The 553,447-nt window shown below is 45.7% G+C and overlaps 9 protein-coding genes and 1 long non-coding RNA gene across 18 annotated transcripts; 4 read left to right on the top strand and 6 right to left on the bottom strand.

Annotated features, from left to right (window-relative positions):
• Positions 1-12,924: 12,924 nt before the first annotated feature.
• MAD1L1 (mitotic arrest deficient 1 like 1) lies at positions 12,925-361,575 on the bottom strand. Of its 3 annotated transcripts, none has more exons than XM_038151270.1 (18): positions 361,465-361,575; positions 360,220-360,373; positions 358,848-358,988; positions 356,970-357,149; positions 355,680-355,804; positions 354,911-354,992; positions 353,667-353,797; positions 352,404-352,518; positions 351,798-351,859; positions 325,849-325,935; positions 260,912-261,056; positions 220,230-220,370; positions 194,597-194,653; positions 176,988-177,076; positions 167,920-168,010; positions 136,089-136,296; positions 103,926-104,116; positions 12,925-14,007 (listed from the first exon to the last, which is right to left on the bottom strand). In XM_038151270.1, exons 2-18 carry the CDS (start codon positions 360,367-360,369, stop codon positions 13,849-13,851), a joined length of 2,154 nt encoding a protein of 717 aa, XP_038007198.1. In that variant the 5' UTR covers positions 360,370-360,373; positions 361,465-361,575; the 3' UTR covers positions 12,925-13,848. The 3 variants fall into 3 exon arrangements, with proteins under 3 accessions (XP_038007198.1, XP_038007199.1, XP_038007200.1); XM_038151271.1 differs by lacking the exon at positions 361,465-361,575 and adding an exon at positions 361,217-361,436; XM_038151272.1 differs by lacking the exons at positions 351,798-351,859; positions 352,404-352,518; positions 353,667-353,797; ... (4 more) ...; positions 360,220-360,373; positions 361,465-361,575 and adding an exon at positions 348,688-348,865.
• A 257-nt stretch (positions 361,576-361,832) lies between these two features.
• MRM2 (mitochondrial rRNA methyltransferase 2) lies at positions 361,833-364,619 on the bottom strand. The gene is made up of 3 exons (XM_038151277.1): positions 364,550-364,619; positions 363,612-363,862; positions 361,833-362,910 (listed from the first exon to the last, which is right to left on the bottom strand). The coding sequence occupies exons 1-3, from the start codon at positions 364,585-364,587 to the stop codon at positions 362,486-362,488; spliced, it is 714 nt and encodes a 237-aa protein (XP_038007205.1). The 5' UTR covers positions 364,588-364,619; the 3' UTR covers positions 361,833-362,485.
• On the top strand, positions 364,589-369,100 carry NUDT1 (nudix hydrolase 1). Its single transcript, XM_038151279.1, has 4 exons — positions 364,589-364,725; positions 365,268-365,428; positions 368,259-368,404; positions 368,607-369,100. The coding sequence occupies exons 2-4, from the start codon at positions 365,277-365,279 to the stop codon at positions 368,777-368,779; spliced, it is 471 nt and encodes a 156-aa protein (XP_038007207.1). The 5' UTR covers positions 364,589-364,725; positions 365,268-365,276; the 3' UTR covers positions 368,780-369,100.
• Positions 369,101-369,432: 332 nt separating this feature from the next.
• Positions 369,433-390,511, bottom strand: SNX8 (sorting nexin 8). Of its 4 annotated transcripts, none has more exons than XM_038151274.1 (12): positions 390,234-390,511; positions 389,183-389,257; positions 382,461-382,651; positions 381,910-382,027; positions 379,445-379,566; positions 379,015-379,095; positions 377,914-378,074; positions 377,382-377,514; positions 376,226-376,294; positions 375,320-375,469; positions 374,786-374,935; positions 369,433-374,036 (listed from the first exon to the last, which is right to left on the bottom strand). In XM_038151274.1, exons 2-12 carry the CDS (start codon positions 389,214-389,216, stop codon positions 373,923-373,925), a joined length of 1,323 nt encoding a protein of 440 aa, XP_038007202.1. In that variant the 5' UTR covers positions 389,217-389,257; positions 390,234-390,511; the 3' UTR covers positions 369,433-373,922. The 4 variants fall into 4 exon arrangements, with proteins under 4 accessions (XP_038007202.1, XP_038007203.1, XP_038007201.1 ...); XM_038151275.1 differs by lacking the exon at positions 390,234-390,511 and adding an exon at positions 389,393-390,222; XM_038151273.1 differs by lacking the exon at positions 389,183-389,257 and having other exon boundaries at positions 390,234-390,510.
• Positions 390,512-395,138: 4,627 nt separating this feature from the next.
• EIF3B (eukaryotic translation initiation factor 3 subunit B) lies at positions 395,139-410,972 on the top strand. Its single transcript, XM_038151614.1, has 19 exons — positions 395,139-395,945; positions 399,097-399,289; positions 400,277-400,396; positions 400,488-400,545; positions 401,238-401,366; positions 402,370-402,527; positions 403,133-403,264; positions 403,358-403,424; positions 403,527-403,573; positions 404,308-404,518; positions 405,089-405,161; positions 405,680-405,802; positions 405,978-406,056; positions 406,878-407,016; positions 407,209-407,334; positions 407,808-407,885; positions 408,702-408,810; positions 409,194-409,311; positions 410,402-410,972. The coding sequence occupies exons 1-18, from the start codon at positions 395,480-395,482 to the stop codon at positions 409,295-409,297; spliced, it is 2,412 nt and encodes an 803-aa protein (XP_038007542.1). The 5' UTR covers positions 395,139-395,479; the 3' UTR covers positions 409,298-409,311; positions 410,402-410,972.
• A 16,573-nt stretch (positions 410,973-427,545) lies between these two features.
• Positions 427,546-434,782, top strand: CHST12 (carbohydrate sulfotransferase 12). 3 transcript variants are annotated; one of them, XM_038151753.1, is made up of 2 exons: positions 427,546-427,674; positions 433,021-434,782. In XM_038151753.1, exon 2 carries the CDS (start codon positions 433,115-433,117, stop codon positions 434,363-434,365), a length of 1,251 nt encoding a protein of 416 aa, XP_038007681.1. In that variant the 5' UTR covers positions 427,546-427,674; positions 433,021-433,114; the 3' UTR covers positions 434,366-434,782. The 3 variants fall into 3 exon arrangements, with proteins under 3 accessions (XP_038007681.1, XP_038007682.1, XP_038007684.1); XM_038151754.1 differs by lacking the exon at positions 427,546-427,674 and adding an exon at positions 427,739-427,818; XM_038151756.1 differs by lacking the exon at positions 427,546-427,674 and adding an exon at positions 427,836-428,010.
• A 26,787-nt stretch (positions 434,783-461,569) lies between these two features.
• Positions 461,570-465,947, bottom strand: LOC119706995 (galanin receptor type 1-like). Its single transcript, XM_038151338.1, has 2 exons — positions 465,827-465,947; positions 461,570-465,339 (listed from the first exon to the last, which is right to left on the bottom strand). The coding sequence occupies exon 2, from the start codon at positions 465,241-465,243 to the stop codon at positions 463,915-463,917; it is 1,329 nt and encodes a 442-aa protein (XP_038007266.1). The 5' UTR covers positions 465,244-465,339; positions 465,827-465,947; the 3' UTR covers positions 461,570-463,914.
• Positions 465,948-476,867: 10,920 nt separating this feature from the next.
• GRIFIN (galectin-related inter-fiber protein) lies at positions 476,868-479,729 on the bottom strand. The gene is made up of 4 exons (XM_038151515.1): positions 479,714-479,729; positions 478,229-478,308; positions 477,976-478,138; positions 476,868-477,548 (listed from the first exon to the last, which is right to left on the bottom strand). Exons 1-4 carry the CDS (start codon positions 479,723-479,725, stop codon positions 477,384-477,386), a joined length of 420 nt encoding a protein of 139 aa, XP_038007443.1. The 5' UTR covers positions 479,726-479,729; the 3' UTR covers positions 476,868-477,383.
• Positions 479,730-500,649: 20,920 nt separating this feature from the next.
• Positions 500,650-505,398, bottom strand: LOC119707168. Of its 2 annotated transcripts, none has more exons than XR_005258700.1 (4): positions 505,287-505,398; positions 504,068-504,128; positions 503,116-503,328; positions 500,650-500,727 (listed from the first exon to the last, which is right to left on the bottom strand). It is a non-coding gene; the product is annotated as an uncharacterized LOC119707168 (long non-coding RNA). The 2 variants fall into 2 exon arrangements; XR_005258701.1 differs by lacking the exon at positions 500,650-500,727 and adding an exon at positions 502,670-502,803.
• A 31,198-nt stretch (positions 505,399-536,596) lies between these two features.
• On the top strand, positions 536,597-547,916 carry LFNG (LFNG O-fucosylpeptide 3-beta-N-acetylglucosaminyltransferase). Its single transcript, XM_038151579.1, has 8 exons — positions 536,597-537,053; positions 543,962-544,010; positions 544,840-544,939; positions 545,090-545,243; positions 545,334-545,419; positions 545,703-545,868; positions 546,084-546,169; positions 546,257-547,916. Exons 1-8 carry the CDS (start codon positions 536,658-536,660, stop codon positions 546,321-546,323), a joined length of 1,104 nt encoding a protein of 367 aa, XP_038007507.1. The 5' UTR covers positions 536,597-536,657; the 3' UTR covers positions 546,324-547,916.
• Positions 547,917-553,447: the final 5,531 nt, after the last annotated feature.

The raw sequence follows: 553,447 nt of genomic DNA on the forward strand, positions 1-553,447 counted from the left end.
AGGCATTGATCCTACCTTAAATGCACAGGACATGTGAACAGGTCTTGTAGCACGGCTGCAGCATTGCCATGGCCAGGCAGGTGTGGACTTCAGAGGTGCCCCAGCCTCTCCTCCAGCTCCTCTCTCCCATTTTCCTCACCACAGGCTTTCCACCATGGGCCCTGGGGCAGTTTTTCTCTGAGATTAAATTGTTCTCCAGAGAGAAGAATATAGCACATTTCATTTCCTTCACCTCCAGCCTCTGAGGCCAGCAGTGCCCAAGGCACTGAAGATGGTGAAGGTGCTGGTGGGCTTGGCCAGTGCTGCTGGAGAAACCAGCCCAACTCCTTGCCTTGGAGCAGTGACTTTAGCTTCACCTGAATTTACTTAGGCTCCAATTTTTTCTATCTCCTGTGTGTCACAGCTTCTGTTTTACCCCTCTCAGCCAGCTCACCAGCACCACCAGAAGGGTGGTGGAGAATATGCAAATGCTGCCTTGAGAGTTCTGCTCATTCCCACCTTCCCCTCAACCCTGCCCAGAACTTAATGGAGGGAGACCATTTGATCCAGAGTGAATCCAGTTTTCTGGACTCAGTTTCTTCTGTGCAAGGGATAAGAAGACACAGAAGTACCAAGGATGTGGATTTCATCACGTGGGGAGTAGCCAAGCAGCATATCAGTTTTTACTTTAGTTTTGCTGCCCTTTCTTTTGGTTCAAATTGGACGTGAACATGCCTGTATCCATCCCTCTGCAACCTCCCTGTCCCTGCAGGGTAACCAGAGGAGCCTGCCAAGTCTCCAAGTTTGTGTGTGTGCCTTTTCAATAATTCAGTGGGAATGTTAATCACAGGGTTGTGCTGTTGTTCCTGTACGAGCTTGATCACTTCTCACATCCCACCAACATCTGTTTTTTCACACTCAGCTCAGCTGTCTGGCAATAGCCATTTGCTGCTCACCTTTACTTGCCTTGCCATTAAAGAGCTCATTAATGCACTCCATCCTTGCTTTCTTTGGGACGAAAAGATTTCCATTTCTGTCTTTTATCAGCTTTCACATGGCTTACATCCTGTCCTCCCTTCATCATGCACTGCCCTTTTCTAATGAGCTCTTCTCTCCTGGTCTGTCTCATCCATTAAGATCTGTGAGCGTTGTCCCCTGCATTGTCTTGCTCATCTCCTGGGCTCTGCTCTGGGTCTATCATATTCCTCAGTGTTTTCAGCTGTGAAAGGAAGCAATCAGCCCCACACACAACATCCACATTTCCTCCCACCTCATTTGCTTTCCTAGCAGCCCTCCAGTCTGGCTCATCCCACCACAACATCCAGCCTTGACAGGCTCCTCCATCCTTGCAGAAGCCCCTGGCTGGCTTCACCTGATCAGCAGAAATGTGAGGGAATGCCTCAGTTTGTGTGTGGTGCCTGCAGGATGTCTCTGCTGGGGGCTTCTTGAATCTGCTCCTCTCTCTCAGCATTGCTTTTATGCAGCAGAGCTCTCCTTGGGCATCTCCTGCCTTGCAGTCAAGAGCTCCCAGCCCATCCAGATGCAGGAGGCCTCGCTGGTACTGCAAAAGCTCCTCTGTGGTCTCACAAGTAAACACTGGCACTCTTCATGTGATGCAGCTAAATTAATTAATCTTGTTCCACCACATTTGGAGCCTAGACACAAAGGTTTCCATTCCCTGAAGCTGGAGCTTAAAGTCTGCTTGTCCCAAAAGTGCCCTCCTGTCCACCTGGGATTTGTGTTGCAGTAAGATTGGAAGAGAGGCAGCAGAGCAGCTCTTGGGAGTAGCTCCAAGGGGCTGGCAGAGCCAAGAACCCCCTGGAAAAGTGGCCATGGGCACAAAACATCTGCCACCATCCAGCTGAAACATCCCTCATGTGTCCAGCTCAGCTTAGGCAGACAAAGAGCTTGTTGTGCACAAACCCAGTTGTGCTTTGGGTTTTTTCCCCAGCCATCTCAGGTGCTGCAATTTATTACCTCTCCATACAAACCTTTTCTTGCTCATATCCTCAGATCCCTCTGGCTGTAACAACACTCCCACCCACCACACAGGTTGCACACACACACATCTCTGCCCAGGAAATCCCAGGCAGAAGCACGGCAGTCCCAAGAATGACAAACTCTTCATGAGCTGATAGCTGACAAGCCCTGAGCTGCTCCACAGCTGCCTCCAGCCTTGCAGGGTGCCACAGCTCCTGAAAGAGCAATGCAGACACCAGTGCTGTGGGTATGGTATGGCAGCAGAGGCTGGGGAAGGCAGGTGCCTGGGGTGGCCTCTCCAAACCTATTTCCCTGGCAGAGCTCGCAGCCAGGGAGGACAGTGAGATGAGGGGTGGGCAGGCTTCTGATCTCCCCCCATCTCACACCTGGGTCCTGAAGACCAGACATGTCATGACAAGCACAGCTGTCAGGAGTGGAGAAGCAGAGATAGAGGTGCTGGAGCAGAGCTGGGAGCTCCAGAAACCACCTGAGATGGTGAAACACTTTTGGATACAGTTGTGAGACTCTTCTGGCTGAGGTGACTGAGAAGTCCCTGGCCCAGGGTGGCTTTGGAGAACAGCACACCCAGAAGAGCCCACCTGTGGCTGTGAAGGTCCATCCATCTCTGAAGCTGCCAGGGGGTGGATTCACCCACTGGTGAGAAGGCTGAGCCAGTCCCACTTTTCTGGAAAGCCACAGATGTACACGGGTGGAGATCCTGGTCTGATGGGAGAGATCAGCTGGGAGCACAGCACAAAGCCCTCACAAAGAAGAATAAACTAAAACATCACAAGATGCCAGCAAGTGGGAGGAGACAGCTTATCCAGGGAGCTAATTTAGCTGGAAGGAAATGGGAAGGATGCAAGATGTTCTCTTATTAAGAAAGAAAAACATCATGCAAGAGCAAGGAACCAGAGGCTGCAGTGCCTGACAGAAAGTGATGTGGATACATTCGAGTTTAAGAAGCCAAAGCAGAGCTGGGGCAGATTCTGGACCCAGAACAAAGGCTGTTTCTACCCAAGCTTGAGAGGCAAAGGTTAGGATGAGACTTGCAGAGACCTGGAAGCCACTGAGGTGGGTGAATTGTAAGTGGCACCGTGTTTAATCTGAGCAGAATGCATGAAACCAGATAATGTAATTGAAAGGGTTATTTAAAATGAGTATTCAGAGGGAAAAATAAAGCATTGCAGAAAAAAAAATACTTAGCACTTGTAATGTGCTTGGCATCTTCAAAAACTGGTCAGCCATTAACTCATTGCTCCTCTGCTCAGTCCAAAGGCTAATAAAAAGGGATGGTTCATTTAGTTATTTCACAGCTGAGCTTCTCAATAAGGCATGAGGAAGTGATTGCTACTCTCCAGCATGTTGGTAAATAAACAGTTGGAAGTAGGAAAATAGAAAATCCTCTCAGAGCTCAGTCACAGCTTCATGCTCAGCTCCTTCCTTCCTCACCTTGGGTTTGTCCAGACCAGACCTGTGACAGGGAGTTTGTCTGGAGGGCTGGCTGGGAGCATGCCACGGATGGGGGCCAGGCTTCCAACAGTTCCAGCACTTGGAGTCTGCTGCCCAGGAACTGCCCCTCTGCTCACACCCACATGAGCAGGGACATGGAATCTGCAGGGCACTTATCCATGGGGGGATGGGGAGGGAGACTGGGCTCAGAGAGACCCCACCCCTGGAGCCCAGTGGCCTTGGCAAGCACAGAGACTGAGGGAATCAGGCAGCCTTTTGGGCAGCAATGAAGAGGAAAGTATTTTCTATTTGTTTTAGTAAAGAAGCAAACAGTTCCTTTTGTGTTTGATGAGCAAGTGATTTCATAAACTCGTCAGGGAAAACATGACACACTTGCACCATGGTGATTGCCAGCCTCTTTTCTTGGCAGCACCACTGCAGGAGCAAAGAAGTGCCCAAGCAGCTGCCCCCCACACACTCCCCCAGCTGTCTGGGGGTGGCCAGGGGTCTGGGGGCTGCTCCTGGTCAGGCCTAAAGAGAAGCAGCCAAGAAGAGGAAGTGCTTGTTGGGATGAAGCCATTCAGCCTGACACATGTTCAGTCCCAGAATGGGTGAACAACAAACCCACTGCATGTCAGGCACTGCCAAAGGCTCCACATTGTGCCCCAGCTACAGTTGCTCACTCAAAACCAGCAGCCACTGGTTTTGCCATCCCCTTTGTGATGGTTTCTGGCCGTATCAGCTTAGACACCCACTACGACAGAGGCCTCATCCCTCCAGGGAAACAGAGCTGCTCTCAGCAGCTCAACTGGAGCAGCTCAGCTGGAGCAGCTGGCTCAGCTGCCCCCTGGTTTTTGTGCAGTTGTGCTCCAGACCCTGCTTTGCTGGGACACAGGTCTCTGAGACGCTGCTCCAGGTGTCCCAGACCCATGCCAGAGGGATTTCTCCACAGGGTCCCACCAGACTGTTCAAGGTCTCCAGCTCACTCTGAGCTGCTGGGACAGCAACCAGTAGAAGGCAATGGTTCACCCATGACCTGCCCAATCCCAATCCCAGCTATTTTTCCACCTCACTGTTGGGTGATCCAAGAGGGGTACTGCTTTACAGAAGAGACGCACAAGAATTCATCTCTGAAAGTATTTCTTGGGAAAAAATACATCCCCCCAGGACAGAGGGCTGAACTTGGCTTTTCTGGGACATGGTTAGCAGCAGAAGAGCCATCATCAAAAGCCTTTGGTGGAGACAGGGGGTGAGGGATCTTACATTCCTCTGGCTTTTTGCCCCAGGCACAGCCTCCTGCTCTCTCAGCTGTACTCGTGGGCTTTGTGCTTTCTTTCTCTTTCTTTAGGTTTTCTTCCTCTTAAAAGAAACATCCCCCAACTCTGCTGTGAGCACAGCTCTGTGGACCCTGTGCTGAGAGGATGAGCCAGGTGAGGCAGGAGGAGGTGAGCAGGGACTCCTCACCCCAGTGTTATCCCTAAGTGCCTCTGCCCTGAGGCAGGTTTTGCTTGAGGGAGGTATTTGGGTCAGGACCTCGATGATTTACAGCACAGGACGTGTCCTCCTCCTCATCATCTGGGGGACCCAGGGAAAGCACTGAGACAGCAGCAGCCTTGATGGGTTGCTTAAACACCTTTCTGACAGGAGGAAATTTGGGATGTGGTGCGCTAAAGACGCCTTGTTAACTTCTGTGGAACGCTCAAGAAGAGCCAGGCAGCAGTTACATGCTCTGTGGAGGCTCTGCCAATCCTCTGCCCGCTCCTGGCATAACGAGCCCCAATGGGTGTGCGTAAACAAAGCAAGCATCTCTCTCCCTGGACCTCACGCATCATTTCTAGCCAGCTTTTCCGTGGCACAAAAACATTTACATATGCCAGCATTAATTCCGAACGCCACTTCAAAGCCATCTCTGTCTAATGAAGCCCGCGTGCCGTGCGCAGCAAATTCCACCCCAAAAATAATTAGCAACACACGCCACCAAAGCGTTACGAGGGGAACGCAGCACACCACCTGCTGAAGCAAAATGAATGCCTGATTTATTTATTTTTTGCCACTTTTTAGCAATATTCAGGCACTGACTCAAAGCCGTGCTCTGTTCTTTGTAGGGCCCTGGGAAGCGTAACGTTCCCACTCTGCTTTCCAGTCTGAGAAGAGGTTGATTTGGGAGGGTTATATAGAGCCATAAAAAGGTTTGGGTTGCAAGGAACCTCAAATATAATCTAGTTCCAACCCCCCCACCATGGACATGGGCAGGGCTTATGTTTTTCTTACAGCTGGACAGAGCTGTGCAAGACTCTGCTGATTTCTCCACGCCAGAGGTGCCAGCTGGGAGTTAGGGTGCAGGCAGCTCTATGACCCTTTCTCTGAAGCTGCACAAGTCTCAGACTTTTGGGATGCTGTCACCAGCTGACCAGTCACAGGCTGGTGGTGGCTGGGAGCAGGACAGGACTCACCAAGTCTCACCCTGGTCTGACTTCCCACAGAGCCTTTAACCCCTGTGTGGGATCAGTCTCACTGAGAAAAAAGAAAATTAGAAATGAGATCAGGAGTTGAAGGTTTTGGTGCCCCTACCAGCCATGGTGCTCCCACCCTGTGCTGACTACAGGCAGCAGCCCAGCTCTGAACAGCTCAGGGGACAGAGCTGGCTGCACTGAAATGATTTCTTTAATCTCTGTCAGAGCTGCCCAGCCCAGCTCACAGCAGAAGGAACAGCATGTTTAGCTCAAAGCCTGATGTGGTGGCATTGGTCACAAATCACCATGGTCAAGAGATGGAGACCAAACCTGGACCTGGCTGTGGGCACAGGGGGACCAACTGATGATGATGATGATGCTGATGCTGATGCTGCTGGGATCCTGTATTCTCCTAGTTCTGTCCTTCTGGAGGGGAAAGGAAGGTGCTTTGCAGGGTTCTGCTCTCAGCCTGTGTGTCTCTCCAGCATCACACTGTGGAATTCAATTGTCAGTCTCTGCCTTGTTAGGATGCAAGGGGTTAAACTGTTCTTCCTATGCAAATTAAGCTTAATTAATCCTTTTCATCAGTTGCAAATATACCTTCTGAACCCTATTAAAAACATGAATATGCAAATTCAGACCTTTTTTAATACTCATTTTCAAGGACTTGGAGTCAGGCTTGATTATTCGATTCCCGTTAACAGCCTGTAAAACCTGGTGCAAAATTTAATTTCCATTTTAAGTTACAAAAAAAAAAAAGAATCTGTTGGTAATTAAGCTAATTACAGTGTTACACTAAAGAGGAGAGAAACAAGGAGGACAAGATCATTCATTACATTTAATACTGGTTACAGGACCTGGGGACTGTCCTGAGTTAACTGTGAAGCCAGTAAATGGCAGTGATATAAACAGAGTTTGTGTGAGGAGGCTGTGGCTTTTGGGGGGCCTGGTGCTTTCCTTACCTTGGGAACAAACCTGCTTCAGTCCCATGAGCCATTCTCCTCCTTCTTGTTAAGGACAGAAGCGAGGAAGGAGGTGCAGCCAGGCTGGAGGTGTCCTGTAGTGTCGTGGGCTCTCTGCATGATCAGGAATGTGCCTGAGGTTGGAGTTTCAGAGTAACCTGTAGAACCACCTTATCTGCCAGAGCTGAGCATCCTGTGCAGGTGAGATTTCCATCTTCCCTTCACTTTCTCTGTGTGTGGAGTGCAGAGGTGAGGTTTGCTGCCAGCTCCCTTTGCACTGGCAAAGCCATCAGGGAAGAGACATGACAAGACTCTGCAGAGACATCTACAAACTGCTGTTCCACAGCCATACTGGGGAGCAAATGATGACCAGGGTGTGACCTCCTATTGCTCATGCCCATGGCCTGCACATGTTGGGAGATGCCACCCAAACCAGCTCAGACCACAGCACCCAAACCTCCCTTGTGGTCACCCATCAGAGCTGGGCAGTCAGTGCTGGTGGCTCTCAACTTGCCCATCAACCATCCCGTGCCTCCAGGTTTGCTGCATGTAATTTAAAAAATCCAGAAATCCTATGGACTGTTAATTATGTTTTACCACCACAGTGATCTCTTAAAATCAGTCCTTAGAATACCCAGCATCTATTCTGCACTTGGTGCTTTCTAGTGAGTTTGCAAAGTTAATTTGTGCCTTCCCAGAGCTGTAAGCAGCTGGGGTGGCAGCACAGCCTGGTGGGCTCAGATGAGGACTCCCATGGCTGGGGTGGCACACATCACACAGGGGATGCTCTGCCCACAGGAGGTCAGGGCTCAGTGCCCAGGATACCAGTGCAGGACACTGCAGCACTGAACCAGAATGTTGGCATTACCTCCAGATGTATCCAAACACATCCAACACCGGCAGGACAGACCCACCCAGGGGATTGGTGCTATCTGGGAGCTTTTCTCACTCCTCCTCAGTGCCAGGATGAGCAGCTTGGCTCCCTGTGGATTTGGTTCATTCCTCACCATCACCTCCTCTCCAGGGCTGTTCCTTCCCCTGTCAGGACTCACAGCAAGAGGAGCTGTCACTTCAGAGCATGCCACTCATGGGCGGCTCTGCCTCCCAACAGCGGCATGGGAGCAGGAGCCCATCATGTACACACCCAGGGGCTGCAGTGTGACTCCCAGAAGGAGCTGAGGAAAGGCACAGGCACACAGAGCAGCCAGGAGAGCCCAGAAGGAGCAGAGGAAAGGCACAGGCACATGGAGGAGCCAGGAGAGCCCAAAAGGAGCAGAGGAAAGGCACAGGCACACGGAGCAGCCAGGAGAGCCCAAAAGGAGCTGAGGAAAGGCACAGGCACACAGAGCAGCCAGGAGAACCCAAAAGGAGCTGAGGAAAGGCACAGGCACATGGAGGAGCCAGGAGAGTCCAGAAGGAGCTGAGGAAAGGCACAGGCACATGGAGGAGCCAGGAGAGCCATGCTGCACAGAAAGGTGAAGGAGGGACAGTGTGCCTGGCCATCACCCACCCCACTGAGAACAAGGCTGTGTATGGTCAGTGGGGAGTGGGAGGCACCTCCAAAATGAAGGACGCAAGTGACATCCACAGTCTGTGTTTCTTTTAGGAAGGCCACTCCTGGGCAGTGGTTATGGAGCAGCCTGGCAGATGAAGCAGTCACTACCAGCAAAGTGAAGTATCTGCCATCATACAGCACAAATGCTGCATGCATCAGCAGATGCTCCTTAAGAGGAAAGGTTCGTCTGCCAAACTTCAGAGCCTTTCATCTGCCTGGAGAACATTTCTCACCATGCTGATACCAGAAGTTTCTGATCACATCAATGGAGTGAGACAACAGAGATGATAAGGGAAATACTCTCACCCTCTAGCCAAGCCCTTTGACCTGCCTGGTGCATCTTGTCAGCTTTATCGTATTTTGGAGGGAGTCAGGGATGCAGAATTACCTTCTCAGTCCCTGCAGGCAATCAACTTGCTCCCCCAACCATGAGATATGACTGCCCTTATTACTTTGGTTTGCATAGCAGTGAGCCCTGTTAATGGTCATAAAATTATCCAGTCCTTATTTAAATCCTACAGCCGTCTGTGTTTCAATGACCTCCCGATGGTCTCTGGCTTTGCTCCAGGCTGGAGAAGCATTAGAAGGACCAGGAAGGAAGAAGAGACAGTGGGAGGATAAAAAAAAAAACCAACAAAACAGAACAACAAGCAACAGTCAACAAAGAGAATTCGAAGTGAAACACGGAATATTAAAGAGAGCTCAATCAATCAGCTGGAGAGTTCAAAAAAACATAACCTGTCATGAAGAGAAGGAAGCAGCATCAGGTAAAATTAGCAACCCTAATAAACTCATCAGCACTGGAGCCTGGGCCAGGAAACAGCACAAGGAAGATGAAGGGGTTGGTAGAGGCTTGAGCCCGTGTTGGGGAAGCAGAAGAAAACTGACACAACCCAAGGCAATGTGCTTTGGTGGAGGAATGTGGTTTGGGTGGAGACCAAAGACACAGGCTGCTTCCGACACCTCCAGCAGCAAGAAGCTGCCTTTGTGCTCCTTAAATTACATGGCAGCATTTTCTTTAAAGTGTGTTTTTCTTCTGTTTTGCTCCTTGTACTCGCTTTGAGGGAAAACACGCACAGAAGGAAGGCTGGAGACACAGACACTGTGGGTGGAAAGAACAGGAGGGGCTGCTGGGATGGCCTGTCCAGGTCTGGGCTTTGGCCAGGGATCTTTCTAGAGCAAAAATCTCCTCTTTCTTTTGGATAAAAGACCATTCCCCTGTCCTTTCAAATAACATCTGCAAACCTCCAGAGTAGCAAAAGATTTTACAATAATAATCCCCCAAAAGAGAAATCAGAACTGGAAAACCCCCAAGCAGCCAAGAACTGTTTTAATGTAACCAAGCTCCAACACAGATTTCCATCAATTTTGCAGCAAACCTGAGTCATGAAATTAAAAGTAGCATCAGCATATTTCCTATTAGCTATGGTTCCTTTTTCAGAACAGATCATACATTCCTACCCTATTTTTCTAGACACTTGTGTCAATGCGATATCATCAGATGCCGTTCAGTCTTTCCTCTTAGCTTGAAAAAAAGCTTTCCTGTTGGGAAGGATGGGATTTTAATATTTAAAAAAGTCTTCTTGAAAAAGCTTTGCTGATTTTTTATTTATTTATTTATTTATTTAATATCCCTCCCCTGATCAGAGTGGGTGCATTTTGTAGCTTTTAAACATCATGCAAGTTTTAGCAATGCTGCTATTAAATCTGAATCTGCTGTCACAGCAGGCAGCAGGAATGTGATTCACACCAGCACAGAGAGCCTGTTCCGTCCTCCCCAGCTCCTGTCCTTAGCTACAGACACCTGGCATCAGACACCAGCATTGTTTTCCCAATGTCTCTGAACAGCTAAAAGCTCCAACAGAACCAATCCTGCCCTGGCTGTGCCCTCTCACACCCCGAGCAGCAGGGGTCTGGCATCAGCTCGGAGATGTCTGAGGAAGGCTCTTGCCTGTCACCTCCTGGGGTTTATTTTGACACGTCTGCCCATCAGCCCAGCTCACACCACTCTCAGCTGCCTCTGAGCCCCACTGCTGGGTTGGGAAATGAAAAGGGCAGGTGCTGCTTGGTGTTTGTTTGGAGTGAGCAGAGGGGAGCAATGGAGAACCGACAGCAAGGCTGGCACTGCAGCTGTTCAGAAATGGAGGTGGCTTCTCCTTCCATCCATGCCCTGTTTCTTCCATCCATCCTCTGCTCTGCTCCTGCCCTTCACTCTCTAGGTACCCACCTCCATCATGGCTCCAATGCTCTTCCCCTGTTTCCTTCCCTTCCTCCTACAGTGTTACATGGAGAAGATCCAAAACTAACATCCACAAACTCCAAACTTCTCATGGCTCATCCCGAAAGGATTTCCCTGGTTCCTTCTCAGGCATCGCACACTTCCAGAACAACGCGAACAACACGTGATGACACCAAGAGCCAGGAGACACAAAGCAGGTGCAAAAACCTCCAGATTCAGAGATGTGCCTTTAGGAGAGGCACAAATCTGGTGCAACCTGCCTTAGCCCAGAGCTCTGCCACTTTACCCAACAGCTCTGTGCCCGTTTGGTGTTTGGATATGCACACAGATGCACAGGGCTGATTTGCAGCAGAGCAGGGACTCACGAGCAGTTTGAGTGAAGGGAAGCTTCAGGCAACACTGCAAACAAGATGGTGCTCTGACACACACATACACACACATACAAAAAATCCTGCAGCCATCCACCGATAAATCATATTTCACAGCCTACAGCACATAAACCCAGCTAGTGTGCACAGAAACCCAGCGAGCACACACGTGCTTGTGAGCGCTCCCGCCTCTCCCCTCCAACCGACTGAAAATTTATTATCCAGCTCCCAAGATTTTCTAAAAGGATTTTCCACAAATAGGGCTGGAGCTTTGCAAGTGATGAGCCAAACCCAGATGGGATTTGTGTCCTCACGATCTGGGGTGGTGGCAACTGGGATCTCTTTGCCCTGCCCCAGGGGGCTGCACTCATGGAGAAGGGGTGCAGGGGGTGGTGAACACGGTGGCAGCACCTTTGATGGGCTGCTGAGCCCATGTAGCTCAGAAAGGAAGGAGCAATCACAGCAAAATTCAGTGTCACAGTTGCAGCTCCCTCATGGCTCAGACAAGCAGGATAAAGACAGAGATGGGAGCTGCCGTGGTATCAGGTACAGACATAGGTTTGTGGCTTCATCCTGAATTCAGTGTTGGACCTAGAAACTGGGGACTCTCAGCTCCTCCTCTCCATGGCCCACAGGTGGCCCAAGTGGCTTTGCAATGGTCACACCTCCAGAAGAAAAACTCCCACGCTTCCACGTGTGACCCTTAGAGATGTCAAGCTTCCCAAAAATCCCAGTTTCATGTGAGCCCTGTGAACTCACTGTGGAGCAGCATAATGCCATGAGCAGGGCAGGGATGCTGCTGACCAAAGCAGGACAGTCACACAGCAGCTCCCAAGCCATGGACAGCTGCTGCACCACACCAGCACACCCAGCCAAGCACCCCTCCTCACCACACACCTCTCCCAGCCATGCTGCCATATTAAACTTAGTTGAACAAATCAGTCTTGCTGGGGGAACAGGGAGCAGAGCAGTAATTCATGTCTCCTCCCCACCGCAGGCGTCTCGGAAGCCTACTGTGTGTTCTCTCCCAACTTATTATCCTCTCACTCCTGGGAGGCAACTTTCCAACGGGCAGAACGTGTTTTCCCTTGTCGCTCTCCAGCATCGCTTCTCGCCTCACCTGTGTTTTGCTAAGATAGAGGGTTTATTGGAAACTTATTAATTACTTCATTTCTCCTGCAAGGAGCCAGGAGAAGAATTTTCTGCGGCAGCCAGGATCTGCTATTGTGTTGGCGGCGGAGCTGAATGCGGCTGACGTCATGATTCATTTTCCCCATGACTGGGGAAGGCGACTCTCTGTGCCACGCCGTGCATATGAATCAGGCAGCCTTCCCCTGGCACAGCATGCCCAGCAATTCATCTTCCACCGGGACTTCTTCAAGCAGAAGAGAAAATGACAAACTTTTGCGATTGCGCTTCCCTGCAGAGAGGAGAGTTGGGGAGATGGGGGCTGCAGCCTCCCCAGATCTCATGTTTGTCCCTCCACCTCTGATCAGCAGCAGATGGGGTCAACAGCAGATGTATTCCATGCCTGTAGACACATCAACAGGTCTCCAAGTGACTCCAGCAAGCCTGGCCAACCCTGCAGTCACTGCAAGTATCTCAGCTAACTTGCTAGCCTGCTCACTGCTACCTTTTCTCCAAGCCTAGGGAGTGTGTTCCTGCTGAAATCAGGGGGAAATCAATATACACAGAAGTTTATAGCAAACTGATTTGGTTTAAGACAGCTGGGGTTGGGACTAAATGATCTCTAACATCCCTTCCAACTTAAACCATTGATGATTCTATAAATCTATGAATGAGACTTGCCTGGAAAAACAGAGATAATGATGTCCTCCCTTTGTGAAGCACATCAGACATTGATGTGCTCTTCCTCTACATGTGGGAGAGCAGAGCTAGGCACGGGGCGCATCCCAAATAAGAGTCATACACCCAGTTTGGGCAGTGACAATTTATTGTTATGACAGAAGAGCTACATCCATTATAACACAAAATGTCAGACTTCTGGGGATGCTCCACCCTCCACGGAGGGGAGGAGGAAGGAGACCTCCCAAAACACATAGCCACAGGGTGGTGGCAGGCAGCAGGCTAAAGCCAGCAGCATTGAACACAATGGAGTCCAAACTGCTCCTTTCCACTTTCTACAGTCCTGAGATAACCAAGAGCCCTAAAGTCTCAGTAAGGAACCAAAAGCATGGCAGTGACTGAGCCACAGAGGTGTCAACACAGGTATAGGGGCTTCAAATGGCCATTTATGCTTGTGCTTGTCTGCTGAGTGACGGCAGACTCAGGTCACTGATATCTTAAAAATAATTTCAAACTTGCTGAGTGATGAGATGTTTGCAAGAGCAAGAGACTTACCCTGGGTCTCTGTCCTCAGGGATCAAGCCCTTGGCTGCCATTAGAAGAGGACAACCACACAGCAGTAGGAAGCACCAGCCTGATGCAGGTTTGTCTCTTTGTTAGGGCCCAGATTTAGGGAATCCTTTTGGGAAAAGCTGTGACTGGTGATGCTGGGGCTCCTCAAACCAGCAGTTTCCACCATATTCCCAGACAGATCCTGAGAATCTGGGTAGTGATGAACATGTGGCCCAGTTCAAAAGCAGGGATTGGATCCTAGCACAGGAGAGCCCTGGGATGGAGCTAGACTTGCCCTCCCCCAGGAGGAAAATTATGCTTTTCAGAGGAATTGGTGGGATTTGTGACTCAGCATGAAAGAAGGGGGAAGAAGGAGTTCCTCACAAAACAGAAGCAACCCAATACCACAAATTAAGGGTGGTGACCAGGAGAATTTTTCCCTGCTACCTCAAGTGTCCTGCCCAGGAGGGCCAAACGCTGGCTGGCAGCTGGCAGTGGGACACTAAGCCATGGTCTGGCGGCTGAAGAGGTCGAGGGTGAGGGCGCTGAGGAAGGCTGGGATGCTGTCCTGGCGCAGCAGGTGGAGCTCGATGAGCTCCCGGATGGTTCGTGAGAACTCCGTTTCCAGAAGCTGCATTTTTCCACCCGAGGAGCTGGAGGCCTAAAGGGAAAGAAGAACAAGCCCATTAATACCTGAGGGTTTTAATTCACCTCAGTGCCACCCTGAAGCCTCCTTTGGCATGGATCCGCCTGTCACCAAGGACATGCCATCTGTTTGGCACACGGCATTCCTGAGTCCTGCATCCCAATGTCCCCATGAGCCTTCCCTGGTGACAAATGTGGCACTGGGGAGATGTTTCACCATCCTGGAAAGAGCCAGCACAGAACAGAGGTGGCCACATCAGGGTCACTGTTACCAACACCACCCAGGGTGGCAGGAGCTCTGAATAGGGGTTTTCTCTCCATGAAAACATTTATTCCTGAAGTCATGCCACTTCTGTAGGAGAGAGCAGACCTGTTCCTAATTAGCATAACTCCTTCCCAATGAGTACTGATCCACCCTGCATCCCTAAAGTGTTTAAATCAGCCTGGCAGCACACAGCTGAAACCTCCAGAGGAATTATTCCAGGGATGCTCTCAAGAAAATAAGGAAACTCAACATGTGGGAAGACACTACAAATCTCCTGTAACATATAAAACAAGCAAAAAAAAGCTAAATGCAAGAGAAATAAGGAATGCTTGAAGCCTCTCCTGCCCCCGGAGGCATGAAAGCGGCTTGTTTATTAATAAACAGCAAAAACATCACAGTGCAAATGCTAATTTTTTTTCCCCTGCCATTTTCCTCTTCAAAACACTCCCATTCCTAATTGCTTTGCAGCTCTGCTTCCTGTTGGAGCCGAGGTGGGATAGCATGGGTGGTGCCAGGCATGGGTGGTGCCAGGCATGGCTGGCAGCCCTGTCCTCAATCAAAGGATGCCAAGACCCAAAGTGGAAGATGGCCATGGGAGGGGAAAACATGGCTTTAGCTGCTGAAACCCCAAGGAACCTGCTTCCTTCCAATTTCATGTTCTCAAGAGCCTGGAGACATTTGATTATGAACTCTCCACGTTTGGGTCACTTTGGATTGTGAGGAGTGCAAGGTACAGAGGATGCCCCTGTCGTCCCTGAGGCAGGCAGGGAACCGAAGCAAGGCTTTCACATGGAAAAACAAATGAGTTTTGTTTAAATCTTTGATTTTTTTGGGATGTTTTTCAGCAAATCCCCTGCTTTGATCTGCTGCTTACCAGAGCTACCTGATACCTCCTGTGCATCTGAGGTACTCCTGGACCAGATCAAAGAGGGAAGAGATGGCAGATGAAGGAGCCAGTTGGAGGCATCAGGAAGGATGTAAATTCCCAGCCCACGTAAAGCCAGAGGTGTCACAGCAGAGCAGAAGCACAAGAGCTGGGTGCTGTGGCAGCAGCACAGGTTTTATTTTGCAAATCCCCCCTGAATTCAGCTGATGAGAAGTGCCAGTTTTGGAGGAAGGTCCGAGTATTATGAATGCATCGCTTGTATCTCCAACTCTCTCAGTGCCGAGTTGGATTCATCTGAAATGGGAATTCAAGCTCTGTATGAAGTACACAGCCTCCCTCGCAGATTTAAAACACTCTTTGGGCACAGAATTAATTTTCTAAAAATTTCCAAGCAAATCCATTAATTGGTTTACTAGTTTAATTAATTAAATTCCTTAAGAAATTTAGCATCCAGTGCCAGACCATTTGCTTGTGTTTTATGACCTCAAAAACAGAGCAACATAAATGTTTTAAATTTCCTCTACTTTGAGCTCGCTGGTGTCACAGGTGAAGGCTACATTTGAATATCTTCTCTTTTTTATGAGATTAATGGTAGTTTCTCTCTACTATTCTTCATAAACAAAGTTCTCTCCTGCAGCAGAGGCAGAAGAATAATGTTCAGAGCAAGTTATGTGGATAAATACATGCTTCCAAGAAGATTGCTATTTCCCATTGAGTTTTCTCAGTTGTCAAGGGAGGCACCATCCTCCCCCTCACCCCCATGGCCTCTGTCTCCCCAGGAACTCTACAAAATCAAAGGAAACCCCCAAATGCTTCCAAACCCCAGACATCTCACCCAGGTTTCTTATGATTGCTTCCGTAACAGGCACAAGGCAAGAAGGCAGCCACTTGGAAAAAAAGCAATTCTTCCTCTGCCAGTAGATGTTTACATGTGAACTTAGAGGATGGATGCACTTGCAGTGCAGCTCATTCAATCTCACATTGCCTTAAAAAAAATGGACAAACTTTTTTTTTTCCCCCCAGGAGTGTTTTAAAATTGCTATCATTGTAACTTTTCTTATTATTTGTTTTTATTGCTTTTTTTCTTCACCCATCTGTTCATAATGTAGTGTAGACTGGGATATATAGATAGATTTGCTGCTTTGGGTTCAACAGCGGGAGTACCTCTGCAGCCTGTGCTTTACAAATAAAGTGATTATATGAAATAATAGCAATATGTTCCCATTAATTCACAGGATTTCTTTTCAAAAGCCAGCCTGCACCCTGCCTGGTGCACTTGCTGGCAGAGAGGGAAGTGCCCGAGGCAGGAACAGGAGTGAGCAGGGGATCAGAGCAAGGCAGGGGGATGCACAGGGGTGTGCAGGAACTGAGGGGGAGGACATGGGGGGATGCTCTGCTGAGTGAACGCTGCAGGCTCTGGTGTTCCACACCATTCTGGATCAATGCAGAGCATGCCTGTGGTTCCAGCTCTAAAAACTGTATTTCTGAAAATAAGAAATGTGAAATTTCCAGCAGTTCAAAGCTGCACGGGCACTCAAGTCCTCCACTGCTCATAGCTAGGATTCCCTCCACCCATTTTTAATTTTTTTTTTATATTTATAAAAAGTCTCAACCCTCAAAGGCAAGCTCCTGGACATCCCTGCTGCAGGTGCCAGCACAGATCAGCTATTCACAGCACACTCCATGTATCACAATCACCGTCACTCTGCTGATGCATTCCCTAAAATTCTAAGTTTAGATGAAGCCAAAAGCCACCCCAGCCCATCTAGGAATAAAATGCAAAGCTGAGAGGAGCATAAACAAGTGTCACTGATCCATGGGGACAGTCCATGAGTGGGAATGGGGTGAGAGAGACCAGAGCATGTTCAAACCCAGCCCTGACTGCTCTGTGCTCAACACTACTGACATCACTGCTGTAGTGTGCTCTTGCTCTTAAAGAGAAGGGCAAAAAAGCAAAGAAAAAAGAAAGGAAAAAAAAAAAAAGCACCAACATTTACAGTCAAACTGAATACACGGGATCAAAGGAAAAGCTGGATCTGTGAGTACCCCCATCCACCCCAGAGTCAATGCATTGAGGAGTCAATGCAAGAGGACACTTTGGGGACCACCATTATGCTTCACTCTCCCCTTCCCCTCTGTGCTGGGCCACACAAGTGCAGTGCTTCACTAGGGATGTAAATATTCCCTCCCAAACCTCAGTTTCCCTGAGCACAGAGCAGCAGCTAATCATGATGAGAATACCATCTCTCAGGTACTCTATACATAGCCCTGTTTGGTTTCTTCTAATTCATGGGAAAAGTCTGTCTGGCTCACTAAACTACCAAGATTCAGGTCTCTGTTATGTTTTATTCAGATCTCAAATACTTGCAAAAGGAAAGAGTTCAGCTTTCACTAAGCTCCGTTGCCAGTTTAGTCTGATTTAAGGGCTATGGGGACCTTTTCTAGAAAAGCAAAGGAAATCACTCTTTGCCCAGTGTTACTGCACAGCCAGCTCTGCTGGGCTGGGTGGGATGTGAGTCTGGTTGTAGATTTGAAGGGTGACAAGCCTGTTTGTCTCCTCGCAGGCTGTGCTACCCCACAGCAACCAGATCAGGGGCCAGACCTCTCTATATTGCAAACCACAACAACTCTGGTCTATTTAGCACAGAACAACATGAACTTGGAGTAGCTGCTCCGAGAAGGGAGCTGTTAGCACAACTGTTTCTTCAGGGGAATCAAGATCAGCAGCCACCTGCCAGCAGGAAACATCATAAATCTTCCTCTTAACTCTCGAAACCAGTAAATTATTAAAGGCTTTATAGTTCAGACATACATGTAAAAATGTCTCAAATAACCACCAACGTGGTAGAAAAGTGGGTTCTTCTCATCATCTCAGCAAGGAGCAGACCATGCAGATGATGTGGAGGAGCAATAGCCATTCCCAAATGTCTCCTGTCAGGAAATGGACCTGCAGCTGGATGAACTGGGCTCGTAAAACTGCAACATATGGACTGTAACAGGCTCTCTTAACTACTGCCACTTCAATGTAACATGTACAGGACTCTGTCTGCACTGCTCCTGCCGAGGTGGCTCTTTGCACCCGTGCTGCTGTTGCACACAAGCCTTTCCTGAAAGCCAAGACCCAGCACTTCCTTCTCTGACTCCTCCAGCTGCCAAGGGGGACCTATGAGAAAAGTGTGACAGTGTCTCCTTTAGTCACTCACAAGCTACCACACGGTTCAGAAGTCACTCTCACCTAGATACACTCAGGTTTTATTTTCTTGTACACCCATTTCCCCTTCTCTCTGACATTTTGGTAGCTAAAAACAATGGCTCCAAAAGTGCCATCGGCTATAAACTGGCATGGAGTGTGAGTTCAATCACACAAAGGTTGTTTCTTGAAAAATATGGGTTGAGTGTAAGACCCAAGGTCATGTAGACCTTCAGACACTGGAATACGACTGTAAAGAGGGTGGCTGCACACCCCAAGGAGAGAGCTGGCATGAGGATTGATATCATCAGAAAGTACGGAGCAGAAATGCAGAAACGGGAAAATTCTGCACAACATGAATTCTATACAACAGAATTCTAAACAACTTGAGATTTCAAAATGAAGTGAGGATTTTCTACCTCTGATTCCCACATTGAGAAAGCACAACTGCCTTTGGGGATGCAATCCATGCAGGACACGTGTTCCTGCAACTTCAAACACACACATCCAGCATCGCAGGTGGAGTTCCTGAATGGGTTTTGGCAAGCTGACAACAGGGATGGTGGAGCTTTGTGCCAGGCACAGCAGGCAAGACAGTTGTGTCTCAGCTTGGGAACAAAGGAGGTTCAAACACCTCCACAGCGTGCAGAAGGATGAAGTCCAGGGCTTTGGCAGGGCTGCCAAGCCACCCCTTGGCGTGGTGACAAACCTTTGCTTTGCAGATGCTGCTTGGCCACGCTCTATGGTAGACGGTGCTTTCCAAGGCTAAGATGTATTAGGGGTCAAAAGGGGCAAGTGAATCATTGCCAGTGACATTTACCCAGTGAACGTATCTTGAAGGCCTCATCTCATCTGTTCTGCTCCTTCCATAAATCACTGTCTGTGCTGTGTCCCCACGGATGCCAGCTCTGAGCACACACAGCAACCAGTCCCCCGTGTGCTGAGGGAAGGAGCACCACGGCTTCACACCCAACACTCCCCTGCTTCTCCCTGCTCTGTGCAGGTCCACAGGCTGCTCCAGCACTATGGGCCATGCTGTGGCCTCTGTGCCTGAGTTCTAACTTCCCCTTTCCCTTCTTCTTGTGGTGTTCCCCACCCTACCCTGAAGAGTGCTGTGCTGTCCAAACCTGTGTGGGTGATGCACATCTCCCCAGCAGATTGTCCCCTTTGGCAATTTGCCTTCATCACATGAATCCCTCAGACCTCCTCTACATGTGGGAAAGTCACTCCCTCTTCCCAAAGCCTTCATGTGCCAGCAGAAGCCCTCAGGGCTGGCTGTTCCAAGTGATCACCTCCCAAAAGCTCCACAGCTCTACTGCCATGTGTACCTCAGGGCCTTGGGCACACTGCTGATCCTGAAACCCCCTCAACTCCCCGACACCTTCCCCATGGCACCCACGGCCTCCCTCAGCACCCACTGACACCCACAAACCCTGCCACAGTGCAACAAACCTACTTGAAATTTTCCTTTAAGAAGCTGCTGGCTCTGACCTTTAAATGAGAAAATCCTTTTGTTTCTGCCTCTTGCTTCAGATGCCAAGATTTTTCTAAATGTCAAAGGCCGCCTTGTCCACGTGCAGATGTTGAGGGGGGAAGAAGCAGTGATGCTGAGGGCTGGCACCCTCTCTCTGGGTCTGCACAGCTGATAAATCACCACTTCAGATTACCCCAGACAGACAGACAAACAGACAGATGCAGGGAAGCCAAAAAACTGGAGTGCCCAGAAAAAAACCAAGGAAAAAACCAAGGAAAAAAAGTGTGTGTGTGTGTTTGTGTGCGTGCACATGCAGAAACTGCCTGCTGAAGTTATAACAACCCAAACACGAGGTTTTGAGATTTAATTGCTCAAACTTGGCTCTCTCGGGTGATGATATCATTATCAAAATACCCCAATTGAGTTATGCCTCACCAATCAATCTCTCCTAAGCATCATGCACTGCTCAAATACCAGGTCCCCAGGTAGCCTCTAAATCACTTTAATTACAGGCCGTTCATTTAAAATTAGGGAAATATTAAGGAAAGAAAAAAAACCAAAAACTAACACGAAATTGAACCGCAAGATGTGCTTATGGCTGGAAATATTTATGAGGTTATTTAGCAAACTGTTTACTGGTTTTCTTCTTTTTTTCACGGTAACTGGCAGGTTCCAGCTGGCCTGACAGGATGCCTGCCCATGGTGGCTCCTGCAGGATGTGCAGCACTTAATCAATCAGGTCACCTCCCTTTCACAAATAACCATTCCTTGTCTGCAGCAAAATTCCTCCCCCCCCCTTTAATATCCTCATTGTAACCCAAAGAAGAAGCGCACTTCCTCATCATAATTGTTTCTTGCCAAGACCTCTGACCTCTGTGTCACCAGCTTGGTATATAAAGTGAATTTATGAGGCAGACAGGGATGGATGCCTGTAAAGAGCCTTCCAGGAAATGTAATGAAAAAGCTGCTTTTAGCTGCTGAGCAAAGAAAAGCAAATGCCTGGCAATGCCAAGAAGAAAATTGAATGCTGGGATGGGGTAAGTGAGAAACAGCCCTGCGTGCACTGAGATTTATAGCAAACATTTCCTTTCTCTTTCTTATTATTCAACACTGAGATGAACCACAGCCCCAGAATGTCTTTGGAACAAGAGGTCAGCTCGTATACTTCCATCTTAATCAGAAACATGACCCAGGCACTGTGCACACGAGTGGCAGCAGTGGTGGGTCCTGGATGCTGCACCAGCTCAGCAGCAAAGCAACGCAGAGCAGGGTGTGCTGCACCAGCCTGTCCCCACAGCTCCCTGTTTTGATCTAGGCGAGCTCTCCTGCACCTCATGTCAAAAACGAAACATAAAAATGAGCAGGGACACGTGCTGAAGGGCTGCACCCCTCTCTGTGGGGGAAAGCTGCTGGTAAATCCTGGGGGACAGTGCTCTGTGCAGCAGAGGGCAAGTCAGCACCTTCTTTCAAAAGGTTTCTCCTACAGGTTAATGCCCTTTAGACTGTCAAATGCGATGCCATAAAAATAAGATCAAAGGCTTTAAAATAAGGGAAGCGTATTTTTTGATTCATACTATTACTATTTTATATCTGAATATTCCTATAGAGCTTTTCATCCTGGAAGACAGGTCTTTGAACTGCTGTGATTTCACCTATCACTGAGGAACAACCCCCGGGGTAAAATGTGACAGCTATTATCAGGGTGCATTAATGTTACTGAACAGTTCAGGACAGACAGAGACAAATATATCCAATTTAAATCACAGGATTGAAGAACTGCTGCTCAGTGTGGATTAATACCCATGCATTTTCCAAAAGTGCTTTGAGAGTTTTTAGAGAACAAGTGCAGAAACTAAAATTCCCCGTTTCATCTGTAGGATTCATTCAGGCTCCCATCATTATGCTGCAAATTGAACATTGTCAAAGAGGGAAGATGGCAATGTAAATGATTCACCCGTAGCATCTACTTTTGCATCCACAGATTCTGATGGGATGTCCAAACCGGCCAGAAGGAGACTCACCCTGTGGAGATTTGCTGAGGTGATACCTAAAAATGGTTCCACTGAACACATGGCTGGTGAGAGTAAATCACAGCAGACTATTCACATCACAGAGAATGGAAAATCACATGGGATGTCACTCTAAACTAATACTGGCAGCCAGCTGTAGTCGGAACTTGAGCTCATAAAGTACAAGTTTTTAACAGACTTCAGATCTGCTAAATAGTGTTCACCAGCCAAATATGCTTATAAACATCAAGGATGAAGGAGTAGAGATGGGAACAAGGCACAGGGCTCACAGAATTTTTCCAACCCCATTCCATATAAAAACCCAAACTACAGCATTAATCCTTTAAAGCCAATACCTCCATAAAATCTCAGGATCTTTACAAACCAGAGTCTCTCCTTGATACACCGGGAAGCTGTGCTGATCCCACAGCCATGGCTATCTCTGACCTATGACAAATCCCTTTGGAAAGAGCAGCCAAACGTGTGTTATCCCAACTGCTGTCACACCACACGTGGCAGGGCTGGACCGCTCCAGCACCCTGGCTGCAGCTTTCCAACCATCTGTGAGGTGACTGTGTTGGACTGGTCAAGCTGCAGAGTGAGTAGCTAACAAGCATTAACAACATCTAGCCCATGTGTTCTGTCTAGTAAAATGCCAACCCATCTGTCTGTAACATCAGCGACTCCGTAGAAGCCATATGCAGGAGAGACATAAATTAGGGAGAGAAAAATCTCCCATTACTTTCTCTGCAGTGACTCTGCAGTTGTCACTGCAAATGAGAGGGACTGGGTGTTTTTTAAGCTCTGTTTTCCCAGCCAAATCTCAGACTCATGTAGCTCTCCAGCCCTGCCATCCAGAAGCAGTTTCTGGTCTGCACCTGACCATGGTGAACATGGCTTGGGACAAAGTGAAAAGTAACTGCAACTCAAACCAGGCTCCCAACTGCTCCCCCAGGAGAGCCAGCAGAAGGCAGAGAACTTGAGGGAGATACCAGGCACTGGCAAGTGAACCCAGCATTCAAGAATCCCTCAGTTAGACAGGGAGCTCATTAACCAGCCAAGCTGCTTATCACATTCCTCTGCATCTCCCTTGCTGGAAGCTCTCTGAGCTGGAAGGAACAGAGGAGCAGTAAACCAAGAACATGGAGTTTCTGGAACATGAGAAGGAAGCACCTATGGGAGAAATGCAAAAAAAATTATCTGTGTGGGATGTAATTAAGACTGCCTGTTCCCAAAGCAGGGAGATGCTCCACTTATGAACTGCAGCTGGGGGCATGAGGTCTGAAAGAGAACACAAGCAGCAAAGTTTGCCAAACCCTGCCATCAGTGAGAGATGTCTGGAACCATTGAGAATTTTGACAGCAACTTTTGAGGCTGCAGCGTTGCCTGGGAGATAGGCATCCCTCTCCCAAAGCAAACCACTGCTTCCCAACAGGCAGAGCTTGCTGCTGGAGCCTTCATCCCTCACTGAGTCACACCACACACTGTTCTATTCCTTGGCTGCTCCTGCATCATGGTCCTGCTCAGAAGCCTCTGCCTTCCTGTCTCTGGATTAGAGCAAATCAGCAGGAAAGTGCCTGCACATGACACAGAGTGAAAACAGGTCATACAGACCTCAGGACTCACCAGCTGCCAACTGGAAATGAATCCCTGAGTTTTTGAGCTGGGCATCTCACCTTGCGTGAGATGGAGGGAGAGTGCCTGGGGCTGGGAACGGTTAAATGAGCAGAGGACACACACCTGGGAGGCACATCTGGAGTGCCTCCTACTCTGCCACATTGCAGATGCCATCACATGATTAACACATTTATCCTCATCACCTTTTTGGTATCCTTCTGGAAGTATTGCCACAAGTGGGGTGGACAGAAGGCTAAAGAACTGAACAAGATCCTGTGACCAGTAATGGCTCAAGGGACTGTAAGTGATAAACTTAATGACAAGCAGACAATTAGACCTTGCTCTGTGGCTGAGGGATGGGACAGTATATGGAGCATGCCCGTTCCTGGCTCATTGAGTTTGTAAGGCTTGTGGGGGAAGGAGTAACAGATGGACCTGATGGCAGATTACAGCTGAAATTCTCACCATGTTTATTCGCTACCCTCTTCTAGCTCTTGTTTGTCATAGTCTGGCACCCCGGGCTAAAATACAGGTTCAAGCCTTCCATCAAGGAAATTGGTGACACATATTAGTCACCTCTGCACAGAGCCAGCACTCTGCATCGCAGACCAAAGCCACCACTCGTCTAAGAGCAAGAAGAATTGGTCAATAATTACCCCTTCCCGTGGGAGCGTGTGTCTTGCTTACAGTTATGATCTACCAAAGTGGAATTTAAGTGCTGGCTCTGGGAATAACATTAGTTGCCATTGCAACATCAATAACCAAATGCCACGATGTTAGTGTGAGTTGAGGAAGGTGCTTTTCCAGCTGTTGCTTTTTTGCTGGCTCATGTTTTCCTTCGTTTTTCTTCATTTGAAATCGCTGTCATCAGCATGACTGTCAGCAGGACCAAAGTAAGCCTGAGTTGTCAGTACCCAGCAAGTCAAAGAAGGAAGTTGATTCTGAACATGCAAAATGATTTTCTTGTGTCCTCAAGAATGAGTTTTAACCCTTGACAGCTCACAATCCCACATTTCTCAGACTGCATCTATAGCCACAAGTGGAAGTTTATACTGAGAAGAGGATATTATTTTTATCATGGAGCTGATGATATCAGTAATTCTATTTGTGGAGTTACTCAACCAGACTTGTAGTCCACAGGCAGGAAACCTTGAAGAACCAGATAGTAGGGAAACCAGTCAACTGGCCAACTGGCCTGTGAAGGTTGGGTATATCCAGCTTTCTTGAAATGGGCTTTTTATGGTAAAATCCAATGTGAAACTAAGACACATAGGACCCCTCTCTCCTTGAGCAGGTCTGATTTCACCATAAGAAAGTCCATGGCTCAAGAGACAGAGGCTGCAGCTAAGGACTGAATAAATAGCAAGATTTCAGTATTCACTGAAACAGTAGGAGAAATTCCACTGTATCCCTTGAGGGGACACTCAGCCCTTTGGGCTACGACACGTTTGCTGAAAGCTCCTGCTGCTGCCGCCTGTGCTGTCATTTGGCACTAAGCTCCTGAAGAACATGGCAAGACAGCACTGCTGGTACTCATGTCTGCATGAACATGCTCCTCTCCCTGAAGGGAAAAGGAGAGGTTTTGTGTTTAGCGAGTGCACCATGTTCGAGCAACCTCTGAAGAACCTGCCTGGGGCCCCGGGGCTCCCCATCTGACACACATCTGACTGGTTGTCTCTTCCTGCTGGTGTTCTCCCACTGATGTGCTGCCATCCGCCCGTCAGCTCCTTCTGCTGCAAGTGCAAGGGGGGAAGAGATTTATGCAGACACCATGTATGCAATTATGAAAACAGAAGACAAGACACCCGGATATCACACAAACTGATGCATTTTTGCTGGCAGGCTTTTTGCATGATCCGGTAACAGCTGTCATGCTCCAGCTTCTCTCATCTGAGCTCTGCTACCACTTCAGCATCCTTCCACATCCTTTAAGAGGGCTTCCTTCCCTTCCTGGTGCAGCCTGCTCCAGATGCCACAGCAAAGTGGGCAGTAGTGCGGGATGCAAAGGGGACACAGTATGGCTGCTTTTCATAGCAGCACTAAAATGAAATGTTCACTTCTTCAGGCAAGACACTGCTCATTAGCAATGACCTCGAGGCATGCAAGCTGCTCAACCAGCAATCTCTCCCACTCTGGAGCTCTTTAAAATTTGCCCTTTTCTTGTGCCAAGTCTTTCAGCAAGCTTCCCTAAAGTGCAGTGGTGATCTGCAGAGATACACACATGTTGTCCCGTGCTTTCTGGAGAAAGGTGGTGATGGGGAGCTGGTATGGAGCTTGGGCTTCATACCTTGTCCCCTACTCAGCACAGCATTAAAAGGGAAGGAAAGGACAAGCCTACAAGCTTCCCTGCCAAGTCAGCTCCTGCTGTGAACTCTAAAGCCTGGGAGCCTGTTAGTGCCCACATCCTCCTGGTTTTCAGCACTCCATGCTATGTTTGCTTTTGTAAATAGATTTAACCTTTCTAAAATTAAAAACAGAAGAGAACTTCTCTTGGCAGAACACCAGTTTTAGAAAGATGGAGGAACACAACATTTCCCAAACACTTGAAAACTGCAGACTAAAGCTATGTGTTAGTCTCTGCAGTGCATGCTGGTTTTGCTTGTTATTCTGAATGTTAATACATTAATAGATCCTCTCCTGATTAACGGCTGCACTAGGCTCTCTTTCTAGGAACACATATGGCTCTTTCTTGCCACAATATTGGAATAGAGAGCCAAAATATTTAAACACTGACACTAATAAAAGATTTTATCACCCCCATCCTGATGTAAATAACTAAGGCTGGAGCCAGCTCTTAGCTCTATATGCCTATCTTTCAAAGAGTTCTTAATCAAATATGAATGAACTGGCTGAGGCCCATTTTAAGTAATTGGGCTGTTTGTGGTTACAATGCTGCAGCACAAAAGCCACTGTGACATCCTCTCATCCCACAGGATGCTGTGGGTCTGGCTGAAAGGAGCACATACTAGTTGGGGTTTTAGACCCAGGTGTGTGTGCAGGGGCTGGTTGTGCCTGCAAGAAAAGGAAACTAATTTTTTCCTTCCCCACACCTGCAAGCTTAAAATACTGTCCTGAATTAAGATGATTTTCAGGGACTCCAAATGCTTCTCTCTCAGATATCTCACTCAGCAGCATTTACCCCACCTGCTGAAGGACATGGGAATTACCCAGCACACAGCCCAGAGGGTATGGTAAAAATTCTGGTAGTGTATGTCTGGCTTGTTTGGAGTTGTAGGTCAATTGACAATACAGAATTGCCTAAAAGATCTGTTCCTCCCTCCTTTTTTCCCAAGCTGTGCCATTACCTTTCCTCTCTGCCCTATGTCCTGCTCTAATCCTACCTGTCTAGTGCCATCAGCTGCTAAAATAAACAGCAGTTCCCACATTGTGCTTCTTGCCAAGCTGCTGATCAGACCTGTCACTGGCTAAGTGTGACACAACCTGACTGCTAAGAAAACCTTTAAATTAAAAAAAGCTCTTTCTACATTTCAACGAGTGAGACCTGCAAGGGGAGGGACTTCAGGTTTGTACTCCAGAAAACATTTATCACTACAGAGCAGAAACAGGGTGTGAAAATAAAAGCCCTCCAAACCTGCTTTCACACATTCCCCAGCGAGCCCAGAGGTGTTCCTGCTATGACCCACCTAACAATGCTCTTGAGAATTGTTTTCACAAGCAAAAAATACAAACATAACAGCAAAAGAGTCAAGGAGTATTTCTTCAAATGCCTCATATCTAGGCTGTGCTCTAAATACATTGTAGAAAAGCACTAATATATTTTCAGATGTTATAGAAGGCCACAGGAAAAGACCTCAGCAAATCTGAACTGTAATATGGAGCAGGTCCTGACTAAAGTGTCAGGATTATTTGAGATCACTGACCTCCTCCTGCTCAACCAGACTATTTTACAACTCAATTACATTTATTTCTGTATATACAGATGTACATGAGATACTTAACATTCTTTCTTGTGCAAGAACCAGACAGAAGGCAGAAGATGCAGATGAGAAAACGAGTGGATGAGCTCCCTCGGAGGTTTCACGGACAAAGATGTTTAAACGAAGTAATTTAAAACCAGAAAGAACCTCACAAACACAGTGCTTCTAAGCATCTCATTTCACTTGCTTGTTTTCAACTACATTTGAAAAAAAAATCTCAGAGGGAATCAAACCACTTTAGCTGCTGCTTCCTCATTCCTGATGTCCTCTGGAGAACATCACCAACCCTTTCTTCCTACCAGTTACACACCAGAATTTCTAGAACAAGTAACTCTACAGCAGTGAGGAGAATTGAAATACATTGAAAGTCATTGCTTGTTGCAACTCTGAAGGGCAGGGAAGCACCAGCATGGCCTGAGACTGACAGACAATGTCGCCCTGTTCTTCTGAAGTTCTTCTAAGCCTTCTGATGTTTACATTTTTGTAATGGAGTTTCTCACACACTTTTCATGTAAAAAATGATTGTTTTACATTCCTTTCTGGAGGAGGAGAGAATTAATAGACTGTTGGTTTGACCAGTGTGGCTGAAGAGGTGGCAATTTCATCCTCCAATCCATGGTCACTTTTGGAATTCTATAAATATCGAGGTCGGGAAATAAACGTCCCCTTTTTTCCCCTTGAACATCTCAGCATGTGAGTGTCATTCATTTTGTGTTGTATTGCAACAAGACAAGAAGAAATGGGTTTCCTACACCAGCAGGGCAGCACAGAGCCACACAAGGGACTCGGTGCTTGAGGCCCGTTTGCCTCTTTCGCTGCAGAAACCAGAGCTGTCCCCAAACAGGGGCTGAGGGGACCGTGTGAGATGTGGGATTAATTCTGCAATAACCAGTCCCAAACTCAGTGGCACGGTGCAGGGGGGGAATGCCCACAATAAAGCTGGCAGTGATGCCCAGGCACCTGCAGCATCCCCTGGGCACCATCCCAGCCAGGGCTCAGCCTGCCCGGGGAAGGGCCCTTCAGTGTGCACAGGGCTGTTCCAGCCCAACAACCAACCCATTCATCCCCATGACTGCTCCTTTCAGCGTGAGCTGACACATCCTTCCCACAACAGAACCCTGCAAATGACTTTATTTAACCAGGAAAACAGATTTGTGTTGTTTCTAAAGACAAATGAATCTAGTTTTGGCTGCAGAGGGCCGAGCTGGCCTCCTCTCTGTGCCAGTAAAAGCATCAGGATTGTGGAGGAGACTTAAGAGACTGTGTTTACTTTCAGTCTCCCATGGATCATAACTGAACAGAAAAAAAAGGGCTCACACAGCACAACAGATCAGGCTGTAACTGTAAAGAAGTCCAACACTTTGGAGGCCGTTTCTCTCAAGCTCTCAATGATTTTTTTTTTTTTAAATTTACTAATAGACTTCCCACAGTTTACTAGTCTGCAGTGAGAGTGGGGCATTTTGGGGAGAGGATGGTGAAGCAGAAGATTTCATAGAATCACAGAATAATTTGGGCTGGAAGGGACCTTGAAGATCATCTCGTTCCAACTCAAGTGGGATGCTGCCCACTAGATCAGGCTGGTGAAGGAAGATGCTTTTCCTTATTATTTTGTCACTTTTCAGTACATACACAATCCCAAATGTGGCTGAGCTCTGCCCAAAGATGTAAATATTTCTGTGCTGGAGGTTCCTGACTGTGTGCTCCTGACAAAAGGGGAATGGGGAAAGGAGTCTCCAGAGAAGCAATAAAAAGTGCCCAGGGTCACAAAGCAGGTCAGCAGCAGAGGCAGAGCCATGGACAGACCCTGCAAGTCCCCACAAAACACCCAGGCTGCAGGGAAATCTCTGCTCTCCAGTGCAAAGGCAGAGGCAGATATAATGACATAGATTTATCCTTAAGTTGCTCTGCAGGGAGGCACAATTCTTTACTTAGTGCCCTGTTATTTAACCTTAATGCTCCACTGACATTATTTTTTGTATGGAATGTTATATATGTGTCTGTGCACAAATTTGCAAAGTATAAATAGCATAGATCAGAGGTGACCTTTAAGTTTGTGCATGTGGAGATTCATATAGCATGAGGGCTAGCTGGGAGGATGAAGTCATTAAGATGTGTTCTCATCTAAAGTTACTTATGAATTATTTGTAAGCTATTTTCTCACTTATTTTGTTATAATACCCCCACATACTCACTCACCAACCAGTAAAAATAGCTTACCAGTGAATACGTGTTTCGGAATTCTGTTTGCCTATTTTTCCTTTGTGCTGCAGCTGCTGTTGCCATGCTGTCGTTGCTATGTTTTCCTTTTTCTTTCTTTTTCTTAAGAAGGGAAAAGGCAAAAAAAAAAAATCTATTCCCTAAACATGCTAGATTCATTTCATGGAACAAAATACCTGAGGTAGAGCCTAGAGGAATATAACATAATCTGGCTGAAAGAGGATCATAGTGTAGAAGAAAGCCTTTTTGACACTAATATGCAGATTCTTCTCTGAAAGAGTTAATGAAACTACAAATATCATTTACATCAGGTAAAGATCACTAAAAAAGAGTACTAATATAGCTAGGAAATGGTCAGGGAAAGGTAAAACTCCATGCTGAATAGGCTGATAAGAAGGTAGAGGGAAAAATAGATTGGAAAGAGTAGACGTGGCTAAGTTTCATCTGGAAGACAATGAAGTTGCTCAATAAGCTTGTTAAAACAGTTTTTAAAGCTTGAAAGCTAAAGTTTGTCTCTGTGGGATAGCCCTAAGAAATACAAATGATCCTTCCAAAGGCTGCAAGTCCAGGGTGGAAAATTTGGTTCTGGGTTGTGGGTCCCAAGTTGTTACCTTCTGCCTCTGGTCACTGTATGAAGAGCAGGCAGAGCTTGCCAGGCTGGGGTTGGGGCTCAGCAATTAAGTTCTGAAAAGACAATCTGGGTTGCCCATTCCTTCTTTGTCTCTCAGCTCCAGAGGAACTTGGATTATTCCTCCATCCTCAGTCCCCTGCCAGTCTCCAGGACTGAGTCTCCGTGGAGCAGAGCTGGCAACATGATCACAAGAATCAATAGTTTCAGCCCAATGACTGATGACTTAGAGCAAAAAAAAAAAACCCTGTGAGATGGCAAAATGACTTGGGTGGCTTAGGAGTGTGGAGAACTGTGAGGGACCACGAGAACCTGTGAAATTTGGGTCACTGGGCAATGCTACAGCAGAAGAAATTCGATACAGGCAAGTGCAATGTAGTGCATGTTGTTCTGCCAATTGAAAGGACTCTTACCATGCTGATGTGTTGGGAGTGATGTAACCTCTCAGAAAAATAAAAAGCCAAGTGCCACTGTGGCCAGCTTCTGGACAATTTCTCAGTGTACAGTGTCACTCAAAACATCAAGTAAAATGTTAGAACAAAATGTGTTTGAAAATACAGCTGGGAGTACCATGTCATGGCTTTACACAAGTTGAGAGCATGTCCTCTTCTCCTGAGCAGTGAGTCAGCCTTGGTGAGTTCAGTACAACATGAGGGCGAAAGATAAATTAGGTTTTCCTTCTTTGAGGCATGTGCTGTTTAACCTGCCTTTCTTCTCATCACTGACTGCATCCCGGGGTCAGCGGGAGAAACATTAAGGGCTGCAACAATTTACTGCAGAATTAAGACAGGCAACAGTAAACAGAGGATGGGCAGGGTGGTGAATGCTGGGTCAGATGCTACACTAGAAAAGAGAATTCCAGTATTTCAGGTACTCTTCAGCTACTACCCTCCTTGACTGAGGTGGGTGAGAGTTAGAAAGTGCAGCTGGATTCAAGATGCCCCTTTCTCTTCATGGAGTTTGGCTGCATTAGCTGCCATTTTTCTTCATGGAAAACCACGTTTCCATACATCAAAAAACCTCCAGTCCTGACCAGTGTGGGGCAGGGATGCTAATCCTGACTGCAGGCTTGAAACACAGCTTGACCAAGACCAGTTTTGCCATCCCCTGTGTATTAATTATTCCTGCCTTTACCCACATCCCATCAGCCCCAGATTTTGGGGTCTGATAGAAACCTCTCTCCATGAGGACTGCCACTTCCAGCCAAGCCAAATAAATAACAAAAAGCTATGTAGCCCCATGATTGAGAGCTGTGAGTCAGGAGCTTCCAAGTTTATTCCTCACTTTGGGTCCCAGCATGAACTGCACAAGTAGCATCATTTCTCTGCATCTCAATATCCTCACCCTCCAGTAAAACTAATAACAACTCCTCCACTGAGCAGGCCTGCTGTGAGAATCAATTGGTATTTGTAAAGGCCTTTGAGAAATGTAAGGCACAGTCTGTATGTGAAAATTATTGATATGATTCATTACCAGGCATTCATACTCTATTTATGCAACTCTCAGTCTATTACTAAATATATTGTCCATTTGAATATTGAAATCACTGCTGCTAGTAATTTCTGCTAATGTTACACTGGTCTTTCAGAGGTAGCTTTTTTGACTTGAATGAGAGAATTGTGGAGGCAGTGAATAGGGGAACAAATGCCAGAAGAGGAATTTAAAAGAGGACAACAGCTCTGTGCAGACTTCATGGAAAACAATAAAAAAATCCATTTAACAAATAACTTTGTGCTAACACTTTCCTGACTCCTCTTCCCGTTCTCTTTTTTCCTCAGCTGAATTTGTGTGGAAATCTGATCTCCATTAGCCTTTGTCTGCAAGATGAAAATGAGAAAACCTGAGTGCATTGTGTCTCTCCAGACAGACCACCTGCTCCTCACACACTCTCAGGTGATGCCTGAGACCCTCTTTGTGACCAGTCTCCTTTTCAGAAAGCGAGGATGCTCCATCCAAACCATCATCCTACAACCCTCAATCACCAGCTCCGACTTTCCCCTGCCTTTTCCTTTGCCATGCTACTGAAAGCAGCAAAATCTGGGACTGCTTGGAGAGTTTCTGAGAAGAGAGAGCATATGTCTATACATTATATATTTATTCACACACTGAGACATGTTCTCACTCCAAGACACACACGGTATGTTCCGACTTTCTCACTCCAGCATGTTTTGCAAATTTCTTCTCCACCCCCTCTATTCCCTTGTTTCACTTTATCAGTATCTTGTTTAAGGGAAATGCTGCTTACTGTAAACTGGAAACATTAACATCAGGTCAGCAGACCATTTTTTAAGATGCAGTGGGACAGGGAGTGATGGGGCACAGATATTTTCCTGGCTCAGCTTCTTTCCCTTCCAGTTGGAAAATTTGTTTTCTTGCTGCGATCCTTCTACTCACTCTTGGTGCTGACAAAATGTTGCCAATATCCGTGGTGTGGGAACTCAAGGACAATCGATATTTCGTTTGAATCAAATGCAATGATTTTTTTGTTTGTTTGTTTTGTTTTCAAAGCTCAGTGTTTTGCAATTAAACATGTCAAGACATGGGGAAAGTTGAGGTGGGAGTTCTTTTGTGAAAGGCAGGAGAGAGAAGCACAGAAGGAGAAACCAGAACAAACCAGCAGTGAAACCAATAGAAATCTGCTGCGTTGTTTCTCTGTCTTCTTAATACATTTTTTACAAGAAGTGAGATCTTTGATTACATTTTTGATTGGGAGAGACAGACATTGCCCTGCCCAGTGCACAGTAAGAAAGAAAGGAGCCTTTCATGTTCACAGATATCAGACATCAAAACAGCCATTCCCAACTCTTAAAAGGATCAGATGAAACTGCAGCTCAAACTGTGCCAGGGTACTTTGGTGCAGGCAGGTTCCCAGTGGAAGGCATTCTCAGAGCTGTAAGAAATCCTGTGGATGCTGACACTCCTGTTGAGTGTGGGGAGAAATATAGGAAATTTCTCCCAGAGAAGTCCAGGACCATTGTAAGGGCATTTCAAAATGAGCAGACAGAGAGCCATGACAGCCAGGCTGCAAAGAGAGCTGCCAAAAAGGAGCTCCTGGGTGTAAAGAATGGGTAGGTGCTCCATCAGAGGGTCCAGGCAGGACAGCTCTGGGGGGAAAGCAGCCAGCAGAGCACAGCCAAGAGCAGGATTGTGCAGATGAATTACATCTCTCCTTCCTGAAGACTCATGGGCTCAGTAAAACTCCCAAATATGCTGATGCCCAGTTGCAAAACAAGAGAACTGACAACCAGCTTCATGTGCAACACAACTGGTCTCTGTCTTCAGAGCTGCAGAGCCCCAGTGGCCTCCCTGGTTTAGAGGCCACCTTGACACCCTGACAACCTACAACAGCTGAATTGTGCGAACAAGAGATCAGAGCTCTGATCCTGCATGACTCCAGTTGAATATTAACAAAGACAACGTGGTGTCCTGGCTTACCCCTCACCATCACTGCAAATGGCCCTTCACCTGGCTGTGGGATCTGCAAAAGCACAAAGGCTGAAATGAGACATGATAGCAAATCAACACATGGATTTGTTCAGAGTTCAGTTCAGCTTGGATTCAAGCACCTTCTCCTGTCATAACCAGCATGCATTAGAGAAGAAAAACCCCAAATCCTTGACAATTTTCCAAAGTCCAAAGCAGGGTTTGTCTAGGTTGGTAGCAAACATGATGCCCACCTTCCCAGAATTTGGCTCAGCTGCACAGATGTCCTGAAAGCATTGGCTGCACCTGAAACTAACTTGGGTGCTAATTCAGACACCTGAACCTTCTCCATGTGTCCCCAGTGCTGAATACTGATCCTCAGCCATTAAATGGGCTTGCTGGTGCAGAAGTAGTCCTATCTCCTCAGGACTCCAGCCTGTTTCTAATCCTTCTTTACAGAGAAGTGTCTTCTAAAGCCTTACAGCATCACCTCACCTCCACCATCATCTTCTGTGCTCCCTCTAAGTCAGGATATCATGTAGAGAGAGTGTTGGGACTGCACAGCCACCAACACCAGGACACCATCCAGTCCAGCCAGTTTCTGCACAGCCACCCACACCAGGACACCATCCAGTTTCTGTCTGTGGCCTCCAGCCCTGGCAGCAATGACCCAAATGGCATTAAGCTGACTCCATGCTCAGACTGGTAACAGACACATTGCAACAGACAATTGTTCCTTCTACCAAGGCTGTCACAGATTTTTATCCTGTTTTTCCCTTCTAATACAGCAATAATGTCAGAACAATGGAGTCTGGAGGTTCCCACAACTCACCCTCAATGGGGCACTGACACCCAGCCCTACATCTGCATTAAGGATGAGCAGAGCCATCACTCAGACGCTGAGCACCGGGGTAAGGAAAGCACAAGGATGACAAAGAGCTGCCTCCAGCTCAGGACAGACACTGCAGAGGTGCTGCTGGAAAATTCAATCCCATCTTCCACTAAAGTGCCATATCTATCCAGGAGATAAACTGCCCTTATTTCCTTCTGCACACACGTCTGCTACTGATACACACCAGCACTGGCTTTGAACATCCCTTCTGCTGCTCCGACCAGCAGCTGCTCCCAGGTCACAGCCTTTTCATTCTGATGCAGGCTTAGCTCATGGGATCCCAGCCTCCCTTCCAGAGGGTGTAATTCACAAGCTCACTTCCCAGCTGGATCAGCTCACAGCAGCTTGTCCACTTAGCACAGAGGCAGGTGAGAACACGCTGTACTCCAGTGCCGCCTCGTATCGGCTAGTCATTAAACAGCAGAAACGCTGCCATTGATTTCAGTTAGATTTCTGTTCCCAGCAAACTCTCTAGAAACACTTATCCCAAAGCCTGAAGTGCTCCTGAACACACGCCCTCCTTGTTTTCCACTGTTTATTGATGCACTCGGGATCTCTCCGTGTGGAAGGCAGACAGGAGGAATGCTGCAGTCTGATTTCCTCCCCAACATCACCAATGGGATCAAAGCAGCAGTGGCAGCACAGCCATTCTGTGGCTCTTGTGGCTTTTTGCTCTGTGAGACGTGCAGACCTTTGATGGTGTTTGAGGCTTTGATTTCACTGGCTGCACTGATTTGATGACACCACCAATTGTTATTTTTTAATCTTTACCAAATAACAGCGAGCTGCTGAAGCTCAAGCACAGCCCCATGCAGTGATTAGCTGCATGGTGGAAGAAAAGTAAGATTCCCCCAACACTGAGGCTTGAATAACAATGAGGAAGATTAATTTTTCTAGGAATGCTTTTGTGCAAAGCATCCTTTAGAAAAATCCAAGGGATATTTGGTCCTCTGGATGATGAGAAGAAACCACTACACAGTTCATCCTGCAACCTGAAGAAATGTTCTTGTGTATGATCTCAGAGTTAGAGGATGAACTCAAGGTATGGAAACAAACAACACGTGCCATGGACTTGTGCAGAAGTCTCCTCCCAAGTACAGCTGCCTCCTGTTGATGTCACCCTGGATCCTGCTCACCCACATGCCATCAGAGCACACTAAAGCCAAGACCCCAAGCTCTGTGCATAGCACACCTGCTGAAGCAGGCTGCTCTGTACTCTCATGCTACAAAGAGGGGAGAGTGAGGAAAAAAAGGGAGCAAATGCATGTAACTAGATACCTATGATATCTAAAGGGAACCTGTGTTGGTGAACAAAGGAGAGAGGCAGGAATGGATGCAGAACCAGGGAGTTAACAGGCACTCGCTGGGCATGTTCAGCTCAAGCAAGCATTACCCCAACCAATTTATATGTAACTACCTTAGCTGAAATGCCACTTAATTTAAAACATCCAGGAAACAAAATAATGTCTTCAAGGTCAGGTGAGGCCAGCTTGTTAAGGGGAGGACAATTTTATTTCCTGCTGACTTGCCACCCATACTAATGGTCCCACCACAAGAGCACTGTCAAGGTGAAAGGAGCAGTCCACAATTCCAGACTTGAAATAGCCATCATGTGCAACCAGACCACTGGCAGCTTCCTTCTCATGGCTGGTACGATCAAACTGCCCAGCTCCCAGTCCCAAAAGCCCACCTGCATGCAGGAGCTTCTGTTGAGTTGGAAATGAGAACAGAAACCTTAGAGAAACACTTCAAAAGATGAGCCTGTGGTTCCCCTGCTCTTCAGCCATGTGGTGGGCACCAGAGGAAGGGACATCCCTTGACAGCACAATGACACACTGAATATAGGGATTTACAAACCACACTGGATGCAAATGACTTAGGAGCCCCTCTGCCCCATGTTCCTGTGGTGCTGCTGGCACACACTGAAACACTAAGGAGGCTGGGAGCAACGAAACTCAATCCACTGGTGTCAAGGGACACCTGGGATCTTGGAGCAGCCAAAGCCATGAATGGCTGTGTGGCCACCTTCTAGTGCCCTCCTTCCCTGTTCACAAATGGCCATTTCCATAAAGGCTGAGGGATCTGAGAGGAAGGTGCTGAATAAAAAACTCCACAGCATCATCAGGAGGCAGATTCTGGACAGCCACAGGACTGCACCTGGTGAGCAAACAAAGTCCTGAGGCAATGCCCAACCTGATTAAAATAAAGACATACTCCTCCACATGCTGTGCTGCCTTATACTCATGCTGTTCCTCAGTTTTTCAGTTTGTAAAATAGAAGAATATTTGCTGTACCTCGCAACAGTCCTGGAAGGCTTAATTCATGTTTGTGAAGTGCTTTCAGATCTTGAATTGGAAGGCATGAGAAAGCACAAGTTGTTATTATAATTGCATTATTAAGTGCTGTTAAAAAAAAAAATCAGCTTATGTTTCGTAGAATTCAGGTCCTTCTTCAGACTAGCTTTATGTCCCTTGACACATGTATTTGACAATAACCCAAATAGCCTTGATCTTTTATTCCCAGCAGGGTTTTCTTTATACCTTAATGAGGTCTCTTCTTAATCTTTTTTCCAAAGGATAAACACCTCATCTCAGTATAACCAAACTCCGTGAGCTGCTGCGTGTGAGCCTGGTTTCCCTGTGCCAGGCTGGATCTGTTCTGTAACACCAGTCCAGAGAGGGGTCCAGACTGGTCAGGAGGAATATGCGTGGGATGTCACATACCCCTCACAAGATGCCACGATACACTTGCAGATTTCCATAAGATATCTCTAATTATTCTGCCATGCAGGACATTCCTGCAATACTCAGCTGCTCCTGAGAACCATGCCAGGTTTAGTCCCAAATACAGCAATATTTTTAGCCCTCCTGTGCATAGTGCCTGATATTTAACCTTATTTCTGTGGTTTACCAGAAGAGGCTATATCCAGGATATATTCCTGACTATATTTCTGTCTTGAGACTCCATTTCACTTCCCTTACCCTTACCATTACCAAACCACTCAGAGATGTACAGCCTTGTTGATATTGACTTTCTTCTCTCCTCAATCCTTCTCTCAGGTTCCTTTTTTTCCTCTCCTATCATCTGCAAATTGCATCATTTTTATCTTTCGCTATGCTGGAAATCTTATCATGAAAGAGAGACTTTTCTTTTTTCTTTTTTTAATTAGTACTTGGTAATATTACCAAGCTGTGAGTTTATGGCTTTGTAGATCTTATATTTTTGACACTAATTACTCACAAAGGCTTTTAAAGCAGCATTTCAACATAGCAATTGGCATGACTGTAATTAAGTAAGAAGCAGCAAATTTTTTTTTACATTTCAGAGGAAGTCTCTAGCATTCCTGCCCTGTATCACAGCTTAGCCCCTGGTATTGCTCCAATGAACGAGACCAGATGTTGAAAACATATTACTCCCAGTGCACACAGAGTTCTCCCCACCCTCACCCGAGCCCTTGGCTGATGTATTAATAGTGCTGTCAGCACAGAGCATCCACAGGGATTCACCACTTGCCTATCGCCAATCTGAAGGGCTTGGCTAATTTTATATTTGTGGTTTCTGCTACTTGTGGGAGAGTGTTTTCCCTCTGTTCAAATCTCAAAGACTCATGTTGTACAGACCACATGACTGCGCTTGATTTATTTCCTCCCCATCATACCCTCGCTGGGACCCAGAAGGAACGTGGAGGGGATGTTCTGGTTTCCATACTGATGCTGGATGTGCTGCCTGGAAGGTGCCAGGGCAGCAAGAGCTCTCATGATATGTTTGTAAACTAGCTGTTATGGAGATGATCAATTAAAGGCGTCTCAGTGGGGAGAGTTTCATTCCACTGGCCTAATTCATTTTCAAATTACTCCAGGATGCTGCCTTTTACTATTACATTATTTGTTCTGAAACTCCAAATTAAGATTTTATAGTGCCATTAATTTTTATGCAGAAATTACCATTAAAATCAATGTTTTCTGCTTAGAAGTTGACAGTTGGAGATGAGTGATTGCCCAGCCTGTTTCCTCCTGCTTTACTGCCTTGGAAGTGGATGGGTCCATCTTCGTGTGCTGCTAACTCTGAGCAATATTTTCACTGCCCCCTACTAAGACCTGAGCACATCCATCTGAGGGAGCTGTGACATCCTCATCAACACGTGTGTCTCCAACATCACAAGTTGTTTCCAACACCTCCTGGAGGATGCAGATCCTCCTCCTGCTAACGAGCCAAGGGTAGTGATGGAGCCAGGTCTCCAATGCATGTTGGAGCTCTGCCCTCCCTTCTGCTCTGGCAGGGAGAGCTCAGGGCAAAGGGCACCCCTGGCCATGCCAGCTCCTCTTGCTACACCAGAACAGCCACCCAAGCAAGATCTGCACCTGGGGTACCACTCTGGCCAGGCTGCTGAAGTCACTGTCCCCCTGCTCCATGCAGGCCCTCAGCTGCCTGTCCCCATCTGTGGCCTCTTGTCCTGTGAACAGCCTGAACACTGAATTGTTGGGTGATTTTTACAAGCCACCCAACCTAGGGCAGAGACTCCCATGCCCAGCAGTTACACCAGTCCTGAGTGGTGCTGGCAGTGACAAGGACTATTCAGGTGCAAGTGGTTTTACATTTGACTCTACATCAGGAGAACTTCATACTGATGCTGGCAGGGTCCAGGAATCACTCCCAGGAATTTTTTTTTCCAGTTCTGAGGGAGCCTTCAGGGAGTTGGGCAGAGGAGAACATGTAATGACAAAAACATAGAATGGTGTGTTGGACCTTAAAGATTGTCCAGCTCCAACTCCTGACATGGGCAGGGACACCTTCCACTATCCCAGCCCCATCCAACCTGGCCTTGGATACTTCCAGGGATCCAGGGGCAGCCACAGCTTCCCTGGGCAACCTGTGCCAGGGCCTTATCACCCTCACTGGGAAGAATTTCTTCCTTATATCTAATCCAACCCTGCCCTCTGCCAGTTTGAAGCCATTCCCCCTTGTCCTGTCACCCCATGCCCTTGTAAGTCCCTCTCCTGCTCTCCTGTTAGATACTGAAAGTCTGCTATAAGCTCTCCCTAGAGCCTTCTCTTCTCCAGACATTTTATATCTTTCAACATGTCTTTTGAAACAAACAAAAAATATTTGCCCATCCTGTAGCAGCCAGAGGGAAACAAAAGAATAAAACAGAGAGGGAAAAGTTTGATCCTCTAGATATGAGGCATATTAAGCAAAACTGCATGTGATATGTAGTGAGTATCTGTGACAAGAGCAAACTGATCCTGCTGTTGGAATATTCATGCAAATAGGAGCAATTTCACTATGATTAAAAAGGCAATTAACTGAAAAAAACGCCAGCAATTTCAGAAGCAGCCTGTGTGTCAGTGAGGCCTCCACGCAGTGCTGAACTGACATTTTGCTCACTTTCATATTCCATCAACGTGATACTCACTACTACAGCTTGAGAGTACTAATCACCCCAACTGGAGGCAGATGCTCTTAGAAAGACTCCAACGAAGTCTCCGCGAGGCCCTTCATACACCCTGCACAGAGAGGGGGCTGTGCCAGCATCCTGCCTGTCCCACCCACGCTTGGATGAAAGGCACCGGCACAAAGAGCATCCACTGAAAGAATGGGCCCAACCTGGAAATATTCACCCTGTAACACAAAAGGGTTCAGGGAATGGAGCACAGGCACAATTGGAGCTGCTCCTGCCTTCTCCACTGGCTGCTGGTGGGATTGAAAGCACTTCCACCTGTGTGGTCAGACCCAGAATAGGGAGGTACTGATGAAAAATCTTCAATTACCCATGTGATAATTGATAGGATGCACAGGATGAATGCAGTAGCCAATAATCCCTCACAAAGCAGAGGGATTTAGAAGTAGCATGTGGTGATGACACCTGAATGCCCAAATAACTTGTGTCCCCCTCCAGAAGAAAGCTGAGACCAATGCACTGGGCAAAAGCACAGAGCCACCCATTTTCAGAGCAGTCCAACTCCCAGACCATCAAAGATCTCTGTGTGACGACCACGTACCCCAAGCAGCTGGTGAACTAAGTACACAGTGGGCTGGCTGTCACCTCCCAGAGCCAGGCAATCCATCCCCACCAGCACGGCCTGCACACACCAAGAGGCATCAGCAAATCCTTCCACAGCTGCTCCATCAGCTTCCCAGCACCCGCACAGGCAGAGCCACTGCAATATGCATGAGGTGGCTTCAGACCTGATCCCTGTGCAAGCGGAGTGTCCTCTGCTTGTCTTTGATGATTAACTGAGCACCAGGCTCACCCTCTGCTCAGGACTTTCTGTGGCTGAGGTATTTAGCAGCTAGTCAGAAACTCAAATATATTTCCTGTCCAGCAGATACTGTCTACTCTTTAGAGCAATTTTTATTGGATTTGTAATCCCCTTTTCAGTTTTTTCTCTCCCCTTTTAATATTGTCTTTTAAGCCCTTTAACAGGAGTTCACTTTCTGAAGGCCAGCAAGGAACAGTGGACAGCACCTTAGGGTTTAAAAAGGAATATGCACAGAATGTTAATGCAAGAGAAATATGCAGCACTCTGACCCCTTTCAATTAAGGTGTCATCTCCATCACCTTTAGCTGTCCTCAAAACTTGGATGTGCCCTGAAACAAACAAAGAAAAGACCCAAGAAATCAGTGCTATAAGCTGAACTTGAGACCTTTAACCATTTATCCCCCCAAACGACCTGTGCTGTGACTGCCTTTACTTATACAACCTCTCCAGACCAAAGTCAGTGCCAAGTGCTGATCAAGGGCAAGCAAGAAATGAAACTGGAACTGATAAACAGAAGAAGAAAGGTGCATATGCAGGAGTGGGTGTCACCACAGAAAACTGCAGGCACTGGTACCTGACACAGCTGAAATGTGGCACTGAATGAGGATGGGCTGCACCTGTCTGGATACACATGAAAGCAAATCCCAACCATCCAAGGGAATTTGGTATCTGCCCACATCTCTCCTCCTCAGATCATGAATCCAAGCTGCAGAGAACATGGGTAGGAAATGAAATAGTTCCTTTTAATCCACCAAAGTTTAGGCTGAGAGGTCATATAGACACAGGAGGGTAAGAGCAAACCCCTCACTTTCCTCCAAAGGAGAAGAGGCCCTTGCAGAGAGGAGGACTGCAGATGCCTTTGACAGGTTCTCCAGCCACTCCATGAAAACCAGGAGAGGCAGGAGGGAGAAGCAGCATGTGCCCAAGGCAAAAGAGCAGACCTGGTGTGGAACCCTTGGGAAGCATCCCTGTGGTCCCTACTACACCATGTCCTCTTTGCATTCAGCTGAACAAGACAAGACTTGAGGATCACTAGAAGCAAAAAAAAGTCATTTTTAGATCAATCTAGCAGGCAGAAATACAGGATTACAACTCCTTTGTACCTTCAGAGTTTGGATGAACCAGACTTCCCTCCTGTAATGAAAGGTTTTGTGGACCTCTGGCGCTCCTGGTGAAACATGTCTCCAGGCCTGCAGCTCATTTCAGTGCTGCAAAGCCCTCTGCAAATTGAGAGATACCTGAGGTTCACCAGGGTGCCCCAGCCCTGCCTTAATTAACAGAAACAGCAAAGGGAACAGCATTTCCCTAGCTTGCCAGTCTCTGGAGAAAAGTAACCAAATGAATTAATGTGTGGAAATCAGTTTGTCAAAACGGAAATGGAAGAAACTCTTTTCTCTTAATTAGCACTCCTGGAGATTGGGCTGGTGAGGTCTTTGTGGCTGCCCTGATCGTGGCTCTGTGGCCTGAAGCCTGCCCTGGGTAACAACAAAATAACCCAGCATGGACAACATGAACTCCATTCTGCCACACACACACACACACATTCTCTTTCCACCTCTCCTTTGATGACCATTCCAGGATGATCTCCTTTATAGGTGAACAAAAGCTCCTTATGTTTATTTTTCATGCTGTCCTTCTAATTCCTCATTTTGGCACCGGTCTCCCTGTATGGAACAGCGAGCAGGATGCTATAGCCTCCCTGCATCATTTTGCTTTATGTCTGCAAACATCTGTACATGCAATTAGAGGGCCAACTCCTTTTATGTCCCTAAATGAGTAGTCTTAATCACCGCCATAAGAAATTAAAGCCTGGCTGGGCAGCACAACTCAGCAATGCAAAGCTGATCCAGGCTGGCACTACCTGCCTGCAGGATCAGCCCTCGGGAGAAATCTCCCACCTAGGAGCAAGCTCTTCAGGCTTTTTTTCTCCATGGAGGCATTTTCACAAGTCTAATTACAGGGAAGCAGTGAGATGCTTCCTGCTGTGCTCAATGCTTTTCAGAGGCTTTCCAGGGTGCTGAGAGACTGAGCTCTAGGCGCTGGTGCTGCCTCACAGAGATGTTTTTTGGGAGCAAATGGCTGCAGGCTGGGGTTTGGCTGCCTCACTGCAGCTTCCTCTGGCATGGCTGAGGGAGTTATAAAGGGAATTGTGTGATGATACAATGAAAAATGGTATAAGCAATAGATGCCTGCATTCCTCCAGAAACACATCTCTTTTCTCCCCTCTCTTTACCTTCGGCCTCTCCACCAGCCTTTGATGTGTTGCCCTCTTTTTTCTTCACCTTTCTCTAGGATTTCTCCATCACCACAACCAAAGTGCAGACCCCCACAACAAGCCCACTTCCCCCCAGTGAAACCATCCGTGTTCCACAGCCCCCTACAAAGGAAACAGGCCCCCAGAGGCTTGCTGGCACCTCCCTCGGCTGAGGAATCATAAAATATCCTGAACTGGAATGGACCCACAGGGATGGGATCACTGAGTACAGCTCCTGGCCCTGCACAGCACAACCCCAAGAATTCCACCTGAGAGCAATGTCCAAACTCTTCTTGAACTCTGGCAGCCTTGGGGCAGTGACAACTGCCCTGTGGAGGAGAGCTGGTCCCATGTCCAACCCAGCTCAGGTGCTGTACCTTCACTGGCTTTCCACCACCTCCTCCTCCCACCTGTGCCTCCTTCTGCCTTTCTTCCACCCTTCCTAAAGTGATCTCTTGCTTCCACACCCACTTTCCAAGCAAGATTCCTCCCTGAGCAACCTTCAAAGTTCATAAGGCCAGAAAAATTTATGGCAATGTAGTGCATCTAGACCAAGAGTAGGAAGCATTTTGTCCCCTGGAAAGGAGCACAGTTGGTTTGATTTGTGTATGTGCAAAATATTAACTCCATTTTCCACTTCATCGGGCCCGGTGCCTGCATGAAGCCTCTGCCTGTTCTCAGCACTCAGGTCTCGAGGAGTATTTTGTTCACCTTGCCATTAGATTTTATGGCATGCATTCCAGTGACCATTTTGGATTCCAAAGGAGTGCTCAAAATACACACAGTCCTGATTTTTCTCCTTTAGATTTATGATCTGTTCTTCCGCTATGTAGCTTTAAGTAATTTTATTTCAAGCAGGAATATTTTAAAAGAGTAATCTGTATGTGCATGTCAGGGAAAAGAATTAATTATTGCTCTAATTAAAAGAGAACTGTTGAAAATAATCCCTCTCTTTTCCTGCTGATTTTGCCCTTTTCCTGTAAGCTTTACATTTTTGCATGTATATGTTTCTCAAGTAGTTTAAAATTAACAGGGCTTATTTTATTTATGCAACAGTATCAACCAGGAGTTGTGCATCAGCAAAATGCACATTAAGCTGATGGCAAAGGCAAACATCAATGATTTTGTGTAGGTCCTAGCTAAGTAGTTGTTGTTATTATTACTATTATTGCTGTTGTTGTAGCTGTTATTATTACATAAAATCCTGGATCCTTTAAAGAAGCCTAAAAGGCATTCCCTTTTCCTGAGGCTGCACTTCAGGTTTAAGACTCTGAAATGTGTCAATTAAATTTTGTGACTGCAGTGTGCTTTAAAAGGCACATCCCTGGAGAGCCTCCTCCTCCCTGAGCAGCACAGCCGGCCGTCAGGGCTGGCTGGATGGACCCAACCCTGGCTCAGTTCGCCCACTGGCTCAGGGTACCCCTGCACTGCCTGTTTTCCTCTCTGTGTGGCTGGAAAGGTGGCTCTCATCCTGTTCCCAGCCTGCCCCACGTCACAGGGTCCCCAGGCAGGGCTGCTCAGCCATATGGGAATGTTGGCTCTGTGGAGCATCCCTTCCACTGGGGATGGGGACAGCTGGATGGAGCCACCTGGCCCTGTGAGCTGCTGCCAAGCTTGAGCACAGCTATCAAAGATAATGTCAGCACAGCCTACATGCATCTCCTCCTGTTTTGCCTTAAGGGAGAAAAGATTTCTTTAACCACAGCTTTACAGTAGTGATAGACAGGGAGAGATGGGAACTGCACAAACCAGCACAACACTAGTCCCAGACATAGCCCCAGACATTTCCTCCTTAAATTAAGGAGGAAAAAACCAGATTAATCCCTGGGAAGATGTCATTACACAAAAGTATCTGGCCATCAGAAAGCCAATTAAGCCAGTCATTTGAAACTAAAAAACTTGGTAACACAAAGCAGGGAACAAGCAGGAGCTCATGGTGGGATGTGTAGAGTGATCTACAGAAACCCAGGATTATGTCACAGCAGGGGTGAGGTTGGAAAGGACCACACTGGGTCACCTGGTCCAAGCTCCCCGCTCAATCAGGTGTCCTAGAGCACCATACTCTGGGACTGTGCACCCAGACAGCTTTCAAACGTCTCCAGAGAAGGAGACTCCACAATGCTCCATACCAATACCATGGAAAGCCTCGACACACTGAAAGACTTGCCAAGGTTTACATTTTGAATTATACAAAATCCAAAGTGTTCCACCCAATCTGAAAGGAAATACTGATCTCCCAATCGATCACTGCAACTCTTCTTCCAGCAATACTTAAAGGAGAAAGAGAGAGAATAAAAGGAATACTGGACCACTGCATAATTCAGTGTGTTTTGACAGTCACCTTCAGGGCATGTCACACTTGGCTGCTCATCATTCTCGAAGATGGATATGAAAGGGGCTGGAGAAAGGGATGCTGGATGATATAATGAAGAGGCAATTAAAGAGCACAGAAAATGAAAAGACAAACCAGCTGCATCTTTCTCTAATTTACAGGACACGGAACAGGCAGTATGACTGATTCATACATTTCTCATCCTGCAGGAGGAGCGTATGAACGGGGAAGAAATGATGTGCAGTGTGAGGAGCACAAACTACATGGCCTCTGTTGACATGTCACTTTGTGACACCTCTCCCTCTTCCCCGGCAGATGCTTGTGGAAAACCCATCAGGGTTTTAGCACTTTCTCCAAGCACTGATGGTTTAATGAGACACCATGACACTCGCTGTAAATGCAGACTCAATTTTTGCACAGAGCTCGCAGTACCGGGGGAATGTCTGCATTAAAGGGTGGAGGGAATTCAGCACAGTGACCTCCACATGTAGGTTCAAACTTAAACAAAAGTAATTTATAGTTCAGAACTGGTAAAATACTGTCTGCTGGTAATTTGCAGTAGGTCCACCTGAGATGATGCCTCGGAAGAACAGAGCTTTCTTTCATTTTCCCTTTCTGAACATTCTTCAGGCAACTCTTCCTTACCTTATCCACTATCACCCCCTAGATGCTGACAGTTCACAGTCAAGTATGTCAAATACATCTGTCTTTCCAGGGTATTGTAGCTGTATCCTGACTGGCTTGATCTTTTGTAAAATGTTAAAAATATCATAAACAAACTGTTATACTTAACAAGGAAACAGAAAACATGGGGAAAGCCAAGGATTGGTGTGAAATAGCTGTACTTGAATATCTTTAGAGTGCTGTCTGCAAAAATACAGGCGATGGAGAAAAGAAACCATCCTGGAGAGATCTGGATGGCTGCCCATAAATCCAGAAGAAAATTAAGTCCCCAAAGCTCTGAAAGTTGCCATTGCTATCCCTGAAATGAGCAATTGGGTAATCAGCATTAATATTAAACAGCTTGTTCTGAAAAAAAAATAAAAATAGACAGTTTGAGAGATGCTGCCTTCCAGCACCAAGAGACAGTGAGAAAACCTAAGAAATGGGAAAAAAGGAAAATTTTCCTTGTTCCTGAACTGACATATTAGCTATGGTAACTGTGATAATGAAATACCAAAAAATGGGGGTCATGCCAGCATTGCCTTCTCCCTTGGCTGGCAATGTCTCAGCTCTGTATTGGGAGGATTTACTGGGTGGGGAGGCAAAGGGCTGGGTGACCCATGGCAGCATTGCCCCCTGCCTGATGCAATCTGCTTGCACAGCCAGTCCACCTTGAGTCAGGCTCCCTCCTGTTCTGAGTGTGAGACATCAATAAGACACTGGATATTCCAAAACCTGAGCTTACAAATGCTATTAACATTGGACAATTTTTATTCCACAAGCATATATACATAGAAATATATAAAATACACACACACACACATATATATATATATGCATGTATTTGCTTGCCATGTCAAGTTTCCCATGCTAACTTAAGTCCAGAGCCCTTCAGAGAGCATCAGCAAGTAGTGTTTGTGTAGCTAAACATGTCAATAAATTGTAGTACATTAAGCTGAGGACTTTCTAGGCTAGATGCAAGTTCTGTGGCCTCTGGAAAGCAATGCATTTCCCCCCAACAGGATGAATATTTGTTTCCTGACCACCTGACACTAAAGGGAAGATTTAAAATCAGTCTGAGACAGTAAGATTGTCTATTTTGAGACTTACACAGTCAAAATTATTTGGGAGGGGCAAAGCTAGAGGCACAGATGAAGCAAAATGCATTAAGAAGAGCAATTTTTCTTTTTAAAGTGGCATCTGCATGCCGTGGCTGGAGCAGTCAGAGTATTAGCATGAGGCCCTGGGGACAATCATCAAGTAGAGCCACTGTATCTGTCAACAGACACAACACTCATTCCTACACCCCCAGGGATGCTCAGGCATGCTCCTGGCAAAACCAGGTGCTTCAAAGTATTTACCCTCAGATGGGTGTGACTCTGGCACGTGGGTAAACACGGTCACACACACGGTCCCACTGCACTGTGTGGAGTTCATACAACTGGCAATCATGGAAATGGATTCATTCCCTGCCTTTCCAATGGTTTCCTGCTGGAACCAGTTAAGGGCAGACACACAGCTCCTGGTGAAATAGCATTTTGCGCCATTGGTATTTACAAGAAACCTGGAACTAAACTAGGACTTTATCAGCAGATTACAGCCTTTATCAGCAGATTATGGCTTCAGGGGCTGGGCACTCCTGACCGTGAAATAAAAATATACTGACTTCTCTGTCCCTTCCTTGCTCCAGTGGCCTTACAGTAGGTGCACTTATCCCACTCAGCTTTCTTGGAGGCTATTAATTTTTGGCTGCTTGCACAGGTCTATCACAGGTCCATTCATAACCAGCCTGCAGAGCACTTGTGACACCACCAGCCATCTCCTTGAAAATGAAGGTCAGCTGCATCAGGACCTCTGAGTTTCCTGTGTTCCACCATAATACTGCATAACATAGTGCCAGAAGCCTCTGGTCCACCAGCCTGATAGAACCAAAGGCGCAAATGCTCCCTCCCTCTCTCCCACTTGCTCAGGGTCCTGCATCCTGCTCCTCCCTGCCCCCAGAGCTCAAGCTCATGTGCAGGCTGGTTCCCAGCTCCCCGTTTCACATTCACAGCCGCATGTCTGCCGCTCCTGAGGAACCAGAGCTCCTGCAAACGCAGCAGTACCTGCCTGGAATTGAAAAGCTGGACATTACCACCCTGGCCAGCTCTGCTGACTTATCATTTTGCTATCACCTGTGCCTCATTATCATGCAGTTTCTCACCAGGTCTTGGCTTTCCTAATACATTCCCCGGCTTCCTGGCTTTGCACCTCTCTCTCCCCTTCTTATTAAACATGGGTTAGATGTTATCTCTCAGCCCTGCTTGCTCCACCTTCCCTCTATTGATTATTTCCTGGGAGCTCCCACTGGCTGCTCCCCCAGCACCACGTTTGACCTTCCCCTGGAGGAAACAAAGCCCCAATGTCAGGCAACTCTCAGCGACGCAGCAATATGAAATGGCCACTTCAGCTCACTCCCATTTCACAGACAGAAAGAAAAAAATGGAAAACTTGGTCAGAAAAGCTGCAGAGGAAAGAGATCAAAATACAGCATTCGAACTTTACAGCTCCTCCCTTGCTCAGAGCTGCCTGTGCATCACTGAAGCTGCACTGCAAGTGTTTGCCATGCCCCAACCCACCTCCTTCCCTATTTTATGGAAATGGTGGAGCTTTTTAACTTGCACATCAACTGGCAGAGAGAAATCCTGGCAGCTTAATGGCATCCTGCAAATTCACCATCACTTGAGTTGCCAAGGGCCTTGTAATGACCATCCCACATACTCCTGCAAGGATGAGGTTGGCACTACACACTAGTGGTCTCGGGAATCTTTGGTTTGACTTGCATTTATGTAGCCTTCCCATTTTTAGTGCATTCAGAGCAGAGCATGGGAAGAAAAAGGAAAAAAAAAACAAACCAAATGCAAAAAAGCTCAAGAATCACTTAAGCTTTTAAGCCTTTTTTTAAGATTTCTGCAAATCAGGTGAGCTGGAGGGAAATATATGGGCCGTACCATCAAAGGAGGGGCAGGGGCACAGCGGGAAGGTACAGAGCTGACGGCAGCCCAGCTCACTCACACTGCTGAGGTTGTGCAGAGAGCTCACACACAAAAGGAGGAACTTTAAATAAAGATGAAGCGGATGTAGTGACATTGTTGCACGGCCAATCAATTCCACCTCCACCTCAGGGGTCACCTGAGAGAGAGAGACCTTTCTAGTGGCCTTTTCCAACCCTTCCGTTTCTCACCAGCAGGTCTTTTCATACTTATATCTGGTCTATTAACCCTTAAAGCTTCCCATTGCCCTCCTCCCATTTGTTATGTCCATGTACTCCTTTAACCCAATACTGACCTCTCTGTTTCTTGCTCCACAAAACCTCTTTGTCACATCTATGCTGAGGGCAGTCCTTGGGCTTCTCTTCTTTCAGTGATTTCCCAGTTTCCCACACTCAGCCATCATAATTTCTATGTCAATAATTACCAGGTTTACTTCTCACCTCACCTGTTTTATCTCTTGGCTCTCTTCCTTATACATCTCAAAGGCATCTCTCAACCATTTCCTTAAATGTGAACTCTACTTAGAGCTTTTGGGGTAGTTTGAACTTGGAAGTGCTCAGAAAATCCCAGCACCTTCATCTTTTTGCTTTCTAATAATTCTGTGTTCCTCTTCTCCATCAGTACTAAAAACTTCATTATTTGGTTTGAGTTTTGTCTCCTGGAATAATGAGCATCCTAAAGGATTAGCCCTAACAGTTAATGTATGACTGCTCTGAGATTCAGCTTCCTGTGCACAGGACAGACTAAGCTCAGTGCAAACAGCCTGGCTGTGAGACACATGGACTGCTCCCTCTTTTGGGCTGAGGAAGGGACCAGACAATCCTATGTTTTAGCTCTTTCCCCTGCCATTCTGCTATAAATGCCTACAAAATGATGGATGGATGGATGGATGGATGGATGGATGGAACCATAAGCATTTACTGGATCTGACACTGGGAAAATGCACAGCTGGCACCTTTTTAGGGTAGGAGTATCGCCAGTACAAAGGCAACGTGTATCAGAAAAGAGCAAAAATTACCAGTAAAGACTTCCCTGCCAAGCAGCTTTAAGCACCATGGGACACATTTTGTTTCTTCCTAATGCATTCCTCTGTCTGTCACTTGCTGGGTAAACCATCTCATGAGCATCAGTGTAAAGTTATTCTGGACACCAGAGAGCTGATTCACTGACCCAAACCCACAAAGATACCACTCCACATTAACACAACAGCACATATTTTCAAGTCCTTAAGCTACAAGTCACTTGGCTGCAGCCTATGCTCTTTGAAGGAGAGAACATCTGTAAGAGAGGAAAGGGCAGAGGGGAACCCTGCAGCCTCCAGAAGGTGATTTTATCAAAGGTGGGAATGGAATAGAACTGCAGCTATTGCTGTCTCATGGGCTTGTAGAATTTAGAAAGATAGCCAGGTGACATAATATGATTTAAAAGTTAATTAAACTGAGTGATATAGTATAACAGCCCCAGGTGTTTATTTCAAGCAGCCTGTTTCCACAGCACTTAGAAGGAATGAATGGGGCAGGGGGAAATCTAATAAAAAACCTTCTGCGTGTTGCATTAAGAAGTAATCACACCGTTAAATCATTCTGGTTCTGGAGCACTTCTAATACCTTAAAATCCTGGCAATTCTCTCCAGCTCAGGCTTGTTTCCATCATTGAGCTGTCCTCCTTCCCAGAGCTGGCACGTTTTTCCTTTTAAGAACCCCAGGAGAGAGCTGCACCACGCGGCAGCCGGGGCCTCGTGCTCTGGCTGTGCCGGCGGCTACGCCTTGGCTGGAAGGCACATCAGATCCCTTCTGAGCACTAATGGACTGGCTGGGCTGGCACCATCCCTCTCACACAGCTGCTGCGACGGAGGGGAACAGCCTGGACACAGCACTGGGCACGTGGCAAATGCTGACAGACCTTAGGAAAATCAGCAGAGTGGCTGGAATGTGAGGTGTGAGTAGGAAGGCGCAGAAGGATCTGTAGGAAAAGACCTTTCATCAATGGAATGTTTGGGGGAGACTACTTTTCTCCCTCAAAGATATTTTACATGGAAAATGCAATTATAAGAAATTGCACAGGGAAGACTGAGGGACAACAGCTCCTGTTGCTTCTTGGGAAATCTCCTAGCATGGGCATTTCTACTTCATGGGCAGAGATCTTTCCCCAGGACCATGCTGATGGAGAATCCTGTTTTGTAGGACATTTGTGCCACGTGTCTCTTAATCATCTGACACCAACAGCTGACTCTCTTCAGAGTTCATCACCTTTTCTTCTATGGGTTCAAAAATCTTCTAAAACTTTTGAACTTCAGACCTCAAGATCTGTGAATTCCTAGCCAAGCAGCATCTCTGTGCAGCATAAATTCAAGTGACATAGTATTTGGGCAAGAGCAGGGAGATGGAAGTCTCAAGAGACTGAGGTGAGGTAAAAAGAAAGAAAAGAGGTTTCAGTATCATCAGTGTCACCAAAGGCCCTGAGTTATCTCAAAGGCATCGAGTCTAGGAAAGTTCCTCTGCATTCCGAGGAAAAGTCCACTTTTCTGTAATTCCTCAGGTTAATAAATGGCTCCCTCTTCTCCCTACAGCCTCTCCTGTTACCAATTCTCATGCAGCATTGCCACAGCCTCCTTTCACTATTAATACCACTCACTGTGAAATGTAATTACCAGCTCTATCACAAAGCGTCAGGCACATTTATCCACTGTACACCCTCGTTGACTCCAGATCACATCAGTCACTGGCTGGCTTGTTCTGACAATGCTGTCCAAAGGAAAAAGTGTCTGCACAGGCTCCCAGCTAACTTGGGCTGCTTAAGTGGAGCATGAAACTTGTTCTGGGGGCCCAAAATGGGTTCAATAGGCAAACACAAAACCAAGAAGCAAAAGGAGATACCTAAATTAATACAGACTCATAATTTATATCCAAAAGAATGAACGATGATAGGCAGAGAGAAGTGCTTGGCTGGAGAAGATGGATTAGTGAGCGCTCTAGAATGCAATTCAAAATGATAGAGTGAAATTAACGGCTCCCTCCTCTAGGCTGACACAAGCAAAATCCCTCCTTTGCTTTATGCTTTAGCTCTCCTCATTATGTTTTGATTAAAACTGATACAAAAGAGTTGACTTAGTGTCCCTCGCTCATGGCTTTCTTCTCCTGCCTCCCTCTTTACACCTCCTTGCAGCTGTTTCCACCAAGCACACAGGATACCCAGAATTCACATTGCCCAGCCCTTTGTCATTTGGTGAAGCTGCAACTCTCACAAAGGGCAGGGACTCGGCCAGACGTATCAGCTTTAGGTTTATTTAAAAATCCTATTAGTTAGAAGAGAAAATAACACAAATTCTTACTGATATCCAACTGACTCTTCTATTAAGTGCTTCTAATGCCATGGGGCTAGAGGCAGCTTTTCCTGCCCTGTCTGAATATCAAGTATGTACTTTGAAGGTGGAACCTTCACTGAACTCGGTATTCCTGGAGCTGCTTAAAAGCACACAGCCAATGCCTATAATGGGAAACAGATAAAAGGTGAATTTTGTTTACTGGTTGAGTGTTACCATGGGGCTATGAACACTGAAAGAGAACCCGAGAAAGGCAACTCAAAGCACTGCTGACAAAATAAAATAAGAATTATCAGCATACTTGAAGAGGAAAGAAATGGAACTGAAAGAGGATTAGTTATGTTAAGTGCTTATCTGTCCCTGAGTCTCCAATGTTTAGACTGTGTTGTCCAAAGCCAGCTAATGATCTGTACACCAGCACTTCCCCAGGCAGAGACAGGGAAGAGATGTCTGTGAGAGACCAAAGTATGTTAGAGTTTTCTTTGTGAGAAAAAAAATGAAAACAGGAACAGAGAGATTGCAAAAACTTTCAGGTTCTAAAAAACCTGAGGATTAAACTGCTGCAGATGAGGAAGGAAATGAGGTAGGCGTCTTTCAATTAAAATAAAGCACAGCAGTGTGACCTGCTACGGTGTGTTTGTGCTAGGTACACATCCCAGCAACACCCCCAGCAAATCTCCGTGCTCCCAGGACCATCACAGAGCTCCTGCAGCCTGCCTGAATCCAAGGTGCCTCTTTCCACCTGAATGGGCTCCTCAATTTCAGCCAAATGCAACTGGTGGGGGAGAGGAGAAGGAGAGAGCTGAACTTCAAACCTTTCCCACGCTCTCACCATTCCGGTGTCGCTTTCAATAATGATGAATCTGTGGATCATCTTCTTCTAATCTCACACAATAATGATGCTTCCTGCTTTGATTCAAGCCCTTTTAAGCGTGATGGTGGCAGATGGCAGGCTATTACACAGCATGGCCACGCAGCAATGGGAGCAGGAAGGATTATCCACAGAAATAGTGACTCTTCAAAATCAAAAAGGTGAGGGCCCATGGAAGAGCCGTGGTTTTATTTTTACACCTCAAATCAGTTATTTGAATGCATTATGAATGCTGTAAATACACCCAATGGATATAACGAAAATACATTATTAATAGACACTCATTATTAATGAAGTTATAAATTCACAAGTGATGGAGCCATGACGGTGTGAGGGAGAGGTCATGAATAATAACTGGAGATGAATAATATAGTTAGCTCACAGGATACTATGCTCATATGACTGTAGTACCTCATGTTTATTTAACTCAGCATGGCACTGACTTTTTATTCTCTGCTAGATAATAACAGAAAGAATTACAGGGACTATAATTTCTATTAATTCAACATAAAAGATCACAATGGACAGCTGATACTTGTGCGGGGATGCTCCTGCATCTTAACTAAGACTAAAATGCTGGAATCCTCCTCTCTGCTCCATTGTGCTCTTCCTCTATGACATCATGCTTTGCCTCATTCATCCACTGCTGGCACATGGAGAATGTCACTTCTAGAAAGTCACAGCAGACCCAGAGATCAACTCATGACCAGCCCAAGTGGCACAGGAGGGTGACTATCAGTGGAGAAATGGCAAAATCTCTGGGTCACATCCCAGTGTGACTAACAGTGGAAGGCAAGCCATGTGCTGTGTGCACATACAGACAAATTTGTTTTGGTTCCATCTGTTAGGACTAATTTGTTAATTATTAAACAGATAATTTATCATCTCTGCTTGCTTGATCGGTGTTTATTACCCACGGTCTGAGGCAGAGAGTGCTGCGTGAATAAAGATGGGATTAATTAATTACAAAAAGTTCAGGCGACTGCAAACTTGCAGCGACTGCTTCCAGTCCCTGTCTACTCCAGAACAGAAAGGAGGCTGGGGGATGGAAAAAGCATCAGGAATTCAAGCCTTTGAATGTCAAATTTTCTCCTTTCCCCACAAATTAACCACTGCTGGATGATGAAAAGCAACCTCTATCTCTTAAGACTTCACCTCAGCACTTTCCAACCAAATTTCCTTGAAAATCTCTGGATCCAGCTACCTGTGAATGACGAAGTGTGAACAAGTGGTTCTGCAAGTCAGCACCACTGGGTCATCCCTGCCTCACACAGAATGGTGTCAGTGTCCCCTGGCCACTGCCTCCCAGGAGGTCTATAAACCACAGCCAAAGCCAAGCAGGTCACCCATCTGGGGCTTGGGGACCCTGCCTCTGCCTTTCCCCTCTCAGCTGCTGACCCACTGGTGCCCATCCCTCATCTCCAGGTCCTCCCATACTGTAAAATTCATGGTTTTGTACCTCAGCAGTCACTCCCTCCTCACTGCTTTAGTATTAGAAATCTGCATTTGTCATTCCTTGAACGGAGTCTCAAGACCAGCAGAATAACCAAAGCCATACTAAGAGGTCGAAACAAGGAGGAAGCCAGAAGCTTTCAGGAACCTGATACACTGAACCTTGCAACTCTCAGCTCATGTAGTAGATGTGAAAGGAAAGACACACCTCACATCCACCTACACTCACTACTAAAAGGTGTTCACTAAGGTTCAAACAGCATCTCATGAGGAATATCAAGATTGAAAAAAAATTTCTTCTGAAATATGCCAGCCTATGCAACAGGCTACAGGTGAAATAAACACCAACCTGCTTAAGATAAAGGAAAGATCCGGAAATTCAGGGATGCTGAGCTGCAGGAAACAAGAGAACATAATTCACATGCTATCAACTGATGCTACAAATGCAACAGGTAACGGATAACTTCCAAGGAGCCCAGCACTCAACTCACCAGATACGCAGTCTTCTGAAGGGAGACATCAAGGGAAATCAAAGGCAAGAGACAGTAAGTTATTTGATCAAAGACACTTCTAAGGTTAATGGACAGGCCACAAACAGCAATCATGCCTCCGGTCATGCAGTCAGAAAAATAGATACATCATGTTTGGTTCGTGGTGGGAAAAGATCTCCCCCACAGAACACATTCAAACAGTTCTTCAGGGATTTTGAGGTGAGTTTTTGGGTAACTGTTGCCCTGCTATGCCTCTGTGTCGCTGCATATTCATTCCCTCAGTGCTCATAACCAATTTAACAAGTATTTTGTACCAACTAAAGTTTTCTTGCTAAATAAATTAATTATGACAGAGTAAACAAAAAACTTTTTTAAAATGCATGTTTTGATGTGATTACATCTTTAATTGGCTGGTTTAACATTTGAAATTTGATTTAATTTTAAACTTGATTATCCTCACGGCAGGGTCAAGCTGCCAGAGACACAAACAAGCACTGAAGCCTTTGGCACTCCCCATCCAGCTCCCAATGGAGCCCACTCTGTACTGTAGCATTCCTCCAGCCCCTTCCCTCTTTTATTATTCTTATTTAAGAAAGGAAGATCAAATTCTGGCCAACAGCACACATACGTTTCCTAGCACTCCATTACTAATTTTAAAATGAGATGGTGGCTCGGGAGCCCTGACTATTAATCCCAGCTCTGACAGCTCCTTTCCTTAATTGTCTGAATGAAATCTCCACCCCACCCGACTGTCCTTACCCATAACATGAGCAAGGATAACAAGAAGCCAGAAAGGTATTCCAGGGAGTGGATAAATTATGTTTGGGAATTGCTTGAAAGATGGATGCTATGAGCTGGGACAAAGACAGCCACTGCACTGTCAGTCCTGTGACAGAACCCACATGGCATAATGAGTCTGACGAGGTGACAACATCTCCAGTTGCCTCTGGAAAAACCAGCCTAAGGTGGGTATGCAGCCTGATCCCTGCTGAAACACAGGAAAGCCAGTTTCTTTCCAGCAGAATTACCAAGTTGTTAGTAAATGTTACCACAGATTTCTCTTTCCTGCTTCAAAAGAGCCTTTTGCACTATTTTGCTACTTCCCAGAACCAGTATTTGTACTCTCAGGTGCTCTGCTCATCAGCACTATCCCTGATTTCTCATAGGTTCCTAAATTGTGGAGCTCAAAAGAACCGTAAGAATCAGCCAATCTAAAAACTGATGAAAAGCACAAGCTGGTGAATTAAGCAAAGCAGTTCCTGCATCAGGCTCATAATTACCAGCTGACTTAGAACATTTCTTGTACGAGAATATCCCATCTTCATTTAGACACTTCAAAGTGATGGCAAATCCCCTACGTACTGAGATAAATAGTTCCAATGGCTAATTACCCCTGTTGTAACAAAAGCATTTCCTTATTTCTAATCTTTTCTGGTTTCTACTTCCAGCATTTGATCTTGTTATGTTTTTGTCCAATAGATTAAAGAGCTCTTCACTAGCCACAATCTCCTTCCCATATAGGAACTCAGACTATGATCAAGCTGCTTATTAACCTAGCCTTTGTTAAGTTAATTAGAAGGAAATTCTCCAGCCTCTCACTGGTTTTACTTGAGGTGAGGTAGAAGAAATAGAGACTGCTCAACAAGGATTTCCCCTATTTTTAGAGAAAACAGGTTAAGATAATGTCTTGATAAAATAGAGGCCCATGTAGCACATGCTTTATGCTGTGCATGCCATCTTTATGTCACCTTTCCTGCCTCCTCTTGTCCTGCTATAGGTTGATGCAGGAGGTGATGCTGGAAGCTGATTTCCATCTGAATTTGCACATGTTGAAGATCACTGACCCCACCTCAAAGGAGACAGGAAAAAGGGAAGCAAATACTGAGATACCGGGAGGTTCTGCTGGAAGACCCAAAGGAAGCACTCTGCTTTTCTGGCAAGAGGCTTGCTAAGTCAGCCCCTGTCATCTTTGAAGGCCCTTTACCAGCTTTTCTCTCTTCCCAAGGCTGCTTTGCTCCCTTCTCCCTGCGTGGCAAACGACCTACACAGTCATCTCTTCCCCTAATGCCAATGGGAACTCTTGGACTACTTCTCCCTTCTCCTCCTACTTCTCTCACACACGTTGTCTTCTCTTCACTGTCTTCTTCGCCAAACTGCCTCAAAGAGTGCTTTCACCCTTCTCTTCTTCCTTTTGCTTCACATCTTCTCTGTGGGAGGACTCACAGGGCTGCTGCTCTCCTCTGCATCCATACAATCTCTCTTCTCAAATCCTGCTCTGAACAGGAGCTGGTTTTCTGCTCCCTCAATGAGGCTTTTTTGGTTCCCAGCACTGGGAGCTTACATGAGCACAGCTCCTACGTGAAATACTCCAAACCCAGACACACCACACTCTCTTCTCCTCTCCAGCCCTTTGCAACACTCCTGTCCAACTCTCAGCCCTGCTGTGCTTCTTGCAGCCCTCTGAGCATCACTGTAAGCACCAACACTCCAGGGCAAAACTGCTTTGCTACCAGTAAGATCTCCAAACAACATCATCTTCTGTGACTCACTTGCTGGGAAAGGAAGATGGGAACAGCTGTGCTGTTGCCTCAAGACTGCTTCCTCCATCCCTGCACTGCTTTACAGTCACAGAAATATTCCTCCTCAAGAAGTATCTCATTCTGACTTATGCTAACCACTGCCTGACTTCATTCATCATTGATTGTCTCCTCTCTGAGAACCAGAGTGCTGCTGCAGATGCATTTTGATTTGCTTTAAATTGAGTGGTGATGGGGGATTCATTATGCTCGTGCTAGTGCTAAACAGCAGCGTGCCAGGGGTGAGGGAACACAGTGCCTTGGAGGAGATCTGGTGGGAGAACAGTGAGCACCATGAATGGATATGTGGGGGCAAGCAGGGATAGAAATCCTCTAACAAATCTAAAACTGGAACTACAAAAAGGTGTTGGGTCATTAAACAGCGCTGTGTCCCCATGAATGGGGTCTAAGTAGAGAGAAGGAGGATCCACCTTGCTACACGAAAGGAGGAAACAGGAGGGAGACAGCAATTAAGCTGAGGGAGTTGGAAAGAGTTGACACCATTCCAATCTGATTTGTGGGAACAAGGCAGAGTTGGGAAAAAAAGGTTGGGGCCATCTTGGTGTAAAGAAAAGCAGGGGGAAAACTGAGGAAAAATTGTCAGCAAACAACAGAGAATGAATGCAGAAAACATAATTCCTGCCCTTTATTTTCTCTACTGTCTTTAGCACCTTCTCCTGCACAACAGAACCCCAAGGCATTAGTCAGGAAATGGTGGGATTCAAACACTGTTCAGCTCATCTGTAGGGCAGGATCCAAGGGTGCTCTGCATGGTTTTCTCTCCCTACAAGCAGTACCAACCCCAACACACTGCTTCCTCCTGATCTACTCAAGTAGTTTAATTAGAAGTTAATTTAATGAGGTGGGAAGGGACTAATGGCCAGCAGCAAGAATTAAATGAGCCATCCCAGGAGAAGGGTGGTGAGACAGGAGAGCTGGGCTCAACCATACCATGAGGAGTGACATGCCCCAGTGTCCCCTAGACAGGGAAGACTCAAATCCTCTCTTCCTCAGAACAAAGATTAGCATGGGTGGATCCTGGACACGAAACTGGGATGGTTTCTGTGTCGTTCATGTATCTGCTCTTTAAGAGGAACTACATAAAGAGATAAAACCCTTCCTGTTGAGAAAAACTACTGCTCAGTGTCAATGATTTTCTGTCGCTTCTTGCCAGAACTCTGGGTGTCAAAGTCTGGCCTGGGGACCTCTGGGTGGAAAAGTCAGGTCTCAATTGACTTGTATTTTGGCAGTGAATACTGTCTAGTGGTCTTCTGCCCACTGGCAAAAGACAACTGATCCCACCAGTTGAGGCTATGATTTATTAGTCTAGGGGTTGAAATTCAATAAAATGAGCTCCTCCATCATCACCTCCCAGCAATTGTCTTGCTGCTCTGCTAATTTCACAAAGACAGCCTGAGAAGACACCCAAAGCCCAGCCCCAGTGAGGCAGGAGGCTCTCAAGTACACGTGACCATGTCACCACAGTTTGTAACTGGCTGTTGTGGCACTTGGAAAGGCAGATGAAGAGACAGACACCGTCCCACGTGCAGAGCAAAGTTGAAGTCTGTGCTGGTGGCACAGCCAAGGCTCTGCTGCATCAAAAACTCCTGGATCCAGAGTAAATGCAGGAAGCTGTTAAAAGAGTCGGCACATCTCCCACTGAGGCCTTTAGGCAACAGCAGCACAGGGAGAAGAGAGAAACCAGCTCCTAAGAGTTGGTTTGGACCAGTTGTGAGGGTACTCTGGACATAAATTTTGATCTATTAATGAGTCACAGCGGTCACATAACCGGCCGTTCCATCATTTCTTCCTCTCTAACAGCCCCTTCCGGAGATCTAATCTCACTAAAATGCTGGAGGAGCCTCTCAAATGGCCATGTTTTACTGCTGTCAGTCTATCACTGCTTCCTCACCCAAAGGGCCATGGGGAAATAACCTCTTATCTCAGAGATCAAAGCCCTCTATTAATGACTGGGAGCTGCCACTCATCCTGTGCTCAGGCCACCCGAGGAGCCTGCTGCTCTGCCCAGCTCAAAGCCTGGTTTGTTTATAGCAGCAGCATTAATCTGGAGGATGGCTTTTCAGTACAGGCAGTTTTTATTATTTATTTAGTACCCAATATTTATTATTTATTTAATGCCCAAAACACAACAGGTCTTTGTGGCAACATGACAGAGGCAGAGTCTATTCCTTGAAAAGCCTTCAGGCTGATAAAAAGGCTAAAAGAAGATGAATGGGGTTGAATGGACAAGAATGGGCTTGAAGAGATAAAGTACTCAATTGCTCCTCACTACTCACCTCACAGAGCTATTTTATACAGCTTTCTGTATGCATGGAACACAGGCAATGGAATGGCTCCTTTATCTGGATGCAAAATGGGGAATTGAAGGGAAAAAGGAACAAGTGGCTGTATGGACTCCAAAGACAACAAATAGAGAGAGAGATGGGAAGGATAAGGAGCCTGAAGTCTCCTGCAGGCTCTCCTTGAGGCACTTGTCCACATTAACAATGTCAAATCTTCCTCTGGATCCAAGGCTCCCCATGCAAAGCCCATCCTGCTGTTGCACTTCATGTTGGACTGGTTGATATAAACAATTTGCCAGCTCTTATCCAGCTTCTGTGGAGCCATCTTATCTTTCTCTTTCCCATATCTCAAAGATAAAATATCGGGGAAGACCAGCTAGAAAACTACTGATCTGGCACAGCTTTCTCCAGAGAGCAATCCACACTTTTGGACTCCGTGAAAAGAGGGACTTAGTCTGAAGCTCTCAAGATTTTTACATTTATGTGCTGAAAAGTGCTCCAGAAGAAATTCCTCCGTATCCTTCTCTATTTAACATGGTGTGACTGTCTTCAGTCTGTAAATAAACAGACAGTGTATGACCATTTAAGGTAAGGAGCAAGAGAAAATATCATTAGGATGTGATGTGGCATGTTGGCAAAGGCTGGGAAATAGAGGTAGGTAAAGAGGTAAAGGTTTTTTGACTTGATAATCATCAGAATTGTTATTGCTTTTTTTTTTTTTGCCAAGGAAATCTCCTCTTTGCAATGTCAACTTGGTCCTCCCATACATCACTTCCCAGCAAGATTCCCATCACAGCTGCATCTTCCAGATGAGAAGCTGTGGGGAATGGGATGCTTTTGACACCAGGAGAACCTGCTCAGTGCAGCTGGACCCAGAGGCTGCTCTGCCTCTGCCCTGGCTGTGCCAGTGCACTGACTCTCCACAAAGCACAAATCCAGCACAAAGAGAGGCTGCAGGAGCATGAGCTCATCCAGAGAAGGTGTTCCTTCTGCTGGCATTAGGAATGGTGCATGGAAAGCCATCTGCTGGGAAGGAGTACGTGCCTGGCCTTGTGAGGACGCTCCCTCCTCTTTGCCACTGCTATCATCACTGCTGGGCTGGTTTCAGGCAACTGCCTCGAACTGGCTGCTGCTCTGCAGGGGCATCAACAGCCCATCATTGCCAGCCCCCTGCCCAGTGATGCTCATTCCTTCATTTGTTCAGGTTGCCAAATGTCTGCTGACTGTGCTGTCCTTCACCCTGTGTACAGCTGCCTCCCATCCTGCCCTCTTGAGCCTGTCCTGACTCTGGGGACAAGCCCAAGATCAATGATGTAAAGAGATCTGTGACCATGCTGTCACTGCCATCTCTCTGCCTCTCAGCTTGCAGATGGAAAGAGGAGGAATAATGAAATAGAAAAGAAAGGCATTGCTTGCAGAAATTGTATTGCTTCTGCTTCAAACATTAAATACAACAGCCTACAGCATTCCTCTGGGGACCAACTCCAAATCCATGCACACAGACTTGGACATTTCCTGGATAAAAGCTTCTCTGCCTAGGTTCATTTCAACTCTATCAAGTCCATTTCTTAGGAGAGAGACTGAGCTAACAGAAGGCAAGGTTGGAGGCTGCAGGCCTCATTGGATTTGGGAAGAGCTGGGGGATTGCTAGTCCCCCTGGCCCTCTCTACTAGCACAGCACCCTCTGCTCCCACAAAACAGCCAGTCTCTGCTTTGAAAGGCCTTCTCCAGCATGAGAGAAGGGAAGCTGTGGCTGGGCATACACCTCTGCTCCCTCTTCAACAGAAGAGGGAGCAGAACAGCACCGATGGTAGCACTTAATGGAGGATACCATAATGCCAGGCAAAACTGAGTGTTTAGCTCTCCAAGAGAGCTGCATGACCTTTCCTGTGTGCCTGGAGATATTTAGCACTGCACAGTTTGGGTAAAGAGGGTTTGTAAAAAGAGAAAACAACAGAAATCCCGGTTGTCTACACTGACAAAAACACACACAGAAGGCAGAAGGGCAGCAGAAGATTTTCATGCCTTGATGGAAAGACTGCATTTAAATAACACAGAGCACTACATTTCCCCCTGGTTCCACAACGTTGCTCGTTGAAGGAAATCAGTGTGGTTAACCTGGCAGGGAGAACACATCTCTGTGATGTTCACTGAGCTAATGGGAGCCAACAACCTGTTACCTGTAACTCAGAGGACAGCATTCCCACCCATCCCAATATTTGCCTAATAAAAGGTCACCCCATTATAGGCACCTATTTGCAAAATTAAGAGCCTCTCTCCAGCGGCTAAATGCTTGCTTTAGATTTGGAATTACTGTAATTAAAGTTACATTGTGCTCGGATTGGTGCCAATCAGTGGGGAGCTCCAGGCGTGACCCGCGCTCCTGGCGCCTGGGCTCCCACTCCATTAGCTCCAGGGAATTAGCTGTCATTAACGAAGAGATGCACACTCCTTCGTGTTGTCAAACCGCAATCAAGCGGGTCACAGGTGAAGAATAAATACTTTCAGAACAAGCCCAATTACACCATTTACATTTCATTACAGAACCTGTTTAATCCACTGATGGGCTCCCAAAGTTCTTCTGCCTAATAAACAGCATTTCAGAGGAATTAATAGGCCCTGCAAAACATGCTAATTACACTCTTTTGCATTACATTTGCAATATTGATTTTAAAGTTGCCACTTCCTCCCCCTCCACTTTCCTTTCCAGCCCCAAAGCCTTAACTTTAAGCAAAGTACACTCAAACCAACCTAATTACTTGTGAGTTTGGAAGCTAATGCATCTCTCTTGTCAAAGCTCAGTTCCAGCAAAGGCCAACATACAGGGACGGATTTTAACGTCCATAACTTGTGCAAGTTTCTCCAGACAACCACTGGAAACAGCTGCAGAATAGCAATTACAGGCAGAGAGCAGGCATCAGCAGAGACTTTGCCATGGCAACGAGCCTGGCTGGGCCCGCTCCCCAAAGACGCCTCCTCCTCCCAAAGACCAGAGCAGTGGAACAGGTACAATGACAACACAACCACCACAATCTCATTTTGATTTGAAACCCGAGCTGTTTGATGCTCTCCTAGGCACTGAACTGTTTAAAAAACAAAAGGAAAGTTTATTTTCAAATTGTGGGTCTCAGCTAAACCGTTTTGAAGGGAGGAACAAATCAGCCATGCTGGTGGAACACGCAGGCTGGGTGTTTATTCACCCTGGCTATTCTGCCCAGCTCCTGCCATGGGCTTTCAGTTCTTTTCCTCCTCTTTGTGCTCACTCTGCCTTCCTCTTCACTTCTCTGAAATCCATTTTCTTTAATCAGTGGGTTTACTTCCCCACCTCTGACTTTTTGCCCTGGCTTGGTGGCTGTCACTTACGCTTGGGGTTTTATCCCAAGCTTAGTGACAGCTGAAAGCTTTTGGAGGAGGAGATGGGAGAGGGACAGAGTGCTTTCTCTACAGCACCTGCATGCTGGAGGCAGCAATAAAGGACAGTAGCCTGCTGTGTTTAATTCCTTTGGTGACAATAAAGCAAGAAAGGAAAGCCAAAGGAAGGTCTATCAGAAGACAGAGAGATATAGAGCAGCCATCCACCATAAGGGCTGACACCTACTCCTGCTCCTCAGAAACTCTCACCCACAGCAGCTTTCAAAGGGAAGGGATACAGAAGCAGGTACTGCAGAAATGGACATAAGGAACAGTCAGAGTTTAATGAAGACAACACATGCTCAGCCCTTACTGTGCCTTCACTAGGAGTTGGGGCATGTCCCCAGCTGCACCAAGGAACAACACAAACACAACCCGTGCCCAAGGATTTAATCTCCTGGATATTCAGCCTGTGTGAATGCTCATGCAGGAGCAAGTCACTGCAGGAGTCAGAACCATTTGTCTTTGCCCAGCCATCCATGTAACCCTCACTGTGAAGTCAGGACCAGGTGCTGCTCAGTGCCCCCGGTGATGCAGCGAGCGCCGTGCCTTCCACCGTCTGGCCAAAGAACGGCCCAGGAGCTGCCTCCTGCACAGCAGGAACCTCCACCCCTGCCTGCCCACAGTCCTCTCCTCTCATGAGAACATCTGCCTCACAGGAGGCAACGCATGCAAGAGGCATCCAAGCCATGTGGGAAGGTTGGCCATCATCTTGTACTCTTTTATACCATTTATTTATTACATGTATGGAATTTCTTTTGCCTCTCGGAGATTCTGTAGGGATATACAAACATGAAATGCTACAAATAATACCTTGGGATCTCTTCCCCCTCACAGGCACCAAACTGGATTAGTTAGTTATTGTCTGGAGAACACTTTGAAGTATCACTTAATGCTACTAATCATGCAGCACCTCTTTAACACCATCTACCAATGCTAGCACAGGCTGGAGAGGAGATATAAATACCTACCAAGCTTTGTAATTACACTGCAAATACATCAATATTTGTCAAGAACTACTCTTAATCTCATAAAAGTGCCACAAGAAATCAAGACTTACAAGCAGTTCTGTATGTCTTCCACAGGCCAGACCCTTAGGCAATACAACATCTCTTGACTGCACACTGTGCCCATGGCTGCCTCAGACAAGGGTGTTTTTTACTGCAAAAAAAAATCTGACAAACCTTTACTGCAGGTTTTCCAAAGCAGGGCAAACTCAGAACAGCCCTGCACAGTTTGCAACAGCAGAGAAGATCACAGGATAAGGAGAGTTTGCAACAGAATGGCTAAGACCATCTCTAATTTAAGCTGACAGAAAAGCAAATTGAGAAAAAGATATAGTCAACTATTTGAGGCTTGGCCCTTCTTAATCATCCACAGAAAGTAAGAGCTGAGTATTGCCATCTCATTGCGCAGGTAAGATTAAAGACAGGCAGAAGATTTTTACCCCGTAGTTACAATGATTAATGCTCCTAAACAGACATATAGTTTGAAAGCACTATTACTGGAAAAAGAAAAGTTGTTGCCTCATTCTCAACCCACTATTTTCCCTGGGAAGTGAGCCAGCAGCTGAAGAATAAGGAAATTTGCTATTTTAAGAGTTTTCTTGAATTGCAAGGTGTGGTAATGAACACAACTTGTTACCGTCCCCTTTGCTGAAATCAGGGGCAAATGAAAAAGGTGTGGATGAGTGCTCTGCTGAGCACTCTGTCCTCAGGCAGACCTGGAGGAGGAAGACTGGTGATATGCTCCTGACAGCTGTCCCTCCATCCCAGCCTCTCTCCTGGCATCAGAACAAACTTCACTCCCTCATTGCCCTCAAAGAACCAGGAGCTGCTCTGCGGAACTTTGTCTGCTGCTCTCAAGAAAGATGCAAGAAAATTACTCAGAGTCCCAAAATGGTTTGGGTTGGAAGGAACCTTAAAGATCATCTAGTTCCAACCCCCCTGCTATGGGCCACTGAATTCAAAGAGCAAGACACAGCAGCTTTGACTTTTTATACAAGATAGGACACTATATAAAGCTACTGGTCTCATAATGGTGACATAATACACATTCTACAGGTGATCATGCTGGGAAAAGAAGAGGTGTGAGCTTCCATGAAGCCAATGTTCCTCATTAGTTGCTGCAATACTTCTGAGAACAACTCCTGCCAAAGTTGGGATGCAACATGTGTGCTGGCACCTTGCTAGGAGACACAGGAAATAAGTTGGAATAAGTTCCTGCAAACCCAGCTTGTGGTCTGGCTGGCCATGGTGTGCTGCTCTCAGTTCCTATTGTACCTCATCATGCCCCAATGTAATTTAAATAGTTCACTGTGGGAAGTGAGAGGAGAATATATTCCATAGGTCTTGTTTCCTGCTTAGTCTCAGGAACACTGATGTTGTGAGTTGTTGCTCTAAAACCTCTGTGAAAAAAAAGCCCAACATGACCTTCTGCATCCAGGGCTTCCTGCTATTATAAACTCAGCAAAACAGCATGCTGTGTCCTGCCCATGAGGCAGACAGACAACAGACTGTGGTCTAATTAGAAAAGACATGCTTCCCACATTATCCATAAAGCTGTCTCAGCCTACAACTAAGGACAAATAAATAACTGTCAGGGCTAATAAGCCCAGAATCATAAGAGGAAGGAAAAAACTGAAATTGGATCTACTCAGATCTCAGTTATGTGATCACAGAAAACATGTGGTAACAACTATGAATACAAACAAAACCAGCTATGGTTGAGCCAGCTCCTCTTCAGCTGACTCAGACATGCTCCACCTCAACAGATTGTGCCAACCCCTTGGCATTCCTCTGAATTTCCAAACTAATAAGAGACACAAACTGCCATGGGTAATTAATTGGAGCATTTGAGCATCACAAGATCTTCTCCATTTCAGCATGCCAGAACACAACAGGAGGACACAAGGAGATACCCAATGTGGGGAACTGAAAAGAACAACCCTGAAATGATGAAGGTTGTGAGGTTGGCACAAGCTCTGAGGGCTGGCTATATCAGGAAGTTGTTTAGAGCATTCTTGAGATAAAAGATGCTAAAGGGATGATGTCTAGAAGCTTTGTGTGCATTACCCATTTGGATCACAGCCTGTCATTACACAAGTCCTGACTCTACATCCCTTCAATTTTGCATTCCCTCTCCCCACATCTCCACAGGAAGAGACAGACCAACTCCAGGCACTCCTCTGAACTTCTGTGGGAGCCAGTTGTGTTGTTGGCACCCTACACCTACAATTTTACAAAAGCAAGCTCCTCAGCTCATTGCTGTGGTTGAAATAAATTTAAGAATCCATAGAAAGGATTAACTCCAAGTGACAGTTTCCAACAGAACACACAAAGAATAAGCTGGAGTTACCCAAATTGCCTCAGCTTAGTCTCTCCATTCCTTCCTCAGCCACTGAATGACAGCTCAGGAATCTGTTCAGAATTAATTTTCATCAATCTGTTTCACCTTTATGCTCACAGATCTGAGGCAGGGCATGGGCCCTGGACATCTGCAGGGTGCTGGAGCAGTTCCCACTGGGAGGCTGTCCCTGCCAAGTGACAGGGGAGCATCCACTGGGACGCAGCAGTGCCAGCTCCAAGCTATCAGTAGCACTGTGAGTCAAACATCACCGCTCGGATGCAACCATGCTTGACAGAAACACTGCTGTTTGCAGAGCTCTCTCCTATTTGGTGAGGGGAAAACAGGGGCTGGACTCGAGACCAGGACACTGCTCAGAGCTTTTCCCACAAGAACAGTGACAGCAGGAGCCACCATATGGGATGAGACAGGGAGCAACTTTGCCCTGGCCTTGTTGATTGAACAGGACTAATCAGGCTGAACTTGGGGCCCATCTGCTGACCACTGATCACAGGCTATGGAACCAGGACACTGCCCATGAGCTGGCAGGACTACAGACATGGACAGTGGGGAGGGAGCAGCATCCACACACTCATCTGCTCCTCAGTTCCTCCAGCTCTGCTCTCTAGCTCTATCCTGGAGGGATCTGTCTCTGGAAACAGCAAGGCAGTGCCATGTGCCGCTGCTACCTCAGATCACTGATCAGCCTGGGATATGCATCTTTTGAATCAGAGAGCTATTTCTTCTAAAAGAAACATCTCCATGCTGCAGGGACTCGATCCTCAAAGTAGTTTTCAGCTCTTGGAGGCCACCAGACTTCCCTGCTCTCATGGCTGCAGTTTGACAGGAGCAGTAAGCCCTCCATGAGGGTGTGGAGTCCTGGCTGAGCAGAGGTCAAGGAGAGAGCTCCAGGCCATGGACCTTCTGCCCTGCCCCAGCTTCTTCTGCCCTTGAAAAAGGTCTCAGCTGGATCCAGAGCCATTCTGGTGGGGTACAAGGAGGCAGCTCTGGGGCAGTAAGGGGACATGACCTCAAGAGACACAATCCCTGTTAACATGCACTTCATTTCACCACAAAGGCAATCTCAGCATGACACCAAGGACTCAAAACCCTACAGCTTTTATCCCTTCTAATTTGTGGGTGCATCAAAGCACCAGTCAAAAGTCTGGGAGCTCAGAAGGTGGACATCCATCACGGAGAAGGTGCAAGATGCACCAAGGTAGGAGATTACGGCAAAAGCCCCAAGCCAGACTTTGTGTAACTGCATCTTGGCCTCCAGGACACCTTTGCATCCTTGGCTCATGCTGAGGTGGCTGGTTGGGGTGCCTGTCCACGCCAGATACGTTGATTGCTTTCTGCAAACAGCTTATCTGCAGAGAACTGGACTAAACCCAAACTCATTTCACACAGGTCACTGCTCAAGAGGGCAGCATGGAATGGCTTCTCATCTCCACCTCCACAGGCTGGATCCAAACCATTGAAACTCCCCAGTTTCACCCCATCTCCTCAGTTAAAGGACATCTCTGTCCCACCACCACTCCCCCAGCACCTGTCAGAGCCAGCAGAGCTCTCCCTCCACAATGCCTAAAGGAAAATTCCCCTTTCACAGGCTCAATTACAAAGGAAAATCTCAACATCTGCCCATGTGAGTCAGCTATTTCTCTGAATTCCAGCAACCTGGTCTGTAGGAGATGGCTGGGAAAGGCAAAACCAGAAAGACAAAAAGGGTTGTGTCCTAAATAAAAACAAGTCCAAACACTTGGGGAAAAAAAATGAAAAGAGAAAAAACCCATTTAGTTTTGTAAGGCAATAACAAGCAGAGCAATATGTAGCTTCAAGGCTACATAGCCAGGTCAGAAAACCCTCCAGAGAGAAAGAAGTAGGCCACAAAACTCTGATATTAGCTGCTAAATCTGCTGCATTACCCAAAATTTGTGGGGGAGGCCCCTCTGATGGCTGAGCCAGCTGGCAGCTCTCCTTTGACAGGTATTTATTCACATGCTGATGGGCTGTGGAAGCAGCTCTGAACTCTCCAGCAGAAGATGAGATGTGGCCAGGATGCCAAGAGCTGCAGGTGATGCCTCCACCTTCCCAAAACTCCTAGAGGCACCCACTGCTCCAACAGCCAACATCTGGCTGCCATCCCTGCACTAATGTGTGAAAGATCTGGGAATCTGGGGAACAGCAATTCCTAGTCTGCTCCTCTTGGATCCACTGATGCCCATGGTACAGGATCCTAAAGACCATTTAGTTTCAATCCCCCTGCCATGGGCAGGGACACCTTCCACTATCCCAGGCTGCTCCAAGCCCTGTCCAATCTGGCCTTGGACACTTTCAAGGATGGGGCAGCCACAGCTTCTCTGGGCAACCTGTGCCAGGGCATCACCACCTTTACATTAAAGATAAAAATTTACCTCCAGCTCTAAAACTTGCACTTATAAATCTGGTGTACTGAGAGATGGCTTTTGCAGATGATTTTATGGAGGAAAAGTCTTTGAGGTTATTCATCCCTATCCTGCTCAAGGGAAATCATTTCAATGTTATGAGCAACAGCACTGCTGAAGAGAACATGCAAAAAAACTGGAAAATGCCTCATTTTATCAACAGAAGCAAGGTCATCCAAACCCGGAGATGACGACATTCAATATTAATATCTCCAAGCAGGGTTTGAACCTCTTGGTAACCATCCATTCCCCAGAGAAATGTCTTCCAGTAACTTTGATGTGAATTAATTAGGCTTGCACAGCTGGTAAGTGCCATCTGCCTGCCACGACAGTGCTGCAGAGTCCATGGGATGGCAGAGGATGGGCTGTCTCACCCACAGCACCTGCTGCTCCAGCACCCCTGCCTGCATCCTGCTGTGTTTCACAAGCTCCAGGCTGTCCCAGCATCCAGCAAAGGGAACAACTCAACAGGGCACCATGCAAAAACAAAGCTGCCTCCTCTCTGATACATAGAGCTCTGTAATTCAAGCCCCATTTTTTTCCTCATTTCCAGGAACTCCATGTGTTTCTGCTGCTCCAGCCCTCAGCAGTCGTGTACAATGTTCTAATGAGGTCCATTCCACTGATATAAGGGGCACATCAACCACACTGCTCAATTTATTTCTGCTTGGAACATCCAAGAGTTGCTTCTCAAGGAGTTTGAGAAGATCTATTAAGAGTCCAGCCTCGACTGGTAAACAATGTCCATTTCTGGACTGGCACCATCAATCCAATCAGCAAAGGCATTTAAGGACAGGATGTACAATATAGGAAAATGAAATTACTTTGAAAATATTTCTCCTTGCATATTTGCCAGCTAATGACAGAAGCAATGCCAAGCATAGCCAATCTGTGCTAGGGTGTTCAGAGAGACAGTCTTTATGCCAAGATATATTTTTTTTCCTTCTCATCCACCTAAACACATCCCACACATTGGTCCTCCCCCTCACTTGAGCCTGGGAACACCTCCAGAGGCTTCTCCAGCAGTACAGAGGCAGCAAAATTCCCAATGCTGCATGATCAGGTGCCTTGTTTTGTCCCTTTTAATAAAATGTCCTGAATTTTGCACTTTTGGCAAAGTTGTGTTGTTGTCTTCCCCTTGTAAATATTTGCTGTTGAGAACCATTTGCAATGTAAAACTTCTCTAAGGAAAGGGAGAAAGGCTAATGCCCTGGTGTATTTGACACTATCCCTTATGTCATCCATAGGGTTTCCCTGCTACTTTTACAGGTATTTTCAAGAAAGTCTGGATGATATTCAGCATGCAGAAATACAAAACTGAAAAAGAAGAAAAGCAGGACAACTCAGCAAGCTAAACTCAGAGAGTTAAGCCTAAGTTTGGGAGATCCAGGCTCAGTCTTGCTGTGCCAGACTCCCTACAGGACCCTCCTGCTCATCCCAGAAAGAGATTAACTGTCGTAATACGACACGAAAAGACGACACGGACCCTGCTGCTCTCCAGGTGAACAAAAAAGAGGGATCTTTATTTTCTGACTCCAACATTTATAGTTTTCTAAAAGTGACAGTGGATTGGAGGGTGACAGTGCCACCTCTCCAATGACACTGGACAGACTAAGAGTTCATTAATTCTCTCCTCCTCCATGAAAGAATGCAAAACATAAGTTGTTTACAGAACTGTGTGTGAGAAAGTTCGTTACAAGAATGCAAACATCAGAAGGCTTAGCAAAGTCTTAGAAAATCAGGGTGACAATTAACAACATTTTCTGACAAAGGCACAGCCCCACAGCCCTCCTGACAGACCTGAAAAACGCTTCCAGAGGGTTTGTCCCCAGCAAAGTCCAAAGGAGCACCATTAGCCACAGCCTTTGGCTGCTGCTCCAGCTGTGCTCCACAGCATCATCCAATCACACCTTGCACTCTGCCCCATCCTTTCCTCCTGTGAACTTCCATGTAATAACTGAAAAATGTGACAAGCCTAACTTTAATCATGTTTTAACTCGGGCTGGTATCATTAATCTTGCAGCCACTGATGGGTAATTTAATTAGGGTGCATTTGTAATGAATTACAATCATCATTTAGCGCTATTGTTCCTCACACGAGCAGAGGGGAGTCAGAAAACTGGCACAGTTGATCTTCTTAATTACACTCACACACTATGCAAGGCACCACCAGCCCCAGCCTTTCACTGCTGGCTTTTTAGACAAAGGAACATCAGCACCAGGGACCCTCCACGTCGAGCCTGGCAAACATCTCCAGGTGTGCTCCTCACCGGCAATCAGTGGCTACCAGGCCTGAGAGATGGAACCTTTGATGGGGGAGCTGACAAACCCTGAGCAAAGAGCTCAGGGCTGAATCAGAGAGAAAAGTACACAGAAAAGTACACAGGCAGAACAGAAGGTGGGCTTCGTTCTTTCTCACCACCTGCGAACATGACACACGTTCAGGTATGGCAAGACACAAAATGTGAGTAAATGGATGTATTGTAAGTCCAGAAGGATCCCAACTAAGGGACTGGATTTATTAAAATATGCTCACTTATGGGGTTGTATAGTTACATGAAAGGCTGTAGTCACTAACGATGCTCTAAAGGAAGGAGGATATTTGCCCCAGAGCTTTAAATCCACCTCTACATGACAATATCAGAAATTTCCAGCCAAAACCTCTCATTTCTGCTCAGCTCCTTCACTGCTTCGTGCAGGATGCATGGCAGTGAGTGCCTGTATTTATTTCAGACATGACTTCAGTCTGCAAAAGAGGAGCAATCTGTTGCTGTGGCTGAGAGCCAGCCCACTTCCTCCTCGCCATCTCTGTGCACAACAGACAGACTCCACCACGGACGCCGTGTGGTGCCATCCCCCTCTGGCAGCCAGGCTAACCTGTTTCTCAACTAAACCCTTCTGAAGAGCTGCTCAACTTTTTTTTTGCTCTCAGTGAGGCGTTTCATACAAATTTGTATTTGTTTTTATAGAAAAATGATGTGTTTTACACAACGGTTATTACGCATAGGAGAAAAGGAAAGCAAGCCCTTAGTATCTCCTCCAACAGGGCGGTCAGGACCCCTCTCTTGCTCTCCACTCAGAAGAAATCTGGATTTCCAGATATCAGAGCAAGCAGGAGGAACAGCTGTTCCCAATATTACCAGCTGGGACATCCCAGTTCTGGCACATTCCTATGGGGAAGCAGAAGCTAGGTCAGATTTTTAAGAGAGAAAAGAAACATCAGACTCTGGGTTCCATGGTCTGGGACAGTGTCCTAAGAGCAACATGGCTTTGTCTCTCTCCTCCTCAAACATATTCACTGAGATTCCAACAGAAACTCCATCTGAATTGGCTAAAAGCATCCCAAAGTGCTTTTTTTCCACAATTAATTTTGTCAGGTATCATGAAGGACTCCTTCCTACGTGTGTGGAATTTGCCTGGAAACTAAAAAATTCTCGGGCAAGGCAAAACACTGGGCTCTTGTCAAACCTAGTTTTTCAATAAAGGCCTGGGAAGGAGCTTACCAATTTGGACTGGCAAACCATGATCCCATGCCAGCACAAAGAGCAAGGAAAAATTATTAAAAACATGTGCAAATCCTCTGTGGTAGTATAATAGGGGAAGAGAAATAATTTGATGTGGCTCAGGGCAGAGGACAACCAGGCCTCTGTTTTGGTACTGCTTTTTCCAAGAGTTAGCAAAACTTGGATAAAGTACTGGACAGTAATGAACAGAAAATAGGGAACACTCTGGATTATACAGTAATGCAACTTTTTAATTGGTGGCTTATATTTATCTGAAACATTGTGCACTTTCTTTAAGATAGGCCCAGGAGAGTACTGACAACACTAGAGAAAGCAAAGAGGGTTTTATAAATCTCTCAGAAATTCTAGGAAAACTATATTAAGGGACAAAAAACAAGAGGGTCATAAAAGAGGTCTATAAAATACCAAGATTATAATAAGGGAAGAAAGAGCACTGCTCTTTGTTCAGAAGAGAAAAACAGGAGAGAACTCAGCTGAAAAAAATACAATGTAAGGACTTTAATTTTCATACAGCATGTGTTAATTAACCTGTGCAACCATGGTTGTAGGGGAGCAGAAGCACAGAATTTAATGAAAATTAGAACAGACAACAACATCCCACTTTCTAAATGGTATTTCTGCCATTTCCATTTTGCTTTCAAGAAAGGAACATGGTCAAGAGGAACCTCCTTTTAATCATGTTATTAACAATGCAGTCACTGAGCAGCATTTAATTATATTTTCCTAAGTCACGAGGAGCTTCTGCAGCATGCTCACAGCTGGGAGCTCAGATGGCAAAGCCCTTTTGAGTGACTCTTCCTGGAAAAAGTCCTTCCTGCTGTGCCCCTGCTCTGTTTTAGGGGCAGGTGAGGGGTGTCCTGTCCTCCCTGCCAAGCACGAAGTGCTGCTGCATGTGGGGATGGAGCACAGCTGGAAATGTGTAACTGTGCTCACTGTCCAACCTCAGCACCAAACCCTTCCCATCATGTCCCAGCCTGGGACAGTGCCAAGCCACAGACACACTGCAACTTCACACAAAGTTTTAGGCAGATGCTTTACCTGCTCCTATCCCCTGCCATTATAAAAGCTGAAAAATACAAGGGGAAAAAAATTCTTTTTATCGTTGGGTTGCTCGCCAAATGCAGAGTCGGCATTTTTATACATCACCATCAGCATTTCTTTGTCAGTCGCTTTTCTCCACTTGCTTTCACGTAGTGAGTGAAAAGGATAAAATACCTTTTCTAGCAAAATGATTGTGAAGCCACTTCAAATTAGGGGAGGGATGCAGGCGCAGGTGCAGCTCTCAGCTGCTGCACTTGAAGATGACGGGGCTACAAGCTGGCAGCGTCGCTCTTCGGCTGCAGAACCTCCACTGCAGCACTCTCAGCCCTTCCACTCTCAACTCTCTGAAATCCTGACTTTTCAGAGCTGACATCACTCAATTATTTTTTCTCCTGGAACTGATTTTTTTTTTTTCAAGAGATGCACTGGTAAAAAGCACACAGCGCTCATGAGATGTGCTATCCCAAGTGTAATTTTCCGTTTGTAAATAAATTTTGGCCACCACCCAGTCTGGGTGGGATGACTGGGAAGCAGCTGATATTTGAAATCTCAACCATAGCATGAAAACAGTCTTTAATGAACTGTGCATCTGAGGGAAAAAAAGAACTGGCTGCAAAATAACAAGTGATAACCATTGGAAAAAAAGGCGAAGCATATGCAGGAGGAAACTCCATTAAAGCAGCAACCATGCAATTAAAGATGGATGTGGGAAATGCGTGTGTGAGCAGTTCACTGTGCTGCTGTGACCCACAGGCCCATTAGCTCTGGAGCACTGGTAAGCTGATTAGCTCTGGAGAAGGATGATGGCAGAACTCATCAGCTAAGCTTGTTAGCTGCCACACAAAGTTGGTGTACCTTGGAAGCTTTGCAAAGCGATTAGCTTGGGGTGGGAGGAGGCAGCAGAGCCTGCTACAGGAGATGAATAACCCAAAGCAGACACTGCGTGGGCACCAGCTCCACACACAGATCGGCTGCCTGGGCTCCGGCTGCCTGGCAGAGCTGGGAGTGGGATCTGCCTCTGCTGGGGTGGGGGGAAAAGACACCCATTGCAGGGCACAGCCCTCCTGCAGCCTGCCAAAGCAGTGCCCTGGTCACAGCCAAGCTCTGCAGCCTCCTTGCAAACACAGTTAAGCCCCAATAGCCAGCAAGTCCCTCCAAAATCCCTGCCTGCCATGGCTGAGGTGCTCGGGTCCTCACCATGGAAGGCTGGCAGGTGGACGCTGTCCTTGTGCCAGCCCAGCCCAGCTGAATGTCTTCAACTCGCCCCAAAATACCTCTTGACCAAGTTTACTTTAAATAAAACCAGAGGAGCAGGATAACTCAGCCCAATGAAAAATGACAATTTTCTCCCAGCTGCCTTCAGTCTGCACAGTGATGCTCTGCTGCTATTCAAGAGCAGTAACTCCTGTCTTATTTGGGAAACGATTTCAAAGAGGTTCAGCTCTAAACAACTCTCCTCCTTCTTGGTGGAACCCCACTTCAGCCACAGAATCACAAAATCTTTTCGATTAGAAAAGACCTTCAGGATCATTTGAGCCCAACAATCAAGCCAGCACTGCCAAGCCCACCACTAAACCACGTCCCCAGGTGCCACAACTATCTATGGGGAATGTGACCTGCACTCCAGACATTTTTATACAGCAAGGTAACCATTTTATCCCAACTTAAAATGTTCATACAGCTGCTTCACATCTCCCAAAACTGCACAAACCTACTGCCACTGCATGTCCACAACCTGAAACAAAAAAAAAAAAAAAAAAAAAAAGAAAAAAAAGGAGCTTTGGTCTTTATACCAGTTCACAATGGCAGCAGTCTTGTACATGTCAGCTTCTGTTTGCCTTTTATTTCTTTTTTCCATAAAACCAAGACAGAGAAAAGAACATCAAATATTAAAACCCCAAGGAATATAAATATTAAAAAAGCTTTAATCACAAACACACAGATTATTTAGGCTACATGTGGCTGTAAGAATGTAGCAAATGCCTATAAGGGTGAGGAAAGTTAATTCTTTAGGGTATAAACATGGAGGGAAAATACGTGTTTTAACTTAATGCTTTCTAATTTCCAAATGCCTACCTGCAAACATTCATTGTGAATGCATGGAGATGTCTGATGCATTCATTATGTCTGTTTGGTTAATCTGCTTTTACACAAAACTAAAAGAGATTAATAAACTTCCCTAAATGCCCTACCATTGCCAGCATTCTTCCCTTTCTGAAAAGCTTTGCAAGACTTGTTTGATTAAAACTTTTCTTCAATTTCGATATCCTGAAGTCAAGGTACTAGATGGCAATCTTTGTTTCAAAATAAAGAAACCTCATAGTTGCAGAGAAAACATGATGCAAGTATAACTGACAGCTCAAAACCAGATGGCAAATAAAATTATCTCAAAGCATATTGGTTTGGTTTTTTTTACAATTTTTTTTTTTACATTGCATTTGCAATTTTCGACACTCATATTTGGCAACACTGCTGTCCCTCATTTTATGTAGGTTAAAAGTGAGAAGCAGCCGTCTGCTCACTTCAAAGTCAAGTATTTACCCCCAGGTAGGATCTATTTATGTGCATTTAACCAACTATTTATAGCCATTTGAAAACAGAAGGTTTTCATGAAAAGTGCTGGCACAGCCATCACTGTAACAGCATTGATAACATGTTCTCTCTGTTCCCACTGGACTTTCTAACTTGATAACTCCTTTGGTAAAGATGAACTGGAATGTGGGGACCTGTGATATTAAAATTTCTTTAAGCAACCAACCCCTCTGCTTCCCCAGATGCTTTTTTGCTGCTTGTAGCAATAAATCTTCCAGTCATGCAGCAAGGCACCAAGGCACTCGTGGCTTTTATTAGATAGGCTTCTAGGGCTTTGGGAAGTATTAATAGTCCATCAGAGGAGGCACTGACACTGATCTCCAGGTAGCCAAGGCAGAACATCCCAGTGGGATGGGGCTGGTGATGAGCACAGGACAAAAGCATGACCAGTGTCACCCACAGACATCATCCCCCTTCATGCCACGGATTTATTCTCCCTACTGCCCTTTCTAAGAAACACGACAGTCACACCGTGAGATTTCTAAAATGAGATCTATGCCCCAGTCCCTCAGCAGAGCAGCAGCAGGAGCAAGAAAAACAATTCTTTTCTAGAAGCTGATATTCATCAGCAAACCCCACCTCTCTGCTCTGCTCCACCACAGCAAACAAGGCCTTTCTCATTCCCGACTCAACTGCGCAAAGATCCATTAGATAAAAAAACATATCTAAATGAGAAATGCAGCAAAAAGAAATGAGTTTAGACAGCTCCTCCTCTCTGATTATGCCCACGTCATGTGTATTCATGGCTGAGTATCCTCAGCATAGCTCATTTTACCCAATAACTTCAAGATTCTCTTAAAGAGGCTCCTCTCTCTCCTCACCCGCCTTTCCAAGTGTCCAACTCACTCATTTCTCTTCACCATCCCAGCTTCCCATTGCATGGCCCTTCTCTAACACAGGTGCTCCTCAGCAGCCACGCACGCACCTTGCTCTGCCAAGGAAGGTTTGCAGCTTTGAAGCCCAGAGAGTTTCACCCAGGTGTCCTCCCATGCTTTTCTCCATGCTAAAAAAGAGCCTGGAAGAGAATTCTGGGAGCAATCCATGCAGACATGAACACATTCTTCTTGCAAATTTTTCCAGACGTCCTCCTGCAGAGAGAGCTCCAGAGCCCTGGCAGTGGATCAGGATGGGCAGATGACACTCCAGCTCTGTCACTCTTCTCCTCACTGGCTGCCAGGTTCCTGCTGTGCCCTTTGACCTACCTCTATTCCAATTAACCAACCAAATGAACCAACAGCTCAAGTGTAAACTCATGACATTGTGCCAGCCACCACCAGTTCATTCACTCATGGGCTGCTCCTTCCTTCGACACTCCCTCAGGTTTGGCTTTTAGGCTGTGAGCTTTCTGGAGAAGGCATCTATCTCCACTTATTTTTCCTACAAGAGCCACTACTAATGTGGTTAATAATAGCAGCTAACCTTTGGCTGCTGAAGTATTAGCAATGCCACCCATAAAGCTGTGTCATATTTAGTGAGCTGTCAGAGCAGCAGCATCATTAAAAAGCCCAAGCACATAACTAATGTATGTAAAACACTGCAAGAGATAATCATTTGGTTGGTTGGTGATTTATTCCAAAACTGATGGAAGCAAAGGGCTTGGCAGGGAGAACTGCTGAAGGGAGGGAAGCAGGGCAGGCTAACACTCACACTGGAACAGTCCTACCACCTGGCTTGCAGTAGCAAGATCTGGTGAAAGCAGTACAGGTGTTTTTTGAAACTCAAATGACCCTTCATGGTCTGTGGACTCACTCTGCTAATGATTTCTGCCTGGATTTGCAAGCTTTTTTTTCCTTCTCTTCTCATTTCACATCAGAGGGGTGTCAAGACTTTTGCTGCCTAGTGTTAACTTTGTGTCTGTACATCATGTTCTCACTGTGCTCACTGGGACCTGCAGGCTCCATAATTAGGGCCAGATTCAAGCAGCACCAAGCACACTTGCAAAGATTTCCTTCAAACCCAAACTTCCCTACTCCTTCCCAGTGCTGTCCTTCCCTCCCTCCCTCCCTCCCACCAGAGCTCAGCAGGCTAAAGGAGATTACTGAAGAAAAAAGCAACACCTTCTCCTCCTCAGCACAGTGAACCTGGCTGCCTCTCCATGGGCAGTAGCACCAGGCTGCAGCTCCTGAGCTCTCCTGGTCCTGCATCACCCAACCTCTTTGTAGCCTCTCTCCCCGTGGAGCTGAGACCCACAGTCCTTCCCAGGAACAACAATTCCCTCTTGCACAGCCATGTCAGCCTCTCTGCCCACCCCGCCTGACCCACAGAACCCCAAACCTGAAGCTCACAAGGCCCAGCCCGTTCAGCAGCTCCCATGGTGGAAGCCAAGACCTGTTGATTTCTGTGGTTTCATGTAAGTGTGAATTGATGAGCTACTTCAGGAAGCTAATATTAATTCCTGGAATATCGTGCAAGGGCTGCCTGGCTGATTACCCCTCATTCCTGTCTGCTTACAAACAATGATTACAGTCTAATCTCAGCACTCTTGGAGGAGCTGAGGAGAGTACCCTTCATCTACTGTAATTATGTTCCAGCTCCCTTGGAGCTCCCTTGGAGCCAGAGCTCTTATTCACTCCTAGCATTATCTACAGTCTAATCTAGTTGGCTGGAATGGAGGTGAAAATTACTCCAAAGAGCTGTAGTAAGCTCTTGCTGTAGATCAAAACCAAGCTAAAGAATCCAGATTGTTTTGTGATGGTCAGACAAAGGCACAGGATGAAGGAGAGGTGGATCCAGCACATGGCTAAAGCGAGTGTTGCTGGCACTGCCAACAGCTGACATTAATACCACTCAATCCTGTTTTTTGCAGAGATGTTCACCCTGCTGTATTTCCTTCAGCCTCTCAGCAGGATGGAGACACAGCAGACATCTCTGCAAGCTCTTTGAAAAGAAAGCCTTTTCCCAGTGGACCTGGTCACACAGCCTCCCCAGGCTGCTCCTCCACATTTCAGTGAGGCCTCACAGGGTGCTACAAGGCATTAAGTGTCAAAACATCACCAGCCTTTTGGACGTGATGGGAAGGTTTAGCTGCTTCCAGAAGTTTTGTTCTAAATATCAAAAGTCAAAAACAGTATATGCCTGATTTAATCCTGCAAAGGCTTCCAGGCAACTTCACTCGGCCTACAAACCAATTCTAGGTAACTGTGCAGGTCAGCAACTTCTAAATCCATTTTCTGATCATGTTTTCTCCAGTGTCTATAGATTAGATATAACAATAACATTGTTCCCTGTGAGGGTGGGGAGGCCCTGGCACAGGCTGCCCAGAGAAGCTGTGGCTGCCCCAGCCCTGGAAGTGTCCAAGGCCAGGCTGGATGAGGCTGGGAAGAACCTGGTCGAGTGGAAGGTGTCCCTGCTCATGGCAGGGGTGTGGAACTAGATGGTCTGTAAGGTCCCTTTCAACCCAAATCATTCTGTGACTCTATGAAATGATATTTAACTGTTTCCCTTCAACATAACTACACTCTAGAACACCAACATTGCCTGCTGCTCTTGTTAAAAACACTCAGGGTTTTACACCACCTCCTTGTGCAGACACAACTGAGACCCTCTGCTCAGGCACAGAAAAGACCTCTCCCTCCAAGGCTGTGAACAGGATACTGTGCTGCCCTCCCTTGCTGGTGCGGAGGGTTCAGGATGTTGGTAACTTGTACTGGCAACCACAGCAAGGGCTGTCCAGCGACCACAGCCTGCACTGGGGCTGTCAGAACAGGCTGAAACCCTGACCACTGTCTTACTCACTGATGCTATAGGCACCTGAGAGATTGAACATGAAAGAAACTGCACATGTTGCAGTTATATTTTGCCTTTGTCCACCCCTGTGGACACAGCAAGGGCCTGTGCTCCAGTGATGCCTGAAGCACATGAGGTTCAACTGCAGCAATCTGGGAAGTGAGACATCTCTCCCCCTGATCTCCCAGAAGGCAACCTGATACCTGGGCTGCCAAAGGTCCTGTGTTCTCATGAAATGTTAAACCTAGTCTGGTTTTTTCCTTAAATCTAGTAAAATGTTTTTCTGTCCTACAGTGCCGTCACCCTTTACTGTGCTGTAATACAGTAAGGAGAACAGTCAATTAAGTTTGAACAACAGTGGCTAATGACTTCTATTTAAAGCTGTTAATAAAAAAATAATAGCATTAGAAGCCCTTAGAAATTACCTAACTTTGGAAGCCAACATGGTACCTTAAGAGAAGAAAATATGACAGCCCTGCACACTTGGACTTTGAAGGCATTGTCTTCCACCCCAAGCAGTGCAGTGGAAAAAGGCATCTCCTCCTGCCCTACAACTGCTCATTTTAGATTTAAGTCATGAGAACACCAGGAAAATACCAAAATGTCCCTGGACACAGGGATCAAAATGAGTGCTGGCAGCATCACTGTTAATTGCAGTTCCATTTAAATTACTCTCAGATGCTGGAGTAATGCAGCTGCTTTGTAAAAACCTGTGGTACCTGGTGGGGAAAGAAGATGGAGAAGCAAACAGGTCCTGAAGAGATGGGAAATACTGAAGAGACAGCAAAATGAGACAGCCTAGAAAACCAGCACTCCAAACAAAGCAGCATCATCCAAGATCACAACAGGAGAAGGCAACCTCACCACAAATGGCTTGAGAAAGGATCAGAGAAGGGGGAGCAGAGGATTACCTACTCTGTTTAACCTCCTGAGATCTTAATCCTTATGTTCATCTCTAGAATTCAACAACATGCACAGAGGTTATGCTGAGACACATGATGGCACAGGAATATTGCCAGCCCCTGCACCAGAGAAACTCCAAGAATAAAACACACAGTGATTTAGACATATTGCTGGTAGATGATAAACACTGGAATTATCAGAGAAATTAATAAGAAGATTGTTTAAATATTAGCTTAATTTAGCACAAAAGAGGAGATCTAGTGCAGCATTAACCTCAGACAGACCCTTTGAAAACACATCCTGGGAGTTGTGTGCTCACTACACCCACTCACCAAAGTATCTCTAATGAATTTCCTCCTACCTGGTGTGTCAGATCTGGAGGGAACCCCTCGAGGTAACTTCCTTCCTAGCCTTGCCTTCCACTTAATGCACAGACTGGGAGTTGTTTGGATTGCAAAAGGGAAGCCTTATTTTTCTTATTCTTCTTGGCAAAGAAGAAGTGACAAAGACAACCATCCATCACTGCTCTTCATGAGCATCACAGAGCCACAATGCCAGGATCACACCTGATTTATCTTCTACACAGTCCAAATAAAAACAGACCTCTGGTCTGTCTCTACTCAAACATAATAAATGGAAACATTAAAATGAAGCCTAGTTCCATCCTCCTTTTTGAAGTCAGCAAAGGGACAAGCTGAAGGGAGTTCAGCCTTCCCCTGATGGATTCCACAGGTGCCCCATGATGGGGACACATATTTACCTGCTGGCTGCTAAAGACATCCTGGGTGTCACTCCTGCATTTAGCTCTCCCTGTGACTCCGGAATTTTGCTCAACTCACAAAATCATCTGCAAGCTCCCATACCACATCTCTTATGCTCAGAGGATCATGAATCATCAAGGCAGGATAATATTTGAGGACTTAAAAGTACTGAAATTGTTAAAAAAAAAATTAGCCTTAAAATCGGATGCATGTACCAGCAGGCAAGAAAGTTGCAATATTGTAGCCTGACTCCAGATTTTCAAAAACAATCCAGAGAATATGAGGCCTTAAAACTTACTTATGTATCAAATAAAACTAAACAAGAAATAATAAACCCCCAGGCAAAAATTATGCTAATAAATAAATAAAAACATTCCCTTCCTATCTAGGAGAATTCCCTAAAAGTCTTAAGAAGAAAAAAAAATAAAAAGGAAAGAAACCCTGAGGATTAGATTTAATTATTTGGATTTTCAAAGCCTCTGTGACAAAGTACCACCAAGAAGGCTACAAGAAAACTGTCTGAGCAATGGAGCAAGGGATAAAGTGCTATTACAAATCCAGAAACTAACTGAACTAAATTAAAAAAGGAGGTATAACACACGATCAATATTCAACACAGTGAAAGATTACAGTGGCTGTTCCCCGAGGACCAGTTTTGTCTAACACATTCTTCAGCTATTTGCATAGGAGAGTGAGCTGAGATGTGGTGAGACTGCATATGACACCATTGGTTTGGGGGGCATTGAGCTGACCTTGGCTGCTCTGCCTCTTAGGAGCACTGAAATACTTCATCTTCACTGCAGGTTGTCTTGGGAGAGCTTCACTTGCTTTAGTTACAGAAAATATAAAAACACAGCTGTTTAGCAGTTAAGGAGAAACCTGAGAAAGCACAGAATAATGAAGATATTTACTCTTTTCTTGCAAGATGCTAGGGAAATGATACCCAGAGGAACAGAATGGCAATTTTAAAGAGATATAAAAAACTCTCTTTTCTCAAGTCCTGTATTGACCTCTGGAGCTCACTGTCACAAGCTCTCTCGCAGATCCAGAGTTCAGAAAGGCCAAAACTGAATTAGATACATTCAGAGCAATTGTGGTGAAACACATTTACCAAAACTTATGAAAAACATATTTTATAAAGACACCACAGTAGTTTCTTGGGCAGGTTTGCACCACTGTGTGTTTTGAAATCTGAAAACAAACTATCTCTTTCTGTTTGAATGAGGGAGAAAAACCTCCCTCTCCCTTGCAAGCTATAAAAATGAACACTTCACTAGGAACTTGCACACCAGAACTGGAACACCTGGACAAGCTGGCAGAGCCATTGCTGTTCCCAAGTCACAGATGGGGAATGGGACAGAGTGAGGCACTCAGTGGCAGTGCTGGATTGCAGTCAGGGAATCCCTGGATTTTTTGGCTGTGTGCTCACCAACAAGCTGCTATATCTGCTGACCAAACAAGCACAGAGAACCTCAGTGGGGAAGAAGAGGCTCTTCCTCAGCTGTTCTCAGCCCTTCACCCATCCCATCCCACCTCAGATCCGCACTGCAGAGGAGAGTTCCCCAGGGAGCTGCTGCTTCATCAGCACCAGAGCTGGGTATGGATGGGATAACTACAGACACTGTGTATGGGATAACTTCCCAAACCCCATTTTCTCAGCTCCCTCAGCTCCCTGCAGGGTGATTTCCAGGCAGATCTTTCTGGCAGGCTCTGGAGGAGCAGCAGAGCTCTCATCCAATTTGGCCAGGAGCTCCAGCTATGCCCCCTCTCATTTTCACGGCAGGCTGCACACCTAGGTGCATCACTGAGGCTGAGCCTGGCTGCTGTCACCTGGGAAGCAACTGTGCAGAGCAGGAGGTGAGGAAAGCCTGCCCTTCATGGTTTCCTCTTCGGTGTCAAGCCAAGCCCGTGGCCAGCCACCAGCTCCATCCACAATCCAACACTTTGCTTCCCTCCAGATGACCATATTTGCTCTCCAAATGTTCCTTTGACAGACACATGTCCTCCCCCTGAGCTGCGCATTCCAATGTCTGCACATACTCACTTATGATTAAAAAAAAAGATAAAAGAAATTAGAAATTACTTTAAAACCTGTAACGGCTTGAGGAGTCTCTAGAGTGAAAGGGAGGAGGGAAGGGGGAACCTGGGTTAATAAAAGCTGTTAATTAGAGTCAAATTTGCTGCTTAATGTGTCAAGAACTAGTGAGTTACGAGTTAATCAACTGTCTCCATTCCTTGGGAGAGCAATAAAGCTGAAGCCTGAAAATGGAAGGACAAGGTCAGAGCCTTCAAAGGAGATGTCTTTAAAATCCCTAAATCCTAAGGTCCAAGCTGTGAGACACCAGAACTTGCCCTATCCCGAACATCCTGTTCTATCACTAACCATCAGCATTCCAAGCCTTCCACAGCACAGTCATCCTTGCTTTTTACCTTTTTATCTGCTTTACTTCGGACTTTATCTGGTATCCCTTCAAACCCTGCATTTTTTGTTTCTGTTGTTCCCTTTCAAAGGATATTGCAAAAGCCCAAAGCAAAAGGCAGAAGAAGAAACATGGAGGAGTTGTAGAACATCCATCAAACCCTGAGTTCAGAATCCAGTGCTCCTTGTGCAAGACCTACCAACATCTCCCTACACCAGGCAGTCAAAGGAGTTGGCACAGCAGGAACTGCCTTAGAGAATAAATTAATAAAAACATCAGAGAGGAAGGAGTGAATAAAGCTTGTCAAGAAAGGAAGGGTTTGGAGATGGAGCATTTCCCATATTTTAATGCATCTGGGAGACAGAAGGCAAATGATGGGTGATTTACTTTTGCCATTGAACTATGGAAAGATTTAATCTATTTTTACTCCAATTTACACTTTGCAAGTCTAGCCTAGATGGAGTACATCCTTCTTCCCTGCAACATGCCAGCCATCACTACTGCACCACTGTCATTGCTAAGAGAAGAAAAGCTGCAGTAACTGTGGGACCTCTGCCATCACCCAAGAGCTTTCCCAATGAGGTGGGGGGGCAAAGGGAGCTAGAAGATAAATATTTATAGCAGAGGATTCCACCAGACTTCCAAACTTCTGCTGCAACAGAAGGCATGAAAAACTTCTATTTTTTTTTTTTTGATTGAGACACTCAGTTATGCACCTCCCAGCCAGGCAAACACCCAACTCCAACGAAGCTGTTAATTCATGAATATCATTCATCACTGGGCATTGCTCAGTGTGGGCACCACAGTGGATCTCAATTTCCTGCTCTTGCCACCACATCTCCCTCTCTCTTCTCTTCCCTGCACAGCTGCTGCTGGAAGTTTTCAAAGAAAAATGCTTTTCCTGAGAGGTTTCTTCTCCTGCCTTGCAACCTCTGCTTAGTTTAGGGGGCAAATGTGCTATCTAACTGTTGTGGAGACAACATGATTCCCAAAGGTTGGGACTTGGCACAGAAAGGGAGAAGAACAGATGTTCATAAATTTCATTGCAAAATGTAATTACCCACCATTTTGGGCACTACATACAACATATTCTAGTAAATGTAAAGCAACAGGAAGTGCCCTCTGTGCCCTTGTGGGCATCTTGGGTGCTCCTCCAGATCTCACCTGTATTGTCCATGCTGCAACATTTCATCACAGCAAGCAGCAGCTTTCTGACATGTGGGGAGCACGGAGGATTACTTCACATACAGCCAAATAATCTTTTTAGCAGTAATTTTCTTGTTCTCTACAACATCCAGGTCCTGAGGGAAAGCAGAGCCCAAAGCTAGCACTGGATGAAAAGATTAGTTGCTTCTGCATTAAGATGCTTGTAATGATTCAGCAACTTCAAGCCATCTTTCCACCAACAAGGAGTCTTTGTGCTTCTTCTATAATCTGATAGCTCAAAGTGACAAATAAAAGAATTTGACAGAAGTCATTACCACCTACAAAGCTGTTGTACATTTGTGAGTACAAATGGGTCAATTGTTCCCCAAACTTGCAGCTTTATTCAGCTGGGGGAATAATCCCATCCTCCTTTCCAAAAAGAAATCTATAGTTTTGCCTTCCCTAACAAGCAATTCACCTGAAGCATCAGCAGCAGAGCAAAGGCAGTGTCACACACAGCTCTAGGTGTGGTGGTTGCTTCCCAAAGAGCAGGTGAAGTGCACTGAGGACTCTGCCATCGTGAGAGTGACCAGCTATCTCCCATCTGACACCCCTTTCAGGCTCCTTTAAAAGGAGGCACAATAAACTGCAGGAGCGATCAATCCTCAGCTTTTGTTGAGAACTGTTGCTGCACAGAGCAAAATAAACTACAGAAAAATCTCAGCAAACAATTCAGGCTCTGAAATTCTTCTAACAATTAGTAGAGAGCTTTTGTGTACCTCCTTCCACAGCTGCCTAGTGCAGAGGGAAGTGGAGAGGGTCACAACCTTAATTCTGGACACAAATTGGCTGCTGGTTCTTCACTGCTGAAACGGGGAGAGGAGGTTACAGTCACAGAGTAATGAGCGAGATTACACTGCAATCAGGGAACAGAGATGGGAGCTGGAGAGACCTGCTGAAGGCAGGGAAAACATCCCCTAAATTAAACCCCTATTGTTCACCTCATCTCTGCCTTGGTGGATAACCCACAAAATTCTGAGCTCCTGCCAGGAGCCTGTGTGAATAATTCCAGAGCATTTTCCCTACCTGTTGCTGACATAACTGTCTATGAGCACATGAGCTTTACGCCTCTTTGAGCCATACATATGGGAAGGTAAATTTTCTGTAATCCCTGGGAATATCCCCTTCTTTTCCCTTTTCCCAGTAAAATCTACATTGTTGTTTTTCAGGATGAAGGGGTGCAAGTTGCACAGCAGAAAAATCACGAGTGCAGTACATGACTCCTCAGCACCCTGTTCATCGTTAGGGTGAGGTTGATAACAGGATTATGGGGGGCTGAGGGCAACAAACTCTCATCCCTCTGGAGGATGATGTAGGAAAGCAAGGAAGGCAAATGCAAATTTGCAGAGGCACCGTGCTTCATTCAAGAGGTGAATTAGTGTTTCCTTCCCCTGAGACACTGTGGAGGATCCTCACACTTGAAGATAACCCCACGGTAGCAAAACCCTTTCCTAAAGACAAAGAACAAGAATTCCACAAAGATGGCAAGACTAGAATCATCAGTGGACATCTGACTCAAATTCCATGTTGGCACCTGCTCTACAGAAATATGAGCACAGACACAGCAACAACTGGCAACTGTAGCTCTCAACACTTTGGGAAACAGAATTTGGGAAATACTGCATAGGAACTGATGCAATGTGCTTTGAGATCTTCCTTCAGAAGCCTTGGTGTAAGACAGTGATGGCATCCTATATCCAGTGTGCTGGGAGGCTAAATATAGCCATGCCCACCGAGAACAGCTTCCAGTCCTATCTTTGAAACTGCTATGGATATCAGCTCTTCCTTCATCTCATTAACACTGCTGTAAAGTGCCTGGCACAAATCTACATCAAATGAATATAATTACAGGGGAAAATACATTGCATTAACTTGTATGTCTGGCCTTCCCTTGCTTTTTCTGTCTTAATGCTGTACACAATTTTGTTTCTATTTTTCTTCACAATTCATCTTTGTCCTTCTTTTCTTTCAGTCTTTTACCTACTCCTTATTTCAAGCCCAAAGTTGATTGCTTTCCTTTCTTTTTTTTCAAGTTTGATTGATTTATTCTGCGCTTATGTAAATTATTTTATACAAGGCATATAAACTGTAGAACTCCCTGCAGAACAACACAAGCACTGCTACCCATGTAGGTAAGGAGGAAAAAAAGTAAAGTTAACAAAATGCTAAATTAAGTAAGAATCTCTTACATCACACTTTAAAGCCTGCCAAATCTGACTCTTCAGATGTACTGCAACAGCAATTTTCTAAGACACAGGTCCTTTGCAGGTAACATCTTTAGTGTCAGACAGAAAAAGAAATAGAGGTTCTTCCAGCTGCTCCAGCAGGGACTAGAGAATGATGTAACCTTTCAAACAACCAGCCTGCAAGTTGTCAGGAGGTCACTACTGCACAGCCCCAAAACAATGCCATTCCCCTTGCCTGCTATAAAAAAGAAAGGGAAGGAAGATGAGGGGAGGTATTTACTTTTCATATCTCGTCTGAAACACCTGCAGGACTTCAGGTGAGTGATCTCTGCTGAAATTCATTGTATTGCTCCATCCATCCTCGCTTAATTCATCTCATGAAATTCTTAAATGGTACCCAGGCTACAGGCTGGTTCTCTACAGAGATGGGAATTACATCCCTAATTACAAGATATGGTACTGCCCTAATAATAAGTACTGTGCTCAAGAAGTCCCCACCCAGGGGAATGAGCCTTGACCTCTTTTAACAAAGACTGCAAAACAGTTGATAAGAACATTAAAGCGAGTCCCTGCTCCAGAAACCAGGCGTTTGCTTCCTGCAAGCGCTCCAGGGCTGGCTGCAGAAATAAGCTTGGAGCACTTCTCTCCAGTCTGAGCTGTGATGGTTGTCTGTCCCCCAGCTCAAACACAGCCTTGGTAATAAGCATGCAGAGGTGTAGAAGAGGAGCTAGAAAGGCAGAGTTTTACCTCCACAGTATTCACTTGTTTTGCCCCACAATCCCCAAACAACACCAGGACAAGCTCAGCTCGACAGGTCCACTCCAGGCACTGCTGGAGAAATGAATCTGAATTTTCATGCACTTTCAGGATGAACCTTTACAACCCCTGGAGATGATGGGCTCCTCTACAAAACGCCAAAAAGAACTGGGCCTTGCTAACCTATCATTATTGCTCCCTGCATTTCTTTACAAACATCACCTCTTGCCCTAGGAGCTCTCCCACCTCACACTGCAGCAATCTCAAACTGGGGCCAGGTTTTCCTCTCCAGCATAGATTTCTAGCATTTAACAGCAAACCTTCAATTACCACAGTGCATGACCGTAAAACTTGCTCAACTGGAAATGTTCACTTATTTCTAACCTTGCCTTCAGTTGTCTCCTTTCTTTTGCCCCCAAAGCCATCTCAAACAGTATTCTCCTGGAACCTCTGTGCAGCCTGCCTAGCACAAACCTAAACTATAAGTCAAAATGATTTAAATTATATGGAAATATATATCTCTCCTTCAACACCAAACTGGGAATGTGGCTCCTAATGGGGACATCACTACACATTACTCATAAGGGCCAAGACATGTGGCATTTCCCAAGGAACATGCACATTCTCCTTTTTATGCTGGATGACTTATAAGGAGCCATCAGTCTTTCCCTTTTGGGGCTGTGCCTTCCATATGCACAATTTGAGTCCTTAAAGTGAACCCTTCAATGCAGATTCCACCTGCCTCAGAGAAGAAAAAAAAATACAAAAACAAAATAAAAAAAAAGGTCTTGGAAATATATAGCAACAAGAAACTGGCAGGACAAACTCACACTCCCACTGTGCCAAATTGCAAGTTTAGTAATTCTGTTTTCTTCCTGCTGAGTAGAAGGTGTCATTAGCTGCTGTATTTAGAGCCACAGAAAAGGTTCTTGGAGCAATCCCCAGCCTTGCTCTGAACCAGGTGGCTGCTGACCACAGGAGCTCTGTGCAGCTGGGGACCTTCACCTTCATCTGCCTGCAGTCACCACTCCCATTTGAATGGAAGGGAAATAAACAGGGCAAGTGGCACTGCATGAAGAGAAACCCTCAGGCCACATTGTCCTCCTCGGGGCTGGAATTCATCCCTGCACCACCACGGCCACTTTAAAGCCCCTGCTCTGCATAAAACACTTTGGGGTGCTCAAGAATAGCTGTCCTTCTGGGAGAGGATTTCTCCTCTAGGCTGGTCTCTGTGGAGCACCCATTGAACCAAATCCTCATTTCTAAAGATTACTACAACAATTCAAAGAATCATCCTCTTACTGGGAGAGCCTTGGAAAGGGAGCACAGAGGCTTTGAAAATGCCACTGCAATCATGAAATGTGCACCTGGGCTGGAGTCTTGCTTGCTGGCAACATTCCTACAAGCTTTTGAGAATGTCAGCCCACCAGACCATGAGGAGAAATGTGCCCATCCACTGCTGGAGGTTTTGCTGGCTGCACTGTGTGATGGAGGAGCGATGGCAGAGTGTGGATGTGACGGCTCAATGGGATTTCAGATAAATAAAGACACAAATCCATAACCATAGGGGGGTCTTCATGATGCCTGCAAGGAGGAGGGAAGGGAATTGTAAGGAATTGCCCCTTTGGTGTGGGGACTGGGAGCACTCTGTGGTTTCCAGAACTGTTTGGGATGGTGGAAGTGAAGACCACCTGCACTGACAGAGAATTGGGAGAATCTGTGCAAACATTCATTATTTATAAGATAGCTGTCCAGAGGCAAATTGCCTGGAATCCATTAAAGGGAGAAATCCCAGCTCCCTCTGGCAGTTGCCTGGCACAGGCCTTCTCCACTGGCAGAAAAGGGAGGGGGAAAAAAATCACTTTCATTTCTAATTAATCTTCTGGTATATAATACTTTTAATTAGGAGGGAAAAAGAATCCTGTGTGCTCTTTGAGAGAGGAAGGAAGGAGCCAAAAGCAAAGCAGAAAGCTCTGGCATCTTGGCTGTAGTTAAGACCTTGTCTTCTTTAAACATGAGGAGCAGGTGAGCTCCAGCTCCTTTTCTCCTCATGATGTGACCAGAGCCCTCCAAAGCTTCAGGGGCTGCTCTGGAGATGAGGAGTGGGACCCTGTGTGCACAGAGTTGGCTATCTACCCCAGAAAAGAAAATCCAGGAGAAAAAGAAGCACTGGAAAATGCCTTGGACAGAAATGAAGCAGACTCTGTTGAAGACAGCATGGGCAAGAGAGGAGAAAGGCCCAGGGAGAAAGAAATACAACCCATACATTATCTCCTCAATTTAATAACCCCTAAAAAACACTCCTTCCCCAACCCCAAATTTCCTATCCCTTCTTTTCCTAATGTCTCTCTTCCCTGCATTCATTATTAATGCCACTGGGGGTACAGATTTGCACTTCAGTTTCTGAAAAATTAATTCAATGATTAAAATTTCAGTCTCTGAGTAATGAAAGCAGCTCAGGCAAGCTGGAGATGCCCCTTTGCAGTCTGAAGGCCTTTGGTGTGCTGCCCACTTACCCCCTGCATGAGAAGCCTCCCTGTAGACCTGGCTCAAGGGGGAAAATATGGTAGGAAAACATGGTTTTAAGCCGATTAAGTTCTGGTTTTGTGGAGAAGCCATTTCAGTTTAACACCCTACCAATTCTGTATTCACTGCAGAGAGTGAATCCCGGGTTCTTCTAAAGCTCAAGTCCTCGTGGCTTTCCACCTGACCCCTTGGGTAAGGGAAAATCTCCAAAGAATGTAAATATTAATCAATGCTGTCCATCTATCGCTCACTGACAGGCTGATTGCAGGCTCACAGACTTTTGGTGTGGCTAATGAAATTTTCTGTGACACTGCACTAAAAATGAAAGAATAGCAGAGAAAGTTCTTGGAGAAGACATCATCTCAACTCACAAAAAATATCTATTTTCTCATCTGTTCCCACGCTATCAGCAGGAAGAGCAAGACTCAAGGAACCTGTTAACTGGTGAGGAAAGGGCAGGTGACACAGCACCCGCCCCTGGATGGCAATTTCACCTCATTCCAGAAAAACAGAGACTCCTACAGCAAATTCAGTATCAGCTCAAGGAAGGTCCTTTCCCAGCCTGCAGCAGAGCTACCCTTCCCACCAGCTCCATGTCAAAGCAAAAAGTGGGCAAAAGACCTGCATAATTCTCCACCCTCAACTCCCAGCACTGTTATTTTTATTTATTTTAAAATAAATGTGAGAGGGGTGTCAGAGCTCTGAGCAGCACAGGGAGCCAAGAAGCTCAGAACCTTCTCCAGACTGAGATTAGAGAAGGACAGGGAAGGATTGGATTTAAACTTACACACCCTAATTTCATTCCTAAAGTGCTAAAAAATAGCAAAATACAACAAATATACACAAAACCCCCCCTTGCCTTTTCAATGGCATTTTGCTTCAAGGCTTAGTTGGATTTTTTCTCAGTGGAATAAAGACAGCTAAAGTGAACAGAGTCCTTGGGGAGCAAAATCTTGGGAATATGGTGGAATCCCAGGGCAGCACTGGCAGGACATTCCCCACCAGCCAAAGCAGCACTGCTTGTGCTGACATCATGGGGAAAAGAAATGGACAAAGAGGAACAGGAAGCTCTGCCAAAATCCTCCATGGGCAGGAAAATAGCAAAGCTGTGAAGCTGAGATCTGATTTTCTCTGAAGCAACAGGATTAGTGACAGCCCACATTGCACTTCACTGGGGTCAGGATAGCTGAAGGAACACTGAGCGCTGACTCAAAGCCAGCTCCTGGATTCAGATGCTGTGTGGCTGCTCCTGAAATATGCTCCCAAAACTCTACTGAATTGTGAATTTTGGGGGAAAAACCAAATGTCTTTGGTAGCTCCAGAAGAACACATGCTGTGTATATCACCTGCACAGTGCTACCAGGAACAAAAAGCAAGGCACAGAAACCTATTTTTCACCACATTTGCTGAAACTTTGCTGGGTGAAGAGCATTGGCTGCTTGGAAAACTTGCTGCTTTTCTTCCTCAAGATGCAGCTTTGCAGAGATTTCCAAATACGTGGCCTTTTACGTGCTGGTCAACTCTTGAAGTTATTCAGAGCTGAGCCTTTAGCACTCAGCCCTGCATGTACAAGGCAGACAGAGAGTCAGGACATGCAGGATGAGCTCCCTCACAGGCTTTCATGTGCCAGCCTTCCCACCTCAGGACAGGTTCATTCATCTTGCTCTTAAGAGTCCAGGTGGTTTACAGGACCTGCAGCTATTAAATTTTCCTTTTAGAAGAGGCTCCTGAGCAGCATCCATCCCAACCCGAGCGTTAACGTGTTGGGGGTACAGCCCCAACGCTCTGTGCAGAGCAAAGAGGAAATGGAAATGCTGGAACAAGCACTTTGGCACAGCTTCTTGGCTGGGCTAAAGGTTTATTCCTGGGATGCTGCTTTCCTGCAGACTAAGGAAAATTAAATTTAGCACTTTGCAAATAAATAGGTTAGGGCTGAAAGGACACTATTTAGGAATTTACTGCACACAGCAGCCTCAGAGATTATAGATCCATCACCGTCTATTACCTTGCTAGTTACTGCTTCCACTCTGTCTATCTTCCCTGCTTACAGAGTGGTCCTTTCATCAGGTCTTTTTCTGTTCCAACTTGAGACTGTCATCACTCTAATGGAATTATATGAAGAAAAACAACTTTAGGCTGCAGTGACTGCCAAAAAGCCAAGGACAACTCCTGTGCTTCCCCAGGACAACGCGGTGAGATTCCTGCCTGACAGAGACATGCACAGATGTCTGACACTCTCCTGAGCAGCACAGCAAGAGACAGCTGTTTACACACATGTCCAAAACCTCTGGGCCTCCCTGAAACTGTCAGCTGGGCCTTTTCAACACCCACACACACAGGAGGCTTCACAGGGACCGGCAAACTGACAGCTAAAGGCAACCCTTGCTGCAGACCCATCATTGCTACATGGCACGTGGCAGTCACCAAAGGCACCAACACAATTATAAACCCCACCTTTTGCTGCTCTCCACTCTCTACTTCAGAGAAAAATCATCTGCAGACAGTTCCCTCTCCAGGGTCAGATGCATCCTGGAAATGCAAAGTGACAGCCAGCACGTGGAACACTCCCCAGAGCCTTCCATTAAGGCAGACAAACCCTTTGCTTAAAGGTTCAAATTTATGACAGCTCCCCAGAACATGGCTGAGATAGATCTACTGCTATCAGCTACCTGCTTTAGCTGAAGCAGATTAGGGACAAATTAAAATTTTCAAGCCTGAGTTTGATATATTCCCTCCAAGACACAGGTAGACTGGTTTGTTTTCTTCTGGAAGCAAAAGATGCCATCAGAAGATAATCTTGGGAGTTACTAAAGCTGGAGGTCATCCTTAGCTCTCAAATTCCCTGCTTCCCCCACGATGTGATTTAGCTACAAATCCTTGTAAGACAGATTTGACATAAAATACTGTTCAGAACCTCTTCCTCAAAGGACATTCTCATGCAATTGGCAAAATAGAAAATACATTAGATACAAAGGCCTAAAACAGTACTAAGTTACCTGCTCACAGCACTGACACTCACATGGGGCAGCACAAATGGTTTTTGTGTGGTTACAATGATTCATGGACTTGCCTATTTGAAGCATATGTGAGGAGAGGTTTTTCTACCATTTCTACAAATGTGAATGAAGACAGTTGATACATTATCAAATCCTTAATATTAAATTATTAGTGTAAGATTAAATTATTAGAGCTGCATCCATGTGAAGTATTAATTCTTTAAGTATACAGAACATAAAGAGTTGAGCTGCGAGCACTGTTGCTCCATAGTGTCAGGAAGAAATCCACCAGAATCCCAGCAGTCAGTCCTTGCACAAAGCTCTCCAGGAGGAATTTCAGGGCACTGCTTCATTCTGTCACTGCTCCATGGACACAGCAAGATCAATGGATTGACACTGCACCACTGATGGGACGTGCTAGGATCTGTGCATGGCACACCATGATGAAGACTCCCTGATGCTGTGAAGTGCCACAAACTCTCAGGAAATGCCACAGCTGAAACGCCTGATGTGCTTCCAGCCCTCTCCAGCAGTAACTGCCCCCAAACAGTGGTAGGATGCCTCAGAGCAAAGTAGAAGGTACACTCACAGTAGTTATTACTTTTGCTTTTCTACAAGTGGTTTCATTAAAAAAAAAGACCTCTGTTTAGATGAGGGTCTTGGGAAAACCCAAACACGGTACAGACTGGGATCCCATGAAGGAGAGCTGCCCACAAAGCTCTTATCTTAAGCTGGCAAGCCAGTTTGAGAGAAAGCACATTAACTGGCTTATGCTGTGCCAACTTCATGGTTAAGAACCATGTAAGAATTGAGCTTTTAGGCTGTGAAGTGTGGAAGAAATATAAGGATGATAGAGGAATTGCATGTCTGTGAGATGCTGGCTCCTGTCTCACTCCTGATGGTGGCCTTTTGGCTGCCAAAGGGGACCTGTGACCACAACACCCCATTCTCTGCTTCTCACCAGTCCCTCACTCCGCCCTTCCCCCTCACCTGCCAAATGTGATGAGAAAGAGCCAAGCACCTCCTCACCCACACTGAATTTAGGCTGAAATCTTTCAACTGAAATCCTACATGAAGGCACAACACAAGCATTTATATTCACAACAAATAAAGGAGAAGTCCTTTATACGAGCCCAGACACAGCTTTCAGATGAAGGCAATAGATGTTCCAGGGCCACGCCAGCATGGGAATCTTCTGCAGTGTTTCCATACTTGTGAACAATTTTTATGCACACAAACACACATCCTCTTCCCTCCCTGCAGGTTAGAAAATCTTCTGCCCCAGTCACGCTATTACAACCAAAAGAAGAGATAAGTCCTAATTATATTTGTATTTAAACAACGTGCTGCTTACTTGAGACAGAAGAGAGGCAGTGACTGCCACCCACTCGCACTGGTGCCCTTGTGCAGGCTGAGCTGTGCTGCCATGACCTGGGCACTCACATGCTGGTGGCTGCTTTGCTGGATGTTACCAGCTGCACCTCAGAGCTGCTTCCTGGAACTAACTGCTTTTCCTAGAGGTCTTCTCAGAAACCTGCTCCTGGAACACACAGGGAAAAGGTGAAGGAGTGGTACAAAAGCCATCTTGAAGTCCCTTGGCAATGCTCTCACTGCATGCCCTCTGCAACACCAACCACCCCTCACGGCCAGCTGAAGAGAGGCTTCAGGGTGTTCCTGTGGAATCACAAGTGGAGGAAAGGTCCACAGGGATTGCTGAAGTCCCTGACAGCATTTATCACGCAGGGATAGCACAGAAGATGATGCTGTGACAGTCTTGCTCTGGCTGAACGTGCTGCCTTGGAGCAGATCAACACCTGCACAGAGGCCCAGAAGGTGCCCAAGGCACAAGTGCTGACCTGTCCCCTTCTCATGTCCAAGGACAGCAAACAGAGACTGTGGAGCAGCCAGGGAAGCTAGCTGAGATGCAGGGTACCCAGAAACTCCAGGCTTTTCCCCTCAAGAGGATAAAAACCTCCAGCAATTTCCACTCCTTTTCACGCGCAGCTTTGAACAGAGCCATATGCAAGCGACCAGGGGGTTGTGGCTTGCTGACACGGCTCTGCAAGTTCTGCAAAATCACAGGAGAGCAGCCAGGGACAGACAGTAACAAGCGTGCATCAAAAGCTGCTTTGCAAAACACCCATTTCATGTGTGCTGCAGCGAGGCTTGGTATTCCCCCATCGCCCAGGCTCCAAGGCACTGCCTTTTCCTTAAAGAATGCTGATCACACAACCTCTAAGTAGAACATCTTTTGAAACTACCAGAGCCTCAAATAAATAAATAAATAAATAAAATTGTTTGAAGGCATTTAATGCCAGCTGGAGGTGGTGGGCACGCACAGAAAAGAGCACCAGTGGGGCCCCCAACCCCCAGTCCTCTCAGGATGCACCATGTGCCTGAGGGACAATTTCCTGCATCCATTGCTGTGCAAGAAAAAGCCAACTGCCCTGACTACATCTCCAACCCATCCACATGCAGCTTCCCCACCGCAGAACATTTTGAAAAGCTTCTCACACCCCTGTGAGTCCACAAACTGCAATATCCTGCAACCAGGTGAGAGGGACAGAGAAAAGCAGGAGGTTGACTGACCTAGAGCAGAGCCACGTGGCGATTTAGCGGCAGAGATGGGAACGGGAATCCAGGAGGAGTTTTGCTTATGTCCCCGCTGCTTGATCCCTTTTTTAACACTGTCTTCATCTCACACTGCGTAAACACATCCCTGCCAGCCCACACAGTCCTTTGTAAGCTGTTCAAACACAGCAGCAGGCGGACACAGACATCCTCCTCTCCCCAGACCTCCCACAGGGACATGGGCACAGCCAGCGACGGGAACAGCGACAAGAACGACTCTTCCTCAGCAAACTGCAACCACGGGTGCTGGGGACGTGGTGGGGGGCAGAGAACAGGGAGAGGGTTCATTAGAGCACCTAAGGCTGCCAGGACCTGTTCTGCCTCCTGCTCACTGGCACTGCCACCTCTGTGCTGTGCAGGGCTGCCTGGCTCTGCCCCATGACACAAGGATGGAGTCACAGGCTCTTGTTTGGGGCACAGGCACAACCTGCCCCATGTCCACCCCATGTCCCTCTAGGGCCACACACATTACCACACTAGCCTGGTTGCTCTGGTTTAATTAAATTCTTATCAGTGATTTGTGTTCCTGGATGGTGCACATGACTCACCCCAGAAAGCACAGGCTGTCCCTGTTTCATTAAATAAGAGATATTTCAATGAAGGGGACTTGGATGGAGATAAATTGCAAACTTATTAAAAAATAGGTGTATTCCAGTAATTTTGTTCCTTATTGTTATTGCAGAATCATAGAATTATTTAAGTTGGAAAAGACCTTTATGATAAATGAAGTCCAACTGTAAATCTAACACTGCCAAGGCCACCAGAAGGAAAGGAAAGATCCTTCAGAAGGAAAGGTCCTTCAGCTGGAATGGCTGATGCCTGTCACAGCCTGGATGAGGCCATCAGCAGTTCTGACAGTGACGGGGGCTGAAGTCAGGTGAAGAATTTGTGTGGATAAGTCGAAAGTTGCCTTTTTTCAGTGCCCTCCTCCTTTGCCGAAGGAAGTGCAGACAGAGAGGCAGAGCTCATGCCAGCACAAGGAGGGTGCTGTGGGGAGGGAAACCTGGGAATGCTGCAGTGGCACTGCCGTGTCCTTGGGGAATGAAGGAGCAAAGGGAAGGGAAAGTGCAAAAGCAACTTGGTGGTCAGCAGCTGATGACTGCAAAACAAATGGAATTGCAGAGACAGCCTGAAGCTCAGATGGCATCTGAGAGGCAGCCTCATGTTTCCTGTCCCAAACCAGGCCTGCTTTTGTGACAGGTTTTGTATCTGCCTCACAGGTAACACAGCAGTCACTCCAACACAGAGGATGTACCCACGAGCAAGACAAATCTCTGACCTTTCAGAAAGCCTCACCCATCTCGTGCTCCTGCTAGTCAAGAAAGACTCTGTCACTGGAATAATGCTCCAATATCACCAACATTAATTACCTCCTTGCCTGGGCCTACCTTGGCAGACTTGCAGGCGTGGCAGGAAGGGGAGCAAGTGGTGCCAACACACTGAAATGGGTACTGTGCCAGACTGGCAGGTAACAGGGGAGGGTATTCCCAGCCCAAAGGTACTCTGGGCTCCCCACCAGCACTGTCCATTTATTCCCACAACAGTCCAGTGACATTGGCAGAAGCATCATTCACCTTGTACAGGTGGGGAAGAGAGACAGATAAAGAACATTCCCTCTGTTCAGCTGGAAGAAGGTTCAGCCCAGCCTCTTCAGGCCTTTGCTCAGAAATTTTGCAGTCAAAAGGAAAACCTGTTAGATTTTTCCAGTATATTCAAGATGACTGGCTTCATTAAAAACAAAGAAAGAAAAAGCCCTAATGCGCACTAGGGAATAGGCAGTTGCTCAGAGAAGCATATGCAGTAAGAGAGAAACTGTGTAAGGAAGAAAAAAAAACCACGAAGAAGAGCAATTTGAAGCCAGTAGCAAGAATTAAAGCTGGGTCCTAACACAAAACAAGCTGCTACAATATATGAAAGAAAATTACGTGTGGGAAGGTTAAATACAGGATTTGATGCCGTAACACCACAGACTGCTCAGCAGCTGTTTTTAGAGGCTGCTGATTAGTGCAGCCCAGGATGGGTGCTTGCTGACCCTTCCAGGAATCCCAGCAATCATCCAGCAGGAAGGCACCACGCTCGCACAGCAATGACCGGGGCCCCACGGAGCTGAGCTGAAATCAAGCCTCCAACACCACACCAAACAAAACAGGAAAATGAAATAACTTGCAATTAACAAGAATGAGGAGTTACGAGAGGCCTACAGTCCCTAATCAATCTCTTGCTGCCTGGCCTGCTCCACCGATGAGCCCCATTGTTAGTTTTGATTGTGTGTGCAAGAGTGTGAAGCGCGGCTGGAAGAATAGCTCTCCATCAAAATTGTGATTTCCTTCTCCCCTCGAGACTCATCAAGGGTGAAGAGGAGGAGAGGGGAGAAGATAGAGATACAAAAAGAAACAAACAGCTAGAACAGGCTTCCCCAAGATACTCTGCTAGGTTTGAGGAGGAATAACTGAAACTGCAGGTATGCCAAGAATGTGGACTCAAGAATCACAGCTCCCATCAGTGCTGTCAGCTTCAAGATGAAACAAGAGCACTCAGGAGAATAAAAGTAATCCCTGCATTAACCATCCTGCTTTTTCTGAGCTGTACATCATTCACCAGCACGCCCTGGCCAGACTGGTACTCAGACTGTGCTGGAATCTCAGCAGACCGGACTCTCTCTGCACATTTAATCACATGAGTTTTGCCTCCCCCTCCCAGCCAGCAATTTGTCAGCATCACTTTGTGTTTGAAAAACAGCCTTCAAGTTCTTTCTTGTTCAATCCAGCCTCATTTCCCTCCTGAAGAAAAGAGAATTAAAGTATGGCATCTTGTGCACACTGCTGCCCTGCTGTGTTTTACACACCTGGTCAATACAGAAGCAAGAGGACAGCGAGGCACCCAAGCCATGGGGCAAGCTAAGGAGGACTGGGAAGTTCAAGGCGGTGTCTGTCCTTCCACCTCACCCTTCTTCCATTCAAAGGGAAGAAATATCCCATATCCTTCTTACACCCTCATGCTCAGCCTCTGCACCCACAGTGATCGACATCAGAAGCAAGTGTTCACTTTTCAGGTGGCCCTGAAGTTTGATAGTTACAGTTCCCCTTACAGATTTGCAAACTAATTCTGTATTTAACTCCTTAAAGAAGTGTGCAAAGACAGTGTATGCACTTTGCACAGCTTTGCACAGCTTTTTATTTTATCATGTTGTAGGAAAGCTGCTCATTTTACTGGATTTTATGACTGTATTACCAATCCAACAGGACACCAACAAAGGTTTTGTTTTGCAGCATGAAGTGCCAGCCCTGGAGCAGGCCACATTCTCAAGCCATGTCAAGATGCTTCTGGTTTTGTTTGCTGTCTGGTGTCTTGGGCATTCTCTCTCAAGGAATACAGCCCATCAACCTGGGGATGCTCTTCAATGAACTACTGCTGGTGTTTGGGTTTTCATTTGATAATTTTGACAGAAAATAACAACACGGGTGAGACCTGGAAGCAGAGAGAATTCTGTGCTCTGCAAGACTAAGCAGTGAGGATATAGAAAATATCTGTCTAAAGGCAGCCTTTTGGCCAGGATTATTTATGAGCTCAGACACACAACACCACTGTGACACTGGAAAGAGTTTGTCTGGTTTAACTTCCTTCCCACCCAATTTTTAGACCCAAATAATTTAGGCATGACTTATCAAGAAATCTGAGCACACCTTTTTAAGAAAGTGGAGGAATCTGACCCCAGAAAGATTACAAACATTGACAATTACATAGGATCAGACTGATGACCTGTTCAGCCTAGGATCTTGTTTCCCACTGGAAACAGTTTACCTGAAGCACTGAGAATAATCAAGAACAGATTGCTCCCTCTTCTTCACTCAAGTCTTTAGTCCCATTTCCAGAGGATGGACTTGAATGTTGCCAAGTACAGAAGCAGCAAAATCATTTGTATACCCAAGCCAAAAAATAAACAGCATGAAGGGGAATTCTCTTCCTAATCTCTATAGTAAGGAGTTGCCTTTGCACCTCCAAGCAGAGAGCTCTGAATATCTCTACTTAGGGTAAATGTACATATTTAATGTAAAACTAGATATTATTTGTCCACAAAGTATCTTAACATTTTAGAAAATGCAGTGGCCTCCTGCTCTCAGTAGCTCCTTGAAGCCATAGGGTCTATCAAATAAAAGGATTTCTACTCTTTTTCTTTTAAATTGATTGACTTCAAATGCTTTGGCTGGGACTGTGTCCTTAGGCACACAAAAAGAGAAAAGCCTGCAATTTAATTTCTTTCCACTGTTTGTTCATTTGTACAAGTGTCTCCAAATCATCTCCTCTTCAAATTTGACCAGTCTTTCTGTTTACAGAAGGACTTTCTTTGTCTGAAACAATTGTCATTGCCTTTCTAAAGACCTCATTTCCTTACTCCCATTCAAGACCAAGTCAGAGACAAGAATAAACAGCACAATGTACACCTGTCCAGGCAATGACAGCCTGATTTGCCACCTCCTCATTCCGAGCCAGATAAGCTGATCCAGATGCTCCCCAGCAATGTTTGTTTGTTTTAACAGACATCTTTAATGGCCTGTTACAAAGGGAGTTGAGGCAGTTCCTGGATCTCTGATGGGTGGGCTGGTCTGGACACACCAGTGAAGCGTCACAGGGAACACAAAGTCTGTGCCACGGCTGGACACATCTAATGGAGCAGCAACAGGAATGGAATACAGAACTGTCAAGTGCCCCAGGAGCTACAATGCATTACAGCCCACAAAAAAATCATCAGAATCTAAACTCCTGGTGGGGAATCTGTAACAGCCTTTCCACAGTGTTTAATTGAAACAATAAAAAGGAGCAAACAAACGGGAGCGAGCTGTGAAGCCTGAGATGTGCCTTTGTGCCCACGCACTCACAGAGGGGCTGAAAATCACCGGGACAGCCTTCAGGCTGATGAGCTCATCTGTTGCACTGATAGGGATCACCAATAAATACTGGTATGGTTTCATTGGAATTCAGTGCTCATTTATAGATGCCGTGATTGACATTCCCAGCACAGCACTGTGATTAACCCTTTCACTGGAGCTGTAATCCCAATTAATGCAAACTGGCTGGACACATACAGCAGGTAGATAATAAGCTCCACTATAGGAACAGCACACCTTGGCCAGGAAAACCAACATCTTTCATCTTCATTTAGCTTTGAAGGGGTTACATTACAGGAGCTCTTATTGCATCCCTCACTTAAAATTAAATGCCACCAGCAGTGCTACTGAAATATGCTTTTAAAGTTTACAGCCGAACTACAGAAGCTTGTAAAGTGCCAAGGGACTTCTCTGGTTTAATTATATAGACCCTGTTCCATAAACTGCTTGAATAGAATAAATACAAATAGCTTCCATGCTTTGTGACCTCTCTGGGTTAATGAAATGCACACAAACACCCACAGTCTGCTATGGCTCAGAAATTCCACAGCATAAACACACAACCCTGCTGGAAGCTATAGTCAGGATTCAAGCCTTCATACATACATGAGAACCAGCTGCCTGGACTCAGCAAGGAAATAATTTGTTGTTTATATTCTACTACTATTCAAAGCTGCAGCCAGTGGGAATTGTCTGCAATTTACTTAACAGGGAGAAAGAGTCTGAAGTTTTTAAATTCATGTTGAAGTTAGTAAATTTGCTCCTCTTGTCTGGAGAGGTGGTGAGGTTAAGAGAGGCTGAGGAATTCCAAGAATCAATAAATGACCCACCCTTGGCTCTAAGAAATGTGAGATCATCTTTACCTGGTGACACTCACCTCTATCCTTGGGACATACTTGGGAATAAATACTCAAATGAAGAAGAGAAAGCAAGAAGAATGTGTAGAGAGAGAAATCTGTACTTTAGCATCCCCTGTCCTGCATATAAATTATTTATATTGCCATTTCACCAAGGAGAATTTCCTTCTACCAGTGGCAAGCTCCTGAGCTTCCAGCCAGTTCTTGTTCATGTGGCCAGCATACAATCTTCTCACATTTTCTTCACTTTCTCCAAGCATACCATCTCTCCTGTGGTGCAGAAAAAACTGCAACTTGTACTGTCCAGCCATGGCATCCAACCAACATCTCCAGGAGTCTGCTGAAGTTTCATTCATTGGATATTTAACACTACAGGTGTGAGCACAGGTCTCTGGAGGTGTTAGAGCAGCACTGCACCATCTCAACAGAGAACTATTTTCAGGATTCAATGGCAGCACCTTAAAATCAACAGAATCATTCTCTTCCCAGCACTGAGCTGCTTTTCTTGCAGCATGTGCCTCAGGTAATCCAGAACTCTCCTAAGGCCAAGCAATATGACTGTTTTGGGGATATTTTCCTAGTTTTATTGAAGATTCTAGGTGCTGTCTTATATACATCCTCACTTGCTCTATTTGTTGGGTTTTATTTGTTTTATTTTTTTTTCCTGAGGCACTAAAGTTGCAGAATAGGAAAACATTTCTCCTATTATGTAGAGAAACAATCTGGCAACCATCCACACGAGGCACACAGCTGTAGGTCTGCAGAAACAGAACTTCTCCACTTCCTCCTTGTAGAGTTCCCTCCTGTACTGAATATCTGCAAAACCCTTCTTAAAGGAGATTTGCCCTCAGGAGGATCAGTGGGAGGCAGGTATGATTTTAAGTGCTGTTGTGTTTGCCATGGAGAAGAAGAAAGTTCTGCCACTGACCTGTAAACTTGGGCTGCTGGCACTTGAACCAACCTAAAGACAGGACTTCACATCTTGGTGACTTCTAATGTCACACCTCAGCTCTCCAATGCATCAGCTCAGAAGGTAACACAGGAGAAAATCAGCTCCTCTATCAAGCCACAAGCTCACAGCCCACCCAGCCAGACCAGTAAAGCACCCGACAGACAGAAGAGAGACTGTTATTGCTACTCATCTGTGCCGTTCACATAAATGGCACTTCACACACACCAGGATGAGTTGCTGCTCAAAAGGGATTCCAATTTACATAAAGACAAGATGATGACACGCAGACAAGCTAAAGGATGGTAAAAAAAACATAGGGACATATATCTCATAGTGAAGTAATGATGAGCCTTGATGGTTACATAAGGCTTTATTACTGCGGCATGTAACTGATAATATAAAAAGGTGAAGTGCCAGGCCAGATGCCTGAGGTATTATGCATATAGAGTCTCTTCTCTTTACTCCAGACTTTGATATATAAGTGGGAGACCAGATGTCAAACCTCCTACTTTTTAACAGAAGAAAGGATCTTTACTTCCCTCATGAGCAACACTCTGCCAGGTTACAGGGGGCAGTGATTTTCCAGTCTAATCACTGAGAAAGAGCAAATACACCCTGGCACGTTGAAAACCATGAACCCAAAGAAGCGGGTGCAGCCAGGGGTGCACAGACCTACCTTGAAAAGCAGGCAGTCCCCCTGGTGCTCGGCGTAGATGGAGCTGAGCCTGTACTGGTTCTCCGTGGTGATGTCGATCTGGTAGCCCGTGAGCGTGTAGCACACCTTGCGGAACTCCTGGATCTTGGTCTGGAAGACTTCTTTCAGGCGTTGGTTTTTCAGTTCTGCACTTTCCACTTGCTTCTTCAGCTCTGGGTAAGGGAAGAAAATGGGTTCTTTCTTATATGTCACCAGCACAAGAGCCCTCATGCTGTACTTACACTGCTAGCCAAACGGAGTGAATTGAAAAGGTTAATTAAAAAGTGAATTAAGCAGGCAAGAAACAAACAAGCTGGATGCCTCTCCTCCTGGCCCCAGCAGACTAAAAGATAGCAAACTGGGGAATAAGGAAAACAGACATGTCTTGGTGGGATGGATTTTTCTTTAGCTCAGCCAGTCTTAGAACAACACACTACAAAAATTCAAAGCTATAGCATCCATTTCCCCACATGCACACATCTTGTTTTCTACACAGAACCCAAGAGAAGGGTGCTCCTCTACAGAAAGCAATAAAGTGGAAAAATGGTCCAAAATACGCCTCCATATGGTTGCATCAGGAGGAAGCTGCCTGCAAGGGAAATCTCCAATGGAGGAGATTTGAGGTAAGTGCTTTGATCTCAAATTGACACACTGCTTAGGAATCCCTCAAGGTTTGGGAAGGGGCTTTTATTGTGATAAAAAGCCTGGAGAGCACCTCTGCCTCTTTGCATTTGCTGCCTTAACTGGACTAGTCCCTATCAGAGAGGGCCTGGGAGACTGCCTGCCACTCACCCTGTGTTTTATTGCTACAAAGGGAGCTGCCAGTACTGTGAATCCTTCAAGAGGATACACAACAATTACCATGAATCTTTCACCCAAGGTGCCTTCTGAGTAATTAAACCTCAATTTATCATCCCATTAATTACAGAGCTTGGCTTTACTTTAATATACACTAGAGATGTCTCCCAAGTCAGCCTGTTTTATCAACACTGCAGTCCAGGGTTAGGAAAAATCCTGACTCCTTTCTAACAGCAAACAAATAGACTTCCTCAGTCGAATACCTCTTTGTCATTCTGAAGTCTAAGGCTTTGTGCTGCGATCAGAGACATAATTGCAGCATTTGCAGCCCATATGTCTTTAGTTTAGCTACTTCAGGTCCAGCAGCAGGACAGCAGGAACTTTGGAGCAAGGTGACTGCTGGAATATGAGGAATGTTTTTTGGCTGGGTTTATAGAGCCCATACTAAAACATTATCGCTTCCCAAGTGAGCTGGAAATTTTTTTGCTTGAGTACTTGCTGGGAAGTGCTTCCATTGGCCTCCCAGGCACAGTGCAGGAGGATGTAGGATGGAAACTGCAAGGCCATGGACTTGCCAGTGACATTCACCTCTGAGCAGCTGCAGGCACACCAGGAGAGAGCCAGTCACCTCTCATCTCCTGTACTGCTTTGGTTAGGCACTGTGGGTGGAACAAAAGGATAATTCAATGTGTTAAGTTAAAGTGTCTTAAATGCCACTGAGGATGCCCCTGCTCAGAAGTACTTTGGCCTCAATCCAACTCAGTTTAATCCCCAGGCAAGGACAGGAACTCTTTAATGGTTAAAGAGAACTGCATGTCCCTTTACTTCTGAGTGAAAGCATCCACTCAGGGAGAGTTAACAGTGGCCAGCTCCTTACCTTCAGCTAATCCAGCTCCACCTTCCTGAGCAGCTTCTGGTGGTGATGTACAAGCAATGATTGCCTTTAACCTGGGCATCCCCCAGCTCTATCTTGCTTTATGAAGGGGAGCAAACCAGTTGTGGGGAACATCCCCAGTTGGTTCATTAAAACCCTGCTAATACAGGGAACCTCCCAATTGTAGGGGGATGTAAAGCAAGTAGAAAATACCCAAAGCACCCTTAATGGCCCAAAGGGCTGTGTCTTCCTCACAGTCCCTTCTCATGAGCTCAAAAAGGCTCTTTTCTGACCACCCACCTTCCCACTCACAGCAACCCATCAATGTGTAATTACTTCAACCCTTTCCTGGATTATTACAACCCTTTCCCCATCATCTCAGCTGGGACTGGTCTTTGATTAATCAAGTAATCAGCCTCTGAAATTGGGAGGTTAATGGGTGGCTCTGACCTGGATATTCTCAGTTTTCATTCAGCTATGCAACTGTTAAGGATAAAATCCTATATATGAAAGTAAAAATTCAGTGACCACACTGCAGTGGTAAATAACATTTCGTCACTGTCGAAGACAGCCCTGCCTTTAATATATTGCCCATGTCCAACAGCAATATTTTTTCCCTTAATAAATGCAGCCTAGCCTTGGAAAAGTAAATCTGCCTCTTCCTACTGCATCTGAGAGGTTGCCTTTCCCAACTTTTATAACCTCGGAGGTGGATGGCACCCTAATTCATTAACTCCTTGAACAGCTTTCGTTATTCATGAAGAGTTAGTGCCTTTTCCACTGTTTTGTCTCTCAGATTTGGTCCTGCCAGTGGCCACCACGAGCATCCTCACCCCCACCCAACAGCACTGGCCTAGTTAAACAACCCTCTGACTGTGCAACAGCAACTAAGTGATGGCAACTGCTTCCCTCCACTACCCTCAGGGTGAAAAAGGAAAAACTTTGACTACAATCACTCTTTCATGCAGGAAATCTGGGGCTTTCCAGTGTAACTGAAGTACCAGGGAGCCTTCACCCCGGACTGGACTGCGTGCCCTTGCTGCCTCCCTGCAGCTCCTCCTGGCCCTCTTTGCAGAGCCTGCAGCAGTGTTGGTGTCCTGGCTGGAGGAATTATCTGCATGAAAATCCTATCTGCTCGTTAGAGATGCCTTGTGTCAGCCACTGGCACAGGTGCTGAACTGGGGAGCTGTTAATGTAGATGCAGATAAATGTGCCAGTGCCAGCCAGGGGTGGCATAAAGCCTTGTCATCCCTCCTGTGACTCCATCAGGGCTTCTTTAGCTTAGGGACAGAGCAGGAAAAAACCCAAGCAGGCACAGGGTCACAACAGAAATGCCTGAGTTTGCAGCTGCCCCCGGTGAAAGGTCCTCTGAACCCTGACTGTAAAACAGAGATTGCTCTTCCTTTACGCCCAATTAAGCCGCAGTGCTCGGCAGCTCAGCTCCAGCTGGTGCCTCCCTCCTGCAGTGTTTATCCCCTGGGAACAATTCAACCCCGGACTACTCCTGGTTTAACTCAGGACAGCACTCAGCACTGTGACTGGCCCTGCTTTCCACTGAGGGATCTGCTGACACAACCAAGAAAGCACACCACGAGCAGGATCCATGGAAGAGGAAACTTCAGAGGAAGGTAAACTGAGACTTGAGAGAAGCCAGATGGGATCCCACTGCTGACACAAAGCCATTCGAGGTGTCCTAGGATATCTTTCATACCTTTTTATCATACTTCTGCAGGAAAGAAGCATCCTGCAAGTTCTGTGGGATACCAGCCAGCCCCAGGCCAACATCTCAGACACCTTGGGGTGTCTAAAATGGCAACGAATGATTAATTTTAGGGTACCCCTGGAGCCTCCCTGCACCATGGGTCTGTCCAAGGACAGACCTGGCAGCACAGCTTCCCCGCACCCAGCCAGCAGGACAGCAGCATATGCACAGACTTGGGGACAGTAATTAATCTTTCTAATATGTCCCCCATCAAGTGAAGATGTTAAGCTAAAATGCAGCTCATTGTTTGCTCTGCATCTGAATTCAAAGCTGTGAAAACGCTAATTCCTAAGCCTCACCTAATACCGCTAATTCCCGCCAAATTTCTCGCACAGTCAGGAAAAATTGATTTAAAAGTCATCACTTGCACAGAGTGCAACTCAGCTGTTTCAGAGCAGTGCTTAAGGCACAGCCACAGAGGATCTGGAACAGAGGGAGATCCTTTTGGGATGGGGCAGAGCAGGGCTCCAGTTACAGCACTGCTGTGTCCACCCCTTTCATCTACCACCTACGGAAAACTGAACATCTTGATCCATTCAGATCTTTCCCAATGTTTGGAGAATTAGGTTTAATCACATCTTTAAAAGACAGTATTTGAAAATTTAGAGAACCTGTTTGAGTTCCTGTATTTGACCTTGTTCCACTTGCACAACACAGGTGAGAGAAGTTGCAGAGGCCATGGATGAGGAAAGTCACATCACAAACACCCTTCATCCCAAAGAAGGGATGCCAAAGCATCTCCAAGTTTATGAAACAAATAAGAACTGAGAAAATAAGCAGGAGGTTACACAGGCCATGCCTTCGTTGGGGTAATGACTGGCCTGGGGGGAAAAAAAAAAAAAAAAAGGAGACTAGAGAAAATATTTAGAAATACTGTCCCATCTCCTTTGTATTCAGGCTGAGAGTATGCACAAAAAGTTGCCTGTCCTGAAGAGTTTGATGTGGAAAAAAAATCCTCACTTAAAAAAAAATAATTAATCTGTTAGAAAATTAATATTGCCAAATGATTAATTCCTCCTAATGATACTACTTCTTGAAACACCTTGTATTTTCACACACTTACATTGACTTTAATGAATAATTCAAATTATTTTGGATAAATAAATAAAATATGAGTTGGGCTTTTTTGGTCTCATATTGGAAATGTCAATGCTTTTTATTCCATTGCTTTGACACTCTTTACATCTGAAACTGTTCAGAGCAGCCTGGAAATACCACAGCTTTGGCTCTTGCTCCAAGTTCAGCCAGGTCAATCAATAACAATAGCAATCTCTACACCAAAGAAAACCAAATTCACGCTTAGCCTTTTCCCCAGGGAAAGAGAAGGAAACAATGTGACTCTGAGCATGCCAAAAGTGGCATGAAATTAAACGTATCACTAGTCTTTTCCAGGAAAATACAAATTTGTTCTGCCCATCCTCAAAGATGCCACGAGCCATGTAGCTGCATTAATTCAGCTGCAATCCCAGCTAATATGTATCTCTCTGAGAAAGGCCTGCAGTCCTTTCTAACTCTCCATTAAAGGTTACTTTCCCTCAGTGGCATGTTTGGGGGTCGCTCACTCCAACCCACAGAGGATAAAGTATTTACACATCAATTCCTGTCCCTGCTGACCCTGCCAAGGTGCCTCAAGACAGATGCCACCCAACAGTGCTATGGAGGATGCTGCATTTTCACCAACCCTGCTTCACCTAAACAAGAGATTGCCTAAATTTTGTTTCCAGCTTACAGAAGAGATGCCAGAACCACCTTGTTCACACAAGGTCCAAAATGGGAAGAGGAAACACTTTTTTCTCAGCTCCAAGCAGCAAGGCACAATTACCTTTATTGTCCCCATCCACAGGAGCTGCTGCCATGCAGTGGCACTCCTCAACCACCCCCCTGCACCCCAAACTCATACTGAATTACTCCATCCATTGTAGGTCTGTCCTTCCCATCTGTCTCTCTGCACCTGGGGCCCTTCCAGTCATTCCCCAGCTCAAACCTCAAGCTGAAATTTTCTTTGCCAGCCTCAGTTTATGAGGAGCAATGTCTGAAAAGAGTTCTGTGATATTCTGTGAAGGGCACAACATAAAAATAAATTGTATCGTGTTAAATAAAGGCTAATAGGAGAAGAGCTGAACATTTTCTGATGTAGGCAAGTTTATGACCATTGCTTTTGAGAAATAAAATTCGCTTTGCTAGATTTTATAGGCATGTTTTATGCCCTGGGGGAGTGGGACCACACAGCCCCACACCACCCCTACTCGACCTTACAGTCTGGCAGCCTCACACTGCTCTCTGCAAAACTTGAAATTTGTGACATTACAGCCATGAATTATAACTTTTCTTGAAGGTAAAAACAGTTTTATATTCAACAGACTGCACTGGCTGTTCAATTTGAAACCTAAGTGGTATTTATTTGATCAGTCAACATTGGTTTATTTTTAAACCGTGTATGTACCATATGGTTCAATGCACCTCCCAGCCCCCTCCTCCAGCCACCAGCTTGCCCTTCCAGCAGCTCTGGGGAGAGTTTTCAAAGGCAGCACAGCACAAGTAAAGGTCTCCACCACCATGACCAGCTGCAGCTCTTGCACTGCCCGAGAACTGTCCACCAAAAAAATAATTTCCCAGATGTTTCTCTTCACTGAAGATGGTTGGCTGAAGGCCTCATTTTAGACAACCCAGGTACCTTCACAAAGGACATAATTAATTATGGACTTCTTGGAAATTATCCTCTGATAACCTGACTAAAGTAGCAGAAGACATTGGGAGGGTAAGGCGAGAGCAGCAGGACACCAAGGACCAAAGAGAGGAAGCCATGGAAAAGCATGAATTCTCTCTTGCAGTACCTACACACACATAGAACATGGGTCAGGATCAAATAAAGAGTGATTTTCTTTTCTTTTCTTCCTTTTGCTAAAACTGTGATTACAACACCAAATTGCAAAACTCACAAGCACACCTGAGGCTGGCCAATGAACCACCACTGAGCAAAAGGTTCTCTCAGGGCATCACAGCCTCAGCACTGCTTGGAGCTTTCCCTGTCCTCCTTCTTGTTGGCAGAGCTGTTTTGGAGTGGGGGCAGGAAGAAAACAAGTGGGCTTTTGGAAGCTCAGCTCAGTTCCTCAGCCATCTCTGCAGCTGTTCTCAGTGGAGGCAGCACAGTGCTGTGTGAAGAGACCCTGGGTACCACTAAAATCTGGGGCTGTAATGGTGTGAGCAGCCTGCTTGCAGCAGTACAGAACTCAGTGGGGATGGCAACACTCACCCCAGACACAGGAGAAACTAACCTCAGGAGAGCTATTTATTGCCCAAGATGGACTCCATCAATTAGCATAATATGCCACAAACAGTTTGGAAATTAGAGTGGTCACACTGGCCATAAATTGCGACCCAAGCGGGAAGAGATCTCTCTCCACCTCCCCAGCTATGATTAAAGTCTGCCAGCCACATTTCCCTTCCATATGGCAATTACAGCCCAACAGCACTTCTCAGAACAAAGTGATGTCAGCCAGAGCTGCAGCAAGTCATTAACTCTGGATGCAAAAAATAGCCTCACCTTAACAACACAAATATACTGTGTCACTTCAGTTTACAGGAAAGTACTTAACTTCTGCTGCTAGAACTAGCCAGCAAGTCTGAGGCATAAGTTTTCCAGCCTATATGTTTTTCAGGTAATCTATTTTGGAGTTAAAAAAAAAAAAAAGTCAGTGGGACTTTTCATGGGCTGTAGTTCAGGGAAGTCAGGTAGCAAAAACTGGGGCATAATTTGTATCACTTGTCAGATGAAGGAGAATCACTTCTCCACTAAGTTGCTTCCAAGAAAAAGAGTGCTTTGAAACCACTCAAGTGTCTAATGAAAAGATTAATCCTAAGAACTATATAATTAACATATATAATATGCATTGTTAATTAGACAGGGTGGTCTGCAGAAGCATCTAATAGATTAATTTATCCTCTGCCTATCACCTCCCTTGCACTCTGCCCATTATTTTGTTTCCACTGGCACATCACCACTATCAGTGCTACCCCAAAACACTGGATGCATTTAAACCTCTGCAACAGCTCCCAACATCTGCTATTAAGCCAAATGAGAAAAACAGCTCCAGAAATAGCTATTTGTTCTCTCTCACAGTGAAGACTTTTTGCAGGAGCTTTACTAATTCACAGCACAGGGTGGACAATATTCAATCATGCATTAGAGAGTGCTTCACAGTTTATTAGCTGATGATGCTCACCGAAGCTGTGAACGGGAGATTTCAACCGCTGGCAAGAGATGACTTCAAGCCTTCCCAGGAGCAAAGCCATTCTGCTCTTACTCATGGAACTTTTTATAGTCAAATTCAGATGCTGAGACTCATGGAAATGCTATTTTAACTCAGTGGTAGTGTCCAAGATAATGTTACTTACAGTTTCTCGTCTCCCTCTGTTTTCCACACTGCAAAGTCTGTGTTCACAAAACAAAAAGTTTGTAGCTTTGCAGGCAGGCAGTCAAAATATAGAACTAACAAATGCCTCATGAGGTTCCTCCCATGTCTAAAGTCGCTGTCAAATAATTCTGTGGTGTAAGACAGATGCTGAGATGGGGCAGGGCATCATACAGGTACCCCTTAGTTCTGATTTGGGATGCACAGACCAAACTCCAAACCCTGCAGACTCCCCAACTGTTTGGGAGCGTGGCTGTCTACGAGCCCTTCTGCCCATATAATAACTTCCTCTCAGTCATTATAACCCTGTTGCCATCTCCACAACCCCTTTTTCTGTGACACTGTACCCTGCCCCCAGGTGGGGAGACTCAGAAAGGTCAGCCAAGGGCCCCACGGGCACTGAGCACAGCCTGCAGGGCACAGCCAGGAAAATGCACAGGCTTCAGCCAGCTGGGAGAACACAATGGCACTGCCACAGAGAAAGGCAAGGCTCTGCAGCATGCCACCCTGTGTTTTTAATGGCAGAAGATTGTGGAGTTTGTTTTAGGGCTTTTGTTCCAAAGGAAATTAAGCTCTAAAAAGCCTCCACTTGCTCCTTCTATTCAATGTTTTTTTCCTCTCCTGTTTATCCCCTTAATAGTGTTTTGAAGTGTTGGCTCTGCAAACATATTGCTCTTGGCCTGAAAGCTCTCTGGATGCCAACTAGTCAAACCTTTCCCAAACCCTTCTCCCTGCTCCTTGTGCTCCTGCAGCAGGACCCAAAGGCACTCTGCTCAAGAATCACATCAGATGTTTCCTCTGAGCACTCTTCTGAGTGCCCCAGACCTCCTCTCACAGGATAGCAGGTTCTGCCCTGTTTTTATTGTCATATTTTTCATGTTCTGCTTCATTGTCTGGTGTCCACTTTATGAAAACAATCCTTTAAAGATGTTCATGCTGGAGCAGAACAGTGTGGAGCAGCAGAAGAGCAAGGAGGCAAAAAAGGACTTTCAAACAACAGAACTGCAGGATTGTGACAGACAAGCAAACTTAGTTCCCCAGAGCATGAAAGATGTTTGGAAACAGAGCCATCTCCTGGATAACCAGGCTTTCAATCATGTTATTCCAGCCTCTGGAGCTTTTATTTCCATTGCAGGAGTCTGAAATGTTATTATGGATAAGGGAGGGTTATTTCCCTTAACCTTCTGCTGGTACCCTTGGCCAAGAATAAAGGCTTGATGTCTCCAAGCTCTGTCCACAAACTATGCCAAGGCTGGAGAACACCAAAATCATCTCTGGGCAGGGAGACAGGAAAGGTAACATCTGTCTCAGCCCAAATGCCAAGTCTCCTCTCCTGGTCCTGAATTATTCATCACGTGCTAACTTCCAAGCCAGTTCCGTTTTCAATTTTTAAATATTTAATAATTGGGCATTAAATATTCATGCAATTTTATTAGAAATTGTGGAAGATGGGCACTAAGGCTCTAATTGTAAAGTTCATCATTGGGACCAATTGTCTACTCAGAGAGACCTTCTGGCTACCTAGAAAGAGAGAAGGAAGAACAGAAAAGCTAAAACAAGTATTTATGGACCTCTCTGACTGCAGACCACAGAGACAGAGACACCTATGCCTTTTGTTTTCAAAAATACATCACCTCTTTGTGAAAAAGCTCAGAAACCTACATTGGGAACATGCTAGTCAGCTGCAGTCTAAAGAGTTTTTAAGAGTTTAATTTCAGTGCCACAGAGAAAGACGTACACTTCAGACAGCTGCCGTGGATCTGGTTGGTAAATGGAGCCTCTCATTACAAGAAAAATATGCAGTAAGTCTTGGTTGGGATTTGGGGCAGATGCAGGGGCAGTTCAGCTCAATACACCCCTAGAGGGACACAGATTCCTCCCTTTTTCTGATGCCTACTCAGAGGGGACATCAGGAGGCATGGTCTCCCCTGAGCTGGTCTAATAACTTGGATCCATTAATTTTCCATGGCTGTTTCTCTCAATGTAATTCCTCCACTCTGTTTTCCTCCTTTTTAGTAGATGACATGTCTTTAACCCTGATTCCTGCTGAGAGCAAGCCCATGTTCCTGTCCCTCTGTATTATGAGCACACATTCCCCACCGGGATGGAAATTGTATGGTTTACACAAAAGATGACACAAAAGGGCTGGAATTATATGCAAATGAATGGATCCATTCCTCACTTCTTACCATCAAAAGTCTGACTTTCCAACAACTGCATGGGGTAATTTCTGCACCAGCTTTCAAACAAAGGGCATCTCTGTGTTATTAACTTCTCACTGTGGCAAGCAGTTTGTCACCTTTCACAAGAATTATCTGAAAGGACACCAGCAATTATTCCCAAGGAGATTATTGGGTGGCTATGTCCCAGCAAAGCAGCTGGAAGCTCAAGAGACATCATATTCACCAGGAAAACTACTTTCTCAAGTCAAGAGAGCATGGAAGAGATTAAAAAATTAACTAATTGGAAACAAACACAAAACTAGAGGTAAAGTCATCCTTGTTCCCTTCAGTTTTGTTCACCTCTGTACCAACATTAGGAGCACATCTTCAAAAGAAAACTAAAAGCTCCTGATTATAACATGAGATAAGAGGACATTAACTCTGGAGACTTATCCTGGGAAGAAGCTTGATATTTATACTAAAAGACCCAGAACAAGAATGACTCCAGCACAAATTCCAGCTGCAGAAATCCAGCTGATTTCTAAGTCTTGTATATTTGGGTTTTCCAAGAATTTTAAACACCAAGGACTGGAGAAACACAAGACAGCCAAGTGTTCTCTTCCTGGGATTGTCATATAACTGCTGGTTATATCTTATAATGCCACCCAAGAACCAGCATTTGCTTGGCTAATGTTCATGAATGAAGTGGAGCAGAAGTCCTATGGAATTCCAAGAAAACAATTACTTGTGGCTCTTGACAGAAATGAGCAATTAGGGTCCCTGCCTGTGCAAGAAAGACAAAGAGATTTAGTCACACAAATTTCTTCAGGGAAATCAGTATTGGAGAAGGAGATGTTCTACTGGGTGTCCTCTGAGGACAGCCCATTTCCAGTTAGACAGAATCACAGAGTGGTTGGGACTGTAAGGGACCTTAAAGATCATCTTGTTCCACACAGGGAGGCCACTCACTGGATCAGGCTGCTCAGAGGCCCATCCAACCTGGCCTAGGGGATTTAGGGGGAATTCAATCCCATTAAGTGATGCTCCAGCAGCTGCTAATTCCACATTCTGACCAGAAAACACAAGAAACCAGGGATCTAACCCTGGGAATGTAATCTTGGGATGGCACATTTACATTCAAAAAACCCAAAAAACAAACCACCACCAACAGAAACAGCAAGTCTGACCTCAGAGATAAAAGTGGAAATCTCTTACCCAGTGAAATACTTTTGCTAGTGCTGAACCAGCTCGTTACCTCCAGCTCTGCGAAAAATACCTCTTGCTACTTTGATGGAAATCCTTCTGAACACTGACACCCATGATTAGAGATCTCTTTGGAGCCAGAGAAGCACAAGAAAATCTGAGCAAGTCTCCTGTTTGATGGTGGGAAAGAAGAACACACTATTGCTGCACTTTTGGGTGCATATTGTCAACAACTCTAAGCTCAGAGTTTTCATAGAACCCATAAACATATTAAAAAAATTATGAGCTCTGCTTGTTTCAAGCCCAAGGAACATCCATAGAGCACATAATGGTCCAAAATGGAGCACTTTAGTGTGTTCATTTCATCACTGATGTTTTTAAGAGTTTCTCTGCATCATCTAGGAGATATTGTCCAAGTCAGACTTCACGTTGCTGTAACACATTCACACAGGATATTCCACAAGCCCAGAGGCAATGTGCAGAAAAATACAGATGAGGACAGAGGAGATCCATGAGGAGATAAGGACATGCAGCGACTTTGCAAAGTTAGCTTAAAGGGTAATTAACAATAAGTAATTTTAAGGTGGAGGAAGGATTTTCAGAGGGAAAAAAGGGAAAAGATTTCAAGACAGAGTCAACCACTCTGACAGCTAAAAAAAAAATTATTAAATAGTGGGGTTTGGAAGAATGAGAAAACAGAGATGGACAAATGCAGACAGCCCACAGCCATCCAGAAGGCTGTATGGACCTACCTGCTCAAGACAACACCTTCCGTGGTTTCAACAAGGCCAGGCTGAATAAAGGATCAAGCCAAATCATCCAGGAGGATAAAATTATTACCACTTTTAATCCTTATCAGCTGAGGGAGTGTGATGGAGGAATAAACAGTGGTGGTGAATGATTTCACACCTGCACATTTGAGTCGCCTTAAGCAAGGTGAGCAGGGCCATCTGAGAAGAACTCAAATCACACAAGAATACTTGTGGATAGATCTAATAAGACAGAAGCCCTGTCTTTTTTACTAAGAAAGACATATTTTATTGGCCTATAAGCCTTTTTGTGGCAGCAGAAAAAACCCACACCCAAACCAAAGATTCTGCAGAAGGCTCAGCATCTTTCTTCAGAGGAAGGCTACTGAAAGTGTCAAGCAAAGACACTCGATCACCTGAGAGTTTAAACCACTGCTTTTGGGATAATTTTGACTGCAAATAATAATAAAGCACTCTGACAGGAGGGGTTTGGGTGGAGAAAAAGGGTGAGGGAAGTAGAAACATATTCTTAATTAAAATCTCATTTAGCAATTTTTTTTTAATGTGCTTAAAAATTCCACCGAGGTCACCATTCTGGAGAGATGACAAACTCCTGGGATAAAGGCTGGAAAATCCTGGTAGTCATGTCACATTTAGCAAGTCAAAGATATGTTTGTATAAGGCTGTAGAGGGCTAAATCCATTTTACATGCCGTATGTATTATTAATTTCTGACAGTGGGCTTAGAAAAACCTAATTCTCTGGAATACGAGCTCCCTTTGAGCAGAGGGAAGCCTTTTCAAAACTCATCTTTTATTGACTGAGTCATTTTTGAGTCAATCTGTCTGCTTTCGGCAAGACAAGAGTTTTAAATCTTCTCCCTTTTTTTCCTCCTTTTTGAGTCGTGGCAAGTCTATTAAAACCTGCTAATGTATGCAGCAAGGCCTCTGATTTGAAATGTAATGAATTCTTCAGATAGTGGCAGATTAGGGGGAGAAGATGATAGAAACAGCCAGAGCTGCCAAAAAAAGAACTCTCCAGAAAAAGAGGAGGAGAAGGGTGAGTGGGAACGAGAAAGATTAACCCCTTTTTATCCAGAAGAAGAAAATCTTTCAGCTCCATTAATAGAATCAGTTAAAAAAGCAGAACTGGAAGAGGCAGAGCATCTTCAGGCTTGCCTGGGGCTGAATGAGACAGAGAATAAATGAATCTTTCCTCCTAGAGTCTCTTGTAAGATTAGGTAATTCCCTGAGTGAAAAAGGAATAACTTAGAGAAAATTAGCTCCATCCATATAAATAAGCCTTCATATTCCAAACCCAGAGCTTCCCAGGCGAATGCCCCAAACTGTTTCTGCTGTTGTGTAACAGATGGTTTCCTCCTCCCCCCTTCCCTGGGTTGGTTCCAACTGCAGTATCTTTCAGGTGATCTTGTTTTAGCACAAAAATGAGCATTTTGGGTGTAAATCATCAATCCTGTTAGCGAAAGGAGGCTTGGCAGTTTTATTGTCTTTGGCATCTTTGAAGTGCTGGACGAAGCTTATGGAGTCACACAAATGAGAGATTAGCACTGACTCCATTTTACAGATAGAGCAGCTAAGGGAAGGAAAGTCAAGGATACTACTTAATTCGACAGCACAGATCTGGTGACAGCCCTGAGAGCACAGAATCTGCTGAATCACGGCACAGACCTGGGATATCTTCCTGTTTAACAGGAAAATTCATAGCTCAGCCTTGAATTTGATGGCTTTAAAAAATAAAATTAGCTCCATAATAAAGTTCTAATGAAACAAAACCTCAGAGAGAACAGTCTGATGGAGCACAGGTGACCCAGAGGATTATAATGAAAATTAAGCTCAGCAGAACTGAGGCAGGTGAGTAAATGTGGGAGATTGAGAAATGGGTTCTGTCAGCCCAATGTCCCTTTGCTAATGACAGGCACTGAAATGCTTTAACAACTGAGAAATCCCAAATAACAGAGGCAAAATCCTTCAACTTAACATGCAGCAGAGATATGTAAGTCCATGCATGTCTTGAAGGAGAGACTGTCTTTCCCTACAGATGCAAGGCATTCAATCCTCTATCAACAACTCAAACTACAAAAGGCAAGAAGTTTTAAGTTAGCTCAAAAGCTGCTGGAGGCAGAGACTGTGGAAACTAAGCATGAGCTGGAAAAAAAAAACAGCAGCAGGAAACCTTTGCAGTGGGACACAGGATACAGGTAAAAGGTTTATCTTGGAGGGCAGCAAGCCACAGGAGTTAGCCTGGCTTTTCAAATTGCTTCCAGGTACTGTCTGCATTTGCTGGTAGAAACACATTTTCTTCCACCATGGAGAATAACAATGGCTGTTTGCTTGTGCCCACATCTCCTAAACTCCATCAGTCCCTTGATGTGGTTCTCCCCAGCTGGGAAGCTGCCTTTTCCTACCTGTCTGTTTGCTTCCAAGCCTGACGTGAGTGCTGCAGAATTCATGAGAACTTTTACATTTCCACGTATTAGTGCTTTTGGGAAGAAGAGGTTGTGCTTGCTTTCATCTACGTAGACACAATCCCGACCTTTAGCTGGGTGCCAGCCCTGTGATTCAATAGCTGGCACTCTCTGCCTGAATCAGTAATGAGCTAAAGGTTATGGCAGGGAGCACGCTGAGCTCTGGATATTCCGTTTTTCAGAGGAGATAAGAGACTCAGACCTGAAACATTACAGAAGAGGTAAAACATTTTTCCTGGCAGAGCATTTTTTATTTGGGGCTGAGGGCATGACCCAGGACTGTGGCATCAGTCCTGTACAAATGCCATTTGGTAGCCACATTCTGCCTTCTCCCCTTTCAAGTTAAAAAGACACTTCTCACTTTCTGCCATCTGGATGGCCCCTGTGTGGCACTAAGCAGTTGCTGTACTTCACACTAGTCATGGATGCACATTAGTGGTGGATGAAGCAATCCCCATGCAGATTTCCTTTTGCTGTGAAGTTTTGCAGAGCACTTTGGGAATCCCAAGCGGCCAACACACTCATTGCAGCAAGCTCCACCACACCAACTGTAGTAGCAGGCTCAAAGAACAGCCTACTCCAGAATTTCACTATTTTTCTTTTCCAACTTCATCTTGAATTTCCCCTGTACAGCCTCTACATCCTTTCTTCCTGCCCTACTTGCTGGGAAGATCCTCTTGCTTTCTGACATTGCTTGAACTCTTCCATCTCTCTGTCTCCTGAGAACTCTGCACCAAACACTGGCTTAGTACAGGACTATCCTGTTTGGAATAAGATCAGTCAAAAAACTGAGATCTCTCATTATTAGTCAGCAAAGAGATTATTTTGGTATTGAAAAAAAGCACAGCACTGAGGTAACCTTGACTCTTGGTTTCCAATGATCCGCCCCACACCAGGGAGCCAGTGTACAGAGTCCTGATCTCTTGTACTGCAGCCTCCCACAAGAAGGATTCACTTCAGGTTTAGGTTTAGAGAATATTTTACTCACTGCTGCTGCTGGGGACTCTTCCCACTGAGGTCAATGACACCAAGTGCCATGGAGACCATGCTGCTGGCGTGAGCAGCTCTGCCAAAACAGGTCATAGTCTTAGGAAAAGTGTACATTGAGGAACAAGTGAGGAAAGGAAAAATGGTACACAAAGATCGTGGGCATGGGATGTGCAAGCAAGGAGAAACAGATTTACCCAACTCGGCTAAATCAGTGAATTAGCTCTGTGCTCGAAGAAAAAGTTATCCTTAAAGGCTGTGCTATTCAGTAGCTCACTTTACATCTGAGAAAAGTCTGCAAAAATCCTCCTGCATTATCTCTAGCCTTATAGATTTCTTCTTTTCATCTGAGGCTCAGAGTGGGGATTACCCATTGAGGTGCAGTGGCCAAATCACATTCAATCTATTCTCTGTAAAAAGAAGAAAAAGCTTTGGTCTCTCTTGTCCCCTTCCATCTCATTCACTTCTTGTGTCCACATCCAAAGCATTTACCTCCAACTTTCAATAGGTGAATAGGTTCTGAATACCAAGGGGACACAAAGGATGATACTAAATAACAATTCTCACTTCTCAATCCTACAGGCTGCATCCTACTTCTCCAGCACCACAGAACAAGGGTTCATCTAAAATCTTCATGTATTTCTCAACCCAATCACCAGACAGTTGGCCATTTCCAGCCAGCACTGACCAATTTTGACCAGCACGGTTTCCACAGCATCATCCCCTGTGCTCTGATCAGGGATGTAACAGTGGCAGCATCACTGGCAGGTTGGTATCAGACCATGTGGGCTCAACCACACTAAAACATCTGCAGTGGTTCACATCTGGCCACCCCCACGCTTGACCTGGCAGCACCAGCCCCAGCAGATGTGTTCAGCAAGGAATGATGTGACCAAGAGATCCAGCTCTGCCTGTTCCCCTGCTCCTGCAGCCCCAGTGGGACCATTAGCAAGCAGAGTTAAACAAAGGAGTTAATAAGTACAGCTGGAGAGAGGTAATAGCAGCAAAAGACAACTAGAAAAACACCTTTGCAAGCAGATGAAGCATGTAACTACAGGCAACTAAAATGCTTTTACCACGTTGAGTTTTTATAGAACTGTGTTTGCTTTTCCTCAAACACAGAAGTCACAGACTGTAAACATCTGCTTGTTCAGGCTGCCTCTCTCCCACAATGTTTTGATTTAGGTATTTTCCTGTAATGTCTGCAACTTCAACACATCAGAATTGTGCCAAGGCTTCAGTAACAAACAGTAAAAGGGATTGAAGGTATTAGAAAAGGGAAAAGCTAATAAACCCAAAGCCATTAAAACAAACTGACAAGAACCCTGGCATCACTCTGAAGCATTCCAAAGCAGAATTTCCTGAGCTGAAATTACCTTGAATGCATCTTTCCAGTAAAACTGAAATTACCTCCCTTTCAGCATGAGACCTATTGAAGTACTTGACCCTCTGGACATTATAATCTTCTTGGCAGCATTATCAACAGTTGCTTCAGAAGCTGTGAGCTGGAAGCCCAGCATGACTGTTTGTCATGGTTTAACCCCAGCCAGCAACTAAGTGCCACAAAGCCACTCATTCAGTCCCTCTCACCATCTACAGGACTCTCAGTGAGGTTTATTCTGCTGCTCTCTTAATTTTATTTACTAGTATTTGGATTCCAAAACAAAAAAAAAAAAAGTCAATTTTGGCTTACTAGGAATTATAAAGAACGTGTGTAATTTGGCTTCTGATTTAGTTATCAATCCAAAAAGACATTCTGTACTAAGTAGTAAAAGATAAAACCATAAAGCAAGGGTAGCATTACTTGCAGCTGCTCAGATTTAAAAAAACCCAAAAAACAACAAACAAAAAAAATTAGAGAAAACCTAAAGAGATTTTTATTAATGCTTTAGATGACTTAGAGAAAAAGTCACTTAATCATAACATTGTAAACAAGGAAGTTCTACAGCAGTATTTAAAAATATCCAAAATCGTTTCAGGAGTCCCATTGATTTGAATTAGGCAGCTGCATAATCACAGGGGCTGCAATTTTAATGAACATTTCAACAGGAAATGTAGAGTTGATTATATATATCAAAACAGGAAAGATCTGAATGCTGCAGCAACTCTTTTTTTTTGTTGTTGTTGTGCTGTTTATTACCTCAGTGTGCAGATCCAAACTAAGTGCAGAAGTAATACAGAACTTACCTGACAGCCCCTCTCTCCTTGGCTTCCAATGCTTCTGGCTGCAGCTCTGATCTTACTGTCTTGATACATGTCATTAGGCACAGCATTTTGAAAAATAATTAGTGATTCAATCAGATTTTACACTGGATCAAGTGGCTGGAAACTTCAATGCTGTGCTGCAGTTTTCCCTTAAAATACTTTAGGGCATGTTATATATACTTAATTAGATAATGTTTATACAGTGCTTTGAAGAAATAAGGAACTCTGTAAGGGCTGGGTCGCATTTTCAGAAAGGAAAAGAGCAGTGTTGAGACAGCACAGGCACAGAGGGAGAACAAAGCTCTCAGAAGCTGAACACCACCTTGTTTTCAGAAAGGTTTCAGGACATTTGAGAAAATACATGTCAGCAGCTTCCAACATCCAGGCACTGAGAAAGAAACGAAAGTTGTGAAACAGAGGATGCTGCAGAGGCAGTGCAATGACAGGGCTGCTGATACCAAAGTGAGAACAGTGGCACCAGAGTCACAGGGGCAGCTGCAGCTCTCCAGAAGGAACAGTTTGCTTTGACATACCCAAGCCCAGGCCATTATTATTACCCTCTTACAGCAATTTGCAACATAACGACTCAGACAGAGTTGTAGGCCTTGATAAAACAAAATGCATTCCACTCCTGGGAACACTCTTATTAAGAGTGGGAACTAATGGCATAAAAGTATCTGGCTGCTGATTATTTTGAGGTGAGGGAAGCAGGGTTTTTTTGTTAAAGTTAGGGTGCTCTTGGGTTGCATGCTAAAGTACTAAAATGCACTGCAAAACACAAACCCATGTCTTCCTAGGAGGAACAGGGAGCAGCACATGGTCTTCCCCTGACTGGGCACCCAGAGCAAGCACCAAAGGGGATGCAGAGCACAGAAAGGGTGAGGGCCAGGTTCTGCTCTGGATCAGGATGAGGCCAATAAATCCTTCATCCAAACCCCTATTAAAAGAATTTGGAAAGCAACAAAGCAAGCTGTGGCTAAATCTACCCAGAATGAACAAGAGATGCTGCATCCAGACATTTGGCTCCCTACAGGGCAAGAGGCATAGAGAGTGCTCCAAAGAGTTTCCAGTGAGCAATGAAAGCAAACAATGTATGCAGGGAGCTTTCAAAATGATTGCAGAGAGAGCCCTGAGCTTCTGTTCAGTGTGTTTTTTGGGGTTTTTATTTGCCTATAACTAAATTACATGATTTCTTTGCAAGTCTAATTATGCAGTTAATTGATGCTGGTGCCCTTTAGCATCTGGCATTTAAGATTAAGTAAATAATGGAGAAAAGTGCATGCAGCACCCAGCAATAATTAAACACAGCAAGTGTTTGTTCCCCCACCCTCCCCCGTTCTAACCTGTTACATATAAATCTCTGAGGATAACTGTCTTTAATAGCCTCAAATACACTTACACACCACATAATGGATACTTGACAACAGTAGTTTTCCTCCTAGAGATCGTGGATAGTAGGTGTATCTTTGCTCTTAGTCAGGAGATTTCATTTCATGCCTTGCACTCAAGGGGAAGGAAAAGCTTCATTGTGACAACTCTACCCAACTGAAGAGCATGCTAAATGGATCTTCATGGGAACATACTTTTAAATCCAGGACTGTGACTGTTGGCATCATGCATTAAAGATTTGTGGTCAAATTTTTTCCTTTTTCACATGCATGCTTCCTTCCTGATGGACCATTCAGTGTTATTCATGTATTTCTTGAAGACTGTGGAAATGCAGGTAATGAAAAAGAAAGATTGTGTTACCTAAAATAAAGCTCCAGGGAGACTTTATTGCTGCCTTTTAGTTCTTAAAGGTGGTTTATAAGAAAGACATGGAGAGACCTTTTAGCAGGGCTTCTGCAATTGGTTTTAAACTAAAAGAGGGTCGATTCAGACTAGATATAAGGAAGAAGTTTTTACAATGAGGATGGTGAAACACTGGCACGGGTTGCCCAAAGAGGTGGTGGGTGGAAGCACTTGAGGTCAGGCTGGACAGGGCTCTGAGCAACCTGACCTAGTTGAAGATGCCCCTGCTTATTGCAGAGGGTTGGACAAGATGACTTTTAAAGGTCTCTTCCAACTCAAACTAAAATATGATTCCATGATTTTTCCCATGCAGAGCATGGCACTGGGATTTCCAACTGATCTTAAGAGCACAGTTTCCTCAGAAGGCCATATGTTAAGCACTGGACATAAGTTACAAGACCAAGTCTTATGCTACAAGACACTCTGAACCAGCTACAGCAGACCCAGCTTCTGCTCGTTCTCCAGCAAGACCACTCAGGAGCATAAGCTCAGTCCTGCAGGTCAATGTCAGCCAGACTGCTTTCCTAATACAGCTTTGACTCAAACTAACAACACTATGAAAGGTTTTTAGTTCTTCCAGAGCTGCCTGATGGAAGGAATTGCTGCCCAAAGATTAGTGCCACCATCTTTTTAGACTCTGCAAGCAAAAAAAGAGCTTGTGTGGAGACTCCTGCCCACCTCCCACGGGTGCCTAATTAATATCTCTGGCATACGCAGAGACCTTTGGACAGAGGGTGCTACAGAAGTGGAAAATATTATCATCATTATGCTTGCTCCCACCAGTGCTGGCATCCCAGGGAGAGCTTTCCCAGCAGATGGTGAAGTCGTGAGCAGGGCTGGCTTTGGTTATAATTTCCCTCATCACAGACTCTCCTTGTTGGAGCAGCTTCCCTTCTTGATGCCTGAAAAGCAAACCAGAACCTGCAGAACAGGACTGCATCCTGCTGGTCAGTACCACTGACACATTCAAACCAGCCAGCACTCAAATCACTGCAAACTAAATCATCCAAGGGGCTTTCTAATTAAAAAGAGCTTTACTTGGATGACAGTTCTTTCTCCTGCCTGTCACAGTCAGCCCTCCCCTGAATTCTGATCATTAAAAGGAAAAAAAACCCAAAGCATTAGTCAGCTTTTGTTAAGTGTCAAACATTCCCTCTCTAAACAATGAGCAAAACAAGGAGAGGTGTTTAATAGCTCTCAGAGCAACTTTATACCTTCCTAAACACTATTTCTGTACCTCTTGCTAATTGCTTATTTGCCCTGGTTGTATGGAAGAGCCTGGCTCACTCCAGCTTTGACAGAGGAGAACAGCAGTGCTTAACATGCTGCAGGAGGTGTGATATGCCTGGTTCTAATTTTTATCCTTATTTATTTCTGTCGGGGTTAGCAGCTGAGGACTCTGAGCTACCTGAGGCGTAACTAAGATGCCATTAGCTTTAAATCTGTTCCCAAGTGCTGCAAGCAGCCTCTCCATTTGGCTTAGGACATCACCTTGCAGATGAAGCCTTTGCATATGCAGGAACATTCTGCTCACAATTTCTCTCTTCACCAAAAACTTCCTAGAGACTCTGGAACAAAAGCACAGGATAATGCTCCCCTCCTCTTTCCTGGGACTTTTCATTGTAAAATGTGAAGGATCGTGCAGTAGAAAGAAGTGCTTTGAAACGGGAGTGAAGAGTAATCTCTGCTACTCCTTGTAGCACCATAGGAGTCCAAACACATTCTGCAGGGAGCTTGCAAAGGCATCAGCATCCTGCCCACGTAGCAAGGAAGGGACTCATCGTGGAAACAACCTGACCTGGAGTTCCTGCTCATGGTGGCTGACGATGGAAGCGCCTTTAGCCCACATCTGCGCCGCGGCTCTAACGCGGGATTTATTTTTATCGCTTTGCTAAAACGAGACAGAAACTTCCCCTCGCCCGAATCCTGCCTCATTTCAGGGAAGGCATCGCAGCATGGCAGTCTAAAAGGGGAATCACACGCCGTCGTCATTACCAGCCTATTCAGAAAGCCTTTGCTGAATCCCTCAGATCTGCACGGGCGCTTTGATGCCACCAGCGGAGAGATTTCTGATGACACATCCGCAGTCTCCAGCGAAGGTGGTGCTGCTGCTGCTGCCTCCGGCCCTTCCTTACAGAAGCCTCTGATCTATTTAATTTAGGTACTTTTGCTGCACACCTATGATGGTGTCTGATCATGGCAGAAGGTAACTTTACAACATTGCATACCCGCCCAACAACCCACCATGCCACCGTCCTCCAACAGGACCCATCGAGACTCTGCTATTCAACACAGACAGAAACACACTCAGAGAGCCAGAGAGTGAAAAGGCAATTTGTGAATCTGATCTCATCTCCAGCTTTTCATCTGTTTGATTTTCATCCATTGAACTGGAGCTGGTTGTATGTAAGAACGAATATGCTGTTCCCTAATGGAAGCTGGATTGACTTGCTCCTCTTTAAGTGGAGATGCCAGACAAGCTGGCACTGAAATGGAGAAAACATGGAAACACTGCAACAGTGAGGGAAGATGCATCAGTGCTGTGACACAGCACACCTAGTAGCTTTAGTTTACTGTAAAGAATGGGCTGCTCCCAGATGCTCAGAAATCCCTGATGGGCAGATGAGAGTTTCCTGCATTTTAGGACTTGCTAGGATTTAACAATGCCTTTGCTCCCCTGGCACGAAACAGAACCAGCAGCATGAGGTGCCCAGACCACAGCCAGCAGCACAGAGAGCACTGCATCTGCTTACTGACCTAACACATGGGTGTTAGCAAGCCAGGTCGATAGGGGTGAAAATGCTAAGACAGGCGTTTCTCCCTTCCTGCCGACATCCTTATGTCAGCACCACATTCTAAAGGATATCACAACTCTACCACATCATGGTACTGATGTCAGTGCCATGATTAAGACAGCAAAATAATTACAAGTGTCTGCTTTTGTATGCTGATTGCTTTCCAAATAGATGTTCTCCATTCCAAATAAATCCAGTATGGATTAACATTTCTCCTACTTGTTCACTACCTAGAAAGTATTTGATTAGAAAAGCGTGATCAAAACTCTGCTTGACCATTTTTCAGCACTTCACCATTTTTCTTTTCCTCATCAGGGAGAAAAATGTATCCATTAGTTAACCTTTTCAAACACATTCTTTTTGTAGTCTAATTCAAAGAAGGATTATAAAAAAATCGTCAGACTCGGCATGTGAATAGCTTTTTGTGAGCACAGGGAACAAGCATTCATATATCAGAACATCAGCATGGGGAGATAAGGGAGCTGTATACTGAGAGCTTATCTGAATGCAAGATCAGCCCCGTGAAACCAGCATAAACATCAAGGACAGAATCCATATATTGATGTAATTCTTAGCGCTACTAGTGCATTTGTGTGAATTTGCAATTAAATAAAGCTTATTCCTTACAAAGAAAACAAGAAGTTAAGGATACAATTCAAGGTCTATTGAGATCAATGAGAATTTTTTTCATTGCATTTGAATATAGCTCCCTCTCCCTCCCTCCCAACGTGTCTACCAGAATATTAAGAAAGAAATTACCTGAAATTTGTTTGTACTACTTTTAAACAGATCAAGAGTTGAATCCTCAATTCTCTTAGTCTGCTTTCTAAACCAGCAAATCCAAAGCTCCCCTTTCATCCACAGCTAACATTTAATGTATTTAAATCCACAGTAGTTTTGTACCAAATAAAGTCATTGGAAATACCACAAATAGATGTGGGTGACAAATTAACTGATGCAGGCAACATAACTTTGAATTTCCTGACTTTTAGGCAATTAAAATATCAACTTAATTGTTGGATCTGTGTAGCTTCTCTCATTTTAATATGTAAATCAGTCTCTATTACGCTATAGCTCAAAGAATGTGTGACTCTGCTTACTTGATTAGGCTGGGAATTGCTGGTCCTGCTGTCACTATGTTTATACTCTAGTGACAACTTTGCACATCAAATTCACATAATGCAATGTCATCAACTTACTCATCAAATACAAACTTCTTAAATACAGCCGCCGCTCTAAAATACTGAACCTTATTTTACTTCATTTACAGCTCCTAAATAATCAGCCTAAGTGAAAAGAAAAACTGGAAAGTCAACTGCACAACAGTATTTCTCAGAAAAAAACAGCTTCCCACAGACAGGGAGATGAAGCAGAAAAACAGTCCATGCCAAAAGTTATCCTTTGCCTTACAAATTTTAGTTGCATGTTGTCCCTTTAAAATGTGGTATGAGGAGACAGACTTTATTTCTCAGTCTCCACACATTCACCCCACCTCATTTGGGAGTCAGTGTTAAGGAGCCCTGATTTATCCTGTGAAGACAGTCAGATGTCAGCTCCTGGCCGCCTGTAAATTGATACAAGGACTCCAGAGAAAAGCAGAAAATTCAGTCATTTTTTTCCTATTATGAGCTGATCACAACAGGAAAACCATCTTGGATGGTATGGAGTGGGAAAGTGTAAATAAGTTCAGTATTTTCCCATTCCTTTAACCTTTCCTGAATCCAACAAACAGCCCCAACCAAGGGGACGTTCGCCTTGCCAGCACAAAGCTTTTTAAGACTTCCCAGTGTCCTTGACACTCCTTGCGAAGTTCCTCCACTGGATTTCTACCACTCTACCAGCTCACAGAGGCATCAGGCTTTAATTTCCAGGAGCAGCAATACATTGACAAGATGCAGAGCAGAGATCTGAGGCTCTCTGCTGCCGGAGCGCTCCGCCACGCTGGCAGGCTGGATTTTCTGATGTCAGGGAAATCGTGTCAGCCTGAATTTGAGACATCAGCACAAGCCTTTCTTCTCAATCCTGCTGATGAATGAAAGAGCATTTTCAATTGTGTACATCCAGAGGCCTTGTGGCACTTCAGGCCTAATCAAAAGCTGCTCCATGATGCCAAGTGCTGTCAGAGGCAGCTCACAGCACAGCCCCGCAGGAGCCAAAGGGCAGCTGCAGATAATACTGCATTTCCTCCCCTTCAGGGCTGGAGGGATCTAGCAGGAGCATCCCAGCCACCAAGGAGGCCACAACCAAGCAATGAGAGATCAACTCAAATATCCCAAAACAGAAATTCCAAAGTTTATCATAAACAAAGCTCAACAAGCTGCTGGCCTGTCTCTGGCTGATAAAGAAACCATCAGCACAGAGGGATGTTGAAAAACCTGAGGGATGTAGAAGGACTGTGGCCATGAAGGGTGTTACCTTTCGTGTGGCAGTTTCTGTACAGTACAAATTTGGTGGTGTTTTACAAGGACTGTGTGGGTGGGAAGGATTTAATACACAAAGAGAAAGATCCTACTGCAGATCATTGACTTCTCTCCTTGCAAAGGCTCTGAACGTCCCCTGAGTAGAAATGAAGGAGCACAGCTGCTTCTGGGGGTTTCTTCTGGTAGTGAGAAAAACTCTTCCACATGCTCACTTTGCATTTCACTCAGCTACTGACGGACTGGGAACTGGAATCCCAAGTAATCAGGCTTAAAAATACTGTTTCTATTACCAGTTTTTCCTTCACAGCCACATACAGAAGGAGACAGAGTACTCCTTGTCAGCCCAGGTTTCTCTACACATTTTCTCTTGATTTATCTGCTCCCTGAAGGCACCTCTAACCTTGCTCTCTCCTCATCTGTAATGGTTTCAGCTACCTCTAACCTTCCCACCTACCTCAGCAAAGGCAGCTTCTTCTTCTCCAGATGTAACAGCACGCCTTTACTGTGTCAGGACTGAGTAAGGAAAATGCATTTGCCCAGGAAACCAGCAGCTTTCTCCTCAGCTGTATTTTCTTGCAGTGCTACTCATTTCCATTACACCAAGACTCAAGTCAGGATCAATAAGCCCAGAGATCTTCCCTTGGGAGCCTCCTTCCTCATATTGCTACAGAAACCGTTGCAGATGCTGTCGCAGTTGTGTTTAAATTTGGTGCTCCTCATCACATATACATTTTTATTTTCTTTTCCATTTCCTTCTCTCTCACAACTTATTTTACTATTTTTTCTTTGCAAAAATGGTTTTTTTTATGGAACAAAGCTTCTACTAACTATTTTGTAATCCATTTCTACACAGTGCCTAGGAAGAGGGCAGAAGATGCTTTAACAAAAACCCTTGTAGGTCTTGCTGGAGCTGTATGGAAGTATTATGTAGGTTCACAGGCTGCCTCTTAGAAAACCAGAAATATTGAGTTCTCCAAGAACTTCAGATGTGAAATTGGTAGAAAAGGAGGGCAGGAAGAAATCCTGCAGCTTTTTTTGCTCTTTGTGAAGGCTAAGTATAGTCTGGATAGTAACCTTTGACTGACACCAAGTTTTACACATTCACCAGCTACAACAGAACTACTTTACAGAATTTGTTACAAACCTCTGGCTCCCCGGACAGCAGACAGAGCCTGAAAGTTCTAACAATGTCTCAGTGGCACATCCCATCCCAGTTTCACAAGAAGCTGCAGCTTCAGGCATCCTTGGGGGTTTGTTGGGTCAGCAACCTTTGGCCCTCTCGCAGCACACAGATTACACCGAGCTCAGGGCAAGCTTCTGCTTGTTCAACAGACTCATGGCATCTTGCCACAGGCAGGGCACACTGTTTGCAATATCCTCAGTGCTGCATGACTTCGTATCTGTGTTATCTCCAAAAAAGAAAAAATCTTGGGAATCTTTCTGCATGATGAATACTATGTAAGATTAAAGCAAATTCTCTTTTAAGACCAGAAAACATTTCTTCCAGCCCTTTTGAGATACTGGACTTTCATTCAAGCCAGGACCTTTACAGGTGCCTGCAGTGATTTCAGTAGTGCAGAACATTTACCATCAAAGGCACTGTTGCTGAATCAGAACACACAAAAGCTTCAAGGTATTTTCCCCTTACAGCTGCACTGCCCAAATCCATTGACACCATTTAGGGACTCTCCCCTGACCACTGTAACCCTGTCAATATGAAGTACAGGAGATCACAACTCAGCTAGAGCTATTTATGAAAACAGGTATATTTAGCAGCACCACCTGGCTATCTCTAGTGCTGGGCTGAGACAAAGGGATATGGATAATAATGAAGGGAATCAAAGTAAGCTCTATTTAAACTATCAGCTTATTCCCAGTCTTAATATACAATTCAGGTCCCAGACTGGTCTAAATGTCTTGCAGAAGAGAAAGTAGCACCATAAAAACAATAATAATGAGAATTAGCTGGGAGCTGGAGGGATTGCCCCTTGGAGGCTGTGGAGTCAGCACAGGAGGGCAGGCAGCTCCCAGTGGGTCAGGATAACTCTCATCCCTTGTGCTGCTGATAACTCTCATCCCTTGTGCTGCTTTCCATGTCATTTGTGGTTTGCACACTGATGCTGTGCAGCATCTTGGATGTAGGTAGCAGTAGGGGAGGATTTCTTCCCCCATCAAGGATATGTGGCCATCTCTGGAGTGAAAGAGGACAGACCTTCATCAGTGCACAGCAAAGCACCAGAGGCAAAGTCAAGCTGTTTATTAACTTCAGATGAAATTGGGATATGCAGAAAGCAATTTACTGAGATACAGGCAGGGCACAAAGGCTAACATCCTGCTTTTAACATAAGTCCCTTAACATCTGAAGGCAGCAAATGCCCTGGACCTTTGTGTCTCTTTAGAACAAAGGCGATTCCTTCAGAACGAGCGAAGGGGAACTGGCAGGTTAAACATAAGTGACAGAAGGGCCACCTAATGAATCCTTCCTGTGCTTCAGGATGACACTGAAGGAGAGCTGCCCTCTGTGCACTCACCTGGCCCGAGCCCATTTGAACAGTGGGATGCTGAGAGCACTGGCACAAAGTGAGGAATGGAGGCTGCTCTGCCACATGTGCACCCACCAGCAGCTGAGGTCATGGAAGGATCCTCCATCAGGTGGACTTGGTTCTCTTTCACAGGTGCAGCCCTCATCATGTGTGGATTCCCTACACAGATGGCAGGAAGCACCAAGGCTTCCAAGCACCAACAGCTCAGACAACTGTGGATGGAGAACAGCAACTTCTAAACTCCATCTGCTCCTTTTTTGTCACCTTCTGTACTCAGAAACACATTCATCAGAAGCACAAGCACAGTGGGACAATGACAAATTTTACTGTCCCTGGCTTGTCACTTCAACAAGATTAGATTATTTTAATATTAATTCATTACCCAATTTAAATCCAATTAAATAGATTTTACAAGGCCCTGGCATGGCTGTGATGCTGGGGACAGCCCCTGCTGAATGCCAGGTGTAGCATCTGTGTTAGGGCCAAACACCTGCCTCAGAGTGAGACTCTCCAGTCCTTCATCAAAGATCCCCTTTTCCCACTTTTTTCCTATCAAGGGGAAAAGGACACTGAAACCATTGAGATGGATGAACAGCTTTTCTTTTTGGTGGGATTATGCTCTGGAAAATAGTTCCAAAGTTCTCCACAGATGGTTGAAATCAGAGTTGATTTCCCCGTCTTCCTTCCTGGTAGGGGTGCCAGCCTCTCTCTCACCAGAAAGAATATTAAAAGCACTTTTCCTCTTTCTCACAGGGAGAAGCTGCATGAAGAAAGGAACACTGTGGTGTAGCTATGGGATAGCAATAAATCATCAGAGCTCATGGAAAATTTGCATTACTACATGCCTTTAGTCAGGAACCAGCTTCCATGGATCATCCATTCCTACCTTCAGATGCATTACCTTTAAGATAGGAACACAAATGGAGATAAGGAGCACCTGAACCATTCTCTCATTTCTACCTATGCTTTTAGCTGCCACCTACATACTTGCTTGCAAGCAAGACCCAAATCCATCTCTAGCAGTGCCAGAAATCAAGAGGTCTACCAGGACCCCACAGGGCAAAAGAAGAAAGATCTAAACAGAAATGGCCTGGAGAAAAATGGAAAAAAAATAGGAAAAGCTATGGAGATGGGAGAAAAAAAGTAGAAGATGCAGACTGAAATACAGAAGGGACAGTGGAGGGAAGGTGTGAAGAGCACGGGAAAGGGAAATGCAGAACTGGAACAGATTTCAGATCTGTGCAGCAATGCCCTGTGCCACCTTTCCAAAGCTGTCACAATCTGCATCCCTGTTTTTGAGGCAGGAGGACTCGGAGTCTCTCCCCATATGGCTGTCTGACCTTGGTGCTCCCTGCTCTTACACAACCCAGCAGAGGAGCACAACACTCACAGAGCTCCAGCCCACACCTGAGTGCAGCACCTACAGCCCTGCCCCCCCAGCACCCCAGGAGCCTGCACTGCCAATCTGTATTTTGGAAAAGGACGGGATGTTGTTACAGCTCTCCATAGGTCCTCATCTGAACAGAGACTATTATGGCATAAATGAGAGGAAAGGGCCACTGAACCACGTGGCAGGTTGCCAGGCTGTGCTGCAGCCTCCAGCAGTTATGCTCAAAGAGATTTAAAGTCCAGCATAACCTTGATTTTTAATAGAGTCACATTTAATGAGCTTTAACGTCCACAGTAATAATTTTCTTATTACCTACGCAGGAGTCGGAAATACAATCAGAAGAAATGTGCTGCACTCCAGTCCAATGAAGGGATTTAACAATGGCCAATACATTATTATCAAAACCATCAACATCATTGTCCTTAATGCCTTTTTTTGGTTGGTATAATTATAGTTCTGTGAACCATAAGCATAGCTGTTGCATACCACATAAGCTTGCTGGATGCATCAAACCTGGCTGGTTGGAGGCTACCCAAATCCCTCACCTCGCCAAGCAGCCAGTCAGGTTATATGGCAAAACAGGACAATAAAATCTTACATTTACCTCTATCTGTCTAAAGGCAAAATGCAAACTTACATATGACCTCTGTCGTACTCCCAGCTTTTATCCACACTCTTCCTACTCTGTCCTTGCTCTCTCTTCACCCCATTCTGCTCTGACACCAGGGACCTCCCACCTCAAAAGCTCAGAGAAGTGAATTTGCCTCCTGTGTGTATCACACAAATGAGCAAGATAAACAGATGGGGACTGCAGCTGACAGAGAGGGGTGCAAGAAAAACTCCAATTCTTGTTATTTTTGTACAGAAACAGCTTCACAAAGCTCACAGAAATCCGCTCCCTTATCATGCACAACAAACCTCCCTCCCTGGGGTAGCCAATTGGACAGTGACAAACAAAGCAGAGAGAGTTTCTGCCACACGCTCCCCACTTCACACCTTGAAAATACACTGAAGCAGAAGGCATGTGGCAGCTGTTCCTGTGGGCAGAGGTAAGAAAACAGCAAAAGCTGGATCTTCCATGTCTTATCCAGAAGGAGACAGTGTGAGTTTTCTGGCCGCACGAATCCATGTTGTTGAGCCACTGCTGAACAGCTGCTGCATCCACACTGCAGATGCAGAATGGAGTCAATGCAGAAACGGATGCAGCCTGCACAGCACACTTGATCAGCTGCCCCAAACCCACTGGGAGCTCTCCTTGCCCCAACAAGGAGCCCAAGTCTGGCATTCACCTTGCTAATTTAAAGCCAACTCAGAATAACCCAGAAACCTTGTGGTCAGCACTGTAACACCCCCTCAGCATCTCTTCACATCCCAACATTTGCATCTGACTGTGCTGCTGAATGCTCCCGCAGCAGAAATGAGAGTTTAGGTGCCTTTATGACAATGTACCCTGCGCATGACAGTGATGCACACAAGCACATCAGCTACAAGAATGCCCAAGATCTTTCCACATAACCTGGCTTCCTATACCTTCACCCTGTCCTCAAAGCGAGTCATCCACAGGACTGCTCCAGCCTTCAACAGCTTTTTCCCATTTTGTTTACAAGAATCACTTCCAGATGCACTTATAGGCACTCTGAGAATCCAAAGGGCCCTCCTGTGACTTTGGTAAACGACACTAAGTACTTCCCACCCTCCTAAGTTCTGAATGTGATGCTCTCTTCCATCTGAGCTAGTTACCAGAAGTCAGAATGATGTAGCTTGGGACTGGGGTAAAAGGAAAAAAAAAAAGCATCATATACATGAGGCTGGAAATACCCTGAAACCCAGCGAGCTGTTTGTTTTCCTGTTGGAATCAAAGGCAGAAGAGAAAACAGCTTTAAAAATGCATCCCTTCTGAGCTAACGACAAACCTGGTAACATCCCAGCACAGAGGCACCTCACAAACAGCTAAAAGCAGCTGCACAGAAAGGCAGCAGAATAATAATTCTACCACATGACAGAGGCACACGTGAGGAGCACATTCCCCCAGAAGAGATGGTCTAATTACTGCAGATGATACCCCAGAGGTTCATCCATCAGTGACAGAGACACGGGGCTGACCCCACCTCTGCAGCCTCTGGGCCCTGGACCTGCAGCATCAGATGTGCCTGGTGCTCAGGGCATAAGGACAGACAAGGGCACTGGGCAGCTGCATCTACTGCAATTTAAACACCTACAACACAGTGCATTTCAAATTGCAATTGCACTGCAAGAGCTATCCCCAAGAACTGCCTGCTGGGGGTCTGAGAGTGGAAGATACTAATAATAGTTTTTTTTAAATGTTTGCCAAGTGTTCCATGCTTATGCATCTGTTAGAGCATCACTAACAGGAGTGACAGAACTGTCACTTACTTGCAACGTGCAGTGAGCTCTTCACTTTATAAACCACCCCATCTGCACTTCACACCATCATATTTTTAAGGCTATATAGTACCATAATCCACTATGAGATACTGGAACAAACACATTCTCAGCAGTAATAAAGTGCCATTGTTTGAGTGATGGGAAAACAGACAAGCTACTTTCTGAGAATTTCTGTTTCATAACAGAGAATGATGTTTTCTTCTGTGCATTTTCTTTAAACCAGGGCTCTGCCCTTTGGTGGGTCTGAAGTCTCCAGCACTTGTGACCTTTGGGTAAAGCTCTGCTCTTTCAGTCTCATCTGATGGAGGATCCTGACCCCCAGACGTTGACCAAGTACATGCAGTTGGGACACACCAGCTTTGCTCCACACAGACCTTCAGTTCTCTTTCACTTTTCTCTTCTCTAACAAATTGTTCTGAGGCCATGAGAGAGTTACAGCATTAACTTCTCCAGGGCTTTTCAGCATAACTTGATTCTGCCTGGTCTCTCACAGCGTTACAGATGATGGGTTAGGCTTTATTGATATCCTTACCTTGATTTTGAGAGTCTGAGAGCATGTCTGGAGGTGCTGATTTTTGGGGTTGCTGTCCTAAAAAGTGTCACTCACGTATGTGAAAGGAAGACAGACTGCACTGGAGTGCCACAGATTCTGTGAAACGTATTTAGCTCAGTGAAAGATGTACTCTGCCTTCATGGAGTATTGAATGCAGCTGTGATTAATGGGGCACATATATACTGATAAACAATATTAATTTGTTTTAAGCCAGGTCTGAAAAGATTTCAACCACTTGCTTCCCTGCAGCTATGAAAGTTATTTCCTGCTGTCTGTACTACCTCAAGGGCTAAACCAGCCCTGAAAGGAAGGAAATATTTCCTTTCACTCTGTCAACAGCACCAGCCTATGAAGGCTGTTGGTATTTCATTCATCATGAGCAAATGATATGAATTATTATTATTTAGCCTTACCACCCACCCTCTACCATGCTGCCACAGGATTGCCAACACACATCCACTCTCTCCTGCATCAACCCTGCTTTTTTCGTTTTCCATATAACCACTCCATCAAGCACACTGTCTGCAATGCCTCCATCTGCTTCTGCACTCAGTTCCTCTGGCAACACAGATGAATAAATGCATCCCCAGGACCAGAAGCCAGCAGCCTACCTGCAACTTCTTGTGGGGACTGAAAACCCCCAACTCCTTCCAGATTCCCCGAGATGGAGCCACCTCCTTTGAGCACCCGCACGAGCTCCCGCAGCCTCTCACACTCCTCCTGCAGCTGCTGCTGCTCCTCCTTGCGCTGCTGCTTGGCCAAACTCATTGGGTTCATGCTGAAATGGAGAACTTTGGTTCTGCTGGGGTCGTAGTCACCCTGGGTGGCAGAAAAAAAAAAGCCAAAAGTACACTGAGTAACCAATCCAACCTCCAAGTTCACCCGGCTTGTATCACTCTGCGAAATAAAAAAATGTTACAGCAGAAATAAGGTGACATTTATGCAGTGACAAAGTTTGTGTTGTTTCCCCTTCTCTTGCTATTCCATCTTCAAAAAAACCCTTGAAACAAGGGTTGAAACAAGGCAAAGCAACAGCAAACAAACAAAAAATAACCAAACCAAAAAACCCTACTGAAACACCCCACTTAACAGAACGCATTCCCTGGCTGATACTTCCACAGTCAAATTTAACTCCAGAAATGAAGTTTTATAGCTGTATTTAAAATCTCTTGATGGCAGGAGATTATAATGAACACCCAAACACACCCTTAAACTACAGCAGGACACCCAGTGCCAGCCTGATTTATTGCTCATATGAGCCAGCAACATCTATGGCATCCAAAGGTGGAGTCATCAGCAAGTTGTATCAGCTCATCCCAAGCAAGGGAACAGATATTCCATTCCTTTTTTCTCAGAGGAGAGTTGTATTTACAGCAGCTTCAATAGTCAGTCAAGCCCTAAGATGGCAAATTAATATTCTTTCAAAGCGATAGGAAAACACTGATGTTTCATTTGTGATTTCAGAGAGACAATTTTCATATAAACTACAGGAAGCCTCACAAGCATAAATGTAGTAAAACATGTGCTAACGCTGGCTGCCACGGCACTCTGCCCAGCTGAAACCCTATAGCAGTGCCTGCATAAAAAGCTATTTTATATGGTAATATTTTTCCTTCAATTAAATCTCGGGACCTAAAGTGATTTTGTAAACATTAATTAACCCTCAAGAGCAGCATGAGGTAGGTATTATCCCAATTTTATCATTTCATTTCCATTAAAGACGTGATAGAATTTTATGTGGGGTTTTTTTCCACGCAAACCAGAGCAGAGACTGAGTGACTTCATCCTGCACTGCTGGTCATTGCTGGTAAGAGACCCCAGAAAATCCCACTCCCAAACATCTTTTATTGAAAAGATTCTCTATTCTCATAATGTGAAGCTCTTCATCAGGCAGTGAACTGCTGAAACTCACTGCCCCAGAGCCTGGCAACAGACACACAACAGCATCAAAAATGGGTTTGACAAATTCAAGGACAACAGCTTCATAACTGTGCCATGCCAGGGAGAATCTTCCAGCATCTCTGGTTGTTGGAAGAGGGCTGGGGTGCATGGACAAATCTGTGGGCTTTCACAGAATAACAGCTTCTATCATTGAGGTCAAAGGTGCTCTTCTGGGATTTTCTTCCCAGAGATGAAATAAAAGAGGAGTGTGGTGGTTCCTCATAACTACTGTGACAAACCAGTGTGACCACAGCTGTGCATCTGGCTAGGAGATGTTCCACAGTGTAAGTGCAAGTTACAGAGAAAGGAGGTCACATGTGTATGACCCAGGCCACAAAGGGGTGGGAGGAACTCCCAGAGGTCTGTCCTTGTCCAAGAGCTCACTCCAGGGAGCTGGGAAGACTCAGGCATGGAAACCTCGAGTCCCTTTTCCAGGTGTTTGCAGTCCCCACAGTCAGGAGTACGTGGTCTCCCAACCCTTGGCCACACACTGAGCAGGTGATGCATGTTCTCCTACTGCCCAAGCCTCACTTCAGTGACTTGAGGAACACCTGGGAGGGCAGCAATGCCCTGCAGCCTCACAGCAACACAGCTTTGTGACCCCATTTCCATAGCCAGGCTGAGACAAATCTCCCTTAATTGCCAATCAAGCAGCTCAGGCCAAAAGGAGAAACTATCCCACCATCAGCCTTGATCAAAAGAAATTCAGGTGAGACCTGAAGGACACAAGCAGCATCTTGGAGATATCAAACAGAGGGAGAAGGAAGACAGCTGCAACACCAGCTCATTAGATATATTTTCCCCAGCACACACACTGGCATTTACAAACCTGCTTTTGCACTCAGCTCGTTACCTTCTCCTGCTATTTGCACTCCAGGACTCCTCCAGACAGGTCAGGGCACTCCTCCCTCTCATGTTTGTCTTTCAAGGGAAGAGATTCAACTCCAAAGTTTGCAACAGGGCTTACTCTGGCTTGTAGGAGGATGCTCCAGTGTCAGCTGTGGATCCCAGTCTTCCTTGGGCAGCTGCTGGTGCTTCTGACCAGCTGGGAAGGGCCCTGGCCCTGTCTCCCTTGCCAAGGTCAGGCAGAGCTCACAGCTCCTCATGCTGGCTGCCAGCACCATTCCAGCTCCAGTGCAGGGATCCATTGCTGCAGACACAGCAGCAGGATCCCTGTGTGAGGAAAGCCTTGCACACCTGGAGACTGCTGCTCTCTCCCTCCCAGGGCTGCTGTGACCCACTCTGCACCAATGTTTTTATTCTGCAGGTTATTTACCCTTTTTCATCATCTATATGGCCTTTCTACAAAGCCCAGCCATGAAGCTGCAGTGCTTTGGCTCTTACAGATCTTTCAGACCATTTATCCTCCCCTTTCATAACATGCCCCCCTTGAAAAAGCTTGCTCTAAAACTCATCACCAGGACTCAGCCTTATTTTCAGGATTCACCAGCTCTCCTCAGCCCATCAGTCTGAAGCTTCACTGAGACAAGAGAATCTCTTAAAAGCCCACAGTGCAATGAAGGCAGTGGCAGAATCCAGCTCATTTAACATTTCTGGGAGATCACTAACATATTTGCTATGCTACTCACATTTTTGGGCTAGGGGCAGTAGCTTTCTCTTTCTTCTACACAGCACACATCAAACCAGTACATTTCTCCCTACAGCTAAAATATTAGTGCAGCTGGTTTATATTATAGCAATGCCTAAAAGAAACCAAGTGAGACAGGGATCCCAGCCTGCCAGGTCCTGTACAAACCCCACAGGAAACTTCCAGCTAAAGCCCAAAAAAGCAGACAGCAAAGCCTGAAGGTGCAGTATGTGAGGGGAGTGCAGGTATGGAAAGATGCAGTCTCTGGTTCCAGGTTCCTCAGCAGCATGGCAGAAAAGAAAACACACCTTCAGAGCTGCTCCTCCTCACCACCAGACCATGCTGCCACCTCACAGTCACACCAAGCAGTCTCCAGGAAATTTACTGGCACTCTCTGGAGTTTCACATAAATGCAGGAAGCTTTCCATGGAAACAGTGCAGACCAGAGGCAATGTCTGATGAAAGGGATGGGTCTCATGTGTAGGTAATATAGAAAGTCAAAACAGTATCACAGCTTGGGACATTTGGAACGTTCTCCTAAATTTCTGAAGGTTGAGGGTGGCTTTGAGTCATGAAAATGAGTGGTTTAGAGTTGGGTCTATGAAGACCCATGGCTGGAAACTGCTAAATATAGGAGACAGCAAAGTAGCATTAAAATCTCCCTAGCATTTGATGGACATGAAACCCTAATGCTGGTAGGAAAGCAGGGACGGAAGAAAGCAAACAACATCCTCCTGGAATCCCTTTCATTCTGGAAAATGTAAATTGCTGTTTTTCTCTGTCAACTGCACTTCCACCTACAATAAATTAGTCTTACTGATCATAATTTTATCCTTTCAGTTGTGCAGCAGAAGCCTGGAGAATTGTTTCAGGCACTGGGAGAGAAGACCTAAAACAGATTTTCCCATTTAGAAAATAATTTCTAATCTTGGGTGACAGAAGAGGAAGACCAAACAGTGGCATTTGAAAGGCAGGCACAGAAGAGACAGCCACGTTCCTTGAACAGGAGCTGGGACTCCCCAAACAGCTGCCCAGGCACAGCTCCAGATGCTGCTTCTGTGCTGAACCAACACATGCAAGGAGGTATTGCTTAGCAGAGTTAAAAAGCATCTTGTAACAAATGGTAATGTATCCCTGGTTTCTCCAAGAAGCGTGAAAATCGTGCTGCAGGTTCGGAAACTTGGCCTGAATGGGAGCTTTGACCAAATCCATTTAAGCTCATGGTGCCTTTAGAAGGAAATGTGGGACATTTGGGCAATGCAATTGATGTGTGACCTACAGAGCTCTGTTGGAAAGCCATCCCATCCCTGGCTCATTCAGCAGTAACTTGGTAGCTTGTTTTGCTCATCAGCACATCACAGCCAGTGTCTCAGAAAGCAAAAATAACACATTACTGCCAGTTTCTCAGCAGCATCCTCTCTTTACCCCTGCTTTCCAATACCTTAAAAAACCTTAAAATACCAGAAATTTTACCTTAAAAACCAGAAATTGTAGAGATTCTGAAGAGTAAATTACTTTTTAAATTACTTGGACTAGAGAGAACTGCTGGTGTTCATTGATTCTTCTTTTCAAAAATAACATTGAACAAGTAATTCAGATTTTCAAAAAAATGTACAGAGACCTTCAATTTAGGGGGAAGCAATAAATACCTTGATTGATTGCAACCAAACCTGGTTGGCACTTAAAGTGAATTACTCATTCCTGAAAAGCAAGATGTTAACTAGTTGATTTGGTGTTTAAGGCAGCAAAACCTTGGGTTTTTGGCTCTCAAAAGGGCACTGGACATTTTATAGAGATGATTTGTTGATTTCACGTGTCAATACGCTCCACAATTTGTAAAATAATGTTGTTTTGATGCATTATCCTCAGCATTCCAGACATATGCCCCAGGGTTTCCATAAGGGAAACTCATGAACCACCCCATTGCTGCTGCCCCAGCTGTGGAGTCGCTGTGTGAGACAAACACTGCAGATGCCACACACAAATATTGGCTTAATGCTGTATGTTCCAAGCACACTCTGGCAGAACTATTTAGTGAGACTGCCTATCAATAAACTTTCTGACAAAAGACTATGGAAAAAAGAATTTGCAACAGGGCCAATTTGTTATCTAGAACTGAGGTACAAGCTCAAGTCAGATGCTGCTGCCTCCCCTCTCACTTCCATCTTCCAGCTTGAAAAAAAATCACCCCAGGGAGATAATTGTGCTGATGCTATGTGTCATTTTTTAAAACTATATTATCACCAAACAGTCAGCATGTTGGTCTACGTGTTGAAATTACAGCTCAAAAACTTCTTAAGTAATCTGCCCATTAGGGAAGAATCAGTCAAGTGCCAAAGCAATGAATGAAGACAGGACTGCTTTAATCTCTGAGAAACAGAAACTTTTCCTTTAGAAGAGGAGTTGTTTAGAAGAACAATGAAAGCTGCCAGTGACAGCACCTTGAAAAGGGATGAACTTATTTTGGCATCTCTCCTCCTGGTTGTTTGAAAACTGCACAGTCCCAATTCAGCGATGTCTTTCTCCAGGAGCTATAAAAGCTTTTCTCTCTACTCCACTCACTTTCACAGGCACACAGTAAGAATAAAGTACTTAAAACCATGTGGACCACTTTACATTTGATGAAACATTCAGTGCTTAACAACTCCATTTAAGGTCTCCTCATCTGCTGCAGGTATTTCTGATCAGAAGGTAGAGCTGCTAGCAAAGGGAATAGTCTCCATTGGTGTGAATATGTTTATCTAACATCACTAATGAAATTAAAAAAGTCCATCGATCCCAAAAAGAGGCACTGACTGTCAGGATACAATGTCAGCAGGCACTGTGAAGAACTTTCAGCTGACTTCACATTCTCACAAGCTCCTTCTGTTTAACGCTTTGGCAAGCAAAATCATCAAAACCCATAGATGGGGCTGACACGCACTTAAGTACCTCATTTTTTCAGTCTTGGTATCTATCAGCCTTAAAAGATTGTGATTTCTGAGCAGCACAATAAATTCTGGTGGAGCATATGGACAGCTGAGCTTAATCACTGCTGGCTGGCAATACAACAGCTTGTGCTTGGCCCTGCTGAGAAAAGGCTGGGGATTGGAAGCTCTTCAAGGAAAGGACCATTTCCTCCTCACGCGACTCTCGTGCACAGTGAGAGCCACCCAAACACTGCTGCCTCCTGAGCTAAGGAATTTCTTCCCATGCTGACTTCTTAAGAGAGAAATCTCCAAGGTTTCTGGACTGGGACATGTTATTCAGTACTGGAGAAGTTAAATAGAAATGATTTAAGGAGCTTAGTAGATAATATCAGCTTTAAATGGGTCAGTAGTTACCTTGGAAGAATTGTTGAAATAAAGACTGCATCTAGCTGTAGGAGACAGATGGGAAAGTTTCTTATGTACAGATATAAAACATAAAGCATCAGCTGGGGGGATGGTGGAAGAGACACGTTTGAAAAGCATCCAACTGGCCAGGGAATGCTCTTACTTCCATTTACTACCTCTTGTAGGCACAAGAGTAGCTTAAATTGTAAACACTAACACACAGCAAGTAATTTGGAATATGCAGGTGGTCAGTGTCCAAAACTGAACTTTTGAACTCTTGAGCAGGGGATGGTACTTCACTGCTGGCACAGCCTGGTGGTACACTTTGGTAAATCCTGGTCTAAAACAGAGGTGGCACATCTTGAATCCCCCAAAGATAGGCCAAAATGGGACAAAATCTTTCTCAAGGTTTCTGGCTGGTCTTTTACTGTGGCAAGCTTCAGCTACAGAATTCTTGCAAAATCCATGTTTCTGATGCTAAAAGAGCTGACACTGCTTTTGGGGACCTGCGGGTTTGTTCCTGGGATTCAGCGCCTCCTCCTGACCATGGATCCTTTACACAGCTCAAGCATGCCTTTCCCAAGGCTTGAGGTTTCTGGAATGACTGCCTGGCTTCGCTGCAAACATGTGGTATTTGTGGGTAAACACAGCCACACAGGCTTTGCACACAGCTAATGAACACCCCGTTGCTTCCACTGAATTATGAAAGCAGACAAGTCACATATCATTAGAAGTTGTCTTTGAATGTGTTTATCTTCAGCTTACAGTTAATGGCTCAGCATTTATGTCAAGAATTGTCTGCTGTTAGTCCTGCATCAATACCCATTGGAAATTTCACTCAAAGATGGAGAAGAAAAAAACAGCGGGAAGGCAAAATTGGAATTTATCACCTGAAAGGCACATGCAAGGTCCCCAACAACTACAGCTCTTGTAGTAGTAGCTTATTAACTAGAGTCTGCCTGGTTATTCAGGTGGGCAGCTTCTCCTGATCTTCCTAAATTTTAACTTTAACAGTTAAAAAAAAAAAAATTGGTTACTCAACTCTCTCATGCAGAAGGCTATTGGAGAAATTTCTGTACCCAGTACAAGGCAGCCTCAGAAAGCTTAATCCCACCTCAGGAAATGCCATTTTAATGGAAATTCTGTTTCTTGGTTTTATTCTTTTTGTTTCTTTGCTCAGGCTTGTTAAAGTGATTAGAGTAATACCCAAAGTAAACTGCATCCCAAAGAATTCCCTCTGTACCCAGGGCACAAAGCACAGCACGCTCACCAGCCCCAGCTCCCTCTGTTACACAAGATAACCACACCAAGGGATCTTTAAAGCCTGTGGAACAGGAGCTGTATTAACAAAAATGGATTGCAAAGATGAGACAAAGCTAACTAACAAATAAGCAACAACCACCACCTGCTCCTTGTAGCTTTGCCAGTATGTGCATGCTTGACATCAGAAACAGTTGGGGGGGGAGGTGGGAATGAAAAACAGAAGGTGCTGGATGTTGGGAAAAGGCTCATTTGTTCCCACCAGGTCTCATGGCACTTCCCTACCCTTTTTCTCTCTCCATGTTTTTTTTTTTTGTGTGTGCATCTGCACACACACAGCACTGAAACCTGGCAGCAGAAATTCACTTGGGCAACCTTTCCATCGTTATCTTAGCCAGTTCTTAGCACAACACCTGCTACTTCTGCAAAACAGGAAGATCTTTCTCTTTGCCCAGGTGATGCTACCTCTTATTCATACACCTTGATGCAGGCAACCTTCCACCGCTGGCCTCCTGAACACCCACGTCAGTCACTTCCAGAACAGTGCAGACACTCTGTGTTAGCCTGAGTTATGCCTCTTCACCCCCAGCACAACAGATTCCACACCCTTGCTCTCAGGAGCAATGAGTAATCCCACACCACCTTCCCCACTCCATTAGCAAGGCCACCTGGAACAGCTGCTCCTCCCACAAAGCCTTCTACAGGGGTTTTTCTGTTCCTTCCTGAGCAGATCTTCCACAGTATCCACACTCATTGATATTCCTCCCTATGGCCTCTTTCACCACAGCATCTACAGCAAATTAGCAATGAGACAGGGGAGGTGGCTGGAGTTAGGCTGTATCACAGACAAAAAAAGCTCTAATCACCCTAATCACACTGTTCTAACACCAGACCATATCTCTGGGTACAACATGTAACACATTTTGGACACTGCTACAATGGGAGTAATAAAATAAAATGTCTTAGCAGTGGTGTGGAAGCCCTTCAGGTACAGTTTTAAAAGGAGACCTGTTTTCTGTATCTCTTTCAAACGTGTTCTTCCCTGGAGGATGCAAGGCTGTAATTTGCATTGAGTGAGGCATTCAGATGAGGTCTGGGATGCAAACAAACGTGACAAGAAGGTTAAGAGTCAGGACGGAGAGACATGGAATGGCATGAAGCTGGGATAATCTAAAAGAAAAAATGCATCCAAATGTTCACTGTCCTTTTCAATTGCTGCTCTTCCTTTTATTGAAATGGAAGAAAATCATAGTCTGCTCTAGGATGGTTCGTTACCACCTAGAGACTTGAATTCCAGGGTTTCTACACTAGTTTTTTTCAAGTCAAGGATTCCTGTCTTTCCTGAGAACAAAGTCCATAAAAAGTTGCTATTATTTACAGTCTAGTAGCGTGCAGAGGAGACCTGTGCTGGTTCAAAAACCTCTGATAAAGACACTGAAAATAAAAAGCACATAGGTTCTGAAAACAGCCCCAAAGAGCTTATAGTGTGAGTTATAAAAATTCCTTTTCAGAGATAAGTCTTAACTTTATGTGGTGAGAAATGCTGGCTCTCACAGATCTGAATTTCAAAAAACCATTCTATCAACTTTCCCATACAAAACAAGTAACTTTGGTTGAGAATATTGTTGAGAGGTGTCAGACCAAATCCAGGTTTTCAAGAGAAGTACACAGTTTACCAAAAAGTTTAACTATTTCTTTGCTGCTCTCTTTTTTATTCTGCAACATGCACATACAGTTACTGTTCAGCAGACCAGAAAGACAAGAGACACTTGAAGTGAGGTTTTTTTTGTAGTATTCACTCCAATTCAGATATTCAGCCACTCAAAGCTTTCCTTCCTGACAATGCTCTATAAATCCTGCTTTAATGCCTCCATAATTCTGTGTTTCCTGTTAAAGCTCGACTTTGGAATTAATTTGGATGGTAGTTCAAGGAGAGATCCCAGATGAGAAAAGCAACACAAATTGGCTGTGCTAGACCAGGACCCTCAATATCCAGATAGGAAGGGAAGAGTCAGAATGAAGTATGACAGAGAGGTCCTGCTTTCAAGACTTTATAAAGCAAAGTGAAACTGCAATGTAATAGGATTTTCCAGTTAATGGATCTCATTAGCAAAAAGCAAAACCTCTACGGGTATTTTTTTAGATACTATCTGGTATAAAAAGAAAGATGCATAATTAAAAATTATGTAAAAGCCTTCATGGAAGCATCAAAGTTCATCTGAGCATATAAAAGCCTTAAAAACAAGATACAAGAAGTGCTGTCGATCACATTATGTATTTGTACAGCAAACACAGCGCACAGGCTGGATGCTGAGGTCAACCACAACAGCAATGCTGACTCTCTAAAGGCTTTAAGTGCACCAGGACATTTTGATCCTGTAATTTAATGCATAGAAAAGTACTATTATATGTCCTTGTCTAATTCCAACCTGGCAGGGTACAAAGCAAACCCACTGCATCTGAGTGAATGAATGAGCACCCTCAGCCTTGGCTGCCCCCCTGAGCTAACCCACCACCATGACCAGATTCCTGCCTCAAACTGGAAGCATTTCCACTCAAAGAGCAAGTCAAGTTCCCTTTCCCATCGCACAGAAACCGTGACAGACACAAGTGCTTTGGAGGACTCATTTCTGACAGTCTCCTGGAGCAGCTGGGCAGTATCTGAGTGGGATTTACAGCAAATGTGTTGCAGGTTAAACAAGCTCCAGTGCAGCCTCTCCCTGCGCAGGGTTATCGCCTCCCACACGCCTTCTGCTGTGGCCAAGCAGACGGGAAAAGGAGGAAAACAAAACATGTCCCTGCCACACACTGAGGGGAAGAGCAGCTACAGCACAACTGCCAGGTTTTTTTCATTTTGTTACTGTCACTTCACAGTGATGTAGTGGTTGTCTTGCCCCTGGGGAGAGCTCATCTTCCCCAATATCACCTCAAAGTCCAACCAGGTACAGGTAGAAAATCCTCTAGTGAAGGATAATTGCATAGAGGGAAAAGTGAGAAAGCTTCCAACATCTCAGAAAAAACATGTATCCATGTATATACTATCCTTTTATCCATGCAGTCACCTACATTACTCACCATGAGGAGCCACTGCAGGTTCCCTTAGCTTTGTTGAGCAGCAGAACCCTCTTCTGTTTGTTCTGCTCTTTCTCAAGTAAGAGACCTGAGTGTCTAAAACATCCAAATATCGATTCAGTGGTACATTCTCTTCTATCTCCTCAGGGCAAATAGACAAATGTTTGGTTTTCCCTCCCTTTTCACCATTTTATGAGGTTAATTATTTTTTAAGTTTAAGCAAGTTGTAGGTTCCCTGATGAAAAGAGCCCTTTTCTCCTTTTCTAGGAGCATGAAAAAGGTCTCCTCCATCTCCTTCCTCCTCCCCACCTTGTGATGGTTATCTTTTTGCCCCAGGTTTCCTCATCCAATTCCTTGGAGAGCTGAACTCTGCTCCCTTGGTCCCTATGCAGAAGGGCATCTCTTTGTCTCCTTTCACTCCTTGAATATTAAAAGTTTCTACAGACTTGGGATTAACAAACATTAGAGATGTCCCAGGCAGTGAGAACAGGGCTGTCATGGAAGAGGTTGCTGTGCATACAAAGAAACCCTCAACAAGAAGAGTCAGCAATGCAAGGAGAATTAACAAGCACAGTTAAATAACCCTAAATCCTCATGCATATTTATAAACTACATCACATCAAAACTAAATCAATACCCTCACTAGTTACATATGGCCTGAGAAAGCAAGAGCTGGTAACTTGGTTGTGCTTTGCCCAACCAAGACAAGACCCAGAAAGTCTCCACATAGGAGTAAATTCCTGGGCTGTGAAAGGGGAATTTCAAGCTGTAACATCACAGGGTAAGATGAAGCAGAGGGGAGAGAAAGAGCAGCCATCCACAGATGGCACAAGGAATTCACCTGAGTCTTGGAAATGGAGCAAAATTTCAGTTTAAACCCTTCTATTCCTATGACAGAGAGAAAACCACCTCTGGCAAGAGAACAGTTTTCACAATTTCAGCAGCATCTCTGTAGGTGACATAAACTACACCCCCCAACATTTCATACCCCACGTGCTGGGTGAGACTGTTCACATGGGGACTTCCATCAGCACAACCATCTGCTTAAACTTCCCTTCTTGGCTTTCCCTGGGGGAAAATACTTCTTTGGTTGCCTGCAAAGCTTCAATTACTATTCATGTCTTTTCAAGTAAATGCAGTTTGAACCAAAGACATAGGAAACTGCTTTATAAAGTCACACTGGGATCACCAACCCATTAGCAAAATGTCTCTGTCAAACATGCTAAACCTGACTTACATCACTTCAACCCCAACAACACATTTTCCTTATTCAGGCTTAGACTGCTGTGAAGTTGAGCCAAACCCAATTTGAATCTACCTTGAAATATATTTAGTAGACACAACTGTCCAATCCTCAGCGCATGACTTAATGGTCTGAAATACAACTGTCCTGCCTCCAGTTTGATTTTATTTCACCAGTTTTACGTCACTGTGCTAATGGACTGGAGAGCAACCAGCACATTTTGCACAGAGATGTGAAGGGGCAATGATTTTAAATTTCACTGCCAGGTTTTTCCAGAATTATGACTGCCAGGTCAATCTCTAAACTGTTAAGACCCTACAAAACCTCCTTCAAAACACAATACTTCCCTGCTGCATAAAACTCAGGCTTTGATTTTTATCATCACTTTCCTCATTGCTAACATACATCACAGCATTTTTATGAACGAAAATGGTGGATGAGGGGAAATTCTACTTTTCTGGTGTTTCTCAGTGAGAACCCAATTCTCCAGCCTTCGTGTAACAACCCAGGGAGGAGAGAGCAGCTCAGCCTTACACTACAGCTACCACAACACGCTCCTGCACTGTGGTAGTTACTTCTTTCCCATTAAGTTTTAATTAGACAACACATGCATAACTTGGAAACACAGCCTGGCTGCAGATGAGAAGGAATCTTTTCAAGTTCATTTGAGCAAACCTGAAAGAGAGCCTTCCTGTTCTTCTCTAACCACAGATTTTTAGATGGCATCTTTTAGCACACAGTCACCCTGAATTTCAGGGGTCAGACCACATTTGCTAGGGAGAATGCAATTTTCCTTCCTTGTAGGAACTACCTGGTCCTTTTTCAAATTTCAGTTAACTGTTTTGTTTTTAATGCAGTTTTAACTCATTAAAATTACAGCTACTTCAGCTGCACTCTTTGGTGGTACGGGGTCTCCAAGGGAGTAAAGGTATTTATTGAGTTATTTTCATGAGCCGAACGCCAAAATTGTCTTTGGTGTGGAATATACTGACAGAAAACAGGGATTTTCTGCCTGAAACTGAGAAGTAGACAAGCACCTTGGAATTCATTTGACTGAACCAGCAAAGAGTGGCCTCAAGAACAACGATAAACATCTCAGTTGCATACATTTAGACATTTTTATCCTCCAGCAGGTCAACAGCAGAGGAAAAAAAGATCAAGAGGGGTGATAAAGGAAAAGCACATTTGATGTTAGTGATTTCAGAAAAAAATATTATTTTCTGTAGTCACTGTGAAAGGAGTACAAATCTCTGCCATCGCCTTGCTTAAGAGAGCTCAACAATGCTTACATTTCACTTGAGAGGAAATATCTGTTTTCATTATTTCAGCCCGCTCAATCACTCCTCCTCCACTTTCTTCTCCAACTTCAAACCTTGACTCGGATGTATTCACTTACTGGAGTTTGCAAATTGCTAATCACCCATTGGCAGTATTGATCTGCACGTTTTACTGCAGTCAGAATGAGACAGCACTGCCTGGCGAATAGACTGTGAAGACTGAAAAATGAGATTAACCAGCTCGCCTCATACAGATCGAGTTATCTGCTGCCTTGTTTGCTTTTCATGAAGCTTCCAGAATGCAGCAAACTGAATCTCCTTAACTCACAAGACAGGGTTGATACATAAGTCCATTAGAAGAAAATATCAGAAAAAGCAAGTAACACAATTTCATGGAAAACAGGTCTTGTCAAACAGACTTGAAGAGATTTCAAGTCTAGTTAACTAAGATAACTGTGTTGACACAACAGAATAGGAATTCTGTAATATATTTGCCTCGGTATCAAAATCCCATTTTCTTTTAAAACCAGCATGATGCAAAATCAGACTATGGCAGTTTTTAAATGGCCCAAAAGCTGAGGAACTAATAGTGACATTTCCCTGTTACTTTCCCAACAAGAATTGCTTCTTTGGCCGATCGTATGCAGCACACATTCTCTAAGATACATAAGAAAATAATACAACCTTACTAAAATATGCAGATAACACAAAGGCAGAATTGTAGCAAACAATAAAGCCCACAAAGATAGCTTAGAAATCTGATTGTGCCAGGCACAATCATTCCCTATGAATTCAAATGCACCGTGAGAGATCCCAGAGAGCAGAGCAGTCTCAGGTACAAAACACAGCAGGTACTTTCCGGGAGACAGTGTCTGTGAGGAGGTCACAGCTAATAACTAAGGGTTACCTCTAATTTAATGCTGTGGGGAGAAAAAAAAAACCAAGGAACAGTCAGATTCTTTATGTATCATTGTGTAGGAAGGACTAAAGAAACACTACTGTCCCTGAAGGCAGCGCTGATGAGACCCCTACAGCGATAACACACCCAGGTGAGGTGGGCAGGCATGACAGTGTTGTTGAAAATTAAGGAAAGTGGTGAGAAGATTTCCATGAATGATTCATGGTCTGAAAAAACACATCTTCCTCTGAGAAATTAATGGAAATCAAACTATTTCATTTGCTATGGAAAGGGCAGAAGCAATTTGATCTGGGTTTTTGGTGGAAATCTGACACTAAATGGTTCTTTAATGCAGCAAACAAAAGCGTAGAGAGAACCTGATAGCTTCACTTCATGGTGAATCCAATGAAATGGAAATAATATATATTTTTAATAGGGATGGCTAACCAGGGAAACCAATACATTGTCTGTTACTTAGTGTCTTTAAATCAATATTTGATATCTTATTAAAAAGAGTCTATGGAGTCACTGGGCAGATTTCTCTTAAAACTGTATTTTTGTGTTATATCAGACTAATGGGTATTCTTTTTGGCCATAAACCTCTTAATTCAACTCATTCCACTTCCCCCAATTCAAAAAAAATGTGTTATCCAATACTTTTACCCATTCTCTCTCATATCATTAATTCCCCCTCTTACTTTATAAGCCTCCAGACAATTCTGTAACTTCAGCGTTTATTCCTCTTAGACATAACAAGAACTTAGATGTTATCACTGACAGTTTAATCTTTTTCAAGGAGAGTTTTAATTTGTAGAGAAATTATATTAGAATCAATGCCTCTAAATATAAAAATACTTTCAAATCTATGTTCATTTCAATACTCCAGAGCGGCAGGGCTGCTCAAATCCTCAGGTGATAGAAAATCAGAATGACACTTAAGACCCAGCCACTGAGATTGTGCTTTTTTTCCCTGAAGGAAATGTCTTTCTCACAGCTGTAACGACAACTTGAACACGTGGATGCTGATCCACACAGATGTAATCCAGCTCATTGGAAAATTACAAGGATTATTTGATGTTAAAGAGTGCAAAAAAATCAGAGAATGGAAATAGATCTGTCACCTGCCATCTTTTTTGATCTCTAGGCTTTACATTAGGGAGTGTCCCATCCTGATCTAAAGGGCAGAAAGCCAATTTAAGAACTATTTTTCTGGGAGATGATGAAGGGAGAAACAAAGATGGACTAAGATGTGAAAGCTCTGCAAGTCTCAAAACACAAACACACCTCTATCTACAACACTCCTGCCCACGTGTACACGTTCTTTGTAAAATAACCATTCTGCACACACGTTCACCCCCATTAAAGAAGCTTTAACTAACTATCTCTCCCATTTCCACCCAACATCCCACTGCCAATCTCCCACCCACCTCCCACAGCTGCCCCGTGAAGGCAGCACCTGACATCAAATCTTGAGCACTTTTGGGGGGGGGGCACTTGAAGGATTGCAGAGTAGAAGGGGAGCAAAACAGCAAACACTTTGAAAATGCACAGCTTCCTCCTGTAATCCTGTATTATTTCTGCACCAGCATGCACCAGTCACAGTAACAACAACATGACTGTTCTTCATGTGCCTCAAGCACAGTTTCAGACAGATAAAAATTTATGGTTCTGCCCTGAGGAAAGACCGGGAACATCATGACCATGCCACACTGGGAAAGCCAGCTTCACCAGCCAGCTGCACACTGGTCTTCTGCAACAGATAAAACCCAGCCCACTACTCTCAGGCTTTGTTCCTCCCAAGTACCTCCTTGCCACTGCCAGTAATTCTAACCCACATTACAAATACAGGAGACCATAAAATGGTTGCCTCTCTATACTAATAAGAAAAAAAATCACAAATATCTCTAGTTCCTCAATACATGCCTGGTTTCTCTGCATCCATAATAAGCTTGTCCACATTCAACTTGAAAATACTATTCAATTTTGTGAATTCTGCCTGGATCCGTACCAACCGCAAACTCTAATTTGTTTTCTGAATGTTATCTCAACTGTAAGAACTGATCAGTGCCTTCACTTCAGCTCTGCAGCCTGGATATTAAGTTAAACCACACACAAATGTGTTTGCCTCTCTCAAAAGCTGTTAAATGAGATAGCCTCCTATGGAAAAAAAAAAATGGAATACCACCTGGCAAAGAACAAGGAGTGCTGCTCTGCCAGGTGAGATGGTCAGCAAATTTTGGGTTACCAGGCTGGGCAGACCATGTTACCTCTGTGAAGATCAGCCAGCTGTGCCCAAAGAAGTCCAGAGCTGCTCCAGGCAAACCTAATTGTGCCAGAATCTGACAATGGACTGAACCTGGTAGATTTGGACAGGTGGAATAGATGCTCAAAAGAAATGTGTTACTGCAAAACCTTCTTCTTTCAGAATTGTTTCCCTCCCTCTGTGATCTCCAAACCACACTGTGCCAAGAGGCACTGCTGTGGCCAAGGGCCTGAGCATCTCCTTCACAGCACAAGTGACCACATTTCAGGGGCATTATCTACAGATTCCACAGAAGCCACTTACACTCAGTCACACCCACAACAGAGTTGGAAGTGGCATCACCTCCTGCCTGCCAGACCTGTGCACCACCAACACCCCGGCCACATCCCCAGCTCTGCTTTGGCACCATCTTCTTCTTGCTGCTGCTGAGCTTTCTCTTTCTGCCTCTCCCCCTCATGATCATTTACATGGAGGTTTTATTTTTTCAGAGATAAGCTTAACTGACCAAATATAAATAACTGAAGAAGAGAGCCTGAGTTCTGAGTTTTTTTGCTTGCAACAACCTTATTGCTAATTTGGGCTTCTGTCAGGGATGGGTTTTGTGCTACCACAGAGACCAGACAACCTTTGCATTCAAGAGATTAAAAACTTGTTCCAGTGTTCCTGACACAGGGTTGGGGGTGGAGAACTCCTCTTATTGTGGGTAAGTCACTGTGCTGCACTGCCAGCTCTCATCTGGGCAGCTGCTGCCAGTCCAAAGCATTATCGCCACTGAAACAGTCATGTGCAAATAGAGTGCAACAAGCACCCTCAAAGAACAAAGTACTTGAAGGCAGAAGATGAATTAAAATCCAGTTTTTTGTATATTACTTTCTACAAGTGAACTCTCAAGCACTCAGTCTCTAAGCTCTTGAGAAGGAACAGTAGCTGAAAAATCACAGGGACACAGGGGAGCAACAGGGGAGTGGAGTAATGAGAGATTTGTCTGCTAGTGCCAGCATTTCAAAAGACAAATTTTACTTCTTTTCAAACCAGACAAATATTTTCCAGTTCTCTTTCAGGAAATGGGAACATGCAGATTGACAGCAGACCCAAGGTTGCTTAAACCCTGATCTATAACCTGGCTGCCAGGGGATGCTGCAAGGGATTTGTAACCTTCAGCCTAGGCTGGTGTCTCAGACATGCAGCAGCCTTTGAGCAGCTATGACAGGCATCCCAAACACTGCAGAAAAAAGGGAGTTGGTGTAGGGGAGAGGAACTGGAGGAAGAGGATGCAGGTGGTTCCTGTGCAAAGCACAAGCAATGAGAGCTGAGAAGGCTCCTCCATGGGACCACACTGTTCCTCTTAGCCATAAGCAGATCCCTCCTAAGAAAACCAGCATGAGGTAAGGTAAGATATTCCAGACTCAATTTAAATGGCTCCATCCCTTGCAGTCACATTGACCAGAACCACCTGAAATCTCCATTTATCACCTCCCTATTTTAAAACTAATCGATACCACTGCAGGACAGCAACTTTCTGTATAAGTAGAAAACAAGATGGCCTGGAGCCCTGGGAAATTCTCCCTGCTCCCCACCAGCTCAATACCTGCTCTGATCCTGCATCGTGCACAGCCAGGGCTGTAACGTGGCCTTAAACAATGCAGCAGCAGCAACTACTTTGCTTCCAGCAGCTCAACAAGCCTCGAGCTGTGAGAAGAGAAAGAGCCCCCTCTGCTTGCTTCTCCACAGCAGTGTGTGCACGGGACCAAGGGTTTAATCAAAGGGAAGGGAAGGAGTAGGTGGGATGTAGGAGCTGTAAGTGCTGTTATAAACCCATGTGTGCATTCAGAGAGTTTGGAAGAGGAGAGTGAATACCCGAGAAATGGAAAAAGGTGCAGTCCACAGGCATATGCAGCTCTTCAGCTGTAATTCGTGGCGTCCAGGAGGCTAAAAGCTTGTGAGAATGAGGGACTGAGTTGAGCTGTACTCTGTGGGCACAGGCAGCAAAATGCTATCAACTGTCTCCTGAGAGTTTTTAAAGGTTTGTCAAGAGAAGCTGGGAAGGAAGTTAACCAAGGAAGGTCCCCGAGACAGAGACAGAGGGTGGCAAAAGTGTAAGAGTATAAGGAAAAGATGAGAAAGAATTTGTGTGCCCCCTTGACCCTCCTGGCTTTTTTCAGCTGCATAATTCCTGTGGTTGATGACCTGGTGGTTTGAGTGTCAGAGCCCATCTGAAACTTGTCACCACAACAGCCTATACTGATGGTACTTCCAGAGGAGATACGCCCACTGGGAATTAAATATCCTGGCACAGAAAGGTTTTTAAATAACTCTGCTCTTTCCTTCATCCCGTACTAGTAGCACGCACATTAAAAATAGCTGAGGAGCCACGCACACTAATAACACAAACCACAAGTGTTTGCATTAAGTTTTACCAACCTCATATGTAAATCAGCCCATAAAGGCTGGTAGCCCGTTATATACTATTCAATTACTACAGCAAGCATCCATCCTGTGCCTTTCACAGTGATCTGTAGCCTGGAACAGGTTCATAAACAGCTCAGAAAGGCAGCTGCTGTAGATTTCACTTAACTCCTTATCTATCTGCTTTAAACGGATTAAATGACTATGTCATTAAAATGCTCGAAGTAAGCCTTTGATCATAAACTTCTCATCATTTTACAGTTATTGAATCTGATCCCTAATGAATCTTATTCTGCCATATTTCTGTCTCAGCTCCCGGCCTTGCTCCCCATTAGTCCTGCTTGCTCAGTCCTAATACAACTGCTTTGTATGCCTGACCACTGCCTCCTTACAGCCCTCGATCGTAGCTGCTGATTGCCCAGCCCAGAGGAAGGATGAAGTGCAGGAATTTCATTTGAGGTAGGGTCAGAAGGAGCGAGAAAATAATCCACAAAATACCAACCACACCAAACACCCTCTCCATATTCACTGCACAGCTGCGTGACTGCAATTCCTTTCCGAGGGCCCTGCACTGAGCAGAGAGGGGGGCTTGGGCACTGTGCTCTCCAACATCTTACAGACAAAAAGATGTTTTATTTTCATAGTAAAGGGGTACAAGGAAAAAAAAAAACCACACTACCGAGATCAAGGGATTTTCTGCCACAGCACACCAGCAGATTTTAGCAGCTGCAATGAAGGATGCCCCTGATGTCAGCATGTGCAGAGGAGGGGGAAAGCTTGTGGTGTCCAGAAGTGCCCCAGCAACAACACCAGACACCAGCCCATGTCTAAGCACAGCAAGTGGAAAGCCATGGTAGATCCTGGGAAAATTGGGGGAGACAAAACATCCAGTGCCCTGGTCCATACATGAGCCAGTAGGGTTGGTAGCAATCAAAGGAGAACAAATGTTTACTGGTCAGCAATGATAGCTAGAGATGGGGACCACTGAGGTCATTCTGCATTCCAAGTTTTGCTCCAAACTCAACCAGGCGACAAAACCAGCTATTAAATGTGGTGCTAAATCTCATTTTGTACCAGTTTAGTTTTGGCAAATCCAAGGGCCCACACACAAGGGCTGGCAGGAGGGATCTGCAAATATTAAAGATGATAAACAGAGAGGGTCTTCTGACCCTACTATAAAGTAGACTTTATAAAAGTATTTGTTTTCAATATTGGTATACGACATCCTGAGTCCCTGTATTCTCTCCTTGAAAAGAAGAAAACCATGTTCTGAAATTTCAGAATTTAGTTCTTTCAAGGGAAGTTCATTTCCATCAGGCACAACAGGAAGAAAATGCCCATGAATTCATGTCAAGCTGTCATTCAAAACAATGGAGACAAATTCTATGGTGAGAGTAGCTTTTATCCTTCAGTATCAGTAGGCACAAAAGGGAAAAAAAGAAGGTCCTTCTAGTAGCCACAGGAAAGGAAAGGTACTGTGCAATGTTACATGAGGACCAAATGCTTGTTTCAGCTGTGAACTCTATTAAAGTCACATGAAAGTGTTAAACTGTATGCTGAAAACTGCATGTTTGATATGGAAGAGGCCCATTATGTCAACTTGCAAAGTCCTTGCCAATGCAGCAGACTGACTAATGTTAATCATTCTGTGTTCTAATTATCTTACCATTATAGCAATTTCCCTGATGATCATCCTTCTTTTTTTTTCCCCCCATTTTGCTGTTGTTCAGTGGTTTTCAATGATGCAGGCTGTAAGGCTTGGACCACCTCTTGGCCATTTGAGTGTTTCCAAAGAACACACCAAAGGGTGTGCTATTATCTCTCTCCATCATTCCCTCGGCTTTCCAGGACATACTTCACACTTCTAAACAAAAGGATGGGAAAGAGGCAGATGCTGCTTTGCTTCTGTCCCCTCAGATGCTGTGCACTGAAACAGATTGGCTGTGGAACCCTCCCAGTTGCCCCAGTGCTAACCTCTGCTAGCACTGGTCCTCTGGCAGAGCATCCCAGTGTTGGCTACGATGGGACAGCAGGAACCAGCATCTTTGCTGTCACCCAGCTGGAGTGAGACTGCCTTAGTAATTGCAGCAGAGCAAGAATGGATTTAATTTATTTTCTGCTCTATTCCAGAGAGAGAGAGAGAGGGAGAGAGGCCAGATTTACCCAGTAGCCTCATTCCTACCCCCAGAGCATGAATTACTTGCAGATTTCACAGTGAGTAGATAGAAGCAGGGACACAAATTCCTAGAACCAAGGAAGTGATCGGTCTTTTCTGCCTCATCACCCTCATGTACATATTGTGACATTTTAATTAGCTTCCCCCATGTCTGACAGACATCCTGTGTCATGCAGAGAAACCACAGTTTACTCCCTATCTTCACAAAATTTGGGAGCTTTAAAAAAACCCACCAAACATCAAAAAACCCCAACCCAGTCCCCTCTCCCTTCAAACCCAAGCAATTCAATTACTTGCCAGACAGCACTAAGAACCCATTAGAGAAGAATATATTCTGCATTTGCTGTGGAAATCTCCTGGTGATCTTATCTGTCTCTTAGTTCAAGCTCAAAGCTCAATTGTTTTTTCTGCCAGTGCAAGGAGACTTCAAGCAGCACTGACATCTTTTCAGATGGGGACAGTCGTCTCATCTTCATTTCAATTTTACAAGAGTAAGAGAGATTTGTGGATAAACTGAAACAATAAGAGGAATGGCTATGGGGCAATCTATTGGATTCTGAACAGCTTTGAGTTAACTGCTCCAACCAGAAAATTCAACATTATCCTGAGCTGCCTGCTTGAAGAAGTAAATAGTTCAGAAGCAGCCTTGCCCAGACACAAGTTTTCAAGTTATCATTGAGTAAACTGGTAGAAGGGCATCATCTCTAACTTTCACACATATCTAAAGGACTCAGACTATCTTTTTGATCCCCTGGAAGCAGAAAACATCAGTAAAGAGCATTAAGTTGAACGAAACAGCCAAGGAACTAAAATGGGAAGGATGAGAGGGTAGGCTTAGGAGGAATACACTTGGTAAATTGACCGACAGGTCTATTTGCAGCATGTCCAGTGTCTTTTTTTTCTCTAGGATGCTTGAGAGAATGGACCACACAAAAATCTCCAGATACAGACACAGATCTGTCTTCTAAGCAGCGTCAAACAGAAGCAGAAGATTTCAGAGACCTTGAGAAAGCAAGAAAGTCAAAAGACACTGACATTCAACCCTCAAACTGTTTGGCTGTAGAAGTTACTGTCTATGTGCCACCACGGCACAGCCACTTGGCAGCACTGGGGAAACCATTCCATGTCATACAATCACTATTCCTTCCCCCCATCACCTGAAGAGGACGCTAAGGAATGTCTCCAATACTTCCCCCTTCTTCATTTCAGCTTCTGTGAGCCTGATGGGCACAGTGTGACGTGCTGGTTGCAGCTTATGCAAGAAGAAGCCCCAGCCCACACCCACTGACTGTTTTCCCTCCTGAGCAGGCATTTCCCTCCCTGTTTGGCCACCTTTGCCATCCCTCTGCCCACCCTCCAGCTGGATTCCGTTGAGCCAATGTAGGTGATAGTCCTATTTTACACCCAAGTAATGTCTACATTTAATTACACTGACATGCATTCTAATAATCATCTGCAAACATATATATACATATACAAAAAATTAAATTCCCCAGTGTTGTATTTAAATGTTCAGGCAGCTCCATCATGTTAATATTAATCATAAGAGCTCACACATATCTAATCACACTTTTCCTTGCACACTGAACAGACTGACCTCTGAGCAAGCCCTGACTCCTTGGGAAATCACCTTAAGGTCAGCAGCTCTGGCTGTGATGGATCTAGAGGGAAAGCAGCTCCACAGCTGAGCTCCCTTGCAGACTGCTGTCAACAGCTTTTCACATCCCTCTACTCATAAAAATGAGAAAATTTCTGTAATTACTACTGATTGGAACTGTGGTAGCACTGCACAGAGAGAAAGAATGCATCCACTGGAAGACAACCAAAAATACACAAGAGGACCTCTGGAGAGCTCATCCTTGCTGCACAGCCTTCATGTTACTGGTTTTTCAAGTTTTTCATCTTACTAGAGCCAGAAGCACAATGAACCCCCTTTTCAAAAGCAGAGTCTTTGTTCTGAAAGGTCACAATCTCAACTGAACATCTTCTGTCATGTCCAACATGCACAACAGCTTTCAGGGAATTTTTAATCTGTTTTAAATGTCCTGCTAAAAATGCAAAGAACAGGCACAGAGCTGCTGCATCATTTAGGAAATGTGGGGTTTAAATGTTGACCAGAGCAAGCAGCAGAGTTCCTGATGGAGCTGAGCCCCATGCTCGGGTGAGCACAGCTGTGATGGATCACCTGGGAGCCCCCCCAGCTGCGTGGAACACAGCTGGGCTTTCCAGACACCCTCCTGAACACACAGAACCCCCTCAAGGGACACTGCTCATTTTTTTGAAAAGATACGAAGGGGAAGTTCTTCCCACAGCACTTCACTTACCCTGCCACTCCAAGTGTCCATCCTCATTTAAACAGAGCAGCCTTTCTACTTAAATTAGGTATCATCTTCCATTCCACTGTTACCTGTCTTTCAAATCTAGCTAGGAAAGCTGTCAAACACAATTACTTTTTTTCTGACTTGTCTGGATCCATGTCTCTTTAAAGTCTTATCAAACAACAGCAAATGGAAATTGAGCTAAATTTGGGCTAGGAAGGGCCTGTATCATGACTGGACTTCAGGGTGTGCTCTCTTATTGGGGTGTCTCCCCACTTACCCCCAGGAACACCACAAGCCTGCAGTGCCAGATGAATGGCAATGCCACACATCCCAGCGACAAAGGCATGTCAAGTTTCCTTCCTACTATTTGAAGAAATTCTTCAGAGAAAACCCATTTTTATAATGTAAATCTCTGCCTCCAAGTGTCACAGAGGTGGTAGGTCAGGCTGATCAAAGGGAAGAGTTCTGGGATATGTAAGATAACGTACCAACATCTCGCATGCTTGAATCCCCCTGACAGAGGTCACACAAAAACGTGTTTCTCTCATGCACACTGCCACCCTCACCAGTGCCTCAGCTCAGAGCATCTCCCCATCTCCTCATGTGCATTTTAACATCATTACAAACACTGCCCACTCTTCACTGTGACATGAAACAGGCAGAATTTTCATCTTTCCCTCATCACACACTCAGAGAAAACATTATTAAATTCCGACTTATTTCTTTTCCATAATCTGGGTGACACATCCTGGCCTTTTGTCTCCTAGAGATGGTGTCAAGTTTTACATGTAGCAAGTAGTAGAGGAAAAATATGGCACCATAACCAGAATATCAAAAGAATAAAACTGCTGAAGAATATTACTGAAAACTTGGACTTTATAAAGCCAGGCCACAGCAGAAATGGCAAAGACAAGGGCAGCACGAAACTGTGACCTATTACTTTGTTTCAATCAAAAACTCAGAAATAATTGGGTCATCAACCAAAGGCTGGAATGGTAATGAGTAATGAAAAGCTCAAAGCCTAACATGGAGAGAACTGCAACTCATGGACATGGTACTCATAAAAGTCTGAGAGAAAGCACAAAGCTTCAGTAAACAAACCTTGCGAAGCGTTATTTGCCTTACACAGGTCTAAATGACAGTTTTGTTTTGTTTCTGTGACATGGAAGCAGAATTCAAAGCAGCAGAAAAATAATAGAAAATGAAGAAAGAACAATTGAAAACTAATTTGTGCCACTGAATGACTACAGAGAAAAAACAAGAAAACTTTAAAGGGACAGTCACTCTTACTGCTTCCTGAAACTTTGCTTTTTCTTTGTGAGAGAAGAAGATTAGAGGAGTTTAAAAGCCAAGTCTCATTTTAAAATGGTTGTTTCTGTCTCATCAGCCTTGGCATTCACCCACAGGGTGATTGTGGGGATCAGTGAAACACACAGAAGCCTTCTGGAGTTGCTACTTACTACTACTTGACTGGCACACACTGTAATTTTTTTGGGTGGGAATTCAAATACACAGCTGAGAGTTTGAATGTGTATTTGTAACTGAAATGACTAATTTTTGTATACTGTTGCTCTTTTTACCATACAAGAGCATCAACAGGAGTGGTGTCTCAGTCTCCTCACTCCCATGAAGGCAGTGCACACACTCCAGATTTAGTGCTCTGGTGCCATGCAACCAAGCCTTGCATGACTTTTAAAACATCACCATTTATTCTGCAACACCTATTCAGAAAACCAAGGTTTGTTCCAAGCCAGATTTCTTATACTGCAGAAGGACTGGAACAATTTCCTGCTGCTTGACCCTGCAGAACACACGTGCTGTAGAAGCAGCCTCCTCCTTAGTGCAGCAGCATCCTCATCTGCATTTTGTGCTTAATTTTTCTACTCCAGCATGGATGGCACCTCCTAAAAGTTCATGCTTCCTGTGTAGTGGTACAGCGACCTTTTCCTGCAGGACATTTCCCATGGCCCAGCCCTCCCTGCCTGCTCTGAGCTCCCCATGCTGCTTCTCAGGTGCTGACACTCAGTGCACTGACCTTTCCTGTTTCAGAGCTGTTCAGGAAATCCAGCGCTCGCCCTTCCTCCCCCTCTGCTCATCTAATGAGCTTTGTGATGCCACACAGCTGCTGATATTTTCAAGGGTAGTGGCAGGAGAACATTAATGAATTTATTCTGGATTTTCGTGTTAAATGTATTATGCAAATGTTAATCAGTTTCTGCAGAACTTTGAGAAAGGTGCTGCATGAAATAAACAATACGGTGGCAGCTCTGGCAGTAGAATTTATAGAGCTTCAGGTGTTTAATATTCAATGTGTGAATTCCTTTAAAAAAATTTTTTTAAAGGGCATGTTGGTAGAATTTTCCTGCACAAATGTGAACCTATGCACTCGTGGTCCCTGATGCTAACAAACATTAGCAAGTCTGTTCTGTGCCTGTCCTTGTTTCACTCGACATCCACTTTGCACATCACATTTATCAGGGCCACCAAGGCCATCAAACAGCTTCTCCTTGAACCACCTAATGACAAACCTACAAGTAAATGACATGTTTATGCTTCTCCACTCTGCTCCCGTGGAATGTTTCTAATTTCTGTTAATTCTAAGAACAGCAACGTATTCAGAATTAACATGTACAAATATTTGCATAGCCCCAGCTAATTCAGTGTCACATAATCCCCAGGGGCTGGATCACAGCAGGTTCTACACTCCTTCCATTCTACACCAGTTCTAGGATTTCCTGCAGTACCTAATCCACATGGCATGAGATACACAATGTTTTTTCCCAAGTAACACGTTTAATCCTTTCAGCACAATTTATGGGTGCGTTACAGGGGAAGCTCTTTTCCCTCCCATTCATTTGGGTGCCACTTTAGCCCATCCCCTTAGCAGCTCCCTGTGAACACCAGGGACACCCACACAGCAGAGCAGCTCAGATTAGCTTCTCCTACCCAGCTCAAGAGATAATTGAAGTGAAGGTGGTGTAACAGCACAGGTGTTGCCCAGACCAACCTGCAGGACACGCTGGGGGACTCCACAGTGCTCTTCTGTCCCTGGCACACTACTGCCTGTGCCACCCTATCTCCACTGCTGTTGTCATCCCCAGAACCAGACTCACTGGCCCCTTTTTCACTCAAAGCCAGCTTCCTGTGTGAATATTCTCCCCTGTTTTATGCAAGCATTACACACTTCTGAGCTGTCATAAATTAACACCCATGGTGTCTGTTTATCTCATGTTTTTCATTGCTGTTTTTGAGCAAAACTGTAGAGTGATCCCCAGGGCAGTCTCTGCCTATATACACTTGAGCAGATACACTTCCTTAAGTCAGTGCAGACCTGCTGCTGACTGTGAAATTTAGAAGATAAGCTTTGCCTATGAAAGATGAGCTTATTGCTGATCAAATCCAAGAGTCTGTGGAATGGATCACAAATCATTCTGTTCCCCATCCCCTTCCACATGCTCCCATGAACTCAAAGCACTGGATGAGTGGGGCAGCACAATATGATCCAACCTTCTGCAGTCCTGGACCTGCACTTCTCTTCATCTTCTCTTCACAGATCTCCTGCTGTATGCTCTCAGTTATTCTATCTCATAATTAAGTCCCTCTGGAGTACACGCAAATTTGTTCCTCCACCTTGCCAAAAGCAGTACCTGACTGAAGAGATGCCAAGTGAGTTACCCAGAACCAGTTAAAAGAGCCTTCTGGAGGAAAAAAAAAAGGCTGAACTTAGATAGGTGAGGTTTTCAACAGGGACCAGCTGTGCCACAGAGGCTAACACAGACCTCCACATGCACAGATGAAGGAAAAAGGACAGGAAGTTTGTGAAAAGAGAAGGCATGGAGATAATCCAGGAAGAATGTGAGCATTTGGGAGGCCAATTAGAGAACCTTGAAAGGTTGACTATGTCCTTTTAAGTTTTATAACAGTGTAAATGATTCATTCATCATTCTTTACTGGTCACAAAATGAACAGTTAGACTGTTAAATGACCTCAGCTTTCCCTTGGGCTCTTAACTCCAAGCTAGTCACTGCCCAGCTGCCAAAGCCCTAACCATAAAATGAGTCATTAATGCTTAAAGAGGAGAAACATTCTCTGTCCACCTTCCCCTGGGGTACAGCTCCCAGATGTTTTGTTATTCCCTCCAAATACAATGCTAGAAGAAGGAGGAGGCCAGCCCAGCCACAAGGGTTGCAGAGATAAGGGGAAAGAGAAACATGTGAATGCTCTGGATGTCCAGCACTTCTATCATTCATGGGCATCTCACTCCTGGAGAACTAAACCCAGCAGGCACTTCCCTCAAGGACACCATAATAGGCAATGCAGTCCCTTCCAGTCTAACAGCAAAGTTTAACATAAATTCCAGCTTCTGTCTGGGGTAAACTTTCTGATGACTGTCCCCACACTATGTAGTCAGTCAGCTCTTTTGGAGCTTTGAAATAATAGGCAAAAATCAATAATTTCAATATGTATGAATAACACTGCATTTTTGAGAGTGCTGTTGTCTTATTGCTGACTCTCAGAGAGGCTAAACACAACAGTTGCTACTGTGAGCAGGGACATGGCAGTCAAAGCTGGACAGTCCAGAGTTTGTGCCAAGTCATGACCCTTTACCACAGAACAAACTGCCTTGTTGGGTTTTGTCTACTCCTGAGATCCCTCCCCCAGTTTTCTATCAGGTTTTCTTGACTGCCAGCATCCACAGGCAATTCTTTTTACTCAGAAACAAGCCCAAAAATACAGACTCTTTCCATTTAGCCTCATAAATACACATGCACATGATCAAAGGGATTAAGCTGCCAGCTTGACTATGGGACTAGAGGTGATTTTCAAGACCATACACATCTCAATGTAAAAAAAAAAAACAAAAACCACCCATCTACTTGCCTTTTATCCATACAGATCCACTTATCTGAACCCTAACTGGAGTTTCATTTTTCTCACCAACCAGCTGTGAACTAATTACGAGGACTTTAACTAGTCCTGCTCCCTCTCCAAGCATATGGATCCAATTAAGTCAAACTGCAGCTGATTTTAATCAATCTTCCTTGAAGCAGCCAACCTTGAAGAATCTCTTCTTCAGCTGGAAGAGTAGAGGAGAGCAGGAAAAGCAGGAGAGTAGTATTTGCATAAGGAACACTTCACATCCGCTTGGTTGCCTGTAAACACAGGGCTCCTAGCAGTAAGAAATGCTAATTGAACACTCCTCACAACTCCTTCCTCCACTTTATCCAAAAAGCACTGATTTGATCAGTCTCTTTTGTTCCTGGCATCAAGCTGCACTTTTCCACCAGCACCTCTGGAAGATGGTCCAGATCATTTCAGATAACAAACAAACCAAGCCTTTCTCTGAAACCACAGCCTGCCCACCATGGGCCAAGTAGTAGCAGCTCAGATTTCCTGGAAATGTTTTTTTGCTTCATTGAAAGGAAAAAGGGTAGAGGAGATGAGATAAAATTGTGTGTCTAAACCCACTCTTTTCATATTATTTAAATCCCTCTCCTGATCCAGGGTTTCAAATGTTTTCTTTAAGATAATATCCTGGGCACTAGGGAGGCAGTCTCAACCGGGTGTCACTTCTCTACAGATCCAGTGTTTTTGTAATCTGAGGTTTTCATTAGCAGTAAAGACCTGGCCAGTGAGTGATATCCATGCTAAAGTCTTTATACCAGTGAAGGAAAATCAATGCAGCCTGCAGCTAGGTGTCAAGAGGCAAGGGGTTTTGGAAGACAGGGTGTGTGGAGGTGGAAAACACCTTCAGGCATAATTCAAGCTGTCCCCACACAAGCACAGAATACAAAAAGATGTCAGATGTTATATGGCTGTGGAGAGGAGAGGTACCAGCAGCTTAGGTCACTTGCTAATACTGAGCTCAAGGAGTGTGAGTCACACACCAAAAGCACCTTTCCAGGTGCTTATTTGCCCTCTGCCCAGTCCATCAGTTTCCCCTTGCTCACAAAGTGGGCTTGTGTGCAGAAATCAGCAAAATTCCTGTGCCAATATTCAAATACAAAAGGATGTGAGAGGAGGAAGTTCTTCACAGAAATGGAGATCAGCCATTGGAATGGGCTGCCCAGGGAAGTGGTGGATTTGCCACTCCTGGAGGTGTTTAAGGAAAGCCTGGACATGGCTCTCAGTGCCACGGTCTGGTTCACAGACATGGTCTGGTGGTGTTGGGTCATAGGTTGGATTCAGTGATCTAAGATCTTTTTCTACCTAAATGATTCTCTGATTTGGAGACCAACATTTTTGGAACTCCACACCTCAATACATTCAAACTGACATTTTTAATTATGAATTATTAGCTGTATCTCCCTAGATTTCATGCACCAAACACAACTTTGTGAACTCAACAGATTCAGTTCAGTGTAAAGCACTCAGAGCCTCAATTCTACAACCTGTCTCTTCAAAATTCCCAGCTTTAATATGTCCCTTCTACATATCTTTCCTTTAGTAGATAAAATTCCAGGAGTCAGAGGTTTTATTTTATAAGAAAGAACTGCAGATAAGGATTTGTCAGAAATCACCCTCATTCTACCTGGTTTAATGTCAGCCCCTTCTCTTACATCTTTATTTGATTTGAAGCCATGCTTCTCCCATTTTTGTAGTTTTAGTCATCTTCCTGTTCAGTAAAACTTCCTTGTGACTTCTGTATGCAGTTTGTCTTGTTTTTTTTCCCTTCATGATACAGACTTTATTTTAACCCATCATTTCCCAATGATTTTTTCAGAGGTGGGAATAAATAACATGTCAAACTAGCAACACTTCAGTGACCTTATCTGAGTGTATAATGACATTGTCAGCATATTTGCTCAGCACTGATAGAAGAGGTGAATTTCTAAGCTTATCCTTAACTTTGTGGGTTCTCACTCTAACAAACCTTCTTTCAATGTGTTTATAACAAGAGTCATTTTAAGCTTGGCCTGTCAAGGTATTTGATTCACAGGGTGAATAAAAATTGGGAAGGCTGATGTTTTTCCCTCTCAGGAGTTCTTGGCCATTCAGGTGGGCACACACTGATCAATACTGACACTTTAGCATTCAGCTGACATATTCCTGTACTTGTGCTTTCCTCTCTACTCCCTCTCATTCAAAAAAACTACTTTAGGCATCATGTTCTCTAAGACACAAGTAAAGTGAGACTTTCAGGACAGGGGCAGCTACCTCCTGTTAAATAAGGAGTTAAAGCCATGTCCTCAGCCTTGGCAAGAGAGATGGAAGGGCATCATTACCTGAATTCAGCTCACTAACTTGAAGATTTCTCTTTCCTAGACCTGCTATTCAAGACCTGGCATCTCAAATCACTTGGCTCATCTTTGCATGAACAAACAAAGCAGATCTTTGTGATATTTCCAGATATCACAAATAAAATAGGGAATTCCTCTGGTCAGGCCTTCTTGGAAAGCCAGCAACCACTCTAAGACCATGTAGGCAGATTAACCATGACCTGAGCTGTAATCTGGTCTGAAACCAAAGCTGCTTGTGTGTTTGTTGGAGACCTAAGCATCCAAACACCAGCCCAAAGCTTTCATCTCCTTCTGATGACTGAAACCCAATTAAAGGAGAGCAGGGTGACAGGTTTCACACTAAACATTGCTCAGCAGAGATTCTCAGCAGCTCTTAGCTCCCTGCTTTATCAAAGCTGTCACTTCCCCTGTCTCCAGGAATGGGTTATAAAAATAAAAAAAATTTGATTCACATCTAATAGGTGTCAAGATAAAATCAATTGTCAGGCTGAAATCTGGGTAATTTCAAACCAGGTTTCATGCAGGTTTTCTACCGTGAAGCAATTTGCAAAAAAATGGGAAAAAATAAAGATAAAAAGAAAGAAAAATTAAGAGAATGCTACAATGACAAATTGTTCAGCACATCAGAGAAAAGAAGGAAGAGATAACACCCCTTCTTGAAGAAGGGCGGGTGGGCTTTGATTGAACCAACAGGGTCAGATTCTTGTTTGCTCCAGCATCTTTCAAACAGGAAACACCACAAAAGCTTGAAGCAACTCCCCTGCCCTTCCTCTGCACAGGAAAGCTGCTCCTAGGGTGACAACAAGCTGAACAGCCAGTCCACATCTCTGCTGCAGGTGCCCTTGTGTGGGATTTCACAGATCTATCCTGAATGAAAAGCTGAACCCCTTCTGCCCTAGAAGACAGCACCAGGAAAAGGCAAACCACACAGAGCAGCACAGCAAAAGGAACACACCTCCCATCCTCCTGACTCCACATCTGTGGATGCTGTCAGCTCAGCCCCTCAACAGCACTGATGGGTCCTGGCTTGCAAAACTCCTGCCTGCTGAGGTGGTCTCTGCTTTCATCACTGATACCAGCAGAGAGGGGACTTCAACATGAACAAAGCTCAAAATTTCCCATCCACTCCGTGCTGTTCTGCTGTGTCTATGCTCCCACTTCGTCATGAATGAATTTGGGGACGGACAACTTCCAGAGGTGGAGCTACTTCTCCAAGAAGAGAAGTCCTAGAGAGAGTCATCCAACAAGACAACTGGATCTGTGTGATTGCATCTGAGATCAAACCTCTCTGATGGCATGGTCAGAAACACAGGTGAGGGAGTGCAGTCAGCACAGGCTGCCCAAAGGTGCCTTGCCCAGATGGAGGGAAGGGAAGCTCCATGCTGGGAGCACTCATGGATCACACCAGGCTCTCCAGCTGCTCTGGACCTCCACACTCCTACCTGCAGAGTGAGCTTCTCCAGCTGCATTCCCAGAGATCTGTTCTCCTCTGCCAGCTTGCTGCGCTCAGCTTCCAGCTCCTCAATTTTCAACCTGGAGAAGAAGGGAAAATAAATAAGACTTTGGGTGTCCCTGCACAGTCCCACCACAAATAATCAAGTAAAGCATGAAACCAGAAATAGTGTCAGATTATTCCTGCATTCAGTACCACAAAACTGCACTACTGAGGCAGCTGAAACATATGGTTAAAAGTGACGTGTTTATATGATGAGACTGTAATTTGTAAAAGTATATTAAAAATATACAATTTGAATATAAAGCAAGTTCAGCTTGGATACCTTCTGAACCACAGACTCAGTCTAGACCATCATGTTTAATAACCACCAGCAGCTAAAACCTCTCTGAGGCATCAAATCTCTTTTTGATCTGATTTATACTTTTGGCCTTCACAATACTCCTTGGCAGTAAGTTCTACAATTTAATTATGTGCTGTGTGAAAAATTAGTTCAGTTTGTTTTATACTTCACATGTGATTATTTCACTGAGTGCCCGTTAGCTCTGCTACGGAAAGTCGTGAATAATTGTACCACACTCCCCTCTCCACACCACAGTACAGGCCTCCTCTATTATTTCCTCAAGAATTTCTGTTTAGTCTTCCTTCACACCAAGGATTTTCCACATTTTTATTGTTCTTCCTTGTTCCTTCAAGTTTTATATAGACTTTTTGACACGAGATAAGCTGGAACTACAAAGAGCACTCAGATATATTCAGTGGTACAATGTGGATTTCTGCTTTATTCTCAGCTTCCTTTCCAACAGCTTCTAGTATTCTATTTGTATTTTTAACTATGGAGCACCTACCTGATATTTTCAGAAAGCTCTTCACAATAATGTCAGATCCCTTTCTTGAATGACAAGAGCTCATTTAGAGCTCTCTGTTGTGGGAGTAAAAGTAAGGGTATTTTTTCTTATGTGCATGGGTTTGGCAATTACTGACATGCAACTTCATCTCCCATCTCAAGCAGCATCCTAAGATTTCTTCTGAAATTCTGAATGCTCTGATAAGCTGAAAAATTTCACATTTTCTCAAACTCTGCCACCTCACTACTCACAAACCCCTTTTCTGTGTTGGATAAGTTCCCAATTCCCAATCAAAACCATTCTAGAAACTAGTGGAAAAACCCCCAGCATTGTGAAAACATTTTTTCTTTGATTTTCCATATTTTAGCTTTGTATTACATAAGCAAATTAATGGAAGAAAAATGCATGAAGTTTTACAAAGTAAAAAATATCTTGCATTATCTGTGGCTCGGGAAATCCTGGAGACAAGGCACAGGGAAGCCAGGAGAGCCTCCTGGCAAGGTACCCAGATGGTCTGTCCTGTTCACATGGGCACCCACCACTGGCCAGCCCCACAGACAGTTGGGACAGCCAGACCTCCAGGGTTCATATACTCTTATCAATCCAACAAAGAATCTCCTTTTTTATTCCATCAAAGTTTCTTTATGACCTTTGGCTCAAAGCTTTGTGAAAGGTCAAATACATTAGTTGAACCATACCAGCCTTAGACAAGTGACTGGAGAATCCTTCAGAGAACTCTATCAAACTTGTTAGGCAGGAGATATATGTATAAAAGTTTGGATACAAAATTTTTGCTTGCATTTAAGTACAGAGTACAAAATCCTGATGCTACTTCAAGACCCTCCCCTTCCCCATGTTAACTTCTTGGGATTAATTGTGCAACTAATATAGAATAACACTGATCTTGGGATTCAATTTTCTCAGGAGCCTTTTCTCACAATATTATTAAAAAATTAATTCTCTTGCTTAATACTTTTAAATTATCTAAATTAAGCTGAAAATCCTTACACCATACAATGAAGTATGCAACCATCTGCCAATATCCCAAAATTATGCAACAGCAATTTCAGGTACAAGGAAGAAGTAATCTCTCCGATTCATTTGGCAACAATTCCAAACTTTTCCATAGAAGCAGGTTGATCTACATCACGTTCAGCACAGAAATGTCTCCTTTATAAATATGCAGCTTGGATTGCCTAAATTATTTGTAAGCCTGACCCCTGCTGGCAATTTTCAAATATTAAAAAGTCTCATTTTTTCTGCTCCTGGAAGCCTCTAAAATGCCGAGGAACAGCTTTAGCACTGTCCAGGCCATTAAAAAATATCATCAATAACTTTCAGAAGAGACACCAAGCTAGTGAGGAAGGAGGATGCTGCAGCAGGAGACTGAAAAGGTCAGGAAAAATGGAAATTCAAAGTGGAATTAATGCTTTTAACGATGCATTTCTAAATGGATTGCAGAACAGGCCACGAGGAGAGCAACACTCTTCTCTGAGGAACAACAGCCCAACAAGCTCCTGAAAGGTCAGAGCCAGACACAGGACTCTCGCTGTACTTTCTCCATCCTTGACATGCTGAATTTTAATTGAGAACAAATTTCTCCCCATCCAGCCTCACAAATAGTGTGATGCTGCTGTTACCTGCCTGCAGAACTTGTCTCCATGGGGAGGTTTAAGATCAGGCCTCTCAGTTGCCCTTTGAAAATCACTCACAGCAGCAGCAGCCAGAAAACACTTCCCAAAGACCTGAGACACAGCTGTAATGAGGGTAGATTCAAGCCATTACATTTTTGTGCTATTTCACCTGCAATTTTAGGATTCAATAATCTGTTTGTGCCCTTTGTGCCTTGCTGCTGAGCACATGGTGATTTAAAGCCTAGGGCACTCCCAGTCAGGCAGCAGATATCATGGAATCCTGAAATGGTTTGTGGTGGACGGGACAGTAAAAATCATTTAGTTCCCCACTGTGCCATGGCAGGCACACCTTCCCCTATCCCAGGTTGCTCCAAGCCCCATCCAACCTTGGACACTTCCAGGGATGGGGCAGCCTCAGCTGCTTTGGGCAACTGTCTCACCACCCTCACAGGGAAGAATTTCTTCCCAATTTCCCCTCTAGTCCTTGCCTGTGTTAGTTTGAAGCCATTTCTCCTTGTGCTGCCACTGCATGCCATGGTCAAAAGTCCCTCTTCAACTCTCTTGTAGCCCCTTCAGGTACTGAAAGGCCACAGTAGGGTCATCCTGGAGCCTCCTCTTCCCCAGAACCACCTGCAACAGGCACAGGAGCCCCCCTGAGCTGGGGGTCACAGCATGAGCATGGCCTTGGGCTCAACCCCCAGGTGGCCGCTCCTTCCCAGTGTCCCAGCTATGGGGGCATCCTCCTTTCCTGAGATAGTGTAAGGCTGTAGGGCTTCTGCCATGCTCTGGGGAAGGTCAGCCCATTGAACCAGGGGCACTCCCTGGCTCTCCTTCAGAGACAAAACCTGCTGCTTTCTCTGCACTGAGGAAAAAGAACACTGCTGTATAACCTTTGTGCCAAGAGGATTTTGGGACTGACTAGTGCTTTCACCATTTATCCCTCTGCTATCTTATTTTTAACACTGTTAAGTGTCCTGGATCTCCAGTGGGAAAGCATTCAGAACCATTAGCAAACAGTTTGTGCTATTCCAGCCTTGCTTCCCAGCCCCCTGGGAAACACTTCCCAATGGCAAAGAGAGAGAAGCAAGGGAAATCCTCTCTATATATAAACACAGCAAAGCATTTGCAGCTGGTGGTTAAAATATGGAAGTCAAATATTGAAAAATATTTACTGGCTTGGCACTTGAATTCTTTTCACGTGCGTATTTTTTTCATGAAGTTGACGTACAGGGATGGTTGTGCACTGCTTTGGGATGCACCAGCAGCCACAAAGGCAGCCTTGGTGCCCACTTCTTGTCCCTTTTCTCGCCAGGAACACCTGCACAAGAGAGGTGATGCTATTTTATCACCAGTTTGCAATCCTCCACTTGTTACATATCGGAGTTACCTTCAGGTAGGGAGAACAACCCAAGACAAATCCATGTGAGCACCATGAAAAGCAGGGTACAGAAACACCTGGGTACAGCACAAGCATCTACCAGCTCAATTTTTGGCCCAGAATGGTCTGGGTTGAAATGAACCTTAAAGATATTTCAGTTGCAGCCACCCCAGCATGGGCAGGGACACCTTCCACTAAACCAGATTCCTCCAAGCTCCATCCAACCTGGTCTTAAAAACCTGGTGTCTATTCTAAAAACAGCCTTGTGCCACAAGGAAGGAAGAAACATCAGTTACTTTCTGAAATACCAACACCATTGTCAAGTTTCATGACACAGGAAGAAACCATTTGAATTCAATTCTGGAGAATTCATGAACTTCTCCATACAGGGGTTTGAAAACATGAAAATATTGAATGTCTGGCAAAGATCTCTTCACCTGTCTAGAAGATTTTCCTGTATCAGACAGTTCAACCAAGAGTTGGAGGCTCCACAGGCATAAGGTAAATTGATGCCACCTCCACAACCTTTCACAAGATCAAATTTAGTGCAAGAATACAGATTCATTGGCATTTGCTCAGCCTCATGGATTTTCCCCTCTTGTAAAAACTGAGCTTCATATTGCCTCTACTGCATGTTTCATTATCTCAAATCAGAAGGAGGAAGGAGGAAAAAAACCCACCTACAGCCTCAGGTCTCCTAAAATGACACTTGTGAGAATCAGGAGACATCCCACTGTGTGTGTTCAGTCTGTCTAAAACCCTTAGATCGTGAGACAAGGCTGCTCCTACTTCAGAAAGGAAAAAAGGGGGCAATCTGTTGGATTTTCAACAGCATCCAGGCACTCCAAAAGTTTCTCTAAGTCCAGAGCTTTTCAGTGGAATTAACCGGTGGAAGCTCCCCCCCACCATCACCCTTTTATCGTGGTTTTATTGGTTTTTAATGTTCTCAGCTGTGTTATGTCACTGATATCACTGATGAGGACACGTCTCACAGAGGCCCCATCTGCCAAGGGGGCAAGGCCATGTGGAAAGCTCTTGCAGAACAGGAAAATACTGAATGGAGCACAAAACGTATGTGTTGGGAAGATGCTATTAAGGGATCCAGATGGCATTGAGATGGTGTTAGGAGCAGAGCAGACAGAATTCCAGCAAGTGTGACTAATGGGCATTGGCAAGGACATGAATTTCTTTTGAATTACTGTAAGTCGACCCAGTCACTAAATCCACAGAAAACATTTAGGATTTACTGGGGTTGCAGCTTGACAGCAGAAAGGAAAAGTTCAGATTTGTTCCAGCTGAAAAGGTCCTTCAGCTGTTGCCACTTAAGTCTTTAGTGAAGTTCTTTTTAAATATATTCCTTTTATTTATAGATTCTGAAATATCAGTTTCTGCACAGTTATCACCTTCCCTCTAAAAGGTGCTAATGCCCAAATGTTGTACCCTACAGTGCAGGAACTCAATGGGTTGACCACTGTTTCTTTTCATAGAATCTGCAGAATATAAACAAATATTATTTCAGAGGGAGCAGCAAAAAGTGTGAGAAATGACAGCATTAGCACTGCTTTTATTGTCTCTCCAGAAACGATGATGCTGGGAGAGAGTTTCACATTTAAAGTTATAAAAGGTCTGACGAAATAGAGCTTTGTTCTCAAGAGAAGGAGGAAAAACTGATAAAGTCTTTCAAGTTTCTAGCTGAAAATTTACTTTCCATACTAAAGAAAAATGAGACAAAAGGTATTTTTCTTAAAAGCTCTCGTTCACTCACAGGAGGTAAATACAGATTCAAAGGATTAATATGGATTTTTTTTCCCTCCTTTTTGTCTTCCTTGCTTTTGTTTTCAGAAGTGAGCTCCCAACCACTGGGTCTATATGGAAATGGCTGGAGGCTCAACAGTCCATTCCTGTTCTGCACACCCCCCTTGCTGGCTTCAGTAGTTCCTCCTATTTTTCACATTCCTTCTTGACAGCAGCTAACAGGGGAGGCAGGGCTCAGCCCAGAGGAGCTGACAGGCCATCCTGTAGGTTACAGGATTTCAAAGACTACAATGAACTACAGAGATGGAAATAAGTCCCTCATAAACTGTAGCATTTCTTTCCCCACTTTCCAATTTGGAAGTTTGTGCTCTTCCCCCTGTTTTCTCCCAGAATCAGTTTCTGGCACTGCTGTGTAGAAAGGAGGAGTGACAGTGGAGTTTGTGTTTTCTCCTTAGCAGCTGCATAAAATTCAGTGAACTGGTGCTGTTGAGGCCCACAGGAGGAGGATGAGCACAGCAGACCTAATCCCTTCCCATTCTGATCCCTGCTCTCCTCCAAACCCCTTCTGTTCTTTAATCACACCCACCCAGTTCACTGCTGCTGTATGGAGAGGACACATCCAGCTGAGCCACAAGGAGTGTTCTGATGTGGATCACAGCACATTCTTCCTGAGCTCCAAAGGGCTAGGAGAATATAGTGATTTATTCTGTGCTCCTTTGAAAAGAAGCCTCTTCTGTGAAAAAAGAACTTGGCCCAGTTTCTTGAACAATGCCCAGAAAATGCAAAATAAATTCCAACCATATTCATTGACTGCTCAAGTCTAGAAACATAAGAAAAAAATCTTTATGGAGTCAATACTGAGATTTCTCTCCACTCAGATGTGGAGTGCCTGAGAGTGCAAGGAGATGTCTGAAGCAGTAATAGAAGCCAACAGTAAGGAAAAAGGAGCAGGGACTGGCTTACAGTGCTCCAGCAAAGAAAGCTTCAGCAGAAAGAATGCCTTGCACCAAGGCATTTACTGTTAGAGCTGTGCAGTGAAAAGGGTGATCAAAATCAAACAAATCCAAGCTTTGTGGAACAGCTCTGTAACTAAATAACCAGCATCAGGGCCTGGGACAAGTATTTAAATCAGCCATGAGAACAAAAAGTGGCTCAGCAAAAAATGACAGAAAAAACCAGTCTGGAATTAGAACATGGAACTGTGGCTGCTATGCACCCACAGCTTCAGGAGCAAGAGAGATGAAAAACCAAAATATCAACATGAAACAACTGCAGAAGCTTGGGCTCTGCTGAAATAGCCTTCAGAGTATGGCCCATCACTGGAAAACAGCTCTGCACCATCAACCAGCACACTGGGACCTGGCCTGGATTTGGGACATACTTTGTGTGAAAGGTCTGACACCATTTCGTGCAAGAAGGAGAGAGTGAGATTAATAATCAAAGAAATTCCTTAAAAACAAAGAGGGAAAAACAATATCTAGGACTTTTAGGGCTACTGTTGAGCTGAATCAAACACCACAATCCCATAACAAGCAGGTTTTTGTGAGCTCCACTCATCCCTGCCCAGGAAATAGATTTTCACTCAGGGCAGAGCCAGACATCTCCATCCCCGCTGCCACAAGCCTGTCACACCACAGAGCAGTCTGGACTATGTGGCAGTGGCAGTCCAGCTGCTTCCCCCTACACTGTCTCTGAAGCTGCTCAGGTAATAGACAGCAAATGCTGTTCAGGGAAGCTGAACACCAAATAATGAGTCTTGGAGGGGAAAATAAAGAGTCGGAACATCTCCCAGATGAAAGGGTGCTGCAGCAACACCAACTAGGGAGAGAGAGACTGGGGAGGCACTGTAGAAAAACTCTGCAAACCTGCAGGTCCCAGAAGACAGCAGACAGGCTGCTGGCTTTGCTGATACACAGGCACATTATTAATCAGGAGTGACAGGATTAGTGTTGCCAAGGAGGTGCTGAACACTCCTGCAGCAGTGTAAACCTCAGGTTTCAGAGGGTCCAGTGAGCCTTAGCACAGGAAAAGCCTGAATGAGCTAAAAAAAACCCACAAAAGGCAGAAGTTGATGAAGACAGGTTTATCTCCCTGAAAAAGGGAAGTCATAGCATTCTCTCCTTTAGCAGAACTCAAACATATGATAGAATAAAAAAAGGAGATGTATGCCTTGGGCCTCCAGAACTATTACAGCACCCTGAGGGAACTATAGGAGTAAGTCCCCAAGATTTGGTGTACAACCCTAAAATGTATTGGAATAGCTTAGCTGAACATGTGTTATTTTCAAGCACCTCCCTCCTGCTATGGAACTGGGCTTTCAAAGCTGTAAAACAAGCTCCAGAGGCAAAGCACAAGAGCAAAGCCATAACATACATGCCAGTAATTTCTGCTTTCTGCAGATTCTGCTTGCTGCAAAACCTTGCTTTCAGTCCTATGAGGCAGTCACACTTTATTGTGATGGAGCTGAAAATATAAAAGAATTAAGAAGTGTAAGTCCAGCCAAAGTCTTACATCAGCTGAGAATAAAATGCTCAGTCTGGGACGACCTGATTTGCCCACCTTAAATAAAAGGAACTTTATTAAACATTCAGAAACAGATGAACTTTTTTGTGCTTGGTATTTATTGTGTCACCTGCTTTGCAATGGAAGCTATAAAAGCTTTAATAAATACATGGAAAGGTTGTTTAGCTTCACTGTAGCTTTTGTAAATGCTCATGTATCCTCTGCTGAAATGCTGTTTTGTAACTTCTCTTTCACTGAATCACAACAGGTACCCCTCTGCCATCTCCAGCAATGCACAAGGGGAAACATCCCTCTTTTATCTCCAGTGCTACACATGCATCAGCAGTACAAAAGCTGGATTCTAAACCTCTTCACACACATGCCAACAGATCCTGTATTTACAGCCGAGATTTGGTCAAAATTACAAATAAACAGCAATGCTATTTCCACAGGAAATCAGTCAAGAGGGGGAACAGTGATGCAGGAGCCAGGCTTATGAATTAGCTGATAGCAAAAGACCCCAAAACATCAGAAAAAAAGAGCCTGAAGCCTCTCAAAAGATAGCAAAGCTTATAAAGTATCTAAATGCAGGACAGATCATGGGCTGAGTGTTTCTGCTAATGCTTCATGGGGTTCTCACATCCACAAAAGCTGGTGAGAAAGTAAAACTTGTGCTCAGAAAAAGAACATCCTACTTCAGGAATGCAAGGAAAATGTGTTCAGATCATCACCCCACTGCCTGAACAGCGGGCAGCCTATGGACACAGGAAGTCTATACCTAAACCTCATGCACTACAGCACGGTGAGCTCCTGTGCCTGCTGCTCCACCAGGTGATGACAAAAACCACAGCAGGCAGCGGAACTACCCCAGGCATTCCCCTTCTCATTAGTTCCACCAAAAAGAGTGGAATCTGCTCAGCCTTCCCCTTGCTTTGCCTACCTGAGTGTGTCCACCTCCTCCTTGGTGACGACAGTGCTCTGCTCAGCCGTGCACTGCTGAGACTTCAGGACCTTCATCTCCACCTCCAGCTGCAGGAGACAAAAGGCATTAGTTCCTGCAGCACTGCTAAGGGCACACACAAACAGCAAAGGGAGCAGGAAATCATGAGGTTCTGCACAGGTCAGACTCCTCATGATACAGATGTGAAGCACAACTTGTCATGTTGAATGTTAAAACTGCACAGAACTCTCCTTCCCTTGGCAATTCCTTTTGCCTTTCCTGACATTTTCTCCACAATAGATGAGGCACAGAAAGTTGAATGTTACTAGCAAAGCTGCTGCTTCTCTTTCAGGTATTTCCCCTATTTTCCCCCATGGATAATGGGATACAGAAGACTCTGTGCCATTAGGAGCTCGCTGGGACCTGAGGTTCAGTACTGATAGTTCAACCTCACTCAATTCCTTCCCCAGAAGAAATGAACCTCAAGATTACACTGTCTTGTCCACAACAGCCCTGAGACACATACATTGAATCCTAAAGACTGGGGAATATTTCCAGCACTTTCCAATATACACTTCCAGCTCTAGCTACTCAGGTAGCTCTGGCTGAACAAACAAACAATTAAGAATATTTTCTGCCTCTGGCTTTGTTTGGGTAGGAACTCACAAGGAAGCATTTCAAAACTCTACAGACATGAGAACTTCTTACCCACACTCTACAATTCCCAGGCTCCCTGACTTGTAGCAGTCTGGATCCCCAATTCAGAGATCATGACAACACACAGATTGATAAACTCCATATGTTACCTGTTTCTAAACCCCTCAGAAAATGATTTATTATGAAGTGTAAGCAGAGACAAACTACCTAGAGGATATTCAAACTTCTGCTCCAACACCTTTTCCCAGCTTAGACCTTCTTCACACACTCATCCTTGAGATTCTGGACTTCCTTTTGTCATCTGTCTTTTTACCACCTGTCGACTAATTCCCCTAATAAATCTGTTGCCAGAAATGATATTTTTTCACCCAGGAGGAAAAAAATAAGCAATCCAGCCTTAATTATAAATGCAAAACTTATGACCACAGAGAGTTCAGCGCTCAGCATCAGGGAAATAATCCATTAATACACCATTCCCTGCAACAGCATAGATTAGACTTGTAGAGCAAAATCACATTGCAAGGGCAAACTTCTGCAAGCTTTTTGCAGAAACTCTCCAATTTTACAAGAAAAAGGAGCATCTTGTCACGGGCAGTCATATTGCTTAGACAGAACTGAAGTTCTGACACACTGCCTCTTTGCCCTTCCACACTTACCAGAAAAGACAGGCAGAGCATGGCAGTGCTGTTGGCAGGAAAGGACAGAAAATGGATGGTTGGATTATGCTCCCACCCCCTTCTGACACCAAAGGAACAAAGCAGAAGTAAGCACCAAAAAATGGTTTAACCTAATTCCCCCTGACACCCCAAAAAGCCCTGCATTCTCCCGCTGCCTGTCAAGAAACATCTAGGAAAAAAAAATAAGCAAAGGCCCACCTGCATCATCAGGCTGTACAAATGTTAATGCATATTAGCTGCCTGATAAGATTATCACAGCCAGAAATGCTTCCCTCAATTTTCTGATTACTGAGCTTATCTCTCCCAGCTCAGCCCATCACAGATGGCTGGGGATAAAGCAAGCACACCAGATAATTCCAGGAATGTGAATAAAAGGTACTGGGATGAGGAGTAGGCTTCAATTCCAACCTACTTCTAGCAGGAAAACACTCATTATGCCTCCTGTTTCCCATGTCTGCTGAAGCCTGGATGTGTTTGCTGTTAGGAGTTTGAGGATGCTTTCTGGGATGAGTGAGGGCAGCACTTGAAGATGGAAGGGCTGGTGAGTTATTTATCACTGGCTAAGAGGGCTCAGCCTCAAGCCCACATGGCACCTGCTCACCCACAGAGATAAATCACGGCCACCTTCTCCGGGGACAAGGGGGACATTCCTCACAGCTGGGTGAGGAATCTGCTCTTGGGATCTGGGGGCTCTTGTGGTGGCTGCACAGAAAAAAGAGTGTGTGACCGGGAAAGGAGATGGGAGAGTGAACAGACATGAGCTTGTGTGAGCTTGTGAGAAGCATCTCACTTCATACACAGCGGTGACAAATTAGTGCCAGGTACGCTCAGGGTGAGATTCTGCCGGGTTTCTAAGAATAAGCTGAAGGAGAATGAGGAGGAAAGGGCACATGGGCTGTAAGGGCATTTCATCTCATTTTTATGTCCTCCCAATTTGCAAGAACCAAGACGCCCTGGACTGAAAATCTGATGTGCCTGAGGTGAGAAGGGACAGGAGGACACAGTGATATCACTACAGATGAAAATGGCTCGAGGAGTGAGATGTTGACACAGACCTGCTTCCCAGAACTAGGATTAAAACTACTGGAGAGTTTAAAGTTCAGGCCAAGACACAATTTTGTGCCACAGGAAATTATTGCCATTCAGAGCTCACTAACTGTTTATGAAATAAGAAAGTAAAACAATTAAGGTATTAAATACTACATTCAAAATGTGTTGTTTCCAGGTTTCATCCCAAGCAGTCATTAGGAAAACATTCCTTACTGCCTATCTCACCAAAGACATTAACATATTCAGATATTAGAAATGCTATTTATTATTATGTTAATAATGTCTTTTCCAGGACAAAAATAGTTAATTGAGATGAGATTGAGTGTATTGCTCCTGGGACTCAATTCTGCTTTTCTGAAGGCAATAGAGTGCAACCATCAAGACAAAACAAGAATGAAGAGAATGGCTAAAAATAAGGAATCTGTTGATAAAGCCCAAGAGGTGAGGAGCTTTCCAAGATCATTCCCTTTGATACAGCCTCAGGATAGCTCTTGGAATGGGTGATGAGCATGAAATAATTCACCACAGGGGCAGTTTGTCCCTTCCTGTCCACTTGTCCTCAGTACCTGTGCCAAAGAACAGACTCAAGAAAACAGAAGGGAAAGAAGAGCCAAACCCCTCCTGCTGCTTTCCCTGCCTAATTCCCATCACATCCCTTTTCCTAAATTAATTTCCAGTCCTGCTCTCTTGTTCACCAGATGCCACTTTCAGCAGGCATTTTATGCTTTTTGAACCAACTCACTATTCCTGGCTAAACTCTTCCAATTTCTATCAATAATTTTATGTGACTGGCTGAGTTAAACTTTTATTGCTTTGAATACATTAAACTAGTAGAAGTCATTACCAAGCAGAGAGGGGAAAAGGGCTGCTCAAATTACAGCTCACTGCTGTATTCCCCCATTCCATACCAAACGACCCAGGTCAGCCTTGATCTTCTACCTGGCATCGAGAGCAACAGGGAACATCGTTGTAAAAATACAGCATTGCACCTCTTGTCCTGAAAGCTGCACAGAGGGACCTAAGGACCGACATCACCTGCAGGAGCTTCAGGGATTATATCACCCAGGATCAGAACCCCAGGGATATTCCCACCCTACAGAACACATTAGCAACTTGAAAAGTAACCAAGCTGTTAGTTTTAATGGTTTTTAAAATTACCTAAGGTTTTTATGATAAGGCAGAATAATGAGTAATATTAGAGCCCATGGATGAATAAAACACACGAACAGGTACTTAGTATTTTGAGGATGTGTTGTTCTCTTCTCAAAATATACTGGTGCCCCTTGTTCTCAACCTAAAATGATCCCATTTATCCTGAACTATTTTATCTCTTTCAATTCTTAAGCATGAATTCCAGCACAGCTTTATTACTCTCAATAAAAAGTGATCAGGACACATACAGGATATAGCCTAATTTTAGAATGTCCATTGTCAGAAATATACAAAAAGATGCTCCAAAAGATGAAGTGCAAATATTTTTTCCAAAATAAGTACTGCCATCATTATTTACCAAAGGAGAAAGAGAGGAAGGAAGAATATGGATGCATTTTCATCTAATATTTAATTATTTGAAATATCATTCTTCTTTCAGCCTTACTTTTAAACCTGCCTGGACAAGATTCCAAGAAGGTGGTTCTCCTCCAAGTGTTAATGACACAGCAAACACCCACAGCAGGGTAAGAAATATGTTCCTCACTGCTTCTCTCTTCTGTAGCAATTCTTTAAAGACATATGAGATGACAGGAAAAACAAAATTATAAATTCATCTCCTGACAGCTAGAAGAAACAGAACTTTAGAGAGTTGATTTTCTTGGTATACTTCTGGCATTTGTCATTTCTGACCCATACTTGTCCCCTCCAAGCAAGCACCCCGAGTCTCTGCAATGCCATGGACCTGTTGTTCCTCACACTCAACTCCAGCAGGTTTCAGCATTGATGGAGAAAAGCTTTCCCAGAGCCTCCCACTGACCGCTGCTGTCCACAGCCCATTTTCAGAATGAGCCTTATCACAGGTCAGATCAGTCAGCCTAGAAAACCACATTTACAAACTTCTGCAAGTTTTAGACACGCTGCCCAAAACAATGAGCAAATCTCTGTTCAGGTGACTCATTTTGGGTAGTAAAGGACTCAAAATCTAAAGGATTTCAACTCACTGCCAAAGTAGGATTTGCATGTTGAAAAAAAATAAAAAGGGGCTGGTTTACTCGCCCACATGATGTACACACATTTCACAGAACACATGCTGGAGACATACAGTTATTATTTGAATAATGAGTGCATTTTAGTGAGGGGCTGATACAGCAATCTTATCCTGATGAAGTGTGTCTGCACGTCATTCAGCATTTTTGGAACTGTAAAAAGCAGGAAATGCTGAATCCATTATAAATGTCTAAAGGTTTATTTAACAATGGGCTGATGCAACATCCTTTGAAAGGCCTTCCTCAGCAAAAGAGCTGATTTTGAACGGCAGCGATAAATGGGAGCTGAATTGCACAGAGCCAGCATGGAAAGGTGAATTGAGAGGTTGTGTTGGACTACAAGTCTCAACACAATTCAAGGAGCTATTTCAGGACATAAATATTTAAAATGTATGAACACCAAGCAGACTTGGAAAGGAAGAGTGTACGCTAAAATAGACAAGAACAGAGAAAGGGGACCCCGGGTGTGACCCATACTATGGCCCAGGACCTTGACATGACAGTGGTGCCATTTGTGCTTCTCTCCACTGGATGTAGCAGAGACTAAGGAGCTTCTCTGCTTCTTCCCACAAGGCAGCACAGCAAGCTTGGTGATGTCTACAAACTAATAAATCTGGCATCAAAAATCAATACACATGAAACACCAGTGAGTTTAATCTGGGTGTCCAGCAACACCACAGCAAAGTAAGACACCATGCTGAGCACTTCAGAGATCATTCTGCTCAGCAGAAGCACCACCACCTCTTCCATATGCCCATCCCACTGGCATTCCAAAGGGCTGTTCCCCCAAAACATCTGCAGAGAGGCACACAGAGGGAGAACTAAGCCTCACCAAATTTCCCAGTGAACTTTACTGTTCTTCAAAAAGTAGGACAGTACTTGTAAAACAAAATATTCCCTGCCATTTGGAAACAGGCTAAGCAGCCCAGGATTAGTTGGTACATTTTCTTGGGAAAATTAAACCTTGATGCCATTGTGAAATAAAAGCAATACAGCCAAAGAAAATCAGATATTCAACAAAAAGTGGTTTGGAACTACCCATCTCCCACTTGGCTGAAGAAAAAAATATGTATTTTTTTTTCTCTTGGAAGACGAAGGCTGGCTGGATCACAGTCACCAGTCTCTAGGGGTTCCACCATCTGTAACAAACTTGCTGTGCTTTTATCACTGAGAAGTCAGGGCTAGGAGCAACCTCTCAGCAAACACTTTCCTAAAAATGTACTCATGCATATATATTATTGTAGATACACACACACTGGGAAATGGACATATGCTGACTTCTGCTTCTCTCCAATACAGTCTGCATTGTGGCTTTTCTCCTCCTGTTGCAGTAAAAAGAGAGCAATTTTTCAAGTTTATACCAAATGTCATTCTATTTCATTTCCAAATATAATCTCCCAGAGAGAAGGTTCACTTGCCCTATTTCCAATCTCTAAAGTTAATACACAAATTTATATTCCTTTCTCCCACTCGCTCTCCTAAATTAAGAGGTGTAATTACTAGGAACGCTTGCTACAAACGAATGGAGTGCCAGGGGAGAAGGAGCTGTCAGGGCTGGACGTCTGCAGCAGCCACCCTCCCCTCTCCCCCATCCCTGGAGGACCCTGCTTATGAGGCAGTTTCTATCTTTCCCATTAGCAGGGGTAGCTCGCACACAGGAGCAGATGACAACCTCTCCACTTCCAGCCAGGGCAATCATATGGGACAAAATTACAAAATTAACTTCAGCCTGCCAAGGCCCACTGGTGCTTGCCAGGATGATTCCTCCCAAACCCACCTTTTGCCCCTCCTCAGCTCTGCTGACCTCTCAGGCAACATGGAGCTCCTTAAGAACAGCAGAGAAATGCAGATTTGTGATCTAAAAATTCAGCCCCAGTCTCATCACTCTCCCCCTTCCTCATACCCAGCACCCTCTCCAAAGGAAGATTGATTATTATAATCAGACTTAGCTCTGACACAGCATTTGCATTTTCAAAGCACAGCATAGTCATTAACTAATTCATCTACCCCAAGGGAGCCTTAACGAGCATTCACCTCTCTCCCCTCTGATTCCCAATGCTCAGGCAGCCTGCAGCTTCCTTCCAACACCTCCCCTCCACATTGTGTGGCACCAGCACAACTTGGGGAAACTCCAGACAGGCTCAGCAAGCTGAACTCAACCCTGCTGCAAAGGAACAAGAGGACAAATGCACAGACAGCCTATTTAAACCAGCCACCCTATGGTTTCCATGCCTAATCACAGCAGGACAGGGTATGGCAGGAAACAGTTTGTTCTGCAAAATAAGGCCAGTACCACATGGGTCCCAAAATGGCCCAAACCTGAGCTGCCTGCCCAGCTGCAAGCATGTGAAGAAGGAATCACCATCACATCACATCCCCAAAGCCCCAAATTCCTCCTGCACAACCCATCCAACAAGCTCTTCCCCAACACCTACAACACATCTGGGCTCCATGACTTGGTCTCCTGCCCCTCTCAAGTGTCTTCTCACTTCCCAACACCACCAGATGCCCACCATTCCCACCCACCCACCTTCCTTGGTGCTGTATTTATTTCTGTTTAGTAATCTGGGATGGGTGCAGGATGTGACTTTGGAAATAAGCACTACTGCTATTTCAGATGGACGGAAGCTGGCTCTCAAAATTAACAAACCTGGAAAGTTCATAGGGAAGAAGAGCAAACATCTCGTACAGGAGACACACAGAGCAGGGGAACTGAAGATGTTAATTTAAACCCATGAGTTTATTCAAGTGTAATTACACATTTCAGCCCTCACTCCAAGAAAGGAGCAGACAAGGAATCTCTTCCTCTCAGCCTGTCCTGCCCACGCTCACAGGCACAGCTATGAGACCTCACTGCCACTGCTTGACAGCGAAACACCTTTGACAGCTCCACATCCAAAACCCCTCTCTTTGCTCTAACAGCTCATTCTGAAGAAGGATCACCTAATTTCCATGTTCATTCAGCTCAGAGCTCTCTGCTGTTATCAGCCTTGCTCCACCACTTCCACCAGGCATGTAGATGACTGTTTCCTTTAATTACTACCGAAAGCTCCTCCCAGCCAGGGAGAACAAAACAGCTGGTGTCCACCGAGAGAAGGCAGCTCTGGAGTAATTAGCCTTAACTGGCTGACACCTCCTACCCATTACTCCTGGTTAGAACAGCAAAACACAAAATAAGAGCCTGCTTAGGGAACCTGTCAAGGTGCCAGGCTGGATGCGCCACGTCCCTGCCCAGTGTAGCTGTGGTGCTGGCACAATGGAGCTGTCTGCTCTTGAGAAGAGCATCGTACAGATCACTTCTTTCATGCAGGAATAGGCATATTTTGCTAGAATCAAGTCTTCTAGCAGCTATAATTTACAGGCAAAGCAACAAATAAATCTGCAAAGATGTCATACCTCCTCCGTACAGAGTTTGAATACAGTTTATTTCCTAAAAATATAGCCTTGAGGAGTTTCCTGAGCATTCAGTCAAGAATTCTCATCAAACAGGAGCTTGTAATCCCACCTCTCACTCCCCCCATCAGTTTTCTCGTTGAAAAATCATCACATAATAAATAGTCAGAGTAGAATCTATGCAGTTACCAAGCACCTAGGAAGATCAAAGGGGAGAGAGGAATCCAATATCCATTTTTGTTCCTTTGTTTCCTAACATAAACACAGTGGAATCAATCCTGCTTAATAAAGTAAAGAGAGCAAAGGAGCCTTCACTGAGTGCTTGAACTTAATCTTCTTTCTCTTGCTCACATGGAACAACACACAGCCTGTGCTTTTAGGAACAGCTCTCCCGCTCCTGCTGCAGCTCCAGAGCAATTTTGCAGTTCACTACAGCTGGGAGCACTGTTTGCTGGCACATCTTGGCAGGGGCCAGCAGAGCTGCCTGCTAAAGCTGCTCTCTGAACTCCCAGAGCTGGGAAATGTGAGGATGGGGCAAGGGGCCCAGCTATGTGAAAGCAGCAGCTCTCCTGACAGGGCCTCCCAGCTCCTTTAAAGGAAGCTGCAGAGCCTTGAAGAAGCCTTGTTCCCCAAACCCTACCCAAAGAACAGGTTAAACAGAGCAGGTTGAATATTTTCTAGCTAAATGACCCATCCTGAGATTAGCCTGTGAAAAAAGCAGTGGGCTTTTAATGTATAAAAAGTGAGCAATCTCTGTCTTGGTGCCAAAACCCAAAGGTCACAGGGCTCTGCCAAGACTGCTCTGCCCATTTCAGCCTCTGGGATGATGCCTGCAGGGCCCTTCAGTTTGCCAGCAGCAGTCACAGAGTGAAAGGCAAACAGCAATTCCCTCTCAAATACCATATGTTCAACTCTTGTGCCAAAACACAAACCTGGCATTTTAACCTTTGGTGAACATGTTCTTGCTGCCACCAACAATAAACTCTGAGGCCCAGCTCAGAGGAAAGGTGTACTGGATGTGCAGTGATGACATTAGCACTGAACACAGCATTAACAGGACAGGGCCTGGCAGGAGCTAGATTTTATACAGCCAGTCTTTAGAGGTTAATGAAATATTCATAAATAAGTTAAAATTCTCCTGACAAGCCAGATCCTGTAATACAACAAAGAGTTGTCAGCCTCAATTAAGCAATTCCAAAAAGGTAGGGCTCTGCCATTCATTATTTACCAAGAGGTCATAGGAAAAATTCTGCTCTATGATCTCCTTGTCTCTGTGGATAAATTGGGTTTTACAGCTCCTGCTGGAGGACTCTGCTGCCCTGACAGACCCCAGCCTGCCATAGCTACTACCTACCCCCAGCAACCATCAGCCAAAGGCAAGAAACACTGGGAACAAGCTCTTCTAAGGACACAGACACAAAAAGACTGAAAACAAATGATGTAACAAGCTGATTAGGCTGTCAGTGTAAGGACTAAGTCTTGAAACTTAAACTTTTTTTAAGCCTTTATCTCCCTTTTTGTATACACAAAGCCAGCCTCAGGCAAGAAGAGAAGTATCCAGCAACCTTTGATCTGCAGGCACATCCTCTGAACATGCCCTCCGTGCCACCCCAGATCCCAGAGCTGGAGAGCTTCACATCCCCCTGCATGTTCAGAACAAGCTGTGCTTACAGAATTGGATCTCTTGCATCAGATCTCTCAGGATGGTCCTCTTCTGATGCAGGCACAGCTTCCCAGAGCTGTGAAACCAGGAGGAAACTGGTCTCCAACCTTGTTACAAGGAAGCTGTAAATCAGTTATTATTTTGTCCCGTTCTAATACCATTGTTCAACAGCCCCAATTCTTCCTTTCCCTCTCTGGACATGCACTGGCACTTCATGTTCCTTCTACAGCTTCTCCAAGCTGCCTTTTAGGAAGGCAGAATAAAGAAGCAGAAATGACAGTATCCTAGAGGTATCCCAGACCTCTCAACCTGGTTTTCCCAAAGTGCTGAACATGATGTAGAGCCCCTGCATTCTCCAGGAAATTTAAGCTCAGCTAAATTGAACCAAGTGAGTCTGAGGTAGCCCATAAAATTCTTACAGGTTCTGTAGAGACGAATGAAACCTGGAAAAGCACAATTCTTGCATGTCTATTAAATAGCCCTTTTACATCTCCAGGCTGTGCCTAGTATATTAAAGGCTCTGATAGTATCCCTGTCCTGTTCTCATTTAACCAAGTAACTCAGTGTAACTCAGATTTTAGTGACAGCAGTGACACTGATAAGGACCACTCCAGCTGCAGCACCTTCTAAACACAACAACTCCTCACTTTTCTCCTCTGCTCAACAACTGAAGAGGAAAAAAACCTCCCCACTTCTCCCTCTCCAGTCCCTGTTCCTGTTATCATCATGCCTGTCAGTACAGCTCAGGTTTTAGGGGTACACCTGTGGCATGGAGGCCACCCCAAATGATGGGCTGGGAATTAGGGCAATGTCCAGGGGTCTCTGCTCTTCAGGTCTGGGTCAGGCCATCTACCCCCAGTCTGGCAGCACCTGTCTCACAGGGAAGAGCAGCAGGAAAGCAGCTCTCCACTGCAGGCAGCCACACTTCCTCCTCCTGACAGTGCTAACCCGGCGTCAGCTCTTATCACATTGGAAGAGCAAATGAAAACAATCCTGCTGAAACCAAACGGTGCTGCCGTGTCCCATAAAACTTCCACCTTAATGGATCCAACAGCAGGTTCATTTGTGTAATGGGACTTTTAAACAGATCGTTTATTTCTTTTTAATTTGAAGAGAATGTGCTATTTGATCCCATGTGCCTGGCTAGATTTTTAAAACAGAGATAAACCACGAGAATTCACTCACTAAGTCTCTCCTTCTCACCTAATTAAAACAGCATTGAGATAGTAACAGTGCAGAGGTGCAATGCTATCACCTCTCCAGCTTACAGCAGTTTGGCAGCTCTCATCCACCAGGATCCCAAGGATTCCTCCACACTCCCTGCCTTGCCCACAGTCACGCGCCACAGATGTTTCTGATGGTGCCACGCTCTTGTGTGTTGAACATGAATTTTCCAAGAGGGAACACACAGCAGGTGCAACACACCAGCTGAAGCTGTTCATCATTCCCCAGGCTAAGAGAGGGAGAAAAAAAATAACCTTGTCTGTGTACCTCAGAGCTCACTATATTCCTACCCCGTGGGGAATAACAGGGACCAGTTTTAATGTAGTTGTTTACGACAGGCACTGAGAGCTCTCTGCCAGAGAAAGGGAAAGGACAAGTTTACTCCCATCCCTCTAGTCTAGGCTTCACCATCAGAACCAAAACTCCACAGTAAAGACAGGAGGAAGACTCAAAATAGGACATCAATGATTCCTGCACAATCATCCCCCTCTTCTAACAACTCATAATTCAGAATTTACAGGATCACACGATAAAGTGAAGAATTATATAAACACTGTGAAGTAAACAAGCAACAAATGGCTCTGCTGAAGGAAAACCAAAATTACCTGATAAAGAAAAAGATGTCTCAGACACATTCAAAACAGACAAAATTCAATGAAGGTCTTTGGTCTAAAAATACAAATGCACCAAACACAATTACTGAGAGCACAGAGGCTTTACCACAGAGGAACATAAACTGATCAGAAAGTGGAAACTACATGAAAACTGAAGAAACAGCACAGAATTGAAATGTCAGAGTGCAAGTCCCAAAACAGCTCCTACAAACTGAGCCTTCCTGAGCCAGAAATTCAAGAGGACAGAGTGGGGCAGATGAACTGATCCCAGGATGAACATCAGCACTGTGTGGCACTGGAAATGGGTGATGACCTGGATACTGCTCTGCTCTTCCACCACAGAAGTGGAAGAGGTTCCTGCCTCTACTCCATGATCCTGTGGAAGACACTTTTGCAAAAGCTACTGCTGGAGCATCACCTGGAATGATTTGACCACTCTGATTACTCATCTTCACAGGAGAGATGGAAAGACAAAGAGATTTAAAGCAAGCTGCAAGATTCATGAGGAAACTGAAGAGCCTGTTTTAAGAGAAGGCTGCAAGAGCTTGATTTGTTTAACCTAGACAAATGAAAGGCTGGGAGAGAACAATTGTTCTCTATAAATATGTCACAGCATAAATATGAGGGAGGAAGAACAGTCACTGTAGTTTAAGGAGAATATTAGCACAAGAAAAAATGGATATTAACTGCACATATATTTTCAGTTGGAACTGGGAAGATTTCAGCTATCAGAGCAGTCTTCTCATGACAGTAATGGTACAAACAACCAAAGCAGTTTCAAGACAAGCTTGATGAATTTATGGACTGAGATATATGGAGAATTTGCCTCAGTTACTGAAGGACTGGACTTGATGATCTAAAAGTCCTCTTCCAGTCTTCTGTTACTATATCATTTCATTCTGGATTAGCTTCTTTTGCTGTCTCTTTATAACCAGGTTCATGCTTTTCAATCTGATTTGAGAAGTGGATATTTCTCTAAGATTGCCTTACTAAAACTATTCACCCTGCTGCTCAGCTGAGTGCCACGCTGCTCATCTGTCTTGGCTTTGCTGGCCTCACATAAAGTGTTAGGATAAAATCTGTCACATGGGAAGGAGATTTGCTGTCACCTGCTAAATCAATTCAGAAATTATGTAATACACTTTTGATAGATGGAGACTTCCTGCACCAGTCAGTTGTCTCCTGCCCCTCCCAACCTGTTGGTTCTAAAGATGTTCCAGCAAAGCTTCATTTTTATTTATAACTACTGTGGTTCAGCCCTCTAATCCCACATTTAATTGCCCTCCTCTTGCAGAAAATACAGAGAATTTACATTTCCACTAACGAACACCACTTTTGTTCTTGTTCTCAGTCTGTTGTATTTCTTGCTTTCTCTTCAGTAACTCTTAAACAAGAATTAAATTAGCTCTATTGGCCATTAATCCAGGGCAGGTATTCCTATACTAAAGTTCATATTTTTTCCTATTATCATTGGTGTTACCTGTAAATTAAAAACATAGGTAATAACTTTTCCATGATGCCTTCCAGTTAACAGCTAGTTCCCAACTACATCCAGCTCAGTGTTCTCTGAGTTCATTTCCTTCATGTTGTCATCTTATCGTAAAAGTTCCATACTGTTGTCTCCTTCTCACAAACACTTCATACGTTCTCGGTGTTTTCTTGTGGGCCACTCCTCAGAGCACTGACTCCTTCACAAAGCAGCCAACTGACTTCAGCTCCCTTCTCAACCAGCCAGCCCACTCTTTTAGCACACTCTTCTCTTTGGTCACAGCTGTGGCCTGGTAAAGTCAGGCCTGCTCCTAATCTTGGATAATTGGCCCAGCTGCAACTCCCTAGGGGTGAGATTACTTTCTACACTATCTTCATTTTCTTATATTCTATCCCCCCACAGCTTCATGTCCTCTCCTTTCTGTCTCCATTTCTACTCCTGATAACCATCAGTGTAGGCAGTCGCTGACATTTAAGTTAATCCTAAACATTATGATTTCATCAGACTGAACAGATGATTGGCTCTTTAACTATTTCTGACCTGCTGCTCTTAAATAAAGGTCTCCTCTTCTCTGCAAAGGGTTAACCAACACTTTTCCCCAAGGCAAGGGGCATTGATTATATTAATTTTAAGGTGTCTTTATTCCCTCTGTAAGGACACTCAATTTATGCCATTCATTTAGTGATGGCTGCATTCTCAGACTTCAGATCTTCTTTACCTCCCACCCTGCTAAGCAATTCCTCTGATTCTTATATCCATCCTTTTTAATCTGCTGGAGGGTGAAATTTAATTTGTTCCAAAGAGCAGTCTATAGATTTCAGAGCCCACATGGGCCAAGCTGTCTTTTGAAGATGAAAGCCAGAAGATGCCCAAAGCACCTCAGGGTAATGAAAATACAGGTGATGCTTTTTTAATACCAAGCCAACTTCCCTCAGGGATTAATGATGGAGAACAAAAAATCTTGACATGAATGGCCCCTGCTACAGAACCAGACTGGAAGAAAGTGTAAGATCAGAGAGCAGAGCTGTTGCTTGGATGGCAAGCTTGAGCCAAACAATCTCCTCGTGTCTATAAAGGGATATGAAAAAGGAAAACGAAAATTACAAAAACAAACACGTCTTCTGTTTCCCTCCCCTCAGGGAGGGAAAGAAAAATAATATAACAAACCAGAAGGCATTTTCCACAAATAATATTTTGGTGTGAGTGAAGCTCTCCCTCAGCCTTAGGCCAGTAGAGCACTAAACTAACATACCATGAGAAATAAGATCCTGGGACCACAGATCAGGGATCTGTGTGAACTCTGAGCAACCTCCTGCACATCCTGCAAATAAAGGCACTGTAGCACCAGCCCCAATAAAGAGAACTTCCAGTGCTGACCAAATTGCCAGAAAAGTGCACATTCATACCAAGAAAATAGAAACAAAAAACATTCAGCAAGTAAAAGACAGAAAAACCCCATGGATCTCTCAGCTCAGTGACCTGAGCCCTATTAGAGTGGTGACTCTTATGTGTCTTATGGGCACACATTGGTCCCTTACAGTATGAACATGCTTAAACTGTGGGGAAAAAAAAGAAAAATAAATAAGTGAAGGGTTAGAGAGAATGAAAATCAAAGTTTCATTGTTAATTACATAGCACAATGATAAGGGTAATGTTTCTTAAATCAAAAAATAAATTCTAGGTTCAAGTTCCCTGAAGGATATAAAATATTAGAGGGTTTTTTTATGGTTGTAATCACAAACTCATTTCTCCAGCCACTACTGGCCGTGTCTAATTAGGGCAAAGTATGTTAATGATACAGAGGCACAGCCCAGAGATGTCTTCAGCTGCAATATTAATTGCATTTAGGGAAAGAGGCATGAATTGTGCTTATACAAGCTAATTAGTATGGGTTTGCTAATTAATACTGGAAAGTCAAACTGCCTTTGTCTTGTCAACTGCAATTAACTGAAGACATTTAAATTTCCTTTTTTGTTGTTCCTTCAGTAGCACACTCACTTTCAGTTGACAAGCAAAGAAGCCCTGCACTGGAGCAGTCAGAACAGCCACTCCATTTCACTGGCATCCCATTTTCCTCTAGCAGGACCTTGTGCTCTGGCCTGGCACGGGGCTCCCTATCACACACACCACCCTTCCTCTGCCACTGTCCCTGGGACACAATTCCCTGAGCTCATCCTCAGAGGAGAGGCCCTGAGTGTGCAGATACTGCTGTACTGAGGCCACAATCACATCAGACTCATCCCACGAGTATTGTGCTTTTAAAAACTGCTATGTAAAGAACGACTCATTGACCAGGGCACCGGAGATGCCCCCACTAATAGAAAGAAGTCCTTGGTTCTCTCAGTGAGGTGCTATCAGCCAGCACCCTGGAGCCAGAGCCCAGCTCTTCATTTCCAGTGCCCCAGGGAGGATGGCACAGCCATCAGAGCTCTTTGGGGTGGCAGCAGAAATGTCACCTGCACAGAGGTTTGTCCCAGAAGCAGCCCAAAGGACTCATCAGACTGCACCCGCACCTGACAGGCATTTGTTCCATTTCACTCAGAGCCATTGGCCTGTTTGCAGAAGAGCTGAGGAAAAGCAATATCCACATCTGTCTGCACCCAGAGCAGGACAAGCCCTTCCGCATTCCCAGATCAACATCAAACTGGGACTGGAGGCTCATGGGTGAAAGCGATGGAAAGGAAGGTGAGAGGCCAGCTATCCAAACCAGGCCGATAATTCTGCTGTAGTGTCAAATTTAAAGGAGTTAAAAATCAGGCCATCCAGGTGAGACACTGATCTGGAGAGAGGGGAAAAGAACCACATGTAGTGCATTTTGCTGGATGGCAGGAGGAGAGTGGGGCTGGTGGCATATCCACAGGAGCCCGTGGCAGGCAGCTATGGTACAGCCCCAACCAAAGGGGACAGACCTCAGCCACCATCAACACTGCAGAAGACACAAAGTGACAACAACTTTTCCTACCAGGCAGCTTTTGACTGGGGATGCAGAAGAACCATCTACCATCAGTGAAAAGGAGGAGCTAAACTGTTGGGTTTTCCCTCAAAAGGGAAAAAGATGGGGAAAAAAATAAAGATCTCTTTTCCTCTGTATGAATCAATTCTCCTGTATTTACTGAATAAATTCAAGCTGCTGAATAAAGCCCACACCTCACAATCTGCAATCCATGGTTAAAGCACCACAGAAAACAGCCTGTTCATGGGAGGCTGATCTAAGAGTTACTGGAAGATCACAAGACCAGCAGTTTTCCACTGAGAAACCCTTGGGAATAGGCACTGAACACTGACTGTAGCCTTATCCTCTGATGGATGATGCATAACACCAATTAATGCTTTAACACTGGAAGTTCCAGCTTCTCCAGCCCTCTGCTAGCCCACTTAATACAAGAAATTTTTGAAGGCAAACAACTCAAAAACCAGGCTTAATGAGCCCAAAAGAAAAACTTCTAAATGTTAAAAAAAACCAACTTCTGTAACATCAGAACATTTAAAACATAACAGCAAGTTTTTCCTCTGATACATCCAGTGAGCACAACACAAAATTGATTGTATAGAATTTGAAACTGTTACAAGGCAGCACGTAATGAGATCACATGGTAAATTGGATTAATTCAGTTTTCTTTGGAAGTATCAGCTGTGGCCTGTGTCACCACAGAAAGCAGCTGGGCACACAAAAATGTTTGCCCACAACGTGAGACCACCCCAGAACCAGAATCAATTAATGCTCTCATGATGGAAAATCTGATGTTGAAACAGCACGAGACACAAATTTAAAAAAAGATCCTAACAGATGTATGGCAACCCATTAATAGCACAGTAGGGGCACCTCATCCTGCCCTTCAGTGCCCTACTAGAGCTCAGCACAAGTCTAAAAAGACCTGTGTTGGCACTCTAGTTTATGATTTGGATTTTAGAACAGATGTCTGTTTAGCACCTACTTACTAGCCAGTGCTGCAGGCTTGTTTTTATATTAGTAATAAAATTAATCACATCTACAGAATTAGTCTCTGCATCTTGGATACTGCTCAGGTTTTCCTTGTGACTAGGAAAAGTTGCAGGAATCCCACAGTCCATCCATTAGCAAAAATATCAGTTCACAAAATAGCTTTAACACTGACACCTCATTTATTCCTGAGTATAAAAAAACATATTTGAGTCATGAAAGTGAATATAAACCTCCCTGTTACCTGGTTTTGTGTCCTTTTATTATTTTTGGTCCTTGAGGGAAATGCCAATAAAATAGACGAACCCAGCAGAAAATTAACAGATATTAAAAAAAAATAGTTTGTGGTAATTCTCTTGTATCTCATCTGCCTGTTCTTTGAACACTTGAGACTGAATCAAAGGCCCCCAAAGAAAGGAGTTAATTCAGTATGAAATTAAATGCTTGCTTCTGAGCTAGAACTGCTAAGGAGAAAAGGAATTGCCAGAAAAAGGAAGACAAGACCACTAGATTTCATCCAACACTTCTTCCAGGTGAGTATGGAGTGCCAAGACTGGCAGCAGCAACACAACTTTTGCAATGTTTATTTGCTGTTCATTTCCGAATATTTGGAACTGATCCACCATTTAAAATGAACTGAACTTTGCATATTACTGCTCTGTAAAACAACCAGGGAAAGAAAAAGGCAGAAATTGAACACTTACCATCTCTGCTCTTTGCTTGTGGTTTCCCACTTCTTCCAGAACCTGAGACAGCTGAGCCTTCAAGACACAGAAGAAAAAAACAAAAGGAAATTAAGTCTAGGATGTAATTTTGAAAGTTTAATAAGACTCTTGTCCCCCTCCCTGACCCAACCCCCCCAAAAAAAATCACATATGGCACCAGGATTTTCATGGCATTGAGAAGGAATTATAAGTGTTTGGTCTTGTTCTGTCCTGTCAGCATCCCATGGCATGGGACAGTCCTGTCCCAAAGAGCCTGAAGCCTAAGAGCACAAAAAACCCAGGTTTATTACAGAGAATGCCACTAGATGAGCCAGCCCAAATTTCAATCCCATGGTCCAGCCAGAACTGTGCCTCCACTCCATTGCTGTGAAGCTGCAGAGAGAGGGATCAAAAACCCACCCAGTTTTGCCCAGTTTAACTGAAGAAGAGGAGGTTTAGCTCCACAGCTCCTGAAAGGACTGTGTGTTTCAAGCTAACTTCATTGAAAATGTTCTGTGAATTTCTGGGGTCCAGGGTTAGGTTTTTTCCCACAGCCTTCCAAAATACTGTGGGAAAACATCAAGAAAATCTGCTCTTTAACATAAACCTCTTGAATTTCCATGAGAAAAGATCTCAGTGCAGCATTTCTACTTTTTAAAAGGGGAAATTTGAAATGTAAAGAATCTCAAACCAGAGTAGAAATACCTTTGGTTATCCTGGCATAATCTGAGGGGAAACAGGAACTTGACTCAGAAAATGATCTTTTATAGAGTTTTGTTTATGAAAAGGGATTTTAAACCAAATGGGTATTTAGGAGACAGTTAAGAGAAGCCACACATAATTCACGAATGCTATTACTTCCCACATCCTTGATTTTCTAACACTGCTAGGCTGCAATCAGCCTTTCTCTGTTAGCAGAAAGCCCAAAAAATAGTCAGTGATGACAGATAAGATAATTTAAACAATGTAAACAAATAAAAGAAATAAAAACAACTTTCCTACAAACTGATTCATGTCATTTCAAGCAAATATTCATTAAAACCCTCTGGAGTCTCTCAACTTCTCACCACATATGAAATGAGTCTTTTGAGTGCCACATCAAAACCAAAGACAAACAGCAAGCAGTGTATTACAATGAAAGGCAAAACATTTGGAGGCTAACTGCACTGAAATGCAAGCAAATAATTAAATAAAAAAACACAGTCTAAGGGTTCAGCAAAGCAGAAGTTCCATTTTGCCAACAAACAAGCAAACAGTTCAAAACTTCCCTGGCCCCAGAGCTCAGTGGAAACTGAAAAAGCTTCAGCTTCTTGCAGTGCAGGGCCGGGGAGGATGTGACATTATTTAAGGAAGAGACACTGAAATAAGATGAAAAGGGTTTTAACACGAGCCTGGGACATGGCACAGGAGAATGAAACACACTCGTTAAACACTGCAGGAGATGCCAGCCCCAACCCAAACTGGAGTGCCTGGACAGGCAAGGGAAGAGAGCAAATGAAATGATCACCAGGCTCGATGTGGAAACATCAGGGAACTGTACATTTGCAGACACCTGGGAAAGACTTTTCCCTACTGCTACTGAAGCAGGTACAATGAAGCAGGCTGGAGCCAGGAGTTGTTTGAGGAAGAATTAGAAAACAAGACCTTACAGAGGTTATTTAGGAGAGGCACTGACATAAACTCTGCAAAAGACGCCAAGACTGACTGAATATTTTTGATTACAAACTACCCCAACTGCTCTGTATATTTATTAGCTTTCTCTGTATGAAGATGACCTTTAGATGGGAACCACTAGCCTATTCTAAAGCAGATATAAGAATTACTTAATTGAAAATTACATTAAAAATCATGTATTTTCTAACAGTAGTTGCCAGTCCTGAATTTGAGGGTCAAGTCTCTGTTCAGCCTCCTGTTCACACAGACTCCTATGGAATCACTGAGTAACTCACCCTGGAAGAATGGGAATCCCCTCAAAGCTCAGTCCCCTGTGGTTTAGGAGGGCACCTGGCACAACCCATCACACTGTGCCAAGCTTTGGTCACCCTCACAGTGTAAATATTTTTATTTATAACACCAAGGCAACAGTACCCTAGGAGCCTGTTTAACTAGATGGGTATAAGAGGACTTCAAAGTATAATACCTCCATAAAAGTCAGAAGAAAAGGATAGCAAAGATTCCAACATATTTTACTTCAGGAAAAGGCTGGAAAAACCTTTTAGGCAAAAGAGAAATAATATAAAGGGATGGGGAAAATTGAAAATACAAGTGGGAAATATGCCATAATTTATCTTAGATATAATATGGCTTGGGGAAAATAACCATTTCAAGGTGCTATGCCAACAGAGACACACAGAACCCTGGACAGCAAGTCCAAGCCAGCAGCATAACAACAGCAGATCAATATGATTTGGGGAAGCAATCAGATAAGAACTAAATCACAAAGTAGGTTTTCTTCATTACATTCATTTCTAGGCAGCTCATCTCAAAGGGGAAGAATCAGTAACTAGTGGGAATTCAAAGAGTAGCTACTAAACTTACCAGACTGCTGGAAGAAATGATTTATGAAGATTAAAAGATTTTTAAACATTATGGTTTGACTGCAACTCTCACAGAAGAGCAAAAGGGACATATCTAATGCACTGAGAGCTGTTACAATGACAAAGCTGGGAAGTGAGGGAGGGTTCCTCAGCTCACTGATGCTGTGGGATGCACTCACAGTCCAGAGCAGGGACTCTCCCACTCCCTGCCCCCCTATTCAGACAGCTGGGGAAGCTCCAGACACAGCCTAAATTTTCAGCAGGGTCCCCAATGTCTACACTTGCCAGGCTGTGATGCAGCTGATCTGGATGCTTTATCACATCCAGTTTGTAAACATCACCCCTATTCCAGACTTTTTATTAGCTTAAATCAAATATTGAACCTCCCTCAGCTGTTGGAGGACAGCTGCTGGCCAAGTGATTCACTGCCATATTCCTTCTAGGCCACAAGAAAACACAAACTAATCACCAGCAGCATGACAGATGCACACATTTTTAATTATGAAGGAGAAATTAGGCTGTGAACTTAGCCCCATGTGTCACTTAATCAGAGTGCAGGGGAGGAGCTGCCAGCCCCCACAGCCAAGGAGCTGCAGAGGGCCCTGCAGCGGAGCCTGGCAGCCTGCTCAGCCCCTGCTCCCAATCCCCAGGCATTTGCCAGAAAAGATCTGAAAAAAACAGAGTTATGTTGTGTCTTGGAATGTATCTTCTCAGGAAGGAGCTGTTGGTTTCTGGGCGCAGCCATGTCTGGCCACATCCAGACAAGGGAAGCCTGAGGGTTGGACTAGGCCGCTCCAGGGTGGTGGGAAGGCACAGGGGCCCAGCAGATGCTGCAGCAGTTTGCCAGTCCCACCTCAGAGCTCTGCTCTGGCAAAAGCCATCCAGGGAGTGACAGGACACAGGGGAATGGCTTCAAGCTGGAGAAGAGTAGGCTTAGATGAGACATTAGTAAATAATCTTCCTTGTGAGGGTGGGCACAGGCCCTGGCACAGGGTGCCCAGAGAAGCTGTGGCTGCCCCATCCCTGGAAGTGTCCAAGGCCAGGTTGGATAGATCTCTGAGCAACCTCACCTAAGAGGGTATCCCTGCCCATAAAAAGATGATTTTTCCAACCCAAACCATTCCATGATTCTCTGAGTAGCTCAGCTCTGTGTTAGGGTCTTTTCAATTGATCATATCCACTTTGGTACCCCAGCAATCTCTCCATTGGATAGACTTCCATGTTGAATTTTCAGGCTATGCATAGAAGTTAACTTAAAGCTCCAAGGAAATTCTCTTTACTTAAGACACATGTTAAATTCCCATAGATGACTGAGCTCAAGCATTAAGAAACCTGATAGCAAACAAATATTATGAATCAGATATAAAAATACAGTGCAATTCACCCACTGAAGGCAGCACAACCAGGTAAGGGAAAATCAAGTTGCAAAGCAGGGAAAAAAAATCCTCTCAAGTACTCAGTCAATTACTTTAAGCTTTCAAAAAAAAGGTTTGTCAATTCAAAATATTCATCTTACATGACAACATAGTCTAATCTACTGTCAGTGGATTGTCATCCTCAAAAGAGACTGGCAGGAAGAGAAGAACCTGTGCTCCAGCCTCACTGGGAATCTGCAGCTTGGGCTGAAAGAGGAACAGGTTTCCAAGGAGAGGAACCAACTCAGCTCCAAGGAGACATTTCTGAATTGTTTAACTTGCTTCCCTGCATCAATAATTTCTCTTCTGTACCTTCCAGAAGTCAGCCTTCACTGACAGCACTGGAGGAGGCTGGTCAGGGAGGGTTTAATGAATGAAACTGAAGCAATCTGGTGGTGACAATGCACTGTTAAACTGACTGCATCCAGAGGCCCCCACTCCCCTCTGGAGGCTGATGGTGAGCTGGCTGCCCTGAATGATGGGCAGGCAGCTCAAAAGTGAGCCCCATTTGTAGGGAAAAATTAACTACTCGGTCTCTAATGAACAGTCTTTCTCTACACAAAACAATACCCTCTGCTCTACAAGCAATTAGCAAATCGAAGTGTTCTCTTTGTGGGCCTGCATTAATTTACTCCTCGATGTGGCACATTAAATAGCTCACAGGTACAGCACAGCAGTGGCAACAGCCAGCACCATAAAATAAAAGCTTGCTTCAAAGAGTTTGGGAAGCAAAATTAGGCGTGCTGCATATAGGGAATAAATCAAAACAACCTGCATTTGGAAATATCATTTTAGTCTTATGCTTTCATCAAAAAACATGATTATCATAACAGTCACATTAATACAACATTGGTACTCTACCAAAGGGAGAGAAACAAGCAGCACATTCACTACCTCAAATTAGAAGGAGCAATTTTTATTCTTTCTCATCAAGTGGAAATACCTGAGACTGTACACAGCTGCCTATTCTGGGATTGGGCTTTCACAGTAGAAATCCCAATGAGAGTCCCCAGAAGGAAGGCCACTTGTTGGAAGGGCAGCACCTCTGCAGGGAAGGGGAGGAGGAAGAGGCTTTCCCTGGAAGAGCTGGAACACAGCTGCAAAAAATGGCATTTTTACAGCTCACTAAAGCCCAAGATACCCTTAGAAATATTTTATATGCAACAGTTGTATGCAAATCCAAGTCAAGTGTGATAATTGGCAAATTTAGGTATAATGTTAATTACCAGCTATTTCAAATTAATTAACTTCTAAGATAAATTCTTGCTTCTCCTCTTTGAGAAAGCTAACACACAATTTAAATTTACAAGGTTATATCGGCTGCCGATCACAGAAATAGGGAATCTTGTATGTTCCAACATGCCAAATCACTTCAGTTTCCTTGTGCTGGCTGCTCCCCGTTCCCTGGGTAATTTCACAGTCACTTATTTCTCTGATCCTCACAACAGAAGACACAAGATGAAGCCTCTTGGCTCAAGGTGGATGGCTTGGGTCTGTGGCCAAAGCGTGGTGTGACCTCTACAGTGCCCAAGCCAGAACATCTTATCTGGTGCCATGGGCTGGGGAAGAAGGAAGAAAAAAAAGCACAATATCACCTTTTTCTATCAGATTCAGGAGACACAAAGTAAATAAAGTGCATTGAAGCTGCAGCTGAAATACAGAAGGAAACTTGAAAACGTGGCAGCACTCCCAGGACAGTTCTGATAAGGAAAGCACTGACTGCAACAATTAGAATTCAATCCAATGTAGAAACATAAGCAACATGCTGATGAGTTACATGGAACAACACAGGAATAGGATGAGAACAATTTGAAGAGAACTTTGCAGTCACTAATTACCTCTCAGCAAAGAATGAGGCTCTGGCTTGTGGGGAAAACAGAAGGAAAACTTTGATTTCACAAAAGCCACAGACAGATTACTTCAGGGGGTGACAGAAACTGAGCAGAAGTAACTCATCAGCCACTTGCAGTCAGACTTTACTTTATTTGCATATTGTGATCCTGCATATTAAAATACTGTGAGAACTGAAATTAAATTTTCATTAGTGTTCAATCTGGAATCTCACCCGTGGGATTCAGCTTTCCACAGTTCATGCAGGCATTTCCCTGTTTACTTGAAATTCAGATATCCATTTATCTCATGCCAGCCAACACTTGTGGCCTTCAACCCACTGCACACCATTACTGCCCAAGGGCAGCAGGGCAGGATTGTTTCTGCACCTCTGAACTGCACTACAGAATTACTCTGAACTAACTGGTCGTTTCTAATTTAATGCATTTTGATGCTTTGTAGTTGAAATTGCCAATCTTTCACAAAACTGCATCAGTTGAGATCACAAACAAGAAGACAGTTTAGTACCAGCCATTGCTAAATAATTTCCTTGCTGCTTTACAGGCTCCTTTTTGCTGTTCTGAAGAAAGTTCTCCTGGTTACAAAATCAAATGCACATCCTTTATAAGGTGGGAAAGAACAGCTACAAATGAACTCTGCTGCTGTCTCAACAGCATCCAGAGCACCACGTTATCTCACAGGAGCTGGATTGGAGGTGGCAGGGGGCTCGGTCTGATGCGAAAGTGAAGAGGAAAAATCCCCCAACAACTTCTGAATGTGTTTCAGAAATTAAAATTCAGTGAAACCACACTCGCTCTGACTTGCAGAAAAGCTGCAATAGGCAAAGCAGAGACCATTATATGCTGACATAATTTACAAGGATAGGCTTGCAGCTCAAAGAAAAGCATGTGTCTCAGGCCACAGATAATGTAGTTTTCCATGTAATTTAGTCCTTAATTTTACCCCAAGCAAGGACAGGAAACACAGGAAACAAGAATGCCTGTAAGCCAGATGTCCCACATCTCCAGGGACTCGTGCTCCTGGGCATCACAGCAAACCACAACACCCAGGGACTGAAGGCCACTGCTTTGTCCAGAGCAGTGAGAGTGTTTTCCACCAAAAAAACAAGAGCTGCTCCTTCTCTGGAAACCAGTTTTGTACTGGATTTGAGCAGGGAAATGCCGCCCCCCAGTGAGACAAAAAGCAGCTGGTTACCAAAATCAGGGAGGAAGAAAGCAGAGCTCTTGGGCACTAAGCAAAAAAATGAAACTGCAAATTGAAAAATCACCAGAGTCACGGCTATAATTACTGAAGACGAAGGGAAAACATCTCCCCTAGCAAAGATATGGGCTCCTGTCAACACTCTACCAAGATTTACTGGGCAAGGGGATAATAGCCACACCTTTTTCTAGCTCTTGAGTCTCAAGGACAGACCAATCTCTCTCCTTCTCTTTAAGAGGCACAGTCACTTGTAATGTCAAGGATACTTGACAGTAAGCTTAATATAATGAAATAACCACAAACTCTGCCTGGTTAGACTATGAAGAAAGGGTGTTAACAAAGTGACTATAGAATAACTGATATGAGATGAAGACAGGATTCCAAGCCAAGATTGCCCACATCCTTATTCCTGGCAAATACTTGATCTAGCTTAAGGTAAGATGCACAGTCCTGCAGCAGAAACCTGGCTTTTGTTCCTACTCTGCCTAACGACTGAGACCTAGGGCAAAGCACTAAACTCTGAAACTCCTTCTTTTCTCTCCCTCTCTAACCTAAAGATAATAGTGACTCTGTAAAACCCTTCCAAAACCTTTGAAAAAGGATAATCTCTGAGCACAAGGTGCCACTGTCGACACAAACCACACCTGATGGGCCCCAGCACTAAAAGGATTAAGCACTAGAACAAGTGCACAAGTCCAGCACCAACACGTTCAGAGGTGGCAGCAACCTCGTCTCCCTGATCCTCAAAGCAAAGGTGACCTTCACAGCTTCAATAAAATGTAAAACTTGGAGAAAGACCATGAACTTCTCTAAATCTACTCCATCAACACTGTTCACATAATCTCTCAGGCAGATACTGGCAGGGAAGGAAGAGAAACAAACTGGGAGACAGAAAAATACAGAACCTTCCATCCAGCAAAGGATGAGTCCCTAGAGATTGGACAGCCCCATGCCAGGCAGAAACAGTTAAAAATGAGGGAGGAAAATAGTGGGCTCAGGTAACAAAACCACCTTAGCAAAAATGTCTCAAAACAAGAAAGTTCATTTGTTGTTTTACTGCAGCTGAGGGTGAGGTGAGGCTGTGGGGCAACACCCCAGAGACTCCTCTCTCCTGCTGTTTTCCCTTGATGTTTTTATTCAGCACCTTGCTAAGAAGGAGCACAGAGACCAAAAGATTAGCACAGCTCTGCTGGGAACAATCTACTTTTGTAATAGGTCTCCTTCCCCCCATCCTAATCAAATGGTGCTGCAGTCCCCTGGGGAGAGAATACAGTGCCAAACAAAAAATGTGAGTTTGCAGCTGCTTCCTCAACAGCAAAGGGCAGCCTGACTGATGAAACTCTGCCAAGCCTATTGCTTCCAGCATGATGCAGTCGGCCAGCACAGCATCTCCAGGACACACACAACTGACTGTGGGGTGCTGATGGACTCTCCTAGGGAGGCATTCCCCATCACTGGAGCACCCATCAGAGAAGCCTCTGACACTGAAATTCTCTTTGTGGCCTCAGAAATAGTCCTGCCTCAGAGAAGCAGCTGAGTGTGAAGAAGTAGCAGGATGTCCCTTCTCTTTTGCTGCTCCCCTCCAAAAATTTTAACCCGACAGCAGAAAGATAAAATCTGTGTGTTGAGGGTCAGCTGCAAATCTCTTGCCAGGAGTAGAACAGATTAATATATTAGCACAACTCAAAACCATTAAGAGAGTACCAGCCCATTGGACAGGGAAATAGCAAATGGGTAAAGAAATACAAAGTATCTGGAGGACACTGAGGAGAATTAATTTCAATGTGCTGTGGTCAAATCTCTAAAGGTGAAATGAAGGGATACCAGCACCCAATCCTAAAACACATGAAGCACATCTGGGAATCTGGTAATTCATCACTGTTTAGGTGATCTGAAAACAGGCACTGTAAGCAATCCTGGGATCTGGTGAGCACCATGTCCTCCTCAGGTTCTATTAACACTCCTGGAACTGGGAAGCATAGTGAGAGACAAACAGAAGACACAGCAGCTAATGGGAACGGAATCCCTTGCCACTAGATACAATAAAGAAGCTGGCTAAAGTAGGGGGGAACAAATGTTTGCGACTTTGTTTAATTTTCTGGTGAAATTTTAAGCCCAGTTCATTTATTTACTTTTTTTTTTTTTCCATCCCTTATGTTATCAGCAGAATGAATTCAGGCTCCAAAGCTTTCTCTTGATGAAAGCAAACATCAGTACTCACCAAATCCAGGAAAAGGATCTCAAAAACTAGAAGTGTGGCAATGTGACACCCAGCATCTAATAAACTGTCAACTCCTTCCTGTGCATTTTTGCCAGGACAATCTCCCTGGATCTAAGTTCTCCCCATCAAGTTACCTCCAGCTAGGTTTGATAGCTGGAGGGAAAGAAACCACATCTAATATGTGAAATCTGTAAATTAGCCATCAAAAATGTTCACTCTTATCCATTCATCAGAAAAAATGGTGGAATAACAGCTCTACCTAAAAAAGCCCTTCTAATTTCAGCCCAATGAGTCAGCACTGCTGCATCTCATCACCAGGAGTGATTCATTGTCACTGCACTTCTCAAAGTCAAGAATAAGGGTATTCACCCCAATTCACTGTCATCTCATAACTCCTCTGGACCCAGGCACTGTGTTTGCACACAGCACTGTTATAATGATTTATGTGAGCGTGTCACTTTTAATTTAAAGGGATAAAGAGTTATTGTCAAGTCTACCAACCATAAAGCAACATTTTCTTTCCACTGAGCTGACAGTTGAATACCTGGAAAATATTCCTGTTTGCCAAGAAAGGAGAGAGCTCTACAGCCCATAGCCTTAGGGTGTCAGTGCTTCTGAAGAGAGCAGTGGATGGCCAGTGTCTTTGGAGAGGAACATTAGTACTGGGGAAAGTTAAAAAAGGCTTGCAATACAGCTAGAATCTGAATAAAAACTCAGACAAAAGCAGTATGGATGGAAAGCCTCTGCCCCAAGTGAAAGTGAGGAAGAGGGTGTGGGGTATGGATGAGAGGCCAAAAAGATGATCTGTGGCCATAGCTGATTGAAACAAAGACTATCATAAGTTAATCTGTGGCACAGCTATAGTGTTCTTATTCAAGTCCCCTAATATCACAGTCACTTTTTATAATCTTTCAACTGCTACATCAAGGCTACTGAACAGCTCCCACTGACCTTAGACCCCCGAGTTGGCCAGTGCCTTCCTTCAAGCTGCCCAAGGCTGGTGATGAGGATGATAGCTCAGAAAAGACATCTTTAATGGTGCTGTGAGCTTTGTCCCTGTGATACCTGTTAGGATATCTGTTGTCCCCACAAACACGCACCCAACAGGAGCCCTCAGGCATGTGGGCACACTTCCTTGTGCAACCTTGTTTTGTGAGCCAGCCAGGAAACAACATTGGGAAGTGAAGATCTGTGTTTAAATCAAACTTTTTTTGTTAACTCGAATCAAGTTTGGTTTCTATTCTAGTTCTCAGCCCCTGCATAGGTTAAGGAGGGGTTTCAGCCAGCCCCATCCTTGGCTTGGGAAATTACAGCCAGAGTGGTTTTGGCATCCAGCAGAACAGTGGGGAGAGTGCCTAAGCCTCGGAGGGGCTCCAACAAATTTCAAACGCTCTTGGAAGTTGCTAGGTAACAACATCCACCCCCAGGACAGGATTGTGCAATGTTTGCTCTGACAAAGCAGTGCTTGCCTTGCCCTTGCTTCCACCCTGGCAATGTGTGTGTTGAGGACCTGTCTCCTCTGCTGCCAGAGCATTTCCAGCCTCTAGTCTGGGTGCATAGTTGGATTTTGCTGAATAAAGCAAACATCCCATTTTAAACATAGCTATTATAATTAGCAGAAGCTCATTGCTCAATTCCCCTTCCAGACAGGGATTTCCAAATGTCAGTGTGCTTAGCACAGCTGATCTGTGCTGGCTGCTCTAAACACAACTGACCTAGGAGGATCCAGAGCACAGAATCAAATCCTATCATGGGCAGTGACATGGAAAAACAAACAGGACAACTGTCCTTCTTTAGCCTGTACCTTCATTTTCCTGTACCATTTGCACCAAGGCAAGGTTAGCGGAGACTCTTTGACACAGAAAATTCATTTTTGAGGCCAAGCAGGAATTTCTTTTGGAATTTTATATCTGTTTTCTGAGTAAGCCCTCCAGGTGACTCTGCCTCATCCTGCTTGTCCTGCCAGGGTATCATGACATAAAATCAAAGGGCAGTAAGGGGAGAACAAGCAAGAGGGGAAACCCCAAACTAGCACAGCTACTGTTGCTAACACCTTTTTGCAGAGGCTCTGGCAAATGCAGAGATCAGTTTCAAACAGTATTTTCCTTCTAAATTTTGTTTGGGGAAAGCAAAAACAACCTTCATCTTTATAAGTGATTCGCAATATTAAAAGAACATTGCCAAGTATCTTTTCCCAACACAGACCTCTCCCCAGCAAAGATCTCTTCCCCTTGAAGGAGAAGTGTAGCCCTTCCATTTCCAGGTATTGCATAAATCAGTGGCTCCCAGCCTTCCTGCAGACACCTCAGAAACCCTGGCAGTGCTCCACACCTCAGAACGTCCCAGGCTGAGTTTATTAACGTGGGTCTCATGCAGAATCTCCCCTGTGGGGTACAAGTGTCTCACCCACAGCTCCTGCCTCGTTGTTTGGGATATGCCAGCATAAACCCCATGAAGGGCTGAAGCAGATTAGCACCAAGCTACTCAATAAAAGGAGAAACCAAAGCTCAAAGAACACATGAACTTTGCAAGGCCACACGGACAGTCATAATTTCCAGGTACATTATTTTACCCCATCAGGTTTGTACTACAAAGAGATTAGAGGCAGAATTTGCTGGAAGTTTAAGAGAAAAAGACTGGAAGGAAAAAAACCCAGAGGTTAACAGCTTCTCTATCCAAAGACATTCCTTACATTGAAGAAGTAAAAAAATCCTCCAGGATTCCAACTGGAAGAAAAAAAAAAAAAGGTGTAAAATACCCTCAAATAAAATCAAACATCCCTGCTCACCATGGTCATGCTCCTGTAACTTCTAAGAGGAGGAACAAAACCTTTCTACTTTTATCTGAGAATTTATTCAAAATAAATAAATCCCAATGGAATTTAGGCACACTGTAGAGGCTCCAGCAAAAATCATAAATAAAGCAAGAAAACTAAAAAGATCCTTTCTTGGCATGCTCTTGAAAGAAGGATTCACCACATTTCTGATTGACTGCCACTGTGGTTTAAATGAATCAGCTATAAATAGGCAGCAAATGCAAGGCAAGCACTTGAAGGAAACAGCAAGGGGTTTTGGGGTTTTTTTTTTGTTTTCTCTTTGTTACTGCTTAATGGTCTGTTGGGAAGGAGGTGGCTGACAAGGTAGAAGAAATGTGGTAAAAATATAAAGAAACAGAAAAAGATGGGGTGTGGGAAGGAGGGGTAAGGAGACATGAAGACATTCAAAGGTATGAAATGTGCAAATACACTTCTGCCTCTGGTTTTCCAGAGTGAAGGATTAGGGATGGGAACAGGCACACAGACCTGGAGCTAGGAATGCCCTGGAAGTCCTCTCACACCCATCACTTGAATATGTCATCAGTAGCTGCAAAGTCAAGCTTCCGTGGGCCACCTTGGACTAATTTCTAGACTTTCCTACATATCAGATTGAACATATGAAGTGCAGCATAAAGAAAAGCACTGGAAGTGTGTCTGCAGCCCTCTTGTGCCAAGAGCCATCCAAAGCAGGAGTGGACTCAAAACTATTGAAGTTAAGCAGCCATCCACATCATAACAAAAAGGAAAGTACTCGTGTCAATGAACACCAGAGCTGGAGGAGTCTGAGTCCCACCCAGAGAGGATCCAGTTTCTGAAAAGCATTTGCAGGGAAATCTCTAATAAACTACTTTTAAAATATTGAATAATCACTTCTCAAAATAGCTGGAGCTTATTTCACAGCTCTTGTTCCAACTGTCTGCTCACAGTCCTCCTCTCTCCCACAGCTAGTCTGACTGCACACAACATCCCATCTCCAGCTCTCTGGCATCTTTTTAATTACTCCTCTTAATCTTATGCTCCTTCTTTCAAGACCAAAGGAGGCTCTCACAGAATCCAAGGAGCAGAAAACCTTCTGGTTTCCCCTCCCAAGGAGTCTGACTAGCTTTAAAGACCTTCTCTACTCCTGCAAAGTATTTCCCTGCAACTCCTTTGCAGATTTTGCCATTAGAGGACCTTTGAGGAGGTCTTGAGCAGCCCAGGACCTCCTCAGAGCCTTCTCCTCCACGGAGATGGAGGCTGATCCCATGGCAGCTCTGCACAGATTTACAGCTTTCTCAAAATTCATTGTTTCCTCCTGTAGGAAGGAGGAGAAAGCTAACAAAATGACCTGAAATCCAAATTTTTAAACTTCAGCAGTTAATGTCTTGCCCTACTTAAAAAAAAAAAAAAGAAAGAAAATATTGGAAAGGGTATGCAAGAGGTACAAGAAAAACCTCTGCAGAGACAGGATCAGAGCAAGTAAAGAACATCCTTGCACTGCACAAGCCTGGTACATATTCTGTGTTTGCCAACCATCAGTTTAATTCTCATTGTGAGAACCTGCAGGAGAGGGTAAAGTGGAGGGTTAATCAAGCCAGGGCTGAAGCCCTTTGTTTATCCCAGAACTGAGCAGCAGGAACAGAAGGAAATATTTCCACAGGCTGCCACATCAGTGCTGCTCAGTTTTGGGCTGAAAGAATCAACTCTAGAGGAAGCACTGCAATTTTATCTTACATGTGGTCCATTTGTTTCCCTTGGCCCTTCTGCTGAGACTGCCAAAGATGCCAGACAGGATAATATTTCTGAGATGCGAATGTTTATCTTCTCTGAGTGAACCAAACAGCAACTCATTTCAGGAAAGCAATCCAGCAACTCACAATTGCTTCTTGCTCCAGCAAATGCAGCCTGACAAGGCAAAAGGTGCAAGTGCCCGATGGTGCTATTAGAAACCTTTGAGTTTCCTCATTGCTGAATACCTGTTGAGCAAAACTGTGCTATACAAACATGAGAGATCTCCACTTGGCAGGGGAAGGGAAGAAGTCAGGACATATGCCAAGATAATCTCAGTTATTAGCTCCTGCCAGGTGCAGGCTGTGTAGAACCACTCCTCCATGGCACAGTGGGATGCTCAGGGCTGGGAGCTCTGCTCCAGAGGCTCCTGGTGGAAAAGCACCATGAAGCATGACAGAGAGCTCTCTCACATAAATACCTATGAGTAAGAATTGTCAACACTTGTTTTTCTTAGCTGCTTTTCATGCTTCAATTGTCTTTCTTCTTAACCTAGCAGATAAACAGCTCCACAGACTTACCTGTGCCTAAAAGTGCCTGACCCAGGGCAATGGCAGCTCCTTTGTCCCAGGCTGATGCGTGCCAAAATAGTGACTCACTCCTGGTGCAAGAGGCCACAGAGGAAGGCTACATAACTCTACGTTTGCTGTAGGAGTGGTTGTATTTGTGCCATGCAGCAGCCTCCAGATATTCATGAAGACTTGAGTGTGACCTTTCCTTTTCTCAGTCCCTTTTGCTGGTCAGAAAAAAAGCATAATCCAAAGAGCAAGTGGAATGTAACAGAAAATAATATCCACAATAATTGCAGTAATGGGTACAGCATCGATGGGCTGTAGGAATTGCACACAAGGACTGTGGATCCTGCCTGGCCTAAATAAAAAAGTGCTCACCATCCTGAAAGGAAATGCTTCCACTCATGAACAAGAAGGTCACACTGCACTGGGAAGATAAATGTCATTTCTCTATACAGCTGTGATGGTCTCACTGTCTTCAAAAATGGACCTAAACAGCAAAGCAATAAAAGGCCTGTAGAATTAGCCTGGGACATTATTGTTTTGAGAGCATAAAATCACTCATCTAGAGCTCTTTAGATATGCTTTCCTAGGAACACTTATATACGTGTACATGTGAATTTACATTGTGACTTTTGGGAGTAATAATACATGAAAAGAATTAACTGACACTTTTAGACAAGCTTGGATGTGTTTGGTACCATTGTATGTCGAGAGAATTTGAGGCTCGCCATGTATTTTATACAGCTGTACACATTCCCAGGAATTAAATCCATCTGCATAGGTAGTTTTGCACTCATCACAGCCCCCCCTCCCCAGGCAGCCTCTGCCAAGCACAATGAGCAGCTTTAAATAAATACCATCCATAATGCCAACAACTCCTCTCTTTTCAGCAGCTCTGCAGGCTGCCATGCTGCAGCTGAGAGACAATTAAGAACACTCAGATGATCTTTAGGCACACAGTACAATCCCCTCAGAGCAAAGGCAGCATCCATCCCCTCCAAGCAGGAGCAGCATTAGGGGCCAGGTACCCCCAGCCCAGGCTCTTTGAAGAAGGGGAGCCTCATTTCAACACTCTGCAAGTGGGGAGCTCCTGCCCCTTCACACCCACATGAGTGCAAGGCAAACAACTAGTGAACATTAGTCACTGCTGGTGTGTTCCCCCCCAGAGGAACAGGGGCTGTCACTGCAGACATCACTCCTGCTGTCCCTGTCGCCTTCCCTCATGCAAAAGGCCACAGAACACTTGAGAAGCCAACATCTGATTTTGCTAAGGTGGAAGTAGACCCTTGGAGGTGAAAGGAGCACACGTTTTATCTGAGTATTTGAGATACCAGAGGGCTGACCTATCCCAAGGCTGCATTTTCACTCATTAAATGGCCTCTTGTAAAAGGGAATAAACCAGAAAGTGAAGAACTCTGCCCCCATATGTTAATGAAATTGAGAGTAGTCAGAAGAGAGTTGTCAAAGGTAGGGCTGCTAACAATGGGCTGAGCAATATCTGCCACAAAGATCACTGGTTTAGGGTCTCTACCACCAGGTCAGATCCCAGCTGCACTGCACAGCCTAGATTTTATGAAAAATTCAGAGTTTGTGGGCTCTCAAGAAATACTTCAATAATTAATACAGATACAGACACTCATCATTTCTTTGTATATAAATAATGTACAGTGGTAACCTTTATACAAAGAAGCCTCAAACCTTCTCCCATACACATGACATTCTACTTAAAATAACCTCTGCAAAGTAATTGCTCTGTTCACATTCATGGTTTCTGAATATCTCACTGGGCTTTTATACACCATTAATACCATAACACAGAATATTTCAAGCTTCTTGTTGATTTCCTTTAAAAATAAAAAATATTTGGGTTTAGCAACTCTTCCAAGAATCAGCTTTCCAATGAAAATGAACTGTCTCAACAATTTTCTGACAAGAAGTGAAGTCGATGCTACAAAAACCCCATTTGGGAGTCTGACATGTGGAACACAGGCACAGCAACACAGAACAGATAAAAATCAATGTCTTAAGCCAGGAATCAGTTGTGTTTTTAATGTGGGCTTGAACAGAACTAGAAATCTGAGCATACATCTGTCAAAACTGCAGCCATTAGAGCCGTTTAAACAAATTGAAAACATAAATCACATCAATATGTCAAATCAATGTGCCATGCATTTCATAGCCATGACACTGTCACCACAGCTGGATTCATGGCACGTGTGCTCTGCAGCACTGCCTCTTTTATTAAACAGCATAAATAAAATTCAAAAGAAAAATGTTACAACTTGCATTGCAGGGAGATCATGGCTTTCTCCACAACTCTTGACTTTGAGGTTGTTTTGCTGAAAAGCTTTTAGCACCATCAAAGCACATTTGACATTAACACTGATTAAAGCAAATAGATAAATTGCAAAGCCTCTGAGAAAGCAGAATTGTTTCTTACAATTTACCTGGACCACCCCTGGACAGAGGAGATCTATATCAACAGCTTAGTTTTCATTCACAGCATGGTGAGACCTGCTATCAGCTGGGTTTTTCACTTACTCTGCTCCCAGCCTCATCCAAATATTAGTAGGCTGGTCACACTGATGTGAAAAAGAAAAAGAGAAAAATAAAGAGAGAAACCCTTCCTTTGCATTCTATTCAAGTTTTGACTGCAATGGTGCCACACTCAAATTCACGACCGTAACGCAAACCAGGCTGAGGAAATGGAGGTGCTGCAGCCTCTGGACAGCCCAGGCCATGTGAAAGGCTGGGTGAACAGATGGGAGCAAACACAACTCCTACCATGGAGAGTACTGAGGGTGACCAATTATGGATGTTCTGAAACAAAACAACTGCAATTGGCACTTGCATTTAGGCCCCATTCGAGAAACTGCTCAGGCACTAGCTGAACCAGGCCTTTTAGACTAATTAGTTCCCTGAAGAAACACCTCTTCTACTACTTGTAATTAAGGCCAAAATAAAGAATCAATGGGCTTCAAAAAGAAAACCAAGACAGCAACTATTGTTGTTCTAATTGCCACAATAACCAAAGTATTAAGTGCATAAAAGTGGATCTTCTAATCCTCGCAAACTGCAAAGAGTGGGAGTGTTGGGATCCACAAGAGCATGGGAACAAGCTTGTGCTGATGTTGTTTTCTCAAAGCATTTTTTCTGTTTATATGTTAAAACTATTTGGTAACAGGATTTCAAAAAAACTGTGTAGCTGGACCCCACAGAAATGCAGTGGGCAAACTCTGCTGAGCCTATGTGGAGGCCCTACAGGAAACCCTTGGAATCTTTACAGGATTTTTTTTAAAACAGATTTTTTTTTTCTGTTTTTAAACAGAAAATAATAATTAAAAATATAATTCACTATTACAAGTCACCACCATCATGAATTAAAAGATGACACGAAAACATTTACAACTATATACTTTAAATCTTAAATTACACGGTGATTATGCAATTATTCTGAAATGAAGCACTACAAATCACAGAATTCAAATCCAATGATTACAAAAATCAGCAAATCTCAACAAGTTCAGAACATCTCAAGACTCCCAGAAAAGAGCTCCTTAATCTCATTAATACAACTCAGAGCTAGGGAACAGGTAAAATTTCTGTGTAAAACATTATCCTGATGTGCTTTTACACATTATCCTATGTAGCTTTTAATTTTTTTCGGGAGATTTTTATTTCCTTTCTCCCCAGAATTGGTTTCCATGGGCTGGTAAAGCTTTCATTGATGTGAGAAGGTGCCTAAGTAGCAGTTCTAACAAGAAGGAGACATTGGCCTCAGCCTGATCAACTCACCAACAGAGTTCAAGAGATGAGAAGCACTGGCCTGAGAGCCCCTCTGGCAAACATAACCAGGACAAGCCCAGCTTCTAGTTTGGAGAGAAATTGGTCAGTCCCAGCCAACTCTCCCATTTTCCCAAATTGTTCCAGTCCTAAAGAGTCAGGCACCAAAATATTTGAGCCACACAAACACATACCACCCACTTCAGGAAACTCTGGGCTGGAAGTGCTCTAGAGGATGTGCCCCTGCCTGCCAGGGGCAGAGATCCCATCAGCTCATTCCAGAAAGGGATCATATCCCTTGGAAGTTGTTAGGAAACTTTAATCATTCCTGCCCAAGGCAAAGCAGATGTGTGGCAAAGCAGAGACATGGGCTGTAGATGCACAGTGTAAGTGGATCAGACCAGTGCTATCTCAAATCACCACACTTTCCAGCTTGGAAGAGATTCATACATGTTAAATCTCTAAATTAAACACAGAAAGCAGTAGTCCTAATGCTGAAGGTTTCTCTAACGTTGCAGAAAACCAAACAATTCTGCAGTTGTGGAAAGCAACACTGGAAAATGGTGCAAGTCCTAGAAGAATTTGCCCAGCAACCTCTCTACTGCCTCCCATTCATCCCTCTGCACTGCCTGCAGCAGAAAGTGATGGAGACCAACATAAGAACATGCTTCTACTCTTTCAAAGCCTTCCCTCTGAAGAGCTGGAAGCTATCCATTCACAATCCATTCCCCAAAGACTCTTAATTTGCCCTTTTCTGTCTTCTGCCTCAGAGGGAAGAGACATGCCATCACCGTTCTGCTTGTGCCTCAGCTCAGCCCCTGCTCCCCAGCTGCACCTCGCAGCACGAGGGGATTTGCACCACACTGCACAGAAGCAGCCCTTTTGTGCCCTGCCTTTGCTGTGGATGGGGCCACTGCTCCCACTTCAAATGTATTCCTGCTTCCTCTCCCACCTAAAGCCATCTAATTGCAGAGCCTGTATCTCTGGGCACAGGCATGCAGGCTCTCCAGAGGAAAGCATTTGAAAGCTCTCAGCATCGCATGAAACGCTCTTCCCTGTTCTATTGTGGCAAATGTGACTCAGACCTGCACCTCAGTTATCGGCTCTTTCCAATACATCAGTAAGAAAGAAGCCAATTTTAAATCTTCTCTAGGAATTTAGACACTGTTCATCTGTTTCTCATGTTTCCTACAGTCAGGGACATCTGATGCTAATCCAAGTTCCTTAGGTCAAGCCTCTTTTGTGCTTGGCTATTCACAACACCACCAGAAGAGGCTACAGAAGGATTTGTTCATACCAAGAGCATTTTAAGTGGAGCATTGTGGGGAAGAAGGGAAGATCTTTCTGTTGCTGGCACCTATCAATCTGCCAGGGCTGAAGTGAGTCCTTAGAACCTGAGTACAGGAACATTCCCACATCCTCTGAGATCAAACCTGGACAGCAGGATGATGATTTCAGCACAGTCTCACCTAGGCTGGGTGTGCTTCCTGCAGGCTTGAAGCACTCAGACAGCAGAGCCCACTCTGAACTCCCTGCACTGCTACCACAGGTGACTGGTTATATTTATCACTACTGCACATCTTTACATGACAGAGTCAAAATGTGACCCAGCAAGAGAACAAGGGGCAGAGTGCTACTGACTGCATCTGCACCAGGAGTGTGACTTCCAGCAGGAGGTGATAGCAATGACAATTGTCTATCCCTGTCCTTGCTGCACTTGAAGAACATGAGAGCTGCAGAGCTGGAAAATGCTGGGAAATGTTTTTCTGTCCCCTGCACTTCAATGTGCAGCCAAGAGATAGAAGTGTCCTTGAGGCTGCTGGTGTGTTTGCAGCTGGGGGTATTTTTCTGGGGGCTTCTCCACAAGGCAGCTTTTCACAGGCTGGAGAAGTTGTCTCTGTTAATGATTCACCCCATGCAAGTTGGTGACAGGACATTCTCATTCCTGAGAATGATGGAGGCTGCTTCCAGTTTGCTGTGGTCCCTGGAAACTGCTGACTTAAAGCCATTCTTAAACTCTCAGAGCATCCACACACTAAAAATAGCTGCAACAATCTCCCTGTAGTGAAAACAATGCTGGTTTTGCAGAATATCTCCAGTGTAAGGAAGTGCCATGGACTGCTTCACTTGATCAATTACTGACTTTCAGGACAGATCCAAAATGAGGAATCTCTAAAAAAAAATTAGGAGCAACGGAGTTTTTAAATCTAGTTTGACCAACCAAAAAGTCTCAGATACACAGAGACAGGACCTGCTGCAGCATCAATTAGTTTTAAGAGTCACTGTCCTTCCACAGAGCAGAGACTGTCTGTCACCTTTAACAAATCATTAAACCTCTTGGTGACTTGACTTCCTCATTTATATGATGATTATTTGCCAGGTGTTCTCCCAAAACACAGCCACTGGCAGGTGTAAAAAGGAGGGGAGGCAACTAATGACTCACTGACTCGATAAGGTCACTCAGGTCTGACCACGTGGAAGAACACAGAACCAAGATAATCCATTCTGCAGGACTGCCAGAGCACACAGGCCTGACCTGCTCTCCTTTAGCAAAGAAAAACAAATGCAGTGGAACTCAGTGCTTCCTGGGAAGGCTCAAGTCTGCCAAGAGAAGCCAAAGCTTTGGGTTCAAAGTGCTATTTCAACAAGGTGTTTGCTTTGTCAGAGATGATGTTCAGCCCTGTGACTGTTCAGCAATCAGTGGCAGCTGATGCGTGGAGCATCTCAGCACCATCTCTAGAGAGAGCCTGTTTTCTCCCAGGAGCCACAGATAAGATGCTACAGTGACAGCAGAAATCTGGGCAAGTGCAACATATGCCATTCTGGAGTGGCAAGAAAGCCCTAGTGATTCCAGTTTGCTCCTTGTGGACATTCAAAGTGAGCAGAGTAATCATCTCACTGATTCTTAAGAGTTGTCACTGAGCAAAAAAAGGTTGGATGGCAGCAGAGGTAGAGAAAGTAGGCAGGAGAAACCTGAAAATGAAAACAAACTCCTCTGTACCTTGCACAGGTGGGAGGAAACATCTCTGTAAAGTTCCCATCAGCACAGAAACCCCTTCTGCTGTGCAAAGGAGCAATCTACCTTTGAGGGGGAGAAGAAATGTGGCAAAGGAGCAAGATAAACACAAAGTGTGGATCAAAGGGAAGAAAAAAAAAAGGCAAAAAAAGTGGAAAAGTGCTGATGGGGGAAGCTGGGTGAAAGACAAGGAAGAACTGTTAGCTGCTCAAATTAACATTTTAATGCATTCACTGTAAAATTTAAGCACTTTAAGCACTGGGGTGGCTGCTGAGTAAATTCCCTTGGAAAGGAACAGATTGATGACTTAACACCACAAAATCAGCAAGGTCCAGGTTTCACCATCCGCAGATTCACTGCAGTTATCAGGGGCAGATAATGTGACAATATTTGGCCAATGAGTTTTGAGGTGACCAGTAATGCCTGTGATGGAAGAAAACCACAGAACATATGGCATTTCATGTGCTGAAACTGTCAGAATCACAATTAACTGATTAGAGTGCATATGGTGCTCACAGACAGGGGAAATCTCTCAGTGTAAAAGATGCTGGAGACCATTGAAGGTGTCAGCATGAGTCTTCCTTGCAAATCTCTCTTCATTAAAGTTTCGTATGGAGCCAGGAGTGTTGTAATAAAATCACTATTAATGCAGTTATATTTACGATTATCTCCCTTTTGTGCAGCTGGATTTAACTTTTCAAACACTAAACTCCACATCAAAGCTTTTTCACAGTGGCTGCTGCATACACAGAAGCTTTTTCTTTTGTCATATTTAGCTTGAAATTAAAAGCAATGAGAGCTAAGGTGGTAAAAGTAAACCAAGATTGGCAAGAAAACTATTAATATGACCAGTATCAAAACAAAAATTCACTCTGCCATAGAAAAAACAGTTACATTTCTGTTAAAGTATTTATAACAGGCTGGTCAGAGACAAACTCATTCCCTCTCCAGTTCCAAAACACACTTTTAAAGAGATGGTGAGTGACACTTCATTAACCACGTGAAATGGGCTGACACAGCCTGCTTGCTTTTCCAGCCACCATTTCAAGATGACATTTTTCTTTGCATCTCTCTGTTCTTTACATTCAACACTCTGTAAAATGATTCCTTGAACCCCCCCCCCCCCAAGCCACATCAGCCCTGTGGAGGAAGGGATTGGGCTGGGGGCAGTTCTGGGGAGGAGAAAGCAATTGCTTGTCCATGTGTTTGCATGTGCATGCATTACAGATCCAGCTTTTCTCATCCAGCATCAGTGAAGGGGATTTTAAAAGTTCTCCATCAGCCTTTCTTTGCCTTTCAGTCCTCTGCCTCATCAGGCTCTGACAGGAGTGGTTCTTCTGCAGCATCAGCTCTGAAACGATCTGGGATCAGAGCATCCTGCTGTATCCCAGTTTCTGGAAGGTGCCCGTGATCCAGGTGATGTCTGGTGCAGGCAGTGCAGTGCTCCCAGCAGCTCTCCTGCCCAGCAAGGGCTGGGGCACAGCTCCCTGTGTGCCCTAACCCCATCCTCCCAGCAGACACCAACCCTCACGCACAGCCCCCTCCTGAGCTTGCACACTCCTATCACATTCCCTCTTGTTTTTTAGCAGCTTCCCAGCAAAGGACCTACCAGAGACCTCATCTCCCTAATGAGTTAAAAGCTGTTGCCTCAGCCCAAAATCTTCCCAGTCCCTCACAGCTCCCTCCTCTCTCTAACTGTATTATCTCTATCACTCCATCTTCACCACAGCTTCCTGACTGCAGCTGAAATGGATGGAGAAATCTCCCTTTCCAGAGTAAGGAAAAAACTCTGTTAAGAACATCCCTTTTTCCTCCTCTGTTTTGTCAGAAGTGGTGTTTCTGGTAACAGATTTAGGCAGGCAGAATAAACAAGAAAAAAGAAACTATTAAGGCATTCTCTTCTATGGAACACAGAAAGATTTTGTTAAATTAAGTACTCTATAGCAAAAAAATTAGAAAAGAAAAAAGGGGAAAACACTGTGAGAAAAAGTCATGGCTCATAGTGCAAATGTTAAGATTTATGAACAAAGCTGAAGGGCAGAACTCACAAAATGTAACAGAGGAGGATGCATTTCTCTCAGAGTCTTCTAGGGCTTGGTTAAACTCTAGAAGCCCCTGGACCACAGCGGTACCTGGAGCCTCCCCAGCAGAGATGGAGCACACGGGGACTGTGTCCCTCTGACTGCTGGCTGCCAGAGACCCCTCTGTGGGCACCCACAGCAGCACATCCCCTGCTAACTAGTGGTCTTGATTGTTTTCCACACTTCAACCATACCAGCCTTCCAAAAAGTGTCAGCCAGGCCTTTTCAGCTCAAAGCCATCACTGTCCCTCTCTGCAGCCACCCCAGGCCTCCCCTGGATCTGTCGGGAATACCTGTGCACTGGTTGCTTTGCAGGATGCTCCCAGGTGAGCACTCCTGGTTCTCCTGTGCTCCTCCCCAGCCCATCCACACCAGAGGCTCCCAGGATGCTCCAACCTTTCTGCCACACTGATTTAAACACGCTCAAGTTCCCGTTTCCTTGCCTCCTCACCCCCCACATCTCAAACACCTGAGGCTCCAAGGTGCCTCATCCCAGCAGTCTCCTCTGTTTGTGAGCTGAGTCATGCAGGTGTCAACATTTCCAAACCTCATGGGGAGGCTCAGCAGAGCTGGGAGGGTGCAGAGCATCAAGTCAGGAGTTATTAATAGCTGCCATCGACCATCTCAGCAGCTTTGATCTACTGGCAGCTGATTACAGCTGCTGCTCCTGATGATGAAGCACCAGGGGTCCTGCCTGTACCTCAATTTCTCTTTCTAGTTTTCCAATTTTTACTGGAACAAAACACTTCTCCCCAAAATTTCAAAACAGATGGGATTCAGCAGCCAACACTGCAGTCAGAAAGGCAAACACAATCAAGCTGAAGTGTAAAATTGTACTTTTGGAGGAAAATATCAGGTCTTTGAATCCTGCTTCTAGCAAAGTCTTAGAGGTTGACATCATACACAACAAACCTCCAGAGAACACACCTCCTTTTTGAAATTTTCCATGTACCCCTTAATCAATATCCATGAAAATAAACTTAGAATTTGTTCCCTGTAAATAATAAAAGGAGTAGAATTGAATGGTTCCCACACTATGCCATGCTTTCACCTGAAGGAGAAAAGATAATTTGCTCTTGCCTGAAGACAACACAGCACACCTGACACATTCAAGGAAACAATTCAGAAAATCTCCCTGCAACAACCTAGAGCCACTGTTGGGAACAACTAAGGAAGCAGGATAAAATAGCCAGCTATCCCTTTATGTCAGCATCATTGAATCCTGCTCTGTCTGCTGGGAAGCAATGCAGTGTTTAAAAGACAAAACAGAGAAACATTCTGAGGCAGATGAACTCAGGCAAATTTCCATTTTATCTGCTGTTACCAGCTAACTTCTCTATTAGCTTGCCCAAAACTCCGCAGAATTCGTTTTCAGAGAAACAGCAATGAGACGGATCTACACCAGGACACTGATCTACACCACGCTGTGCTGTCCTCAGGATTTAAAGATCACTGGAGCCAGTACTGCCTGAAATAAGTCCCCATCTCCCAACACAAGGAAAGAGCATTTTTAAAGATGCCAGAAACAACAGAGTTTTGTGCAGAGTGAGACAGTTCTCTGTGTCACTCTGTGGCTTGAGCATGAACTCAAGGAGCAATTTCTACCATTCTACTCCACTTGAGTTATAGCACCTAAATCTACACGATGATGGAACTAGACATGAAGAAAACCTCACATACTTAGGACTATTGAAAAGCCTGATGCAATAAAACTGCCACGCTTTAAGATCACAGATATATTCCAAATACTTCAACTCATGACCACAAAGCCCGTTCCACTAAGCACAACAGAAGAGAGGAACGATTTGGCCAGTGCAGGTTAGCTTTAGCTCACCACAGTCACATTTTAGAGTCCAAATTTTCCAAAAGAGAGCTAAGGAGAATATAGGAATTCCTTTCAGAAATACTTCTCTCTTTGGACAAAATGTTTTCTTTCTTAGAGAAAACCTAGTAAAAAGCACTTAATAGTGACAAGTATTCTGAGGTTTTTCAGGCCCAAGAAGTCAAGGATTTACAGTAGACACATACTTTACTTCTTCAACCCTTAAGTAAAGCTGTTGTAAACACAAGTTGTACATCGTGTGCAGCAGAGCCTTGATTACACACGTGATAGAGTGAATCTCTTCGACTACACCACAGAGAAGACCCCACACCTGCTACCCCTTCACAGCCCTTTCACCACAGGGAGTGGTGGTCCCTCCAGCCATGCAGTGCAGCACAGCACACTCAGCACACCCAAAGATGATTATTCTTGGCTTCTGCCAGTCTCAGCTGCAGAGCAATAACTCGTGCCTCTTATTGATCCCGGAATTTCGGAGCGCGAACACCGCAAATCTGGCTCCTGCGAGAGCAGATCCCGTCACCAGGCAACTCAATCTTAGAGGTCTCAACTCCTCCACCCCTGGGGTTAGAGCAGGATGTTCCTTTATTACCTCCAGCTCGGCGTTATGAGCATGCAGCTTCTGCACCATGTCCTCGGCCTCGCGCATGCGGCGGCTCAGCTGCGGCGAGTGCTCCGCCGGGGTCAGCTCGCTGTCGTACGACTCCAGGATCGCCCGCATCCCATCGCGCTCCTGCCGGGAACAACAGCAACACACCCAGGGATGAAGGCACAGAGCACACACCCTGCCAGGAACAACAGCAAAACACTCAGGGATTGTCAGACAATTCCCTTTTCTGACCCAGAGATGGGGCAACTGAGAGGTGTTTTAAAAACTTTTATTCCATTTTCAGTCTCACGAAAAGGGTGAGACAATACAGATGTTATAATTCACACCATCGTAGTCAGAGGCCAACTATTTCTTAATTACAAAACACTATATAAGTGTTTCTTGGCCTATCAGCTTTTTGCCACAACATGCCGTAGATGCCTTAAAGCCAATCATCTAAAACTACCCCTCATGGGTCCCACTGCAATGTATCTTTTGTAGTTCTATTTCTCCAAAGTATCTTGTCTTACTTGCAAGGCCATCCTTTGAAACTTGTTTCTAGCTCCATTTCTCTCTCAACAATATCTGTCCTATTCCATGGCATTTCTGAGTCAGCATTTCTTATCTCAAAGTTTGCATACAGATGCATACTGTGGGCCTAGAGAACTCTCTACAAATCCATTTCCCACATGGGATAAAGGATAAAGGCCCAGACCACACATCCTGCCAGGAACAACAGCAAAAACTTTTAGGGATAAAGCCCCAGAGTGTGCTCCAAGAGCCTTCTGCATCTTTGTCCACTTTATTCTTTTATACAGCAACTCAACTCCAATGGATGCATGCTCATCGTCTTCATATCAGCATCAAGGCACAGATGAACACACAGTTCTAATAAAATAAATGTTGCTGCAGTGAAAAGTGAAAAATTAGACTTTCTTGTGTCTATAAAACCCCACATCCTTTGCAGGAAAGCAACATGCAGACACTCTAACAAGCAGATGGCAACTGAAAACAGAGCCTGCCTTCTTCCTGGAGACACTCTTCTAATTCAACATGGCTGAATGGGTTTCCTCAGCAAAATATTTAGTGTTGTACTTGACATTTTTCCTGCCAGAGCCTCAGCAAAGAAAGAACAGAATTGTCACAACAGAAATGAAACAGATTTGACATCGAACAAAGTGGCTGAGAGCAAATATCCTCAAAAGGGTATGTGACTTATTACTTGTTAGATGCTGCAACACTCAGTGCTTGTAACAAACATTTTTTCAGAGGTTAATGTCTGGCAGGCAGTGTTTGGCTCACTTCTCTATCTACTGGCAATTATAGCCAGGCATTTGCAGAGAAAGACAAACAGAAGGATCCTTCTCCCCTCCCTGACAGCAGCTCCCCAAGTACAAGGCTTGGGCTCAGAGCTAAACGTAAAACTTTCTTTGTGGGCTGCTGGCTGAAATATTCCTAATGCATTCCCAGCTTCAGAAGCACCTAATGCCTCCCCTCCAAGGCACTGAGGAAGAAAAAGAACAAGGACAAAAGGAAAATTTGAAGAAGCCAAAGGTGGCTGGTCACACTGCAATATGCACACATGGATTAGCAGCTGGATGAAGACTTTCATCTTTTGACTGCATGGAAGAACCTTGATGCTTATGAGGCTACAGAACAGGGCAAAAAGCAGCACAGGCCCTTGGCAGAAACCCAAAGAGCCAAACTCTGAGGAAACCTGAGCAGTGCTGCTCCCCTTTCACTGCTGAAGTTTTTTCCCTGCTACACAAATGCAGGAGCAGTCTGGACAAACCAGCTCCTTGCTGGGAATTCTGCCATCACAGACAAAGTAACATCAGAAGATCACTGGGCTGGGGCAGTTCACATCCAGCCCAGGCCAGTGCAGCCCTTCATAAACCCAGCTCAGCTGCACTGAAAAGTTTCACTTGGGCAAACCAGGAATTATTGGGGCAGGAAAAAAGGTCCTTTCCCCCACACCCCTAAAAGCAAAAGGCTGTATTTCAGATAGTGAAGGTGACCACTAACCACCCAGCTCAGCCTGGATACAGAGGTTACCTCCTCCTTCCAAATCTAAAGGTCAAAGACTGAATGTGGATAGCAAGTGTCCCTGTGGGAAGGGAAGGAACATTCAAATTCAAGGTGTGACAACAAGACTGGGGGCACTGCCAGAGGTACCGTGTGTTCAGAGACGTCATGGACTGAAAGGTCAGCCAAGATAGTTGGGTTGGTCAGCAGGTAAAAGGACCCCAAGACTGAAGGACAGCCTGGGGCTACAGGAACTGAGTTAATAAAATTATAAAGAAAACCAGGTTTTAACATAAATAGAACCAGCAGCTATTACCAGCTCCTAGCCCAGGTTTGACTGAAGAGAAACATTTTTCCAGGGAAATAGTTTTGCCATAGTTTTGACTTGTTCATCTGACAGACACGTGAAAGGAAATGCCTCCACATTACTGAAAAAGAAGAAGAAAACCCAAATGCAGTCACACCTGCCTTGCAATGAACTTGTTAAGCAGAGAGGCAGCAGGACAGGATCTCTCCATCCTCCTCTTCCCTCTCCAGCACCCACAGACATCACCCAGAGTGCCCAGTGCATTCTCCATAAAGCAAACTGCTTTTGCTTGGGAGATGAATTCCATTCCCCATTTACAGCCGAATCACTTTCTAGAGCACAGAAGAGAACATAATGACAGCATTTAGTGAAGGTATTGGTTTGAGCTTTGCATGTTGTGGCAATTAGATTGGCAATTACAGCATCCTCTCTCCTTCTCTGCACTCTGAGCTGCTCTGCTCTCCTAATTTTCTCCTAAGCATCTTTCATCCATGTGATAACTTACCACTGCTATGTTCTCTCCGTTGCAGCAGGGGCAGTCCCAAAATCCTTGGCATTTTTTTCAAAAGCAAACAGGACCCCTGGCAGCTCGTATCACACTTGGCTTTCAATTAACTGCTGAGTATGAGCTCATTTGAGTCATGCCCATCAAGACCCCAGCAGCTCCTGGGCTGTCGAGTACAAGGAGGACAAACTCCAGCTTCCATATGAGCACTGGAAAACTGCAAGGGAGCATGACCAACCCCACAGGCTGTCTTTCCCCTAAAATCAACCGCAGCCCTTGCCCTTCAAAGCATCTCTCTAAAACAAAAAGTAAACTTGTCAAGAAAAAAAATTATGCATGGTAAACACAGCAGAAGTTGTATTGGAAAAAGAAAAAAAAAAGTTCTGAAAAGCTAAACTAAAGGGTGGCACAATTAAACACTTGATCCTGGAGTTTACTTATCCTCTTCAATTATTTCTAAATATTAATACTGTTAGTGAAATCAATTCTCAGCTTCCAAGTGGTCCCCAGCTCCATTTTTTAAATTTCTCCCCATCAAGAGCACTTACTGAAAGCTTTTCCCTCCCTCCTAAAGATCTTGTTAGTTTGGCAGGAAACAGAAGTTCTTGTTGAGAAGTCCTCTGTCTAAAAAGATTCTCTAAAATGTAATCCTAATTTAGTAATTGCTGCAGTATTTCCTCATTCTTCACGACCCCATCAAAATCCTCCCCAGGCACTTTCAGATGCCCTTTCTAACCTTATTCTAATACAGCTGCTTTGCTGATTCCTGTCTGGAGAGTATTCATCAGAATTACTAAAAAGCAGTTCCTCTGGGAATTTCCAAAATTTACCCAGCACAGGGGAAATCTCTGCTAACTCACCATGGCCCTACCCTGGCACAATTCCAGGTGATCTTTACCTTATCCACTTTTAAATCAACACTTGAACAGAAATACAGCTCATTCCAAACATGCCCTAAATGCAGAATAATAATTTTGATGTTCATTACAAACCTAGGAAATCAATGCCCTACAGCAAACCCTGGTGCTGCAGCTTGCAGCTGTGTTTGAGGAGATGTAAGTTTGAAAAAGAGGAAGGATAGTGATTTTTTCAAAGGTTGAACAGTTTCCCTTCCTTCTGCCAGCACCAGCCCATTCATCAAATAAATATTCCTCCCACTATTGCATAAGTAACGAAGAAGAAAACACATTTTATAATTTTAACCAGAAACCAGAGCTAATCCCTTGAAAATGTGCTATGGGAAAAAACAGGATGGCACCTCTGCAAAATGCCATCCCTAAGATGCAGCTTCTCCCCTGTCCTCCCACCAGCTCCTCCACTCCCTCTGTGTAAAACCACAATTTGACCTGGCTGACAAGTAGCTTGAAGCTCAGAGTATGTCCCTTTCTGCAGTCTGCACATCCCAGAGAGGTTTAGAAACAGCAGGAATAGAAGTGGGGTCCTCCAGGACTTTTGGGTTAATTTTAGGGAAAGAGCTAAGAAGGGTTCACATAAGCACCATCATCATCATCATCACTGCAACCATCCCCCCCCAGTCACTGCAGCACTGCACACCACAGGGGCAGCCCACAGACACCTGCACACTGAGGAGCATCAGAACCACCCCTGCCTGGGTGTGGGAAGCAACTGAAGAGTAAAACATGGCCAAAAAACCATAAAAAGGTGTCTGACCCTATATACATACATATAAGTTCAGGCCCTTCCTCTGCTGCTGCTCCTTAGCCCCTCTTCAAACACACACACCCCATTCACCACAGGCTTTCTAATTAGTTGAAGAAAAGAAAAATCAATAAGAAAGAAATTAAAGTTACAAATCTAGCTGAAAGTCAGTCACACACCCAGGGAAAATGTGTTCCTGGGGTAAAGTTTATCTAGTGTCATAATTTTATTGAAATCCTATATCTTCCTATTGACTTTTATGGTTTCAAGCTGGATGCCAGAGTTATCATTATTAGAGTCTCAGGGTTGCTCGCAGGCCTGAGGTTTGAGGTGGCTTTTTGATTTTTTTCCTTTTATAAACAAGCTGTAATTGTCTGGTTTATTGATCAATAAATCTTTCAACTGCCTCTCTTCACCCCGCTTCTGTTCTGGTGAGTTTCCTGCACCATTCTCTGCAAGAAAATACAGGGTTTGTTGTTTTTTTGAAGAACAGATTGCTTTGTCATTAGCAATGAGAGAGCAGGACTTGTGCCGGTCAGTTCCAATAATGGCTTTTTAATGACACATTCTCCTCACAGTAAAATCTGCTTTATTTCCACACGAGTGAACTCTGACTATTAATCCACAACCCAATGGCACAGCTCTCTTGCTCTCTCACTTGTGCACGGGTTAGAGCCTGGCAGAGGAGACAGACTCTGTACAGTGGAATCAGAATGCTATTTTGTAGAATATTTCCCTTCCCACTTGGTGTTTTTTTGATGGTACAGAAATATTCCCAAGTATTACATCAGCTTTTTGTTTAATTAATAATAATTTTTGAGGAATGTTAACAGGCTGCTTCATTATCAGAAATCAGTGGCAAGATTTCTTCCCCCTCCTCTTCATCTTCAGACTCCTAAATCCAAATTAGTTGTAATAAGGGAAAATTTCAAGACTGAAGAAAGATATGGAGCTTCAACATCAAACAGATGCTATTTGCAATCAGGTATAATTTAGCTAACTATTTCTCATAAAAACACAAATAAAAGAGAGAGATGACTGTGTAACAGAGGTCTGGGCTTTCTGGCTTTAAACTACTATATAGAAAAGGGAGATGGTAAGTGGGGCTTGACCAGATGTTTAACACCAGTAAAATTAGTGAGAGGCACAGGAATATAAACCAAAATATGGTTAGAAATAACTGAAGAATTCTTAAATATATTCAATTGTGTCAGGACCTACTGACAAAATATATTCTTAGATTACTTGATAAAATTAATGGCATTAATCTCTGGTCCATGAGCAACTACCTTTGAGGAACTCCAAATGTAAAGACAGCAACTGAAAACAGGACAGACAGACCCAACCTTTTAAGAGAAGGATGGCTCAGAGGATACAGATTCTGGCAATTATAAATCACTTCAATATTTTGGTATCTCATAAAATACTTGAAAAAAACATTAACAATCAAATTGCAAGCAGCTAGAGAAGAATTAAGGACAAGAAACAATCAACTGAGCCTTAATATGAATAATATGAAAACAGTCTAATTTCCTTCTTTGACAGGTAAATTGTCTACTGAATAAAGGCAAATAATAAATGTGATAAATCTTAACTCCAGTGATGTGTTTATCAAAGAGGAGAATTACAATTCAACAACATCTCTGTAATTCAGAGGAATGAGTTTGTACCAGGGTGATGAAGCTCATGGAAACAAAGCACAGAGCTCTGAGTGCCAGCAGAGCCACCAGGCACCACAACCAGGCTGCAGCATCAGGGGCAATCTGCCCCTTCCCAGGGCTGCCTGTTTGTACCTTCCAGACGGGAAACATGTGCAGCCCTCTCCAGGCTCACCAGGATCCAGGAGATGCCCTGCACCCTAAAAGAAGCATTAATCAGGGAATGGGAACAGGGATGCAGACAATTAAGAAGTTCTGCCCCAGTCTGAGGGCTGTTAAGCCTTACTTTGGAAGTAAGCTAAGTTCAAATCCTGCTGTCATATGGAAAGTGTAGGGGAAAAAACAACAACCAAGCAACAGCAAGGCCCAGGAAGCACCAGCCCTGCAGGGACAGCTGGGGCTGAAGACACATTGGGTCAGACTTTGCTCTTATCCCTCAGCTCCCTCTTGGAGCACTGCTAATTAGCACAGGAGCTAATGGACTCTGCTGGAACAAAAACCCCAAGAGCTCTCAGCCAAACAAAACCAGCAAAAGTTAAATTACCAAAAACTTCTCAACCCCTCCTTGCCTTCAGCACCAACTACGATGACCAGAAGGCAAATGGCTCCCCTTCCTCTTAGCACTCTCATCTTCTGTGCAAATCATCTTTAAGCCAAAATTTTCTACTCCCAAGCCTACAAATAGCTTCCTTCTCAGCTGCAGCCATTTCCCAGCACTTCTCTCTGTGGCTGACCTATTTTCACATTACTTTGCAAATCAGAACTGACTGCAGACACATATGCATACACACACCATTGACTTTCTACTCAAGACCTCAATTAAAACACCATTTACAAAAAAAACCTGTTAACTTCATAAAAATAAAAACATCCAGCAGATTTCACTATGCTTGCACTGACAAGACCATTAGGAAACATTTTTTAAAGTAGCCTTAATTCTCAAATGTGACTGTCTACATACCAACACTCTGCTTGTGTTTTTGCCCCTCAAGCCAATATAAGGCTGCTGCAGGAATCTAAAGATGGATTTAACCTCAAAAGAAGCCTTTCAGATGTGCTGTGCCCTACAACTAAGGCTTCTTCAAGAAGAATAAAATATTCCTTCTGTTGAAGTCCAAGTACCTGCATCCATGCCTAAGAGGAGTGGGGAGAGGTCAGAAAAGCTGGTGTACATAACCACAGGCACACACCAAATCAGGAACCCCTGTGTGTCACATCATCTCTCTGCAAGGGATGGCTTTCATCTGTTTTCTAACACTCTTAGAGCCATTTTCTTGCTAGGAAAGTCAGGTTATCATTCAGGCTGAAAAGCAACTTTCCTCCCGAGGCTGGAAGTCTGGAGAAAGCAACAACTCAGGGGAACTGTGGTGGGAAGAGGGCACAATCAGGCAGAGAGCATGAGAGAGATGATCAAAGTCTCATTTTAGGTGCCAGAACAAGGCATTCAGAGATACTCCTAGCTTCTCAACCACCCATTCTTAAATTTTAGAGAAACTCTACAATCCAATTGCTCTTTGGCCAACGTTAAGCTGGCAGCTTTAAAAGTACTCCTACAAATACCTGTGTATATCTTACATGCTCTTGTATTCTGTAGGTTTTCCTCCTGATTTATAGTCCTCCCTTTCTAGCTCCTGTCCCTCTCCTCCAACACTTCTCTGCAGAGAGCTCAGCTTGCCTTATATCCTGGCAATGGACCAGAGCAAATAAATCCACTGTAACTCTTCTAATCCGTCTCTGATAAATCTCCTGCTTCACTATCTTCTGGAAAATTGTGCATGGTCTCTGAAAGCCCCATTTTGCTTATAGCACATCCATATGCCAGCTGACAAGCAATCATACAACTGACACTGCAACAAATTAAATATTATCTGACTAAAATACCCCTGGGGTCCTCTTGCTTCACAGTGAGTTTAACATGTTTAGTTATGTTTCTTAGCCTCCTGCTGCTGTGAAATAATTGTATGGGTTTTTTTTCTTAGTTTAGCTCCCCTCTACTGGAACACTCACTGCTGCCTATCTCCAGAGTGAGCCTGCTTTTCTGTCTCAGTGTGTTTGGCATCTCTCCATCCCAAAAAACCCTCTTTTCCCTATCATTTCTCACAGTCTCACTGCTCAGGCAGTGGCAATCTTGTGTGTGAAGCTGCCTCATTCACCTGCCTCAGCACAGGGTCACTCCCCATATGACACCAGTAACTGACACCATGTGCACAGTTCACATGTGAAAAACAGTCATTTCTTTTAAAAAAACACCCCAAAACCCTCAACATATCTTCTTCAGTCTAGCCACCAGATTACCATCCCTGCCAGAGGGGAAGCATACAGCTGACAAGGGAATGGATTCATCCTCAATGGCAATAAAAAACTAATCTGTTACTCACCTATTAAAAAAAATTAGAGAACTAAAAATAAGAAAAAAAGAAAGTACCTGTGATGGTACAGGAGATTTTTATGCTGCTGGTGTATAAAAATTCACCCCTATATTCATTCCTTATGCTCAGATTTCTTTTTCCTCCTGTCTACTAAGTAACCCAGAAATTGGCCTCTAAAACTCTTAACAGACAGTTTCCTGCAGTTATAACCACTTAAATATCATTAACTTGGGAGAAAAGTAAACTGAACTGTGCTCAAAGCCAGTGCAGTTATCTCTGCAAGAATAGAGGAGGAGGAATGGCCCCATCACCTGGGCTCTGCTCCCAGGGTATTCAGGCTAAGACAGAACTGAAGCAGGAGGGCAAAGCTCTCACATCACATTTGAGGGGACAAAAATAAACCACAGCTCAGACATGAGTTCATCCAATCGAACACAGCACATTCCATTGAACTCAAAAGTAATTCCTTAATCCCCTCATCATATGTCAACAACTCCAGAAATATGCCAGCTGTGGCTTTTTGAACAAGGCAAAGAAAAAGGGATTTCAGGTGATGCTTCAGAATATACATCACCTGACTGCTTTATTAGAAGATTTTAATAATTTCCCATACTTTACTTAATTCATAAAACATTCCCTCTACTGCCTCCAGGGTATAAAAGATCAGTGATTCCAATAAGAGTTTCACAAATTATACATCAAGTTATCTCCCAGGTCAGCCATAGCCCATCTGCATTATTATAAAGGATTCTCAGGGCAGAGGGGACACAGTTCTTGGCCCTTGCAGCCCAGGAGCTCCTCCTGTCCTTCAGAGAAGACACCACGGAGAGAAGACTGAACTGAGACTGAAATCTGGCCCAGGGTGCACCTTCCCTACTACATAAACCACCTAAAAAGCAAAAGAATATCCAAATATATTCTTCTTGAAATAAAAAGAACCATAAAGGTTCTTACCAAACCATGCTCCCAACAATAAGGCTGGGCCAGATTATTTAATCACACCCAGTAATTTACCCAGAGCAAAGCAATGATAAGCCTTTACTCTAAACTAAAATTCTATTCTTTCCCTGCATGAGGTCAAAATACTAATTTTACATCATATGTTTCACATTACCTACGTGATGAGGGTTCCATGTTTTAACTTGTACCCTTTGAAAATGTGAAAGATCATTTTAACACCTCTGTCTTATAAAAGATGGAAACTGTACCACAGTTGTTTTTTTTAACACCTCCTTGGCTGTTTTCAGGATCAGTTTATTCTCTCACCCAGAGCACAGCTCAGCCAACACCCACAGAATGTGCCTCATTAGCTTAATCAGGAGTCACCTTCAGAGTTTGCTCTTGGGCAGCAAGTGAGCACCATGAAGCTGATATTTAACCTTGTGACCTGCACTTCTGAAAGAGTTTTCTGCATTTGAAAAGGAAAATGTGTCACCTCAGTGCTGGGGACTGCAGCTTCTGAACAGAGGCTTGCCCTGGGAATCCCATACACACCTCAGGGCAGGCTGGCAGAGGAGCCCACAACCCCTCTGTGCCTGGCATCCTGCTCCTCCGAGACCCTGAAATGGTGAAGAACCAAACTGGATGTTTAAGAAACAGCTACAAAGACCACTTCAGGCAGGTACTTTACCAAAATTTCAGTTGCACCTTCACCTTGGGCTTCCCAGCTCCAGAAAAATGTCATCTAATAAAAACATTTGAAAACCAACCTCTCATCAACAGCTCCTCCAGATACTTTCATTGATCATATAAATATCCAGTCCTTCTGAACACTGAGAAACTCCTGACTTTACCAGTTTTCTGGTGGAAATTAATCCCATTATTTTTTTGCACTGCTTGAAAATGCATTTTCTTTTATCAGGCTTTAATTTGCCACCTTTCAGCTCCATTGAACATCTTTGTTGTTGCCTTGTACAGACAGGGAAAACAACTCCCAAACAACTCTAAACCATTCATTCATTAGATTCCGTGCTTTCAAATTGTCACCTCTTCTTCAACTGCTTTTTAAGGTCAGCAAGTCCAATCATCATTTTCCCAGCATAGCTGCTTTCCCAATCTTTCACACTCCCATCACCCATGTCTGACTGCTGCTCTCATTCTGCAGCACCTCTGCCTGAACTGGGCTGATGAGGAACACGTGAAGACACAAAGTCCTGGGGCCCTTCCCCACCTCTCTGTGAGTAACAGGTACCTCCTCACCCACCCCTGCCATGCTCACAGAAACAGGACAAGATATTCTCCCACAAGCTGCTGAGCCAGGGGATGGCAAAAACCCAGCAAGTAATCTCCTCAGTAATCCCCCCTCAACCACAGCAGCAGAGAACATCAGAGAGGAGAATTTCTCTACACCTGAATCTCCAATTCTTGTGGTTGCAGCCCACCTGTATGAATTTCCTCAAATTTAAGCATTTCAGGACTGAAATTTTTACTTTAAAATAGCCTGCTAGTTAGTAAAGCTAATTTTAACACTAGCTGCCACTCAGTGAACACCTTCCCTTCAGTATCACTAGATGCAGCAAAATTAATTCACAGACAAAATGGCATTGCTTTCTTTTCTATGTCTCCACTGTCTCTGCAATATAAAGTCAACAAAATATTTCCTCAAAACTGCATTGACATCAAGAATGTTACGCTCACACCATTAGACAAAATGGGAAGCATTGAAGTCGTGCTTCATTAAAAACAAGTGGAAAAATCAGTTTACCAGAAGAAAAACATTATTTAGGAAAGATATTCATTATACACATCTGAAAAACAATTATGATTAAACGTAGGAGACAGAAACATTCATCATCCTTTTAATATTTGACCACAATGTTTGTCTTTCCAACAAAACTAGATTTCAGTAAAGAACAGAAACACAGTATCAAAAAAACCTTCTTAGTCACAAACTAAACCCTTTGGTTTATTTTCATAGTAACAAACTGCCACATTTTAGAGAATGAAACAGACCATCAGCTTCTCTACTTCTGGGCACAACTTCCAAGTGTACAGAATATGGTAAAACCACAGAAATTACTGGCAAACAAAAGACAGAAGGGAAAAAGTCCCTCCCTGCCACATACCACAGAAAAAGCTGGTCAACATGATGATGATCCTACTTCCATGCTGCAACACTTCCACACAGAACTTTCTGATCAATTTTAAGGAACTTTAGTTGAATTTTCAACTTTGCTGTGCTCCACCTGCCAGAAAGACAATCCAAAGGACACCCAACCCACCACAGGCAGCATTACAGAATTTTGAGTTTGCAATCAAGTCTTCAAGAAAACAAAAAGGTGGGAACAGACCCTTTTGCACTGCAGTATTTAAACCCACAACACTCATTCCTAAATTTGTCCCATCTCTGGAAAGAAGTCCGTTGTGACATGCCAGGAAATACTATCAGGACAATTTTTCTTATTCTAAAGTAAGTTTAAAAGTTTAAAGTCACATATCTGTTGCTATATTTGGTTCTTCTGCTTCCATTCGCAAAATACCATTATATTATTTAATAAAGTGCCTTTCAATAAACCTGGCACACTCCTGACTTTGTACAATCTTTCTCAAATACACCTTTATCTTACCAGCCAGTGCTGGAGGAGATGATGCCATTTTCAATGGAGTCTATTATCAGCACTAGGCAGACCCAAACTTGCACAACAGTTGAGGTTTGAAAGCTGCTCAGGATATTGTCCTCCCCAGCCTCCCCAGCTCTCCTTGTGTCCCCTTCTCTCCAGGAGCATATTCCATGGAATTCTTCCAGGCAGGTTCATGAGCAGCTCAGAGTGTTCTCTCCAGAAAAGCAGGGCAGTGATCCTGCCATTGGCTTTGCTTCCCTCTCTCAGGAGTCATTTTCAATTATTTAACAGTGTCCTTAACATCTACCTTAGGCTGTATAAAAAAAATCCCCACAATCACCATAAAATCACTTGAATCCACCAAAAAAGGGTGGTTTGGCAACGAAGGGAAGGCAAAAGGTAACAGGAACAAATCACACAGCTGTAATTTCTGACCTCCTGAAAATCCCTCTCTCTCAATTTATTCCAAAAAGCTGCTCCTATTTCACTTCCAACTGTTACTCTTTACACACGCCCTTATTATTCCACCTCCAATAACAACATTTGTGAGCTTTAGCATGTTCAAAGACAGCAGGACAAATGCATTGTTTTTGTCAGTGCAGTCCCAGAGATGCTGCCCATGGTTATTAATTCTCTTAGCTTCCTGAGGGTAAAGAAGCACCCAAAAAGCAGCAAGTGATAAGTTCCTGCCTGTCTCCCTGTGCACATCAAGGATTCTAAATGCACACACAAACACAATCAACAAGCAAGGTTATGCAGAAGAATCTCTGTGTCAAATACCTGCCTCGAGTCCATGGGAGATGTAGGACAAATTTTACAGCAGACGTCAAATCTTTTCAACTTTTTCTCTCAATCAAATTAGCTACTAATGAAACAGTTTATGATTAATACTTACTTAAGTCAAGAAGAAAATTAGGGGGAAAGCTATCAGTTCAGAACACGAGCAAATCACATCAGCTCCAGATACACATAATGAAAGGAGTACATGCAAAGAAAATACTATTGCTGTATCTTCAGAAGTCTCCAGTTTCTGAACAGGCTCTTCAAACAGTGTCATCACCACCTGAGATCCTCTAGTGGCATTTCTGTGACACGAGGAACAAGGTACAAGCAGTTGATGTAGCTGTGAAGTACAGATGATGATGGATCTTCTGATGGTCTGAGCACCTGAAGCCTCACAAAGGTTGGTATCTCACTGATACCCCCACAGAGCTCCACTCAGGGAAACACTGATCCCAGCCACCTCAGGCTGCTTGACAAGACCAGGCTGCCTCTGTCACTTGGATTCCCCCACAACCCTTGGGAGCAGGACACCGAGGTCAGGGAAGGAGGAGAGGGCAAAGCACAGTCCATCCATCCTGTCTGTGCTCAGAGCTGCTGGGGCAGTGCCTTGGAAGCACGAACAGAACACAAAATACCTGCTAGAAATTATCTCTTTGCCTATGAGTGCAATTCCCAGCAAAAACTTTTCACCTCTTCGTCCAGAGCAGTCTTGTACATATTTGAAGATATGCTTCTCTGAAGTATTCACCAGTGTAATTCTTTACTTTTTCCTCTTGCTTTTTACCATTTCAGTAGATGGTTAATAAATATCATTTTCTCTCCAACAACTGAGAAGAACCATTCTAGCATATCTCTCAGTTATCCAGACTGACTGGAAGGAGGGCCAGGAAGAAATGAGATGGGGAATAAGGACAAGAAATCACTTTGTAATTGAAAACTCAGGGCCAAGCAAATTGCAGAACACTCACAGAGCCATGCTAAAAATCAAAGCAGAGAAGAAATGTCTGTGGTCTTTGATTAATATTCTGTATTTCCACATCCAACAGGTTACCCAATATACCTAATTTTAACACAAATCTCTAAAAGCTTTAACTTTAAAAACAAATGTAGTACTAATCAAAAACCCTTCCTCACCAAGCCTGTGGCAAAGTTTGTACAAAGACCTGTTCCCTCCAGAGGGCACAGAATGGAAATTGTAATTGTATTTAGGTTTTGGATGTATGAGAAAGGAAGGAAAAAATACTGTCAGTTCAATGTGTATGAAGGAAGATGACATGAAAAGAATAAACAGGTTGAAAACTAGAGAGCTCTGAAGTTTTCATCTTGAAAAAAACTTTATGCAAAATTTTAAAAACTTCTGAGGAACACGAGCAAATGAAGGAATTAATCTCCAGCTGAAGTCTGCATGCTTCTAAAAGAAGGTAGCTATTCAATCATCTTTTTCTTAATCAACAGTTTAATACTGTAAACAGCAAACCAGCAGCATGACAAATGAAGTTTTTAGAGAGAGCTTCTCCCTGCCTCCTCCTGTGGCACCAAAAGGCAAACAGCTGCTCGCTCTGCCTGGCACTCCCTGTCCTCACACTGGCACACTAATGGCTTTTCTGACAAGGCAAACTCTAATATTAGACACTGCTCTTATTAGCTCAGATCAGAGGGTGCTGTTAAACCCTGCAGGTACCACACTCTGCCGAGGTTGCTCTTTATTTCACAAATCATGTGTAATTGCCTCTTTAATATCACCCACTGAACTGAGCTGAACACAATCATTCTTCTTTAAATTCAACGTTCATGCTCTTCAAACATATTTCATTCTTAAAGAATACTTTTTACAATAAAAATACTTCAAAAGCTTAGAATTGAAGTTATTAGACAATTTACCCCACCGATACCAACAGGAAAGAGACACACAAAGGCAACTCCTCCCATGCTCCAAACAGCAATTGCTTTTTCCCTCGCCACATGAAGAAGCAGGGGTTCTCTGAAGTGGTTTTAAACCCTTATATTTCAATGAACACTGTGTGATGGATATGGCTGTTATTTGCAACGCCATAGGAGCGTGTTATAAATAAGCCAGTGTTATTTATAAGCAGCGTGTTGTTCTGCACACCAGAGCAGCCCCAGAGGCACAGCATCCCACGGCAGGCTGGCTGGGAGGAAAGGTTTGATGGAATGTTTGCACAGGCTCAGGCACACAGGTGATCTCTGTCAGAGGCTGCTGGAGCATGGCAGGAACCGTGGGGGCATCGTACAAACAGCGAGACCCTCACAGGGGCAGTAAAAGAGATGGGAAACAAGCAGGAGCTGGGCTGAATTCTACATTCAACATTAAGGAAATTTCTGTGGTGTCTGCTGTGTGTGATAGCAGCACAGAGCATAGAGCATTCTGAACAGAGCCAGGAATGACAGCCTGCCTGTGCTGGGGGTGGTTAATGCCAGCGTGAAGCGCTTGCTCGGTGTGGACTGAAAGGGGAGGGCAGTTCCTCATCACTAATGCTTACTTACACACCACTCTCCCACCAAGCTTGCTAACAGTCTGGCATGTTAATGGATAGTAAGGAAATTTCTTTCTCCCTCTTCTCATCTTTGGTCTTACCCGCTACGTTGGAACCAATTTAATTACTGCCAACTCATCTCCAACAAAGCACGCCAAGCCTGGCCCTGTATTTCTTCAAGAGGTGTGATTTTATTCCTTACTTTCTCCTGCTTTTTACTTATTTGCTTTTTAAACAGAAGAGATGACTGTCAAGATGTGTGAGTTTCGTATTTCCCTGCCATTTAAAGATGACATTAGCCTCTTCCTTGCTCATCCCTACTGAAACAATGCTGTCTCCTGGCACGTCAACTTTAAAAAGCAAATGCAAGTGAAGTTATCACCATGCAGCTCACAAAGAGAGATACCTGCATGATATAATTGATTCCTCTTCTGATCTCACTGGTTAACAAAAATAATTGAATTTGGTACTCTTTTTAACACACTCACACATATTCTTTTACAGTTCTGAGTTGAACATCCTCCCTGCTTTTGTCCTTGGTCTCATTTTCAAAAACTTTTATCTTTAGTTCACCAATCTAGCACAAGCAAGAGACTCTCCAGTCTGGGGAAAACTGGAGCACAGACAATTAAGGCAAGAGAAGCAGGAGGAAAAATGCAGTATAATATATGCAAATGCAGATGTCTTATGAGGATGCTGTTATAAGTAACTTGTTCATGAAACTCTTCCACTTAGCAGCGCACAAGTGCAGGGCTACCTTTAGGTTTTTATGCTGCACTTTTTAGCAATTAATCCTGCAGCAGCCTCTTAGGGGAGCTCAGCATCACCATCTCCATCTCCCAGGAGGTGCCCCCAAGATGAAGGGGTCCTGGTCACTCACCAGTTTAGAACTGGGCTAAAACACAGACCTCTGAGGGCTCTCTGGGGATCTTCTCAGTGATTAGATCATTCTTATCAAATCAAAACACCAAAATGTGCACCAGTTCTGGGTAGGAAAGGATCACTGGCATGGTGCAGCCACTGCTGAGGTGCTGCCTCTCCTGAAGAGACACAGAGAAAGGCAAAACCAGAAGGAAGCAGTAAAAGGAAGCAGAGATAGTGACAGATATGAGCATTCCCAAAGCATTCCTGTTGCACGTGCTCCAAATTCTTGACACTCAAAAGTCATGAAAGATGTCAGGAGATCTAATTCCTTTCTGGTTTTGCAAAAGAAATGATCAATACCTACCAAAATCAACTAAAATGTGGTTTTGAATTCTAGGAGTAAAAGGGGATATCCAAAGGTGCTGCTTCATCCCACTATGAGGAGATGATCCCACCATAATCTCCATCCCTCTGGAGATGAAGATTACCAGCTGTACCTGCAGCCACTGATACTTCATCCTGCCCCTCACGTGAGCAAAGGAACTCTGAAGAAAAGCTTCTCATTTTCTCCTCAAGTCAGCTTTTTGCTGATGGAGCTTCAGAAATATTTTCAAACCAGAAAAGAGCAAAGGACCAGAGCATTTAGATTGGGAAGGGGAAAAGCTCAAGTTTAAGGTCACAAACCCCACAGAGACTTCCAGCAGCACAAAGCCAAAAGCTCTCCTGTATCTCCATTTCACACACAGGTGAGGAGAGAAGCCACTGCTGATGTCAGAGCCACCAAAAGCCCCCTCCATCAGCAAAACCAGGGCTGCATTCACAGGGTAACTCACTGAGCTGCTGAATTTCTATGCAGCAACAGAACCATGTAAGGATCAAATAAAATTAATTCTGTCTAATAACAAATTAATTGTCCATGCCAACCTCTAATGTCTCCATCATCAAATGAATTTCCATGTTATTTACCCACCACAACTTCCCATGGGGAAGGAGAAAGACAGCTGCTTAGATTAAAGAGTGAAACAGAAGAGCCTCCTAGACAAAGATTCTTTTCATTTTCTAAATGATTGCTCTACTCCACAACGTCTTTGGAGAAATAATGTGGTTTTTTTTTTATTCTTTTCACAAAACCAAGATGCAAACTGCCTGATTTGATGCTGCTATTTCATTGCCTCAGTACTGCATGCACCAGCTTCTAGAGGCAAGGAGAGAGAGGCTCATGCAGAAATAATGTTCCCATTACAAGAAAAATAAATTGTCAATAGACCTAAGGAAGTTATTTTTCTCATTTTATATTTTTTGAGGACTGGATCACTGTAGTCCTCACCTTATTTATCGACAACAGGGACATCTTTAAAAGGCAACAAACAAAACCCACTTTATGGGTAAAACTAGGCTATAAATTCTTCCAAAAGACAACAAAAGTGACATATACTGTTAGATCCCCACTGCTCTTATTTTACAATCTTATTTTAATGTCTCTAAAACATCGAAAATTGTCCAGTTTGACCACACCACAGAGCACCCCTCAAAATCATCATCTAATGAACAGCTTTTTCTTAGAAATAAAAGCAAGCTTTCCCTAACAGCAATATCAATGTTCTATCCACTCAATCTACTGCAATGCCTGAGGACTGCCCAAGCCTAGGAAACCAGCTCTTAACAAAAGCAGATCCATTTAATCCTGGAGAAGTCCTGGAAAGAGAAAGGCAAAAGAGGAGAAGACACATTTGGAGTTACTCAGGTCTTTGACCTGATCAGTCCAACAATTCACTATTTTTGATCAGATAAGCAGTGGCAAAAGACACAAAAGACCTTTTAGACAGAAGCCAACGTGCTTTGTCACCCAACACACAATTCTTATCTGGACAAGGGTTGAAAAGGTTATTACTCACAGGGCTGTCGTGGGATAAGTAACGTTTTTGTTATTGCATATTTGTATTTGTACTGGGAAATCTTTGCTAGAAGCCAACAGCAGGACTGTGGTCAGACTTACAAGAGTTCCCAAGATGACAGAGTGGTCCTACCAAAATTCCACCCTGACTGTCCCTGCAGCCACAGAGGAAAGCAAAAATCTATGCACAGCAAAGCTACGGGGCACGACCTGCAAGAAATCTCTCAAGAGCCAGCACGATCTATCAAACTGATGTAATTTATCCTGGCTGCAATGGCTTTTCTACACTGAGATTAGGAGCAACAGAGTCACTCTTCCAAATCAGAAACAAAACAACTTTTAGTTAAGAAATGAAGCAGATGGCCTGTGTAGATTAAAGAGAAGGTACAGAGCAACGCACGAGCAAACCGCTGTGCCCAAATCCCACAGTAATTACCGCGGCGGTGGCGGCTCACTAATGATGCTGTGCCTCTGAACTGGGACAAATTAACACAAAGACACACATGCTGCTGACTTGCAGCCCAAGGGAAGGTGAATATTGTGGAGACTCAGTTATTTAAGGCAATCACAACAGATTAAATGCTGCAAGGTAGAGGCAGGCGACATGCAGTCCCAAGAGGAAAGGGATATGGGAAGGAATGTGTTCCTCATCTGTCCTAGAAAACAAAATGAAAATGAAAACTCATGTTCTACATCCATCCATTGTAAAGACTCTCTCTCATCCCACTGTTTTCCAGTATCTTTACTGTTATTCCATTTCCCTCAAGCTCCTGTAAAGGCTGGAGATCAGAAGCTCTGTCAATGGGATCGATCCTCAGCCAGGATAAACCAGCACCACCTGGCCCAGGGGTCCTTTTGGTTCAAGTGTGAACTTCCATAAAGCAAAACTGTTTGAAACTACATCCCCTGCATTGACTTTTCACTCCCAAACATTGTGAGCTGCCAGAGCAGTACATCTGGAGTGGATGCCTAATGAACACTGCTGTTTTCCCCACTGAGAGGAATGGCAGCTAACATCCCATCCCAATAAGTTCAGGTTGTTTAGCCTGTGGTAGCAGCTCATTTTCTTAGACCTCTGGGAACAGAGGTGCAGTTTCCAGTGTGGCTTTTTGGATATTATTGATGCTGACTTTTCTGGGCTTCAAGATCTGGCAGGCAGTACGAGTCTGCCTGGTCTGGGCCAGTGGAGAGCAATTCAATATTATTTTGTACTTCAGATGATGTTAAGCTAATGAAGGTCCTATTCTTTTTTATAACTCCCCATGCAAATGTTAATTTTTAATAAACTTTGCCCAAGTAGGATTTAAAGCTTATCTCACAAGACATATTTAGAGCAGTGCCATGGTGAAGTAATTCTGGGAAAAAATATGTACAGCTGAAAATAGGATATTTCTGCATGCTTGCTTCAAAGGCTACCAAGAGTTTTTTTGCAGAGACTTGTCATCAGACTAGTCATTGTGCAGGACTGGAATCATTAAAAACAGCCCAAACCTGTGCCTCTCACATGCTACAGAAAAACATCATCATCACCATGAGCTCTGTGCTGCACATCAGTGACAAAGACCCCCAGGACACCCCTGGCAGTGCTCAAGGCCAGGCTGGCTGGGGCAGCCTGACAGATCAGGCAGCCTGGTCTAGTGGAAGGTGTCCCTGCCCATCGAAGGGGTTGGAATGAGTTTTATGGAGTTCTAAGGTTTCTGCCAACCCAAACCATTCTGTGGTTCTACAATGTGGGAAGGCTGGTGGTAATGGAGAGGTGGGAAGAGCAGGCAGATTTTGTTTCAATCTCCCAGGTTCAGAAGGGTTGAGCTGATGCTAACAGCAGCATGTGGACTGAGCAAGAGGCTTGAGGGTCATCAGGCTGCCTCTGGTGACAGGACAGAGCTGCTCTGATGGAAACCTTGCAGAGGCTGCTTAGCACAAGCCAGGCTGGCAAACCAGCAGGAAAGAGGAACACTGTGCTTGGCTGGGATCCGACTGAAGATGGCTTTTAAAAGGTGCTGTTGCTGAGGGACAACAAACAGCTTGTTACACAGCCGTGCTCAAGACCTTCTAATCGATTCAAAATAATTAAGCTTAATCATGTGAATGGCAGAAGGACTTCTACACACCCTTTTCAAAACCTGTTGAGCATTCTCTCTTCTGTCCATCAGAAGTTAATTATGGGAGAGAGTTTCAAAATGTTTTAAGAGCTATCACATATCTGGGGGTCATTTGCACTGAAGACAGGAAAATGCATTAATGGAAATGGTGCTGTGAGCATCTGAGCTTTCTCTGCAGCTCACAGATTCAAGGACACAACTTTGGCCTCACTTTTCCATCATCAGAACCATTCAAAAAGCTAAAGTTCAAAAAACACAGTGTTAACAAATCAGACCTCTTTAGTTCTTTCATTTGCTATTTTTTGTTTATATGTATATAAGACTGTAAGTATTGTGCATTACTTTGTCCCCCACAATACTACTTTTGTCAGCACCTGCATTTAATCAATCCATAGTTCCAAGAAAAAAAATAATGCTGGAGAGCTCTCTCAACCATCAGAATTTACCTTCTATTTCACAGCTTTCTCAGGGTATCTCATTGATAAATTAAACCTTTGACTTGGGGAAATGAATCCTTTCCTATGCATAGGTCATCAACAGATGGCAGCATAAAGAAAAGATGCTGCTTCTGAAATATTCATGTTGTTTGCTGCTCTAAGTTGCTACTTTACTTTGTATCTTGAGGGATGACACCCAAAAATTAAAGCCAAAATCTAATTTTGGTTTCAGGATCCTTGCCGTGCTCTATTTAAGCTCCAGAAATCAAAATAACATAAAATTTTGATTAAACAAAAAAGCCACTGCACTGACATCAAATTCTTACCTCATTATTTGGAACCCTTTTCATCTATATCTTTAAAATTACCTTCTGCTCCCAATACCCACATCCATCACCAAGAATCACAAAGCCTGAAGGTGAGGATGCAGAATGAAGGGCCTGTGACCCACAAATCAGACACACATGGGCACTGGAATTTTTCTTCCCAAAAAGATTGATGTTCTCTTCCCAGCAGGAAGGAATGGTTGCATTGAGCTAAATATCATAGAAATCCATATATTTACAGATCCCAGAACACAGATATGGCATAAAGGATCAAAATCCACATGTAATGTCTGAAAAAGACTTTCTTTTCCCTCAATTTTTTTCTAGTAAAATGCAAAAATATGAAAAATATGTTCAGCCTTAACTGCCACCACTGAAAATATTCATATTCTCAGCACATGGAACCTACTAAACAAATGCCCTTTATGGCTGAAGTGCTCCTGCACGATGTGGTTCCACCACAGTCTCAAAGCAGACCAAGTTCTGATTGAATAGAGACCATTTCTTAGACAGAAAAAGAAGTGTGGATCTCTTTCTAAAACAATGTAACAGAAATAAAAATTTCCTTTGAGCATGTGGCAGGATAAAATTGAAGATTCCATTTGATATAGAAAATAGAAACCTCCCTCACACAAAGTACAACATAGATGAATGGCAAAAAATGTGCATACACATATCACTGATAGGAAAAGCTTAAGAGCAGCTCTCTGTTTTTCTTAAATATTTTCATATTTGCCCAAAACCAATATTGAACACATAAAACCAGGAGTCTTACCATTTGTGTAATAGAGATGAGCATCACAAATTAAAATACTTCCCGTTTTAAGCATTTCCATTTGTCAGAGCTCCTGCAGACAATGTTTTGTTGGCCCTGCCAGGGACAGGCAGCCCAGTAAGGGACAAGACATCTGCCCCATCTTCAGTAAATTCTGGGTGCTCACTGTCTTTTCTGAGCACCCATCCCAAATTCTCCCAACCACACAGCAACAGGATTTAGTCAGCACTGGTTTCCTCTGGTATGGGGAGTCAAGAACAAGTTATTCTCTGAATTATTCTGACCTGCACAGGCCTGGGTAACAAGCCTTGACAGCATCTCCCCAGACACCAGGGACAGCTTTTCCCTGGTGTAGCTCAGATGGCATTCACAGAACTACAACAGGGAGAAATTCAGCCTGAGGCTTATTGCACAGCAGCATTTCATCCTGCTCGGCCCACCAGCCTGGCTGAAGAGAGGATTTGGGTTATCAAATACAAGAGAAAACCTCAAACACCCAAATCCCAGAGTATCTCTGCTGACATGCCTTTCAGAGCATCTTTTAAGGAAGCTGTGCTACCAAGGCAGGAGCAAGCAGGGGATCAGTTGTGGCTTTTCAGCATGGGTGACCTTCTCCCCTCACCTGCCCCCAAATGAGTCTCCAAAAAAGGAGGTTTTTTTCCCTTTCCCTCCTCTTTTAACTCTTTCACAAAATGTCACATTGATTTTCAAGGCCAAAGAACAGCCACCTGACATCTGAGAGAAAGACCATCGTGTTTTCCACTAGGAAAACCACAAAAGGATAAAATGAAGAGAAAGGCCAAGAGCTGTTTCACAAAGGTCACATGGAACACAGGGGCTGCAGCCCATGGTAAGGGCACTTTGGGTTCACTAAGCCACTCACTTTGCATGGCACCTGCACACTGGGGAACAAAAAACTACAGAAAACAAATCTGTCTTTAACTGCCCTTGGTCCTGAGAGGTTTAATTACCTTCAGCATGCTCAAACTATCTGCACGACCCTCAGCAGCTGACAAAACTCTTTACCTGAGCTCAACAATACAGATGGTCTTGATAGTTTTATTTAAAAATGCAGAAAGTGAGGTTTCTCATTTTCCTAAAGCATTAAACTCCCTCTTGAAGTGTAACCTGAGATCAATTTTATTTCATCTGTTATGTAGCAGTTTTAATAAAGTGTTAAAATCAAAGATATTGAAAAATTACAGGAGAAAATAATCAAAATAATCCTCTGAAATAATGTGAAAATGGAACGGGCAAATAATAATGCAACTGGAGCAGAAAACTATTACATCCACTCTCAGTTTGCTTCCACGCTGAGCATCTCCTTTGCTTAATCTTTCTAAAAGAAGACAACAGCAGATGCCAGTCCCCACCAAAGCCTCTGCTCCCAGGTTTGTACTCCTAGTAAAACTACTCACTACTTCTGCAGGAAAGAACTTTCCTCTTTACAACAAGATAGGAAAAAAGAAAAAGTTAAATCTGCCTGTTTATAAAACTCCTTATGTAAAGATACTATAGTGAATGAAGTACTAAATTATGCAGTGTGAGATGTAATGGAGTGAATTATATTCAGTAAGATCACACATTACTGAAAATATGCAAAATGCTCTGCTGCTGGCTTTCAGTTGTCAAGCTACACACACGTACATACATATTATATATACATATATATATATATATATATATATATATATATATTTTGCTCATCTCATTATTTTCTACTGTCTCCATGTGTGATAACATGCCCAATGCTGACACTTGTCCTATTCTCCCTGGAAGACCCTACATTAGCATGTAAATAGCTGGCAGACACGAGGAAATGAGAGCAAGGAATAGCTCTTTAATTAACTTTAATCCTCTGAAAATCCATACAGCAATCTGTTCTGACAGTTTTCTACACAAGATCTTCTTAGGAGGTCCCTAAGTGCTGCCTGAGGATCACTGCCAGGCTGGAACGAGGAGGAAGAACGAACAAACCAGTTTTGGAGACAATATTTAGTAGGCATTTTTCTGCTATTAAATGATGACTGGTGACTGCCATCTGGCATTATCAGAGCTGTCATTAAGCCTGGCTCAGGATGGGAAGCAAAGGGATGCCATGAGCAAGGCTCAGCACACTTCCCACCCGTCTGAGCAGCCTCCTCCAGCTCCCCACACCAGCCAGGCTGCCCTGCCCTCTGGCACACCTTTCTCAGCTCACAGTTCACAAACATCCTCAAGGCTGAAGGGCAAAGAGGTTTCCTTGTTAGAAGACTTGATGAATCAGCTCCATAGCAGCACCCAGCTCTTCAATCTTGAATGGCAAAAAGGCTGGCAGACTGTAAAGGAGTGAGCTGAAATCGTTCCTCAATGGCTTACAGCTTCCAAATGTGACAAGTGTTATTCATAATCTTCTATTACAAGGAAATTTCAAACAAATTTTGGAACGGAGGAAAAAAAATCTACGGATAAATGGAAGGACACACAGCAGCACAGCTTTTGGCAACACAAGATTGTCAAAGAACTCCTACCTGCAGGTTAGATTTAGCTCTGGAAGTGGTCCAATGGTCCCATTCCTATAAATTCATATCCTACTGCCAGTAGAAACATGCTAAGTATAAAGACCGCACATCATCACAATTTCCCCCTCAATATTATTAATGCTGTAATATCATGAGCAGACATCTCACTTAATTCATCACATCAGATTCCAGGGCTGAAACATACAGAAAAAATCCAGCAGAGCAACTTCAAAAACTTGGTGACTGCTAATGCTCAGAAGAATGCATCCTTTTATGAATATGTGAGCATGAATTTCAATAAAATGACCTTTAACATGACAGATTCCAGCTGAAGAAAGAAGGAAATCTCTACTGACACATAAATTACTTAAGATGAAGGTGCTCCTTCTAAGATTCACCTTACACAGACTGGTCCTTATACACACTGATCACTAATCCTCTTTAAACTATGCCCTACTTCCTGCAGCTCTGAGAAGTTATGTTCTCATCTGATCTAAATTTTCCAGACTAGATAAACACCATAAAAAGTGTCCTTAACAGCTGTAAAGACCAAATAAAAGGTGAAATTGGAATAAGTTCATAAAAACATCATAATTGCATCTAGGACTAGTTAGAAGATTGCTCTTTGGCCATCTGGCAAGAGTACCTGGCACAGACAATGTCTGAACTATGGCCTCTCAGCTTGTCTGGCAGCTGATTCCTCCCTGTAAATAAATATGCAGGCACCAACCAGGTTGTTTCATAAAATGAAATAATAAGATTAAATAACGCAAGTAAATAAAATTTAATTATAAATTTTAAAGGGGCAATGAAAAGGGGAAAAAAATCCACAAAGTAATACCCCAAATGAGGTATAACAGATCTGCAATCTCCATCTGATCCTAGAGAACAGGACCACCCAGCTCCCTGTACTGCCCACAGCTGCACATTTCTGATTCATCCTGCAGACAGGCAGGAGTGACAGCAGCTGTGATCCACTCACACTTTCCTGGGAATACAGTGATTTGTTTACTCACAGCAACACTGTTAAATCTCATGGGATATTCAGACACTTGTACAGGGAGAAAAGAACGAGCAGCTGAGAAATTGTTTCTTGCAATACGTGAACTTGCAAGAATATCTCATATCTTTAACAAAATTTGAAATAAAACAGGTTTTTTTTAACATTAACAGTTTCATAAAGATGCAAACAAATACAAATATCAAAACACTGAAAGTCACGATGCTTGCATGAAGAAAAGGTCATGTAAATGTAAAATATAATGGAGAACATCAGGTAAATAAAAGCCACAGCAATAATATTAATTTGTATTTTAAACGTAGACAAATTTCAACGCCATGAAAACATAAAGATCCAAACAAAGCTGAAATGGATGGCTCCATGTAGAGGGCAATCCTTTCAGTCTATCAGGGGTACAAGTGGCTGTAGCTGCACACTCTGACCCAGCAAAGATCCAGGCTCCAAAAAGAATCATCACAGCTCCTCTGCTCTATTTTATCCAGAGAACTGTGATAAAGGCAGCTAAATGCTTCAAGAAATTAAACTGCACTAAGAAGATATAATAATAATAATCTCAAAGCTGGATATTCACCCAAGACCAAAAAATAACAAAGGTGTTAACAGACAAAAGGAATATAATGATTTATCATTTAAAATGGCTATCCTATTGGAGATAGCAGACTGCAGACATCCTCCTCTGTTTTGAAAGCAGAGATAAGGTTGTTCTGGGAAATTAGAGTCATTGGTAAGGAAGTTTCACCTGAACATTAGGAAAATTAGTTAAGAAGGTTCAGAATTCAAAGCATCTCTTTGAGTTGAGTGTAACAAGATAAAATATAGATAGATAAGCAGGAGCTTTTGTGAAAGTAATTTAAACTGAACCAGTTAAGAATTCTTGGAGAGAACTCACAGGAGAGTGAACCAGTGAGCACAGGGTTTGAAAGTCTGTTTAAATGACCAAGCATCCCCGGGTTTTAATCATGATGTGAGAGTCAAATACCAGCTGGTAGGAGCTGGCTGATGGAGGAGCACACCAGCCCTCCCTGCCATGGAAAGCAATTAGCAGGAGGCTGCACCGAGGACTGGAGCCAGAAGTTTCCTTCAGGATCATTATTAGCACAGTGGAACAAGGGCAAGCAGCAAGATGTGAGCTGACAACATAAAATATTAATGTCAGCAGAGTCTAGAGACAAGGGTGAGGCATTCCAGAGCACCTAAAAATATCAATAATGACAGACGAGCAAAGGCTGATAAACAGACTGAGCAAAAGCACACACCAATGTAAGTGTGTGAAGAGGGGAAGGAAAAAGCTTTAGATTTCACACAGTGTGCACACAAGCAGCTTTTACACCACAACCTCCTAAGGATTTGATTTTGACAACCTTGGAAGCTATGACAGCCCTAGGGACATGCCAGCCAGCCAGAGCCCACAGAAAGGATGGAAGGGACTTCAGCCACAACCTCCACAAACAAAACCACTTCAGCAACACAGCTCCTGGAAAAAAAATCAGATCCTTGTACTAGCACAGGCTCACCACAATGGTACCAGATGCTTCCAGGATACAACAAGACTCAAAAGATGTAGAAAATCAGTGAAATGCTGATAGTAACACAGCAGTGTCAGGAAATACATACACACGTGCTGCAGCAAAGGATTTGTCACCTGAAGGAAGGTCATTGTCACATAGCTAAGGCACAGAAAACTGCAGTCTGCACTGGGGGACTTCATAATAAACCAAACATTCTCAGGAGGAGGTACAATAAAGATTTCACAGCTCTTCCACAGCACTCCTGTTTGACTTGGGCTCAGGTCTTCAGTTATTTCACCCAAGCATCTCTGTTCCCTATGCTCTTTTATAACTGAGGTAACAGTGCTTCCCCACCTCACAGGAATGACAGAAGGAGAAAAGCAGCTCTAGACACTGAGTACTGCTAAAATGTGAGTGACAGTGTCATTCAGGTTCCCAAAATAGACAGCATTTAACCTTCATTAGTTGCTAAGAGCTCTCGTAAGTCTACGAAGCATTGATACTCGGATATTTATAACACATTTAACTCCAGACCAAGTCCCAGCATAAAAAAAAGATAGGACAGGCAATGTATCAAGAAGGTTCCCCCCCTCCTCTAAGAGTTTCTTATCACTATTTCTTGGGGGGAAAAATTGCCAGGAAAAAGAACTCATTGGTCTGGATGAATAAACCTTTTAAGTCCCAAAGCTGTCCCTGGGGAGAGCAGCAATCATGCTTGTTACATCTGAACAATGCAGCAAAATGAGAAGATACCATTTTTCTTAAGTTTTATTTGCATGAAGACTATGAACTCTGTAATTTGCATTTAATGTTATTAGCCATCCTTTTAGCATATTGAAAGTTAATTACAAATCAAAACTTTTGATGCAGATCGTTAGGCACCCATTCATCCGCGTGGAGGCAGAGCCATGATCCGAATGCAGCTGAGGAGGAACAGCTTGCAGGTTCTGTCAGCTGAAGAACATCCAAAACACAGGGAATTCTGCATCAAGCCAAGTATGACCCCCTGCCCACCAGCCAGGCTTGGCAGGAAGTTCTTTATCTGTTCCTAACAGTAATTCAACTGGATATGCCTACTTGGATGTTCTGGCTACACTTAAAGATCCAGTTCCTTCAGTGGAGCAGTCTGGCACTGAAACTAAGCCTGTGAAACTGCTGGTTGATGAGGGGCAACAATTCCACATCCCTCCTCCCTCTTCTTAAAGGAAAACTAAGGAATAAAACTACCTCTGCAAGGGAGAAGTAGTGAGAACATAAATACCAACAAAAGAGCACCCCAGACTCAGCCTAGCTAGGTGAAGTTTAGCAAGAACTCACAAAGTCACAGCATTTTGGTAGGAGACAGATTTAGATGAGTCAGCTTGAGCTGGCTGCTTGAAGATATCAAAAATTCCTTATGCTAGGGAGTGAACCCCAACAGAGGGCACAGCTCAATGCAGAAAATGCACCAACAGCTGCAGCAGAAGGAGCTTCAGAACCTCAAAACTCAAATCCATGCGCAGGCAGAGAGGAAAGTGAGGCAGGGAAAGCGAGCACATTTAATTACTTCTGTATTTCTGGTTTCCTTGTGTTATGTGAAGGAAAACATCAGATCCAGAACACGTGTTTCACACTCTTCAGCTTGCACATACCCCCAGAGAGTTAAACTATAAACCTGGCTATTATTTACAGCTCCTCAGCCTCCCATTTAGGATGTGTTCAAGGAATTCAGCAGGGCTTTTTTCTTCTCTTTTATGCAAGTAAAAAGCCAATATTGGAACGCAAGGGCTACAAACATAGCCTCAGGTTAACACCACACATGACAAATTCATGTGCATAGATATTACATAAGAAACACGTTGCCTCACACAGAAGGAGGTTAAATAGCTTTCTGGGACTTTTTTTAAATAACTTCTTTAGTGGAAAATATTTCATTTAAAGCTTTTAAAGTGTGATGACCATGGCTCCATTATGAGCCATTCAACGAGCTACCCATGACCTGCACCTCTGTCACAATTCCAGTACAGGGAGAAAGCAGAGGGATGAGCAGAATGAGACTCTCAGCATGTCCTGCTGTGCCCCACATGTTCAAAGATGAAACTGCCACTAAGCTGAGTGGTATTTTCCTGCACGGGATTGTTTAGAGGCACAGGAAAGCAGAGAACCTGGGCTTTCAGCAGAGCTGTGCCTGGATGGGACACTGAGGCAGAGCAGGAATGTGCAGCTCCTGCTGTTCCTCAGTGTTCAGGGAGAACAAGGAATGGCTCTAAAAAAACCTAACAGCTCTGTGGTTTTAAATTGGGAGAGAAAACAGAAAATAAACAGATTATTTGCTTGGCATTTTGCTAGAAGCAAACAGAAAAGCTGAGATTTACTTAAAGGACTGGCAGAGTGGACCAGAGACGGGAAAGAAAATGATTCAGGGTGACCTCTCCAAGCACTGAGGTGGCAAAGGGGACCCCCAGTGCAGCCCTTGGGTGGGGGCTTTGTTCCATGCAGGCTGAGCCCCTTTAGCATCACATGCAGAATGAACAAGAGGGAAAAAGGATAATGGACAGGGATACCTAGTGAAAACAGGGAGTGGGAGAGATGCCACTGGAGTAAGCAGTGCCTCTTGTTCATGTTTACTTCATTCCAAAAATCAAGAATTCTCTTGTATGGCGATTTGCACTTTTAGAAAACAACCCTGAATGGTTCACAAGCACTTTTTTCCCCAGCACCAAACCTTATATACACTATCATAATAAACATCTTCACGTTGGAGAGGGATAAAAGGCATTTTGTTTTGATTTCATTATGTCTCCTGAAATTGCTTTTTTCTTTCTGCATTTTTTTCTTGTCATTCAGTTGTGGTGGCCCTCACTGAGGGATAATGCAATAACACTTCTGACAAGGTCAGCTTTCCAATAACTTTGCAAATGGCATTTCCCAATGACAAAACAAGCACAGCTTCTCCTCTCTTCGTAATTAATATAATAGAAATGTCAACCTGAAAAGTTGTTCTCCAAAGGTAGTATGTTATCAACAGAAAATTAATTTATTAAAGTCAGAAAGTGTTGCCTTATCTGCAAAGCTGAAAATGCTATTTACAGAGCAGAATTCCTGTTACAGGCATAAAACATAGAACTTCTGCAGTTTATATACGTGCCTGAAAAAGCAGCAACTAAAAAGAGGAGTTAAATTGCTTAAATTTCTAATTCAGACACTAGATCATTTTGGGAGCTGCACACTCCTTTTGCAAACGCCCTGTAGAAGGTGTGTGCACATCCTGAAAGAAACATTACTCCACATCCATGTTCATCTTTAATTTAATCACAAGTTCAATGCACAGAATGAGTCTTCCCAGCTCCTCTCCCATCCACATAAGCAATAAAAAGCTGTTGGCCCTGGACCTGCAACCCATCTCCCACATAAGACAAGGAAAATGGGTGTGGGAGCAAGGACTCTTTCAGCTGCTTCTTCCACTGCAGAGAAGACTCAGCTGCTCAAAGGGAGTAAGAGCATCTCCTCTCCCTGAAGAGGGAATGAGTTCTTGGCTCTGTCCCATGAAGATGAGCCCATGGGGCTCCAGGCACACCCCACTCCAAAGCTACCAACTCCACAGGCCAGTGGGTCAAAGCCCTCACTAGGACCTGCTGTGTGTCATGGTCTGAATTTCTCCTTCAACTGCTCACAAGGACAGGGAGCCCTGAGTCCTGTCATGCATTTTTTCTATATTTAGATTTTACAGCTCCTTCAGGCACTCAGGACAGGCAGACATGAGCTCCAGCATGCCATGGGCGCTGTGCAGTAGCCCAGCAGGGGAAGTGTGCTCACATCTCAGGGGGGAAGAGCATCCAGCTACAGCAAAACTACACATCCTGCAGTTCCAGCACAGGCTGGCACAGAGAACCAGCAGAACGCACATTCTGCTGTGAAAAATATTCACCGCTGATGTCAAAGCCAGCCCCTCAGGTGCCTGCAGCTCCCAGGCACAAGATCAGCACAAACCTTCTCACACACTTGCAGGAAAAGTTTAAAATGCTCCACAGTTACAGCAACTTTCACACCATTCAGTCTCAATTCCTTGCACACAGACTTGTGGCACCTAAAATAATATTGACTAAAAGCCCAAGTAGGGTGGGGTTTCCATTTTCCCCAGTATTGATACAACACTGGAATAAGCCCGTGGCACTTTGTACCCACCCAACACCATGGCAAGCAAAGGAACACATCTGATGGAATACTTGGACTTCAATGCCCAAGGAAAGTAAGGAGATGCAGACATAGACAGATTTAAACTTTACTCTGGCCATGCTTCCCTGTGCTTAAAAAGCAGCTTGGATGCCCCCCAGGGTTATAGGACCTTCCTAATACAACCTGTACAAATCAGAAGACTCTTGTGAGAAGATATCTCCTCCTCCTGACAGAAAGTAAGTCCAACATCATCTTGATGTATAGAAAGCATATCCACTTTTCCTGTCTCATGCTCACACTTTACCTGTTGATTCCTTTTTAATTCTTGACTTCAAAAGGGCATTGATCTTTCTAGAGAAATCCTAAAGCTCTGGATTCATACAGACAGAAAACTAAGCCTCAGCTCTCCCACTGTCCCAGACTAGTTCCACCTAAACAGGCAAGTTTACAGTTAATGATTCTTCACAGGTCCTGCCCCATGTAACACTAAAAAAAAAAATCCAGCAGCTGTTCTGTATAGTGAGAAACTTGTAACATAATAATCTCATTACATCAATCCAAATTAATTAACTGAAACTACACCAATTCTTCAAATTTTCTATAACTTCTATTAAACAGTTGTTGACTCTATCTGAAATACAACCTAAACAAATGTGCTCATAAAAGAGGGAACAGTACATTTCTCCTCAATGCAACAAATCATGGGTCAGAGACCATTTCCAAGATGCTTTGTAAAACCTCATTTGACTTCTAATATATTCATCAATTTAAGCAATGCTTGACCTGAGATGCTGTGAACGCACATTGAACAAAATAGTCAGTACTGCATGATACTGTGCCAGGAGCAATCCAAAACTCCTCAATTCTCCAGACAGTCCTTCAGTTTTATAAAGATTTTGGGTCTTCATTTGAAAGGATGCTCTGACTGGTGTCTGAGTAGTGCAGCTGTTCTAACCAGAGGCTCCCATCACACGGTGAAATAAGCTACTGTGCAATTACTTAATTATCTCTCTCTCTCCTATCCTTAAAAAAAAATAAAAATCCACTGCAATTCAACTTGAAGCAAACCCAGTTAATCCAGTTTTATGGCTGAGAATTAAAACAGAGAGAAGTCAGAGATTCAAAGCTGCAGTTCCTGTGGCAACACCACCACTCTAAGAGGCAGCGAGATTAATGCCTTCAAACCATAAGTATCTGAGGAACAAAGAATTGCAAAAAAGAAAAAGAACCAAAACCCCTTTTTGTGCAGCTTAGCCTTGCTGGTATTTCAGAGGCTGCTGTTCAGAAATCCTAAGCCCCTTCCCTGTCCCTGGATGCTGCCCAAGCCCCTGCCCAGCAGTCGGGTTTGTTCTGCCCGACTTCCCCCAGCAATCACTGCCTCATTCCACCCATCCATCTTCCCTGCCAGACCTGCTCAACCATCCCTCATAATTCAGAGCTGAGGAGCTAAGGAATAAATGTTACAGCACACGCATCAAGGGAACTATAACTTTGAATTACCTGACCTGGGTGAGTTTAAATTCTCAGCCATAACATTGGATTAACCTAATTTCTTTTTATTGAATATTTTACCTTTAGAAGTCCTACAGCCCTTTCTCTCAGAGAAATATGAGAACTGAAGGTCATATAAATTCTTTTATGGGTATATTTCTAATTTTCATAATCTAACCTCTTAGCAGTGAGCATTAATATCTAGTGGGGGCAGAACAAAGCAGAATCCAGTCAGTATTCTGGGGGAAAAAAAAGATCACATTTCTATTGTTCTTCACAAATACCTCATAAAATAACATAACTTTTAACTTTGCTGCATACTCTGAATTGTTATAAAATTTTTAAAAACCCTCTAAACTCGCTGCTTAAATAGAAGCTATGTCAGAGATAACATCAATAAGAATACAGAGGCTGTCCTTGTGCCTCCACCTCAAACACATCAGATGTAAAGATAATAATGAACTCCGTATTTTTATCATTGCAAAGTTTACCAGATACATAACAAGGCAAGAGAAAGAATTACACAAATCCAATTCCCAGAAAATTGCTAAGATAATTTTTATGAGCTCTTTTATGCTTCTAAAAGGGAAAGGGAAGCAAGGCCCAGGGGCCAATTCATCTTCTGCCTCCAGGCTGGCCATTTGAACTCAGCCTCACCATCTCCACGGCGAGAGCCCTGAGGTGATGAAGCTCTAACAAAGCACATCACCTTCCTGCCTCAAGGGACAAATTCCTACAGGTACCACAGGCTACACAGAGTACAATACCCAAAGTCAGGGAAAAGGCAAATTTATCCACTAGCTAGGAGGAATTAGGACAACAGATCAAGAGCAAAGGGTCTCGCTGGAGAGGATGCAGTGGAAAGCAACAAGGGCAGACTCCAGAGCTGGAAACAGCTCCCGCATCTCAGAGCCAGAGGAACCTTTGACAAATGCAGGCTGACAAGTGAAACTAAGGGAACTCTCAGGCTTTGTAAAGTCATTTTGGAGCAGGATAAGGAAGTGAGAACTCAACAATTCTGCTACTTTCTTCATGGACTCAAAAGTGAGTAGTAAACTTATTACCAACTTAGGCAAAGTAAGGAACAATGGCAAAAAAGAAAATCATGCACTGCTCTGGGAGCCCACACCAGCAAAAATACACTCTTCTGACATTCCAAAATCTGCAAAACACACTTGAGAAACAGTAATATTTCCTGGTTTAATTTAAAGATTCTTCCTCCTCCCAAATGGTCTTTGTGCACTGCTTCAACACTGCTGCAGCCAGCCCCTGCTACAAACACATTGATCCCAGCTTTCCTTATGCATTCTTTATGGAGAGGTTCTGCAACTGTATCAGTAAATGATATTAGCAAACCTCGTGAAACAACCTGTTTCAAAGGAAAATGGCTTGTAGTCATTCTCTTCTGGAAGACAATTGCCATTTGCTTAATATAGCCATGATATTTTACTGAGGTAATTATACTCTTAGCTATCAGTAACAATTAAACCCTTAGATTGAGGTTGCTTAATAAAGGTCTCCAAATAAATAACACATTCCAAACACAGTATTTTAAAATGTCAAGCATGCAAATAGGATCTTGTAATGAATATAACGAAGCATCTAGTATAAATCAGCACAGAGTTAGTTTGTCACTGTACAAGTGTCTGCAAAAATTGCTGTTGGAGTATTGTGGGATTGTGCTCAGAAAGATACAGAAAGGGCAGTGCTGCAGATGAAACCATTTCAATAAATACTGTGGCTGGTTCATGACAGGGCCAGGGTGAAGCCATCAACACTGCTGGGCTTCTCTACGGGCAGGGCTGAGTGACTTGGGGAACAGTTGAGGCTGATAAAATTTGTATTTGTTCTTTTGTAGTCCCTGTAGCAACTTCCTTGAAAACTGGAGTTAGGCCATTCCATTAAAAGCTAAATAAAACTCAGAAGCAGACAAATTAGAGGGTACAGTCAGAGGGAAAAAAAAAAATCATTCTCAGACTCTGAGATCTAGAGATACTTGAAATCAGGTCAACAGATCCTAGCAGGCTGCTAGGTAGGGAAGGTGAGAGCATGGTTTAAATGTCCTCACAGTGCAGACTGCAAGATAATCAAGAAAGGTAAAGCAGACCAGTGATATGTATGAAAAAAAAAAAACTTATTATTCAGGAAACGTGTTGTCAGAACACATTTGTGGAGTTATCTTGCAGGGTATCTATTACAGGCAAAGAGTGATACAGCAAGTTACCTCCAACACTGCTACATGTGGAGGCAGCTGCCTGAGCTCCAGGAGGTGGTTAAGTGGATCAGGACTAAAATATGACACAGCAAGTAACTGGAAGATATTATTAAGAAAAACCCCACAATACATTTGGGTTATACAGGGGAACAAAAATCAAAGCAAACTAACAAGCTGAAAAGTTGTGTTAAAACAACTCCTCACAGAACTCCATTTCCCTGGAGCATTTTCCACCCTCATAGAGAGAAGGCAGTCAGACCAACAAAGGTAAAGTGTGATATTTCCTTAACTCCAACAAAGAATGTCTGTGGAAACAGTCATCAAACTCCCAAATCCTGCTTTCTCCTCAATAAACTCAGCCCCCTTTATCCAGTAACGCGGACACTCCTGTGGAAATCACAAACATGGAGCCCAGAAACCACCCTCCATCAGACTGAACTTGGGAGCATTTTAACACCAGCTCACAAGGGCAGAGAATTATTCATAAAAAGCACCTACCTCATCTCTGACCTGTTGGTCTTCATTCTTTAATAAAGACACCCTACAAGAGCAGTCTGGGAATTAAAATTCATGATGTTACTAGTTACTAAAGATTAAAATTCAGCAGTGACCTGTTCTGAGCCCCTGCACCCCACAGGCAGCAATTCTCTCTTTGCCTCTTTCCCACACCTGTTAATGATCTTCTGTCTCCTCTGCTATTATCCTCCTCCACCCCCAACTACCAACCACCTTTTCTCTGAAATTGTTTAACTGATTAATACAATCAAGCTGAAATTAGAGAGACCTGTGCTCAGTCTAAAAGGCTGCTGGGTCTCCTTCAAACACAGAGTGCCTTGTCTTCCTCTTCCCAAGGATGGATGGTCCAAGGAAGCACTCACAAAACCTGCCTTGCTTAATCCCTGAAGAGGGAGACATGGAATCACCTTAAAATGTATTTTTTTGCCAGTCATAGAAAGGAAGGTAACTTCCCTGAGTTTATAAAAACCTGCAAAAGGGAGAGGCAGTGAGCAGAGGGAAAGGTTTGGCCAGGGTCAGGCTGACAGCACTTAACAACCAGGTGTGGACAGCAGCACAGCTGGGAACGCACCTGCAACAGCACTGCTGAAATGCCATCCACAGTCATGACATGGATTGAGGGAAGGAAGGAGGGAGAGTGAGAACAGCCAGGGAAAGCACTGGATACTCTGGATACTGCTCACAGCCCCGAGGAGCAGCTCAGAGCTGCCCCAAGGCCAGCTGGGCTGCCTGGATGCAGAGCACAGCTCAGGGTGTGATGCCCAAAAGGTCTGTCACAAGGATGAGCTTTGCCAAAGCGCCTGTTTCTAGTGCTGCTGACTGCAATACTGACTGCTGTATTTACAATTTGTCTTTCACATATCCCAGCAAAAGGGTAAATTCACCTTCTTTGCTGCACACCCAGAACTTTAAGATCCTTCCTTGTGCTTTAAAATCATCTATCTACCTCCTCAGAAAAAACATCCTGCAGGACCCAATATGACAAGAGAAGCCATCAGCATTATTTTAAATCTTTACTGATTACAAAACAAAGCAGATGGCAAATCAAGTCATGAACTCTGCATCTGCCATGCTTAATGAACAGTTTAATTACCTAGTCCCATTTCTGATGCATTTTTACCATTCTCAGCTCTGGGAGTCACTAATACACTTCACACTGACTGATATCTCCAGGAACATGTGGTATCAGCAGTCAGCTGGAGTTGGTTAATCAATACTTGTTTAATCTCTAACTTTTATGGTGATGGCCTAAATTATGTCTCAATAGAAACAGATTTCCTATCATATCACATGATCTGGTCGAGAGCCCAGGAAACAAAAGGGAATTTTTCAGTCTCTTCTCTGGGCAGCAGAGTACCCAAAGGCAGATGAGTGCACAGACAGGAAATAAACAAAGTGAAACAACAACATCCAACACAAACAGCTCAGTTCAGTTGTTGTGCTGCGCCTTATACGAGAGCAAGAGCTGCAATTATGGCAGTGTGCACTCATAAAGCCCACAATTTTGGGAACAAATTAGACTAATTTGGAATAAGTTACAAAAAGTAACTGAAATTTGGCTTCCCGTTTTGAGTTTTGAGCTTCCTGCAAAGGATCATGCCCTGGCTGCAAAGATCAGGGCATTTTGTGTGTGGTCAAGCCTGCAGCGCTATGGGCTGATCCCAGGCACTCCAGAGCTCCTTGCAGAAGTTCCCTCTGGGCACAGGAGCAATCACTGCTTCCAGCAGTCACTGAACTGAACGCGTGCAGGGGAAGAGGCTCCAGGTGTGAACCCTGGCAGCAGCTAAGTAAGAAACACAGGAAGGGCAGATCACAACCAGGTAAAATCACTCGAGGAGAGGAGGAGATGATGGCCAACCTTTGGCCCTCCACATCAGAGGGCTTTGGCAGCTTTTGAGCGGGCCTTTATTGCTGTTCTCCAGCAACACTTCTGCTGCACAAGGCCCAGTTGTGCCCTCTGGAAGCTGCCCTCCTGAAATAAATAACCAGAACTGGCTTTGCAAGAAATACTGACTCAATCAGCTGCTTACACTCAGGTAAGGATTTTCAGAAAGGGCTTTTCATTTTGGGAGGCCTCTATGTCATATAAAACTTCCTGAGATTCCAATTTTAGCCATTGAGTAGCAGAATTGACTCTTTTTAACAAGCCCACTTCATAAACAAAGACCAGGAGTTGTCTTTCTTTGAGAGAAACACTCAAAAGCTGAAGGACAACACAAAAGTCAAATACAAAACTGTGTGAGTAAACATGGCATTCAAAGCAAATGCAGCAGTGAATCAAACAGGCAAAAGGGCAGGGGTGGATTAGGTGTTTCCCCAGCATTTCAGGTATCTCCCAGGACTGCTGTATCTACAACTACCTCAGGTACTAAAGCAAAGATGAAAGATTTTCCCAAAACTCTGAGCTAAGGCAAAGCAAAAAGCATGACAGACAGCAAACCCAGCCAGGCAGATCTCTGAGAGAGTGAGTGAATCCATCCCTTCAAACATCAATTTCTGTTTCATCACCTTAAGTGAAGGGAGTGACACTCCAGGAGAAACCTCCCAGCCATCAATGTCGAAAGCCTCGGTGGTGTCCTAATCCAGCCTTATGTTTCATTGAATACATGTAAATCAGCAAACTTCAGCCCTGCCCTGATTTACAAGGGCATGTGGGACAAAATGATCAACCAACATGTTCTGAAGAGCAGTTTGTGAGCAGGAATAATCAGGATGCAGCTCCTACACCAGCCCACACCCAGCAGTGGAATCGATGGGGCTGGACCACTGCAGGAGCACTCAGAGACTGGAGAATGCTATTCCAGGGAACAGAGATTTGTAGGGATGCACTGAAGAATCCCACACTGACAACTGTGTCACTTCCAAGCAGTAAACCAACTGGAAAGGCCCAAGCAAGATCAAGAAAGCCCAAAGGAAGCAAATGAGGCAAGGAAGGAAGCAATGGACAGAGAGGTTAAATGCACTGGGATGGAAATACAAGAGCAACCAAGACAGACAGAGACTGTGGCAAGTAGCAACTGAGCACGACTGACAAGTGAGACTGGCAGTCTGTAAAAGCCACAAAATATTGCTTCAGTCTTGGGAGAAAAAATCAGTAGCCATAGCAGTGAGGAGTCAGACTGGCAAAGTACCCCCTGAAGAGAGTACATTTACCACTGAAATATTTGGTCCTGCTGTTACCAAACAAAAAAACAACTTACTGTTTTCTATTCATATTTTGAAACATATTTTAGGACTGAGATTTCCAGGTTCCAACCTGAGCCCAAAGAAAGGAAAACTGTTACAGCATTAAACTTGCAGTGTTGAACACCTCTGACACCTTCCAGGCCTTGTTTGCTCAGCACACAGGAACTGATTCACTGCCCTAGTGGAGGGTCAAACATGCACAAATGCAGAAGTCATACTATCAAAAGCAATAGCATTTCAATCATATATACAATACTCTCCCCCAAATTAGATTTTCACAGTCCTATTTAACAAGACAAAGATTGAATAGAGAGAACTCATCTTTTCCATTCTCAAATTACATAAAAGCACACCACAGTACTGATGCCACTAATTAGATGATTAAATACCATTCTAGGTGATATGCTTTCAATGTAAAATAATTATTTTTGACAGGAAATGTATTTGCTCAATCTCATTTTAAATCACAATATCATACTTTTTTTAATTAAATGAAATTCTTTCTTCTGATTTTGCATGAGAAGAGCAACCAGCAGGAGAAACAGTGCTGAGGATAGATTGTCCAAGTACCATAATGCATGTACTCCTTCACAAAGGACCCCAGCATTCTCTGGATGGAATATAAATTTTCAGAGAACAGCAAAGTCTTTATTCCTTCAAAACAGGTCAGTTGAGGAATGACTGAGCACACTGAAAACCTCCCCTGTCAAAACACAAGTTTATTTGCCATGGTCTGATGAAGAACACTTCCAACTTTTCCTATGCTCCTCCTCAGGGGGAGCACAGCAAACAAAGCAAAGGTTTGTCTTTCCATATAAATCAGGGTACAATCCATCACACGACAAAGTAATGCTGTAGTTTTGTCCAGTACTTAAAGAAAAGTAATGATATTTTTGTGTCCTATGACAAAAAGTGTTTCTGCTGAGGACTGGAAATAAGTTAACAAAGGGAATATTTTAGAAACCATCTGAGAAACTTCCTTCAGGGCTGAGCAGTCCAGCACAATATTAGACAGCTGAAAAGGTTATAAAGACAGGTTTTTTATAGGGCTCAGTATGCACCTGTGTCTTATCCAGCCATGGCAGTCCCAAAACAGAACTCTACAGAGAGCTGCCTGCTGCTGGGGCAGGAGAGGGCTGAGAGGAGATGCCTTTTCTGTTTCCATGGAGAGAGTTTGCTCCATCCACCCTGCCTGCAGTGGGCAGTGTGAGGCTGAAAAAACTGCTGTCATTTTCCTCTTTGCACTGCTGTGACTCTCCCCGGCATCAAACTCTGCAGTCAGAAGATCTGATGGAAAATCCTCTTGTAAAGTGCTTCATGCTTCAAGAGCCCTGCTTACTGCACCACACATCACAGCTTCTTCGGCTCAACAGTGACATGGGAATTACACAAAATTGGGTGCAGCGCAATTAAAATCGATCAAAATGCTTTAGCTGACACTGAAAATCAAAGTCCAGAGCTCAGGCACCACAGCAGCTCTTTCCCCTCCTGCCTCCCCACGTGGTGACATGCCTGGCTCCCTCTCCTGAGCTCTGACTACTGGAGTCTGACCCTCTGCACACACATAAGCTCATTTACGTGAGCAGCTTTATAACACCAAGGGAGATTGCTCAGATGGGGGAAGTTTTGCAAGGAGTATTCTTGGAAAGTGAAGTAACTCTCATTCTGGCTACAGCAAATTATTATTCCCTTTGTGGAAAGCGAGCTCTCAGAATTTAATATAAAATTTTCAATGCTCTGCAGACTTCAGAATTATTGTATAGAATTTCATCATGAGAGCACACCTGATATAGGATGATGCAGACTCCTTTGATATATTCTATAGAAAGAATCTTAAAACGTATTTTCAATTTACTGGTCTAGTGCTTGCCATTACATTTGAACAGACTTCCAGCGTAAGAGGAAGGCAAATCTCTTACTCCCTGTAAATTGTTTTTCCACAGGAACAGTTGACAAGGTGCTGCCACTTCGTTCTCTTTAGGAAAGGAGGCAATGCAGCCAAAGCCATTACAAATTCCCTTCAGTGGCTCAAAACACTCCAGCAGCAACATGATTCAATTCTCTGCCCTCACATGGATGCCAAGGCTCAGACAAAGTCACATATCCTCAGCACAGCACAAGCCCAGCTGGGTGAACACGAGCACAGCTTTAGGAGGCACTGGTACCTCCATTCCAGTGAAGCCCAAAAGACAGGTTTCATGTCTCCCACAGCACCCATTATGCAAAGACCCTTGAACAGTTTTGTAGCACCAGTTATAGAGGTGAACAACGAAGAAATAGGAAGGACTGCACCTGGCAGAAAGAAATAAGGCCATGGGTTTCTCCAGACTCACCTTGGTGAGGAGCACCACGCGTTTCTGCAGCCGCCTGACCAGCGCTTCCTGGTGCTCTCGTTTCTTCTTCTCATCCAAGAGCTGGCTCTGAACACACAGGATCTCCTCCTGCAGCTGCTGCCTGGCCTTCTCCAGCATCCTGGCACTAGGAGAGATAAGACAGACATGTGAACTCCTGAGTGCTGCCTCTCAGGCATCAGAGAGATCAGGAAAGCCTCAGAGGAGAAGCATGACCATGACTGTGTCACTCTCATCTTACAGCTGCACCACTGGAAACTGGGCAGCTGCATTCTCATTATCAGCTGTTGTCAGAAAAAAGATGTGAGAGAAGAACCACCCCAGGGACAGCCTCCTTGTGCAGCAGGAGACAATTACTGGAACCTCACAGGTAGGAAGCATTTAAATAATTGCACATCTGTTTCAAAATCAATCCATTTGCCTTTGAGAACATGTCTTGCTTTCAACAAACAACCCACATTCTTGGGTTCTACTGGAACTTTTCATTTTTTTCTAACAAAGGAGAAGAAAAAGTAGGTTTACTATTGTCTGCTTTGACTGACAGATACTACTCAGCAAGTAATTACAGCCACACTACCTGCACACTGCTCTTGCCAGCAACCTATGTTGGAAGAGAAATGTCTTCTGAGGGCAGGTGATTAGCACTTCTTTGGAGATGTGGACATGATTCTCAATCAAACCAGAACAGCCTGGCCCCCTTCTCAGTTCTCCATGCAGCACACCGTGGTGATGCACATTATCTGTGAGCTCCTGGAGAAGCTCTCCACGTGTGCCCTTCATCCTCACAGTCTGCTGCTGGGACACTGAGGGGCAGCTGCTCCAAGGCTCACATCAAGCAGCTCATCACACACCAGCTGCTGGCAAAGCACCTGATCAATAACAAAATAAAAGTGGAATCATTCCTGTGATTAAGAGTCCGTTCATGATTGAAATATGATGAGTTTATCCAAGACTGCACTAAGTATTTAATGAGTGAGCAGGACATGAAAGAAAAGTATTGCACACAAGTCAAAAACCCTCAAGCAAGCAAGAAAGATCAAACTCAACATCTCCAGCTTAGTCAGGAACAGAAGAACTTTGTTTCTCTAACGCTAGAAACACCACTGGAAAATTTATGATTGCTTCCAAGGGGTCTTATTCATCATTATATTTGAAAGAAAAGTAATAAAAGTGCTTTAAATAAAATAGCACTATTGTTAAGGTACTGTTTAGATAGATCCAAAAGGGAATACTTAAAGAACACTTCCAGCATAAATCAAATACAACCTGCACTGCCAGGTCACCAAATTGTATTTTTTGGGAAATGTATGTAGGAATTCACACAAATTCCAAAGCAGCTGTCTCCCTACCTCAAAATCCTTCTCTTTGAAAAAAGTATTTGTTTTAAAGCACTGGATGAATTTGAAACTTGTTTAAAGCTCCAGTTCAATGTGGAACCATTCACAGACCAATTTAATAATTGGGAACTGTGAAAGAGTCTCTTCATTGCTGTATTCAGGTGGGAAGGTTCATCAAGAGGGCTTCACATCTGCATTGGAAACTGGATAATTGCATTACCAGGGCACCACTACTTCCTTGCACCTGTTTTAATTAATCAGTTAAGAAGGGCACCTGTGCCAAGAGTAACATCTCTGGTGATGGAACATTCCTGTGGGTCAGCCTATCAAGCTTGCCCTCAAAACAGGGCAGAAAAGATGGTTAATTCCTGGTAACCTCAATTTCTGCCTTAAGCTTTATTACAGCTTGTTCAACAACATTCCTTGTTATGCACAGGGTAAATATAAGCACAAAATCCTCATTAACTGTGATATATGTGTTGTAACAATTAAAATCACACTACAGAAACCTTACTGCCAATGTATTTTTCTTTATCAAAGAACCTTTGTCCTGATTAGAGTCAGAACAAAAGAAAAAAAATGCAAGCATAAGATTAATTATCCTGAAACAGCAAAAATCTCACATTTGATTATAGCAAAACATTTTGATAAGGCAATGGAGCAATCTTTTTTCTTAATCTCCCAATATTGTGACTTATTTCTATAAATGTTGAGTGGACCGACAAATGATGATTGATTTGACATTCACCAAGAAAAATGAGATATGTGCTAGGTTTCCTTCCCAAAAGAATGAAAAATATTTGAGATTCACATCTCATGGAGAGCACAGACATTCAGCCACACACCAAACTTTCAAGCTAGGTTGGAAAACAACTGTTTTAAAACATGAGAGAAGTTGAGCAAAGAGAGACAAATGGGCAATTTCCTCAGCCACTGCATGGAAATAGCACCTTCATCTGTTTATATTTCAGCCTCAGTACAAATGTGATGTTAATGTACCTAAAATTCAAATGCTAGAGATGTCTCTGAAAGCAAGGACAATCCTCAAGCTCTCTGAACTGACTGTTACCATAGGTTTCCTTGCTATGGGAGGCATGAAATTCAACTTCCTCACAACTCTCCACACCATGCCAAAGTACATTATTGAGATCCTTTCTTCCTCTCTTTGGACAGATTGATAATTCTTCCAGAAACTTCACGAAATACAGCATGAGCTGCTTCTAAGAGGAAAAATCCAAAAGGAAAGTGCTATTTCTTATTGACACAAAACAGGATTTGCAAGTAGGTGCTCAGAAGCAAAAGCCTTTAAAGCCGGACTTGTGCACTCTTCTTCCACCCTGATGACACCTATGGCTTTTCAGAAGTAATTGCTCACTCAATATGAGCATTAAAAAATAAAATAAAAGAGGCACAAAGTTCTCCATTCAACATAGGCTTAGGGAAGTGGCATTTAAAAAAATCTTTGCAAGTTCAAAGTAAACCTTTTAAGCCTTAAAGAGAAAAAGTCATTTCTGTTTATCAGCCTATTAATGTTCCTTGTTCCACATCCCAGTGAATGAGACGCCAACATATTTCTGTTCTGAGCTGTCTGAGAGTCTTCATTTTTTGCTCTTCCCTTCTGTAATCCACTTTAATGCAATCTTAATGATAAAACTTCATTTTCCAGAATATTCTTTAAAAGACTGAGAACAATGAGGGCACACAGTGAATACTGAAGCTATAAGATACATTTTAATAATCTCCTTCAAAAATGACAAAAGCAGCCGACAGCTCCCCCCCCCCCGCCCCCCAGTGATCCATAAAACATTATTTTAATCATTCCATCCTTTCAGTAGCCAAGTTACCACCTCAGAGTTACTAAAATAAAAAAAAAAAATAAACACAAACAGGGAAAGCAAACAGGATGCCAGAAGCAGTCTGTGTATGAAGCTGGAAGGAAAACAAGGGGTCCACAGCGACAATTAGAAGAGCAACACTGTCTGGGTCATGTTGTAGCTCAGCAGAAGATGAGACACGTGTACCTACCAGGGCCAGCTGTCAGGAGGGAGAGCACATCAAAGAGAAAAGCAGAGTGTGATGGGAAGAAAAGTGAGGGAGCACAAGGGGAAAACACGGTGACAGTGCCAGTGCACGCACGGAGCTGAAAAGAGAAACGCGCTGCAGCCATCAACATCCTCGTGTCAGAGTGCACAGAAAAGGGTTAATGCAGGAGCTAATGAGGCAAAAAGGAGCAGGGGAAATTGTTTTGTAGCAAGACATTTGGATGAAGGAACACTCGTTCCTGAAAGTTGACAACTCGCAGGCATCTCAATGAATCCACGCGTACACACATAAACCAGCCTGGAAACTGATAAACACAGGGCTGAACAAAAATGTTATTTTCATTCCAGTTCCTCCCCCACAGGTTTTCTGAACAAACACAAAGGCATAAGCAAAATCAGAGTAACTCCAACATGTCTTTTATTTTCCAGTGGATAGCAGCAGGACATCCCTGCCTGGGCTCTCCCTCAAGGATTGCTCCAACCTCCAATTTCTGACACAGACAACTTCCCCCCTCAGCCTCTGCCTAACCTGCCTCAGAACCATCCAGGATGGGAACTAAAAAGGAAAAACAGAAGGGAGAAGATGAAATCAGTTTGACTTAAATAGGGACAGAACACAGGAAAGAAAAGGTGATGCTTGGCAAAACAGAAAAGTATCCATCCTATGTTCAAAAGAGAAAAAACTGATCCATTAAATGCTGCTGAAAAGACTGATTGGAGCTCTGAGAACACAGCTACAGATGGAGCTGCCTGAACTAGTTTAACATTTAAGGCAGAAAAACCACCATTTAGGAAGAAGGAGAAAACTTTAGTGCTACAGATATTTCAGCTCAAAATTCAGAGCTTTGGGTGCTAACTTTTATTACAATAAGACTGGCATCTCTTTCTGCTTGCTTTTTTCTTCACAGACAGAATTGTGGCTATATGGAAGCAGTAGCACCCTGCCCTGCCTTTAAATCCTGCCCTGCTGTTGGGACTGTGGGAGCTGTGGGGCCAACAGGTCTGTGTCGTCTATTTGCTCACTATATTCAGAAAGAGAAATGATACAAAATATGAACATCTTTAGCAGAAGTTATCACAGGGGCTTTATTTTATTTAAAGCTTTAAGTGTGCCTCACAGAGAGCCCTATGAAATACTGCTACACAAAATACTACATGAAATGGTCTACAGAGAGTTGGTGGGAAAACACTCTTTCTTCTTGCTATTTATTTCTCCCAAGTCTTCAGCAAACATCTGCAAACTTTCTCTTGTATTTTCACACCTTGTATTTTCTCAAAGATCTCTTGTATAACTCAGCAGCACCAGGCTTCCATAATTCACAAATCATTCAAAAGTAAACAGATCATACATCATCTTGCTGCTGGGCATACGAGGAAGATTCAAATCACATTGAATTTATAATGAGGGAACAACATAAAGAGAATTGTTTTGGTAGTGTGGTCAGATGAAATGGGTAAGAAGCAGACAAACATTTGGAGTTTTATTGGTACACTGACAATGTTTTATCTGTGACACACTATTTAATTTTACTTCATAACCAGCAGCATAAATATCAGGCTTGGAAACACAGTTGCACCAAAATGAGCAGTTAGACAAAAGAAATAACCCACATTTTCTGCCCCAGCCCCAGTACAATGGCCATAATTGATTGGCAGGAGTTAAGATTCACTGAAATAAATTCACATCAGGCACTCTGAGCTTCCTTCCACTCCAGGGTCAACACGCTGCAGCACATGGGGCTGAGCTGACAGCAGTGACCCTGAGGAGCCCAGGAACATTTCCAAACACAGCCCAGAGTGGCTCCACCTGAACAGACACTGAACCAGCCACTCCAGGTGAGAATCACTGCCACAGTCCTGAACATGCCTTCCACATCACCATCAAGATGAGAATGAAAGCAGTGTCTTAACAAATGAGGAATGTCTGTGGTTTGTTTTGGTTTTATGTGGAAACATCAACAGTTTCAACATCCATCACTGAATTCTGGAATGAAAAATTTTTCAAGGAGGAGATAACTACAGGCATAAATGTTCTTTTCCTAAGCTTCTAAACCTGAAGTGTTCATAAGGCCAAACCTTCTACCACAGGCATTTATTTGGTGAATAAAACTTCTACTGGTATTTAAGAACCCCTGAGCCCACACTGCTGGCTGTGCACTTACTACACTTGAAAATGCTGCTGCCTTCAGTGGCTGCAGGAAAACTTATTCTGATAGCTGAATAAACAGTGATTAATATTAGCCTATGCAGACAAATCTTTAAGGGCCTTTGGTATGTGCAGATGCTCATGGCTCTTGTTCTGAATCCACAACAAGTCAGACGTCAGTTACACCCTGAGCAAATGGATTCCCTTTGCAATGCTTGGAGAGAAGCAAATACTAAATGTTCTTAATAAAATGCAAGTAATTAAAAAGCAGGAGTTAAAACCAAGAGCCCTCTATGATGATTAACACAGCATATAGCCAGTACAGCATGTGTCATCTCTCCCTGCATCATCAGCTGCATGTGGCATTTGGCAATTATGGAGGGTGGACTATTTTTAAAGGGCATTCACTGAAAAGGATTTTCCACTCCCATTCTAAGATAAGAACAAGTTTAAGGGGCACTTTCCTACACTGCAGAGAACAGCATGCCCACAGATACCCTCTGAGCACAGACTGACCCACCCCACCAAGCCAAGGTGTTCACTGAACTGTTCAAAATGCATTTCAGGAGCTGGGAAGGGAGCACCTCCACTCCCAGTACTTCATCAGGAGTTGTGTTCATTTGGTCCACTTTGCAGCTCCTAATTTTGGCTCTCCTAACAACCCTGGCCAGTGAGGAAGGTCAGCCACTGGATGATGCTGTCAGTAAGGGAACATGTGGAGCTTCAGCATCAGAAGATGTCAAATGTCTGCTCTCTTCCCTATCACCCCTCACCCAGATTTGAGCATCCAGCACAAGCGAGTAAAATATTGGAGAAAGGGAACTGTCGCAGGAGAGAGGAAAACAAACAAACAAGCCCCCAAAGAACAACTCCAAGAAAGAATTTTAAAAGGAATCCTTTTGTCCAGCCAGGATGCAAGCACCCTCTCTGCAGCTGGCTTAATTTACATCATCTAATTCAAATTCTAAATGCTTCAAAGTGTTATTACACTTTTTTCTTTGAAAACAAAAATGACAACAAATGAAACAAAACTCTGAATGAGAAAACCCAAAGACTGAAATAATTACTAATCTAAACAGAGGCCTGTACATGGGCTGGTGAAGTCACTGGCCAGCTCTACCCAGTAATTTCTCTTCGTGTCGGCTCTGATGAGTTTTATATTTCTAACATTTCATCAATTTGAATCACTAAATTCAATTTGCATTCACAGATAAACAGAGAAGGAATAATAAATACTCTCATCTGACCTTGAAGTGTGACACAGAAAATTGCCCTCGATGATTTCATTTCAGTCTGAACCAGAATGAATAATGCAGTTGGCCCCACAAGTTACCAATCTATAATCACACTTGTGGGCTGGAGGAACCCATGGCTCTGCCTAAACGTGATGAAGAAGGCCAAACTTCTCACTTGTACTAGTGTTTTCTACTGCTCCTTCACTATAAGGATTAAGTCCCTAGCTCTGTCTTTCCCCACCACTCAACCCCAAATACAAATCCCAAGGATTTCAGTTTGTTGCAGTCACAACTGAAGGCATTGCACAGTTTTCTCAACCCAATCCAATATTATCTGCTTTTTAAAGTGCACATAATAACTCTTGTCTCTCCCAGTAAGCTGTGAAGTCACTGGGACTACTCTCCAGCACAGCAACTGGTAACATGAACACCACAAGTGACTAAGAATATTTCCAATTTCTGTTATACATTCCAACCAACGCTTATCCAGAGAGTGAGAAAGTCATCTGGGAATAGCATGAGAGCTGAGGAGCTCTAAAGAATAAAGAACTGATAAAGAGGAGTGGGAAAAAAAAGGAAAATTTGCTTGAAGTGGTGAAAGAAATGAGTAGGAGAACGGTCGTGCTGAACCAACTTGTCAGCAAACAAATCTGCAGAAATTCTAGGCTCTTGACAGCTAGATAATGGCTTATCTTAATAAAATAAGAAGGGTCAAAGTGTTTAGATGAGAAAAACAAAACATTAAACCCTCCACTGCAATATAGCAAGTGAGTCCTCACAGACTGGTGACTCATTACAGCTTTGTGAAGGTTCTGTGGATCTTTTTCAAATTACCTTTTCCAATGAGACCTCATTTCCAATGTGCATTACAGTACTCCACAGTGAAATGAGGATTGAAATGAGGATTGTATATTACTGCTCAGTCACTTTTTTTTTTTTTTAATATCTGAACCTAAGACTACCTGAACAAATTTACAGAAATACAATTGTCTAAGGTATTTTTTGCAGAACGGTTCAGTGATGGACCCTCACCATAGCTCTGACTAAAATCCAAAGCTATAGCTCAGCATTCCAGCATCAGGTTTTTGTCAGTGAAAACCCCTCCAGGTTACATGATGAAAAGTTGTCTCAGTTTTCACTAGGGACTCAGAAGAGAATTCATAGTGTTACTTGTTGACAACAAAAAAAAACCCAAACAATTAAGTGCTACCCCCCAGCACTCACCCATGGGACACTGGTACAGATAAAAGCAAAGGAATGACTGCAAAGTCACTCAGCTATCTGTGACAAGCACTCTGCCAGACTGCTGCTCTTGGCTTTTCTTTCCCACAAGCACCAATTTAACTCCATCTCATAGCTGCCTCCCACCTGCTTTGACTCAGCTTGTGTCAAAGCAGTCTACCAGGATCCAAGCCATATTAAGCACAGCATTGTAACAGACCTGCTAATCCTTAAATCCTCAATATGGATGCATTTTAAGTCAGCAAAGATCTTGACATTTCCGTGACCAAATAACCTGACCTGTAACCATGGATTTTTGAAGTGCCACCATGTTTTTGGGCACAAACAACATTTCATGGTAGTGTAGGATCTTTTCTACCATGCTCCAGCAACAAATCAGGATTCACTGTTAACTGCATCTGTTTTCTGCAGGATCTCTGCCTCATTTGCTGCAGAATTTGGAAGATTAATGAAGCACAGAAATTGCTTGAAGAGAATGGTCTCACATTATGGCAACTGAAAGTCTCCCAAAAAATCTGGTTCCAATTCTTGCCTCTGCCAGAGCTCCTGGTGATACCATGACCTTTCCAAAGCAGTCCTTGGCGCTCAGTCACTGGGCAGCCCCTGGTGCTGAGCTACTGAAATCAGCAGCAGCTACTCAGGCCCTATGAAACCTTGGGTGTTTTGAAAGAACATGTTCTAAATATTCCATATTGGCATCTCCAAAAATAAGGCTACACTTTCTCCTTGGTTTACATCTGGTATAACAGAACTAGCATAAGAAGTAATTAAAAAATTATTAAATTTCTCTGTAGAAAAGCATTAATAGCTGCTCATTAAGTCAACATAACCCACCATCTCTGCCAAGTGAAACAAGAATGCTGCATGCTATAAGAAACCAAACTAAGGAGGTGCCAAGTGACTTGAATTTGGGATTTCCCAACCCCTGAGAGCTTCACCTTGCAACCCTGATCTTGCCTTTCAAGTACCTATTTTCCTCATGGGGAAAACAGTACTTAAACAAACAAACAAACAAACAAAACCAAAAACCAACCAAACAAAAAAGCACAACAACACATAAAAGCAAAACCATGTATCTAAGAATAAGAATGAAGCAAAACAGCAGAGTTAGCTGAAGCTCCCCCAAAAACATCCACTGTGGGGTACGCTTCATCCCAGTTATATTATTTTACATTCTCATACACATCCATTTTGGGCACGTACACAAGCACAGGCAGACCCACAAAGAAGAGAAGAGCTGATCTCCAGCCATCTGGTGTCACATAATGAGACTAAAGAAACTGGGATCTTTCCAAGCTGCACTGTCACACCAGGAATATCTGCCATTCCTCCTGCAGTAGCTGTGCAGCCCCTCTCTTTGCAAACCCAGGGAATATGCAGAGCAGAGCTGCTGTGTCTGGGCAGCTGAGCAGAGGCAGAAGGCTTCCTCAGACCCCATTCCCAAGCTGTAATTCTTTCCCCATGAAAAGGATATGCCCAAATCAGACTTACAATGAAGCCCTGCTAACCCCATTCCTAAAACATCCTGTGGATGTTTGTTTTCCCTGTTTCACCTAGAAATCCAGAGCGTTATTTCAATCTTCCACTGGACTGTTGGCATTATTAGGATTTACATGCAGGGCACAGAGACCTATCTTCCTCTAATTTTAATCCCCCAAATTAGGTCAAAGAACCCATAAACCAATACAAGGCAAGGGGAATAAAGCTGTCACCATGGAAGGAGAACTGCCAGAACAACTGCATTTATAGCCCTGCTACATCAATTCTTCTGCATCAATATTTTTAAGTGTTTAATAAAACAATACTACATTCAAAGCAATGTTTTTGTCATGAATACTTATAGAGAAGCCAGTTAGGTGGACACGTAAATGGCCTTTATACAGCAGTTGAAGGTTTAAAAATCACAACATTCCCAGACAAAACAGATCCCTTATTTTGTGGTGAAGCTGTGACAAGGAAATGAATTTAAAGACATGGCAAGTAATTTTGTCTCTGCACCACTCATCAAAGAAATGCTCTGGTCAATGTAATTTGATATCAGCCAGTTGGCACCACAAATCCTACATCAACCAGCTCCATGTTGGAGGGGCAGGATGATCCAGCATGGATTCAACAGGTGCAGGGAGAAGTTTCTGCCCTCAGCACTGAGGCACCTCAATTCATCACTGTCTTGGTTTAAGCCCAGCAGAACATGAACATGGTCTGGAGTACCACAGAAACAGGGGATGGTTTGGGCTGGAAGATTCCTTAAAGATCATGTCATTCCAACCTTCCTGCCATCAGCAGGGACACTTTCCACTAGACCAGGCTGTCAGAACCCCATGCAGCCTGGCTTGAACACTTCCAGGGTAATTATGCAGAGATACTTGGCAAGGCTGATTTATCTGTCACTTTCAAAAATTGTTCTTACCATGATGCTTAATTTAAAGCAAAGCACAACAAGACAATGCCTCTAATGTGTTTATTTCTGCAAAGTCCTTTAGGAAGGAAAGAAGAAAACCTTCAATGGGAGTTTAGGTGGGCCAGCAAAACAAATTGATAAGACAAAGTTGCCAAGACCAAAACTAAAACCCCAAGGCAGTAACTGGGAGAAACAGCTCGCTCTCTCTGGAGCTGCCCATCAGCACAGTGAGAGCTGGTCCCCCCCAGCCCACAACCCCCACTCCACAGAGGCACTTTGGCAGCCAATTGATGGGCTGTGCTCAACACATCCTTCGATTGCCACCTGTCCCCCCTCATCATGTCCCCTGCTGATTGTAGCTGATTAATGCAGCCCATTCCTCCTGGTTATTTCCTTATTGATCCACCATCCCCTGCATGGGAAAAGGCATCGATGCAGTTAAGGGCAGGAACCTGCTTGGAGACTTCAGCCTTCGGCTGCTTTCTGAGAGAGAGTTTTGTTCCTACTGGATAATAAGAATCTCTGGTTAAAGGAGCTTTTAGGTATTGGCAATGTCATAAAACGTTCCTTGTGTCCTACTTCAGCAGAGCTGACAAACTCTCCTCTTGCTGTCACCGGACTAATGGGAAAAGAAGCACTTCTAAAGAGCTCTGGTACTTTTGCATTGCAAAGTGAAAAGGAGAAAGTAAGATATTTCAATGATGTTCGTTCCAAAGCCCCATAAAGAGGAAAGAAAAAAGGGAATGTTTCTGCACAATCACTGTATCAAGCAAGCAGCTCACTTATTAATCTCTCCTTCCTCTGCATTCACTGGCTCGGGGGCTTGAAAAGTTGACACTTGACTTGAAAAATGCCAACTCTAAGCAGTTTATTTCCTCTTGAACTTTAAGAGCTGACTGAGACAGAAATGACCTTTAAAAAGGCAGGGTTAGTTCTTGTATGAATTGATAGAAGGATTCTTTGCTTACACAGCACAGCAAGGTACTGAGCAAATCTCCTATACAAACTCCCCTCTCTCACCAGAGGCAAGAACAACACCATGTTCCATCAGCCACAGGATCCACAGAGCTGGAGGATGTGGGACCTGGTGACCCAGCTTGTCTACAACAAAAGGGAAAAAGCCTCATACAACCATAAATCAGTGACCTTTCACATGCCCAGGACAGAGACTACGCCAATATTAACACCCTGGAGACACCCAAACTTCCATCCCAAGGAAGCAGAGCAGGCACAACCAAAACTGAAGAGCCACCACCAGCCCCAGACCAGCCCCAGAGTCCTGCTGCCATTGGGACACAGAACAAGATACCAGAACTGCTATTTTGGGACATCTCCCTGGTGGCTGTGGGTTTGCTTACATCCATCTCCACTGAAGCTGCTGAAAAAGAAACCAATCACCACACGGCTCATTAATGGTCTTCAATGAGAGGCAGCTGGGAAATGCAAATCAACACCCAACAATAACTACTAATAACACTTGCTGCCACACCAGTAGCCAGACATGTAACTGGGCAGAATATTCTTGTCTGAGGTTCCCCACACAATTAATACCACCAGATGTCCAAAGAAAGGCAATTGAAGGATTTTGTGGCAGCAGAGGACAACCTAGGAGTTTTGATAAAGGAAAATCACAAAGCAAATATCTGAGATGTTAACAGGGATGGGAATACACTGGGGACATTAAGTTTAGTTTGCCTGTGTGCAAATAACACCACTTACAGGTATCTGAAGATACAAAATGCCCTGCTGAAAAGCATGATACCTGCACATTAAACTAAGATATCCAAATGATATTTCATTTATCCAGATACTGTAAGAGTATTCACCTGTTTCTCACTCTGTAAGGAAGGCAGATGTACCCATTTTGGTAACAGCAAAATATTAATGCAGGAGGTGAGCAAACTTTCCACTGCCAGGCAGAGAAACTCCTCAGAGACAGGGTTGAAATTTTGCCTCCTTTTTTTTTTTTTTTATATTTTATTTCTAGCCTTGATCTTCAACTGCTAAGCCATGCTGACTGCAAGCAGTAAAGGACTGATGGAGTTCAGCAATCTCCAGTGAAGTATGAAGGATCACTTTGCCATCAGCAGCAATGAAATGCTTCCAATCTACCATCAGCCCACTTAAGCAGAAGCAGACATCTCATAAAGAGAACCCCATGGCTATTCTGTGCAGGATTTTCTTTTTCTCTGCAAGGGAAATACACATCAAACTCAGCAAGGCGGACAGAAGAAGTCAAGCCTTGTATAGTCTAGGTTAACTTATTAATAATGAATCATTTTTGTCATTATTCCTAAGGTTTATATCAGGCACTTTGGTAGGGAGAGGGAGAGGGGTGTTTTGCTCTGCAGTGCAACTGGAGGCATGACAGGGAGCCATGGCCTCAGTGGGATATTGAGTGGAAACTCTCAGATAAGAGCTTGGCATCTCCCTGCTGGCAGAGATTTAGAAAATTCCTGCACCTGAAATATATATATACAGTTATATGTGCAGTGTATAAACATATATATATTTACACAGAGACACAGACAAGAACACAGTACTTATCAATGCATATTAAATAATACCTGTACTGTTTTATTCTCTCTAGCATTGCAAGAGCTGCAAGCATTAATTTTTTTCATATTTTTAAATGCTGTCTGATTTCTCTGATGGGGCTTTTCCTGTGTGTATAATCACAGGAGGTCTTGGAGAAACCTGTTTACTTCTGCAATCCATTAGAGAGACTCCCATTTCCAAAGTTACTGCACAATCACTTCTTTTAACAGTCAATTTAACAATGTTTAGCCTCCAACTGTTGCTCTCACACACAGAATGTTGCTTTTGGGGCTCTGACTCTTGTGCATAAAAAGGCTTCTTAACATCTTTAGGGCAATATGAAAATACAGATTTATACTGTAGGTGTATAACTGCTGCAAACAGATCTGCTCAACTGTAACACACATCAAACAACATTAAAACCCAGTAAGGAGCTGCCATCTGATTTACATGAGATGTACTTTGAGACTTGTAACTTTTGCCTGAAGGTTTTAATTGAAGCAATTCATGTCCCAGGGCACTTTTCTTGTAGTAAAGTGTGTCCCCCATTCAGCTGCTTCAAGGACTCTGCTCTCTGTGCTTTGGCCCCACCTAATCACTCCCATGGGAACAAGCGGTAACACACATGCAGATCAGAAAAGCAGCTTTAAATGAAACAAGAGAGATGAGGAACTCAATGTAAAAGAAGAAACAATTTTGTACCCTTTATTCAAGAGTCTTTTAGATCTCTGGGATGACAACAAAGGGGGAAGAAAGCGTTGGTCTGAGTAAAATCTGAGACTCCTGAGTTCTGTCACTGCTTGCTGGAACACTCCCAACTCGTGTGCTCCCAGATCTAACTTCCAGCAGTGATCTTCAGACAGGGAATTTCTCTGTCCTCACCACTCTTTTGAGAGAAGAAAGCAGTGATCAAGAATCCATGTTTGGCAGCTCTTCCCTTTGTCATTTCATCCACTCTGAGGCAGGAGAATTTACAAGTCACAGCTGCTCTGGTTACTCCAGGTGTTTCAGCAGAAATGTACCCAGTAGCTCAGAAGAAAGGGTGGAATTTTTCCCCAGATTTCATTCAAAAGTACAGAAAGGAAAGTTTACTGAAGGATGAAGAAACGTCAACAGACAAGACACAAAAAAATTATCTTACTAGCAGGTTGTGTAAACCAGCTTTTAGCAGCATAAGGCAAAGCAAATCAGGGGTTTTGCTGAAAACGAGGAATCCATTGTTACCATAAGGACTTTGACTCACATACTGGAGTATTAGTCTAGGTGGGTTCATTAACAAAAAGCAGTGCAAAAACTAATTTGCAGTTGTTAAAGTTCTTGTCAATTTTGCACAAATTCCTTAAGAAACCCTCCCACCAAATTCATCAACACAGTGAGGGGAGAAAAAAAAGTCTTTATCTAAAAAGTTTAGAACGGAACTCAAGCAGAAAACTTATAATCTTATTGCAAATCCACAAGAAGGTTGTAAGAATACAGAAAATATCTCTTTCCACCAACAGCAACACTGCCACCCTTAAATGCCAGCAGAGCTCCTAGTGAGTTGACTGTGATTTGGTGATGCTCTGCACAGAGCAGCTGTGCCAGCTACAGGTGATGTTCCAAACCAAAAAGTATTTGCAGGGGCTCCTTTGTATGCAAGTGTCAGCCAGGAACAGCCAGCAAGTGCTTCCCAGGCTTTCTAAATTGCTACAGATACATGAAATTATATATAAAAGATAACTAGCACAGCAACTCTATATAGCCTTCCTTCTTTATTTTTTTTAATCAATGAAAAAACCCCAGTAAAATAGAAATAATAATTAAAAACACCCAAGTAAGTAAGCTAGATAAGAAAAAACAGGAGAGTATAGTAAAGACACACACAAAATCACCAGGATTTTACAGAAGGTATTTTGTGCACTGGCTGAACTGACAGACTGCTAACCTGGGAGAGGATTTTCTTTGATGTTCTGGCTGTTCAAAGTTATTCTCAAATTGAATAAAAACAGTAAACAGCAAACCCTGAAACCTGTTAAAGTATCCAAATATTCTATACTGTAGAGAATCATGCTTTCATGGCATGCATGCCTGAATGAGTAAATATTTTCTGGTCTTTAGCTAATTTTATGACATTCTTAGTATCTCAAAATGAGTATATATTGACAAGTCTACTTGGAATCACTTAAATCAATTGAACAGTCAATCAATTTTAGTTGAATTCATTAATCTATTTAGAGGAAATGGATTCCATAGCTCCAACTATTAGATACTGATAACACTTATACATTTAACAACCTGAGAATGATCTGAAAATCCATAAGCCTGTAATTACTTATCACAAACTTCATACAGGAATATTTTAAAACCCTAATCTAGCTGATTTCATCAGTATTTTTCTGATCCTTCTCTAGCTCTAGACAACAATAACCAATTCATTCCAAGGCTGTTCATGCTCTCATTTTCAGGACCTTGGTGTTCCAATATTTGTGTTTCTATTAAGGCAGGACAGTCTAGGGAAATGACTATTTTAATAGTTTTATAAAAAATGTATAGAGACATTTCTATCGATTGAAGAATCCTTTTAAGAAGAATTAATGTTTGTATTTTACCAGTAGTGTTTACAAAATAAAACCAGCTTCACGAGTTCATCTTTCTTTTTTTTTAATTGGATTTGTGAAATAGTTCATCCATTTGTGGTGCAGTACATGGGATAAAAGCATTGGAATTAAAGAGAATGCAGGCACAATCCAACATTTACATTGCATTGAACTTTCAAACCACCACTGTTAACTACAGCACAGAGAACACTTACAAAGATTATGTGGGCAAGTGGGTATTTCTAAACCAGAGGAGAAACTTTTATCTGATTTTCTAACACCACCATCCACAAACAAAGGCTGAACAAAAAGATATTGTCTGTTAGGTCCTCAGAGTGGGTTTTTAAAGGTTGAATTAAAGTATTAACCTGAATATAAGATTGCATCTGAACCTAAAACATCTCCTTTCCTGAGTTAACCACGTGACAACCAGAATTCCAGTGAAACTGTCAGAGACAAGCAATAAAGACCACAGAATAATGCCTGGCTGTTAGACACAATGCAAGAATAATGTCTTGTGACATACCAGTAATTCAGGAAACATTTTACAATACCAAAAGTATGGAATTTTCCTTTGGTTATGAGGCACCTCACCTCTCTGAGCCCCCTTCAGCACATGGAGCTACCACCAGCTTATTTTGGTACCCAGTGTTTATTTACTGCAAAGCTGTAACAGAAAGTACAACTGCTTTAACCTAAGAAAAATAACTTCAGTTTTGCCCACAGCTGAGGACTAAATTTAACCAGGTCCTCAGCATTTATTTCAAATGTGGGGCAGGGTTGCAGCCTGCATGGCCTAGATTGGCACATTCCTGGATTTTAATTTTCATATTGGTGGGGCTTTTTTAAAATTCCTTTTAATTCCCTAAGAAAACTGCTGGCAATTCGGTTTCAACAAGCAAACATAAGCTTCCTATGAGGTCTTACACCAGGCTGTTAAGTAGAAAATCCTACATTTAGCACTTGGCAGGTTTGAGCTGGTGCAGAGCAGGGCAGTGACACGAGCAGAGGCACTGGCTTTACTCCATGAGCAATACCAAAAGGCAGAGTAGCAATATTTGAATAGTCAAACAACTTCCAGTACTCATTCCTCTTTTTCTTCAAGCTTCTACAGAAACATGATAAGCAATTGTGTTAGATAACATCAAATTTATTTATATAAAGCTAATTGCAGTGCCTGTCTCAATTGACATCCCAAGACAAATCTTGCAGCCAGGAGAGAGCCCTGAAGAGAGGAAAAACTAATCCATGCAGATGCCTGAAGAATCTTTGCTAGCCTTCATGAGATTCCCTGCTGAATGCTGAAAACCTGGATCAAGTAGACATCAACGAATTGTGGTTATTCTCCCCATCTTTCCAAGTGAGGGCCAGACAGAAATCCTAGGCAGCACAAGTTACCAGCACAGTGTGCAATAAAGTTCTGCCTCCAAAAGGTAAAATCTGGATTGCTGAGAAGATTACAGGTGTCAGCCTTACGGTTTCATTAAAAGAAATTAGTGTGGTTTTGCACAAGATTCAGTGTGCATTGATTTTTTTAAAAAACCATCAGAGATATTGAGTGTCGTCAAATACGAGGTTCTGCCGGTAGCTCTGCATTTTTAAAAATCAATCTGAAAACCCAGTGCCTCCAAACACAGGGCAAAACCACCTAACGTCACATTTAAGAGGACAGTAGTAGATCTAAATGCAAGTGCAAGGAAAATGAGACTGCAAATAAATATGAGACGATAATAGCTGTAAATGTCTTGCCTTTAGGAACATCTAATTTACTGCTTTAAAGGGAGGCTCTCAGTCTCCTGTTTGGTTTCCTCTGTGCCCCATCAACTGTGACTGCATTAGTACAAAGCTTAGTCTGCTCTTAAAGAACAGCTGAGCAGATTAGTTTCTATTCTAATCTTAGAGCAAAGGTTGTATCTGAAGCAGGCTTTCTCTACTCTTTTTGTGTTGTGTACAGGAGAGGTGCTGGGGTGGGTTGCCTTTCCTCAGAACAGTCCAGATGAAGATTCAGCCCAAACTGGTTTGCAGGAGACACTGACATTTCTCATCTAGCCACATCTCTTCTTAAAGTATTTTAAAATCCATTAAATTCAGAGCTCATATGCTTGGGAGGGTCCCCTGACACACACACATGGTCTGTGCAGTTTTACACTGCCTGCAGACACGGCTCAAAAACCAGAGTGAAAATTTCCTATTCACTCCATGTGTTTGCTGGGGATAGTAGTGCTAATTAACCAGAGAGATGGAAATTTATTTCATAATGGATCATTTCAGTGGAAACTTCCAGCTGTCCTGAAACTGGTTTGTGCCTGGAATTGAGACTAGAACCTGGCATTTTCCCTCCATTCTGAATATTCCCCAAATGTATTCATTCCCTAACCCCTGTGCAGTGGAGAGTTTGACTGGTGACAAAAACTACAAATATTGTAGTAGCTGTCCCATCTGCTGACCTGTCCAACTTAGAAATACATCCATAACCAGAAGGATGTTGACTGAATGGCTTAAACATTGAATGTTAGTTTAATTATACATTTTACTCTCTAATCTGAAGTCTGCATGTACACACATGCACATAATGGCTTAAACATTGAATGTTAGTTTAATTATACATTTTACTCTCTAATCTGAAGTTTGCATGTACACACATGCACATAAAGTCATATTTTAAAGTATTACATCTATGGGGCAACAGTGCAGCTTAGGAAAGAGGAAATTGAAGTTTTCAATCAACCACTCCACTCCACTGACAGCATTGAGCCTCACCCATTTGTGTGCAAACACCAAAACCAACACTACTTGTGTTTACACACAAAGAAATAATCTTTGCTTTGCTTCCATCCAAGGCACATTAAGCCTGAAAAGCAAAAGCAGGCACCACAGTGTGCTGACTAGAGAAGACATTTCCAAAACTGCCTCTGAATCACAGCAATTAAGGGAATTAGACAGTGACCCTTTGAATCCAATCCAGGACATGGTTCAGATGTGGGGAAAATCATTGTAAAAGTGGAAATTAACTTTGTGTTACATCTCCAGCCCACCAGACCTCTCCTGGCCTGGCTGTTCCCATCCCTTTGGGTTTTCTCTGCCTGTGCTCTGTGGCAGTTTCTCCCTGCCAGTGCCTCTCCTGGACAGGTAACCCAGCAGGATTCACACCGGGTGGTTTGTAGCACAATTTTTAGGGATCCATTTCAAAGCTCTGTGGCTCCTGACCAAGGGCTCTACCTGAGATAATCCCCCTGTGTTTCTGTACCAGTCCAGGAAACTCAAAAGGGAGCTTTTTGGGGAATAAAGATGTCAAGTGATGCTCTCACATGAGAAACCTGCTCTCAGCTGTTAGCAGCCACAGCCACAGCATGCAGCTTGCAGAGCACATAACTCTGCATGCAAGGACCAGGACAGTAGGACCAAGATCCATGACCCTCAGTCATTTCTATCCTAATGACTTACAGAACTTGATGGTTTAGCCCCTTTTTTCTTATTTTTTCCTTCAAATTGCTTTTCTGTACATGAAAAAAATTATGAAGTGATTGAAACTGAAGGTTAAAACCTCCAAATTTGTTAGGTTCTTGCCATGTCATAGTTAACTTGTGAGAAACAGTCCAGATCCAATATTCTTACTTTCCAAATGAACACAGAATCAGGTTTGAGTTAAAACTTTATAATGTACAGATTCAGGAATTCTCTTTCTTGCATTTCCCATGGTCAGACAGTGCAATGCAGCCCCCCCCCCCCCCCAAATGAGACAAAAAGCCATTCTACGCCAAAATGCTAAGAGCCCTTCATATTCACAAATTCCTCATCTCATTTTTCAAGGAGAATCTCTTGCAGAAACATTACAAAACCATTTTCTTCCCCTTTCATCTTTGTGAAACAGCACATTATTTCCATGCAGGGAGCTGAGGTGCAAGGGCATTAAAATCCAAACAGAGTCATTATGGTGACTGAGCAACCAGGAGTCATTTCTAACTAAAGCCAGCTGCAAATCTCTTGCTTCAGACCATGACACCTTGGAAGCTCCACGGACTGAACAAAGGCTGAGGAATTTCATCCTCTACCCGAAGAAAGTAATAAAGTACATAATCCCATTGCAAGGAAAATGAGGCTGAAATGGCAGACTTTGATACAGAGAGAACAGAAGTGCTGGGCCAAGCTAAATTACCTCTATAGTTTTTATACTATATATGACAGCTGCTAGCAGTGCTCATTCAAATGGGAAAAGATCTTTGATACTCTATTTGCAGTAATACAATTTTGACACACAGACAGTAATTATAAAAATAAGTTGATGCATAGGGACAATTAAGAAATGTAAGCCTCCAGCATCTATTACATAATTCATTCTGAGCAGTGAAAACTCAATACCAAAACTCTCAATATATTGCAAAATATGGTGAATTCTTCTAGAGCGTTTTGAAGGCAGACAAACAGACATTTCACTGCAGTCTGAGCTGAAAATTTCCACAGTGACTGTTACCATACTGAATGTAGGGGGTCATGTTCTGAGAAACAAAGTGTGTTAAGGAATCAATCTCCCTGCAGTACTAAATGGGCTCTGGACTTCCTAAAGCACAGGCAAAAGCTTGGTTTCCCTAAAAATACCACAAATATATCCACCATTTCCTATTCAAATGTCCCAAATCCCAAATACCAGCAGAGGTGACTTACTTTAAAAAACATCATTTTTAAAACACAATCTGTGAGAAGCCACTTCAGAACACACTGAGCTGTGGGCTGCCAGAGTCAAGTCTCAGCCAATTACCTGTTGAAGCTTCAGGAGATAAGAAAATAACACCAAAGTTACACTATGGAAGCAAATAAATTTGTTCTTTAAAAATAAGGAAACAACAACAACAAAACACTTTGAAGGGAAAATTACTTTGGAAACATAAAGTGCTGAACAACAGTGTTAGCAGTTTAGTCCATCTTAGGAAGATCTATCCTTCTTTTGATCAAACAATCCAGTGGATCATGGAATCATGGAACAGTTTGGGTTGGAAGCTTAAAGCTCATCCAGACCAACCCTGCCATGGGCAGGGACACTTTCCACTGTCCCAGGTTGTTCCAAGCCCCATCCAACCTGGTTTTGGGCACTGCCAGGGATCCAGGGGCAGCCACAGCTGCCCTGGGCACCCTGTGCCAGGGCCTGCCACCCTCACAGGGAGGAATTTCTCACCAATATCCCATCTAAACCTGCTGTCCTTCAGTTCAAAGCCATCCTGCCTTGTGCTGTCACTGCATCCTTGGCCAAAGGATAGAACAGGCTTCCACCACAGCCACCACGGGAGAGAGGGCTCTGCCAAGTGAGCACCTTCAGTCTCAAGAAATCAAAACAGGACATGAAATCTCCCAGGAAACTGGGTGTGCACAGTTAGAATCAGGGATATCTTTAGCCCAAAGACAGACTTAAGACTTAAAAGCGATATATTTTCCACTTTCCATAATACTTTGAAAATATTTATTAGTGGTTGTTCAGTTCTTAAAAGTAAATTCCATCTAAAATTGATAAAACAACTCTTTTGTGTTTAGCTATAGACACATTTTGCATTTGATGATACAGTTATAAATTAATTGCAGCAGGAACAGATCTAAGAAGAAAAATTAACAGGTTAGAGCTCTTATCTGGGATTCAGCAGATCTAAGTTCAAAGCCACACTGAGCCTCAGGCTTTCAGCTTAACCTCAGGCAATTAATTTAACCTCCTCTGTACCTCTATTACTCATCTGTACAACACTATATTTATTAAGAATGGCACAATCCTTTTTATGTACACTGTTTATATGATAAACATGCACAAAAATCTGGCACTAGGATCTATGTGGGTACCTATAGACACATATAAGACTGAAAACCCAGACATTTCTCAACAGACCCTTCAGGCACAAACAGTATTTTCTCTCAAAAATAGAGTAAAAAGAACCACATCTCCCAAAAGCCCAAGAATTGTCATAAAAGAACTGTCAGAAAGAAGACAGAGCAAACTTTTCTCTCAGTATCAGTAGCCTCAGTGCAAGAGTACAATAAATGAGAGATATAGGTCTGCAGAAAAGCCAGCTCAGAGGGAAAAATCACCTTAATTTCAGACAACAAAAGAGAAATGAAAGAAGACAAAACCAATTGGTTCTGCTCCTGTGTTATGGATGGGGAAATCAGTTATTCCCTGCCTTGAGAGAAGGAGAATGCTGGAGACAGCACACAGTGCCTGTGGTTTCCAAAGGGAAGCTGAGGTGGCAGTCAGGTGCTGCTGCTCAGTGACAGCAGAGCAAGTATCTTCAGGAGAAGCTTTTTGTATTTTCCATCCATCCTGGTGCATCAAATTCTTTGCAAAAGGAAATCTGGACACAAGTCCTGGCAGAGGAGCCCAGGACACAGAGGAGGGGGGGTGGATTTTGAATCCAGATGAGAAAACCAAAAATAACAATCAGCAGTTTTCTGATAACCTTAGCACTTGCAGTAACCTGTGGTCAAGGTTGGCAGGTAATAACACACAGTGTATTTTCTCAGATAAAACAGATTAACCTTATGGGGCTGAGCCATATATTAGATTTCCCAGTAAATGGCTGTGATTTACCAATCTAGTAGGGATGAGGAGGGAATGCAGAGCAAAGAACTGCACTTGTGCTTCCTTACAACCCTGCCACAAAGCAACTTCTGTGCAGAGCTAAGGAGGAAAGGCAGCCAAGAACTGATCAAACAAACCCATAGAAGATGCTCAGATCTGCCACTGGAAATAAACCACTTCACTTAACTGAGCTGCATTTCTTAAAGAGAGAAAGCTGAAGAAATACAAAGACATTTCAAAAGAAGATACTCCTAACAGACTCCATGGGCAGCAGCACAAGCAAGCTGGCTGAGAAAGCAGATTCAGCTACTAGAGCAAATGGAATTCACATTTAGTTAGTGGAAATCTACTGGATACCCGAGGGTGATGAACATTAAACAGTGTGAAATTTTATTGCATTTTGCTGCTCCCCTCCTGGGATTTTTATGACGATAACCATTTTTTGCATATGAACAGTGTGAGCTCCAAAAGCTTCATTTTAATCGAAGATGTTCCATTAAAATTTAACATGCACCAAAGGTTTGAGTGCTGAGGCTGCCTTGTGAAGAATGTCATATTTAAGCAGCTGGTGAATTAAACCCACGTTATGTTGTGCATGGTAAGGTGACTTACCCAGCAGGTTCTGAAGCGCAGTGAAATTTGCTCTGTCCATAATTTGCAATGTGTTTGAGCATTCCTAGTGTACAGAAACTTAACTGTCTTGTCATGCAGAAGATGGATTTCCTGAACACCTACCTACATTGTTAACATTTGTACATCACCACACTTTGCACTGAGTACACAAATATTCCATTTTATAAAAACTGTTGCTATTCCTCAAAAAAAACCTATTCTCAGCAGTCACTCTGGGTCAGACCAAATCTAATCTAGCCCAGCACTCCATCTTCAACAGCAGCCAAGGCAGATGTCTTTGGAAAATACAAGAGAGGACAAAGGCATAACAAAACTTTTGCAGGATATTCTCCATCTTTCCAGCAACTTCTGTCTCAGACTCTTGTTGAATCAAATGTGGTACCTTTGTAATAACAAAACAAAATGTATTTTTCTTCCTTTATTGTTCTCACTCCCTTTTTGAACTTTGAGACCATCCTACTGTGTGGTATCCCAGAATTTTATCCTACTTGTCATGATGTGCTGTTTTACACCTGCAGATTTTATTTGCTGGTCTCCAATTCCTGTAGCACAGACAGAGCCTCAACTTTAGAAAAATCTGTGTTTTCCTGAACACAAAAAGACAGCAGTAAGAAAACATGCAAAGGAAGTTGAGATGATAAAAATGCACATCCACACATTGAAGAGACAGGCAATTCTTCACTAAGCAGACATCTTACCTGACTGCAGCAACTACTGCAGAGAAATGAACAAAAATTCACAATAAATTAAGTTATTTTAACACATTTTTTACGGGTAGCACACGGGTAACAAATCTCTAAAGAAAATCCCAAACCAGATTACAACTAGGTTTTTATAGCCCAAGTATCTGAGAAGTTTTATGAGACAGAGGAGAGAGTCAGCAGCTGCACAGAACACCTTTCATTTAAAAGACAGGATAATAAATGAATCTAAACACAATGGAAGGAACAAGGAAAATAAATACTGTCTTGTTGTCCTTAGTCATGCTTACAGCTTAAAAGGCAGGTTGGGGGCTGCAGCTATAATGCATCCAAAAACTAACCAGCATTTGGATTTTAAACAAGGAAGACAAATAGCAAACAGAAGGGACTGCATGAATAAAATGTATGTGTGTAAAAAGGATGGGGAAAACAGAAGGAAAGAAGCAGCTCAGCACTATGAGCAGCTCAGACTTTAGGGGAAATGAAAGGTGATATTAAAAGGGGACTAGCCATCAGTGAAATGTATGCAAAATATGAACCACAGTTGGTGCTGAAATTTGAGCGCCAGTCAAGAAATGCTGCAGTCAAGAAGCTACAAAAGCCCCTCTAGATAACAAAGTCACTCTGAACTCACAAGATTTAGAGGGATGTGCTCTCAGGGTGACCACAAAGAGATGGAAAAGCTTAGCTGGTACTTCCTGCTTCCTAAAAACATTGGCCCAGAGTTAGGGAGTACTGAAAAAAGGGGAACAGAGATTCCTCTGCAACATTAGGAAAGGAAACTTGTGAATATACAACAGGGAATGGCCTTACATGGACAGAATGTGCTGCCACTTTGTATTGAAGCCCCAGCACACAGCTTTGTGCACTAAGAATTAGCAGGACCTGCGAGAGAAGCAGCACAGGAAACCCTCACCCCAAACCGAATGCACACCCTCTCACTTGCTTAGATACCAATCCAAATAAAAGACACAAAGGCAGATTTCATCCTCACTTAGATTCCTTTATTCAAAAGGAAGTGTCTTCTACTGCCTTCCATCTCTGGATCCAGGAAAGGAAAAACACCAATCATCTCTGTCTGCTCTAACAAAACTCAGAGCAAGTGATCGGAAGCAGACGGAACCAGAAAGTTTGTGTACCAAAACACAGTTTCCTCTACCTCAAAATTTTTCCCACTGCTTTCTTTTTGTTTTGGTTTGGTTTTTTGTTGTTTTGTTTGGTTTTTTTTTTTTAACATCTATTGATTTTCCTCCTCCTCCTTCAGGGAATATTCACAGATGTGCAAAGCCACCTCTAACAGCAACATTAGCTGAAGCAAAAAATGAAATTTACACTTGACTGCCTTCTTCAACAATGTGCAATCACCATTTAATAGGAAAATGGAGCAGAGTGCAAACAGGAAAAGGAAAGGCCTGATTAAAACCCACCCATCCCCGAGCTGACAATCCCCCAGCACGGAAACAGGCACAGGCTGAGCTGGGAGGAGCAGGAGCTCTGCAGATCCACAGCCCCTTCAGCACTGACAAACCCAGAACTGCAGCAGAAGGGCCAGGGCAGGGATTTGCATTGAGGAGTGGCTGGTGGCTACCACACAACATCAACTTGCTTTCCTGTTTGCTAAGGAAAACAAAGCAGGTGCTTAAGATATGCAGCTGTGAAACCCTTTTTGCTCACTAACAAAAGGCAGAGCCACCAGGAAAAGCCAAGAAATGAGTGCTGAGCTCTGAGCAGTGTCCAGCGTGACAGCAGTGCCTTTTCTACTCAAAGACAACAGAATCTGGGCACAGCTCCACTTCCCAAAGAGTGAGACATCTCCTCAGGAGGAGATGCTGTTTCAGTGGTGTGACTTCAGTGACATCTCAAGCCCTGCCACTGCTCGAGTGCCCTTCAAGCCAGGCTATCTCAGAGTATTCAACTCACAGCACTGACCAAAAAAATCTACCTTCACACTCAGACCATACCCGACAGGTTGATCTTTTTTCATTGTTATTGTTGTTATTTTCATTTTTATCTTATTAGTGGATTCTCATTTACACATGTCAGAAAATGAAAGAAATCACCTAATTACCTGCTTTTCCCATCAGTTATAGAACAGGACTAACAATTTGCTTTCCACTCCTTTCTCTTCTTCCTTTCCTTCTATACATGTAATTTACCATCTCCTGTCAGCTGCAAGCTGGAAGAATCATTTTCTAATTATCAAGATTTCTCACACACCAACTTTGAATTATTTGGGTTTTTTTCCCTCTTAAATTAGAAAAATATTCCTTTGAAACAATGTTTCATTTTCAATTGGCGCTGAGAAAAGTCTGAATTTCTTCTTAGCTTCTAATTGATATTCACAATACATTATTAATGACAAAACCAAAAGAATATGATTAGAGCAAACAAGTAAACAACCACATTCTTGTTATGTTCTGGCAATGTGAATAAAATTATAAGGAAAAGCCTTTAATTTTCTTAAGCTAAGTAGAAACTTTACCTTTTTTATTTTGCCAAGTATAGTTTCATTTGTAAGATGAGAGAACTTTAAAAACTGCATTTTGTTGTTAGCTTTCTGCCTCAGAATGTTAAATTATACATTTACGAGCAGGTTGGTGCTGTGATGCCACAAAATCAGAATGCACCAAGATAACACCACTGGGGGATGAATGTCTCCCACAACCTCTACTGCTCCAACCAGAGCAGAAGTTAACACCAAACATTCCAGCCACTGTGGAATATCATTTGCCCTGCTGCAGTTATTTAGTACTTGCAGAACACCTGATTTTCAGAAATGTGCACATCCAAGTGGTTTTGCACCTCAGCTCCCTCCTGGAGTTATTCTGCTGAGTTGAAGGCAACTAACCCCCCCCCAGACAGAACAAATTGAGACATGTCATGGGTAAAACCAGCTGTAATTACACATTCTAGCAGAGCTCATACCTACAGGCTCCTTAAGCAGCTGTAAATTATTAGTAAAATAATTATTGTATGTCAATCATAATAATTAAATATTGTATTGGATATAAATTATTAGTAAAAGAAACCTGCAACCCAAATGGGCTTCCAGTGCCTCTGAGAGTGAGAAATTCCACAGTGCCCAGGAGAAAAGATGCCAAGAGGCAAAGGGCACTGTTGACTTCAATTTCACTCCTGTTTGCCCTCACAAACTGAAAACACTGACAGCACCTCACTCATCCACATGGGGAAGATGCAGCAGCAGCTGCAGCAAGATTCATCTAAACTGAAATTGCAGATCCCTTCTAGATCCCTGCACTGATACCACACAAGATTAAGAAACCACTACAGACAATCTTCAGAGCAAAACCTTCCAAGAGAAGTATCACAGGGAAAGGAGTACGCTGCTTATATCTAGAAAACGAAAAGATAAAGATAGGAATTTATCTAATCAGCTGCCTGGGGCAAAACACCACGCTCAGATAAGTAATGATCAGAGTTTCACTGCCCAGCTGCATGACAGGCAGTATCTGTTATTACAGGCACTGAGGCCTATTACAGGAAAGCTGTATTGAACACTTATGGATCATCCCCCATTTGAAGGGAATGTGGGAAGAACACCAAAAATAAAAACAGAGCCCGAGCACTCCAGAGCTCAGGGATTTAACCCAGCCCAGCAGGGCCAGGTTCCAGCTCTGCAGGTGAATTCTTGATGAACGAGAGAAACAAGCAAATCCTGGAAAGATTCTACATGCCAAAATATACCATTCATTTCCCTCATCTGGTAAAAAAAAACCAGCATGATTTACCTCAAAGCACTGCTGGGAAAAGTGAGCAGAGAGTAAGAGGAGTAACACAAGACTGGGGGGAGTGGCCCAGGTGTGAGCAGCCAAACAAACACCAAGTCAAGCGGTAGTCCTCACTGAGAGATGTTATTCCAGAGGACAGGACAATCCAAACAGTTACAGTGGCACTCAGAATCATAATTCTGGGAGGTTTCAGCCATAATTTATCTCTTGAAAAGGCTTTATATTAAATACTTAAACGCATGTCAGGAATAAAGCTCCAGTTGTATATTTTATAATCCATTCTGTTAAGCTAACTGTTTCAGTAAGTGACTTCATACCTGGGTAAAAATGTCATTACTTTGTTCTTATACATCTAATTCCAGCATTCCCAATACATTTAGCACAAGGGACAAGTTCCAGATCTCAGGAACTAGGTGAACCCAAACCTGGATGGCTACTTCTAAACCTGACAGGAACCAGCAGCATGTTTTTTGGTTTTAGGGGGGCCTGGGGTTTTTTGTTTGGTTGCTTGTGGTTTGTTCTTTGGTTGGTTTGGTTTTGTTTTGCTTTTTAATGTGGTGTGCATGCTGGAAGGTCCCAGCTTCTGGAGCATTACAGAGAATCAGCATCCCAGAATCAGGACTCCTCCCTTATCCCACTCACAGGCACCAGCAGAAGCCACAGGCTGCAACACTTCAGTGCTTTTCTACCCACACAGTAAAAGACTTAACCTAATCTGTAAGAAATGAAGTCAAAACACCAGCATCTTGTAAGTGAAAAGATTAATCCTGACTTGAATTAGATCCAGCCCAATGACACATGGGCCAGCAAATTTTGCAGCAGTGCCTGGAGTTTTGAGTAACAGAGATGATTCCTCCCTTTGCAACACATTCCACTTGGGTTCTCACGCCAAGCGTGCACCTCTGCAGGAGCAGCTCTGGCCTATGGCACAGTTTCTGGATCTTCCCTTCTTCCCATCCCCAAAGCAGCAACCAATTCTGCTGACTAATTCATCACCTCTTTCTTAAACTATTAGAAACAGGACTGGTGAAGTTATTTTTACTATGGAGGGTAATATAAAAATAGATGCTCAGCTGAGAAAGGGGGAGTTGGCTTTACATTCAGAGAGAGATTTTTTTCCAACGACCCAAAGAAAATTTAAGACAATTCTGTTCTACATGGAGAGCTGACGTGTCATTACAAGCAGTGTTTTCAATATCCCAGCCACTGATAATTAGAGCAGTGAAGAAAAACCATGGAGACCTCGGGTTCTCTGGGAGGTTGAGTACAAAAATTTATCAATAGATTTGATCTCTGTGCCACAGACCGTGCTGAGGAGCCTGAAACTGCTGTGGTTTGTAATCCCAGGGCAGACTCACACTTCAGTACATTGCTGTATATTCCAGGCAAGGAATTCCAGAGGTGCATATGAATGAGGACAGGCTGCCATCCAGCTGGTCACAACACAGAGGAGGACAGAACTACCAAGGATGAAACAAGGATTTAGCTTAAGAAACAGAGCAGGAAAATTGCTGTAGGTGTAAAGCAGCCCTGACATTCACAGGAAGCTGTACTGTAGCTGCAGACTCTTCCCAAACACTTTAGTCTGCAAGCCAGCAGTATCTCCAGCAATATTAATAATTCATTTAACACTAGCTGTTAACCCGAGAGTTGCTTTGAGGCAAATGTGGAGACAGGCTGAAGACAAATGGTGCTACCAAAAGGCAACAGATACAGAAAAGAAAAACACACTTAATGAAGATAACTCATTCTCTGGGGGCCTCAATCCACCACTAAAAGACAGTCTTTTGATTAATTCAAGTAGTTATTTTTCTGCATATAGCTGTTCTGATTGAGAGGCCAGCTGATCAAAAGGTGACAGGACAGGATAATAGTTTAACATTTCAAAAACTCTATTTTAAAAACTATGAACACTCTCAAAAAGACAAGAATCACACTTGCTTAACCAACTGGACTCCCTGCCACAAAGAGGACTCAAGAGTTTAATACATTTTGTAATATAGGACAAATAAAAAGCCCCAAGGGCTTCCACCTATAAGTAAGACAAGAACAAATTAAATTGTGCAGGAAAAAGAGAAAGGAATTTTCTCCTTTCTTTTCTACTAGGTTTCTGAACCTTCCCTTTATAAAACTACCCTGGGTGACTGACATTGTGCTAAGTCCTCAGTCACACAGACAAAAAATTTATACTTGTGTGACAGACAAAATCAATCAGACAGTGGGTTGGGCACACCCTGGCAAACTGAAAAGACCAGGCAATGGCTTTTCATTCTGAGCCTCAGCACACACCAAGGACCCCTGTGCAGCCTTTTAGGGGAGCTTCTCCAGTGTCCTAATTAGGATTTAAATTGACTCAAAGTGTCTCTGATCCAGAGGCTGGCTAAGAAGCTGTCTGTCCCCACACACCTGTGGCACAGGAGTTCTTCTCATCTCATAGAAACTCAAGAATCAATCACAGGTATTGACATGGCATTTCATCATAAATCTGATCTGAACCTGACAGGATGATTTGATTGTGCTCCTAAAGCCAGATTGATCTGCACTGAGATCCATCTGAAACAGAATCATTTCCCTTGAGATGTTCTAGTGGATAAACAACGGGGTTTTCTAGGAAATGGAATTATGTCTTACACAACCATGAAAAATTTGGATTACACATCTTTTGTCATGTTGGGTTCTTTCTAATGCAGCTGATAAAAAGGAGAACACCTTCTATTTCTAAATATAGTTGTATTTCTTCACTCATAGGTACAGCTTACCAAGCTAGCAAGTACAAGCAAGAAGCATCTACACTTTATCTTCTGTTCCTGATCACCAGCTGTGGAGTTACACTCTGTCCTGCACAAACCACCCTCCTGCCAACACACTGCTTTGGATGACCATGCCAAAAGCATAACTAAAAAAATGATGGTATTAGATGGTAGAATCAATCTTTATAAGGGGAGAGCAGCCATTTCTTTTGGTTTGTGTTTTACACTTTGTTGGTCTGGTTCTTTTTCTTAAACCACTACATTATATAAGGAAATAATATACTGTTTATTTTAGATGTAAATACATTTACATGTACACACACATGTATATTTACATCATTAAACCCAGTTCTTGATCTCAGAAGCCTGGGAGATCTGTAGTAAAATAATATTTTCACACTGTGGAACTCCATGACACAGACATGGAATGAATGAGCAAGAGAACTCTGTGCTGACACAGACATCAAACACTTGCAAAGTTTTCTTTCAACCTGACACGAGCAAAGACAATAAAACCAAGACTACCAAACTCAGCCCCCATGACAGCTCCTTTGACCTTATCCCCAAACTGAACATGTTTGGAGATCTTTTTAATTTTTTTTTTATTCTGTGCCTGGAAATTTTAATAGAAATGTTATTGTACATTTGAAAACAGCACAAACTTGAGGGATTATATCAAATCAATTCCGCTGGGATTTGTGTCCGCTCTAATCCCCTATTCAGTCTCAATCTCATTAACATACCAGGCTTAATTGGCATTTCATCCCTGCATTGTGTCTCCAAAATGAACAAGGTGTAATTATGTTAAAAAGAGCACTTCAACGGTTTTAGTTGAATTCATGTCATTCATCCGCGTCAGAATGAACGCAGATGTTCTATTGCAGGATACAGCAAGAGATGAGCAGCTTTGAAACCACACTTCTGAGCTGAAAACTTTATGTTAAAAAAGTTATTTAAGTGAAACGTAAAACACAGTATTTTCTTCCTTTGTTTCCATGGCTATACAACATTAACTTTCAAAAGCTGGTTCTGCTTAATTTGATTTTTCATTTTCAAATGAACAGCTGTGTTTAAGTCTAAAAGCCCTTTGTTTAAGCATACAGAGCCCCAGAAAAGGTTTGAACAAAGCATCTTTCTGTAAACACTTGATTACCAGGAAAGGCCTGGCTTCCAAAGTAATCTTGGGGTGGTTTTGCTCTAGGTTCTCTTTTAAACCAAAAAAATTGCATCACTTCTCAGATGTCAAACAACAAAAGCAACAAATGTCTTACTAATTGCATGGACTTCTTGTAGTCAAGGTAAATAAGGGAAGACAGAAGAGGATTTTCCAAAGGGCCACTTTCCATCCTTTTTTTCTCCCCTTCCCCAGTTGCAGACACAAACCCACCTTAATTAACACCACAACTAATGGGCATCATATTTAAATTGTTCAGAGAATCAACTACGGTGGAGTTCTGTGGTCAGACAGGTCCTCTTAATACTGATATCTCCCAGACAAAGGGAATATTTGCATAAGATATGCCATTTTAATTAATATATAGGTTGTCAGGTAAGTCATTTAATATGAATTCTTAACCAAATATTATTGAACATTAAAAAAAGGCTCAGTGGGAGAGCTCAAGTATTTGCCCAAACTTCCAGTTTCAACTTTATTTTGTTAGTGCTGTACTCCCCATTTCATGGCTGTTGTGTGGAAACAAATACTTAAGTATAAATCTCTTTACTAAGATTAGTAAGCTTTCTTAAGTGATTACAGCTGGAAGTACTTTGGATATTGAAACATACCTCCCAATTAATTTCCTATTGTATTTTTCCAACTATGAAACACGAAAAATAAATCATCTATTGTATAAATTGTGTAATTACCTAATTACATGGCATCAGGTAAATATGTGACAATTTAGAACGGTAGGTAAACGAGTAATTAGGGAATTAAGATTTATTATTCAGAATGCATAATAATGATGACTGAATCAAAGGTGCATCCAATCAAAGCAGCAGCAGAAGCACCTCGGTGGTGGCTCCTAATTCACAGATAACAGGTGACTGGAGTGAGATATCCCAACGCACCCCGAGTAATTCATTCACAAACCAGTTTTTTAAAAAACATGTAAAAGCTCTGGTCAAAATTAGTGTGATGGAAAATCTTTAAGAAAAGCACCGACAGCATTCACAAGAAATAATGATGTCTTCTTAATAGAGTAATAGCAGGTAATGCTGCTTTATCAAAATATGACATGGATTTGGAAATCTCAATGGAAATTCCTCCTAGCAGACACTAACACACAACACTATGCCTTTATCATCTTAAAGGAAAAGAATATTAAATGCTATTGTATCACCTTGTATGCAAAGAGTTCTACGTTACTCTCATTTTAAAAAATGTAAATACTTCTCAGTGCCATACTTTTAGGATTTTTTAATCATTATTTCTGAAATTCAAGGTTAGACATTCTCTGCATCTTTTGCCTCCCCTACAACACCTATTTACAATAGTCATCTCCATAGGATATGGAGTAGACACCTCAAGGATAACTCTCTTCCTCCAAGTTTTGTGAAAATAAGCAGCTGGTGAGGAGACAATTTGGAATTCACAAATTCACCCTTAATTTCTCTAGTCCCTGATCTAATTGGTGGTGTTGAATACAGCAGCACACATTCTGCTTTCCAAAATACTCTGTAGGAAAAGAGCAACAGGGAGAAAAGGATGGTTGTTTTTCAGGCTAATGAAGAATCAACAGAAAAATTAAGCCCAATTCAGTTTAGAGAAAGCTAATTAACCAAGACAGAGAAACCCACAGGAAATTAAAGCTGCTTCATTGTTCATGAAAATGTTTGTTTGGTCATTCTGATAAGAGCTGCTAAAAGGTCTGTTCAATATTTGAAATACTGGAAGTACTTTTCCCAGAGGAGTTCTCAGGCCACCAGCTCAGAGACACTCAGGCTCCATCATCTCGTGCAGTGCAAACCCAAACACAGGTGGGGTCCAACTCTTCTCTGGACTGAGGCCACACTGGAGAGTGTTACTCATCACTGATCATGGAATCACAGAACGGTTGGGGCTGGAGGGGAGCTTAAAGATCATCACCTTCCTATCCATGGCCGCCTTCCACTATCCCAGGTTGCTCCAAGCCCTGTCCAGCCTGGCCTCAGACACTTCCAGGGATGGGGAGTCTGGGCACTTCTCTTCCTTTCTTTACTGATGTACACAGAAAAAAAAAAAAATAAAAGCAGGAGAAGCTGATCAAGGAAAAAAATTTCCAGTTTATCTTCAATGAAGCCAGATTTAATACAAACCAAAATGTACTCACTGATTGCCAGTAATAAAAGTCTGTTTATTCCATGCTACTGTAACTTGGGAGCTAGAGATTATCTCGAGCAATACCATTATGTTTAGTATTCAAAACTTATAAACAACATAAGACCCTCTGGGCTTGGAAACAAGTCCAAAATCTGATCTGTGTTTTTACTACAATATTGCATTTATGACCATACAGTACAGTTTGAATATGAGCAGTTTTAAAGCCACCTGCTGTTGCAAAAGTTATTTTCCATAATTAAATATCTTCATATCAAAGTCATCCAGGTCATCTAAAAACATGTGGTTTTCCCTCACACGCATAATCAAAGTCAGCATATGCTATGAAATAAAACCATAGCTATAAGAAAACCGGCAGCATAATGTCATGAAAATGATTATTGCAAATCTCAGACCTCAGAAAAAGCAAGACCTTATCTTACATCACTGTCTTCATTCAAATAACAGCTGCCATAAACTTGAAATGATCCTCAATGCCAATTGCACATTTTATTATCTTCTGTGACTGTGCTGTTTACCAGGGTTTAGCATCACATCCCTGGGAGTGCTCAAGCCCAGGCTGGACAGGGCTTGGAGCAAGCTGGTCCAGTGGAAGGTGTTCCTGCCCAGGGCAGGGGGTTGGAACAAGGGGATCTTTAAGCTCCCCTCCAGCCCAAACAATTCTGTGATTCTGTAATTTATCCTGTTAAACCACATCAAGTTCTCTTAGCAAAAGCCCACATAGCTCATCACACGTCAGTGAAGGGACACGGGACTGTGCCCTCAGTGTCTCTGGCTGCCACCACGCCCAGTGGTTCTGTTCTGAGCCCCCGAGCAAGGATGCTGCTGCTGCACTGCACAGCCCCGTGCTGAGCACAGCCTCCCAAAGCTGCCAGACACAGAGGGCAGCCCATGAAACATCTGTCCTGTCTGCTCAGGGGATGGGAGTGACCACATCTTGTAACTTCCCATCAGGTGAGGGACTGGCACAACCAGTGACAATCACAAACCTCTGAGAAAGCCAGGGAAAAAGCTGCAGTGGTTCAAAGACCATTGAAATAGTTCATATGATCTGCAATTCACTCCTGGCCTTGTCTGGAAGTTCATCAAGAAGAAAATAGCATCAGCTAAACATCCAAAATGCCACATATGGGTCCCAAGTGCTAAGTGAACCATCCATTATAAAAAAAGCTGATTCCTGTGAAAATCAAAAGATGTGCAGTTCAGTTGCTGAAAAATTAATGAACTTGCTATAAAACTTAAGAGAATACACAGGTATGCACAGAAAATACACAGACAAGTCATTCAAATATGGGCTTCAAATAAGAATTCTGAGCTTGCTCTTTAAATCTCTAACTCTTTAAAGTCAACTTGTCTAGGATTCAGGGCAATGTAAATGTAAGTGCACAAAAAGTTTCTAACATACAGATGGGAAGGCTCCAAACCAGTCTGCTTCCCTGGAAAATCAAACATGCTAAACTGGCACCATAAATCAATGAAGAGAGGGAGGCAGGTAAGGAACAGTAGTACCTGAAAGCTTGCTTAAAACAGAGCAAATGGAAATGCTCTGGGAACACCAGAGAGTGCAGTCAAAGAAGGAAAAAAGATCAACAGTTATCTTCAGGAAACACTGAAAACATGCAGAGACAGGAGAAAACAAACAGTTGTGTATAAAATGATAATTTCACCAGAGACAAGAAAAATGCTTCTTTATCAAGGCAGAGTACTCTCCTTGTCTCTGAGGAAAATAAACTAGAATACCACCTGTGTGAGCAATCAATTTCCCTACAACATCAGGAGGTGGAGCTGGGTATTGAATAGACAAGAGAAAAGATATGGGGCAATTCAGGTGGAATGAAAGCAAACAGAAAACCACGTCTCAGTAATTTCCAACTACTGCTCTCAAAGCAATCCCACTGCAGCCCCTCACACAAAACAGGAGCTGGAACAAGTATTTCCTAAAATTTCCAATAAGGTCCAAAATTCAGCTCAGTTTCAGGTACAGCAGCAGAAAATATGAGAAGCAGGGAAAAAAAAAAAAAAGAAGAAACTAAGGCATCATTACATTATAAAGCAAAATATTTTGGCATCACTTATTTTTAGCATAAGTTGGCAGGAGATGACATTGAAGTAAATCATAAGTAGCAGAACTGAGAGAAAAATCTACGACTAAACAGAATTTGTGTTAATACTTCCTAGGATAAAAATTCAAGGAACTGGCAGGAGCTGCTCTGTAAGTCAGTTCTTGGCTACAATTCTGTGTTTATAACTTCTAAATATTTTACTGAAACTTTCATTGGAGGTAACCAAATTAAATCAACAATAGACCAACTGTTCTGCTCTGGAAAAATGTACCTGGAGTCACTTGGGGATATATCAAAAGTTAAATATGTCATCAATTGTGACACAACCATATTGGTCTTTCCCTCAGCTACAGATCAGAGCATGAAATGCAGCATTCAAAACCTCAATAAGTCAATTAAAAGGATATGGAATGATCCCTACAGACCTAGGGTCTGGACTGGAATGCAAGAGGTCCTTGCCAGGCCTTTCATTTCCATGACAGGCATGGAAAACTGCAAAACCTCAGCTGCTGAAAGGCAAAGTATTATTCCAGGAAATGGGAAACACTGTGAAAAGACAATGTACAGAGTGCACCCACGTGATAATCCCTTGGGAATGCAGGGTCAGGCCTCCCCTGGTGTCTTGTGCAGTTCCTGCTGAGACAAGCAGCAGGCTGGTGGTTTATAAAGCTTTTTTTTTTTTTTAAATGCCATCTGTACTATGCCAGAAAAAAAATTAAGGAATCTTTTTTAGAAATGCCACAGAGAATTGAATGTAATATTTCTTTAAATTTTAATGGAACATCAAAATGTTTGGGATTCCCCCCCTCCTCATATGGAAATCACAGTGCATTGTTGGGAAGCAGGCTTTCATGGTAGTTCTATTATTAAGCCATCATGAAAAATGTATCAAAGACAGTTCCACAAAACTAGTATTTATTTTCTCAAAAGTGAAAATACAACACACTAAAAAAAAAAAAAATCCCAACCTATCAGTGTAGAACCATGCAAAAACACAATCTAACAGAACATTAACAAATAAAACCCAAACTGGAAATGCTGTAGAAACAGAAAATCTGACAAGCTTCAATAGATAGATTCTTACAATGCAAAAAATTGCACACATCTTAGCCCAGCTGTTACACCAGCCACTGACTTTCTGCCTGGCCATTCTCCAGGCAACTCAACAGCTGGAGTGCCATGAAGGAATACCCTCTTTTCTATTTTAGAGTTAAAATATTAATTTCCAGAAGCCACTTTCGCTGTCTAGTGTTGAGGTATTTGGGGAGAACCAGTTTAGAGGTGACATCTCCTCCTCACAGGGATCACCCCAGTGTTCTCTGGACTGTCCTTGTCAAAGATGCTCCTCACTTGTAGCAGCCTTGAGCCAAGTCCTGTGCCTAAACCAGATGATGGAGTAAGCACTGCTGAGGGGTATTTTTCTCAAAAGCTTTGAGGTCTTCACCAGTGCCAAAACCTTTCCAGTGCTGTCTGTGAGGCTGTCCAGAACACTCCCTTTTCATCCAGGGCCACAGGATCTCTGCTGCTCCAAGGGTGTGATGTCATGATGCTTCACCTCTGACAATGCTAAAATTTTCATGACCTCGGAGCAGAAATCATTTCATTTTAAACCAAGATGGGGCAGAGACTGGTTAATCCTTGTGAGATACAAACCACAGTCCAACCAGTGGGGAGGAGAGCTGCATCCACTGCTCTCCACTGCCAAAGGTGAATAAAGTCATGCACTTTGATACTTGTGTGAAATGCACATTTTCAGGGCATGTGTTCCTAGGAATAGCATCTAGCTCATGGAAGTTTGTAGCTCCACATTCCCCACGCCTGTGCTAGCAGCCCCTTGGGAGACATTAAATCTGCCCAGACAAATCCTACACCATCCCACGTCTCCTGTGATGGAGCTTGGGCTGGAGGAGGTCTCCTGACAGCAGCAGATACTCCTGAGTGTGCCCATTTCCTACACAGCCTGCTCCACCTTCATCTAACAGAATCAAAACACATTCCAGGAAGAAACCACAAGCTCCTGGGAAGGAAGGCTGGAAAGCAAGATGCCACATCTGCAGCAATTCCTCCAGCTCACTGCCTGCATCCAAAGCAGCCCTTTGGGAAAAGTGAGACAGGACCAGGCTGCCATGCTGGCTCTGAGGAGCTGCAGAACACAGCATTTTATTTCAGAGACACCTCCCACATTCTCCCACATTTGGTTTATTAATAAGTCAATGAGACTTATTTACAGAATATATTGGTGACACCAGAGTTCCCAAATCTCCCGACGCCCTCTGATCAGCAAGGGCTTTTATACCTTGCATGCTATAAATACAGCATCTTAAAAATTAAATAACAAGAAACCCTTGAAAATTTTAGTGTGCTGGAAAAAGATATTTCAAGAACACACCATCGAGTCCCAGCTTTATGGATGCTGTTAAGAAAACAGTTCTCAATCCTTTAAGGGTTTTTTTTCCCTTTTTTTCCATCAGCATTTCTGTCGCCCTCCTTTCGCCTGGGACAAAGTACCAAACTGGATTTGCCAGCACAATGCACACCCATTCCTCAGCTTGGCTGTTCTCCTTAGGCACAAACAGCCTATAATCAAAAAGAAATAATAATCATAATACAAACAGCTGGATTCATATTCCCCTCTGCAGATTGCAAACCCATATATCTTCTGTACAAAGAGATGAACTCTGTATTTCTTACGGCTAAATGGTATTTGTGTAAAGAAGGATTGCTCCATGCTGGGCTGATGGGCTCACTTCTCTAGGGTATTATTTTGTAGTAACTCTTCTCTTACCAAACCACATTTTTTTCTTCAAGATGAGGAGAGGAAAGCACAATAACAAGGTAAACACAAATATTTCAAACTCAAAGATTTAAGGGTTAAACACAACACCTATTTGTGCTTGTAAGATTAGGAAGTGCTGGCTTGCTACCGTGGCCTTTTCAGTGTATATCAGAAATGCTCAGTGTCTGTTAATACTGTCATGACTTTGCTTCCTGAAATATTCATCCAGCCTGCATTTTAGCCTCAGTTTGTAAATGACATTTGATTTATAATTCTACAAACTATACAAGCAGTGACTCTCACCCTATTTTCCTCAATAATGAGCAATGACTTAAAAACAAAAAGCCATCTACACCAATGGATGGCAGCTTGCAGTCATCAGTTCTCATTTCCTTGGTCAGACAGAGCACAGCCAGGCAGACCGCAGCACTAAATCCTGCACAAACCCTTAAAGACAAGTCAGCAGCCACTGGGAGTTTAGATAAACTCAGTACAAATGATTTCTTCCTCTTCTGACAGCAAGTTGTCCTTTGATTCAACATGAGAGAAGGTACACGAACAGCCTCGCTCCACAACACAACTCGTGCACCAACCACATTAATTCTGTTTATTGTCTGAGTGCTGAGATTTTTTTTTTCCTCCCTACACCTTATCCCAATTAGCCTTTTCAGTTGTCACCGTCCTGGGTGGCAAATGGAAAACTCAGAATACTGAGGCAGCACCAAAATGCTCTGCCACAGCAGCAGAAGGCTGCCTGAAAACCCAAGCTGCTTGTAGGCAATATTGGTGGTCTTTGCAGCCCCAAAAAAGACAAGGCAGCCTACATGTCCCTTCAGACAAACCTGAGCTGGTAAATTAGTGCCAAGGAATCAAGGACCTGATTTTAAAGTGCAACAAAATACTTGCGAGGAGCAGATAAACACAAGCACAAGCACTCCCGGGATGATGTAAACACTGTTACTTTACTTCTTTTATTTGCCTTCTTTACACAACAACTGAAATACACGACTATCAACAAAGAAACCCCTGACTTTCCAGCTCAACACGTCTCCCTGTCTGTTTACAAGCACTGAATTATTCATGTTGTATAAGAGTATATACAGGAAGAGATCCATCTATGTAAGAAAACAGAGAATGTCAACTCCCAAGCATCAGAGCCTTAGCTTTGAAAACTATGAGAGAGTCACAAACTGTTTAAGCATCACAGAAATTCTGTAAAACTTCAGTCTCTAAATTACTTTGATACTTAAAAATTTACCTTATGTTCACAATCTGCTCTAATGCAAATCACATTACTCTGGGCTATAGCTCAATTTCATTTTTCTAAGCGAGGAGCTTTTATTGGCAGTGAAGGCTCTGAGAATGGAACTTGGCCTAATTAGATTGTTCACAGTGCCTTTCCTCCAGGAGCAGCACGTGCCATAGCCCACAGCCATGGGACCTTGGTGTGTTTGCTGTCACTCCAAGGGAAGTTTCAGTTACACCCCAGTGGATCAGCACCACGTTCCTGTACATGGAGCATTTTATGGCACATCAACTCAGCAATCTTAAATGGCAAAAGTACCAAAGGCAATAGCCCCAGGTCCTTGGGTTTTCCTCACAGAGCTCTGACAATGTTTGTAACTCTAACTCTGCTGCACCTGAGCTGTCAGCAGAACCCCCACAGCACTGTGCCAAGAGCTCCAACCAATGCCAAGGGTTTTATGTGGATTTTTGGGGGTGATAGGGCAAAAACCTGAAGTTATTTTCTTGGAGGCTGGACTAGATGATCACCATAAGTCCCTTCCAACTGCTGTTTTCTTGCAATCTATGTCTTAACAAACCCTTGTCACCACTCCAAAACCATCCCACTACAAAGGCTTCTCAACACATCTCCCCTTAAAATTAGTCACCCAACAGTTACCCTCCCACTTTATTAAATTCCCTCTGCTCTGCAGTCAACTTCAACTCAGCTGCACAGTCAGAATGATAAATGCCCCAGAAAAGCACAGAAGAATCCAAGATACAATGCTTAATTTTGTTTGCTCCTTTGCCTGGAGCCACTTCCTTCTCTGACACAATATTTGATATTGGCTCAGAAACCTCGGATTTCTCCAGGCCATTGCAGGGAGGCTCATTCGTGCACAGCCCTGACAGGGAACTGGAGAGAGCAAGTGAGGACTGTAAACAAACCACATCCTGTTTATGACAGTCAGCACAGAAAAGCCATTTCCCTCCTGCTTGGCACTTCCCAACGTGTCACTTGGCATCTCCTTGCTGTTTTGGAAGGAAAGCTCATTAGAAAATTCATTTACTGCTAAGAAATTCTTGTCCTGGAGGACTGCATTTCAAGTGGGAAGCATCAGGAAGGGATTGCAGCACATCAGGGGGGTTGGGATGCTGGTGGAAATTGTCAATTTTCCAGGTAAAAGGAATCAGATGTTTCCAAATCGCTGCATTTCCACATGAAAATAAATGGGTGAGAAGCTGCAGCTCTTCACTGGCTCCGACCACAGTCTCCATGGCAGATGCTGTGTGCTCCAGAGGCCATTTCTAACTAATGGATCTTTCTAAGATGCATTTTAGTTGTATGACTATTCAATCCCATCCTTCTCTACTAAAATATAGATGGCATAACACAAATTCACCTCCTACAGAACCGACTATTGTTAGAATGCCCTTCTACAAACCTCAGCAGAAGCCTCTCAGAGAGAGGGGGGAAAAACCCAGCACACATCTTCCTGGTTTCCAAATTATTTTACCCAAAATCCAGCCCAAGGCTGGATTGAGTTTGGCAGGTAAGAAGTTGGAGTTTTCTCTAACAAACTCTTTTATTCTTTCCATCAGCACCAGCACAAAGGATGCAGACAATCAAGAATGTGATAATACAGCCCTGGATCACATTGGACCTGGGGGTAGGAGAAAGGAGCAGCAGCAGCCCATAGTCCCAATCAATCACAACAGTCCCTTCTGTACTTGTCTAAAGGTGCCTTGAAAATGGGAAATAATACCAGGAGAATGCTGCAAAAAAAAAGAAGAACTTACAGCTGACAATAGCAGTTTCTGAGATTGTTAAAAAAATTGTGAATTTGGGTAAATTTAGTTTTTTTAAATATACCTTAGAAGCAGATCTTTTCTACCAGGGAAGGTTTGGCAACGAGCAAGGAGTGAAATTATGACATGGCATAATAGAAACTGAGGCCACAGCCCTGAAGTCAGTGCCAGCCCCACAGAAATGGGATCACCATGGCCATCCCATAGAACTGCAGCATGCCAGAGGTGAGGCAGCAAGACAGAGGCAGCAACTCAAGTGACTCCACAAGGCACTGAACAAGTCATTAGATTCCACAAGGCTTTAAGCAATTCCTCTGAAGTCATCTCTTAATAACATTTTTTAAATTATCAGATGGCTGTGTTGAGTCACTACAAGTTTATCATACAGTTCCTGGACTAATTATTTCACTCTGGCAGAAAGCAGACATGCAAAACAATGCTCTCAGTTTTGGTAAACATTCAATATTCCTTCAGCCTTATAATCATTTATCACATTGAAGTTCTTCTTCACAAACCCCAGAAATATTATGTTTAAATTTAGGGTAAAGGTGAGGGCTGTCAGTGAAGCAGCTGAAAAGTTACCATTCTTTAGACCTTATTGACACACCTTTCACAAGGTAATGCACAATATACACAAATAGATTTATTTACACTCTTCCCAGCTCATCATTAAGCAAAATCCTAGGACTGGAAAAATGAAGATCAAAGCCTGCATACCATGAGTGCTTATACAAATTAGACCTAATGAGTTTCCATAGGAGGTACCTTAAATCTCCATAAAGCCAGGAAAGAAGAGAGAATCCCAAATATCACCAACAACACTGGAGAAAATGAAGACTGCAAATCTGGCACTTTGGCAAAAGCAACTTGATAAAAAAAGTGAAATCTGTAGCAGACGTGTCTACAGACACACCACACACACACAAAATTATATCAAAGATTGAGAACAAACAGCAGCGGGGTCAGAAGGTGTCAGAGCAGGAGAAATGGTGCAATTCAGGAGGAAAGGCCAGCCTGGGATCTGAAGACAGAAATATCAGATGGACAAGTGAATGACATGAAGACCCAGCACACCATGAGTACCCATCTCCTCTATGAAATAGTCAAAAACAGCAGTAAGTTTGCCCCACTACCCAAATCTTAAGTACTGCTGCAAATTCAGGAAATTCCTTCTGAAGTTATCCTGGGCAGAGAGGAGTCTGTGAAAGAGCAATTAAGTATATTCCAGACTGGGTTCAGCTGCCTGCAGGGAGTCGACAGATCCCCTGCTCCTGTGTCACTGCAAGTAACAAATCAAGCAAGTGCCTGGCTCTACTCCCACACAGGAAGCAAATCTGTTTACAATCCTGGGAAAAATAAATAAATGAAACTCAACACTAGTTAACACCCAAAGTTTTCCTCAGAGCACAGAATAAAGAGCAGAGGAGTGAAATGCCAATCTGCGGCAGTGGCACTCCGTTAAAAGAAGAAACCGAGGCAGGGTCTGAGGTCTGTGTGCAGCAGCACTCTGCCAGCAATGCACAAACAAGGAAATATCTGATATAAACAGGCATTTCTCAAAGGCAGGAGGGACACAGGCAGAGCAATAATGTGCATCTGACATGAGAAAGGCTTGACTGAATTTAGTTCTTTGCTGTAGACAGTGAGCACCAAGCTGTTCCAGGCACTGAACAACAGAAGAACTGGAGGCCTGATGTGTCTGTATGAAACACTGTGTATTTAAAGACAGTTACAACCTGTCTTTAGAAAAAATGTCTTCAGAAAAAATGTCATTAAATTGTTATGGAGGGGGGAATATATTTATATCCACCTCCACTGAGTTCAATCCTGCACTGCATTGATCCAATCCACTCTGGACTTGGTCTGCTAAATGCCAGCTTTTGATGCAGCTGAGCTACTGCAATCGTCCAGGGAATACACAAAGCCATTAAGTACATACCTCCTGCATTGTTATTTTTACCCAAAAACAGAAACAGAGGCTTAATTTTATACAAGGCCTTCACATCCGGCAAGGAAAGGTATAACCTTTGAAGAGAAAAAAGAAAGGGGAAATACCAAATGGCTCTTTTTATCATAAACAACCTTTGGAATAATTTGGCAAGGAGTCAGTTCTGGACTTCTTCAATCCTGTGAGAGAGATTAAAAAGGAATAAAAATAACCTGAATTAACTATACACGATTACTGAAATCCAACAATCTCTTGGGAGTTGAGCTTTGGGCTCAGAAGAGGTGCAAACAAACTCAGCCCCAAACACCAGCATAAGAAAAACTCTCTTACAAAGCAAAAGATACAAAGCAACAACTCTCCAGAGAAGAACAACTGAGTCTGAATTTAGCCAGTGCTACTATTACTATCCATCAGCCTCTCAACCTAAGGGAAACAGAGAGCAATACAATAAATATGTCAATGTTTACCAAGCATTTGAAGAACTGTAGGTTCTTGTGATGCAAAATGAATCTGTACTGCTTGGTCAGCTTATATAAAATATTTAAAGTCTGTCTCAGCTGCCTCATTTGTAGAATAACTTTTGCCAGATATGGGATTTCAACACTCAAAACAGTTAAACAACTAACAACCACCAAGCTGTACTTCCCAGAGTCCACTCAGCAAGGCTTATCATTCCTTTCTGTTTTCCCCTACTACCTGCTTTTTTTATACCTAGTTGTTTGTTACAACTTGAATGAAATTACATTTCAAACTAATTAAGATAATAACTCCTTTGTGAATTTGTTTTGCAACTGAAACAACACAATACCTCTTGTCTCTGATGGACTCAGGGTAATAAGGAGCCAAAGAGTAATACAACTACCCCAGAGATAAAATTTAATGTCTTTAGATCTATAACACAATACTAAGGGAAACTAGTACAGAAGAGAGCCAGCATGCAGCTGTGTGATGTACAGGACCTTCCCTCACTTTTGTGGGACCAATTCTTTCTCCAGTGAAACTGAAAGGTGATCAAGGCAGGCACAGACAAATACTTGACTCCTTTGGTTAAACAGCTTGAGCAAAACACACTCATTCTGCTGCCACTTTTCTGAAACAAATTAGGTGTGAATAATTGGATGAAGGCAAAGAAAATCCAGCTCAGTAGTGAGAGTGCTGTTTGAATGTCCATCTTACAACACTCCTACTGCAGTGACTCAACAGAGGAACATCTTCACACAAAAAATGCTTTCACAGGTCTGCTTTTCAACAAAAAGTCTCTTTAATTAGAAAACCTCTCTTCTTAGAACCAAGTGAGAAAGGTCTGGACACACAGACCTGAGCATCTTCTGGTAAATAAAGAGCACATCTGCACAGATCACATTTTACTTGCTGCTTCCCAAGGATTCTGTGTTTGCCCTAGACACCACTTCAAGAAATACATCTTATTGTTTTGGAGATTCATCTAATTTAATTGCTTATTACATTTCACAAATTGCTTTTCTGGGTAGAAGTGATTAATAGATACACTCGTAGGTATCCTCCCCCAGAAGTTTTCCAACAGAACATTTAGAATAAACAGAACAGCACTTTCATGGCTTCCCAAATTAGCGCTTCTCCCCCCACTATAAAACAGCAAAAGTTCACTTCAAAGGTAACATTTCAATCTCCAACAGGTGAGCACACATTCAAGAGCTACTGCAAGAGCTCTATAGCCTTTTTCTTTTTGCAACAACAGAACTGTATCTGACATTAACAAAGCCATATATGTTATGGCGATACTTGGCAGTGTTCAGCACATTTTTAAGGGAACAGACTGATTTTTTAAAAGTCAGCAGTGAAAACTGGAGGTTATTTTTGGTTGCTGGCACTTAGCTCAGCTCTAGCTTCTTGTCACTTCAGCTCCCCATTCTGCCACACAGAGCAGGTGGATCCCAGTGGCAGAGGCACCAGGGAAAAAACCAGAAACTCTGGGATTGCCTCAGAGAAGTGAGACAAGCACAAGGGATGCCAAAGGCAAGGAGGCCACAGAAGAGGGAATATTTACCAGAAATTACAAATGAGCAAGAGGCACTGCAAGATTTTAGTAATTAATTTGAAATCAACCTCAGTCAATCACAGGGCTCTCTGAAGGATCAAACCTTACTTTCTCCAATGCCTGAACTTTTCCTCTTTTGCTTCTGTCCATGTATCAGTCCCTTGGTGACATTTTTAATGGTCTTGCTTGGAATAGAAAGCAGATGCCAAACATCCCTGCTGCAACCACAGCTTTGATGTGGTGAAGCAGGCCAAGCAGACATGGATGAAATGGCCATTTAGAGCCAAAGAAAAAGGAACATTAAAGATATGACTTAAAGCCAAAGGAATTCAGTTCAAAAATACAGAGTAAATTGAGTCCACCCACTGCAATAGTCTTTGGCAATTTTCTGCTGCAAAGTTCTTTATAATTAGCACACCACCAAGCATGTTAATCCTCAGAAAAATCAATGGATTCAACTTTGGAAGACACAAAATGAAATTCTCCATACTGAAATGTCTCTCTTTAGCTCCATAGTCATTAAGAAAAAGAGGGTTTAAGAAAATCAATTATGGTCTTAACCTGCTCAGTCACAGAATGTATGTCAGGAGAAAAATACAAGTCTTTTTAAACAGCTGTTATTGAGCAGGTCCCCTTCCAGGCAGCCCTCTCTGACCATGTTAAATTACCTTATGCACACACACAACATCAGATACTTCTGTAATCCACAAAGCCACCTAACTAGCAAAGCTCAATTTCCTTTGGACTGTGCTTGTACATCTAATTCCTCCCATCCAGCAATAAATCAAATGTCCTCCCACATCACCCTGATCAGCCCTACATTGCCCACACTTTCTCTCTGAATCCTGATCCTTATGAACGTGTGGGCTACAGAACACACCTCCCTTCTCCTTGCCACTGTCAAACTAAACAGGGCAAACCAGCTGTCTCTGCATTTGGCTGGAGTGAAAGCCATATCCTTGCTCCTTCCTTTGCACCAAACTCCCTGGCTTTAAAAGACCTGTCCCCCTCTCTGGTGTGACCAAGGTAGCCAGAGGCCGAGCAGGGAGGGCCAGAACATCCAAACTCAAAGCCCAATGAAATTACTACCCAAGTCCAGTACAAAAGCAGAACTTCATGAGCCAAACCAGGCAGGGCCCCTTTAGAAATGCATGCAGACGCCCATTTTAAAAGAACATTAAAATGCCACAAACATTAATCAGAGGAAAATTACTGAACATCCTTCTCATTAAAAAGAGCTCCCAAACAACAGGAGAACTGAAAACTTGGCCCAGGAAATCCCCCTTGCCATTTTCCCCCCATACCTACAGCACATATCCATGCATAATTAACTTGGTCTAAGCACTCTCATTCATTTCTAGCTTTCCAATATTTAACTAAACTACTCGTTTTTCAATTGTCAACCCACCTAAATAACTTTGCCAGCAGCACAGCTCATCTCTTCCATAATTATAAGACATATGAAGAGTCTCCTTTCATCTTCCAGGGCTCATGTATTTAGCTGGTTTCCAAATACCTGCTGCAATTTGTTATCCAGGGCTGCTTCTTGCCCCTGGCAGTCTCCTTTCTGTAATTCAGTGACATTCTAAGGATCCAACAATGTCCTGTTCAGTGGTAGCACAGAACTTATTTTAAGATGTTCAACTTGTTTCCTGGTACCAATGAAAGTGTTTCTTCAGCCTTTCAAACTACTGTTACGTATCAGCAGTGGTTTTTTTGAACCACTGAACATAAGAACATCTAAAATCTTTTCTCTTCATTTGGACTTACAGCCAGAATATCCTTCCAGTGGGCTCCTTACTAACAACTGGTTTAAAATTCTAGAATACACACTCCATTTATTAAGTAGCATAAATGATCTACAGCCTTTTGAGGCTGGGGGAACTATTATTGCTCAGTCAGAACTTGTTTTGCCTTCCACTTCCAATCACCTTCGAGCTTAAATTTCACTCAACACTCTCATTTCCAGTTTTAATATGGGCAAATCAAGGGAGCATATGGACGTAGTAGTATTAATAAAAATGGAGACACTCTCCTCTAATGGTGTGATCAACTAATCAAAGCAAAACTCGTAAAGCCAACATAATGAAACATTATAACAGCATTACAAAAGACAACAACCCATCTTTCAGCATTTGACAGCACTGAGGAAAACTAACTACTAATAACACATCACACCAAAAAAAGAAAACATGTTTTCATTGAAAAAGAGTTTATGGCTCCTGGTCAGTGTCTTTCTCCTGTCAACACATTGAGTGGTTTGTTAGCTATTAACTCTCCTGTGTGTTCACCCTTAATGCTGTATTTCTTATCTTACAAACCCTATTGACATAAAATCTCTCTCCACTTTGTACTGAGTCTGTCTTCCACTTCTGCCCTATTAACTCATGTCAATACAGCAAAGGGAGCAAAAGAAAGCAGCAAAGTCAATACCCATCCATCACATTTTTGTGCAGCTGCTGCAGTGAAGAGGAACACACGACAAAGGAAGTGGCTGCACAGGTCAGAAATCCATCTGCCCAATTAATATGGAGCACCCCAAATATTCAGAGCAAGGATCACATGCTGAAGCAGAAGCTGCTCTATCTCCACTGTGCTTTTGCAAATAAAAGTCTCTCACAAGACATGCTGTCCTTGTTTTAGGGAAATCACAAGCTCTGGTGGGATTTGCTAGACAGTCCCACTTCTTTCCTATGCTTTTTCTGCCCTTTTTGCAATTGCATTTCTCCGACTAAATCACAAAGTACCTCTGGGAATAAAGAAAGGCATCATCACTGAACACTTAACTGGACAGGATGATCTCTTTTCTCTGCCAATCCCTGCAACAGTAGGAACACTAGAGAACTGAATTCAGAACAAAGAAGAAAGCATTTATCAGACAGAATAGCAGGGATTAAAGCATTTCTCCCTCTGATTGAATGACCACAGTATCACATTCCCTCTGCTCCTGCTGCTGCAGAGGAAGTGATTGAGCTCTGGCACAGGGGCCTTGCTGAGTGAGGAAGGGGGCAAATCCTCTCACCAGAATTTTAATTTCTTGCTCCTGGAACCAGGAAATCATTACCCAATGCAGCAGAGAAATGAATGCTACATCACGTCCAATGGTCTCCCTGCTGGCAATCTCTACGTGAGAGAGTTTCTTTCAAAGAGCCTGGATAAGGTATTGCAGACCTTTAAGTTACATGGGAGCCATGAAGGGCTGAAAGAACTAAGAGACAAAAAGAAAGAAATGAAAAACAGAAAAAAATGAAATTGTGAACACAATTCAAAGACAGATGGAAAAAGCCCAAGTGAAATCTGTGATCTCCACTGTGGAGCAGTAAAACACATTAACTCATCTTGCCAAAATACTTGCTGCAAAAGATATTATTTTAGTACCTTTTAGACACTCCTGGGCTGCACTCAATTGAGGTCTCTCAATTTCCAAGCCTTATTTCTCCTTTCCAGTGGACAATGTTGGGAGTGCCAGGAAGAGAAAAAGGTAAGATTCCAAATGCTGGATTGATTCCCATATGAAGAGCCTTGTGCCTCTGTTGCATATAAGTAGTGATATTAGAAAAGAAAGGTCTTATAAAATATGGTTTACACCCTGCTACTGTAGCCAAGTTAGCAGTAGCTTGTAGGCTCCCATGCAAAACAACCTTGGGAATGAACAGTCAGTTAACACAAGAATCTATTCTGGTAAGAAAAGTAAGTCTGCACCTGCATAAACAATAGATCTGTCCCATGAGAATCCAAGGAGGAAAGATGTAAACACCTGAGTCTTAGCATGTTCACACAAGCCAGCCTTTTATCAATGAATGAGGTAGCAAGAATACTACTAGCCAATCAGAGTTACACACAAGTGTAACTGTGAAAACGCTATAAAATAAGTTATGTAAATAAAGAATGGGCTTTTTCCTAAATAAAAAAACCTGAGTCCCAGCTAATTATTCTTGCAACATGCCTCCTCTCAAATTCATGCTGTTCTGTGCTAAGCAGAGCTCACCTTGCACAGGGACAGGCCAGAGGCACAGCTTTTTAATTTTCTTTTTGATTTCTTTTTTTCCTGCTGTAGAAATCAAGAAGCAGTGGGAAAGTAATGTATTTAGATTTTAAAGAAAAGATTTTTTAAAAGGATTTTTTTAAAAAAGATAAAGTTAGCTATCCAGATATTTGTTTGGATGCAGACAAAGCTGAATGAGTGATGGTATACCTGTTTTGAACACTCCAAAATAAATCCCTGCTGGCTACCAGAATGATTAAATGGATGCTATAAAGGAAATATTAAAATAAATTTATTTCATGTGGTTCTGTGTCCAAGTTCTCTGACCATTAGATTATTTGCACAAACAAAAAGCAGACTGATTTATCACAGCCATTACTGCCAGCCTGTAAAGTGGTTCAAGTTTACATTGAGGTTTCAGGTTAGTGGGCAGAGGACTCCAGTGTGCCAAGGGTGCCTCAGATGGACACTGTGTTCCAACCCATTCTGCTTTTGTGACATCTTAGACAAACAGGTCTAATAATTCTGATAGATTAAGGGGCTTTTTGTTTGGATCTTTTAAATGGAAGCAGCAAAACAAATTGTCCCTGTTGTTATATGGTATAAAGGATCCCAGCAAGTGTGCTCAGCCTCTGGCTCTGCTGGATGTGAAGGCTGGTGTAAAGCAGCTGCTGAGATACAAGTTCAAGATGTGGGAACGGAAGCTGTCACTTGGAGAAACCATCATAAACATTTTACAGGAACATTTACCAACTGTTAAGCCATGATGAAATCAGAACAGACAAAACCACAGGCATCGGTTCTCAAACAGTTTTAATGTCAAAAGGTATTAAATGAAGCTGTGACCCATGTGGAGATCAGACACCAGCCCTGCCACTCTCTGAAGGAAGTTTCAAAGCCAAATGCTCAACAGTTAAGAAATGTCAAACACATCCATGGAACCATCCCCCAGTAACTCCCTACCTTCCCACGCTATTTTAGCTTTTAATGCAGCAGGAGTAATTAACCTCCTGCAAGCAGATGTATGAAATCATAAAGACTTATGGGTTGCAGGTAGAATAATTGCAATTAACAGATAAACTAGAGAGAGCTGCTCCTCAGCAGTCAGCTAGGAAGTTTCCCAGCAACACCATTGTACCAACTTATATTATATATATATATATATATATATATATATACAGCTATACAGTGTACAGAACTTGCTGAACCTTTTTATGAAAAAGAAAGAAAGAGCCGCCCTCCTCTCCTCACATTTGGATCGATGCCTCAAAGCATAAACCAGCTTCTCAGATGAAAGGAAAAGGAGGAAATTTTTAACAATGAAATTCATTCCCAGCTGTGACAGGTTGGGGCTTTTCATTTCTGCACTGGCTTCACAAAGCAGATGATCCTGGAGTTGCAGTTTAAGCCTCTCAGTGACTTGCAAGCATCCTCCCTGAGCTAAATGCATCACTGCAGCGGACACTACCACTCGTTTCTTAATTTTTATGACCTACTACATTAAAACCAGTTTAAATATAATAAAGTCTGCAACATTTACAGCTACAAAATTGGAGGGCCATAAAATTAGCCAAGCATAAAAGTAAGGGAGTCTTAAGCATCCTCTGCTCACTTTCCAGTGACAATATACACAGAATTGGCATGGACTACAAAATCAGAAGGAATTTGAATTCAAATTAGAATTCTAACAACCTTTTCTCCTGCCTGCTAGGGGCTCAAGGGACATTAACACACACAGACTCACTCTTCTGCATTGTTTCCTCAGGTTTTCATTCTCACTTTCTAAAATTTGTTTATCAAAGTGGTGATCTGAAATATTGATGATTTACTCTCATACACGGCTTTGCTCAGCTGCAGCTGGTTTGGCAGTAATGACACACTTTTTCTCTTCACACTCCACCCCTTTTCTGCAGAAGCTGGAGTCTAAAAATGTAATTTTTAGAACCACAGAATATCCAGAGTTGGAAGCAACCGACAAGGATCATTGAGTCCAGCTCCTGGCATTGCACAGACAACAATCCCACCCTGTGCATCCTTGAGAGGGTTGTCCAAACATTCCTAGAGATCTGGCAGCCTTGGGGCTGTGACCATTCCCTGGGGAGCCTGTTCAGTGCCCCAGCACCTTCTGGGCGGAGAACCCTTTCCTGATCTCCACCCTAAAGCTCCCTGACACAGCTCCGGCCATTCCCTGGGTCCTGTCCCTGCGCGGCCCCTTGGGAGGAGCTGCAGCCCCAATGAGTCTCCCCTCAGTCTCCTCTTCTCCAGCTGAATAAATCAGGAGACCTCAGCCACTCCTTGCATGGCTTCTCCTCCAGACCTTTCACCATCTTCACAGGTTGCTCTTTATTTTTTCTTCACTACATACCTTTAAAAATGTGTAAGGCAAACCAGTAAATCCACACTGAAGCAAAATTCTGAGTGTCATATAACAAATCCCTGTTGCAGTGCCAAAATAAAGCTGTTCTCACAACTCTTCCTGTCTGTCATTCCAACAGTGCAAGCATGGACTGTGCAGGGGACTTAGGCAGCATCTCTGCACAGTGGTCTATTCCAGGACCATGGAACCTTGCCAGCTTCTTCTCTTCCTTAGGAGGGTTCCCACTGTTTTCTTAATAGGATGCTGTTTGATGAATGGGATACAAAGCTGATTGAAGCAAAACAAAATTTACCTCCTTTCTCTCATGTTTATACCTGAAAGAATTCAAAAAAATCTGTTTGGGGCATAGGCAAAAGCTTTAGGATTTGCAAGTGACACTAATTGCTCTTTGAGAAAGCCCTGCACAAGCAGTGACAAAGACATGCTCTGGTAAATTCTGTCACAAGGTTTGTTAACTCCCACCAGCCAGAGGACAGATTGTGCTGACTTGCTTAACATTACACACAAGTCCTGGGTCAAAATCAGAGCCCAGAACAAAACTGCTTCCAAAGGTCCACTGAGTTTTGAATGTTTCTGCAGTCCTGTCTTACAGAGGTCTCTCAATTTCCATCCAGCCTCTCCTCATCCTCCTTACCTGAAGCAGCTCTAACACATTAAAAAGCACCACATCATTGACCACAAGCAGTAACACATATCCTTGTGCACACCCGGGGAGAACATAAATAACATTTAATGTACTTCAGAGAGGCTCCAGCCTAGGTCAGGTGTAAAAACACAGCAGACACACATTGCTTACGCCATCAGCCTCCTTCTAAGAAAAGCATTTTTACAAGCCCTGGTTCGTCTCTGCTGCAGGACATGTGTTGGTCCCAAATTTTCTGCACTTCAGCTGACCTCCACATAAGCCTCTCCTGGCATAGTGATGAGTACTCAGTGGCATAAACCCCAGTATGGGAATATGTACATGGCTCTGTATTGCTAACAATCAGCCAAGTCTCATGGATTCCATGTGTCCAGTTCTCCCATGTTTCAAGAATGGTCCTCAGTATCTTACAGCAGAGACAATGATGGTTATCTACTTCTTTGAAGAAAGGTACCTAGAGAAGGAACTTATTCTATAAAAGTGCTGTGAAAAAACATGAATTAGAAAGTAGCTTGCCTGATCAAACATGGTACCATCTACACCAAGTCCTTGGCTTGATTCACTTCTCTAAGGACAAGAGGAGCTTCTTCAAAGTCTGTACACATCAACAAAAGATGCCACTCACTTTATTTTTAAAACATCAAAACCAATGAAGTCAGAGGCTGTCTGACCAGGACTGCTGGGTTTGCAAGGAGAAGAACACAGGAACTTCTGTCAGCCTCAATGACAGCTATATTATCCAAGGGAGCTGCAACAAATCTGCTCTCTCTTGCTCAGTTCTCATTCAGGAATTAGACAACTGTCTCCAGAGGATAGGAAAGGAGAAATTGCTAAAACTTCATCCAGTCTCACTCTCCTGTGTTCAGTTCAAGACCTTCAGCATTCATTCAGGGAAGATGTGAAGTATTTATTTCAACACAACATTAAAAAAATCCAAATTAAAAGCTTGCAAAAACTGAGGAATTTCTGCCTTGTATGTGGCTCATATGTTTGAAACAAGGCCCACATTCATAAGTTTGCCACTGAGTCATAAATTTCCAAGGAAATCAGAATGAATTTCAAGTCTCCTCTGCCTTTAAGTATTAATGAATACTTTTGTAAATTCAAGAATGCCCCCCATCCTTGTTCATCATACACTGAGCCCTCACCTTCAAGCAGCAGCTTGGAGAGATGGCACAGCCTGGGTGCTCATCTTCTCCACCAGGAAAAGCTCTCCCTGCAGTTCAGAACAAGCCTGTTATGAAGTCCTGAGAAAGGGCACATTCTACAGACAGCAGACCTGCATTCTGCTTCGAGGAGATGACTGGAATGCATTTTCCCTCTGCATAAAGGCATTTCCTTGGAGGCATCAGCAATCCATGTAAATGAAAGGTTTCCAAAAGGTCACTGGCAATATAAAATGTAATTAGCTTAAAAACAACAAGTATTTTTAGGCACTACTCTGCCCCAGGTTATCTTACTGTTACTTGGGGTTTTATAATCACAGTTATTATCAGCATTTTCCCCCCCTTTTGGAAGTAATCAGGAAAGAAAAAACCTGACAAATACACTGTTAAAAGACATCATGTCACTTTCAAATAGGAGAGCTAGTGACTTACCACCCATGGCTGTGCACAAACTGCACATCATGATTCAAGGTAACACAGCAGCAGGTGCACTTGTATTAACAGGACACAATTAAAAATAAATAAACAAGTTAATTACGCTGCTGTTAAGTCCAAAATTGACAACAGATTTTGCCATGAGCACCAACATCCCACTTGGTATCTGCAGATGGCCTTTCCCAGAGTCAGCAGAGCCCACAGCACTCGCAGCAGGGCTCAGGGAACAGTGACTGATCCTAGAAAGTGTTTAGACAAACAAAGCAAAACTCATTCAGCAGCCACTGTATTGGCAGTTCAGACTTGCTGCTGCACCCGACTGCCCACAGGAGATAAGTCAAACAATATAGCAAAATTATTTTATTGACAGTTTAGAAAACTGTATTTTTGGCTAATATAAAATTGAAGTCCAAGTCTCTTAACTGCAAGGCTGACACCCCAGTGCTGAGTCAGTGAAGCACAGAATTTACTGGGATGTGGCTCCAATAAAAACATGACACACACTATTTGCTTTCAAGTTCCTTCTATAAGGAGGAAGTTCATTCTGCTGATGGTTTGTGTTCTCCAAGTACCTAAATCCTGCTATCAGAACAAATTGGACAGTCTCTTCTTCATGGGTGCTAACAGCCCTTCCATCTCCTCTGCTTCCTGTCCCAAGTGTGCCCACCACCTTCTCTCTCAAATTGTCCAATTGATGAATCAAGTTAAGCTCAGAGCACTTGTTCTCAGCCTGCATTTAGCTGGAAGGCTTTTCCCTCCCCATCAGATGGGAGCGTTGGCCGTGTGCCCACACGTGTGTCTGTCTGCTAATCCTATCTCTGGGGCTAATAAAAGGTAGCACTGCTCCTCACAAACCTGGCTCTGCTGAGTCTTCTGTGAATCATCAAAATGCACTCTGACTTCAACAAGCTCTGATTCTCACACCAGAGCAAGATTTGTAGAATGAAAAGCAAGGCACAAGACCCAGATGAGCAAGTTCAACTCAGTAAATTGGGAGTGTGACACAGCCAGACAAGCTGTGCTGCAATTCTATCCCTGGTGGCACAGGATTCAACAGCAGGGGATGGGAGCAGCCCTGCTCCACACTCCCAGCTACCACAGAAAGAGCTACTAAGTGATTTCAGTCCTGCTCTTTAAGTAGATAAAGATGCATCAACATAAATGATGCTTTTGGTTTTAAAAGGTCAATTAATGTATTGTCTCGTTAATTTTTACCTCTAATGCAAGATGCACAAAGAAGGACTTTTTCATTAGGATAATCCATGGAAAATGTGCTGTTTTGTCAGTAGAGTCCCATTAAAAAAAAATAAAACCTCACAGCTTTTTTTAAAGCACACACTCTATGTTATTAGTTGTAGATGCTTTGGACTCTATGTACTGCAACTGCCATAGGCTAGATCTGATAATCCCTTATTTGTACAGTCAGAAAGGGACACATTTTGGTTTATTTCCATAAATATTTCAAAAGCTTTCTCTGGCTGAGAAACAGAGAGCCTCTTCAGTAGTTATTCCAGTCATAAGAATTTGATTGTTGTTGCTTGAATAAAAGGAAAGCTTGGGGGATTTGTTGTGGGGGTTTTGATGGGATTTTTTTTTGTGTGTGTTTTTTGTTACTGATTTCCATCTCTTAACAGTGAGAACGTATTTTAAAAGTTATTAATATGGACATTGTTTTAAATATTGAAAATATGCAAAAAAACAACCCATACATAAAATATGACAAGGAAATGACTTTTGCTGGAACACTGTTCTAAACTCAAACAGAGCACCGTGTCCCAGCTTGCTTTCTGACCACTCATCCAGCACCAACAGGCCCTCTGAATGTCACATCCCACCACAGGTTAAGGGAAAAACAAAACAAAAACAAGCCACCAGCAACAAAATAACTGTACCAGTAGGATGCATCCCTTCTGAACACATCTCTAACTCTATCTCCTTCCTAAGGAGGGACACACTCCTGCAACAGAATGACCGTACTGAGAAATTGTCAACATTTCTTCTGAACAAGGGCATGGCTGAGCCACTACTGCCTGAAAACACACCAAATACTGTTTCAAAGAGAGACAGAGAGAGGAACTGACTATAAACACATTTCCCTTCTGTGACGCCCATGCAAGAACTAAGCAATTGGTCTGACTTTGGGAATTTAAATATCAACAAAAGAATTTTTTCAATAAATTTCATTCAACAAGAAATCTTGTGGACAAGGCTGGAGAAATAAGGAAGCACCGGCAAGGCACGAAGACATCCAAGATCCTTCCAATACCTAACATAAGACTTTATCAGCACCATTTTCTAAGAAGGCCTTGCCTTGACTCCTCCAAACCAACTTCTCCTTCCTTAACCAGATGCCTCTAATGTATCTGATGCTTCACCAAAAGCTGCACCAGAGCTGCAGCAGAAGGTACAGCTGGGCCAGGAAGATGCCCTGAGGGTTGGAGCACCTCTCCTACAAGAACAGGCTGAGAGAGCTGGGGTTGTTCAGCCTGGAGAAGAGAAGGCTCTGGGGAGACCTTACTGTGGCCCTCAGGTGCCTAAAGGGGGCTCATGAAAAGGAGGGACAGGGACCTTTTAGACATACCCTTTTAGGGTAGAAAGTGATAAGACCTGGGGCTGTGGTTTTAAACTGGCAGAGGGCAGGTTTAGATCAAATGTTAGGAAGAAATTCTTTACTCAGAGGGTGGTAAAGCACTGGAATTGGCTGCCCAGAAAGGCAGTGGATGTCTCATCCCTGGAAGTGTTCAAGGCCAGGTTGGATGGGACCCCGAGCAATCTGGTCTAGTGGCCAGGGACCCTGGCATCCCTGCCCATGGCAGTGGGTTGGAAATGTTGATTTTTAAGGTCCCTTCCAAACCAAACCATTCTGTGATTCTGCGATTCAAGCTCTCCACAGGAAGAGTTTCTGAAACAGGCTCTGAAACAGGCATGTTCACATCAAGATGTTCTACAGCTTCTTCTCTTTCCTTTCACTTGTAACATTTTTTAGCTAATTGGCTCCAGAATTTATAATGCTGGTGACAGCAGCCTGGCTGTGCGAGGCAGAGGAGGAGGAGGGGAGGGAAGGCAGAGCAGCTGCCAAGGCTGCCGGCACCATCTCCTGTTCTCAGCCAGTTACTGCAAAGCCCCAGCCCCAGCCCGGGATGCTGATGCTCAGCCAGGCAGCTCAGGGTATCTTATGCTTAGAAATATCACAAGACAACTTAGGAGGTTTTATGCAAACTCCAGAAAAAGCAGGAATCCAAATATGAAGTGCAGCTAAAACCACCAAATTTTGAAAAGGAGCAAATTAAGCAGCCAAGGAGGGGGGGAATGCAATTAGAGCAGAAAAAACTGTGTTTCACCATTAGCATTGCACAATAAGAAGGTTTGTCAGGCACCGGTTTAGCCTCCACATGTTCACATCCGTCAGCATTTCCATGATAAATCCTAATTTTCGCCATTGTTGATCACATTGAACTAAAACTTGGTATGCAAGTTTTTAGCACAGATGCTCAAATAAATTATGCACATTAGTCATTTAACTTTCAGAGCAGCAAGAGAAAGCTGCTTTTTGGGAGGGGGTTGACTGCAATTTATGACAAGTTTTTTTGGTTTTTTTTTTTGCCTTACACAGCTAAAAAAGACAAGCAGCTCACTTCTTGAATAAACTTTCCAAGCAATATGTCTTTTGTATAGATGATAAAACTTTGACAGTAGGAGAATATTTATGACTAATTAAAAATGCCTTCCCACCACCAGCAGTGATATACCTTCAGTATTTTGCTCTATACATTCACAGGTGCATACAAGCAGCCACAAAGAATATTAAACACATAATGAAAATACCAATAACAGCAGCCTGAAGGCAGTAGAGAGGATGTGATCCAGATGAGAAATTGTTCAAGAAGCAGTTAGTTATGGAGCTGAACAAAATGTACATGCAGATATGATCAACTGATTGAGACATCCCAGGCCAGACAATCTATTTTTCAGGCATAACCATATTCTGTGCAGTATTTGAATTGACACCACTTTACAGCAGGTTAAAAAATCCTACAGAATTCACATTTACCTTGGTAAAATGTCTCTGTGTATTCCGGCTGTCCTCATCAATCTGCTCAAAATAAACAGTATCAACAGTACCATAAAGTACTTTAGAAAAAGCCATAGTCTGTTTTGAAACTCCTGTTATTACAGCAACTACAGTAGGTGTTCAAATAAATGAGTACAAAAAGGCAGAAAATTCATTCCGCATTCTGCCACCAATCTTCCTCTGGCTTCCCATGACTGCTCAGGAAAGCTGTATTGCAGTTCTAGCATTACAAATTAAGAGACAAACCTGTTAAACACAGCCTTGTTTGACTGCTGATGGCCTCTCATGAAACAGTTCAGGAGCCACAGCCACCACAGCCATTTTAAGATACTGTATGGGAAGTAACAGATGTGTATTTGGGGAGAAAGGAACAAAAAATTCTTAACAGATGTGAGTAGATAGGAATTAATATTTATTTGCCTTGAAAACAGTGACGTGCAGAGCAGGCAGGATACAATGTTTGTTTTCATTCACGAGGTGAGAAACTCGTGTCACTGGATAAAGTGACTCAGCACCCAGGAAAGCACTCCAGAAACTGAGTCCAGACTTCCTGGGCTCCCATCATCTTCCCCATTTATGGAATCACTCTGGTGACTTCAACAATGATTCCAAAGGTATTACAAACTGATAGGACCCACTCTTTCCAGCTCCCATCAATTTTTTCAAGGCATACTGCCACGTTGCAGAGGAAATAAAAGACAAAACCTAAGAACTGGAAATCTTAAAGCACTACAATTCCCAGAGCTCTATACAAACCTTGGCAGCAGGCTGAATATATGGTTTTACATAATACCACTGGTTTTAAAGTAGAATATTTCTGTACTGCTGCCTACTGCACAGCTGAGATTGCAATTCCTCCCTTTGTACTCATATCACAAATATAACGTGGATGTGGGGCTCTCTGCCCATCAGCCTCCTGTAAATCATTAATTTGATCATAGCATCCCTCTGCTAAGAAGGAAAGAATAAGAATAATGAAAATAGATAATAAGTTTTGACTTGTAATTACTTCAATATCTGAATATTCATTCTGGTTTCTGAGAACTCTGGACTAGTATTAAGATACATCTATTTCATCTAGAATTTTTAGGAATTTTAATCTCACAGAAGTGAAAGATTTATAGGGTAGATGTGAGTCATGCACAGGAGAGATGCAAGGCAGATTTCTCCTTCCCTAAGTTTTACAGTGCAGCTCCAACCACGGTGTCTGCTGTACCACACACTACCAAGAACAGCCTGTGCTTCCTACCAAATTAGCTGGTTATTTTTACACATTTTTCTGGTCAATAATGCCCACTGCTACCAAGGGAATGCTGAATCAGCATCTCCAGATGAAATGAAAGCTATCATTCATTACAGTAATAAAGAGATGCACAGACATCAGGGATGTTGGTAGGAACAGCCAGGGTCAATCACAACCCTGGAACAAGAAGGACTATTAAGAACAGAGTTAAATAGCTTCTATAATTTTTTTTTAATCATTAGAAGTGATCAGAGCACTGAACAGAGTGCTCTCACAGGTTATTCATGAATGTTCTCCCAGGAGCACAGTCAAATAAAAGGTAAGGAACCAAGTACTAATATTTGTACTGGTTTTGCACTCCACATTCTCCACAGAGCTCCAGGGTATCATTATAGCTTTGTCTATCCCCTCTAGGCTGCTTTCTTTGGCTTTTTTCTACATATTTTCTTTTTAAATACAGAGAGAATGTTCCATGTGCTCCAGAACCAAAGCTGCCTGGTTTCCTGTGGATTTCTCTCCCTAAAGGTGACTCCTGACTCAAGCAGACTTCTTTTTCTCATACCAAAATGACACAAAACATGAAAAGCATGAAAACCATGCCAGCAACATTACCATGGTACTCTCAAATGCCATGAGCCTTTGGAAAGCATGGAATAGCAAAAATGATGGATTGTGGTGCTGCTAGGGTGTGAGGCCAGAGCTCCCTCAGTGCTGCCTGATCTCCAAAGGAGCCTTCCTCACAGTGGGACATTCCCAAGGGTCTGTTTGCCTGCAGGGCTCTGATCCCTGACATGACCTCAGGGCATGGCCTCAGGCTGGAGATCTCCTGAAGATGGAGATCTGACTGCCTTAAACTTGCTGGAATTCAATATTTTTGAGACCTCCACCATCTGCCAAGCTTGACAGAACACAACTTGCAAGTTCAAAAGTGTAGGGTAGGCACAGACAAATCTCATCTACATACGCACACAAAGCACAGTAATAAGCCTCACTTCCTCAGGAAATCAGACTAAAAATGGCACAATCATGAAAAGCAAAGGTCTGGGCAAAATCCCATGTTTTTCAAATTGGAAGCATAAGTCAATGTCTTGGCTACATTATTTTTTGCTTTCCTATTTTCTGCTAACTACACGATAGAAAAAAAAAATAGAAAAGCTTTGTATCTACCTAATTAGAGTCATGAATAACCAGATGTTGCTCTAGAAGCTTACTACATGAATATGTAGATTGGTCACTTAATGAGACCCTATTGAGTACCTTCTGGTATAAAAGTGCAGGAAAGATCCATTTTGGAGAAAAGGAAAAGCAGCATCTACAGTCATTTCTTCATCATCTCCCTCTGTAAAATGAATGCAGAACCTGCCAGCAGTTAATATTGCCCTGAAGCACTGTGAATAAACATTTGTCTGATATTAGGTACACAGACACCTCCATGTATAAATCAAGGTGCAATGTGCCATATAAATGAACAAAGGAAGAAAAAAAATCCCTACCTAATCCTATATTAGACATTAAGTGCTTCTTTTGATCAAAAAATAACTCATAAAGCCTATTAAAAAGCTAGCACTTCTCTCTCTGTCAGATAAAAGACACTTCACTGTAATTAAACTTCTGTCCAACTTTCCAGAAGATTAGGGGAAGAAGTCTGACAGGCTCTATTTGTTTTTGTGACTGACATTCATTGGGACATCCAAAGAAAAGAGAGGTTGGGCAATAGATTTACAACACTTCTGATCTAACAGCACTTATGAAGATGGACAGTTCTGGGCTTATCATCACTCATTCATTTTTTTTGTTAAAAAAAATCCCTGCTGCCCAAGTCTAAAGCATTTTCTGTTCAGTTTGCAATCTACATTCCCTGGTCTTCAATGGTTTGGGGTTTTATTTCATTTTAAACAACAACACACACAGCAGGTTGTTTGGGTAAATCAGTTTTACATGATTTATATGAATAAAGGCGGTAAACAACCATGTCTCTTAACAGAACTCCATGAGCACTTGCAGTAGGAAAATCCTTTTCCAAACACATTCTCTGTGTCCCCTTTCCCATATGAAACAATATGTCAAAACACATGGCTGGGTTTCTGACACGAGGTGATGGGAATAAGTCATCAGCTTCAGGATCTCAAGCCCAGAACCAAGGATTTACTGCTCTACCATTTTCCCTTCTGTCCTTCATCCTGCCCAGAACCAACTTCACCTATGTATTTCCTTGTATTTGACCTTCCACAAGACATCTCAAGGTCCAAAGTCAATCCTGCACTTAGACCACAAGAGCAAAAGTAGAAATTATCACTTTGGGAGGAGCCACAAGTAACCATTTTCGTAGTCTTTCAGAAATGCAGCAAAGCTCAAGCCATAAATCAGCATCATTCCCTCACATGAGCCATCTCATAGGACAACATTTCAAATTCCAGAATACTTTGCCAGGATTGTTTGAGGAAATCTCTCTAGAGAGACCAAATATGTAGATAGGAAGCAGGCACAATAAATATGCAGCTTTTCTCACTTTAAAAAAATAGTATAACTGCTACATCATTTCTCCATCAGAGAAAAGCTTATGAACCACGTAGCTGACTTTCCATATTCCAAACTACAACCACCAGCACATTTCAGTGTACCACACCTACAGCAGTCACAGCTGGGGGGGGAAATGGGCTTTAACTAATGGTGGCTGCATGGTTAAGCTGACCCACTAATTAAACACCTTCCTTCCATCACCTTTCCCTAAATAGCAGAACAGGTACAATTCTTGCTATCAAAGTGGCCCTGAGCAATCTTCTTTTGAGCTTTTGAACCTTTGGATTGTTATCTTTGCTCTGCAGTTAAAAAGCTCCAGGACACTTCCTGCTGCTGCTGCTGCTGCTGAAAGTGTAATTTACTCTATTTATATGATTTCTAGCAACACACTCCAAAGCAGCACCGAGAGTCCATCACGCACGATTAATGGCACTTTCAGCTACATTACTCAGCCATCCTCAAGTTGCCAAGAGAAGTGAGTTGCTGCCCGTGTGTTCAGTGCTAAAGTGACCCTCCTCTTGCCCCATGCTGGCACCACAGGAAGGTTTTCTCCCCTTAGCAAAAATAGCAAGCTCCGAGGGAGTCGACACAACTCAGACGTGTAAACAATCACTGTTAAAAGAAATTGATTTAAACCTACTGCTCAGGAAATTCAGCCCTGTGGTTCTGTGTCTAAAAGTGTCCAATGTGAGTGATGGAGCAAATAGGATATGCATCATCATTTGATCTCTGGGAGGCCTGGAGACACTAGCAATTGCACAGGCTACATAAAACACAGATTGCAGTGCAGATCCCCACCTAGGAAAATACCACTGCAAAAATGGGTTTATAGTGATGTTGTCTCTTTGTGGTGGGACCATCTCTATTGCCTTTTAATTAGGCAAACACCAGCTCTGAAAATGCACAGTAATAAATGGAAAGCAGGTCAAGAATGCAAAAATGAGAAAAAATAATTTTTCTGTTTAGTGAAGCCATTTGGAAAAGGTGTTTACCAACCATAACTCCCCATTCTAGATCAACTACAGGACACTGGAAGCAGAAATAGCAGCTGGCAAGTGTCTACCCGAGTCACTGAACAATGTGGGAAAGCATCACTGGGAATACACACCAAGATGATTGCAGTGTAAAGACACAGAGAGAATATTCAGCTTGCAAACCCCCCTCACACACACCTTCCAGGCACTCTCCTGCCTGTGTTTAAAAGCTTGGAGATGAGCACACAGACACCCACTGCACAAAGACTCAATATCTGCCAGGTAGGGAAGGGAGCCATATAATGCTCTTTACCATGACACTCAAAAATCTCTTCTACTAAACACAGTTTTGCACTGTAACAACAGGTGAGTCAGGATTAGCTGTGATTCTCTTCTTTGTTGTCATAAAAATAAATTCAGATGCAAACTTGTGATGATGTTTTCTTAAGTATCTGCCAATTCATTAATTTTAATGGAGGCAACTTAGAAGTTCTCAGGGTAGACACAAATGTTGTGGTGTTTGTACAGCACATTGTTCTGTACACACACAACCACTGATGTTATAAATCAACCATTGCACTATCAGCACCAAAGACAACATATTTCAACTAAGAGGAAAAGAACCTGTGGCTGAAAAAAAAAAACAATAGAAAGCTGAATAAGTGCTGGGCTTCATCACTAGAGGGAGGCATGATCACATATTAAATTACTCTAATACACAGACAATTCTGAACACAATTATGAAACAAATAAAAGAGAAGACCATCAGCTAAATCTGGAAAAGATTTATAGAAAGGAGAAAATTAGGTTTGCTTCCTTAACAAGGTTTTATTTCCAAAAACTCAAAATCTTCTGCTGAGAACTTTCAAATCACTTGTAATGAAAGGTTTTTAAAAATTTATCTTATTGCCTTCTTTTTAAGACAGAATAAGGTATGTGATAGAAGAAAGTCAAAATTATCAGTTTCAGAACTGACACACAGCACTGCATCAGGAAAACGTTAGAATTTTAATTTGAGCAGCTTTACAGCCCATTTAACTTGAAATCAAAAAGTAATTTTAATCATGTTTTTATTTTTAAACTAAATTGGCACAATTATATTTAGATGAACAGGCACTACCAAAAAGCTGCTTTTTCAATACACATTTCCCCTTGGCCATTAATAAATTTAGAAAAATAAGTTCTCTGAAGGGTGTGAAAAGCAGCCTAAAAAAAAAACCACCCAAATCTGTAACTCAAACACCACCATCATTCTTTTATTTTATCATTTAATCAGTTGTGGGTTTGAGGGTTTGCTTGGTTTATTTTTAATATACAGAATGTCTTTTTTATATTGGTGAGATATTTTTTTTCTCCCCTTTAAACTTCACAGATAAAACCACACAATAATTTGGCTGGCTCACTTGTGGGAATTTACACTTAGCTAACCATTTTACAAGTGACTAAACAGTTTCATTAACAGCAGCAGCACAGCCAAAACTTTTTACCACCCTGCTTGAATCCTGCCCATCATTAGGAAGGTGGAGCCCAAAAGAGGATCATCACCTACCTCAGGAGACACATCAGGAAATGCTGCCCACAATAAGCTAAGTGTGCCCACCCAGAGCTCAACATTCAGCATTTTTACACCAAAGGCTGAAATTCCCCACACTCCTGCTGCTCAGCCAAGGCAGCTACAACCCTGCAGTGCAAACAGTCCAGGGTCTTTTTGAAAGACAGAGGTATTGCTTTTAACAAGAATGGCTTTAACAGAGGGCTCCTAATGTGTGGGATTAAACAGGGAAGCAAGAAGATGTGCACTGAGGGTGAGCAGCCCTGCCTGGCACGCTGTGGAACTGTGTTCAGAAAGGCTGTGGAACCAGTACAGTCTGGAAAGTTTAGCTCTGGCAAATTCATGTCCCCATTACACATTCACTCCCACAGGAGGGCAATGGTTTAAACACTCTCATGTTTCAAACACACATCTCACTCCATAAACAGGCTGCTTCTCTCAAAGCCTGACAGCACTTTGCCACCAAAACTGCAAACATCCTTTTCCTTCACCATCTCTTCAACCTGGTCCTTTTAGCAGTCAAATCACAGTCCTCAGAGCTCCTACTCCCTTTCCCATACCCAGATGGCACATTTTGCTTTGTGACATTTCCTTTCCAGATGAAATGGTCTGGGGAAAGCAACTCACTTCCCCTTGCAAACACTCATAGCATAAATCTTGATTAACTCTTCACTGCATCACCCACAGTTACTCATCTTTTTCTTCCTGCAAGGGTTTCAGTAAGCAGAAAGCCCTTTATCAACATGGGAAAGAACAGAAGGTGGCACAGAAGTCTCCATGGAACATCAAGGAAATACAAAGAGCTGTTCTCTCAGTTTGCAGCCCTTCCTTTCTCTGGGCTTTAACATAGCAGGGTCTTGCTACCAGCATCCCCTCCTGGAGTCACTCACCTGTTCATGAAGGTGGAATTCTGCTCTTTCAGGGCAAGCTCCCTCTGCTGCAGGGCCACAATTTGCCTTGAGAGATCATCAGGTGTCCTGCACAATTAAAACAAAGTAAAAACTTTTAATGAATCATTGGCTGCAAATCTATATTCCACACACAGCCATGGAACAGCTCTCACCAAAAGCAGGCACAGTGATTTCCTGGGGCCAAACCTGTTGCAGTCCCTTAGAACAACACAAAAACACAGAGCTGCAGCCTGTCCAGCTCACATAAAACCTAAAGCCACCACAGTATGAGCACAGCATTAGCAGTAAGAGGGGAAAAGTAGGAAATAAATCAAAATGCAGACTGTACAATTCAACAACTCTGGCTACTGCTGAACACTCTGAGAGTGTAGATGTTCAGGTACATCACAGGTGACTCAAAGCAGTGTTCCCACAGAGCTACCAGTGTGCTGACTTCAGAGTCCTTCACACACACCACGACTCCAGAGCCACAGGAGAAAAAACCAGAATCCCTCAGCTCTGGGTAACACTTCAGATGTCACTGATAACCTTTCCTTGTCAAAGAGATCAGAGATTTTCACAGACCCACTAGCAACAACTCCACAGCTGTCAGAAATAGGTTTATTTTTTCATCCAATCCAATGACAAATGCTTAAAGGTAATGGAATGGGATCAAGATAACTCCAGACTGGCAGTTCCATGGACCACATCAACAGCCTCTGCAGGAGGAAACTGCTCTTTCAGAGGCCTCTCTAAGTCATAAAAATTTGTCTTGAGCCATCAGAAAGGTTTTCCCACCCTAAAATAGAAGTATCTCTTTCACACTTCCCAAAGGAAAGGAAGCTGGACAGTTCACCCCTGTATGAACTGGGTACATACATCCCTTTGTTCCACCAAGATGCATCACCCACAAAGGGAAGAGTAACCCAGACCTTGAAAGGGCTTTTCACAGGGAGCAAGTGGGGAGTCAGTGCTGCAGCAGTGAAATCTGCAGACACACAATCTACCATGTGGCCCAAAAAGCAAGTCAAGGTTCCACTGCTGCTGGCAGATGAAACCAGGCCTGGTCAGAGTCTACAGTATTGAAAGTCAGGGCTGGAATGAGGCTGCTGCCACTCCAAAAACTGAACAGGGAGAAGTGCCTCGAGCTTGATTGCTGGATTCCTACTGGATCTAGGACTAGAGAAGCCCTTTCTCTGATGAAAATATTTTTCAGGCAACTACTCACATCAGAAAAAAGGCATTGCTTTTTCTCTTTAATCATCTGTCACTTCCAGTTGAGTGCAAATTAGTTAAACGCTGAGTTGGTGCAGATAGGATTCAATTTTGGCAACCCCAGCTGAAAGATTCCTGCGTTTCACTTCCAGAATTACAAACCTTTATCCTTCCTCAGCAGAAAATGTTGAGGCCTCTAACAGCACTTGTGTTACATCCAAGTCTTAATAGTCAATATACAGTTAAAGAGATGGAAATGTTCTCCCATCAGACAACAGAGGCACAGATTGCAGCAAAGGAATCACTCAGGACAGGACGTCACACTCACTGGCCAAGGGAATTATGAGAAGAAACCAAGACACAACCTGGAGATGGCTTGGATAAAACATCTGAAAATAAAATTCTGTTATCAGAGACAAGCCAGTTTTAAGCCAACATGCACCTGGATTTTCAAAATGTGTTGCAGCATCAAATAGCATTTCAAAGTTTTGTAGCTGAGCCTGAAGGGATCCTTAGCTTGAGCAGTTCACCAGCTCTTTACTGAGGGCTACCAATGGCTGGGCATCAGAGGGAACACCAGGGAAATGGACAGGGCACACATAAGTCTGTTTGGCAAAAAGAAGCTGTAAGCAGAAACAATGATTTCCACAGGAAAAATCTTTGTACAATGTAAGGCCAAGTCATCAAGGCTCTCAAAAATGCAGTTGTAAGCTTCTAATAAATCACCCAAATACAGCAGATTTATCATAAGCATGGTTAGCATCAGGCAGCTCTCTGGTCATGTTGAGTGCCAGCCCTCAACACCAGTGTATGGTCCCTGCATCAATGAAATAATTTCACAGAATCTTTTTTTAATGTATAAAAAAGTATATCTGCCTTGATTTCTTTTCTCTTTTTTTTTTTTCAGAAATTCATACCATAATTTATTGGGACTGAGATCAGGAACTGAAATTAATCCAGTAGTAAAATGAGAGAGTACTATAAAAGCCACAGATTTCTAGTAATGACAGCTCCTGACCGATTTCCAATAAAAAACAATCATCCTCATCTGTTCAGCCATTCAAACCAACAATCAGCTTCCAATCTCAGTTCCAGCAATTGGCAGCTTTAGGTTTACACTCAGTTCTGGACAATGTTTTATTGGCATTAAATAGCTTTTTTTTTTACTTTTTTTAAGTGGAGCAGCACAGCTATGTAACAAAGTCCATAGGTATTAATCCCCTGTAAAGAAAAGTTCATTTTCTGTAACACTAAACCATATCAGGTGATCAGAGCCAAAGACACCTTGCATGCACTCTGCTGTCCGAACTGAGATGTTTCAAAGCCTGGTTCTAAGGTCTACACCCTATTCTGCACATCAGCAGTTCGGCAAAAGCCAGATTTCCACAGATCCAAGCACAGGAACGACACTGCATGCACAATAAAATTAAATCAAAGCTTTCAATTTGAAGAGAATTGGTCAAGTCCCAAAGCACTGCAAACAGCAACCAGCTGTAACCAGGCCACTCATTGCACGAGTTTCTACAAACAATGCCATGCAAAGAGAGAAATTTGTCAGCATCCCAACACACAGCAACATGTTCTGCCCTTGAGAGCCTTGGTTGATGTGTATAATTGTTGCTACGCTCTGTCCCTTTCCTGTGGAACAGTTGATATCAAAAGCAGTATTGGAAAGCCAAGGAATCTGCTTTAAGAGGCTCTTTGTGGCAACACAGCTTTCCTACCCTACTGGAATCACGGTGGCTTGTTGAGGGAAGTTTGAAACCCTGTCCTGAGCCAAACAGAGCCAGAAGTCCCTTTCTGAAAAGCTGAGCAGTGCCACTGTGTTTGCTCTGCAAACCTGCAGGCAGCATCCGTCCCCAGGGAGGAACCACCAAAAACCCCACACCTCGTGTGCACCAGCCATGCACAAACCTGCAGAGGGACCAGAACGCTCCCATTCAGGGCACTGTGTTATAAAACTGATTCATGTGCTTTGTAATCATAAAGTGCATATGAAGAAATGAAAAAGGGGCTTCCAAAATGCAGGAGAAAACCCCTGCCTTCAGTTCCCTTCTCCTGGCTAAGGCACAAGGAGCTAAAAGCTGGAATGTTCTTCCTCTGTCCCACCTTCCCATCCTCAGATCCCTCTTCCTTAAGCAAAATTCATAATAACAAACACTTGAATTTAAGTCTAATTTGGATGAGATTTTCTTTTGCCCAAAACAAGCAAATCAGTCCAGCAGTTTACATCACAGTGAGGCAGGAGGGGGACAACACTGCTGGTAACCAAAGCTCTTTGCCTTCCTTTGAAGAACAGATAATTTGAAAAGGAGCAATTTAAGAATGATGAAAACATAAAACCATTCAAATGAAGTGAAAAATTAACTCAATGGGATGTCCAACCAAGTCACACAATGACATTTAGTGCCCACAGTCACACTTTTTAAACTTTTGAGGAAAACAGCTGATGATATTTTCTATGTCTTTTTTTTAATGCACTCAACTGACACCTCCCAGGATTTGGAGGAACACTCTGTTCTTAGTTAAGGATCTATTACCATTTCAGTATAAACTGTGACAGTTACACACTGAGAATTAGCTGTCGAAGTAACATTAAACCAAGACTCTCTAAGTAGATGAAAACGTTAAAGAAAAAAATTTTTAATTTATAATTTATCAGAATGTCAACTTCTTATTGCTTCTATAAAATGTTTCAAAATGCACAGCAAAGGAAGAGTTTTGATCGTAGCTAGAGATCAGACATTAAATTTTAACTGTGGAAGTGCAAGACAAAAGTAAAACTAAAGAGAAAAACAGGCACTTCATCAACTATGTTTGGAGGACTGAGTTCTTCATTGCTCTTTGTTTAATTAAATTTGATTCAAACAACCAGACTAATACCACATTTGTAACACTAAATTACTCAGAATTACTTATATTTGAAAGTCTGCTGAATCAACATTTCTCTTCACAGATTCAGCTCAGTAAGAATACACAATGACAGGTTTGGTTGTCTCGACTAAGTCATATTAAATTGAAGTGGAACATTACCAGATTTTTGGCACAGTACTTTTAGTTTTACACTTAAATATAATTAACTGACAAAGACCAGAGACTGATGTACTTATTAAAGTATTTGTCAAGAAAATAAGGGAGTCCACATCTGCCTAATTCTCTTCTATGAAAAACCATTTCCAGGTGGTTTTTCTGGGCTTTGGTTTGTTGTTTGGGTTTTTTTTTTAAGGTAATCTCCCAGAAGTATAAAATATTTATTTTGTTCCTTTATTTTTGTATTATGTACATGGAAATATAAGATTCTGAAATTCTGCTCTCCACAAGAAGATCCTTTTCTACTTTTATAAAAATTAATCTTCTTTCTAGGCAGAAAAACAACAGCATCTGAAGAACAAACAGAACAATAACATGACAACAAGAGAAGATTTCTGGAAAGGCAGTTTAGTTGTTTTAAATATTTCTGTATGATTAGAAAGGCCATGGAATGCCTCTAACAGTCTTTTTCCTGGACGTTTGAAGTGAGTCTCAAACAACCTCTTTGTATATTTGATCTCCTCAACTGCTTTAACTCCTCTAGCTCGTGTTTACAGGACTCCTGTCTATCTCTGAAGCTTCACCAAGTCCAAAAGCAGCTCAGCTCCTGGAAGGACTCGCCCTGCAAGAACATTCAGCAAATATCAATAATAATCACAGTTCATAGACTTCTGGGATACAGCACAAAGTCCTTATGTTTCATTTGGTCATAACAACTCCATGTTTGTTATGGGAAAGCTACAAATTGCTTAATTTCCCTTTCTCCTCAAAATATGCATTGCCTCCTTGGGAGGACTCCTCAGCTCACCTTCACCAGACTACAGGAAAATATTACCACTAAAATCAGGTGTCCAGACCTGGAAATTCTGAGAGTTAACTTTCACTACAGCACTTCTCCTGCAGAGAAGCCCCTCCAAGCCCCAGTCCAGGCAGTTCCCCCTGTCTGTTCACATCTCCATGCCTACATCCTCCCTTCCTATTCCTGACTACATTAACTAATGCACATGGTCTGGAATCTCCTACACACATTAGTCACAAAAAAAAAAAAAATGCTCAATGTTTCCAGGCAATTAGGACACATTTAGTGCTTTGTAGCACTTTGATTAAATGTTTTGAATAGCAGTCACAAACCTTTACTCATTCAAATGAAGGTGCTAAGAGCTGTCAAACCCACAAAACTAAGGTACACCTTAGACTGTTTCTCCAACAAAGTGGCTGCTTAATATTTTATGTACAAAGTAAATGGAGGAAATCTGAAGTGCAAGTGAAAGCAATAAGCAATCTCAGCCTCCGAGGTTCCCCTCATTTACAGAACTCTTATTTGTGTACAGATAGAATCAACAAATCCAATTGCTCTTTACCAAAGCAAATGTCCCCATTAACCACTTGAAGCAGAAGAACAACTTATTTGCAAGAAAACATTTGAAGTGTTTATAAGTGTCTTGACAATTCTAAAGACAATTGATACGTCTCTTTTGAAGTAATTGCAAAATTAGCAATTAATCCAATCAAGCTATAATTTGAAGAGGGGAGGGGAAGAAAGGAAGAAAACTATCTTAGATTCCAGTTAATAACTTCTTTGGATTTTAATGAAGAAAGCTTTTTTCCTCCCAAAGTTACGGCATCATAACCACGCATTGTTCAAGTCTCATTTCTACTTTAAAGATACAGGGCTCAACAAGATAAAATTAATCTTACTTTAGAAAAAAAAATAACCATTGGGCAAACATTTCAACAGTCCAAACTTCTTTCTCATCCTTACTACTGCTTTAAGAGCAAGCATAGAACAATCCATAGAAACGTGGTAACACACGTTGCACAGTGGAATGGAACCTCAGCAGTGAAAGGCTTTCAGAGACATCAGGAAGAGGGAATGTACACAGCAGCACCAAGACTGCTGATCTGGAAGATAAAAATACTCACCTTTGGGGTTTGCCACTGCATGCTCAAGCACATGACATAATTCAAAGCTTTTAGAGGTCATGGTGAAACAAAAACTTCACAGAGTCATCAAGAGACCTTCATAAAATGAGACCATTTACAAGGCAGCAATAAGGCATTTAACACGCATCTCAAGACACAGGGAGGGTATCTACAAAGCTGTGAAATATTCTTTGTCCTGTGTTTTTCCTATACAAGAAAATAAAGAGTTCTTAAGGTCTTAAACCAAATAGATAAGACACTGAAGAGAAAGAAAAAAACACAAATTTCTAAAGCAACTTTCAGGTATTCACCAGCAGTAGCACAGAAGTATTGAAGTTGGAAATGATCAAAAGGGATTTTAAAAATCACTGTTACAGCCCTCATGCTAACAGAGATATCGGCACAATCTTCACAATTAGAGAAGCAAATGTATTTTCTCAGTTCACAATTAAGTGAATGTAATTATGTATTAATGACGATGTTGAAAGGAAATTATTGTGGCACACAATTTTGTACCTATTGCCCTTAAGACTTCAAGCACAAAATGTAAACACATTTAATAATGTAATGTTTCATTTTACTGCAGCAGCAGCAAAAGACATTTTAAGTGTTTTTCCTAATCACAAACCTTACCTGAGAAAAAAGCAACAGCTGAAGGGAAAAATAATGCCATAAAATGAATAAAAACTCCTTTTAGGGAGTCATAAGTGGGGCTGTTTTTCCCATAGTTTCTATTTGTCACTGGAGTTGGAGCAATCATTTTGGCAACCTGAGGTTGGGCTGAGAGGACAGTGTGAACAGGGGAGCCAAGAGACTTCAGGAGGAAGGTGAGGGCAAATCAAAGTAATTAAAAGAACAGAATGTCAGCAGAACACCAATTATGTATTCGAACCCTGTGGGTTAGAATCCTTAGATTTTCAAGGCATTTGGATAGTTGTAAAGAGCAATAAACAAAAATATTAATATCTGAAAACCAGAGTGAAATACAAAGATATGTTCATTGGAAACAAACTCCAAACAGACAGATATATCTTTCAACAGTGGGTCAGGAGAAACCCTGAAAACCATTACATGCCAATTACCTGGATTATACAAAACTGGGAAAGAACCCTGACAGCTAAAATATCAATTTTACCAAACCTCTGCTGGTTCCATTCTGCAAAGTCACTCTCAAGACATATGAAGAGAGACCTAGACCAGCCTAGAAACAGACATCACCAGCTTCTTCTCAAGGAAGGAGGAGTGGGACACGGGGACAAGATACAAAATCTTCCAAAACCTAAAAACAAGTATAATTTGCATGTATCCAACATGTCCTTCTGGCATAACTTCTACCCCCATGGAAGTTACCAACAGACATCATTTTTGCAGTTAGCCAGGGCTCCTGTCTGACAGGAGAGCTCCTACAGCAGCCAAGGCTGGCTACTGACTATTTATGTACATTTGACTGTTTTACAGATTGCACTGAATTGATGGTCTTGTTCTTTTGACACCTGTCTCAGATAATCCTTGTAGAATATTAATTTACCTAAGTCCTTGTATTGTTTTCAGCATCTTTATTGATCCCATTGTTTACCCAGACTCTTATCAGCTGAAAATATTAGCCAGCAGTAACACAAAAACCCTAACCTTGAGCAAGAAGAAATAATAATAATGGCTGTAGACAGATCCTTGGGAGAGTCTAGACCATATTTTCAACTGCTTTTATATAAAGTGATTTGACATTCCATATATTATTCTTATTTACTTCTGATTACAATCACATATTCAATCTCATGCCAGGAATGGACACTTTAAACTGTAAATTTAAGCCACAGTAAAAGTGATTTTAAATGTGTTTTTTTTTTAATATCAATACAATACCAGTCACAGGTAAATTTATGGTAACAATTTTAGAAAGAACGAAAACCATACTGCTTGTATGTTCAGCTGGAATTCTAAGTTATTCTTTCAGCTAGAAAATTGAGGCTAAGCCTGTTGCTTTGATTAATTAAAAACTACCCAAATTCAGTAAAAGATTATGTCTCACCTCTGCCAGAAGCAGAACATAAAACATCCAAGCTCCAGCAAATGTAAGAGGTTAAAAGCCTTGCTGAAGTACAGAAAACACAGCTGAAAAATGATTATATTTATCATGAAAATCAATAGCAGAACAACAAAATTAGACAATGCCTAAGGAAAATGCTTGTGCTGTTAGCAGCCACGGGGCATTTGTATTAAGATGGCAAAAAGGCATCAGCTGCCACTGAAGCTCTGTGGTAGTTACATCAAGTGCATGAAACATGTGAGGTAACACGAGATATCCCTTGAAACCAGACCAAAGCAAGGCCTGAGTTTTAGAAACTGAGGCACAAAGACTACAATACCATTAGGAACACCCAAAAATCTCCAGTTCAATGTAAAAAAAATGAAACCTTACACTGATTTAATAGATGATTAAAGCTATCAATCATAAGCACTGTCCCCTAAATCTTTTGTTTCCTAACTGGTAAAAGTCAAATATCAGTATGCAACACCATTTTTGTGAGCCATACTAATCAGTTAATCCTAAAACAGGAGTTTAAATCCCAGATTTTTGCCTCATTTTTAGCTACCACATCGTTTCCCATCGAGTTCATTTCCCATTCAGAGCCTGTTGCTCAATTCCTGGTTTTAACAAATCCAGAAGCACGTGAGCTCACTGTGCAGAACCCCCACCTTTGGCTCAGGCCTCCCCACTTAAGGAAGCACATTTCCCACTCAGCTGCCCACGGGCTTCATCCAGGAAAACAAATTACACACGTCCCCAGACACATGTAAATAAACCAAAGAAATTTCAGATTTACAGCGCTGTCTTCAAACCCTCTCCCCCAGCTCAAGGAGGATTAAAAAGGACTTCAAAGAAGCCTGAGTTCCAATTAAACACTGTGACCACCCTGGGGACGCAAAAATATTCCTCTGATTAGTGAGATGCGCTCTTTGAACTGTTTGGCTAAAAAAAGCTTTCAGAACTTTAAACAAACGCAGTAATTCTCTCTCATACTTTTTTTTTTTTTGAAAGTTTCTAAAAATTTAATATTCAAAGTGAAGGACAAATAACATTTAAAATGGAAAGTTTAATGGAAGCCCATTAGCACATCAGCTCTAGGCATCACTAACATGACACACAGCAAGACCCGAGTGCTGCAGTCCCAGTACAAAGCAGACAACTCGAGTTGTCAGAACAGAAGAACCCAGAGTGTCACTGCTGCTGCAGAGGTGGTGGCACCCCTGTGTTATGACATGCCATTCTCAGAACCACTCTCCCTGAAAGGCAGAGCACATCAATCCCACCTCGTTTTGAAATTCTGCTTTATTTCCTTAACATCCAAAGCTCCCAAGCCACACGTACAAAGTGTCTCACATCCAAGTTCTTTGACACATGGTGATAATACAACAGTTACCCTCAGACTTAGCAATTAGCACAGATTTAAATAAAAAGCTCTTTCTATGCTTGCTGCAAAGAAAATAAAAGAAAGAAACCAACACTCTCCATCCCCTCAGACTCTCACTCCCAAAACCAGAACTGAATTACATAGTCCAAAAGTTTTAACATCAAGAATAATGAATGCTAAGAACAAATGCTGGGAAAATAACTGAGGTTTGGAGCATGCCAAAGCAGTTGGAGCTAAGTGGGTATAATAAACTGGCCAGTGAAAGCCAAACCCCAATCACCCTCACCCACAAGGAATGAATAATTCATGGCAGGAGGAGATAGAAGCAGACTTGAAGACTTGTTCACAGAAAGTGGAACTGCTCAAGTATAATTGCATTACAGATGTAAACAGTGGCATTTCAATAATTACTCTTCTGCTTTTGCCAGCTTGCTCTCACAGCCCTCACTCAGCTCAGATACCTCCATCCAGCACAGGGGTCAGAGCACCTAAAAGCAGTTGTGGCTTCCCTGTGTCTGCCATGGCTCCTGGGACTGGCATTCAGATAAGGACTGCACTGGTGTCCTAAACACTTGGACATCATCTTGGCTTGCTGATATCATCCAGCTTTGAGCACTTTCAATGCCTGAAGCTGCTGTGGGAGGCACTAATAAGATCAGATGATAAATACTGGCACAGTTTGAAATGTATCCATAGAAGAGAAAGCTCCTATTCTCTCTGCTAAAAGAAACAAACACCCTTTTTGCACACCACTTTCACATCCTTCCTTTCATTCACATTTACCTTGAAGACCTTGATCTTCATGCTGTATGATACAGGACTACCCACAAACCAGTTATTTTTCCTTTCTCAGCACATGGATGCTACAGAACCAACCAGGCAAGAATAAAAGAATCAAACAGCTTTCCCAAAGTCTTCAAAACATCCACCCTCCTGGAGATCTCCTCCTGGCTTCTCTGGGATCTTCAGCTTCCAGATTCTGCTCACTGCTGGTGTGACTGCAGCTTTGTACAACAGCTCCACCATTGAGGAGAAGGTGCATCAGATATTCCCAGCTCCTCAGATTTCACTGGAACTTGATTGGGAAGATACTGCAAGGGAGTCCCATTTATACAGCAAGTATTATGTACCTGAGATGCTAAACCTGTCTTTGGACAACAGTTTCAGAAAGCACAAATGAAAGCTGCAGCCATTAAACCACAAAATAATTTTAAGTCACTGGTGCAGAGCTCCCTGAGTCAGCTGCTTTCCTCCAAAGCTTGTCTGAATTCTCAGGTTTTCCTGTTACATCACCAAGAAAATTTTTAATTTACTTCAACCATTCTGGCTTATAACCTGAGCACATACCAGCTAAAAATATTCTCAAATCTTAACTCAACTCTCCTTCCTCTGCTGAGCCACAGCTTCTCTCCTAGAACTCCCCACTTCAGAAGCACCCCAAAGAAACAGTGCCAGAAATCCACATTTCTTCTAGAACTTGATACCACCACTGTGTTTAATACTAAACCTGTGCAAAGACAGGATTAAAATGAAAGCACAAAGGCATATGGAAAACAAGTCCCTCTGTACTTGAAAGCAACTTTGCAAATGCAAATGCTTACAGAACACTTGGCCACATGCTGAGCATTTACTCTTTGCAGAGTCATGTATCAAGACCAGGATTTCTCCTCTCTCCTTCTGCCAAGACCTTTTTTCTACCACATTTACCTATATTTTTTTTTAACAAGAAGAAAAAAAATCTGCACATAGCACATGACAGAGGGAAGACACTGTTAAAATTTTTGTAACTAATGCTTAAACAGGCAAAGAGCTTTTTAAGTCTGGGTAAGAGGATGACTGGCTGAAAAATAAAAAAGTTGTACCTTTCATGTAAGGAGAAGAACTCTTCAATCAATGCAAGAAACACACAGAAAGGTTCAACAAGTAGAAGCCTCCACATGAAACCACCTCCCTGCACAGGCATCCTGCTGCCCTCTGCACCAAGTCAGACAAGCAGACACATCCTGCACTGGCACACCTTTCCCCAGAGAAGACTGGCAAAATCCTGAAGTGATGGGCACAATTACTGTACTGAGAGATTCAAATCTATCCTACAAAGAAATCTTTTTGTTGCAAACCCAGGGAACTACATAAACAACCCCAATTTTCATGTGCACATTCACCAGAGTCTGTCAAACTATCCATTTTTCAGCAGGTTTAAAACAAACACTCCAATATACAGCTCCTCAGAAAGCAGAAACCAGAGCTGCCTATTGATTAGGTGTCAGGGCTACCTCAGGAAAGAGAGAAAAAACATAATAGTGGAAACAAAAGTTGCCCACTACATCCTCCCTTCAGAAAGCACAAAGGCTTTAAATACATGAAACCAGCTCAACTGTGTAGTTACCCTCTGAAAGGCCGTCAATTACCTAAATTGGGCTGTGTGGCAGGGAGGAATAAAAATGAGACAGGGTCAAAACAGCTCTGGAATTAATTGGGAGGGGAGAGGGTATATTTCAAAAGAGGGGGAGTTTTCATTCTCGCCTGCCTTCCTTCTCCCTCACTCTCCAGCAATCACCATGGCCCAAAGAGACAGCAGAGGAAGATTTCATTAATAAATTTATTTCAACTTTCTTTTCAATGGCGCTAAGAATGTATGCAAATCCATTCATAATTAGGTTTAAAAATTCCATTTCATGGGATAATCAGACTTCAAAAAACTCAATTTTAGTTTTAATCAGATTTTAACAAGGATATTAAGTCCATTTCGTTCAGAAGAGGGAGAAACGGTGAATTTAACACAAAATGTATTCAAGCTTAGCCCCGGGAGATAATTAAATAAAATTAATTTGGCAAGGGTTGTCTGTAAATGGAAACGCTCCAGACAGCAGAGCAGGTTCCTGAAGGAAACAAAAGCAGTTCATTACTGTACAAACAGATACAAAGCTTATTGTTCAGACAGAAGAGAATTGCAGCTCCTCCGCAACAGCAGGACAACCTGAGCCCTTGAGCTGCCTCTGACAAACGCAGCAGTGTGTGGAGGAGGAGAAGGTGGTTATTTCCTTCTTGTTTCAGCTAAGTCCCCACTCCCCTGGCACAGCAAGGAGGGAAAATGCAGGGGACAGCATATACAAACCTAACAATTGCAAATTACTAAGCACAGAAAATTATAAGAAACAACCTAGTGAGAGACAGCTCCTTTAAACTATAAATACCCATGTACAAACTTGAGGCTGTCAGCAAGATTCTTGCCAGATATGGTTCCATCAAATTCCATGTAATGATTTAGTCACACCATAGAACTGAATCCCAACTTAATACCAAAAGCATCCCATTCTCCCTGACAAAAAACACAGATTGATAGAGATGCTAAAACTTTGGTAACTGTCGTTCTGATGCTGGAATTCTGAAGGGCCAAATACTTATTTTGTAGCCCATACAACTTTAGACACAAAAATGCACTTCTTTTAACATTGTATATCAGATGTCTCTGACAATTATTAACAGCTCAGGGGTAGCAGAGTATGGAAGTCACTTCTGGTAAACACTCAACTGTGGTGTAGATTCAGATATTCTGGTTTAAGTTCTCATGATGTATATTGGTTAAGGGTTTACCTAAACCTTTCTCCAACACTGGACACTTTTAAGGTTGAGCTGGACCCAGTGCTGGGCCATCTTGTCCAGACCAGGCTTTTGTCAGGAAAGACTGAACCTCGAGGTGCCTTCCAACCTGGTATTCTACACATCTGTGAAAATCTGCTGACCTGGACGCACCACCACTGAAAAGAACAGAATACAAAAACCAGACAGATATTTCTGGAACAGAAAAAGCTATTTTAACAATCTAACTACACTCAAATGACATTGAGAAAGAGCATGTTTATCTTTAGCAGCTGTCACAAGCCATCCAGGCAGGAGCATGTGCATTTACAAGACCTTTGTCTATTCAATTAGGAAAAAAAAAAAAAAATTCAGAGCATTTTTTCACTCTTCCTCTCTACCAGACTTGCAAATACATCACTTATTACAAAGTGCCAATTGCATTTCCCCTTGCCAGGTACTTGCAGACAGGTGAGCCAAAAGGTGTTGTGTGACCTTGACAAGTGGGCCAGCTCTCCAGAAGGCAGGTGACGCCTTTGCCAAAGTCACACTGGAAACCATCAAGCTTAAATGAAAGGCTTGTCACAAAATAGGCTTGATGCCATCAACCTTGGCTGCTGCATTTGCAGAAAACCACCTGAAGCCACAGAGCTTTATCTCTGGGAGTACAAAGAGCACCAAGTCAAATGTCATTTGCAAACACAGTAGCAAACTGAGTACAAAAAACTCATAACTAGGTTAAAGCATCTTCTTCTAATGGAGCCAAGAGCAGAGCTGTGAAGTATTCCCAAAAGCTGTCCCAGTTAAAGCTGACTTCTTTAACTGAGGATGCAGATACTGAACACATTCTCAGTCAAAGCCAGACACCCCATTTCTGCCCTCCTTAGAAAAGTTAGCAGGATTTCAAGCCATCACTGAAGAGCTTGATGTGTATCACAGCAAGAGGATGACTGCTTCATTAAAACAGAAAATAAATCAACTTGGTCAGCAGGGAATAACTCAAGTAAATCCAGAATTTCATATTTCTTCCTACCCAAAAGATTTATCTTCCCTTTTACTACACTGCTCATATCAGAGTGTCTCTGGAAGACAGTTTAAACAAGTAATAAGAATTCAAAAGCAATTACAACAAGAACAACTTGTGCCAGCAAATGGTTCTTGCAATAGCTGCCCATTACTCCCTGCAGAGACACAGAAATTGTTAACTCTGCTGACAAGAGAGTTGAGAATAATGCAGAGAAAGGGAGTGAGTAAGGACTGAGTCCAAGAGGTACTAAAAAAGCAGAGAAGAGATGCTCGAAATGTGAATCAATACATTTCTAGAAAAGACAAAACTCTGCCTGAGTGGGAAGTTTGGGCTCTGTGACAGATCTGTTCTGCTTATATAGCAAGAGGCAACAAAAGTTGAGAGCAGCTTCACTGCTGCAGAGGTTTCTGTCACACTGTTCAAAATGGATCATGCTCTTACAAAAACACCATTCTGCAGGACATGACTTCATTAGAAAAAAAACATTTTGCTGCAAGGTGATGACCAAAATATGTGCAGGACATCTATTTGAAAAAATTTGCTTTGCCAATGCACTCCTAGAATTTTACATGAGTGGAAAGGAGGGAGAGAAGATGCCATGCACCTTCACCTCTTACCTGCCTTGGCAAAGTGGGAGAGTTGGCATGTTTTATCTCCTTTCTGCTGAGCAGGCCTGGCTCCATTTCCTACAAGCTGCTCTAACCCCACTTTGACCTGCATTTGAAAGCAGGAGCCCTGAGCTCTTATTTCAGGTATGCAGGTCAGCACTTTGCAAACAACCCCCAAGCACTGATTCTGGGTGTTCACTAAACACAGGGACCCACTCAGCCCTCAACACCTCCCCTCTTTGCTTCTAGAATGGGAATCTTTCCAATTATCCCAGCCCCAGTGCTCTTGCCAGCCCAATGCAGTGTTTGCTCTCATTAAGGCAGCTCACTTCAGGCTGTGGGTTTTATAGGTTAAGACAAAAAACACTTCTTATTTTGTCTCAAACACAAAAAGGCATCATTTACAGAAACTGCAACAATTTAGGAAGCTCACTTCTAATACCTTCCAACTTTGTTGAATATTGTTTCAAATAAGAAAGATTATAGCTGAAAGCAAAATATTTTTCTATTTACTCTATGCACACAACACATAATAGCTCCAAACTGCAAGAGTCTTTACTTTTTAAAAAGGATGGAGGGCACCAAGTAAAAATCTTTATGCTTATTTAAAATTTATAGATGAGAGTTAAACTTTCTAAAAAAAAAAAATCTGCTTCAGGTCTTGCACGTTACTCTGGATTTTTCTATCTAGCCCAAGATAGCACTGACACTGACCAGAAATGGATGAGTAAATAATCCAATCCACTATGCTAATTTCCATGCTATGAGTTATTTTAAAATAACAAACAACACTTACATAATCACAGCTAGTTCAAGAGAACCTTGAGGCACTTATCACATTAATCTTTTAACTCACTAACATTTCAAGTTCACTGTGCCCTTTAAGAAATGTTTGAAAATATTGTGCTGTGCTTTTGCAACTCCAAGCCACATGAATTTTTTCTCTCTCCAAGCAACGCATGGACAAAGGTATATTTGCAAGAATACTCCCTTCAATAAAGTAGCTTGTGAGAAAAGAGAATATAACCCAGGTAAAGATAAGCTTTCATCAAAAATATTCACTGGAAAAGCAGTCCCAAGGGAGGACAGATTGGAGCTCCAGGACAAAGCTTACATAATATCTTCACAGGGCACGTAAGCAAGCTTGTCAGAGCAGGAGCACTTTAACAATGCTAAAAAACTGAAGTACTGTAATGTTCATACATTTCCAATTTCCTCCTGCCCAAGTTGATTTTGCTATGCTGGCTGTTAGGTACAATTAAAACCGAAAATTAGAACTTTCCTGGCCAATCCAGCACAGAACTCCTCACTGCACTGATGACAAACCAAGAGAGATGATTAAAGCAGCCCCTTCCCAGCTCCCTCAGAAGCAGGAATCTGTGCTCTAGGCACTGATGAGGTTAAGCACTAACCAGGAGTGAGTCATTCTCAAAACACCATCAAGATAACCTGCACCAAAAGCACTCAGAAAAGCTTCTCCAACGATACAAATCATATTTTGGTCTTATCAGCACTGACAGATAAGCTCTTCTTAATAGTTCAGTGCATTTTTCAGCAAACTGCTTATTTCTCAACATGAACAAAGGTCAGCTGCTTTCATACTTCGTGTCCCTGTCCACAGTTTTGTTCTGCATGGGCAGAAAGATGGACATGATCTGCTTTTATTCATTAAACTCCACTCCCCCTTCCCCACCTCCAGTTTTCAGAACCCTGATATTAAATAAAGCCTGCAATTCCAAACTAAAATGTACTGCCCCTCTTCCTATTCTTGAGTACATTCTCTTGTTTATAGATTGACACGTACACATTCAAATGAAAGTGGGACTGAAAAGAACCTTCTAGATTAGGTCCTGTCTGGTCCTTTGCTATTATGAACTCATCTCTTCCATAACCCTGTGGAGCAGAAATTTGGATACCTTTGACTCCACTGGAAGCTGCATTCAGAACTTTAGTCTTTCTAAAAGTAACAACCTCCTTGTAACTGCATTCATGGCAGGGTTACAACAATTTGATTTAAATCCCAGTGCAAGTCTTAAGGATAGCTGGTTCTTTTTCTCACCAGTATGGATCCCCCTTCCTTCTATCCACGAATTGCCTGGCAGCAATTACATCTCCCACCAGACTCTGCCAGAGGTTGTTCCATTCCACACTCAGTGGAATGGCTCCCAAGCTCCTTCCAGTAGCCACTCTCTGCATCCCCCACCATCTCCCTCCACACTGGGTGACCGGAACTCTGAGAAGCATCTACCAAGCCCCTTGAACACTTTCACCTCCATGGCAATTTTTCTCCTGATGCACCCCCTGTGTGAGAATGAACTGTGATTTTAACAAACTCACAGCCCTTCTAGTCCTTTCTACATTTTTCCAAAAGAAGTTTGCATTCAGCTCCCAATTCCATGGAGCATTGTGCTTTGTTTCATTGAATTTTGTCCCATTTCTGCACTCTAATCCTCAGGGTCATTCAGTTCTGCATACCCAGCTTCAGTGTATTTATGAATCCTCTGAACTTAGCATCATTAGCCAAGTTTTATCAGCACACACCAAATTTTTGCACCAAAACCATTAATAGAAATACTAAATAAAGCAGATCCTAAGGCTAATCTTTGAGGAATTCTACTTATCCTTGCATTTTCCTTTCAACAATACTGAATCTATCCCTGCCTAAACAATTCTTTACACATCCTACAATATTTCTATTAATTTCCATCTTCTCCTCCATGGTTTATACTTTCCCAAGTGGTTCCTGTTTCAGTGAAGTTCAAAGAAATAAGATTTATTGTGATTTATTTGATAAGATAATCAATTCTCTGGACAAAGAGAGCTGTTACATCAGTCTGGCACAATCCATCTTGGTATTCCTTGATTCAATGAAGAAGGGAGATTCCTTGCCCTGTAGCTAAAGGCCATGTCCAGGAGTACAGGGGAGCAGCACACAAGAGTCTGAATCCTTACTGAAACATTTTGTTTTGTCTTCTGTTCAAAAAAGGCCTCTGCATTAGAGAAGAGCTTTGAAAAAGCCTTTGCTATGCTAAAACAAAACCCTCCCGAGTATGCATGTACGGGATGTGCATTTTTGTTTAAAAGTTTCCCTGCAAAAGCAAAACTTTGGGGGTAAGTGAGGGATAATGCACTGCACATCTAAGGGCACATCAACAGCCCCAGCTTAAAATTTAGAGCTGAAATACTGAAAGATGCTAAAATGGAAATGGAAAGGTAAAATTAAAACTGAGCTGGAGATTATAGTGGTTATTGGGTTTTTGGAAACGATCAAATGATAGGCTGAATAAAAATCAAGCACAAGCATTTGAGCTGTCTGACAGGAGCAAACCATCCCCTTGCTGATTAGTCTCTGCTATTTAAATGATAATTTCACTTTAAGGCAAACAGGGCTGCCTAATGCAATGAAAGTGGCTCTTTAGAAGTGTCTGTATTTTTGAAAGCTTCTCCTTCACAGCAGAGTGAGCAGCAAAGTTGGAGCCATTTACACATAACATGGGTCACTACATGCTGCAAGGAGCCAAAGCAACTTCTACCCAACTGTTTTCCAACAGTGTCAAACAATACTGGCAAGAAATACAGCAGCAGCTCAAAATGGGGTGTCTGGCTGGTGAGCCCCCCATGGCAAATGCAACACCTGCTATGGAGCAGACAACACCAGCACACATTGCTGAATTACTCTCCACACAGCTCTTGGACTCAAACTACTGAAGTTCCTCAAATCACCTTTCACCAGAGATGGACAGTGTGCTAAGCTATTGCTTAACAGCTTTTTCTGTCTCCAGAATGTCACATCTGTGATCCTGGGAAGACAATCTCTTGAACTGCTCCCAGAGCTTTGAAATGCAAAGCAAGGACAGATATATTTTTGATCTGAGCTTGCTTACTTCTCACTCTGATTATCTGATTATACATTAGAGTCTTGCTCTGCCTCAATGTCAGGTGCTCATCTGTTTTATTTTATACTCTTCCTATCTCTCCTTTAGCCTCCAGAGTTATTACTCTGATATATTCAAATGGAAATAAAAGCATTAATGGCAAAGGAGAAAGAACACTAATATTTTTGAACTTCAGAGATAAGTACGGCGTTCTTTGGAGAAAATTAGTATCAGATAGGAAAGTCTGGCAGGAAGTTTTGCCCAGCATTTCAGTGAAGAACTGTAAAAACACAGGCCTACAACACTTAAAGATATCTCTGAAATGTGGTTGCTTTATTAAAACTAAGTGGATAAACCCCAAGGGAATGGGAGAAAACTAAACTCTGGTTAAAGTACAGATTTGACCTCCACTTCCAAGCATCACATTTAAATGCATTACTCCCAACACCCAAACATGGACTCAAGTCTCCCAAAATTGCATCTGACTGCTCTGAAGCCTGGAGCTTCAGAATGTGAGATGACAAAGGAGCATTTTCTGCCCACGAGGCACAATAAGAGCTCTGTCATGGAAAGCTAAAACCTAAGGCAGCGTGGAAAGTGAAGAATAATGTACATTTTAAAACAAGAGAACAGAATAATGAAGAACAAAAGAGCTTAGAGCAATACTCCAGCATATGCTGCATGTCACATTCAACAGGTGACAGCTTTCTCCAAGACTTCTTTATGTAAAAATTGGTGGCTTCAGCACATGCACAATTTGTGTAAGAAAACCACAAGTAGATTCCTCTTTATTCTTGTACTTCACTCTAAAGCTAGATGCCCTTTGGAACTGTTCAGGCACTTTCCCCTCAAGAGGCTGCTAAATGCTGCTGAGGCAGTGCTTTCATCTTTCACACATACCAAGTCCTACAAATACTGAGCACGTAGCCTTTATTTCTATATTTCTATATAAACACAATGATTACCCTCATCATCCCTTCCATGTCCCCTGCCCTGCTTTGGAACAGCACAACTATTTATGCACCAACACAGGAGACCTGACGAGGTAACAGATCAGGAATGGGATTGCTGTTTCCAATTCCAGACTGCTTTATTGCTCTGCAAAGACACCTCTTTGGGCTGCAGAGCTCAGAGAACCAGAAGGAACCAGGTAGGAACAGAATATTTTAAGACTGGAGTCAGAAGCCCCAGGTGAGACAGGAATGGCAGAGCTGCTCTAAACTGGGACTAACTCGTCCTGGCAGAACAATGCAAGGGAAATTCACTCAATATTAATCCCTATTTCCCTATTATTCCCTAGAGGAAGCCCTATTCTGAGGGATTTGGGAGAATACCAGCAACCTGCATACACTGGTCCTCTTCAATTCTTTAGCATTTCCCAAATCTTCACCTTCAGTAGAAGGCAAAAAAGTAACAATAAAATGCAGTACTGTGCCTGTACAGGACAACAGCAGATGATCCATCTATGAGGTAAGCATAGACTTCATAACTGTATAAGTTTCTCTGACAAGCACAGTGCTTTTTGGTTGCTGTTTTGGTTTTTGGTGCTTGTTTGTGGTGGTTTTTAATTACTTGTTCCCCCTACGCAGCATTTATCTCCCTACTGGGTACCCTGAGAATTCCCACTGTGAGGAGACAGTTTGTTTTACACTGGGAATCTTGTAAACAGCAGTCATGCAAATTTCAGTCTGTTCACAGATCATAAATTACAACTATTTATGAAAAACTAAGACAGAGAACATGAAGCTTCAATATCCTCATACTATGCTAATCCTAATTTTCTCCTCCAATTAGGGACACAGCTCTAAAGCCGAGGGCCACCAATGGCCAACCCAGACAAACCAAACTTCTCACCCTCCCCAACAGAGAAATTAGCACTGTAGTTCAGGTCAGGGGTACAGTTACAGGGGGCAGCCAGCACCAAATGCTTTTAATTAATTAGACTGATTTCTTGCTTGGTGACAAAAGACCACAGGGCTACAATAGGCTATCCCATAAAAATATTTGCTCCACTATGGAATGATCATGCCAGAATTATGGCATTACTGGAACCAGCAACAATAACCCCCAGTCTTGTCTTGATTGGCTGCAGTTAATTAAGTATCCAGAGTAACATGAGTAATTCAAATTACTTCAACATGCACTACTTTGTATATCTGTCAACAGATTTTTTTTTAAACCAGTAACCACTTACTCATAATGGACATTCAGAGAAAGACAAATTACTACCTTGTGAGAAAGGAAAAGATTATGAGCTTCATTCACTACTGCAAAGATATTCAATGCCTTGGATGGAAAAGAGTGCACAGTAGCTAAGCATAGTTAATCAAGATTCAAAAAGGAAAGCAGAGAACTCAAATATTCTCCTTTTTCTTCTATTCACTGAAAAAAAAGAGCACTAATCCACCACTAAATGCAGAATCAAGAAATCCGATTCCCTTTCCCTCTCTCTCCTCCCTTCCCCCAGCTCCAAAAGCAGAATGTGCATAGAAGGACTTCCCGTACTGAGTGTAGCACCTGGGTAATTATGAATTACAACTGTGCAAACCACTGTACTAAATAGAGATGCCTGCCACTTAATTAAACCCTTTCTTAGAGAGGAAATGCATACACATTCACACTATCTCCTCTCTTAATTGGTCTCAGACACTGCAGGAAGTTAGTCCCCAAGATCTGTCAGGCAGCCAGCTCACAGATGTTTCAGAAAGAAAACCAGGTCAGCATTCCCAGGTTCACTTCTTTGGCTCGAGGCGACAGGTCAGCAGATCAGTGTCTGCTGTCTGCAGCTGGCAGCTCCACCAAGGGAAAATGGTTCCTCAGCACTGGCCCAAATTCCTGCCAAACTGCACTTCCCTTGGCAGGCCTGGCCTGGCCAGTGAGCTCCCCAGCCAGCCACAGCAGCTCCAGGAGATCTCACTGCTGCAGCCACCTGCACTCACCCCGGAGGGCTCTGTAGGCACTCCCCAAACCCACACCCAGTGAACCCCAAGTGTGTCTGTGTCAGCCTCACACCACCAGCACAAGGGGCCAAGACCTGCCTGACAGCAGAACTGCAGTGGGATGTGACTCAGAACAGCCAAGCCCCTGACCAGGGTCTCTGAGCTCCACACAAGAGTCCAAGTATGCTTCCCTCTGATATATCAGCTCCACCTCTAATTTCCACACTGTATTCCATGGCCCTTCAGAAAAAGACAGCTGAGATCCCCACTGTGGAAAAAGCCAAAATTATGGCTGTATTGAACAAAATATTTTGTTTTTTCCTACACATGAACACCAAGCCTGAGCTGACAGTACCATTGGCAACAGAAAACAGTGCTCCAAAAAAGAAACACTGACTTAAATAGGCCACGATCAATACATTTGATCACCAATATAAAATAACTCTGCTGTGTAAACAAAGATCTTTGACCCCAGCAGGTGAATCTGTAAAAACTTTGTACTCATTATTTCCATTAAAAAAACCACAAAGCAAAATATGAAATAAACAAAAACAAACCCTGTATCACACATTACTATTTATTACCTCAAAAAAGAAAAAAAGCTTGAACTAAAACTTCTCTGAAGCTGTTGTTGGTGGCCCACCTGGCAGTCTTCACCCACTTGTAGGACTCTTCAGCCAAACTCCAGCCTTTCAAAATTTGCAATCTTCTGCCAGTTATGGAATAACACAAAGACAAATTTAGCATTAAACCTTGTCAGCTGCTATCAGTGGCTCTGAGTACCTTCAGTATCTGAGTTACTGCCTCAGCTTAAACAAATACCTGATGCACATCTTTTTCCATCACTCAGTACTCCAGGATATATCTATTTAAGGACAGCAAATCGCTTGCTAAATTCATTAGAGGACAAAAACAATATCAACCAAACACAGACAAACAGCAGCAAAAGAGGCTTATTTAGATTAATAGCTGACAGAGCAAGCACCCTCATTTTTTATTTGGGCATCCTCTACATGCTGCAGAAGGGAAAGGCAGAACAACAACAGTGTTGCTCTGAGAATGCAGTTCTAAGGCTTGGGGTGGGGAGAAAAGAACCAGGCTTTGTGAAGAACCTCTATTAAATAAGACAAAATTAGGAATGTAATGTGGTGTAAACATGAAGTTTACAAAGTCAGCTAGAAAAACAGTTTCATATTCCATTAGAGAAATCTGCATAAACCATTTTCATACCAAAGTACAGCCCAGAGTACTGGGCAAGGAGACGGTGAGTGCATGCAGGCAGCATGAAAGAGAGTTTAAAAGTTCTGCCGGCAGCAATGACGAGTTCTCCTGAGCGCAGCTGCCCCTTCCCGAGGCTGATGGATCCACACCGGGCTGAATCCCAGGCTGGAGCGATCCCGTTCCTTCCCCTGCAGGAGAGCGGGCGCCATCTCGTGGGAGTTCTGAGCTTTGTCACCCAGAAAAAGCCACGGCTGTCACCCAAAAACTCGCCCAAGTAATTTTCTCTTAAAATACATTAACTGTTTAACGGCAGTAGAGGAACTGCCTGGAAAATATCTCTAAGCTAGTAGTCCAATGCTGAAAAAAAAACCCCAGTGTGTCACGATTAACATGGTTTGTCAGTGAAGATGGTCAACAATTCAATTACTCAAATACTGGATTTTGAAGAAATAGAAACTACATCAGCACATCCTGGAGAGACAGAGTACAAGAAGCTTGTTTTCTCAATACAGCCCTTTCCTAACAGCAGTCCTAAAAAAGCCACGTATAAATATCCTTCTATAGGACTGTGCACTCCAAAATAAATAAGATTTTTACTCACAGAGCAAGAATTTAACATTTTGTGGGTTTTATCCCTGCACAGCTGAAACCAGTTCTACAGCAGAAATATCAAGTCAGAGCAACACATGACAAATGTATGAAAATCCCTGGCAGCAAAATAGTAACACATGAAAAAGACCTAGATCCACAATAAAAACCAGAGCCAACTATACTGCAAGGTAGGCAGTAAGAAGCTCAAGAAATCCAAAGGACGTATAATTGAACACAAGAAAGAGGACACAGATTTATAATGCGTACACATGAACCACATATAGCACATATGATGAGTCCTATTTTATTGTCTAGCTACTGTACAGCACAGGGATATTTTGTGATAGAGCTGCAGCTGTCTTTGTTTCCACTGTTTATGAAGAGAGAGAAAGCCCAGGAGCTTACAAGTAGAATCCAGAAACAGCAAACAGAAGATTAGCCAGAGTCAACTGTTAATGAACTTGTTTTCCCCCCACAAGGTGAAGCATTATAAACACTCTTCCATTGTCACCAAAAAGAGACCAGTACTAAAAACAGCTGGATTACCACCGCACTCCTGAACGCTGCACCTCCTTCCCAAGTATTATTACATAAAATTACACTGCAAGGGCTGATCATAAGCCAATCTGACAAAAAGCCTGCTGGGAGCAGGCAATCAGTGAACAGAAACCACTGAGAGCAGACACTGAACAAGCCCTGTGGAAGTGCTGGAGGAAATGAAAAATCATCCTCTCTTAAAACACCACACGCTGAATGCACTCCCCTTACATCCTCTGCACCAATGAAGAACCTGATAAGAAAAGATGAGAAATCCTAATTTATTCCCTTTTCCCTTTCTTATCTAGTTATTAGCAAACAGAACATTCCTCTGGCTCTTTGGGACAATCAGCCAACTTGTTCCTGTTTCTTTTCTGCTATGAGATGGGCAATTAACTCTTCTCAAACTTTCACCAACAGCATTTTCCAGGCTCCAACCAGGACAATGATCTCTCATCATCTTCATCACCCTCACCAAAAATTAATGTAATTCATGCTGTGAGAAGTCTGAACAAGAAAAGAAAAAGAACAATAAGGGAGGGAGGGGGAAATCATCCAGTCCCACTTGCTCCAATTGTATGAAAAGATGATCTTTCTCAAGAGCAATTCCCCTTTCTGTAGAAGGTGCCATTAATAGCACTAAACAATATGGCCCAATCACAAAACTAGCACTTCACAGTGAATATTCTGATTTTAAATGAAGGAGTTATTAGACTTCAACAGGCAGAATCACTTGGTTCCATTTCTCTCCCACTGTGAAATTACCTCGTTAAACCTTTAACAGCTTGAGGTAAGTAAAAAGCTTTTACTCCAAAAGGTTTTGTGAAAAGGATTCCTACAATTTCTGTCCATACCTTACCATAGGAGACTTAGCATAATTCCATCTTCATCTGAATGTATGGATCCTCAGCAGATGCAGGAGAGAACCTCCAGCATGCTACCTACCAGCAGGCCTCAGGAAAAGGTTCCTTATCCTCATTAAACAGAAAACACTGAGAAAATTAAGGGAGCTTTCCCAAGTGGGAACACAAGTGTCTTTTACATGAAGCAGGGATGTGTCCAAACCATCTGTACATTTCCAAACAATCCCAGCAGTGTGCAGACACAGCTCTGTGGCTGGGTATGTGGAATGAATAGAATGGAGAAACAACTGGCAAGACGAGGTGCTGCTGCTCATGTTTTCAGCTTTGACCCAGGGTGAAAGGTGATCAATGCTCATATCAATTATTTACAAAGAAGCATCTCCTTTTCTCATGTAATAACACTGGAAATATTTAGAGAAAATAGAACAGTCTTGAAATATGGCAAAAAAAAGATTATATATACACAGAAAACCTTCTGCAGCAGAAGAAAATGATCAGAAATTCCACTATTTCCAGCTCCTTTTTATACCACATGCACAGGGACCTGAAAAAATCTGGTTCACTGCTCCAGATGTCAGGAGGAGCTGTTGAGTACCAGCACACAGACCAGCTGGTGTTAGAAAACATAAACTGGGAGTGGCTTTGACAAAATAACTAAAATAACAACATTTCTTCAGCTGCTTTAGGGAAAGTCAGTCACAACATGATCTAGCAGCTAATTTTGATATCCAGATTTCAAGGGAAATATGTTTACAATAGTTTGCCACAACTAGCATACATTCTCTTCTCTGGACATCTAAAATTCTTAGAAATTCACTTGTTAAGCAAGTGGAATCTCTTAACTAAATAAAAATGCAGCTATACACAAAAAGCTTCAAGAATTCAAAACTAATTCCCACCCTCAAAGACATTACTTAAGGTGACTTGGTGAAAAACATTTCTTAGTTCCCAAAGTTACTTCAAAAATTGCGTTATTTTCTTCTCATATATAATAAAATCTACTAGAAAAGCTTCCACGTGAAGAAAGGACAGAAAGAAAGCCTGGCCAACACACTTCAGAGATTAGTCAGAAGATTAGGAGAAAAGGGCTTAAAAGTCTTACTTCCCTCCAGAGCTGTCAGCACATACCTGATATTTAAGCCAGTGCTCTGATCCAGTTTCTCCCAGCTTTGTAATTTTCCCAGAAGTTTCTAAAGTAAAGATTAAAAGTAGAGTTAGCATAGACACATGTTCTAACAGCTTACCAGAGCTGTTACAAAACTCAAAACCAGAGTTTTCTCATAATCCTCCATGCAAAGTCAGTGTCATTCCTTCTCCTGTGGATTTCCTGATCTTATGCAGCATTTTTGGTTTGTCATTCTGCAGCCCTGGGTATCAAGGTTCTTCACACACATCTGTTTGACATCACCACATCTGGACAGAGCTTGATGCCAGAAAAAGCCTTTCCAGTAAAAGAAAGGTAAAAGAGAAACATCAAGGCTAAAATAGACACTACAATGAGATTATTCTGTACACAGAATCTCCAGCTGTACAGTAAATATCCCTTTTGCCTTTTACACCTTCCTTGCCATGACTCCCCTCAAGCTGACTTTCCAGTTTGGGAATGTCTGGTTCAAGCCCATTAATTAAAGGAGGTATCATATCTCAAGTAACACAATACAGGAAGAGCCTAAAAGTCAGGACAGGCAATAGAGGAAACTCCTGCTCATCTACCAGATGTTCCCAGCTCCTCACCTCATTTTCCAATTCCACAGTCACTAGCTGTGCTTGGACTTTCTCATAGCGTTCCAGCTTTCTTTGGAGACCTTCCACTTCCTCTTTAAGCAAACCATTGTTTTCTTTCATTTCCCTGTGATGAAGAGAGAGACAACTACTACAGATTCATGCAACTCAATTCCCTTTCACAAACATCCAGATAAACAGGAATCCATGGGAATCATGACATTCAACTGACTCACTTCTATAACCTTCACAGCAAAGCCACTGCTACCAAAAAAAAAAAACAGTTTTATTTAAATTATTTTTTTCTACTCTAAATGCTATTCAAATTATGCCCAAACAAGCTGAAGTTTTGTGTCTGCTTTCCTATTTGTCAAAACAAGGGTAACAAAAGACTCCAAACTCTGCTGTTCAGTCTGGCTGGAACACAGCAAGCAGCACAGACCCAGGCTTTGGAGCACTGCTTGGTTTTACTTCAACAGAGATGTACAAGGGTGAAATAAATCTGTACAACAGCAAATGACCTTTAATCTGTTGGTATGTTCTAGTGTAGAAAAACAAGCATGAGAAAAAATTCCAAGACAAGCAATTTAAAATTATAATGAAATAATTACAAGACCAAAACCTAGGAAAATTACTTAATTAAAAAAAAAAAAAAAGCTGGCAAGATGACTCATGAATTTTTTAAAAAGACAAATAACAATAACAAAAAAAACACCCAGCACTTTAAGGCAATTTATTTCACATTACATTTAATTTAATTTTTCAAACTGATTGCCACTTTGACAATCCAGAAAGTCTACCATATCCAATGGCTATATCAGAGTTTAGAAATTTAAAGAAGACACTTTCTAAAAATTATGCTGGAACAACAGGCCTTTAAAACAGTGCTAACAATAGCTAAGCAAAACCAGTTCCTAAAGAAATGTTCAGCTGCCTCTTTTCCCTACAGGAAATTCTTTCCCCAGTCTGTATGGAGTTCATCACTACCTTTAAACACTGAATTTTGTTCTAACAATCCAAAATCACCACCCAGGACAGTGAATGCACATCTTGTGAGGCTCCTGTGTTCAAGAAGATTCCTCAGATCCCATCAGGTCCTCTCATCTAGTAAGCACCATGACACTGCTCAATTAATAAGCAGTATTTATATGCAATACTTCCTTCTGAGCTTTCTTTCCCACGTGGAAACCCTAAAGAGGGATGTCAAAGTGCAGACAGCGCAGCTGTGGCATGTACAGAAGAACACAACCCTCAAGACCTGAACCCTTCCTTCACCTGAAGAAGGCGTTTTCCTCCCTGAGCTGGCGCAATTCACGCTCCATTTTTGGGAAACGAGCCAGTTCTGCCTTCATGTTCTTGACAATTACAGCATCATGTTCCTGCTGGGACAGCTTCTGCTCCAGATCCTGGAAAACATGGGATGAGAACAGGACAGCAATGAGTTGGAATTTGTAAGAGCTATTTCTGCATTGTACCTTTTAAGCTCAAGTCAAGGACTGGAATGAAACTGGAAGGGAACTCAGGAGGTCATGTGGTCCCATCCATGCTCAAAGCAGGGATGACTCTTGTTGCACTTTTAACACCTGGGTTGGTCTCCTCTCTCTACACCAGCTTAGTCCAAGTTCACAACAGAAAAAATCCCCAGTTACTCATTAAAATGATCCTCTTCTATCGACTGAACCAAATCTGTGATTTTCTGGTCCTCTATCCCTCTGCCAACAAAGTGCAGAGGGAAGCATTTGAATAGCCTGCAAGAATTAGGTACAGAAAGAAACACAAATTTCAATATTATGGTAAATGCTGGGGGGTTTTCCATTAAAAACCCAAATTATTTAGGGCTGTGTTGCAGACTTAGATCCGTTTTCCATCTTTTCATTTCAATGGAGAAAGTCTCCTATTGCTGGCAATCAGGTTGGTTTTACAGCAAGGCAGTGCCACTGTCAGCACTGCTCAAACCAAAGTAACTCCACATCTGCAACAAGACAAATTAAAAGGATACACTCCCAGCAACCTATGTGCTCATTTGGAAGCACAAAAAGCATCTCTACACTGATGTTTTAGATAGTGTAGTTTTGAAAGCTTTACAAGTGATTGCACTTTCTGAACACAACTGCAGAGGAAGGATTTTCTGGGAAGCAGAAAATAACTGTAGCTCATCACATACCATTTGAAAAAAGATCACTCCAGAAGCAGTCTGTTGCAGAGCAAATTTCTGCTGTGGCACAAGGCCCAAAAAAGCATTCCTACAGAGCACTGCTTAAGGATATAAATCACCTTTCTATAGAGAAAGCATGCTTTTTTCAATCAATTGATACAACAAAGGCAAAGTGTCATGTTACAGCTAATTGCAGATAGCCTGGTCCACCCAAGCTCAACTCTTGCTAGCAACTAACTCAGGTACTTGTATGACAAAATAACCTTTTACTTCTGCAATAGCCAATCTTTTAAAAACAAGCGTTCTGTTCTTCCACTAAAGGAATTAAAATCTAAAGCTTTATATAGGTCACAAAGTTTCTTACCTTAATCTTCTGTTCATATTCTGTCACTAAGGACTGGCTTGCTTGCAGTGTCTGGATTTGCTGACTTGCCTCCTGCCATTTCCTGTCAGATGAAGACACAAGAGGCACCTGAGTACCCAGAATTCAGGTTCCAGAAACAGCCCACCTTCAGAAGTCTCTGACCAACAGAGTCAAACAGCACTAACAAGGTAAATGTTACTCTTATATAACATTTGCTCTTCCAGTCTCACACTCATATCAGCTCCCTCTTATTTAGAGACAAAAATATCCATTCATTTTAATAAAAAGAAGCACATTGAGAAAAATACAAAAAATCAAGCCACTTAACTCTAAAAACAAGAAACATATACTCAGAATAAACAAAACTTCACAACTTAGAAAATGAAGAGCTGAAGTTAGCAAGCAAGAAAAAACACTCATCACTTTCAATTACCCCTCCAGTATGTTTTAAGGTTTAATATTTCTGTTCTGTTCAGTCCATAAAGTTCAGATCAGCCTTTCCCACCCACATGCCTTCTGTTAACTCTCCACCAGGAACACGAAACATCACTGAGATTTAAAGATTGTGGGTTTTTTTCCTCAAGGTACAATTAAAATTGCACCTCAGAGTTGGTTTCAAACAACAGCTATAACCTGCACACCCAGATCAAAGAACCCCTTTGAAGAGCAGAAATCAAACACTGTTGAAAGTTTTCTGAGAGATGACAGCTGCACAAGACTGAAGTTCTGTTTGCCTTTTTCTCCCTACAGTCATTCATCCCTTGCTTACTTTTTTTCAACATCCAGCTGCTCCATCAGTTCCTGCTTCTGAGTGTCTTGGCTTGTCATCTGCATCTCTTGGTTCATTATATTCCATTGCAGCTCTGATATTTTCCCTTTTAATACAGTGATTGTCTGAATTAATGGGAAAAAAAAAAAGCATAAACACACAAGGCTGTGACTTTCCAAGCCAGATATTACGGATGATCATAGAAATAATTTCCAACTAAAAAGTACTAATACAATCTTAGAAACAAACCTACACTCCTGCAAACCAACCTCAAACAAATGCAAGAGAAAATAATTTTGCACTTTAATTTGACATCCAAATTGTCATTTGCATTATCTCTTAAATAGGTGACCTCAAACTGGCATGAAAAAATATCAAACTTTAAAGTTAGGTGGTGTTTTTTTCTAAATATACTAAGTCTAAAGAAAAGCTCACAGGTTTGTTTCCAATAGCCATTACTCAGCTCCCCGAAACAGAGAAAAGGAGAAATATCTCAAAACATTACATATGCAGTGTGTCTTCTAGACAGAGACAGGTAGAGTTCTAGAACACAGACACAGAACTGCAGCACACATGTTTTAGGTGGGTATAGTTTCTACAATGTACCTTCTCTCTCCCCCTGGTTTTAATCACTGATAACTGCAACGCTGAATCTGTTTACCTGCTTTATCTCATTGCTACATTTCCAGTGACACCAAGGCAGGAGCAGGGTTTAAGGACTTAGTGATTGCTGATGAACAGCTGGTACAGGAAAGTTACAAATTAAATAGCTGAATTTAACTATATCTGAGAAGGTTGAGGGTTGAGAAGATGGTCTGGACATCCAAATATACTGAAACTGTTACCCAAGGATTCATTCTGCAGTAGAATGCACAGGCATTTAAGACACTTCAGGAAGACACGCCTGGTTCATAATGTTGCTCTCATCCACTCTACTGTTCTCCTGACTTCCCTGAACACTTTCCTGTATTATCTCCTACCTCACTGTCTCTTTCTTCACACTTCTGAACCTAGATGCTGGGTTCACACTTTTTTTCTCTTCTCCATATCATCTTGTCTGTGAAATCTCTTCTCCTTCTGACCTGCTCACTTGTATCTGGGCTTGATTTGATTCTAAACTTTCACAGAAAAAACACACACCACCAGGCTTTATTCATTTCCAGGTGATGAACACAATGTTCCAGTTATTTTGTTTAAGGGTTTTTTTTAATCAAAAAGGGCATTTTCAAGTCACAAGAACTGCAAAGTCACCTGAAGCTACGTACAGATTAAAAATTACTCTGTTCTTACTTCATTAGCTTCGGCTAATTTGCTCTCCTTCTCTTGCAGCTTCTTACTCATTGTCTCCATACTCTTCTTGTAAGATTTGTTCATCTCCATTTGTTCTTTCAGTTTATTTTCAGCCTCTGTTTCCCTCTCCTGGTACTGCTTTATGCGCGTGAGCAGCTCCTGGTTACGGTCGGCCTCTCGCTGGCCAAGGGAAAAAACACAGAGAGACTTGAGAAGAAAGCAGCACAACGGGGAAGCCATTTTTCCTTCTTTTGTCCTCATTACTATGATCACCAGTGTTAATTGCTTCATCATGAAGCAAAGTGACTCAGACCACAGCTTTAACCTAGCAAGGACAAAAATTTATCAGCAGTAACTCAATGGAATTACCCAAGGAATTACCCAGGGAAATGGAGCTGGAAAATTAAGCGACCACATCTTCCAAATCTCTTACACTAAGACATGACTATGAGAATACAGATGTGGCTTCACAGACTCCACTGCACACTCTCCAGCAGATCAACGATGAAAACATTCAATCTCCAATTTAAAGCTTTGACTTTCAGAAACTCAGCCCTCAACAGCTGGGTTAATAAGACAAGCTTCCCTCTGCAACTTTTGGAATTGAGGCCATTTAAAAGAAAATATTATCAACTAACAACTATCTTGCAGTCTGACAACCTTTCACATACCATTTCAATTTACTCCTACCACAAATTGATCAATACTTATTGAAAAAATGCATAATAAATTGCTTTGCTAATCAAAGCGACTGGAGACACGGATTTGCATAGCAAGCAAGGATTATGCAAAGCAGTGTGAGGTTCCTAAAACCTTTATCCACATGACTCAGAAAAACACAGAATGTGAGCAGGGTAATTACCACAGTGCTGGATTAATGCTGCTCCCATTTTTTGTACCAGTACTTCAAGGGTTTCTATGACTGACTCAGCTACATTCCAGTTTGAACTCTTCCTGGCCTAATCCCACATCACCTTACTTCAGAGGAAGGAGGAATTTAGTCACTGACTCCCTATTTCACAACCACACACTAAATCTGTCACCCTCATAAAATACAACAAAACATATTTATTATTTTTTACAGATTTCTTTTTCAATTATCAGCCACATAGAAGACTTTTATTATGCTACAAAAGCCACCGAGCCACAGCTTATTTCAGCAATGTCGTTAAGCAAACATATGTGGGCAGAAAAGCAGAACCCAATAAAAGCTATTAGTCCCTGAGTGAGGCTCACTGTTTATCAGTGCAGGCTCTCTTGCGTGACACTGCATGGCTGGAACTGCTGCCATTCCAATTAATTACAGTCACAAAAACCAAACGCTTGCAATTGTGCCAGCAGAAGTTTAAGCCCTCTAGGAGAAAAATTATTAAATACTTTTGGGAGAAACATAACAAATCCCTTTTGTTACTGCTACCCGTGACAACTCCAGTGCTAAGCTAACAGAACCCAGTGATCAAATCACCAGTCTGTGAACCTAACGAGGCTTCAAGTTCACACTCGTGTGCACATTAGCAAGCTAGTGCAGGGCACTGAGAGGGGACCAGTTCTTTAGAGGCACTGGTGCTGGCAACTTAACACCCACAGCTGCAGCAAATGTAAACACAGTGAATGCATTCCAGAGTCACAGAAGTCCTGCTCTGAAGACAGTGTCCATTAGCAGCTGGAGAACACCAGGCTTGCTCCTGAAGTGCACCTTTCAGTTCAGTTTCACTCCAAAAAACAGTAACTACACACATTCTGAGACAGACCGCTGCAAACCAAAGCACATCCCTGAACCAAACCAAACCAAACCAAACCAAACCATTGATGTAAATGCTCTCCACGTGCTCTGGCTCAGGCCAATGCTCCCAAGCCATGTGCACACATCCCACTCACCTCATAGTTCCTGGCATTGGTATTAGCTGCCTTCTCCAGCTCGATGCGAGCTCGTTTGTGGCTCAGCTCCATCTGCATCTTCTCCCGTTCCACCTGCAGCAGCTGGGATTTGGAGTGGATCTGCCCAGCCTGCTCCTCCAGCTGGTCAGTTCATGTGTGAAAGGGACATTGCACACCATTAACAGCACAACAGTATCATCATGCCCTCTGCTGCTCAGCTGACACTAACTTGCCATTTTACAAACTATCACCACATTTGTGGTACCTCTCACAGCAGCTGGAGATGGGGACACTCAGAGTTCAACCTCAGAAACCCACATCAAACCAAGGTGAATTGGAAATAAATTATTTCCTGGTTCTTAAGTCAGAATTTCTCAATCTCTAGATGTAGCCTGACAAAGTCTCCATCTAAAAAGCTAATTATGAACTCCTCAAGTCTAAGAAGCACAGACCATCCTCCCAATAAAAGTAACTGCTGAGCAAAACAACACATTTTCCATGACCTCTAAACATTACTCTTCATTTTTTCATTCAAATTACCTGAGAGCACAGACAATACTAACAGAACTGCTCACATCCTGGTGATGCACACCCAACACACAGCCAATGGAGACTAACCAGAGACAGCCTCCTGCAGCTACTGCTGCCACCAGAGATGTAGCACAGGCAGAAAAAGCTTAAATTTTTGTCAACATTCCAAATGCAAAGCAGATTTACATTAAAAAGAAGCAAACTTATTTTTACTTAGAGGCTGAAATAGAAATTATATTAAGATACAGAATAGAGAAACTTCATCCCAGCCTAATAAACAGTCCCTGGGATCTAAGATGTCAATTTACTTTGTGTTTTATGAGCCTGAAGCAGCTAAGAAAAACAAAAAAAAAGTCAATAACCCAGGTGGATAAGAAAGCACAACTGGTTTGCACATCAAAGCCACAGCTCAATGCAAGTCTCCTGGATGTGTCCAGGCAAAGAAGCCTTTAAATCCTGAAAAAAGGTAACAAAGTGTCTTACTAGAAAAATGTTAAGATATAAAGCTTCTTTGTTCAGCAATATGAAGACAACTCAAAATTTAATTTCCTGAGCTGGTACACAGATATAACTAGCAGCAAATAAATTCAAAGGACCTTTCTTAGACTTTTACAAAACAGAAATAAATCTGTCTGACACTGTAAAAAAAATTAAGTATATTCTGGAAAAGATTCCGGAATGGTGACAGCAAGCTTCCTTTATTTGTTTATGTCAATTTCAGAACGTCAATTTCAGAAAGAACAGTCAGATCTGAATGAAATTCCCAGCTCCTGGAATCAAAAGGAGCACACAACCACACTGAAGTGATACTGGAGGAATCACCAAGATGAGGACTCCTCACCTGCATCCTCTGCTGGTACTGCATCTGTAAGGAGCTTTGAGAAGATCCTGGCGTAGCCAGCCCAGACACTCCCTCCATACGCTGGGAAATGAAGTTGTTGAGGGATCTCAGGGTGGAGAAGACAGTGGTATTATTTTCCAAGTCCTCCATGGCTCTGGAAAAGGACAGAAAATCATCAGCAAAACACTCAGAGCAAGCTGCTCTGCTAAAGAGGGATGCATCACTGCCCTGAGGAAACACTAAACACTTCCAATTGACAGGGTAAAATCAACCTGCAAATCACTGCTGGGATCCACAGAAAACATGACCCCACCCAGGCTGAACTTGTAATTTTCTCTGAAATGAGAAAAAGATGCAAGACAGCCTCTTCTCCTCTGACCAAACCAAACTCATTGCTCTTGCCCCCAATTTTTGAAGCTGATGGGAACAGAACTAGCTCCACAGTAGCAGCAAACCATTCCTGCTACACAACTTATTTCTGGTTTCCCAGAAGCACTTTGAACTCTAATTTCCAACAAGAAGTCTTCCCAAGTCCATTGACCACTTGTATAAGTGAAACTGCATCTCACTATTCATATAACGAGACGTAGCTCTTCCTTCCAATTCAGAAGGATACTAACTAAAAGGCCAACGATAAATCAATGGTGGAGCTCAGAAAAGCCTGCAAGGTTTCCCAGATTTCAGGAAGCCTCAGGTGAGTCCCTGCAGTGACTGTACGCTCCATAAATCCCCAGAAACACCGCAAAAGGTCCAGGAGCAGGAAAGGTAGCCCCAACATCCACATGGCTTGCAGCACAGACAGAGCCTTGGGGCTGCCTCGGGACTCCCGCATCCCCGGGCTCACACAATAGTTCTGTTTGCATTTACAGCATCACGAGCAGGCGGCGTGAGAGCGGCGCAGAAGCAACAGATCGGCCAAAACCCAAACTGAGCGCCGGAGTACCACCCGCACCTGCCGGCAGGCAGCTCCAGCAAGCCCGTTCTCAAACCTACTAACAATAAAGACGACACTTAGGTGTGGGACCCGGTGCGCTTCAGGAGCCCCCTCAGCCAAGGCTCGCCCGGGGCGGGCAGCGAACACCGAGAGCGGCCGCGGCGGGCACGGGGCAGCTCCGGGCACCGAGGGGTTCGCCCGCACGACTCCCCCGGGGGAAGAGCGGGGCGGGACGGGCGCGGTCGGAGCCCTCCTTGCCTCCCCTCGCCCTCCGTGCCTGCCCATTCCCCCGCGCCTCCCTCAGCGCTCACCGCCGCGCGCCCCGCTTGGATCTCCCTCCTCGCCCCGGCCGCGGGATCTCGCAGGAACTCCGCGCCCGCCTCTCGCGAGAACGGCGGCGCCGGCGGCCGTAATGGCGGCATTATGCGCGCAGCACTCGGAGCGCTACCGTAATGCCCCGACAAGGGGGGCGAGCTTGGAGCTCGGCCCGCGCCCTCCTGCTCCGGCACGGAGCCAGTCAGCAGCCACAGATGAGCTGCTGATGGTGAGAAAGGCCTGGGAGTCTTAAAAACAGCCTCTCCTATAACTCATGCCACAGTCGGCCTGATAAATGCACGGTTTGATATAAAATTTGTCACTTTCAGATAAGGCAGCAGCTGAATTTATTTGTGCGAACAGATTTCCGGCAATTCTGTCATTCTCCCTGCTGGGATCTTAGGAACATCTTGTCTTTTTTGCGTGAGAAACACCACTAAAAAGCACTGGGGAGATGATCCTGTATGGCCATGACCCTGTCCCGCTGCCACTGACTGGATTTATGAGCGCCAGGAAGCAGCAATTCCTAAATATAACCCGTGTCTGCAGGAGAGGCAGCAGAGCCATGGGGCTGAACATTCCCAAGGCAGCCGTGCCTCTCGCATGGCTGTGTTACACACCCTGCATGAGGATGCAGATCCTGATGTGCACAGAAACATTTTCTAAAAGGCACCGAATTGGCTCAAACTCCCCCCTGCTGTTCCCTCAGGTTCTAACAATCCCCTTCATGGTCAGTCTCACGTATGACAGCATTAACAGTGCAATGGTTTTCAGGCACGCATTAAAAACTCACATAACCAATGTTTTATTTTCATTTCCATTACTCCAGCCCCAGAGGCTGCCTTTCAGATTATTCCTCTCCATTCCCAATTGTTTTGTCCACAAGTATTTGAAAAGCCTGATGGACTTTAAGAAGAGTAGCAAACTTCCCCAAGGTCGTAATGGTGGGATTTTCCTTTAAACACCCACTGAGCTGAGATTTCCAATCACTGTCACAGAATCTGCAGCTCATGACTTTCATTTCCCTCTGTACAGCCTTGCCAAGTAATAAGATTCCGCAGAGTCCTTCCGGCTGGCCTGAGGCTTTATAGTTCTCACATCCTGGAACTGCTCCTTCAGTCTGTTTTGAAGCAGGCGGGCCTCAGATCCATCCCAGAATTTACAGAGCATCGTTCCTTTTGGCTTTAAAACGCTTTGGGCTGTATCCAGAAGGCCTAAACACAGACTGATCAGCTTCTGATGGTCCAGCTCTTTAATGCCCGTGGCGTTGGGTGCCATGTCACTCAGGATGACATCTGCCTTCCCCAAGGGAAGCAGGCTCTGGATGGCCCTCAGCGTGCTGGGCTCTGCCATGTCAGTCTCCGGCAGGAAAACCGCTCCTTCCAGAGGAGCAATCCGCAGCAGGTCAACGCCAAGCACGAAGCCAGTGGGGACAGCAGCATCTGTGAGGATGAATGACACAGGGAACGCTCAGAGTGGCTGCAAAAACCTGCACATGCCCGAGCTCTGTGCCAGCAGACACAACCCACCCCCTGCCACAGCTGCTTTCTCATTCCCTGGCAGTTTGCTGGGTGCATCTGGATGGAGGGTTTGCCATAAGCTCATCCCTTCAGGACATAAAAATTCAGCTACTTTGGATAAACAAGGAGGATTTTTCTTGGTTTTCTGCTGCTCTTGCAAGGCTGACAGTCGAGAAATCCTGGATAATGGTGCAGATGATAACACCTCACTTTGTAAATATCAATGGCTTCACCTAAACCATGCAAAGCAGTTGCTTCCATTTTTTGAGAAGGGAAACAGTATTTCAAATAAGCCAAGGTAATTGCTAAAGGTCACACCAATTTCAGAACTGGATGATGCGATCTTCCCCACAACAGCTAATCAGATCACTAGCACCATATGGTATAATTTATTTCATAAACACAATTTTTCTATATGAAGATTTACTAGGCTCATCCCTTCATGTTTTCATCAGTGACTCTGGCACTTGCCAGTACCCATGTCCCCTCTCCATTCTGTTACCATCATAATATTTCCTTGATTTCATAGTATTTTGATTTAGATTCCATAGTATTTCACAGACCTCTCACACACTTTAAGACGAGTACCATCCCCATCTTGCCTGCCAAAAAATTGCACTTACCAGTACCTAAGGCATTGACCCTCTCTACTGCAACCTGGCTCCAAGCACCAGGTGCTGCTCCACAGTCAAGAACAGAAAATCCTGGACGAAGAACACAGAGCTTGTCATCAATTTCCAGCAACTTGAAGGCACTTCGGCACCGGTACTGCTGCTGCTTCGATGCCTTGACAAAGGGATCCTTCAAGTGTCGCTCCAACCACCTCTGCTCAGTTCCAGTTTTCCTCAGAAACTTCACTGTGGTATGCAGGCATCTGCCCATCCAAAGCCAGGAAGAGAGGCAAGTCATCCAGTTAGTACATAACCACCCACTCTGTATTTCAAAAGTCTCTACAGTAATTAATTCCAGCACTACAGGCAGCCAGGGAGGGTGTGGAGCGTCCCTGTCGGGAGACATTCTCAAGACAGCTGGACAGTTCCTATGTCACCTGCCCCAGGTGCCCCTGCCTTGGCAGGGTCATCGGGCTAGATGGTCTCCAGGGGTCCCTTCCAACCCAAACCATTCTGCAAGTCTAAAAAGAAGCCCCCAGATTTGAGATTTTTGGCACCTTTACTTATCAGGTCCTATCACAACAGCAGGGTGAGATTTTGGATGAGGCCTCACGTGCTATCCTGAGCTAAGGGGGGAAAGCGGTCCCACTCCCGCTTCTGCTCAGGTGTTTTAAGGACACGACATGGCAGAGTGATCCCAGCACTCCTGAGCTGCCTCAGCGGGGCCGGTGGCCTCTGTGAGCCCCTCAGAGGAACGGAGGGATGCTCGAGCTCCTGGAAGAGCAACCGAGAGTCACGGCCCTGTCCGGGCGGAACCGCCGGGCGGCATTAACCTAAAACCCAAACGCCCATTAACCCATTCCCGAGGGAAACTCCAGGCGCCGGCACTAGCTGCACTCCACCGTCCCCCTCGTGGACGCCGGGATCGCCTCAGCGGCCTCGCCACGCACCTGCCCCCGGTAACGACAGCTCCGCCCGGGCCCGCCATGGCCGCCTCGGCCCGCCCCGGCCCGCCTCCCCTCACGGCGGCCGCGGGCGGGGCGGCGGCGGCGCGGGAAGAGCGGGGACGGGCCGCGGCTGAGGGCGACCCCGAGGCGGGCGGGAAAGCTGCGAGTGTGGGGCTGAGGTGCGCGGGGATGGGAGTGCAGGGGGGTCAGGAAGCGGGATGGGGGACCAGCGATTTGGGGAAGAGGCGCTGGGAGTCCAGGATTCGGGGAGGGGATGTTGAGGGTGATAAGGGATTCGGGGAGGGAGTTTAGGAGGAACAAGGATTTGGGGAGAGCGAATCGGAGATTTGGGGAGGGGTTTCTGGGGGCTCAGGGATTCGGGGAAGAGGTGTTGAAGGTGGTCGGGGAATCTGGGGGGACGCGGATTTGCGGAGGGGATCGAAGATTTGGAGAAGGGGTGCTGGGAGAGGGTGTTAAAGATGATCAGGATTGGGGAGTTTGGTGAAACAAGGATTTGGGAAGGGGGGATCAAACTTTGGGAAGGGAGTGGAAGCGAGGGTCAGTGGGAGCGTTTTAGAGGTAGGTATTGGGAGAGGAGCTGGGGGACCAGGTTTGGGGACCGGGCACTGGGGAGGGCTGCTGGGTGTTCGGGGCTCTGTGCACCCCCGGGTCCCCTCGGGACGAGGCCGGGAGCCCTGGGCTCAGCGTGTCCGTCCCTCAGCCAGGAGCCATGCACACCTCCAGACTCTTCACCCTCGTCCTGGTGGTGCAGCCGTCCCGCGTCCTCCTGGGCATGAAGAAGCGCGGGTTCGGCGCCGGGCTCTGGAACGGCTTCGGGGGAAAGGTGCAGCCCGGGGAGAGCATCGAGGAGGCTGCCCGCAGGTGAGGGCCGGGCTGCAGCCACGGGGACAGGGATGGGGGCACAGCTGGAGGTGTTGGACCATCGGCAGCGGGCTGCAGGTAGAGGTACCACGGCTCATCTGGTCAGTGGCACCCTCGTGTTGCCCACCGGTGCAGTCATGACCCAGCTCTGAACACCTGCTCCACGGGTGGTGAGGGATCATCCACATGTACAGAGAAACAGGACTGCTCCCCCTTTGTCACCTGCATATCTTGACCTCATCCAGTCTGTGAGCAACGGGAACTTCCTGTGCCCTTCCTTCCATCTCCTGGACTCTGATCTAAACTGAGAATGAGTCTGAATGGTGGATGGAGGTTCTTGCAATCTTCAGAGAGGTGCAGGGTTTAATTCTGGCTATATAGCAGAATTACAGCTAATTTAATTTAAATAATTTGCCAAACTGCTTATTATTTGATTGTATGGTGTGACATTTTTAAGTGCTAATGCTGAGTTGTGGAATTGAATTTCATCAGTAAAAAGGCAGAGTGTAATTTCTGAACCCTTTAGTACTGATTTCTTGTAGTTCTTTCATCTATCTGGTCATTAAAATGAAGTAGCAAATCACAGCTGAATTGCTAAATTCCTGTAAAAATTAGGTACCTTGTTCTTTACATGAATGTTGCTGATACAAAGCCATGCTTTGCCATCTCCTCAGTTTCTGATAACGTGCCCAAAGCTGCCCTTGCACCTGCAGGAAGATCAGTCATGGTGTGCTCAGCTGGTTCCCAACAGCTTCTGCCCTCAAGAGCGTCCTCAGCTGTGCCACACAACCGCCCGGGCTCTGTGGTGAGCTGGCCCAGGGACAGCAGGGTCTCTGTGCAGATGTGCTCCCAGCAGCACATGGCCTTAACCTGACACTCCATCATGGCCTTTTGTGAAACTTATCATCTCTGAGTGGAGGGAGGGACATAAGTTTTGTCACCTAATATTTGCTAGACTTACCTGGAACTGGCTATGGGGTAAATCTAATGGTTTAATGTAGCATTTGATTTCCTTGGTGTGTTTACCTGTGCTGGCCCTGAGTTTGACACCAAAACCTCTGTTCACACAAGTTGTCAAGTGCTAAAATTTTCCTCAATCCAAATGCAATGTGCCACAGCACAGCCAGCAGCTGCTGCTGGGGACTGTCCCCACCCCTGCAGCTGCAGCTTACTCCAGAATGCCACAACCAGTTCCTGCTGAGGTCAGCTGGGCAGGAAGCTGTCACCAGAGCCAGGAGCAGCTGGACACACTGGCCACCTTGCTGGCTGGAGCACCACTGCTGCAGTGCTGCCTCGGGGCACAGCTCTGCTGCAGGAAGCACCACATGCCCCAAATCAAACTTCCCTTGAACCACTTGCACTCTGCATTGGCAGTTGAGGTCTGAGGCTGTGGTTCCTCGTTGCTCTGTCTCAGTTGGGTTGGCAGAGGCAGCAGTGTGAAGTCTCAGCACAGGTAGTTAAATATTAAGCCAAAACATGAACAAAAGTTCCCAGTACCAGCAAGATTTCCATCTTCTGCTGTGTACAGCACATTCCCACGAGCACCTGGGCAGGTCCTCAGTAGCACATCTTGTAAGGGGAGCATTTAGTGAATGAGTTATTTCTAGTTTGCCACCTGTAATGTTTCCACTTGCTACAGCCAGAGCCAAGCAGCTGAGGGATAAATTGCCTGGAGAACTGTAGCAGTGTTGTGCTTTGTTCTTCAATTATCAGTGCCTGTAAAAAGAGGCTTTTAGAATCATTGCTGGAAAACTGCCTCTATTTTAGACATAGATAGCTTCTCAGAAGATAAACTAAAATTAGCCAAGACATTAATTTACAGTATAATTTTGAAAGATGGGATCTATGAAACCAATGCCAAAGAAAGCTGGAGCCTTAAAATCATTTCCATTACATTTTAAAATTGTTGTTCCTGCCAAATAGGCAACTACATTAATTATTAACTGTAACTAAAGATGCACACTTTCAGAGTATTCCTTATTTCTGTACATTAGAAAAACCATTACTAAATTCAAGCCATGCTGCTTCTGTTAGAGGGAGGTAAAATTAAAAAAGCTCTGAGCACAGAGCATAAATAGAGGAAATAATTGAATGTGCTTCAAGTACCTGTGCATGGTGGTGCGTGGAAAAGAGCTGTCACAGCTCTCCAAGTGCTCTTAAAAGTCTTGCCTTCTGGCCTCTCGTTATGCTCAGTGTGCTTCCAAGGAGCAGAAAGGCAAAGTTTGCACAAGTGCTTTGTGTTTTCACACTGCATTTGAATGGGAACCGGAATTCCCAACCGTCTGTGTGCAAATGGTGTCATAGAGTGTGTAATTTAACTAAGCTTCAGTTTGCCTCAGATTGTGTAGCAGGTATAGATGTTCTTTCTGGTGTTCATGATCTGCTTCTCCACAATTCTAAAAGGTTCATCTTGAAGCTGTAAAGCCTTTTGCCTGTCTAAATGACGTGTATCTTGGGAGTTCTGAAGCCACACCCAGCTACAGTCAGATGACTTCATATACCCACTTCTCCCTTACCTCAGAGAAGAGCTGCGTGTTGCAAGGACTAAATTACACTAAATGATCCATTTTCCTGAATCGTCCCCTTCCAACATGGACTGTTTTCCTGCCAGGCTCAGGAGCCTGAAATAACACACGATCCCACCTGGCCTGGCTCCACTGTGGTGTTGTAGCCTCGTGGCTTGGTGCAGGTCAGAACCCTGCTCTGTTGTACTATAAGAGCTTTCAACTTTGGTTCACTGGAAGGGTTTTGAATGTGTGAGTAAAGCTAATGACTGCATTTTTGTCCTCCCAATGCTCACTTTCATGTTACAAGTCTTTTTCTTGCTCAGGGAGCTCCTGGAGGAGAGTGGACTGACTGTGGACACCTTGCAGAAAATGGGTCAGATCACATTTGAATTTGTAGGCAACTCTGAACTCATGGACGTTCACATTTTCCGGGCAGATCACTTTCATGGAGAGCCAACAGAAAGTGAGGGTAGGTGGCTGGTGTGGGGAAAGGAGCTCTTCTGAGACAGCATTGCCCTTAGGAAATGGAGAACTATTCACGCTAAAATGCCTCCCACAAGGAAGGCAGCTGGGCTGTAGAGGGAAGCTGCTTGTTGACCAATATTCACAGTGTAGGCAGCAAAAATCCATGAGCACGTCCCATGCAGAGTTCTTTTGTTTTCTGCCCCCAGAAATGCGACCCCAGTGGTTTCAGCTGGATGAGGTGCCATTCCATCGCATGTGGCCAGATGACAGCTATTGGTTTCCCTTGGTGCTTCAGAGAAAGTTGTTTCGTGGCTATTTTAAGTTCCAAGGACAAGACACCATCCTGGAGCACAGCCTGAAAGAAGTGGAGGAAGTTTAAGAAAGCAGAAGCATTCAGCCCACATGCTACTGCCCACATTGGGCTACAGCATCCTGTGTGACTTACGAGGGTCTCCTTGCTCAGCTCTCCAGAAAACAAGACTTATTTTCCAGGTCACCGCAAAGTAAGGAAAGTTAAGGGGGTTTCTTAGAGCAGAAATAAAAGTAACAAGATTTTCCATGCTGTGAAGTCCCTGGCTGTGGTAGGCTTTGGTGGTTATGTGATCACAGCTATTAAAAACTTAAGTGTTAACCCTTTTTAGTGGCTTAAGCTTTTCCCTTATGGGTGGGGTTTATTAAAAATACTTTTTTAGTAAAAGCATATGTTGTTCTGTTGTAACGGTGCTGTGAAAGCCTTTTCAAAAGTTCAAGCCAGAGATCCCTTCAGGATCCTCCAGCTGAAGGCAGTGTGAGGTTATGGGAGTTAAGAAAGCACAAGCCAGAGGTAGATGTACACTCCTGTCTCAGCCCAGCTTTCACTGTTGCAGCTCCTGCTGTGAAGTCAAAATATTTGAGCATTTCAGGTAAAAATATGCTGAATAAATTCAACTTCCAGCAGGTTCCTGTTGAAAAGTGCCATCCCTTAGGGCTGCAGACTTTATCCCAGGGCAGGGGCAGGTGACTGCTCAGCACTGATGTCAGCCCAACCCAGCATGGTGGGCAGCACAAGTTTAATCCAATCATACCAGAAATAACACATCACATATGTAACTTCTTACACAAGATTTTTTTTTCCTTTTTTCAAAGACTTTTACAGACATGTAACACTTACAGATAGAGTCTTGGAATGTCATGTAGGATCTGTAAACATTTCCAGTCTACCAGCTGTAGTAATAGTTCTTTAATTCCTGCATTTGAATAAAGTGCTTCATACATAAGGCTATTTGAGCAAAGCAAAGATACAGGATATTCCAGGCAGGCAAAATTCACTCCCTCTGAACTATGTTTGTTTCTTGTCTCCTTCCAGCAGTTTTGAAAAATTGATACCACTCAAAAACATCCTTCTTCATCTGCTCAGCAAGCCACAGCTCAGACTTAGGAGGATGGATTAACACCTTACAACCTTACTTTATGTTTTGTGCTGCACATTTATTTACAGAGGTTTAGATACCCACCTCTGCTTCTGACCTGGCAGTGAGGGTTCCTGGCTGCTCTAACAGAGAGGATGGCTTGGGGCAAACAAAATAAGCACGAAAGGACAGGCAGCTTTTACAGAGGGTAGGACCTTACTGCATGGTAGGAAAGGGCATGACTGGCAGCCAATACCTGTTAAATACCTTGGTTTATTTCCTGATGGAAACTGTAAGTTGCTGGGTGAGAGACAGCATGTGACAGTCACACAGAATTACTTTCTGTTCCTCCAGGAGTTTGGGGAGGAAAAGAACAAGCATGGCTCAAGCTTGCACTTCTCTGTTATCCCCTCTGCAGTCAGGTGAGTCCCTTCAGGAAGATGCTCTCCCCAACCCTGATTTTTAGCTCAAAGAGCTGGGATGTTACTGCTCCTGCTGCCATGAGACTGACACGGTTTAAGTAAGTTCTGTCCCCAGCTGGTGATCTTTGTCTTTTAGTAAACAGCACAAAGTGAAGAGTGAAAACCTGTTACAAATTCCAGGAATTACACCCTTACATGGTTAAAGGAGAGTTAAAAGCACTGGAATGTAGCAAGGCACCCCTGAACATGTTACAACTTAGGAGGAGCAGCTTGCCAGGAAGATGGAAGGAGAGGGAAAGAAGGATACAAGATTTAAAGTACTGTAAATAGAGTTTTGAGCCTTTCAACAGGATACTGACAAAAAGCCTGTATCTTCTCACTTACAGCTGGAAGTAGAGAAGCTCTCAGGAGTGACAAAACTTAGAGCCCTTTTCAGAGAACAATTTTCAGGCAGCCTTTCAAGCTCTCAGGTGTTTACTGCCCTGGTACCTCCAGGACTGCTCTGACAGACACTGCAGGCTTTTTTACCATCACTCCTTTGAACACATCAAAGTCCCCTGACCTCAAGCACACAGAGAAAAGCTTCCATTCACAAAAGCACATTAACACTTTGGCACTGCATCTTACAGGAGCATCAGATCTCAAGCAGCACACACTCCTCCATTAGTCTGGCTTTGTTAGTGTTTACTGCAGAAGGCAAGAGCATGGAGGTAACTACAACTGTTTTCCCCACATTGGCTAGGACAGACAGACAGCTTGATGGATCCTTGGAGTCCCTGCTGCTTCCCTCTGGAGGAAGGAAGCTGTGCTTGATGCTGCCCTCCAAGTCTGACAGATTCATAAACTGCACAAAACAAAGACAGTAAGGAAATCCCTCACACATTGAGGTAAACAAACAGTGCTATTTGCACACTAACCAGTCTCCCAGAAGAAAGGTTTGCAAACTAAGGGTTGTATGAAATAGTGTCTGCATGTGTTTTAGGAATGAGACAGAAGCTTGACAGTCCAGTATGAAATAAACTCTGAAAGTGCCAGCAGCTGGATCAGCTTTGAGAATACTGGGCCTCAGTTTTTAAATACCTGGTGAACAGAGTAAAACCAAAACAAGAAAAGCCCACCCCCCAAAACTCTCCTCAAAGGCACATGGGCTGACAATGGAGGAATGGGGTGTTTCTCAAAACAAGGTAATTTCAGTTTCTTTATAGATCCTGTGGTGTGTCTATTATTGTCACAGTCTCTGCACTAGAACTGTACAATTTGTGCTTGAAGGCGAACAGGAAAGAGGAGTTAGTCTAAAGCCCTAATGTCATTTTGGTGTTTGCTTTCCTGGGGGGTTGTTTTTTGATTTTAAATCAAGTTCAAGTTCAAAATTGTGATGTTTTTCTAAAAGTGAGAAGTGCAAAGTTCCATTCAGGCTAGTCCTTTACAAGCACTCTTACAGAACACTGCCCAGTCAAACAAGTAACTTATGAGACCCATCATAGATTATCAGATCTTGCCCCAAAACATCCAGTATTTTCTCAATTTCACTGTTCAGCACATCAGGCTAACAAGTGAAGGAGGATGGGTGCTGAGACTAAGCCAGCCATAACCAGCCAGCACCTTCTGATAATGTGAAGAGCATGGAAAAGTCTGGTAACACACTTTCCACACGTGAACCACAAACCATCTTTCTAATCAAGACATGGTCAAGCAGAAAAACCTGTTGTACCATGCCTGAGATGATATCTTCTCTGTAACTGGACTGTAGAAACATTTCCCTCTCCTGACAGTTTGCTCCAGCTTGTGAGCAGAATTTCTTCTGCATCACTTAGGAAACCTCCAGGAGAGAATCAAATCTGTCACAGCCATTTGCAGTTCATCTGTCTCATTGGACAAGGCCCATGTGCAGGAGGAAAGTGAGTTAACATTTGAATTGTTGGAAAAAGCTCTTTAATGCAATCTGTGCAAGGTTGGCTACACACTGCTCAAAGCCCAGCATTCAAGGAATTCATCCATAGCAGTGTATTTACTCCATTTTGAGGAGTGTGAGTAATGGTTATTCAGTCTCCTGAAACTGGGCAAATAACTTGTCTTGCTCCTAGCTGAAGAAACTAATCAGAGTTTCCACCTGGGCTAGGTAGAGTTTCATGTTGCACTGAAATTTCTAAATTAAAAAAAAAAAAAAAATCAAATCAAAAAAGCTTTTGTGATTGGAGGATTTAAATATACTTCCTGATAATGGGGAAGTTCCCCAGTGGGAAAATACTGTAATGGTTCTGATTTAACAGCAAGCACTCATCCTTGTTAATGTGCTTCCTTTTTTACCCATTCAAGGAAAATGCTAAGAAGCCAAGTCACAAATTCCCCTTTGGAAGCCATTTTGGCCCCAGAGAAGTCAGGTTCAGGGAGGGCTGTTCACACAGAGTTTTGCTGCAGACGTTTGCAGTTTGATTATCAGTTTCTCTGGAGGATGTGCACCATTTCCCCTGAGGTAACACGACATGCACATTCTCCCCCTTTGCCTCCCGAGGCAAAGCCACTGGAGTTGCAAAGTGGAGAATGTTTAGTCCCTTTATCACAACCACAAACCATCCTGAAAACCCCATTACCAAGAGCTGTGGTGTTTTTAGAGATGAGAACTTTCACTTAATTGTCTACTCTCCGTCACAAACAAACATACTGCAATGCTACCCACAGCCAGGAAGAATGACAGTAACATCCTGATAATACTGAATTTCTGCTAATGAACTTTATCAGCACTGTGTTCCAGCCTGCTGGTGCAGCAGGATACTTCTGATATTACACCAAAGAAAACACCAGCCTTTGGGTCAGCAGCTCTCCAACAGATCTGAACTGCTACTCACCAGATGGAGGTCAGAACCTCCAGAAGAAATAAACAAGCTACCTTGTAGCTGTTCCACTCCTGTAGTGCAAGTGGTTTACAATTAAGGAATGTTTTAGTCAATTATTTTCTCATTTATGCCAGGCAAACTCCTCTGAGTTCCTGAACCCAGCTGTCTTTGGCCCCAAACTGAAAAATATGAGCAAGTCCCCAGGCTGCCCTTCAGCCGTGAAGGGAAACAAACTGACAATACAGTCCATCCAGCACCATCAGGAAAATCCCTGTCGCAGAGCAGCACCGACCCCTGCCCAGCTGGGTTACAAAATCCAACCACTTCATTCATTTTGTGCTAAGGTCTAGCAGTAAGAAATCAAATCCAGACACCTACAAGGGGATGGGAGATGGCTTTCAGCTTTCCTTATGCACACACATCCCTAACACAGGCCCTCCAAGGCATAAAAAGCAATTTATCTCCACTACAAGCAAGTGCTTCAGCTATCCTGTTCATCTCAGCACTTCAGAGACGTGCAGAGATGTGTCAGCACAGCTGCAGATAAACACGATTGGAGGACTGTTAGTACAAGATGAGAGGCCTCAGCAACAACAAACCCTGCAGCACTCGCTGTGCCAGGCCATGTCCCGACCCCATGGGGAGTGTCTGCAGGATAATGAACATCAGCTCTGCCCCAGGGCATTGCAAAGTTACAAAATTGTCTCTATATCCATATGTTCTGCCCCACATCCAGTCTGTCTAAATCAGAGAGCAGCTTAAAGCAGCAATATTAAAAAAAAAAATTAAAAAAATAGCTGTTTGGAGGATTCATTGGAGGTAGAGGTCCCACCCCTTCGTTGATTGCCCTTCTTGCTCCGTGTGGGATGCTTGGAACATTAATTGGAAAAGAAGTTTCCCTCTGGAGGTGACAGTGGTGGAGTTGGCATACTGCTGGATCCCACAAAAAGGCAGCTCAACTTCGGCTTCAATTCATTCCAAACTTTACTCATCTGTGAGTGGAGAAGGAGAGAAAGCAGACATGACCACAGAGCAGGTAACAATCTCACCACATGGAATTTTAGCAGCAGTCTCAGACATTCAGAAACACAACACAAATTTGCTGAATTATGTTCAGGAAGTTCAGTGGACCCAGAATGGTGGGTGGTTCCTGTCAGACCAGTGCAGCTCCATTTTCCTGAGCCTGTATAGAAGGGACATTTCCCTTCATCAAATTCCTTCACTGAAAGGATTGAAGGGAGCTGAAGGAGAAAAGACTTTTCTAATATAAAAAGCAAGAAAGTCTGTCTATGGAGAATATTAAAGGCCATATTTAGGGTTTAACAAAAGGGAGCTTCTAAGTTTTAGAGCAAAACCTGGAAAGTTTTCTTGTCATACAATATGTTGTGTAGCTCAACAAAAAAAACAGATTAATCTAGCACACATTAAACACACATCATTCATTACAGAATAGAGATTGAATGGTTGGGTATTTTTCAACTACTCAGAGGGTAGGGCCAGCTACAGATGAGAGAAGAAAAGAAGAAAAAAAAAACTTGCAGCAAGAAGATACCATCTTTTATAGGGGTTAGAGGCCAACTCTGATCTTCACACCCCAAACTGGAAAAACCTCAGGTAACTTCCTAAGCTATGAGAGAGCCCAGCTGCACAGATGATTAGAGGATGAAGGCCAATGGGTGAAAACAAATCCATTCAAATTCTCATTTGTGTTTTGAGAAAAAGGACACAGTCTAGAACTCACCTCTTTGTGACCCTGAATCTGGGAGTTGACAAAGGCCCCCAAAATGTGAGATGTGAGAGGCAGGTAGATGTGGATGAGCTGTGTCTCCTGATGCAGGCAGTACAGGGAGAAGTAATTCCGCAGCTCCATGGTTATGATCGCGTTTTCTTGCTGAAAGAAGAGGAACTCAGTGACCAGGAGAGGGTAGGAGAAAGGAGAAACAGGAGACAACAGCATTCCTCCCCATACCAGCAATTCAAACACATACCAAAAACCTAAAAAAGGCAGTTCCTGGACCCATTTGATCCAACAGGAATTGCCCTTTCCATCATGCAGACTGCTGCTTCCCACAGCTCCTGCAAATGGCGTGCTGCCTGAGAGCCAGTAGCACGTGTTGAGGAAAACCAACACATTTTCCACATGGCACAGTGGGTAGCACAGATTTCTCAAAGTACAGGCTACCCTTTCAGTCCAAAAACTTTCTGCAAATATGACTGAGTTCCAGAGCAGCACCATTAGAGAGCCCAGTCCCACCCTTTGCTCTGCCTGCCCCACCTCCACAATCCGAGACTCCAGTTGCTCCACGGATTCTGGCTCTTTGTTCTGCACAGTGGCACTCATCATCTGCTTCTTCATCATGCTGTACTTGTGCAAGGCTCGCTGGTGCTTGTGCAATACTCCCTTCTCATGCCTTTCACACAGGTCCTTTATGGGAAAAGAAAACAGCAGTGGAGCCAAGAGTCAGCAAACACACAGCCAAGTACATCAGGAACACACACGTGTGGTCACACCTTGTGTCATTTCTACGCTGCAGATTTTTGCTCCTTTGTTTTCAAGAGGGTCAAAAAATGCCAGCAGCTAAGAATTTAAGAAACAAAACTGCTTGAACCCAGACCAGTGAGCTTAAGAGGCAACCTGGAGCATCACTTCTGCCAACATTTTGGATCTTATCAGGCCTCTCATCTCTTCTGACCTTCTCAGTATTAAGTGCTGGCAATATATTAAAGTGCTGGCTCAAGTCCTTCAAATTCAGTCCTGGCCTGGGAATGTCAGGAGAGGCTGCCACATACAGCTGACCAGAAGATTACTATTTTAAAAATCCTTTCATTCATAACTGAACTCACTTATGTCTCCATGAGCAAATCAGTAGCAATCTAGTTCACTGCTTTGACTCAAAAGCAGCCAAATCTAAACCAAAAAGCTGATCCCTACAGTTTAACCTGTCATATTTTTAAATTCCTTGCAGAGTTTGCTCTTTGGCAAGTTCTCATCATCAGATGAGCTATCAGGAAGGCTACAGAGCTCCTTATGGCCAACAGCCACTCCCCTCCCTCTGCCAGATGCCCAGTTTGCCTCTGAACTGGCCTCACAGACAGTTTTCCATCCAGTTGGCGTTACACCCTCTAAAGAGCACAAACTTGCTCTAAACAACTTTCTTGTTGGCAGAACAGCAGAGCTCACTTTATAGGACTGGAGTAAATCCAGGAAAAGGTTCAACTTCTCCACCACATCATTCTCTTCCTGTTTACCCTAGAAAACAAGGAAAAAGTACATTTTACGTAAGCCTGGCATCCCAGCCCTTCACCCCCCCACACCACGCAGGCTCTCTCTGCTCTCTCCAGGGCACATCAGCGCTTACACAACTGCATCAAAAATCTCTCCAATGGCACTGGAGTGTTTAGTCTTCAGTGTGCAGAACAAAGCCCTGACTGAGGCAGGAACAGCTTTTCCAACCGACTGATCATCAGAACAAGAGGAGTTGGTTTCACAGGCCTGCGTGTCAGTCCTTTCAGCACGCTCTGCCTGGAATTCCTTGCTCTTGCAGATTCCTTCAATCTTTCATCTTCCCTTCCTACAAGATAACTAATCCATTAAAACTCTGAATACCTGCATGTTCCCCATAACAGTTCATGCATCAGAAGGCAGAGATGAGACACCAAGACAAATTTCACTGCCTTTTTTTTATTTTATAGAATATTCTTTTCTTCCTGTATCAATAGAGCTCTCTAGAGTGTAAACTCCAGAGAAAGAGACCAGGCCTGAGTGATCTACAAAAGCACACTGACTGTTTTAACACAATGAGATGAAGAGCAATGAAGACAAAACTCTTACTTTTCCTTCCCAGGCTGTCGTGTTCTCACATCATTCTGACAGTCATTACCACACTGTACACTTAGACTGGAATGTGATGCTTCTGTCTGAGTGATTCTAATGTAATGTTTAAGTACATGGATGTGAAAATTTGATTCAGAACTAAGTTATTCTGGGTTCTCTGTAGCAGATTAATAAAATGGAACACAGCACTTTTGGACAGCTCATCCTAGTAGTGAACTCAATGTGTGTAGTAACCATTTAAAATTAAGAAGGAAGCAGGTTTTTTCTTCCTTTCCCTTGCCTGTTACATTTTTTCCCCATTTAGACAGTCCAGGTATTTCACACAAGCTTGAACAAGCAGGCTGTTAGCTGAGGATCTGAGTCTGGACTGCAATCTCCCTCTTAACTCTTGAAGGGCTTATGTCCACAGAGCTCATGAGTCAAGATAAAATTCAGGGCAGCAGTGTACTTCATTCATGTTACAAAAAGGAAATTTAAAAAAGGACAAAAGTAAAGGACTCACCTGCTGCACAGCCTTATCTGCCAGAAGTGCAAATTCAACAGACAGACCCTTCAAAGCTTGTTTCAGAGTCCCCCATGTGTTGTTATTCAAAGCAGCCCAGGAAGGAAGTGGAGTAGTGTCTGAGCCCAAAGCACTGGAAGGAGAAAAGCAATGGTCACGTCCAGGAGACAAATTCCACTGAGCAGATAAAGTTATTTGCAGAGAGCAGTTTCAAATCTGTCTAAATAGCTCACAGTGCTGAGCTACTACTGTCCTGTCACAAATGCAGAGTTAGCTGTTTACGTTGTGGGGAGAGAGACAATAGCACAAGTACCTGAATGTGAAGGTATTTCTGTTTTCATTCCTCACTCTACAGAATGCAACCTTAGTGAAAAGTGTGTATTTCCTTCTTTCGTAGAAGGAAAATTTATTATGTCCTACAGCATGCACTGAAACACCCATTTTCACCAGCCCATTTGCAGGTAAACTTGACAACAGTTTTGAGTTCTAAACCAACAGTAGAAATCAGCAAACCCTGTTCCTCCAAACCTACCTTAGTTCCTTCCCAAAAATGAGGAGGTCGGAGGCGTTATCGATGGCTCGGGAAGCGATTCTCTCCGCACGGTCCCGCAGCTTATAAAAGCTGTTATAAATATTTCTGATCAGCTCCCTGCTGGCAGCAAACTGGGCCTGAATGTCAGCTGGGAGGAAGTCCTGAAGGAGTACAGAGGGATGACTGGTGGATAAATCAGAGGCACACCACAGTCTGCAGAGGGACAGGCTTCCCTCCTGTGCTCACACTCCCCCACTGTGCTCTAACAACTCTGCAGAGATTAGTTTCCCATTCAGGTGTCCAAGTCACATGTCACACAAACAGCCCTAATTTTCAGAGGCAGGAAGAGGTTCAAATACCCAGCATAGCCAGAGTTGGCAAAATTTGCAATTCTCCTGTCTGCAATTTTCTAAAAGGTTTGTGAGGTTTCAAGCTCACAAGTTCTGATCTGATCCTACTGGTAACTCCCAGCCCAGTAAAGTCAAGCACAAACTGAAAGTTCAGCTTTTTTTTGACCAGTTTATCACTGGTAAAAGCCTGAATTAAGCTCCAGTTGCAAAACCTTCTGCAAGCATTGCAGGAACCTGAACAACAACTTGCTTTGAAATTGCTCAATGAACACAGTGGATGTGTACTTAAAACTTGTCATAGCACTAATCACTAGGATAAACAGATATATGGAGAATTTATAACTAGCTTTTCCATAACAGTCCAAATTGCTCTGCCACAGGGAGAGAACAGACAGAATGAGGGCATGAGCACAAGGGAAAGACATCAATCTAGATGTTACCTTTTAAATTGTGCAATTTGTGCATTTGTTTGTTATGCAAGTATAAGTAATTACAGAGAAACATATTCCAAGCAGGATTCATTGTTTAATCTGTATCATATTCATGAGCCAGAATTTAGCTAGAAGTATCAGGCCCTTAAGAGTTAAAAGTTTATTTGATCTTTTCAATAAAATTACATGTCCTTCAAACTCTGGAAACAAATGTCTCCTACTTAAGGTGTCCTTCACTGCACAAATTCCATAACTGAAGCACCAGGAGAAGAAAGCCATTTAAAGCAGAATAACATGTTGCAAGAAATTCATATACATACCTTGGCCTGGGTAGCTAATCTGCAAGTCACAAATTCATCTCCTACTCCCTGGACCAATTCCCTTAGCTTATTCTGTACATCCTGGAGGAAATATAGAATCAAATGAGGATGAAAAAACACATGCAGGTCTCAGATATATTGCAGCAGCAAGGCACAACTCAGCAGATACAGCTTTAGCCAGGTTAGATTTAATTTAAGGAAAAGCATAATCTCTGTTCCCCTAAGAACAGTTACAATTTTCAAAATACTACACTCCTGGCATTGAGTGAAATTACTTTCCACTTTACACTGTGGAAACACCTACTGAGAGAAAATTCTCTTCATCCCAGGGAGCAAACCCACGTAGGGCAACAGCAATCCTGAACACTGTGCCAGCGAGGCAGTTACAGCAAGACTTGCAAGCTCAGGACTATTGCTAACAAACACTCACTGAGCCGCTGAAGGACAGAAAGAGTTTCAAGAGCACATCTTCTGAGAAGGGGGGATGTCGAGCCACCAGGTTTATAAATCGCTTCAGCGCTCTCCTCCTCGATTCTATGAACTCGCGATCAGCTGCAGGAAGAAACGTGAGGTCTCAGTTAATGTCCCTCACAGGACATCTCACAAAGAAAAAAGAAAGCACTGTGACAAAAACCAAAGAATGGATACCTCTGGTCTGTCAGCTCCCAAAACCAGACCTGTCAGACTGACCACCTGAACAAATATTGTGTCAAGCATTCTTTACCTCTTACCAAAATCCAGCACACATAGCTACATGTGGTTATTTCCACAGGGTAGGTCAGGAAGGAGGGACAAACAACCAAGCCTAAGGCCTGAAATCCCCACTTAGAAACTATGGGCCTACAGAGATTCTTCTTCCTCTGAATCAATTCCACAGAGGATATCCCAGCCTGTCTTGATCCTGAGATCAGCAGCCATCCTTTTCATGCAAGATGTCAAAAACTACTTTGGAAGACTTGCACAGCTGTCTGCAGTACATCCATCCTGAGTCTTTACTTGTCAAACTAAAAAAAAATCTGCTTCTCTTGCTGAAGCAGGAAGAATTTCAATATGGCAATAGCTGCAATAAGGAAGTAAATCAAAGTTCCTGGAGTTCTTCAGGAACAATAAGAAACAAAACCAAAGATTAAAGAAAAAGAAAGCAGCATAGAAAGAAATTACAGGAATGCTCATTTCTGTGATAATACCTTCATGTCATTAAGGATTTTTACTCTTATGCCACAGTTTTAAGCTGGCAGTTTGCTGGCTGTGAGGACTCTCCCAGGTGATCCTCAGTACAGCACCACCCACCAATCCAGTTTTCTGCCATTGGGGTTGCAGATCTTGATTTTGCTTTGCTCACCCCTTAACCTACACAGACACTTCTGAAGTCGTGCACACACTTCAGAACTGTGCACACAGTTCACAACTTCCCACAGGATCTGCCTCAGCGGTTGCTGTCCCCCAGACAAACAGAGCAGGTCATCCATGTCCATCTGACAGACCCCCACTGGGACCCGTGTAACTCAGCAGAGGGGCACACCAAGGACAAAGCACAGAGCTTTGTCCTTCCAGGTCTGGGACTTGGAGGCTCCAAGAGTCACACATCTATACTAATCCATCAAATCCTGTGTCCTGCCACACCATTTGTCAGTCCATGAATCTACTCAGAAACAAGAAGTACCCGTTCCCTTTCCTTTTTCCTGTTTGCAGTTTCCATTAAGCCCACTTCCACAGTTCTTCTATGTGCAGTCACTGGACTAAAGGCAAACAACACTCTCTGCCTTATCACAGCTTTGCACTGTATTAGAACTGTTCTCCTAGCACAGTTTGGCAACTAATCCTACCAGTTTTTTTTCCTGAAGTTATGGTATGTGTGGGAAGAAATGCACCAGTGAATGCAGGGAAAGATCAACACACCAGCAGTGCAAGGAAATAACAGTCCCTGACAAGTAACAGAGCTTCTTTCAAGCATCCTCTGTCCACTGAGATTAATCAGAGAAGGTCTCTTTTCTTTCCTCACATGTGTTGCATGAAGTGGAAATTCTGGCTGAGAGCACTGAATCAGGTTAAACTCACACATGGGCTTCACAACCTCCCCAAAGAAGTCTTTGCAATTCAAATCCCATCACAAGAATGTATGACCACTGAAGCTTTCCAGGGGTGTGATTTTGCTTTGCTCCAGTTCAATATACACCCTGCTCTGCTAACTGTTTACCAATTCTGCAATGTGACTCCTCAATTGAAATCAATTATTTGAAACACAGTGAGCTTAGCACTGTGGGCAGGACAGAAGACACTGAAAAGCTTGTTCTTTCACAGATAAATTATTAAACAAGACAGGATTTTATACAGTTATACAACTTTTGAAATAATAAATGCCTAAAACCAGTGTCAATATTTGCAAATAATGAAAAAAAGCTCCTGAAGGAGCTTTGATATGTTTTCTGTCTTGGAATACTTCTTAGTTTCTAGTCTAACTGCTAAAGTATACTTGAATGAACTGACATGGATTCCATTTAGGCTGCAAAAGAACTTTTAAGATCACTGAATCCAGCTGTTAAACTAACACTGCCAAGTCCACCACTAAACAATGATCATTACAACCTGTTTTGCTAAGAACCAATGCCTGCAACTCTGCCATGCTCTTGTGTAGAATTACACCTAAAATCTTATTAAGAAAAATCACGAGATACTGAAATTCCACAGGAAGAAACCCCACTGAAATTTTGCATTCATATCCCACCTATAGGAATTTCTAGCACGGCAGTAACTCACACCTCCAAACTGTGTAGTACAGCCTCCAAGTTGTCTGAGGCGAGAAGCCAAGACTTTCAATCTTTTCAACATTTCTTTTCAACAGTATCACTCTTGCACCATGCAGCAAACCCCCTGGAGCCCAAAAAGCAGATTTACCTCCCAGCACCCTCTTTGGGGGCAGCGCTGGCACCATGCGGTACGGGAACTTCTGCAGCAGCATCTCGTGGAACACCACGAAGTCGTTGTATCGTCTGTACACCGAGCACTTGAATCTCTGCAATTAACCAGGGGGATAAACCAATGCACAGCTTAGACACCAGCACCTCCACGATTTTTTTTTTTTGCACTGTAAATGCAATTTCTTCACTAGCTCAAATCAGTTTGAAATATCCAGCTACCTACGCCAATTTGTTACAAAACACTTCTGTTCCCATTATCATACACCTGCTTTGGTACAGAGCTCAGGTTTTCAAGCAAGTGAACTTGCAGACCATCCTTCACAGCTCAGTTAGATGGTCCATGCTGCAGAGGCCCAAGTCAGGAAGGCCCGGTGCTACTGCATTAAAAATCAGCCCACACAACTGGTCTACTCAAAACCAGCATCACCCAGCACACCTAAATCACTCAGGACTTCACCAGCAGCAGCAACTGCACAGACATTCTGAGGAGGACACACTCTCAGCAAGCCCAAAGCTTGTTCACATTACCTTGCTGGAAACCTCATATTCCACATGTTTCAGAAAAAGGCCCTTCTTCTCAGGTATAAGCTCCACCTGCACACTGTCCTTGCTCAATAGCTCTTGCAGGGTGTGGGAAAGCAGCAGTGGATTTCCCTGGGGCGTCTGCATTAGAAACTGTTCCGCTTCCCTTGGTTCATTTACTGGAGGCTTTGCCAAATCTAGAAGACAAAAAGGGAAAAAACAGTAGAGCTGATAAGATACAGTACAAGAAGTAGCCTTAAAATATTCTGTTCCTTTGCTTGGTGCTGCCAGAGTGGTGCAACACCACGAGAAGCCCAGCCAGGCCACTCCCCTGGGAGGTTATGCTGCTTCTCACACGTTCACATCACCCGTACCTCCCTGCTCACAACACCCAGGAGCACCTCCAATTATATCGAGTCAGAGACATCTCCACTAAGCAAAGAATCACAGGCCAAATTTGTTCTGTGAATCAGCTAAGAGGCCTGCATTTCCTGTCTGTCCAGCTCCCACCACAGCAGGATCTGCCAAAATGAACGAAACCCTTGCTCAGCACTTTTGGATCCTGCCTAGAACAACTCATGGAAGGAAAGAAAAATGTGTCATTTTACCACGCTGCAGAAATTTAATCCATTAATTTTGCACATCATTACAAAGGAAGGAGGCACTTCATTTGACATAATTTTATTAAACTCTATGACAGTGTGCTACAGTGAGCATGAATTAAAATAATTTACTATGTCAACATACTTAAGTTCCAAAGCAGAGGGAAAAGGTTCCTAATAAGGGCTACCGACCCAACAATTCCTCAGTCACAGCAAGCTGTGGCAAAATCTTTCAAACTTACCTATTCTCTTCCATTCCTTGTAGCTAGAAAACAAACGGCTTTGGACAGCAAATTTGACCATAATTGCGCAGCTTTGGACAGTAACTGACTCTCAGATGCAGAAGTGAAAAAAGATGGGTCTTAAGAATGTGGCCCCAGAGGACAAATGACATCAAAGAAGGGGCAAAGCTGATGACTCAGAGTGTTCTCTTATCAAGTGCCTGACTGTTATCTCACCCTGACTTCATAACTATATCTATTATGTGACTGTGAACTAAGCTTACATTGTTTTTCAAAGCCATCCTTTCTTTTCTACCCAGTCCACACATAGGAAATAGTGTGAAAATTGAGGGTACAACCCTGGGCTATGTTCACCCCATTTCTGAGTTCTGCTCTCCAGTCTGGAGCAGCTGGGTTGCTTCCTCTCTGTAAGAGGCATACTGTGAACAAGCTCTTTTATAAAGCAAGTCAAACCCACTGATGAAAGGCACCTAGAAAAGCCAGGTAGGATTCATTATCCCTTCCTTGCCACTGTGCAGAAGTTCTTAAATATATCTGCAATTCTGAGAACAGGGTAACACTACAGAAGCAAGAAGCATTTCTTCCAGCTTCGATACATAGTTTAAAAAGTTGTTAACTGGGTAACAGATTAACTCAAGGAAGATAAGAAGTCATAGCCTTAACTTGAAAGCCCTGACCTCCTCCTGATAAAGATTTCCCACCTGCTCCTTCATGTGCCCTAGGCCCTGATAAATGGGGAAAACAAGCAATCTTTAATTCTTCAGGTTTATGACTTCCTAACAGACACTTTGCTATTTGTTCCGTAAAATGACTTAATGAAACCAGACCAAATCCAGGACAAATGACCTTATCCCACATGCCTCATCAGGCCTCAGATTCCTGCTAATGTGACTCAGAGAAGCAAGTCTTAACACCTCTGCTTTAATAGACATATCAGCTGCTAACCCCACCTATGCAGCAGCTCCTAAAAATTTCCAGCTACCTGCCAGAAATTTTCAGTAAAATTATAAAAGGTAATTCAGTGTTGACATGGGATACTGATGGGTGAAGTGATAACATCTGTAGAGCACAAGGCATCCTGGATTTCCAGAGCAGCACTTCCCTGGGTGTCCACCTGGTAATTGTTGTGTTTAACTGCTCAAGACACACCAGTGAAATGCAACACAGGACAGCAGATGTTGTTGCTCCTCCAATGCACACACACACCTCCCTCCAGAGAATTCCAGAGCCTTCTGTGATGCTAAGCCACGGGCTGATGTTGCAGAGGCCTCCCCCAAAGGGGGCTACTCAAAATGCACCCCAACTAATTCCCCAAGCAGTGCCAATCTGTACTAACACAACATTCCCCTCCTGCCTACCGAGTCACTGTCTCTGCTTCCCATCTTTCTGCTGGACAACCAACAGCACAAACCAGCCCCTGAACTGGGGCTCAGCATGGTCTGGCTAACTCCTGAAACCCCAAAGGCAAGAGACAGGTGTGAGGAGAAAAGATGTATAGGGTGAACCATGAAACCCTCACTGTTTCATCTTTAAGTCCCAGAACCAAACTGATGCTGAGGACTCTGAAGTTCCAAGTCTGAACCTCATTACCCAGTAAGACAGCCACGGAGTGATGCCCCACCAGGCAAGGCTCCACAGTCCTTTGACAATTCACCACATTGCCCTTTTCTTGGTAATTTCCCCCCAGTTTTTATCAAATTGTTCTCTAAATTTGCTTTCTAAAAATCACCTACAGGACATGTCTTCTCTTTATCAGCAGTTCACATTCTTGCCTCTGCCTGAAATATTCTGTAGCTTCTTTACATCTCAACCTTGTCTAAATGTGTGAAATCACATAAACTAGACAACCATGCAAACAAGTTTGAATAATTACTGTTTAATTAATAACCTCAGCATGTCTGGTATCAACAAGACAGAGTGAATCTACACCCACAAACACAGGTCTGAGAATACAATAAAATGACTTGGGAACAGCTGTTAACCTGCTTTAGGAAATGCTTACCATGGAGTTAACACTAACCCTACAGAGCAATAGATACTGGAGCTGTTCTTCAGCCCATTTCTCATTCTACTTACCAAAGAGCCTATTTGGGAACAGCCTCGAGAGCCCTGGCCAGGAATGGTGGATAATAGTGGGAACTCATTGGTATGAGCTCCTGTGTTCGGCCAGTAAAAGGATTTACATGCATTGTAACAGAACACTTAACGCTTCCCATCACGCACTCTCTGCTGGAGAGCAGCTAATTTTGAAAACATCCCCTTTGGTTTCAGCAGATCATTATCTAGTAAAGTTTATATAGAGAGAGCAGCAAGCGGATACAGAAATGAGGTATGGAATGGTCCCCTGGAACACTGGGAAGCAGACAAAATAAAAATCAGCTTTTTCCTACAAGCTAGGCTTTTGCTACAGCAGTTTCTCAATCTGTTGTCAATAAGGTATCAGGAAGTGGCCTGATACAATTGAAAACAAGTTGATATAAAAGTTAAAAATAATACATACAAACATACATATGCAAACAAGAAGACAACAAGATGACAAGAACTAAAAGTTTGAAGAAGCATTCAAAACATGGCCTAGTTTTTGCTTGTTGTAAAAGAAAACAGCTATGAAAATACTGCATAATACTTTTTTTTTTTTTTGCAACAAGTCAGATAGCCTTTGGACTGAAGGGAGTTGAGAAACTTACCCAGAGAAAAACTGCAATAGAAAATTTCTCTACTTCATGCCTTAGTTAGTGTTTCATGCTTTAGTTAGCGCTCAACATTCATCAGTCCACTGATACAACTGGGCAGCAATCTGCCTTCCATGGAGTTACCAGTTTCCTCCATCCAAATTTCCAAAATCATGCATTTATTTATGAAAGCCAGAGCAAAATTCCAAGTCCCTGGATAGCTGCACAGAGTTTTCACATGTGAGTAAGCACATCCAGTAGAGCGATGCCAGGGCTGGAAGCACAGGTGGTAAATCACAACATTGATCTCCCTTCCCTGTTTAAGCTCTGTCAATCAAATTTGGAGGCCTTATCTCCATTTACAGATGGCTGATGCTACCAACTCTTTATTACACCAGGCAATAATCAGATAAATTTATCAGACATGCTTAAGTAGATGGTGCCTCAGAAGTACTTATTATATTAGCAGCATTTTTACTAGAAGGAGAAAGGAGCCTGTGAGGAAGCAAAACCTTCAGGAAAAGCAGCTCAGAGCTCTCCTCCATCATCACAGGCCACAGCTGTGCAGAGCAGGGGGGATCCAACCCACAGGAAATATGAAAACTGACTGGTTTTGTGCACGGCTACCTCAGATTTCTCCCTGGAAAAAGTGAGGGCTCCACTACCAACTCCTGGGCCAGGAATACTAAAGCAGCAATGTAAACATCATTCATCAGCATTTCCCTTTCCTTTCTGTCTTCTCATGAGAAGCCCCAGGAATTATGGAAATGCCTCTCCCCCTTATTGTGTCAAAAACATTCCTCCATAATTCCAGAATCCAGCGTCCACATCAGCCTCCCTGAAAACTGGTGCAGATTTGAACTACAAACTCAAAGAGATTCCCATCTTAGTTCTCGTTTTTTAAAATATTACATAATTGGAAACCCCCTAAAAGAAAACAAACAACATAAGTACTACCAAAAAAAAGCAAACAAAACTTTTTTCCTATTAAAGGCTTCACGTATTTTTTAAGACAACTGCACACAACTTGTTTGGGTGTTTTTGAAGAATTTAAAACCATGTAATTCTTATCTCAAAAGGAGAAAAGCAAAAGAATCAGTCTAACAAAGCTAAGTGCTGCACAGCTGTGTGTACAACATGGAAAGCAGGTCTGTATTTCTTACTGGGTACAAGAAAAGTTATCATATTTAGCTTCACTCTAATTAAGAGTCTCCTTCCCAACAATTCTCATGTAAATACAAGCTACCCAATGCCAAAACAAGATAAAATAGCACACGCTATCATAAAATTAGATGCTGGAAACAGGCTCCAACATTTTGTTTTTCTCCTTAAAAAAATCCACAACACTGCCACCACAGATGCCAAGTATGTACCCTGCACTAGTTAGTCTGGGTTTTCTATTTTTTTTTCTTTGGTTAGGTTCTTCTATTTCCCCTTTTTTTGGTGTTGCAGGTAGTTTGGTTGTGGTTTGGGAAGGGTTTTTTGGTGGTTTTTTCCAAGTAAGTTTAAGATAGTTATTCATCACTTGGTGCTGCTAAAGATGAAACAGAGAAGTTATGCCTCAACTCAAAAATAGATGAGACTACTTAAGCTTTATTTAGTAATATTTAAAAAGCACCTGAATTTCTGCAGTCCCCTGCAGCTATAGGCCTCTTGCTGCTTCTCAAACTGCCAGAATCCCATACTCCAGCAGAAAAAAACCCCAACAGCAACTTGTCACACAGATTTACTGTGTGTAAAGAACTAACCTTACGCCTCTTGCCCTGTTCTTTTAACTATGCTGTTAGACCATCAACTGGTTCATCTGATTCCCCAAGTCTGGGGATGCAAGGGACACATTCCATCCACAAGTCAGCCATGAGCACAGACCCCAGCTGCAGCAAGCACAATAAAGGGAGATGCAGCTACTTTGAAGAAATAACAGGATTAGCAGAGAAAAATCCAACGAGGAATGTGCCCTAAGATTACAGGGACAAGAAGTCAAACGCTCACTAGGGCTGGTTCCCAGCGCTCAGTGGATGACTGCTAAGCTATCATTTTTCAAAAGAGGTTGGAAGTGCAAAAATTCACACCCAAAAATGTAACTCAGCAAGCAATAACCCAAACAACTACTCTGGGAAACTTTCACAAGGACGTTTTAGCCTGACTACAAAACTGGCAAGTTTCCACAACCAACCGTCCTTATAGAATATCCCACAAAAATAAATAGTTTATCTTTGTTTTGCTTCTCATTTTGCTTACATGTTCCTCACCCTCCTGATTATGCTTGATGTTAGCATTTAAACATTAAAAATGGCATTGCCACTCCAGACCCTACAGCCTCCCAATGGTCTTTTCACACATTTTATAGTTAGAACAAGCTCATTCTTACGACAAACCCTGTTGAAAAGCAATCATTAAAGCTCTCTTCCTTTTGTATCAATTCCACATGTCTGGAACTGATAAATTTTTCTCCCTCAACCTGCATCAACCTATAAAACTTGAAAACTGTGGGGGAAATCATTGGTCATGTGCAAATTATATTGTCTGTAACCTGTACAGCCCTCCCACAGGCTGAACACACAGTTAAAGGTTTACCATCAGAAGAAAAAGAGACACCTGATTCCCTACACAGCCAACACCTGGATTACCTCCCTGCAATCACTGCAAAACAGACTCACATGGAAGCAAAAGGAAAAAAAAGTCAATAAAAGCCACTCTGCAAAATTGACTTCTACATGCCGGATGTTATCCTTTTTTCTTTTCTCTTCGATTGTATTAAAGTACTTCTACTTTTAGTACTGCTAAATCAAAACCACAGCATTTGTATGTGCCCTCATAGGGGGGCATCAGCGATACCTATCAGGACTCTCATTACTCTGGGTATTTCAGCCCTCCCAAAACACTCACTGACAAGCTGCTGGTCTCCAAAAACAACTACATATGGGTGTGAAACTTCAAAGATCTCTGAACCTGCATCCTGATGCTAAAAATAAAAAACATTGCTGCATTCACAGCATTATTTTTCTTAGCCAAAATAATGACATACCCCCTCTCAGTGTTCATCATAAACTCTCTGACAAAGAAAACCAAGTTTACTAAAGAAGGCAGAGTAGACCAGAAAGGTACAGAAGAACCATCACCAGGAGATAATCAGTTCAAACATACTCGGAGAGAACTGTTTTATCTCTATAAGGCTCCTGAAGCAGATGGTAAATCCATAACAGACATACCTGAGCAAGCTCTCTCTTTGGTACAGTAGGACATTTTTTTCCACAAAGGCTGCTGTTCAATATGTTACATCAGTCCTGGACAGAAATATTCCAAAATAATTTATTTATAAGCATTATCTGCATCGGGAGCATCACAGGCCTAACAAGAGCAAACTCACAGTGGGTTCTAAACACAATCAACCAAACCATTTTTCCATGCATTAGGCTTACCTACTCATTTTTCTTTCCAAACTGAGCAAAAAAAAAAAAGAGCGGCTACAAAACTTCAGCCACTTCAAAGACAACTTTAGAGAACCCCCTAAAAGTTTCCTTCAGCTCAACTGCTAAAGGAGTCTAACGCGTTATTCCCTCAATTCACCCAGGAGCTCCCTCCGTCTCTCGTTTCGCAACAAGCGCTGGCGCTATTTGGCTACAAGTTTCTTCATCCCAGCCGCAGCTGCACGCCCCTCAAACTCCAGCGCCGGGAGCCGGTGCTTGCGCCGCTGGCCCGGCTCGGAGCGGGGCACAGGGACCGCCCGTGCCGCTGCCCCGCTGCGGGAGGCTCCGCGCCGGCTCCGAGGTGCCCGGAGCCCCGCGGGCGGGCGGGGATCAGGCACGAAATGAACTAATACCAAATAATAAATCGTGTGCAGCACGGAGGGAGCGCTCGGCCGCGTGACTCCCCACGGGAGAACTCGCGGGCCGCGCCCAGCCCCGCAGAGGGGCGGCGGAGAGCTGCCCGCCCGCGGCCACCGGGCAGGCGACCCCGGCCACCCGGGCGCCGCCAGCGCTGCCGCTCCTCGCCCCGCGCCGCGGCACGGAGAGGGACCCACGGCCCCGAAGGACACCCTGCGGCCCGGCCGCGGCCAGCCACGGGGCGGGCCGGGGCCGGCGGGGTCCCGCTGCCCCGGGGGGAAGAGGGGAAAGCGGCGGCGCTTCGCCGCGGGTTTCGGCGGGGAGAGCGGCTCCGACCCCGACCCCGGCGCGGAGCCGCGTCCGCTCCCGGGCGGGCAGCGCTCCGGCGGGCGCGGCTGCTCCGAGGGGCGGCCCCGCCACCCGCATCCCCCCGTACCTGCGGCCGTGCCCGCGGGCGGCTCTCCGTCCATCGCGGCCGCGGTCATGTGAGGCCGGGGCGGCCGCCCTCCCCTTCCTCCGCAGCGCCCGCCTGTCAGCGCGGGCGGGGCGGGCGGGCAGAGCCGCCTCCCGCGGGGCCGGGGGCGAGGGGCGCGGGGGGCGCGGTGCCCGCGGAGCGGCGGCTCCGCCCGGCCCCGGCTCGGCTCGGCTCCGCGGGGACGTGTCAAATTGCAGCGCTGCGCCGCCGCGGCCCCGCCGGGCAGCGCCCCCGGCTCCGGGGCTGCCCGGAGCGTGCGGCGCGCTCGGACAGGCTCCGGCGGGGCAGGAGCCGTCCCCGCCGCTGGCGGATCGCTGCGAGCGCCTCCGCACCGCTGCGGGATTAGTAACACACCTCTCAAGCATCTTACGGCGTGTAAGAAGTGATCGGCTCACGGGTTTAATACAGGATTATTCCCAAGTATAACTGCTTTATTTTTTGGAAGATGTAAAGGATGGTTGTTGTGAACTTCAGAGAGGCTTTCTTGTGCGCTAGGGAAAGTAGGTGACTGGTGAGGCTGTACTTTGGGTTTCCTGTCACACAATCTCAGAATCAATTGGGTTGGAAGAGTTTGAAATCATCGAGTCCACCCCACCACCGAAAAGCACCTTGTCACCCAGCCCGTGGCACTGAGCGCCATGTCCTCTCTATCCTGAACGACCTCCAGGGTCCGTGACTCCCCCAGCTCCCTGGACAGCCCATTCCAATTCTGATCACCCTTTCTGTGAAGAAATCCCTCCTGCTGTCCAACCCAAACCTCCCCTGGCACAGCTCGAGACTGTGCCCTCTCATCAGACTAATTACTCCAAGTCAATTTTGGTATATTTTCTTCAACGGATTTCCTTTTCCCATGGCATTTCTTCTGCCATCTAGAACATTAATCAAGTTTCCTATGCTGAGTATTTTTTAATATTTTGCGTGCATCTGGATTTTTGGTAAATTTGGTGGAAATGAACACTAAGCTGTTCAGAAAGGCACAGAAATACGAACACTTGAAATGCAAATACTTTCCAAAACTACATAAAAACAAGAACGGCATGTGTGAGCACCTCTCATTTTATTAGTGATTTTTTTCCCACTTCCTGTACTTTATTAGTCAGGAAAGATATGGTGAAAAGAAAGGCGCATGTTTTGTACAGTGATTTTCCTGAAAACACCATCAGACACAAAAAAAAAAACCTTATGGATTTTGGACCTCCAGATTGAGATGTTACAATCCATAATAATGCTTTATGTTTTCAACGTCCAAAGGATTGGATGCATTCCAGAATTAATAATTCCTGATATTTGTTAATCATGGGAAGCTAAAAAGTCACCTCCACTGGATGCAGAGAGAGCTAAAGCAGAAAATGATGAAGTGAGAATTATTTCAGGGGTGACTGTGACCACAACAAGAAGTTTTTGTGCTGCTACAAAGATGTGAACGAGCCGAGTGATTCTCCTTTTCCTCCTCCCCGAGTGCTATTTCAGCTCAGGCCCCACGAGCGTGGGTGCAGACGAAAGCTGTGTCTAAAATTAAAAAAGCATGGCATTATTTAAGCTGAGAGGCCCTTCAAATCATGTTTGTACAGCAGCCGAGCAGAGTTCTGCGTGCTCAGCACTTCTGAACACCGCGGGGTTTTTTGCCTATATAGCATTTTTGGAGAAAATGAATGGAGGAATCAACATGTTCTCATTCAGCTATAGATTTTTGATTGGTCTGTACTTAAGCTAATAGCATAACTATTTATTTGGTATAAATAAGATATTCTCAACTGAAGATTGCTTTGGAGTCTTGAAGAAAAATACCGTGGCAAATAATTCAATTGCAGAAATAATTTTTCAACGGGGCAGTTAAAAAACTGAAAAATTTTCAATTTTTCAACTGCTTGACGTAAGTTATTGAACACTTCTGTATTTGCTGTAACTGCAGCAAAAGCTTCTGAAGAACCTTGGGCATAAAGAAACACTGAAGATATAAAAGGAGAGAGAGTCACAGAGAGTCACAGAGTCAGAGAGTCACAGAATGGTTGGAAGGGACCTTAAAGATCATCTTGTTACAACCCTGTTCTGTGGGCAGGGACACCTTCCACTATCCCCGGTTGCTCCAAGCCTCATCCAACCTGGCCTTGGACACCTCCAGGGATGGGGCAGCCACAGCTGCTCTGGGAAATCCATGCCATGGTGGGCTTCTCCACCCTCACAGGGTAGAGCTTTTTCCTCATAAATCAACTCTATTTTAATTTCAAGCCATTCCCCCTTGTAAACAGTCTCTCTCCATGTTTCTTGCAGGCCCCTTCAGGTATTGAAAGGCCGCAGTGAGGTCACCCCGAAATCTTCTCTTCTCCAGGCTGAACAATCCCAATTCTCTCAGCCTTTCCTTCAGGAGAGCTGCTCCATCCCTCTGATCACCGTCGTGGCCTCCTCTGGACCTGTTCCAAGAGCTGCCTGTCCTGGCTGTGCTGGGAGCCCAGCGCTGGATGCAGCTGGGTGTCACCAGAGCGGAGCAGAGGGGCTGAGCCAGCAGGTTTCAGGTGACAAAAGCAACGCAGAAACAGGTCCCTACCCCAGGCCCTGCCTCACAGAGTGTCATTCTGGGCACGTCCTGTCAGGATTAGATGAAATTTCATACAAGAATTCGCTTACCCCTTCAGAATTCAGTTTAGGAAACAGAGCTGTCAGCTCCACTATTCTCAGATCACCTGCACACAATAAAATTCATGAGGCGCTGCTGGTTGGAGAGCTGGGTTATAAAAAGCCTTTCCTGCAAGATTTTTTTTCCCCCAAATTTCCCATTGATTAGGAGTTTTGCATGTGGAGGACTTAAAGGAACAGGCTTCAGCTGCCAGTGCCAAAATCTGTGTTTTTAAAAGTTGTTCCGCTCTCCCTCAGATTGCTGAGTAAGGACTGGAAGAAAAAAGAATAGCAGTGAGATAGGACAGGGACTGAGGGGAAATTTCAACAGAGAAAGGAAAAGGACAAGGAAGGAAGAGCAGATAAATCAAAAGTTGCTGAAAAGTAGAGGAAAGTGCAAAGAGCAGCCCGTGCAATGTCAGGGGAAGGAGAATCCAATGTTCAGATCCACGGCTTAACCAAAGGACTGGAAAAGTGCAATTGCAGAAATTGCACATTCCAGCAATAGAGACAACGCTGGGACTGGTGAAACAAAAGCACCACACACTCATACACAGCCCTGGAAGAGCCATGGAATACTGAGGACCCAGCTGGGACCATGGGTCCACCAGCACCATGTCCTGCCTCACATTTGGGAAAAGACGTGGTTGTGATGGCAGGAAACTGCACTCTGTGCTCACTTCAGAGCCAGTGCTGGTGCTGACTGGGACGTCAGGGGCTGGTCAGCTACCACGATGTAATGAGGGGAAAAAATTGCTGCACCAAGTGCCAGTCACCGTTTCCATTCATCGGAGCTGCCTCCAGCTGGGAAGGGACACCCTCAGCCGGGGAGCTGCAGTGGAGCTCGGATGCCATCGTGTGACTCCCTGCAAAATTACACAGCTGTCCATGCCTCAGCTGCCAACACCTGCCCGCAGGAGCTGCTCAAAACATCAAAGACGCTGCAATAGAAGACAAAGTCTAATTTTAAAATGCTCTGTACAGTACCTGCTCTGCCTTTTTATTTTTTTTTTTTAATGCTGGCACTGTCTGTTTTGATGATTGATTGAAAACATTGGGATAAAAGAAGAAATCCTACTCAAAACGCAAGTGTTTGTCTCTAAGTTTGAACAGATGAGCCATTTCCCAAGAACTTTTTCCTTTGAAATTGTCACCTCAAGAGGGTATCCCAGGCAAATTCCAAGTTCTCTGAGCCACTCTCAATATACTACATAAATATATATATATATATACATATATACATATATATATATAAATAAACACACATGGTGACAGAAGTCACACTCCATGTATCCACTCTGAATGTTTTATATATATATATATATATATATATATATATATATACACATATATTAGCACACACGGTGATAGAAGTCACACTTCATATATTTTTTATCAGCCTGAGGTGTCCGGGACAGAATGCGATGCTTTAATCGATAATGTCGGGTCCCGCCTCTCAGGTCAGTCATGTTTGTAGCCAACATGAAGAGAGGAGAGCTTTACCAGTTCAGAAACCATTAAAAAATCACGCTAAGACTCCGGGAGCGCGCACCGTGACCCCTCAGATCACTGCCCTGTGCGCCCGCCTGCACCGGGAGCTCACCGGACCTTTAAAGCCTCTCGCGGGGCAGGCAGAGATGCCGCGGCACGGCCACTGTCATCTTGTACCTCAGGAAAAATGTTATTTAGACCGCACTGGGGTGACGGGGGGATAGAGCAGCGCTGGGAAGCCGCCCCAGCGCGGCCCCGCCGCTCCCGGCGCCGCCATCCCGCCCGGCTGATGTGGCGCTGCCGCGGGCCGTACCACACCGCCCCGCCGCCGCGGGGGGGGCGCTGACCCGCCGCCCTCGCCGCGCCCCGGCGCAACCGCGTCGATGTCTGCGAAGCACCGCGCGCCTCCCCTCTACACCAGCTTGGTAGCGCCCGCGCGCGCGCCGACTACCATCGGGCGAAGCCATAGTGAAATACTGTAGGGGGGAGGTAGGGCGAGTTTGGTGCCAGTGCGCTGTCCTTTCACCGTGGCACTGTCCTGTCACCGGCTGCCCAGCGATGGGCAGAACGTGTACTGAGGGAGAAGGTTTCACTGGGCGCCAATGTAGTTAAATAAAACGGCGTCCCCCAAAAAATGGTTCGGTCGGACCCCACCTCACTAGACTGGAAGGCGGCGCCATCTTGGACGCAACCACAGCAGTCAGAAATAGGGGTGCGAGGCGTGCAGTGGAGTGAGACGATTCCGAAGCCGCCGCTGGCGGAGCGAGGCGGGGCTGGCAAAAGCGCCGGAATCGCCTGTGAACGGCGGGGAGAGGAGGCGGCGGCGGGCGGGAGCGGCGGCGGGGACAGCGATCCCCCTCTCGCCCTGTGCACGTTGGTAGGTGCCGGCGCGCGCGGGCCGCTGGGCCTGGCGCACATGGCCCGGCCGTAGGAGCCGCCCCGCCCCTCCCCCGCCTTTCCCCGCCGCGCTCCGGACGGCACCGAGAGCGGCACCGGGACCGGCACCGAGAGCCCGCAGCGAGCACTCGGTACCGGGCACCGCACCGACACCCGCGCACCGACACCCGGGCACCGCACCCGGGCCCGGCCAGCGCCGCCGCCCCATGCAGGACACCGAGGAGAGCCCCGCGGCCGCCGCGCCGCCCGGCGCGCAGGGCCCCGCCGAGGAGCCCGAGCACACGGACGCGCCGCCGCCGCCCGCGGAGCCGCCGCAGGAGCAGGAGCAGGAGGAGGACGAGAAGGAAGATGAGGAGCAGGAAGGAGGAGGCGAGTCCCAGGCGCCGCCGGGGCCCCCCGAGCCGCCGCCGCCCGCCGCCGCCGCGGAGCCCGAGCAGCCGCCGCCAGCCGAGCCGCAGCCGCCGTCCGGCCCGCAGAGCCCCGGGAAGGCCGAGCCCGAGCCCGGCTCCGAGGCCGAGCCCGCGGCCGAGCCCAAGTCCGAGGCGGCGGCCGAGGTCGAGCCCGGCGCGGCGCAGCAGAACGGGGAGGCCGCGCCCGCCGCCCCGGCCGAGCCCGAGGATGAGATTTCCTTCAGCGACCCCGAGGACTTCGTGGACGACATCAGCGACGAAGGTGCGGGACGGGAGCAGCCCCTGGGGAGCCGCGGCCGGGCCGGGGAGCGCTGTGGCCGAGCCCCCGGGCCGGCTGCGCCTCCGCCCTGCTGCGGGGCAGCCGCACATCCCGCAGCGCAGCAGCGGCCTTCCCAAAGCATCCTTTCTCGCTTATCTCTGCCCCGCGCAACGCTGCTGTTCCAAAACCTTTGTTTAGTTTAAATCATCTTCTCTCTGAGTTATCTCTGCCCCGCGCAACGCTGCTGTTCCAAATCCTGCTGTCAGAGTGGTTCTGAAACCGCTGCTCCGCCTCAGGTGTGGGCTGCCCTCCGAGTGGAATCAGCAGCTCGTCTCCCTTCCTTTTGCCTCCATTAGTTAAACTCAGCTGTAGAAACAGAAGTTTTGAATGGTTGGTGTGGTGGTTACAAACGATGTTTCGTCATTCTTGTTTTTTCCATGCACCCCGAATGAAATCCGTAGGTAAATAGGATCTGAGGAGAGTTACTGCTCATGAAGATGTGATGTAGGTGCTTTGTGGCGAGAATATAGGGAAAAATCGTTTCTGGCAGTTAAAAATGTCAGCCCAGGCTCTTTTAAAAGTAGTGGATATTGACTGCCTTAAAATGGCCAAGCTGCTGTGTAACTGCACAGACAATAAATGTTACACATGGGCCTGTAACACAGAATTTAGAACTCTAATTTAGTGTTTTTCAGATGAGTCTTTCCAGATAAATTTTCTTAGTTTTTGAATAGAAAAAGTACTGGTTTCCCCATTATTTGTTCAGTATTTATGCTGTTTCAGGGTCTTTAGGGTCTGTTACACGTATCAAAAGTGGAAAGATGTTTCTGAAGCACAGGATTGTAAATCAGCCAGTTCTCTCAGCTGCCAGTGGAGTACAGGTGTTACAGGTGCATTCTTGTGTTCCAGTCCTTTGTTTAGTTTAATAAATCAGCAGCCAAATATCCTAGATTAAGAAAGTGTTTGCTGTTCTCAGTTTAGCAGTCTGTATAACAGCTCTTTGAACTTTTACATTTGTTTCTGAAAGAGGCTTTGGCAAAATTGCCTTGGAGTTGGATTCTTTTTGTTAAGTGCCTGCTTAATACACTTTGTGTATATGTAGGATTGTTATATTCAGTTCCTTCTTGGAAACTGGGCACATTTTCCATCCCCACCTATTTTGTTATTTGTTAATTAATTTGGTTAACTTCTCAGCTGTCTGAAATCCAGTGTTAGTGGCTGAATTACAGGGATTAAGTTTAGTCACTCTGGCTGGTTTGGCTTTCCATCTGTGTGTATTGCTAGCTGAGCTTCCTTATTCTTTTCCCATTATTCTGGTGCCTCCCCGAGGAGAAAAGCAGCCCGGTGTGACCAAGCCAGGGCTCTTCCAATGCTGTGATAACTCAGATGTTCTGTAGCACCTGTGAGATGGAACCACTGTAGCACTGGAACGTCTCAGATCCTTTGCTGCCTCTCCTTTTCCCGGGTGCTGTTGGCATGGAAGAGCAGCTGCTCTGAGTTAGAAAGGATGTGTTGGACAACCTCTGAGGTACCGGTGAGGCTTGAGTTCAGATAATGACAGTGGTCCTTCAAATGCTGCCAGCTGAAGATAGCCCTGCACCCACCACACCCTGCTTCCCTCCTGGCTGCAGCAGGAGCTGGCTGAACCTGCTTCTTGCTCTTTGAAGATTGCTTTGCTCACAATTTGGAATTTAAGGGCACAGTGTGGGAATTTGGCTTCAGTCTGTTACAGTTTTGACTCGATACAGGGTGCTGCATTCCTACTCAGGAATCTAAACGTGCATTCCTTGGCCTACAAAGTCTTTTTTGAGAAGTGGCTATGAAAAAAATGACTAAAGGAGTCTTAAAAATTACCCTTTTGTGTTTTACTTTGGTTTTCTCCTTTTGCTAACAGACTCCTGAGGAAATGTCCTTGTGGGGCATGCTTTCGTTTTATATTCTTTAATATTGTTATTTGTAGTTCCTGTATGCACATGGAGATAATATTTTTGAGTGATAAATGTTACAAACAACAACATTCTGTGGATGCCACATAATCCTGGTGGTAATGGGCTAAATATTTGTGATTTCTGTTGCCTTAGACCATTGGGAAGCTTCATGTGTAATAACCTGTTGAAGCTTAAAGTTGTAGAAAGCAACTTTTTAGTAGTTTGAAATTCAAAGTAAGCATGTTTCTCATATTTCTTCATTGCTGGAGATCTTTCCAGTGTAGTTTCTGGGCAGAAAATTTTCTTGAATTACAAAACCATTAAAAATATAATGTTTTGGAAATATAAGCATATACAACACCTTTTTTAGTTTGTTCTCATTTTTAAGTCTTTCTACAAGTGTTTGGATTTTTTTTCCTAGTCTGTGCATGCTATTGATGGTCTGACTCTCCACATTTTATCTAATTCAAAAGTATGGTGGTGTGAACTTGTTTTCTCTGTAGTCTTGTACTTTATAGTGATCTTCACATAATCTTAAAACTTACTGCAGATATTCAGGAATGAATATGTTCAAAGACTATCCAGTGTGAAAAGATGTGTGCTTGTCTTCACAAAGCTTAAATGTGGCTTTCAGTGTCTTGCCTTAGACCTTCGTTTTTGTGCTTAATTAAAGGTTTAGATGGAGTGTGAGTTCTTAATTACAGTGATGCTGAGACATGCAGAGCTTCCAGTATGGTGGATAGTTTTGAATTATGCTAAAACTTGTGTAATTTGGGAGGGAGGTACAGGCTGCATTTGTTTTTATCAGTCATCTGGTTATAGTTTGAGCAGGAGGGCTGGTCAGAGGTCAGGTAGTAAACCATGCATTTGTCTGTGCTATTACCAGTTTTGGGGACTTTGTGAGCCAGTTCCATCTCCTGAAAATAACTGATAGAGCAAGTGTTGACAACCTCAGTGTGTCAAGTATGTTTTTAAGAAAGGCTTCAAGAGTTGGGTGCTCAGAGTTTGCCACGAAACCACATATTCCTGTCAGTGTCAGGGTGTGCTCTTGGGGTGTTGTTTTGTTTTTCTGACAGAATGTTCATTCACTACCAAGTTTCTTAAGTGATTCTTGAAATTTCTTCAAGTCTCTCTGTTTTCTTACTCTTGCTGTTGTTTTCATCTTTGTCTTCCCTCCTTCACGATGTGGGCAGTGCCTTACTTTCCTGTCTGTGCTGTCTTTGCAGAACTGCTTGGTGACATCCTGAAAGATCAGCCCCAGGAGGCAGATGGAATAGACTCCGTGATTGTCGTGGATAATGTGCCCCAGGTTGGACCAGACCGACTGGAGAAACTGAAGAATGTCATCCACAAAATATTCTCCAAGTTTGGTAAAATTATCAATGAGTTCTATCCAGAAGCAGATGGAAAAACAAAAGGGTAAGTCATGATAACTCCAACTGGAAAAAGGACTGAAACACAGCTCTGGCTTCTCTTTGATTTTAGTGTCAGTACTTTATGGCCAGTTTTTGTGGTGACCTTGTAGTTGTTATCATCACCTTCTTCTACCTCAGCTTGTGCAGTCCTGACATCAGCCTCAGTCACAAACAAGTTCCTGTGGGAACTGAGAAGCTTTATAGCTCATTAGGCTCCATAGTGGAGGGTGGTGGGGATTAATTATGGAAACAGTTTAGCTGGGTTTGGAGACAAATTTCTGTGCTATCTGGGGAGTTTTTTAGTTTTCCACTATGGCAGAAGTTTAAGATCATGTTGAGCTAAAAACTTAGTAGTAATGGCTGGACTGTTTGTTGCAAAATAGATTGTCAATATCTGTAGCATATTCTGAGTATTGGAGGAATCCACACTTTACAAGGCATAAAAAGAGGTTTCTGGAGTGGAGGGATTGTTGCTTCTATAAGGTCAGCATGAAAATTATTCTGTGCTCATGCCTCTGTTTGAGATTGTATTAGTTTTGAGTCTGCTGAGCTGAAAGCTAGCTTGGATTAAGTGGCCAGAAGGAATCTAAGTTCTGTAGTTGAAAAACAAGAGTGGTGCTTTGAAATGCCTGTGACAGCAAGTTCCAATTCCTAAACATGACCTGTTACTCAGCTGGGAAGAGCTGTGGATGTAACTGTCTCTCACTGTTGTCCTGGTTGTGTTGAGCTTGCATTCACTGCTCTGTCTGGCCCATGTCAGAAAGGATATCAGATTAACTGAGGTCAGGCCTAGAGAGCTAAAAAATGTGTGTGAGCTTGTGGCCAGAATGGGGATTAATTTGCTGTTGACCCTAATTGGTCAAGGACAAGACAAGAAGCATCTTGTAGATGCTCTGTACTGAATTCTTTGTTCATCCCCATTGTTTCTTCTGTGTTTTGAGCCTGTTGTGTAGTCAATAATGCCTTGTCCTTTGGTTTTCCTTCCCTGCAGGTACATTTTCCTGGAGTACATGTCTCCCTCCCATGCTGTGGATGCTGTGAAGAATGCAGATGGATACAAACTGGATAAGCAGCACACTTTCAGAGTCAACCTCTTCACTGACTTTGATAAGTGAGTGCAGCAATTGTGTGTTATCTGTAAATTTGGGGATTCTAATCCTGAGTGCCTGCATGGAGTGTAACCAACCAAATTGCTCTTTCAGGTACATGACAATCAGTGATGAGTGGGAAATCCCTGAGAAACAGCCATTTAAGGATTTGGTAAGGAATTTTTGGAAAAGTGGAAAGAATATTCAGCTTAATATGAAATGGTTACTTCATTGCTGAAATGTCCATATGAAAATAGAAACCATGTGTTGATGGTGTTGTAAATAGCAGTGCTGATCACATACTGCTGTTCCTTCATGCTCACCATCATGCAGTGATGGGAGGAACTTGGTGCTTTTGCTTAATAGTTACACATAGTGTGAAGCTTAATTTAGTCTTATTTAAGAGCGAATAATAATTTTGCACAAGTCATTTAAAAACAGATTTTCAGAAGCATCTTTTTATATTGTTAGTTTGAGGCATACTTTGGTGTTTGGTACTGGTTGCTTTGTAAATAGGCTGGTGGAAGAAACAATAGTTTGCTTTTTCTTTAAAAACCAAGTACCAAATGACTTCTTGTTTAAAATAAGTATTAAACATCAAAACACCTTGAAGGCTCACCTGTTTCTGGTGTGCTCTCAGCCTCCAGCATCCAGTGATTAGAATTGTTTCATTTCACTTCAAAAACTTGTTTGCAGTGGTAAGACCCCAAAGCTGCACTCTCTGGTAAGAGCAGCTTCCACTGTTTGGAATACTAATTTTCCAATTGGAAATACTAGTTTGGAATACTAATTTCCAATACTAATTTTGGAACTTGCTGACTTAGCCTTTGACTCCCTAACAGTCTTTTGCTCTGTTTTTCTCAGGGGAATCTCCGATACTGGCTGGAAGACCCTGATTGCAGGGATCAGTACAGTGTCATCTTTGAGTCAGGAGACCGGACTTCCATTTTTTGGAATGACATCAAGGAACCTGTTCAAATTGAGGACAGAGCAGTGAGTGTCCTGGAAGTGCTGGAGATTGCAGATACACTGCCAATCTCCTTCATTTTATGACATTGCAGCTGTAAAGGCTTTTTCCCATTGCTGAAATTATTTTTTCTTCCTTGTGAGGAGTGGTGAAATCACATCCTTTAGAATTAGACTTAGCTGCTTTGGTAAGAGAACAGTGAAGTGTACTTTTTAAGAGTTTGTGGTGGTGTTTTTTTGGGGTTTTTTTATGGCTGGTCTATGATGCCCATTAGTTTCCTTCATCTCTCTGTTATAGGTGATTCAGAAAGACCTGAGAATGCAAAGTCAGAGTTTGAGGAACACTATTCATTCGAGCTGAATATGTGCTTATGTTTGCTGCTTCAGATGACTCCTTGCTTTTGTGCTGACCACAGAGGTGTTAAAGAGGAATAGCTGGTTTGGTAATGGCACAAAAAATTGAGAGTTAGTCTGCCTGTCTGCTGCAGGCACTGGACTAGCTGGGAACTGTTGGGACCCAGGAGCATTTTCCTTAATAGCCATTGTGCATTCAGTAGGAGGAAGTTGGCTCTGGGATGGTGAGAATATTTGCTCATCACCATGGTCCCTGGCTGTGGTCTGTATTGCTGAGATCTCTCTAACTTAGCTGAAGGTTCAGGGCTGTGTTGTTCAGAAATTTTAAATACCTACCCTTACTTTTGAGAACAGTATGTTGTTATCAAGGCTGAAAGAAGGAAATTGAGGTGTTAGGTGGGTTTAATTGTTATTGCAGAAAGGATGTCACTGTTCCTGAAAAACCCTTTTGGTGCTCTGTAAGTTGAAAAGGTCTCAATCAACAACTTTCAACCTGAAGAATAGGTATTGTACGTTGTGTGCATGAAATAAAACTCCACAGTTATCACACATCCTGAGATCTTCACTTAGTAAAGGGATTTACAGAATGTGCTGCTACAAGCCACGCATTAATTCTTTCCCTTTCAGGGACACAACATGAAAATAAACTTCTGTGTGTACTTTTTTTTAAATCCAGAGGTGGACAGAGACCTACGTCCGTTGGTCCCCCAAAGGCACCTACCTGGCTACGTTCCACCAGAGGGGCATTGCTCTGTGGGGTGGAGAGAAGTTCAAGCAGATTCAAAGGTTTAGTCACCAAGGAGTGCAGCTCATTGACTTCTCACCCTGTGAAAGGTACGAAGCATGATGTTGGTTTGGGCTAAGGGGTCAAAAGCATGAGGCATGAGCAGCATCCTCCAAATCTGGAGTGCTGAAATTAATTTCTTAAGATTTTTTTAACATTAAAGAGCTCTGGAGAGAAGGATAAAATAATTTCAGGACCAAGATGCACTTTCGTTTGAGTTTTCAAGTAACACATTTGGAAGCAGTTGGGTTTTGTGCTTTTTTGTATTATAGAGATTATTTACTTTTCAGTGGAGAAGCCCAGCATCCCTGTCATTTGGGTTGGATAAGGTCAATGATTTATGTTTGGTTTGAAACCAGTGTTATTCTCATGTTAAAACCATATAAAGGTAACAGTGTATTTGGTGAGTTCCCTTCCCTTGTAACATCAGTGTGGAAGGGCTTGTACATAAATCTAGAACCTTTTGATGCTAGATGCTGGGGAAACTTCCTCCTCCTTTATCATCCTGTTCTTATTTTTCCCTCCCCTGAAAAATCCCGTTAGAGAAACTGCTGTTTAAAAGTGCCTGGTATTTAAATACCCCTTGGATGAAAGCCTGCTGGTACTGACACATTAGATGAAGTTTCAATAATGAATTGGATTCTTTCTTTTGTAGGTATTTAGTGACCTTCAGCCCTTTGATGGACACACAGGATGACCCTCAGGCTATCATCATCTGGGATATTCTGACTGGCCAAAAGAAGAGAGGATTCCACTGTGAAAACTCAGCTCACTGGCCTATTTTTAAGTAGGTTGAGAAATAGAGTAGAGAGTTGTGGTCCCAGACTTCGTTTATTAAAAAGCCAGTTCCAATTTAATATTTTTTTTCTTTCTTGCTTAGATGGAGTCATGATGGTAAATTCTTTGCTCGAATGACTTCAGATACCCTCAGCATCTATGAAACACCTGTAAGTTCTTGCATTTTTTGCATAATAATGAGAGTAGAAATATATGTGTGTGAATGTAAGAATGTTACTAACTTGAAAATTCATCCTTTTCTCATCTTTTAGTCTATGGGTTTGTTGGACAAAAAGAGCTTGAAAATCAACGGGATAAGGTGAGTTTATCCCCTTGTAATCATAACTGTGCTCTTTAGCTGGAATCTTTTATTCTGGAGATTTGTTGTGACAAGAACAATCTTTATGTTGCCTGGAGCAAAGAGCTTTACATGTTGAGGTGGTCAGATTAGACAAAGTGGCAAAAAGAAATGGAAAACACTCATCGATGAACACACTTGGTAGATTCTGTGCTTTGAAATCCTCATTGTGGTAGTGCTTAATCCATCTTACAAATTTTGTTCCTTGTCTACAAAACCAGACTGGAATGCAGTTTGTTAAAGAATATCTCCCTAACGAGGTGGTTGTGCTGGTTTAGAGCAGTGTGCTGTGTCTGCACAAGACACATTGACTCCTGTGAGAGTTTTTAAAGTACATCTCTGTAAAGCAGCAAGAAAATTAAGTGTTCCCAGGTGCAAGAAGATGGTCTCCATGGTAATTTAATGGGATTTTTTTTTTGGCTCATTTGTTCTTAGATCTTTAGCAGTTACTCTGTGTGCAGCTCATGCTTTTTGGTGAGAGACAAAATTGGTGATACAGCAAATTTAAACAGCTGCTTAAAAAACAATTTGTTTAGGTATTGTTATTAAATTGCCCTCAGTTGTGTATCTGTGCCTTTCTTTATTACTGAGAGTTGATCTTGTCTGCAGCATTCAGATACTATGAGGAAAGTGGTTTCTGCTTGTAGTATCTAACTGAAAATTAAAACTGCATTTTTTTAACTTTGTTCCTGTAGAGACTTCTCATGGTCTCCAGGTGGTAACATAATTGCTTTCTGGGTGCCTGAGGACAAAGACATCCCAGCAAGAGTGACTTTGATGCAGCTGCCTTCTAGACAAGAAATTCGTGTGCGGAATTTGTTCAACGTAGTAGACTGTAAACTGCACTGGCAGAAGAACGGGGACTACCTGTGTGTGAAGGTAGACAGGACTCCCAAAGGCACACAGGTACACGGCTTCTCATCTTCCTGGGAAAATCTGGTTCTGCCTCATGCTTCCTCTTCTTACAGTACTGTCTCTAAGTAAAGGCAGTGTAAATTATATAATGTCAAAGCTATTTTTATTTTTTTTTTCCATTTGAATTTCAAGCATGTGGAAAGCAAAATGTATGTAATGTTTGCATCCAGGATTTGCTTTGACTTTAGTGGCTTCTTGGTGTCTGTGAGGTCTGTGCCTCACCTTTTCTCCTGAGCACAATTAAGCAGCTGTTGAACAGCATGTAGGTCAAGCTGCATAATGTGCCACATGTTCATCTGTCTTTATTAAATTTTATAACGGTCTGAAAAAAATAAATGCTTTCCTACAAATCTTAAGTTATTCTTCTCAGAACAGTTTTGGAATGTTCTTGGTAAGGAGGCATATTGTATCTATCTGCTCTCATTAAAGGAATAAACTTTGACTCACTCTCGCCCTGTGTCCTAACAGGCTAATTGAGGAGTTGTCCTTCTATGCCTAGTGATAAAGTTATTTACTCTGCTGTTTTTGTGCTGGGTAATGAGCTGATTTTGGCCTTCACAGGGAGTAGTGACCAACTTTGAAATATTCCGCATGAGAGAGAAACAAGTGCCCGTGGATGTGGTGGAAATGAAAGGTAATGCCAAGTATTTCTTTACTTTTGAGCTTTTGAACATTTTGAGCATTTGAATATTTCCTCATTTCTGCAGAGATGCTTGTGTCTTTCTTAGAAATTCTTGTCAACACCTGACATAATTAGGAATTTAACCCTTTGGAAAAGAGCGGGATTTCAGTGTTGCAGAATGTCTCATGTAAAAATGAGGAATCAAAACTTCTGTTGCTGTTCATGCTTGTGACTGACTTGAAAAATGATAGAACTGAAAGTCTGTTATTAATCAAAATGGTAGGGCTGATAATAGCAATGTATTTTGTAGATGATGGAAGACTTGGAGCTATAGTTAGAAACATTTCCTCTAACTCCCTGCAATTGCCTTATCAACCTGTGTTTTAAAAGAAGGTCTGTTAACTGATGGGTTTTCTCTCCTCAATATCTCTCCTCAATATCTATCCTCAATATCTGGTTTTCTTTGGTAAGTACTTGAAATCAGAGGTTTGTGTCGTCCTTTCACAGAGTTTTGGCTCCTTTTGTTACAGAAAGCATCATAGCCTTTGCTTGGGAACCAAATGGAAGCAAGTTTGCTGTGCTGCATGGAGAAACTCCACGAATTTCAGTTTCCTTTTACCATGTTAAAAACAATGGAAAAATAGAACTCATAAGTAAGTGAAAAACAAGTGAGAAGTGCAGATACTAAACATTTTGCACAGTAATAGATGCAATAAACTCAAAATTGCATCTGTTTGTGACATTTTGTGAGAAATTAGTGGGGTTGGTGCTTGTAACTGATGGCATTGGATTGAGATATTTTTCTGAATTTTCCTTGTCTATTTTCAGAGACTTTTGACAAACAGCAGGCAAACACGATATTCTGGAGTCCCCAGGGGCAGTTTGTGGTGTTGGCTGGCCTCAGAAGGTGAGTGTTGCACAGGTTGCTGAACACCACCACATTGATTTTAAAAGAGGAAAAGAACTACAGTATCTCACCAAGAAGTGTTTGGTGTCCCTGACAATGCTGATTGCTGTAATCCTGGTAGAGCTGTGCAAAGGCAGGGCAGATGTGCAGCTTCATGATGTATATTAGTCCTTTACAGCTTTCACTTCCTATTTTTGCCACACCAAATGAAAAATGCATTTTTCAACAGAAAAGTGGATATTTAGAAACACTTTCCAGCTGTTTAAATCTGACTGAGCCAATCCAGTTTGGACATGCTTATGGCTCTTGTGATGCATTTGTTGTCATTGCCTTGTGCCTTTCCGTGGGCAATACCTGTTAATGACAGTGCTGCTTTGTGAAAGAATTATCAAGAAAGTTTCACTTTAGAGCAAGTGGAAATTGTTGTTAATCATTCAAGTAATATTTGCTTTCATGTGCTTTCAAACAAGCACTGCTGTTCATCTTGGAGATCTTTTCTTTAATATCTTCTTCCCTAATATGTCTAAGCATATGATTGTTAAAGTTTGGCTCGCCCAGAGCATGTTTTTATAGTGACTTTAACCCATTTATTTGTATTCTTAAGGGTCCCTGAACATAAAAACAGAAGTGTCATTCTTATGTGGCATTTTGTTTTTATCCACTGCCTTCCTTTCCAGCCACAAAGACTGGCAGGAGCCTGTCTCTTGGCTGCTGTGAGACTTTGTTTGCAATGAGGAGTTGTAGAGATGCAGCTTGTGACATGTTTTTAAAAGGCCAGGCTGTGCTGGTGTGTAAGGCAATGTCCTGTTCTGCCTGTGCAGCATGAATGGTGCCTTAGCATTCGTTGACACGTCTGACTGCACCATGATGAACATCGCGGAGCATTACACAGCCTCGGATGTGGAGTGGGACCCCACGGGCAGATACATCGTCACCTCCGTGTCCTGGTGGAGCCACAAGGTACTGATGCACCTCTTTTCCCCACCCCTGCTTGCTCTTCCAGTGGCACTGGAAAGGGTTTTTGGTTAGGAAGAGAAAATGAATGCCTGTCACTGAATGACTTAACCTCCACCATAGTTCAAACATTATTTCTGAGCACTCCAGTGTTAAGTTAAAGCTTATTTTGGCTGAGCTGCTGCACTGCTCTTCCAGGTGGACAATGCATATTGGTTATGGACCTTCCAAGGTCGTCTGCTTCAGAAAAACAACAAAGACAGGTTCTGTCAGCTGCTCTGGAGACCGCGACCAGCCACCCTGCTCAGCGAGGATCAGATAAAGGTAGGGTATTGCAGGGACTTGGTGCTGCCATGGATTTGGTGTATAAAGCATACTTGGTGTGCTCCCTTTTCTTGAGGATGAGGTTTGTTACACAACTGCCTTTTGCCCTGAATGGGTGACTAAACACATTGCTGTGTGGGACCTCACTTCTGGGAATGTCTGCAGATATTAACTGTATTATAAGCTCAAAATAGAAGTGATTACCAGTTGTTGTTACAGTCAGGGTATGATGAAAGGGTATAAAGAAGAGTAAATTGAATTTTGCTCTTCAGACCTTGCTAGTTGTGTGAGTACAGAAGCACTTGTATGATCTATAAGCCAGGAGGCACAAAATTGTAGTGAAAGGAAATTATCTAGCAGAGAGATGTTTTTCAGAAGGCCTGCTTAGGCCTACCAAAGGAGTTCTTAGAGAAGATGATGGTTGTGATTGCTAGTCTGATACACCAGTTGAAATTAAATTTCCTGTTTCACAGCAAATTAAGAAGGACCTGAAGAAATACTCCAAGATATTTGAGCAGAAGGATCGCCTGAGCCAGTCCAAAGCTTCAAAGGCAAGACACTTTTGAAATGTATTATAGATGAAACTCTTGTAGCCTATCCTTAGTTTGTACTGGTGATATATAAGTTGCATTTCCTGTAACACAAGTGTTCATTTGATCCACATGGTTAGAATTAGTCCAATGGGTGGTTCAGAGAGGTGCTACTGTAAAGAGTCTGGAGAGGAACTGGTGGTACATCATTAAGCAAAGGTGGAAACATTTTGGAGTTCTTAGCATGTTGCTGCCTCAACCAGTGTTTAAATTAAGAAAAGCTCTTCAGTTAGAAAAAAGGACACCTCACCAAAACAGCATTCTGATCAGAGAAGAGAATCTTTTTTCTTCTAAGTCAGTAGAAGGTGTTTATGAGAACAACGTTTGACTGGCTCAGAATGCCTGGGGTGTGGGTTTGGTTCAGGGGGAGGTTGAACAGCCCTGGGGTGTGGGTTTGGTTCGGGGGGAGGCTGAAGAGCTGTGGGGTGTGAGTTTGGTTCAGGGGGAGGTTGAACAGCCCTGGGGTGGGTTTGGTTCAGGGGAGGTTGAAGAGCCCTGGTGTGGGTTTGGTTCAGGGGAGGTTGAAGAGCCCTGGTGTGGGTTTGGTTCAGGGGAGGTTGAAGAGCCCTGGGGTGTGGGTTTGGTTCAGGGGGAGGCTGAAGAGCTCTGGGGTGTGGGTTTGGTTCAGGGGGAGGTTGAACAGCTCTGGGGTGTGGGTTTGGTTCAGGGGGAGGTTGAACAGCTCTGGGGTGTGGGTTTGGTTCAGGGGGAGGTTGAACAGCCCTGGGGTGTGGGTTTGGTTCGGGGGGAGGCTGAAGAGCCCTCTGTGCCCTGCAGGAGCTGGTGGAGCGGCGGCGCACGATGATGGAGGAGTTCAGGAAGTACCGCAAGATGGCACAAGAGCTGTACATGGAGCAGCGCAACGAGCGCCTGGAGCTGCGCGGGGGTGAGATGGGCTGGGCAGGGCCACGGCAGCTCCTCCTTCAGAAGGGGATGAGGCCCCTCAGCCCCTTCTCTTCTCCCTCTGCTTCCTGCTAAAGCCAGTCCTATGTTCTCTGGAGGTTTTTGTACTTTTTATCCTGAATTGTGACAGGATTTGAGGGGGGAAAAAGGCATTGGTTTGACCCTGGGATAAAACTGGAGTAGGAGACAGTAATGCCGTGGATATTACTGAATAAATTTCACGTGTACTTGTTAGGATTTAAAGCACCAAATACCTCTTTACCTCTTGTTTCACTGCTCATCTAAGGGCTTTCTGCCAAGAGCATCAAATGATTCCCTTGCTGCCTTGTTTGTGGTGTTCAGTGTTGTTTTTTTTTTCCATTGCAGGGGTGGACACAGATGAGCTGGACAGCAATGTCGATGACTGGGAGGAAGAGACTGTGGAATTTTTTATCAATGAAGAAATTATTACCCTTGCAGAACCAGAGTAATTAATAAAACTGTGGTAAGATAACATAACTCTGAGAGAAATTGTCAACTATTGCTATAGAGTTGATAATCTGCTTTAGGGAGTTAGGTCTGCCTGTTGCACTGGTGAACGTGGTATTCCCTTAGTTGGTTTTTGTTTTTTCTGTGGCTAGGAAAGACAGTTTTTAAAAGTAATTGCAGACAGTCAGATTTGTGAGTTGTACTGAGCAGAATACTCTGTAAATCCTGTCTTGCCAGAGAGATCAAAACCACAACAGAGTCAGGGTCAGCCTGTGAACACAGTGTTGCAAACCTGTAAGTTCTGTCAGTAGGAGGAATTGTAGTTGGTATGAGATAGGAATTTTGCCTTTTGGAAGATGTGCATGTTAGTTCAAGACTGGACAGAGTTTAAATACGGTATTAAATACTATACAGCATCTGTCTGTGGGCTGATAAAATTTTGAGATTATGTTTAAATACCTGCACTAACTCAGTTATTGTTTTCTAAAAAAGTTGGATAGCATTCATGTGGTAGCAGATTTTTGTGTAGTGATTGGCATGGCTTGTTGGGAAATCTTGTATTTAATTCAGTGTTTTCCCAACTCCTTCTTGTGAATTCTTACGTTTTATGTTGGCAGTGGAGGCTGCTTCCAGCCCCTCTTGTCAGAGATGTCCTTTAGTGAGCTTGACAGTGTATTGAGGAGAAAAAATACTTTCACAGACACTGAAAGGATTTAAAACTCGCAGTGGGTTCCTGCTCTGTCATGTTTAGGATCTTGCTTAAGGAAGAGGAAGGGGAGACTGGAAATATGCAGCTGTAAGTCACCCTGCAGTTCTTCAGCCTCCAAAGAGCTCAGGTGCAACATGTGCCTCTTGGAGCTGTAGAAAAATAATAGCCTTGATAGCTTTGACTATATTTGGGTCTGGCTTATGTGTTCCATACATGGGAGATCTTTTTCTGGAAGGAAGAGGGAGAGAAGCTGCTCAGTGTGTGGATTTAAACCACATGAATTTAGGAGGAGGTGAAGCACAAGCTGGTGTAGCCTTTCACCAGCTCAGCTTGTGAGGTTGAGCTGTTTGTATAAAAGCCCAGTAACTAACTCACTTCTTGTTTTGTTTTCCTGCAGCTCCACCAGATCTTGTGCTGAAAAGAAGTTTGTTTGTTTTCCAAAAGCCTATATCAACTTTGGAATTCTTAATCCATATTCTTGCACTCTGGAAGGGTGGATGCACCAGATTTTCTCCATTCTGACACATTGTAGTGCCTTTAAGTCTTGCTGCCTGCTGCAGTGAGATACTGGAAAGGCACTGCTTTTAAATTTATATTATTTTTTTTCTAGGGTTTGATTATTTTTTTTTTTTCCTTTTTAAATCCACTACTACCAGTATTTACTTCCCAACTCCCGTGCAGTCCTTGCCAGCTGGCAGTTTTTGCCTCGTGCCAGTGAGGTGAGATTCACCAGTGCACCCCTGTCTCACACACACAATGTTTGGGTTCCAGGACTCTCTCTGTGTCCCCAGGGCATGGACAGGTGTTTGTTTGGGTTGGGGAAAAGTCACCAGAACCATTTTCTGTATGATGTGTTTTAGTGTGCTGAAGCAGCACTACAGCGGGCTATACCCTCCTCCTTTCAGATTGTGAAAGGATGTCTCCCTCAAAGAGCTGAATATGGAAATAAAAGCAGACCTATACTAAAACCAGGCTGGCTGTGTGTTGTTTGTAGGGAATCTTTCCCTGAGTGATCAAAGTCAAGCATCACCCAGTAATAACAGTGTGTTTGCTGGATTGGCTAATGGTTCCTTTGGATTTTTTTCAAATCTTGGTTCCTCATGGCCCTTCTGGCTTTGTGTTGTGGTTGCTTGGTTCTTTACAATATGGTACAGCTCATTAACCTGTCTCGTTGAGCTGTTCATGGTGGTGGACTAGAAAATGACTGGATTCTTAAACCATTTGCAAACTGATAAAAGCCTTAGGAATTACTGGGTTAGTGTATCTTACTAGTGAAAACTGCAGACTTCAGAGCACTGCTCTGTGCACATGCTTTTTGTTCCCTCTTACAGTAGTACCTGTTTCATTTCCAAAGCCCTCCAAGCTCAGGATGGAGAACTGTACTCAGAGCTGGTGCAGCAGCTTCTCTGTCTGTTTATTTGTGAGCAGAGCTGGGTGTTGTCAGAGCAGTGAGAGAGGCTGGCCTGTTCCTTGCCCTTGGAGAATGAGGATGTTCCTGTCTCCTCTCCTGGATTGGGCAGGAAAATTGCCAAGGTGAGCACTTCTGACTGGCTTTCCTTGAGCCTGGGGCTCACCTGTACAGCAGGGTGGGACAGCTCACAGGGCACACTCAGCTGCAGATGGCCAAGGGACAGGGCCATCTCAGCACTCACTTTGTCATCAGGTAAATTTGCTGTGATGGCCAGTGCACAAATTCCCCAATTAACTGCCATGTCCTCTTCACCAGGAAGTTTTCAAAATTATTTTCCCATAAATAGTACTGACTTAGTTCCAACAATTCACTCTTTAACCAGCATATGTTGTTTTTCCAAAAGTCTGTATTAATTTCCAGTTTTCTGCATTTGTTCATTCATAATCCATATAGACAGGTGCAGTTGATCAAAGTTTACTCCACAGTATTTCCATGCCTCATTTATCAACTAGACTGGGAAGAAATGCTTTCTAGAAAAACAGTGCAGAAGAACTTAAAAGCACAGCTAAGTTCTCTGGTGATCATGGAATGGTTTGGGTTGGAAAGAATGTTAAAGCCCATCCAGTCCCACCCCCTGCCATGGCCAGGGACACCTTCCCCTATCCCAGGTTGCTCCAAGCCCCTTCCAACCTGGCCTTGGGGACTTCCAGGGGTGGGACAGCCACAGCTGCTCTGGGCACCCTGTGCCAGGGCCTCCCCACCCTCATGGTAAAGAATGATGGCTTGAACTTGCACGGCAGGAATCATTTTTATGACCCTTTTGTTGGGAAGAGCTGACTTCTCAACCATTTCTTGAATCACAAATGCAGCTGGAAGGTTTTTTCCCCTGTCTCCACGCAGTGAAGGTTTCATAGGCTATTGTGTTTTATTCCTGGCTGTTCTCTAAGTACTGAAATGTAATGCCAGTGTTGAATGAATTGAGTTCTCTTCTAAGATGCTTCTCTGAAGTGTGGATCATCAGTGGAGGAAAGCAACAACCCAAAAATTGCATCCAAAATTGTTCCTGCAGCAGCTTTGGAAGCTGATGAGATCTTGTACTGACCAGCAGTTCAGGCCTTTTCTCATCCAATGCTGGCATTTCTGACATCACTCCCCTCAATTGCTTCATCTTGTCTCTTGTGTTTCTTACTTCACATGCCTTTAGTAAATTATGTGCTACTGAAATTGCTTTATGGGGATGCACTTGGTAAATTATCCTCTTTGGATATTTTGGACTAGCACTAGGAAGGAGGTGGAGCAGGGAGGAGGGTCCTGTGGGTTTGAATCCATCTGTGTAGCTTTGAGCTCTCTGCCACTGCTTCTCAGCCTGTGCCTTTGTAAGGGCTTCAGAGGATGGTCAAAGCAGAAACAGGTTTGTAGGTACTGCCTAAAGCTGTGTATGGTGGGGAAAAAGGCTTCCCACAGCACTTGTTCCTCCACTGAGTGCCCTTAAGGGTCCAGAATTTGGGTGGGAAAGGAAATGAACCTTAAGCATTAAGATAGTATCTCTCCTTGGTTTAAAGTATTGTATTAAGTATTTTTAATGATTGTTCTTAAATAGCAGGATTAACTGGACCAATTCATGTAATCCTGGGCTAGTCTTTACTCTGTCTTTATTTTGAATTTCTAATAAATATTCTCATGACCTTTTAACCATCTACAGCCCTTTAATGCAACTTCACAGAACAAATTTCAGTCCCTAGCTATACTAAGTTTTAACTTCCTAAATTCTAGCATTTTTTCACTAAGCCTTGGTGTAACTTTTATGAGCTTTGACTCCTTTACAGTCAATAAATAATGAATACAAAAGGTGATCTTGTGGGGGTTTTTTTATGGGTTGTTGTAGTGCGTGGACTCCTGGTGTTCTTGGGCTCCCAGGTCCAGTAAGGAGAAAAATCCAGACTTGCACTATCCATGCTTGGTTTAAAGCAAAAGTGATGTCTAAGTAATCTTACACAGAGAAAAATGTGCAGGAGGGGGAGTGAGGCTGGGTCACCTGGCGGGTGGTGGTGGTGTCACAGTGATCCTCCTTGTCCTCATCTCTTTGGGACCTGAGTGACAGATTCACAATAAGCAGCCAAAAGCAGCTGGGATTAAAGTCCTGCCAGAGTCCTCACAATTCCTGCAGGGCCTCAGCATCTCTGTGTTGATCCCAGTGAGAGGAATGCTTTGAAAATGTAATCCTCTCCCCAGTTTTAACCTTCAACCCCATGCCTCTCAGTTAAACTGAAGCACTGCTCTCACAGTGTGCTGAAACAGGATTGGGGCAGACACAGAAACCTCTGCTCTAACTGGAATCGCTTAAAATAAAGTCAATAATATGTGGAATACCTTGCATTCCTCTCTAATGCAAGGAAAAGCCTTGGTACTTGGTGTGACCTGGCTCCACATGCTGCTCATTTGGGCTTGTTTGCTTACCCTCAGTGGCTGGGGCTCCCAACTCCCGTGATTAACTGGAGCATTCTGGAGCTAAAGGCTGTCCAAGAGACTTGCACGATCCCCTCCACCTCCTGTAGGATTTGGGATTATGGTGTACAGGGTAACATTTTTAAATGCTTTTAAGAGATGTGGGAATGAGCTGCTCATAGCAGCGTCCCTCAGCCCTGTTTAGAGAGCTGATGAAACTGCAATTAACTTATTCTTGTGAATATTAAAAGCTGTCCAGAGCTGGGGAGCTCACCTGGTATCCTGAGATGTTCACAGCAAAGAAATGTTCCTTTACTGCTGCTGGAACTACTCAGAATTGTCTATTACACTGCTTGAGACTGGGAGCTGTTGGTGAGACCCTGGTTTAATTGGTACATGGTTTGTTATTGTGGAGATAAATCTGGTTCCTATAGAAACTAGTTGCTTGTGACTGGTGGGGCTGTAGAACAAGTCTGTTTTGCTAAGTGCTCACTGGGTACAGCATTGTTCCTGTGCACTGTGAAATGTTTTAGCAGCATCAGCTCTTCTGTCAGGAGCTGCAAAGGGGATGTCACTGTGTTTTATGAGAGCAAAAACCACCCTGGAAAGGTGAAAATAGAATTTTTCAAATCTCTGTTATTATCTGAGATCCCAAAGGCAGTTCTTTGGTGGAATTTCAGAGACCCTCTGCCAGGCACACAGCTTTGGGCCTGTGCCACTGACCCACAGTGAGTGAGGGCCAGAGCAGGATCCCAGCCTCAGGGGGCTCATTAACCCCACAGCAGCATTTCCTCTGGGGCTTCACCTGTACATCAAACAGGCTGAAACACGCGTGCTCTTGTCTGTTATTAAAGCTGACGAATAGGTTGTGCCGTTGTGTTTTAAATCTTGGAGTCAAATTCTGTCTGTTTCAAGCAGAGCAGTGTTTCTGACTGATTGAGTTGTGGCACGAGGCACTGGCACTTAATTGCTACTTTCTAATTGCTGCAGTCCTGTGATGAATTCCAGATGAATTCCAGCTCCTGAGGAACCCTGTGGGACCTGCACAGATCAGGGCCAACTTGCTCTGATCTGGTTGAACAGGCTCATAATGATTGTTACCTAGGATTAAACAAAATGGGTACTTAGTGAAATGCAATTCCCTTTCTTTGTCATGGATAACTTTAATCTGTGTTTTGGGAGCACCAGGGGAATCTGTAATTGTGCTCAGCTCTACAGCTGTGGGTACCACGGTCCCAGAGCTCCGAAGGTTCCTGCTGGCTGCAGCAATGACACGGCTGAGTTCACTCTGCCACCCTCCCTGTCAATCAGTCGGAGTCCTGCTGTGTTAGAGACAGGAACAGAAGCAGAGGGAGGAAGAATTTGTCAAGATAAACATGCAAGCCATGGGAGAATGAACTGGTTTTAACTTTATAAACGTCATTAAACTCTCCAGGCTTTAAAGCTTCCCATGCAGTGGCACTTCTTTTTTTCTAGTTCTGCATCTTCCACCTCTTGCTCTCCTCTACGAGAGGCAGGAATTGCAGAAGGCTCCCACTTACCTCTTCTACATTGCTACATCTTTTTACGTATTTTTATTGTTATTTACCTTCATTTTCGATGCAAATCCCATTATTTTTTATTGTGCTTCAGCTGATCTCTCTCTGAACCCTTCCTGAACACACACTAATTCTGTAATATATCTTGTCTCCACACAATAATCCCATGGCAGCAGCCCTCAGAAGCAAAGAGAACATGAATCTCTCTTTCCCTCTTTATGGATTACAAATGTATTTTTTGTTTAGCACCTTACTTGTGAAATACCCCTTTTTTTTTCCTTTTCTATTTTGAAGCAGCCATTAATCTCACAAGGATATCAGCTTTATTTTTATACAGCTTATTCAGACTTGCATCATTTTCCCTAAGATCTATTTTCTCTAATGGAAATCTGGGAAGGAAATGTGCATTGCATTAGTCTGAGTAACTTCTGTCTATGAGAATGCTTTTCTCTTAATAATGCAAATAACTGTAATTATGGAAGCAAATTAATTGACTGGGCAGTCAAAGTACTTAAATTTCCTGGTGTATTTTGATTTGCATTCATGTTCTCTGCTATTTTTACTCCCAGCTGAACTAATTTAGAACTGCTTCTGTCTGCTTATTAATCCTGACTCAAAATTGACTCTGCTTGTGGCTTGTTATATTTTAATGCCTCCATGAAACAGCAGAAGATTTGTGCTTTTAGAATACTGCTAGTCAGACAAGGCATTAGCCCCAGGCTGGAAAAGAGCACTCTTGGATGCATGGATACACTGTGTGAGCAAAATTTGGCTGTTACAGGAGCTCAGTAAAAGGGGCCTGAAAGTGTTACAGGACAAACTTCTCAAGGAAACAGGCTGACCTCATTCTCCAGGCTCTGCTCCCGCCTGTCACACTTGCCTGTGCACATGATTACGTGTCAGTCTGCCTTATGCAGGCAAATGCTGCCACCAAGGACAAACCAAGAGTTCCCTTTGCAGTTTGTTCTTGTGTTGCCTCAGGTTTTTAAAGCCTGAGCTAGAGCAATGAAAATGAAAGAATTAAAAAAACCAACAATGAAGTAATTTGGGTAATTGAAAACTTCCAGATGAAAGAGATACTTGTTAGAGACTTGGAATTTAGCAGGAAATGCAAAAAAAAAAGAAACCCCAAAGTTCTGGAGTTTCCTGAACCCCATGGGCACCTGTCCTGGACCCTCATTTCCCTCCTGGGGAGCCAGTGGGGTTATTCTGCTGGTCTATGCTCTAATTGCTGATCTAACAACCTGTTTGCCTGAGAGAGCACTAAGGCTGCTCTGGAGAAGGAGGCACAAGGTTCTCTGTCCTTCTTCTCTTGTGAGCCCTGTAGGTGGAGGAGAAGGAACCCCATTCTCCACAGTAACTACACACTGTGATAATCATGTACTGAAATAAGTCCTGAAGGACTGAGAAGAAACAGAACCATTCTGTAACCTGCTTCTCACCTTTGCTTCTTTCCTTAATAAAAGCCAGACACAGAGAGAAGATTCTCTCCTTGAACAATGCAGATATTTCCCTCAGTCCTTCTGCACAAAAGGCTTCAGGCAATTTTGCTGCTGAGGAACCTGACTATTTCATTTCACAGCTCCCGTGTTTGAATCTTAGCTGAAAATTGAGGTAAGAGGTGCTGTCCCTCCCTCCCTCCCTGCCTGGGGTCTGTTGGGTCCCTGCAGGCTCTGCTCTTACCCAACACCAGCGCCCGTTCCGCTGCTCAACGGCCCTTCCAAGGGTCTTGCAGGTCCCCAACTGCAGAAGTTGCCACATCAGTTGCAAAACCCAGTCTGTCAGCCTCAGCCCTGCGTGTATGAGCGTTTTCCAGGCAAAGCTGCAGTGCAGCATTCCTCTGGCCGAGGGATGGTGCTGTGAGGAATCCTGACAGGCTGTTACCCAAACCCAGACCTAGCGGTTCTCCCTCTGACTTTATCCCATCACAGAGGGGGGTCCCGATGGCTCCAAAACCCAGATGGCATCTTGTGAGATAACAGATCCCGAGGAAAACACTTGTATTTCACATGGTTTTTGGTCACACAGCAACCCAGGTATCAGCCTTCCTTTTTTATTTTATTTTTTTTTAAGGCTTAACATTAGAATTGTTTTTCCTGCTTAGATAAATGTTTCTGGCAGGTGAACAGAACTGCACAGCCCAGAGGCCACTTGTCACCCAGATAAAAGGTGACAGTGCTGAAGGTAAGAGGACTGTGAGGGTTTTCCTTTTGCCAGACAAGTGGGGGAGACATGTGGGGATCATTCTGTCTCTCTCTCCCCCACTGACCCTCCTTGGGTGCAGCACTCCTCAGCAAGGGTGAGGAGCTTTGTCTCCCGAGGTCTCTGGTGACTGAGGTCATTGTCACATTGTTGGCTCTGCTGCTCACACAGCTCTTCCCTGTGCTCTGTGGTTTTACAGGCTCTGGTGCCCTCCCTGAGCTGTGTTTTGCAGGCTGGGGAAGGTGCACTGGGAGGATTTAATCGGTGCCTGCATTTTGTGATCACCACCATGTGACTGCAGCCTGGCTTCTCACAGCAGTTCAGGCACCTCTGCTCTCTCTAACATCTAACTTCATCCTTGAATGCAACCTAAGACATTTTTGGAAGCCCAGTGGCGCTTCTCAATAAAGGTCAGGGAGTGAATTTACTCCTTTCTTCAGCAGACACAAAAAACCCCAAAGCATTTCATGTTCAGAGTCCAATAAAATAATGATATTGAAGGATATTTCTTTCAGTAGGCTCCTGCATCTTGCCTGCCTTTAGAAAATTCAATAAACCTCTGTGCTTTTCTGCTCATTCTTATGATGTATCAGAATTCAAACAGCTTGTGAATCCTTCCAAAGGCCAGGAAATTTCTAAAATAGAGTGAGAAAATCACAGGGAATGTAATTAGGTGTAGATCATTCAGACAGCTGTTGTGCCTGACCACAAGTTTGTGCTTTTTTGGACTGAATTAGGAGGAAGTATATATGTTCACAACAAAGATCCTGATAGAAGGAGCAATTTCTGGCTTCAGTGCAACCATTTTTGCATACTGTCCAACAGGTAAAGTAGTCCCTGTAGCTGTTCTGCTCCAGAGGAATAAAATACAGCTGTGAAAACCACAGCTAAAATATGGAGCCAATTAAGTGCTTACTGTGAGGACAAGGGTGGAGAGTTAAAACACCATTCTCATTGGGAAGTGTGGACCTCACTTAAACGCTAAAGTGACAGTGAAGCTGTAAGAAAAGCCACTTAATTGAGGCAGAATTCAGTAGAGACAAATCTTCCCATTAAAAAGGAGGAGGTGATAAGGGCATCTGTGCCACGCTGGAGGCTGATTTAGAGAGAACAAATGTAGCTGTGGAAAGCATTTATAGACTGCAGCTCTAGCTCTGAACACCTAGGTGGGCAGTTAACCTACCTGTGTGCCCATCTGCCAGTCCTCTTGTCACCCTTTTTGGATGGCACACTGTCTCTCTCCTCAGGCAGTGTCACTGAGGGCTGAGACACTGAAGTAACTGGAGGAAATTATGGGGTGAAGGACAAAATATGAAGCCAAGCATCATTTTTTCAGGAAGCTTGCTCACGTGGCAGTTGGGCTTTGCTGCTGCTCTCTGTGGTCTTGAACAGGAACAGGAAAGACCCATTCATTTTGCCTCTCAGAGGATTAAGGAAGGAGCTTTTATAGGGTTAAAGAAAATTCTGTAGATGTGGGTCATACATCTCTAAGCTCACAGGTGATCAGTGAGTTTTTAAATTAATTTGATACCTTTGAATGTTTCATCCCTTTTATAAGATTTGGCTGAAATTGGACAATAAATTTTTGGGGTAGGAGAAAGGAGGACTGAGAGTGACTGTGCTGTCATAAGTTGTCTCTCCCTTAGGAAATCAGAAAGGTTGCAGACACGCTCTCTGCCACGCTGGTTATTTTATGGATACTTTCAAGCCCGTTTATGAACCTCACCTCAAGCCTTGGTGCTGAGCTCTCACTGCTGCTCATGACAGATGTGTTTTCTAGAGGACAGAGGGAAGGAGGAGACATGGAGAGAAAGGCAGGCTCCTTTTGTGAGCAGAATTGGGATGCTGCCAGTGCATTTGTGTAAATTGCAATTTTCTTGCAAAAATTCTTCCTTTGTAGCAAGTTAATTACTTATTGATTTTACTGTTGATGGAGAGAGGGCCTAATGAATGGTCTTTTACCAGCACTTCCTTCACTCCTAATTGGGATTCTTCACCAGAATCTCAATGAACTGCAGGGTACCCAGCCACAGTGGCTGCCCCTGAACAATAAAACCCTGTCACATCCACATTAACCACATCAACATTGCATCTCTCCCGGACTTCTTAGGGGGCAGCAGCAGGACTGTTGTGATTGCACACATCAGCCCAGCCAGTGCCTCCTTCCAAGAATCTCAAATGACCTTGATGTTTGCCTGTTGAGCAAAAACCAGCAAGACACAGGTACCAGAGCAAACAACTCCCAAGAAGGTAAACTTCAGAGATTTATTGAGGGTGCTGAGGCCCTGGCACGGGTTGCCCAGAGAAGCTGTGGCTGCCCCATCCCTGGAAATGTCCAAGGCTAGGCCAGACAGAGCTGGGAGCAGCCTGGGATATTGGGAGGAGTTCCTGCCCATGGCAGGTGTGAAACAAGAGGATAACCAACCCAAAACCATTTTATGATTCTATGACTAAAAGCTTGCAAGTGGAACTAGAAGATGCAGTGGATGAAGGAAGAACAAACTTCAGGAGTGGGCAGTGCAGGTTGGTGTGGAGGTGTGAGAGAAGAAATTCTGATGAAGGGAACAGTGGAAAGCAAATTGTGTGAGTTGTAGATGAGAAGAGAAATATGAAGGTGAAAAAACGGGCCAGAAAAATGAAAAGGCAGAGGATGATGTGGGACGGTCGAGTGGCTGAAGGAGAGGGTTGAGAACGAGGAGAAGGAGAAAAGCGCAGCCAGCCCCAGCCTCGGTGTTCTGCAATGTAGAGCCAGGAGCTAGAACAGCTCTGGGGTTTCTGGAGGGAAGAGAGTGGGAGAGGGGCTGTGTGAGGGGATTGTGGTGGTGCTTGCTGGGCCTCTGGTGGCTCAGGAATGCTGGTAGAGGAGCACGGTGGGAAGCACACTCCGCTGGACAGTGGAGGCGGGCAGGGGAGCTGAAGTTGTTTCTCTGCATGAGCCTCTTTGCAATGTACTGTGTGACTCTGGGTATTGCCCTTCTCAGCATCTTCCTCAGCCTTAAAATGTGTTAAATTTCACAAACCTGACCTTGAAAAGAGATTTGACATCAAACGGTGGCATTTGCTGTGGGGAGTCCTGTCTCTCACAGAGAGGTGACCGAGTTTGTAGCCTGTGTCACCGTGGGCTCTGAGGCTGTGTCAGGACACTGAGCTCTGCTCTATGGTCCATTGAATGTAATTTTAAAAAAGAAAAAAACAGAGAGACGGGCAGGGTGAAGACTTTAAAACACTGATTGTTCTGACCCAGGGATTGTTCCTTTTGTCAGACAATCTGGCAAGAAATGAAATAAAAATAGTCAAGTTCTCTGACAGACTATACATGAGATATAATAGGCCTCTGCTACCAACAGCCAAGGTTATTTCTAGATAAGAAGCACAGAAAACAGATACCTTTTTCCTTTTGGCGTGTGCAAAGGCAGAAGTGATCTCCCTGCAATGCAGTTTCCCCTTTATATTCACAAAAGCATAGCAATGAGCCCTAGTTACTGCTAATAATGCAATCATAAAGCTATATCAGATTTCTTCAGCACATGATGAACTTTACAGGACTGCAGAAAGAAGCAGAATCCTATAAAGGAATGCCTTGTAGCATCTGGCCTGGTCCCAGAGTACTTTTGGGGGGACATCACAGAATTCACCTGGCCCAATGACAGATCAGAAATGTCTTCTGCAGCAGTGAGGCACCAAAGGCCTGAGGCACACAGTAGCCAAGTAATGAACACCTTGGGGCACAGTTGATCGAGGCTTTCAGGGAGAAAATGGAGATGTGTCACAGCCTGATGGAACTGGAAAACACCAACACTGAGCTGCATGTGGACACCTGCAGGCATCTCCCAACAACTGCTCAGTGAGAACCTCCTTAGCTTCCAACGTGATGTACACTTAGATCTTCAAACTCACCAGGAAGAGCCACAGCTCCATAAGGTAACCAGCACACAGAGCATCAAATTTAGGCTCATGACTAAAGTATAAATGGGAGACGTCTCATCTCTTTTGGTCCAAATTCTGAACTTGTGTTTTAAGGGAAAAACTGGGTGAAGCACAAACTGGATTGGTCCTTTCCTGGTCCAGTCACTCAGTGCTTGTGAAGTGGTTTCCATTTGGATGCAGAGCCTCTAGGCATGATTCCATGCCAGGAAAAGCAGCAGCATCATTTTCTTCTAGATAAATTTATAAGTAGGCATTAGTTCCCAATCACTAGTCACCCACCTAATGCCTCTGTAAATTTTATAGAATAGAATGGTTTGGGTTGGAAGGGACCTTAAATATCCTCTCATTCCAATACCCCTGCCATGGGTAGGGACACCTTCCACTGGTCCAGGTTGCTCTAAGCCCCATCCAGCCAGGCCTTGAACACTTCCAGGAATGGGCATCCACAGGTTCTCTGAGCAACCCTCACCAGCACCTCACCACCCTCCCAGTAAGGAATTTCTTCCTAACATCTGATCTAACCCTGCCTCTGTCAGTTTGAAGCTGTTCCCCCTTGTCCTGCCACTACATGCCCTTGTAAAAAATTTCTTTCCATCTTTCTTGTAGACTCCCTTTGGGTACTGGAAGTTCTGATTCCTTAGGATTTGGGTCCTTTATGGTTAAAACAATCTTGAGGACATGAAAGATATCAAAAGATATTCAACAAGTACCTGTGAATAGGCAGCAATTTGTGTTGGGGTGTTCTTTCCCTGGAAAGATCACATAGGAGGCAAAGGGAGAAAGGTAATTGTGTTCTTTTGCGTGGTCTTTCCAGAGCAGCCTGGACTAATTAATTCTGCTGTTGTCATGGAAGAAGAGGCTGGACAGACACAATGAAGGGCTATGCATCACTGGAGCTATGTCACTGTGTCCCAGAAGTTCCTTTCTTCTTTTTTTTTTTTTCCCTGGCAGCTGGAAACCAGAGAAGGCTCAGGGTGCATGCAGGGATGATATGCCATCAAAGGAGGAGAAAGGAAGAAATACAGAGGAGGAAGACAGGGATGTCATGGATTCACAGGAACCTCAGGAAGCAGCAAGAGAAGAGATCAACCTGCTGCTGGCAGAATAGCACAGGACAGGCATGAATGAAATTCCCTGGGGGCAGAAATGTGACATTCCCTCTGTCACCCTTGAGTCAGACAAGTTTTTCTTATTATTAGACTCATTCTCTAGGGCATAGGGACCTGGCACCTCTCAGGTAAGTCCACAAAGCTGGGAAATACCAAACTGGAAGGACCCCTAGAAACTGAAATCCCTTTAAAAAGTTTCCTGGTATACTGCTCTTGCAAAGCAGCTGTTTTAGCAGGAGCCTTCTCTGCAGAGAGAGCTATGGGACATGTTTCAATTTGCTTCTATTGCCAGGCTTTAAAACCAAATAAAGTAGCCAAGATAGTGAGGATCAGGGGACAAAAATGAATTTGAGGTATTCCTTGCTGTGTTCTTTATCACCATGTTTACCAGCTTTCTTGCTTTCCCCACAGCTTGACAGCTCTAGCTAGACATGTTCCATCTCTGCCTGTCGATAAGGGGTCTGTGCTTTCATCTGTTAACCTCTCGGCATATTCTGTTCACAGTGGCAGTTACAGATCATCTAAAATGACACTCTGTAGGAAGTGTGGTCTCTGGATATCCATCTCTGCCCAGCTTTCTCTGGTTTCTCAGAAAGCTCAGTTCAGCAGGTCAGTATGGCAGGAACTGAATTCAAGGCACATTTGCTGTGGAAAGCATCCTGCTCTTGGGATGGCAGAACATGCAGAGCAGCTAAACCTAGTATATGTGAGATTTTCCATGGGAAAAAGGCTCCTGTAGACCTTGCTGCTGTTCTACTGAGTCCAGAGACCTTGGAGGAAATTGCCAAAGAACAAAAGAACCAAACTTTCACAGGGTGGGAACACAAGCTTATTTTAGAGGCTTTTTTCTAAAAGGGATTAGCTGAGCAGAAGGCATAGATCCAGGGGAGCAGGTGGTTTTTAAATAGAGCAAGAGAAACACAGTACAAACTGCATGAGAAAATAAGTTTATTCTTCTGCAATGCCCCTGACCTCCTGCCTAAAGAGCAAGCTGAGCCGGTCAGGTGGGAAGGGCAGGGAATATTTTTGGTGCAATGTGGACAACAGTCAGAGGTCAGAGACAACACCACTGGGTTTAACTCATCTTGATGTTTTTCAGATCTTGAAAGATAAGCCCTGGACTCCCTCAAGTCCCAGCACAGACAAAGTCTGTGAGAGCCACCTGCATCAAGCCAACCCCCTCCATCCATCCACAGCTGCAAGCAACAGATCCATTGCCACCAAGGCCAGGGCTCTTGTCCACCACCATTTAGGTAGGGACCAAAGAGATTTCTCTGTGCCTGACATCACGTCTGACAGATGGGGACATCCTGCATCAGCTCTGCTGGAGAAGATGGACTGTCATGTGAGAAACAAGTCAGGGTAAACGCTAACCATCAGAACTATCAGTAAGATAATCACATTTTTTATATGGTGTAAGTAGCTTTGGATGGGTAAGAAAGCACATCCTTTGTAGACAACTGCCTCAGCTATGCCTCTGTAACCTATGGGGAAATGTTGAGTTGGGTTCATGTGCAGCAAGTTGTTGATTTCAGTTTAGCCTTTGTTTCACATCCAAGCTAAGCCTCAGCAAGGACACCAGTGATAGGCTGCACTGACCATCTGCCAGCTTCAATTGTTTTGCTTTGTGCAGGCACACAATACCAGAAGGAATATTGGGAACTGGACACCCCAATCCTATTGAAATATAGCCAGAATCCTTCACAGTTCTGGCAAGGGGTGTTTACTGATCCTCATAACTTTTTCTTAGTTTTTTTTTACTAAATAATGGTTAACTTTTGATTTACAATGCTCTAATTTATTTTGGCTAGGTATTAGCAACTTGCACATTGCAAAATACTTTTAAACTGTGCTCTGTTTCCACTGTTTATAACAGAGCTCTCCCTGCTTCCAGTGCAGGGGACTCCACTCAAGGTACTGCCAAAAGGCAAAGCTCCTGCAAGCACCACCCAGCACAGCAATGCTGGTCACATCAAAGGACGGGACCTACAGAAACAAGCGAGTGCATGAAATATCAGATTGGCCGGCACAGGAAGAACCGTGGCACTCTTCAGCACTTGCTCTGTTGCAATCTGAACTAAAAGAGCTGCAAATGCAACACAAATGGTCCAGTTGTGAAAGCAGTCACATGGGTAGCAGGTTTTATAGCCAAGTTTTCAGCCTTTTTTCTTTGCAACAGATGACACGGGCACTGTTCCAGAAGGAGTTACACTCCATCTCCCTTTAGCCAAAAATAACCTCTTAGGAAGAGAAAATACCATTTTCAGAGGTATTCATAACCCCGGCCTAATCCATATGTGAAGCACAGAATTTTATCTGCGTTAGCCACATGCCAACATACTGCTTCCACTGAAGGTGTCACCTTGGGATCTTCCTGAGGCAGCATTGTGCAGATCCTTGGCTTTTGCCAAACTCATCCCTCCACGGCCCGTAGCAATCTGTCTCTTCCCCATTTTGACTGGCAAAGAGACTCAAATCAAGGTGTGAGAAATTTGACTGAGCTCTTCGTCTTCCCTCTCTTGCAGGGCCTGCAGATGGTGCCAGCAGTCGGCAAAAGCCACAGGCAGTCGCCCATCTGGGGAGCCAGCCCAGGACTGAATAGAAGTCACCCACAAACAGGACTCTCTTTGGCCCCAAAGGATTGCAATTTCAAGATTGCTGGAAGTTGAGGAAGTAGATTCAAAATGTATTTAAGCTTCTGTGTCATGCTGCTCAAGAGCAGAGGGAAGGTGAGCAGGGAGGAGAGGAAGCTTATACACTGTAGATTTCCTGTTCTATATCCCTGCTTCAAGTCTTTGCTCTGTCCTGTGTGCTCTAGCTGTTAGCTTCAGTCTAAAACAAATAGGGTGTTAACAGAGTCCAAGAGAAGAGGAAAACCTCATTTCCCAGCAGTGTCCGTCTCCCAGAAGATGTCAGCGTGGAGCCCAAGCCACTGTTTTTTCCCAGGGCAAAAGTGTGGATGCCACCCATGCATCCAAAAGGCTCCCTGATGATTAAAACCAAATGTAAATGCTTGAGAAACAGTTTCCCTGTTCTTTCCCTGTGTGTTGTGTGAAGCTGGGAGGTGTACTGCACGTCTGGAATGCTGTTTGGGTGAGCAGATGTTTGGCTGTGAGAGCAGCCAGGGATTGCTCTGAGCTCTCTTCTATCCACAGAGCATTTCAGATCTGACTGCAGGCAGAGAGGCAGCAGCAGTGATAGGTGAAGACCCTGATAAGAATGACTAGCCTGGAGTAAACTGTGGGAATGTGTTTTCCTTTTTGGAACAAACTTCTTCAGCTGGCAGCCTTCTCCACTAACGGGCTTTTAAAATATGCTGCAAATAAAATGGTTCTGATAATTGCATGGAATAGTGACTCCTTGCCCCAGGCAGAAGTGGCTTCCCTCCTCTAAGGTGACAGTCTCAGGTAGGTTTGGGCATTTTTTTTCAATTGGATGAAGAATCTATTTTACAGCTGCAGCACTTGAAAAGAATTCTCCTGTGTGCTGTTTCTCACTGGGTGACACTGTACACGCTCCTATTTCTTTGTGCCTCTTGCTTTGCTGTTGGGAAGATGAGGGATAATTCACTCCAGGGAAGAGGAAGCTTAATTACTTGTCTTTAAAAATGCCTTAAGCCCCTGAAGTGGGGATGCAATCAATGCAAGGGTGTGAGCGGGTGTAGCAAGCAGCCAATTTTCCTTGTGAAACAGAAAGCAGCAGGAAAAAGTGTGACAGGGAAGTGAAAGGTCAGGAACACTTGTCTCCAGAGCTGACTCTTTGAGATAAACAAAGAAATAAAAAAAGATAAAAATAAAGATGAAATAAGCACAGAGTGTGTGTAAGACAAACCTATGCCAGCAGGTCCTGAGCCAGGATTGATTTACAAGACCTCATATGACCTACAAACAGTGCAGGACCAAAAATGAGGGAAAATGAAGCTTTCCAAGCATATACATCTCTGCTACATACCTTTGGGCTGAATCACCATGAAAAAGTTGCAGTGTTTGGTGCCATTTCAAATGAGCTGAATAGAGCTGAGCGCCTCAGTCTGAGGCTGCATCTCCAAAGGGAAAGTTTGTGTGACAAAGAGTTGGATAATTTTCCATTACTGTTGTGAAGAGTACAGAGCCACGTGATGTGCAAACTTCCCTGTTTGAAAAAAATCTACATTTTAAGTCTGTTAATTTACGTAAAAGCTGGGGCTCAAAATCTTGGAGGTGAGATCTGTAAATTATCACTTGTAGGTTTGATTATTGCTGGATGTAAGTCCACGTCTTGTGCAAAGCGGAACTTTTCAGTGCTGGGCTAATGGGTTTTTAATTCAATTCTTACCAATCACAAACAACTAGAGAAGCAAAAGGAGCTTAAACGGTGCTGGCATTTTTCAGCAGCATTTTCTAGCCTTACTGTGTCCAGTTATTTAGACTTTGCTCCTTATAATGACTGCTGGCCACCCAAGCTTCAGGGACAATAAATACCCACACAGGGTTACGGTGTGGTAATGTGTGATTAATTTAAAAGTGAGCTTTACGTTAAATTTTTAACGAATCACAGAATTTTCAGGGTTGGGAGGGATCTCTGAAGATCACCTAGTCAAAATCCTTGCCACAGAGGAGTCACCTAAAGCAGCTGACACAGGAACGCGGCCAGGTGGGTTTGGGATATCCCCAGAGAAGGAGATCCGCACCCTCCCTGGCCACCCTATTCCAGTGCTCTGCCCTTCTCCATGGCAAGCAGCTCTCCCACACGTTGAAGTGAATGTCGTGGTTTAGTTTATGGCCGTTTCTCCTCACGCCGGGCGGGTGCGAGCGCTCCGGACCGCCGCCGGAGCCGCCGCAGCGCCGCCCCCGCTGCGCTCCCTCAGGCGAGGGCGGGCGCGCGGCCGGGGCCGCCCCTGGCGGGCGGAGCGGCGCCTGCGCGGCCCCGCGGGGACCCCCGCGCGCGGCGTCTCGCGAGAGGCGGCGCCGGGAGCGCGGCGGGAGGAGGAGGAGGAGGGAAGGAGAAGGGGAAGAAGGCGAAGGGGAAGAAGGCGAAGGCTGCGGTGCCCGGGCGGGAGGTGAGCGCGGGGCCGGGCGGGGCTCGGGGGTTGTCCGAGAGGCCGGGCGGGGCTCGCTGAGGTGGTGCCGCCCCGGGGCCGGACCAGCTCCCGGTTATGAGCGCGGCGTGTCCCCGCCTGTCCCTCCGCTCTCCCCGGTGCCAGGTAGGGCTCGGCTCCGGCGGGACGCGGGGCTGGGGCTGCGGGGGCTCTGCGGGGCAGCTCCCCTTCTCCACACACGCGGCACCTTCCCGGCTGGACGCTCCCCAGGGAGCTGGGGGGGTTTAACCTGGATTAAAGGAGAACCGGGGGGACCGCATCGCTCTCTGCGGCCACCTGGGAGGAGGTTGTAGACAGGTGGGTGCCGGTCTTTTCTCCCAAGTAGCAAAAGACAGAAGAAGAGGAAGCAGCCTGGAGCTGACCCAGGGAACGAGCTGCCCGGAGAGGTGGCGGTGTCACCGTCCCTGGAGGTGGATGTAGATGTTGCACTGGGGGTCACGGCTTGACAGCGTTGGGTTGATGATCGTGGCACTCCATCCTAGAGGTCTTTTCCAACCTTAGTGACTCCGTGGCTCCTTCCAGCCCGGCTGCTGGGCCTGAGGCTGGTGCAGCCGTGCTGGGTGCTCTGCAGCCGTGCCGGGCTCGGCAGCGGCCGGGGGATGAGCGATGCCGGGATGCAGCCGCCTCCCGACGGCACAGCCCGGCTTCCAGCGCTGCTCCGCGGGGATCCGGCCCAAAACGCTCCTCTTCCAGCCTGAACTTCACTGCGGAGCTCAGGCTGAACACTGCCGGAACCAGGTGTTTGTAAGGTGGCCGTCAGGGGTGACACACAACAAATGTCCCCGGGTGTTGTTGGCCCGGGCTGCAGCACCGCTGCTTCCTGCGATTGTCAAGCCAGGGATGGTGCATGTGCTGGAAGTTTGTGATAAAAGTAATGGATGAAAAATACGTCCTGCGTTTGCGGAGTTTTCTCCTGAAATTTAAGAAATTGTGACGACTTCCGAGTATGGATATTAAAAAAGAGGTGGGACGTGCTGCCAAGCCTGTGCAAATCAGGCTTGGTGGCAGCAATGGTGGGCAAGGCGCCGGCAAACTGTAGATTAGGATGTTCTTCTGCTGGTCTCTAACATATATGGGCAAAGTTGTGGTACAACATGCAAAGCAGCTCCATTTTTTGCTTATGGTTTACATTTATACTAATGTAAGTATTGGTGTCATTCGATGAGTTAAAACTTCCTTGCTCTGAAAAGGGTGCTAGACTTTTGGGAGGCTGGGCAGAAACAATGTGTTGAGCGATAGCCAAGTGCATGAAATTTGTTTATTGGTACAGTCTACTTTCACTGATGGGAGCCCATTCTCCTGCACCTTTAGGAGATTAAATTAGATTCTACTTTTCTAGAGGTTGCTGATTCCCTAAGCATAACTGGTGTGTACCAAGACATGTAAGTATAGAAGGCTGCATGGGTCCAGTGATCCCTGGTGAAGTGCCCATTTGAATTTGGTGGGGGTTTTATGTGTTTTCAAAAGTTCTTACTCCACTGCTTTCTGTCTTCCTAAGCAGGCAAAATCCAAGTAAGCTGCCACAAATGCTGTATCTTCTCATGTTAGATCAAGTGGGTACTGGAGGAATTGAGGTGGTTCCTAGTGCTGGGGAAGCCCAAAGCAAGAAGAGAGGGGATCTGCACCCAAGCCTTTGGAGTCACATTTCTTCCAAAACCACTGCTGTTCATAGAGAGGGTTTATTGTCCCCATGTCTGGCACATGCCTTTCTGTAAGCTGCTTTATTTCCTGTGGGCCTTACTGCTCCTGTAAGTGAGCTGGAGTTACTTTTGCAGAGAGGCTGGAAGAGAATGTAGTTGTTCCATAAAGCCGAGAGGAGGGGAATAAAGAGACACAAATTACGTAAGATCTTACGTGTACTGAGAATAAACAGTTACAATCAGGCTGTGAAGTGGAAATAAAGTTTCCAAACCCCCTAGGAGTTGCATCTGCAATGGCTTTTGCCATAAGAGTGCTGGGGACATCCCCTCTTTCTTGTGTTAAATGAGTTTGAGAGGTGGTTGTTTGACACAGCAGGGGATGTGACCTGTCATGGCACGAGTGACCTCAGACCGAGTGACCTCAGAGCGCAGTGTCTTTCTCAGGCCTAGTATGGGGAGAAAAGTTCTTGGTTCACACCCAGGTCAGGTTCAGGTTGGAGATGGTCACGGGATGGCTGCTCAGGGGGCTCTGTAGGATAATTATAGCACTTGGTCCACTCTCCAGTTTGCCAGCACTGTGTCACAGAGGCAGCTTTGTGTGGATCCTGGTGCACGTTCCTGTTGGCTGGTGACTTTGGGTTGAACTTGAATGTAAATTCTTGGCTCTTTCTGGAAGCTTTTCCTTTTGATTCTGGCAAGGGGAGGACAGAGGCACGTTCCCTCTAATGTGCACAGAGAGCTCTAATTTGTGCTTTCAGTCTGGCGTCCTTTTTGTGGTGCTCAGGAAGGGGATGGGTCATAATCAATAGAGCAACTCTTGTTTTCTGCGGCGTTTTCCTTCTGAGCGGGCATTAAGCTATCTTACTGCTCTTTTCCAGGGTTCCTCTCTGGCACTGGTAGAGTTAATAGAAGTGAAGTCTTTCTGATTCTCTGCTGCTCGCTGCTGTGTGTGTGTCTTGGAAAAGCCAAACTCTCTGGCAGGCCTGCGTGCCGTGTCCTGGAAAGCAGGCTGGAGCCCTTGGGGTGCACTTGGTGAAGCTGCACGGTGGGGTGGCTTTGGTGAAGATCCCTCTTTCCATTTGCCCCAGGAATGTGAGTGCCACACACAGTGTCCAGTCTGCCCCTGCTGCTAGCAGGGGGATGAGTCCACGCCGGGCTGGGACAGCTCTGCTGGCAGGCTGCAGTGCTGCCCAGGGCTGTGGGAGCTGCTGGGGATGGGGACAGCAGAAAAGGATGCTCCGTGCAGCTTTCCAGGCTTGCTGCATTCCAGGCAGCCCAGAGGTCTCAAGCAGCGCTGGAAGCGCAGCGTGCTGGGATTCTGTGCGCAGTGGGCACCCTATTCATCCAGAATAGGAAGCAGTCCCTGCCCTGAGCAGCTAAATGGGATCAAAAGCAAGAACAGACTTGGGCAAAACTCAAACCCAGGAGTGTGCCAAGCAGGAGTCTTGGCAGTGTCCCTCCATTATCTTCTGCTGCTGGACTCAGATGCTTGGTCTGAAGTGCTGACGCACATATGTAATTTGCCCCTTCTTTAAGCTCTCTGCTGATCTCTCTGGGTGTTTCTTCTCAGATCTGCTCCATCCTCAATCTTGACTAGCTAAATAAGGAGAATTACTGCTGAGTAATACCTGCTTCTTGCTCTGCAGAGTGTAAAACATTATGTCTGCAGGTCCTCCAGCTCCCCTTCGCAGGCAGAATAAGAAGCTGGCTTCAGGAGAGGGCACTTTGTGATGTTGCACTGCAAAGCCTGTATTAGGCTACAGCTCTGCTGAATTTCTGTCTATCCCTACTTCCAAACTGTAAATAAATGCACCAGGGTGGAGAAACCATATGCCTTCAGATGTGTGTTTTGTGTCTTGAGACAAGCTGACCTAATACTTTGACATGTAACAGTATCTGGTATTGTTCCTCTTTGTTACTAAATTCTTGCCTGATGTCTGAAACCTGGACTTTGGTTGTTAAAACCTATCACTCCTGAGACATGAGCACAACCATGCAGGGGACTTTTTACCAAGTCATTCACTGCGAGGCTGCAGTGAACTTCAGAGGTACTGAGCACCTTTTCCCTGGGAATGCCAGAGCTTAGCACTTTTGCATATCTGGACTTGAGTTCTGCATCTCTGTGTAGGGTGGGGTTGATGCTGTTTAAGGGTGGTGTGAATTGGCTGGGGAGCAACTTCTGTGTTTTGGGAAGAAGAGACATCCAGCCTTCATTTTAACAAAACTTTTCAGGGCAGCTTGCCCCGGAGTGGCTTTGTTTTCAAAGCTGGTGTTTGCAGGGTTTGTGCTGAAGTCATTGGAAACATTTAGGATGTCTGTGGAAAGGACAGCTCTTGTTTTTTATCTGTAGGTGCTGCTCTGTGTTTATAATCAGAGCCTGGACTATGCTTGGAGGGGTGGAGAACATTGCAGTAACTACTTGTAGCTCGTCACTTTGCTGTGTTGTTCTTCCCTGGCTGCAGGCACTGGCTCCTTGCTGGCTTGGGGAGAGCTCAAGGCTGGTTTGCCAGCCTGCCTGCACAGAGCCTTGGACCAGAAAACATGCAGCAGGGTGGGGAGATGGGTGTTCCCTGAGGATCTTGTGGGAAGAAAGAGGCTGGGAGTCATGGAAAGCAGACAGCAGTGAAAAGATGGGGCTGGTTGAAGCAAAAAACTCAAACCTGCTGTACCCCTCAGAATGGATGATCTGAGCTGCCTCATTAGCAGTGATTTCTCAGCTGTCTTTGGTGATCAAGAGTTGTTAGCGTTGAGTGTGATAGAAATATAAATTACATTAAAGTAGGAAAAGAGGTCCTGACTCAACAGTGTCTGGGCAAGAACACAGATTTACCAGAGCATCCTTAATCTCCAAAATCATTCAGTTAAAGATAATCTCTCCTTTAGATTTTTATTGATGAGTGGCTCTTATCAGGACTGTATCCCTTGGCGGGGTGTTGTAGGAGAACTTTTTGTGTAGTCTTTGTTCCTGGCAAAATGAAATAGCTATCAGGAGAGGTCATGGAGATAACACCTACTGGGTGCCTTCACACAGAGTAGATAAGATGGTGTGTTCAGGTCTGTGATGTTCTCTCAGCAGGGACTTGCTTTAGCCACTGAGGCAGTGGCACCTTCAGCCCTGTATTCATAACTCCAATAAGGAATTTGTTTTCAGCACAGAGCACCTTCGTGCAGAGATGAGACCACAGTGTGATACCAAAAGCTGAAATCATGGATTGAGACTTCTTTCTGCTTGTGTGTTAGATAGTGTAAAAATCAAGGTGGTCTGAAAGGTAATTGGCTCTGCATACTTTCTGTGTATGGTTGTATATTTTAATACTCTCAAACTTGCCTCAGTAAGCTCTAGGCCTGAAATCATTATATTTTACTAATTTTAAAAAATTTAAATAGAACTTCTCCTGCAATAATTTACTTCCAGAAACTTGATATTGGTAAAAAAAAAGCCATGACTGCTATGAAACTGATAAAATTGCAACACATTGTTATGTCTGCTTTTGGCCAGCCAGCTCTTTTCCACAGAGTCTCTATGGACACCTCTGACTCTCACAGCTCTCCCCATGTGGAAATGGGGATGGTCAGGCCCACGACAAGTTTTGACTGTGCCAAGTCATTCTCTCCAAACCAGAAGGATTTCTAATGGATTAACTTTTCTTTCCTCATACCTTTCCAGGCTCCTGCTCTGCAGCACCATGCTGGATCCCAAGCCTCACTCTGCAAGCCAGAGGTGAGTCCAGGTGAAAGCCAGCTACCGCAGTAGTGTCAGGATGACCAAAGCGCGGCTCCTCCGTCTGTCTGTGGTGCTGGTCTCCATCTTCATGATCCTCCTGATTATTGTGTACTGGGACAACGTGGGCACGGCTCACTTCTACCTGCACACATCCTTCTCCAGACCCCGCTCCCCAGGAGCCATCGCAGCAGGTGAGGACTGGGAAGCCTTGCCAGATGTAGATGAATTTTTGGCAAAGCTGCTGAGCTCGAGCCTGAAACAGAACAACTCTATCCCCCGAAAGACAGAGCAGCTCCTCGTCCAGGGCTCCAACAAGCCTGTGGTGAGTAACTTGGAGGAGAACGTGCGGGGCTATGACTGGTCTACACACAAGGACAGGAACAGCTTGGACCAAGAGAAGCTGCAGGTAGAGAGACAGAGAACATTGCGGGAGTTTTGTGCCAATTCCAGCTTCACCTTCCCCACCAAGGAGCGCTCCTTCGACGACATTCCGAACTACGAGCTCAACCACCTGATCGTGGATGACCGCCACGGCGTCATCTACTGCTACGTGCCCAAGGTGGCCTGCACCAACTGGAAACGTGTGATGATCGTGCTAAGTGAGAGCCTGCTGGACCAGGGGGTCCCCTACCGCAACCCTCTGGATATCCCCCGGGAGCACGTCCACAACACCAGCACCCACCTGACCTTCAACAAATTCTGGCGCCGCTACGGGAAGTTCTCCCGGCACCTGATGAAGATCAAGCTGAAGAAATACACCAAGTTCCTCTTTGTACGAGACCCCTTTGTCCGCCTCATCTCCGCTTTTCGCAGCAAATTCGAGCTGGAGAACGAGGACTTCTACCGGCGTTTCGCCATCCCCATGCTAAAGCTCTACTCCAACCACACCAACCTTCCCACCTCCGTTAGCGAGGCCTTCGGGGCAGGCCTCAAAGTCTCCTTTTCTGACTTCATCCAGTACTTACTGGATCCCAGGACAGAGAAGATGGCCCCCTTCAATGAGCACTGGAGGCAGGTTTACCGTCTGTGCCACCCGTGCCAGATAGACTATGATTTCATCGGGAAGCTGGAGACGCTGGATGAGGATGCTGCTTATTTATTGCAGCTCCTCAAAGTGGACAGGCTGCTTCGCTTCCCACCCAGCTACCGGAACAGGACTGCCAGCAGCTGGGAAGATAACTGGTTTGCCAAAATCCCACTGGCTTGGAGGCAGCAGCTCTACAAGCTTTATGAAGCAGATTTTGTACTCTTTGGCTATCCAAAGCCAGAAAACTTGCTTAAAGACTGAAAGTGATTAGGCAGTGGGTGTGGGAGGGAACATCTGAAATACCAAAAATGTTTAAATCCTCCTCATTTTTGCTCTTAACTCCCTTCCCAATGCGAGTTGGTACAATGGAATATATTTTTTCTACTGCTTCCCCTTCCATTTTTACAATAATGCCAGAGTCCAGGGTATTCCAGCCAGCTGTGCATATGCAAAAAAATGCCATTTTTTGGGGTTATAATTTGTTTTCTGTTTTTTAAAATGTCCCCATACTTTGTAATGGGTTGCTGCCCTTGGTCACTCTGCCAATCATGTCCTTCAGTAGCTTTTTATTAATACTTTTTAAAAATTAATATATTTAAGATATTTAAAACAAAGTTTGTGTCATGGCAAAGGAAGGGAAGGAATAAAAAAAAAGTAAAGGAAAACCCCAAGAAATTATGTACCTGCCTCTGTGTGTTGTCTCAGGGCTGCTTTTCAGAGGTCCATGGTTTGCAGAGCACTTGGATCATTCTGGGGGCTGGGATGTTGATGGTGGCTGCTGGTGGTCACTTCAAGATGGGCTTGAGGCAGTGGGATGGGTCAGTGCCCGACTCTGCCAAACAGGCCTGGAAGAACACCTGGAAGGACTTTGGTGACTCACACTGCTCACAGGTGTGGAGTGTGACGCCAGGGTCACAGGAAGGAAATGGCATTGGGAGCAGTGGCAGCAAGTCCTGTGGGGTGTTTTGGGGCATGCAGGTGGCCAACACAGCACTTCTGCACTGCCCGACCTTTTGCCAAGGCACTGTGGGACCCTGCTGTCCACAAAGCTGAGGTTCAGCCCCTGTACCTTGCTAGTGTGGAGCATTCCCATGACTTGTCCCATTCCAGGAGGGTGGTGATGTTCTTAGGGGTTGTGGCCACCCAGCCGGGGTGGGCAGAGTGCTCCTGGATGGGCGAGCTGGCCAGGCCCTGGTGGTGTGCTGCTCCATGTCCTGGCCTCTGCTGCAGGCAGTGCCAGTCCCTTGAGATCTGTGCTGCGTCCTCATCGTCCCTGTGCACGCTTGAAGGGAACGTGGCAGGGATGCAGATGCTTATCCCAGGGAGAAGAAGATCCAAATGGTTTCTCTCAATAAGCAAATGTCAAGGTTAACTCAAAGTTTTTCTGGTTTCAGCATTCCAGCTACTGCTCGTGACAGCACATCCTCATCCCCTGCCTTTCTGCCTATTCCAAATGGCTGATGCAGATCTGATCATCTGCCTTGCTGGGACCTGCTGCAGGAGTGATGGTTCCCACTGTGCTGGGAGCATGTGGGCTGCTTCCCAAAGGAAATTAATGCCTTTAGAGACTTTTTTGTGTCTCATCAGCTGAATCTGCTTCTCTTTCTCTCTCTGAATTGCTCTGCAAAAACTGTTTGCTTAGCAGATTAGGCAGGCAACGCTTTCAGAGCTGAAATGCTTAATTATTTCCCTGGACTGTGGATGGTATCAGTGATTGAGGTCCAGGGTCAGGCCTTGGGAGACAGCTCTGTGTTTTGGGGAGACTCCTTTCTATTGGCCTTTTACTCAGTTTCTCTCCAAGGCCATCAGCAGGTGTGATTTTTCCTCTCTCTCTCTGCCCTGACTTCCCCAATTTCTGCTCAAGCACTCCATGCTCTTTCTAATAAATGTGCTGTATCAAGCTTTGTAACCTATAAATGAGAGGTAATTGCTGGTAGTTAGACTCAAAACAAAGGGTTTGTTTCTCCTTGTACTCACACCAGTCTCCTGTAATTTGTGCAGAGATATTTGCAGTTTAAATGAGCCTGAAGTTGTCAGCAGGGTCTTGGTTCTTTGCTCCTCATAGCTTGGGGAAAAAGGAAGTGCCTGCTTCTGAGTCATTATTTAAAACTAATAATAGAAAAGTGTTGATCTATTCAATTTTTTCCCAGTTAACAGTTAATTGCTGCAAAACAGAAAGATGTAGAGTCTCATCTCCTATAATGAGTAATCCCGGGAGTCTCTTGATTCCTGCTACATTTACATTTCTTCAGGGTGGGTTCATCCCGCTCTTCAAAAAACACAGCGTGGATGTTTTCATCTCTTGTCTTTTCAAAGTGTTTATTTTTTCCTCTTTTAATTTCCATGTAATTGATGTTTAGTATGTGCAGGCATGGGGGGCTGGGGCCAAAGCACAGATGCTGTGTGTGCTTCCCACCAGCTGCTTCCCCTGCACCTCCTGATCTGGTCCTCTCTGTTCCTGCCCCTCTGAGCAGTGCTTGGCTGCTGGATCCCAGTGCCACCCTGCAAACCAGCTGCTGCCTCCCCAGCCACACTTGTCCTGTGATTCATGGCCACGGCCTGTCCCAGGAACATCTTCTCAAGGTCACTGGCTGGCAGTCATCCAGGGCAGGGCAGGAATGGTTTGCAGTGTTACCATTTTTGGCAGCAAGGTCCTGGTTGTGCAGTGGGCAGAAAAGGTGCAAAATGGCTGCAAAAGCTGCCCAGCAGCTGCTCCATGTGGTGTGAGAGTTTATCCTCTCCATGTGGCTGCCTTGTGATTTCATAGCCATAGAAGAAGAAGGTTTTTCCAAGGCTCCCTTGCTGACACTGGCTAGACAGAGGAGACTTGGAACACACTGATTTATCTTTCCACATCCAAAGCTGGATGAAGTGAGTAAATTCCAGCTTTATGTGCTAACACCACTCTGCATCACACTGAGGTCCAAAACACCCCATGTGTGAGGCTGAGCAAGCTGCCTGCATCCCAATGGCTCCATCAGCCTCCCTGGAAGCTGCAGGCAGGAGGATGTACAGATGGCATGAGGCCACCAAGGGTTCTCTGCTTTCCCTTTTTCATCTCACCAAGTCCAGCCTTTACTGATATCTTAGACATTTTAGTGCTTGCAGAACTGTCCCCAACCAACGTGCTGGGTGCTCTTGGCTCTCTCCTCATTTTCCATTGCCACGCTTCAAAGCTCTTCCCGGGAGGAGCAGTAAAACTCCGATGGGGAGTGTTCATGTTGCAGTGGTTGGCTTCTGCATTCAAAATAACTTGTTCCTTGCTGCTCCTCCCTTTTGAAGCTCTTCTTCCCCACCCTGCCACCACTGTGAATGTATTGTTAAGAAGTCAAAGGGGATCCAGGCTGTGCTGAGCTTTGTGGTAAGACCACTGGGTTGCCAGAACTGGGATGTAGCCTCTGGCTTTGGAAATGTGCATTTTTTGTGGGTTTCTTGCTCTGTTCTCATGATGTGAAAGTGTGTATGTGGGGGGGAGAAGGACAAAGAGTTCAACCAACCATGCTTCCTTCCCCCCTGGTTTCGTAGAGGAGTTGGAATTTGGTATTTGACAAATAATGGCAGGCAGAATGCATCCGTGCTGGCCTGAAGTCAGAAGAGGGCTAAAAATCCTGGAATGTAGATGGATATAACGCTCATATCAGTTTCATGAGGGCTGGAAAATGCTTTGAAGCAGGCCATTTGTGTCTGAATAAACCTGGCTTTGTCATTTCATGCTCAGCCTGCAAAGTTGTGTCCTGTTTCCCTTTTGGCTTGCTTTTCCCTGGGGTTGACCACTTGGCCGAAGACAGCATGGAGTCTCTAACGAGGCAGAACTGATGTGCAGATGCAAAAATAACCTGGGGTTTGACCAAGATGTTTCCAGCTGGGTAGAACTGAAACCAGCTTTAGTGCTTGCTCAGCATCAGAGCCAAAATCTTTACAAAACCATTGGACAGATTTGGCCCCTCGCTGTTTGGTGCCGGATTCTCTGGTGGAGTGAGATGCATGTGACCTGGGTTTGCAGCCCCTGTGTCCTCCAGGAAAGGGCTGTCAGGTCAGAACTCCTTGTTTTTTGAGCAGTGTCATGACTTTGTCAGGGTAGGAGTGTCTTTAACACATGGGTACCTTTGCATCTCAGTATTTTTTTGCCTTAACCCTTTAATTTGCTTGTGTTTAGAGAGACAAAATTAGACTCATCACCCACGGACAACATTCACCCCGGGACAACATGTGAGATGAAGTATTTTGGCTGTGTGTTTTGCATCCCTCAAGGTGGCACTGGAAGGATGGAGGGCAGGGGATGAATGGCAGCATTGAAAGGGTGGTGAAGAAAAGCCAGTTTGTTCCTTCTTACGTAAGCTGGACCTTCGCAGCGCCCGCGGGGGAAAGCCGGTGACTTGGCAGGGTGCTGCGGGGCTGTGGTGCACAGCGGTGCCAGGGAGGGTGTGGGGTGTGGTGGCTCAAAAGAAAGTCATGTTGCTTGAATTTGAGGGCTTGCCCACGCTGGTCTTGCTCATAAACCTTCTAGTCAAGGGTAAGAGGGATAAATAAAGCAGAATTTAATAAAGCCATTGATACCTGGCTGCTTGGGAAAGAGATGGGGAGGATGGGTGGCGCTGGCTCTGGAGCTGGCACAGTGCAGCTCTTCTCTATCCTTGATTCAATCGAATTGGGGATCGAGCTCAGACTGTGCAGGCTGAGGTCTGTCCTTGCAGGAGCTGGGGAGCATTTGCCCTGGGCGCTGTGGCAGAGTGCCATGCCATGCTGGGGTGGGAGGGATGCTGGAGAGCCCCGTGCTGGATGGGTGGGATGCTGAAGAGCCCCGTGCTGGGATGAGAGCAATGTGGGAGAGCCCCGTGCCGGTTCGGGAGCGATGCTGGAGAGCCCTGTGCTGGATGGGAGGGATGCTGGAGAGCCCCGTGCTGGATGGGAGGGATGCTGGAGAGCCCCGTGCTGGATGGGAGGGATGCTGGAGGGCCCCGTGCTGGATGGGAGGGATGCTGGAGGGCCCCGTGCTGGATGGAAGCGATGCTGGAGGGCCCCGTGCTGGATGGGAGGGATGCTGGAGGGCCCCGTGCTGGATGGGAGGGATGCTGGAGAGCCCCGTGCTGGATGGGAGGGATGCTGGAGAGCCCCGTGCTGGGACAGAAGGGATACTGGAGAGCCCCGTGCTGGATGGAAGCGATGCTGGAGAGCCCAGTGGCGGCACGGGAGCGATGCTCGGCAGCCGGCGGGGCTGGCTGAGCCTCTCCTCTGGTCGCAGCCGTGTCTGCCGAGGCTCCGCGGGAGCCAGGGCGTGCAGCCGCTCCGCTGTGCCCATTGTGGCCCCCGTGTCGTGTTCCTGGGCTCTGACAGACGCCGCTGCCGCTGCCCCCGGGCTGGCTCCTGCGGCAGCAGCAGTCTCTCTGTCTGTCTCCTACAGCCGCTGTCACAGTTCTTGTCACGGATGTCCTGTGAGGTGATGGATAAAGCACAACCCAAACCCTCAGCACGGTTCCTGTGCTCAGTAGGAGAATTTTTTTGTGCAACCTGTGCTGCAGGTGAGCCTGTGTCTGAGACTGGAAAGTTAATCACTGCCAATACTAAAGACTCTGGAAAAACTCACAGAAGGAGGTGATTTTAAAAAGCACAGAATCGTAGGCTATCCTGAGTTGGAAGAAACCTGTAAGGATCATTGAGTTCAACCCTTTGCCCTGCCCAGGACACTCCCAAGAGTCACACCATGGGTGCTAATGGAGAATGCTGCAGTAATTTTAGCAGAGTGCCCCAGAGGGGAAGCGGGGCAAGTAAATGTGGCTGTTCACCAGTCTTTTCTCACTGTTTATACTTTAGGACTATTGGCTTTTATACCTGGCTTTTCAGGTGTCCTTGCCATGTGGGCTGTGAGGTCTGGACCTGGTCCATAGCATTTGGAGAGAGACAGTGACCACAGAGGCTGTGGTGGGATGCAGGGCAGCAGGAATTTCCCTTGCAGGGAATGATGTGAACCCAGAGACTCATGCAATGCACCATGTTTTCCTCCTCAAACCATGAGACAGAGCCAAGAAGCATGTATTTAATTATCAGGGATGCTAATTGTAGCTGTGAGCCCTTTGGTGAGTTCCTCCTGTTTGTCCTCCATAAAGGGGGAGTGGCAGACACCTGTTTTCAGGAGAGCTCCTGTGTCCATAGGAGGTCTGGGGCTCTCCAGGAGGAGCAGTGACCTGGGTGGGAGTGTTGGGATAGAGTGCTGGCAGTGAAAACCATGTAGAACTGCCTCAATCCAGGCATGTTCTACCATGGGGTTGATCTGGAAGCTGCTGGCATGAGAACTGTATTGATTCAAGAAGTGCATATGCTTTGCACAGCTCAAGGGCTCATATGGATCTGTGAGCAAAACTCTGCCACAGAAATGCAGAGGTCCCAGCTCACCATCCTGCTCTGCCCCTGGCTGCCTTCCAGAGGAAGAGGAGGCACAGAGAGTACCATCAATCAGAACAAAATGTCTTTCTTCATCTGGGGAAATGCTGGGCATTCTTGAGCAGAGTGTGCTCAGCCAGCTGGGATGCCATTAGCAGGGCTGGCGCTGTTCACCTGATGAGGGGGTTTGTAATTTTGTCCCAGATTCTCATCCTCAGGCTGTGCCAGGATCAAAATACTCCCAGTCTTGCCCAGACCATGTGTTCAACAAATGAGGGAGACTTTTCCTGACCCATAAAGCAGTGCCTTCATGAATTCCATGTTTTATCCCCCGGGCAGATGGATCACACACAGCTTTGGCAAAGCCACATTTTGTGGCAGAGAAGCTGCAGTTTCAGTGTTTATTTCTCTGTCATTGTAGGAATTCAAAATGGATGGAACAAAATGCCATTGGGATTGACTCTTGTTTTGTTTGGACACTACACAGGTCTCTGTGGAAAACATGGGAGGAGTGCAGGGGACAGAGAAGAGCCAAGAAGATGTGTTAAAAAGGCAGTGGTGGCCAAAAGAGTGGTCAGCAGGGAGTGGAGCTGGGCTGGGGATGTGTTTCTGAAGCATAAAAAGGGTGGGGGGAGTGGAGGGCATCTCTAAACAAAATGGGGGTTCTGTGGAATGGGTAAATGCTGAGATGAGTGAGAGGGGCTGCTGAGAAACCAGGTGCAATCTGCTGCAGCATGGAGACCTGTCCTGTCTGCTCTTCCAGGGGGGAGCAAGGGCTGAAATAGAGGAGGAAATAAATAATTGAAAAATCAGGTAGTAAAAGGTTATCATAATGCAGCAGTCAAAATCCAAGGGGTTCTGATACAGGGTGTGGGAACAGAATATCTGAAATTCTGTGTCTTCATGAATGGTGCTGGGCATTGTGGATTTGGACCAAACAGTTATTTAGAGCAAGCTAAAAAGAGTGGTGGTCTAAGGTTCACCTGTGCTGGGGGAGGCAGCTCTGCCAGCTGTCACTCTCTGCAAGCAGGGCAATGTCCACAGGGGGTGGAAGTGCTGGAGAGATGCTGCCAGTGACCTTTCACTTGTTATTGGCCACTTCTGTCTGTCTCCAGTTTTTCTTTCCCTCAACCTTTGCGTGCTTTATTGATTTCTGACTCTGTATATCTTGTGTCTTGGGTAAATCAGAAGTATTTGTCACCTAGAATGATCATGCTGAGAGGATAAAGCTTTTTACAAAGCCTTTGGTGACCTTTAGCTAATGATAAATCAGTGAACTGAGTGTGTATAAGCATTTCTCAAGTGCTGGGTGTTGCTGTGCACAGTGGGGAACCCACCTTGGCATGACACAGCTACCCAGTAGTAGTCTGGGCATGCAGGTCTTCTGAATAAAGGTTCTTGCTTCAGGTCAGGATGACCTGGATTTGTGTTTCTTGGTTATCTTCCCTTGTATGATATGTATTGTGAATGTGGATGTAGTGTATGTGAAGTCAGGTGTCAGAACCAATCCACAGCTCTGTGACATGTTTATAGGAACACATGCAAGTGATGGCTTTCTGTTTTCTATCAGCAGAGGATCATTTTTGTGGTGACAATTACCACGTTGCAAAGGATTGTGGATTCTAGGACGTTTCTCTTGACTAACCCAGTTTTTGTTTGCTCTCCTGAGCAAACCCCCATTTGTGTCCCGGGGTGGTTTGTGCTGTGCAGGCACCAGGATGCTGTGGGTGTGGCACAGTCAAGCTCTGCTGGTGGCTGTGGGTGTCCCTCTGGCTGTCCATCCCCGAGCCTCTTTGCTTTTTCTCTGTTCCAGCTGCCCTGAGCAGCCAGAGAGTGAACCCAGGCACGGCTGCACCCTGCAGTTTGCTCTGCATGGATCCAGCCCCTGGTTAGTGGGGCTGGGAATCAACCCCAGAATGATGGAATTGGAATCGTGTTGGGTTTCCCTCTTCTTCTTTAGATGCCTCAAATCTGAGCTTCCAGGATTTCTTGGATTCTCAAAATAGCATCAGGTTTCCTTTGAAGCCCTGTCAGGTGCAACAGGAGAGCGAGTACAGCCCATGGTGGGCAGTAAAATTTGTGCTGTTATTCCACAGATACTCTCAGCAAGTACAGCCCATGGTGGGCAGTAAAATTTGTGCTGTTACTCCACAGGTACTCCCAGACAGAAACAATTCTTGGGTTGATTTTGCATCATGCACACAGATTTTCCTGGGGAAAGTGAGGGTTCTGGGAGCAGCCTGAAAACAAAAGCTCTTTGTAAGACCGAGACAAACTGTGTTTCTCTTCCACCACACAGCAGCAGGTAGAGGCAGAGCAGCAGGATGAAGCTGCTATGTGTTGAGGGCCCTTCATGTACCAACATTGGGTCAGGCTGGGACCAGGCCCTCAGCACAGCCATGGCTCCAGGCTACAGCAAGAGTTTTGGGAGCAAACCTGTTTAAAAGAAGAAGCAAAGCATGTTTCATCAGCAAGTGAGAATGTGAATTCAAGATGTCAGGGCAGGTTCCAGGTGCTGTTGCACTTTGCATTTATTACATTTTTTAGAGCTTAGCAAAAGGTCAGTGTGCTTGGGCACAGTTCCTGGCTTTTGGAAAGTCTGCAGGTTTGGGATCAGTGCTTTTCACTTTATTTTCAACAGGAAAACTGCCTGCTTGCAAAATTTGCCTTCGTTATTGAAACACCAGTGAAAATTTAGCTCCTATCATTTTAGGCTAAAAAGACAATGAGGGACAAGTTTTTTGGGGGTGGAGTGGGTTTGTGCTATTTTTTCTCTCTTTGTTTTTTCCTCCAATATTCAGGAATAAGCTTTCAGTATACATTAGGCTGCTGCTCTAAGTGTTAGCTGGTTTTTTTTTTTTTTTTTTGGCCATGTCAATTGGAAGGAAATTTCCAATACAGCTTAGTTGCCAGCAATGGATTCTTTGCTGGAATATTTTTGCTAAAATATTCCAACTTGCTCCTTGCAGGGATGCCACTTAGTGCAAGAACACACAGCAATTGGCTGCCTCGTTCTCAGCTCTGAGTTTGATCTTTTCTTTATTTTTGTTGGGGTTTTTTTAGCTGGTATTTGCTTTGGACAGGCCTGTTCCCACACTACAGAGATTGTGATGGCACAAGCAAGGTCTTTCTGTAGGATCCTTTCTTGGCCCTTCTAGAGATGTGTGTTTTACTGGGAGTGGAGTGCAATGGCAGGAGGAATTCCATCAGGATGGAGTTAATTAGCTGGGGAAGGCCCAACATGTGGGCAGGGCAGCCTGGGTTTCCTCTCATCTTCTGATCTTCTGGAATCAAAGCTGGGACTCACTGACCTTGGAGGTCTTTTCTAACAAAAATGACTCTGTGATTCTCCCCTCTGGGAGTTATTAGATGCTATATATTTGCCTCCAGGATCTCATGTGGCGCCTTCCAAGTAAAAATGGGGAAATTACACGTGCTTGGCTTGATCTGCCTGACCCTGGCAAGGCATTTCTGAGGCCATTGTGCTACTGCTGCTCTCTGCCCACAGCTGCAAGGCTTGACAGCATGGAGCTGAGGCACAGCTCTGCTCAGCCCTGCTCAGACAGTCACCCGCAGATAGCAGGAGCTGCACTGGGATTTGTTTTTCTTCTTTTCTTGCTTGGTCAAAAGCAACAGGGGATTTTTTTCCCCCGCTGAAAGAACAGCAGTGTTTGGTTTGAGAAAGGATGAGGTCAAGAAGTGGCAGGAAAAGGCTGTCTCATTGTGTTTTTGGTTACTTGATTGCTTCTTTGCACCTGCACCAGACTTGCACTGGTGAGAACTGGGGCTTTGCTGGGCTCCCAGAACGGTGCTGTCGCAGAGGAAACATCTTCCACTCTCCAGTCACATCCTGTGTTTTCCTTCTCACTCTGTCATCACTTCACAGAGCAAAACCCTGAGCTCACGTTGCACATTTCCACAGCCATCCACCCTTGTGTTCCCAGCTGCTGGCAGGATGGGAAAGTGGCAGCCAGCAGCAGCAAAGGGATTAACTGGCAGGTGATTTGAAGGGCTCTCCTCCCATTAGGGATGTACCTCTTGGTTTTCTCCAGTCTTCTCTCTGCAAATAATGAGAAATACTGCAAAATGAGAAGTTTAGGAATACAAAAGAAGAAAGAAAGAAAGAATAAAAGAGTTTTGTGAGTGAAAGGCTCGAGAAGAAAAAAATTTAAGAATTAAAAGGGAAGATAGCAGGAAACAGAATTCACAGGTCCTGTTCAGAGCTGTTTCAATAGCAGCTTAATTCAAATAAATTCCTCTGTGTGTGTTGGAACTTCCTTTGCATTGCCTTCCCCAAGATCAGAGACCATCAGGAATGCAACTGGGATACAAGGCTGAGAGGCAAAGGATTTTCCATTCTTAGTTCTGAAATGGGTCATGCTCTGACCTTCAGTGAGTCACTTATCTGCTTGATGCCTCCAGTTTTACCGAGGCTACGACTGCTGACTTGTTTCTAAGGATTTGGAAACGCTCTTGGGCCAAGCAGATACAGAGAATTACAGAGGACTGGCTTTAGGTTAATGGCTGCAACAATTAAAGGGAATCAGTTCTTTCCTGCCCGGGGCTGTGGCTCTATGTCAAGTTAAGCAAACAGCTCAGCTGCTGCTGCAGCGCCTGCAGGGAGGGACTGACCCATTAAAAATCTCATTTTGCTGGACACCTTGTTCAGGGGCTTTAGTTTATGCTGGCTACCCTTAGTCTGAATCGTGTGTGGTTGATAGGCTGGCCTGCTGCAGTTGGAACCTTCCCTGTTGTGCTTTTCAGGGATGTGCAGTACGTGCCTTGTATTGGCTCCAGGGCACTGTGCGCAAGATTTTCTGCATCCAATGGTCTCTGGATTCTAATAACTTATTGGGCAGGTTGGTGGTGAGCTGACATCTGTCCAGTCCTATTGGCAGGACTGGTAGTTTTTGACTTAGGAAACTGTAACGTGAAGCAGGCTTTTTTTTCCTTGGGTGTTTTCAGTGGTTTTTTTTTTTCTTTTCTTTTTTCTTTTTTCCCCTCCTTTTTCTATTTCTGCTCTAACTTTTCCTGTTCTGCCTATTCTAAAGGCTGAAATAGGTTAGCCCTTCTCCTCCTTCCTGCTCCCACACAGGCACATTTTGAAAAGTACCACAGCCTCAAATTTGCAATCTGTGCAGTTTGAGTGTGTCAGATACTCCAGTCTCCAACACCAGCTATTAGGGCTGTGTTTAGTCTAGCAGTATTTGAAATAAATTTGAGCTGGTGGAATGTGAGAGGACATTAGAGATTGCTGGAAAAGAAAAGTTATTCCAAGAAAACCCATATACTCTCAGGAACGCCAGAGGCAGCGAGAGAGAGAAGAGAAATAGGTTATCTATAGCCCAGGCAAATAAAATATTCTTATTATAACTCCATGGGCACTATGCCAGCTCTCTGCAAGCAATATTTCTCTCTGCCTCTTGCTTTGCCAGTTAATTGGACATCTTTTATTTCATGATTTCAGCAGGAAACATAGCCTGAGTGATGACTTTGGTACCCAGCCCAGTGCTACTGTGCACTTGCTCAGCCCTGAATTGTAGAAACACTTCCAGTCCCTCTCTGCTCCTTCTCCAAGTGTGTGTGTGTGAATTGTCAGAGCTGCTTGGTGACATTTTCTAGGGACAGGGGTCTGTGACACGTTCCTCCAGCACACAGCTCTTCCCAAGATGTTCAGGGCCCTGCAAGGGTGGAGGCAGCTCCTCCTTCCCCATCTCCTGCTCCTTTCTTTTCCCTGCCTGGGGACCAGTCTGGCTGCTCCCTTGGGGACGTGGGGACAGCTGGAGGACAGAGCCACACACCACATGCAGGGATGTGGCAGCCCAGGGCTGGTCCTCAATGCCCAGTTCTCTCTGCCAGATTATTTTGGTCAGTTATATCTAGAAACCATGGTGGAAGCAGCTTATTTGAGACTATACAATTTTTTTTTATTTTTTGGGGTTTTTTTTCCTGTCCAGATCCTGATTTTGTAAACAAGTTTATTTACCCTTCCTACCCTACTCTGGGGTTATCCACACCCAGACCAGAGCCTGAGCATGGTTACAGCTGCCTGCCCGGATGCTCACGACTAATTGTTTGCTGACAAGCTTCAGACCTGCAATTACTCAGAGAAATTATTCAGCAAATAGTTTTGAATAATGAACCCCTTTGAGAAATTGGAGTTGTTTTGCAGGCAGATTCCAGACAGAGAACATGCTCAGGAAGTCGTAGCTTTCAGCACATTTTCCCCTCTGTTTGCCAGGCTGTGGAGTTGGCAAATCATCCCCTTCTGATACCTTCCCCTAGGATTAAAGGGCTCCACCAGACTCGTGTGATGCAGCCTGAGGGTGCCCACAGCTCAGAGCAAATCCCAAATCCCCCCAATTCCCCCCCCATCTCCTCCTTGATGGTGGTCTCAGCTGCTTTTTGCTTCCAGTCCAGCTTCTCCAGAACAAGGCAGCAGGGATGTCTGCACCCATACATGTCACCAGCAATGCAGAGCATCAGGGTTTGGAGAGCTGGACCCTGCCTGGTGTCACCCATTTTGGCCAGTATTGCCACTGGGATCTGCAAAATCAGCACCTTAAATTGCTGCAGGGCCTTTGAGCAAAGGGGCTGTGGAAGAGCAGAGTCAGGAGAGGTTCCTGAGAGAATTCACGTCCTGAGAGCTGCAAGAAAAGAAAAAAGCAGATTTTGAGGTCAAGTATCTGTAGGTTCCTTCCAGATCCCCCCTACCAGCAGAGCCCAGTGCAGGATGTTTTATAGCTGGGGAAGGAGAGATTTTGGCAGGGAAGGCCAAAATGAGTGACATCATGCACTTGCCAGCAGGGAATCATAAGGGCAAGGAGCTGAAGACCTGTCTCTTTTCAGGGCTTTCAGTCACCTGTTCTGGACTCTGCACCTGGACAAAGCAGGGAATGGTGGAGGGCACAACCTGCTGGGTAAAGGAGACAGGATTCCAGCCCCTCAGGGATTCACCTCAGTCAATGCAACATCTGCACCTTTTCCACCACAGAGGGGACATGAGAAGAGGAGGGAGGAAGTCACACAGGGCATGAAGAGGTGTGGGGGAGCCACACACTGCCAAAAGGGTTGGCAGAGGCTGCCCAGAGAGGCTGTGGATGCCCATCCAAGGGAATGTTCAAGGACAGATGAGGCCCTGAGCAAGCAAATCTAGGTTGGCACCCCTCCCCATGGCAGGGGGGATTGGAACTAGATGGTATTTAAGGTTCTTTCCAACCCAAAGCAGTCTATGGTTCTATGAAATGGCCTGTTCTGTGCTTTGGAGCTGCCAGAGGAGGAGGATGGCAGCGCTGCCAGGGCTGAAGGTTGAGGCATCCACGGGCCATGTGCCGCACGTTCCCTTGGCCCGTGTCTGCACAGGCAGCCGGAGCATCTCTGCTCACAGAAATGGCTCTGCCCTCACCGGGGCCGCTGTTTGCATATTTGAAGCTCTGTGGCCACAATCTGTCAGCGGGAGAGCAGCAGAGGAGGAAACGGCTTCAGACGCGAGTGCGCAAACACTTCTGCCCAAAGGTAGGACAGGAATACAAATCACCTCCTCTCTTTCTCTGCTGGGCTCGCATTTGCAACTTCTGCATAATCAGAGCGTTTGAAACACTCTGCAAACTCCCGCAGCCCCTTCCGAAAGGGCCGAGGTGGGAAATTCCCTTTCTCGGGATGTTTTGCCATCTAGTGCCCAGCTGGGAAATCTCATCCGTCTGCACCTCCGGGAGGCAAAAGCACCAGGAATGACTTTTTTTGGGAGACCAGAAATATTTTAGGAGGACAAAGTGATGCAGGAGCCTAGATTTAGGTACTTGGGTGGGTCAGACTCATTGGGAGGCAACGGGACATAATGGTATCTCATTTCTGACAATCGGCTTCAAACTAGAATTGTTCCACTGCTGTCATTCCTGTTGCACCTCTGAAAAGAGTGAAGGAAGGATGGGAGCAAAGAGCTGCTGACCTTAGGGATGGGTATCACAAAGGGCAGTAGAGTTGGATGTGAAGAGGAATGGCAGAAAGGACAGGGATGATCCAGAAGAAAATCAGGCAAGAAAACAAATTCCATCAGTCACCAGTTTGGGTCTGTCTTGGTTCTCTCATCCTTCAGAGAGCAGCTTGCTCCTGCTGTCCAAGTGTTCAGTAGGTTTGGAGCTGCTGGTGGAGGTCTCCTCTGCCTTGTTTCCAGCTGGCTGAGAGCACACCTCACTGCTGTTCCCCTGCTCAGGAGATGCTGGTGAGGGACAGGACAAGGCTGAGCATTGTGGGGTGGAGCTCTGTCAAACAGCAAGGGAACAGTGGCACTACTGACTCAGACAGACCCGAGCCCAGAGCAAGCTCCCTGTGTGCCTGGAAGCCCAAGAACATCAGCTGGGAAGCCAGATCCACCATGGATTCTCTCTCTCTCTCTCTCTCTCTCTCTCTTTCTCATTGCTGATGATGGAGAAATCCCAGTTTGGTGGAGAAGGGTGGGAAGGCAGAGAGGAAGCTGAAGAATCCCAGGTAAGCAAAGCCTCCAGAGCATCCTATTTCTAGTCAGTGTGCCAGCTCCCACCTGCCATGTGCCGTGCAGGCAGGGGGTGAGCAGCACTTCCAGCAGTTTCTGCCATGGGCATCTGGCATTTCTCACCATCACCAGGTTTCACTGAGAAAGGGGGACTTGGAAAGCCTTTGTCAGAGGAGAGTTCCTGCTGCTGTGAGGGGCAGCCTTAAAACAGCACTTGGAAACTGAGGAGGACAAACCTGCAGTGCCTGGGCAATGACTGGGTGCTCTTTGTAGCCAGGAGCTGACTTAGGAGAGAAAGTCCTGTCCTGAAGAATCCTGTCCTGGAGAGGCAGACACCAGGCTGGGTGTTTTGCCATCTCAGGGGCCAGTCTGCCCAGCTCTGACTTTAGTCAGCATTGTCATGGTGCAGAGCACCAGGGCTGGTTCGGCAGCAAGGACAGGCAATTGTGTCCACACCCTGCTGTCACTTTGTGTTTGTGCTGCCAGGTAATCTGGTGGTGCATGTGCCCGATGTGACCAAGCACTTTGAGCTCACAAGGATCAGATTTTCAAAGCTATCAGCCTCCCAAATATGCCAATAGGTGACTAATGGCTTCTAAGTGCACTGTGCTCTCAGAACCCTGAGACATACAAAGGGGCTGAGATAAGACAGGAGAGGGAAAAGGCTTTGTATCATTTTAGAAAAAGCTGCAAGTCTCAAGTGTTTTGGAAGAATGTGTCTAATGTCTAATATGAATTTCTAATGAAAAGAAAAACATGAAAGAAATGCCTTAAATATTTCAATGACTTTATCGATTGGTATTATAAAGAATGTATTACTAAACCATGCTCTGTCATCGTTCTGCAGCTGATAAACAGAATCTTCAGCAAGTGTTCTCACAAGCTGTTTTTTTTTTCTATATTCCCCTAGTTTGTGAAATGCAGCTCTGTGGAGCTCAGCTTACCCCTATCTATTTATCTTAAGAACAAAGTACCAAAATATCACTCCAGCAGATACACGAATCGTCTCAAATAAAGTCCTTCTGATGGGCTTAAAAATAGAAATAAATCATTGTAAAACGGTCATCATCAATGGCTGGAACAAAAATAGAACCATCGCTACATGCTTTTTGAAAAAAATTACTATTCAAGTTTAAAGGTCATCAAAATCCAGTTTTGCTGTTTGCTTTAAGAGCTCAGGTATCAGAGGAGTCTTGGTCAGAGCCTTTTTCACAGAAATGAAAGTTGATGTAAGTAACAATATCCGTGTCCCTGACCTGTGACAGACACCAAACTGGTGCGTGAGGAAGAAACTACGGTTCCAAATCACCATGAAGTCAGCAGAAAATCTTTTCCAGATTGTTTTTATCTCCAGCTGGGAAATGTGGTGAAATTTAGAATTCCCTCATGCCTCACAAAAATTGGTGGTTGCAGTAGCTCATCTATAAATAATTTAAGTTCCATTTATATGGAATGAAGATTCCAGTATCTCGCCAGGTCATCATAAAGACAATCAACAGCTTCTGTTCTGTTACATCACAATTCCCTCTGGAAATCCCCTTTTTTTGTCCTTGAAACATGGTGTTGAAGCCTTGATGTGAGCAGGCGTGGGATGCAGGGCACTGATTCTGCTGAGCCATCAACCAGGCTTTAAAGCTGCATCCTAAAAAACCAAACCTCTCAATTTGCTTGTGTCTGGGATATGTTACAGAAGAAAGGAAATTACATTAAATGGTCTTTATAGAGCCCAGAGAGTCAATAATTTTTATGCTGGCTTCTTTTCAAGCTGGTTTTGAATTTGTCATTACTCTTTAAATGGGTTTGCTTCCAGAATGGTGCAATTCAGATAAGGGCTAGGAATCCTGGGCAGTTTCCTACAGAGCTGCAATGAGACAAAATCCAATGAACCACCATTTCAGATGTTCCAGAGCCCACTCTCAGGTAACTGGAGTGTCTCCAGTGCACAGTGACACTCCCAGCTGTCACCAAAACCTGGGGCATGGAACTACTAATAGCCTTCAGTAGGTCTGGTGAGATATCACTCTGCAGCAGCAGACACAGGGAAAAAACATGACTTCTATTAATTTTATATCATCCTAAGGATCTCTGGGCCAGCAGTGTCATGGAGAAGTGTATTATTTCTCCAAGAGCTGCAGAATCTGTGATGGTGGAGCTTGAATCCAGATAATCCTGTTTTTTGGGCACGCATCTGAAAAGGGTCTTGTGAAAAACTTGGATTAGTGTTAAGCAATTTAACAGAGGGCCATGCCAAACTGGCATCATCTTCTTGCAATTGCTCATGACTTTATCTTGCTCAGTGACTAGCACAGCATGTAATTCTCTAGGAACAAGGTGTGAGTGTTTGGGAAACCTTTATATAATCTATGAAAATTGGAAGGAAAAGCTCAAGAACAGGAATTCTTTATGTGGATGCTTGAGGTCTGTTCCTGTTGATGGAAGGTGCTTTAAAGAGAGCAGAGGTGAACACCTCGAGTGCCTGGGAGATCAGGGCTTGGGAGGAGGAGTTTTATTGGAAACCCAAGCTGACCTTGAGGATGTGGGGCAGCAGGGCATGGGAGGACAACCCCTGGCATGGTGGAGGGGCTGGGTGCTTTCATGTGTGCCAAAGATGGGCCACCAAAGAGCACAAGGATGAGTCATCACCATCTCTGAGCCTGGCAGAGACTTCTGTGAAGTATCTTCATTCTTTGTGAAGGCATTGTGTGCCTTGAAGGCATTCAAAGCTTGAATTCAAGCCTTTCTTCTGAGTTGGCTCCACATCCTGTCCTCTCTGTGGATTGAGAGTTCAAAACCAGTTACTTAACATTTCTCTTTGGAAGTTCTCTCAGGTTTATACGTCTTGGAAGAGGGAGGAGAAGTGTGCACATAGAATTTCCTAGTTGAGCTCCAGCATGGGATTCATGTGCTGTCCCCAGAATGACAATACAGGTACCCTGCTTTGCTATTTTCTTTGAAGACTACAGGAAAAGAGAGCCTGTGGGAAACAGTCTCTCACTTGCTAGGCAAGACTCTGTGAGATGGAGCCAGGAGCTCTTCTGGATTTTGCAGGTGCTTTTGCACATCCTACACCCTGGCAGCCCCACGCCACGCCCTGACCTTGTTCTGCTCCTCTCTGGGCACAGCAAATGGCTCTGACTCCAGTTCCTCCGTGTCTCAGCTGTTTCTGTGACACCCAGTAGATGGTGCCACCAAGTAGTGCATTCACATGAGCACTTTCTCGTCGGAGGCATTTTAAATTTGCTTCAATCACTGCACATGTCTTGGGATCCAGCAGAATTCCTTCCTTCCACTACTACAGAGAGTTTTTCCCCCATGCTTGGGATATTGCCACAGGAAACATTTATACTTTAATTTCTCCCTATTTTCGTCATGTCATCTAATTAGCATCATAATTGCTGTACAAATATTTAGGGAAAAAAAAAGCCTAAGCTGTGATCATTCATTTTTGAATTTCTACAATTTTCCCGGGTTTTCAAATTTTTTGAGTAAAATTCAATGCTCAGATTTTTTTACTGGGACAGAATCTATGGTTAGGAAACAAGTGGTTCTGGGTAAGAAATGTTGGGAGTGAGCGAGTGCTCAGCACCTTCAGTCATGTCTTAGGAATCTTTGCTCTTTATTTTCTACCCCCTTAGCAGCACATTTGCAAGTGAGAGGTCTACTGATGGTTCTGTCCCTGGCCAGGCTGGAGGTTTCAGAAACTCATTTCTTGTAACCAGAGCTGGCAGCAAAGGAACAAATGGTGAGCTCTATTTCCATCTTAGATGTCTTCTGCTGCACCAGCCCCCAAATGAGAATCCCTCCTGTGTAGCACAAATGCTTTGATAATTCAGGCTGTCAACTTGTCTGCAAAAGCCAGAAAAAGAGATATGAGAGAAGGTTCCCCTGCGGGTAAAACACAATATTTAATTCCTGATCCTTTGTGTTTTTCTTGGAAGATTCACCTGTGGAGCATTTGGTTTCCTGTGTCTCAAAGCATGGCTTTCCTTTTGCAAGCTGTTTAAATATTTACCTTCTCTGCCCTTCTCATCCCACCATACTTCAAACCAGAGAAGGGAACATTAATCCACATGCAGCCTGGAAGATGCTTTGTCTGGGTGAGTAACAAATACCAGCAGTTTAATAAAGACTGGAGTTTTCAGTCTTTGAGAGAGTGTATTACAGCCTCAATTTGGAATAGGTGATGAGGTGATTACTAAACCCTGGTTGCCATGGGGAAAGAGAGGAGGGTGATTGCTTTTTGATGGAAGAAACTGAGAGGTACCAACAGTAACTTACTGCTAATACACACTCAAGGTGCACTTGGCATCAATGCATCTGGTGGGGAGCAGCAGTCAATCTTACTAATGTCTGAGGAGTCAGCTTTGGCAGCAGCAGTTATTGATGCAGGTCAGCTTTCTGTGGCTGGTCACTCCTTGCAACCTCCCTGGAGTTTGGTGTGACTGTGGGAGTGATTCCCACCAGGGCGCTCGATTGAATTTGTGAGAGGCTCAGGGGTACTCACAAATCAAGCAGACATTGGCCACCTACAAACAGGAGTAAAGCATCAGTCCAAAATGGGATCTGGAGGCTGAGGGATTCTTAATAAGGCAGATTATTGTGCTGGCGTGCAGGAGAGCAGCTCCTGCCTTAAAATTCCAGGGGCTTAGGAGGAAAGCTGTGCAGTGTTGGGGCTGCTGCTGGGGGTACAAGGATGCCCCAGCTGAGCGATGCGTGCCAGAGGGTTTGTGTCTGTGTTTTGGTGCTTGGAAAAGAAGAAGGAGATTGGCTCCTTGATTAGATACACCAGGCTGGACTCTGCCCAGCCTGGGATAAAGCTGCAGTTATCCCTCCCTTGGAAAAACAGTCAGGCACGGGGAATATGAGAAGGGAGTGAGGCTCTAACAAAGCAGAGGTTGATTCCCATCACTTTGGTGACCACTTTGATGGAGACCCCACGGAATCCACAGCTGCTGGTGGCTGTGACACCCTCTGCCACCACCTCACAGCCCTTGGGGAGGCATCCTGACTGTGGCACCTTTCCAGGGCAGAATTTGGTCTGGGAAAGCAACACCAAACTGGCTGAGATGGGGCTGAGCATTTCTTCAGGAGCTCGAGAGTGACAGAGGGGCTGGAGCAGGTGGTGGCTGCTCTGTCCGCTGGTGCTGAGAAGCTCTGAGCACCTTCACCCTTTCCTACAGCCCTCTCCTGTAGAATGTGGTTGAGGGCTGCCCTTGGTGTCTTGTTTCTCTCTAAAATGGGAAGTATTTTGGGGACAACCATTGAAAATGTGGGCTAAGTCCTGCCTTCTGTACCAGTTGTCCCCCAGTATTTCTGGGGCTCCTGCACAGGTAGCAAACCAGCCTGTTTGCCCTGGGTCTCTGTGGGTTTTCCACCCTGTTCTTTTGCTCTTCTTGTTGCTTTTCATGTTGGAAACAGCTCCAAAATAGCCAGAGTCTTTGGAATGACACTTCTCTTATCATCATCCTTAATGATCTGACAGTGGTGGAGACACATCACTGTAATTGTGTTTGTCTCCTTCACTGGCTTTTCCTTGTAAATTTGTTCCTTGCATTTATTTCTGGATGGCAGATGTGTTAATGGCTGGGCAGTTTAATGTGTTTATCTTTTGTGTGCTGTATATTTTGGATATAGAAACAGTGAGAAGAGATAAGCGTGAAGAAACCACTTCTGCATTAATGCCAGCAATTCTGACATTATAAATATATATGAGAGAGTTTCCATGATTATATTTTAATGTTTTGTTTAATGCATTGACTCTCTGGGGATGAAACAAGATAAAACCTCATTTGTATAATTTAAATGGCTAGCAATAAAAATAGGAGCAGAGAAAGGACCAATTAAATTGCCATGCTTCCTAACCCATGCAGAACCCACTCCCTTGGAAGGTCCAGTCCCTGCCATGGAGCCTGTGTGGCTCCAGCTGCTTCTTTCCTGGACACAAGCCATGGGCTGTGGAGCTTGTGGCACCAGACCCTGGCACTTCCTCAAGGAGGGAAGTCAAGTCAAGCTGAGGCTCATGTGATGTTAAAGGGAGGCATGGGGACCCTTTTCCATTGGAGAGGCAATGGAAAGGACAGCAGGACTGGCAGGGACAATTGTCCTCCCCACCCCCTGTGTGGACAGCAGACCACCCCAGACCATCCCATAGTAGGAGTGAGGCATATAAAATACGACAAATTTGTGTAATCCCTGTGTTGGTTGTTTGGCTCTGGAGCAGTTCCTCCTAGCAGAAGTGCTCACCTGTGGTTATATAGTTTAGGTACCTTCTTGCCACTTCCCAATCTGCCTTGTTTTCAACTCTGTCTGTGTCCAGCTCTTTTTCTCAGGGTGGCACTCCATCCTCTCTCCCCTTTGTCTGCAGATTTCTCTTATCCAGCACAGCATGCCGAGGAACAAAAATGACAATTCTTAGCTTTTCTCACAGCTGAGAAAAGGGAAAAAAAATCCTTAACAAACCCCACAACAATAATCTATCAAAACATTTCCCATGGGCAAAGGCTGCTGGACCAAACGCGCTGAAGCTTATCAGCACAAACAAAACACTGCTTTTCTCTTTCCCACTCCTTTTGAGTTCTCCCACCAGCACTGCACATCTCTGCTCCCACAGAGCAAGATACAGACCTTCATCAGTGAGTGCCATGTCCTGAGAGTTTCCTCCAGCCACTTCTAATTGCCAGCATGAGAGCAGTCCATGGCTTATGGCCCTTATTTCTGTGCTACAAGAGCAGGCAGTAAAGATTGCCTCTGGTTAGGCAGCTTTAAGACAGCAGATAAGAAAATTTTAGTTCCTGCTGTCCAGTTGTGTTGTACCTTTGCAGCCAAGCCAGCCTGCAGCCAGGAGCTTCCCTGGCAGAGCCTCTCTTGGCTTCCTCTGGCAGTGGGTATGGAGGAAAAGGGGCTGCTCCATGGCCACTTTCAGACCCCCACATCCATCACTGTCCCCCATTTTCCCAAGTTTTGCTTTTTGCTTGATGAAGCAAAGACTGGGGAAGAGTTGTTTGCTGTTTCTAGGAGTTCTGGCTTCCAGTTCTGGCACTGAGCCTTGAAGAAAAGCTTTGCTGTTTCCATGACAAATTTGGCAGCTTTCTGGCTTCTGGGCTGTCATGCCTGGACTTCAGGATGAGAATTAAGGAGATGAGATCAAAAAGAGCATTTTGTTATTTGAGAGCAAAGACTTTCCCATCCTACTCAGTCTTCCCACGCTGTGCTTGCAGATGCAGAAACGTGGCTGCTGTAGGTGTTTTCCTTCCAGGATGTGTGTCTGTAGATCCATTTGAAGCCACAGAGTTGGTCCTGTGTGACATGGCCTTGGTTAAGCCATGAATTTCCATTCACGGCCTGTGATCACACAGATATTCACCAACTTTTAGAGGGACCATGGTGTTCTAAGCTTGATATGCTTCCACTGTAATTGGAAGTATATTCATATGTATGCATTCCTTATTTCTGAAGTCTACAGGAAAAGCCCATTCAGATGGAAAACTATTTATTCTTCTTTATCTGAATTTTTGCTGTAAGAAGCTGCACATCATCAGGACTGTGTCATACCCTGAAAAAAGCAGCCTCAAGGAAGGGGCTTAAAATCTCTCACACCAAATTGCTGGGGGTCACAGCTGCCCATTTTGGCCCCTGACAGCCTGCGTGGAGCAAGCAGATGGCCAAAAAGTGTCCAGCCTTTCAGACCTGAGGGTAATGAAAGCAATAGCAAGAATTTCACATTTCTGCAGGGAGAGAAAGGAATACACTGCAGCTCAGACCTCTTGGAAAGATCTAATGTGGTATTTATTTCAGATATAAATTCGACTGTATAAAAATGACACCTTTTTACTCAGCCTGTGGTGCCAGGTCCAGCTCTCACTTGTAAATTAGGAGTAGATCCATTAAGGCTGTGGAATTACAGCAGCTGATGTGACAGCAGCCTCACCCTGGCAGTATTTCATTCACTGCGTGCTTCCCTCTAATCTCCTGCAGGTAGGAATCAGAAGAAACTCTGCTGAAGCCAACAGTGGTGGAGAGGGGATGAAGGAGAAGCAAAATCTGCATGTTTTGGGCAGCAAGGAGCCTGGGCACTCTCTCCTGCTGCAGAGGAGCAGCATCTCCACTGCCTCCCTGGGCAGCGCGAGCTCTGCTGGAGAGGTGACATTAAAAATGCTTTTGCACAAACTCTTGATCCCTGTCTGGTGTTGCTGCATGGATGCACCCCTGCACCTCCTCCCTGGTGTTCCAGGTCACCTCATGGACCTTGCAGGGCTGGGTGTCCCCCCACAATCTGTTTCCCCTCTCACTCACAGAGGAGCAGACTGCAGCCTTGCCCCTACTGTGAGGATTTAGGAGGGGGATTTTGGACAGTTTTGCCATTTCGTATCATTTCCTTGATGCACTTCTGCCAGGGGCTGTGCTGGGTTGTTAGCTCCTGCAGGAGAACATCCCACTTTTGGGAAGCTTTATGAGTCAGCCCACTCCAAATACCAATGTGCACCAAGAGGCAGTGCAGGAATTGTTTGCTCCCGTGCTACCAGAGCCCTGAAGAACAACCAGACAAAGCAGAAGTGTTGGATGCAGCCTTGGGAATTCCAGGTTCAGTTCTGAGCTGAGGGAGGCCATTGGGAGTGACTGAGTCACAGTCCCTCAGCAATCATGCTGCATCTCAGGTGCAGGTACCACTTACCTGCTGCTGGCTGTTGCCCAGTCATGCTGGAAAAGGTATTCCTCCAGGCATGTGACTTTGTGAGATCCTTGGGCTGCCTGTGGTACTGATTACAACAGATTTAATAGTGTTATTAGTTTAGTCAGTGAGACCTTTATCAGAAGAGATTAGCAGGTGGATGAGAGCTTTAATATCCTTGGCAGATCTATTTCTCCCCCAGTAATTGCCTTAAGATGGTTTTATTTCACTGTCTGGCCTTTCTCTCCTTCCTCTTTTTATCTTTTAGCTTATTTTCTGAATGTTTTGCCACATTTTCCTTCCTCTCACTAAGAAATAGCAGCTCACGAACTTGTGAGCACGGGGTAATGGGATACATCTGCCTGAAGACTCATTCATAAAAGCCCTTTAATTCAGCAGCTCCTTTCTTGTGCTGAATGTCTGAGGACAGGAAACGGGGGGTTGACTGAAAACACCTCGAGTGGAAAATTAAGAAAGGCAGAGACTCTGCAGCACCTGGGGCAGCAGCCTGCACACCCAGGGATGCTGCTGCTTTTGTTTGGAGGTGCTTGGCCAGCCTCAGAACAGCCACCTCTGGCAGGGACAGGGGGAGGCCACTGCTCACTGCTCTGCAGATTGGCCCCAGAGCACCTGGCAGGGGGCTGTGGATGAGAAATGACTGCCAGGCAAAGGAATGATTTAAGTTTGGTGATTTTATCCTACAGTGCACACAGCATTTTGTACTCCTCAGTGCAATAAAACCTCCCAGAGACAAGGGTAGGGCATGTGGGGACAAGTTGTTAATTCCTGGTTCTTTCAGGTGCAGAAATACTTCATGTGTATTTTTTAAAATAAATTATCCTTGGATAATTCACCCATCCCCCAGTGTGCAGCATAAACCAGTTGTCTTAGAGTGCGATGAGTTCAGAAGGAAAAGGTTGAACACAGAAAATGTTTAAAACCAAAAAGGTCACATTGCAGCTCCAGGAGACTTCCCCTTCTCCCCATGGGGCGAGGATAATCACAAGGTAATCAGTGCCCCCTGCTCTGGCAGTCCTGAGCCAGCTCCTCACCACTGCACTCCAGGCATTGATTTCTTCTGGGGGTGTCTTGCAATCAGCAAGAGACACCAAACAGGAACACTCTGGTGTAGATTCCTCACTTGGAAAAAAGTTCTCTGCAAGTGCTGCATCCATCTTTTTTTGCTGAAATATTTTAAAATATTTCCTGGCTGTTTCAAGCGAAGGAGAAAAGCATCCCTGGATCAGGGCAGCCAGGAGCCTCCTTCAGGGCCTGGCAGAGGAGCCTGGGGGTGGCAGTCACATGAGGCTGCTTTGACTTTGCAGCTGTGTTGTGTCAGTTCTGAGTCTGAGGACTTGCCCTAAAGAGGTTTAGCAGGCAGAGAAAGCAACTACTGCAGTTCCTGTACCTCTGGGCTGACCTAACCAGTAGTCATTCATCCCCAGAAATTTTGGGAAAGTCTTACATGATCCCTGTACGTGCCTGTGCTTTCCTGGAGGCTGAGTTTCCCACAGGGCTCCACCAATCTCTTTGGCTGTACCTGCTCATGGCTGCTCTTTTATTTGCTCTTCTAGCAGCTGGCAGGGATTTATTTTCATGACAAATATAATCAAAAATGTAAACTGAGGTGCACTGGTTTTTCCTAGAAGATTCACAGTGATACTTCTCTGATTCTTTGCAGGGCATCACAAGACACTGGAAACCCAGGCAAGTCCTGCAGTCTCTGTTCTTGTAGATATTTCACTGTTTAGATATTTCACAAGAGCTCAGGTGCTGTTGTGTGTGGGATGTGCAGTGGTGAAGGGAGTGCAGGAGGAATTATGCTGGTGTTGTGGATAACTTTCCAGCCAGCTTCTATCCAGCATCTGTAAGAATAATGTATAAAATACCAAAATACCAGCAGGCAGGAGCTTCCCTTTGGAGGGCATTCCTCTTTCTGGGATGTTGTGCAGTGAAGTGCTGACCCCTTGAGAGGGCTGGTGGATTTAGGAGAGGGATGGATCAGTTGGTTCTGTGGTGTTGCACTGGAGTGGGCACCAGGCATCATCCCCTGGGGCTCCTCAGCTCTCACTCTGCCTGAGTGAGCATTTCTCAGCCTGTGCTGTGTCAGCATCAACGTGCCCTACCTCCAGGTGACTCTGCCTTGCAAAGTTTTATCACTGATCACATTTTTCCAGGTCTGGAATCATCCTCTGCTCTTGCCTTGCCCTTTAACGTGGAAGGATTTTTCATAGGGATGTAAAAACAAGGGTACTGAATAGACCAAACAATGCTCAGCCCAGCAGCCAGCCCCCAGTGATGGCCGGCAGCACGTTCTGGGAAGGAGCAAGAGTGGAAATTACAGGTTATACACCCAATGTACTCTAGCTCAGAAGTTTCATCATTGTTTTAAAGAGCTGCTGATGGCCTTTTCTGCCGTGAAGAGTCCTCTCCTCTTGGACACTTTATTGCTTTCAGCCCTCACCACTTCCTCTGCCTGTGAGCCCAGCACCTTCCAGAGTGTGAGGAGAGGAGCTGCTTGCCCTCTCACATCCTGTATAATCCCTCCACTGGCTTCCCCTGAGTATTTTGTTCTAAGGAGCAGTGATTCATCAATCTCCATGTGAAGGCTAGGTAGCAGTCATGATTGTACCTACCTCAACGATACCTGGCACAAAAAATTGTCTCTTTTCCATCTCCCTGGTGGTTCCCAGAAAATAAACCTGTCACATCTTTGAGGCGGTACTGACAGTATGAGAACAGATCCTGGAATATGAGAGGGCTCCTGAGCACAGCTGCCTGTAAGTCCTTACCACAGCAAATGGGTTCAGGCACTGGCACAGCTGCCCAGGGCAGTGCTGGAGTCCCCAGCCCTGGAGGGATTTAAAAGATGTGGCACTTGGAAACATGGCTTGGTGGGGGCTTGGCAGTGCTGCTTTAATGGTTGGACTCGATGATCTTAGAGGTCTTTTCCAACCTAAATGATTCAGAGGTTCTAAGAAAGGCTGTTCTAAACATCCTATTTCTGTACCGTGGTAAAATGCCTGTATTGATTTAAACAGCAAAGCAGAGAAGAAGGACCCGTGGGGGAAGAGTGGGACTGAGATGCATTAGCAGCATTGCTGTGGGAAAACATTGTCCTTGAGATGCCTAAAATTCACATTTCCAGTCTGCCTGGGCACATTTAGAGAGAAACACTTTTCCTCAACCACACAACGAGTATGAGATATCTGGCTGGAGCTCCTATGAGGAAACCATCTGTGTTCACCAGCCAGAGCTGTGTCTGCTTCCTGTTCCTCAAAGGACCAGGAGTCCCTTGAGTGCCTATCAAAGCACCTGCCATCTGAAACAAGGACCTTGTGTGGCCTGCAGGACACTCAGATGTCTTGGCAGCCTTAAATACAAAGAGATGTTTTAGATATAGAGAGAGGGAAGAAGCCACCTTCCCAAATGCTGAGGTTTCACCTCTCTGGGATCCAGGATGAGTCAGCCAGGCACTGCTGAGCTCCACAGACCTGTTCAGGTTAATAAAATCACTGCCAGAGCCTGGGCAGCTCACAGGATGCTGTGTGGCTTCCACATTGACGTCACTGCTTCTCATTTACCCTTGGGTGAGAGTGACCAAAATCTATTACTACCACTGGGTAAAGCCCTGCAAAATAAATCAGTTTTCTGCACAGCAAACAGGTGTCTGCAGCACAAAAGGAGCCATTCAGATCAGCAGGGCATGAAGGGATCTTTCATCAGGGGAGTGAAGACATGAATGGGTCGTTAGAGTGAGGGGAATTCACAGGCAGAGAGTGACAAGGGGGAAAGCAGGGGGAGGTTTCACTCTAGAGACGGTGGAGAAGTGCTTGGAGTGTGGGGGGATAGAGAAGAAGCAACCAAGGAGGCAAAGAGGAGCTAAGTGAGCAATTTGACTTTATTATAGGAAAACAGGGACACCGAACAAAACTGGAAAATACATTTAGAAGTGTGAAGAGGAGATAACCTTGCCTAGTGGAAGTGAGTTTCCTCTGGGAGTTTTCCTTTTTCCTCTGTGAATTTCAGTGATCAGGAGTGCTGTGGGGCAGGAGGAAGGCACAGGCACCTGTGTCAGGAGGGGAAGGCCCAGGTACACTCAGGAAAACACAGTCCCTGGTATTTCTCCTCCATGGAGGGTACAGAGGCTTCCAGGCAGGACCCAGGCATTGGCACACAAATTCAGAGAAAAGAATTCTCCTCTGGGATATTTTAAATTATGAAAATCTTGCATCTTTGACTGCATCACTTGATCCTGTCCATTTTCAGAGCCAGGAAACCAGAGGGAATGGAGCTCCATGGTCCCTTCATTGTCGTTTATCCAGGGCAGGATGAAAGACACAGGTCAGGGCAGTGTAGGGGTCACAATATAGTGTTACATTTGGTCTAGGGATGGAGAACATCTTTTTACAGACATGGAATCAGTGGGCATTCAGAGTGGGCTTTTGATGCTCCTCAGTCTGCCACATTTTGCCAGCCCTAAAAATATACCTTGAAAGAGAAAATAAAATCTCTACAGGCTTTTCTCCACAGCTACTGAAAGATCAGGCAGTAGGTACACTCCTATATCACCTGCAAAAATGCAGATGTTCTCATCTCTAGCACACATAAAAGCCATAAATCTGGGTAGTTGTAATGTCTTGTTCATTCATATAAAGAGAACACAAATTGTGGATGGCACTGCCTGGTAAGGAGGAATCTTTCACTTCCCAGGCAGATCATTGCCAACATTAAACACTATTGAGGGATCATTACAAGGGTTACGTTGAATGGCTATTTTCTTGTCTCTGTCTTTTTTGCCTACAAAAGGCACCCTGGAAGGCAGCAGGATATAATATGAAACTTGGATTTCCTTAAACATCCTTCCCTTGTTCAGTAATAATAATAAAAAAAAGCCCCCAGTCATCAGAAGCCTGAGTTCCTTTAAATTCAAAACCCTCTTGCGGGGACGCTGCTGTGCTCAGTCTGGGCTTTGCTAAGGGGACAAACCTGCTGTGCCATGTGCTGGGGCACAAGTAGCTGGGCATGGGCTCTTCTGGCACCAGGAGATGGTGCACATCCTCTCTCCCCAGCATTGGGCAGGGAAGGGGTTCATCTCTGGTATCACTCCAGCCTTTTGGATCTTTGTTGTACGATTTTTGTCTCCTACCTGTTGCCTGATCTGATGTTTTCTGTGTTTTCTCTTAGACCTTGGGGAGAAAGGTCTCCTTTGTGCATACAGATCCAGTGCTCAGAACAACAGAATGCTCAAGCTTTACGGGAGTCTTTCAATGCTAACAGAATAAAAGTATACAATTTATTTATCAAGGTCTCCTTTAAAGGAGAAGATGGACGAAACAGGTTTTAACCTACTTGTGATGCTCAGGAAAAGCAAGCACTTTGATTTGCTCCTTCCCAGACAAACAGCATTGCATTACTTGTTTCTGATTTTATTACCTATAAACCACTTTCTATTTTTATTTTCACATGCCATTGACTTTGTTTGGTACAGACACAAGCCGAACAAGGCTGGTTTTTCAAGTGCAAATCATGTTAATAAATGCCCAGTTCTTTCCACTCCACACTGCTGTAAGAAAGAGAGCTGATGCCCAAAAAAAAAAAATTTTCCTGTTTCATTTCCTAAATTACCTCTGAGGCCACATTATCCCTTCTGAATTCCCAAATGTGGAATGGTGATGGTTGCTTTAGTACTTCTGGCATGGTCTCTTCACATAAGGAGAATTTATTTGCGTGGAGGAGTGAAATAATACGAGCAGACAATGAAATCTCAAGTGGTAAAGTGTGTGAAATTCTCCATTTACTATTACTTTTTATGATGCTGTTTCCAGCTTTTCTTCGCTGCTTGCAACTACAACTGATGGATTTGGAGCAGAGAGTGCCTCTTATCACTGCTCTTCATCAGCAAGTGTGAGCAGCAGCAAGCAGTCAAATCGTTGCTGTATCCAAACAGCATCTCTGCATCCAGGGATGGAGCTGCAGGGAGAGCTCACTCGTTGGGAACTTGATCTGCCTAATTATGTGACTGTTGACTGGGCAACGGGCCGCACATCCAGTTGTCCCCAGTAAAAATAATTTGTTGTAAAATTTCATCTGAGTTAAAATACATCATCTTTTTATCTCATTACCTGTTTGTTTCCCTGTCACAGCATTTATGAAATGGTATCAAGAGTTATTAGAAGAAAGCTCTTTTCCATCATTAAAATAGCAGGTTCAGAAAGATCTCCAGAGTCCTTAAATGCAGATGAGGGCATGAGTGGCACTTCCTGAGCAGAATTACAAGGAAGTGTTCTCACTGGAGACAGTATTCAGAGGTGGATGCTGGCAGGAGTTCAAGTGTCCACACTTGTTCTTATGGCCATGACTTCCCTGACATCTTCTGTCCATGGAGGGGGTGGTGGAGCGTCCTTTCCTTGCAGGCTCCACTGAACTCCGGTAAGAGAGCAGCTCTGGGACTGAGGAATGAGTTGTCCCTTCAGACAGAGAGAAGTTAAAGAAAGAGACCATCCTTTGGTGATATTTGCTCTTCATTTCCTTGGCTGATCTGTAGAGGTTCCCAACGAAGCAATAGCATATAGGGTTGAGGCTGGAATTGGTGAGGCCGAGCCACTGGGCAAAAGGCCTGAGCTGCAGGATCCAAGGAGAAGGAGTCATGTCCTGCAAAGATTTGGGGATGTTGAAATCAATCCAGATGTCCATCAGGTAGACGGGCAGCCAAGAGATGGCGAACAGCAGGACCAGGGCCACCACCATCTGTGCCACCTTCCTGCGGATCTTCAGCCTGGAGGCGGGCAGGGATCGGTTCAGGGCAGAGCTCTCCTTCAGCTGGCTGCTGCGGCTCCACAGCCGCCGCACCGTGAGGAAGCAGATGACCATGTTGAACAGGACGGGCAGGCAGTACAGGGCACAGAAGAGTAGAAAGTTGTAGGCTTGCTTGAGCCTCTCCTGAGGCCAGATCTCCCTGCAGATGGAAAACACCAGGGGCAAGCCCTCCACCACCCCAATCTCATCCCGTTTGTTCATGAAGATGAGGGGCATGCATATCCCCGAGGACAACAACCACACCACCAGGATGGTGCTGAGGATCCTCTTCTGGGTGAAGAAGGAGCGGGCGTTGAGCGGGTTGTGCACGCTGTAGTAGCGGTTCACGCTGATGACGGTCAGGCTGAGGACGCTGGCGGAGACAGAAACAGCCTGGATGAAGGGCACTGCCCGGCAGAGGAAGTCCCCGTACACCCAGGCTTTGTAGATGAGGTTGCCCACGGTGATGGGCATGCAGATGCACACTACCATGAGGTCACACACCGCCAGGTTGATGAGGAGGCTGCGGGTGGCGCTCAGGCTGGACACCCGACTCCGGCGCTTGCGGGTCAGCACCCTGATGGACATGATGTTGCCCACGAAGCCCACCACAAAGGATAGCAAGTACATCACTGTGAGGCTGATGGTGACAGGCTCCTTTGCAAAGAGGAAGAGCATCTTCTCCAGCTCTTCCCACCCCAGCTCCTGGCTGCCGTTCCAGAGCCCGCCTTGGGTCTGGTTCTCCTCCTGCCAGAGCTGCAGAGGGTCAGGGGGGGGCCCGGGTTCTGGGGGGGACGAATCCATGGCTGAGTGCCCCCCCCGGGTAACCTGGGCTAACGGGGCAGAGCCTTCTGCGCTGCTTCCAGTGCTCTGGACATGGCGAGCTGGGATCAGCCCTGCCTGCAAAAGAGGGTGTGGAGAAGGGGGATCAGCGGGGCCGATCAGCAGGGCTCGGGGCAGCGATCGCCCTTCAAGGGGAGCTTCTGATCCGCAACTTAGTTGAGAAGCGGCCGTAGCGAGGTGCGGCCGGGCTGGGCAGAGCGGCATCGGCACCGGCACCGGTCCGGCAGCAGCGGCGGGACCGACGGGAGCCCCTGCCCGGCCGCGGAGAGACGGCGCCTCCGCTGGGAGGACGGGGAAGGAGCCCCGGGCCCCCCGCAGCCCGAAGAGCAGCCCCAGCCTCGGTCCGCAGCCACTCCCCCGCTCCCTCTGTCCCTCACTCCATCCTTCCCCGGAAAGTTGCGCGTCCCGCGGCCGCGCTGCCGGACCCCTGCCCCGGGCTGCCCCCAGGTCCTGGTCCCCCCCGGTCCCTCCCGGTCTCCCCCGGTCCCTCCGGTGTCCCCCGTTCCCCGTCTCTCCCGCGGTCCCGCGGCGCGGCGGCACTCACCGGGCGGAGGGCGGGCAGCGCCGGCCGGGCTCCTCCCGCCGGCAGCTCTGCCGTGGATGTGCGCGGGTGTCCGTGTGTCCCCGCGTCCGTGTGTCCGTGCGTGTGCGCGGCGGCAGCGCCCGACCCGCTGCCACACGCGCGTGCTCGCACCCACGCACCCACCGCACCGCCAGCCCGCGCACACCGCGCGGCGCGCACACGCGGCACAGCCCGCACACCGCGCACACACCGCACACAGATCCGCACACCGCACACAGCCCCACACACAGCCCCGCACACAGCCCGCACACCGCAACAGAGCCCCACACACCGCGCACACAGCCCCGCACACCGCGCACACCCCGCACACAGCCCCGCACACAGCCCGCACACCGCACACAGCCCCGCACACCGTGAATACACCACGCACACACCGCACAGAACCCCGCACACAGCCCCGCACACCGTGAACACACCGCGCACACAGCCCTGCACACAGCCAGCACACCCCGTACACAGATCCGCACACAGCCCCGCACACCCCGTATACAGATCCGCACACAGCCCCGCACACAGCCCCGCACACCGCACACACACCGCACACAGCCCCGCACACCCTGCACGCCCCGCACACTCACAAAGCCACGCACAGTCCTGTTCTGCGACCCCCGCGCACGCTCGCACACACGCGGAGCCCGACAGACCCTACACACATCCCGCAGCGCGTCTGTAGACCCGCACACTCTGTGCACACTCCCTTTGCACGCTCCCTTTGCACGCACCTTCCTACAGGTGCCCCGCACACCCGCAGGCACCCTGAGCATCCCCCGCCCGCTCCCTCCTCACCCCCAGCCCCGCACCCACTCCCGCACCTCTGCGTGGCCCCGCAGAGCCTTCCTGTGCACCCCTCCCCGCACACGCAGGTGCGGCTCAACCCGCAGCCCCTCCGCACCCCAGGAACACACCCACACCTACACCCCCACACACACACGCACCCACACCTACCTACACCCCACACACACACCCACACCTACACCCCACACACACACGCACCCCACTCTCCCCCGCAAAGGAGCCCCCGTCCGTCCGCCGGCAGCGCTGGCCGTGCCCGGCCCGGGACAGGCCAAGCTGGAAGGAGCCGAGCCCAGCCCGGCACGGGGCAGGCTAACCCGGGCCGAACCGTGCCAGCCGCCCCTCCCGCCCGGAGCCCCGAGCCCGGCCGGCCGTGGTGCTGAAGGGACAGCTCCGGCCGGGCCGGGCAGCCAGCGGGCACGGAGCGGGCGGGGCTGGGACAGTCGGGGACTGTTCCGGATGGTCGCCTCCTCCTCCCCTGGGGTCCCCGGGGCTCGGCTGTAACAGAGCAGGGAGGATCCTGCTTCACTTCTACTCAAAAATCCCCCGCCATCCTGAGTTTCTGGCGGATCCCGGCACGCCAAGGGTTAACAACGCCACAGGTGTGATGGGAACTCGGCCGAACCGAGAAACCCAACTTCTGGTGTTTTCCATTGAATTGCGGGAATGGGGAAAAGGAACGTTTATGGGGAAAGTGTCTTGAAAAGTTGGAGTGCTTGTTTGGGGAGCAAGATTGGTTTGTAAAACGGAACTTTTGACTGGAGGTGCTCAGAGGATGCCAGTGTATCACAGGGGACAACGTTTGATGAGAGGAATTCATACCTCTGCCTGAAATGTTTCGTTTTTATTCTCTTTCTTCGCCTTCTCTGAGGGAGAGCAAAGTAACAAATACAGCCCAGTGGAGGCTGTTCGTCACTGAATGGTGAATGCCCTTGATTTCACTGGGAAATTCCCCATCCTTTTTATTCTGTGCATGTGAAAGAATAAAGTAAATATTTTTGGTCAGCTTTATGTGAAATGAAAGAAAGATCAGTGGTGGAGCTGCACTGGGGGGGTGGCAGGCAGATGTGATCAGCCTGCAAACCTCTCCTGCATGAGAATGCATTTGCTCTGAGTGTGTAACTGCTCATTCTCCTACAGTTCTCTGTCTGGGTATTTATAGGTCTTCAGAGACAAACAGCTTCCACAAACTAATTGCAGAGTGTTGCCCGGAGCACCAGGTACACATTATTCCACACAGTGAAATGCATGGATGCTCCCATGGATACCTAAAATCGGCTGCAGTTTCACAGCTTCTCCACAAGCAAATAGATCTGTTGCAATGAGGCAACCACAGAGACCAGTCTTGGAGCTGGCAATTGGAAACCTCCATGCACCCGAGCCCTTGCCAGCCTCTGGCAGCCTCCCTACAGCACACCTGCCATCACACATGGAAAACACAGGATGGAGGTGTTTAAGTCAATATTTTTAGTAGGTTATTAACAGAACACAAGAGAGGAGAGTGCAGAAATGTGCCTGGGCTTGTTTTGTCCAGCTAGTTGCCTTCCAAGTGTTCAAGCTAATAAATACATTTAACTTCTTTTTTTTTTTTCCCCTCAGTGTACTTTATTTGTAACTTGCATGATTTACTGCAGAAGGACCTTTAGGACTTCAAGACTAAATTGCTAAGATAATCAATGGTTCGATATAATTAGTATGAATCTGCTTTTGCATCCATTGATACAACTCACAAGTGCCAAGTCATCTCTAGCAGCAAATGATGAATCCATTCACTGTGTGCAGCTGACAGAGCACAGGGCATTGATTATAACGCCTCCATTGATTCTAACAAGTTCAAAGTCACCAGATAACTCAAGATGGGGAATCTCCAGCTAAAAGAAATGCTGTACCCTTTTCACTTTGGTTTGCCTCTTACAGAACAGCTTTGAAGTGGAAACTAAATAAAGTACACCAGAGACAGGAGCCAACCTTCAGCAGCAAGGGCAATGGGCTGGGCTGTGATCATACAGCAAAGCACATCAGAAATAACCCACTGGTCTCACTGGAGTTACAGCTGTGAACAACTGACCTGAGAGGAGTGAGTCAGCCACTTTGGGGCTTCGCCAGAATCTCAAAAAACCTCACATTTCCCATGCCAGCCACAAGTGCCCAAACCTGCCCTGCCCACTGCGCATCTGAGTCCCGGGCCAGGGTAAATTTAGCTTTGCTGCCTCAGCACAACCTCCCTGCTCCCACTGCAGCAGGAGCTGGGTACCACGCAGAGCTGCAGTGATGCTCTGCTGTCCCAACCATGGGTGTAATTTCAGGAAACCCTGTGGATTTTCCAGCTTGGGCTGGACCTTGAGAGTGTGAACCTAGAGCAAACCCTCTGGCTGTGCATCTCCTTGCTCATGTGCTCTCCCTCCAACACTAACTTTTCCCCTTGCTACCCAGGCTCCCTGCCAGGATTTGGGGGATGCACAGCCCTGTGTGGTCCCCAGTACATCTGCACGCCTGACCTCTGTGTGATGGCTGGCACCTGACCAAAGGGCACTTGGCTCTCTTGGCCTTCTCCCAGTGCCCATCCCAACATGCCTGATGTGTCTCAGCTGGCACAGTTTGAGGTAGAGGCCTGTTGTGAGGATATAGCAGCTCTCCCCTCCTGTGCTTGCCCAGCAGGTAGGTGGGATGGGGTTTGCCTACTTCACAGAGGCGAAAGAGAATTAGGGCTTGTCTCAGCCCAGCAGGGCTGGATTGGTGCTGCTGGGACAGATTGTCAGTGGTGCTGCTTGTGTTAGGTGAGCTAGGAGCACATTCCAGGGTGAGCACTGGCACTGGTGAAATTGTTTCCCACCTGATTGTGCTGGGAGGGGTGTTTAGACTGCCCTCGGGAAGCACTGGATAAAACCCACCCCCATTGCCACTTGTCCCTTCTGCCTCCCACACTTTTTGACCGATGGCATGGACACAGGAGGACCTGGGGCTGAGGGAGACTCCCCCAGCCCTCACATCTGCCCCAGTGCTGTGCCCACTCCTTCCCCTCCCAGGACCCTGCTGGGAAGTTGTGTGTGAGCATTTCTAACGCTGAGTAACGCAGAAACCTGGCTCTCTTGCCATCAGGAGAGAGTAACATCACCGTTAACTCACATTGGATTAAAAAAAATAATAAATCTACCCTTCTCTGGAACATTTTCTTATAAATCTCTAAGCCAGCAACAAAACTCCCCAAATCCTGTGTGCCATCGGCGCGGGGATCTCTGAGCTGGCTTTGTCGCTCCCTCTGCTGGCGGCTGCTCCGTCCCCGCCGTTTTGGGGCCAACACGAGCTATTTGTGGCCCCGGGGTCCAGGTCCTCATCACAGCTCCCGTGTGACATCCGCAGATGTCAGCGCTTTGATGCTGCTGTGAATCCACGAGGAGAGAAGAGGCCCACGCTGCTCACAATCAAAGGCAATCCAAAGGAGATGCCAAGTGCACTTCAGATTCTTTGAAAATGAAATAGGGAAGCAAATAAAAAACATCTGGGAATTGATGTTTGTTGTTTGTAATTACTTCCATGAGAGAGAAAATCTTTGTTCTCCCACTAGTCTTCCCTCAAACAAAGAATGAAACATTTTAAACTATCTCCAGTCTCCTTTGGAGGGTTTTAAATGGAGAACGTGTGCATTTTTATGTCTGAGAATATTCACTGGTCTGTTTTCATAAACAGTTATGTGCCAAATTCCATATCTTCTGTCCTTTTTATTGGATGCCTTTTAGACTGAGTGCTCCGGAAATGTAGTGGCTGAAAGAAAAAGATAATTTTGCACAGAAGAATTTGTCTAATTCAATGTTCGCCGGCTCAAGAACAATGAAACACCATTTTGGCATTGGGGTGATTGAAAATTCTGTCTTTCAGATGTCTTTGCTCGTGGTTTTTGCAGAAGTTCAGGCAAGTAGCAGGCTGAGAATGCAGGGCTAAACATGCTCCTACAGAGCCCCTGTTTAAACCCAGGGCCACGCCAAGCGAACTTGACCCTCTCTCATTAAATGGAGGATCCTGAATGGATGGGAAATGAGTAACAAAGTGAGTGTTTTAAGGAGAAATCAGTGCTGTGGATCCCTAAATCACTGCACACATTTACAGAGAAGATTTTGAAGAGATAATGAGCATCAGGTCAAGCCTTTGAGAAGTTAAGAGTGCCAGGACTTGGCAGAGCAGGCAGCTGACACACAAAGCAGCCCTCTAACACTGCCTGCATTCATGCAGCCCTTCTCTCCCTGGAGCTGGGACCTAGGATCCTCTGAGGCAATAATGGGATTTCCTCCATGCCCACCTTTGGTGTGGTGCTCTCACCCTCCTGCTCAGTACAGGCACCACAAACCCTGGGGAGGAATATTTAGAACCAGACTGAAAGCAAAGCCCCCAAAGACAGAAAGAATGAGCAGATTTGGTGACTGAGAGAATCTAGTGGTCTGAGCAGGTTTGTGGGGCTTCATTTCACCCTGCTATGACCCCAAGCAGTTTTTCACTGGTGCTACCAAGGAGTGGTGCTGCCAGGTGAGACAGCATTGTGAGCAGGGGCTGGTAAATCCTCCCTCCCTCCTTCTACCTGCTGCTCCACATTTGAATATCAATACATCTTCCTTGGTGCTCTATACCCAGGTGCAACAGGCTAATAAAGGGCTTTTCAGATGACAAATCTTCCTGGGTTTCATCAGCTGATTGCCATCTGGGGGAAGTCTGACAAAGGCTTTAAATTTGCCTCTGTTTTGCCTTTTCCCAGCTGCACAGGCTTGCGGAGGGGGAATGCAGGGAGGCAGGAAGGAAAGGCTCTGCATAAAAAAAACATTCTCAGGACTCAGATCTGCTAGTATCAGAGTGGAGATAAAGATTTTAAAGAGTACAATAGGAGGGAGTTTGTCTTTCTGAGTGAAATGACTTAGTCTCAGCCTAGGTGATACTTTGCCTCGCTGTCACAAAGCAGATGCCTCAGGGATCAGGTTGCAATAAGAATTAGAACTTGTGCACATTTGCAGAAAGGGCTTAGAGATCAGTCAAGTGTTATGTGTTTAAAAATCAGTCTTCCTATATTTCATATTTGCAATCAGAAAATTCTTCGGATTTGTGCCCTCTGAATTCAAGAGAGGATTAGCTGGGAAGCAGGGAGAGATGTGATTCTAGTTCTGAATGTTGTCCAATGTTTTGACAGTATAAGATAATCTGTGAGCTGTTATTTATTTTCAGCAGCCTTTTAGAAGGAATCCCCACAACTACAGAAAACCAGGCAGGCAGAGGCTTTGAGGGGCTGTTAAACCCTTGTCAGGATCAGTTGCAAACTTTTTTTCTCCCTAATGCCTCACCTCTCTCTGTGCAGTGACTCATGTGGAAAGGCTCAGGCAATTTACTGGAAGTAAAATCACTGCCCTCTCATCACCACTGACTGGTCTGTCCTTCTGCTTCCAGTGTGTGTTCCCAGCTCAGAGGAACTGCAGGAAATGAAAGCTGACAATAGCTGCAGCTCACCACAAAGGCGGAGGAGGTGACAAGGTGAAATAGCTGCATCTCAGCTTTACTCCCAATTTTTGAAACCAGAAAGGTTTTCATGCCATAGATCAAACAGCAGCTGCTAAGCCTTTGGAAAAGGGATGTATCAAGGAAGGGGAGGAAAATGAAGGGCTTGTTGGTGGTTATTTCATCATTTCTAGCATGAAACAAGCTAGAAAAATGCTGGTTAGTATGGGAGAGCAGAGTGAGGATGTGTGTGTGTGCAGGTGGATGGAAACTCCTTGGGCTGGTGAGCTGCTCAGCAGCCTGGGCCCCACTGAGACAAGGGGCTGGCTCAGCTGTGACACTTGGAGGGATTCATCATGGGGCCTGTTGGCTCATTAAGGCTTGGGGCAACACCTGATAGATGATGAAAAGTCCCAGCCTAACCTACCCAGAGGCTCCAGGGTCAGGTCCAGAGCTGCAGGGTGAGAGCACCAGGCTGGACACAAAAACACCTGGTTCCCTCCTTCCTTTTCTGCTCTCATTTCCTGCAAGTGCCTTGGTTCCCTCACCTGCACAAGGGTGTTAGGATAGTTCTTTTTATATTTGGATCTTTATAAGTGCTTTTTAAGACCTCAAAAGTCTTGCAGTAACGGGATGGTGCAGAGGAAACATCCAGATCTCCAAAGGCTGTTGTCTTGTGCTCTGCTAAAACCAGAGATTTGGCTACTGATGTCCATATAGCTTGAAGAAATAACATGATAAATTGCATCTGGCTTTGGCAAGAGGGTCTTGGACAGACTGTGGGACTGGAGGGCCAGCAAATCTGGGCATCAGGCTAATTTCTGTCACGCTTTCCTCAGGCAGTATTGATGCACAATAACTCAGCTGCCAAATAAAGTGATACCATCAGCTTCCAATTCTTCAACTTCTAGACCAGAGCCTTTCTTTCAGAAAATAATCCCTCTCCAGCCTTTCATGTCTGGAGCTGGTACCTGCCACCATGCATACAAAATCAGGGCTGGGAGGTGTGCTTTCCTGTCTGAGCTGGCTCAGGATGGGGATGCTGAGTTAAAATGGCTTTACAAACCTCTCTTTAATTGCAATGAAAGAAACACCCCCTGCTTTCCTGCAGAGACTCTTCTAGCTGCATTTTGGGGCTGCCTTAGCCTCAGAAATTCCCCTTCCTCACCAGCACTCAGAGTTACTACTCCTTTCCTCTTGTTTTATTTCCCTCACACTCTTCAGAAAAAGGCTGAATGTTTTCCCTCTGTGTTCCTCAGTCCTGCCAGCAAGCACCTGTGACTGCTGAGCATTGAAGGAGTTGGACAGCCCACAAGGGTTGAATGAGCAACTTCTTAGATAGGGACTCAGAGATGCAAGGCAGAAAGTCACTGCTGATAAGGTCTGCACTTCCAGCAGGTATTTCTGTGCTGGGAAAACAGCCCTTGGGGGGATGGGGGAAATTAGAGATGCCATAGACAAGGGGCCAGGGTCACAGAGCTGTGCCTCAACACAGTATGAGTGGAGAGAAGATCTGTGCTGCAGCCCAGCTCTTTCCATCAGGAGATGCTCAGGGGGGCATTGAAATAGGGGGAGAAAGGAAATTTTTGATTAAATGGTTAAGAACAGCCCTTCTCCTGCTCTTCTTCACTAGAGCTGCCTTCTAGCACTGGGGAAGTAGCTAAACTCCCAGCATAGAATTTGGTAGGTTTGGGGGGTTTCTGTACAGGGGTGGAAAAGAAAGAAAACAGGGGTTGAAAGAAAAGGCACCAAGCTGCAAAGTGAGTGTGGGGCAGAAGCAGCCAGTGTGACTTTCTTCTTTTTTACAACTTTCCTAAAAGTTTTTGTCATTGCATTGGCAACAATCCTTGCCCTTTCCCCGCCCCCCTTTCTTGCCTCCAGGCAGGACCCAGGCTGATATTAATTGTCACTTGCTGAGGCTGGCAGGCCGGTGTCAGTCAGCCAGCCCGATGTCCCCAGGCTGCTGCTGGGCTGGTGAGATGTGACTGAGGCTGATGAGGGAGCCGTTTGCTCACCAGCCTGTGAGGGAATTGCTGGGGTGTGTGGTGATTGCCAGAGCTGTCAGGGACACCGAGGAGCAGCTCTGGTCACGCATCAGCAGATGCTCCACAGGAGATCTGTGAAACTGCCAGAGGGGCCCTTGGCCCCTGGAGCTCTGGCACAGCTCAAGCACGAAGAATTATGAGCCTGACTTTCCCCTTGCTGATCTGGGGATGAACCAGAGTGTTTCTGAGCTCTGCGATCCAGTCCAAATGAGGAGAACTGGTGGGAAACGGAGAGCCCACGCGGGAGGTCATCACTTCTGTCAGTTTTGCCTCATGAGACACATCTCTCTTTCCCAGGTATCCCTTCCTGGTTTGTGTAAAGCAGCAAGTGCTTCTTTATCTGCAGATGCTGACTAGGACAGTCCCAACCCCATCCCACAGCAATGTTCTCTCTGGAACATTCCAGCTGGCTCCTCTGCAGAACTTGGCCACAGCAAAAACGCAGAGCTTGATCTTGAGGCTGGGCAGTGAAATTCTTTTGGGATCCTCCAGTGCTGCACCCCCAGCTGCTGCAGCCCCTTCCCCTTCAAAATACCCTGGGCAGGAGCTTGCCTTTATCAGTTCTCCCCCAGGTCATGAACAGGAAGGCTGACTGAAACGTGGAAAAGGATTCATTTGTTCCCTTCGATCCTCTCAGTGCCAGCACATGATGCCTCCCTGCAATTCTGGTGTGCCAGGCCTGCTCCAGAGAGTTTCACTGACCATTGTAATTGCAAGGCTTAATTTTTTTCTGGAGTTTTTCCTCATGGGACAGATGAGGGTCACAGACTTGGAGGGCATTTCATTCCCCATAAAACTGCACAAAACAGCTATAAACAGCCAGCCCTGAAGTTTTGCTTCCAGCAGGGCTCTGTAGATTCCCAGACCTCTCTTGCTCTTCTGCCCCCTTCACCCTTGGCTGTGTTTGGGCTGGAGGAGGCAGCAGATAAAGCCCTGAAGGCAGCAGCAGAGCTGGGGATGTGTCAGAAGAGATTGGGGCTCTCTTGGTGCAGATGGCAATGGAGTGAGATCAGCTGCTGGCAGGAGCTGGGGGGGATGTGTCCAGGAGTCAGGGCATAATCTCTGTCTCTGCCTGATTTTTGTGGCATATCTTTATTTATTTGTACTTGAAATGTTTTTGCCCTGTTTGCCTGTGGTCTTTTGTGCTCGTTTCTGGGGAACAATGCAATTGTGGGGTGCTTCTGCAGCAGGGGCTGTGGATGCAGCTGGTGGCCATATAAGTACAAAGTATTACCCTTCTAAATAATTTCATCACTTTTCCTCCATGAAAAATGATCTGTCCTTATCAGCACCCAAAAAAAAAAAAAAAAAAGCACAAACAGAAAGGACAATTTCTTTCAAATGCTGCTCAGCATTATCAGATGGATGACACAGAGATCCCTGCAGGCCTGGCTTTGTCTGGGTTTGTGCCTGTTTTGCTGAAGGCATGATCATGAGAGCAAGGTGTGTTGAAGCCTTGGGTTATATCATAACAGCCAGAATTTGAGTCGACTCTCTTGTCCCAGTGGTGATGGATTTATTCCAGGCCAGAGGAATTCTCACCATCTCCAACTTTCCTGACTTGCTATTAAGACCACTGCCATTTCCAAAACATGTTTTCTGTTCTTTTTGGAGGGAAAAGGTACCATTTGGCACCATTTTGTGTTCCCAAGGAGCCCTTTGCTACAAGAACAGGATGGTTTCCCATTAGTGCTCTTGATAGTCTGGAAAAACACTGCAAACTTCTTAACAGGTTCATGAATGTCAGGTTTATGGCATCACGTGCTGTGATTTTCTACAGCCACCTCTTCCTCACAAGTCCTTGAAACTGTAAACAGAAGGAAGAGTTGGGAATGGCCAGTTTGAGCACTGAGAAAAGGCTGGAGCAAAGCTGCAACCTTCAGAGATCTCATCCAAAGGCAAGGATGGATCCGAGCTGACTTCTTATTAAGTGGTTTCTCCTCAGTGAAAACAACTGGCAAGGCAGGATCATCTTTGCCTTTTCCATCAGGAATGGGTTCTGTCTATGTGTGAGGGATAAAGCAGTGATTAGGGGGCAGCTGTAATTGCATTTTTGGAATAAGTTCCTGTTCAGATTTAACACTGTGACATTGTGCTGTTTATGATGCGTGTAATTAAAGTAAAAATAACATCTTTTACTCTGCTGTCAAGGAGTCACAGATATGCTGTGCTCCAAGGAAGAGGTTGGAAAAGAGAAGAGGGTGCAAGGGATAAGGGAATTGTTTTGAAAGACAACTGAAAAGGGGGGAAAAAGAAAACAATAAAGCAGAGAAAAGCCAGAGGCTATCTATGCATATCCCCAGGCACTCTGTTCATTCCAATCTTATCAAAATTTCTAGACCCTGGTTTACTCAGTTCCTTTTGTTTGGTGTCCAGCAGCATTTCTGGAGCATGGTGGAGGAGCCATGTGCTTTTATGTGCCTCCCCAAGCTCTTGCCCTTCCTGACACACGACATCACTCTGGGGGTCTGTCTGAGAAGCCTGGAGTTGGCAGCAGTAGAGCTGAGCAAACATCTCTCAGCTGGTGAAAGGAATTCCTGGCAACACCTGGCAAGTTGAATCTTGTCACACTGTTCTGCATGCCAGGGACCTTCACCTTGCATTAGCCCTCAAAAAAAAAGCAGTGTTTTCCCAGAGCCAAAATCACACAGACCTCAACAGTGCCCTCCTGCCCAGCCACCAGCCCTTGCTCATGCCAGTGCCTGGATGGCAGGGAAGGAATGATGAGATTGATCTGCCCAGGGAGGGAAGTCTCAGCAGGGATTTCCTTGGTTGATTTTATTGGCAAATCTGGTATCATTCTTATCCAGCTCCTGGAAAGAAACATCCCTTTCCACCCTTAACATCCACATTCCCCACACGCCCAGCTGAGGACTGGTGCTCGTGCACACCCTACTCTTGGGAAAACACAATTTCTAAGGTAACATGCAGGTGTCCAGACTACTCAAGACAGATTTTGATGTGCAGCAAAGATGATCCAACCTACAGAGCCTGTTGTGCACCCCAAGATGTAAGGGCAGAAGTTCTTTGAAGGGCTGGGCTATGGTGAGCAATGTGACTGGTGATGGGAATGACCACCCCTTCCACTATGAGGACACATGGCTATGTCCCTGGTTGGTGGTGGCATGTGGATATGGGGAGGAAATGATCCTTGGCTGAATCAGAAGCTGAAGGGGGAATGGTCTGTGAGAGAGCCCCAACTCTGGTCTCTAGTAAAGACCTCGTTTGATGATTTCCACTGAAGAAATGTCAACATCATCGAGAATCTGCAGCTTGGTGATGGAGGAAAGATTCTTCTGCCGATGCTTGTACTGCAGCACTTTGTTTTCATTGATGAAAATGTGGAAATAGTCTTGGTCAGAGTAGATTTCGACCTGAAAGAGAGACTGTGCAATGTTCATGTGGCCTTACTGGACCTTGCTTCTGTCATGTCAGGGAGCTGCTGGATCTGCCCACCCACCTCAAATCCTGCCAGAGCTGACACACACACTGCTCACCCTCACTCTAGGCAAAAAGAGGGAATAACTGAGTTTTTCCTTTCATGATAACAAAATCTGGTGGTAATGCAAAGCTTAAATTGAAAGCAAATGCAGCATCCAGGGATTATTGCTAGAGCTCTGCATGGCTGTGCCAGAGCTGGTTATAAATCCCCAGGTTATAACAGGATTACTAACAGGAGCCAAAGCCAGAGAGGGGATGCTGCTGGGCATGGTGTTGGCAGGAAAGGCAATGGGGAGCACCCCAGTATTGGCTGGGTTATTCCTGTTACACTTGAGGAGACCAGTGGGGTGACAGAGTTACCTGAAATGGCTCCTTTGCTTTGAAGGGGAAGGTGCTGTTAACCTCTTCCTGCCCCCAGTGGCTGTTGAGGAAGGAGTTGCAGACAATTCTGGAGCTGGAGAGGCGAGGGTTAAAGTGGAGAGCAATTTGGTCTCCGGGATCACAGAGCAAATTAATCTCAAACCTAAGGCATGAGAGAAGAGGGATGGAGAGCTGTGACCGATGCTTGTGGCCCTTGTGAGCCAGGGGAGCTGGGAGCAGATAATGTCCTTACATGCCTGAACTGGAACTGGTCTCACCCTTGACCACGATGCTCCATCCAGGACAGATTCCCTCTGGGTGCAGGGCCTCAAACTGCAGACAAGGAGGAGGACACAGCAAGGTGGCAGAGATGCACTGCCCCACTCAGTCCTGACACTTCTTTCTCACATTTTCATTGTCAGCTTCTTTCTCTCCCCTTCCCACACAGGCACATTCTCTATCCCTGTCTTTTTCTCACTCCTAAATAATCTCAGAGACTCTAAACTGATAAGAAATCAAGTCTCTATGACACCCAGTTGATGAAGTGGGATTTGCTGTCCCCGAGGTCTTTTGTAAAGAGCTGAGAGGGATCAGAAAGCAAAAATAAAAGAAGAACTTGAATGCTTTCATTGTTGTCAAGACACAAAGATATGCTGCTTCTCTCTGCACCTGAGCAATACAAAATCTGAAGCAGAAAACTTTGTGATGCTTTGAAGCAGAGGAACAGGTGTGAAGTGACATCCAGTGTGAGCTCATCCAGTGTTACATGGCTGATTATTCCCAAAAGTTCCTGCCTGAGCCCCTGTTCCACGTGCTCTCCCCATCTCCAAGGTTAAAATTGAATTAAATGAGCTGGAAAATGTTCCTTTTTGAATAATTCATAGTTTTATTAAATAACTCATTTTAATAAGAAGTTCTTGCCATTTCACCCCACTTTTTTTTTTTTTAAGCACTCTAATGATCTTGCATTTCTGAGCATCCTCTCTCACAAACTTGCTCACATTAGGAAAATTTCTCCAGCCTTGCCATCTCTACTGCCAGGTGTGTGCCTGTTTCTCCTTCCTGTATCTCAGGACTTCAACTCCCCTGTTTCTTTCTCTGTCACGAGTTCTATTTCCAGCCCTTTTTTGGGATATGCATGTTTCTGGGCAGGAGCTGAGACATTTGGGCAGGAGTTAGCAATGACCAACCTCACACCTTCAGGCCTGGCTACTTTAGGAGGGCAGCTTTGGGACCCCACGCATGGGCACTGAAAGGCTCTGAGCAGGGTTCACCCCTGTGAGGAGGCACAGACAGCTGCTGGAGCTGATGGGTTCTGGATTCAAAGAGCACGATGGCAGCACCCAGGTTCACCTTGCCTTGACCTTTGATTTGTAATCATCACACCAACCCCAGCAAGAGACAGCACACACAGGAAAGAGCTGTTCCCTCTGCTGCTGGCTGTCCCAGCAGAGATGGAGAACAACACACAGCTCTCAGCTAAAGCCCTCCGAGTGAGAATTGCTGCTTTTAGGGCAGCACCACCCCAGACCAGCCCTGGTATAACCAGGATGAGAATCTGTCCTATTGCCCGTTACTGAGCACCACGAAACTCTTGCACTAGCCCGGACCAGACGGACATAGAGGAGCAATAACCCCTGTGTTATTCAAGATTTTTACCCGTGTGACCCTTCTCTTCCACCTTCCTTCATGCCCTGTCACCCCCCTGCTGCCACCCCTCGCTGTCCCCAGCGCTCACCCGCAATGCCATCGCCAGCCCCGCGCCGCAGCCCAGCCCGGGGCGCGGGCAGTGGGGTTTTTATAGATGCTGCCGGCCAGGAGCCCACGTGTGCGGGGATTTTGGCATCGGCAGCGGGCTGAGCTCTCCTGTCACAGCCGCCGGGCACGGCCGGGATGGGGAGCAGCAGATCCCGCGGAGCCCGGCGGGGCCAGCCCGGCCGCGCCCGGCGCGGGTTAATCCGGCCCTGCTGCTGCCTGCAGAGCTGGGCTCGGACGGGATGGAGCCGGGCCATCCAGAGGGGTCAGGGGTGTCTAAGGCATGAAGGAAGGACGGGGACTCCCAAAGCTGAGGGAGATACCAGCAGTCACATCCACCTCAAGGTCCAGAGAGAAGGGAGGTGGCAGAGGAGAAGTGATGCCTCCGACAGGGGCTCAGCTACACCCTGACTATCGGGGATGGCTTTTTCTCCCTGTTTCCTTTTTTCTCTCTTTGTGAGTCACAGCCTGGCCTGAAATGAGCTGATGCCAGCTTTGTCAGAGCCATTTTTCCCCCTCGTGGCGCCCCGGGGCCGGCCAGGCTCGGGATGCTGCCGTGCTGAGCTCAGCACGCCCCGGCTCCGCATTTCCCTTCCCTGCTGGGGACAATACAGGGATTTGGGAGCAGGGTGAGCGAGCCTTTGTCCAATATTTCCTGACATGGAAATGCACCAAGAAATGAGCAGCGCTGAAATGAATTTCAGCGATGAGGTGTTTTCATAAGCTAGGGAAGGGAGGGATGGTTGTGCATCCCCCCCTCCCCACAGTGTAAATGTCTTAAAACCATGAAGCACTGTCCCCATCTCTGTGTGCATGGGAGGCTGTGATGGTCAGCTGATCCTACAGGAATCCATGGCTTTTGTGGACTAAAACCCCCTTAGTGTATAGGCCACTGGGTATTATTTAATGTTTATTTCCAGCAGATAAGCAGAATGATAATTAGTATTCCAGGCTCTGGTGCCCTTGGCAGACAACTGAAAAAGCAATTCAGCAGGCATGGGAGCCAACAGCCTCTCTTGGGACTGAAAAAGCCAAGTTCCAGGCCAGGATTAGCCCATTTGGACTCTCACAAAGCCGAGCCTCGTGAAGCTGAGCTCTGCCCTGGTCTCTCCCGGCTCTGTAGGCGCTGTGCTGGGGAGCAGGAGCAGAGCTCTGTGCTACAGATGGCAGCATTGGGACGTGCAAGGGAGCCCTGAGCCAGCGGCAGAGGTGCCAGGTGGTGTTGGAAGGACAGGGACAGGACACCTCACCTGTCGCTCCCCGGGTTGCTGAAGGATGATGGACATTGGTGTCTCCAATCTGTCGACCTGCATCTTTCCCCTTCTTATGGTCTGAACTCAATATTGTGCTTTCAGCCCCCAAATCATCACTCCTTGCTCATTTCTGCTGCCTGCAAGGGACTTCAGGGACAAAGGGCTGCTTTTGAGGTACTCACAGTGATGGTGGGCAGAACCCAGCAGAACTGCTGTCCTGTGTGCAGGAAAGGAGGGTCTGCAAGCCAAATAAGTGTGTCCAGTTTATAATAATTATGTTAGTGATATCAGAGGATGGGGGTAAGGCTTGGGCACTGCAGAGCAGGTCGTGTTCAGGCAGGCTCAGCTCCTTCTCAAAGGGTGAGTCTGGGTCACCCCAAATCCAGACAGACCTCCCAGACCAAATCAGGGGCTATGATTTCCCCAGAGCACACTTCTGTGCAAAGCCTCTCCAGACTTGCTTATCTGCTGCCTGGCAGTATTTACAGCTCCTCTGCAGCCATTTCGTCTTCTTGAGGGAATTCCTAAAACTCCCCTGTGCAAACAAGGGTCAGCCTGTGCTCCAGCCATGCTGCTTTGGGAATGTGTTACCCCAGGAAGGGTTTGGGATGTTGCTTTGCTGGCTCTCCCCCATTCCCCTTTCCCCAGATCTATGGCTCTGCAATAACTTGGGATCTCTCTCCAGCACTGCTGTCTGCAAGGGACTGGCCATGTCAGTGCTATGCCAGGGCTGGATGCTGTGAATGCTCCTCCAGGCTTAGTAGGGCAGAGAAAATACCTATAAAACCTTTATGAATTAAACCTTGGTGCCACAGACTGTGGTGTCTCTCTATTTCTGTGATCTCACGCTGCTGTGCTTTATGGAACTGGCCAGGAGAGGGCCGGAAAGTGCAGGCAAATCCCTGAGGTAAATGATAACAAAATTCACACATGGTTCTAACTCTAACTCTCCTCTAACTCTGGAAGAGTCTGATGCAGCACCTGCTGCTGCTCTGACAGGGGTCAGTGCTGCAGCCTGCAGCTCTCATTCCTGCTCTAGGGAGACTCCAGGCTCTCTGGCAGGAGCCCCTTGCAGCTGCTCAGCCCAAGCATCCCAAGGCAGCTCATCAGAGAGCACTGAAGGAAAACATCACACCCTGAAAGGTGGCAAGAGAAACAGGGGAAGCTGACACCCTGGCACACGCTGCTGGGCTCCAGCTGAGCCTCCTGCCCCTCACTGGGGGTCAGCCCCGCTAACGAGGGCAGCCTCAGCGCTGGCAGCTCCTGGGAGTGATGTGTTTGTCTGACTTTCCATTCTTTGGCTCCTGTTAGCATGTCCCATCATCCTCCCAGTCAGACACTGGTGCTGAGGAAGGGAAGGGCATGTTCTCTCCCCCAGCAGCTCTCTGGGTCGCTGCTGGATATGGAATTCTGCTTTTATTCTTGCGGATGGTAAGAGAAGGAGCCTGGTTCTCTCCCAGACAGTGCCGTGAATGCGACTCACTGCAAGGGAAGTCTCTGCCTCTCATTGCTCTTTGCCCACGCTGGTGGGAAGGGGAAGGTGATCCCACCCCTGGACAGGGCCATGAACCCACACAAGTGCAGCTGAGGCCAAGCCTGGAGCTGCTGCTGTCCTCAGCCCAGCTCCTGCTCCCCGCTCAGGACTTCCCTTCCGCGGCTTTGAGGAGCGGGGATGAAAGGCAAGGAGTGCAAACACAAAGCATGCCTGGTTTATTTTATTTATGACTGGCCTCTGCTTAAAAGGAAACCAGCATTATCAGTCCCAGCACCGCCAGGTCAGATGAGTAAATGAAAGAGAAGGGTTTCGTTTATGATTGGGAGCTCGAGTTTGCTCTTATAAGGGCATCCCGCCAGGCACTGCCTGCTGCTGCTCCTGTCAGGGATGGCCAGGCTCAGCCAGAAACTGAACCAGGGTCTTCCAGAGGTCAAAGCCCTGAGGCAGAGAGTGGTTGAGATCAGGTTGTACATACCCCTCCTTCTTTGGCTCGGGGCAGCCATATGTGTTATACTCAACATCCCTGCAGCCAGCAGATCCCAGTGGGTCCGTACCCATACCTGCTGCAGGTTATCCTGCCAGGCTTGGTGAACCTGAGTGTGCTTTCCTGCTCAATTCCCCAGGGAGAAGGTGGTAAAGCCATGTCAGACTAGGTCCCTTTGCCCTCACCAGTGACTCTAGCTGGAAAGGAGTGCTGGGTTTGGGTTGTGGGTGGTCATCACCCATCACTCCTGCTCCGTGAGGTGCAGGCAGAAGGTAAACACACACCCTGGAGCAGGCTGCTGTTTGGTGCCTGGGGTTTTTAGAGCCAATATTTGATGATCCTTAAATAATTGCCTTGTTGTATATGCAGGGACCTGATTTATCCTGCTCCTTGATGATACCTTCCAAACTCCTCGGGGAGACATCTGTCTCCCTCTTGCTGGTGATTGATGGAGAAGGAGGAGAGCTGGCACTCGGCCCCGTCGTGCTCCTCACAGTCGGTGTGTGGGTGTACTGCTTGTCCCTCCACAGTGGCTCAGAGCTACAGCAATGACAGATCCTCAGGGGGAGGGAGGTTATGTATGAACTCTCCCTGCTCCCTTTTATGTTGAGTCCCCGGTTCCAGAGGAGCAGCATCAGCATTGTCAAACCCCCTTCATTCCCCATTGCTAACTCTTGCCAATTCAGAAGTGCTTCCCAGCGGCTTCCCAGGTGAGGTTTGTCTCTGGGAGCCATTCTTCCTCAGTTTGGATGATTCACTGCCCCAAAGCAGAGGGGGAGGATGATGCACATCACTGGAGGGGCTGCAGCTTGGCCGTGTGCTCTGCTCCTGCTCTCGGCTGCCAGCACAAGCAACAGCACAACCTCCTCCTGCCGAAGCTCCCCCTGCAAGCTCCATGCCAGCCCCTTGGCCAGGGAGCCCACGTGGCAGCAGGTCTGGGCACGGCACAGAGGGCACGCTCCACGTCTCAGAGGCTGCACTCGTGCCCCGGGGAGCAGCGCGTGGGCGGGAGCCGCGGTCGCGCGCCCGCCGGTGGGTTTGGAGAACACGCAGGGAGAGGAAGGCCTGGAGCGATGGAAAGAGGGAGGGAGGCAACCTGTGAGGTTTCAGGGATGCTCTGGGGTTCAGGGAGCAGCCACAGGTGTCTCCCATGTGCTGGAGCCCTTCTGGCTATTGGCAGGTTTCATGAGGACTGTTCGGGTCTGGGGAACTTTGGAATTTGTGTAGCCCTGCTTTTTCACCATTTTCTACTGACACTTATTAACATAAGGAGTGATAGGTTCTGACATCATAAAAACTTTCCCATGCCCTTGTTTGATATCATCGTGACACATGAAAACAGTTGTCCTGCTTTCTGCATCATAGAGAAGGTCCAGTTTGGGGGCAGATGGTGACTGGCACCAAAGGGGGCAGAAAAACTCCAAAAAGAAGAAAACAATGAGACCATCAGCATCACAAACATTTCAGCCTCCTCCAGCCAGTTGCTCAGCCCAGCCCTGAGTGACCTTTCCCAAGCACAGAGAAGTGCAAATAATACTTACCCAGGAGGAAGCTGTGCCAAGGCCAGAGCCAGCTCAGCCCCTTCCCAGCAGGCAGCCAGCCCGAGGAGCTGTGTCCAAGAGCCACCATCCATCAGGGTGGCAGAGATGTGCTGCCTCCAACCAAGATGAGCAGTTTTTCCTCCAGGCTGATCAGTGGTGGTCAGTGCTGGTTCACAATGGATGGCATCATGCTGGGCTCCTGGAGCTGCTGATACAAGTGTGAACTCCACCCCAAGGAGTCACCAGGGAGCTTAGAGGGGGTTTGGAGGCATTTATTGGGGAGGAACTCTGGGTTTGGTCAATGAAAAGGGTTTAGGGACTGAGAGGCTTGCAGCTCTGGGAGCCAGAGCATGTCCTTCCTCCACCTCTGAGTATTTGACCACTCCTTGCACCACCAGTGCTTCCTTCTCTTGGCGCTGTGGCAGCGAGGCACCAGCTCATCATCTGCCCTGCTGCAACAGAGGGACAGTGACAGCAGAAGAAGGGATGTAGGGTCCATTCCCCATCCCAGGCTCTGGGAGAGTTGGGATGACACAGGGGCGAGTGTAGGAAGGGCATTTTCAGCCTGGCAGGGCATGGCACACATCCAAAAGTATCAGCACCAGGAGGACCCCACACATATCTGCTTCAGGCCACCCAGTCAACAAACCCTTGAACTGGGAGCACTGGTCCCCTACACGTGGGCTCTGATCTTTGCTGCTGGTGGCTGAGGAGAAGTGCTGGGTGTTGCAGCAACCTACAAGAAGCAGCTGGGGAGGAGGATGCAGCTTTTTGCTATATTGGAGAGCAGGGAGGAAGAGGAAGAGCTGCTAACAAAGAGCGAAACTAGAAAAATGACGACGCTGACAAAAAACCTTCTCCCTTTTAGGGAACCAAATGCATTTGTTTCCTGATGTGACCAGGACAGCTCAAAGTGAGAGACACAGGAGAGGCACATGTTCAAGTTGCTCAGTGGCAGCTCTCAGGTCCCAGGGTGAGGGTGGGACTGTTTGAGCTGGAAAGGACCAGAAGCACCACCAGCCCCCTGAGCCCCTGACCTGCCTGGGGGCCAGGAGGTGCCTTTGCCTCTCTCCTTTACCTGGCTCCCCTCCATCCTCTCCCCCAGCCACTGTTCAAGAGTAGCTGCCTTGCTGTCACACCCCAGAGCCGTGCAGGAACCAAGGAGGTGGTAGCCAATGGTACCACATTTTTTTGGAGATTTTTGGGGTCACAGAAGTGCTGAGGAATGAAGAGAGGGGAATCGTGGCCTTTCCTATAGCCATAGCTGCTGCTGCCCATCCTGCTGCAGGCTCTTCTGGAGCCGGAGGAGAAACAAACCCACCTCCACCTCGTGGGCTCTGCTCCTCTCTGTCCCTTCCTGCAGCGAGACTCCCTGGCCCCGCCCCAGCTCCTCATTCGCAGACAGTGAAATTGTTCTTCTCGAGACAAACAAACAGCCCCTGCCCCAGGGAGCCTGTGGTCAAGACGAGGAGATGCCATGTTCCTCGGTTTCTTCTCTATTTTCATTTTGCTTTTAGACTTGCAGATGGGCTCCAGCCACAAAATCTGGAGGCAGGTCCAGCTTCCAGCAACTCCTGGCTTGGGTGGAGGCTGAATCCAGGCTGTTGATTTAGTCCCTCTCTATTTCTGGTGCTGGCTTTATACGTAATTTGATTCTATATAGTTTTGGACAGAACTAAGTGGAGCGTGAGAATTTCAGCACGGGAGGTGAAGGGATGCTTTATGAATGAAACATTTGTTAGTGCAAGCATTCAGCAGGAGGAAGGGACACAAACGGCCAGGGAGAGCACAGTGTGGGGGGATGGAGGGGTCCAGCAAGGGATTTAATCCACAGAAGGCTCCACCCAGACCCACCCACACTTTGGCTGCAGTTTTCCTGCTCATAGAACAGCTCTGGGAATTGGGGTTGAATCCCATCTGCATCTCAGTAGCAGCCCAGGAGAAGCCAAGGCACACTCAGGAGCTGAGGACAGAGCTGCAACTCCAGAATGTGCTGTATCCATCTTCCCTGCTCCTGCCATGGCTGGGGGTGAGTCTCCAGCCCCTCAGGGCTGTGGAGCAGGCTCAGAGGGAAATGCCATTTGCTGCAGCCAGGGGCAAAACTCCCACTGATGGAAAAGGACAAGGACTGAAGATGAAGGGTTTGGCCTTCATCTTCAAGAGAGATCAGTGGTAGCTCTGACCTGCCTCAGCACTTCATCAATCCTGGTTTGTACTTGATGTGGATCGTAGCCTGGGGAGATGTTATCCAACCATGACTCTGCTCCTCACATCCTCCGCTGCTACTCCTCCTCCTCCTTTAGATCTCTCTGATGGGAGAAATTATCTTGTTTTCTGGAGCTTTTACCAAACTGCAAGGGGTTTTCCAAAACATCTGGAACAGCTCATGGAGCTGGAGTGGAGTGTAACGCTGAGGGTGGAAACAGGGTCATGGAAACAGAGGCACCCTGTTAGATTAATGCTTGGGAGCGACACTTGGGACGGGCAGAGTTCAAATCCTCATCCCACTCACAAAGGAAAACAGCTGGAAAAGGACAGTGAGACCCTCTCCACACCACCAGGTGCCTCTGGGTGCTGCTGCCCAGGAGGAGGACCCAGCAGTGCCCACCTCAGCACAGGGATGTGGCTCTGGGCTCTAAGGGCAGCGTGGGTGTTTTGGTGTCCCAAACCCTGCTCCTATATTCAGGCTGTGGGAGGAGCTCTAGAAAGAAGCCAGTATTTTGCAAAGGGCAACGAGGCCCCTTGGGTTATTTGGAGGCTGCCAGCTTGGCATCCATCGCTGCTGAAATACTGAGATGGCTTGGAATACAAAGCAACATGTAGTTAATTAAGAGAGGGGTGTAACTGATGCCAAGCCCAGAAAATGATGAAAATAGATCTCGACTAACATCTGCATTTCTACAGGGCTAGGATTTGGACTGATAAAGAGGATCTTGTCAATGCCACAGCCTTGGTTGTGTGGTTTGACTTGGCATCAGGCTGTGGTACAAATAGAGCTGGAGTGGAGTCTGCTGCTCAGATAAACTGATAAATTCTAACAATGCAAAGCCATCACAGCTCACCTGATGGGAGGACAAACAGGGCTGGGAGGTGCAGATATCCTGGGGAAGTGTGTGAGGTTCACAGTGGGGTTGCAAAGCCATCACAGCTCACCTGACGGGAGGACAAACAGGGCTGGGAGGTGCAGCTGTCCTGGGGAAGCGTGTGAGGTTCTCAGTGGGGTTGCAAAGTGATTGGTTTTTGAGCCTCCCCAGTTTTACCTGTTAAGGGAAAAAATAAAAGCCTTCCAGTAACATTTTTAGACAGCTGCTAAAAAATAGCTGATCACTTGACTTGGTGCAAGCCAGAATTGCCTTTTTTAGTACAACCACAAGGAGATTCTAGGAAAAGGGAAGGTGTGATTTATAGGATGGGACAACCTCTTTCTTGGAAAGGAAAATATGTGAAAGCCATGGCAGAACCATGACTTTTAGCCTTATTTTAGTGGGACACCCTCTAAAAACGTTTCTGTGGTGCCTCAGGGGTAATCCAGGCTCCCAGGGCCAGTCCTCAGATTTGTGATTTCACTGCAGTAACTCCGACTGTGTCCCACCAGCTGTGGTGGGGTGAGGATGGAGGGTGCATTTCCTGTGGCTGTGACAATGGGGTGAGAGCAGGGAGGGTCATGTCCCCAGCTCTGGTGTCCCCTTGCCAAGAGGAGGGTGGCACATTGGGAGTGTCCAGGAAAAGTGCCCTAGAAGTGATTCAGGGCCTGGAAATGTTGCTTATGCAGACAGGGTGGAGAAGCTCGGTTTACTTTGTATTATTTTTTGTAATTTATTTTAGCACTATATATTGAAAAGTTTTGGCTGATGGATGATGATATCCCTAAATATCAGAATTGAGAGGGGAGAGGCTTTCTTGGGCCAACAGGAAAAACAGGATAAGATCAAATGAATGAATACAAAAGGGTATAACTTTGGGCTGGAATGAACACTAAGGTTATCTGAAAAATTTAAATGGAGACTGGAACACCACATCCCCCTGCACTGACTGCCATGAAATCTTCAACTTCTGCAGAGAATATTTGGGAGTTCAGGGTGAGGGATTCTTGCATGCTGCGGCTGTGCCTCCACCTGCCAGCCCACAAACAGGCTTGCTGGTTTTAAACCCAGATTTAAACACTGATGGCCTCAGGCTTTCCTATCCAGGCAAGAAAACAAGCTGTGAAAAAAGTAAACATGTCACTGAGGTATTTTCCTTTCAGATGGGTTGGTCTTTCCGAGCTCAGAGAAAGGACACAAGGAAGCTGCTGTCAGACATGAGGATACCAGCCTTGACTTCACAAATATTTGAATAATGTTTGTTGAACTTTATGTGTTATTCCAGAAGAAACAAAAACCAAAACAAAACAAGAGAAAAATTAAGGGGAGGAGAAAAGGTTTCACTGGACTCTGGCAGATGTGATTCCCTCAGGTAACCTCACTGCTCACCCCAGGCTCAGCAGCTGCCATCCCCACCAGCTGCATTTGTCCTGGCATGCCTGGATGGAATCCTTGTGGCACCCAAAGCTCCTTTCAAAAGAGCCTTCCCTGGCCCAGCACCACGGGACCCTTCCCCATCTCCACCACACCCCACAGGCACACATGGACTGCTGCCGCAGGGATGGGCTCTGTGCCTTGCTCAGGGCACAGACAGGACATTGTTTATGTAGGACCTCCCTCGAGTGCCTTTGCTGCTGAGCTCCCTCTGTGGTTTCCTGTATTTGAACCCCTTATCACAGCCCTGCCTCCAGAGCATGTGCTTGGGAGGGCGAGTTTTATGGGTTGATAAGGTTTTATTGCAGCCAGACTTATTGGTGGATGTCTGAAATAAAGAGATGGGGAGCCTGACGAGATGGGGTCTAGGCAGCTCCAATTTCCACTAAACTCAGTAGCCTGGACACAGGTTTTAAGTAAAACCCAGGCAGTTTCGAGTCCATCTCAATCATACCTGGGAAGGTCCTTGTCAGAGAGCTCCAGGGCAGTTGCAGTTTGTACCTAGAAATTGGGTTTAATTTATTTCCATCCCCTGGCAAGAGGAAGCAGCCACAGGGATGTGGTGTATGCAGTACCCTGTCCACCCCCCGGCCCTGTAACACACCTCAGGAACCCCTCAGAACCCAGAGCAGTGAGAGCTCCCCACTGCACCCCACTAGGCCATCCCACCAGGTATAGGTGCAATATATACATGTATTGCACCCTCTTCTGCCTCAGTTTCCCTCTCCACTCCTCACACCTCCATCACAGCCTTCCCTCCAACATGGGCCAAGTTCTCCTCTTGGCAGCACTTTGCATTTAACTTTTTCTCTTCCTTAACATCAGATTAGAAATAAATGAAACTGGCCAGTAACGACTTTGCCAGGTGCTGACTGCTCCTGCACTTCAGCTCTGAGTGTCCTTTGTGTGCGTGTGTGTACAAGCGACCAACAATGATTAAAGAGGCTTTATTAGTCCCATGACTAAGCTGTAATAGGAAAAAACCTGTGTCCTTCCTGCCAGCGACCAGCACGGGGAGAACAGCTCTCCAGGAGTGCTCTGCCCTTGCTCCTGTGCAGGACACAATGCTGTGGCCACAGGGTTAGAGGGTTTTCTGGTCTCTTTTACCCCTAGGAACACACAGGGAATGTGATGCCAGACATGGAGATGGTTGTGTGTGGTCTCCTCAAGCTGTTTGTGTCTGCTCCCAGCATGAGTGGCTGCTCTCTGGGTGCTGGGACTCTCACCATTCAGTTCCCTTCCCTGGTGGTTCAGCCTGCCCCTGCTCGTGGGGATGGTGGTCCATCCAAGGACTCAGGGTGATGTGGAGGCTGCAGTTCTTGGGAAGGGATTTGTTTGGAATGACTTGAACCAATATTCCCCTAAATCCATGCTGTGACCTGACCTCCAGCACAGAAGCCCCCACAGCACTGCCAGGGAGCCTGCTCTTCCTGATTTATCCATCAGTCTAACAGGAGAATTGCCTTCTAATAAACTTCAGCTTGCTCTTACCCAACCAAACACACCAGAACCTTTCCAGAATGTCTTTTCCTTCTGAGATGGCAGATACCAGGACATTCCCCTGGCTGCAGGCTGAATTGCAGGGCATAAACAAACATCTTCAGGACAGATATTGTCAGCCACTGGCTGTGGCTGTGCTGTTGGCATCCCTTGGTCCCAGGGATGTGTGACTGTCCTGGACCCACCACCATGGAAATGAATTAGGGACTTCTGGGACCTTGGAAGTGCTGTGGGAACATCAGGTCACACAAACAAAGCTGCCCAAAGTGACTGCTGCTGTCTCTGCAAGAAGGGACCAATTATTTCAAGTATTCTGGGCCAACAGATACAAACTGTGGCCAGACAGAGAGCCTGCCCTGTGGATGTAAATCTGTCAGGAGGCCAAGTGATGGGGAAAGGGCTGATTTTCACATTTTGGTTGAGACCTCTTCCCAGCACAGGGCTTTAAGCTGGTGGCTCATCCCAGCCCCACCACATCTCAGCAGAGCAAATGCTCTGCACTTCTGCCATGCCAAGGGATGCTGCAGAGGGAATTTCAGGGAGCAGTATTGCAGTAAAGAGAGAAAACAGAACACGATATTTTCTTTCCTCCCCCACAGCTCCACTCCCGGGGCATCCCTTCAGAAGCCTCATTAATGTTGGAGGAGGCAGAAGGCAAACACTGGGAGTGGGCTGCCCTTTCCCCTGGAGCTGCCCCCCCTGAATCAGGCTGGGCTTGCAGCGCTTCCTGCAGTGCCCCCCTGGGCCAGCCGGCCCATCCCGCCCTCCTGCAGCAGCCTCCTGCCATCCCCGCTCGCACACAAAGGAGCTTGCATCATAACTGCTTCTTAAACTCCCAGGCTTTTGAAGTCGAAGCCAAAGTTTGTTTTTACACCTGATTCGAGCCAAGTCCCTTGTTCCAATGTTTACGAGAGCCTCTTTGGTTAGCAGGAGCTCACCTCACCTTTATAACAGTCGGGTTATCTCAGCAATGTTTGTCCAGACTGGCAAGGACCTGGGCTCCTGAAGAACTGAAAATCAAAGGAATCTGGGCTCTAGAAGGACCGAAAATCAACGTCATGAAAGACACCAAACAACAGCTCTGCTGGAAGACTGCCAGCTCTCTCTTCAGACGTGTCTGAGAGTATCAGAACTCCCTGGAGGGGAAGAGACATATTTTGAGGATAGACATCCTTTAGAGGAAACGGGGAGAACCTCAAGAACAGGGCCTTGAAGTTCACAGGGTAGGGATGGAGTCAGCTGCACCATCACTCACTCCACATCCATGGTGCAGGAAAAGATGCTCAAGCTGGGTGGCACAGACCCCCAACATTCCCAGGAGGAGTGGGTTTGAGCAGGGAGTGACTGTTCCTCCACTTCAAGGCTCATTTTGGAACTGTGTAACCCCTGTGACAGCTCTGGCCATGGCACAGCAGGGCACTCCCAGGACCCCTGGCATTCTGTGCTCCCTGCTGAATATTGGCAGGGCAGCAGTTTACAGACACCACCCTGGCCGTTCGCAGCATCCCGGTTTTCCCTAAAATCAAGCAGCCAGGCTTGGAATGCACATCCCGAGTGAAGGACTGGGGCTGAGCCGGCAGCAGAGGGAACCACCACCCGCAGCAGGAGAGCAGGGACCGGGCTGAGCAACCTCAACCCAAACACCTCACCGCGGGCACGGAGCGAAGGAGGCGCTCCGGGCAAGATGAAAGCTGAGTGCTTAATGCAGCATCTTCTCCGAGCCGACTTTCCAGTCGCGGCTTGCTCGGGCTTCCTTGCGGACATCTGGCAGATGGGCCGGGAGAGGAATGTAATGAGTTGTGCAGATGGGAGGTGCCGCGCTCAGGTTGCAGCCGTGGGGCAGGGAGTCAGTGTTTTGTTTATAAACACGGGCAGGATGGCTAAGATAAGAAGGGGATGGTAATTAAATTAAATTAAGGCTCTGGAAATCGTTAGATGAGCCCGAAAACATCAGCAGCCGCTCGAATTCCTAGTTCTGCAAAACAGGGGCTCGCTGTGATGGAGCATCAGAGGGTGACGGGGGAGCAGGGGGCTCTTTCATCAGCTCAGTGGGAGGAGATGGACACAGTTATATCCAAACGGGGGGCACAGAGGGGAGTCAGGTAAAAATTAAACACCAGAGCATCAGGGGAGGAAGAGAAAGTCCACAAAGGTTCTTCCTGTTCCCCTGGAAAAAACATTCCCAAAGCATGGATGGGGAACTGAGGCACTGTGGGATGAAGGGACAAGGTTCCCACTGGGATTTTGGGGCAAAGAGGAGAGTTTTGCAGCAGTCAGATGGGTTGTAAATGCCCCTTCACATCCAGAGCATCTCTGCAGATGGTTTGAGCCTCTTGGTGAGAAGTGGGAAGCAACCAGGTGAGAGCAGATCAGGAAAGGCAGCCCTGACCAAACTGTCTGGGAGGCATTTCTTGGCCGAGGGAGTGGCAAAGCCTGTCAGCCACTGACTGGGGGTAGGACAAGTTTGGAGAAAAATGAGTTAGGAAGTGTGACAGCAGAGGTGCAGGTTTTGGATGGGTTTGTGCATCCAGCATGGAGGCTGCAGCTGTACCTGTCAGCTGAGAGAAAATGATGCTCAGAGCCAAACAAACCCACCCAGCACTGGGGGCTTGTGGCTTCTCTTCCCAGGGCTGCTGGTTTGCTGAGAGATCCTGTGCCTGTTTATTTTTCTTTCCTGCTTGCAGTGGCCCTGATACACCTCCAAGCCTTAAACGCTTTCCCTGCTGCCCACATGGGGTAAATTGGTCCTGGGAGCTTTCCTATCTCTCTGGGAAGAGGGAATGGGCTGAGAAGCTCTGGATGCTGCAAGGCAGGCAGGGTGGGGGGCTGGGGCAGCTCGGGAGAAGGATGTTTCATCAACATCCGTGACCCAGAGACTAATGTCTGCTGCTGTCCCAGCTTGGGAACCTGGCCCCAGAGTACATGATGTAGAGACATGTGCTTTTTAGCTCAGGAGGTCTTTCAGCCTGCTCTCCTGGTGCCAGCCCTTTGCAGGGCTGTTGGGAAGGGCTGTTGGGAAGCGTGGAGGAAATACCAACAGTCCTTGCAGCATTAATCACAGCCAGGATGATGAATGCAAATAAAAATGCTGGATCCTTGGAGAGGGGGAGAGACTCTTTTCCCAGTAAATGTTTGCAGGGTGGTGGTTGATCAAATCTGGGCTGAGGGAAAGGTTCTCTCTCATGCAGGTGTCAAGGGGAGAGCAGGTAACTTATTGGTGGCTGCATGTTTCGAATTAGTGAAGTAAGGACCCATGGCAGCCCTCAGAGCACCCTGCTGCCAGAGCCTGACACACTTCCTAATCTCAGCCCAAGGAAACCATCAGCTCACATCCCTATCAGAGCCTGGCTGGCATCAGGAGCTGCAGGAAGGTGACAGCTTGGTGTGATGCTGATGGAGAGGGAGGCACCACCCCGGTGAAGAGGCTGGAGCAGCAAGAAGGATGTGTAACAGCTTTGGGGATGAGGCTGTTCCTGCAGCCCCGCCAGTGTGGGCAGGTACATCCCACGGGGCAGCCAATGCACTGCCACATGGATTCACTGGTTTGTGCAGACAAATCCTCTCCTCTTTGCCCAACAAGGCTGTTTCCTTCCCTCGGGGCCGTGGGGAGGGGGCTGGCGGCTGGAAAGGCCAGGAGCTCACGGGCTCAGGCCGGCATTGCCCAGGCTGCTGGCGGCCCAGCCGTGCCAGGGCTCAGGGCTGAGCTCAGCTCCTGGCATGGCCGAGGCCGCAGTGGGAGCTCAGCATTCCCTGAGGAGCAGAAGGCACGGGTCCATGGCTCCAGGTGTGCTCTGAGCCACAACCACTGGTCCCTGCCACCCCTTCATGGTCAGTGGGACACCCCAAAGGAGGTTTCACCCACACAGTTCGGTCCTGCTGTGGTTCCTGAGCTCCCCATGCAGCTCCCCAAGGGGAGATGCTGATTTTCCAACCGCTGTCTGGGGCTTTGGGGACAGCATGTGCCAGCTTTGGTTGTGCTGATCTCCCCAATTAGTCTCCCATCTCCTTTTCTGCTCTTCAAAGCACTAAGCATCATTAATCTGTTTGGGGGATTAATGCCAGACCGAGCTGGGGAGGCTGGGCCCTGGCCCTCTCACACACACAGCCCTGCACACTAATAGTTTTTGCTACCCCTGTCACAGCTGTTAAGGCTACAAAAGCCCCAAGTAATGTGATCTCCCAGGGCCCTTGTCCACAGAGGCCCAGGCACCCTGGACCCTTTTGAAGGCAGGAATGTGGCTGAGCATGACCAAGTTTGCCCCAGCAATGGCCTTGTGCTCTCCTTCCCAACCAAGCAGGAGTTAACTATGCATGAAGAATTGGATCAGCCTGTGGGACAGCCAGCCCAGTGCCCCTCTTCTACCCTCCCAGCTCCTTCACCACAGAGGGTCTCAAGTTCAGGGCTGAGTGGCCCAAGAGCCAGAAGAGTGTACTGCAGGCACTGATGGGCACAGAAGGGTTTAAACCAAATTTAGGACAAAAAGCTTGGCATGGATTCCAGACCTTTTCCCATGATTGTTTTCTCAGGAGTCAGTGAGCTGGACACTCTGCAGGAGGGGTCTGACATAGCCACTGGCATGTGCCACGGAAAATGGACCAGGTTGCTTGGGGATGCAAAACGCATCCCTGTGCATCACTTACCAGGACCCAGGGACTTCTCCAGGCCCTTAAAAGAAATGGGCAATGGCCACACAAGGTGCAGGAGGGTGCTGGTTGCTCTGAGGACTGTGGGAGCCTTGCTCCAGCTCTGAATGTCCTTTACCCCTACCCCATGGCAAGGCCCGGAGAAGAGTGCTGGCTCTAAGTGCCCTCCCTGGTACCCAGAGCTGGGGTGCTGCGCCCCACGAGGAGGGAGCCCAGCTGTTGTTTGAAGCACTGTCTGCTGGAGACACTCCAGTCTGGATTTCAAAGCAGCTGCCGGCTCTTTCCTTGGATCTGAGGTGGCTCAGTGGGATTGGGCAGCTTTGTAATTTGAAACAATGGGGTTAGGGGGGACTGTGCCGCCGGCAGCCCCAGCCATACAAGGAAAGAGGATCCCACTGCATGCACAGCCCTGCATTCCCCATCCTCCCCCTGCCCCAGCCTGGGACAGGCAGCCCCCAGCATCATCCAGCGGCCCCAAAGCACCCGATGGCAGAGGCCAGAGGACACTGAGATGGGCATCAGGCACAGCTGGGTCCTGTCCCTCCTCATGCTCTTACAGGTGGGGTTTGGGTTTCTCTCCCTCTTGTTTTCTACACAGTAGTGAAACTCTATGCCAGGGCGGGAGATGCTCAGGGGAATTTGTGATGGCAGATGGTGGGGAAAAGAGAAAAGGGCAGAGCACTTTGCCTGTGGGCACGGGAACACAACACCCCGGGAGGGAGTGAGCAGTGAACAGCCAAAGGTGGCCAGCCTGCAATGAAAGCTTTTAATGCCCAGGGCTCTCCTGCCTTCCCCACACACACACGCAGGCCAGCAACAATCCCGCTCCGCACGCCTTCTTCCTTTCTTTCTTTTTCTTGCTTTTGCTCTCTTCTCCCTCTAAAACAAAGATGTTTCTCCAGATGCACTGGTCCCCATCCAACAGATCCCTTTGTCTTGTCGCTTTGAATTATATTTTCTTTGTCTGCAGTCACCATCCTCCCAGGCTGAGCACTGGATGTCTCATTAGGAAGGAGATTCTGGCCAGTGGTGCCAAAACTCCTCGCGATGCTGACGCAGAGGGATCCTTACTGCAGTGAAGATGCTAAAAGCTAAACCTCAGCCAAGGCAAGACTGTAGAATGAAGTCAGAGTGGAGAGATGCCCGAAGGGAATTAGGAAACTTTGGGATGATTTTAGGATTATAAAAGGGATGAAGAAAAATTACAGGAGCAGAGCCAAAAGACTTCTCACCCCAAGCACAGAATTTCCCATGTCAAATGTGGCACTGTGGGGCCACATGAGACTCCTGTGGACGCTGTCCCCAGGGAGAGGCACAAGGCTGCTCTGGCACAGGCCACAAGCAGCCCTGGGTGATGACAGCTCCTGCTGTCCCCTGCTCCAGGGCAGGGCCTTGAGTCAACATCCCTGGGTGGGATGCCCTGGGCTGCCAGGCAGGCGGGTCCTGCTGAGCAGCCTGGCTCTGTGGTGACTTTACTCCAGACCTCAAAGGGCATCTGGGTGCTCAAAGCCAGACTCATTCCTCCCAACTGGCTCGATCTGGACTGGAAAAAGAAATGAGCTCTCCCCGCAGGCCTGCCCTCACTTAACTTTGCAAGAGGAAATTTTCTCCCGAGCTCCAGGGATTGCAGGACATTTTTGATGTGAGGGAGATATGGAAAGCAAACCTGACCTTTTCAACCAGAGAAAGGCTGTTTCCCCACAAGTCTGTGTCGCAAAAAATATTGGGCTTTATTTTCCTCCCAACGCTGCACTGAAAACAAACATCCAAACCTCAAACTTTGCTACAAAGCACAATTGTCTCTCAAAACCAGCTCTTAGCCATTTCTATCCGGCCCTGCCTCCCTGTGCTGCTCCTGCCTCTCTGCAGGCTCAGGGAGAGTGGTGGGATCAGCCTGGGAAGTTATTCTGTTCCCACCAAACACCTTGGCTAGCATGGAGTCCTTTTATTGCCGGGATGTCATTCACACTGTGCTTGTTTAGCACACATACCAGCTGCCTCTTTTCATGCTACTGGTCTGAGAACAGGGCTGAGCTCTTCCCAAGTTCACAGGAAGATGGGCTCATTTGGGGACGTGGGATGTAAATCCCCTCGAACACTGCATATATTTGCATCTGCAACTGATTTTATCTCCTCTCTCACACTGCAAGATTCCCCTGCTCTGTCACGTTGGGGAAATGCAATGCGTTCCTCACAGGTTGAGTTTGGGATTCTTTTTCTGCTGTTGGTGACTGATTTACTTTTTATTGATTTTTAGGGTTCCCTAATGGTCAAACAAAGACTTGTTCCCATCAAACATCATGGCTGCTGCTCAACCACCACGTGGCCCCCAAACCAGCATCATCTGGAGTGGCACCACCTCCTCAGGCAGCCACAGTGTGGCACATGCATGGAGCAAGCCCTTCCTCAGCCACTGTGACTGTTTTCCCACTTTGGGACATAACAGAAGATCCTTTCAACAACATTTCCTTTGAAAAATAATCCATCTAGCTCTGTTTTTGGAAAGTGCTCCATGCTCTGCACAGGAAGAAGTTAATTACTGTCCGGGGGGTGAGGGCGTGTGTTCTCAAATGTTTTAAATGTTTAATTTTCTTGAAAGAAAAACCATCTCTGATCTCTGTTGGATCCTCTCCCTGTTTATACAGAGGGTTTCTATTAGCAGGGCCAATGGTACATCCCTGACTGCCACGTCTGTGTCCTTTTCTTCTTCCCTCAAAACAGGAACCCCTCCCAAGGGGGTGTGTCCCACCTCTCTGAGCACCTCTCTCCAGGGAGCTGGGAGGGCCTGAGCTCTCCTGGCAGTGTCTGCTCCAAGGACTGCTCCATCCAGACCCTGAGCTGTGGTGAAATAATCTCTAACTGATGCAACTTTTCCTTTCCTGCCCATTTTCCAGGAAGGTGAGGAAAAAGTGAGGTGGGTGACCCCCCCTCATAGCCCCTTCCAGCAAGGAGAATCAAAACGTCACTGAGACCTTTGCTGGTGGATTCAAGCCAACCTCTGCTCACATCAGCTGGGGATGGGCCATGATGATGAGGCATCCACAGCTATTTCAGATGAGGTTTTCAGGCAGAGGGTGTCCCACAAACATCCCTGTCTCCCCATCGTGGAATAGTGTTTACAGTAGGGACATCAGTAGCTTTGCTAAGTCCCAACCTCCTCAAATGGCATTTGGGGTCCCTCCTACATCCCCTTTGCACCATGGATGGGCACAAGCTCCTAGGCCCACCCAGATGACCCCAGTTGTTGGTCCCCAACTTGTTGAGGTCCTTTGTGGGGTGCTGAGCTGGTATGGAGGTGCTGGGGAGATGGGCTTTGTGGTGGGACAGCCCTGAATGCCTGGCCTTGCCTTGCCTGCCAGGACACCCAGAGCTGGCCATTCCCGTGGAGAATTGATTTCCTTTTGTTATTGCTGCTTATCTCAGCCCTGCTGGTGCCTGCAGTGCATTGTCAGGGGTGCTGATTTAATGTTGATGAGAGGATTATGAGAATGACCATCAGTGTGGTAATAGCCGTTTGATTTTAAATTTATTACAGTAAGGAAGAGGTGACTAAGAGGAAGGGCTGGGGACAGCGGTCAGGGTGACCTAAGTGTGCACGCTGTGACATTTACAGGCTGTGCTGGAGATTGAAGTGGGCAAACCTTGTGGGGCCTCTGGATTTTAGAGGTTGTTCCTTAAGAGCTCAGGGCTGGGGCTGTCACCTTCTGGAAAGGTCCACCACATGAACCATTGTGTGGGGTGGATGATGTTCTCAGGGTCTGATCCACTTCCAGAACAGAATCTCTAGGTTAGTGTTAAATGAGTGGGGTCCCGTGGAAGAGCAGATGGACAGGGCTTGCTCTTTGTGCACGTGTGTGGACGTGGAGGGCATTAGTTGTGGGGCTGCTGAGAAATGGAGAAGGACTTTGGCTCCTGGTTGTGGGGCCGGGGGAGCGTTGGGCAGGTTGAGGTGAACAAGAGGGACTCTGAAGGCTCTTCATCTGGATTTCACGACTCCATCTCCTGGGATGACTTCAAACCTCTCCCAGCCTTGATTTTCAGTTTTCAAGTTCCTGTGGAGCCCCTCTCCCAGAACAACAGGTATCTCACGCCCGTGGCTTGTGTCCTCAAAAGTGTCCTGCAGCAAGCAAAGCCACAGCACCCCTTCTGCAGCAGGCTGGGCACATGGTGCAGCTCTGTGAGCTGAGGAACAGGCTCAGATTGCTCCCCTCAGCTGCCCTTCCACAATGTCATCCATATTTTGGGCTCCAAACATCCACCTGTGTTCAGGATAAGCCAGGCTCAGTCTGCAGCAAGCAAACCGGGCTGGTGCACAGACTGCATCTGTGTCCCATCACCAGAGTGAGGATGGCAAAGAAAGCAGCAACGCTCGTGAGAGAAATGGGAGATGGAGAGGACAGGAGGAAGAGGAGACAGGGCAGAGGGCCATGCTGGGAAGGCTGTGGGGGCTGCGTGTGCATCCGGCCAAGCCCACGTGCTGCTCTTCACACTGAGAACCCCTGTGGCTGGAGGAAGGGGCTGCTTGGGGAGCACTCAGCCTCGCCTCTGCAGGGTCAGGCCTCCTCACAGCTTTATTTTGGCTGTGGGGGCGGCAGCGATGCTTTGCGGCGAGCTGTTGGGTGGCTGGCGGGGCTGGAGGAGCACCAGAATGACTTTATTTTGGAAATATGTCCCTGTGGAGCACTCAGTGTCCCTTGGCTATCCCAGCCCAGGGCCGGTCGAGCCGCTGGGACCTGCTCCACTCACAATTGTACTCGCCCTGTCCCTTATGGCTCTGCTGGGAAAAGAGCTGGCGAGGAAGAGAGCCAAGCCCGCGCACGCTCGTGCTCCCTTTGGCACGCCTGAGCCAAAAGCTGGTTTCTTTCTTCCTTTCTTTTTCCTTTCTTTCCTCTTTCTTTCTTCCCCAGGCACGCTTTTCAGGTTGATAGCACAGCAGAGAGGAGGAAAACGTGGTGGGGCTTTGGCCAGGATCGTGGAGGGGAAGCGGTGTGGTGGTGCTTGGCAGCACCGTGTCTGCTGTCGGGCCAGCCGGGTGCCAGGCAGGAAAGGGCGTCCCCAGCCCTGCTTGGAGCCGGACGAGGAAAGGAAAGGGATGGGGACAGAAAGGGCAGAGTGGCGCCCGGGGAGGGGTCACACCAGGTGGGAGAGTGCCCGGCTCCCCCCGGGCAGGTTGTGCCCTTCAGGCTCACCGTGGGCTGGAGAGTGGGGCTGGAGGGACAACGCGCTGTTGAACCTGGCCCAGAATAAACAACCTTCTGCTGCTGGAGAAAACAGCTGGCCTGTTTTCCAGGCAGACCGGGAAATGGTGGAGCCTTTTTCCTCTGGCACTGTTCCAGCAGGGAGTTGCAGCAGCATTAACCCACTCTGGTGGATGGGAACAGGGAGCTTGTCCCAGGATTGTCACTGCCTCCCAGGATGGGAAGGGGCTTCTCCCCTTTGGTTTTTGCTTTGGCACTGTCACGTTTCGTGCTCTTACCATGTTGACCATGGGTCTCCTTGGCTGCTGTTGAATAGGAACCGTCTGCCTCGAGTCCTCCTGCTCTCTGGAGGTGCTGGAGACCTGCTGGAAGAATGAACGGAGCTGGAGATGGGTCTGGATGTTCTCACTCAGCTTCCCACACAACAGGGGGGAGGTGGTATTGCAAACCACGGGGTGGAAGGAGAGCGAAGAGAAACCCACACTTTCATGAGGGACTTATCTTTAAGGAAGACACTCAAAGAACCACCAAGTCCATCACCTAATAGAATTATTGTAGCCAAAACCATGGATTTCCATTCCCTAGAGTGCATGGCAGCCCCCTGAAATCCCCGTGTGTTTGCACTCTGGAGCAGGGCTGAGCTTAGCACAGACACATGAGTGAATTGGCCGCAGACCCCCTGGAGTCAGCCATAGGATGCCTCCCCACGGGAGGACCAACTTAGCATAAATATTTAATAGCTCCAGTAAATATTTAACTTCTCTGACATGAGTGAGGATGGAAAAAACAGACCCTGGCGGGCAACCTCGCAAAACCCCTGGGTGAGAAGCTTCAGAGTGCTCTTCCCAACTCTGAGCCCATTGTATGGGCTTCTAGGCAGGACCTGGCTTTCATTAGATGTATGTGCAGAGCCTAACACAAGGAGGCTGTGATCTGGAACCAGACCATTATAAAAATAGCATGCCCTTTGCACGAGTCAAGAAACACCCGCTCCCAATTAAACGGGAACGTCATCCATCTGAGGTTCAGAGCGGCATTCAGCTGGCTCGTGCTCGGCATTGTCATCATCTCTTTGGGCATTTCCAGCTTGAGAGAGCATTTCTGGGAGGACAAGTTTTTTAAAGGATGGGCACAATTTTGCAGAAGAGGGAATTCTGTTCTTGTTTGCTCTTGAGGCTGCTCAATGCAATCAATAATCACAGAGGGATTTTTGCCCTCTCCAGCTGTGGACGGCACACGTTGCTTGTGGTCAATGCAAAATGCCACCCCTCTACTGAGGGATCAGGAATGCCTAGAGCAAGAGGAGACCTGCACACCCTTTCTCCAGGCCCATGCAAGCCAACCCTCTTCTCTAACACTCTGAACTTCAAAATTTGGTTTTCGTCATCATTTCCTCTCTTTTTTAGTTGAAACACCACTGGCTGAGAGGATGTCCCACATGTGCAAGATGCTAGAAAGTCCTTGTCCTGTGTATCCAGCTGCCTCAGTACTGTGGTCTGGGATTTCAGGAGCTGGCGAGTGGTCACAGAGGTCTGTCACAGCCTGTTTTATTTTGAAGAGCCAGTTTTGCACAGCGAGACCTAGAAACGCTGCCATCTGGTCGGATGTTTCTGCGCTAATATTAGTGCAGCTAAATATTTGCATGTGGGCCTCTTTTAGCAATGGGTGTCCCAGAGGAATATGGGCCACGTTTCTGGGGTTTTTAATAGAAAGCAAGAGAGGCCATGAAGTCAAAGGAAGAAAAGGTGTCAGAAAACACCAGGTCAATGGAATGGGGCACTCCAGCATCGAGAAGAGTTCTCCAAAAGCTCTGTGTGACCAGTTCCAAGTGATGCTAAGGGACTGGTGTGGTGCCACATGGGTCTGGGCTTGGGTGATGCTCTGTCTTGTGTAAGGGAGGAAGCCTGGCAGGTCAGCAAAGCTAAAACCACTCAGACTCATCCTTCCTGAGACACATCACCCGATACTGGTTCTCTGAACTGTGGTTTCCTGATGCAGCTGTTTGATAAATATTTATCTCTGCTCTATTGCAAAGCAATTAGGACAGCCTCAGAAGTGGGTTTACTCAAGAGGCACCACAAAAATAAGACAATTTGGATAATGAATGTATCTATTTATTTTCCATTCATAAGGGCTCTCCTGGAAGCTCCAGCGGAAACAGGCATTTCCCAAAGCTTTGTGTGTCTGTACAGTGCCGCACAAAGGTTAAAATTCACACCCCTGCTGTCACTCACCTCATACTGGTTTTACCCCAGTGTCCACACACTGGAGCTGCCAGCTTGCACCAGTAAAAGGGAGAGCTGGACAGGTTTTCATCAGGCCACTGGCTGCAATTTGGGAGGCTCCAGTGTCCATGTGTGCATCTCCCTGTGCAGGCTGTTGGGGAGCACTGCAGGTGAACACCCACCAACAGCAATTAGGCTGTCAGGTCATGGCTTTTGCTGCAGAAAAAAAATATGTTGCTGTCCCAGGAACAGGTCTGGGGGTCTTATATGAGCTTTTCATATAAGGGGAGAGCAGTGGAGGGATGTAATCTCCAAATCAAGCTGTGACCTCATGAGAGAGATGGGTTTCAATTTCCTTCTTTAAACTCGTTTTAGTATTCCTACTTTCAATTTTGCCTAGGACAAAAAAGGTGCTGGGACCACTCCCAGCATGCAAATCCCTCCAGTGCAGGGTGGACACAGGCAGGTTACAGTGACTGCTGTGGGGTCAGATCAGGGGTCAAGCCCCAATTTCCTGCTCATACCTACCAGGAGCCTGATCTCATTCCAGTCCCACTGCCGCAGGGTTGCACCAGGACATTCCTCAAGCCCTGCTGTCAAACACGGCCGCATCTCACCCATTCCTGAGGATCAGCTCTGTTGTCCCATCCCTGGAGGAGGTGTGGAGAGACCAAGGGGTTTGCACATACTTCCTGGAAGGACTGCAAGGTTTGCACAACCTGTGTGGAGGAATCAAGGGTCCTGCTGGCAGAAAAAGGAGCTGGTTTATGGACTTGTAGCACAAACCAAGCAAATCCTCCACGTGTCAGGCCAGAAGATTAACTGGGGCCCAAGACTGGGAGGGCGACAAAGGGACAGAAGAGGTTCCTTTGTTGGATTTGGGAAGAGGCAGCCACTGCACTCTCCTTTGTGGAGCTGCCGCCTCTTGCTTTGCTTTCTTCCTTTCTCCCTTCAACAGGTTGCTCGGCACAAGCCTCCCTGGCATTCAGGGCCATCCCACACCCCCTCCCATGGCCCATCACCATCTGCTCACCACAACCCCTCACAGTCCAGCCCCGAGCCCTCGTCCACCGTGGCTCCACAGCCCTTTGTGCCATTTTATCCCCTCGGTCATAACTCCTCCACCACTTGCCCCTCGCTCCCTCCTTCTTGCCCGTAAAGGCGAGAGGTGGGAAGGGAAAGGTTTCCCCAGCTCTGTGCAGAAATGTTCAAGTGTGTCAAGAGACAAAGCCTGTCCCCTTTGCAACCCACCAGCTGCTGCTGCCACAAAAGCAGGGAGAGGAGGGGGGCCAGGAGCGTGGGGGGCACTTTGTGACCCGAAAGGAAAAACCTTGAGAAAAGAACAGAATAAATATCCCCTCCTTCCGCCCCTTCTTAACAAGAGGGGACAGAATTAAACACTTTTGTTAAGTGAGGGGCTGTTCCCCACACCAGTTAACACGGCTCCTGCGCCCTGTCCTGGTGTCGGACTTTAACTCACTCTGTGTCGTGTCCTTCTCTTCACGGGCAGAAAATTCAATTAGTCTCGAGCAAATGCCTTCCTAAAGGACACAGAAAACGAAAATAAAGAGGAGAAATCTGCTTTCATCCTGTACAGAAAGAGGCTCTGGGGGGAAAATACAGATTAGGGAGATAAAGAGGCAGGTTTAGGGCTTTCAAAAGGAGTTCTCTTTTCTTTTCTCTTTTTCTTTTCTTTTCTTTTCTTTTCTTTTCTTTTCTTTTCTTTTCTTTTCTTTTCTTTTCTTTTCTTTTCTTTTTTCTTTTCTCTTTTCTTTTCTTTTCTTTTCTTTTCTTTTCTTTTCTTTTCTTTTCTTTTCTTTTCTTTTCTTTTTTCTTTTTTTCTCTCTTCTCTTCTCTTCTCTTCTCTTCTCTTCTCTTCTCTTCTCTTCTCTTCTCTTCTCTTCTCTTCTCTTCTCTTCTCTTCTCTTCTCTTCTCTTCTCTTCTCTTCTCCTCTCCTCTCCTCTCCTCTCCTCTCCTCGCCTCTTCTCTTTCCTTCCTTTCTTTTCTTTTTCTTTTGGTTTGCTTTCTTTGTGTTTCTTTTTTAATTCCTCACCTATCCTCTCTCCCTCTCCATCTCTTGCTCTTTTTCTCCTGCAGCCATCTGATGGCCAAAGCCTGATCCCACACACCCCAGTGTGAATCAATCCAAACCCCTGTGTAAGCAGAGCTGTGTTTGTCTTGCTGTGAGTAAGGCTCCAAACCAGCCCTGGGTCTTTGCCTGTCTACACAGCTCCTCCATCCAGGTACAGCCCTACCCCACTGCCGGGAAAAGCCAAGGATTGATGCAGGGAACCCTTCCCTGCTGGGCCAGCCTTGCTATAAACCAGCAGCCTGGGGGATTTCTGTAGGAGCCCTGGCAACCAGTGCCCACTGGAAACCAAGGGGAACAATTCCAGTGGTTCTGCATCAAGGACCGGCTCCCTGTGCTTGGGGCCGGGGTGCTGCTGGCTGGGCACGGTGCCAGGGGGGCACGGAAGGGCTGGTGCCTCCTCCACGGGGCACTCGGGGTTTATCGCGCTCGGCGAGAGCGGCGAGCGTTTCCCGGCGCTCGCGCTTCCTGCTCCTGATTGCAGATGCTGCTGTCTAATCACAGCTTCCTCCCCTGCCTCTCAGGGCTCCCTGGCAGCACCAGGGCAGGTTGGCATCATCCCATCCTTCGTGTTCACCTCCCACCGCTGGTTTTCCCCATGTTGTTCACCTCCTCCTCCTCCTTTTCCAAGAAGTTCCTCTTGGTGTGCTGCTCTGGTCCTCGGCTGCCAATGCTCTGGAGCAAGGGCTGGTGCCTGGTATTGCTGCGTGCCAGAGATAAGAGCTAATCTCTGTTTTATGGTCATGAATAAAACTCGCAGATCAGAGTCTCTGTGCGGAAATCAGGACCATACAAACCCTCACGGGAGGAGGGAGGGGGGCTGGCAGCACATCCCGTTTACTGAAGCTGTTGTTTTTGTGTGAGCCTGCCCCTACAATGTACCAGGCTTCGCTTGCAGGGAGGTACAGCTCAGCAAGCACTGGGCAAGAGGGGCCAAAAACATTGGTGGGGCAGAAGACTTCAGATTTTGACTCATGAGAGGCTGGGCATGGGGAATTCACTCTTGAGCCTCTCCCAAACACAGCCTGCTGAAAGGTACAAAGAGGGAGAGGAAAAGTGAGACACTGAGCCAGATGAGAACCTGATTTTGTGCTGCAATAGCTCACAACAGTCCTGCAGTAACATTTTTAGGCATTGATTTTGTCTCTCAGTGTCAGGCTTTGGGAGGGAAAGGGACTCTACAAACAATGTAGGAATTGTGTGGAAGGGAGAAAAGTTGGCTGTCCTTTCCAGCTGCTGCTATCTCTTTATGTGCACCCAACATCTGGCAGAAAAGCTGGGGGTTTAGCTTCCATCCTTCTCCCCTGTGCCTCTCCTGCAAGCTCCCTGCCACACAAACAATGATGGATATACTTGACTCTTCCTGCTGGCACGGGCTTCACTGCCCAGAGCACGGGATGATGGACTGGACTGTTTTCAGGTTGCTTTTGGAGATGAATGTGTAGCTGTGGCCTCCCAACATTTCCCAGTCAGCAGGAGGATGAGCCAAATATCTGAAGTACCAGAGGACAAGACCATGTGGGATGGAGGATGGAGATGATGGGGTCTCCAAGAAAAAGGGTGGAAGAAAAAAAAGTAGGAAAAGAGATGGACTGTGGAATCAGAGGGAGAAAAATCAGTTTAGATCAGGGGTTTGTGTCTTGGTTTTTCCCTTTGTGCTGGCTTCCCCCAGGTTATCTTACTCTGGCTGAAAACTGAAGGGGGGTTGGTGAAGGAGCTCTTCAAACCCAGTAGGGCAGTGGCTGAGTGCTGGTTAATGAGTTACTCATAGCCCCGAGCTCCTGTGAGCTGCTTTGATCTCCGAGCCAAAGGAAAGGATGGATCATTCTTCAGCAGCTTCCTCTGCAACATCTGGGCTCTGCAAGAGCCAGCTCTGGATCTCTGGGAGCAGCACAGCCACCACAGCCCTCCAGGCAGGGGGGGCTCCCAGTGTCCAGCACTCTGGATGCATCCAAGGGGCCTGCTGGAACCTGAGCACAGACTTGGTGCCACCAACAGCTGCTCTTCTGGGCCTGACTCAAGTTTTGGCTCTCTCCAACATGGACAACCCATTGTGCTCCAGCCCCTGTGCCCCTGCTGATGTCTCAGGCTGTGCACTACCCATGGCTTAAATAGTTCTAAGAGAATGGTGGCAGACACTACCTCATGCCAAGTCCCTCATGGTAACCCTGAAGTCACCATGGCCTCCTTGACCATTTCCCTGAACTCTTGTTGTCCTCGGGTTCTTTATTCCCTCACTTTAAATAACATTTTTTCCCTCCTCTACCTCCCATAAACAGGGCTATCAGGCTCCACACTCCTGGGAGAAATTCCCACTCCTGTTCCCTTCATGGTCTGATGAGACAAAGTAGAAAAAATGGTCAGGGGGAGAAGAAAGCGTCTGCCTTTGAAATGAATAGAAGCTGCTGGTCAGGCTGCCACTGAACAGACAAAGGCTTTCCAGCATGTAGCTGCTTGTCTATGCAGGGAAATTAATTGGAACAGCTTTTCCAAATTAGCTGCATCTGATGATGATAAAAATAATAAAAACAAATAGTGGATTAAGTTAAATTAGGAAAAAGCAGCTTTATTCTGGAATAGGCGTGTCCACATTCCAGCATATTTTATTCCACAATAGCAGCTTTGCTGGGCTGCTCTGTGCAGACAAGCCCTGACACCGGCCCTGTGCACGCTCCTGCTCCTCCTCTGCAGGGCAATCCTGCCTGCTTGCTCTCCCCTCCTGCTGCCAGAGTCTCCTCCAGGCTTTCTCCTTTAGGCTGCTATTTTTCCAGCACTTCTCTCTGCTTGAAAGTCCTCCAAGAACCTGGTGCAGCCAGTCTTGTGGATTTTGTTTCTCATTCCAGTGAAATCTGCCCCCAGCCCTTCCCAAACGTGTGTGACCCTGCTGTCCCTGATCTCTGCTACAACGTCCCGTCCAAATTTGGACTAATTTCCACTTTGAAAATTCACTTGATTCCTTTGCTTAACATCCAGACCTTTTTTTCCTGAAAGCTGGCTCCTGGATTGCACAGGCAGCTTGTCTGCCTTCAGCTTAGCTCCTAAGTGACTTCTGCACACACATACAAAAATCCCAGATTTATTTTGTATTGGGAAAGATGAGAATTTGGCACACACAACCAAACTGTGACCTCTCTGACCATGCTGCATTTGCAGAGCCTGGTCGTTGGATCTCATTTCTTTGCTGCCAATTCCATGGGCTCAGTCTCCAGTGGGGTGAGCAGGAGTGACTCCACTGACCATACAGAGCTACAGCGTCTTACATCAGATTAGGATCTTGCCCTTTCTATTAGAAGAAAGACATAATTTTAATTATCTTGACATGTTTATCAGTGTGAGCCTGGGCCCGTTATCTCCACGGGTTCACTCTCAAACGTGCAGAGCTGTAAGAACATGATTGTCTTTTGGTAAAATCCCATTTGAGGTATTTCTGCAGCTGCGCTTTGTGTCAAAGGATAAAAAATGTGCAGGGTGACTTTCCTCACATTGTTGGGCAGGAGTAGCTGCTGTTTGCTTCGAGCCATTGCCTACACAATGGGGCTTCAGCTATTACAGTTAATTTATGGGTCTGCATGTGTTTACCCTCAAACCGTCTTGCAGGGAGGGTTTAAAGACATCAAAAAAGCAGTTTGTGTAAGTTTCCCTAGAAGTTGTTTCTCTGTGAGGATTGAAGTGGAAGAGCTGCTGGTTTGCTGGGCATCAGGTTGACTCCTGACCCCACACAGCAAATCTAGGACTCATCCCAGAGCCCCCCACCCACTCACAGGAGCATGTGTGATTTAAGGAGTGCCCAATGTCACTCAAACCCAGCTGCCCCATCTCCCTTTCCAGTGTGCCCAAAGCAAGACCCTACTGCCTTTTTTATTTCTTTGACATTTATATCATCTCCACAAAGGTTTTCTTTTTTTTCATTGACATTGTTGATGTGAATTTAAAAAAGACTTGAAACTTCTGCCCTGTGGTCTGCTGAGTTACCTGCTTGATTCTGCGTCCATCTCACTGTTAGACTGACCAAAGTCATCCTGCAGATTTCCTTCTCCCTGTTTGACCAGCTTGCATCAGACGTAGTAAATTCCTTGTCAATTATTATTTGTGTTTATTATTTGCTACACCAAAGGGCCCAGGCATGCTAGGCATGGGGTCCTTGACCAACACGCAGAAAATATTCTCTCTTTCCCACCAAATTTTACGATCGAAGAACAAAACATGAGATAACTGAGGCTTGTCAAAGAGCCCCAGACCACATGTCAGCCTGCCCTAAATAGTCCCAGCATCATCAGCAGGGCTAAAAATAAGTCTAGTGAGGTTTATTTTCATTATTATTCTGCCAGAATATGTCTTCTGCAGCATATGACCCCGCTCCAGCCCCATTCCCAAAGTTGCCAGGAGCAGCCTTCCCTCTTCCTCTTCTTCCCCATCCCTGTCCCACCATTCCCATCCCCTCGGGGAGCCCTGGGGTCCTGCAGGGTGCAGCAGCAGCAGATGGCAGCGGCAGGGCCGGGTCACTTGTCACTTGTCACTTGTCACAGCGCCGCCGGTCACTGCCTGGAGCCCCCCCTGCCCCGGACTCTGTGTTTGTTTGTCCAACGTGGCCCGAAGGGCTGGCCCTGCTCGAGTGGCAGCTTCATCCCAGCCTTGCTCCTGCTTTTCTGGATGACACTCCTGATCCCCAGGGCTGGTGCTTTCCCCAGACAGCAGCTCCTGTCACATTTTTCTGACGAGGTCTCTATGGGTCAAGGCAGAGCCCATGAAACCTAGGTCCAGCAACATGGGAAGGAATAAGGCAGGAATAACCCATCTGGGATAAGAGCTCTGCTCCTCAGCAAGCCTAGGATAGCATGGAAGTGGCTCAGGAAGTGGCTGGAAGTGGCTTTGTCCCTTTCACACCAGTGGTCAGCCATTTAGGACACCATGGGCATCTGTCAGTGCCATATTGGTGCATGGGGACACATCCTGCCCTTTCAGTGCTGGGGGATGAGGGACCTTGCTCAGGCAGGTGCAAAGTGCTGCTGGCAAAAGGCAGAGTGACAAGTGAGATTGGCAAAGAGAAATTGCTCGTGGTCACGGGGAAATTTCAGGATCATAAAATGCACACTGTGATCTGTAATTATCAGGTGTAGGTTGGGGAATCAAATACAGCAAGTAGGTTATGAAAGGAGAAAAGGAACAGTGTGGCCAACGACAACAATCAGGGGAAACTTATCTCCAGACTCAGGGTGCAAGCTTAATTTTACCCTTTGCTCTCCTTCCCTCCATTCAGTGGAGCACAATGGCAAAAATGCAGCCTCAGATATTTCTCCTTCCCCTGAGGGATGCCTGCTTGCTCTGGTGTGGCAGAGCCCAAATTCTGGGATAAATGTCCTAATCCCAGGGCTAGAAGAGGAGATTCCCCGGTGGGCTCCTGCCTCCTGTGCCCTTTCATTCACTGTCAAAAGCAGGAATATTGCAAATCTCACTAATGGTGAACAGAGCTGCTCTGCCAAAGAACTGCTTGGTTTCTATACAGCAGACAAAAGCAGAGACAAAACTAAAGCTCAAAGCAGGGACAGAACATGCCCAAGTCTGCTACCAAGGAGGGGACAGAAGCTGTAAGTCACTCTGCTGCAGTGACAAACCCGATGGCAGCACTGAAACAGAGCTCAGCCCCTCTCACATCTTCAGGGATGATTGTCAGAGGGAGCCAAAGGGGCACGGAGCAGCCCTGCCAGCCCCAGGGCTCATCCCACGGCCAGTGCTAAGCGTGGCACCGTGAGAGCGAAGCTGTCAAGAAGCAAACCCATTCTCCCCTTGGAACAGAATTGCTTTCATAGCTGCACCCCAGCACTTCCCAGCCTTTCTGTCTTTTGCTTAATTAACTACAGAGCTTGTATGATTTTCTCTTTTTTTAGGGGTAAAAAAAAAAAAAAAGAAAATAAAAAAAAAGAATAAGAGAAAGAAAATCAGAGAAGAATGCCATTTTTGACAACGCCCCCCGCCTCCGCGGCATCGCACGGATCTGCAGCCCCCGGCTGCTTCCGCCGCCGCCCGCTCGCCCCCGCAGAGCCCGGCTCCTGCTGCCCGGCTCCCCCGCACACAGATGTGGGCTTCCCCCGGGCCCCCGGCGCTGCGCTGGGAAAGGCCAAACCTGCCACGGTCCTTTCACAGCTCTGTCAAGAGCATCACCACCCCGCTGGGGCATCCCCCGCATCCCGCACCGTCCCGCGGTGGCAGCCCCGAGGCGGTGGGAAGCGCTTCGTCCCCGCTCCATCTTTCCTCTCTAGGAAGGATTCCCGCTAAATAAACAGCAGCTGTTGGTGAAGCGGATCTGAGGCTTTTTCCCAGTCTCTGACCGGAGCTGTGATTGCATCCAGGTGTGGGGAGCCGGGGCTGGAGGCTGAACACCGAGATGCTGAGCACTGAGATGCTGATTTGACACAGATTTGGCACCGTTCAGTTTGAACAGTGATGGGATGACTCAGGGCTGACCCTCAGCACTGAAAGACAAGACCCTTGGGGTGGCAGCGACCGTGCTTCAAGTCCTGGGGCTGTCTGCAGTAGGGGAGGCAGTTTTGGGGAGCTCACGAGGCTGGTCCCCAACCCCAGTTCCCTCTCCTCTCATTTACCCAGCTGTCATGTCCCTCTCCCCGAGACACAGTCCCCATCACCTCAGACTGTACCAAAGCCCTCAGTCTTGGTGGAAACTTGGCTTGAGACACAGGAAACCAAACTCAGTTTCACTTCGGTTTGGTGTTTTTGTTTGGGTTTTTTTCGTTTTGTTTTGTTTTTCTTTTAATGTTGAGCTAGATCTACAGATCTGAGATCAGCCCACGCTCAAGGGCCTTTGCAGTCTGGTCTCATCCCTGCCTGGGCAATACCCTGGGGAGTCCTGGTGTTGCCCTGGAGCTCACGGGCAGCCCCAGAGCCGCAGGGATGCTGATTGAGATGAGGTGTCAAAAGGCTCATCTTGTGTGGTAGCTTTGTCCTGTCCCATGGGGTCCCAGGAGGACCCACAAAGGCCACGGGTGAAAGTGCAAGGTCGCATTTTCACTCTCTGGGGAGGGAGCTCAGGTGAAAGGGGTCAGGGTGGCCCAGGAGCCACATCCCATAGCTGGGATGTGGCTCCTGGGTGCCACCTCCTTTCCAAACACCCACAAACTGCCCGTCCTGGTCATGCTGACTGCTCCATCAGGGACTTTCCCACCCTGGGGTACAAACCAGAGCTGTTGCTGCTCTGTGATGCCAGTGTTGGGGGGAGCAGACCCCAACAAAACACCTCCCCAGGCCCACTGTCCTCCTGCCACTCAGGGAGCCATGTCCCCTGCTCCCTGCAGCCCTGGCAATGGCACGGCAGGCTCGGCCATGAATCACTGTCTGGCACGGACAGCATCCCCTCCATACCACACCTGCCACGCTTTGGTTCGCCCTTCCCCTGGACAAGTTTTTCCCCCTCCCTTTGAGAGTGGCTCTTTTCAGCTCCCCGTGGAAGGAGCCTGTTCTCCCGGTGATGGATTGCCCCGGATTTCAATATCAATGAGGCTCTGCCCGCACAGCCCCGAGCAGCCTGTTTAGCCGAGGTTTGTTAACAGCATCACGCTCCTCCTCACATCCCTCCCTGCCGCCTCCGACCCTGCACCGAGGAGCCTGTGGCCGATCCACGCTTGGGAATGGATTTCTGGTGACGGGGCTGTGATGCATCAGGCACAGGGATGGCCTCGCAGTGGGGTTTGCCGAGGGCTGGTCAGTCAGAGAAGGGTGGTTTAGCACCGGGTCTCCAGTGCTGAGCGTGCCGCCCGAGGAGACTGATGTTGCCATGGTGCCTCCTCTCCCTGTGCTGATTTAAAAAAAAAAATGAAAGAGAAGAAAAAAGATGATCCTTTCTTTTCTTCTGGGCTTTTATCTCCCTCTCTAAGGCTGTTGGTTTGAGTCCTATGTCGAAAACATCCATTGCTAAAGGAGCCAGAGGGAGCCATAAATTCAGGCGACCCCGAGCCATGCCTCTTGCCCCACACCCCATCCAACGAGGGCCCTTTGTTCTTCCCACTGGCTGTAATTTATGGTGCTCAATCCAGGGCTGTTCCCAAGAGAGCTGTCACCCTTGTCCCTAAACTGACAAGCCACCAAGAGGCACCGACTGTGTTTTGGCAGTGCAATACCTGCTCCAAAACAGCAGCCTAACCCAGACTGAAGGGATGCCCGCTGCTCTGCGTGTTGTATGTCCCACAGGCATCAGAGTCCTGATGACAGCCCCCTGCTAACCAGCTTTTCAAAGCTGTCCTGTGGTTTGGAGATCCTCAGCTCCATTCCCACCACATGGGCCAAAGTGGTGTCAGCAGTGAGATGCCAGCCTGGCAAGCTGGGAACAGGCCCCTGACTGCCAGGCTGCAGGTCACTGGGAGCATCCTAGGAGCTTCCTCGGCAATAAAAATCACCCGCTTTTCTAATATCTTACCTGAGAGAGCAGAAAAGGCAGAAACTCTACTGGTATCGAGCTCCCATGCTGAGAAAGTGACGTGCAATCATCCTAGAGAAGCACATCCTTCCAAGCCATCCTGGCTGCCACATGTGATCAGATCCGAGCCCAGATGAGAGGAATGGAAAGTCCCGTGGAAAAGGTGAAGGAATGGTGTGAATTACTCATCCAGCTCTGGCTGGCCCAAAAGGCAGCCCCTCAGCTCTCCATGTGAGTGCAGGACACTGAAATCTGTGCCTGTATCTCTGGGGATCTTAGAGAACTGCTGAGCCAGAGTCAGCATCTGTTCCCCCCTCTCCTCTCCCCTCCCCAGAGTTTAGTTAAGCTTCATGTCATGGAGAAGAGGAAAAGGAAAACAGAGGGCGAGGGGAAGCAACGCAAACTGTAAAAACAGTGAAGGACTCCTCCAGTGCCCTGGGGAGCTCAGGAATGGGAATGAGGGTCTAAATTTTCCAATAGAAAAAAATAAACTCTCCTGATGAACCAGGGAAGTGAATTCCTCTGGATTAGGTCAAGACAATCTGAAATTTTGGGGGTCCCAAACAACTCATCCTTCCCTGCAATCCCACATATTTGTCTCTTTGATACCTGAGTTTGTCTCCCACATCTGTGGCTGAGTTTTGGGCTTCTGTGCTTGTTCCTGCACTAATGCTGCTCCAGGGATCCAGGAAGCCTGTGGTACTGCCACTGTAGCCCATGTGGCTTCTAATGCTGGGGTAATGGCACAGCTGTCCTGCACCAGCTCTCACCAGGACCTGGCTGGATGAATCTGACCCCAAAAAGACCCCATTGCCATGCTTTTATTTATGAACTGGCATCTCTTGTCCCACAGAGCACAGCGTGGTGGCACAGTTGATCGCGTTCCCTCCAAGCCCTGTGGTGACACCCCACGAGCCAAGGGCACAGCTTGGCTTGCCACCGTGGTGCCATCACATTCACCGGGGTCCCTGTGACAGCAGGTGGGGTGGCCGTCCAAACTTGGCTCTTGACAGAAACTTGACAGAAGCGGAGATGAATTTTCCTCTCTCCACAGCTCACGTGGCGACAGCGGCCGTGCAGGCACAGGGACGTGCCTTTCCTGTTGGTCATCGCTCCTTCTCTTGTCTGACCAAGTCGGGACTTCACCCGTGGACTTCTCCACCCGGAAAGGTTTTTGCTGACTTTTTGTCGAGATTCGCTTTCAAGGCTGGGGCTGAGCAAGCAGCTGGGGATGTGCCAAAGCTGCTGCTGCTTCGGAGACCCGCTCCCCGCCCGCCGGGGCCGCGGGGGCTGTTGGCAGCGAGAGGAGCAGCTGCGCACCAGAAGTTGCATCACGGACGTGGATGGATGGATGGATGGATGTAGGTGGGGCTCGGTGGCGGGCGGTTCGTGCCTTGGGGCTGCTCCTGGCTGCGGTGTCTGACAGCTGCTGGCAGGTAAGGGCTGGCCGGCAGGATCAGCGCTGTCTGAAAGGCGAACGCGCACCAGAAAAAGGAGCCGGAGGGCAGGGATGGGCAAGCACGCTGGAGTCTTCTTGACAGCTGGATTTCCTGTGCCTGTGCCAGCTCCCTGATGCAGGTCTCTCCCCAGGGCCTGTGCAGCTCCTGGGGCTGCTGCTCCCCTGGAGATGAGGAGCTGGAGAAGCCCGGGGTGCAGCGAGGGGTCTGCGAACCTCCCGCGGTACAGGCAGCTTTCACCCCAGTGCTCCCTGGTGGGGGTGGACTGCAGGAAGCAGCAGCTTTAGCCCTCAAGCAGAGATTGAGTGGGATGGAAATACTCCAGCAAGTCTACAGTAGGAAGGTAAAACCTCTTCCAAGCCCAGCTCCCTGCAAAGGTTTCCTGGGGGCTCAGCTGGAGGCTGTCTAAGGATTTAACCTCGCACGGGCGAGACGTGCAGCCGCCTCCTGCGCCCACTCCACCGCCTCCTGCCAAGCCACAATCCACAAAACAGAAGTAACTGGGATCACACGAGCTGTATCTCCATGGGTTTTCCAAGTAAACGCCCGGGAAGACTAAATAGTATTGATCTCTCCCCTTTCTTCCCTGGAAATTCCCTGTGTGTATGGGTTTTTCCATCCAGCCTGCACGTCGTCGGAAGGAATCCAGTTTTCGTGGCTGCTGCCTTCCCAGTCCATCTTGTAGGAAGCATGAACATAGCTTGAATGATGCTGCCAAGTTGTACCACGTGCCCATCAGGAGCTTTTGGCAAGTTCTGGAAGTGAGTAAAATGCGGGGCTGACATGTGTAGAGCCATCCGTAATATTTTCCCGGGCAGCTTTGTGGCATGCAGGGCATCGGCATTGTGGTTAATTAAAGTGCAGTCTCCACAGCAACCAGGCAGCAATAGGAGGAATTATATATTTGCTTTTATTTATAGTGGCAGCCTTCATCCTGAGATAAAATGGGAACCAGCCCCTCTCCCCGCACACACAGCAGCTCCGGGGCAGCTTCTGCAGCAGGAGAGGGAAGAAAAGGCTGCTTGTTTCTCAAGATGCCCTTTGCTATTCAAGTTCCTTCTACGTGGTTTTATTCAGCTGCATCTTACACCAGGCATCAAACAAGCCCCAGACTATTATGTGCTGGAAGTTTTCCCCATGGAGAAAGCTGCTTGGATCCGCCTTGTGTTTTCCAGTCCATCTCCCCAGTGAGACACACAGACAAGTTAAAACAGGCAGATTTCGACAGGGCCCAGAAAGAGGGTTGTGAAGGATCTGCCATGCCAGGAAGGGCTGCCTCCCCTTGCTCCCTGTCCTTCCCGGTGGAAATCAGGAAGGCTGCTGCTTTCCCAGCTTCCAGCACGGGGGTTTTCTCCCCCACCAGCACCCTCAAACCCGATGCCAACAGGGTCTCTGGCAAGGAGGAGGAAATCTGTCACACTGGTGGTGGGTGGGGAGAAGTGATGGGATCTACACATCAGGGCTCCAAGCCAGGGTGGGGATTTCGCTGCTAATGTGAGCTGCAGGCTGGTTAGGCAAGGGCTGCTCACAGCTCTGCATCCCTGAGAGTGCTCCCTCCCTCCCTCCTGGCCCCGAGGTACCCCCAGGGCTCGGGAACAGGGGCAGGACTGGGGCACCTCTTTGCCCAGGGGGAAATTTTTCCCATATCTAGAGCTGGAGAGAATCCAGTGGCCAAGAAGATCCCCCAGGGTAGATTACTCATCTTAGTGATGAGCTTTTTGGTTTTCTGGGCTATCTGAGGCTCCAAGAATTTGCATCCAAGCCTGGCAGCAGTATTTATTCATTAAATTACCCAAAAAAGGGAGCTTGCGGAAACAAGAGGTTTAGGTGAGAGGTTGGACTAAGTATGGAGGAAAAAGGAGAAGAGGCAGTGAAGGAAAAAGGGGAAGAGAAAAGGGGAACTTTGTGGGGTGAAAAGGCATATTTTAAGGTTCTTTGGGGAAGAGGATCTTCACCTTTATCCAGACCAACCAATTACATAGTTTTGAAAATTTCTGCTTACAGAAGCTTGGCACAGGAGCTGAGCTGCCTCTGCTGAACAGGACTGAGTTCACTAAAAAATGTGCCCTTTTGTGGGGAACCAACAATGTGCAAATCCAGGACAAATGCAAATGCAGGGCTTCAGCCAAAACAAGGGAGAGAGATCATTTGGAAGATGTTGAAACATCTTGTTTCAATGGTTTTTCTTTCAGAACAAAGTGTGCTTTTTTTTTAAATCTTCTTTATTTCCAAACAGGTTTTCCTATTTGAACAGTGCTGCGAGCCAAAAGGAGAAGAAAGGTTAAAAAGGTGCAAAGGGAAGGAAGCATTGTGGATTTGGTTGGAGGGATGTTTCAGGCTGGGCTGAAACAACTTTTTTTGATATCTTGCAGACCTTTTTTCCACTTGGTACACTTTTGGCACAGACAGCAAGCAGAGAAACCCCATCCCGCAGAGCCAACCCTTGCCAACCAGAGACGGAGTCTGCCACGCAGCCACCCCAAAATACCCCTCTGCTGCTTCAAATAACCCAGTTTCTCCCGTTCTCCGCCAAAATTTCAGGGCTGTGAGCGCACCTCTCATTCTCCCTGCCTGCTGAGGAAACACACGGGGCGAAGAGCAAATTCTGCCCGGGGTCAGAAGTCCCCCCGCGTCCCCGAGGGGAGCCAGCTGCTCCATCCCAACGGTCTGGCAGCTTCCCGCAGCCCCGGCACCGCTCCGCCGTTCCACTGGAGCGTGCGAAGCCCAAGCGGGCGAGGAAGAATTCGGCCCTTTGTGCGAGCTGAATGCGGGCCATGTGTTGCGCTGATGCCGCCGCTGAGCCCACCCCGAGCTGCGCGCCCAGCCCTAGATTAGCGCAGCTATCGGGACACATTTAGATACGGACGATTTCCTCCGCCGTCGCCGGCGAGGGGGGACGGAGTGTGGGAAAGCTCGGGGCCCTTCTCTCGCCCATCGTGGCCCAATCCCAGGGCCGGGGGCCGCTTGTTAATCGGATTCCCACCGAGCCGGGCGAGATACGGCAGCGGCGTGTGACCTTCCCGGAGGTGCGGGGCGGCCGAGGAGCCCTGTGGGAACCAGGGCGAGGAAGGCTCCGCTAGAAAGGAGGAGGTTTTTCAGGGTTCAATAGCCAAGGTCTTTTCCAGCAGGCCGATGTGCTTTGCGAGCGCGCATCCCACCTGTGATTTCCCGGGACAGCCCACCGGACAGGAGCACTGTTAACCCTTGGTGGCCTGGGTGGCTGGAAATTAATTTAGAGGGGCAGAAAACATGTGGGGGAGGGAGGGGAGAGGGAGCTATTTCACCTCAGTGGAAGCAGCATCATCCTGTGCCTGTTAATGTCCTGAAACCCCCCTTCTCCAGGCAGGAGAGCTGGTTCCAGCCTGGAGCAGCAGCTGTTCACCTGCTGAAGCAGCGTGCAGGTGATGCTGTGATCTGTGATGCTGTGATCTGTGATGCTGTGATCCTCACAGTCCTCATCTTGCCAGCTCTGCCCAAAACCGGGGTCCTGCCTGGGAACACCCTGCCAGGTGGGACTGATGTCTCCTGTCTGTTTCTGGAGGCAATATGGGCAATACAGAAATTATGTGGTTTCTTCCCAATTAGCGGCATGGCAGGGACTACCAGGTAGGACTTCTGGCTCCTTCTCTCCCCTAAAACCACGGTGTTTGGGGAAAATGTATGTCATATGGATGGAATTGAGAGCAGCACTGTGCAGCAGTGAGCAGGAGGGCAGACCCAGGCCTGGGCCAGGCACCCAGGGCTCTGTGTGACCCCCTCCCAGCAGTGGCTGGGGGGGGACTGGTGCAGGGATGGGCTGCAACAGGGCCACAGCTTCAGACCTGTGGGCTGACAGATCCCTCCTGTCCCCTCCAGCCGAGCCGAAGCACCTGGAGCAAACATGGGCTGCCTTGATTGATGCCCCAGGTACAGGAACCACCAGGATGGTGTCAGGATGGTTCATGGAAACCTTTAGACAGCCTTTGGGGGATGGGGCTGGGATGGCTCGTGGGAATCGGCTGCAGCGGAGAGCAAACCCCTGCGGGGACACTTCCAAAGCGAGTGCCAATCCTGCCACCTCCTCCTCCCACCCCCGCGGCGCCTCCGCACCCGCTGCCGTGCTGCCTGCGGACCCCCGCCGGGAGCGGCTCTCACCGCCCGGCTTCCCAAAGCGGGGAGGAAGGACGGCAAACTTCACACCAGCGTGTCAGGCAAGCTCCCAGGACACCTCCACAGCATCCTGCTCCTTCACCCCCGTGCCTTCTCACCCACCTCCTGCTCCTCCCTCAGATGTCACCATAAAGACATCAGTGGCAGTAAAGAGGTTAATGCGTGTGGGAGGAGGAGGCGGGGGAGAGGGAAGCGGTTCCCATGAACCGGGTCCAAGGCTTATACAGCCTCCTTAGCGAGGCAGAGCATCTGGCCCTGGGGTTCATTTGCCCTGGAGCAGATGGTCCTGTCCTCCATCCATGCGGCCGAGCAGGCGGGCGATGGGCGCTGGATGACGCCGAGCCCCAAAGAGCCTTTTGTCACTTGGACATTTCACAGGAGATGAGGCTGAGCGGGATGGGGTGGGGGGAGGAGAGATGCAGGAAAGAGGTGCCTGGGAGAGTTCTGAAACTCTAAATCTGAACAGGCTCTTATAGGTGTTTTTTCTAAAATAAAAAGCCTCCAGAGCTCATTGCTGAGCCCTGAACACAGAGCCCCATCTTTTGCTGTGCCCAGCTCCAGCTCACTTCTATCCAGAGTGGCCCTGGGACCCCCTGGCTCTCACTCTGTTGAGGGCACAGCCATCAGTGTGGAGAGGAGAGCCTGGCTTTGGCCAGCCTGCCTGGGCACGTTGTCTTGCTGCAAGGAGGTTTGGTATGTTCAAAGCCACGTGTCCAGCTCTGTCTGCCTTGTCACGCTGCCCGAGGAGGTTCAGCTGGGAAAGGCTGTCAGCTCCTGCTGGGAGAGGCCTTGGGGAGAAAAGTCACATCTTCTGTCAGCCCCTCAGGGCCATGATGCTGGTGTCCCAAAGCTTGAGCGTGCCCCGAGGCAATAGCTTGAGGGTGCCCTGCCCACAGCAGAGTTAGAGCCCCCAAACCAGCTGCTGCGTTCCTTGTCTATACTGCTGAGCAAGGTCTTTGCTGGAGAACACCCTTGCCAAGGATGCTGCAGGAAAGATTTATGGCATGGTGGTTTAAGGATGTAATCAGAGCTGAACGTAGCAGGTTCCTGGTTTTCAAAGAGGAATCTCCCTCCAGTACACAGATTTCCATGCTGTACAAGGCTGAAGCAAGGTGGTGGAGCAGGACCTCAGCACTATGTTCTCTGTACCAAGTGTGAATCATGCCTCTGGTTTGCTTCCTCTCATGTGTGACATTTCTCTGTGGTGTCCGGAGGGAACTCAGGCCTCCACATCCATCCACACTGGAGAACAACCTCCTTGCTTATCCCCCTCTGATGAGAGAGCTGAGCTTCCTGATCTGGGCTTATCCATATCTGGGCTTACAATCTCTAACAAAACAGCTCTGGGCCATGTCCTCACAGCTGTGACATGGTTATTGTTACCAGATATTTAAGCAAACCCTCCCTCCCTTTTGCTGTCCAAGGACTACAGCACTTTCTCATCACTTCTCTTTGTGCTGGAATAGGATTTCTGAGACAGCCCCTTCCAAATTTCTGTTCCAGGTCTGAGGACCTGCAGTCCTTCTCTTGGATCTTTCCCCATCCTGAGATGACTTCATACTGTGGCATTGTTTCTTTTGCCTTCTCACCAGCCTCTGAAAACCATAACCCATTGTCAGTGATGCTTGGTGTTATGGAATGGTTTTTAAAGATACCACTGGGGGTTTCTGGGACCTCCTCTGTTCAGGAGGAGGAGGAATATCTGGCTCCTCCAGACTTTCTGCTGAGCCTGGCCCAGAGACCCACCTGTGCTGCTGCTCCTCTGGGTGTATGGAGGTGGGAAAAAAGCTGTACTCAATAGGGACACCAGATGAACCTCCATCATCCCTGCTCTCCTGCGGAAACTGGATCTTCCACTGGCCCTTTGCCAAGGATAAACAGAATTGATTAAATCTGTGACTTTGCCCACACTCTCCTCAGCCCTCTGGGTGTCTGAGCTTCCAGGACAGCTGTAAGTTATTCCAGGGGAGTTTATATCCTCCCATCCTGCTGGGTTTTCCTACCTTGGCTCCACTGTGTCCCAAAGGGAGGACAACACTAGCACAGACCTTCCTCTGGAAGCCTGTTTACTGAAGGATGGGAGTAATTTTCCAGATGTGCTGGAGGGAAGTTTCTTTATCCAAGGACCTGCCCATGGTGTGTTTGTATCCCTGCTAAGGCATCTTTCCCTTGCGTGGAGGATGCTGGGCAGCCAGCCCGACTTGCATGAGCCTGGACCTGCTCCCAGACACCTCTGCTGGGGCCGTGTCCGATGGCTGCACGCTCCTGCACGCGGCACAGCCTCAGCAGCTCTGGGCAGCTGTCCCCCTGAAGCACTGGGGACACCAACCTGCCCTGCCCCAGGCTCAGTGCCACCTCCCCAGCTGCTTCATGGGCATTTCTACCCATCTAAGAATGTCCCTCCCCATCCAGGGACATGGCAACAGGTCAGCAACGCTCGTGTCTTCCCACCCAACTCAATGCGCTCAACCACGTGGAGCTGCAGAGGCTGCCTCATGGCCTGGCAGTGGAATGCTCTTCCCAGAAGAGGTAGCCAGGAGCCAGCTTGGTTTAGGAACAGAGAATAATAAAAGGAAGCACAACAAGCTGAAGTGCGAAAGGAAGCGAATGGCCGAATGCGAAAGACGACGGGAAAGCCGATGGCAAACAGCTGTGGTGCAGATGCTGAGCAGAACCGAAAGCCTCTGCTCCATGGGCAGACCAAGATGAACCAGCAGATGCAGCCTGGGATAAGTAAATGGGTTTATCACTGTGGGAGAAGGTCATTTGTCACCTTAGGCAAAACCAGCATGTCACAAATGGGAAACTGCGAATTCTCCGTGGCACTGCACCGTAACGCAGAGAAACCACAGATGATGCAGGGGAGAGCAGCCAGGACACTGCAGGAGCAGGCACTGGGCAGGAAGAGAAAGGTCTTGACCCAACTACGTCCCATGTTTAGGTTTAAGCAAGTAAACAGTCACATTCATGTTCAAGTGCTTTAATGTTTTATTGGGCCAGGATTTTAAAAGTGTTGAAAAGTCTGTGTGAATCCAGAGCAGAGAAAGCGGGAGGAACCAATCAGTCAGCACGAGAAAGCTGGAGATAAGGGATCAGTCAGGGACTGGTTTATATCAGCGAGGCTTCTCTGGGGTTACGCAGCTCCTCAGCATGAGGAGCCAGAAGTGGCTCTGCGTGGCCTAAATGCAGTCAGTATCTGTGCTAAATCAGGCGTTTTAATGGCTCGGGGAGGGGCGAGTGCTGATTTCTTTGAGGAGAAAAGACATTGCACTCTCCTTGGGCTTGTCAGAGCTCTAGATGTCCCATCCCAGGACAGGCAGGGTCATGCAGCAGCCAGGCTCTGTCTGTGTTGGATAGGGCTGGATATTCTCAGACGGGACACCCAGCAGTATGAGCTTGTGCTGCAGCAGAGGCTGAGGACCAATATTCCTTCCTGTGTCTCAAGGAAGCATTTAGCATCCCTGAAAGTCCCTAAGTGCAGAAGAGAGTCAGAGATGGGTAAGCATCTCCCACTTTTGGGGGGCTGTAGGTGCTTTGTACCCAGGACCAGCTCTTCCTGGCAATGCCAGAGGGTGCGTGGGAGGGAATGGAGACAGTCCTGGGCTTTCCTCTACATTTTCCCACATGTCACTGAGTTTTTGAGGTTGTTGCTACTCCTCCAGCACAGAGCAAGTGTTGTCATCCTTGTGTTGCACATCCAAGGCACCAACCCATCTTTGTACCTGGTGCACCTGTCCTGTGTATGTGTGTACATCCCCCTCTCCATGGGCTCAGGGATGCTTGCCAAGGGCACAGGGCTTCCATCCATTCATCCATCCATGCCTGCTCTTTTGTGGACACCCGAGCACAGAGGAGAAAGCGCCGGGCAGCAGATGTCGGCACAGCCGATCATTAAAGATCACAGTCCCTCTGGAGCACGGGAGGAGCCGCCCACGGGGCAGGTCGGGAGCTCCTGCGGGCATTGTCCCCGCTCCGGTGCCGTGCCGGGCCGCGGGTTCCCACAGCTGCGCCACAATGGAGGCACAACAGGCTCCTCTGGGGACAAAACCTAATCTGAGAGATACCGGGGCTGAGAAAGCTCTTCCTAAAAAGATGCAGTCAAAAGCTCCTGGATGCCCTGTGTCCAGGGATACCCGATATGCCCGCCTGCGGTATGATTACCTGCAGGCAGGCTTTGTCCGCTCTGGCTCCCCTGAATGTCACACTTGTTCCCAAATACCAGCGGGGAACAATGTGGGGGCAATGCAAGGAAAAGCCTCCTCTGTCCCTCCCAGTCTGAAAGTAAATATCAGATGCCAGCGGTGAAGGGGAGGGAGGGGAATGGTGAGAGCAGAGACAAAAAGAAAAAGCCGGGGGTTGAGAAGTGCCTCGGTGAAACTGGGTCATGGCTATAGGGTGACGGCAGAAAAGGGTCTCTGTTCTCAAGGAGGATGAGCAGATGCCTCTGCCCAGTGACTTCTCGCTGGTGGCTTTGTGAACAGACAGGGCTGGAGGGAGCTGAGAAGAAGGGGAAACGTAGAGCCATCCATGCCTGTCCCTCCACATGGAGTGAGGTGCTTGGATACTCCCATGTAATCCTTCCTGGGCTCAGAGAAGGGCAGCCATGATGAGATCCAGCAGAGATGGGAGGGCAGTGAGTGATGGTGGAGTTGGCTTCACTCTGCCACACTCAGACCCTCCTCAGGCTGCTGGCACCTTGGCAGGAGACACCACCCTCATGGGGACAAAGGAGCTCCCTAGGGTCTTCTTCAGGATCTCCCAAGTCTGTCCAGCTTCCAGACTCTTCACACTGCGCATGGATCTCATTGCCTCCTCCCCACAGACTGCCCAGACATGAGCTGGAAACAATCTGATTTTCCATCCTTATCTTCCCTTCCTGCTGCTGATGAAGTCAAATCCTCTTCAGCCCCCTCTTTCCTGTAGGCCACACATGGATTTTTCCTCTCTCAGTGAGTCCCTTTGTCCCTTGGAGGGGATGTGTGTCCAGCTGAGTGTGCTGCTGGGCCAGCAGACTGGTCACTGGTTGTCCTGTGTCCTGTCCCAGATGGGGAGATGGTCATCCCAGCATTCCCATGGTCCCTGGAGCTTGGGCAGCACAGGCAGGAGCCAGGCTTTATCAAAGACTAGCTGGAAAGGCAAACAAACACTGTCATGGATGCAGTCACTATTCACTGTGCGTCCTCTTTGAGCAGCCACAGGACATCCCCATTCTCTTCCCTGCCTGAGGCTGGAAGGGAAAATCAGCTAAAAAAGCCTGTTTATGTCAGCATGGCTGTCCTTGACCCCAGCAGCCAAGGGACACTGACCCCAGCAGCAGGTCCAGCCAGGGAAATGGGGCAGGAAAAGATGTTTTTCTAGGAATTCAAGCTCTGACCCAGACTCATTGATGTTAGAGGCAGTTTTTTATCAGGCTTTGGTGCAAACTTTTAACAAATCACTGGGATCGTGGGAGGAGGCAGAGCAGCAGGGGCAGAGACAGATGAACCAGAGAAACAAATCTGTCCAAGCACAAGGGACTGCAATGCTCCAAGATCCTTCATTCTGTAGGTAACTGAAAAAAACAGACATATTTCAATGAAATTGGAGAAGTGACTCAATAGTGTGTAGGATTCTAATGGGAGATCCTTTGTGAGGTCCTGGGAGCAAGGCTGGAGACATCCCAGCTTGTCTCCTTGGAGCAGTGAATTGGTAGGAGGAGAAGTCCTCTGGTTTGAGCAGTGACCCACTGAACAAGCCACAGCCGGGACAACTGCTGAAACCACATTTTGGGGGACACAGGGGTTCATGCCTTGCAAGAGTTGATGGAAGACTTCCTGCAAGGAGAAGACAACCCAAGGGGCAGCCCCATCTACTGCCAGATGGCCACACAGGGAGTGTGACCTTACCTCACAAGATAGCAAGATTTATTCTGCTCCTTTTGATAGGACTTCGATTAAGGCTTCCATGCAAGGGCGCTGGGCGTTCAAAGGGCTGTGGGGACAACACAGAGTAATGAAAGTCAGGATTTTCTTGGCTTCCACCAGAGATTTATGGATGCTGTTTGTCTTAGAGCAAGACTGTTGTGAACATCCAACTGCTCATGGCCAGAGCAGAAAGGCAGAATCCATCAAAACCGCCGAGCTGAGCTGAACTCAAAACAAGCCCCGAGACCCCTGGCATGTGAGGAACCCAAACAGACCGTGCTGCCAGTGCTCACAGGGCCTGGGGTCAGCTGGCAGCGCTCCCAGCGCTGTGCCTCGCGCTCCGGGCGGGATGAGCTCACCACGCGCTCAGCCTGGAGACCGAGCCCCGCCTGGGAGGGCAGCCTGTGTGTCCCACGCTCGCTCTGACAGCCAGACAGGGCCAGCTTTATGCTCATTCAAGAAAAATGGCCGGGCTGAGTGGATGCAGCCGCTCGTTCCTGGCGGTTTTTGTGTGACAGCCTCAGCTCGGGCAGCTCGGCGAGGCTTTGCCATGGAGCAGCATCAGCGTGGAAGGGGTCCCTTGGAAATATAGCTCAACTGCAGGTGCTGTGAGGTGGATTAGAAGCTAAGGAGCCCTTGATGGACTGAACTCACCACCACTGAGCAGTTTTAGCCCAATATCAGGCGAGTAATCCCTTGCCACCTGCGCATCTAAGGAGGGAAGATCAGCAGGGCCACGTGTGCTCTGTGGCCCGCTGCCTCTGGAAAGCCTTCCCACACTATTTTTTACTGTGCTGACCTCATGGCTCCTATCAGCCTGCCCTCTTCCAGCTTCCTCTCCCTGATAGCTGGCTTTTGCTCCATATTTCCTCACGTGTTGAGCAATCACCTCAAGGCTCTCTCCACATTTCTAGGATTCTTGTTTATCTTCCTGCGCGGCGCAGGGCTCTGACGAGGCCCTGCTTTCCTGTCCTGCCTGCCCAGTTCCTCTGTTTACCTATAGCACAAACTGGATTTGTTTGCTTTTTTAAAATGCAAAACAACAACAGTACCAGGAGGGATGTTTTCTTCTCTCCTTTCTGCTCATTTCTCCATGGTTCTACTCATTTCTCCATGGTCCCAGCCATCTTCTTCAGGTTTTACCACCTGCCGAGGGCTTTTCTTCTCCCCTCTCCATAATCAGTGTATAAAATTTCTGTTGCAAACAGAAAATCCCATCTTGGGGGGCCGGGAGTCTCCCAAAGTCTCTAACTTGTCCCATACTGGCCACTATTGTTTGCAGGGATGTAAAGACTTCGATCCCAATGGGACACAGAGGGGAAATGAAAATTGCGTTGCCACCCCCACCTCCCTGCACTCCCCCAATGACCCCTCTCCCCTCCGTGATCCCACACTCTTCCCTCACAAAGCAAACTCTTCCTGGATTATATTTTAATATCTGCAAAGCCTCATGTTTGAAAGAAAAACAAATGTGAAACCAGCTCATGTGAAAAACAAAGAGAGATGGCCTCTGTTGCTCCTGAGAGTCAGTGTAGGAGCCACACGAAGGGATCAGGGTGGACAGAGCTGACAGACAGGCACTGTGTCAGACCAGGGACTGGGATATCAGAGCCTAAACTGAAAAGAGATGGTCACACAGTGCAAGGGGAGAGGATAATGACAGCAATCTTGGGAGCTCAGCTTTCTTTGCCCACACATTTCCGATTCATATTCCTGAGCATTTACACCAACTCCTGGTAAAAGCAGTGAGGTGGCACTGCAGGGTGTCAAGGCTGGGGACAGAGCACCAGCAGGAGCATGGTCCTGCCTCCTGAAGAAAAGCCTCTCTGCAGCAGCATCCCACCCTGCAGAGGCCGGGATGGAGCTGGAAACAAAGTCCTGCTGTTCCCTGAGCTCTTCTCTTCTGTATTTGACCCAGTTTGGGGAAAAGACAGCTTGTCTGTGCACAGCCCTCACCGCGGGCAGCTCCAGCCCTGGCTGGCCCTGGCTCAGAGCTCCAGGAGCCCCTGGAAAGCCCTGGTGTGTTTTTCTGTTTTGCAAAGGGATGGGGTTGTTACGAAAGGGAAGCAAGGTGAGAGATAACGATAGAATATGGTTTCCTCTTCCATCTCAGCTGCCAGCTTGACTCCAGCCCAGGTCAGTAGTGGAGGACGCTGCTGCTGCTGCTGCTGAGTGCCTGTCCTGCGGTGTGTGCAAACCTCGCCTGGCTGCCGGCCCACTTCCTATGGGGCAGGTGGCTGTGTCCCCGGTGGCTGTGTCCCCTCTGTGGGCTTGGCACGCTCCCGGAGCCCTGTTCCAGAGGAGCAGCCAACAGCCAGCTCATTCCAGGATAAAAGCCATGACATTCTGAGTGTGAAAAACAGGATAACGGCTTAATGATGTCCTTTGTCCACCTGAGCTGGGCAACCCACACCTAGGATGCTATTCCGAGGTGGAGATTGCATTTAATGGGCTAATTGGGCAACACTTAAATAAACCCAAAAGAAATCCCCTTGACCACCTCGTTAGGAGTGGTCCTTCAAGGTCAGGGAATGGGGCATGAAGGGGACCCTTTGGGACAAAGGACAGCAGCTGTTCTGCAACAAGAGGAGCAGTCGAGGACGTGTAGTTCCTTCCAAGAGTACAAAACGCATTGCCTCCACCCTTCCTGATGTAAAACTTTATGAGCCACGGGGAACAGGAATAAGGAGTTTCCTCATTTTTTGCTCCCAGATTTTGATGATGATCACTGACCTAAGCTTTTTCCCAGTGGTGTGCAGAAGTACTGCTCAGTTCTCCTCCACATCTTGGTTTCCCAGCCTACAGATCTCTTGCCTGCAACTTGCCTCAGCTTGCTACAGCCGGGGAACAAGTGACACAGGCTGTGCCTCACAAACCGGGGCAGCTGCGCCCAGAGCACTGATTGCAGGGCTAAAATTGGTTATTATCTTCCCTTCCAGATAGAAAAATTAATTTCCCATATTTTGACTCCTTGTCCTTCTTTATGTAACTAAAACCAGCTCTGAAGAAAGGCTCTTGGCCTCCTTGGGTGCTGTGAACATCTTTCCATCTCCCTTGGCTGGGGACCTCCTCCCGGGGCTCTGTGTACGGGACAGGCACAAGGGGTTGTGCAGGGACACTGGCTTGTACTGTCCAGCATGTCCTAGTGTCACCTGGGCTCCCCAGGCCCCCTGCTCATACATGTGTGACAGCAACATCCAGGGAACTGCTGAAAACCTCAAGGAGTGACCAGCACTGGGCATCTCGGTGTGATATTCCAGCACACGGATGGAGCTGGGAATGTGCATGGGGTGGGGGCTAGTCCCCAGCTGAATGATCATCTGGGGGTTTCTCTGTGACTGGCTGATCTGAGGAGAAATGTTCCCAATTCTCTTGTTGCCACATGAATTTGTTCTGTCTTGTCTGTGTTTCAGGGTTTTAAATATTCTCTTCCCAAAGGGATCATCTGTTCTTGGTTAGCTACCATGAGGCCACCTCACGGCACTGGTGGATTTCAATGGCTAGAAGGACTTGTCATAAAAGACTCTGAGCTCCCCAAAGGCTTTTAAAAACCACATTTTTAATGAAGTTTAAGAAGTGATCTGAATGCTTCTGAACAATGTGATCCTGGAGCAGCTGGGCTGAAACCTATTCGTGTTGGAAAACCGTTGCTGCGTGTGCCGATATTGCAAGAGCAAATTTTGACTTCCAAGCACTGCATTTGCATCTATGAAGAATTCTCACTCTCCTGTTCGAGTATCAGTCCTTTTCACCTGCAGCCTTTCTCCTGAATAAATTGCTGCTGTAAATTCCATTGTTTGTTAACATCCTTGTCCTCGGGGTATGGGTGTGCTCTTCAGGCTTTCATGGAAACACAAAGAGAAGATCACCCTTTTCATACAGAGAATTACAAATTTTTTCTGGAGAATTTTTGAAGTTTGTTTTTTCTGTTTTCAGTGGTTACCTTATATCCTCATGGTTGAGCTCTGTGTGACTAATTCCTCCTTCATCTGCAGTTGGGCAAAAATTATTCCTATTCTCAAGAGACCTGAAAGACAAGAGCCTTGGGTTGGGAGTGAAGCAGGGTCCGAGAACATCCCTCACCTCTGGGGCAGCTGGAAGAAAATTCCAGCTGTGGGGCAGCCACAGATGTCTCAGCTCCTCTGCCCACATGGGAGTGACAGCCCAGCAGCAGCAGAGCTCCTGGGGCTGCTCTGCAGCCAGTGGAGCCTGGAGCCAGGTTCACTTTGAGATTTGTGCTTTGAACTGTGTGACAGTCTTTTCACACTGATCTGAAATGATTGTTCTGAGTGCCCAGACCCACCAGGGTACTGCTCATAATACTGCTTATAAGGCCAAGAACTGTTCCTTGACAGAGGCCACAGAGCAATTAAACTTGCCAAGTGCAAATTGCATTGCAGTGACCCTAAGAGCTCCCGTAGGGGATGAGGGGTGGTGCAGGCTGGGGAGCAAGGAAGGCTGGTGGCTTCTTGCTGGTTGGAACCCCCAGATGTTTGCATTCACAGGGAGATGAGACACCTCCAGAAGTTACAGATCAGCTCCATCAGGGTCCAGCCTAGAAGGTGCTGTACTTCAGAATCAGATCATATATATTAAATGGCTTTCCCTGCCTAGGAAACTTCCTGGGCTGGATGAAGGCTTCCCAGAGGATGCTGTAGAGCAAGCAGAGCTCTGTAAGTTGTTGGGGAGAATGGGAAGGCAGTGTTAAATTGAGGTCTGAGCACCCACCCTGTTTACAGCAGGGGGGTTGCCATGAGCTGCAGCACAGTGCAGGGCTGAGCAGCAGCAGAGCTGCTCTGCTGTGCCTTGGGGAGACAGTGGCACCCCTAAGCAAACCTTCCTCCCCAGAGCGGGGGTGCTGGGGCCCTGCAGTGTTTCTGGGTCGCTGCAGTCTCAGAGGAGCTATTCAAGGGGAAAAACACATGCACATTCCTGAGCACAATTCCTGAGCACAATGGAGCCCAGCAGCAGGCGATGCTGTGGTCCAGGAGCATCCTCAGAGGAGGACGAAGCTTTACAGGAATACCTGAAAGAGGAAGACTATAGTTAAACTTCCAGTTCCCCCAGAAGGTGGAAGACAATAAGCAGCCATCAAAAGGCATTTCCTGGCCATCTATTGTTTCCCTCTCTGAGTCCTGCTCATGCTTTGCACATGGTCTGCAAATGGACAGACTTTCTAATTATAGCACCAGGTGAGGAGCTGTGCACGTGCCGTGTGCCAGAGCCTCGGAGCAGTGCCTGAGCAGCTGGATGAAGGTGTTTCTTGCTGTGGCTGGCAGTATTTCTCTGCCTCACAGCTGGCCTCACTAGCCTCAAGAGCTGCCACAGTCTCCCACTCCCATCCCCAGTGCCTGCACAGCTCTAATCCCACTGGAGGATGGTGAGGAGCAGGGATTGACCCACTCTCCAAGCACGCACAGCATTTCTCCTCTCCAGGTTAGGGCACCCGACCTATCCTCCATCTCTGCCAGTCTTTATCTCACCCCATTTCCTGGCCCCAGCTTTTCTGTCCTAATTAAATGGTAAAAACACGCGGGATCCAGGCCAGGCACGAATGGTTTCAGCAAAGCAATTAGCCCTACGTGAGCGAGGAACAATTAGCGCGGCTCTCTGGAATTCGGCCATTGTGCGGCTCATTGTATATTTTTGCCTTAAAAGGGGGCCAGCGTGTTGGGAGGGGAGCGAGGGCCCCCGTTCGCAGAGCCCGGCTGACATTTGCACTATGTTAGTCATGCTACATGTCAACATTTTTGTGAGCTTTCCAAAAACAGAAATTCTAATGGGATGTTTTAATCCCATCTTCACCCCCGCACGTCCCCCCGCCTCTCCCCCTTTCAACTCCCACCTCCCTCCTCCTCCTCCCTGCTTTGCACAGCGCTAATACCATCCCCTCGCAGCTTTGGCTCCCGGAAACCAGCGAAGCCAGAGCAGTGAAATTCCCATTTCAACTCGCATCACATGAAAAATGAACTGCTGCTTTTAATCCCTTTTGCAGCGGCAATGGGAAAGGAGCAAACAAATTTCCCAGGGGTGCAGTGGGGAAATTGGAAGGGGTGGGCTTTTGGAAACACCGAGGCAAACTGGGGGAAGTGGTGGGTGAATATTGACTCACTCATCTACCTTTGAAAAACCCCTCAGCAACTAAACTGGGACACCCCAAGGGCAAGGAAGATGCCAAGAAGCTGTGGGGGCTCAGAGAGAAGCCAAAATCCCTGTGAGCAACCAACATTTTGAAGCAGCCTTTGCAGGAGCATTTCAGGGCCGGAATTAGGGTTCACATCACATATCTGATCTGGGTTGGGGGCAGAGGATGTGCACAGGAGGCTGTGGGACCACCACTGCTCCAGGGCCAGCTGTAGGCCCTGAGATGCTCAGGTCTGAGCAGGGAGTTAAAATGCATCCCTGATCCTTCTGCCTGGCTGCTTCTCCCCAGGGGGTTTGGGAGACCTGGAGTGTAGGTAGCTGTAGGAAAAGAGTGGCCAGTGTCCCATCATGGAACGGGACCAGCCACTGCATCAGACATGGGCAAACCCATGAGATTTAAGGAGCTATTCTGGCAGGCGCTGGTCTGGAGGGGAGCACAGTGCAGGGTTTGGTTGGGATGGGCTCTGGGAGCAGCCTGCCTTTGGTTGCTGTTCCTTATACATATACAAAAAAAACCCCAAAAACCTAAACAAACTATATATGACAGTTCTTCTGTTGCTGGAGGCTGGACATGGGGTTTACTGGGCCTTTGTCCATGCAGTCCAGCCCAGCATGAGATTTGATTCCTGCCTTCTCCTTGGGGTAATCATCAAACACTTCCCCTGACATCAGCTTCTGGCTTCTTTTCAGAAAGGCAAAGCAGAGAGGGACAGCTCACAACAGGAACATGAGAAAATTTGGGGCCAGAAAGCATGAGAGGCCAAAAATTAAAGGCCAGGAGCTGCAAGCTCTGCTGACCACACCTCTGGAAGGAGCTGGCCATCATCTACAGCAAACTGTGATCTCAGCTCGTTGTGCTCCTGCTCTGCCTGTACAGATGGACACGTACAGGCTGACACGGGCAGGCTCCATGCACAGCCCACAAGGGAATCTCCCGAACAGGCACCAGCCCAGGGGACAGGGACCATGGTGTCTTTGCCAATGTCACCTCTTGGGAAACTGAGGCACAGCGAGCTGAGCTCAGTCAGTGGAAAGCTGCTGTCTGTCTGTCCATCTGCCTGAGCACTGCTGAAGGCTCTGGCTCTATGATAATCTCATGCAGAGCAGGGTTACCAGTCACAGTCACTGCTTATTTAATTATTGTCTTTTTCCACCCCAAATCCACGCTGCCAGTTAGTCTGAGCAGTGTGCAACAGCAAATCTCCAGCCCAGGGCAGCTCCAAACCTCCCTGGTTTGCTCTTGGGATCAGCACCAAATGAGGCACCTGCAGCCAGAGACTGCTGCATCCAGCCCAGCACCCCTGGCTGGCAGCAGTGTGACCCCCCTGGGGCCCAGCAGCTGTACCCAGGTGCTCCTGCCCACCAGCCCAGGGATTTTGGGGTGACAAAGCCAGCTCTGTGAAGATAGTCCTCAGCTGCCCCAGGAGTTGCTGTTGGGAGGAGAGAGATGCGCAGGCTGTGGGAAAGAGGGGTTACATCCAGCTGATTTTGATAGTTCAAGTTCTCTTTCCCTCATGTTTCTACTCTCATTCCATGGTTTTAACATCAAAATTCCATGCCTCAGGGGAAGGCTTGGGAAGCTCCCCTTGCACACCTTACCCTGCCAAAACTCCCCTGAGATCAACCTCGGTGGTGAAGCACTGAGAGAGGGATTAAATCAGCAGTGGATGGTGGGGCATCCCACCAGTCTCCCCTCTCCCCACACCCACCTCCCCTCCCCCGGGTTGAATAGGGAGCATGAGAAACCAGGCTGGGCAGGGACGGCCCCGTGCCCCTGGCTTTCTTTCAGGATCAGAGCATCTCTGGGGCCGCTTGTGTTCCCCCAGCTCCTCTCCCCCCTCAGCACTGGGAGCTGGAATCTGGAGGCAGAGGGCCTGGAGATAGAGAAAAATGCAGGAGTTGGGGGTGGGGGGGGGAGACAGGGACCGTCCCTTCCCGCTACCACCACCGCCAAAGCCCCAAATTCTTAGACCTGGAGGAGTCACCACCAAATTCCATTCAACTGACAGAAAAGAAATCAAATCCTTTTAAAGAGAGCCCACTTTCCCCGCAAGAATGCTCCCTCGGCCTTTTGTTGAGGGCTTTGCTTGCTCCCAGCAGCTCGGAGGAAGCTGCTCCAATACATTAACCAGTTTAACTTGCTCGTGACCCCCTCTGCCCAGCGCACAATGAAACTCCTCGCCCGCTTTTCTCCCTGGCTCCTTTTCAGGAGCTAAATCCCCCGCTGTTCCCTGCTCGCTGCCTCTCTCACTCAACCTTTCTCAGGCCTCTGCTTCAGCCCCGGGAAAATAATGACGCTTTGCATTTGTATAGCCCCCGGCCCCGTGGGATCTCACAGCGGCCTGCACGGATCGAATCGTGTCCTCCCGCCCCGCCGAGGGGACCAGCAGACCCCAGAGGTGGAGGGGAAAAGCGATGTAGGGTCTGGGGCCACGGAGGGTAGAGGGGGCTTGCGGCAGGACCTGGTGGTGCCAGCGCTGGAGCACATCGGGGGTCGATTGGCATGGGGACAGTTCAGCATCAGTAGGTGCATCAGAGGCACTCATTGCAAGATTTGCGGGCTGGACAGGGAGATGCTGACGTGCTCCACTCTGCAGCCACCTCAAAGGCACTGCCAGACCCTCTGCTACAAGGGCAGGAAGGTTTTTTGTTGGCAAGGTGTTTAAAAAACCCGCGACAGATGAAAAAAGCCGAGCCCTTGCCCTGGCCCTGAATAGCGGAGCCTATCAGACAATGGGAAGTTAACCAAACCCGCAACGGGAGCGCAGAGTTCTGCCGCGGGGCTCTGCCGTTTTCCTACCAGTAATTGATGCAAAATCTCTTTTGTGCGCTCAGAAAATCCCAGAAAGAAAAAGCGGGGGGTGAGAGGCAGACCGCGGGCGGGATCCAGCTCCTGGGCCGCCCTCCTCCGACATCTCCCTCCCAAAGCTGAGCTGCACAGTGGGAGCGGTGGCCGCCCGGCCGCACGTCGGGGCCGAACCCCGTTAAATACCCCCGACAATGCGACAGCGGCGAAGTCGGCGCCTGACAGAGCTTTTAACCCCTGTCCGACGGAGCGCGCAAATCGCTGCGGGCAGACAATGCGGCTTTGCAGCTCGAGCGCGGCATTTCTCTCGGATGACCTGAACACTTTATTACTGGGGATTTATTAACCATTTTTAGCGGCCCTGAGAACCTGGGAGCCTCTTAGGGACCACCTATTGAGTGCCGGGGTCAGGCTGCGAGCAGGGGCGATGCGGAGAGTTTAAACCAATTTAAACCGACCTAATACCGTGGTATGGCTGAAAGGGAGATGCCTCACGTGCGGCCCCGGCCCTGGGTTTGGTGCGGGGATGAATCCAGCTATCTGCAGTGGAAAACTAGTCTGGAGTTTCAGTGAAATTAATCTGAAGTGGGAGCGATCATATCCTTGAGATTTGGGGGATCTGAGCAGAATGTTCTGTCTTGAATCATCCCTGTGGAGTCAGGCAGCGTGGGTAGCACAGCACCACCCTGCAGCCACAGCGAGCCTCACCTCACATCCCAGTGGGGGGAGTAATGGACTGTGTCCAAAATGGGATCCTTTTTGGGAGAGGGAGTGAGATGCCCATCTTGGTCCAGCCTTGGCATCCCTTTGGCAGAACAGCTGCGACAGACCCCATCTCCTTGCCCCTTGTATTTATGGGCCCCCTGAATTTGTCTGGTCCTGGAGTCACCCCTGTTGGGCTTAAGCTTTTTGTAGCCGAAGAATTGTCTGAACACCGGCGAACCGGGCACCAAACCTTCCTGGGACCATCCTCCCCGTGCCCACTTCCAGCTCCCTGCCCCTCAGGTGCCATCCTGTGCCCACTGCAGAGTAAGCAGGGTTTCCCCGGGGGAGCAGTGCCTCGCTGCCGACATCCCCGTGGCAGGTGAGGGCCGAGCCAGGAGGCGAGGCGCCTGGAGGGGAAGTCTGTGGGGATGCGGCCAGCGGCTGGACAATCCCGGAGGAGCCTTGCTCTGGCAGGACAGTGCTGCTGGAAGAACAACGGGGCCTGGCAGCAGGGCTGAGCCGAGTGGCAGAGCCGGGGTGGAAGGCTGGGACAGCCCTTGTGCCGGCAGCGGTGGCAGCACAGCGGCTCCTCAAGCCCCTGCCTCTCCGGGGGCCGGCGCGCACAGAGCCAGCATTGTCACTTGTCCCCGGCGCCGGCTGGGACCCCAACATCTGGCCACAGCGCGTGTCCCCAGCCAGTGCCGGGGCTGCGGGAGTGGCAGAGCAGCTGGTCGGGGGAAAAGTGCCTTTCCTCCCCTTTTGGCTCCTGGAGAAAGGGGCTCTTTCTTCATTCAGGGTTTTGCTGCTCGGGCTTTTCAGCTGCCTCTCGAGCCGCGGTTGCTGTGCCATCGGGTTGGAGACAAAGGGCGCCAAAAAAAAAAAAGAAAAAGCAGCAAATTGAGACTGGAAGGCTGGGCAGCAATAGCGGGAAGTGGGGAGTGTGGGATTTGGTTCCTGTGTTTGTATGGTCTAACTGTCTTTTTTAAAAATTTTTATTATGGGAGGCTTCTTTGGCAGGCCAGGTCTGTCTCCAGACATGGCCAATGCCCCGAAAAACGAAGCCCCAAAGTCTCCCCGAGTGTTTCTAGCCTGGGATCATGGTTCAAGTGCTGACCAAGAGAATGCATGGCCTAAAATCAAGAGGAGGCAAATGCTGGGGCTTGCCTGAGGAAGCAGTTTCCCTGCTTCATCCTGCCTGGTATTATGGTATTGTTTATCCAGTGCCAGAGATGAATGGAGCACGTGACACCAGGAAAAATGCAAGTTGGACAAGGTCCCTGCCCAAAAATGCAGCAGCCCCTGATTATGGCATTACATTGCAGCCCAGGCCCAAACCCAAATCCGCCTCCCTGTAGCAGCACACTCCCTGGGAAAGAAAACCCCAAGAGCTCACTGCTTGCAGACACAGAGGGTAAGGGGGGAAAGAGGCCCCGGGATTTGGCGCCAGGAAAATATCAAGTTGGTGGCACATCCAAGACCTGATTTCAACCCAGTTTTCTCTTTCAGGCACCACATCTCCCACTGTCTGGCTGGAAAAATGGTGTCTCATTTAACAAGCGATCATTATCATGATTAGTGATCACTGGGAGCGAGGGGAGGGGGCTGCTTGGTACCTATACAACATTTATTTTCAGATATCCCAGCACTTTGGGGCTTCAAAGCACAGTGCTGTGCCCGGGATGAGGTTGGTCAAGCTAGGAGCCTCTCCAGGTCTCCCTGAAGAAGGAATGAGAACAGACGCTCCTGGCTCCCTGTCCCCAGATTTACCCACCAGAATGGAGCTGGGTGGAAGTGAGAGGAGTGCTGTGGTTTTTTTGGGGGGGGGGTTGATGTTTTCAATTATGCTTTGCCTCACAGGAGACTGCTGGGACAATGCCTGGAGTTTGGTCAGGCTGGTCAGCTTTCTGGAAACCTCTTGGACAGGGCTGTGAGAACGTCTCGGTGCAGGGCTTTGGGCAGCCCGGGACGGGGAACGCACCCGCTGCTGCCGACAGAGCAGCGAACGGTGCTCGCAGCGCGCTGGGGGCTACAGGGGACCAGAGCGTCCCCATGCCCGGGTGTCAGGGGAAAGGGAGGAGGAGGCAGCGGCGCCCTGCCCGCACCCAGCCGTGCGCTCCCGGCCGCGGGCACGGAGATGCGCAGGGCAGAGGCCGGACCGGGCAGCACGGAGCCGGAGGAGCCGGGACGCGTGCAGGGGCTGCCGGGGAGGCCGCGGGGGTCGGAGGGGCGCGGGCGGTCCGCGGGCAGGGCCGGGCGGTGCTCACGCCCCGCGTGGGGCGGCCCCGGCTCCGTCCCTCCCCGGGCGGGGCGGGCGCGGTTTAAAGGCGGCGGCGCGGCGGGGGGCCGGCGGTGGCGGCGGCGCGGAGAGGCGAGGAGCGGAGGGTCGGAAGGATGCTGAAGAGCTGCGGGAGGAAGCTGCTCCTGTCCCTCGTGGGCTCCATGTTCACCTGCCTGCTGGTGCTCATGGTGGAGCCGCCGGGGAGGCCGGGGCTGGCCCGGGGGGAGGCCGGCGGGGCGCAGCGGGCGCTGCAGAGCCTGGGGGCGGCGGCGGCCGCGGCTCCTCCGGCGGCGCAGGGGCCGCCCGGGCTCCGCAGCTTCGCCGATTACTTCGGGCGGCTGAGCCGAGCGCGGCGGGAGCTGCCCCCGGCCCCGCCGAGCCCCCCGCGGCCGCCGGCCGAGGACATCTCCCCCCGCGATGTCTTCATCGCCGTCAAGACCACCAAGAAGTTTCACAAGGCGCGGCTAGAGCTGCTGCTCGACACCTGGATCTCCCGCAACCGCGACATGGTAAGGGATGGGGACAGGGATGGCGACGGGGCTGGTCCCCTCCGCTGGCCGGGATGGAGCGGCTCGGGACGGGCTGGAGCCCGCGCTTCTCCGCTTCTCTTCGTTCTGTGCGATCCGGGTGGTGCCGTGACCCAGCAAATACCACCTGCCGTTCCCTTTTCCCCCATATCGCTGAGCAGGGTGGCATTCCGAGGCTGGCTGGGCTGTTCTGCAGCCAGCTGTGTTTTCGGGAGGGTGAAATGCAGCGTTGCAGGGTGAGTGATGGAGAGAGCCCGACCTTGGCTCTTCGCACTCAGAAGCATCCCCGAACTCTGCTCCGGGGTCCTTTCCCCTGAGTACCTCCCATGGCAGAGCTGGTCTGCTTTCGGCTGGTGAAACTGAGGCACGGTGTGGGGGTGCAGCCCAGCCTGTGGGTGCCACAGGCCGAGTCAGGCCACTGCAGTTGTGCTGCTCAAAGGACACCTGATTTACCAGCCCAGGGCTGGGAGAGTGCCGGGATGTGCTGAAGTTCTCGGTCTCCTGGCAAGGGACTGGGCAGGACTGGAGTGGCTGGGAGCTCTTGTGGGTCTGCACCGGCTCACCCACACCAGGGCAGCTCCAGCGAGTCTGCTTCCTGACCTTACTGATGTCCTGCCCAGAGTCTTGGCAGTCCCTTATTCTGTCCTTTAAGTACTGAAGCATAATTCAAAAGGACAAAAAAAAAAAAAAAAAAAAAAAAAAGAAAAAAAAAAAAAAAGCTGTTTCCTTAGGAAATGTGCTTTGCCATTTGCTCTTAAGACACTTTTTCTACCCTTAGACAGCTTCCCAAAAGTAAGTTATGTCTGGTCCTAACCTTTTCTTCCTACTGTCTTCACGTGTTTCCTCCTGGCCTGGAACTCAGTTTCTTGCTTGCAAACTGTTTTCCTTGGAAATTTGGAGTGGCTGAGGGTGGAGGCCATGGAGGAAGGATTGACCTGCCCATGCCCCCCTCACCCAAGTCTGCTGGACCTTGTGGGGTCTTGGCTCCTTCACTGTACCCCAAGAATTGTCTTGCTACTTTTTTCCTCCTGTGAATTGTGGGGGGCAGGGGAGGTTGTGGTTTTTTTTGTTTTTTTTTTTTTTTTAACCAGGTTTCCTGGGTTTGGCAGTGGATCTGCCGCTTCTCCTTGGTCCAGTTATTTAATGGAAACCTCTTTTATGCTCTGCTGTCACTGCGAGGGGGTGGTGAGTGGTGGTGGAGTGAAACGCTCTTTGAGCACCTACAGATGATCCTGGGAATGGCTGCTCTTTTTTTTCTTCTCCCTCTTGTGAGCTCCGGCTTTCTTCTAGGGTTTTTTTTTTTTTTCTTTTTTTGTGCTTCGTTTGTCCGTTTGGATTCCCAGAGCCCTAAGGCTCGGCTCTCACGCTGTCCCCCTGGGCAAGCTAACAAAGCCCCTTTTCTCCTGGCGCAGAGAAAAGGCTTCGCAGCCTCTTGTGTGGCACTTTCCATGGGAACGAGGGAGCCGGAGCCGGCCGTGTCCAGGTCAGGTTGCCTAGAGATGAGGGCCATGAAGCCAGGGGGGCCACAGCCCGGCGAGGTGCCTGCCTGACAAGCCAAGCCGCTGAGTGACGGCTCTTGTACAGCACTTGAGGACAAGGAGCTGCCGAGAGAGCTGGAGGCAGCACAAACTCCCGCGGAGCAGAGCAGGGCTGTGGGGACGCCAGGCACAGGGGATGAGGCCGCCCCGCTGGGGGTGATCGGCTCCGCTCTTCCCACGCTGTCCCTGGGAAGCTTTGAGGCACCCTGGACTTCCCCAAACTTGGCATCAGGTTGGGGGTTTTTTGCCTGCAGTGTGTGGGTTTGGTGCTGTGGGGGCTCTTCTCTCTTGTTTCCCTGCAGTTCCTGCATCTCTTTCTTGCCTGGCCCTCTGGTTTCCATCCCAGGAGGGTGATTTGGTGGCAGCAGGGCACTGCCTTCTCTCAAACGTCTCTCTTGGTCTGAGTCAGGCCTGTCTCTGCTCATCCTCTCTCACTCTGGGTTTCACTAACGGTGCTCAGGCATGTGAGCTGCCTCACCAGCGTGGGGAAGTTCCTGCCCACGGGCTGAGAATCTCCTTTGCCTGATGCTGCGTCTCTTTCTCCTGATTGCCTCTCTCCCAAACCCCAGCCTCCCTCCGGCTGTTCATCAGGCAGGCAGGAGGGATGCAGATGCTGCTGAGAAGGGGTTAAATCCAGCAGGTAGCTCCTGCCTGGGCCCTGGCAGATAGGGGGGACAGCCATTGTGTCCTTCCTTGGCTGTTCTTTGTTCTGCCCACAATAGTCCCTGTTTCCTGCCCTCTGTCACCTCCAAGACACTGCAAAGGGCATCCCCTTCTCCTTCCTGCCTCTCTGCACAGGGAGAGCACATCCCTATTCCCTTCTAAATCTCCTCTTCGGGTTGCACAATCCAGGCTGGACAAGCTGCTTTTGGAGGAGAGTTATGGGCTTTCCCCTCTTTGCTTTGGGGAGAGTTTCCAGCTGTCTCAGTATCCTTAGGATGCTGGAGTGCGGGCTGGAGAGACTTTGCGCTGGAAAGGAAAGAGAGGGGGGAGGAAAATGGCCATTAAGCAGAAACCCTGGACAGGAGCAAGTCCAAACCCACCGCTTTCTTGCCGAGTCGGGTGATCTGCAGCGGCAGAGTCGCCAAAGACACCTCTGCTGCCCCTGGGGTTACCCTGAAGGCGGCTGGGTGTCCCTGGGGCACCCCAGAGGCATCCAGGCAGCTCGGCACACGCCTCGGAGCCCGCCAGGGCTCCAGCCCGGGCCGCCGTCCCGGCAGCGTGGGATCCGCTGGCTGCTCCCGCTCTGCGGCGCGGTAATTGCAGCCTTTGAAAAATTCCTGCTCTCGGGGCAAAGCGAACGGGTTTGCCTTCCAAAGAGCACGCTCCTCTGATGGAGGCTCCCAGATTTCTCTAGCACCTTGGCCAGGGTCCCCACCCACACGCTGGAGTGTGCTGGCATGCGAGTCTCACTTGCACTCCCACCAGAGCGGCTGAGACCCGGACTGCTCATCCCAAACCAGCTCCGCGGTGCAGCTGCCTCCCCCCCGGCCCTGGGCCATGTGCCAGGGCCTGCTGAGCACTGAGGAACTCGGATCGTGTGTGAGGGTCCCTCCCTGCTGTCCCCCGGGGCAGCCTGTGTGGGTTTAAGGGGTGGGAGCCCCTTAATTGCCTGTCCCAAACGCTGCTGCTGTCCTTGCCCATAAAAGCCCTGGAGCCGGTGAGCGGCGCGTGGAGCACCAGGCGGGAGGGTGGGGGACCCTTGCCACACAATGAGCTCATTGTTTGTGAGGAGGTTATTAAAAATTATAGCATTTAAAATTACAGTGGAGGATTCTTCCTCTTGCTGAAGGGAGCAGGGGGAGGAAGGGCCCGCGGCCCTGCAAGCCCCTTCGCCGCCTCTGCAGGTCCCAGCTCTGGGATCCTGTGCCAGCACAGACCCACCCCCGGTCCTGGGGAAAGCCACCCCCATGGATTGGGGCTGCTGCCATCGTGGCACGCTGTCATTGCAGGGACATCGCCATCACACTGCTCCCAACTTGGTGAAGAGGGGTGGGGATTTCCACCACTAAACCCCGAGGCTGGAGGGAAAAGAAGAACATTTGCTGTGGGGACACAAAGCTGGCAGGCAGCATCCTGACCTGCTCCAGAACCCCTCACCAGCTGGAGACTGAGTCCCCCCACCAGCACTTCTTGCTGCCTCCTTTCCTCTGCACCCAAATGGGGTGGCTGTGAAAAGGGTGCTGGGGTGCTCCATCCTCCGCCAGCATGGGGAAGTGAGATATGGCACAGGGTCAGAATTTGTGCCCTGCAGGGTCACGCGGTGCCTGCCTGGCTGAGGTTCCCCTTTTGGTGGGGGTGCTGGTGGGGTGGTGGCAGATTGGGGTGTGCTGAGAGTGTGTCACCCTGGGAAGTCACAGACCCACTCTGCCAGGCAGCACAGAGAGGGCCACAGAGATGACCCCGGGGTGGCCCTGGCTGGAGGGACACCTTGTGCAGCACCATGAGCAACCCACGAGCTCCACCAGTGCAGGGGAAATGAGTCACCCTGAAAGGAGAAATAAAGGGGAGGAAAAAAAAAAGAAAAAAAAGAGCCCTCCCCAAGGGCGAGGAGGGGGCAGTGGGGGGCTGCCGGCGGCTGCCTGGCTCCTGGGGGGGCTGGCCCCGTTCTGGCCGCGGGGATCCCGGGTGCCGCTCAGTCCCGGCCGCGGGGCCGTGCATTGTGCGGGGCTGCGAGGAGCGCTGGCAGCTATTGTTCGGGAGGGATTTGGCATCCTGTGTTTCTTGAAGCTGCAGTTCTGAGAACAATGAGGTTTCCTGCAGGGGCTGGGGGGGGGGCAGCAGGCCCTTCCTCTCTTGCACCCTGCAGGAAAAGTTACTGGGGGGGGGGGTCCAAGAGGTCCTTGCACCCCTCGGTGCTGTGGCTGGCACAGGGGCCAAGTGGGAGAGAGGTGGCTGTAAGGGCTGGGAGTACTTTCTGGCCCTGCTGGGTCTGGAGGTGGTAGTTCACAGGTGTCAGCTCAGGGATGTTGGCTGCAGTGTCCACTTGCACCACTACAAACTGAACTCTGCCCTCACGTCTGGCATCCTACATAGGAGATGCTAAAGGTGGATTAATATTTTTCACTTGTTCTCATCCTTTCCTGGCCTACCCCCTCCCAGGCTTGGCTGTCACCTCTGCTCACCTCCCCTGCAGCCCCATGTGAAAGGCCATGCAAGCAGGGCGCATCTCCCCTCCAAGAAACACAAATTAATTACAAAATTAGTTTTAAAAATGAAGCCTTTAATTGTTTTAGTTTTAATTTAATGTCATGGTGGTGTTGGGAGGGATATGGGAAACCTGTTAGGCCCCAGTAGGTGCCCACATGGGGTGACTTGCACCTGTGTGCCCCTGTCCCAGTCCCTGAGGTGCCACCTGGTCCCCCCGCACCAGGAATATCACAGGGATGCGTGTGGGGAGGGGCTGAGGGGAGATGCCTGAGTAGGATGAAACGTTTCGGTGCAGGCAAGTAATAAACAATTGTCTCTGTGGTCTATTTATAGAGGCTGAGTGCAGGATTAGTTGTGGGGTTATTTTTGGAGCAGCTGAAGGCAGTTGCTGGACGGCGCTTCTGAGCTAATCAAGCAAACATTTTCTGTCTCGCCTGTGCACAGGCTGTGTGTTCCCTGCCCCCCCAGCAAGGCTGAAACCTAGGCTGGAGTGCCAACTCCCCTGTGTGATGGGGTTGTCTCGGGCATCTTTGGATGTTGTCCTGCTGCCCTGCTTCAATTTGTACCCCAATCAGTTGCCTGACCCCTCCCTGGGCACCTGGGAGAAATGGGGACCAGCAGCTGTACCCCGAATTGGTTGGGGGTGACAGCCCCTCCTCTACACACAGCATTGACCTCGTGCCACCCCAGCAATGATGTTTCCATGGAGACACAGCAGCCACGGGCATCCTTGGCCCTGCAGCTGATGGGTCCCCGTCCCCCAGCTGTCTCCTCCTCACCAGCTCTTCCCCATCCCCTTTGCTCAGAGCCTTCCTGACCTCTGTCCCTCCCCACAAGCCAGGCTGCACGGCAGGCTGTGCATTTGTGAGAACTTGCCTTCCCACCTCCTCCATCATTTTTTTTCCCCCCGCTTTTTCTTTTCTCCTTTTCAGGCCCCAAAGGTCACTTGTAGCCCCGTCCCCTCCCATTGAGCCTCTCTGCAGCTCCGGGCTCTGCCCACCAGCCCCGGCTGGGGACCTGAGCAAACAGGGCCGGGTTAACCAGTGCAGCTGTATGCTAATGACTACTGCCCGCTTAACTCTCCTCGCTGAGTAAAGTCAACCCCACTATTGTACCCAGCTCCTCAAACAAGCCACAAAACCCCAGCGCGCTCCCGGGGCCGGCTGCGGGGTGGCACCCAATTTCCAGCTCACTTGTAATTCATCATCCCCAGCGCTCCATCGTCCCCCCTCTGCTGCCTCCTGCCTTCCCCCCCAGCCCTTTTGTCTTTCTTCCTTTGCCCTTTTGTGCACGTCTGGTTTTTAATAGCGCTTGGCAGCTGGTTGTGGTTTCTCTCCTCCAGCTTTGTTTGCTGCCCGCTGATTGATGGCGATGCCTTTCCCACCCCCTGCTCTCTCCTCCTGCTTCTCCTCCTTCCCCAAATCCCAGGCCCGGAGCAGCCCCTCCAGTCCTCCTTCCTGGGTGACATATGCCAGGAATTAGCTGTGTAAATAGAGGAGTGCAGCCGGGCAGGCAGCTCCGAGGCCCGGGCAGGCAGTCGGGTGCTGCCTGGCACCGTGGGATTGTGCTGGGATGGGGCCGTGGGGAACCATCCCCTCCTCGGGGCTGGCAAGTGGCACTCACTGGCACCGACTCAGCCCCCTTGGGTAGGACACAGGGAGCAGAGAGGAGCTGTGGAGGCATTGTGCAAGTGGCCAAGGACAGGCACGTGCTGTTGACACAGGTGGGGACGCAGTTGGGAGCCGGCGCCATGGGCAAACACACCTGCCCGGGCGGCTGCTGCGGCACCCCCGGCCACGCGCGCCGGCTCAGCTCTCAAATCCCTGCTCAGATCAGGCCGCGCTCTGCACCTGCTCCCCTGCATGCCCCCGCCTCCCCTTGTGCTGGGGACAGCCCCTGTGGCCCCCAACATCTCCCTGCCAGCTGCCACCCTGTGCTAGAGGCAAGAGGACGGGGATGCTCCGTGCGGGGGCTGGGGTTTGCTCCCAAGGGGAGCTCAGCACCCCGCCTGGTCTGAAGCTGGGTGTGTTGTGTGGGTGTCTGGCTCTCCAGTGCCACTCAGGGTTTGGACAAGGGGGAAGAAGTCACCACCAGCTTCCTGGAGGAGCTGATCCCAGGTGCTGCCCGGGGGTGCTGTGTCACATCCAGAGCCACATGGTCTCAGCCCCTCAGTCCTCAGAGGTGCCTCGTCTTCTCTTTCAGACCTTCATCTTCACTGACGGGGAGGATGAAGAGCTGAAGAAGCAAGCACGTGAGTCTGTGGCTCTTGTCCCTTTGTGTGTGTGACCTGGCCAGGTCCCCTGAAAAGCTGCCACCTGTGGAGCATGGTTGGCATAGGGCCTGCCCTGGGAACTCTGAAAATGCCCTGGCCACAGGAATGTGGGTTGAGAATGACACAATTTGTTTCACTGACGATGCCTAAAGCACCCTCTGCCTGGGAGCCCCATCCGGGGGCAGGTTTACTTCCCAGTCAGCCCAGCCCATCCCCTGCATGGTGCTGCTGGGGGTCTCAGTAACAGGGTGGGGTGCCTTTGCACCACTTTGTCCCTGGGGTGAGCTGGGGTTGATGGCAATGTGAGGGTTTCATGGGAGCATTTTCCGGGCTGGGGTCAGCATGGTCTATTCTCCCCATGCAAATGACTCCTTTTCCGGCTGGGAAGTGATTGCCTTTGAGCTGGGCAAGCAAAATAGGGCAGGGTTTTTGCTACCGTGTCCTGGGGAAGCTCAGGGCTCACAGACATGCCCTCACCCCCAGAGTGTCTGGTGCACCCGGGGCAAGGTGATGTGGGATGGCATCATGCTTAAAATGTGGATAGGGCTGATCCACAGTGCACCTGCAGCATCCACATTCCTTAGTCATCCCTTCCCTTCTCTCACATGGACAAAAAAGACATTCCCCCAAAAATTCATCATTTGCCCAAAGCAACATAGCATGTGGGTCACTGAGCATTGGGATTATCCATGAGTTTCCATCCCCCTGGCACACCTGGGACATGTGTGGTGAAGTGTCGCCATTTGAGTGTGTGGGGAGGTGTGGGATGCACCAATGCTGGGCTTTGACCCCTCTTTTTTCCCTGCAGGAAATGTCATCAACACCAACTGCTCAGCTGCCCACAGCCGCCAGGCCCTGTCCTGCAAGATGGCCGTGGAGTACGACAAGTTCATCGAGTCTGGCAGAAAGTAAGCGGTGCCCGGGGCTGCTGTGGGGGATGACAGGGCTGAAGGGGGGCAGGATGGTGCAAACAGAGACCATTTGTGGTTTTGGGGTTGTACCTCAGCGTGGGGACAGGGCAGCTGCCCAGGGTGGGTGTGACACTTCTGTCACTGCAGGTGGTTCTGCCACGTGGACGATGACAACTACGTGAACGTGCGGATGCTGGTGAAGCTGCTCTCCAGCTACCCCCACACACAGGACATCTACATCGGGAAGCCCAGCCTGGACCGGCCCATCCAGGCTACGGAGAGGATCAGCGAGAACAAGATGGTGAGCGTGGGGAGAGTTTGGGGCTGCTTTAATTTGGGCTGCGTGGAGAAGGAGCTGTTGTCTCACTGCGTTGGTTCCCCTCTCTCGCAGCATCCTGTGCATTTCTGGTTTGCCACGGGTGGAGCAGGGTTCTGTATCAGCCGGGGGCTGGCACTGAAGATGAGCCCTTGGGCCAGGTAAGAGCATTGGCGTTGCACTCCCAGGGGGACTCCTCATGGTCCCCAGGGCACAGAGAGGTGACATTTTTGGGGATGGGTGCTGGACCATGTCCCACAACCTTTCTCTCTTTGCCTTCTGGGGGTGTCACAGGGAGCTTCGAAACAAGCTGGGAAGGGCTTCAGTTCCCCCAAAGTGACTTTTAATCAGAGCTGGGCACCCACTGACCAAGCCCAGAATCCCGTAGGGTGCCCACATCCCCTGGGCTTTGCTCCTCTGCAGCCCCTCTCTGTCTCCCCGCAGCGGGGGTCACTTCATGAGCACGGCAGAGAAGATCCGCCTGCCTGACGACTGCACCATCGGCTACATCATCGAGTCTGTGCTGGGCGTGAAGCTCATCCGGAGCAACCTCTTCCACTCCCACCTGGAGAACCTCCACCAGGTGCCCAAGTCGGAGATCCACAAACAGGTACCCCAAGTTGCCACCTAAAAATTGGGCATCACGGCTAAGATATTGAATGATGTGTGACCAAAACAGCAGAGGGGGAAAGCCCCATTGGCCTATCCCTGTGGGATGATGCAAAGTGCCACTAGAGGCTTTGGGAGACGGGGTGAATTTTGCAGCTCCCCTTTCCTCTGCTTGATCCTTGTCGGCCACTTCACCCCTCTGTGCTTGCCCCCCAGGTGACACTGAGCTACGGCATGTTCGAAAACAAGCGCAACTCCATCCACATGAAGGGAGCCTTCTCTGTCGAGGAGGACCCATCCAGGTGAGCTGGGCTTCCCTGTTCCCCCCAAACCGGGCTGCCCTGGGGCCGCCGCCGTCCCGTGCTCAGCTCTGCTCCTCTCCTCCTCAGGTTCCGCTCCGTGCACTGCCTGCTGTACCCCGACACGCCGTGGTGCCCCACCAACATGGTTTACTAGGAGGCGCACGTGCCCTCCAGCCTCGTCCCGAGTTTCCCCGGTATCCGACGGGCGTGCGGGACCTGCGTGCGGGTGTGTCGGTCCGGCCTCGCCGCCAGGCGCACGGACGGACGGACGGACGTCGTTGCTGTGGTATTGCACAGTGTGTGTGTACTGAAGGCTGCTGTGCGGCCCCTTGACCCCTGCCCTGCCTGCCCGGCTGCCCGTGCCCGCTGCCTGGTCCGGCCGGGATGGCGCAGAGGGACGGGAACTGAGCACTTACCCACCGGGCACCCCGCGGCTGGCGGGCCCCACGCCATGCGTGGGGAGCGGCCGCAGCGCGGGGCCCTGCCCCACCCCGCCCTTGCTTCTCCTTGATGTTTTTTTATTTTCCTTTCAAATGTTAAGTTTTTTTGGTGTGTTCTTCCCTTCTTTGCCTTTACCCTCCCACAACCTGCTCCCATAACCCCTGACCCAGCCCATCCTCTCTCCCAGTCCCAAAATCTCAGCAGCGAAGCTCTGGCTCCCAGTTTGGAGGAGGGGTCCCTGTGAGCCCTGCTCCCTGGCTTGTAAGGCAGAGGTGGGCAGGGGAAGCCTCTGGCCATGGCAATGGCTCCTCCAGGGTCCTGCAAAGCTGCTGGGTGCTCCACAGCCTCACTGGAGGGAGATGGTGGGGTGGCTGGGAGCTGGGGTTGGTGTTAACTCCATTTCCCAGAGCTCCCCCCACACGGGTGAAGTGTTGCTGGCAGCATCGGTGGGTGAGCTATTTCAAGACTGGTGTAAAGACTTTCTATAAATATGGGCGTGGGAGGAGGGATTTTCCAGAGCTGCCACAGTGGGGTGGGCACCTTGTTTATCCAGGGTCTCCCTCCAGTGCTGCTCTGGCAGCCCTGCAGCTCTGCAAAAGAACACCTCGAGGTCTGCCCAGGGGCTGTGTGGGTGTCCCCTGCAGGGCCAGAGCATCCTCCAGCCTTGCCCTGGCTGTGGGTGCTGCCCAGGAGGAACCTGACCAGCTGGGCACTTGCCACAGGCAGGCAGCATCTCCCAACCCTCCCATTGTGCTCTCCCTGTTGGAGAGGGATTTATCTAGGGAGGGAAAGGGACCCTGCATCCTCGGAGAGCTGCCCTGCCTGCCAACACCAGCCCTCTCTCTGCCCCTGGGCTGAGCCAGAGCTGAACATTTCCAACTTGAAGCTGAGTGAAAATAGCCCATAATGGGTGTGTTGTAAATATGTTATTGAGCCAGTATTTTTTTTACTGTGCCTTTTTTTTTTAAGAAAAAAAAAACACATTGAGAAATATGTAGATTTTAAAATGCTTTTTATACATTTTCTGTGGATCAGAAAAAGAAAAATCCCCGACCTTTGATAATCTGTTTAAGAAAGAAAAAAAAAAATTGCGATGTCTTGTAACTATCACTTACCTTAATTTATATGTTCCAGTATCTGGAATGTCACTCTGTGCTTTCTGTAACTAGGATGTGTTTAAAGCAATAGATGTGGGAAGGGGAACCAGCATGGACAGTGTGTTCTCAGGGACCTGAACCCGATCGCTGCCACGGGGTTCCCGTGGGAGCGGTCACCAATAAAGCGGCTTTTTTGCTGACCACAGTCACCTGGGCTCCGGCGTCTCTTTATGGATGTGCTGCTCCCAACAGCCCTTGATCCCCCGCAGATGTTATCACCTCTGGCCGAGCTCTCAGGGATGCTCTGAGGAGGGGCTGCGCCTCCGTCCCTTTTTTCCCACGGGTACTGGGATCCTGCTGGCCATTTGCATCCCGGGGTGTGAGGGTCCTCTCCTCCTTCCCCTTCCCAAAAGGCTCGCACAGGGCTTGGCACCTCAGGGCTGGTTTTTCCCAGGCTCGGGGGTGGCAGGGAGGCGGTGGGGATGAGGTGAGAGCCGGTTGTTAGCAGGGTGTTGTTAACAGCCGGCGGGCAGGCGTGTGCGTGGGAAGCTTGGGGGCTGCGGGGGAGGAGCCCCTTCCCTCCCAGCCCTCCCCTCACCCTCTGCACCACAGTTTCAGCCAACGCTGAGCATCCACCTGCCAGAAACACGCCCCAGCTTTCATGGGCTGTGGAGATAGCCTGAGATCTGCCCCCCCACTCCCCAAACCCGTCCTGTTGGTGCCACTGGTACCAGCTTCCACCTGTGCCACCCCCTCCTCCCCGCCTTCCTGCAGAGCCAGCACCCTTTTTTTTTTTTCCTTTTCGAGGCACACTTACTTACTTCACAGTTTCGCTTGAATCTCTGGGTTATCAAGGGTTGGCCCTGCTAAAAATACAGCCTGGCAGGAAATCGGCGTGTGCTGAGGCAGCCACCCCTCCTCCCAACCCCCTCACCCTTCAGACAGCCACAAAAATCAAAAGTCCCCCAAGCTCTGCAGCCCTTGGTGAGGGGCTCTGGCTGAGAGTGTGTCACCTCGGAGAAGCAGCATTGCCCTGACCTGGCCACCCCAAAAAGTGCCCAGGAGGAAGGGAAGGGTGGATGCACAGCAGTGCTGCCTTCCCCCAGCTGCCTGGGGCCAGGCATGGTGTGCTGGGTGCAGGATCTGGTGGCCCTCGGGCCTCCCTGGTGCAGGGTCAGCAAAGGGACCTGCGTCAGGCACAGGAAGCTGTGACACCGAGCCCCATCTGCCCCCCACGAGTTTTCCTATTGCTCACAGGCTGCGGTTTTGGCAGCGTGGGCACTTCCCAGCAGTGGTGCTGTCACCCTCACTGAGCCTGACCCTCTCCTGCACCCCACACAGGATGGGGAGATGTGGGTTAAGTGCCCATCGAGGTGCTGGGCAGCCGGGGGCTGTGACTTGGGGGTGGGATGCTGCTGTGGGGAACAGGAGCCCTTGGCAGGGGTAAAGGCTGGGGGGATGCTGGGCATGGTGCAACTCCTGGATGGGACTTAAAAAGTAAAATAAATACAAATACAAATAAAAAAATAAAATAAAAGAAAATAATAAAATGAAATATACCCCACTGAGCCTTCAGAAGTGGGGGAATGCAGCTCACCAGTCCTCCAGTTTGTCTCCCACCAGGCTCTCAGCCTCTCCCTCCTCCTTTCCCTACTCGTGGGCTGAAAAGTAAATAAATACAGGCATTAATAAACAAAAGGAAAACAAAAGCAAAGCCTGCTGCTCTCGCATACTTGGCAGACTCTGCAGGCCAGGCTGCTTTCATCTGCACCCCGGCACTGGTGTGGGACGTCCTGTTTACTCTTGCCTGCTTGAGGCAGCTGATAAGGCAGCTGTACCTTTTGGAGAGTCTGGTGTGTGGTGATGGGGTGGGGACAAGCCAGGCTTGTTGGGGACACTGCCACTATGGAGGCACCGCTGCTGAAGACAGCACTGTGCCCAGGGGATGCTCCAGCACTGTGCCTGGCCAAAGGCTTTCCCCATCTCCTTTCCCCATCTCCTTTCCCCATCTCCTTTCCCCATCTCCTTTCCCCATCTCCTTTCCCCATCTCCTTTCCCCATCTCCTTTCCCCATCTCTGGGTGGTTGCAACATCGAGGGCAGAGAGTAACACACTGGTTTAGTCCTTTTTGCTGTTTCCAACCTCCTTTTTTTTTTTTTTTTTTTGGTTTAATTTGCATTTGGGTCACTTGCAGTCCTAGACTTGATGTGAGTCACTGTGTTCCCAGCCTGGCTGTGGGGACTTTCACCAGGGACCGTGTGCATGGTGCTGGGACAAACACCCATGGTGGGACAGACACCCATCCTGCTACTGACAGCAGCGAGAAGTACTTGAGGCTTGGGGTGGGAGGGCAGTGTTGGGAGACAACAAAACTTGTGTGAATTGGCTCCAAGAGCCACTTCCAGCTGCTTTGGCCCAGAAAACCGGAATATTTGTGGGAAATGAACATAAAAGCATCCGAATGGTGGGGCCTGAGCGATGCATGCAGCTGCAGCTTTGGGACCTGCCTGTCCCAGTGCTGGGTGGGAGAGTGCTGGGACCCCCGTGGGGGCATGATCTACATCCCACCACCCCTGTGCAGCTGTAGGTGATTTAATCCACCACCAGCACTGTCTGACTTGGAGTGAGGGGCTGCAAAGCCCTGCAGCAGAGAGTGATGGCTGTGGGATGGCCAAGACTCAGCACTGGGATGTGCAGAGTAGCTCTCAACCACTGCCCCTTTATTTTTTTCACTCTTCTACTATTTCCCACCCCGCATAACATGCAGGTGGTTAAAATAAATAACCCAAAAGCCCTGCAAAGTTTATTTTTCCCTTCCTGACTTTTAAGACCAGCCTTGAATCTATCAAAACCAGTCCCCCTTGCCCCAGAGCTCCCAGCAACTGCTGTTTCTGGTCTGCCTCAGCTGCCCAGTGGGGCCAGTTCTGCTGCTGTAGCCATTTGGCAAGCCAAGAGTGGAGGAGGAGATAAATTGAGCATCTCAAAAGCATCTGGAAACACTTCCCACGGCGCTGCCAGATGAGATCTGGGAAGCTGCGGCATCACCGAACAGCCCCGCTCCCAAGCTCTCCTTCCTCCTCCTCAGTGGGTGTGCCCCCCTTCAGCCCCCACCAAACCATGGTGCTGGGGAAACAGTGCTGGGTTTGTGCTGGTCCACTCTGAGGACAGGGACCTGCAGCAGCAGTGACACCGTGGCAGTGTCACCACCGTGTCAGCACTGGGTGATGCTCATCAGCCTGGCGAGCCCCCCTTATTTAGGGTGGCTGTTGAGTTAGGAAGCCCTTGGGCAGCGGGGGCCATTCTGGCTCCATGATGAGCAGCCCAAGCACAGGCCCAGAGCTGATGTGTTTGGAACAGCTCGGGAGAGGCCGGGTGATTTACGGGGTGCAAGGGCCAGGTTCCGTGAGGTTTGCCCGGTGGGAAGAGGAAGCGGGTGGGAGAAGCACCAGCATCTGCAACACCTCGCAGTGAGCAGGGAGCTGGGCTTCCTCCCACTTCCCTCCACGGACTGGGAGGGATTAAAAAATCCCTGAGCAGGGATTTTTGCTGAGGTCACGGTGAGAAACACCTCCAGGCAGAGTCGGTCCCAGCAGCAACGGAGAGCCCAGCTGCAGAATGAAAATCCTCTGCTCCTGCCTCCATCCATCCCCTCTCCACCACGCAGCAGCACGAAGGCACAGCAGTGTGACCCTCTGCTTCATCTTCATGGCCACAGTGAGCCCATCTGGGCACTCCCACATGAACTGGGAGGTACTGGAGCGTGGGACAAACCGAGCTGGGCTGCAGACAGGGGATGAGGAGCAGCCCTGGATGGAGCATTCTCTGCCTCAGCTCACAAACCCTCCTGTGCCAAGCACGGGGCTCCAGCATCCCCACGTGGTCAGAGCGATCCGAGTCTCCCTGCTCGGGGTTTTCTTTCCAGCTCTGTCCTGGCCTCCCTCGCAGAGCAAGGGGAGGACACGAACTCCTGAAAGCACCACGGAGCGGGGTGGGGAGATGGGGTCGTTGCTCAGTGTGGTAGCAGGTGGTGTTTTGGTTAGAGAGTGATTGGCATCTGACTCCATGATGCAGAAGGCTTGAAAGACACTTTATGATTAAGTGAAGAATAAAGAAATCTCCAGTTCTTATAGGAACAGTAGTGGACCTAAGACTTAATGGGTCTTAAGGTGAAATCTTCTAACACTATTGGTGTGTAATGAATAGCACTTTTAGCAAATTATATCCATAAACAATGGTTATAGAAAGAGAGATAATAATAGTTTGATTTTTTTTCCTAAGATTCTTAGGCTTAGCTTGTGAGAAATTGTTTTTGTTCTTTCTTCGACTGAACTGAGACTATCTACACCTCAGGAGTGAGAGTGCTTTGGGAGGGGTTAGGGAAGATGAGCTGCAATTTCAACTGCCTGCTGCCTTCCTGGACTCGTGGAGAGTGCAAAACCCCTCTGCACCTTCCCAAAGAGTCACAAATCCAGCTCTTAAATGCACCCGATGGAGGGAGCTGGGCAGAGCAGGCTGCAGCATCATCAGCAGGTGCTGCCTGCACAGTGCCACGGTCAGCACAGAACAGGACCTGCAGTTTGGGCCATTTCCCACCCCAAGAGGTGACAGCAGATGGGGACATGCAGTCTGTAACCGTGTCCCACTGCCAGCAGCTCTGCCTGATGGTTTTCCATCCTCCAACCCACGGGAGCTGGCCGAGGCGCCGCTCGTGCAGCACAGCACAGAGCAAACACGTTTAAAGCAGCTCCCCAGGGCACCCCTCCCTGCCTTATCTCGCAGGACTGAGATCTAAGGGACCACTACTGAAGGCTGATCTGAGGGTGAGGTTTATTCAAACACATACTTCACCCTTCCCTCTGTTTTCTCCAGGCCCTGAATGGCTCAGGAGAGAGCTCAGCCCTGCTCCTGCTGGGACTGGGAGCAGTTCAGAGGGTGAGCAAAGCTGCAGCTCCTGGGGGTGGCTGGAGAACACTGGGAGAGGTCACCAGGAAGGTGGCCTTTGCATGTTCCCATCCCGGTGGAGTCCATAAACCTGGTAAAATATTTACACTGATGACTCTGATCTAGGCTTTATTTCCCTTCATGCCATGAGATTCCCTTGACTGCTCCAAGCCCTTTTAGAGCTTTAGAGAGCAGACTTAATCATCTCAGGTCAGGGATGAAGATGGAAAACATGGGCTCCTCCTTTAGATGGGAAAAAAAAAAAAAAAGAGAGAGGAGACACATCTGTCAATTATTAGTGAAGGGAGGAAAACTGGTGTCTGTTGGGATTCACAGCCATGAGGGGTAAGTCACAACAAGGAGCCCTCTCTGGTTCTAAACTGGACTTGTGGACTGGTGTGGGTTCAGCCATACTCCCAGCATTAAAAAAAAATACTTAGCGTTTCCAAAGACAGAGCTGAACTATTGCTTATCCCCACTCCAAGGCAGGGAGGGGCTGATGGCAGGGCAAGAACAGCACAGGAGGGGGGCAGGAGCCCAACGCCTCCGCTGGCTGGCAGGATCAGGCAGAAAACAGATCAGGAAAATGAGAGGAAGGCAAAGGTTTCAGTTCACTGTGAGACAGTGATGTGGTGGTGGGATCAGAGAAGTGCACAAACAGAACTAAAGAGAAACCCACGACACCCTGGGGCAGCACTGAGCAAGGTGAGCCCATGCTGAGTTTCATCTTCCCCCAAAGAAGAGCCTTTGACAGGGCTGAGCTGGTGGGGCACCATCCCAGGCCTTTTTTCCACATTTC

The sequence above is a fragment of the Motacilla alba genome, chromosome 14 (genome assembly GCF_015832195.1).
Source record: "Motacilla alba alba isolate MOTALB_02 chromosome 14, Motacilla_alba_V1.0_pri, whole genome shotgun sequence".
Classification (NCBI taxonomy): Eukaryota; Metazoa; Chordata; class Aves; order Passeriformes; family Motacillidae; genus Motacilla; species Motacilla alba.

Coding starts and splice junctions, on each gene's coding strand:
- MAD1L1 (XM_038151270.1), bottom strand. CDS start 360,369: ATGGAGGACTTGGAAAATAATACCACTGTCTTCTCCACCCTGAGATCC. Junction 357,150..358,847: donor CCAATGCCAGGAACTATGAG/GTGAGTGGGATG, acceptor TCCCTTGGCCAG/CGAGAGGCCGACCGTAACCA. Junction 355,805..356,969: donor AATTAGCCGAAGCTAATGAA/GTAAGAACAGAG, acceptor CCATTAATTCAG/ACAATCACTGTATTAAAAGG.
- MRM2 (XM_038151277.1), bottom strand. CDS start 364,587: ATGGCGGGCCCGGGCGGAGCTGTCGTTACCGGGGGCAG. Junction 363,863..364,549: donor GCTGTCGTTACCGGGGGCAG/GTGCGTGGCGAG, acceptor TTGGATGGGCAG/ATGCCTGCATACCACAGTGA. Junction 362,911..363,611: donor GGTCAATGCCTTAGGTACTG/GTAAGTGCAATT, acceptor TCATCCTCACAG/ATGCTGCTGTCCCCACTGGC.
- NUDT1 (XM_038151279.1), top strand. CDS start 365,277: ATGCACACCTCCAGACTCTTCACCCTCGTCCTGGTGGTGCAGCCGTCC. Junction 365,429..368,258: donor ATCGAGGAGGCTGCCCGCAG/GTGAGGGCCGGG, acceptor TTTCTTGCTCAG/GGAGCTCCTGGAGGAGAGTG. Junction 368,405..368,606: donor AGAGCCAACAGAAAGTGAGG/GTAGGTGGCTGG, acceptor TTCTGCCCCCAG/AAATGCGACCCCAGTGGTTT.
- SNX8 (XM_038151273.1), bottom strand. CDS start 390,282: ATGACCGCGGCCGCGATGGACGGAGAGCCGCCCGCGGGCACGGCCGCA. Junction 378,075..379,014: donor GATTAGCTACCCAGGCCAAG/GTATGTATATGA, acceptor GTACTCCTTCAG/GACTTCCTCCCAGCTGACAT. Junction 376,295..377,381: donor CAGATAAGGCTGTGCAGCAG/GTGAGTCCTTTA, acceptor CTTGTTTTCTAG/GGTAAACAGGAAGAGAATGA.
- EIF3B (XM_038151614.1), top strand. CDS start 395,480: ATGCAGGACACCGAGGAGAGCCCCGCGGCCGCCGCGCCGCCCGGCGCG. Junction 403,574..404,307: donor TTGAAAATCAACGGGATAAG/GTGAGTTTATCC, acceptor TTGTTCCTGTAG/AGACTTCTCATGGTCTCCAG. Junction 405,803..405,977: donor TGGAAAAATAGAACTCATAA/GTAAGTGAAAAA, acceptor GTCTATTTTCAG/AGACTTTTGACAAACAGCAG.
- CHST12 (XM_038151753.1), top strand. CDS start 433,115: ATGACCAAAGCGCGGCTCCTCCGTCTGTCTGTGGTGCTGGTCTCCATC.
- LOC119706995 (XM_038151338.1), bottom strand. CDS start 465,243: ATGGATTCGTCCCCCCCAGAACCCGGGCCCCCCCCTGACCCTCTGCAG.
- GRIFIN (XM_038151515.1), bottom strand. Junction 478,139..478,228: donor ACCAGTTCCAGTTCAGGCAT/GTAAGGACATTA, acceptor CTCATGCCTTAG/GTTTGAGATTAATTTGCTCT. Junction 477,549..477,975: donor AAGCAAAGGAGCCATTTCAG/GTAACTCTGTCA, acceptor TCTCTCTTTCAG/GTCGAAATCTACTCTGACCA.
- LFNG (XM_038151579.1), top strand. CDS start 536,658: ATGCTGAAGAGCTGCGGGAGGAAGCTGCTCCTGTCCCTCGTGGGCTCC. Junction 537,054..543,961: donor TCTCCCGCAACCGCGACATG/GTAAGGGATGGG, acceptor CTTCTCTTTCAG/ACCTTCATCTTCACTGACGG. Junction 546,170..546,256: donor GTCGAGGAGGACCCATCCAG/GTGAGCTGGGCT, acceptor TCTCCTCCTCAG/GTTCCGCTCCGTGCACTGCC.